Raw genomic sequence first — 576,716 nt, forward strand, 5'->3', positions numbered from 1 at the left:
CTCACATTCAGTATGACATTTAATAATTGCTCATTATAACATTCCCTGTTGCTCACTTACCTAAATTAACATTCACTTCAGTTTGCAAATCAAACATGTGAACATACAGTATATCTCGCCCCATATCAAAAATAACAAATAACCCTTGTTAAACTTAATTTGAACCTATACATTTCCCTTTGTCTGTTAAATACTTTCCAAAGTACATACATTCTCTTTCTCAGCATGACTTGTTAACTCTAAATAACACATTACACTTTAACGCTCTCTTATGTCACATTTCACGACTCTTTTATACCATTATCGAGCAAATCACTTCGTTTGAGTTTCCCTTAAAGGGTCATTCCACCTCTGGAAAGATTCATGTGTATTTAAAATGGGTAATTTATGTAGAAGAAATGTGGAATTATTTTTGAATTTAGAGCTTTCTAGACTGAGAAAAGACAGAAAATGTATTTTTGCCTTATGTGGATGAAAAACAACAACTCCCAGAATGCACTTGCTTCGCTGGAGGCCACGCCTATCGGTAAATGCACAGTAGGTAAACAACAAGTCTAGGCTAGTGAGTCTCCGTGATGCGTCTGCCTGAAAATGCGTTTCGAGATCGCCCAATATTCCCGGGATTCGGCTTTTGCGTTGTACAGTCGTCATTCACCATGTTTACTGTGGCGAGCGGGACAAGTGAGAGCTGTGTGGAGAACGACGCGAGGCCGGTGGCGTGATTACCGATGAGCGGCAACTGAGACGTAAGTTACTGGTCTTGTATCTCTCACGGAGGAGCGGGAATTTTCTTAGCAATGTTAAAACCCACATCAACCGATCACTTGTTTAGCGTTCATGTAAACACTACATTCAGATTCAGCAATCAGAATGAATTCAGTTAGATTAAAACAAAAGCTGTAGCAAAAGCTGAATCCCGGACATCGATGGCCGGACATATCCGGGAAAAAGAGGATGGTAACACCTAAAGCTATAACTCAGCTTTCTCCACAGGACAACAGCCTGCTAGCTTAGCTTCCAAAAAAGATGTGTAATGCCAATCCTACATAATGCATCCGTCTGCGTATTCAGTACCTTCGTCCATATTTTCAAAACATTTCTGCAGTGAAATCAGACGCACTGGCACTGATCTGTGATAGGTCTGTTAGCACATTAGGTCCAACCCCCTATGGGTGGGTTTGAAAGGGTGAGATCTTGTGCTTGTAATTTTTCCAGAAATCCCCCTCTCTTATACTTCCTCCTACTATGACATAAAATGACGAATTTTGCGCCTTTGTAGGAGGAAGTGAAAAAGGTCAATAGCAGATTTCTCTCGTCTCAGGGGAAAATGAGAAAGTGTTGCACGACCATTCAATAGTATAGAGGGGTTTCACCGACGTCACGTTCTGGGCGGTAACCCGGATGCGCGGCCATTTTGGAGGTACTCGGTGTAAACAACTGAATGGAGCACAATGGAGTATTGTGCGCTTTGGATACTTTAAGTGAATTATAGCCATGTCTAAACAACTGAAAAGCTCACCAAAACGCGTCCAAGATGCAAAGGCATATAGGGAAGGACTTGGGCCACAAGAAAAGGCGCGATATTTTGAGAAATTACGATTTATTGGCGGTGCAGATCCCTACGAGTTAGCTCCCTCTTCTTAGATCCATGACAACCCGGTGATTCTTCCTTCAGTTGCATATCCTGATATATTGAATTGTGCACCTTTTCTGTAATTGTGAAATGTTCTTTAAATATTTTTGGCATTTGTTTTTTAGTTGGTGATATTTTTGTAAAGCTATTTTGACAAATAAAAGTTATACTCAAGTTACATACAAAATTGTGTTTACAGTTAGTGTATTGCACTATATTACACTGTATAATTTATAGTAGTGTAAAGTGTATAAGTGTCCTGATAAAAGTCTTTTTTCTTTAATAAATCTGTGTTCTGTTGTGCTTTGCCAACCACAAGCGCATCCTTTCCTCTGATAACTTCTGGCATTCCTCTCCTTGGTTTTTAATAAATTTTGGAAGTCGAATATTCCAAATGTTTTTCTCGGTTTTTCCTATTGGTACAACCTGAAACACGGCAATAATTAAACATTTTCCTTGACGACGTTCGAGATATAGCTCAGTGCCTATGCTTATTGTGATGCGGAGTGCCTCCAAAATGGCCGACTTCCAGTTTGATGACGCGTCGTGAACCCACTGGGTTTCTACAATGGAAAGATTAATGCAAATGGGTGGAGTTGCCCTTTAACTCTAATGTCCCCACTGCATGCAACTTGCGCAAAATGGCGGACACCCGCGAACTCCACGTGTGTTACTGAACTCGCGTCACTTAAACTATTATTTTACCCATCAATATCACACAACCTCTAAATAACAGTGCTGTGCATACTGTCTTTCTATCTCCATTGCATAATACCAATTATCGTTTCACATACGAAGTTTCATTGCCGCATTGTTTCTGATCACGCTCTATCCACGGGTGATAACAATTTCGTGCTCAAAACTTACGTTACTTAACATAAATCCTAAATACTCAAATACTAAACATCACTGTTCGTGGACCCATTTGACTTATAATTGACACAAGTAATCTTACCTGCAAAAAAGATATAAAAGTAGCAAACCAGTCAATCATCAGTGGCACCAATCTCCGCTAGTTGCACGTGGCCGCCATTTTGGATTTCTGATCCGTGAGTGTGTGTGCGGCCGGTCGGACACTTCCGGTTTCGCTTACCACAGGACTCATCTCTTCACCACGCCGGAGAAAGACGAAAATGATCTCTTATGTAGTTGTTTATAGAATCAACTATATCATTTAAAATCCTACTGGGATATATATTACAATGGGCAATATGACATTCTTCTCTTAGATGAAAACAATTAGAGTTAAATATTAAACAATATCCTGGACCTTCCAAGCTTTATATTGGCTGTAAATGGTTGCTTCTGTTTTGAAAGTCCATAAAAGTGCATATCCATGATAGAGTGCATCTATCCATGACATTTTACTCATTTAGGCTGCTTCATTAAAAACGTGACATTTAGACGTTTTCTTCGGTGTGGATCAAATGAATCCTTTTCACCTTGAAAAAAATAAATGTTTTGTTTTTGTTTTTTGCATTTTAAATAATAGACCAATTCTCAGTCATCATCAATAAAACAAAATACCATTTTTCTCGGTTTAATGAAAACCAATAGGTCGTTATAAGTTTCAGTTGTGTTTTCACGTTTGAGGGGGTTAAACCGTGACGTTTTCCAAAGTGGACCAACGTGATTATTTCACGTCTTGTTGTGATACCGGGTTGTAATACGCATGGGATAGGTTAGTAGTGGTGCGGGTGCGTGTGTATTACACACAATAAAGTGCGCATCAAATCACGCGTAAAACAATCATATGCACGTAGAAACTAAGTTTCGCGTTTAAATTGCACGATAAACACAACGCGTGGTATCGAGACGCATTTAATATAAAAACAGACATTTCATGACGGTTATTTTACAGGTGTGTCTAGCGAGCCACATACTTTTTTGAATTTAAATGTCTTTGAGAGCTTTTTCAGGCGGCGGCGCGGGCCATATATTTTTGCTGGCGGGCCAGTTTGAGTTGATATTACATGCCAAGCTCTGATTTCTGAGAGATGCACGCATAGACGGATTTGTGCTCGTTTTTATTTGGACTCTCACTCATTCACAAACTAATTTTTGCATAGAGATTAGATAAGGTATTTGGAACTACAGTAAAAAAAAAAAAAATCAAAAAAAAAAAAATCTGAAGGATGACCCACCATAGACTGTAAGTGACCCACCCACATTTTTTTTTAGCTTCCGACGCCCATGCATACAATATAATTATTATTCACATAATTCAGGTGCATTGTAATTGCAATTAAAGTACCTACATTAAATTAACATTACACTAAACCCTTTTCATTAGCAATAAATGTGTGGAAAAAAAACCAAACAATTAATACCCTTTTATAAATCCATGGTTTTGTATTTAATGATGGCACATAGCAGGCCACGTAATATAAAGTGTGACTATTTTTACAAATGCATTCACATTAGTAAGGCACTGACTGTTACAACCTACTAAGAGCACATCCGGTGGTACAGAAAATGAAGTACTGTATATTACATGTTTTTAAGTTAAAGTTATATGACAGGAATTCATAAAAATGTCTTATAAAAATGTCATCCAATAATTTTGGACAACACACACTGTTTAGATTAGTTGGCTAGTCTTTATGTTGTATGTCAGATTAACAGCAGAATCTCCTGGATAGGCTGTGTGTGTTCATCTCCTCAAAGTTTTGACTTGGCCTGGAAGAAGGCCATGATGGCCTGCATGCATTCATCTGAGAGCCAGCGCTCCACCAGCCTCTCCACTTCTGCGTCGTTCACGGCGTAAAGTTTGTCTTTCTCCACTCCGCGGATCAGCTGCTTCGACAGAGCCAGAGACTGAAGGGGTGCGAGAACAGGACCATGATGAGCGCAGACATGTGACTGCAGTGTTTTACAATTCAAGTGAAATGTATTGCCTTTTTGATCAAATTTAATTTAGATCCAGCATGATCATTTTACCTGAGAATTAGGGGTGGCACGGTACATGAAAAAACACCCGAACCGTTCGGTTCGCTTGTCTTGGTTCGGTGCGTGTGTGCGTCTCACGGTTCGACGCATGCGCAATGTAACCTCGTGCCCGTATGTGACGTGTGTTTTCTTTTCGCGCGACATAAACTTGTTCGACTTGGACCGGCGCTGCACAGAGCGATCGGTGAATAACATCAAACTAGCGCGAGTCGGCTCTGTATGCATTCATCACTTTCGCGGTATTTGATGTCATTACCGATCGCTCTGTGCAGCGCCGGTTCAAGTTAGTAAACAAGCCAGTAAAAGTGGAGTATGGAGCGCGGTCACGGACGGCACGCGGAGAAATGGCAAGTGGGAGAGATGAGGGAGTTAGAGGATGCGCCAGCGTCGTATGAGTCTATGGTATAAGTCCGGTGTGTGGGAACATTTTGGATTTCATGTTATGATATTTTAATATAACGCTACAGTGGCACTTTATGTTTAGATAAGAGCTTCAGTCATATGTTTCCAAATCCTGCACTTTATTTTTAAGTGGAAAAAAGTACCCTCACATTTTGGGAATAGAAGCATTGTTGATACTGTTTTTGTGTTAAGGTTGAACTTAAATTTCACTTTATGTTTATGGCATTGCTATTGCTATAGGTTAATTATCTATAGGCAATGCCATTTAAAAGACAGTGTTTTAAGAGTTCCTCTCTTTTTCTTTTAAAAGATTGAATTTTGGTAAGAGCTACAAAAGTTAGCAGTTGATACATGAAAGTTAATTTATTTGTGTAAATAAGATTTATGTGATAAAAATGCACAAGTTCTTGTAGAGATAGTGATACACATTCTACTTTTTTTGCCAAATAAACAAAAAGCATGTCAATTTCTTCTCTCTTGCTGTATCTAAATCTCACCTAGCTTTCCTCTGAGATAGTTCCAAAATGTGCTTAAAGTCAAAGAGTCAAATCCAGTTTGTGCATGATTGCATGAATATAATTTGTAATACTGTATCCTAAAGTGTGGATAATTAAGCTATATATCACTTGCTGAAGTACATTTCTGGAGTGTTAAGATTAAAAGAAAAAATAACAAGAACCGTACAGAACCGAAAACCGTGACCCTAAAACCGTGATACAAACCGAACCGTGGGTTTCGTGAACCGTGCCACCCCTACTGAGAATGATAGTCTTTTTTTAACAACAGATCTAAAGGCACACCAATCTACTCCCATAGTGTATGATTGGAGAAAATATATATGTTTGTATTGGACATTGATGGAGCAACAGATTTTGTGTGAAATGTTTCATTGGTCTCTTGTCTAGTTTTGTCCCCGTTCCTTCCCACTGTTTGTCAAGTCAAGTCCAGGTTTATGTTGATTTACACTGATTGCAGTTTTGTTGCTCCAAAAACAGATTTTGTGTGAAATGTTTCATTGGTCTCTTGTCTAGTATTGTCCCTGTTAGCACTGTTTGGTGGGTTTAAGTCCAGGTTTATGTTCATGTTCATGTTGATTTCATGTTAAAAGTTTAGTTCAAGTCAAGTTTGTATTTAATAAAACTGCAACTCACCTCACTGTACTTTTGTGACAAGTATGTTCATTTTAAAAAATACAAAAACAATTTTTTTTTTTTTAAAGGTGAAGATTCTGAAAGCGTTGAAGGAGATCCTATAATTTAATATACATTTACAGTGGTAACAAATAAGTATATTTTATTATATGATTATATAATATTTTATCATTTTATAATAATTTGACATATGCCATCTGAATCTAACCATGTCAACACATGGAAAGTCAGCCAGCACACTTTACATATTCGTCCGTTATTGAAAAACTGCATCTTTAATAATTACCTTGAACAAAACTAAAACATAATTAATAAGACCTTTGCTTCTAAACATATTCAATGATTTTATTGATTCTTCAAAAACATCAAATATTAGATTACATGAGCACAGAATCACCTTTGCACTGTGGTCCGTGATCACATCAAGGATCAGACAAATGTCCACTTAATTGTGACAGATGTACAATTAATGATCTCAGGCAATAACTGGCAATGAATGCGACTACACTGATTCTGAATATATAGCATGTGGTAGATATTACACGAATGATTATTTTGAATGGAATAGAAAAATCAAAAGATAAGGCTGTTAATATGTTGGTCGAATATGTTTGGTCGAGTATGTTTGGTCGACTCATGTCTTTTGGATGAGTCGTAGTTTGAACATACACTTTGTAAATGGGAGTGTGATCGATTACTTCATCATATCCAGTGAACTATGTTAGCGATTTTGAGATTCTACAGGTGGATATTTCTGATCACGTCCCATTATTGTATACTATGAGAGCAAAAAGGGTTGATTCAAGGATTAAAATGAAGGATGACAATCTGGCTAGACCCTGGATAAGATTTAAATGGGGAATTGATATCTTATTTATTGGAAAGCAGATGTTTTGGGAAGTGCTGGGGCAGGTTTTTGTGCCTTCTAGTGGTTTAAAGGAGAATAAAATCAAAGACTGGTGCTCCTTTATCCCCGTTGTACCTTATATCACATATCCAGCAGTCTGAGCACTTACGTTCTTGGGCAGTTTGGCGTAGGCCTTCAGTCTGGTCCACACTTCGCTCTGGAAGGAGCTTTCAGGAAAGACCTCAGTCACCAGACCCACTTCACAGGCCTGTGTGGCCGTCAGCTTCTTATTAAACAACAGCATCTCACTAGCCTGGAGAGAAAGGACACAGAGGAGTCATACAGAAAACTGTGTCCCAAATCACTCACTTGTTACTAATCCCTATATAGTGCATGGAAGTTGAGTGCATTATCCTAACTGTAGCTTACTTTAGAAACGGATAAGAGCCATAGTGATTTTAGTTTGTAATTATGCACGTCTCCATTCCAGATGTATGTATTGAATTCATTTTTAGTATCTTTAACTTTCCTGTCCAAGCACCTTTTAAGACATATAATAAGACATTATAATAAGAATTTTGTGACTTTTCCCTCAGTATAATTGGGTATGGGCAACAGGTAGGCAGCAACGTTGACAGCTATTCATCAAGTCATCGCTAAATTAGACAGTCATGCTAAAAGTGTGTTGTTTTATTAAGGCTTTGTGTCAGGTGAAAAAAAAAATTAATTAACGAGTGAAATCTTGTATTATTCCTGAGATCGTTTTGACGGGATACGATTCCAAAAAACTTTGAATCGAATAAATAAACCTGGAAACACCCATAAGTATTAGTATTTTAATTTTACAGTTGAGGAATAAAATAAAATTATTATTAAAAAAAATATATTATATTTATACACACACACACACACACACACACACACACAGGTGAAACTCGAAAAATTAGAATATTGTGCAAAAGTTGATTTATTTCAGTAATTCAACTTAAAAGGTGAAACTAATATATTTTATAGACTCATTACATGCAAAGTGAGATATTTCAAGCCTTTATTTGTTATAATGTTGATTATGGCTAGCTTAATGTCAAAATTAGAATTCTGTGAAAAGGTTTTCATATCTGTAAGCCATAATCATCAAATTATAACAAATAAAGGCTTGAAATATCTAAATTTGCATGTAATGAGTATATATAATATATAATATATTAGTTTCACCTTTTAAGTTGAATTACTGAAATAAATCAACTTTTGCACAATATTCTAATTTTTCCTAGTTCTAGTTTTACCTGTGTGTATATATATATATATATATATATATATTACAATTAAAAGATAAAATACACAAATATTTCTTATTTTGTTTATTTTATTTAGTAATATTATAGTCATATGAATCATAACATATTTGCCAACTTTTGTAGCCCTACAAAAAAGCACAACAAATCTAGAGCTTTTTTTCTCTCTGCAATTTAAAAAAAAAAAAAAAGTTTTAGTTCTCCACTTTTTACCAGAACAATTGCAATCACATTTTCCCCCAAATCATGCAGCCCTGTGTGTGTACATCAGTGCTGTGCTGTCAGTTGATTCAAACAACATTTTTAGTAGCCAACCGATTAATCTCAAGTTTTCTTCGTGTGGATATCCATACCTTTGCTGTGCCCATTATTTTGGGGAACAGATATGAAGAGCAGCCCTCCGGACTCTGACCCAACTGACTGAAGGGTGTGTGAAACGTCGCCTAAACACACAACAAATGAGGAGGTGGGAGCCAAAATACAGTTAGATATATAGATACAGTTAAACAGACGGATATTATTGATATACTGACGAAAATCATCTCACCCTGTCTGTGGCATAAACAACATCAAACAGTCCCAGCAGGGTGACGGATACACCCACCGCCGGCCCGTTTATCACTCCAATCAGAGGTTTGGGGAAGTCAATGTACGCCTTCACGTACCGCCTAAAACAACACAAGCACACGTGTCCATAAATCTAGAGCTAAAACGGATTATAAACTAGTTTCAGTTTCCAATAAAGCGAAATAGACTTCACTTCAGCAACTCCCCAGATTGTTTAGCCAGGTCCTGCACTCCACCCTCAGGGATCTTCGTAAAGTTGTTCAGGTCGTTTCCGCTGCAGTAATAATCCCCATTACCTTTAGAGTCAGAGAGAGGAGGGTGAGAAAGGATCTGCAAACGCTGAATCCCATGAGGATGAGTGAAAGTGAAGCAGAGTACTTCACCTGTCATCACGGTAATGACAGAATCGTCTTTTCCAGCAAGATCCAAAGCTTCAATCAGCTCGTTGTACATCTACAGGAGGCAAAAACAAACATTGTCAACTTATTTATACAAACGTCTAAGCACCAGTGTTGTTTTTGTTGAGTAAAACCGGAAAAAAATAAGCTGGAATACAACAAATATAAGTAAAAAATTCAATTAAAATGAGACTAACTGAAATAAAAGTTAAAATAAAAATTAAATTTGAATAGAAATACTAAAATAAATAAAAATGACAAAACTTAAAACAATGAATCAATACTACAATAGTATACGGAAAATATCAAAACAACACTGCTAACATTTTGTGTGATAAAACAAATTGAAATCAATTTTCATTTAGTTTAACTTGATGTACTAAAATAAATAAATTAATAAAAGCTACATAGACAAAATTACTAACATTTTAATTCAAATCAAAACACAAAATATAAAAATATGAATAAAAACCAAAATAGTATATCAATAATCTCAAAACAACAAATCTCAAAGCTAATGACAATAGTAGATAGTAATGTTAAAATCTCATTATTACACGACTCTCTGGAATACTTTTGATTGGTCAATCGTTGCAGTCTTCAGTCAATTATTCATGTGTAATATGACCATTGTCCTCAGACAACTGATGTATTAGAAAAAGTGAGTTTTCTCCTGACCTCTGCAGTGATGGCATTTTTCTTCCCAGGTCTGTTGAGGCGTATGGTGGTGATGTTGTCCTCTGTGGTGACCAGCAGGGTCTGGAAGGCCTTCGAGCTCCCGGTCGTCTGCGCCGCCACTGCAGGAGCTTCTGATCCCACCAGAGACTCGATGAGATCCACGTACTGCTGCCTGGCCTCCTCCTGACACATGAAGCACACGAGGATCACATGATCGAGCTGTTCACATATATGTATATATATATATATATATACATTGTATATATAAAGTAATACAAATTATCAAAACACAATTATCATGAATATTTTATATTAATTTTAATATAACTCGCATGCAAACTCCTAAATAGCAATAAAGGCGTAAGCCAATAAAAGGAGCAGCAGTGATATTATAATAGTCTTAGTTAAAATTGGGATGGATTTTTATGGATGGATAAAGCTTTTAAACATAATTCTATTTATCTCAAATTTTGGTCACTTTTTATAAAAACCTTTCTATTTAATTTCGGACACTTTTTGTATATATATATATATATATATACACACACACACTTTCAATCTGATAAAAATTACAAAAATTAAAGATTAATAGTAATATTTTTGAAAAGCTAAATAAAGTTACCAAAATTAAATAGAAAGGTTTTTATAAAAAAATTACCAAAATAGATTTAAAAAAAAAAGATACATAAATATTTTTAAAAGCTTTTTAAAATATTACAAATTTTTAATAATCCAGAACAATTTTAATGTGACGTATTTACACATTACCTATGTACCTACTATAGTAATAACAGTAAATGATGCATAATAACAAGCAACTAACCCCAATCATAACTCTTGTAACGGTTAGCAGCTGGAGTGCCCTCTTGAGCCACCAGAGGGCACTCCAGATAAGACTATGTTTCACACAAACTACATTTCCCAGAACTCACTGCCCGGACTCATCATCACTGATCACATTCAACAACTCACAAACTAAGACAGAAACACAGGGCTTAAATAATCAGACAAGCAAACTTAACAAGGTAACAAGGGAGCGTGGACAATAGGAAACACCTGGAAAAACTCAATAGACAGGGAACCACTAATAATACAAAGACAAAGACAAAACCACATCATGACAACTCTACAATAAGTAGTTGATTTTAATATTAATCAGTACATATTTGAGTAAGTACAACGTAACTACATCACCTTACAATAAAGTGTAACCCAGTTTTTTACATTATCAATAAAATAATTGGTTGTGTAAATAATCACACATTTAAATCTGTAGTAATACATGAAAAGCTGAACCAGAATTGGGCCAAGCAACTTTAATTTGGTCTTACTCTTTAGTTGAAAATAAAAGACAGAACTCATGGATGTTGCCGTCACCTGTGACACGGAGCCCAGACTCTTCCATGCGTCCCATTTGGCTTTGTTCACAAAGTTCAGCATGCCGGGTTTGGGGGTGTTGCAGGGTCCTTGTGTGGCCTGAGCGTTTGCAAAACAGAAATAACGGAGGAGGAAAAAACTTTTACTTATCCACAAGTTTCCGAGGGGCGCTCCTGTAAAAAATAAAGTGGGTGAAACTTCCGGTGAGGCGGCGGAAGTAGCATTCCAATGGTATTTTGTTTGTTAGTTAGCGAAGAGGCTAGCTAGCTGTTTTTCGGAGAATTATTTTACTATTTAAAGACGCAAATCTTTATGAGAGATGTCGTTACTGAGCTCATGGACAACATGTGCTGTTCGCGGTTGTATGTATAACCTGACTAAACTAGTTCAGTGGCTTAAACGTGATTGTTTTGAACATAAGCTGAAAACGAAATCAGAGTGTTCCTGCCAACGACTGTAGTTTCCATCACCTCCCAAAAGACGACGAATCTTCCTGTGTACATTTGTTTAAATTCTTAATATTCTATAAACTTTTATCAGCATGTGTTTGGCTGTTCTCTACTGATGTTGCGCCTAAACTCAGGATCAAAGCCTGTGTTGACAGAATACCAAATGTGCCAGTTAATGTATTCAAGTAGCACATTCATTTATAATTTTGAATAAACTCCAAAGCACAATGATTAAGTGTGTATTTTTTATTTTAATTGTTTGTCAGCTCGCACAACTGTCTGTCACCATGCCTTGATGAGTATTGATTATTAATAATGTTATTATAATACTCCCAATCAACTACTGTGGAGGGTAAAGGTACTGTTATTTCACCTTTTTTAATTTCGTTGAGGTTGTGTTCCCACATCGTTAGCTAGTTTGGATCGCTATAACTTGAATGACTGTCAACTGTTGAATGAACGAGTGTCAAGCATGTCAAATCGTGCTTTGTTTACTTCCAACCGGAAGTCGCGTCCACTTTTGACGCAAGGCCTCATGGGGCGTAGGAAACTTGTGGATAGTTCAGCTCAGTAAATGTATGCCTACAGCAATTAATTCAAATGCTAATAGCCAGATAAAGTACACTGATGGATTGGTCTGACACCTTCTGTCACATCCATGATGCGTCAACAGCAAATCCAAACCATTCACTAGTCTGGGTAACATTTGAAAACATCTCTTATGCTCACCGAGGCTGCATTTAGTTGATTGAAAATTCAGCACTTTTGTGAAATATTATTACAATTTAAAATCATCTATGTGAATATATACAGTGATGTGAATACGTTTGGACACCCATGCTAAAGTTGCCTAAAAAGAGGAATGAAAAAAATAATCTTTTGGATATTGATCTTAATGCCTTAATTAGAAAAATGATGAAAACTCCAACCTTTAAGGACACAAATTTTCTTTGTGAATAAATAATGTATAAATAAATAAATAAATGTTTTTCCTTAAAATACAGGGTGCATAAGTCAGGACACCCCTATGTTAAATTCCCATAGAGTCAGGCAGATTTTTATTTTTAAAAGTCAGTTATTTCATGGATCCAGGATAATATGCATCCTGATAAAGTTCCCTTGGCCTTTGGGATTAAAATATCCCCACATCATCACACACCTTCCACCACACCTAGAGATTGGCATGGTTTTACTTCAGTTAGCCTAATAGCTGGTTTCATGTCAATGTCAATCTCTAGGTATGGTGAATGGTGTGTGATGATGTGGGGATATTTTAATCTAGCTAGCCTCATGCCCTATTCACTTTTTCACCATTCGTGGACAAACGTGGGCACAGAGGTCTCAGGTGAGATCCAGTTTTTTATTTTTTATCACTGTCAAATGAGAGTTTCAGTGCAGCTTCAAAGGGCTTTAAACGGCACCAGGCGATGAAAAAGGGTCTTATCTAGCGAAACGAGCGGTCAGTTAAAAAATAAATAAAAAGGTTTAAGTTTTATAAGCTCAAATGCTCGCCTTGCTTTGCTCTGTTCGTGACTCTCCTGTTCAAACCAGTTCATCAAAATCTTTTTTTCGAGTCACGCTTGTGTGTGAAGTGTGTGAGAGGTGAAGATGTGACACAAAGGTCAGAGGGAACACAAGGTACAGGACAATTTCTATGGCAAAAAAACACAAGATGATTTACACAGTTATGTCCACAACAATGATATAAGTAACGTTACATCAGCAGATTATAAAAATAAAAGCGTCTACTGCGGTCAAGTGGGCCACATTTTTTTTATATGCGCGTCAAATCCTGCACTTACGGTATGGGTGCTGAAAGACGCCAAAATTGATTTTAAAACTCCTTTGCCTGTTATTCCATCGTATTAGGACACAAATAATGCAATTTCATGATTTTTTCCTAAAACATGACTTTTAATATTGTTTGTTTGTTGTTATTGTAATGTTTCTAGGCTTAAATATTAATTATACCAAGTATAATGTATTCATGTTCATATTATTAAACATTATCATACATTTTTATTGTTAGTATTTACGTTTTTTAGAGACTACTTTCTGCTATTTTCCATCTTATTTGGAGACAAAAAATATATATATTTTTTTTAAAAATATGACTTTTTTCATTTTTTATTATTATTTTAATGTTTTTAGGCCTATATATGATTAACATTAATTTAATGTTTAATTAATTTATTCATGCTCGTGTTAATGTTAATTATCATACATCATTAGTTTTTTTTTTTTACATTTAATTGTTAATTAGAATGTTTATATATATATATATATATGTGTGTGTGTGTGTGTGTGTGTGTGTGTGTGTTACACGTATATATATATATATATATATATATATATAATTTGATTTTTTATTATACATTATTATTGCCTACTTTATTAATGTGAATGAAATTGAATAATAATATTAATTATCGATATATTTATTAAACATTTTTTTGTTGATTTTAATGTTTGTATACACTCATTATTATTATATGTAATGATGATTATTTACTTATTTTACTTTTTTATGTTAATGTAAATGACAAATATGATGCAACAGGCTTTTAGTGGCTTTTAATCATTCAATTATCATTGAATTTCTATATATATATATATATATATATATATGCACTTCCATATTCAAACGATATAAACGTCCCATGTTCAAACATCATTCATAGGTTTGCTTTCTGTTGATTTCTGAAATTGAAACAGAAATTGATTTCTGTTAAGAGGGACGCTGGCTATTACTGTATGTATTGTCAAGTCATTTTACTGTATATTTTTGGAGAAAAATGCAGGCAAACCCAGCCCAATCATCAAAGTGTGTTATTAAACCACGTCCCATGTTCAAACACTCATAAAAAGTGTTCCTTCATAGGTTTGCTCATTCTCTCAACTGATTCCTGTTCAAAGGGACCCTGGCTATTACTGTGTTCATTGTCAAGTCATTTTACTGTATAGTTTTGGAGAAAAGTGCAGGCAAACCCAGCCCAATCATCAAAGTGCGTTATAGCACTTAAAACACGTCCCATGTTCAAACACTCATAAAAAGTGTTCATTCATAAGTTTGTTCATTTTCTCAACTGATTCCTGTTCATAGGGACCCTGGCTATTACTGTATGTATTATCAAGTCATTTTACTGTATAGTTTTGGAGAAAAATGCAGGCAAACCCAGCCCAATCATCAAAGTGTGTTATTAAACCACATCCCATGTTCAAACACTCATAAAAAGTGTTCCTTCATAGGGTTGCTCATTTTCTCAACTGATTCCTGTTCAGAGGGACCCTGGCTAACTGTGTTTATTGTCAAGTCATTTTACTGTATAGTTTTGGAGAAAAGTGCAGGCAAACCCAGCCCAATCGTCAAAGTGCGTTATAGCACTTAAACCACGTCCCATGTTCAAACACTCATAAAAAGTGTTCCTTCATAGGTTTGCTCATTTTCTCAATTGATTCCTGTTCAGAACGATGCTGGCTATTACTGTATGTATTATCAAGTCATTTTACTGTATTGTTTTGGAGAAAAGTACAGGCAAACCAAGCCCAATCATCAAAGTGTATTCTAGCACTTTAACCCACGTACCATGTTCAAACACTCATAAAAAGTGTTCCTTCATAGGTTTGCTCATTTTCTCAAATGATTTCTGTTCAGAGGGACCCTGGCTATTACTGTATGTATTATCAAGTCATTTTACTGTATAGTTTTGGAGAAAAATGCAGGCAAACCCAGCCCAATCATCAAAGTGTGTTATTAACCACATCCCATGTTGTAACACTCATAAAAAGTGTTCCTTCATAGGTTTGCTCATTTTCTCAACTGATTCCTGTTCAGAGGGACCCTGGCTATTACTGTATTTATTATCAAGTCATTTTACTGTATTGTTTTGGAGAAAAGTACAGGCAAACCAAGCCCAATCATCAAAGTGTATTCTAGCACTTTACCCACGTACCATGTTCAAACACTCATAAAAAGTGTTCCTTCATAGGTTTGCTCATTTTCCCCAACTGATTCCTGTTCAGTGGGACCCTGGCTATTACTGTATTTATTATCAAGTCATTTTAATGTATAGTTTTGGAGAAAAGTAAAGTCAAACCCAGCCCAATCATTAACCCACGTCCCATGTTCAAACACTCATAACACTTCCGGTAAAATGACTTGATAATAAATACAGTAATAGCCAGGGTCCCTCTGAACAGGAATCAGTTGAGAGAATGAGCAAACCTATGAAGGAACACTTTTTATGAGTGTTTGAACATGGTACGTGGTTTAAGTGCTATAACGCACTTTGACGATTGGGCTGGGTTTGCCTGCACTTTTCTCCAAAACTATACAGTAAAATGACTTGATAATACATACAGTAATAGCCAGGGTCCCTCTGAACAGGAATCAGTTGAGAAAATGAGCAAACCTACGAAGGAACACTTTTTATGAGTGTTTGAACATGGGACGTGGTTTAAGTGGTAGAACACACTTTGATGATTGGGCTGGGTTTGCCTGCACTTTTCTCCAAAACTATACAGTAAAATGACTTGATAATACATACAGTAATAGCCAGGGTCCCTCTGAACAGGAATCAGTTGAGAAAATGAGCAAACCTACGAAGGAACACTTTTTATGAGTGTTTGAACATGGGGCGTTGTTAAGTGGTAGAACAAACTTTGATGATTGGGCTGGGTTTGCCTGCACTTTTCTCCAAAACTGTACAGTAAAATGACTTGACAATAAACACAGTAATAGCCAGGGTCCCTTTGAACAGGAATCAGTTGAGAGAATGAGCAAACCTATGAAGGAACACTTTTTATGAGTGTTTGAACATGGGACTTGGTTTAAGTGGTAGAATGCACTTTGATGATTGGGCTTGGTTTGCCTGCACTTTTCTCCAAAACTATACAGTAAAATGACTTGATAATACATACAGTAATAGCCAGGGTCCCTCTGAACAGGAATCAGTTGAGAAAATGAGCAAACCTACGAAGGAACACTTTTTATGAGTGTTTGAACATGGGACGTGGTTTAAGTGGTAGAACGCACTTTGATGATTGGGCTGGGTTTGCCTGCACTTTTCTCCAAAACTATACAGTAAAATGACTTGATAATACATACAGTAATAGCCAGGGTCCCTCTGAACAGGAATCAGTTGAGAAAATGAGCAAACCTATGAAGGAATACTTTTTTGAGTGTTTAAAAATTGGAAATGATGTAAGTTCTAGAAGTAAAATTGCAAAACTGTGTGTCTGTTTTGAGCATACTTCAGGTATGAATGTATATTTTATAGATCAAGTTTTATAGCGCATATATATATATATATATATATACACACACACTGTATGTATGTATATATATATATATATATATATATATATATATATATGTGTATGTATGTATACTTTATATATAAAAACATTAAAACCAACAATAAAAATGCTAAATAAATGTATTGATCATTAACATTAATATTCAATTTCATTCACATTAATAAATTAGGCAATAATACTGTATAATAAAAAAAATCAAATTAAATATATATAAATTATATACTGTATATATATATATATATATATATATATATATATATATATAAACATTCAACTTAACAATCAATTAAATGTAAAAAATTATGTATGATATAATTAACATTAACACAAGCATAAATTTAAAAAAAAATCACATTTAAATTAATGTATATCATATATAGGCTAGGCCTACAAACATTAAATTAATAAAAAATGAAAAAGTCATGTTTAAAAAAGATATTGTAGTATTTGTCTCCTAATAAGATGGAAAATAGCCGAAAATAGTGTCTAAAAATCATAAATATTAACAATAAAAATGTATGATAATTTATAATAATATGAACATAAATACATTATAATTGATATAATTAATATTCGAGCCTAGAAACATTACAATAACAAAAAACAAAATTAAAAGTCATGTTTTAGGAAACAATCATAAAAGTGTATTATTTGTGTCCTAATACCATAACAAATAGCAGGAAAAGGAGTCTTAAAATCAATTTTGGCGTCTTTCAGCACCCATACCGTAAGTGCAGGATTTGACGCGCATGTAAAAAAAAATGTGCGGCTGGCTTGACCGTGTATTTTCCACGTGCGGCCCACTTGACCGCAGTCTTTCACTGCTAACAGATCAACAATCAACGTAATGGACGGTTTATCATTACAAGACCAACCTAAAACTACGCCAAAATGTATAACTTGACAATACAATAATAAAACAATAACAATAATAAAAGCAATGCATAATATACTGCAACAAAAAGTTATCAATCTAGCAATCTAGCAGATAAAATCTCCATTCCTAGCACCTCATTAGCTCCAGAGTCTCCACACCCGTTGTTGTTGTTGGTCAAAGTTGTCTTTGTCCACGACGAATCTTTAAACCACGTCTTGTATCCATAGCTAAACTTAGCTGTAGGCCGACCAAATCGCCAGAATTATATTCTGAGATCGCATGCAAATTTGCGCAGCTGCGCAAAGGAATTACGTATGAACAAAACTGTATACCTAATCAAATTAATTGCTTGGTTTATATGACATATATATACTTACACACAAACTGCATATTGTAATTTGAATAAATAAAAGTACTAACACAAAAAATAACATATTGAAATGTCTGCTGCTGAAAACTTGCTATTGGCTGTTGTATTTGAATAATTATTGAAGTAGGTCTTTGCAAGGTTTGGATGCTGTTTTGGGATGTATTAACAGTCATTTTTTAATACAATTATATTTCAAGTTACGTTCTGTATAATAATGCGTTGAATGAAGGATTTCCGAATCATTTCTAATGATAATGTGTTATGCATTCCTACCGTTGTAGAGATTCCTGTGAGATAACTTCTGCGGAAAAAAACAATTATTGAAAATCAGAGATTTCTGTGTTGTCGATGCCTTGAGAGAAGAGAAAGTGCAGAATGCAAAAGCATAGATATAATAAATACATAGACGCCCAATTGGCCGCTTTGGAGCGTTGCTGCGATAGTTTTCTTATTGTGGAAAAAGCATATTTTACCTGATTAACAATAACAAAGATAACTGATGGATCCTTTATCTATGGTAATACGATATGGTACAACTACAGTGCAGTGCAAATAGTAAATATAAGATATAGTGAGAAGTAATAGTAAATAGTTTAGTCAATAACATAAACAAACAGTATACCCTAGTGAAAAAAAAGTATACTTTATTGTATTTGAAATATATTCCCTTTTTCAATAGTACATTGCAAATATACTAACAAAAAATGTACTATATTTAAATACATTAAAAGTATATTAGCATCATACTTTTTACCTATTTTCACAATACAACTTTAAACACACTTTAAAATAATTGTACTTAATCTCATGAAAGTATATATTTTGAAAAGTGTACTTGCAGATAATATAATATAATTACAATTAAAGACCACTTAAGTTTAACTTAAAGTACACTTTCATCACATTATTTATGAACACACTTAAGTGCACTTTTAAAAATGCACTTTGTAATAATATGTAATTAAGTTTTACTTAAAGTAAGTACACTTTCATGTCAATATTTATAAACACACTTAAGTGTACTTTTTAAAAATGCACTTTGTAATAATGTCTAATTAAGTTTTACTTATAGAAAGTACACTTTCGTGATCATATTTATAAACACACTTAAGTGTACTTTTTACAAATGCACTTTGTAATAATATCTAATTAAATTTAACTTAAATTAAGTACACTTTCATCACAATATTTCTAAATACACCTAAGTGCATGTTTTTAAAAAATCATTTTTTAATAATGTCTACTTAAGTTTTAGTTAAAGAAAGTACACTTTCATGTTAATATTTCTAATCACACTTAAGTGCATGTTTTAAAAAATTCCCTTTTTAATTGTGTCTACTTAAGTTTTACATTTTAAATAATTATGATTTTATAGTGTTTTAAAGTTATTAAAGTTATTAAATGAAATGTATTTTGATGAAGTGACTAATATACTAAATAAAATAATAATTTTAATGGAAAATATGGAAAGTAATTCATTTTAATTTCAACTCAAGTGTGTTGTCCAAAAACAATTAGTTCATTTATTTTAAATGTGTTTAATCTAGAATATATCGACTGTATGCATTAATGCACTTGGAATGTGTTTTTCCAATAAATTTGCAATACAGTATAATCCAGGTCAACTTATTGTTGATATTTTGTCAGTTTTCTACATAATATATGACAATAAAATGTAATTGATGAGAGGAGTCTTAGCATAACAGTAATGTGTGGTACTTTACATATGTGAGAAAGTCAATTAAACACATTTAATTGCAATCTACACAGAACAAAAATATTGACTTTTAGTTGGTTGAAAGAGTAGCGTTTTGTGAACTTACAGAGTATAACAACACAAAGAGTTAGAACAACTTCAACTTAAACAGAAAAGTTGAAATAAAAATATACTGTATATGAACACGGTGTTTAATGCGCATGCGCCAGACGTCATGATGACGCACTACTTCCCTAGAGTTTAAAAAATGCGCTGTTGTGTTTCTGCAATCGCGATCAGGAAATGAAAACAAGAGAACAAAAGGAGCGCCACGTTTGGCTGTTTGCAGATGAGATGTTATACTGCAAATAATTAGTCAAGTACGTTGCTATACGCAATATAGATTCGGGAGCTAAATTGATCATGTTTCCAATAATTTATGTGTGACGCTGATGAGGTAATTCATCACATCACACATTCATCAACAGTTAGCTAGCAGTCAAAAGTTTATGTAGGCCTACACCTTGCAGAATAAACTGCTTCATCAGGGTAGTACTAAACAAAAAACAACATACATTTTTGTGTTTCCTCTTATTGCTAAAATTACTAACATTTTGCAGATACTGCAAGGTGTATGTAAAACTTTAAAGGGAAAATATCTATCACTTTCATTCATTTGAGCCAAATTTAATAATGGACTGGATCTGTTTTATAAACAATTTATTTTACTTTTTTTTTTTTCTCAAGGTATTTTTTCCTGACTTTCCTGCCTCTTTGGAACAAATCCATTCACATTTACTTCGGAGAGCACCGGGACATTGACATAAACAGGACTTTCCAACTACTTCAAAGCATTTGGTGACAAATGATTTTGGTTTTCTTGTTTTTTTGCCTTTGGATTTCTTCATTTTTATTTTATTTTTATTTTTTAGACAAAATTATATTCACTGTAATGCTGAAGTAAGCATTTTGTCCTCTTTAATGTTGGTGCTACGAAAAGGTTTAAGAGCTAAAATTAACCAGGTTTGTTAACACTTTAATTAGGTTTCATTTGTTAATATTAGTTTATGTATAAGCAAAACATGATCTAAAAAAATGAGCATTTTTGACAGTATTTATTAATCTTTTTTAAGATTAGTTCATTCAAATATAGTTTGTTAAAGTTAGAACAATTTATAGTTATTGTACATACAAGTTCACAGTGCATTATAATTTTAGTACACAACTTTTGAATATAATAATGCATTATTAAATGTTGAAATTAACATTAACTAAGGCTAACAAATGCTTCAAGTTTTATTCATTCTTCATGTTAACTGAAGGAGTTAACTAATAATACCTTTTTCATTACCCGTTTGAATCTTAGTGTTCACATTTTGCAACATCACATTTTGTTTGTATTAATTCATGGGTTGTGTATTTGATGTAATGTGTGTTTGCTTCTAAAATGATGTTTGTACTGGTAATCCCTAGGTTATGGAGACCAAATTACCCCAACAGTATAGTAATACCAGTAATTTACATGGAAACAATCTTATAAATCATACAGAATTATGTTTTCTGAAAATGTCTAAAATTCTGTCATCATATATACTCACCCTCAACTTACATTTAAGTGATCTTATGAATCACTGACAACTCTTAAATAACTGGTTTGTAAATAATGCTATACTTCATTAAGAAATTATTAATTGATCATTAACAAAGTATGAAACTACAATTATTAAACACATTATAGATATGCTTATAAATCAAGAAAAAAACATTTATTGCTGTATTTAGCAACTTATTATTAATGTCTATTAATGCTTTAAATGATTAACTGTTAACTCATGCTTATAACGAATAATAGTGTGCAGTTAAGTGTTACCTTTCTTTCTTCTGCTGAACACAACAGAGATATTTTGAAAAATTTCAGTAACCAAACAGTTAACTGGTCCCATTGACTTCCATAGTAGGAAACAAAATACCATGGAAGTCATTGGGACCAGTTAACTATTTGGTTACTGACATTTTTCAAAATATCTTCATTGTGTTCAGCAGAAGAAAAATTCATACAGGTTTGAAACAACTTGAAGGTGCGTATAGTGACAGAATTTTCATTCTAAGTGTTGTAACCGTTTGTTTCTTGGGTTTTTTCTTGTGCATCAACAGAAAGGTTTTTATGTATTTATTTTAGAGATTGTTTTGTCAGTAAATATAGAGGGTTTTAAATTGAATTTGTGTTGATTGTAACTATATAGGTTATTAAGACTTTTTTGTCCAAATTTGAAATAAATTGCAACTATATTTTTTTTAATTAAAAAAAATGTATTTAATGTAACGAACAAGTACACTATTATATAATTAAAGTATATTTTTGTTGACATTATTTGCTTGTCAGTATATTTGGAAGTACACTTTTACCATATTTCAAAAATCACTCTTAATATCAACTAATAGCATTTAATTTGAGCTTAATCTGTGATGCATTTGAAATCAATTACATATAATATGCATTAAGTTTGTCGAAAACATTACACTTAATTTACACTTAAGTGTATTGTTGACTGACATTAAAGTATATTTTAGTTCACATTAATTGCATCATTATGTTGTGTAGTGCACTTTAACTTTATTTTAAATACACTGGAAGCAATTGTGAGAGTGTATGTAAAGTTGTATTAAAGTATCAATTAAGTTGTTCCAAAAAATCACTCTTAATGGCAACTTATTGCACTTTATTTCAACTTAATATGTGATATATTTGAAATAAATTACACTTAATGTGCATTCAGTGCCCCGAAAAAAAATGTATTTAATTCACACTTAAGTGTATTGTTGACTGACTTCAAAGTATATTTTTAATCACATTAATTGCGTGTCATCATATTGTTTAGTGCTCTTTAACTATAATTTAAATACTCTAGAAGCAATTATGAAAGTATATATAAAGTTGTATTAAAGTACCAATTAAGTTGTTCCAAAAAAATCACACTTGATTGCAACTTATTACACTTTATTTCAACTTAATATGTGAAATATTTGAAATAAATTACACTTAATGTGCATTCAGTACCCCGAAAAAATTTTTTTTAAATCGCACTTAAGTGTATTCATTTAAAGTGTATTATTTTTGTAATAAGTACACTAAAGTGCACTTTTTTTTCACAAAGGATATTACTATAGGTTTTTAAATAGTCAACATAATTTGTACCATATTCAGAAAAGAGTGCCACAGCCATTGAGTTTTAGAATCTTCAATAGAGCAAAATTTTGAAAAGTCATCTATGTGACGATATATCACAAAATCTGCAGGTTCTGTGTTGTTCTGGTTCTGAAACATGATTGGATGAGCCATGTTTAGAGCTTGTGACTAAATATCAGATGAAATTTATAATTATTCTTCACATCAGCAAAAAACAAAACAAAAACAGAGCTTGTGTGGTGTATTTAACTTAATTTTATTAAAATACAATGCATAAACAATCTGTCAAGTTTACAAGTTAACTCTCCATGACAAGCAGTAACAAGCTGGGGGGTCTCTAATAAGTTTCAAAATAAAGTTAATACCCGCTCTTCTTAGATTTTGTGTATGGTGCAAAAATCAAAGAGACACGTGATCATGAAGCGGATAAAAACACGGCACTGGCACTTCGGGAATATTTACAACCTGCTGCACTGCGTTCACACACACGATTGTGGGATTGATGAGAGAGTGAGGGATGGCCTGACGGAGAGATATTCTCCCACGTTCCCTCTCCGCATCATCATGACCCGAACTCGTGCTGGGATACAGAGACGGTGACATGAGCGCTTCACGAGTCACTTGAACGCGGCTGAGAGCGCGAGTGTGCAGACGTTGATGTCCTCGGTGTGCGAGACTCGGTGCAGCGACGGCTCCGACGCGCTGCGGTTGATCTTCGGGAGCGAGTGTTGGAGAAGCTCGATGGAGGACAGGATCTGAGGAAAACGGGACATCACTTCAACATCCGTGTAGAATGAGCTAATAGTTCCTTTACAACACCAACATGATGATCATTAATACACACTTCCACATATTATAAGTGGCCAAACATTTCAAGCAGATCTTGTTCTCATTTTGTTTGTTAGTTTCACCAGTAAATTAGACTCACAATTTAATATTTCCACATCACAATTATCCCACAATACAACAGTAATAACAACAAAAAGTAAACCTACTTTGGGCATTCATTAAGTCAAAAAGACATCTTTTTTATGAAACTGATACAGACTTGAGCATTGCACTACAACAATAAAAAAGGCATTGCATTGTATTTATAAAAAGTTGTTTTGTCATCTAAATGTTTGAAAGTATATTTTTCCTGTTTTACTACATGTACTACACATTTCACCCTGGCTGAAATGAATGGCTGTTTTTTAATTCGAGTTGAATATTTGATATTTCATAACACCTGTAAGACTTTTTTCTTTTTTTAAACATCAGCACTGATTGTATATGATTATAGATTATATTATCTTTATAAATAAAGTACAATTATTGTACTAGAGTAAAACTTTAGGTCAGAAAATTTGCCTAATTGTCATGAAATTAATGTCGCAAAGAAATATGAGCTGCACGTTTCTTCAAGATTCTCCTGACAGTAATAAAAGAGGCATTCATTCAGCTAACTTGATTCGTTAGAGCGGCACGATTCTGGATAAATTAAGAATCACTTTTTTTGTTGTTTAAAATAATAATGATTCTCCCATGATTCTGGATAGACAACTAAACTAAATAACATTTACTTTACTACAGGTTTTGACTAAATGTTAATAGTTATCAAAAAAAATAGTTCAAATGATTTGTGTTTTTAAAGTTTGAGTGGATGATTCAATGACTCGCTTCTAAAGATTTTTCCACTTGTTTCATTACTGGATGAATCAGCGTTTATTTAACGAATCTCTTGAATGAATGGTTCAATGACTCACTTATAAAGACTTTTTCACTTATTTCATTACTGGATGAATCAGTGTTTATTTAACGAATCTCTTGAATGAATGGTTCAATGACTCGCTTATTAAGACTTTTTCACTTATTTCATTACTGGATGAATCAGTGTTTTTTTTTTAACAAATCTCTTGAATTAATGATTCAATGACTCACTCAAAAAGACTTCACTTGTTTAATTAATGGATGAATCAGTGTTTTTTCAACGAATCTCTTGAATTAATGATTCAATGACTCACTCATAAAGACTTCACTTGTTTAATTAATGGATGAATCAGTGTTTTTTTAACAAATCTCTTGAATAAATGATTCAATGACTCACTTATAAAGACTTTTTCACTGTTTCATTACTGGATGAATCTGCATTTTAGAATTAATCTTTTGAATGAATGATTCAGTGACTCATTCATAAAGACTTCACTTGTCTAATTACTGGATGAATCAGTGTTTTTTAACGAATCTCTTGAATGAATGATTCAGTGACTCACTTATAAAGACTTTTTCACTTGTTTCATTACTGGATGAATCTGCGTTTTAGAATTAATCACTTGAATTAATGATTCAATGACTCACTCATAAAGACTTCACTTGTTTATACTGGATGATTCAGTATTTTTTAATGAATCTCTGGAATTAATGATTCAATAAGTCACTTATAAAGACTTTTTCACTTGTTTCATTACTGGATGAGTCAGAGTTTTTTTTAACAAATCTCTTGAATGAATGATTCATTGACTCACTTATAAAGACTTTTTCACTTGTTTCATTACTGGATGAATCAGCGTTTTAGAATTAATCACTTGAATTAATGATTCAATGACTCACTCATAAAGACTTCACTTGTTTAATTAATGGATGAATCAGTGTTTTTTCAACGAATCTCTTGACTTAATGATTCAATGACTCACTCATAAAGACTTCACTTGTTTAATTAATGGATGAATCAGTGTTTCTTTAACAAATCTCTTGAATAAATGATTCAATGACTCACTTATAAAGACTTTTTCACTGTTTCATTACTGGATGAATCTGCATTTTAGAATTAATCTTTTGAATGAATGATTCAGTGACTCATTCATAAAGACTTCACTTGTCTAATTACTGGATGAATCAGTGTTTTTTAACGAATCTCTTGAATGAATGATTCAATGACTCACTTATAAAGACTTTTTCACTTGTTTCATTACTGGATGAATCAGCGTTTTAGAATTAATCACTTGAATTAATGATTCAATGACTCACTCATAAAGACTTCACTTGTTTAATTACTGGATGAATCAGTATTTTTTAACGAATCTCTGGAATGAATGATTCAATAACTCACTTATAAAGACTTTTTCACTTGTTTCATTACTGGATGAGTCAGAGTTTTTTTTTAACAAATCTCTTGAATGAATGATTCAATGACAAATACATTTTTATAGTCTCTTGTCTCTACCAACGGGTGAAACAATGTAATTGATACAATCATTATGTAAAGCATTAATTTAATTTCAAAAGGTGATTTACACTATAGTTCAGATATAAACACTGATGTCTACGTCAGCGATCTAAATACACTTATCTCATTACTTCTATTCTGAATGATTGTAAGACAATATGTATGGCGTAAGATGATTGACATGACAACGGTGCTCTCTGGATCAGAACTCAAATCTTAATGTTCTCTGTGACTCGACTCATCAAAGCTTTAAATGGACAGAGCCGGATCACTGTTAGGAATGAGGTCGAGTGTGTGTGATTAATCGTGCGGATCTGCTTTGCAGGGATGTTACCTGTGGAAACAGCGGCCGCTCGTCTTTAGTCTTCTGGATGCAGTCCGCGACGAGTCTCTTCATGGCTTTAGGACAGCTCTTGTACAGTTTACTGAGGTCAGGGGTCAGGTAACCTCGACCCACCATAAAGATGATCTACACAAAGAAAAGGGGAAGAACCTGATTATATGCTTACATTTAAAAGGGAACTCGATTTTACAACTCTTCTGCACAATGTGAATCTGCTTAACCATGCAAATGACACTAGAGATGAACACTACCATTCAAAATCATAAAATATGACTGTTTTCAACACTGATAATATTTTTCTTGAGCATCAGACCATCATATTAGAGTGATTTCTGAAGGATCATGTGACACTGAAGACTGGAGTAATGATGCTGAAAATTCAGCTTTGATCACAGGAATAAATTACACTTTAATATGTATTCACATAGAAAACAGATGACTTACAATGGAGTAATATTTCACTGTTTTTTTTTTTATCAAATAAATGCAGGTTTGATGAGCAGAAGAGACTCTTTCAGAAACATTCAAACGAAATCCGAACGCTGGTGTAATAGCACACCTGTCCTAGAGAAACCACCTGACACAAATGTTTCAGGACAGAGTTTAATACTTTGAGTCAGAGTTTCGCTCAGCTCTCAGAATCTGAACAGTAATAGTTCAGTTGATACTTAGCAGAGGATTAGAGGAAAAACTAAACAAATCGGCTTCATTTCCCCTCTCATTTCCAGACAACAAAGCAGCGTAACATAACCAGACACTGCTTTTAGAAACCGACCTTTGGGCACCTAAATTTAGACAAAGCTAAACACTTCAGCAGCTCACAGAACACACACACTGAGGCTGTGCTTCATCATGCTGAACGTGAATCTGGCTGTTTAAAACGGACATATTACGCTCCTTTTGGCGTCCTCGGAATGCGTGTGTGAATTTCAGCTTAATTCTCCCCAGATCATTTATTACAGCTTGTCAAAGTTTCCTCATTTAGGGTTTGAGCAAAAACACGCCGTTTTTGTGTTTGTCCCTTTAAATGCAAGTGAGCTTTAGCTCCGCCTCTGTTTAGAAGAGGGCGGAGCCTTCATGCGAGCTTTAGAGACTCTGGCAATAACAACAAAGGCCAATCTCAATGATCCAGAATCAGGAATAACCAGCAGCGAGAGCAGCCTTACTAGTGGGGCAGTTAAGCGCAAAAATCGATCACTTTGCGATAAAAGCATCAAATTTGGTAGGAAGGCTCACAAAGGGGGTCTGATCAGATTTAGGACCGTAGGCGCTTGAAATTTGACCCCTGGGGGTCATGGTGGGCATTTTTCAAAATGGCCGCCAAATATGGATTTCGTAATGGGAAAATGGATTAAAAGCTGCCAGAAACATAAAATAAAATAACACATTTCACCATAAATACATGTAAATATGAGCACACTTTCACATAGAAGATCTTTAAACTTTAAAATATAAGATATGTTTGAAAATTTGCTCCTGTAATACTAAATATTACTATACATGGGTTCATGAATCATCTGTAAATTCATGTTATGTGATCAAAATTAGACATCATAGTGACAAGTGATTAAGAGCTGATCTTTTATCTTTTTGCCTCTTGCACCATTCATCAAAGCTCAGCACATCACTGGAGGAATGCATATTCATGTAATTGTCATATGCAGCACGTTGCAAAATGTACTATGCAGCCTCTGTTACTTCTCTTCGTATGAGCAACATGGGCCACTTTTAAGAAAGAGTCAGCTGTGCCTGTAATGTCTGCTTGAACAAGAGCCTCTACCCAACCACTTCCTTGGTCCTCAAGAATGCCATCTCAATGTGGAGACCCCCAAAAAGAATCACAATTTCACCATATCTATTTGGCCACTTCCACTGTATTTGCTTGGCCAAGGCAAATAGTGGCTGGTCAAAGGGGTTCACAGGGGTTTGCTCTGGATGCAAATGACTAATTGCATTTCTGATGACATCCATTGAGTGCCTGATCATTGCAACTGTGTGCATGATGTAATGCAGGTGGCATCAATGTCCAGTGACTGCTGAGTTGCATGGTATGCAGCCCGTGACAAATCACTGAGATCTCCAGCTTTGTCTCTTGTTGATCTGACATATTCTGTCCATTCAAACTCCTGCTTAATATACCCAGCATTGTGCCTGCTCAAGGACTGAACATGGGATGATGGTACAGATGAGGTCTTAATGTTGTAGTTGACAGGGAAGACATCTGTATAGTTTTGAGGCAAAAGGTAGATTGTTTTTGAAGCATCGTGGCTTATGAGATGAAACAATTTTTCGACGCTCTCCTTTCCTCTCTGAAGACGGATGTTGAAAGAGGGAGATGGAGGTTCCGTGAAAAGAATACTTAGCTGTTGTTGAAGATGGATCATGATCAACATTATCAATAGCTGCAGTTGTGAATAGATTACCACATGACAGGACAGACCACATGTGGACAGTTTTCATCTCTGTAAAGACTACAACATGATATAGCCAGCAGCCACATCACCCTGTAGCCCAAGACTGGTTGCCCACTGAAGCTAAGCAGGGCTGAGCTTGGTTAGTACCCAGATGGGAGACCTTCTGAGAAAGCCAGGTTGCTGCTGGAAGAGGTGTTCGTGAGGCCAGCAAGGGGCACTCACCCTGTGGTCTGTGTGGGTCCTAACACCCCAGTAAAGTGATGAGGACACTATACTGTCGTGATGAGATGTTAAACCGAGGCCCTGACTCTCTGTGGTCATTAAAAATCCCAGGATGTCTTTCGAAAGAGTAGGGGTGTAACCCCGGCATCCTGGCCAAATCAAATTTGCCCAGTGGCCTTTGTCCATCATGGCCTCCTAATCATCTCCATATATATATATATATGGAGATGATTAGGAGGCCATGATAGAGATTCCCCTCTCTATTTAAAGCGCTTTGAGTGCTGAAAAAAGCGCTATATAAATGTAATGAATTAGTATTATTAATTAAGTTATGCAAAGGACTAGTCACATCTGGTCCTAACTGCTCTTCACCTGGTGAGGTGTCATTTGGGATCTAGCTCTATTTTACAAAGAGGCCAAACATTTGGAATGATACTTGGCCTCTAAAGCCAACATGTCACCTCCACTGAGCTGTGCCAGAAGATTGATGTCATTGAGGACAACGGCACACTTTCAAACTTTTTCATCAATTTGAAATGTAGCAGCCTTATGAAGTCTCTCACTACCTGCAGGTTCTCTCCACATTAAGTCTTATCGATGTCATCACTGAATGAGGTTTTTAAAACTAATTTTATTCATTTTCTAGTGTCATGCTCATCAGTTGTAGAAGCTCTCTTCTCAGCTCTTTGTAGCATTTGATTGTTGAATCTAAGGCGACATGTATAATTTGTGATATTTTGCATTGTTCCTAATAAATGTGGCCTCTATACCTTGCCCTTTATCTAACTGTGCAATCTGTAAAGATATCGTTGTTTAAGTTAATCAAATTTTAATAGATTCTCTGCCAGATTTTTGTAACATTCAGTATTGACCTGCCATTGGCAATTTGATGGGCATCTGAGTGGCTCTTGAGTATTATTCTGACAAATGAAACACAGTTCCCAGTCAGTTATTTGTGTTGGGGGATGAGTATATCCAGGATTAAATAATTTGAAGGTTTTAGTCATTGCATTGGATCAAAGTAGTTCTTGTGTAGTGGTCTAATTGTCGTAATCATGCTAATCGTGCTAATTTATGTTTTTCTTGTGAGGAAAACTCGGTCTACAATGTGATTTGTAGGCCTACCTACTAAACCACTTGCAAATAATCCAGCAGGACTCAACAGTTCTTACAATTAATATTTATAGTCAAGTTTAGAGCATTTGGAGAGCAAAGAAGTCGTACAAGAGCACAGAGTTACAATGAAATAAATGGGATGAATTGCAGTTTAGACAACCAGCCTAAATGAAATTCTGTGGAAATGTACACCTACTTTATTTCACAGAATCCCAACTCTAAATTCATGCAGACTAAAATCTATTCCATGTTATATTTGCCTGTCTGAGTTATGTTTGCTTACTTGCAGTATTAGCCTACACTATTTTTACTGAGTAACAGTGAGAAACACAAACTGACTTTGCCTTTATCTCACTTGTAGTCAAGAGTAAAACATCTCACCAGTTCCCTAGATTTTAAAGAGAATAATATTTAACTGTGGCCACCACAAGATGAAACCTACTGACTTAATAAAAAGAAGTCCCTGACAAACTACCCAGTAAAAATGATAGTATATGCTCACAATTTAATATTAAATATTTAAATGTACATTTAAAAAGTACATAATTTCTGATAGATATCATAACCTCTTTTCCTTTTGTTTAAAAATTACTAGAACTATTACTAAAACTAGATTGTTTAATAATCAAATGTGCAACTTTTTTAATTGTTAATTTCTGTCGTCTATCCATTATGACATTATGAAATCCATATTTGGCGGCCATTTTCAATTTTTTTTAAACATATCTTATATTTGAAAGTATAAAGACCTTCTATGTGAAAGTGTGGTCATATTTACATGTATTTATGGTGAATTGTGTAATTGCATTTTAGGTTTCTGGCAGCTTTAAATTCATTTTCGCATTAAGAAATCCATATTTGGCGGCCATTTTGAAAAATGCCCGACATGGCCCCCAGGGGCCAAATTTTGAGCGCCTACGGTCCTAAATCTGATCAGACCCCCTTTGTGAGCCTTCGTACCAAATTTCATGCTTTTATCGCAAAGTGATCGATTCTGATGAAAATCTGCGCTTAGCCGCCCCACTATACGGAGAGAATGAATTACTGACGACTCGTTTCAGTTCAGAATCACTTCTTTCTTTTAGGAGACAAAAACTAAGTTTATCTTTGATCTGTGAAACTTTAACATTCTTAAACAGCTCTTATTACACACTAAATGAAAGACCTTAAAGGAGTGATGAACTGAGAAATCAAATTTTCCTTCAGCTTTTGACATCTAAGAGGTCATCATATTATAAGAATATCCTGTAAGTTTTAGAACTGAAAACATCCTTGTTAGTCCAATAAAAGCTTTTTTTGACACCAGCCTCAGAAAACGACTCGTTTTTCAAAGTGGGGAACTATGACGTCAAAGAGGATAAAACACCACCCCCGCAGAAGAAGATCAACGCCTACTTCAACGGCCGCTTTAGCCCCGCCCACCGATTCGCGCATTACACGCATAGCTAAATAACATAGATGCCTACCTCGTGATGACAATCCGGATCGAGCTACCGAGCAATAATAAACTTTATTTTTAATGACGTTCCACTCCAGCTGATGAGGGTAAAACATCGTCCGTCTGTTCGCTTCATTTCACTGAGGATTATTTTGTAAACAAGACTGGATTTGCAGACCGATTAAGAGTAAAGAACGGTGCTGTGCCGTCTATATTGAATCTGACAGGAATTGTGCAACACACGGACTCTGGGTCGAAATTGTATGGACGAATCATTCCGGTTAACATTTTACAACATTGGACGTTTTCAAAACAATTCCCCTCACGTGCACCGACGGGTGAGTTGAAACTCATTATAATATGCAAAACTGTTATCCACTCACAGCAGTGGGCGTTTACTTCTGAGTCTTCAGTGCGAGACGCCGATACAAATCGAGCGTTTTTGAGCTAGGTTCAAAACTAGGGTAGAAAATAGCCTATTACTTGTTCATTTTGATGTTTTTGAATGTAAAAACCAAGCGTACATCATAAGTTGACCTCAGAAAACAATATAATAAAATTTAAAAAGCCACTTCCCCTTTAATCTCACCTGGTCTCGGTTCCCGATCATAGAATAGGGCAGTTCTCCTGTCATCAGCTCGTACAGGACGATCCCGTAGGAATACACATCCGACTGAAAACTGTACGGGTTGTTGTCCTGCATCCGGATGACCTCGGGAGCCTGAAGAAGAAGAAGCACGCTCACTCTTTCACTCAGATCATCTTCAGGTCAAGAGTCCCAGAACAAACCGGTGTCTAATAATCTAATCTAATCTAGACATAAGCTTTGTCAAAGAACAAAACAAAAAAATGCTAAAACATAATAGCAACATGTTAATTAATGCTAAACATGTGTTAAAACATGCGAACAGCATGCTAATAATTGTTTGTCATGTTAAAACATGCTAGCAACATGTTAATACATGCTAGAAAATGTTAATTCATGCTAGCAATGTGGTAAAACATGTAAGAAACATGTTCATTCAAGCTAACAAAATGGTAAATCATGGTAACATGCTAGCAATGTGCGAATTCATACTAGAAACATACTAGTCCGATTGAAACTAAAGTTGTGCATGTAAACACAGCCACTGATTCTGTCACACACAGATTATCATGTGGCGTGTGTATTATGATATCTGATTTGAGCTCCACACCATCCAGAGGACGGATCCCGACGGCTGCTCGACGCGATGAGAACCGGTCCATCGCGCCTTCACTGTGGCCAGACCGAAGTCCCCGATCTTCACCGTCAAGCCTTCGTGCAGGAACACATCTGAGCATCCGGTTCAGGGAACTCATCACTATACTCATAACTACATAGAAACCCACTGCAAAATACTTAAAGGAGTAGTTCACGTTAAACTGAAAATTAGCCCATGATTTTATGATAGATAGATGTGCTTTTATGATGGACAGATGCACTTTTATGATGGATAGATGCGCCTTTATGATGGACAGATGCGCTTTTATGATGGACAGATGCACTTTTATGATGGACAGATGCGCTTTTATGATGGACAGATACACTTTTATGATGGACAGATGTGCTTTTATGATGGACAGATACACTTTTATCATGAATAGATGCGCTTTTATGATAGATGCGCCTTTATGATGGACAGATGCACTTTTATGATGGATAGATGCGCTTTTATGATGGATAGATGCGCTTTTATGATGGACAGATGCGCTTTTATGATGGACAGATACACTTTTATCATGAACAGATGCGCTTTTATGATGGATAGATGCACCTTTATGATGGACAGATGCACTTTTATGATGGATAGATGCGCTTTTATGATGGATAGATGCGCTTTTATGATGGATAGATGCGCTTTTATGATGGATAGATGAGCTTTTATGATGGACAGATGCACTTTTATGATGGATAGATGCGCTTTTATGATGGATAGATGCGCTTTTATGATGGATAGATGAGCTTTTATGATGGATAGATGCGCCTTTATGATGGATAGATGTACTTTTATGATGGAAAGATGCACTTTTATGATGGACAGATGCGCTTTTATGATGGACAGATGCACTTTTATGATGGACAGATGCACTTTTATCATGAACAGATGCGCTTTTATGATGGATAGATGCACTTTTATGATGGACAGATGCACTTTTATCATGAACAGATGCGCTTTTATGATGGATAGATGCACTTTTATGATGGACAGATGCACTTTTATGAGCTTCAATCTGTTGGTTGCAATCCACTGCAATTATAAAGCTTGGAAGAGCCAGGACATTTCTGAATATAACTGTATTGTATTCGTCTGAAAGAAGAAAGTCATACACCTAGGATGACTTGAGGGAGAGTAAATCATGGGCTAATTTTCATTTTAAAGTGAACGACTCATTTAAAAAACAGGCTGCTTTTCGCATCGTGACCAGTGTTACAGAAAAAAAAAGGATGTAAAATGGACTAGTTGGTAAAAGATACTGTTTGACTTCATGTCTCGATGGATGATATTCTTTGCATGTAGGTAACTAGAAGAGAAGAGATATGAAGAGTTATTAGAGATCATTGTAATCTATATATATTCTGTTTAGGTTATGCATTATCAGCATTATCAGTACAGGAGTTAACTGACAAAACCACCTCTGAGTTTACATGTAAACATCAGCCTATTTTCTTCTATTTTTAAACCTGGTTGCATTTCTATAAATAGCTGATGGCATCATGCACTCAAAATGTGAATCTGTTTCTAAAAATATACTACGTTGTCCAAAACTGTGACAGAACGCTATGTTGCGCGTCTTGATTGTGTTGCAATAAAACATCTAAAAACACTCGAGAGAAGTTTCTTTAAACCAATAACAACCTGAAATCATTTACACTACCATTCAAACATTTGGATGTTCTGAAATAAGTCTCGTCTGCTAATCAGGGCTGCCATTATTTGATCAAAAATAAATTATAAACAATGAAAAATTATTAGAATGTAAAACAGATGTTTTCTACGTGAATATATAGTGTTATGCCATGTGAGCGCACCTGTGTGGGAGGTGGGAATTTCACTTGCACACTTTTACTTGATCTTTCTGTCTGTACTATTTTAATGTCTGACCAACAACTTAGTTAATCATATCTCATCTCTCTGGTCGTACTCAATTTGTTCAATTAGGCCAGTTTGAATCTCAACCATCATGCATTACCACAGGCATCCCACAGGGATCAGTTCTGGGCCCTTTATTATTTATTATTTATTTACTGCCACGTGGAACCATTTTTAGGAAATATGGACTCCCTTTTCACTGTTACGCTGACAACACCCCGCTCTATTTATCCTTAAACCTTCTTCTGAACTTCCTTCATCCTCTCTACCTGTTTGTCTGAAGTTAAAGCTTGGTTTTTTTCAGGTACATTTCTCAAGCTTAACAGTATAAAACAAAACTACTTCTTGTAGGAACATAAACTAATCTATCAAAGACCAGTGGTGTCTCCATGGGCATTGGTGATTCAACAATTGGTCCATCGATGCAGGTGACAAGCTTTGGGTGTCACACACACACGACAATACTCTATGTTTCGAGTATTGTCGATTGCTCGAATGGCTTACGCCCAGAGCCGAGTCACTGTTTTTTAGGAATGAGATCGAGTGTGAGTTTGAATGCAGACCAGTTTGAATGTTTGAGTGCGTGTTAAAAATGAGATCTTTTAACTATTACTAATGCAGCTCTAATTACCATGAATGCTAACAAAATTATTAACAATCACATGGCTTGAATTGAAATATGGACATATTCTGCTTCCAATTATTTCTTGAATTTCAGTTGTTTCATGTTCTCAGCCAATAATTTGTGTTTCATTTGCTTTTACTCAAAACTGTGTAGTTTTGTTCTTGGTTTTGGAGGATAAGACTATCAGTCTAAGTTCACTAGCTTCTAGTAAGCAGCTGAAGAACTTGCACCAAAATACTGTTGAATTTGTTCAGATGCAGAGCCTTTGACATCAACAACAAGAACACTGATATGAGGCAGTATTTTGAAGTTTGATAAGCCAGTTAATTTTCCTATCCGAACCATACAGGATTATTTGGTTAGTTGCATGTTATAATTTGCATTCAGCAAATAACATAATTTAGGGTTGCAACCCTGCGGGTGAGAAGTGTTGGTTTAGCCAACACAAACATCTCTAAAACCTGCAGTTTAGACACTGCTTAAGTCAGGGAAAACACTGGCTGCGTTGACATGCAACCAAATAATCCGTTAGTAATAGGATTGACGGCTCAGTCGGACTGAAAATCCTTCATGTAAACGCCTTAAACGATGCGATTGAGCTTGATCAGAATGACATTTCGATCGGAATGAAAGGGTCGGTTTATTCCTTTTCTAATCCGATCGAGAGAACATGTAAACACTTGATTTGATTGAAAACCGAAACTGAAAGATGTAGAATTAGCGTGCGTAATGACGTAGAATTAGCCTGCGTTATGACGTAGAATTAGCGTGCGTTATGACTTAGAATTAGCCTGCGTTATGACGTAGAATTAGCGTGCGTTATGACTTAGAATTAGCGTGCGTAATGACGTAGAATTAGCGTGCGTAATGACGTAGAATTAGCGTGCGTAATGACGTAGAATTAGCGTGCGTAATGACGTAGAATTAGCGTGCGAAATGACGTAGAATTAGCGTGCGTAATAACTTAGAATTAGCGTGCGTAATGACGTAGAATTAGCGTGCGTAATAACGTAGAATTAGCGTGCGTAATGACGTAGAATTGGCGTGCGAAATGACGTAGAATTAGCGTGCGTAATGACGTAGAATTAGCGTGCGTTATGACGTAGAATTAGCGTGCGTTATGACTTAGAATTAGCGTGCGTAATGACGTAGAATTAGCGTGCGTAATGACGTAGAATTAGCGTGCGTAATGACGTAGAATTAGCGTGCGTAATGACGTAGAATTAGCGTGCGTAATGACGTAGAATTAGCGTGCGAAATGACGTAGAATTAGCGTGCGTAATGACGTAGAATTAGCGTGCGTTATGACAGAATTAGCGTGCATAATGACTTAGAATTAACGTGCATAACGTAGAATTAGCGTGCGTAATGACGTAGAATTAGCGTGCGTAATGACATAGAATTAGCGTGCGTTATGACGTAGAATTAGCGTGCGTAATGGCGTAGAATTAGCGTGCGTAATGACGTAGAATTAGCGTGCATAATGACAGAATTAACGTGCGTAATGACGTAGAATTAGTGTGCGTAATCACGTAGAATTAGCGTGCGTTATGACGTAGAATTAGTGTGCGTTATGACATAGAATTAAGGTGCTTTATGACGTAGAATTAGCGTGTATTATGACTTAGAATTTGCGTGCGTAATGACGTAGAATTAGCATGCATAATGACGTAGAATTAGCGTGCGGAACGACGTAGAATTAGCGTGCGTTATGACGTAGAATTAGCGTGCGGTATGACGTAGAATTAACGTGCGTAATGACGTAGAATTAGCGTGCGTGATGACTTAGAATTAGCGTGCGGAATGACGTAGAATTAGCGTGCGTTATGACTTAGAATTAGCAGTGTTTAATGACGTAGAATTAGTGTGCGTAATGACGTAGAATTAACGTGCGTAATGACGTAGAATTAACGTGCGTAATGACGTAGAATTAGCGTGCGTAATGACGTAGAATTAGCGTGCGTTATGACGTAGAATTAGCGTGCGTTATGACGTAGAATTAGCGTGTGGAATGACAGAATTAGCGTGCAGAATGACGTAGAATTAGCGTGCGTTATGACTTTGAATTAGTGTAATGTCTTAGCAGCACTATGGCTCATACCTTCGGCTCATTATCTTCAAATTATAACCATTGATGGATAAATATTAAGTCTGATATTTAAAACAAATAAAGAACTAAATGTAAGAGAATAGTTATTATGCAGAATCAGCAAAATCTCTGTACATTCGTGCAATGAGTGCATGTCTAACAATCACTCACTCCATGCCCTGTGCCGTCTGTCTGGCGATGTCCATCAGCTGGAACATCTGGAAGTTGGTCTCTTGCACGTGCAGATGTTTGTAGAGACTGCTTCCCTCACACCACTGCGTCACAATGGCCAGCTTTGCCTTGGTCATGTATCCCATAAACAACACAATATTGACATGCCTGGTCTTCCTGAAACAACAACACAGAACAACGTCAACAGGCTCTGAACGAAGACTAGAGATCGAGCTGGAGCTCATCACAGTGTTTACACTCATCTGAGGGAATAATGGGATCGTGCGACGGGTTGGTTTACCTGAGAACAGCCACTTCATTGCGAAAGGCCTGTAACTGCTCCGGTGTAGGATTCGTCACCTTTAAAATCTTTACAGCGACATCACCTGAAAAGACATTTCAAATCAAAATAAGATAACCTAAAAAAACAGGATTTTTGTTCATCGAAAATCAACAAACATTAACTCACCTCACACTGATTAAATAACTTTGAACTTTTCACACTTTTAAATAAGCCTCACACTTATTTATATATATATATATATATATCATTCATTACTGGACGAATCAGAGTTTTTGAATGAATTACCTGGATGAATGATTCAATGGCTCACTCATAACGACTTCACTTGTTTCATTACTGGATGAGTCAGCGCTTTTGAACGAATCTCTTGAATGAATGATTCAATGACTCACTCATAATGACTTCACTTGTTTCATTACTGGATTAATCAGCGCTTTTGAACGAATCTCTTGAATTAATGATTCAATGGCTCACTCATAACGACTTCACTTGTTTCATTACTGGATGAGTCAGCGCTTTTGAACGAATCTTTTGAATGAATGATTCAATGCCTCACTCATAACGACTTCACTTGTTTCATTACTGGACAAATCAGCGCTTTTGAACGAATCTCTTGAATGAATCATTCAATGACAAATATTTTTTTTTTACAGACACTTGTCGCCACCTACTGGTGTAATGATGTAATATTTAAGGGGTTTATATTTAATATGTATAAACCCCCTAAAATGACGATGAGAGAGATCCCTTACCGTGCCACTTCCCTTTGTAAACGGTGCCGAAGGAGCCCGACCCGATCCTGGAGAGCAGAGGCACCTCGCTGGCCTCGATCTCCCAGTAATAGCTGGAGTCTCTCTTCTCTCGCGGACGCTGGCGACCAACGAACAAACCAGCTCATGTTTCAACACAGTGACATCACCTTAACTCTATACGGAGCCTTATTCTCCTTATAGAAAAGCTTTGGGGGTTCATTAAGAAACAAATCTGATGATAAAGTGTTGATTTGGCTTCAGATTACTCACAATTCTTTTTTCCTGAGCGTTGTTTGAAGGCGCTTTCTCCCTGTGACCCGGAACCGGGGTTTTGGGCCAGTCGGTTGGGCTTTCATTATGAGGGCTTCCTATGAACGAACGTGACAAAAAACGACGTCACGTCAGCCACAATTAACCTTATCCACCTTATTCCTAACTCTTGAATTATGGGTGTAACTTCCGTTAAGCTGTAAACAATCAATGAAAAACACGCTCTATGAACTCAATAATAGTTTTTTTTTAACTGTGTACAATGAGATGACATTATTCTACTCACCCTTCAACCAGTGAACATTAAAAGGACATTTTACAGTGTAAAAGCATCAACAAGGTACTTTAAACAGACCATGAATAACCACAAAAGCGCGACTCTTTCCACAGCAATAACGAATGGGTTAAATATCACTGTAGTAATACAGGTGAAACTCCAAAAATGAGAATATGGTGCAAACGTTCATTTATTTCAGAAATTCAGCTTAAAAGGTGAAACTAATATATTATATGGACTCATTACATGCAAAGTGAGATATTTCAAGCCTTTATTTGTTATAATTTGGATGATTAGACAGATATGAAAAGCTTTTCACAATATTTTAATTTTGGATTTGGGGTTTTCATGTCTGTAAACCATAATCATCATAAAACGAGAGATTCTTTGTGCGTACCAGTGAATTATTAATGGGATATATCATAAATTAAACCCGGGAGAACAGATCACAAATGTCCTGTATGCTGTTCTCGCTCATTCGTTTACAGTGGAGTGCAAAAGGGAAAAAAGAAAATAATCATGAGCAGAAGAGCTAAATGTTCTCGTCATGTTAAAACACCAAGTGGTATTCTCATGTTATTCTGAAATAAAACATGAAGGGACATTGACGGCTCACCCAGACGGATCAGCTTTATTATAGAGCAACCTTATGATCTGAAGTGATTCATTTCAGTGTTTTTGAATAGAACCGGAAGTGCCAGCCATAACTCAGAACGCAGATAGTTCATCAGGAATAAAGTGGATAGCTGTGAAATCTTTGAGGACAGAGTGAGGAAAAGCTCTTACCTGATTCATCACAGCCTAAGGCTTCCTGTGAGTAAAGAAGCAAAGCAGTTTAACACATGTTTGAGAGGAGACACTATAAGAAGCAGATGTACTGAAAGCTTGATCACTCACACATTAAACACTACCGTCAGGATTCACAAAAGACGATGGAAACACCATTACTTCCCATTACGTCCTTTTTTAGGAGTTTCACTTTCAGACATGATATTTACAGGAGGAGAGTATTTAAATTAATCATGTAACATGATTTATTTAGTCAGTAGAAATAGCTACTTTTACCCAAAGAAAACTTGTCTTAAAGGAGTAGATCACTTTTAAAAAAACATTGCTGATAATTTACTCACCCCCATGTCATCCAAGATGTCCATGTCATTCTTTCTTCCGTCGAAAAGAAATTAAGGTTTTCGATGAAAACATTCCAGGATTTTTCTCCATATAATGGACTTCAATGGGAACCAAACGGTTGAAGGTCCAAAAGACATTTTCAGTGCAAACTGTTCAAAGGGCTTTAAACGATTCCAGACGATGAATAAGGGTCAAAAATGAACATGTTATTTGGTTCATTCAGCAAACGAAATGAACGAATTGACTCGGAAAAAGATTTGTTCATTTTGATGAACGAGTTCGAACAGGAGAGTCACGAACGTGCATAGGCAAAGCAAGGCGAGCATTTGAGCTTATAAAACTCAAACTTTTTTTTTTTTTAAATGAGCGATCGTTTCGCTTGATAAGACCCGTATTCATCGTCTGATGTCATTTAAAGCCCTTTGAACAGTTTGCAGTTTGCACTGAAACTGCCTTTTGGACCTTGAACTGTTTGGATCACAATGAAGTCCATTATATGGAGAAAAATGCTGGAATGTTTTCATCTAAAACCTTAATTTCTTTTCGACTGAAGAAAGAATGATGTGGACATCTTGGATGACATGGGGGTGAGTAAATTATCAGCAAAAGTTTTTTTTTTAAAAGTGAACTACCCCTTTAACTAGGGGTTTAACAATATATCATGTCACAATATGTATCGAGGATAGTGACAATATCAGTATAGTTCACCTAAACTAAAAATTACTGTGTAAGGCAAAGTGAAAGTTTTCAGAGTTTGTGTCAGTACTACATTAAACTGCTATATATAATGTCGAATATTATGTATAATACTGCAATGTGGGAATATTTGTGGGATGCTAGATGTCTGATATTACCAGTAAAAGTGGCCGACATTATTTTAAATAGATCTAGTCAGTGAAAGAGTGCAAGAATATTCGTTTAAAATAATTCTGTATTGTCAGCTTCAGAATCATGAATATTGATATTCTGATGTCATTTTTTTGTTAACCTTTTATCGCAATGATATCATATCGTGAGTTCAGTATCATGATATGTAGCAAATCATGACATCGCTACACCCAGCTACCCTACGAAGTATGAATTATAAATGTATTTAAATAAATCATGAAATGTGATTTACTAAGGTTTGAGCTCATTATTTACCGCTCAAATAAAGCATGTATTAACTCATTTATCCACACATATCGATTGACAAGCTGTGTTGGATGGAGAAGCGTCTCACCTGATAAGCGGCCTCGTCCACGGGTTGTGTGGTGCTCGTCATGTGGACGTTAGGCGTAGATGTGGACAGCACTTTATGACTGAGAGACACGCCAGGGGACGGCATGGGGGCGATGTAGTTTAAAGCGTTCGGCGTGGAGTATCTGTGATAGGGACTGGAGAAGAGTTTCCACATCACCTCGTTGTAACATTAAACGTGATATATACAGGACATTACAGGAGTTACTAAATATAACAGTGAAAGTACTATTCAAATTGTTGAATCAAATGTAAGACAGACTAAAGAAGACACTAGCAAAAGTCAAAACACGGCTCTTACCTGTGTGTTACATTCAATCTTGATTGGAAAAAAAAACGTATTTGAAAAAAAAAATCCTTTGAAACAGTGTTTCACAGACACTTGACATCATGTAAACAACGTTGAAAAAATGGATGCAAGTTCACAAGACAAGATCAAGCAACTCTATCAGCTTAGTCTTGTGTTTCGTAATGTGGATATACTTCTAAAACAGTGTGTATTTAAATAATTATGGTAATGTAATTAATGGCTACTTGTGTGTTAGTCAAAATAAGACAAAATTATTATCTGTGATTATCAAATCTCCAGAAATGCTGAACTTTCTAAAGCTAATAATTTTAGCACTAAATGGGTAAATATATACATATAATGTTATAATGTTCAGATATTTAAAAAAGTTGGTCTGGTTTTAAAGCAGAAATGTTTTAATACATGTCAGGTTTAGTATTATCGTTAATTATAACTATAAAAACATTTCTGTTAATTGACAAAGCTGAAAAAAAACTATAAATATTAGTTGAAAAACATAAACTAAATGGAAATGAGAAATGTTGCCTTATAAGCTGAAGCACTAAAATTGTTACCTGAAAAAAATAAAAAATAAAACTGAAATAAAAATACAAATAAATTAAAAAGCAAAATAAATTAGAAAAACAGAAAAAAATGAACAAAACGAATAAAACATAACTAAATGAACCTAAAGTTACATACGAGTATAAAAATAAAAGCTAATTCAAAATATGAATAAATCTATGACAAAAGTAAAATAACACTTATACAAGGAACTACAAGTATGAGCAAATAGAGAGTAAAGTAGGGGGCGTCGTGACACGCTCTGATTCCCAGAGGAACGCTGGACTCGGGTCAGTTCACTACATCTGAGCTAAATATAGACACAGACTCCATTTACCTGAAGGAGAATTTAGAGTTTTGCATCCGACGGGACGAGAGGGGCGGGAGTGACGGAGTGCCGTTCTCTCCGGGAGTCGGGAACAGCCTGGAAAAATAACTAATAACTAATTTCTAAAAGATGGACCACTGAAAGTTTTCCTTAAAAAGCATTATAAGTTTGTTTTTTCATCTTTGTGATGGATTCTGCTGCAGAAGAATGGACCTTTGTACCATGCTTTACATGATGACCATTGATAGACATCTACAACGCTCATGGTGCGAGGGCCTCTATGCAAAACTCTTTCTGTGAGCCTTCCCTTCATGTCTATCTTCATTTAAATGGAGGAAAGAAGCCTGTTCAGCCTGTCCACATGCTACTGAACCCCTCTTCACCTAATTTAAAAAACATTTTACTCCTAAATAAAAGTGAAATTTAGTATTTTCTGTCTTTTGACAGTATTTGAATGCGCTACTTTACATTTTAATGCGTTACTTCACATGTTACATCAAAATGGTAATCTGATTGCGTAATGCATGTTACTTGTAATGTGTTACATCACAAAGTAATCTGATTACGTAATGCATTTTAATTTTAATGTGTTACTTCACATGTTACATCAAAATGATAATCTGATTCCGTAATCCACGTTACTTTGAATGCGTTATTTAACTTGTTGCGTCCAAAAAAGTAATCTGATTATGTAATCCACGTTACTTTTAATGCGTTATTTTACATGTTACATCAAAATGGATATCTGAATTCGTAATCCACGTTACTTTTAATGCGTTACTCCATGTTACATCAAAATGGTAATCTGATTTCGTAATCCACGTTACTTTTAATGCGTTACTTTACATGTTACATCAAAATGGTAATCTGATTTCGTAATCCACGTTACTTTTTAATGCGTTACTTTACATGTTACATCAAATTGGTAATCTGATTACTTAATCCAAGTTACTTTTATTGCGTTTACATGTTACATCAAAATGGTAATCTGATTACGTTGCGTTACTTTACATGTTACATCAAAATGGTAATCTGATTACGCAATGCATGTTACTTTTAATGCATTACATTACATGTTACATCAAAATGGTAATCTGATTACGTTGCATTACTTTCCATGTAACATCAAAATGGTAATCTGATTAAGTAATGCACGCTACTTTTAATGCATTACTTTACATGTTACATCAAAAAGGTAATCTGATTAAGTAATGCACACTACTTTTAATGCATTACTTTACATGTTACATCAAAAAGGTAATCTGATTACGTAATGCATGTTACTTTTAAAGCGTTACTTTACAAGTTACATCAAAATGGTAATCTGATTTCGTAATCCACGTTACTTTTAATGCGTTACTTTACATGTTACATCAAATTGGTAATCTGATTACTTAATCCAAGTTACTTTTATTGCGTTACTTTACATGTTACATCAAAGTGGTAATCTGATTACGTTGCGTTACTTTACATGTTACATCAAAATGGTAATCTGATTACGTAATGCATGTTACTTTTAATGCATTACTTTACATGTTACATCAAAATGGTAATCTGATTACATAATCCACGTTACTTTTAATGCGTTATTTAACTTGTTTCATCAAAAAAGTAATCTGATTATGTAATCCACGTTACTTTTAATGCGTTACTTTACATGTAACATAAAAATGGTAATCTGATTAAGTAATGCACGTTACTTTTAATGCATTACTTTACATGTTACATCAAAAAGGTAATCTGATTATGTAATGCATGTTACTTTTAAAGCGTTACTTTACAAGTTGCATCAAAATGGTAATCTGATTTCGTAATCCACGTTACTTTTAATGCGTTACTTTACATGTTATATCAAACTGGTAATCTGATTACGTAATCCATGTTACTTTTAACGCGTTACTTGTTACATCAGAAAATTAATCTGATTACGTAATGCACATTACTTGTAATACGTCATTTTACTTGTTGCATCAAAAAAGTAATCTGATTACCTAATGCAAGTTCCTTGTAATGTGTTGTTACATCAAAAAAAGTAATCTAGTTACACAAAACCAGCATGGTGCAATATAACAGAACATGTAAGAACTATGTTTTTAAGCATTTCTGTGGCTTTTCCTAGACATGAAGCAACTTTCCTAGCCTAAGCAACTAATGCAACCGCTGACGTACAGGAGTGTAAAGTGTGTCTGCTGGTGTCTGTGGTTTTGCACACTCACAGCAGCTGTCGGATGTTGCTCCAGTCCACACACATGGTGGGCACTTTGGTGCTGCAATGCTCATGAAACTTGTATCCGCACGTCTGACATCTGAAACCATGTAGAAGAAACTTCTGACATATGTCACAAAAGGCCAACTTCAAAAACGTCTTTCGTACCTGTGAAGATGGACGGTCAGATGTTAGAGTCACTGTAAAGATGACATCAGCTCAATTCACACTCACTGACTACAGGAACTTACAAAATTGTGCGTGGTCAATGGGACGTGATCTAAGACTTCGACCAGAAGCTCCTCTCCCACCAGCGAGGTCGAGTCTGTGCTCCAGTCCATACGCAGCTTCTTACTGCACAAACAACATCAGGTCACTCACGGAGCAGTGCATTAACTTTCAGGAGCAAAACTCAGCTTTACAGTTGTGTCTAAAATATTACAATTATTAAACAGAAGATATACAGAACTTCTATACCAGTAAGAATAAGGGTTTCATTACTTAACATTTATTGTTCTTGGTTGATGCTAAAATCATAATGAAATCGAAATGGACAGTTCTTGTTTTTTTATGTGATTTTGTAGGGTTTATTCTAAAAATGTCCACATTATTATAGTTTTAAGTTCCTTGTTTTATTTTTTTAAACATCTCTTCTCTGATGACGAGGGCGGGGCAACCTGTCACTCACAGGACATCTCCCAATAGCAAACCACAACCATCCAATCAACTCCCCACAGACACAATCAAGCCCCGCCCACATCAGTTCTGGTTCCTAAAGTGCTTCACTTGATATATGACACTATAGAGAAGTACTAGTGCAACTTCTCTTCCATGCAGACTTTTTTGACTAATTTGAAAAAAAATGGACCTGAGCTGACATGAACTAACAATGAAGATTAAATACTGTAAAAAAAAAAGAAATATTGTTTATTGTTAGTTAATATTAGCCAATGCATCATTGTGTTTCCATCAATGCATCATAAAGTGTTTCATGCATTGGTCACTGCAATCAACAATATCCCTGTGTTCAACATTAAATTCCCAAACGAATTAGAATCGAATAATGTGTTTGTGAAACAGAATCAGACCAAATTAGGAAGTCTGCATCAATACCCAACCCAATCAGCTACAGTGGATCTGATGATTGTGATAACTTTACATCACTCTGTAGAGATTCATTTCCACATGAAAGTCTTTTTCTGATGGTCGATGGCAAAAATAACAAATGAATTTGCATTAAATATAAAAACAACTTTTTATTGGCACTGCATGTTGATAGTGCTCAGTCTTTCTCATTGTATTCCATTTTTATAAGACCTTTTTATGCCACAACTTACAATGTGTGTTCTCGATGGAGCTTGAAAACGGCGCAGCACTCGGGCTGGAGTCCACGCACCTTCAGGGCTTTGATGAGGCAGTTGCGCAGCGTCATTCCCGCTCGCACGTTCACCTAATTCAACACAAGTCTCAGATTTCATCACTTCAATGGAGAACAAGGGAATGAACATGCATGAACGTTACATAGATGTTTAGCATTATAGCTACTAGCATTTGTGAGTTTGTAAAAACTAGAAATGCATGATATATCGGACACCACATCGGTCTCGGCAGATATATGTTCATGTTTAATGTTATCGGTATCGGCCCGATAAGAAAATAAGGCCGATATAGTAAAGCTGATTAATAATGTATTATGTCCTCTTCAGATGCACACTGTTCAACATGATGGTTCTGAATTGCTTGAAATAGGATTGAAATCACTTCCAAAAATTACATCAAGGCACTTCCAACATAAAGGCCCGTTCACACCGAGGACAATATAGGTTGTCCTTTGGGTCACATGACTATAAACAATAAAATGACTTCCTTGAAGTGACATCACATGTGCCCATCGCTAACGGACTCGTCAAGTCAGCTTTATAAATATAGCGCTTTACATAGATAACAGGAAAATAATGCAACAAAGTTTGTTTCCAGAAGAAAACAGTCTAGCTTCAGTCAGTTCAGTGATGGCTCATTTTTTTTGCAAAAAAGTTATTAATTAAGTCAAAGCTGGAGTCTGCAGTTTTTCCTCTTTGTCGCCATCTCTGTTCGAAATCTGCAATTGCACATGTTCGCGGAATTATCAACTTTACATGAGTTTGACACGGCACAGTGCGGATAAACACAATGAAGCGTGGAAGTTTGAGGAGAGTGTGAGGCTGTCAGTCACCACGCCGGTGTGGATACTGGCATTCAGTATCACAGATTATTCTTTTTGGAAGTATGACCAACATAATCGTTTTCACCGGAAAATTGCATCTGAACTAGAAAAAAAACATCCACTTTTGTTCTGGTTCTGAAATTGCAGTACATCGTGCTGACTAAATCTAAAAATCGCTTATCATATCACGCAAAACCGTGGCATCACCAAATCACCACTGCGTGACTACATGTAATGTCCTTCCGATATGTATCCTTGTTTTCGCATGGGCAGGTTGCAGTCTCTTTTTTTCTGTAGCCAGTCTTTTGTGTTTTACAGCGGGTGAATCTGTTGTTACTGGTGATTGTCATTTGAACCTTTATGGATCCGCAATCAAATTGATAAGTTTAATTATATCAAGTGCTGTGAGAAAAGGCTAGCCTGGATGCCAGCCCGAACTCCGCCCACAAAATTTTTTGGTCGGGAAGTTCGGTCTGGACTCGATCCATTGAGGAGTAATTATGATCAGGAAAAAACATTCGGGCCAATCAAATTGCCAGGGCGGGCTTTATACAATGATGGACAGATGATCTGCGTAAGTACGTAATCATCACGTTATCAAAGAGCGCTTAACTGGTTTCCCTCAGAGATGACTGCAGCTGGAGAATTGAGATGTATAGATTCCGCTGTCGCGAATGTTGTAAAATAAATCGACAGCGCATTAATTTTAATAGACAAACAGAGAACTGCAATCAAGGCATTTCTCGATCGGAAAAGATATTTTTGCCGTCCATCCTACATGATTCGGCAAAAGTGTAACTTATCAGCTGGCTTTGACGGTCGCTAAGAAAATGGGACGTAATGAAAAGGCTGTGGTCGTTGTGGTTTCTCCTTTGGTCGCACTCATGGAGGACCAAGTAAAAGAAGCAACACTCGTTATTTACCTTCTAAAATAAGTAAGTTCTGTAGTTGACAACTGTATGCAAAGTAGTTCACTTATTGCGTTGCTCTGATTGGTTGTAGGTTTACCGACTATCCAATTGAGAGCAGAGGTTTTTTTTCCTGGTTCGGTTCAGACACGCCTCATAATCAAAGCCCTATGGAGCAGTTTCAGACTCATATTCCGACAAGAATATGAGTATGCCGAAGTCAGGCTAAGGGCCGTTACATAGTCAACGCGAGCTACGCGAGAAAGCAACGCGAGTGACGCGAGCGACGCGCTTCCTTTCATAGTGTTAAAGCAGACGCAAGCGTCACGGGCGATGCGTAAAATGCAATACACCGGTCACGCAACAGGGGGTAGTAGATTTTTCACTGCAAACCTGAAAAAGCGGTGAAGCTCGTGAAGGCGTGCGTGGCTCTCCACAACTTTCTGGCATCCACTGAACGTGCCAGATACATGCCCGCCACCTTTGTGGATGCGACGCCTGACACCGGAGAGGTCCAGCCTGGAGAGTGGAGTGGAGGCAGCACGTTGTTGGGCGGACCACGGTTTTCGGTCGGCAGCAGCAGACCCTCCCGGAGAGCGGCACTTGTAAGGGAGCAGCTGGCTGATTACTTTTTATCAGATGCTGGCGTGTTTCCCCACCAATACAGTGTGCTACGATTGGGTAGCACTGACAAATAAATTGATAAAAGTTCGATTTGAAGCATGAGTTTTTTATTATTATTTAACACTTTACACATTTTAACTTATTTGGTATTATGTAAAAACCATTACACATTTTAACTAATTTGGTATTTTAATTCATTAATTCATATCCATAAATCATTAATTCATATAACCAGGCTGGTAAATTTGTCACGGGCACTTTTCCAGTCCGTTTTCACCTGATTCTGTCTTTCCCATCGCGATTGCAACCTCTCTCAGGCATTTTCCAACGCAATTTTATTTGAGTGTACTAATTGTGGTGAACTGTCATATAAATGCGGATGATATTAAATGCTGGTATAAGCTCGTATAATTATTCCTCCTCGCACGCCATTGTATTCAAACCTTCTTCTTCTGTTAACATGATATATTTGAATTAATGTACAATTCTTGCAATGTCGCCCCCACCGATAACGCATAGTATTGCGTGCATCAGTGCGTCGCGTATCAAAAACTAGGACGACACATTTGGCTACGCATCGACGCATAATGGCGGCCAAAGCGTAGCGATGCATAGCCATGCGGACGCGTATGCGTACCGATGCGTTGACTATGTAACGGCCCTAAGAAAAGTCAGGCTAAGAAAAGAAAAGGCTATCTCGGGTCGTGTTTGCGTTCACACAGAAGGCGTTCGGGCAATTTCCTGGGATCAACGCGCTGTGTGAAAGGGGCTATATAATGGTGTCACTGCAGGAGATCAATAATATTGTTGGATATTAAATTAAATGAAAGTTGGAAGGGATTCAGTCATTCACTTTTATTGCCCTTCAAGCTCGCAAAAACGCCGTTTGGAAATCGCCAATTGTTATAGCAATCGTTCTAGGAGAAAACAGCCCTTAATGTGCAAAAGCACTGAACTAGGGTAAATATTCAAACACACACTCCATACTCATCATGAAAACATGGAAATAAATAACACAGGTCTGGTGTTGTTACCACAGTCCGCTGCTTGTTGGGCAGGTAGACACGGATCGTGCCGCTAGCTTTAGAGTCTGGGATTCTCCCATCGTCTGACAATCTCCGGTACGGGAAGTTCTTGAGAATGTTGGGAGACATGCAGGGATCTTCGAACACCGAGTCTTTGCATCCGAACCCGTGACTGGCGCTCTTCCAGGCCCCTTGAACATGCTCCATCACGACAGGCAGCGGCGCACAGGGATCTAGCAGGAGAACACAACCGATATAACGGATCACACAAGGCATGAAACATGATCTATGGTTAATAGAAAACTCCATTTCCTACATCCATTGCTCTCGTTTAGTGGCGGCAGCTCTGAAGTGGGTATTGTGTGTGTGATGGGATTACGTGACTAGCAGAGAAAACCCTCCAAAACAACAGGATAATGCTTTATAACTCAAATTTATTTCTAGAGCACTTTCAAAAACACAACTACAAATAACAAAATCATACAACCAAAAATATACATAATTACAACACATTTTTAAAAGCTAGTTTTTATAAAGTACGTTTTTATAAACAAGGTCAAGACTTCATTTAATGTCTGCAGTATTACAGCGCGTTACACTTGAGCCGTCAAGGACAAATAACTCTGACGAGAAATCATTCAAAAGAACGGCCAAATGTTTTTCAGATTATGATGATAATAATAATAAACTGATAACATTTGGATGATGAATGTGTATCACGTATCACATAAGAAGCAAACTTTATCAAAGAAAGAAGGTAAGACTTTTCATAAAATAATTATTCACTGTCTAAATATGAGTCAACATGACATCATGACTTTTGCGTTTATATACGCCACTTTCGAGTCAGGTGGCGTGTTATCTCTACGCATTTTGAGCTATCCGCGTGTATGTCTACGCCATTAACGTCCGTGTCATTCCGCGTGTCTGTACACGCAGTCAAATCTCCAGTCATAAATGCCATTAACCCCAGTGACGGTTAAGTTTAGGGATGGGGTTGAGGTAAGTCATATCTTTTTTTTCCTAGGATGGTAAGGGAACAGTCATAAATGCCATTAACCCCAGTGACACTTAGGTTTAGGGACGGGGTTGAGGTAAGTCATAAATTTATATAACGTTAAGTCAACGGCATTCATAAACACGCTGAAAGGCGATTATGCGTCAAATGGAAATACGAATTGGCGTGTCATACACACGCTACTTCATGAGATCAGTCTGAAATATGAGTATAAAGTCATTTTAATAACACCAAGCATCAGAAACAGCTTAATGAGAATGAAATTACTAGGCTATAATGCAGAGTTGTGATGTTACTAGAACAGGTTTTTTGCTTGAATGTTGATTATTTTCCTCATATTCTCCATTGTTGCGGCTCCTCTCTTCCCAGTCTGTCAGTAACGCTCTGTTTACTTCCTGTCTCTATGAAGCCCCTCCTTCTGAAAAGCACACTGTCCTCTGATTGGTCGGCTGGAACAGTGTGTTGTGATTGGTCGAGCGCTTTAAGTGTGTTTGGAAAATGTCCCGGCCCTTTCCATAACTGACAATAGAGCTGGTAAGTCCCGCCCCTCCCGCTAACCCCGCTGGACCTCTAGGTTGAAAAATCGTCAATGCAAGTGAATGAGACACAATAATTATTTTCTAATCCCGTTTGAATTTTGCAATGAATGTGAACATATTTTTCATTTAAAGAATGCTACAATTTAGCGGGTAGAATTTTCATACGGTTAGACTTAGTGTGAGAGCACTTTGTTGACTACAACTCTTCGCTGCTTTCGACGCGTTTGATATACGTCACCACCACTAGCACACAGATCCCGCTAAACCAACCATTGTTTGAATGGTGACATTTGGGTACAAAACACATAGGCATCTCGATCTAATTCCTTGGATTATCGCACCGTGATTTGTGGAGGGAAAATGTGTTATGCGGTGATGTCACATATGCGACGTGTAGTCTTTCTCGTTATGTCTATTCCACAACTGCTAGCCAAAGAATCATACAATATACTGTCAAACTCATTACATGAGAAATTATATTTAAAAAAAATTCACAGACAACATATGTTCACATGCATGGCACAATTCAGGATCAGAAAATAATTATTTTCTCTCATTCACTTGCATTGACGTTTTTTCAACCTAGAGGTCCACTTGGAGTTTTACGGATGGGCGGGACTTACCAGCTCTATAGATCATCACAGTCCCGCCCACAGCCCGAGAGAGCGTTGGTGCCGGAAGTAAATTTCCCATTCATTTCTCCACTTTGACATTTTGTAAAATCCATATCTAAAGAGTATTAGAGCATGTCTGAGGATAATCAGCTACGGCTGAACTCATAAGCATACAACATATCATTTCGAAGTGAAAAAACGAAGAGAAAATCCAAAAAAAGTCAAGGGTACAAGCCTGTGCACATATTTTCATTTCCGAGCAAAAGAACTACTTCTCCCATAAACCACCGCGCCTCACTAAAGTCGCCTGAAAGCCACCGTAAAAGAGACTTTTGAGTGACTTCCAAATCTGACAACAGCCATATGAACTTTTTCCTCCAGTGAATTCTATATAGTGAATGTGCAGGGAAACTCCTTTTCCTCCATTTACTGAAGCCTATATGTAAAACGCATTGCACCTGCACATGCTAAAAGACTGAGCATCTGGCTCGCTCATAGGCTGTGCTGCGGTAACTGCACATCCAATGGAGCGGGGGCATCTCAGAGGTGCGACCAATGAACTTAGCCCTACGTCATTACGTGATCTTCAGTCTGTCACGTACATTCGCAGGGTTTCAGACAACGTGACACGACTTCCACCAATCAGATGCATCACTGTGGGATTGTGGGATTGTTCATGGTTGTGGGTAATGAAGTACTTATCCAATACATCATGAATAAAGGGCATTTATCTTAAAACAAGGTTAGTGCCCCATGAACTTTTGGCGTTTATATGAGCATATACAATCGCTTAGTACAGCCGTAGCTCGTTTTAAGTCTACCACGTATGGTTACGTTTTTACGGCTTATATCTCAAATGTCAATGGAGAAATTGTATTGAATTTTTACTTCCGGCACCGGCTGTTGGTGGGACTTTCTGTGATGCTCTGTATAACCCACTACTAAGTAACTCAACCAGGCCCCGCCCTTTTATTCTGCATATGAATTATTATAAGGAGGAATATTGTGACGTGTTTGTTCCCGGAAAAAACTCAAGACTACAAATTGAGGCGTTTCAGCAGTTCAGAAACACTAAGAATCAGAAGCAAACAAAAAAGTCAAATTTTGAGCTTGAGAAGATTGAAAACCAATGTTTACATGTTCTATTTATTAACTTTTCTTTTTAAAAGGTTCATCTTTAAACTGGGATGGCATGGCATGGTACTTGCATATTGTTGTCCTACTGTTAGTTTAACTGCTTCTTTTGCTCTCATTTAAGTCATTTTGGATAAAAGCGACTGCTAAATGAATGAGGTCACATGCTGAAACTTTAAAATGAAACGCAGAGAACCTCCAGTCGTGTGATATTAACCTGCTTTTCAGGCCCAAACACCCAACAGAAACATTAATCATCAAAGTCTCTGCCGCTAAGAAGTGCAGATGGTGACATATCTGTCAGGAACTGTTGCTAGCCTGGGACTTACAGTGTCCTGACAGTTATGCTGTGTGTTCTTGCTGTTCTTCCTATGAAGGACGCGATGCTTCTGCCCTGGCAGTGTGTGTCGGTCAGATGGTTCGCCCACACCGCACCAGTCATTACACAGTATCGGCAGCCAAGACCAATGCATTTCTCACCCGTTCAGCATGAGCCGCTCGACATCCACCTGTTCGCTCTCGGAAAGTAACTGTGCAACTATGTTGGGTTAAACTCGTTCATTGTTCTGCCATCTGGAACCAGTCGAGCAGGTCCGAGCAGCTCACACACACGCTCATGCTAATCCGACGGTCAACGTGTCAGAAACACTAATTACTCTGTAAAGCATTTCTGTGTCATGCTGAATAATTCCTCCTCATTTCTCTCTGCATCACACATATAATGCAATATCAATGTCAGGCTTCCAAACTAAAACATTGCCCTTCATTTAACATTTCAATGTCACGTTATCTTGTTTGTGTGCATACAACATAATATAAATGTGCTTGCATTAGATATGAAGTGTGGATTATGCTTAAAATGCCATGCCAATGATTAATCAAGTTATAAAGCTTTAACAATATGAATGCTGCTCATTAAATGCAAACACGTCTGTAATTTTCAGTAGTTATATATACAATAAATGCTACACTGCATGAATGCAATGTGTAAGACGATTTTAATAACTCAGCAGCCTGAGAAAATAAATCAAGATCACTGTTTAAAACAGACCTATTTGAAACATCTAATTCTAAAAACACACATTAATATATTGCCTTTGTTCAAAAGCAGAACTGACCAATAACTTGATCAAACAGAGAAGGCTATTTGCATTTTTTTTAGCTATGAAGAGGGCAATAATTCAGAGGACATTGTGTCACCCAGTTACATTTTATTAGTTCAACTGTTTTAAAAGACTATATCAGAACTACTTTCATTAAACTATGACCCAATTTACCATAACAATATCTATTTACCGATAAAAGACAGAATATTTATTTTCACTACCAATAGGACTCTGATGTTTTGACCTCAGTTCATGTTTTTAGTTACTTTGATACAGCAGCTATAAGTTACACACACACACACTCACACAGAGAGAGAGAGAGACAGACACCCAGCTGACTGTATAGCTAGAAAGATTAACAGTGCCTGCTTTAATATAGGCTATTTAACCGTGTTTACAAGCTCAATCAAAATCTTCAGTATATTATAATCACACAAACACACAAAACAACTGCGATGGAGGTTTCACTAATAATCTCGCTCGGATAAGCAGCGAGACGCGATATAACCTGCATGAAATACTGTGCACGCGAAATATAGAGACTCGCTTTACTCACCAAAGAAAGTTGTTGAATTGTTGATCCGCCATGATTTTTGCTACAGGGAGTGTGTGACGTGAGAGTGATGTCATCCGCTTCGTCACAGCTCGCGACGCGACAAAAACGCTATTTTTCGCCATTTCGCAGACGGTCGCGTGATATGGCAAGCCCGACATACATTTAAACCATGAAATCAAATGACCAATTCTTATTCAGTTTTTTTAATCTATTTAATATTGCCGTGTTTATCATACATCAATTACCAGTGCACATCTTTATTGTTTTAAATACATGTGCCTGGTAATCTTAAATAACTAACTTCCTAACAAATAACAAAACTTCCCCTCCCTGTTGGAGCCACATCTCTTCTGATGACATGTTAAGTGGTGCGAGGGCGGGGCGATCTGTCACTCACATTAGACCCACCAATAGCAAACCACAACCATCCAATCAATTCCCCACAGACTAAATTATACCACAGTTCACATTTGTTCTTACTTCAGAAGCATTTCACTCACCACCACACATTATAGAAGAAAAGACAAGTGCTACTTCCCTTCATGCTGTTTTTAAAGGGATACTCCACTTTTTTTTGGAAATAGGCTAATTTTACAACTCCCCCAGAGTTAAACTGTTGAGTTTTACCTTTTTTGAATCCATTCAGCCGATCTCCAGTTCTGGCAGTACCACTTTTAGCATAGCTTAGCATACATCACTGAAGTGCACAAGACCATTAGCATTTCTCCCAAAAAATGACCAGTGTTTCAGAATTTTTCCTATTTAAAATGTTACACTAAGACCGACTAAGACAGACGGAAAATGTAAAGTTGCGATTTTCTAGGCTGATATGACTAGGAACTATACTCTCATTCCTGCGTAATAATCAGGAAACTTCACTGTCGTACACTCTAAAAAATGCTGGGTTGTTTTAACCCAACTTTGGGTCAAATATGGACTAACCCAGCCGTTGGGTTAAATTTTTACATTACATTTTTAACCCAACATTTCGGGTTTGTCCATATTTGACCCAAAATTGGGTTAAAACAACCCAGCATTTTTTAGAGTGTACCATGAGTGCAGCAGGCATATATGACTACACAAACTTAGTCCCGGACACATTGGAAGCTGGGCACTATTTTCAGGCGCTGCCTCATAACATTATGCCCATAGATATCATATAAAACGTTGCACAACTTTTTTTAAATAGAAATGGTGACGCTGTTCTGATGACACAAGAGTTGCAACTATGGCAGCAGAGAACGCCATCCTTTTGTGTTCTTTGTTAAGAATTTTCAGACCCTGATGAAGTCAGTATATATATGTGTGTTTAATACTACAAAATATACCCAGATGTTACAGTTACTGCACTTGCTGCCCAGAACACAAGAGAACATCCCAATCGAGTGAAGGGATTTCTGGAAACTGAAATGGAAGCACACATTTTACATTTACATTTATTTACATTTATTTATTTAGCTGACGCTTTTATCCAAAGCGACTTACAATTGCTATATGTCAGAGGTCGCACGCTTCTGGAGCAACTAGAGGTTAAGTGTCTTGCGATTCGAACCTGGGTCTCTCACACCAAAGGCATGTGTCTTATCCACTGGGCCATCACCACCCCTAATTTACATTTGACATAATTCAGATTAAAACATCTATTTAGCCTCACATACTGACTTTATTTGTTTTAATACCCTTTATTTTTCTTTCTCATTTTTAGTAAAAGCACTTAATAACCATTGTTTTCTATACCAAATGTCATACACTTGCAATGAAGCTAAAAATATAAACAACTACATCATTATGTTGGTGTCCTATATTTTTACAATAAACGTCAAACATGTCTTCTAATATTCTCAGTTGTTGCGTATACCGAGCAGCATTGAACACATTCGTAAATTACTTTCCTTGAACCTATTATGCGAGTTCACTTGCTTTATAGACATGTTGCTGCTGATTGGACTGCAGTTCTGACACACCCACCAAACAAGAGAAAACGGATCTCAAACCCTGTTGCACACCGGTTTCCAGGAAACATGACGTTCAACTTGGAAACCGTAGCAAAACGTTGCGCACCGTTTTGAACTTGAACATACCCTTGGTGTTCGGTGAAGCCCCATTCTGAAATATGAAATGAGTTGTGATTGGTCAGCTGGTCCAGTGTGCTGTGATTGGTCAGCTGGCCTAGTGTGCTGTGATTGGTCAGCTGACCCGGTGTGCTGTGATTGGTCAGCTGGTCCAGTGTTCTGTGATTGGCCAGCTGATGCGGTGTGCTGTGATTGGTCAACTGGGTCGGGGTGTTCTGTGATTGGTCAGCTGGGTCGGGGTGTTCTGTGATTGGTCAGCTGGGTCGGTGTGCTGTGATTGGTCAGCTGGCCCAGTGTGCTGTGATTGGTCAGCTGGTCCAGTGTTCTGTGGTTGGCCAGTTGATGCGGTGTGCTGTGATTGGTCAACTGGGTCGGGGTGTTCTGTGATTGGTCAGCTGGTCCAGTGTTCTGTGATTGGTCAGCTGACGCGGTGTGCTGTGATTGGTCAACTGGGTCGGGGTGTTCTGTGATTGGTCAGCTGGGTCGGGGTGTGCTGTGATTGGTCAGCTGGGTCGGTGTGCTGTGATTGGTCAGCTGGGTCGGGGTGTGCTGTGATTGGTCAGCTGGGTCGGTGTGCTGTGATTGTTCAGCTGGCCCAGTGTGCTGAGACTGGCAGCGCTCAGCACATATTTGGGAAATGTCTCGCCCCTTCATAACCGTGAGATCTACAGATGTTATGTTAATATTAACAATGGTGTCATTTTTAAACCATTTTGACCCCGATCCAGACTCTGATAATATTAATGAACAAGAGGATCATGCAAAACGGATTTTACAGGACGTTTAGTTTAGTTTAGTACATTTAAAAACAACATGCGTTGGCCAAACTGATTTCCATTAAACAATTAAAACAATAGCATGTCATCCATCATTTAATCATATTTGTCGGAAAACTATGGTAATACAAACAGTAATCGATCAAAAAATCATGGATCATTTTCCTAATAGTCCAGTCATTTTCTGAAAAAGGTTGAACAAATTGCAACAGAAGCAAATTCAACTGATTTTTAATCTCAGTATGTCCCGAGTAAGGGAAAAAAGCCCAGAAGAATCCCATCAGGGGAAAGTTTAGAAAAAGACCCAGCATATTCATTCACCTATTCATACTGCTTCTAACGTGAACAGGGAAAAAATTAACCTTTAGATATCATCACGAGAATTACTGTAAGATTTGACTACTTACATCAAGAGGAACAAAAAACGTATTGCATTTTTTTTAATTGTTCGTTAACATGGGCAAGTGGTGCATAATCAAATTACGTATGTGCTAATTTGCATAAATACCACAACAGATTTAAACATTGGGTATAGCCAGGAGAAGTCTTGTAGAACCTTGTTGACATATAACAGTAAAATACTTAATGTTAAGGTTTGAAGGCATCCATTTAGGCTACATTAATGCATAGAGGAAGTCAGAAGTACTTTAGAAACCAGCCGTTATCAATATTGCAGAGATGGGGTTTGGGGCTGGGGCCGTGGGACTGTTTCTAGAGGACGAGTCTGAGTGAAGAGACACACGGGTAAGGAGAATGCATAAGTTAAATAAAAAGTGGCGGGATCAAACGATCACATTAATTCATGTAGGAGAAAGAAAAGGAAATCTTTCTTACCTGAGTGACAGCTTGTAGACCTTGAATGATCGACTAAATCTCTGCCACTTATGGGAAGTGGGGACATTCACGAGAATTCTTACGAATTTTACGAGGTGGCTAATTCGTAACAATTCGTACGACCTCGCTCCGATGAATTAGTACGTTTTTGCTAAATCGTACATATTTTACGAATTGGCCAATTGGCTTTATGCCCAGCTGCACTACTTCCTGAACTTAAGCCAGCTCCTTTGTTTCCTGTCTGCCATTATTGGACAAATTGATTAGTTCAGGTGTGCCTGACCTCAGTAGTCACGGCAACAATAATCAGACACACCTGAATTAATCAAGCTTGGCCAATAATGGCAGACAGGAAACAAAGGAGCTGGCTTAAGTTCAGGAAGTAGTGCAGCTGAATTGCTGCATAAAGCCAATTCGTATGAATTCGTACGAATGACCTACCCCTGACCCCGCCCCTAAACCTACCCATCACGTGGGTTTGGAAAAATAGTGAGGTCGTATGAATTACGAATTGGCCACTTTTTAATCACTCATACGAATTCGTATGAATTGGTCGTGAGATAGCGTAGTCTTTTACTGTAAGATGACAACAAGATTCTACAAGACATTTTCACCTGGGCCGTACCCAATGTTTAGATATGTTGTGTTATAAAATGACTTTTTTATTTACTCAGATATGCCCTGTTGTATTATAACTATTATTTATATTTTTGTATATCCAAAGATTGTGAGATAATATTTGGCTATACAAGATATTTAAAAATTATTAAGAATAATAATAATAATAACAACATAAAAAAGTTGTTATTTATGCAAATTAGCACATGAACCAGTTGCCCATGTTAACAAACAATTTAAGAAAAAAAAAACTTGTAATACATTTTTTGTTTGTCTTGATGTAAGTGATCAACTCATTTCAAACAATCAAACACGTTTTACCCTGTTCACGTGAGAAACAGTGTGAATAGGCGAATGAATAGGCTATATTTGGGTCTTTTTCTAAACTTTCCCCTGATGGGATTTTTTTCTGGGCTTTTTTTTTTTTTTTTTTACTTACTCATGACATATCGAGGATACAAAATCAGTTGAGTTTGCTTCATTTGGAATTTGTTCAAGGTTGACCCCCATTGCTTGACGGACTATAAGGGCAGTGTCTTACAAAAGCTCCAGTAAACACTTCATCAATACTGTAAGTTAGGGGTCAGAGAGTCTCTGTGTTTGGGTTGGGGTGCTAATGCCATAAAGAACCCTTCACACTTTGTGAAACAACAAACTCAAATGTTTGATACCTTTGCCTATGTTAAATGGAACTAGATTTTTGGGTATTTTTGGATCCAAACACTATATGTATGGATTTGCCGATATCCCTTTCAAGGAAACCCAAACCCTAACGCTATACGACACAGTAGAGCTTTACATCCAAAAATTCAGCACTGATTTCGATTTGAGCTGCATGAGTGATAGATTCTCATTATGTTTTAGCAGGTTACACTTTTACTTTTGAAAATGTTTTAAATATGATGATTTGTTTGTTCAAACAATTAATCACAATTAATCACACAAAAAAAAAAGAAGAAAAAAAATTATAATATATGTGCTTGTTCTGTGTGTAATTATTTTGTATATATAAATACACACATATGCATTTAAGAATTGTTTCAAGTATATATATATATATATATATATATATATATATATATATATTATGTATAAATATATACACAGTATATACGTGCAAATATTTTTATATTTATGTAAATGCATATTTATACATACAAAATAATTATAAACAGCAAACACACACCCTATATTGTGTAAACACAAAAACACAAAGTTAAATTTTGGATGTTGCCCAGCACTAGTTTTATTATTTACTATAGCTTTTTATGTATTTTTTCAGATCGTCCATACACTGGAAATTACAACAGTTTTTTTTCTGTCATAACAGTGCCACCACATGGCCACAGCAACACATTACTTGCATGACTTATCTCTTCCAGATATTGTGTTACAAATCATTAAATGAAACATATTACACATGATCTCACGAGTCCAGCATTACACAATGACTGTCATATCTGTTCAGTTTTGCCCTATATAGACAGTGTATAGTATAGTAATATGCATAGTAATGGGATGCATGATGATCTATGCAAGAGTTTTATTTTGTTTTGATCAAAGATGTAAAACAAAAGATAACATTTATAGCAAGATCATAGTGACGTCCACTGCATTCTATCATCATATTCGGCTATTGTCGTGTAGAGAACAGATTATTCCTCACCTGAGTCAGGAAGAGCTGCTGAAATGCATCCGTGAGATCATCTTCTTGATCATCACACACTGTGGATCCACTCTCCTCGCCCGCATCCTCATTGAAGTACAGCTGGACAAACACAAATCATCCTGGAGCTTTTTCCTATTGTGTAGATCCAAGGAAAGGCACTTCTTCTGCTGAGGTGCTTGAGCTGCGGCTCAGAGTCAGATAAAAGCCCCTGTCTCTCTCTCTGTCTCTCTCTCTCTCCCTCTCTCTGTGTGTGTGTGTGAATCCCAGGACATCTCAGATGCTCTCAGAGGCGGAGAGAACAGAGAGCAGATTTAAGGTATTCTCTCATGCTTCCATCATCTGAAGACAACAGAAAATGCAGAAGTTTATGTGCTCAGGTGAAGATATCACTTCTATGTATATGTGATCATTTATATTTCTCTCATTTAATTTAATTAATATTCAACAACATTATTGATCTCTTGCATTGACATCATTACATGAGAACTGAACTGAGCTGGACGATGACATCACTGTTTACTCCAGAGCGGCCATACACTCACCTAAAGGATTATTAGGAACGCCATACCAATATTGTGTTTGACCCCCTTTCACCTTCAGAACTGCCTTAATTCTACGTGGCATTGATTCAACAAGGTGCTGAAAGCATTCTTTAGAAATGTTGGCCCATATTGATAGGATAGCATCTTGCAGTTGATGGAGATTTGTGGGATGCACATCCAGGGCATGAAGCTCCCGTTCCACCACATCCCAAAGATGCTCTATTGGGTTGAGATCTGGTGACTGTGGGGGCCATTTTAGTACATTGAACTCATTGTCATGTTCAAGAAACCAGTTTGAAATGATTCGAGCTTTGTGACATGGTTATCCTGCTGGAAGTAGCCATCAGAGAATGGGTACATGCAGGGGCCTATTTTTTTACAGTCTATGGCAGGGACGTGTGGTCAGGGTGGCAGGGTAGGCAGTGCCTCAACAAAGGAAATGTTGACATTACTTATAATATACTCCTTTTGCCATTGTTTGGTCCTAAAAACCATTGTTTCATGTAGGAAATTCAAGGCCATGGCCATTGAGGCAGAGGTTAGCAGTGCCTCTCACTCAATCCGCGATTCCGACTTTGCTCTGTATGCAGGCAGCGATGTGATGTGATGATGCCTGATAGAAAGAATATACAGTGGCTTAAATTTGTTTTAAAAGTGGTTGTGCATGCGTGAGTCTTTTAATGGTCCAGTGGTAGAACTTTTGCCGAGCATTTTAAAGGTTTTGGGTTCTAATCCACACTCGTATGGCTAGTTGTTGTTTTTTTTTCTTTTTAAAACCAAATATGTTAGTGAGTGGTTGTATTATATTAAGCAGGGACACATTTGTGTGCAGTATTGTTGCACAGCCTACCCATGATCAGATTTCACCACATGTTACTGGGTACATGGTGGCCATAAAGGGATGGACATGGTCAGAAACAATGTTCAGGTAGGCCGTAGCATTTAAACCATGCCCAATTGCCACTAAGGGGCCTAAAGTGTGCCATGAAAACATCCCCCATACACCATTACACCACCACCACCAGCCTGCACAGTGGTAACAAGGCATGATGGATCCATGTTCTCATTCTGTTTACGCCAAATTCTGACTCTACCATCTGAATGTCTCAACAGAAATCGAGACTCATCAGACCAGTCCCCAGACAACATTCTTCCAGTCGTCAACTGTGCAATTTGGATGAGCTCTTGCAAATAGTAGCCTCTTTTTCCTATTTGTAGTGGAGATGAGTGGTACCCAGTGGGGTCTTCTGCTGTTGTAGCCCATCTGCCTCAAGGTTGTGCGTATTGTGGCTTCACAAATTGTCAGCTGTTGCCATGCTCAAAATTGCTCAAATCACCTTTCTTTCCCATTCTGACATTCATGCCGCGTTCCAGGCAACCTGTAACTCGTGTTTTTCCAACCTTATACCCGTGAAAGTGCACTGGAACGGCAGTCAAACTCGTGACTTCCCACCCGTGAACTCGTACTAGATCGGTACTCCCAGTTACGAGTTCTGACGTCACATAGCCCGCGAACCAATGACAGACCCTACGGATGCAGTGTTTCTGCAGGCGGTACACGGTGAGAATACACTTTAGGACAATATAACGTCAACTAGTTTTCAGTCCATTGAGTGCAAATACATTTCCAAATATACAAATAAAGTAAAATAAAGAGTATAACAGCTTATCTTGCCTCATTCGCTATTTTTCCTCCTCAGTTTCCCACAAATAAACAAGGAGTAAGCACCTTTGGCGTTAGAAAATATTACAAATGCGCGTGAGCCCCATAAGGTCCGCCATGCTGGTTTGTTTACATCTAGGAAACGCAGAATAAAAAGTGATGATGCAACACCACTTTTGCGTTTTCTCTTCAAAATCGTTTCCGTGTAAACATAGCCTAAGACTCCTACGTAAAAGTTTTTAAGCTAAATTAAAAGTTTTCTGAGAGGATTCTTAGAATCTTTATGAATACGGGCCCTGGAGCCGACAGTTTTACGCCCCTGACAGTTTGCACCCCTGTTGTTCCTGATAGGGGGAGAAGGATATACAGCGAAATAACATAAAAATATGCTGGAAACAAACACATTAATAACCTTCACGACTTTTACTAATTTTTTGGTATTTCTTTATTTAAATAAACGTTATAGATAGTCTCCCCCTACTGGACGCATCAGGAACAACAAGGGCGTCAAACTTTCCAAGTACTTTTTTTTTTTAAATAATAAAAAATGTCAAAAAATAATCAACAGTACAGTTAAAGTAATAAAAGAAAAAAAAGTAAAATAAATAATAAAAAATAAAAAAATAAAAAAAACATTTAATCACATAAACACATTAAAAGTATTACAAATAACCACAGTTTTACTTTCCCAAGTACTCCTCGCTGCAGACTGTAGCGCGGTGACGTCAGGTATCTACAATACGTCACGTACGGACGTCACGTATGTGTTACCGCGGTTACGTCACGTGTTTTGACGTCCCTGTCATATCATATATACGTTAAATGTATTAAAAACTCTAAAGTAATAATGAAAGCAGAAAAAAGAAGTACAGCACACATCCATAGTTTTAACTATGCCTGATTTAAGGTAAACTTATTTGACATTTCAGAGTGAATATTGTGTAATATCTGTGTAGTATTTTATTTAAAGTTTATTTTCACATTCTGTTGCACTTCACTTTGAAAATGACAAAATTATTGTAAACACTGGTACCTTATTTCTTATTTTAATCATTATTTATTTTTGATAGTTATAATGGTTTATTTTTGTGCATTATATAGGCTATCATAAAACATTAAACCAACTACTACATACAGTACATTGTCAATCTCTGTATCCAATTTTATGCATGCCAACTCAAAAAACTAAACTCATACCAGTGATAACTTTTATTTCAAAACAAATATAATTGTGTAAAAGAACAATGTACAAATACAGATAATCTCATACATCTGTACAGACAGACACACACAAGAGACAGACACTCTCACACACACGCACGCACGCACGCACACACACACACACACACACACACACACTATTCAGCTTGAATTTCCCCTCCATCAATGAAAAAAAAAAACAATCAACTAAGCAATAGCCCTCAATCTCCTTCTCGGAATAAAATGCACGCAGGACTCCTCTTCTGCCATCACACAGACCGAGCTGGGCAGTCCTCGTATATCACAGTGCAAGCACAGAACCAACGAGTAGCGCACCCTTCGGAACTTTTGCTTGTATTGTCTGGAAAATGCACTAAAACACCTAATTTAGATAAAATACAGAACAAACAATATTGAATCATTTCGAAGAAAGACATGACATACAGAGTCATACAAGGATTATATATATATATATATATATATGTATGTGTGTGTGTGTGTGTGTGTGTATTGTAGCGCGTCTCGTGGCTCAAGCCTTGTTCACACTACATGATTTTAAAACGTCGGGCTGGACAGTGCGGTTCACACTAGCCTACATGACTTGCTCTCAGTGAAATCAGTGTTCAAGTTGTTAGCTGTTCACACCATACAACACAACGTGATTGATCAACAACAGGAGGTAACGCACTACATAGAGATACAACTACGATCGATAAGAGCAAATCATTTGTGACCCAGAGCTGTTTCCCCAGATAGCAAACTGACATTGAATCAACGTGGAAATATGACATCGAAACAACGTTGATCTGACATTGTTTTGCTCATCGAATTAACGTTGAACCAACGTCAGACGCGTCATTCTTTCAAAACTAACGGAAAATCAACTTGAAATCAACGCGTTGTTTCAACGTAATGAAAGCAAACCAATTTTCGATTTTCATTTAGCTTTGAAGAATGCCGCGTCTGACGTTGGTTCAATGTTAATTCGATGAGCAAAATCAACGTTGTTTCAATGTCATGAGAGACGTCGTTTCCACGTTGATTCAATGTCAGTTTGCTGTCTGGGTCAGTTGGTCTAAATCCTGAAAATTCAAAATAATCAAGTAAATAACGAGTTGACAACAACTCTGTCACCCAACGATTCTATCTTAGGCTTGTTTGAGATGCGCCTCGCCTGCAATGTAGTCGAGAGTAGGCGGCTGCAGTGAGGGGAGGAGTGAAAAAAGCGCAATCAAGCCGGACAGTTCTCGGTTCTCGCAGTGAATCAGACACCTGTGAGATCAAAGGCGGATATCGCGGGATTAACGGGATTCACGCTCGTGCACGTGTTGCTAATAAACTGGATGTGATTTAAGTTCTGTTGCTTTTACATAAAAATAAATATAATGAACAAGACACCCAAAGTACTTGTTATTTAATTACATTCCAAATATGGTTTATCAATATTTTTTTTTCTTTAATACAGACGTGTTTTTATAGCCTATTGTTTTAACAAAAATGAAATATAACCCATATGGCACTGTCAGAGAGTTTATTCACCCATATGTATACACATAAAACATGATATCAGTTTTAAAATCAAACATTTTAAAAGAGAACAATTCATCTGTTGTTCTTTTATTTTTATTTATTTTACTTTTTTATTAGAATGCAAGTTACAAACATAGCCTACCTACAAGCACCACAATTCGTGAAACAAATAGGCCTATTATACAGCGACAAATAAATAAACATCAGAATAAAATAAATAATAAAATAAATAAATAAATCAAAATAAGCTTAGCTTAAATAGACAGACTTACAAACTTCATCATCCATAAAATGAGAGCTATTTTTCACTTGAACATTTTAGAGTAGGCCTACTATATTTGAGTTACTGACTATAGCTTTCTTATTTTTAACCCGTTTAAGAGATTCACAATAGCCTATATATCAGTTTCAACTTAAAAAATAAATAAATAAATAAAACCTGGCCTTGATTTGGAGAATTTAGCTTAATGAATATGGAATTTACCTTCATCACTGTTGTTTAAACCAATGAGCATTAAGCTGTGTCGTCAGCAAGTCGTTTCCCATCATGCTTTTGATCAGCGCAGTCGGTGGAGAGCAACTGCGCTCGACTGCAGAATCCGACCCTTCCGTCTTGCGCTCGCGAGAGTTTTTTGACATACGTCGGCATGACATCAGAGCCAGGCGGACCGTTCTTCTCGGACACATTTCTAACCGGCATGCATCTCGCGCTGATCACCGGTGATCGATTCTGCGCAGAATTTGCTCATCTCAAACAAGCCTCTTGTCTACAAACCACGTCTTGTCACAAAAAATCACGCAATAAACTAACCAGAAATGACGCGAAACAGCACGTGCGCCAATACCCAGCGAAGAAGAGAAGAACACAACACGCGAATATGGACGTCAGACAGAAACTAGTGCTGCACACTGTTTGCGCGATGATTTGCTCTGAGAAAAAAAATTCAAAAAAAGAAAACATAAGATTTAACCCGTTACCTTAACCCATGCCTCGCTATGATTGGCTCATGACATCACGGAGGTTGAGTCGCGCGACGGCGACGTGTCTGCGAGGCGTCTGCGAGCGTCTTCGCTTCGTTGTTGGCTCTTTCAAACTAACAGATTGACGAGCGTTCATCGCCCGCTAATCCAAGTGGTCCTCGATGCAGAGCCAAATGGGAGGAGCTGGAGCTCTAGCTCCTCCCCTCGCTGGAGCTCCAGTTCCTCCCCTCGCTGGAGCTCCAGCTTCACCGCGCACGCGCAGGTTAACTTCCGAGCACTCGGCATGATTTCAAAAGCAACATATTTCAGCGCCAGCTTGATTTTTATTGAACACAAATAAAAAAAAAAATACTCTGTTAGTTAGCAAGAGTTGGCTCTGCATCGAGCACCATCTCATTTTATGTGGCGTGAGAGTCACACACCACCCGAAATCCGATCGTTCAGACTGAGACATATGTCCCGGTATTTGAATAGGATTTTAAACCACATATGGATGTAGCTTTTCATGTGCTTTTCTGGGCTGACAATCTGAACGTATGTCGGGATAAGAAATAGAAGGAAGAATTGCAGTATGGGCTAGCTCTCTTAATTTTTTTTATTTTTGTAGTTCTTTAAAGCACTTAGTCAGTGGCAGTTATAAAATGTGCTGTATAAATAAAATCAACTTGAACTTGAATCTTATCTACCAGTGGGAGTACTATGTACAAAAAAAATTGGTTGAGTTCTGTGAAGAGAAATGTTATGTGTTATATGAAGTGTGTACTTCAATGTACTTCTTATTATAGGCTACCATTAAAATGTGAAGTGGATGCATAATCTCAGCACATTTGTTATCTTGTTTTTCCTCTAGACTAGTGTGGGAAGTCACACAGCTGGTTTTAGAGTACTGGACTGCTTGTTTCCATTTCATTAAAATAGCTTAATGCATAGCCTATAACATGAAGGTTGAGTCTATCCAATACAGTGAATTGTACACTTTAATTTACAATATATATATAAAAAATACAACTGGCCTATTGGAGTAGCTTATGCTTTTACATTAACGTACAAAAAGGGCAGATTAGGTAACCTGGTCTTATTTTTTATTTAATGAATTAATCAGATGATTTATTTACACAATCTTTTTTTAGATTAATTTACAACAAATAACTCGCGTTACTGCGGTGGACAAAATAAACGTGCACACACAGCCTTTGTCTAGTAATTTACATAATCATATAGCAGACGCTTTTGTCCAAAGCAGCTTTAAAAGTGAGGAAAACAACGAAACTGTTCATCGTAATTAAGAGAAAAGAATACATAGATACAAAGTTTTCAACAGTTTTTAGAAACACGCACAGATAGTGTGAGCAATGTTCTAAGTGTTTACGCGTTTGTCACAGAAACGATAAATCATTGTATAATTTATCATAATCATGACAAATCTTAGAGTAAAATATAATATTATGTTTGCCAGCACCTTGCGCATCAAAACAAACTTGTCCTTTCATCACGGGTGAAACTCGCACTAACATTAACAGGCTTGATAGCGCGTTATGTTCTGTCCACTAGTTCCAGCGAGGGTGAGCTAGAGCTCTAGCTCTTCCCATTGGAAGCTGCAGCGAAGCCCCGCCCACTAAATTTAGCGAGGTGGAGCTGGAGCTCCAAAAAAGGGGGAGCTTGAGCTCTAGCTCCTCCCATTTGGCTCTGCATCGAGCACCATCTCCGCTAATCCCCCGCGATTTGCACGTGACACTCTGACCTGTCGGCGAGCTCAGCGATTTGCAAATTGGGCTTAAATCGGGCTTAAAATCATGTGTGAACTTGGCAAGGTGCCATCTGTAAAATTTGAGGTTAAAATATCCCAAAAATGAGCTACACGCATCAAAAGAATGACAAGAAATAAGGTTGATGATGTCATTAAAAAAATGAGAAGTTATAGTGCTGCCGAGATATTAACCTGAATTAGCATGCTAAATTACTAGCCCGGCAGGTATCGTAATACCAGTTTCTGCCATGGGAGGCGGTATGCGGGCAGGCAACATTACCACCAGCCAAACTGCAATAGACGAGAGTAAGTCGGCGGCTTGTGTGTACTTGAACCTGATGTCAGTCGTGTGGAAAATACAGCCCACTACTACATTTCAGTTCAGGGAAGAGTTCAAAAAAATGATTGGTCGATATTATGCATGAGGAATACATTTTGGTAAGTTGTAACATACTGTATCTTTCAACAGTGTTCGTGTTCTTTTACAATTAGCTAGTAGAGATGATCGGTTCTTGGCGTTAGGGATCTGTCGTGTAAAGCGCCAATACTGTATTTATTGTTTGAACTGCGTAATAAAATTAACAGAATCTGAGCTGACGTCGGTCTCCGTGTCCTTTTCTGTGCATGACAAAATTGATGTGTGTGGCGTGAGAGTGTGTGAAAAGTGTTGTGAGAGTTGGCAGCTCTGAAAGACGCTAGCTTGGTCCACATCAGGGAATGCTGTCTGTCAAATTAATTAAAACTAATGATAAAAATGTAATATGAACAAAACGAATATCATAAAACTAGAAATAATAGCCTGGGCTTTAATTTTCCCATATCGTCGAAATGCTCCGACTTGTCTATGAGACGGCCTTTATGTGACATTGCAAAAAAACAAAACAAAAAACAAAACAAAACAAAAAACGTTGGACATATACAGGGCGCTCTTTTTCCATGGCCGTGCAGTAAAGGAAAATTAATTGTGATTGAGTAAGATAATTTAAAGAGCACTGGTTTAATATTTGTTACTATATTGTTAAGTTCTGGATGAGTAGTAAGCACGACATGTATATCTTCAATGATGCTCTTTTATTTCCATCTTAACTTTACATGTGTTGACCGTAACTTCCCATGACCGTAACTTCACATGACTAACACTCTACCTCTCTTCTTCTTCTACCCACTTGTCTAACCCCTTACAACACAGCGCCTCTAAAGGTAGCATTATGAATTACAGCAAAGGACACAACATATATCATCTAATTGTGGAAATATTTTTGTTTTCGGTTCACACGTAGGCTATTTGCATCATGTTCTTTAAATGCAGAAGTTTCATATTATCATATAAAAACTACAAAAGAAAAAACGTTTAACTTGGAATATAACTAGGAATATTAATAACTAACTTTTGCCAAAAGTCATTTGATTCTTTTTTTTTTTACATTAAATATATGAACATCAATTAAATAAACAATGAACATCACAAAATGTACAGTTTTATGTAAAATTGTCAATGAGGTAGAACAAGAGGAAGACTCGAGTCTATAATTATAGTTAAATTACCCATTTATTGTAGTGTTTAAATGGAACAAAGAATATTTCAGGGTTTCAATCACTAGACAACCATGTTTACATCATTGTGCCTGAGAGCGACTTTTAAAGTTATTCTGGATCTGTTCATGTCAGTGATTATGAGGCCTGAGGTGAGCAAGCATACAGTAAATAAAGCCCAATGATAAGTTGAAATCAAGCCCTTAATGAAATATTTCCTCCGGTGTGTATTCAACAGAAATTAATGTTAACCGTGCAATCAGTTAGAGTTAAAATTATTTCACCCTGATACTCCAGAAGTGTAGAGGGAGATGTGAGATTTGAAGAGAACCACCACACACCCTTTGAGACGGGTACACCTCTATACTCTACTGATATTTCTGTACTTGAATTGAACCAACGGGAGAAAATCTCTATTTTTTTAATTAACTCCGAAAAACGAATACTTATTTCTGTATGTCTAACATCAAAATCACTATCACTTGGCTGAGTCAAGAACATGTCTACAGCAGTCAAGAGGGTGCTTAGGGGAACAAGTTCAACTTTACCAAGAGCAGTGTGGTTTATTGCAATGTCCATAGAGTTGTGATGGAAATATGTATAGTTTGAATCAAATTCTAGCAAAGAATACATACGGTCAAGATCTCCTTCCAAGGTTAGCTGGTCACTAATATCAAACCCAAGCTTGGAATATTTAAAATCAATGTACCCATTTCCAGTAGTCTTCAGATTGGATTTCAGACCATCACCGCTCACATAGATGTTAGCTTTATTGTCCATTTCTCCCTTAAGTTCAATAGAATTTGTGAATGTAGAATTTGTAGTTACTTGGGTTTCGGACTCAATGGAGATGAAGGAAAGAGTTGCATCCAGCTTTAATGTATTCTCAGCATCTCCATGTCCTGCAGCCTCCGAATCTGGACGATCAAAGGTGTACTTGATCTTTAAGTTTGATTTTGCCTTTGGATGGACCTTGGGGTCTGCAGAAAGTTGATGAGTGGCATCAATAGTGAAGCTTGTCAGATTAATCTTAGCAAATGTGTCCACAGACAACACAGCCTCATAGATGTCTTCCAGAGTCAAGGTACTCTCATGATAACCGCCAATGTGGGCATTCTCCAAAGACAAACAAGAGGCCAGTCTCAATCCACTTTCTGTGGACAGGCCAGTGGTTCCATTAAGCTTGGCCTTCAATCCCTGAAACACGGAGGCAGTTGTGGCACTCACACGCATCCAGTAATCCTTCGGGTAAATGCCTGCATTAGCATTGAGGTTAAGAATAGAGGATTTGAAAGACACCTCAGAGACTAGGTTACCCAATGAAGGGACAATGAGACCCAAATCAACAACAGGAGCAAACCAGCTCTTCTGGTAGACAAGTTTGGCACTTAGATTAACAGGCTGGTCATTTGTGGTAAAGTCATACCATCGGCCAGTATTATCATTCAAGTTCAGCTCTCTAGTTGCTGGAATCTTGAAAATGGCTGGCACAAACATTTCTGCAGCATTCAAGTACCCAAAGCTGGCCAAACTATCCACAACAGCGTAAATACCCATCTCAGCTTTGTTATTGCTGGCTGTGACGTTATGTCTGTAGTTGTAATTGTTTAAATAGGCGACTAACACACTGTGGATTTCTTGTATGTCAGAGTTGAAGGTAACAGTGAAGTCTTTCTGGACATCAACATTGGCTAAAAAAGACTTGAAGAGGTTGATCTTAGCAATACCCCTGTTCTGAAAGTCAATAGCAACCTCACTAGGACAAGTCATGATGTTGGCGGCATTAGAGAGGACACCGCTGACAGCTCCGACTACCGATGTGACATGGGATGCCTTGATTTCCACCATCATATCGCCCAAACGAGCCTTCCCAGAAACAACCACCAAACTGTTCTTGATTAATGGAGACTCAGTATCAACACTAGCATTGAATTCAAGGTGGCTTAGAGCAACAGCATCAGCATTCACTTTTATCTTCATCTTGATCTGCAAAGCATCGCTATCAGTGTGGCCATTAAAAGACAGCTTGGCGGCGCCAATGCCCATGTTCAAATACAAGTCACTCTTATGGGTGCCTTCCTCAGAGAAGTCTTGAAGGGCAAATCTGCCAGTTCCTTCATTTTTAACTGTCAGTGTGAATGCAGCATCACCCTGGCAAGCTACAGCCTTCTGAATCAGGGTAACTTCACCAAACAGCGAGTGCGAGGGGATGCTCACCTGGTTTTTGTATGAAGTTTCAAGAAAGACAGTATTGTTAGAGGCAGATCCATTCAGAGTCAACAATGCCTGTTGGTCTAAAGTCAATTCAGTGTGTGTTAACTTAAAGGTTTCAGACACTATTACAGGACTCGTCTCGGGAATCGATATCTGTGCTGTGGATTTTAGATCATAACTCAGAACGTTGAGGTTTGCAGAGGTTCCTTTAGAGTTAATGCAAGCTGTGAAAAAAGGGAATCTCTCTGAGGCGTTCATGAACTCTGCAGAGGTTCTGGCGTTGTAGAGAGGTGTTTTGATTATGAATTCACCATACAGTTTTCCAAAAGATGGCACTAGAAGAGATGTCGAAATTGCAGGAATCTGACTGTCAAGCTTGTTCTCTGCATTGGCAGGATGGATGATTTCATTCAGATTTGAGTAACCTTGGGTGTTGATCAAGCTAAGAATATTTTTTACGTCCTCAATGATGGAAAATATCAATACCTTGATGTGCTTTGGTAGGATTTCAACAACTTTGTCAATCTGCACACCCATCACAATCAATTCCTCCAAACTATCCAATGCCTTACTGAAACCATTGAACATATCACTCATTAATTTCTCAAAAGCACCGATCAGACCTTTCAGCTTTAATGCGTTCTCGTGGTACAGAGTTTTCAAGGCATGTTTCAGCTGCAGAGCTCTTCTCTCAAAGTTCAATTTAGACACACAGTCACTTACACGATGAGGTATGTTCTGAATTTTAGAAGCAATCCCCTCTCGGTTGATGTATTTCATCAGGGTCTCGCCCATGCTCACAAGTGTTATTCTGATGTTTTCAGGGACTCGTGAAAAACTTTCAATGAAAGGCAAGCTAATTGATTGTGTATCGGTGCTTTTGTCATACTTTAGGAAGCCAGAGACTGCAAAGTCCTGATAAGCACTGTTGGCAGTGTTGAACAGATTGGTGCGCACGTTTCCAGACCCTTCCAGTCCAAGCCGTGCTGGACTGTTGTAAGCGCTCATTTCCTTTTTAATGGCATAGTCGTTCACTTCAGCCTTAATTGTCACTTTAATCTGTTGTTCAGAGGGGATAAGCAAAGTGTCAGACATGCTTTCAAATTGTGATTTAATGTTGACACCATTGTCTAGGTCAAGACTGGTTGAGATTTTGCATTCATGAGAGTGAGCTATGGATTGTGGTTCTGCTTTTAGAAAGACTTTTGCAGTAAAATCATGCCTTGTACGTATATAAGGGAAGTTTGCTTTATCCTTACCATTAACACTGGCATCAAAATTGAAACTGAATGGAATAGATGTACCATCACTGTTGGTGTCAAAATTAAATGATGTGGAGTTGAAACGTATATGATTTTTGATTTTGCCAGAAAGTCCAGCAATCTCTAGCTCAGTCTTGTGGTCAATGAGACTTCCCATAATTTCTCCAATGGTTTTGCACTGAGCAGTGGCAGTTTCATTTTTGTAGGTGATCTCAAAGGTGTGCTTAAGCTCCTGCAGACTCAGGAGGCTTTTCAGTGAGGTTGTGCCATTAGTTCTCAGGCCATCTTTATTGAGGTTCAGAACGGCTTTGTGGACACCTTGGTGTCCAATGAGTTTAACAGAGGCGTCACTGTGAATAGCTAGACCACTGATGTCCAGTGCTCCTGTGATCAGGGAATGGATACGTTCTTCAATGCTGTAAGTTGAGGTCTCAATCTTAATGATAACTGCTTCAACACCAGCTCTGGCCTCAACCACGTTTTGAATCTTCAGGCCAAGAACCTGTGCTTTCGTATGAGAATTTAGATCAAGCTGGGATTCCTTGAAGGTTATTTCAGCAATGTTTAGCCATGTTACAAGGTTGTCATATGCTGTGTTGTGTCCATTGGCAAAGGATACAGCAAATGACTTGGGAGCCTGAAGAGGTTTTGAATCTACTTTCAGTGAAGAATTCATCTTTGCCTCTTGTCTGAATGGGAGGACTGAGACTGATTGCAAAAGGTTTCCTGAACCAAGGACTGAACCAGCCTTGAAGAATCCTTCCAGGTTTCCATATCCAGAGATCTCCTCGGCATCAACGCCAAACTGTCCAGTGTGCTCCAATGAAATTTGCACTCCAACATGGCTAGTTACTTCAAGCTTGCTTTTGGATTTCACACTGAGTTTTTCAGCAAATTCCAATTCCCCCTCAACACCAATCGTAGCACCGATTATCTTGTGGCGAAGCACAGCCTTTACGTTCGCCTTGAGAGGATCGCCAGGTGTGGTCTCAACTAGAGCAGATCCTGTGAAGTAAATCAATCAATAAGCAACCAACCAAAACAAGTGCATGTGGTACTTCAAATATAGGTTTACCTTCGACCTTTAGGGAGAGGAGGTCAACAGGACTTGTGCCAGTGACTTCAAACTTAGCAGAATAACTTTCAGCAGGATCTCTGGCTGCAGACACAGCTGCATCTAAGATGTAATAGTTGCTGTTTAGTTTTCCGGACAACTCTACCAATCCGAGAGTTGGCACAGACAGCGACACACTCTTAGGAATGAAGACCTCTGGAAGGTTAATGCTAGCAGATTCAAACTCCAGACCAAGATGAGGCACAATCAGGTTTGGTGTGGAGAGGGTTGTGGGAAAGTTCAGATCCCTAGTGGATTTTCCACCCAAGGGCAAGGGAAGAGTGATGGTATAGTAATGCTGGCCAAAGTGGTGTTTAACAGCAGCCTCTCTGTTTAAAAAACATGTGTTAATTTTAACTGGTAACTGTGAAATTAATTGAAATACTGTTGAACATGGTGAACATTTACTCACACATTTAGAAACAATCTTTCAGGAAGAGTGATCACCGGCTCGGTGTGGACTCCCAAAATCTGCATACATGTAAAAAATAAATAAATAAAAGTAAGTCATTATTTACTCACTGTAACAAAGTTCAGGGAAGAAGGAGGCAGGAACCGGATCATAATAATAAAATAAAACTTTATTTAAATAAAATAAACAAACAAATTACCTGCCAGCAGCCCCTCGCGGACGACTGCTGGCTACCCAAAATAAAACATAAATACCGGCCAGCAGCCCCTCACGGACGACTGCTGGCTTACCAAATAAAAGCAGGCCTGTTCCTCTCTCGATCATCCACTCCGTCGCTCCCCCTTTATGGCTCCGCTCCTTCGTGAGAGATGCGAGACCGGTGTGCTTCACAGGTGCTGCTCATTAGCAATCGCACCAACGGCCTCGCGACTTTCTCTCACGTCCCTCGGCCGTCCTGCTCACCACACGCACCTTGGTGTTGTTCTAATGCAGTATGCTTTAGACCACAAAAAAATATGATTTCCTCGTGCACCTATCCTCCTGCACCAACCTCGAACTTTCATAGAAAGATACAAAAGTATCACAGAATGGTCCAATGGTTTACGATAGAGCTTGGTGGAAAAGAAACCACACATTGTGAGCAATCAAGCACCATGAAATACAATCCTTGTACTTTTTTTTGTGTTTACATCTATATTTGATTCAGTGAAGAAAGTACTTGGATACCTTTTGGACTGAATAAGTGATGTATTTCATGATGTGTTTTAATTTATTTTGATTTCTTACAACTTGTGGCCAAGGTCAGGATTTTTGATAAATAATACATAGATTTTGTTTAAAACCCTACATTAAACCCTAAAAATGCATTAAACCCAAGGGGGTAATCCATCGACCGCAAGTTGAAGCCTCGCGGGAGCTGCCATCTTGTAGCAGAACTTCACTTGCGTTAGCATTCCCATTGACTCCCATTCATTTTGGCGTCACTTTGACAGCGAATAACTTTACATCTGAGGTGTTTGAAGACCCCATTTGTCCTTTATTTATTTCTAAAGAAACACGACAATGTATAAAATGCTCCATTACCTTGTAACTTATGTTATGGCCCCGTAGAAGCAGTTTTAGTGAAAGTAGGCTAACGATTGCGTCATACCCACACGACTCTCTGTCGCACAGTAGAGAGATTACCATATGGACAGGAGAAGAAGCTTGCGCGCAATCGGGGAAACGTGGAGGCAAAATGTCAAAATAATTAATTAGAATACCTAGCAAAAGTGTCTCCTGCTCCTCGCTCATGGACAGCTCCTATTCACATTCTCCGCTTCTGCAAATTTCTGAAGGGAATGATTCAGATTTCTCATGATCACAGCCACTAGAAGACAGACGGGTTGCTCACGTCACATCTATGTCATCAAGCTCTGTTTGAGTCTGCGCATCAGGGACGGAAGTGCTAAAAAAATCGCCAAAAACGGGCTTCAATTGTCTCAATGGAGTTCCAATGAGATCGCTCTGTCCACTTCTGTCTATGATCAAACCCTTTCGTTAACCCCCTGAACACTTGGAATACATTCTGTGATGCTCTAACAGTCCTGGCCTGTACATTAGTTGTCCTCTGGTATGTAAGGCTTAGACCTTACACTAGGGGGAGGTAGTGTGCTTATTGATCTAGGATATCAGTAAGGCAATGATAGAAGAAGTTAGATTAGTTAAGGATACTCAAGTGTATCGATTTTTTCTTACACCCCTACGGCTAAGCTCTGTGTTAGTCTAAATACTCAGTAAGACACGAAATAGATGCTAGAGTGAGTATTTTTCACAAAAGAAAGAGGTAAAGAATACCTTCCACCATCAATACATGAGAGGAAATCACACATATCATGACCAGAGTCAAAACATTTCAACACTAGCAGAACAAAAGTTCTTATCTGAATGATGATGTCTATTTCGTGTCTTACTGAGTATTTAGACTAACACAGAGCTTAGCCGTTGGGGTGTAAGAAAAAAATCGATACACTTGAGTATCGCGATATTTTATTTTGCAATACTGTATCGATTTTCAGATACGCAATATCATTTTTTTTTTTGTGTGGCTATGCATAGACGCACCACTAGCCTAACATTTTGCTAGAAACAACATAGCTATGGCTGAACCACACCATTCACACCGCAAGCAGTAGCCGCGCGTAAGCGTCGAGGCTCGAGCAGGACCGTCGCGTGAGCAACAGTGAAACGGGGGTTTCGGCGGAGAGTCTATAAGTGCGTCGTACAACAGACGAGAAGCTCAGCACCACATCTTTAAAATTCGAACACATTATTCTCTATGAGTGTACAGCGGCGGCGCCATTCGCCCTCTACCTGCGGCGCCCAGCAACGGCTCAGGGCCGTGTTCAAAATCCTGCTGAATTTACATAGTTTTATATAAAATTTTAATTATTTTTTGTCTCAAATCGTTGCTAATGTATCCTGACTTCGCCCTATCCAGCAATATGCATTTAGTTTTGCATCCATTATCAGAAATCAGCTGCTTGAATGACAATTGCTGATGTTATTGGATTTTCAGCTAAGATTCTCAATTCATTCAGTGAACGGATGCTCTGAGGTAAAGTTTTCAGACTGCAGACTAAACAACGATTGTATTTTATTGTACGGTACAATCATAACATAGAACAGACATTACCTTCATTTCATGTCATTAAATATAACAATATTGCTGGCCATACACTGATGAGAAAGTGCACGTCCAGTGTGGGATACCTGGAGTTGTCCTACGTGGCGCAGCGCTGCGCTTCTCGTCCGGTGTGCGACCCCCTAAGTCTATCAAGTTTATAACCAACTTCTAAAAACACATTTAACCAAAGTTTTTGTAATGAACCTGTGAACCACAATCCCAAACTGGTAGTTTGATTTTCTGAGTATTGAATTGTTTACCTAAAGTAAACTTGTCCGACATTAATTCACATCATGTCTTTTTTTTAATATTGTTTTTTCTAAAATTATAGTCCTACTTAAAAAAATAATCCCAATATATCGCCTTATGGACAGTTTCGAAATATATCGCAATATATCGCAATATATTGAATCGTGACCCATGTATCGTGATACACATCGTATCGCCAAATTCTTGCCAATACACAGCCCTGCTTAGCCGGCAGTTCCCTCCCTAATATAAATTTTGTGGCAATTAGTCTGAGTGTGAATATTAGACAAACTGTTACAATGCTTTTGCATCTTTTTTAATAAAAAGCTTGATGCTGATTACTATTCACTGCCTTTATAGACAATAGCAAGCTCTTCATTTAAAAAAAATAAATAAAATGCTCTCCTTTTGTGGTCCGAAAAAGAAAGAAGGGTATATGGCAGTATTAGAACAATGTCAGGGTGAGTAAATTACTTAATGTTAGTCCATTTTAGGGTTTACAATCCCTGTAAGTTTAATACGTATTTATTTGCTGCTGCTGCAAAATAAATAAATAAATAAATAAATAAAATCTTTAAGATGCATTTACTAAAGTAGTAAAATGCCATAAGATAAGTCTTGTTTTCTGGGGAAAAACAAAACTTAATTTTGATCACTTTGCCCAGAAAACAGGACATAATATCTTGTCATTTTACTCATCTAGTGAATGGTTCTTGATTTAAGGATTTTTAGATATTTGGACTGGAAACAAGACAAAAATACTAAGTAAGAACAGATTTTTTTTTGCAGTGTTTCTTTGGGTATTCTCAAAAGCTGATGAAAAAAAAATTGAGGGAAGTTCTTACCGCAACTGCCTTTGCCAGAACATCGCGGACCTTCAACTCATTCAGACCAATCTGACGATCAAGAAGGATGTTGGGAATGATTCTTTGAATCTCAGATCTGACATCAGACTTAAATTCAGCCTCAATCTTTTCACTCTCTGAGAATATATTTTGAGAGAGATAATTTACTAGAATGATACTGTCATGGTCATATATTTCCTTATTTGAATGGCAAACTGAGACTGAAACTTAAACTGAACAGTTATCTAAATTTGATCTGATAACCATAATCAGACAATTAATCAATAATTGCGACAGGCCATTTGTACTGGACATGTACCATATTTCAGGATGAGTATTTGAACAGAAGTCGTCTCTGGGAGTTTTAGGTCACTTTCAATTTCCAAAGTCAAATTCTCACCACGCTTCAGTTTTGCAGAAACTTTAGAATCAAGCTGAAGAGAATCGATTTGAAACTCTGCAGAGATACTGTACTGCTGTCTGTTCAATATCACTACATTTCTGGCCTCATGGGATGTTCCTGTTTGTGAGCAAAAGAAAAATGATGGTAAATTTAAATTTTCTCTTTTTTTTAGTTGTGTATTTTGTTAAGTGGTCTCTAACCTTCAGCATTCAGGCTAAACGTGACTTTGTCTGCCTCATCTTCGTAGGCGTAGCTGATGGTGGCAATATACTCTGTGACCTCTTCAGATGGATGGAGCTCAACAGCAAATCTAAACACAGACGAATGTGGATGAAATGTTTGAGAAAAAGGAATATTTCGATATTAGCATATAGATGATTTTCCCTTACTTGCTGTCTCCAGTGAGAGGAAAGTAAGGGGCAGCATCGTTTGATGTTGCATCAGGATACTTCAGGACTGTACAGTACTTCAGTCCAGGGAAAAAAGCAGTGCATTTATTCATATTAATAAACTCGCCCTTGGCAGGAATGGGCGTAGCCTTGGCACCAGCAAAAGACACCAGAGAATTGCTACAGATGGGGGAAAATAACAGCATTTAATGTATGTAACGTGTGACTTTTTTTTTTTAGGGCTGTACGATTAATCATATTTTCATATTTGATCACAATTTTTACTTGTCTCTATTAATTAAAGGAGCCGTATGTAAGATTGTGGCCAAAACTGGTACTGCAATCACTTTCAAATTACTGTAGAGCGGTGTATCGTGGTTAAATCCTTAAACTCGAGTGGTCCCAGTAGTGTTTATTGAACAGTAGACTGGTGCTTTCTTAAAGAGCATATTGCAGGTAAAAAAAAAAATCGAAATTTATAGATAACCTTGTATGAAAATACCATATGAAAAGTTAATGCAGGATTTAATGCTGCTATAAAATGTTTTAAAACAACATAAGGACACTAATTTAGAAGATAAAGTGAGCATTTCTTGGACTGCTAGTAAAAACGGCTTTTTTTTCAACATCGCGTCATTTGACGTCATATCAGGGAGCCGCAGCCTCGGCTCAGAGAAGAGTAGGCTGGTGTTCAGTGATAGCACTCGTCAGTCAGTGTGCTATCGTTAGTTTTTGCATTTTAATTTATCATCGTCATGGTAAATTATTGTGTTTGTGGAGATTGCAAAAACTCCAGCCTGTCAGGACTTCAAGATCGAGTCCACAAGTTTCCATTACAATAAAAGTGACGGTGCTATATAGCCTATCTTTCGTTCCTGGTGCGGTTTGAGCAGGTGAAGGGACGGGATTTCTCCTCTTGGCTCGGAAAACACGGTCGTGTGTAGCGTTCACTTCAGATCAAATGATTAGCATCCCGGCGATATGATGGAGTTCAACATGGTATGCCGAAGCATCAAATAGTGTTATATAGGCAACTTAGTCATGTCATGCCCTAAATAAAACTTGTAATTAAAAAACAAAATTGGTTGTTTAAATACTCAAACCTTTAATGTTCTGTTTATGTTATAACCTAGGTGAAAAATATGTATTAAAAATTTACCCGAGTATAGCCTATGCTTTTAGTATAGAAATATACTCAAGTAAAGTTTTTATACATTTAATAGTATATAAATCTACCCTAAACATACTAATGTCTGCTGGCCTGTTATAGGATCATAATAATCTGTAGAATATTGTGAGCACAGTGTATATCGTTAGCGAACCTGTATACTATAAGCACGTCTCTCACCAGAAGGCACCTGTCCTGTTCTCCACTGGTTCTCCTCACATCACAGCTCAATTTTTCTCTGACCATTCTGTCTGACATTATCCTGGCCTGTCCCTGATCTCTTTAGCATAGCAGGCTCATAACTTTATGGCTTGATCCGTCATACGAGTATTTCCTCAGCGTCCGAAATGTCATGCGATCCATTGTTTTCCTGTTGTGTGAATCGACGGCTCTCCCGCTCATTGCGTCACGCCCGCCACGCCCATTTTCAGACGCGGAAGTAAAATTTTCTCACAAAAACGACTGCAGAAGCTTCTGTGGCGTGTTTATACGTATATTTTAAAGAAAATCTAGTTCCTACATTGTTTTTCTATGCATTGACTCGTTGGGTCCTCTAACCTGCAATATGCCCTTTAATCTGGTTCCACATTGGTTGTTAACTGAGAGCATTGCTTATGTGCAAGAACAGCCCTAATAAGTTCTTGAAGAGTATGCTTTTTCACATGAGTAGTTATTTGGTCTCAAATAATAGTTGTCCTCTAATAATTGAATTCAAGCATAGTTTAGAGAATTAATTATTTGTTTTTTGTGAAGAGAGACTTTAATGGATCCTGCTATTTTCTGTCAAGACTCATATTACAATAAATGTGCATGTTTAAATTAATTTAAGGTATATTATTGCCTTACTTCAGGTCTTGTCTGAACCCTGTTACCTAAAATATTGAGCTATACAGAATGATCTTGCAGTGTGTAAAGGATATTAAAACACTTTTTTTTATAAAAATTAGTCTTTTTAATGGTACAACATTTAGGAATAAATAAGCTATTGTTGATAAAAGCTTCCATAACATTGCAACATAATCCTGCAAATCAAACTCTTGAGTCAGTCTGAATACTAAGGCCTATTGCCATGAGAAATCCAAGACACGTTTTAAAGAAAAAAACAATCCATAATAGCCAAAACATCCACCATTATATTCGCAGGATGAAACATAAAACAAAGGCCGAATTCTGAAAAGCAGAAATAGTACTAGTAAACTATTCCGCATCAAGCTCAATATGTGCATTCTTTGTATGTTCAAAAACGGTGGAAAAACAAGGACAATTAAAATGGAAACACCCAGTTGGATAAACTCCACACTCATGTAAGTCTGGAGAATCATGACTGTTAATGAAAGGGGAGGGATTATCGTTAATTAGCCAAAATCGGTAGAGTACAAAAAACCAAAGGGCAGCATCTTAACAGTGTGACTAGCTGTTGGACAATGGCAGGGAGTTGGTGTGTTGCTCAGACTCTGGCATTTTGTGTTTGGTTCTGTGCTTTCTGTCATGCTGTTCCAAAGTGGAGTAATCTGCACCAAAGTCCTCAAGCTCTGATGTTCCAGCAAACTGACCCGAGGTTTCAACAGCAAGCTAGTCAGCAGTTTCCTCAGTCAGTTCAAGCTAGCCAACAGTTCCCTCTGTCAGTTCAATGGCAAGCTAGTCAACAGTTTTCTAAGCCGGTTCAACAGCAAACTAGTCAGCGGTTTCTTCAGTCTGTTCAACCACAAGCTAGTCAACAGTTTCCTCAGTCTGTTCAACAGCAAGCTAGTCAACAGTTTCCTCAGTCAGTTCAAGCTAGTCAGCCGTTTCCTCAGCAGTTTCAGCCACAACAGCCAGTGGGAAAGGCAGAGCCCATTGACAAATGTGCTGTAGCTGATTATGAGCAGATCCAGTGTGGACCACCTGGTATCAGTGGTGCTGAGTGTGCAGCTATTAATTGCTGCTTTAACGGACATCAGTGTTACTATGGGAAGGCCGGTAAGAGTGTTGAGTCAATGTAAAGGTGTTTCTTGTTAAACCGATCCTCATCAATAACCAGCTCTTGTACCTTGTTCCAGTGACTGTCCAGTGTACAAGAGATGGTCAGTTTGTGGTCGTGGTGGCTAGAGATGTCACGCTGCCTCGTTTGAGCCTGGATTCAGTCCGTCTCCTGGGTGGAGATGATCCAGCTTGCAGTCCTGTGGGATCCACACCTTTCTTTGCTATATACCAGTTCCCTGTCACTGCGTGCGGCACGAGCATGATAGTGAGTAGCTGCTTGTGGTTTTGTTCTGCATGGCTTAAAGTGGACTGGATGCCAACAGTGTTACTATTTGCAGGAGGACAGTGGATATGTGGTGTATGAAAACAGAATGACCTCCTCGTATGAAGTGGGTATCGGACCACTTGGTTCAATCACAAGGGACAGCCATTTTGAGTGGGTGATGTACAGTATGCTTCAGCAGGTTTGTTAATCGTTGACAAATGCTACAAGCTCACTGTTTGTTTTCCAGGCTTCTCTTCCAGTGTAGGTACTCTGGTACTTCTGTGGAAGCTCTGGTTGTGGAGGTCAACACTGTTCCTCCACCTCCACCAGTAGCTGCTCCTGGACCCCTCAGGGTGGAGCTTAGGCTAGCAAATGGTCAGTGTGTCACCAAAGGCTGTGCAGAAGGTAAGTATTTGACCCAAGTGTGTGCCTAAAGCTTTTCCAAAGCTCCAGGTTGCAGTGGTTTCTGGTTAAACGCTGTTCTTCCTCAGGGGACGAGGCGTACACTTCCTACTACAGTGATTCTGATTATCCTGTTACAAAAGTCCTGCGGGAGCCTGTGTATGTTGAGGTGCACGTTATGGAGAGGACCGACCCCAACATTGTCCTGATGCTGGGACATTGCTGGGCGACGTCAACCCCCAGTCCACTCAGTCTACCCCAATGGGACCTTCTGGTTGATGGGTGAGTAAGGCCAGTCTTTGTCCATCTAGTGTGCTGTAAGGTGTTTCTGATTCCCTCTTTTCCTTTCAGATGCCCTTACCAGGATGATCGTTACCTGACCTCATTGGTTCCAGTGACTGGATCGTCTGGTCTTCAGTTCCCAACCCACTACAAGCGCTTTATTGTGAAGATGTTCACATTTGTTGATCCATCGTCACTGGCTCCTCTGCAGGAAACCGTATGCTCCGCAGCCTTACCTCAACCCTTAATATTAGTGCTTTTTATAGTGAATTCTATGGCTAAACCTTTTCTCCCTCTGTTAGATCTTCATCCACTGTAGTACAGCAGTGTGCCATCCCTCTTCTGGCTCCTGTGAGCAAAGCTGCACTAGGAAAAGTGAGTGCTCGCTGTAAACCGACTTGGGAACCGTGGGAATTTGGTTTTTAAGTGCTCCTCATGCTTCTACCACTTCTTCTCTTACAGGAAGGGACACTCCCATCAAGACCATCTCTAGTGGGCAAACTGTGGTGTCTAGTGGAGAAGTTAACCTGGTCATGTCAATTTAGATTTAATAAATTGGTGTTGATGTTCAATGAGTCGGCTCTTACGTGACTGTTCTTGGTTTTATTTACTGGGCCACACAACTAAAGTTCCATTTAAGCTTTAGCAAGGTTGTTCATTCTGATTGGTGCTTGATTTGAACTAAACAAGCCAAACTTCTGCCCAAGCCATTTCACTGAACTTCTAGGCAAGCTCCAGTTGCAAACCTGGGTTCCTATGCTTCTGTAAAGCTCAATATTTTATATACAGGGTGCAGACTTTTTCTCGCAGATTATTTTGCCAAGGAATAACATAATGGTAATTGTGACTTATTTCACAATTGTGAGTTTCTTGGAATTATGACTTGCAGTATATCTGGCGACTAGACCCTGCATATGTGTAGATGTTCTTTTGATTTTTGTGTTCACATGAAAGTCCCATAATGTGGATAAAAGAAATGTCTCAAATGAAAATAATAATGATTATCAGTTTAACCATCATTGTGCTGCCCTTCTTGTTGTGTGAAGGGCTTTTAAATCCCTTCATTGCATTGAAATAATCAATTTCCAGATGTCTTGTGACGCTTGTTCGTGTGCATCTACAGACCACAATGAACATAGTCAGGGAAGTGAGTTGCAATCTCAGTCACAAACTCAATGCTGGCAGACTGTGGCAAAGCATTGATGGTAATCAATGTTTCTTGAGCAGCAAATTAGTATATTAGAATGATTCCTAAAGGACCATGTGAAACTGAAGACTGGAGTAATGATGCTGAAAACTCAGCTTTTATCACAGGAATAAATTAGCCTGGGTTTCCCCATGCTGCCTTGCTGCAGGATGATTTTATTCACGCTGCCAGGCAGCCTGGACACCAAGAACCAAATTTTTCTCTGAAATAGGGAAACAATCACAGAATGGGGAGGGAGCACAGGCGCATTTGATAGACATTCGTAGCACCCAATAATACGGCTTTGGGCATTCGTGAACCACGCCTCAATTACGAGAAAATGAACATATGGTTTCCAGACCACGTCTCATTCTAAATGATACGTGGTCTGGCGTTAGCCAATATAAGAATAAATGACACTTTACACTATTATTACGAAAACAACAGCTATTCTAATTTGGAATAATATTTCACGTTTTGTACTGTATTTTCGATCAAATGAATGCAGCTTTCAAAAACATGAACACAATATAAGGGCATAATAGTAGAAATGCAAGATCATTTTAAGAATACGGCAGCTATTGCTTGCTGATAAAGGCTTCCATATAATTGAAACATAATCCTGCATGTCAAACTCTTTAGTCAATCTGAATACACAGGCCAGAATAGCCAAAACATCCACCATTATATTCGCAGGATGAAGCATTTAAAACAAAGGCCGAATTCTGAATGGCAAAAATAGTAAACTTTTCTGCATCAAGCTCAATATGTGCATTCTTTGTATGTTCAAAAAGGGTGGAAAAACAAGGACAATTGAATCTTAGGAACAAATGGAAACACCCAGTTGGATAAACTCCACACTCATGCAAGTCTGGAGAATCATGACTGTTAATGAAAGGGGAGGGATTATCATTAATTAGCCAAAATCGGTAGAGTACAAAAAACCAAAGGGCAGCATCTTAACAGTGTGACTAGCTGTTGGACAATGGCAGGGAGTTGGTGTGTTGCTCAGACTCTGGCACTTTGTGTTTGGTTCTGTGCTTTCTGTCATGCTGTTCCAAAGTGGAGTAATCTGCACCAAAGTCCTCAAGCTCTGATGTTCCAGCAAACTGACCCGAGGTTTCAACAGCAAGCTAGTCAGCAGTTTCCTCAGTCAGTTCAAGCTAGTCAACAGTTCCCTCTGTCAGTTCAACGGCAAGCTAGTCAACAGTTTTCTAAGCCGGTTCAACAGCAAATTAGTCAGCGGTTTCTTCAGTCTGTTCAACAGCAAGCTAGTCAACAGTTTCCTCAGCAGTTTCCTCAGTCAGTTCAATGGCAAGCTAATCAACAGTATCCTAAGCCAGTTCAACAGCAAGCTAGTCAACAGTTTTCTAAGCCAGTTCAACAGCAAGCTAATCAACAGTTTTCTAAGCCAGTTCAACAGAAAGCTAGTCAACAGTTTTCTAAGCCAGTTCAACAGCAAGCTAGTCAACAGTTCCCTCAGTCTGTTCAACAGCAAGCTAGTCAACAGTTTTCTCAATCTTTTCAACAGACTAGTCAACAGTTCCCGGTGTCTGTTCAACAGCAAGCTAGTCAACAGTTCCCTCAGTCTGTTCAACAGCAAGCTAGTCAACAGTTCCCTCAGTCTGTTCAACAGCAAGCTAGTCAACAGTTTCCTCAGTCAATTCAAGCTAGTCAACCATTTCCTCAGCAGTTTCAGCCGAAACAGCCAGTGGGAAAGGCAGAGCCCATTGACAAATGTGCTGTAGCTGATTATGAGCAGATCCAGTGTGGACCACCTGGTATCAGTGGTGCTGAGTGTGCAGCTATTAATTGCTGCTTTAACGGACAGCAGTGTTACTATGGGAAGGCCGGTAAGAGTGTTGAGTCAATGTAAAGGTGTTTCTTGTTAAACCGATCCTCATCAATAACCAGCTCTTGTACCTTGTTCCAGTGACTGTCCAGTGTATAAGAGATGGTCAGTTTGTGGTTGTGGTGGCTAGAGATGTCACGCTGCCTCGTTTGAGCCTGGATTCAGTCCGTCTCCTGGGTGGAGATGATCCAGCTTGCAGTCCTGTGGGATCCACACCTTTCTTTGCTATATACCAGTTCCCTGTCACTGCGTGCGGCACAAGCATGATGGTGAGTAGCTGCTTGTGGTTTTGTTCTGCATGGCTTAAAGTGGACTGGATGCCAACAGTGTTGCTATTTGCAGGAGGACAGTGGATATGTGGTGTATGAAAACAGAATGACCTCCTCGTATGAAGTGGGTATCGGACCACTTGGTTCCATCACAAGGGACAGCCATTTTGAGTGGGTGATGTACAGTATGCTTCAGCAGGTTTGTTAATCCTTGACAAATGCTACAAGCTCACTGTTTGTTTTCCAGGCTTCTCTTCCAGTGTAGGTACTCTGGTACTTCTGTGGAAGCTCTGGTTGTGGAAGTCAACACTGTTCCTCCACCTCCACCAGTAGCTGCTCCTGGACCCCTCAGGGTGGAGCTTAGGCTAGCAAATGGTCAGTGTCACCAAAGGCTGTGCAGAAGGTAAGTATTTGACCCAAGTGTGTGCCTAAAGCTTTTCCAAAGCTCCAGGTTGCAGTGGTTTCTGGTTAAACACTGTTCTTCCTCAGGGGACGAGGCGTACACTTCCTACTTCAGTGATGCTGATTATCCTGTTACAAAAGTCCTGCGGGAGCCTGTGTATGTTGAGGTGCACGTTATGGAGAGGACCGACCCCAACATTGTCCTAATGCTGGGACATTGCTGGGCGACGTCAACCCCCAGTCCACTCAGTCTACCCCAATGGGACCTTCTGGTTGATGGGTGAGTAAGGCCAGTCTTTGTCCATCTAGTGTGCTGTAAGGCGTTTCTGATTCCCTCTTTTCCTTTCAGATGCCCTTACCAGGATGATCGTTACCTGACCACATTGGTTCCAGTGACTGGATCGTCTGGTCTTCAGTTCCCAACCCACTTTAAGCGCTTTATTGTGAAGATGTTCACATTTGTTGATCCATCGTCACTGGCTCCTCTGCAGGAAACCGTATGCTCCGCAGCCTTACCTCAACCCTTAATATTAGTGCTTTTTATAGTGAATTCTATGGCTAAACCTTTTCTCCCTCCGTTAGATCTTCATCCACTGTAGTACAGCAGTGTGCCATCCCTCTTCTGGCTCCTGTGAGCAAAGCTGCACTAGGAAAAGTGAGTGCTCGCTGTAAACCGACTTGGGAACCGTGGGAATTTGGTTTTTAAGTGCTCCTCATGCTTCTACCACTTCTTCTCTTTCAGGAAGGGACACTCCCATCAAGACCATCTCTAGTGGGCAAACTGTGGTGTCTAGTGGAGAAGTTAACCTGGTCATGTCAATTTAGATTTAATAAATTGGTGTTGATGTTCAATGAGTCGGCTCTTACGTGACTGTTCTTGGTTTTATTTACTGGGCCACACAACTAAAGTTCCATTTGTGTTTTAGCAAGGTTGTTCATTCTGATTGGTGCTTGATTTGAACTAAACAAGCCAAACTTCTGCCCAAGCCATTTCACTGAAATTCTAGGAAGGCTCCAGTTGCAAACCTGGGTTCCTATGCTTCTGTAAAGCTCAATATTTTATGTACAGTAGCAGGGTGCAGACTTTTTCTTGCAGATTATTTTGCCAAGGAATAACATAATGGTAGTTGTGACTTTTCACAATTGTGAGTTTCTTGGAATTATGACTTGCAGTATTTCTGGTGACTAGACCCTGCATATGTGTAGATGTTCTTTTGATTTTTGTGTTCACATGAAAGTCCCATAATTTGGATAAAAGAAATGTCTCAAATGAGAATAATAATGATTATCAGTTTAATCATCATTGTGCTGCCCTACTTGTTGTGTGAAGGGCTTTTAAATCCCTTCATTGCATTGAAATAATCCATTTCCAGATGCCTTGTGACGCTTGTTCTTGTGCATCTACAGACCACAATGAACATAGTCAGGGAAGTGAGTTGCAATATCAGTCACAAACTCAATGCTGGCAGACTGTGGCAAAACTTTGATGGTAATCAATGTTTCTTGAGCAGCAAATTAGCATATTAGAATGATTCCTAAAGGACCATGTGAAACTGAAGACTGGAGTAATGATGCTGAAAACTCAGCTTTTATCACAGGAATAAATTAGCCTGGGTTTCCCCTTGCTGCAGGACGATTTTATTCACGCTGCTAGGCAGCCTGGACACCATGAACCAAATTTTTCCCTGAAATAGGGAAACAATCACAGAATGGGGAGAGAGCACAGGCGCATTTGATAGACATTCGTAGCACCCAATAATACGGCTTTGGGCATTCGTGAACCACGCCTCAAATACAAGAAAATGAACATATGGTTTCCAGACCACGTCTCATTTTAAATGATACGTGGTCTGGCGTTAGCCAGTATAAGAATAAATGACACTTTACACTATTATTACGAAAACAACAGCTATTCTAATTTGGAATAATATATCACGTTTTGTACTGTATTTCCGATCAAATGAAAGCAGCTTTCAAAAACATGAACACAAAATAAGGGCATAATAGTAGAAATGCAAGATCATTTTAAGAATACGGCAGCTATTGCTTGCTGATAAAGGCTTCCATATCATTGAAACATAATCCTGCATGTCAAACTCTTTAGTCAATCTGAATACACAGGCCAGAATAGCCAAAACATCCACCATTATATTCACAGGACGAAGCATTTAAAATAAAGGCCGAATTCTGAATGGCAAAAATAGTACACTTTTCCGCATCAAGCTCAATATGTGCATTCTTTGTATGTTCAAAAAGGGTGGAAAAACAAGGACAATTGAATCTTAGGAACAAATGGAAACACCCAGTTGGATAAACTCCACACTCATGCAAGTCTGGAGAATCATGACTGTTAATGAAAGGGGAGGGATTATCGTTAATTAGCCAAAATCGGTAGAGTACAAAAAAACAAAGGGCAGCATCTCAACAGTGTGACTAGCTGTTGGACAATGGCAGGGAGTTGGTGTGTTGCTCAGACGCTGGCACTTTGTGTTTGGTTCTGTGTGTTCTGTCATGCTGTTCCAAAGTGGAGTAATCTGCACCAAAGTCCTCAAGCTCTGATGTTCCAGCAAACTGACCCGAGGATTCAACAGCAAGCTAGTCAGCAGTTTCCTCAGTCAGTTCAATCTAGTCAACAGTTCCCTCTTTCAGTTCAACGGCAAGCTAGTCAACAGTTTTCTAAGCCGGTTCAACAGCAAACTAGTCAGCGGTTTCTTCAGTCTGTTCAACAGCAAGCTAGTCAACAGTTTCCTCAGTCAGTTCAATGGCAAGCTAATCAACAGTATCCTAAGCCAGTTCAACAGCAAGCTAGACAACAGTTTTCTAAGCCAGTTCAACAGCAAGCTAATCAACAGTTTTCTAAGCCAGTTCAACAGCAAGCTAGTCAACATTTTTCTAAGCCAGTTCAACAGCAAGCTAGTCAACAGTTCCCTCAGTCTGTTCAACAGCAAGCTAGTCAACAGTTTTCTCAATCTTTTCAACAGACTAGTCAACAGTTCCCGGTGTCTGTTCAACAGCAAGCTAGTCAACAGTTCCCTCAGTCTGTTCAACAGCAAGCTAGTCAACAGTTTCCTCAGTCAATTCAAGCTAGTCAACCGTTTCCTCAGCAGTTTCAGCCGAAACAGCCAGTTGGAAAGGCAGAGCCCATTGACAAATGTGCTGTAGCTGATTATGAGCAGATCCAGTGTGGACCACCTGGTATCAGTGGTGCTGAGTGTGCAGCTATTAATTGCTGCTTTAACGGACAGCAGTGTTACTATGGGAAGGCCGGTAAGAGTGTTGAGTCAATGTAAAGGTGTTTCTTGTTAAACCGATCCTCATCAATAACCAGCTCTTGTACCTTGTTCCAGTGACTGTCCAGTGTATAAGAGATGGTCAGTTTGTGGTTGTGGTGGCTAGAGATGTCACGCTGCCTCGTTTGAGCCTGGATTCAGTCCGTCTCCTGGGTGGAGATGATCCAGCTTGCAGTCCTGTGGGATCCACACCTTTCTTTGCTATATACCAGTTCCCTGTCACTGCGTGCGGCACGAGCATGATGGTGAGTAGCTGCTTGTGGTTTTGTTTTGCATGGCTTAAAGTGGACTGGATGCCAACAGTGTTGCTATTTGCAGGAGGACAGTGGATATGTGGTGTATGAAAACAGAATGACCTCCTCGTATGAAGTGGGTATCGGACCACTTGGTTCCATCACAAGGGACAGCCATTTTGAGTGAGTGATGTACAGTATGCTTCAGCAGGTTTGTTAATCGTTGACAAATGCTACAAGCTCACTGTTTGTTTTCCAGGCTTCTCTTCCAGTGTAGGTACTCTGGTACTTCTGTGGAAGCTCTGGTTGTGGAGGTCAACACTGTTCCTCCACCTCCACCAGTAGCTGCTCCTGGACCCCTCAGGGTGGAGCTTAGGCTAGCAAATGGTCAGTGTGTCACCAAAGGCTGTGCAGAAGGTAAGTATTTGACCCAAGTGTGTGCCTAAAGCTTTTCCAAAGCTCCAGGTTGCAGTGGTTTCTGGTTAAACGCTGTTCTTCCTCAGGGGATGAGGCGTACACTTCCTACTACAGTGATGCTGATTATCCTGTTACAAAAGTCCTGCGGGAGCCTGTGTATGTTGAGGTGCACGTTATGGAGAGGACCGACCCCAACATTGTCCTGATGCTGGGACATTGCTGGGCGACGTCAACCCCCAGTCCACTCAGTCTACCCCAATGGGACCTTCTGGTTGATGGGTGAGTAAGGCCAGTCTTTGTCCATCTAGTGTGCTGTAAGGCGTTTCTGATTCCCTCTTTTCCTTTCAGATGCCCTTACCAGGATGATCGTTACCTGACCTCATTGGTTCCAGTGACTGGATCGTCTGGTCTTCAGTTCCCAACCCACTACAAGCGCTTTATTGTGAAGATGTTCACATTTGTTGATCCATCGTCACTGGCTCCTCTGCAGGAAACCGTATGCTCCGCAGCCTTACCTCAACCCTTAATATTAGTGCTTTTTATAGTGAATTCTATGGCTAAACCTTTTCTCCCTCTGTTAGATCTTCATCCACTGTAGTACAGCAGTGTGCCATCCCTCTTCTGGCTCCTGTGAGCAAAGCTGCACTAGGAAAAGTGAGTGCTCGCTGTAAACTGACTTGGGAACCGTGGGAATTTGGTTTTTAAGTGCTCCTCATGCTTCTACCACTTCTTCTCTTTCAGGAAGGGACACTCCCATCAAGACCATCTCTAGTGGGGAAACTGTGGTGTCTAGTGGAGAAGTTAACCTGGTCATGTCAATTTAGATTTAATAAATTGGTCTTGATGTTCAATGAGTTGGCTCTTGCGTGACTGTTCTTGGTTTTATTTACTGGGCCACACAACTAAAGTTCCATTTGTGCTTTAGCAAGGTTGTTCATTCTGATTGGTGCTTGATTTGACCTAAACAAGCCAAACTTCTGCCCAAGCCATTTCTCTGAACTTCTAGGCAAGCTCCAGTTGCAAACCTGGGTTCCTATGCTTCTGTAAAGCTCAATATTGTATATACAGTAGCAGGGTGCAGACTTTTTCTCGCAGATTATTTTGCCAAGGAATAACATAATGGTAACTGTGACTTATTTCACAATTGTGAGTTTCTTGGAATTATGACTTGCAGTATATCTGGCGACTAGACCCTGCATATGTGTAGATGTTCTTTTGATTTTTTGTGTTCACATGAAAGTCCCATAATGTGGATAAAAGAAATGTCTCAAATGAAAATAATAATGATTATCAGTTTAACCATCATTGTGCTGCCCTACTTGTTGTGTGAAGGGCTTTTAAATCCCTTCATTGCATTGAAATAATCAATTTCCAGATGTCTTGTGACGCTTGTTTGTGTGCATCTACAGACCACAATGAACATAGTCAGGGAAGTGAGTTGCAATCTCAGTCACAAACTCAATGCTGGCAGACTGTGGCAAAGCATTGATGGTAATCAATGTTTCTTGAGCAGCAAATTAGTATATTAGAATGATTCCTAAAGGACCATGTGAAACTGAAGACTGGAGTAATGATGCTGAAAACTCAGCTTTTATCACAGGAATAAATTAGCCTGGGTTTCCCCTTGCTGCAGGACGATTTTATTCACGCTGCTAGGCAGCCTGGACACCATGAACCAAATTTTTCCCTGAAATAGGGAAACAATCACAGAGTGGGGAGAGAGCACAGGCGCATTTGATAGACATTCGTAGCATCCAATAATACGGCTTTGGGCATTCGTGAACCACGCCTCAAATACAAGAAAATGAACATATGGTTTCCAGACCACGTCTCATTTTAAATGACACGTGGTCTGGCGTTAGCCAGTATAAGAATAAATGACACTTTACACTATTATTACGAAAACAACAGCTATTCTAATTTGGAATAATATATCACGTTTTGTACTGTATTTCCGATCAAATGAATGCAGCTTTCAAAAACATGAACACAAAATAAGGGCATAATAGTAGAAATGCAAGATCATTTTAAGAATACGGCAGCTATTGCTTGCTGATAAAGGCTTCCATATCATTGAAACATAATCCTGCATGTCAAACTCTTTAGTCAATCTGAATACACAGGCCAGAATAGCCAAAACATCCACCATTATATTCACAGGATGAAGCATTTAAAACAAAGGCCAAATTCTGAATGGCAAAAATAGTACACTTTTCCGCATCAAGCTCAATATGTGCATTCTTTGTATGTTCAAAAAGGGTGGAAAAACAAGGACAATTGAATCTTAGGAACAAATGGAAACACCCAGTTGGATAAACTCCACACTCATGCAAGTCTGGAGAATCATGACTGTTAATGAAAGGGGAGGGATTATCGTTAATTAGCCAAAATCGGTAGAGTACAAAAAAACAAAGGGCAGCATCTCAACAGTGTGACTAGCTGTTGGACAATGGCAGGGAGTTGGTGTGTTGCTCAGACTCTGGCACTTTGTGTTTGGTTCTGTGCGTTCTGTCATGCTGTTCCAAAGTGGAGTAATCTGCACCAAAGTCCTCAAGCTCTGATGTTCCAGCAAACTGACCCGAGGATTCAACAGCAAGCTAGTCAGCAGTTTCCTCAGTCAGTTCAAGCTAGTCAACAGTTCCCTCTGTCAGTTCAACGGCAAGCTAGTCAACAGTTTTCTAAGCCGGTTCAACAGCAAACTAGTCAGCGGTTTCTTCAGTCTGTTCAACAGCAAGCTAGTCAACAGTTTCCTCAGTCAGTTCAATGGCAAGCTAATCAACAGTATCCTAAGCCAGTTCAACAGCAAGCTAGACAACAGTTTTCTAAGCCAGTTCAACAGCAAGCTAATCAACAGTTTTCTAAGCCAGTTCAACAGCAAGCTAGTCAACATTTTTCTAAGCCAGTTCAACAGCAAGCTAGTCAACAGTTCCCTCAGTCTGTTCAACAGCAAGCTAGTCAACAGTTTTCTCAATCTTTTCAACAGACTAGTCAACAGTTCCCGGTGTCTGTTCAACAGCAAGCTAGTCAACAGTTCCCTCAGTCTGTTCAACAGCAAGCTAGTCAACAGTTTCCTCAGTCAATTCAAGCTAGTCAACCGTTTCCTCAGCAGTTTCAGCCGAAACAGCCAGTTGGAAAGGCAGAGCCCATTGACAAATGTGCTGTAGCTGATTATGAGCAGATCCAGTGTGGACCACCTGGTATCAGTGGTGCTGAGTGTGCAGCTATTAATTGCTGCTTTAACGGACAGCAGTGTTACTATGGGAAGGCCGGTAAGAGTGTTGAGTCAATGTAAAGGTGTTTCTTGTTAAACCGATCCTCATCAATAACCAGCTCTTGTACCTTGTTCCAGTGACTGTCCAGTGTATAAGAGATGGTCAGTTTGTGGTTGTGGTGGCTAGAGATGTCACGCTGCCTCGTTTGAGCCTGGATTCAGTCCGTCTCCTGGGTGGAGATGATCCAGCTTGCAGTCCTGTGGGATCCACACCTTTCTTTGCTATATACCAGTTCCCTGTCACTGCGTGCGGCACGAGCATGATGGTGAGTAGCTGCTTGTGGTTTTGTTCTGCATGGCTTAAAGTGGACTGGATGCCAACAGTGTTGCTATTTGCAGGAGGACAGTGGATATGTGGTGTATGAAAACAGAATGACCTCCTCGTATGAAGTGGGTATCGGACCACTTGGTTCCATCACAAGGGACAGCCATTTTGAGTGAGTGATGTACAGTATGCTTCAGCAGGTTTGTTAATCGTTGACAAATGCTACAAGCTCACTGTTTGTTTTCCAGGCTTCTCTTCCAGTGTAGGTACTCTGGTACTTCTGTGGAAGCTCTGGTTGTGGAGGTCAACACTGTTCCTCCACCTCCACCAGTAGCTGCTCCTGGACCCCTCAGGGTGGAGCTTAGGCTAGCAAATGGTCAGTGTGTCACCAAAGGCTGTGCAGAAGGTAAGTATTTGACCCAAGTGTGTGCCTAAAGCTTTTCCAAAGCTCCAGGTTGCAGTGGTTTCTGGTTAAATGCTGTTCTTTCTCAGGGGATGAGGCGTACACTTCCTACTACAGTGATGCTGATTATCCTGTTACAAAAGTCCTGCGGGAGCCTGTGTATGTTGAGGTGCACGTTATGGAGAGGACCGACCCCAACATTGTCCTGATGCTGGGACATTGCTGGGCGACGTCAACCCCCAGTCCACTCAGTCTACCCCAATGGGACCTTCTGGTTGATGGGTGCGTAAGGCCAGTCTTTGTCCATCTAGTGTGCTGTAAGGCGTTTCTGATTCCCTCTTTTCCTTTCAGTTGCCCTTACCAGGATGATCGTTACCTGACCTCATTGGTTCCAGTGACTGGATCGTCTGGTCTTCAGTTCCCAACCCACTACAAGCGCTTTATTGTGAAGATGTTCACATTTGTTGATCCATCGTCACTGGCTCCTCTGCAGGAAACCGTATGCTCCGCAGCCTTACCTCAACCCTTAATATTAGTGCTTTTTATAGTGAATTCTATGGCTAAACCTTTTCTCCCTCTGTTAGATCTTCATCCACTGTAGTACAGCAGTGTGCCATCCCTCTTCTGGCTCCTGTGAGCAAAGCTGCACTAGGAAAAGTGAGTGCTCGCTGTAAACCGACTTGGGAACCGTGGGAATTTGGTTTTTAAGTGCTCCTCATGCTTCTACCACTTCTTCTCTTTCAGGAAGGGACACTCCCATCAAGACCATCTCTAGTGGGCAAACTGTGGTGTCTAGTGGAGAAGTTAACCTGGTCATGTCAATTTAGATTTAATAAATTGGTGTTGATGTTCAATGAGTTGGCTCTTGCGTGACTGTTCTTGGTTTTATTTACTGGGCCACACAACTAAAGTTCCATTTGTGCTTTAGCAAGGTTGTTCATTCTGATTGGTGCTTGATTTGAACTAAACAAGCCAATCTTCTGCCCAAGCCATTTCACTGAACTTCTAGGCAAGCTCCAGTTGCAAACCTGGGTTCCTATGCTTCTGTAAAGCTCAATATTGTATATACAGTAGCAGGGTGCAGACTTTTTCTCGCAGATTATTTTGCCAAGGAATAACATAATGGTAATTGTGACTTATTTCACAATTGTGAGTTTCTTGGAATTATGACTTGCAGTATATCTGGTGACTAGACCCTGCATATGTGTAGATGTTCTTTTGATTTTTTGTGTTCACATGAAAGTCCCATAGTGTGGATAAAAGAAATGTCTCAAATGAAAATAATAATGATTATCAGTTTAACCATCATTGTGCTGCCCTACTTGTTGTGTGAAGGGCTTTTAAATCCCTTCATTGCATTGAAATAATCAATTTCCAGATGTCTTGTGACGCTTGTTCGTGTGCATCTACAGACCACAATGAACATAGTCAGGGAAGTGAGTTGCAATCTCAGTCACAAACTCAATGCTGGCAGACTGTGGCAAAGCATTGATGGTAATCAATGTTTCTTGAGCAGCAAATTAGTATATTAGAATGATTCCTAAAGGACCATGTGAAACTGAAGACTGGAGTAATGATGCTGAAAACTCAGCTTTTATCACAGGAATAAATTAGCCTGGGTTTCCCCATGCTGCCTTGCTGCAGGACGATTTTATTCACGCTGCCAGGCAGCCTGGACACCAAGAACCAAATTTTTCTCTGAAATAGGGAAACAATCACAGAATTGGGAGGGAGCACAGGCGCATTTGATAGACATTCGTAGCACCCAATAATACGGCTTTGGGCATTCGTGAACCACGCCTCAATTACGAGAAAATGAACATATGGTTTCCAGACCACGTCTCATTCTAAATGATACGTGGTCTGGCGTTAGCCAGTATAAGAATAAATGACACTTTACACTATTATTACGAAAACAACAGCTATTCTAATTTGGAATAATATTTCACGTTTTGTACTGTATTTTCGATCAAATGAATGCAGCTTTCAAAAACATGAACACAATATAAGGGCATAAGAGTAGAAATGCAAGATCATTTTAAGAATACGGCAGCTATTGCTTGCTGATAAAGGCTTCCATATCATTGAAACATAATCCTGCATGTCAAACTCTTTAGTCAATCTGAATACACAGGCCAGAATAGCCAAAACATCCACCATTATATTCGCAGGATGAAGCATTTAAAACAAAGGCCGAATTCTGAATGGCAAAAATAGTACACTTTTCCGCATCAAGCTCAATATGTGCATTCTTTGTATGTTCAAAAAGGGTGGAAAAACAAGGACAATTGAATCTTAGGAACAAATGGAAACACCCAGTTGGATAAACTCCACACTTATGCAAGTCTGGAGAATCATGACTGTTAATGAAAGGGGAGGGATTATCGTTAATTAGCCAAAATCGGTAGAGTACAAAAAAACAAAGGGCAGCATCTCAACAGTGTGACTAGCTGTTGGACAATGGCAGGGAGTTGGTGTGTTGCTCAGACTCTGGCACTTTGTGTTTGGTTCTGTGTGGTCTGTCATGCTGTTCCAAAGTGGAGTAATCTGCACCAAAGTCCTCAAGCTCTGATGTTCCAGCAAACTGACCCGAGGATTCCACAGCAAGCTAGTCAGCAGTTTCCTCAGTCAGTTCAAGCTAGTCAACAGTTCCCTCTGTCAGTTCAACGGCAAGCTAGTCAACAGTTTTCTAAGCCGGTTCAACAGCAAACTAGTCAGCGGTTTCTTCAGTCTGTTCAACAGCAAGCTAGTCAACAGTTTCCCCAGTCAGTTCAATGGCAAGCTAATCAACAGTATCCTGAGCCAGTTCAACAGCAAGCTAGACAACAGTTTTCTAAGCCAGTTCAACAGCAAGCTAATCAACAGTTTTCTAAGCCAGTTCAACAGCAAGCTAGTCAACATTTTTCTAAGCCAGTTCAACAGCAAGCTAGTCAACAGTTCCCTCAGTCTGTTCAACAGCAAGCTAGTCAACAGTTTTCTCAATCTTTTCAACAGACTAGTCAACAGTTCCCGGTGTCTGTTCAACAGCAAGCTAGTCAACAGTTCCCTCAGTCTGTTCAACAGCAAGCTAGTCAACAGTTTCCTCAGTCAATTCAAGCTAGTCAACCGTTTCCTCAGGAGTTTCAGCCGAAACAGCCAGTTGGAAAGGCAGAGCCCATTGACAAATGTGCTGTAGCTGATTATGAGCAGATCCAGTGTGGACCACCTGGTATCAGTGGTGCTGAGTGTGCAGCTATTAATTGCTGCTTTAACGGACAGCAGTGTTACTATGGGAAGGCCGGTAAGAGTGTTGAGTCAATGTAAAGGTGTTTCTTGTTAAACCGATCCTCATCAATAACCAGCTCTTGTTCCAGTGACTGTCCAGTGTATAAGAGATGGTCAGTTTGTGGTTGTGGTGGCTAGAGATGTCACGCTGCCTCGTTTGAGCCTGGATTCAGTCCGTCTCCTGGGTGGAGATCCAGCTTGCAGTCCTGTGGGATCCACACCTTTCTTTGCTATATACCAGTTCCCTGTCACTGCGTGCGGCACGAGCATGATGGTGAGTAGCTGCTTGTGGTTTTGTTCTGCATGGCTTAAAGTGGACTGGATGCCAACAGTGTTGCTATTTGCAGGAGGACAGTGGATATGTGGTGTATGAAAACAGAATGACCTCCTCGTATGAAGTGGGTATCGGACCACTTGGTTCCATCACAAGGGACAGCCATTTTGAGTGGGTGATGTACAGTATGCTTCAGCAGGTTTGTTAATCCTTGACAAATGCTACAAGCTCACTGTTTGTTTTCCAGGCTTCTCTTCCAGTGTAGGTACTCTGGTACTTCTGTGGAAGCTCTGGTTGTGGAGGTCAACACTGTTCCTCCACCTCCACCAGTAGCTGCTCCTGGACCCCTCAGGGTGGAGCTTAGGCTAGCAAATGGTCAGTGTGTCACCAAAGGCTGTGCAGAAGGTAAGTATTTGACCCAAGTGTGTGCCTAAAGCTTTTCCAAAGCTCCAGGTTGCAGTGGTTTCTGGTTAAACGCTGTTCTTCCTCAGGGGATGAGGCGTACACTTCCTACTACAGTGATGCTGATTATCCTGTTACAAAAGTCCTGCGGGAGCCTTTGTATGTTGAGGTGCACGTTATGGAGAGGACCGACCACAACATTGTCCTGATGCTGGGACATTGCTGGGCGACGTCAACCCCCAGTCCACTCAGTCTACCCCAATGGGACCTTCTGGTTGATGGGTGAGTAAGGCCAGTCTTTGTCCATCTAGTGTGCTGTAAGGTGTTTCTGATTCCCTCTTTTCCTTTCAGATGCCCTTACCAGGATGATCGTTACCTGACCTCATTGGTTCCAGTGACTGGATCGTCTGGTCTTCAGTTCCCAACCCACTACAAGCGCTTTATTGTGAAGATGTTCACATTTGTTGATCCATCGTCACTGGCTCCTCTGCAGGAAACCGTATGCTCCGCAGCCTTACCTCAACCCTTAATATTAGTGCTTTTTATAGTGAATTCTATGGCTAAACCTTTTCTCCCTCTGTTAGATCTTCATCCACTGTAGTACAGCAGTGTGCCATCCCTCTTCTGGCTCCTGTGAGCAAAGCTGCACTAGGAAAAGTGAGTGCTCGCTGTAAACTGACTTGGGAACCGTGGGAATTTGGTTTTTAAGTGCTCCTCATGCTTCTACCACTTCTTCTCTTTCAGGAAGGGACACTCCCATCAAGACCATCTCTAGTGGGGAAACTGTGGTGTCTAGTGGAGAAGTTAACCTGGTCATGTCAATTTAGATTTAATAAATTGGTCTTGATGTTCAATGAGTTGGCTCTTGCGTGACTGTTCTTGGTTTTATTTACTGGGCCACACAACTAAAGTTCCATTTGTGCTTTAGCAAGGTTGTTCATTCTGATTGGTGCTTGATTTGACCTAAACAAGCCAAACTTCTGCCCAAGCCATTTCTCTGAACTTCTAGGCAAGCTCCAGTTGCAAACCTGGGTTCCTATGCTTCTGTAAAGCTCAATATTGTATATACAGTAGCAGGGTGCAGACTTTTTCTCGCAGATTATTTTGCCAAGGAATAACATAATGGTAATTGTGACTTATTTCACAATTGTGAGTTTCTTGGAATTATGACTTGCAGTATATCTGGCGACTAGACCCTGCATATGTGTAGATGTTCTTTTGATTTTTTGTGTTCACATGAAAGTCCCATAATGTGGATAAAAGAAATGTCTCAAATGAAAATAATAATGATTATCAGTTTAACCATCATTGTGCTGCCCTACTTGTTGTGTGAAGGGCTTTTAAATCCCTTCATTGCATTGAAATAATCAATTTCCAGATGTCTTGTGACGCTTGTTCGTGTGCATCTACAGACCACAATGAACATAGTCAGGGAAGTGAGTTGCAATCTCAGTCACAAACTCAATGCTGGCAGACTGTGGCAAAGCATTGATGGTAATCAATGTTTCTTGAGCAGCAAATTAGTATATTAGAATGATTCCTAAAGGACCATGTGAAACTGAAGACTGGAGTAATGATGCTGAAAACTCAGCTTTTATCACAGGAATAAATTAGCCTGGGTTTCCCCATGCTGCCTTGCTGCAGGACGATTTAATTCACGCTGCCAGGCAGCCTGGACACCAAGAACCAAATTTTTCTCTGAAATAGGGAAACAATCACAGAATTGGGAGGGAGCACAGGCGCATTTGATAGACATTCGTAGCACCCAATAATACGGCTTTGGGCATTCGTGAACCACGCCTCAATTACGAGAAAATGAACATATGGTTTCCAGACCACGTCTCATTCTAAATGATACGTGGTCTGGCGTTAGCCAGTATAAGAATAAATGACACTTTACACTATTATTACGAAAACAACAGCTATTCTAATTTGGAATAATATTTCACGTTTTGTACTGTATTTTCGATCAAATGAATGCAGCTTTCAAAAACATGAACACAATATAAGGGCATAATAGTAGAAATGCAAGATCATTTTAAGAATACGGCAGCTATTGCTTGCTGATAAAGGCTTCCATATCATTGAAACATAATCCTGCATGTCAAACTCTTTAGTCAATCTGAATACACAGGCCAGAATAGCCAAAACATCCACCATTATATTCGCAGGATGAAGCATTTAAAACAAAGGCCGAATTCTGAATGGCAAAAATAGTACACTTTTCCGCATCAAGCTCAATATGTGCATTCTTTGTATGTTCAAAAAGGGTGGAAAAACAAGGACAATTGAATCTTAGGAACAAATGGAAACACCCAGTTGGATAAACTCCACACTTATGCAAGTCTGGAGAATCATGACTGTTAATGAAAGGGGAGGGATTATCGTTAATTAGCCAAAATCGGTAGAGTACAAAAAAACAAAGGGCAGCATCTCAACAGTGTGACTAGCTGTTGGACAATGGCAGGGAGTTGGTGTGTTGCTCAGACTCTGGCACTTTGTGTTTGGTTCTGTGTGGTCTGTCATGCTGTTCCAAAGTGGAGTAATCTGCACCAAAGTCCTCAAGCTCTGATGTTCCAGCAAACTGACCCGAGGATTCCACAGCAAGCTAGTCAGCAGTTTCCTCAGTCAGTTCAAGCTAGTCAACAGTTCCCTCTGTCAGTTCAACGGCAAGCTAGTCAACAGTTTTCTAAGCCGGTTCAACAGCAAACTAGTCAGCGGTTTCTTCAGTCTGTTCAACAGCAAGCTAGTCAACAGTTTCCCCAGTCAGTTCAATGGCAAGCTAATCAACAGTATCCTGAGCCAGTTCAACAGCAAGCTAGACAACAGTTTTCTAAGCCAGTTCAACAGCAAGCTAATCAACAGTTTTCTAAGCCAGTTCAACAGCAAGCTAGTCAACATTTTTCTAAGCCAGTTCAACAGCAAGCTAGTCAACAGTTCCCTCAGTCTGTTCAACAGCAAGCTAGTCAACAGTTTTCTCAATCTTTTCAACAGACTAGTCAACAGTTCCCGGTGTCTGTTCAACAGCAAGCTAGTCAACAGTTCCCTCAGTCTGTTCAACAGCAAGCTAGTCAACAGTTTCCTCAGTCAATTCAAGCTAGTCAACCGTTTCCTCAGGAGTTTCAGCCGAAACAGCCAGTTGGAAAGGCAGAGCCCATTGACAAATGTGCTGTAGCTGATTATGAGCAGATCCAGTGTGGACCACCTGGTATCAGTGGTGCTGAGTGTGCAGCTATTAATTGCTGCTTTAACGGACAGCAGTGTTACTATGGGAAGGCCGGTAAGAGTGTTGAGTCAATGTAAAGGTGTTTCTTGTTAAACCGATCCTCATCAATAACCAGCTCTTGTTCCAGTGACTGTCCAGTGTATAAGAGATGGTCAGTTTGTGGTTGTGGTGGCTAGAGATGTCACGCTGCCTCGTTTGAGCCTGGATTCAGTCCATCTCCTGGGTGGAGATCCAGCTTGCAGTCCTGTGGGATCCACACCTTTCTTTGCTATATACCAGTTCCCTGTCACTGCGTGCGGCACGAGCATGATGGTGAGTAGCTGCTTGTGGTTTTGTTCTGCATGGCTTAAAGTGGACTGGATGCCAACAGTGTTGCTATTTGCAGGAGGACAGTGGATATGTGGTGTATGAAAACAGAATGACCTCCTCGTATGAAGTGGGTATCGGACCACTTGGTTCCATCACAAGGGACAGCCATTTTGAGTGGGTGATGTACAGTATGCTTCAGCAGGTTTGTTAATCCTTGACAAATGCTACAAGCTCACTGTTTGTTTTCCAGGCTTCTCTTCCAGTGTAGGTACTCTGGTACTTCTGTGGAAGCTCTGGTTGTGGAGGTCAACACTGTTCCTCCACCTCCACCAGTAGCTGCTCCTGGACCCCTCAGGGTGGAGCTTAGACTAGCAAATGGTCAGTGTGTCACCAAAGGCTGTGCAGAAGGTAAGTATTTGACCCAAGTGTGTGCCTAAAGCTTTTCCAAAGCTCCAGGTTGCAGTGGTTTCTGGTTAAACGCTGTTCTTCCTCAGGGGATGAGGCGTACACTTCCTACTACAGTGATGCTGATTATCCTGTTACAAAAGTCCTGCGGGAGCCTGTGTATGTTGAGGTGCACGTTATGGAGAGGACCGACCCCAACATTGTCCTGATGCTGGGACATTGCTGGGCGACGTCAACCCCCAGTCCACTCAGTCTACCCCAATGGGACCTTCTGGTTGATGGGTGAGTAAGGCCAGTCTTTGTCCATCTAGTGTGCTGTAAGGCGTTTCTGATTCCCTCTTTTCCTTTCAGATGCCCTTACCAGGATGATCGTTACCTGACCTCATTGGTTCCAGTGACTGGATCGTCTGGTCTTCAGTTCCCAACCCACTACAAGCGCTTTATTGTGAAGATGTTCACATTTGTTGATCCATCGTCACTGGCTCCTCTGCAGGAAACCGTATGCTCCGCAGCCTTACCTCAACCCTTAATATTAGTGCTTTTTATAGTGAATTCTATGGCTAAACCTTTTCTCCCTCTGTTAGATCTTCATCCACTGTAGTACAGCAGTGTGCCATCCCTCTTCTGGCTCCTGTGAGCAAAGCTGCACTAGGAAAAGTGAGTGCTCGCTGTAAACTGACTTGGGAACCGTGGGAATTTGGTTTTTAAGTGCTCCTCATGCTTCTACCACTTCTTCTCTTTCAGGAAGGGACACTCCCATCAAGACCATCTCTAGTGGGGAAACTGTGGTGTCTAGTGGAGAAGTTAACCTGGTCATGTCAATTTAGATTTAATAAATTGGTGTTGATGTTCAATGAGTTGGCTCTTGCGTGACTGTTCTTGGTTTTATTTACTGGGCCACACAACTAAAGTTCCATTTGTGCTTTAGCAAGGTTGTTCATTCTGATTGGTGCTTGATTTGACCTAAACAAGCCAAACTTCTGCCCAAGCCATTTCTCTGAACTTCTAGGCAAGCTCCAGTTGCAAACCTGGGTTCCTATGCTTCTGTAAAGCTCAATATTGTATATACAGTAGCAGGGTGCAGACTTTTTCTCGCAGATTATTTTGCCAAGGAATAACATAATGGTAATTGTGACTTATTTCACAATTGTGAGTTTCTTGGAATTATGACTTGCAGTATATCTGGCGACTAGACCCTGCATATGTGTAGATGTTCTTTTGATTTTTTGTGTTCACATGAAAGTCCCATAATGTGGATAAAAGAAATGTCTCAAATGAAAATAATAATGATTATCAGTTTAACCGTCATTGTGCTGCCCTACTTGTTGTGTGAAGGGCTTTTAAATCCCTTCATTGCATTGAAATAATCAATTTCCAGATGTCTTGTGACGCTTGTTTGTGTGCATCTACAGACCACAATGAACATAGTCAGGGAAGTGAGTTGCAATCTCAGTCACAAACTCAATGCTGGCAGACTGTGGCAAAGCATTGATGGTAATCAATGTTTCTTGAGCAGCAAATTAGTATATTAGAATGATTCCTAAAGGACCATGTGAAACTGAAGACTGGAGTAATGATGCTGAAAACTCAGCTTTTATCACAGGAATAAATTAGCCTGGGTTTCCCCTTGCTGCAGGACGATTTTATTCACGCTGCTAGGCAGCCTGGACACCATGAACCAAATTTTTCCCTGAAATAGGGAAACAATCACAGAGTGGGGAGAGAGCACAGGCGCATTTGATAGACATTCGTAGCACCCAATAATACGGCTTTGGGCATTCGTGAACCACGCCTCAAATACAAGAAAATGAACATATGGTTTCCAGACCACGTCTCATTTTAAATGACACGTGGTCTGGCGTTAGCCAGTATAAGAATAAATGACACTTTACACTATTATTACGAAAACAACAGCTATTCTAATTTGGAATAATATATCACGTTTTGTACTGTATTTCCGATCAAATGAATGCAGCTTTCAAAAACATGAACACAAAATAAGGGCATAATAGTAGAAATGCAAGATCATTTTAAGAATACGGCAGCTATTGCTTGCTGATAAAGGCTTCCATATCATTGAAACATAATCCTGCATGTCAAACTCTTTAGTCAATCTGAATACACAGGCCAGAATAGCCAAAACATCCACCATTATATTCACAGGATGAAGCATTTAAAACAAAGGCCGAATTCTGAATGGCAAAAATAGTACACTTTTCCGCATCAAGCTCAATATGTGCATTCTTTGTATGTTCAAAAAGGGTGGAAAAACAAGGACAATTGAATCTTAGGAACAAATGGAAACACCCAGTTGGATAAACTCCACACTCATGCAAGTCTGGAGAATCATGACTGTTAATGAAAGGGGAGGGATTATCGTTAATTAGCCAAAATCGGTAGAGTACAAAAAAACAAAGGGCAGCATCTCAACAGTGTGACTAGCTGTTGGACAATGGCAGGGAGTTGGTGTGTTGCTCAGACTCTGGCACTTTGTGTTTGGTTCTGTGCGTTCTGTCATGCTGTTCCAAAGTGGAGTAATCTGCACCAAAGTCCTCAAGCTCTGATGTTCCAGCAAACTGACCCGAGGATTCAACAGCAAGCTAGTCAGCAGTTTCCTCAGTCAGTTCAAGCTAGTCAACAGTTCCCTCTGTCAGTTCAACGGCAAGCTAGTCAACAGTTTTCTAAGCCAGTTCAACAGCAAACTAGTCAGCGGTTTCTTCAGTCTGTTCAACAGCAAGCTAGTCAACAGTTTCCTCAGTCAGTTCAATGGCAAGCTAATCAACAGTATCCTAAGCCAGTTCAACAGCAAGCTAGACAACAGTTTTCTAAGCCAGTTCAACAGCAAGCTAATCAACAGTTTTCTAAGCCAGTTCAACAGCAAGCTAGTCAACATTTTTCTAAGCCAGTTCAACAGCAAGCTAGTCAACAGTTCCCTCAGTCTGTTCAACAGCAAGCTAGTCAACAGTTTTCTCAATCTTTTCAACAGACTAGTCAACAGTTCCCGGTGTCTGTTCAACAGCAAGCTAGTCAACAGTTCCCTCAGTCTGTTCAACAGCAAGCTAGTCAACAGTTTCCTCAGTCAATTCAAGCTAGTCAACCGTTTCCTCAGCAGTTTCAGCCGAAACAGCCAGTTGGAAAGGCAGAGCCCATTGACAAATGTGCTGTAGCTGATTATGAGCAGATCCAGTGTGGACCACCTGGTATCAGTGGTGCTGAGTGTGCAGCTATTAATTGCTGCTTTAACGGACAGCAGTGTTACTATGGGAAGGCCGGTAAGAGTGTTGAGTCAATGTAAAGGTGTTTCTTGTTAAACCGATCCTCATCAATAACCAGCTCTTGTACCTTGTTCCAGTGACTGTCCAGTGTATAAGAGATGGTCAGTTTGTGGTTGTGGTGGCTAGAGATGTCACGCTGCCTCGTTTGAGCCTGGATTCAGTCCGTCTCCTGGGTGGAGATGATCCAGCTTGCAGTCCTGTGGGATCCACACCTTTCTTTGCTATATACCAGTTCCCTGTCACTGCGTGCGGCACGAGCATGATGGTGAGTAGCTGCTTGTGGTTTTGTTCTGCATGGCTTAAAGTGGACTGGATGCCAACAGTGTTGCTATTTGCAGGAGGACAGTGGATATGTGGTGTATGAAAACAGAATGACCTCCTCGTATGAAGTGGGTATCGGACCACTTGGTTCCATCACAAGGGACAGCCATTTTGAGTGAGTGATGTACAGTATGCTTCAGCAGGTTTGTTAATCGTTGACAAATGCTACAAGCTCACTGTTTGTTTTCCAGGCTTCTCTTCCAGTGTAGGTACTCTGGTACTTCTGTGGAAGCTCTGGTTGTGGAGGTCAACACTGTTCCTCCACCTCCACCAGTAGCTGCTCCTGGACCCCTCAGGGTGGAGCTTAGGCTAGCAAATGGTCAGTGTGTCACCAAAGGCTGTGCAGAAGGTAAGTATTTGACCCAAGTGTGTGCCTAAAGCTTTTCCAAAGCTCCAGGTTGCAGTGGTTTCTGGTTAAACGCTGTTCTTCCTCAGGGGATGAGGCGTACACTTCCTACTACAGTGATGCTGATTATCCTGTTACAAAAGTCCTGCGGGAGCCTGTGTATGTTGAGGTGCACGTTATGGAGAGGACCGACCCCAACATTGTCCTGATGCTGGGACATTGCTGGGCGACGTCAACCCCCAGTCCACTCAGTCTACCCCAATGGGACCTTCTGGTTGATGGGTGAGTAAGGCCAGTCTTTGTCCATCTAGTGTGCTGTAAGGCGTTTCTGATTCCCTCTTTTCCTTTCAGATGCCCTTACCAGGATGATCGTTACCTGACCTCATTGGTTCCAGTGACTGGATCGTCTGGTCTTCAGTTCCCAACCCACTACAAGCGCTTTATTGTGAAGATGTTCACATTTGTTGATCCATCGTCACTGGCTCCTCTGCAGGAAACCGTATGCTCCGCAGCCTTACCTCAACCCTTAATATTAGTGCTTTTTATAGTGAATTCTATGGCTAAACCTTTTCTCCCTCTGTTAGATCTTCATCCACTGTAGTACAGCAGTGTGCCATCCCTCTTCTGGCTCCTGTGAGCAAAGCTGCACTAGGAAAAGTGAGTGCTCGCTGTAAACTGACTTGGGAACCGTGGGAATTTGGTTTTTAAGTGCTCCTCATGCTTCTACCACTTCTTCTCTTTCAGGAAGGGACACTCCCATCAAGACAATCTCTAGTGGGGAAACTGTGGTGTCTAGTGGAGAAGTTAACCTGGTCATGTCAATTTAGATTTAATAAATTGGTGTTGATGTTCAATGAGTTGGCTCTTGCGTGACTGTTCTTGGTTTTATTTACTGGGCCACACAACTAAAGTTCCATTTGTGCTTTAGCAAGGTTGTTCATTCTGATTGGTGCTTGATTTGACCTAAACAAGCCAAACTTCTGCCCAAGCCATTTCTCTGAACTTCTAGGCAAGCTCCAGTTGCAAACCTGGGTTCCTATGCTTCTGTAAAGCTCAATATTGTATATACAGTAGCAGGGTGCAGACTTTTTCTCGCAGATTATTTTGCCAAGGAATAACATAATGGTAATTGTGACTTATTTCACAATTGTGAGTTTCTTGGAATTATGACTTGCAGTATATCTGGCGACTAGACCCTGCATATGTGTAGATGTTCTTTTGATTTTTTGTGTTCACATGAAAGTCCCATAATGTGGATAAAAGAAATGTCTCAAATGAAAATAATAATGATTATCAGTTTAACCATCATTGTGCTGCCCTACTTGTTGTGTGAAGGGCTTTTAAATCCCTTCATTGCATTGAAATAATCAATTTCCAGATGTCTTGTGACGCTTGTTTGTGTGCATCTACAGACCACAATGAACATAGTCAGGGAAGTGAGTTGCAATCTCAGTCACAAACTCAATGCTGGCAGACTGTGGCAAAGCATTGATGGTAATCAATGTTTCTTGAGCAGCAAATTAGTATATTAGAATGATTCCTAAAGGACCATGTGAAACTGAAGACTGGAGTAATGATGCTGAAAACTCAGCTTTTATCACAGGAATAAATTAGCCTGGGTTTCCCCTTGCTGCAGGACGATTTTATTCACGCTGCTAGGCAGCCTGGACACCATGAACCAAATTTTTCCCTGAAATAGGGAAACAATCACAGAGTGGGGAGAGAGCACAGGCGCATTTGATAGACATTCGTAGCATCCAATAATACGGCTTTGGGCATTCGTGAACCACGCCTCAAATACAAGAAAATGAACATATGGTTTCCAGACCACGTCTCATTTTAAATGACACGTGGTCTGGCGTTAGCCAGTATAAGAATAAATGACACTTTACACTATTATTACGAAAACAACAGCTATTCTAATTTGGAATAATATATCACGTTTTGTACTGTATTTCCGATCAAATGAATGCAGCTTTCAAAAACATGAACACAAAATAAGGGCATAATAGTAGAAATGCAAGATCATTTTAAGAATACGGCAGCTATTGCTTGCTGATAAAGGCTTCCATATCATTGAAACATAATCCTGCATGTCAAACTCTTTAGTCAATCTGAATACACAGGCCAGAATAGCCAAAACATCCACCATTATATTCACAGGATGAAGCATTTAAAACAAAGGCCGAATTCTGAATGGCAAAAATAGTACACTTTTCCGCATCAAGCTCAATATGTGCATTCTTTGTATGTTCAAAAAGGGTGGAAAAACAAGGACAATTGAATCTTAGGAACAAATGGAAACACCCAGTTGGATAAACTCCACACTCATGCAAGTCTGGAGAATCATGACTGTTAATGAAAGGGGAGGGATTATCGTTAATTAGCCAAAATCGGTAGAGTACAAAAAAACAAAGGGCAGCATCTCAACAGTGTGACTAGCTGTTGGACAATGGCAGGGAGTTGGTGTGTTGCTCAGACTCTGGCACTTTGTGTTTGGTTCTGTGCGTTCTGTCATGCTGTTCCAAAGTGGAGTAATCTGCACCAAAGTCCTCAAGCTCTGATGTTCCAGCAAACTGACCCGAGGATTCAACAGCAAGCTAGTCAGCAGTTTCCTCAGTCAGTTCAAGCTAGTCAACAGTTCCCTCTGTCAGTTCAACGGCAAGCTAGTCAACAGTTTTCTAAGCCGGTTCAACAGCAAACTAGTCAGCGGTTTCTTCAGTCTGTTCAACAGCAAGCTAGTCAACAGTTTCCTCAGTCAGTTCAATGGCAAGCTAATCAACAGTATCCTAAGCCAGTTCAACAGCAAGCTAGACAACAGTTTTCTAAGCCAGTTCAACAGCAAGCTAATCAACAGTTTTCTAAGCCAGTTCAACAGCAAGCTAGTCAACATTTTTCTAAGCTAGTTCAACAGCAAGCTAGTCAACAGTTCCCTCAGTCTGTTCAACAGCAAGCTAGTCAACAGTTTTCTCAATCTTTTCAACAGACTAGTCAACAGTTCCCGGTGTCTGTTCAACAGCAAGCTAGTCAACAGTTCCCTCAGTCTGTTCAACAGCAAGCTAGTCAACAGTTTCCTCAGTCAATTCAAGCTAGTCAACCGTTTCCTCAGCAGTTTCAGCCGAAACAGCCAGTTGGAAAGGCAGAGCCCATTGACAAATGTGCTGTAGCTGATTATGAGCAGATCCAGTGTGGACCACCTGGTATCAGTGGTGCTGAGTGTGCAGCTATTAATTGCTGCTTTAACGGACAGCAGTGTTACTATGGGAAGGCCGGTAAGAGTGTTGAGTCAATGTAAAGGTGTTTCTTGTTAAACTGATCCTCATCAATAACCAGCTCTTGTACCTTGTTCCAGTGACTGTCCAGTGTATAAGAGATGGTCAGTTTGTGGTTGTGGTGGCTAGAGATGTCACGCTGCCTCGTTTGAGCCTGGATTCAGTCCGTCTCCTGGGTGGAGATGATCCAGCTTGCAGTCCTGTGGGATCCACACCTTTCTTTGCTATATACCAGTTCCCTGTCACTGCGTGCGGCACGAGCATGATGGTGAGTAGCTGCTTGTGGTTTTGTTCTGCATGGCTTAAAGTGGACTGGATGCCAACAGTGTTGCTATTTGCAGGAGGACAGTGGATATGTGGTGTATGAAAACAGAATGACCTCCTCGTATGAAGTGGGTATCGGACCACTTGGTTCCATCACAAGGGACAGCCATTTTGAGTGAGTGATGTACAGTATGCTTCAGCAGGTTTGTTAATCGTTGACAAATGCTACAAGCTCACTGTTTGTTTTCCAGGCTTCTCTTCCAGTGTAGGTACTCTGGTACTTCTGTGGAAGCTCTGGTTGTGGAGGTCAACACTGTTCCTCCACCTCCACCAGTAGCTGCTCCTGGACCCCTCAGGGTGGAGCTTAGGCTAGCAAATGGTCAGTGTGTCACCAAAGGCTGTGCAGAAGGTAAGTATTTGACCCAAGTGTGTGCCTAAAGCTTTTCCAAAGCTCCAGGTTGCAGTGGTTTCTGGTTAAATGCTGTTCTTTCTCAGGGGATGAGGTGTACACTTCCTACTACAGTGATGCTGATTATCCTGTTACAAAAGTCCTGCGGGAGCCTGTGTATGTTGAGGTGCACGTTATGGAGAGGACCGACCCCAACATTGTCCTGATGCTGGGACATTGCTGGGCGACGTCAACCCCCAGTCCACTCAGTCTACCCCAATGGGACCTTCTGGTTGATGGGTGCGTAAGGCCAGTCTTTGTCCATCTAGTGTGCTGTAAGGCGTTTCTGATTCCCTCTTTTCCTTTCAGTTGCCCTTACCAGGATGATCGTTACCTGACCTCATTGGTTCCAGTGACTGGATCGTCTGGTCTTCAGTTCCCAACCCACTACAAGCGCTTTATTGTGAAGATGTTCACATTTGTTGATCCATCGTCACTGGCTCCTCTGCAGGAAACCGTATGCTCCGCAGCCTTACCTCAACCCTTAATATTAGTGCTTTTTATAGTGAATTCTACGGCTAAACCTTTTCTCCCTCTGTTAGATCTTCATCCACTGTAGTACAGCAGTGTGCCATCCCTCTTCTGGCTCCTGTGAGCAAAGCTGCACTAGGAAAAGTGAGTGCTCGCTGTAAACCGACTTGGGAACCGTGGGAATTTGGTTTTTAAGTGCTCCTCATGCTTCTACCACTTCTTCTCTTTCAGGAAGGGACACTCCCATCAAGACCATCTCTAGTGGGCAAACTGTGGTGTCTAGTGGAGAAGTTAACCTGGTCATGTCAATTTAGATTTAATAAATTGGTGTTGATGTTCAATGAGTTGGCTCTTGCGTGACTGTTCTTGGTTTTATTTACTGGGCCACACAACTAAAGTTCCATTTGTGCTTTAGCAAGGTTGTTCATTCTGATTGGTGCTTGATTTGAACTAAACAAGCCAAACTTCTGCCCAAGCCATTTCACTGAACTTCTAGGCAAGCTCCAGTTGCAAACCTGGGTTCCTATGCTTCTGTAAAGCTCAATATTGTATATACAGTAGCAGGGTGCAGACTTTTTCTCGCAGATTATTTTGCCAAGGAATAACATAATGGTAATTGTGACTTATTTCACAATTGTGAGTTTCTTGGAATTATGACTTGCAGTATATCTGGTGACTAGACCCTGCATATGTGTAGATGTTCTTTTGATTTTTTGTGTTCACATGAAAGTCCCATAGTGTGGATAAAAGAAATGTCTCAAATGAAAATAATAATGATTATCAGTTTAACCATCATTGTGCTGCCCTACTTGTTGTGTGAAGGGCTTTTAAATCCCTTCATTGCATTGAAATAATCAATTTCCAGATGTCTTGTGACGCTTGTTCGTGTGCATCTACAGACCACAATGAACATAGTCAGGGAAGTGAGTTGCAATCTCAGTCACAAACTCAATGCTGGCAGACTGTGGCAAAGCATTGATGGTAATCAATGTTTCTTGAGCAGCAAATTAGTATATTAGAATGATTCCTAAAGGACCATGTGAAACTGAAGACTGGAGTAATGATGCTGAAAACTCAGCTTTTATCACAGGAATAAATTAGCCTGGGTTTCCCCATGCTGCCTTGCTGCAGGACGATTTTATTCACGCTGCCAGGCAGCCTGGACACCAAGAACCAAATTTTTCTCTGAAATAGGGAAACAATCACAGAATTGGGAGGGAGCACAGGCGCATTTGATAGACATTCGTAGCACCCAATAATACGGCTTTGGGCATTCGTGAACCACGCCTCAATTACGAGAAAATGAACATATGGTTTCCAGACCACGTCTCATTCTAAATGATACGTGGTCTGGCGTTAGCCAGTATAAGAATAAATGACACTTTACACTATTATTACGAAAACAACAGCTATTCTAATTTGGAATAATATTTCACGTTTTGTACTGTATTTTCGATCAAATGAATGCAGCTTTCAAAAACATGAACACAATATAAGGGCATAATAGTAGAAATGCAAGATCATTTTAAGAATACGGCAGCTATTGCTTGCTGATAAAGGCTTCCATATCATTGAAACATAATCCTGCATGTCAAACTCTTTAGTCAATCTGAATACACAGGCCAGAATAGCCAAAACATCCACCATTATATTCGCAGGATGAAGCATTTAAAACAAAGGCCGAATTCTGAATGGCAAAAATAGTACACTTTTCCGCATCAAGCTCAATATGTGCATTCTTTGTATGTTCAAAAAGGGTGGAAAAACAAGGACAATTGAATCTTAGGAACAAATGGAAACACCCAGTTGGATAAACTCCACACTTATGCAAGTCTGGAGAATCATGACTGTTAATGAAAGGGGAGGGATTATCGTTAATTAGCCAAAATCGGTAGAGTACAAAAAAACAAAGGGCAGCATCTCAACAGTGTGACTAGCTGTTGGACAATGGCAGGGAGTTGGTGTGTTGCTCAGACTCTGGCACTTTGTGTTTGGTTCTGTGTGGTCTGTCATGCTGTTCCAAAGTGGAGTAATCTGCACCAAAGTCCTCAAGCTCTGATGTTCCAGCAAACTGACCCGAGGATTCCACAGCAAGCTAGTCAGCAGTTTCCTCAGTCAGTTCAAGCTAGTCAACAGTTCCCTCTGTCAGTTCAACGGCAAGCTAGTCAACAGTTTTCTAAGCCGGTTCAACAGCAAACTAGTCAGCGGTTTCTTCAGTCTGTTCAACAGCAAGCTAGTCAACAGTTTCCCCAGTCAGTTCAATGGCAAGCTAATCAACAGTATCCTGAGCCAGTTCAACAGCAAGCTAGACAACAGTTTTCTAAGCCAGTTCAACAGCAAGCTAATCAACAGTTTTCTAAGCCAGTTCAACAGCAAGCTAGTCAACATTTTTCTAAGCCAGTTCAACAGCAAGCTAGTCAACAGTTCCCTCAGTCTGTTCAACAGCAAGCTAGTCAACAGTTTTCTCAATCTTTTCAACAGACTAGTCAACAGTTCCCGGTGTCTGTTCAACAGCAAGCTAGTCAACAGTTCCCTCAGTCTGTTCAACAGCAAGCTAGTCAACAGTTTCCTCAGTCAATTCAAGCTAGTCAACCGTTTCCTCAGGAGTTTCAGCCGAAACAGCCAGTTGGAAAGGCAGAGCCCATTGACAAATGTGCTGTAGCTGATTATGAGCAGATCCAGTGTGGACCACCTGGTATCAGTGGTGCTGAGTGTGCAGCTATTAATTGCTGCTTTAACGGACAGCAGTGTTACTATGGGAAGGCCGGTAAGAGTGTTGAGTCAATGTAAAGGTGTTTCTTGTTAAACCGATCCTCATCAATAACCAGCTCTTGTTCCAGTGACTGTCCAGTGTATAAGAGATGGTCAGTTTGTGGTTGTGGTGGCTAGAGATGTCACGCTGCCTCGTTTGAGCCTGGATTCAGTCCGTCTCCTGGGTGGAGATCCAGCTTGCAGTCCTGTGGGATCCACACCTTTCTTTGCTATATACCAGTTCCCTGTCACTGCGTGCGGCACGAGCATGATGGTGAGTAGCTGCTTGTGGTTTTGTTCTGCATGGCTTAAAGTGGACTGGATGCCAACAGTGTTGCTATTTGCAGGAGGACAGTGGATATGTGGTGTATGAAAACAGAATGACCTCCTCGTATGAAGTGGGTATCGGACCACTTGGTTCCATCACAAGGGACAGCCATTTTGAGTGGGTGATGTACAGTATGCTTCAGCAGGTTTGTTAATCCTTGACAAATGCTACAAGCTCACTGTTTGTTTTCCAGGCTTCTCTTCCAGTGTAGGTACTCTGGTACTTCTGTGGAAGCTCTGGTTGTGGAGGTCAACACTGTTCCTCCACCTCCACCAGTAGCTGCTCCTGGACCCCTCAGGGTGGAGCTTAGGCTAGCAAATGGTCAGTGTGTCACCAAAGGCTGTGCAGAAGGTAAGTATTTGACCCAAGTGTGTGCCTAAAGCTTTTCCAAAGCTCCAGGTTGCAGTGGTTTCTGGTTAAACGCTGTTCTTCCTCAGGGGATGAGGCGTACACTTCCTACTACAGTGATGCTGATTATCCTGTTACAAAAGTCCTGCGGGAGCCTGTGTATGTTGAGGTGCACGTTATGGAGAGGACCGACCCCAACATTGTCCTGATGCTGGGACATTGCTGGGCGACGTCAACCCCCAGTCCACTCAGTCTACCCCAATGGGACCTTCTGGTTGATGGGTGAGTAAGGCCAGTCTTTGTCCATCTAGTGTGCTGTAAGGCGTTTCTGATTCCCTCTTTTCCTTTCAGATGCCCTTACCAGGATGATCGTTACCTGACCTCATTGGTTCCAGTGACTGGATCGTCTGGTCTTCAGTTCCCAACCCACTACAAGCGCTTTATTGTGAAGATGTTCACATTTGTTGATCCATCGTCACTGGCTCCTCTGCAGGAAACCGTATGCTCCGCAGCCTTACCTCAACCCTTAATATTAGTGCTTTTTATAGTGAATTCTATGGCTAAACCTTTTCTCCCTCTGTTAGATCTTCATCCACTGTAGTACAGCAGTGTGCCATCCCTCTTCTGGCTCCTGTGAGCAAAGCTGCACTAGGAAAAGTGAGTGCTCGCTGTAAACTGACTTGGGAACCGTGGGAATTTGGTTTTTAAGTGCTCCTCATGCTTCTACCACTTCTTCTCTTTCAGGAAGGGACACTCCCATCAAGACCATCTCTAGTGGGGAAACTGTGGTGTCTAGTGGAGAAGTTAACCTGGTCATGTCAATTTAGATTTAATAAATTGGTGTTGATGTTCAATGAGTTGGCTCTTGCGTGACTGTTCTTGGTTTTATTTACTGGGCCACACAACTAAAGTTCCATTTGTGCTTTAGCAAGGTTGTTCATTCTGATTGGTGCTTGATTTGACCTAAACAAGCCAAACTTCTGCCCAAGCCATTTCTCTGAACTTCTAGGCAAGCTCCAGTTGCAAACCTGGGTTCCTATGCTTCTGTAAAGCTCAATATTGTATATACAGTAGCAGGGTGCAGACTTTTTCTCGCAGATTATTTTGCCAAGGAATAACATAATGGTAATTGTGACTTATTTCACAATTGTGCGTTTCTTGGAATTATGACTTGCAGTATATCTGGCGACTAGACCCTGCATATGTGTAGATGTTCTTTTGATTTTTTGTGTTCACATGAAAGTCCCATAATGTGGATAAAAGAAATGTCTCAAATGAAAATAATAATGATTATCAGTTTAACCGTCATTGTGCTGCCCTACTTGTTGTGTGAAGGGCTTTTAAATCCCTTCATTGCATTGAAATAATCAATTTCCAGATGTCTTGTGACGCTTGTTTGTGTGCATCTACAGACCACAATGAACATAGTCAGGGAAGTGAGTTGCAATCTCAGTCACAAACTCAATGCTGGCAGACTGTGGCAAAGCATTGATGGTAATCAATGTTTCTTGAGCAGCAAATTAGTATATTAGAATGATTCCTAAAGGACCATGTGAAACTGAAGACTGGAGTAATGATGCTGAAAACTCAGCTTTTATCACAGGAATAAATTAGCCTGGGTTTCCCCTTGCTGCAGGACGATTTTATTCACGCTGCTAGGCAGCCTGGACACCATGAACCAAATTTTTCCCTGAAATAGGGAAACAATCACAGAGTGGGGAGAGAGCACAGGCGCATTTGATAGACATTCGTAGCACCCAATAATACGGCTTTGGGCATTCGTGAACCACGCCTCAAATACAAGAAAATGAACATATGGTTTCCAGACCACGTCTCATTTTAAATGACACGTGGTCTGGCGTTAGCCAGTATAAGAATAAATGACACTTTACACTATTATTACGAAAACAACAGCTATTCTAATTTGGAATAATATATCACGTTTTGTACTGTATTTCCGATCAAATGAATGCAGCTTTCAAAAACATGAACACAAAATAAGGGCATAATAGTAGAAATGCAAGATCATTTTAAGAATACGGCAGCTATTGCTTGCTGATAAAGGCTTCCATATCATTGAAACATAATCCTGCATGTCAAACTCTTTAGTCAATCTGAATACACAGGCCAGAATAGCCAAAACATCCACCATTATATTCACAGGATGAAGCATTTAAAACAAAGGCCGAATTCTGAATGGCAAAAATAGTACACTTTTCCGCATCAAGCTCAATATGTGCATTCTTTGTATGTTCAAAAAGGGTGGAAAAACAAGGACAATTGAATCTTAGGAACAAATGGAAACACCCAGTTGGATAAACTCCACACTCATGCAAGTCTGGAGAATCATGACTGTTAATGAAAGGGGAGGGATTATCGTTAATTAGCCAAAATCGGTAGAGTACAAAAAAACAAAGGGCAGCATCTCAACAGTGTGACTAGCTGTTGGACAATGGCAGGGAGTTGGTGTGTTGCTCAGACTCTGGCACTTTGTGTTTGGTTCTGTGCGTTCTGTCATGCTGTTCCAAAGTGGAGTAATCTGCACCAAAGTCCTCAAGCTCTGATGTTCCAGCAAACTGACCCGAGGATTCAACAGCAAGCTAGTCAGCAGTTTCCTCAGTCAGTTCAAGCTAGTCAACAGTTCCCTCTGTCAGTTCAACGGCAAGCTAGTCAACAGTTTTCTAAGCCAGTTCAACAGCAAACTAGTCAGCGGTTTCTTCAGTCTGTTCAACAGCAAGCTAGTCAACAGTTTCCTCAGTCAGTTCAATGGCAAGCTAATCAACAGTATCCTAAGCCAGTTCAACAGCAAGCTAGACAACAGTTTTCTAAGCCAGTTCAACAGCAAGCTAATCAACAGTTTTCTAAGCCAGTTCAACAGCAAGCTAGTCAACATTTTTCTAAGCCAGTTCAACAGCAAGCTAGTCAACAGTTCCCTCAGTCTGTTCAACAGCAAGCTAGTCAACAGTTTTCTCAATCTTTTCAACAGACTAGTCAACAGTTCCCGGTGTCTGTTCAACAGCAAGCTAGTCAACAGTTCCCTCAGTCTGTTCAACAGCAAGCTAGTCAACAGTTTCCTCAGTCAATTCAAGCTAGTCAACCGTTTCCTCAGCAGTTTCAGCCGAAACAGCCAGTTGGAAAGGCAGAGCCCATTGACAAATGTGCTGTAGCTGATTATGAGCAGATCCAGTGTGGACCACCTGGTATCAGTGGTGCTGAGTGTGCAGCTATTAATTGCTGCTTTAACGGACAGCAGTGTTACTATGGGAAGGCCGGTAAGAGTGTTGAGTCAATGTAAAGGTGTTTCTTGTTAAACCGATCCTCATCAATAACCAGCTCTTGTACCTTGTTCCAGTGACTGTCCAGTGTATAAGAGATGGTCAGTTTGTGGTTGTGGTGGCTAGAGATGTCACGCTGCCTCGTTTGAACCTGGATTCAGTCCGTCTCCTGGGTGGAGATGATCCAGCTTGCAGTCCTGTGGGATCCACACCTTTCTTTGCTATATACCAGTTCCCTGTCACTGCGTGCGGCACGAGCATGATGGTGAGTAGCTGCTTGTGGTTTTGTTCTGCATGGCTTAAAGTGGACTGGATGCCAACAGTGTTGCTATTTGCAGGAGGACAGTGGATATGTGGTGTATGAAAACAGAATGACCTCCTCGTATGAAGTGGGTATCGGACCACTTGGTTCCATCACAAGGGACAGCCATTTTGAGTGAGTGATGTACAGTATGCTTCAGCAGGTTTGTTAATCGTTGACAAATGCTACAAGCTCACTGTTTGTTTTCCAGGCTTCTCTTCCAGTGTAGGTACTCTGGTACTTCTGTGGAAGCTCTGGTTGTGGAGGTCAACACTGTTCCTCCACCTCCACCAGTAGCTGCTCCTGGACCCCTCAGGGTGGAGCTTAGGCTAGCAAATGGTCAGTGTGTCACCAAAGGCTGTGCAGAAGGTAAGTATTTGACCCAAGTGTGTGCCTAAAGCTTTTCCAAAGCTCCAGGTTGCAGTGGTTTCTGGTTAAACGGTGTTCTTCCTCAGGGGATGAGGCGTACACTTCCTACTACAGTGATGCTGATTATCCTGTTACAAAAGTCCTGCGGGAGCCTATGTATGTTGAGGTGCACGTTATGGAGAGGACCGACCCCAACATTGTCCTGATGCTGGGACATTGCTGGGCGACGTCAACCCCCAGTCCACTCAGTCTACCCCAATGGGACCTTCTGGTTGATGGGTGAGTAAGGCCAGTCTTTGTCCATCTAGTGTGCTGTAAGGCGTTTCTGATTCCCTCTTTTCCTTTCAGATGCCCTTACCAGGATGATCGTTACCTGACCTCATTGGTTCCAGTGACTGGATCGTCTGGTCTTCAGTTCCCAACCCACTACAAGCGCTTTATTGTGAAGATGTTCACATTTGTTGATCCATCGTCACTGGCTCCTCTGCAGGAAACCGTATGCTCCGCAGCCTTACCTCAACCCTTAATATTAGTGCTTTTTATAGTGAATTCTATGGCTAAACCTTTTCTCCCTCTGTTAGATCTTCATCCACTGTAGTACAGCAGTGTGCCATCCCTCTTCTGGCTCCTGTGAGCAAAGCTGCACTAGGAAAAGTGAGTGCTCGCTGTAAACTGACTTGGGAACCGTGGGAATTTGGTTTTTAAGTGCTCCTCATGCTTCTACCACTTCTTCTCTTTCAGGAAGGGACACTCCCATCAAGACAATCTCTAGTGGGGAAACTGTGGTGTCTAGTGGAGAAGTTAACCTGGTCATGTCAATTTAGATTTAATAAATTGGTGTTGATGTTCAATGAGTTGGCTCTTGCGTGACTGTTCTTGGTTTTATTTACTGGGCCACACAACTAAAGTTCCATTTGTGCTTTAGCAAGGTTGTTCATTCTGATTGGTGCTTGATTTGACCTAAACAAGCCAAACTTCTGCCCAAGCCATTTCTCTGAACTTCTAGGCAAGCTCCAGTTGCAAACCTGGGTTCCTATGCTTCTGTAAAGCTCAATATTGTATATACAGTAGCAGGGTGCAGACTTTTTCTCGCAGATTATTTTGCCAAGGAATAACATAATGGTAATTGTGACTTATTTCACAATTGTGAGTTTCTTGGAATTATGACTTGCAGTATATCTGGCGACTAGACCCTGCATATGTGTAGATGTTCTTTTGATTTTTTGTGTTCACATGAAAGTCCCATAATGTGGATAAAAGAAATGTCTCAAATGAAAATAATAATGATTATCAGTTTAACCATCATTGTGCTGCCCTACTTGTTGTGTGAAGGGCTTTTAAATCCCTTCATTGCATTGAAATAATCAATTTCCAGATGTCTTGTGACGCTTGTTTGTGTGCATCTACAGACCACAATGAACATAGTCAGGGAAGTGAGTTGCAATCTCAGTCACAAACTCAATGCTGGCAGACTGTGGCAAAGCATTGATGGTAATCAATGTTTCTTGAGCAGCAAATTAGTATATTAGAATGATTCCTAAAGGACCATGTGAAACTGAAGACTGGAGTAATGATGCTGAAAACTCAGCTTTTATCACAGGAATAAATTAGCCTGGGTTTCCCCTTGCTGCAGGACGATTTTATTCACGCTGCTAGGCAGCCTGGACACCATGAACCAAATTTTTCCCTGAAATAGGGAAACAATCACAGAGTGGGGAGAGAGCACAGGCGCATTTGATAGACATTCGTAGCATCCAATAATACGGCTTTGGGCATTCGTGAACCACGCCTCAAATACAAGAAAATGAACATATGGTTTCCAGACCACGTCTCATTTTAAATGACACGTGGTCTGGCGTTAGCCAGTATAAGAATAAATGACACTTTACACTATTATTACGAAAACAACAGCTATTCTAATTTGGAATAATATATCACGTTTTGTACTGTATTTCCGATCAAATGAATGCAGCTTTCAAAAACATGAACACAAAATAAGGGCATAATAGTAGAAATGCAAGATCATTTTAAGAATACGGCAGCTATTGCTTGCTGATAAAGGCTTCCATATCATTGAAACATAATCCTGCATGTCAAACTCTTTAGTCAATCTGAATACACAGGCCAGAATAGCCAAAACATCCACCATTATATTCACAGGATGAAGCATTTAAAACAAAGGCCGAATTCTGAATGGCAAAAATAGTACACTTTTCCGCATCAAGCTCAATATGTGCATTCTTTGTATGTTCAAAAAGGGTGGAAAAACAAGGACAATTGAATCTTAGGAACAAATGGAAACACCCAGTTGGATAAACTCCACACTCATGCAAGTCTGGAGAATCATGACTGTTAATGAAAGGGGAGGGATTATCGTTAATTAGCCAAAATCGGTAGAGTACAAAAAAACAAAGGGCAGCATCTCAACAGTGTGACTAGCTGTTGGACAATGGCAGGGAGTTGGTGTGTTGCTCAGACTCTGGCACTTTGTGTTTGGTTCTGTGCGTTCTGTCATGCTGTTCCAAAGTGGAGTAATCTGCACCAAAGTCCTCAAGCTCTGATGTTCCAGCAAACTGACCCGAGGATTCAACAGCAAGCTAGTCAGCAGTTTCCTCAGTCAGTTCAAGCTAGTCAACAGTTCCCTCTGTCAGTTCAACGGCAAGCTAGTCAACAGTTTTCTAAGCCGGTTCAACAGCAAACTAGTCAGCGGTTTCTTCAGTCTGTTCAACAGCAAGCTAGTCAACAGTTTCCTCAGTCAGTTCAATGGCAAGCTAATCAACAGTATCCTAAGCCAGTTCAACAGCAAGCTAGACAACAGTTTTCTAAGCCAGTTCAACAGCAAGCTAATCAACAGTTTTCTAAGCCAGTTCAACAGCAAGCTAGTCAACATTTTTCTAAGCCAGTTCAACAGCAAGCTAGTCAACAGTTCCCTCAGTCTGTTCAACAGCAAGCTAGTCAACAGTTTTCTCAATCTTTTCAACAGACTAGTCAACAGTTCCCGGTGTCTGTTCAACAGCAAGCTAGTCAACAGTTCCCTCAGTCTGTTCAACAGCAAGCTAGTCAACAGTTTCCTCAGTCAATTCAAGCTAGTCAACCGTTTCCTCAGCAGTTTCAGCCGAAACAGCCAGTTGGAAAGGCAGAGCCCATTGACAAATGTGCTGTAGCTGATTATGAGCAGATCCAGTGTGGACCACCTGGTATCAGTGGTGCTGAGTGTGCAGCTATTAATTGCTGCTTTAACGGACAGCAGTGTTACTATGGGAAGGCCGGTAAGAGTGTTGAGTCAATGTAAAGGTGTTTCTTGTTAAACCGATCCTCATCAATAACCAGCTCTTGTACCTTGTTCCAGTGACTGTCCAGTGTATAAGAGATGGTCAGTTTGTGGTTGTGGTGGCTAGAGATGTCACGCTGCCTCGTTTGAGCCTGGATTCAGTCCGTCTCCTGGGTGGAGATGATCCAGCTTGCAGTCCTGTGGGATCCACACCTTTCTTTGCTATATACCAGTTCCCTGTCACTGCGTGCGGCACGAGCATGATGGTGAGTAGCTGCTTGTGGTTTTGTTCTGCATGGCTTAAAGTGGACTGGATGCCAACAGTGTTGCTATTTGCAGGAGGACAGTGGATATGTGGTGTATGAAAACAGAATGACCTCCTCGTATGAAGTGGGTATCGGACCACTTGGTTCCATCACAAGGGACAGCCATTTTGAGTGAGTGATGTACAGTATGCTTCAGCAGGTTTGTTAATCGTTGACAAATGCTACAAGCTCACTGTTTGTTTTCCAGGCTTCTCTTCCAGTGTAGGTACTCTGGTACTTCTGTGGAAGCTCTGGTTGTGGAGGTCAACACTGTTCCTCCACCTCCACCAGTATCTGCTCCTGGACCCCTCAGGGTGGAGCTTAGGCTAGCAAATGGTCAGTGTGTCACCAAAGGCTGTGCAGAAGGTAAGTATTTGACCCAAGTGTGTGCCTAAAGCTTTTCCAAAGCTCCAGGTTGCAGTGGTTTCTGGTTAAATGCTGTTCTTTCTCAGGGGATGAGGCGTACACTTCCTACTACAGTGATGCTGATTATCCTGTTACAAAAGTCCTGCGGGAGCCTGTGTATGTTGAGGTGCACGTTATGGAGAGGACCGACCCCAACATTGTCCTGATGCTGGGACATTGCTGGGCGACGTCAACCCCCAGTCCACTCAGTCTACCCCAATGGGACCTTCTGGTTGATGGGTGCGTAAGGCCAGTCTTTGTCCATCTAGTGTGCTGTAAGGCGTTTCTGATTCCCTCTTTTCCTTTCAGTTGCCCTTACCAGGATGATCGTTACCTGACCTCATTGGTTCCAGTGACTGGATCGTCTGGTCTTCAGTTCCCAACCCACTACAAGCGCTTTATTGTGAAGATGTTCACATTTGTTGATCCATCGTCACTGGCTCCTCTGCAGGAAACCGTATGCTCCGCAGCCTTACCTCAACCCTTAATATTAGTGCTTTTTATAGTGAATTCTACGGCTAAACCTTTTCTCCCTCTGTTAGATCTTCATCCACTGTAGTACAGCAGTGTGCCATCCCTCTTCTGGCTCCTGTGAGCAAAGCTGCACTAGGAAAAGTGAGTGCTCGCTGTAAACCGACTTGGGAACCGTGGGAATTTGGTTTTTAAGTGCTCCTCATGCTTCTACCACTTCTTCTCTTTCAGGAAGGGACACTCCCATCAAGACCATCTCTAGTGGGCAAACTGTGGTGTCTAGTGGAGAAGTTAACCTGGTCATGTCAATTTAGATTTAATAAATTGGTGTTGATGTTCAATGAGTTGGCTCTTGCGTGACTGTTCTTGGTTTTATTTACTGGGCCACACAACTAAAGTTCCATTTGTGCTTTAGCAAGGTTGTTCATTCTGATTGGTGCTTGATTTGAACTAAACAAGCCAAACTTCTGCCCAAGCCATTTCACTGAACTTCTAGGCAAGCTCCAGTTGCAAACCTGGGTTCCTATGCTTCTGTAAAGCTCAATATTGTATATACAGTAGCAGGGTGCAGACTTTTTCTCGCAGATTATTTTGCCAAGGAATAACATAATGGTAATTGTGACTTATTTCACAATTGTGAGTTTCTTGGAATTATGACTTGCAGTATATCTGGTGACTAGACCCTGCATATGTGTAGATGTTCTTTTGATTTTTTGTGTTCACATGAAAGTCCCATAGTGTGGATAAAAGAAATGTCTCAAATGAAAATAATAATGATTATCAGTTTAACCATCATTGTGCTGCCCTACTTGTTGTGTGAAGGGCTTTTAAATCCCTTCATTGCATTGAAATAATCAATTTCCAGATGTCTTGTGACGCTTGTTCGTGTGCATCTACAGACCACAATGAACATAGTCAGGGAAGTGAGTTGCAATCTCAGTCACAAACTCAATGCTGGCAGACTGTGGCAAAGCATTGATGGTAATCAATGTTTCTTGAGCAGCAAATTAGTATATTAGAATGATTCCTAAAGGACCATGTGAAACTGAAGACTGGAGTAATGATGCTGAAAACTCAGCTTTTATCACAGGAATAAATTAGCCTGGGTTTCCCCATGCTGCCTTGCTGCAGGACGATTTTATTCACGCTGCCAGGCAGCCTGGACACCAAGAACCAAATTTTTCTCTGAAATAGGGAAACAATCACAGAATTGGGAGGGAGCACAGGCGCATTTGATAGACATTCGTAGCACCCAATAATACGGCTTTGGGCATTCGTGAACCACGCCTCAATTACGAGAAAATGAACATATGGTTTCCAGACCACGTATCATTCTAAATGATACGTGGTCTGGCGTTAGCCAGTATAAGAATAAATGACACTTTACACTATTATTACGAAAACAACAGCTATTCTAATTTGGAATAATATTTCACGTTTTGTACTGTATTTTCGATCAAATGAATGCAGCTTTCAAAAACATGAACACAATATAAGGGCATAATAGTAGAAATGCAAGATCATTTTAAGAATACGGCAGCTATTGCTTGCTGATAAAGGCTTCCATATCATTGAAACATAATCCTGCATGTCAAACTCTTTAGTCAATCTGAATACACAGGCCAGAATAGCCAAAACATCCACCATTATATTCGCAGGATGAAGCATTTAAAACAAAGGCCGAATTCTGAATGGCAAAAATAGTACACTTTTCCGCATCAAGCTCAATATGTGCATTCTTTGTATGTTCAAAAAGGGTGGAAAAACAAGGACAATTGAATCTTAGGAACAAATGGAAACACCCAGTTGGATAAACTCCACACTTATGCAAGTCTGGAGAATCATGACTGTTAATGAAAGGGGAGGGATTATCGTTAATTAGCCAAAATCGGTAGAGTACAAAAAAACAAAGGGCAGCATCTCAACAGTGTGACTAGCTGTTGGACAATGGCAGGGAGTTGGTGTGTTGCTCAGACTCTGGCACTTTGTGTTTGGTTCTGTGTGGTCTGTCATGCTGTTCCAAAGTGGAGTAATCTGCACCAAAGTCCTCAAGCTCTGATGTTCCAGCAAACTGACCCGAGGATTCCACAGCAAGCTAGTCAGCAGTTTCCTCAGTCAGTTCAAGCTAGTCAACAGTTCCCTCTGTCAGTTCAACGGCAAGCTAGTCAACAGTTTTCTAAGCCGGTTCAACAGCAAACTAGTCAGCGGTTTCTTCAGTCTGTTCAACAGCAAGCTAGTCAACAGTTTCCCCAGTCAGTTCAATGGCAAGCTAATCAACAGTATCCTGAGCCAGTTCAACAGCAAGCTAGACAACAGTTTTCTAAGCCAGTTCAACAGCAAGCTAATCAACAGTTTTCTAAGCCAGTTCAACAGCAAGCTAGTCAACATTTTTCTAAGCCAGTTCAACAGCAAGCTAGTCAACAGTTCCCTCAGTCTGTTCAACAGCAAGCTAGTCAACAGTTTTCTCAATCTTTTCAACAGACTAGTCAACAGTTCCCGGTGTCTGTTCAACAGCAAGCTAGTCAACAGTTCCCTCAGTCTGTTCAACAGCAAGCTAGTCAACAGTTTCCTCAGTCAATTCAAGCTAGTCAACCGTTTCCTCAGGAGTTTCAGCCGAAACAGCCAGTTGGAAAGGCAGAGCCCATTGACAAATGTGCTGTAGCTGATTATGAGCAGATCCAGTGTGGACCACCTGGTATCAGTGGTGCTGAGTGTGCAGCTATTAATTGCTGCTTTAACGGACAGCAGTGTTACTATGGGAAGGCCGGTAAGAGTGTTGAGTCAATGTAAAGGTGTTTCTTGTTAAACCGATCCTCATCAATAACCAGCTCTTGTACCTTGTTCCAGTGACTGTCCAGTGTATAAGAGATGGTCAGTTTGTGGTTGTGGTGGCTAGAGATGTCACGCTGCCTCGTTTGAACCTGGATTCAGTCCGTCTCCTGGGTGGAGATGATCCAGCTTGCAGTCCTGTGGGATCCACACCTTTCTTTGCTATATACCAGTTCCCTGTCACTGCGTGCGGCACGAGCATGATGGTGAGTAGCTGCTTGTGGTTTTGTTCTGCATGGCTTAAAGTGGACTGGATGCCAACAGTGTTGCTATTTGCAGGAGGACAGTGGATATGTGGTGTATGAAAACAGAATGACCTCCTCGTATGAAGTGGGTATCGGACCACTTGGTTCCATCACAAGGGACAGCCATTTTGAGTGAGTGATGTACAGTATGCTTCAGCAGGTTTGTTAATCGTTGACAAATGCTACAAGCTCACTGTTTGTTTTCCAGGCTTCTCTTCCAGTGTAGGTACTCTGGTACTTCTGTGGAAGCTCTGGTTGTGGAGGTCAACACTGTTCCTCCACCTCCACCAGTAGCTGCTCCTGGACCCCTCAGGGTGGAGCTTAGGCTAGCAAATGGTCAGTGTGTCACCAAAGGCTGTGCAGAAGGTAAGTATTTGACCCAAGTGTGTGCCTAAAGCTTTTCCAAAGCTCCAGGTTGCAGTGGTTTCTGGTTAAACGGTGTTCTTCCTCAGGGGATGAGGCGTACACTTCCTACTACAGTGATGCTGATTATCCTGTTACAAAAGTCCTGCGGGAGCCTATGTATGTTGAGGTGCACGTTATGGAGAGGACCGACCCCAACATTGTCCTGATGCTGGGACATTGCTGGGCGACGTCAACCCCCAGTCCACTCAGTCTACCCCAATGGGACCTTCTGGTTGATGGGTGAGTAAGGCCAGTCTTTGTCCATCTAGTGTGCTGTAAGGCGTTTCTGATTCCCTCTTTTCCTTTCAGATGCCCTTACCAGGATGATCGTTACCTGACCTCATTGGTTCCAGTGACTGGATCGTCTGGTCTTCAGTTCCCAACCCACTACAAGCGCTTTATTGTGAAGATGTTCACATTTGTTGATCCATCGTCACTGGCTCCTCTGCAGGAAACCGTATGCTCCGCAGCCTTACCTCAACCCTTAATATTAGTGCTTTTTATAGTGAATTCTATGGCTAAACCTTTTCTCCCTCTGTTAGATCTTCATCCACTGTAGTACAGCAGTGTGCCATCCCTCTTCTGGCTCCTGTGAGCAAAGCTGCACTAGGAAAAGTGAGTGCTCGCTGTAAACTGACTTGGGAACCGTGGGAATTTGGTTTTTAAGTGCTCCTCATGCTTCTACCACTTCTTCTCTTTCAGGAAGGGACACTCCCATCAAGACAATCTCTAGTGGGGAAACTGTGGTGTCTAGTGGAGAAGTTAACCTGGTCATGTCAATTTAGATTTAATAAATTGGTGTTGATGTTCAATGAGTTGGCTCTTGCGTGACTGTTCTTGGTTTTATTTACTGGGCCACACAACTAAAGTTCCATTTGTGCTTTAGCAAGGTTGTTCATTCTGATTGGTGCTTGATTTGACCTAAACAAGCCAAACTTCTGCCCAAGCCATTTCTCTGAACTTCTAGGCAAGCTCCAGTTGCAAACCTGGGTTCCTATGCTTCTGTAAAGCTCAATATTGTATATACAGTAGCAGGGTGCAGACTTTTTCTCGCAGATTATTTTGCCAAGGAATAACATAATGGTAATTGTGACTTATTTCACAATTGTGAGTTTCTTGGAATTATGACTTGCAGTATATCTGGCGACTAGACCCTGCATATGTGTAGATGTTCTTTTGATTTTTTGTGTTCACATGAAAGTCCCATAATGTGGATAAAAGAAATGTCTCAAATGAAAATAATAATGATTATCAGTTTAACCATCATTGTGCTGCCCTACTTGTTGTGTGAAGGGCTTTTAAATCCCTTCATTGCATTGAAATAATCAATTTCCAGATGTCTTGTGACGCTTGTTTGTGTGCATCTACAGACCACAATGAACATAGTCAGGGAAGTGAGTTGCAATCTCAGTCACAAACTCAATGCTGGCAGACTGTGGCAAAGCATTGATGGTAATCAATGTTTCTTGAGCAGCAAATTAGTATATTAGAATGATTCCTAAAGGACCATGTGAAACTGAAGACTGGAGTAATGATGCTGAAAACTCAGCTTTTATCACAGGAATAAATTAGCCTGGGTTTCCCCTTGCTGCAGGACGATTTTATTCACGCTGCTAGGCAGCCTGGACACCATGAACCAAATTTTTCCCTGAAATAGGGAAACAATCACAGAGTGGGGAGAGAGCACAGGCGCATTTGATAGACATTCGTAGCATCCAATAATACGGCTTTGGGCATTCGTGAACCACGCCTCAAATACAAGAAAATGAACATATGGTTTCCAGACCACGTCTCATTTTAAATGACACGTGGTCTGGCGTTAGCCAGTATAAGAATAAATGACACTTTACACTATTATTACGAAAACAACAGCTATTCTAATTTGGAATAATATATCACGTTTTGTACTGTATTTCCGATCAAATGAATGCAGCTTTCAAAAACATGAACACAAAATAAGGGCATAATAGTAGAAATGCAAGATCATTTTAAGAATACGGCAGCTATTGCTTGCTGATAAAGGCTTCCATATCATTGAAACATAATCCTGCATGTCAAACTCTTTAGTCAATCTGAATACACAGGCCAGAATAGCCAAAACATCCACCATTATATTCACAGGATGAAGCATTTAAAACAAAGGCCGAATTCTGAATGGCAAAAATAGTACACTTTTCCGCATCAAGCTCAATATGTGCATTCTTTGTATGTTCAAAAAGGGTGGAAAAACAAGGACAATTGAATCTTAGGAACAAATGGAAACACCCAGTTGGATAAACTCCACACTCATGCAAGTCTGGAGAATCATGACTGTTAATGAAAGGGGAGGGATTATCGTTAATTAGCCAAAATCGGTAGAGTACAAAAAAACAAAGGGCAGCATCTCAACAGTGTGACTAGCTGTTGGACAATGGCAGGGAGTTGGTGTGTTGCTCAGACTCTGGCACTTTGTGTTTGGTTCTGTGCGTTCTGTCATGCTGTTCCAAAGTGGAGTAATCTGCACCAAAGTCCTCAAGCTCTGATGTTCCAGCAAACTGACCCGAGGATTCAACAGCAAGCTAGTCAGCAGTTTCCTCAGTCAGTTCAAGCTAGTCAACAGTTCCCTCTGTCAGTTCAACGGCAAGCTAGTCAACAGTTTTCTAAGCCGGTTCAACAGCAAACTAGTCAGCGGTTTCTTCAGTCTGTTCAACAGCAAGCTAGTCAACAGTTTCCTCAGTCAGTTCAATGGCAAGCTAATCAACAGTATCCTAAGCCAGTTCAACAGCAAGCTAGACAACAGTTTTCTAAGCCAGTTCAACAGCAAGCTAATCAACAGTTTTCTAAGCCAGTTCAACAGCAAGCTAGTCAACATTTTTCTAAGCCAGTTCAACAGCAAGCTAGTCAACAGTTCCCTCAGTCTGTTCAACAGCAAGCTAGTCAACAGTTTTCTCAATCTTTTCAACAGACTAGTCAACAGTTCCCGGTGTCTGTTCAACAGCAAGCTAGTCAACAGTTCCCTCAGTCTGTTCAACAGCAAGCTAGTCAACAGTTTCCTCAGTCAATTCAAGCTAGTCAACCGTTTCCTCAGCAGTTTCAGCCGAAACAGCCAGTTGGAAAGGCAGAGCCCATTGACAAATGTGCTGTAGCTGATTATGAGCAGATCCAGTGTGGACCACCTGGTATCAGTGGTGCTGAGTGTGCAGCTATTAATTGCTGCTTTAACGGACAGCAGTGTTACTATGGGAAGGCCGGTAAGAGTGTTGAGTCAATGTAAAGGTGTTTCTTGTTAAACCGATCCTCATCAATAACCAGCTCTTGTACCTTGTTCCAGTGACTGTCCAGTGTATAAGAGATGGTCAGTTTGTGGTTGTGGTGGCTAGAGATGTCACGCTGCCTCGTTTGAGCCTGGATTCAGTCCGTCTCCTGGGTGGAGATGATCCAGCTTGCAGTCCTGTGGGATCCACACCTTTCTTTGCTATATACCAGTTCCCTGTCACTGCGTGCGGCACGAGCATGATGGTGAGTAGCTGCTTGTGGTTTTGTTCTGCATGGCTTAAAGTGGACTGGATGCCAACAGTGTTGCTATTTGCAGGAGGACAGTGGATATGTGGTGTATGAAAACAGAATGACCTCCTCGTATGAAGTGGGTATCGGACCACTTGGTTCCATCACAAGGGACAGCCATTTTGAGTGAGTGATGTACAGTATGCTTCAGCAGGTTTGTTAATCGTTGACAAATGCTACAAGCTCACTGTTTGTTTTCCAGGCTTCTCTTCCAGTGTAGGTACTCTGGTACTTCTGTGGAAGCTCTGGTTGTGGAGGTCAACACTGTTCCTCCACCTCCACCAGTAGCTGCTCCTGGACCCCTCAGGGTGGAGCTTAGGCTAGCAAATGGTCAGTGTGTCACCAAAGGCTGTGCAGAAGGTAAGTATTTGACCCAAGTGTGTGCCTAAAGCTTTTCCAAAGCTCCAGGTTGCAGTGGTTTCTGGTTAAATGCTGTTCTTTCTCAGGGGATGAGGCGTACACTTCCTACTACAGTGATGCTGATTATCCTGTTACAAAAGTCCTGCGGGAGCCTGTGTATGTTGAGGTGCACGTTATGGAGAGGACCGACCCCAACATTGTCCTGATGCTGGGACATTGCTGGGCGACGTCAACCCCCAGTCCACTCAGTCTACCCCAATGGGACCTTCTGGTTGATGGGTGCGTAAGGCCAGTCTTTGTCCATCTAGTGTGCTGTAAGGCGTTTCTGATTCCCTCTTTTCCTTTCAGTTGCCCTTACCAGGATGATCGTTACCTGACCTCATTGGTTCCAGTGACTGGATCGTCTGGTCTTCAGTTCCCAACCCACTACAAGCGCTTTATTGTGAAGATGTTCACATTTGTTGATCCATCGTCACTGGCTCCTCTGCAGGAAACCGTATGCTCCGCAGCCTTACCTCAACCCTTAATATTAGTGCTTTTTATAGTGAATTCTACGGCTAAACCTTTTCTCCCTCTGTTAGATCTTCATCCACTGTAGTACAGCAGTGTGCCATCCCTCTTCTGGCTCCTGTGAGCAAAGCTGCACTAGGAAAAGTGAGTGCTCGCTGTAAACCGACTTGGGAACCGTGGGAATTTGGTTTTTAAGTGCTCCTCATGCTTCTACCACTTCTTCTCTTTCAGGAAGGGACACTCCCATCAAGACCATCTCTAGTGGGCAAACTGTGGTGTCTAGTGGAGAAGTTAACCTGGTCATGTCAATTTAGATTTAATAAATTGGTGTTGATGTTCAATGAGTTGGCTCTTGCGTGACTGTTCTTGGTTTTATTTACTGGGCCACACAACTAAAGTTCCATTTGTGCTTTAGCAAGGTTGTTCATTCTGATTGGTGCTTGATTTGAACTAAACAAGCCAAACTTCTGCCCAAGCCATTTCACTGAACTTCTAGGCAAGCTCCAGTTGCAAACCTGGGTTCCTATGCTTCTGTAAAGCTCAATATTGTATATACAGTAGCAGGGTGCAGACTTTTTCTCGCAGATTATTTTGCCAAGGAATAACATAATGGTAATTGTGACTTATTTCACAATTGTGAGTTTCTTGGAATTATGACTTGCAGTATATCTGGTGACTAGACCCTGCATATGTGTAGATGTTCTTTTGATTTTTTGTGTTCACATGAAAGTCCCATAGTGTGGATAAAAGAAATGTCTCAAATGAAAATAATAATGATTATCAGTTTAACCATCATTGTGCTGCCCTACTTGTTGTGTGAAGGGCTTTTAAATCCCTTCATTGCATTGAAATAATCAATTTCCAGATGTCTTGTGACGCTTGTTCGTGTGCATCTACAGACCACAATGAACATAGTCAGGGAAGTGAGTTGCAATCTCAGTCACAAACTCAATGCTGGCAGACTGTGGCAAAGCATTGATGGTAATCAATGTTTCTTGAGCAGCAAATTAGTATATTAGAATGATTCCTAAAGGACCATGTGAAACTGAAGACTGGAGTAATGATGCTGAAAACTCAGCTTTTATCACAGGAATAAATTAGCCTGGGTTTCCCCATGCTGCCTTGCTGCAGGACGATTTTATTCACGCTGCCAGGCAGCCTGGACACCAAGAACCAAATTTTTCTCTGAAATAGGGAAACAATCACAGAATTGGGAGGGAGCACAGGCGCATTTGATAGACATTCGTAGCACCCAATAATACGGCTTTGGGCATTCGTGAACCACGCCTCAATTACGAGAAAATGAACATATGGTTTCCAGACCACGTATCATTCTAAATGATACGTGGTCTGGCGTTAGCCAGTATAAGAATAAATGACACTTTACACTATTATTACGAAAACAACAGCTATTCTAATTTGGAATAATATTTCACGTTTTGTACTGTATTTTCGATCAAATGAATGCAGCTTTCAAAAACATGAACACAATATAAGGGCATAATAGTAGAAATGCAAGATCATTTTAAGAATACGGCAGCTATTGCTTGCTGATAAAGGCTTCCATATCATTGAAACATAATCCTGCATGTCAAACTCTTTAGTCAATCTGAATACACAGGCCAGAATAGCCAAAACATCCACCATTATATTCGCAGGATGAAGCATTTAAAACAAAGGCCGAATTCTGAATGGCAAAAATAGTACACTTTTCCGCATCAAGCTCAATATGTGCATTCTTTGTATGTTCAAAAAGGGTGGAAAAACAAGGACAATTGAATCTTAGGAACAAATGGAAACACCCAGTTGGATAAACTCCACACTTATGCAAGTCTGGAGAATCATGACTGTTAATGAAAGGGGAGGGATTATCGTTAATTAGCCAAAATCGGTAGAGTACAAAAAAACAAAGGGCAGCATCTCAACAGTGTGACTAGCTGTTGGACAATGGCAGGGAGTTGGTGTGTTGCTCAGACTCTGGCACTTTGTGTTTGGTTCTGTGTGGTCTGTCATGCTGTTCCAAAGTGGAGTAATCTGCACCAAAGTCCTCAAGCTCTGATGTTCCAGCAAACTGACCCGAGGATTCCACAGCAAGCTAGTCAGCAGTTTCCTCAGTCAGTTCAAGCTAGTCAACAGTTCCCTCTGTCAGTTCAACGGCAAGCTAGTCAACAGTTTTCTAAGCCGGTTCAACAGCAAACTAGTCAGCGGTTTCTTCAGTCTGTTCAACAGCAAGCTAGTCAACAGTTTCCCCAGTCAGTTCAATGGCAAGCTAATCAACAGTATCCTGAGCCAGTTCAACAGCAAGCTAGACAACAGTTTTCTAAGCCAGTTCAACAGCAAGCTAATCAACAGTTTTCTAAGCCAGTTCAACAGCAAGCTAGTCAACATTTTTCTAAGCCAGTTCAACAGCAAGCTAGTCAACAGTTCCCTCAGTCTGTTCAACAGCAAGCTAGTCAACAGTTTTCTCAATCTTTTCAACAGACTAGTCAACAGTTCCCGGTGTCTGTTCAACAGCAAGCTAGTCAACAGTTCCCTCAGTCTGTTCAACAGCAAGCTAGTCAACAGTTTCCTCAGTCAATTCAAGCTAGTCAACCGTTTCCTCAGGAGTTTCAGCCGAAACAGCCAGTTGGAAAGGCAGAGCCCATTGACAAATGTGCTGTAGCTGATTATGAGCAGATCCAGTGTGGACCACCTGGTATCAGTGGTGCTGAGTGTGCAGCTATTAATTGCTGCTTTAACGGACAGCAGTGTTACTATGGGAAGGCCGGTAAGAGTGTTGAGTCAATGTAAAGGTGTTTCTTGTTAAACCGATCCTCATCAATAACCAGCTCTTGTTCCAGTGACTGTCCAGTGTATAAGAGATGGTCAGTTTGTGGTTGTGGTGGCTAGAGATGTCACGCTGCCTCGTTTGAGCCTGGATTCAGTCCGTCTCCTGGGTGGAGATCCAGCTTGCAGTCCTGTGGGATCCACACCTTTCTTTGCTATATACCAGTTCCCTGTCACTGCGTGCGGCACGAGCATGATGGTGAGTAGCTGCTTGTGGTTTTGTTCTGCATGGCTTAAAGTGGACTGGATGCCAACAGTGTTGCTATTTGCAGGAGGACAGTGGATATGTGGTGTATGAAAACAGAATGACCTCCTCGTATGAAGTGGGTATCGGACCACTTGGTTCCATCACAAGGGACAGCCATTTTGAGTGGGTGATGTACAGTATGCTTCAGCAGGTTTGTTAATCCTTGACAAATGCTACAAGCTCACTGTTTGTTTTCCAGGCTTCTCTTCCAGTGTAGGTACTCTGGTACTTCTGTGGAAGCTCTGGTTGTGGAGGTCAACACTGTTCCTCCACCTCCACCAGTAGCTGCTCCTGGACCCCTCAGGGTGGAGCTTAGGCTAGCAAATGGTCAGTGTGTCACCAAAGGCTGTGCAGAAGGTAAGTATTTGACCCAAGTGTGTGCCTAAAGCTTTTCCAAAGCTCCAGGTTGCAGTGGTTTCTGGTTAAACGCTGTTCTTCCTCAGGGGATGAGGCGTACACTTCCTACTACAGTGATGCTGATTATCCTGTTACAAAAGTCCTGCGGGAGCCTGTGTATGTTGAGGTGCACGTTATGGAGAGGACCGACCCCAACGTTGTCCTGATGCTGGGACATTGCTGGGCGACGTCAACCCCCAGTCCACTCAGTCTACCCCAATGGGACCTTCTGGTTGATGGGTGAGTAAGGCCAGTCTTTGTCCATCTAGTGTGCTGTAAGGCGTTTCTGATTCCCTCTTTTCCTTTCAGATGCCCTTACCAGGATGATCGTTACCTGACCTCATTGGTTCCAGTGACTGGATCGTCTGGTCTTCAGTTCCCAACCCACTACAAGCGCTTTATTGTGAAGATGTTCACATTTGTTGATCCATCGTCACTGGCTCCTCTGCAGGAAACCGTATGCTCCGCAGCCTTACCTCAACCCTTAATATTAGTGCTTTTTATAGTGAATTCTATGGCTAAACCTTTTCTCCCTCTGTTAGATCTTCATCCACTGTAGTACAGCAGTGTGCCATCCCTCTTCTGGCTCCTGTGAGCAAAGCTGCACTAGGAAAAGTGAGTGCTCGCTGTAAACTGACTTGGGAACCGTGGGAATTTGGTTTTTAAGTGCTCCTCATGCTTCTACCACTTCTTCTCTTTCAGGAAGGGACACTCCCATCAAGACCATCTCTAGTGGGGAAACTGTGGTGTCTAGTGGAGAAGTTAACCTGGTCATGTCAATTTAGATTTAATAAATTGGTGTTGATGTTCAATGAGTTGGCTCTTGCGTGACTGTTCTTGGTTTTATTTACTGGGCCACACAACTAAAGTTCCATTTGTGCTTTAGCAAGGTTGTTCATTCTGATTGGTGCTTGATTTGACCTAAACAAGCCAAACTTCTGCCCAAGCCATTTCTCTGAACTTCTAGGCAAGCTCCAGTTGCAAACCTGGGTTCCTATGCTTCTGTAAAGCTCAATATTGTATATACAGTAGCAGGGTGCAGACTTTTTCTCGCAGATTATTTTGCCAAGGAATAACATAATGGTAATTGTGACTTATTTCACAATTGTGAGTTTCTTGGAATTATGACTTGCAGTATATCTGGCGACTAGACCCTGCATATGTGTAGATGTTCTTTTGATTTTTTGTGTTCACATGAAAGTCCCATAATGTGGATAAAAGAAATGTCTCAAATGAAAATAATAATGATTATCAGTTTAACCGTCATTGTGCTGCCCTACTTGTTGTGTGAAGGGCTTTTAAATCCCTTCATTGCATTGAAATAATCAATTTCCAGATGTCTTGTGACGCTTGTTTGTGTGCATCTACAGACCACAATGAACATAGTCAGGGAAGTGAGTTGCAATCTCAGTCACAAACTCAATGCTGGCAGACTGTGGCAAAGCATTGATGGTAATCAATGTTTCTTGAGCAGCAAATTAGTATATTAGAATGATTCCTAAAGGACCATGTGAAACTGAAGACTGGAGTAATGATGCTGAAAACTCAGCTTTTATCACAGGAATAAATTAGCCTGGGTTTCCCCTTGCTGCAGGACGATTTTATTCACGCTGCTAGGCAGCCTGGACACCATGAACCAAATTTTTCCCTGAAATAGGGAAACAATCACAGAGTGGGGAGAGAGCACAGGCGCATTTGATAGACATTCGTAGCACCCAATAATACGGCTTTGGGCATTCGTGAACCACGCCTCAAATACAAGAAAATGAACATATGGTTTCCAGACCACGTCTCATTTTAAATGACACGTGGTCTGGCGTTAGCCAGTATAAGAATAAATGACACTTTACACTATTATTACGAAAACAACAGCTATTCTAATTTGGAATAATATATCACGTTTTGTACTGTATTTCCGATCAAATGAATGCAGCTTTCAAAAACATGAACACAAAATAAGGGCATAATAGTAGAAATGCAAGATCATTTTAAGAATACGGCAGCTATTGCTTGCTGATAAAGGCTTCCATTACATTGAAACATAATCCTGCATGTCAAACTCTTTAGTCAATCTGAATACACAGGCCAGAATAGCCAAAACATCCACCATTATATTCACAGGATGAAGCATTTAAAACAAAGGCCGAATTCTGAATGGCAAAAATAGTACACTTTTCCGCATCAAGCTCAATATGTGCATTCTTTGTATGTTCAAAAAGGGTGGAAAAACAAGGACAATTGAATCTTAGGAACAAATGGAAACACCCAGTTGGATAAACTCCACACTCATGCAAGTCTGGAGAATCATGACTGTTAATGAAAGGGAAGGGATTATCGTTAATTAGCCAAAATCGGTAGAGTACAAAAAAACAAAGGGCAGCATCTCAACAGTGTGACTAGCTGTTGGACAATGGCAGGGAGTTGGTGTGTTGCTCAGACTCTGGCACTTTGTGTTTGGTTCTGTGCGTTCTGTCATGCTGTTCCAAAGTGGAGTAATCTGCACCAAAGTCCTCAAGCTCTGATGTTCCAGCAAACTGACCCGAGGATTCAACAGCAAGCTAGTCAGCAGTTTCCTCAGTCAGTTCAAGCTAGTCAACAGTTCCCTCTGTCAGTTCAACGGCAAGCTAGTCAACAGTTTTCTAAGCCGGTTCAACAGCAAACTAGTCAGCGGTTTCTTCAGTCTGTTCAACAGCAAGCTAGTCAACAGTTTCCTCAGTCAGTTCAATGGCAAGCTAATCAACAGTATCCTAAGCCAGTTCAACAGCAAGCTAGACAACAGTTTTCTAAGCCAGTTCAACAGCAAGCTAGTCAACATTTTTCTAAGCCAGTTCAACAGCAAGCTAGTCAACAGTTCCCTCAGTCTGTTCAACAGCAAGCTAGTCAACAGTTTTCTCAATCTTTTCAACAGACTAGTCAACAGTTCCCGGTGTCTGTTCAACAGCAAGCTAGTCAACAGTTCCCTCAGTCTGTTCAACAGCAAGCTAGTCAACAGTTTCCTCAGTCAATTCAAGCTAGTCAACCGTTTCCTCAGCAGTTTCAGCCGAAACAGCCAGTTGGAAAGGCAGAGCCCCTTGACAAATGTGCTGTAGCTGATTATGAGCAGATCCAGTGTGGACCACCTGGTATCAGTGGTGCTGAGTGTGCAGCTATTAATTGCTGCTTTAACGGACAGCAGTGTTACTATGGGAAGGCCGGTAAGAGTGTTGAGTCAATGTAAAGGTGTTTCTTGTTAAACCGATCCTCATCAATAACCAGCTCTTGTACCGTGTTCCAGTGACTGTCCAGTGTATAAGAGATGGTCAGTTTGTGGTTGTGGTGGCTAGAGATGTCACGCTGCCTCGTTTGAGCCTGGATTCAGTCCGTCTCCTGGGTGGAGATCCAGCTTGCAGTCCTGTGGGATCCACACCTTTCTTTGCTATATACCAGTTCCCTGTCACTGCGTGCGGCACGAGCATGATGGTGAGTAGCTGCTTGTGGTTTTGTTCTGCATGGCTTAAAGTGGACTGGATGCCAACAGTGTTGCTATTTGCAGGAGGACAGTGGATATGTGGTGTATGAAAACAGAATGACCTCCTCGTATGAAGTGGGTATCGGACCACTTGGTTCCATCACAAGGGACAGCCATTTTGAGTGGGTGATGTACAGTATGCTTCAGCAGGTTTGTTAATCCTTGACAAATGCTACAAGCTCACTGTTTGTTTTCCAGGCTTCTCTTCCAGTGTAGGTACTCTGGTACTTCTGTGGAAGCTCTGGTTGTGGAGGTCAACACTGTTCCTCCACCTCCACCAGTAGCTGCTCCTGGACCCCTCAGGGTGGAGCTTAGGCTAGCAAATGGTCAGTGTGTCACCAAAGGCTGTGCAGAAGGTAAGTATTTGACCCAAGTGTGTGCCTAAAGCTTTTCCAAAGCTCCAGGTTGCAGTGGTTTCTGGTTAAACGCTGTTCTTCCTCAGGGGATGAGGCGTACACTTCCTACTACAGTGATGCTGATTATCCTGTTACAAAAGTCCTGCGGGAGCCTGTGTATGTTGAGGTGCACGTTATGGAGAGGACCGACCCCAACGTTGTCCTGATGCTGGGACATTGCTGGGCGACGTCAACCCCCAGTCCACTCAGTCTACCCCAATGGGACCTTCTGGTTGATGGGTGAGTAAGGCCAGTCTTTGTCCATCTAGTGTGCTGTAAGGCGTTTCTGATTCCCTCTTTTCCTTTCAGATGCCCTTACCAGGATGATCGTTACCTGACCTCATTGGTTCCAGTGACTGGATCGTCTGGTCTTCAGTTCCCAACCCACTACAAGCGCTTTATTGTGAAGATGTTCACATTTGTTGATCCATCGTCACTGGCTCCTCTGCAGGAAACCGTATGCTCCGCAGCCTTACCTCAACCCTTAATATTAGTGCTTTTTATAGTGAATTCTATGGCTAAACCTTTTCTCCCTCTGTTAGATCTTCATCCACTGTAGTACAGCAGTGTGCCATCCCTCTTCTGGCTCCTGTGAGCAAAGCTGCACTAGGAAAAGTGAGTGCTCGCTGTAAACTGACTTGGGAACCGTGGGAATTTGGTTTTTAAGTGCTCCTCATGCTTCTACCACTTCTTCTCTTTCAGGAAGGGACACTCCCATCAAGACCATCTCTAGTGGGGAAACTGTGGTGTCTAGTGGAGAAGTTAACCTGGTCATGTCAATTTAGATTTAATAAATTGGTGTTGATGTTCAATGAGTTGGCTCTTGCGTGACTGTTCTTGGTTTTATTTACTGGGCCACACAACTAAAGTTCCATTTGTGCTTTAGCAAGGTTGTTCATTCTGATTGGTGCTTGATTTGACCTAAACAAGCCAAACTTCTGCCCAAGCCATTTCTCTGAACTTCTAGGCAAGCTCCAGTTGCAAACCTGGGTTCCTATGCTTCTGTAAAGCTCAATATTGTATATACAGTAGCAGGGTGCAGACTTTTTCTCGCAGATTATTTTGCCAAGGAATAACATAATGGTAATTGTGACTTATTTCACAATTGTGAGTTTCTTGGAATTATGACTTGCAGTATATCTGGCGACTAGACCCTGCATATGTGTAGATGTTCTTTTGATTTTTTGTGTTCACATGAAAGTCCCATAATGTGGATAAAAGAAATGTCTCAAATGAAAATAATAATGATTATCAGTTTAACCGTCATTGTGCTGCCCTACTTGTTGTGTGAAGGGCTTTTAAATCCCTTCATTGCATTGAAATAATCAATTTCCAGATGTCTTGTGACGCTTGTTTGTGTGCATCTACAGACCACAATGAACATAGTCAGGGAAGTGAGTTGCAATCTCAGTCACAAACTCAATGCTGGCAGACTGTGGCAAAGCATTGATGGTAATCAATGTTTCTTGAGCAGCAAATTAGTATATTAGAATGATTCCTAAAGGACCATGTGAAACTGAAGACTGGAGTAATTATGCTGAAAACTCAGCTTTTATCACAGGAATAAATTAGCCTGGGTTTCCCCTTGCTGCAGGACGATTTTATTCACGCTGCTAGGCAGCCTGGACACCATGAACCAAATTTTTCCCTGAAATAGGGAAACAATCACAGAGTGGGGAGAGAGCACAGGCGCATTTGATAGACATTCGTAGCACCCAATAATACGGCTTTGGGCATTCGTGAACCACGCCTCAAATACAAGAAAATGAACATATGGTTTCCAGACCACGTCTCATTTTAAATGACACGTGGTCTGGCGTTAGCCAGTATAAGAATAAATGACACTTTACACTATTATTACGAAAACAACAGCTATTCTAATTTGGAATAATATATCACGTTTTGTACTGTATTTCCGATCAAATGAATGCAGCTTTCAAAAACATGAACACAAAATAAGGGCATAATAGTAGAAATGCAAGATCATTTTAAGAATACGGCAGCTATTGCTTGCTGATAAAGGCTTCCATTACATTGAAACATAATCCTGCATGTCAAACTCTTTAGTCAATCTGAATACACAGGCCAGAATAGCCAAAACATCCACCATTATATTCACAGGATGAAGCATTTAAAACAAAGGCCGAATTCTGAATGGCAAAAATAGTACACTTTTCCGCATCAAGCTCAATATGTGCATTCTTTGTATGTTCAAAAAGGGTGGAAAAACAAGGACAATTGAATCTTAGGAACAAATGGAAACACCCAGTTGGATAAACTCCACACTCATGCAAGTCTGGAGAATCATGACTGTTAATGAAAGGGAAGGGATTATCGTTAATTAGCCAAAATCGGTAGAGTACAAAAAAACAAAGGGCAGCATCTCAACAGTGTGACTAGCTGTTGGACAATGGCAGGGAGTTGGTGTGTTGCTCAGACTCTGGCACTTTGTGTTTGGTTCTGTGCGTTCTGTCATGCTGTTCCAAAGTGGAGTAATCTGCACCAAAGTCCTCAAGCTCTGATGTTCCAGCAAACTGACCCGAGGATTCAACAGCAAGCTAGTCAGCAGTTTCCTCAGTCAGTTCAAGCTAGTCAACAGTTCCCTCTGTCAGTTCAACGGCAAGCTAGTCAACAGTTTTCTAAGCCGGTTCAACAGCAAACTAGTCAGCGGTTTCTTCAGTCTGTTCAACAGCAAGCTAGTCAACAGTTTCCTCAGTCAGTTCAATGGCAAGCTAATCAACAGTATCCTAAGCCAGTTCAACAGCAAGCTAGACAACAGTTTTCTAAGCCAGTTCAACAGCAAGCTAGTCAACATTTTTCTAAGCCAGTTCAACAGCAAGCTAGTCAACAGTTCCCTCAGTCTGTTCAACAGCAAGCTAGTCAACAGTTTTCTCAATCTTTTCAACAGACTAGTCAACAGTTCCCGGTGTCTGTTCAACAGCAAGCTAGTCAACAGTTCCCTCAGTCTGTTCAACAGCAAGCTAGTCAACAGTTTCCTCAGTCAATTCAAGCTAGTCAACCGTTTCCTCAGCAGTTTCAGCCGAAACAGCCAGTTGGAAAGGCAGAGCCCATTGACAAATGTGCTGTAGCTGATTATGAGCAGATCCAGTGTGGACCACCTGGTATCAGTGGTGCTGAGTGTGCAGCTATTAATTGCTGCTTTAACGGACAGCAGTGTTACTATGGGAAGGCCGGTAAGAGTGTTGAGTCAATGTAAAGGTGTTTCTTGTTAAACCGATCCTCATCAATAACCAGCTCTTGTACCGTGTTCCAGTGACTGTCCAGTGTATAAGAGATGGTCAGTTTGTGGTTGTGGTGGCTAGAGATGTCACGCTGCCTCGTTTGAGCCTGGATTCAGTCCGTCTCCTGGGTGGAGATGATCCAGCTTGCAGTCCTGTGGGATCCACACCTTTCTTTGCTATATACCAGTTCCCTGTCACTGCGTGCGGCACGAGCATGATGGTGAGTAGCTGCTTGTGGTTTTGTTCTGCATGGCTTAAAGTGGACTGGATGCCAACAGTGTTGCTATTTGCAGGAGGACAGTGGATATGTGGTGTATGAAAACAGAATGACCTCCTCGTATGAAGTGGGTATCGGACCACTTGGTTCCATCACAAGGGACAGCCATTTTGAGTGGGTGATGTACAGTATGCTTCAGCAGGTTTGTTAATCCTTGACAAATACTACAAGCTCACTGTTTGTTTTCCAGGCTTCTCTTCCAGTGTAGGTACTCTGGTACTTCTGTGGAAGCTCTGGTTGTGGAGGTCAACACTGTTCCTCCACCTCCACCAGTAGCTGCTCCTGGACCCCTCAGGGTGGAGCTTAGGCTAGCAAATGGTCAGTGTGTCACCAAAGGCTGTGCAGAAGGTAAGTATTTGACCCAAGTGTGTGCCTAAAGCTTTTCCAAAGCTCCAGGTTGCAGTGGTTTCTGGTTAAACGCTGTTCTTCCACAGGGGATGAGGCGTACACTTCCTACTACAGTGATGCTGATTATCCTGTTACAAAAGTCCTGCGGGAGCCTGTGTATGTTGAGGTGCACGTTATGGAGAGGACCGACCCCAACATTGTCCTAATGCTGAGACATTGCTGGGCGACGTCAACCCCCAGTCCACTCAGTCTACCCCAATGGGACCTTCTGGTTGATGGGTGAGTAAGGCCAGTCTTTGTCCATCTAGTGTGCTGTAAGGCGTTTCTGATTCCCTCTTTTCCTTTCAGATGCCCTTACCAGGATGATCGTTACCTGACCTCATTGGTTCCAGTGACTGGATCGTCTGGTCTTCAGTTCCCAACCCACTACAAGCGCTTTATTGTGAAGATGTTCACATTTGTTGATCCATCGTCACTGGCTCCTCTGCAGGAAACCGTATGCTCCGCAGCCTTACCTCAACCCTTAATATTAGTGCTTTTTATAGTGAATTCTATGGCTAAACCTTTTCTCCCTCTGTTAGATCTTCATCCACTGTAGTACAGCAGTGTGCCATCCCTCTTCTGGCTCCTGTGAGCAAAGCTGCACTAGGAAAAGTGAGTGCTCGCTGTAAACCGACTTGGGAACCGTGGGAATTTGGTTTTTAAGTGCTCCTCATGCTTCTACCACTTCTCTTTCAGGAAGGGACACTCCCATCAAGACCATCTCTAGTGGGCAAACTGTGGTGTCTAGTGGAGAAGTTAACCTGGTCATGTCAATTTAGATTTAATAAATTGGTGTTGATGTTCAATGAGTTGGCTCTTGTGTGACTGTTCTTGGTTTTATTTACTGGGCCACACAACTAAAGTTCCATTTGTGCTTTAGCAAGGTTGTTCATTCTGATTGGTGCTTGATTTGAACTAAACAAGCTAAAATCCTGCTAAAAGCCATTTCACTGAACTTCTAGGCAAGCTCCAGTTGCAAACCTGGGTTCCTATGCTTCTGTAAAGCTCAATATTGTATATACAGTAGCAGGGTGCAGACTTTTTCTCGCAGATTATTTTGCCAAGGAATAACATAATGGTAATTGTGACTTATTTCACAATTGTGAGTTTCTTGGAATTATGACTTGCAGTATATCTGGCGACTAGACCCTGCATATGTGTAGATGTTCTTTTGATTTTTTTTGTGTTCACATGAAAGTCCCATAGTGTGGATAAAAGAAATGTCTCAAATGAAAATAATAATGATTATCAGTTTAACCATCATTGTGCTGCCCTACTTGTTGTGTGAAGGGCTTTTAAATCCCTTCATTGCATTGAAATAATCAATTTCCAGATGTCTTGTGACGCTTGTTCGTGTGCATCTACAGACCACAATGAACATAGTCAGGGAAGTGAGTTGCAATCTCAGTCACAAACTCAATGCTGGCAGACTGTGGCAAAGCATTGATGGTAATCAATGTTTCTTGAGCAGCAAATTAGTATATTAGAATGATTCCTAAAGGACCATGTGAAACTGAAGACTGGAGTAATGATGCTGAAAACTCAGCTTTTATCACAGGAATAAATTAGCCTGGGTTTCCCCATGCTGCCTTGCTGCAGGACGATTTTATTCACGCTGCCAGGCAGCCTGGACACCAAGAACCAAATTTTTCTCTGAAATAGGGAAACAATCACAGAATTGGGAGGGAGCACAGGCGCATTTAATAGACATTCGTAGCACCCAATAATACGGCTTTGGGCATTCGTGAACCACGCCTCAATTACGAGAAAATGAACATATGGTTTCCAGACCACGTCTCATTCTAAATGATACGTGGTCTGGCGTTAGCCAGTATAAGAATAAATGACACTTTACACTATTATTACAAAAACAACAGCTATTCTAATTTGGAATAATATTTCACGTTTTGTACTGTATTTTCGATCAAATGAATGCAGCTTTCAAAAACATGAACACAATATAAGGGCATAATAGTAGAAATGCAAGATCATTTTAAGAATACGGCAGCTATTGCTTGCTGATAAAGGCTTCCATATCATTGAAACATAATCCTGCATGTCAAACTCTTTAGTCAATCTGAATACACAGGCCAGAATAGCCAAAACATCCACCATTATATTCGCAGGATGAAGCATTTAAAACAAAGGCCGAATTCTGAATGGCAAAAATAGTACACTTTTCCGCATCAAGCTCAATATGTGCATTCTTTGTATGTTCAAAAAGGGTGGAAAAACAAGGACAATTGAATCTTAGGAACAAATGGAAACACCCAGTTGGATAAACTCCACACTTATGCAAGTCTGGAGAATCATGACTGTTAATGAAAGGGGAGGGATTATCGTTAATTAGCCAAAATCGGTAGAGTACAAAAAAACAAAGGGCAGCATCTCAACAGTGTGACTAGCTGTTGGACAATGGCAGGGAGTTGGTGTGTTGCTCAGACTCTGGCACTTTGTGTTTGGTTCTGTGTGGTCTGTCATGCTGTTCCAAAGTGGAGTAATCTGCACCAAAGTCCTCAAGCTCTGATGTTCCGGCAAACTGACCCGAGGATTCCACAGCAAGCTAGTCAGCAGTTTCCTCAGTCAGTTCAAGCTAGTCAACAGTTCCCTCTGTCAGTTCAACGGCAAGCTAGTCAACAGTTTTCTAAGCCGGTTCAACAGCAAACTAGTCAGCGGTTTCTTCAGTCTGTTCAACAGCAAGCTAGTCAACAGTTTCCCCAGTCAGTTCAATGGCAAGCTAATCAACAGTATCCTGAGCCAGTTCAACAGCAAGCTAGACAACAGTTTTCTAAGCCAGTTCAACAGCAAGCTAATCAACAGTTTTCTAAGCCAGTTCAACAGCAAGCTAGTCAACATTTTTCTAAGCCAGTTCAACAGCAAGCTAGTCAACAGTTCCCTCAGTCTGTTCAACAGCAAGCTAGTCAACAGTTTTCTCAATCTTTTCAACAGACTAGTCAACAGTTCCCGGTGTCTGTTCAACAGCAAGCTAGTCAACAGTTCCCTCAGTCTGTTCAACAGCAAGCTAGTCAACAGTTTCCTCAGTCAATTCAAGCTAGTCAACCGTTTCCTCAGGAGTTTCAGCCGAAACAGCCAGTTGGAAAGGCAGAGCCCATTGACAAATGTGCTGTAGCTGATTATGAGCAGATCCAGTGTGGACCACCTGGTATCAGTGGTGCTGAGTGTGCAGCTATTAATTGCTGCTTTAACGGACAGCAGTGTTACTATGGGAAGGCCGGTAAGAGTGTTGAGTCAATGTAAAGGTGTTTCTTGTTAAACCGATCCTCATCAATAACCAGCTCTTGTTCCAGTGACTGTCCAGTGTATAAGAGATGGTCAGTTTGTGGTTGTGGTGGCTAGAGATGTCACGCTGCCTCGTTTGAGCCTGGATTCAGTCCGTCTCCTGGGTGGAGATCCAGCTTGCAGTCCTGTGGGATCCACACCTTTCTTTGCTATATACCAGTTCCCTGTCACTGCGTGCGGCACGAGCATGATGGTGAGTAGCTGCTTGTGGTTTTGTTCTGCATGGCTTAAAGTGGACTGGATGCCAACAGTGTTGCTATTTGCAGGAGGACAGTGGATATGTGGTGTATGAAAACAGAATGACCTCCTCGTATGAAGTGGGTATCGGACCACTTGGTTCCATCACAAGGGACAGCCATTTTGAGTGGGTGATGTACAGTATGCTTCAGCAGGTTTGTTAATCCTTGACAAATGATACAAGCTCACTGTTTGTTTTCCAGGCTTCTCTTCCAGTGTAGGTACTCTGGTACTTCTGTGGAAGCTCTGGTTGTGGAGGTCAACACTGTTCCTCCACCTCCACCAGTAGCTGCTCCTGGACCCCTCAGGGTGGAGCTTAGGCTAGCAAATGGTCAGTGTGTCACCAAAGGCTGTGCAGAAGGTAAGTATTTGACCCAAGTGTGTGCCTAAAGCTTTTCCAAAGCTCCAGGTTGCAGTGGTTTCTGGTTAAACGCTGTTCTTCCTCAGGGGATGAGGCGTACACTTCCTACTACAGTGATGCTGATTATCCTGTTACAAAAGTCCTGCGGGAGCCTGTGTATGTTGAGGTGCACGTTATGGAGAGGACCGACCCCAACATTGTCCTGATGCTGGGACATTGCTGGGCGACGTCAACCCCCAGTCCACTCAGTCTACCCCAATGGGACCTTCTGGTTGATGGGTGAGTAAGGCCAGTCTTTGTCCATCTAGTGTGCTGTAAGGCGTTTCTGATTCCCTCTTTTCCTTTCAGATGCCCTTACCAGGATGATCGTTACCTGACCTCATTGGTTCCAGTGACTGGATCGTCTGGTCTTCAGTTCCCAATCCACTACAAGCGCTTTATTGTGAAGATGTTCACATTTGTTGATCCATCGTCACTGGCTCCTCTGCAGGAAACCGTATGCTCCGCAGCCTTACCTCAACCCTTAATATTAGTGCTTTTTATAGTGAATTCTATGGCTAAACCTTTTCTCCCTCTGTTAGATCTTCATCCACTGTAGTACAGCAGTGTGCCATCCCTCTTCTGGCTCCTGTGAGCAAAGCTGCACTAGGAAAAGTGAGTGCTCGCTGTAAACTGACTTGGGAACCGTGGGAATTTGGTTTTTAAGTGCTCCTCATGCTTCTACCACTTCTTCTCTTTCAGGAAGGGACACTCCCATCAAGACCATCTCTAGTGGGGAAACTGTGGTGTCTAGTGGAGAAGTTAACCTGGTCATGTCAATTTAGATTTAATAAATTGGTGTTGATGTTCAATGAGTTGGCTCTTGCGTGACTGTTCTTGGTTTTATTTACTGGGCCACACAACTAAAGTTCCATTTGTGCTTTAGCAAGGTTGTTCATTCTGATTGGTGCTTGATTTGACCTAAACAAGCCAAACTTCTGCCCAAGCCATTTCTCTGAACTTCTAGGCAAGCTCCAGTTGCAAACCTGGGTTCCTATGCTTCTGTAAAGCTCAATATTGTATATACAGTAGCAGGGTGCAGACTTTTTCTCGCAGATTATTTTGCCAAGGAATAACATAATGGTAATTGTGACTTATTTCACAATTGTGAGTTTCTTGGAATTATGTCTTGCAGTATATCTGGCGACTAGACCCTGCATATGTGTAGATGTTCTTTTGATTTTTTGTGTTCACATGAAAGTCCCATAATGTGGATAAAAGAAATGTCTCAAATGAAAATAATAATGATTATCAGTTTAACCATCATTGTGCTGCCCTACTTGTTGTGTGAAGGGCTTTTAAATCCCTTCATTGCATTGAAATAATCAATTTCCAGATGTCTTGTGACGCTTGTTTGTGTGCATCTACAGACCACAATGAACATAGTCAGGGAAGTGAGTTGCAATCTCAGTCACAAACTCAATGCTGGCAGACTGTGGCAAAGCATTGATGGTAATCAATGTTTCTTGAGCAGCAAATTAGTATATTAGAATGATTCCTAAAGGACCATGTGAAACTGAAGACTGGAGTAATGATGCTGAAAACTCAGCTTTTATCACAGGAATAAATTAGCCTGGGTTTCCCCTTGCTGCAGGACGATTTTATTCACGCTGCTAGGCAGCCTGGACACCATGAACCAAATTTTTCCCTGAAATAGGGAAACAATCACAGAATGGGGAGAGAGCACAGGCGCATTTGATAGACATTCGTAGCACCCAATAATACGGCTTTGGGCATTCGTGAACCACGCCTTAAATACAAGAAAATGAACATATGGTTTCCAGACCACGTCTCATTTTAAATGACACGTGGTCTGGCGTTAGCCAGTATAAGAATAAATGACACTTTACACTATTATTACGAAAACAACAGCTATTCTAATTTGGAATAATATATCACGTTTTGTACTGTATTTCCGATCAAATGAATGCAGCTTTCAAAAACATGAACACAAAATAAGGGCATAATAGTAGAAATGCAAGATCATTTTAAGAATACGGCAGCTATTGCTTGCTGATAAAGGCTTCCATATCATTGAAACATAATCCTGCATGTCAAACTCTTTAGTCAATCTGAATACACAGGCCAGAATAGCCAAAACATCCACCATTATATTCACAGGATGAAGCATTTAAAACAAAGGCCGAATTCTGAATGGCAAAAATAGTACACTTTTCCGCATCAAGCTCAATATGTGCATTCTTTGTATGTTCAAAAAGGGTGGAAAAACAAGGACAATTGAATCTTAGGAACAAATGGAAACACCCAGTTGGATAAACTCCACACTCATGCAAGTCTGGAGAATCATGACTGTTAATGAAAGGGGAGGGATTATCGTTAATTAGCCAAAATCGGTAGAGTACAAAAAAACAAAGGGCAGCATCTCAACAGTGTGACTAGCTGTTGGACAATGGCAGGGAGTTGGTGTGTTGCTCGGACTCTGGCACTTTGTGTTTGGTTCTGTGCGTTCTGTCATGCTGTTCCAAAGTGGAGTAATCTGCACCAAAGTCCTCAAGCTCTGATGTTCCAGCAAACTGACCCGAGGATTCAACAGCAAGCTAGTCAGCAGTTTCCTCAGTCAGTTCAAGCTAGTCAACAGTTCCCTCTGTCAGTTCAACGGCAAGCTAGTCAACAGTTTTCTAAGCCGGTTCAACAGCAAACTAGTCAGCGGTTTCTTCAGTCTGTTCAACAGCAAGCTAGTCAACAGTTTCCTCAGTCAGTTCAATGGCAAGCTAATCAACAGTATCCTAAGCCAGTTCAACAGCAAGCTAGACAACAGTTTTCTAAGCCAGTTCAACAGCAAGCTAGTCAACATTTTTCTAAGCCAGTTCAACAGCAAGCTAGTCAACAGTTCCCTCAGTCTGTTCAACAGCAAGCTAGTCAACAGTTTTCTCAATCTTTTCAACAGACTAGTCAACAGTTCCTGGTGTCTGTTCAACAGCAAGCTAGTCAACAGTTCCCTCAGTCTGTTCAACAGCAAGCTAGTCAACAGTTTCCTCAGTCAATTCAAGCTAGTCAACCGTTTCCTCAGCAGTTTCAGCCGAAACAGCCAGTTGGAAAGGCAGAGCCCATTGACAAATGTGCTGTAGCTGATTATGAGCAGATCCAGTGTGGACCACCTGGTATCAGTGGTGCTGAGTGTGCAGCTATTAATTGCTGCTTTAACGGACAGCAGTGTTACTATGGGAAGGCCGGTAAGAGTGTTGAGTCAATGTAAAGGTGTTTCTTGTTAAACCGATCCTCATCAATAACCAGCTCTTGTACCGTGTTCCAGTGACTGTCCAGTGTATAAGAGATGGTCAGTTTGTGGTTGTGGTGGCTAGAGATGTCACGCTGCCTCGTTTGAGCCTGGATTCAGTCCGTCTCCTGGGTGGAGATGATCCAGCTTGCAGTCCTGTGGGATCCACACCTTTCTTTGCTATATACCAGTTCCCTGTCACTGCGTGCGGCACGAGCATGATGGTGAGTAGCTGCTTGTGGTTTTGTTCTGCATGGCTTAAAGTGGACTGGATGCCAACAGTGTTGCTATTTGCAGGAGGACAGTGGATATGTGGTGTATGAAAACAGAATGACCTCCTCGTATGAAGTGGGTATCGGACCACTTGGTTCCATCACAAGGGACAGCCATTTTGAGTGGGTGATGTACAGTATGCTTCAGCAGGTTTGTTAATCCTTGACAAATACTACAAGCTCACTGTTTGTTTTCCAGGCTTCTCTTCCAGTGTAGGTACTCTGGTACTTCTGTGGAAGCTCTGGTTGTGGAGGTCAACACTGTTCCTCCACCTCCACCAGTAGCTGCTCCTGGACCCCTCAGGGTGGAGCTTAGGCTAGCAAATGGTCAGTGTGTCACCAAAGGCTGTGCAGAAGGTAAGTATTTGACCCAAGTGTGTGCCTAAAGCTTTTCCAAAGCTCCAGGTTGCAGTGGTTTCTGGTTAAACGCTGTTCTTCCACAGGGGATGAGGCGTACACTTCCTACTACAGTGATGCTGATTATCCTGTTACAAAAGTCCTGCGGGAGCCTGTGTATGTTGAGGTGCACGTTATGGAGAGGACCGACCCCAACATTGTCCTAATGCTGAGACATTGCTGGGCGACGTCAACCCCCAGTCCACTCAGTCTACCCCAATGGGACCTTCTGGTTGATGGGTGAGTAAGGCCAGTCTTTGTCCATCTAGTGTGCTGTAAGGCGTTTCTGATTCCCTCTTTTCCTTTCAGATGCCCTTACCAGGATGATCGTTACCTGACCTCATTGGTTCCAGTGACTGGATCGTCTGGTCTTCAGTTCCCAACCCACTACAAGCGCTTTATTGTGAAGATGTTCACATTTGTTGATCCATCGTCACTGGCTCCTCTGCAGGAAACCGTATGCTCCGCAGCCTTACCTCAACCCTTAATATTAGTGCTTTTTATAGTGAATTCTATGGCTAAACCTTTTCTCCCTCTGTTAGATCTTCATCCACTGTAGTACAGCAGTGTGCCATCCCTCTTCTGGCTCCTGTGAGCAAAGCTGCACTAGGAAAAGTGAGTGCTCGCTGTAAACCGACTTGGGAACCGTGGGAATTTGGTTTTTAAGTGCTCCTCATGCTTCTACCACTTCTTCTCTTTCAGGAAGGGACACTCCCATCAAGACCATCTCTAGTGGGCAAACTGTGGTGTCTAGTGGAGAAGTTAACCTGGTCATGTCAATTTAGATTTAATAAATTGGTGTTGATGTTCAATGAGTTGGCTCTTGTGTGACTGTTCTTGGTTTTATTTACTGGGCCACACAACTAAAGTTCCATTTGTGCTTTAGCAAGGTTGTTCATTCTGATTGGTGCTTGATTTGAACTAAACAAGCCAAACTTCTGCCCAAGCCATTTCACTGAACTTCTAGGCAAGCTCCAGTTGCAAACCTGGGTTCCTATGCTTCTGTAAAGCTCAATATTGTATATACAGTAGCAGGGTGCAGACTTTTTCTCGCAGATTATTTTGCCAAGGAATAACAATGGTAATTGTGACTTATTTCACAATTGTGAGTTTCTTGGAATTATGACTTGCAGTATATCTGGTGACTAGACCCTGCATATGTGTAGATATTCTTTTGATTTTTTTGTGTTCACATGAAAGTCCCATAGTGTGGATAAAAGAAATGTCTCAAATGAAAATAATGATGATTATCAGTTTAACCATCATTGTGCTGCCCTACTTGTTGTGTGAACGGCTTTTAAATCCCTTCATTGCATTGAAATAATCAATTTCCAGATGTCTTGTGACGCTTGTTCGTGTGCATCTACAGACCACAATGAACATAGTCAGGGAAGTGAGTTGCAATCTCAGTCACAAACTCAATGCTGGCAGACTGTGGAAAAGCATTGATGGTAATCAATGTTTCTTGAGCAGCAAATTAGTATATTAGAATGATTCCTAAAGGACCATGTGAAACTGAAGACTGGAGTAATGATGCTGAAAACTCAGCTTTTATCACAGGAATAAATTAGCCTGGGTTTCCCCATGCTGCCTTGCTGCAGGACGATTTTATTCACGCTGCCAGGCAGCCTGGACACCAAGAACCAAATTTTTCCCTGAAATAGGGAAACAATCACAGAATGGGGAGGGAGCACAGGCGCATTTGATAGACATTCGTAGCACCCAATAATACGGCTTTGGGCATTCGTGAACCACGCCTCAATTACGAGAAAATGAACATATGGTTTCCAGACCACGTCTCATTCTAAATGATACGTGGTCTGGCGTTAGCCAGTATAAGAATAAATGACACTTTACACTATTATTACGAAAACAACAGCTATTCTAATTTGGAATAACATTTCACGTTTTGTACTGTATTTTCGATCAAATGAATGCAGCTTTCAAAAACATGAACACAATACAAGGGCATAATAGTAGAAATGCAAGATCATTTTAAGAATACGGCAGCTATTGCTTGCTGATAAAGGCTTCCATATCATTGAAACATAATCCTGCATGTCAAACTCTTTAGTCAATCTGAATACACAGGCCAGAATAGCCAAAACATCCACCGTTATATTCGCAGGATGAAGCATTTAAAACAAAGGCCGAATTCTGAATGGCAAAAATAGTACACTTTTCCGCATCAAGCTCAATATGTGCATTCTTTGTATGTTCAAAAAGGGTGGAAAAACAAGGACAATTGAATCTTAGGAACAAATGGAAACACCCAGTTGGATAAACTCCACACTCATGCAAGTCTGGAGAATCATGACTGTTAATGAAAGGGGAGGGATTATCATTAATTAGCCAAAATCGGTAGAGTACAAAAAAACAAAGGGCAGCATCTCAACAGTGTGACTAGCTGTTGAACAATGGCAGGGAGTTGGTGTGTTGCTCAGACTCTGGCACTTTGTGTTTGGTTCTGTGCGTTCTGTCATGCTGTTCCAAAGTGGAGTAATCTGCACCAAAGTCCTCAAGCTCTGATGTTCCAGCAAACTGACCCGAGGATTCAACAGCAAGCTAGTCAGCAGTTTCCTCAGTCAGTTCAAGCTAGTCAACAGTTCCCTCTGTCAGTTCAACGGCAAGCTAGTCAACAGTTTTCTAAGCCGGTTCAACAGCAAACTAGTCAGCGGTTTCTTCAGTCTGTTCAACAGCAAGCTAGTCAACAGTTTCCTCAGCAGTTTCCTCAGTCAGTTCAATGGCAAGCTAATCAACAGTATCCTAAGCCAGTTCAACAGCAAGCTAGTCAACAGTTTTCTAAGCCAGTTCAACAGCAAGCTAATCAACAGTTTTCTAAGCCAGTTCAACAGCAAGCTAGTCAACAGTTTTCTAAGCCAGTTCAACAGCAAGCTAGTCAACAGTTCCCTCAGTCTGTTCAACAGCAAGCTAGTCAACAGTTTTCTCAATCTTTTCAACAGACTAGTCAACAGTTCCCGGTGTCTGTTCAACAGCAAGCTAGTCAACAGTTCCCTCAGTCTGTTCAACAGCAAGCTAGTCAACAGTTTCCTCAGTCAATTCAAGCTAGTCAACCGTTTCCTCAGCAGTTTCAGCCGAAACAGCCAGTGGGAAAGGCAGAGCCCATTGACAAATGTGCTGTAGCTGATTATGAGCAGATCCAGTGTGGACCACCTGGTATCAGTGGTGCTGAGTGTGCAGCTATTAATTGCTGCTTTAACGGACAGCAGTGTTACTATGGGAAGGCCGGTAAGAGTGTTGAGTCAATGTAAAAGGTGTTTCTTGTTAAACCGATCCTCCTCAATAACCAGCTCTTGTACTTTGTTCCAGTGACTGTCCAGTGCATAAGAGATGGTCAGTTTGTGGTCGTGGTGGCTAGAGATGTCACGCTGCCTCGTTTGAGCCTGGATTCAGTCCGTCTCCTGGGTGGAGATGATCCAGCTTGCAGTCCTGTGGCATCCACACCTTTCTTTGCTATATACCAGTTCCCTGTCACTGCGTGCGGCACGAGCATGATGGTGAGTAGCTGCTTGTGGTTTTGTTCTGCATGGCTTAAAGTGGACTGGATGCCAACAGTGTTACTATTTGCAGGAGGACAGTGGATATGTGGTGTATGAAAACAGAATGACCTCCTCGTATGAAGTGGGTATCGGACCACTTGGTTCCATCACAAGGGACAGCCATTTTGAGTGGGTGATGTATGCTTCAGCAGGTTTGTTAATCCTTGGCAAATGCTACAAGCTCACTGTTTGTTTTCCAGGCTTCTCTTCCAGTGTAGGTACTCTGGTACTTCTGTCGAAGCTCTGGTTGTGGAGGTTAAAACTGTTCCTCCACCTCCACCAGTAGCTGCTCCTGGACCCCTCAGGGTGGAGCTTAGGCTAGCAAATGGTCAGTGTGTCACCAAAGGCTGTGCAGAAGGTAAGTATTTGACCCAAGTGTGTGCCTAAAGCTTTTCCAAAGCTCCAGGTTGCAGTGGTTTCTGGTTAAACACTGTTTTTCCTCAGGGGACGAGGCGTACACTTCCTACTTCAGTGATGCTGATTATCCTGTTACAAAAGTCCTGCGGGAGCCTGTGTATGTTGAGGTGCACGTTATGGAGAGGACCGACCCCAACATTGTCCTAATGCTGGGACATTGCTGGGCGACGTCAACCCCCAGTCCACTCAGTCTACCCCAATGGGACCTTCTGGTTGATGGGTGAGTAAGGCCAGTCTTTGTCCATCTAGTGTGCTGTAAGGCGTTTCTGATTCCCTCTTTTCCTTTCAGATGCCCTTACCAGGATGATCGTTACCTGACCACATTGGTTCCAGTGACTGGATCGTCTGGTCTTCAGTTCCCAACCCACTTTAAGCGCTTTATTGTGAAGATGTTCACATTTGTTGATCCATCGTCACTGGCTCCTCTGCAGGAAACCGTATGCTCCGCAGCCTTACCTCAACCCTTAATATTAGTGCTTTTTATAGTGAATTCTATGGCTAAACCTTTTCTCCCTCCGTTAGATCTTCATCCACTGTAGTACAGCAGTGTGCCATCCCTCTTCTGGCTCCTGTGAGCAAAGCTGCACTAGGAAAAGTGAGTGCTCTCTGTAAACCGACTTGGGAACCGTGGGAATTTGGTTTTTAAGTGCTCCTCATGCTTCTACCACTTCTCTTACAGGAAGGGACACTCCCATCAAGACCATCTCTAGTGGGCAAACTGTGGTGTCTAGTGGAGAAGTTAACCTGGTCATGTCAATTTAGATTTAATAAATTGGTGTTGATGTTCAATGAGTCGGCTCTTACGTGACTGTTCTTGGTTTTATTTACTGGGCCACACAACTAAAGTTCCATTTGTGTTTTAGCAAGGTTGTTCATTCTGATTGGTGCTTGATTTGAACTAAACAAGCCAAACTTCTGCCCAAGCCATTTCACTGAAATTCTAGGAAGGCTCCAGTTGCAAACCTGGGTTCCTATGCTTCTGTAAAGCTCAATATTTTATGTACAGTAGCAGGGTGCAGACTTTTTCTTGCAGATTATTTTGCCGAGGAATAACATAATGGTAGTTGTGACTTTTCACAATTGTGAGTTTCTTGGAATTATGACTTGCAGTATTTCTGGTGACTAGACCCTGCATATGTGTAGATGTTCTTTTGATTTTTGTGTTCACATGAAAGTCCCATAATTTGGATAAAAGAAATGTCTCAAATGAGAATAATAATGATTATCAGTTTAATCATCATTGTGCTGCCCTGCTTGTTGTGTGAAGGGCTTTTAAATCCCTTCATTGCATTGAAATAATCCATTTCCAGATGCCTTGTGACGCTTGTTCTTGTGCATCTACAGACCACAATGAACATAGTCAGGGAAGTGAGTTGCAAAATCAGTCACAAACTCAATGCTGGCAGACTGTGGCAAAGCTTTGATGGTAATCAATGTTTCTTGAGCAGCAAATTAGCATATTAGAATGATTCCTAAAGGACCATGTGAAACTGAAGACTGGAGTAATGATGCTGAAAACTCAGCTTTTATCACAGGAATAAATTAGCCTGGGTTTCCCCTTGCTGCAGGACGATTTTATTCACGCTGCTAGGCAGCCTGGACACCATGAACCAAATTTTTCCCTGAAATAGGGAAACAATCACAGAATGGGGAGAGAGCACAGGCGCATTTGATAGACATTCGTAGCACCCAATAATACGGCTTTGGGCATTCGTGAACCACGCCTCAAATACAAGAAAATGAACATATGGTTTCCAGACCACGTCTCATTTTAAATGATACGTGGTCTGGCGTTAGCCAGTATAAGAATAAATGACACTTTACACTATTATTACGAAAACAACAGCTATTCTAATTTGGAATAACATTTCACGTTTTGTACTGTATTTTCGATCAAATGAATGCAGCTTTCAAAAACATGAACACAAAATAAGGGCATAATAGTAGAAATGCAAGATCATTTTAAGAATACAGCAGCTATTGCTTGCTGATAAAGGCTTCCATATCATTGAAACATAATCCTGCATGTCAAACTCTTTAGTCAATCTGAATACACAGGCCAGAATAGCCAAAACATCCACCATTATATTCACAGGATGAAGCATTTAAAACAAAGGCCGAATTCTGAATGGCAAAAATAGTACACTTTTCCGCATCAAGCTCAATATGTGCATTCTTGGTATGTTCAAAAAGGGTGGAAAAACAAGGACAATTGAATCTTAGGAACAAATGGAAACACCCAGTTGGATAAACTCCACACTCATGCAAGTCTGGAGAATCATGACTGTTAATGAAAGGGGAGGGATTATCGTTAATTAGCCAAAATCGGTAGAGTACAAAAAAACAAAGGGCAGCATCTCAACAGTGTGACTAGCTGTTGGACAATGGCAGGGAGTTGGTGTGTTGCTCAGACTCTGGCACTTTGTGTTTGGTTCTGTGCGTTCTGTCATGCTGTTCCAAAGTGGAGTAATCTGCACCAAAGTCCTCAAGCTCTGATGTTCCAGCAAACTGACCTGAGGATTCAACAGCAAGCTAGTCAGCAGTTTCCTCAGTCAGTTCAAGCTAGTCAACAGTTCCCTCTGTCAGTTCAACGGCAAGCTAGTCAACAGTTTTCTAAGCCGGTTCAACAGCAAACTAGTCAGCGGTTTCTTCAGTCTGTTCAACAGCAAGCTAGTCAACAGTTTCCTCAGTCAGTTCAATGGCAAGCTAATCAACAGTATCCTAAGCCAGTTCAACAGCAAGCTAGACAACAGTTTTCTAAGCCAGTTCAACAGCAAGCTAATCAACAGTTTTCTAAGCCAGTTCAACAGCAAGCTAGTCAACATTTTTCTAAGCCAGTTCAACAGCAAGCTAGTCAACAGTTTTCTCAATCTTTTCAACAGACTAGTCAACAGTTCCCGGTGTCTGTTCAACAGCAAGCTAGTCAACAGTTCCCTCAGTCTGTTCAACAGCAAGCTAGTCAACAGTTTCCTCAGTCAATTCAAGCTAGTCAACCGTTTCCTCAGCAGTTTCAGCCGAAACAGCCAGTTGGAAAGGCAGAGCCCATTGACAAATGTGCTGTAGCTGATTATGAGCAGATCCAGTGTGGACCACCTGGTATCAGTGGTGCTGAGTGTGCAGCTATTAATTGCTGCTTTAACGGACAGCAGTGTTACTATGGGAAGGCCGGTAAGAGTGTTGAGTCAATGTAAAGGTGTTTCTTGTTAAACCGATCCTCATCAATAACCAGCTCTTGTACCTTGTTCCAGTGACTGTCCAGTGTATAAGAGATGGTCAGTTTTTGGTTGTGGTGACTAGAGATGTCACGCTGCCTCGTTTGAGCCTGGATTCAGTCCGTCTCCTGGGTGAAGATGATCCAGCTTGCAGTCCTGTGGGATCCACACCTTTCTTTGCTATATACCAGTTCCCTGTCACTGCGTGCGGCACGAGCATGATGGTGAGTAGCTGCTTGTGGTTTTGTTCTGCATGGCTTAAAGTGGACTGGATGCCAACAGTGTTGCTATTTGCAGGAGGACAGTGGATATGTGGTGTATGAAAACAGAATGACCTCCTTGTATGAAGTGGGTATCGGACCACTTGGTTCCATCACAAGGGACAGCCATTTTGAGTGGGTGATGTACAGTATGCTTCAGCAGGTTTGTTAATCGTTGACAAATGCTACAAGCTCACTGTTTGTTTTCCAGGCTTCTCTTCCAGTGTAGGTACTCTGGTACTTCTGTGGAAGCTCTGGTTGTGGAGGTCAACACTGTTCCTCCACCTCCACCAGTAGCTGCTCCTGGACCCCTCAGGGTGGAGCTTAGGCTAGCAAATGGTCAGTGTGTCACCAAAGGCTGTGCAGAAGGTAAGTATTTGACCCAAGTGTGTGCCTAAAGCTTTTCCAAAGCTCCAGGTTGCAGTGGTTTCTGGTTAAATGCTGTTCTTCCTCAGGGGATGAGGCGTACACTTCCTACTACAGTGATGCTGATTATCCTGTTACAAAAGTCCTGCGGGAGCCTGTGTATGTTGAGGTGCACGTTATGGAGAGGACCGACCCCAACATTGTCCTGATGCTGGGACATTGCTGGGCGACGTCAACCCCCAGTCCACTCAGTCTACCCCAATGGGACCTTCTGGTTGATGGGTGAGTAAGGCCAGTCTTTGTCCATCTAGTGTGCTGTAAGGCGTTTCTGATTCCCTCTTTTCCTTTCAGATGCCCTTACCAGGATGATCGTTACCTGACCTCATTGGTTCCAGTGACTGGATCGTCTGGTCTTCAGTTCCCAACCCACTACAAGCGCTTTATTGTGAAGATGTTCACATTTGTTGATCCATCGTCACTGGCTCCTCTGCAGGAAACCGTATGCTCCGCAGCCTTACCTCAACCCTTAATATTAGTGCTTTTTATAGTGAATTCTATGGCTAAACCTTTTCTCCCTCTGTTAGATCTTCATCCACTGTAGTGCAGCAGTGTGCCATCCCTCTTCTGGCTCCTGTGAGCAAAGCTGCACTAGGAAAAGTGAGTGCTCGCTGTAAACCGACTTGGGAACCGTGGGAATTTGGTTTTTAAGTGCTCCTCATGCTTCTACCACTTCTTCTCTTTCAGGAAGGGACACTCCCATCAAGACCATCTCTAGTGGGGAAACTGTGGTGTCTAGTGGAGAAGTTAACCTGGTCATGTCAATTTAGATTTAATAAATTGGTGTTGATGTTCAATGAGTTGGCTCTTGCGTGACTGTTCTTGGTTTTATTTACTGGGCCACACAACTAAAGTTCCATTTGTGCTTTAGCAAGGTTGTTCATTCTGATTGGTGCTTGATTTGAACTAAACAAGCCAATCTTCTGCCCAAGCCATTTCACTGAACTTCTAGGCAAGCTCCAGTTGCAAACCTGGGTTCCTATGCTTCTGTAAAGCTCAATATTGTATATACAGTAGCAGGGTGCAGACTTTTTCTCGCAGATTATTTTGCCAAGGAATAACATAATGGTAATTGTGACTTATTTCACAATTGTGAGTTTCTTGGACTTATGACTTGCAGTATATCTGGCGACTAGACCCTGCATATGTGTAGATGTTCTTTTGATTTTTTTGTGTTCACATGAAAGTCCCATAATGTGGATAAAAGAAATGTCTCAAATGAAAATAATAATGATTATCAGTTTAACCATCATTGTGCTGCCCTACTTGTTGTGTGAAGGGCTTTTAAATCCCTTCATTGCATTGAAATAATCAATTTCCAGATGTCTTGTGACGCTTGTTCGTGTGCATCTACAGACCACAATGAACATAGTCAGGGAAGTGAGTTGCAATCTCAGTCACAAACTCAATGCTGGCAGACTGTGGCAAAGCATTGATGGTAATCAATGTTTCTTGAGCAGCAAATTAGTATATTAGAATGATTCCTAAAGGACCATGTGAAACTGAAGACTGGAGTAATGATGCTGAAAACTCAGCTTTTATCACAGGAATAAATTAGCCTGGGTTTCCCCATGCTGCCTTGCTGCAGGACGATTTTATTCACGCTGCCAGGCAGCCTGGACACCAAGAACCAAATTTTTTTCCTGAAATAGGGAAACAATCACAGAATGGGGAGGGAGCACAGGCGCATTTGATAGACATTCGTAGCACCCAATAATACGGCTTTGGGCATTCGTGAACCACGCCTCAATTACGAGAAAATGAACATATGGTTTCCAGACCACGTCTCATTCTAAATGATACGTGGTCTGGCGTTAGCCAGTATAAGAATAAATGACACTTTACACTATTATTACGAAAACAACAGCTATTCTAATTTGGAATAATATTTCACGTTTTGTACTGTATTTTCGATCAAATAAATGCAGCTTTCAAAAACATGAACACAATATAAGGGCATAATAGTAGAAATGCAAGATCATTTTAAGAATACGGCAGCTATTGCTTGCTGATAAAGGCTTCCATATCATTGAAACATAATCCTGCATGTCAAACTCTTTAGTCAATCTGAATACACAGGCCAGAATAGCCAAAACATCCACCATTATATTCGCAGGATGAAGCATTTAAAACAAAGGCCGAATTCTGAATGGCAAAAATAGTACTAGTAAACTTTTCCGCATCAAGCTCAATATGTGCATTCTTTGTATGTTCAAAAAGGGTGGAAAAACAAGGACAATTGAATCTTAGGAACAAATGGAAACACCCAGTTTGATAAACTCCACACTCATGCAAGTCTGGAGAATCATGACTGTTAATGAAAGGGGAGGGATTATCATTAATTAGCCAAAATCGGTAGAGTACAAAAAACCAAAGGGCAGCATCTTAACAGTGTGACTAGCTGTTGGACAATGGCAGGGAGTTGGTGTGTTGCTCAGACTCTGGCACTTTGTGTTTGGTTCTGTGCGTTCTGTCATGCTGTTCCAAAGTGGAGTAATCTGCACCAAAGTCCTCAAGCTCTGATGTTCCAGCAAAGGTTTCAACAGCAAGCTAGTCAGCAGTTTCCTCAGTCAGTTCAAGCTAGTCAACAGTTCCCTCTGTCAGTTCAACGGCAAGCTAGTCAACAGTTTTCTAAGCCGGTTCAACAGCAAACTAGTCAGCGGTTTCTTCAGTCCGTTCAACAGCAAGCTAGTCAACAGTTTCCTCAGCAGTTTCCTCAGTCAGTTCAATGGCAAGCTAATCAACAGTATCCTAAGCCAGTTCAACAGCAAGCTAGTCAACAGTTTTCTAAGCCAGTTCAACAGCAAGCTAATCAACAGTTTTCTAAGCCAGTTCAACAGCAAGCTAGTCAACAGTTTTCTAAGCCAGTTCAACAGCAAGCTAGTCAACAGTTCCCTCAGTCTGTTCAACAGCAAGCTAGTCAACAGTTTTCTCAATCTTTTCAACAGACTAGTCAACAGTTCCCGGTGTCTGTTCAACAGCAAGCTAGTCAACAGTTCCCTCAGTCTGTTCAACAGCAAGCTAGTCAACAGTTTCCTCAGTCAATTCAAGCTAGTCAACCGGTTCCTCAGCAGTTTCAGCCGAAACAGCCAGTGGGAAAGGCAGAGCCCATTGACAAATGTGCTGTAGCTGATTATGAGCAGATCCAGTGTGGACCACCTGGTATCAGTGGTACTGAGTGTGCAGCTATTAATTGCTGCTTTAACGGACAGCAGTGTTACTATGGGAAGGCCGGTAAGAGTGTTGAGTCAATGTAAAGGTGTTTCTTGTTAAACCGATCCTCCTCAATAACCAGCTCTTGTACTTTGTTCCAGTGACTGTCCAGTGTATAAGAGATGGTCAGTTTGTGGTCGTGGTGGCTAGAGATGTCACGCTGCCTCGTTTGAGCCTGGATTCAGTCTGTCTCCTGGGTGGAGATGATCCAGCTTGCAGTCCTGTGGCATCCACACCTTTCTTTGCTATATACCAGTTCCCTGTCACTGCGTGTGGCACGAGCATGATGGTGAGTAGCTGCTTGTGGTTTTGTTCTGCATGGCTTAAAGTGGACTGGATGCCAACAGTGTTACTATTTGCAGGAGGACAGTGGATATGTGGTGTATGAAAACAGAATGACCTCCTCGTATGAAGTGGGTATCGGACCACTTGGTTCCATCACAAGGGACAGCCATTTTGAGTGGGTGATGTATGCTTCAGCAGGTTTGTTAATCCTTGGCAAATGCTACAAGCTCACTGTTTGTTTTCCAGGCTTCTCTTCCAGTGTAGGTACTCTGGTACTTCTGTCGACGCTCTGGTTGTGGAGGTCAACACTGTTCCTCCACCTCCACCAGTAGCTGCTCCTGGACCCCTCAGGGTGGAGCTTAGGCTAGCAAATAGTCAGTGTGTCACCAAAGGCTGTGCAGAAGGTAAGTATTTGACCCAAGTGTGTGCCTAAAGCTTTTCCAAAGCTCCAGGTTGCAGTGGTTTCTGGTTAAACGCTGTTCTTCCTCAGGGGACGAGGCGTACACTTCCTACTACAGTGATGCTGATTATCCTGTTACAAAAGTCCTGCGGGAGCCTGTGTATGTTGAGGTGCACGTTATGGAGAGGACCGACCCCAACATTGTCCTGATGCTGGGACATTGCTGGGCGACGTCAACCCCCAGTCCACTCAGTCTACCCCAATGGGACCTTCTGGTTGATGGATGAGTAAGGCCAGTCTTTGTCCATCTAGTGTGCTGTAAGGCGTTTCTGATTCCCTCTTTTCCTTTCAGATGCCCTTACCAGGATGATCGTTACCTGACCACATTGGTTCCAGGTACTGGATCGTCTGGTCTTCAGTTCCCAACCCACTACAAGCGCTTTATTGTGAAGATGTTCAAGTGCATGTGCATGATTCAAGAATTTACAGAGATTTATTCACATTATTTGAATGTAGTAAGGAAAAATATATCAAGCTCACTGTATTACATACACTTACACATGCTTATCCTAACAGAACTGAATTTTTCCATTATACAGGTGATTACAGCAGGATCCTGCCTGGAAACAGGTGTTTTATGACCCCATTTCCTGACCAGTTACAATGCCGCTCTAGCCAGGACAAGGGCACACAATGAAGTGAATTTTAGCCAACTAAAGTGTCTGAAAAGTCTGAGGGTTGCACCTGGCAGGGCCAATAATATTGCAAATAATATTGCTCTGTGTGAAAATATATTAGCACTTAAGTTCCTATGAAGCAACTCTATCTCTAGTGCCAGTTTTTTTTTTCTTTAAGTTGTCAAGTATTTTCAAAATAGTAGGGGTAGGGTGAAGCTGTCAACACATGGCTTATGCATCAAAGATAATAGGAAAAGTACAACACTGCCCACCTCTGCATCACTGCTAGACTCTTCTGTAAATGTGGACTCCTGCAACTCATATTGCATTCAGAAATAATTCAAGTGCAAATTAAGTAAAGCTATTTATGCACTTAAAGATACCTGAGAGGGTTTCTTCACTGCCCTGTGCATTGGGGAAAAATGGGCATTGCAAAGTGTTGTACTTTCTTCCCTTTTGATGCAACATTAGAAAAAGTCCACTTACTGCACATGCTTCAGCCACTTGCTTGGGAACACATAAAAGTGTTAGTGTATTGAAGTGATACAATGAAGTACACTGGGGGAAATGTGATCAATAACTCATGGCAACATATATTTAAAAAAAAAAAATGTTACATTAACTTATGTAGTTAATTAATTAAATTATGTAGTTCCCTTTCGTAGTCACTTCAAGTTATGTCAGAAGTGATGGAGATTGGGGGTTTTGCATAGAAAGTCAATCCTCTTCGAGTATTTAAAAACGAGCCAATGGCTCAGAATGGGGCTGCGGAATTTGCATAGCGTAACTCCGCCCCACCTTGTGGGTATAAAAGGAGGAAGTGAACGCAACCGCAGTATGTTTTCGCTTCGGAGCCAAGAGACTTCTTCACTCCTAAAGCCATTCGCACTGATTCAAGACTCTTTGAGACGAGCGTCCTCTTCAGTGTTGGTGTGACGGCGGTACCCAGCGAGATTCTGCATCGCCTGCGATCTGAGCAGTGGTCTGCCAGACTTTGCGCTTCTCCCTGGTCGCCTCAGCGCTGAAAGAGTGAATTTCCTCCTCTCATTGAAAGAGCTGCACGGCACGTCTTTTTAAAGATGGTTCGCCCGTGTTCTTCTGGGTGCGGTCGATTCATGTCATTTTCTGATGGTCACGATCGCTGCGCTGTGTGTCTGGGCATTCAACATGCAGCAGCAGCGTTCGTGGATGACTCATGTTCCTTCTGTGGGAACATGACCATCTCTACACTGAGGTCTAGACTCAATGATCTGACAAAAGTGAGAGTCCCCGTCTCCGCTACTCGATCTGCTTCTTCCACGAGAAGCTCTTCGACTCGAGGACAGGGTGATCTGACGGTGACGGTGTGGAACAAAGCCCCGACGTCAGTTCCTCGGGTCACACCTCCCGCCCCAGTGGCAGAGCCAGCGAGCGCCGGTTCGATTCAGCCATCTGCCTCTTCGCAGGTACCGTCTGTTTCGTTCGGCGCTCCAGATGATGATGCGATGTCGATCGCGGCATCACAAGGCGGGCTTGAGTCCTCGGGAAGTGAGGATGCGGCTGCGTTACCTCCCTCGGAAGCGCCAGCGTTGCCCATGTCTGATCCCGAGATGACGGCCATGCTATCTCGGGCCGCTGTGAGTATCGGGCTAGAGTGGAACCCTCCGCCCTGCCCCGATCTCTCACGGATGGATAGTTGGTTTTTGGGTAAGGCTGCCGCCGCAAGGCCACAGCCGACCCCAATTCCCTTCTTTCCCGAGCTGCATGTGGAGCTGACGCGCACTTGGAAGGCTCCTTTGTCCTCCCGAGAGCGCGCTCCAGCCTCCCCCGCCTTTCCTCCCCTCGACGGTGCGGCCACCCGTGGGTACACTGGGATGCCTCCGGTGGAGCGCCTCCTCCTGCGGTCCTCCTTAGCACCCATCCAAAGCCTGTAGGTTCTCGTCTGCCATGGCGGCGCGTTCCTATAGAGCGGCGGGACAGGCGGCCTCCGCCCTGCATGCGATGAGCACTTTGCAGGTTTTCCAAGCCAAACTGCTCAGAGATATGCACGAGGGGGGGACTGACCAAACGGCCTTTGATGAGCTGCGAGCCGCCACCGACCTTGCTCTCCGGGCAACGAAGGTGGCCGCTTGCTCCGTTGGTCAGGTGATGGCCACTAGCGTGGTCCAGGAGCGCCATCTCTGGCTTAACCTGGCAGACACACGGGAAGCCGAGCGGACTCGTCTGCTCGACGCCCCGCTCTCCCAGGTTGGCCTTTTCGGCGGTGCAGTCGAGGACTTTGCCCAGCAGTTCTCGACTGCCCAGAAGCAGACGGAGGCGATCAAACATGTTCTGCCCCGACGGCCAGCTGCTGCCTGCACCCAGCCGTCGGTGCAGACGCCTCCTCCTGCTCGCCGCCGAGGACGCCCCCCTGCGGCTCCCCTCCCTCCCACGCGGCCCCAGCAGCAGCCTTCATCCGGGTCGCGGAGGAGGCCGCAGGCAGGCGTCACAGCCCCCTCAGGCCCCGCTAAACGCCAGGCGAAGCAACGTTCCTGAGAGGGGCTGCTCAGTGATGAAGTCGAGTGTTTCCCAGGAGGTGGTAGCAGGCCCCCTCCTTCCCCCGGTGGAGGGCCGGGGGAGAATCTTTTGTTCTCAGCTCCCCGCTGCTCACCCACAGGTGGGCAGCACCCTGAGTTGGTTAAAGAAAGACTTGACATCATCACTGAGCACACAGACAGGAATGGGTGCGCTCGACGTCCCAGCGCGTCGACCCACTCATTCCTCTTTGTCTCTGAGGGTGCGGAAGGGAGCGTGCGTTGTCCCTCGACTATGCCACTCCCCTCCCCCTCTATCGCCAGACCCCCGGCAGAACAGGCCCCAGTGGAACGTGCGTCCTTCCCTGGTCTCTTCTCTCGGGAGCGGGGCTCGACTGGGCATCCGGACGGGGTAACTCCTGGACGCATGCCGGTCTCCCCGCCTCGCTGCCCCTCCGGGGGGATGTCTGTGGTTCGTATGACCCCGCTGGTACAGTTCCTGGGAGCTTGGCTAGAGCTCCCCGGCCTGTCCCGCTGGATCATCAGAACGATCAGATTTGGCTACGCGATACAGTTCGCACGGTCTCCTCCCCGTTTCAGGGGAGTTCGCTCCACGATGGTCGGTGGCAATGCCCCGGTCATGAGAGCCGAGATTGCGACCCTGCTGGCGAAGGGTGCAATCGAGACGGTCCCTCCAGCCGAGATGAGGTCCGGGTTTTACAGCCCCTACTTCATTGTCCCCAAGAAAACCGGTGGGTTACGACCGATCCTGGATCTGCGCATTTTAAACCGTGCTCTTCATCGACTACCGTTCAAAATGCTCACAGCCAAACGCATTTTCGAATGCGTTCGGCCTCAGGATTGGTTTGCAGCGATCGACCTGAAGGACGCGTACTTTTTCATGTCTCCATTTTACCTCGACACAGACCGTTTCTTCGGTTTGCTTTCGAGGGCCAGGCATATCAGTACGCGGTTCTCCCATTCGGGTTAGCTCTGTCACCTCGCATCTTTACGAAGATCGCCGAGGCAGCCCTTGTTCCCCTTCGCAAACACGGGGTTCGCATACTGAACTATCTCGACGACTGGCTGATACTGGCACACTCTCGAGAGCAGGTTTGCGAACACAGAGACCTGGTGCTCCAGCACCTAGCCCGTCTGGGCCTTCGGGTCAACCGGGAGAAGAGCAAACTTTGCCCCGTGCAGAGGATCTCTTTTCTTGGTATGGAGATAGACTCGGTCGCCATGTCCGCGCAGCTCACGAACGAGCGCACGCACTCACTGCTGACTTGTCTTCGACAGTTTGAGGGCAAGAGTGCGGTTCCACTGAAACTTTTTCAGAGGCTCCTAGGGCATATGGCATCCGCAGCCGCGGCAATGCCGCTCGGATTGCTTCATATGAGACCGCTTCAGCTGTGGCTTCGCGATCGAGTCCCGAGGTGGGCATGGCATCGCGGCTTGCTCCGAGTTCCAGTGACTACAGCGTGCCACCGAACCTTCTTCCCGTGGTCGAACCTCAGCTTTTTACGGGTTTCCAGGCATCTCGTTGTCTCCACGGATGCATCTACCACGGGTTGGGGTGCCATGTGCAATGGGCATGCAGCCGCGGGGTCCTGGACAGGACCCCAGCGCCTCATGCACATAAATTGCCTCGAGCTGCTGGCAGTACGCCTGGCCCTGCACCGCTTTCGAGCACTGCTCAGGGGTCAACACGTACTTGTCCATTCAGACAATACCGCTGCAGTAGCGTACATCAACCACCAGGGTGGTCTTCACTCACGCCGGTTGTCGCAGCTCGCCCGCCACCTCTTGTTATGGAGTCAGAAGTACCTGAGGTCCCTTCGTGCAGTGTACATTCCAGGAGACCGGAACCTGGCAGCCGACGAGCTGTCACGGGTCCGCCCTATCTCCGGCGAATGGCGACTCCATCCCCAGACGGTCCAGCTGATTTGGGACCAGTTCGGGGAGGCACAGATAGACCTGTTCGCCTCCCGGGACTCATCCCACTGCGCCCAGTTTTATTCCCTGTCCGAGGGCACGCTCGGCACAGACGCACTGGCGCACAGCTGGCCGCGGGGCCCACGCAAGTATGCGTTTCCCCCAGTGAGCCTTTTTGCACGGGTGTTGTGCAAGATCAAGGAGGACGAGGAGCAGGTCTTGCTGGTAGCCCCTTATTGGCCCACCAAGACGTGGTTCTTCGAACTCATGCTCCTCGCGACAGCACCTCCTTGGCCTATTCCTCTCTCTGAGACAAGATCTACTCACTCAGAGACGGGGCACTCTGTGGCACCCTCGTCCCGATCTCTGGAGACTACACGTGTGGCTCCTGGACGGGACGAGGCAGGTTTGAGTTCGCTGCCACCTGTGGTGGCGGCAACCATCACTTCCGCTAGAGCGTCGTCCACGAGACACCTTTACGCGTTGAAGTGGAACCTCTTCGTCAGCTGGTGCTCTTCTCGCGGAGAAGACCCCCGGAGATGTTCGATCGGTGTCGTGCTTTCCTTCCTGCAAGAAGGGTTGGAGCGTAGGCTGTCGCCCTCCACCCTTAAGGTTTACGTCGCGGCCATTGCCGCGTCTCATGACGCAGTAGAAGGTAAGTCCATCGGTAAGCACGACCTGGTCATCAGGTTCCTGAGGGGAGCGAGGAGGCTACATCCGCCTCGTCCTCCCCTCGTGCCCTCTTGGGACCTCTCAGTAGTTCTAAGTGCTCTGCAGAGGCATCCCTTTGAGCCTTTGCAATCGGTAGAGTTAAAGTTTCTGTCCATGAAGACAGCACTCCTGGTTGCACTGGCCTCCATCAAAAGGGTAGGGGACCTGCACGCATTCTCCGTTGACGAAGCGTGCCTGGAGTTTGGGCCGGCTTACTCTCACGTGATCTTGAGACCCCGGCCTGGATACGTGCCCAAGGTTCCCACCACTCCCTTCTGGGACCAGGTGGTAAACCTGCAAGCGCTGCCCCTGGAGGAGGCAGACCCAGCCTTGGCACTGCTCTGTCCGGTACGTGCACTCCGCACCTACGTCGACAGAACGCGGTGTTTCAGGACCTCAGACCAGCTCTTTGTCTGTCATGGGGGGAGCCAGAAGGGAAGAGCTCTCTCAAAGCAACGGCTGTCTCACTGGATAGTGGACGCCATTGCTTTGTCTTACCAGCAGCAAGGCCGTCCGTGCCCCCTTGGTGTGACGGCCCATTCCACTCGGAGTGTGGCCTCCTCTTGGGCTCTAGCGCATGGCGCCTCGCTAACAGACATTTGCAGAGCTGCAGGCTGGGCGACACCAAACACCTTCGCGAGATTCTATAATCTGCGAATTGAGCTGGTGTCCTCTCACTTACTCGCTTCCGCCAGTACTGGACCCGCTAAGGTGTCTTCGCTTGCATTCCACTCCTCGGACTGGATAAGTGCGATATTCCTCAGTGTCTTCCGTTGAAGCCTTGAGTCCTCCAGCACCGACGATGCGGGCACCACTGCTGTTGCTCTGGATGCCGGCTAGGTGCCTCCATGTGCACGGTTCCCTATGGTAACTGTCTCATGTGTATTATCCACTGTAAGCCTCTCTAAGCATGTGTCTTCCCTTGGCAAGCCATCTGCCACCCCTGGAGTCAAAATTGTATTAGCCACTTGCGGTTGGTGCTCCAGTGACCTCCATATGCGTCCCTATGCGGCCATATGTGTATTTGTAAGTCCTCCTTCGGTAGGCATCTGGTAGCATGTCCCTCCCGGGATTTGTTTCCCAGTGTACCTTGGTATTCCTGTGTCAAAGTAGGTTCCCTGGTTATGCTTTTCAGGGGCCCAGACTTTCGCAGGGCACTGGAAGACAGCTTGAAGTTGGCGTGATGGCACAGACCCCCAATCTCCGTCACTTCTGACGTAACTCGAAGTGACTACGAAAGGGAACGGAGACGTTAGGTCTTCCTGCCACTTCGGCTGTAATGCTGGGTAGACGCCTGAGTTCAGTCTTGGCTCCTCAGCGAAGACATACTGCGGTTGCGTTCACTTCCTCCTTTTATACCCACAAAGTGGGGCGGAGTTACGCTATGCAAATTCCGCTGCCCCAAGGCATTTTCATGCCATTGGCTCGTTTTTAAATACTCGAAGAGGATTGGCTTTCTATGCGAAACCCCCAATCTCTGTCACTTCTGACGTAACGTCTCCGTTCCCTACTCAGGAAACGAGGGTTACATCCGTAACCGAGACGTTTCACATTCACATATGTAGACTTTCACAAGTCAAAGCAATTCATTACTACTCAAGGTTTAACAGCTGATATGACTGGACAGCCATTTGGATTATAGACCTACTTAATTTAATGCAGCAACAATTTATTTTATTGTGTACTAGGATCATTTAAAGTTCATTTACCAGCAGTGAAGGTGTTGCTGCTCCTGACTGTGGGACTGAGGAAGAGCTGAACACAAGGATGCCCTCCACAAGGTTCACATTTAACCCAAGGGCCTGCTCTTCTGCCTGGGTAATGTGGGGTTGCAGGACCACCACCTGTTTGTTTTTCTTTTCTTTCTTTTTTTCTCAGCCTTTTTCTTGCTTTTATAAACAGGCAAACGTTTATTTACAGTGCCTTTTTAAAATGGATTAGTTAGTACAAATTACTATTATGTAGAATATTCTAGTACTTCACTTTTACTTGTTCCTATGTTCTAGCAGTGGGTGTGACTCTGACATTACAATGAAAAAAGTTATAAATTATTTAGAAATTATTAAAATATAAATAAAATATAAAAATATATACTGTAATAAGTGCTAAAAACATCTAACTACAAACTTAATTTGTCTGCTTCTTTTAGCCGGCTCTCTCTCCTGGCTTTTGCACACTTTAAGGTGTTTCTTGTGTTTTAATTAAGTTTTCAAATTCAGCTTATCCTTCAAGCAATAACTCTTGCTCTTCTGTGGAGAAAAAAGCAGAGCGCGCTCTTTGGCCACGGCAAACAGCCAATAGCAGCGTTGCTGATCAATGTTTCTACTATCGATACATATCCCCTTTTAACACAGCGCATGAACGCGCAATGATCTCACATAACTCAATCCAGCTATACTAATCATAACCGGCAGTAAAGTTCAAAGAACCAAATTAGTTGGATCATGATGAGCATGATGATATTATCTTGGATGTCTCATTTGATCTCGGATGTTTTAAGCAACGGGCCCCAGGAGGAGCGGCTATGTCAAGCCAGGTGTAATTAATTCAGATAAGTGGGTGTCAACAGCTTTCTTCAAGAGACTACACAGTCCATCACAAATTCATTGATGCTACAATGGATAAGTTGCCTGCGCCATACTTCCAGTGTTGGGTGTAACTAATTACTGAGTAATTTGTTACTATAATTTAATTACTTTTCCCTTGAAAATGTAAAGTAAGGGATTACTCTTCATCTATCTGTAATTTAATTACAGTTACTTCTGATGTAATTGAGGTAAATACTGTTTATAGATCAATCCGATCTCACAGTGATTCGTATGCATTTTATGAGGTGTCTAAGACCGCACTCGTACAAATTCGTATGAATTATTGTAAAATATTTATGAAAAAAGTGTGAAATGTCATGAGATCAGACATAAAACAATAGTGGGTTTAACATCAAAGTGGATTGTCTGATGCTAAAAATTATGCTTTTATAATGTAACCTTCTCCACCTTGGTCTGTTTAAGGATAATTCATGCAATTTTATAGTATTTATTTGAAAGAATTAAAACTGATTCACACCAAATGAGCAACATATTTTAAAGGAACACTCCGACTTTTTGGGACTTTAGCCTATTCACCTTACCCCCCAGAGTTAGATAAATCCATACATACCTTTTTCATCTCCGTGCGTGCTATAAGTCTGTTTGACGCACCCACCGCTAGCCTAGCTTAGCACAAAGACTCGATGTGACTGGTTGCAGCTTTCATACTGATCCAAATGAGTGGCAAAATAACGCAAACGTTTTCCTATTTACATGTTGTGATTTGTATAGTCACATAATGTACAAATACAGGGTTCTCAAGTCTCACGCATTGGCCGTGAGACACACTCATTTCGACCGGTTCACACGCTCACACGCCACACTGTGTATTTCTCACGCTGAAAAGGCAATGCCAACCAAGTTGTCCTGGCTGAAAGCTTTCTAACGTACATACGAGGCGCAGGCAAACAAAGTGAAGTTTCCTGACGCCAGCGCAAATCTCCGCCAGATTGCGTTCGTTACTAGGCAACATATATGCGTGCTGCGTGCACCACTGATCTATACATGACATGTCATTCAGTAGCGCGAACACACGGAAATGGACGGAACATCCTCGGTATCCTAGGTAACCAACAACATCGCGCGAACACATGTGTCGTGATGGAGAAGAAGATAAGTTGGAAGAAGCTCGTCTAACATTTTTGGGCTAGAACATTTAATATGTAGCCCATCATACATTATTATTGATGCAGTCAAAAACTCTACAACTACTTTGCAACCAGGGTCAGTTTGGCTTTCTTACGTTATCTGAAACTAAGAGAAATGTTAGTGGGTATGGAAAGGAATGAAGATTTACTGATTTTATTTTAAATTATATTATACTGTAATATTAATAGTCTTTCTAGTTACATTAAGGATGTATTACAGCAGATTGCTCTGGGTAATATTTAATCATTGTCATAATGTTGCAATTGTATTTTTCAAAGATGTCAGGAAAAAAGCAGAAAGATATTTTGTCATTTTGGGCACCAAAGGGTAAGCCCCCTAAAAAGGTTGCCAGATTAGAGGAGGAGACAGTGGAAGAGGTGGTGCACTCTAATCTGTCCATTTGTTCTCAATGTCCCACCACACAATAAATCATTCGTCTAGATAGAAGACGCATTCAAAAATCAAAATGCAATTTTTAAAGATTTGTTTCAAATTGGAGCAATTTGTTATATTTTTGGTTAGCTATATTTGTAATACTGCATTAAAGAGTATTTGATGTGATGAATTGCTCTGTCATTTATCAGATTTACTAATTGTTATAATTTTAATTTGTTCTGGTTAATTATGAACAATGGGTAAAATTGGGGGCGGGGATGGGTGGGGCGGGGCTTCATTATGGCTCCTGCCCTAACCGCGTGTGATCTCACTCCAAGCTTTTGCTCAAACTTGAGAACCCTGCAAATAACAAAGTCAAATGAGACACAGACATCTTTTAACCGTATAAAACCTGGGAACTATTCTCTGAAGGCGAAGCACTGCTACTTTGACGGCGTAATAACCGCATCACCGGAGACACGCCGTGGTGAGGAGCGGAGAGTTCGCTCGGTGTTTGGGTAATAGAGTCAGCAATTTATAAATAGTAAAAGCGTAGTTTAGAGTCATGGGTTTTCGCTCTATTGTAAATAGCTGCGACAAACAGGGGAGGCAATACCATGTTTCACAGAATTCCAACTAAAAACGCTGACTGGATGAAGAAATGGATAACTTACTCTGGATATTTATCCAAACACACCTAAGATTATCAAGGGACATTATGTTTGCTCGGTACATTTCAATGAGGACGACTATTTTGAAAAAATGGAATTTGCCACACGGACCATAATGTGCTGAAGGATACGGCCATCCCATCGATAGCACAGACAGGACAAGTGGATCACCTGCGGCTGAGGTAAGTGTTCCGTTATGTTTTTAGATGACCTACTGTAACAGTGCCTTTAGCCAGATCTAATGTAACGTTAGTGACACTATATGATTAGGGTATGAATATGTTTTTATCTTGATGCGGTGCGGACGCGCTTGGGAAAAAAAACGAGCGCGTTTACCGCGTTGAACTTGCACCCTGCGCGCGGCGCGCCTAGTAGCCTAAATTTGAAATAACCATGGAAATAACGAACTTGAGCGTGCAAAAGGGTGCGATAGGCTGTGAGTTCATTGTGCAAAAACAATTTGTGCTATTACTTTCCCCTTATTCTATCCTATAGTAATGCAATACTGTATATTATATAGGCAAATGTATTTACTGTTGAATACATTTGGTTCAGCTAATAAATTGCATTTAAAATATATTGATTCCTGTAATAATAATTATTTATTCATGTGATATTTATAAATCTGGGTGCGTTTTTGGTTGGAAATCAATGAAACATGGTACTGTATTACCTGGTCTCCCCTGTTTATTGTCACAGCTCATACAATAAAGCAAACACCCATGATAAACTTTGCTTTTCTATCTAATGTTAGTAATTGCTGACTCTTTATTCCAACGCTGAGCGAAGCGAACTCTCTGCTCCTCGTCACGGTGCGTCTCAGGTGATGGTTATCACTCTGCCCAAGTAGCAGTGCTTCCCCTTCAGAAAATATAGTATTTATACGGTCAAAAGATGTCTGTGTCTCATATTGTCACAACGCGTCAGGAACGAGACAGAAAGCAAATATGCAAATCCAATCGCAAGCATTTATTAATCCCACTAACAGATAATCCAGGGACCTCAGAACAGGGCAGAGAAACCGGCAGGAACCGAGTGACATTTAGACAACAACCGACAACCAACAACTGAAACACAGGGGTATAAATACACAGACAAACAAGCTAATCAAGCTAACAAGGGGGTGTGGTAAATAAGAAACACCTGTGGACACTGAGCAACATCATAACAAAAGACAAGACACATGGTAGGATCACATGACAAACAAGGAAACACGTGATACACAAAGCAAAACAAAACCCACAACGTGACATAGCCTCCCCCCTATGGGCGGCTCCCGACGCCCCTAGTGTAACACCCAAAACAAAACCCAAAACACAAGTTCAGGAGGGTGGTGACGCGGAGGTGGTCCTGGGGGAGGTAAGGAGGGCCAAGTCTGTGCAGGGGAACAGGACCAGACTTGGAGCAGACGACCAGGCGAAGGCCAGGGCGGAGCAGGACCAGGCGAAGGCCAGGGCGGAGCAGGACCAGGCGAAGGCCAGGGCGGAGCAGGACCAGGCGAAGGCCAGGGCAGAGCAGGATCAGGCGACGGCCAGGGCGGAGCAGGACCAGACGAAGGCCAGGGCGGAGCAGGACCAGGCGAAGGCCAGGGCGGAGCAGGACCAGGCGAAGGCCACGGCGGTGAAGACCCCTCGGGCGGCCACGGCGGTGAAGACCCCTCGGGCGGCCACGGCGGTGAAGACCCCTCGGGCGGCCACGGCGGTGAAGACCCCTCGGGCGGCCACGGCGGTGAAGTCCCCTCGGGCGGCCACGGCGGTGAAGTCCCCTCGGGCGGCCACGGCGGTGAGAGCCCTTCGGGCGGCCACGGCGGTGAGAGCCCTTCAGGCGGCCGTGGCTGGGACACTGGGCCCCCCCCCAAAAAATATTTGGGTTGAGTCCCCGGGTGAAGGGCAGATGGGGAGTGGATGGTCTCTGGCCGGACGGTCTGGACGGTCTCTGGCCGGACGGGCTGGACGGTCTCTGGCTGGACGGGCTGGACGGTCTCTGGCTGGACGGGCTGGACGGTCTCTGGCTGGACGGGCTGGACGGTCTCTGGCTGGACGGGCTGGACGGTCTCTGGAGGGCTGGACGGAACCAGCAGTAAAGAGCATCCAGTCTCTGGAGAGCTGAACGGAGCCAGCAGTGAAGAGCCTACTGTCTCTGGAGGGCTGGACGGAACCAGAAGTGAAGAGCCTACAGTCTCTGGAGAGCTGGACGGAACCAGCAGTGAAGAGCATACAGTCTCTGGAGGGCTGGACGGAACCAGCAGCGAAGAGCATACAGTCTCTGGAGAGCTGGACGGAACCAGCAATGAAGAGCATACAGTCTCTGGAGGGCTGGACGGAACCAGCAGTGAAGAGCCTACAGTCTCTGGCGAGCTGGACGGAACCAGCAGTGAAGAGCATACAGTCTCTGGAGGGCTGGACGGAACCAGCAGTGAAGAGCATACAGTCTCTGGAGAGCTGGACGGAACCAGCGGTGAAGTGCATTCAGACTCTGGCGAGCTGGACGGAACCAGCAGCGAAGAGCATACAGTCTCTGGAGGGCTGGACGGAACCACCAGTGAAGAGCATACAGTCTCTGGAGAGCTGGACGGAACCAGCGGTGAAGTGCATTCAGACTCTGGCGAGCTGGACGGAACCAGCGGTGAAGAGCATTCAGTCTCTGGAGAGCTGGACGGAACCAGCGGTGAAGAGCATTCAATCTCTGGAGAGCTGGACGGAACCAGCGGTGAAGAGCATTCAGTCTCTGGAGAGCTGGACGGAACCAGCGGTGAAGAGCATTCAGTCTCTGGAGAGCTGGACGGAACCAGCGGTGAAGAGCATTCAATCTCTGGAGAGCTGGACGGAACCAGCGGTGAAGAGCATTCAATCTCTCGAGAGCTGGACGGGACCAGTGGCGAAGAGCATTCAGACTCTGGAGAGCTGGACGGAACCAGCAGCGAAGAGCATACAGTCTCTGGAGGGCTGGACGGAACCAGCAGTGAAGAGCATACAGTCTCTGGAGAGCTGGACGGAACCAGCGGTGAAGTGCATTCAGACTCTGGCGAGCTGGACGGAACCAGCGGTGAAGAGCATTCAGTCTCTGGAGAGCTGGACGGAACCAGCGGTGAAGAGCATTCAATCTCTGGAGAGCTGGACGGAACCAGCAATGAAGAGCATACAGTCTCTGGAGGGCTGGACGGAACCAGCAGTGAAGAGCCTACAGTCTCTGGCGAGCTGGACGGAACCAGCAGCGAAGAGCATACAGTCTCTGGAGGGCTGGACGGAACCTGCAGTGAAGAGCATACAGTCTCTGGAGAGCTGGACGGAACCAGCGGTGAAGTGCATTCAGACTCTGGCGAGCTGGACGGAACCAGCGGTGAAGAGCATTCAGTCTCTGGAGAGCTGGACGGAACCAGCGGTGAAGAGCATTCAATCTCTGGAGAGCTGGACGGAACCAGCGGTGAAGAGCATTCAGTCTCTGGAGAGCTGGACGGAACCAGCGGTGAAGAGCATTCAATCTCTGGAGAGCTGGACGGAACCAGCGGTGAAGAGCATTCAATCTCTGGAGAGCTGGACGGAACCAGCGGTGAAGAGCATTCAATCTCTCGAGAGCTGGACGGGACCAGTGGCGAAGAGCATTCAGACTCTGGAGAGCTGGACGGAACCAGCGGTGAAGAGCATTCAATCTCTGGAGAGCTGGACGGAACCAGCGGTGAAGAGCATTCAATCTCTGGAGAGCTGGACGGAACCAGCGTTGAAAGCTCGGGCTCGGCAGGGCTGACGGTGAGCGCAGGCTCGGCAGGGCTGACGGTGAGCGCAGGCTCGGCAGGGCTGACGGTGAGCGCAGGCTCGGCAGGGCTGACGGTGAGCGCAGGCTCGGCAGGGCTGACGGTGAGCGCAGGCTCGGCAGGGCTGACGGTGAGCTTTGGAATGAAACTCTCTTCACAAACGAAGATCGCCTCTCTCCAGTTCAGACCCGAGAGATTGGGGAGCTCCCTCGGGTTGACCTCCTTAGCCCCTAGCTGGTAACACAGCTTAATAGCCTCATCACCGAGAGAGCAGGAGGCAGCGAGAGGAACAAACCCCCAGGTATACTGGAACAAATCACAACTATTCAGGGCCAAGGCCGCGATCTGACCAGCAAACTCACGGATTTGTGCTGCTGGATTCATTTGCGGTCGGTTGTTCTGTCACAACGCGTCAGGAACGAGACAGAAAGCAAATATGCAAATCCAATCGCAAGCATTTATTAATCCCACTAACAGATAATCCAGGGACCTCAGAACAGGGCAGAGAAACCGGCAGGAACCGAGTGACATTTAGACAACAACCGACAACCAACAACTGAAACACAGGGGTATAAATACACAGACAAACAAGCTAATCAAGCTAACAAGGGGGTGTGGTAAATAAGAAACACCTGTGGACACTGAGCAACATCATAACAAAAGACAAGACACATGGTAGGATCACATGACAAACAAGGAAACACGTGATACACAAAGCAAAACAAAACCCACAACGTGACACATATGGCCTTGATATTTGCACACTCTGTGACTATACAAACCACAACATGTAAATAGGAAAACGTTTGCGTTATTTTGTCACTCATTTGGATTAGTATGAAAGCTGCAACCATTCACATCCAGTCTTTGTGCTAAGCTAGGCTAGCGGTGGGTGCGTCAAACAGACTTATAGCACGCACGGAGATGAAAAAGGTATGTATGGACTTATCTAACTCTGGGGGGTAAGGTGAATAGGCTAAAGTCCCAAAAAGTCGGAGTGTTCCTTTAATGGAGAAGCACATCATACTCAGAAAAGGAAACACTGCCGCTATTATAAAGGAGCGAGAAAGGGCATGGCAAACAATAGCGGATCGACTGAATGCGCTACTTAAAACGTCATAATCATACATTCAAGGAGTTACTTGTCATTTGCTCAAATGAACAACTGTAAACTTAAAAATGAACAGTGGAAGTCAATGTTGTGACGTGTGAATCTGACAGCTGATTAATGTTACTCTTTTTTGTTACACATCCTATCAATATTTATACAGAACAAACATGACTGCACCAAAGAGGACCTGGCAACAGGTCAAGATCAAATATAAGAACATTTTGCAGACTGGTAAGTGTCTGATCAAATTTTGGGACCCAACAGTCTGCACAGGTAGCGGATGGATGCCATCCCCAGAAAAGCAGTAGGCTAACGCTCTTGCAGGTAATTGTCGGGAAAAGCCAATGGGTCGGACCTGTCCCGAAACACTCTTTCACGCCTGAAAGGCCTTCTCAATATAAGTGCTTCATCATCTACAATGTCATCCAAAAATGGGCATGCCATTGTAAAGGATGAAACATGTGTTTAGAGCTACTTATATTGCCTGACTTGATTGACAAAACTTTTAGCTTCTTTATCAGCCATTTCTCTAATTCCACATTTGTTGATCCATCATCACTGCCTCCTCTGCCATGGGCGTAGCCAGTATTGGGCAAGGGTGGCACTGGCCCACCCACACTACTCACTGGCCCGCCCAGGCAAGTTTGATAAAAATACATTTTTAGTAGGGCTGTGCAAAAATTAATTGCGATTAATCGCATCCAAAATAAAAGTCTGTGTTTAATAATATAATTGTGTGTGCTGTATATAATTATTTTCTATATATAAATACCTATGCATGCATGTATATATTTAAGAATTATTTGTGCTTAAATTCTGTATATGTATATAAATACATATTCTATTTTATATAAATATAAATATTTTATATACGAATAACACATTTTCTTAAATATATACATACATGTGTGTGTATTTATATGTACAAAATAATTATATACAGCACACGCAAATATATTATGTAAACACAGACTTTTATTTTGGATGCGATTAATCGCGATTAATTTTTGCACAGCCCTAATTTTTAGTTTATTTTTATAATTCAAATGTATTTAAGAAAGTATATTAATATATACCTGATTTATTGTTGACTGCTGTGTGTGTTTAATTCGTTTTGCCGAATAAAATGCAACTGTTGAAGCAAGTTGTAGCCTCCATCCGGAACGTTATTGGTTGCTATGGTTGCTGGGGGTTCCTATAGGGAAACTCTCGGCGGCGCCATAATAATGGCTAAACTTTCTTTAATGTGCTATTTGGAAAAAGCGAGAGTTGAGGAAGAAGACATGCCATCTATCGAGTCCACCCAACCAGTTCTTCAGACTCATTAACCCAAAAGAAGACTAGTCGGGTGCTGGCGGCGGCCGCTTCTCTCTCCCTCTCTCCTGGTCAGCCTGACGTGGGTTTACCTGCCGATCTAACTGCGATATTATTATTATTTTAGCTTCCTTTATTTTCGGGTGAACTGTCTTTGCACTGCTGGCTAGCCTGAATAAAATAGACAAGTTATTGTCTACACACTGGTTTGTCCAGCCTTTATTGAGCTCTGACGGTTGAACATGATGATTTGCCGAATATAAAGGTGTTACTGTTTTTGCAGTTTGTCTATTAATTTTTCTACTCTCTAAAGTTAATTATTATCGTCACTGGCTCCTCTGCAGGAAACCGTATGCTCCGCAGCCTTACCTCAACCCTTAATATTAGTGCTTTTTGAATTCTATGGCTAAACCTTTTCTCCCTCTGTTAGATCTTCATCCACTGTAGTACAGCAGTGTGCCATCCCTCTTCTGGCTCCTGTGAGCAAAGCTGCACTAGGAAAAGTGAGTGCTGAACTTTTTTTTTTTTTTTTTGCAGGTTGCAGACTTTCTCACAATTCTGGTTTTTGGCAAACCATTTAATTCTGCCAAGGAATAAAATTTATACAGGTAATCGTGACTATTTCACAATTCTTTTCTTGCAATTGCCAGTTGCTTGCAATTCTGATTCTTGCATCTCCCTCTTCTGTGAAGGGCTTTTATGCATTGATAATCAAGTTTCACTTACGTGATGCTAATGAGTTCTGTTGGTCCATGAGGAGCTGGAATGTAGAGCTTGAGCTGGCTGTCGGTCACAGAGGGCCTTGCTGTAACACCGCTCTCGTGATAGATGTTTGTGTGCATCTCCAGACCACAATGAACATAGTCGGGAAAGTGAGTCCCAATCTCAGTCACAAACTCAATGCCAGCAGACAGGGTCAAAGCAAATTCCCTCTGTGGTGTAGTCATTAATTCATGTTAGTATATTACCAGTCAAAAGTTTGGATTAAGATTGTTTTAGCATTTATATGATTAAAAAAAAGTAAAACATTACAATGTAAAAAAGCTGTTTTCTATCTGAATATATAGTAAACTTTAATAAGGGGTCAAGCCCTCATTGTAATTTCTATTTTTTTATTCCTCCTGAATGGGAGTATAGGAGCCCTATTAACGGAACAGGAAAAGTATGAGATTTAGCACACTTGTAGGGATGGTAAAGAATGGTAATTGGACATATTTTGGAGCCGGTAGGATCAACTACATAGTGCCACCACCAGTTCAAAATTAAATTTTGAAATGGTTATAACTTTTGAACCTTTAGTTCTAGAAAAAACTTAGTACACCTGATTTCTCTCATTATCCAGATCACATTCAATATCTTACATTAAGACTGCTCATTTCAGTAGTACCCATTTTTAAAAGTACAATATTCATTTTTTTTTTTTTCACTACTCCTTTAAATTTTGCTCTCTTCTTACAAAAATTGGTTCAGATGATCTTGGGACTGACCCACACATAAATGACTGAACAGATTTGTTTTTAAATTAATCTTTGTTCAGAGTTGAAACTTAATGAGGTTGACCCAAAATTGGTTCTGAGGCTTTATCTTGGCTAAACTTTGATAAATCGAAACGAAAATTGGTACTCTTTATTGGAACCATGATCTGAGGGAACATTCCAAATTTGGGACCAGCACCACCTACATGTCATGAAATCTTCAAAATTTAAGATCTATTTTCAAGCAATTTTTCTCAAAACTTTTGAACAGTTTGTCAGAAAATCATAAACTTTGATGTTTATGGACTCCTTGTGTCATGACAGGATTGGAATAGCAATGGTATGTCCTGAAGATATCAGAGAAGTTTGAACACAGTGCCCCCTTGTGTTCCAGAGATTTACCTTTTTTGCAAAAACACTTCGACAACTTTTGAAAACATTGTTTAAAATTTGATTTATGCCATTATGTGCCTTGGTTTTTGCCGATTTTCCAACAATTTGACTGTCCATCATAATGAAGCAAATAAAAAACTTTTGACAAATCTTGCTCAATTTTGTAAATAATTGTCTCAGATGATCTTTGGACCAAGCAGCACAATGGATTTTTGATATTCACCACCGTTCCCGAGAAATTCTTCTTCAAAGTTGACCTTGCTAATTGGTTAGCATATACTAACCAGATGCCATTCTTTCTAATGTGGCTCGTTATCAGGTTAACCTGTTAAAGTTACATTAGCATTAAACTAGCTTAGCATGCTAATCTGGTTAACATGCTAAGTAATGCTGTTGTGTCCTCAGTCTCACACCGAAGGCTCTCCTTTGCAGTTCACTGAGTCAGCGTCAACTGAGTAACGTAAGCTGCTAAACCCTGTGCTACAAGCCCTAAACCTTTCAGGTCGTGGGTTCGAATCCTGTGTGGCACATGCCGAGGCCGCGCGTAGCACTGTGGTCAGAAGTGATGCAAAATTTGCTTCTGTTCCAGACATAGTGTCTTTCTGACACAAGTGTTGCATATTAAACAAAATCATTTGATGATTATGTGATCCAAGATGGCTGCCGAATGTGTATGGCAATGAGAGACTGCAACTGAATCCGTTAAAAATCATGAAAATGACTTGACATCCAAGTAGATAAGTGAAGTCTCTGGCTTTATATGGACATTGGGATTTAACTTTTATGAGTATTTCCCAATATATTGATGTTTTGGGGAACTTCTGACAATACTTGTCAAGACTGTGAAAACCAGTCAAATTCAAGATGGAGGAAGTCAAGAAAGCTTTTGAGAGAACTGGCAAGGAAGATTGATGGAATGGCTAAAAATGTGGGCAAGATAAGTGATTTGGTAGAGGATGTGAAGAAACTAAACAACCTACTTGCGCAAAAGGATGAGAAAATTGCAGAGTTGGAAAAAAGAGTTGATGACTTGGAGCAATATACAAGAAAAGAAGATGTGGTCATTAGTGGCCTAAAAACAACACACCGCACTTACTCTAATGTCACCCGAGGGGAGAGCAGCGAAGTTGATATAACAGAGAAAGAAAAACAGACGCTGGAGGACCAGGTGGTCAAGTTCTTCAATAGAAGGGATATCTCTATTCACAAGGAGAGTATCGCTGCTTGCTACACCCTCCCCAAAAGGAATGGACAAATGGAAAGAACCATCATTTTGAGATTTGTAAACAGAAAATAGAAACAGGGAAAAAAGCTGAAGGACACGCACGTGTATGTAAATGAGCATCTCACGAAAAGGAATGCTGAAATAGCCAAACATGCAAGGGCACTGAAGAAACAAAGGAAAATCCATTCAACTTGGACAAGGGACTGTAAAATTTGGATACGTACAAATGCTTTATCTGGTGAAGAGATGAAGGTCCTGTTAATTCGGGACCTCAAAGACCTGGAGAAATATGGTACTGTCTAGCCAACAAGAACATTTTCTACCAATCTTTGGATTAAAAATAAGTTTATAAAAATTCTGTTCATTTTGAGTTATTTTTTACCTGTTCTTCTGAACAAGCGTTTTTTTTTTTTTTTTTCTTCTTCTTTTTTTCTTTTCCTGCTCCGCATTGTGCTACAGCCCCTTCTGGGGCTTGGTCTGGAAATTGCTGCTTGCCGATATATTTTATTCCTGTGATCAAAGCTAAATTTTCAGCATCATTACTCCAGTCTTCAATGTCACATAATCCTTCAGAAATCATTCTAATATGAGGATCAAGCAACATTTTTGATTTCATCAATGTTAAAAGTAGTCATATTTTGTGAAAAATATGAATGAACACTGATGATAATCAGAAATATTACCTGAGCAACATATTAGAATGATTTCTGAAGGATTATGTGACATTGAAGACTGGAGTAATGATGCAGAAAATTCAGCTGCAATCACAGGAATAAATTACATTGCACAATATATTTACATAGACAACAGCTTTTTTGTATAAATTGAAATAAGATTTCACAATTTTTCCTATATTTTTGATCAAATAAATGCAGTTCAAAAACATGAACACATCTTAGAGCATTATAGTAGAAATGCAAGGTAATCTGTTGTTGACCATAACACAGATTGGACTCACCTTGCCTGGATTAAAGCTCAATCCTCCTTTGACTCCAGGAGTAAAGGTCCCAGACAGAGCCACTCTCAGTGGAAAACCAGCTCCGGTGGGCAGATAAAACTCATTATCCATGAACATGTAGTGAAGGAAAAGCTCGTTGTCAACACTTGACAGCAGTCTTTTGAGGAACTATATCAAAAATATAATGCTGATTAGTAATGCAAAGACATTTCGGTGACTGAAATTTGTTGTTTCGGGCAAACGGTTTTGGAGGATAGAAATTATTGACCCAAACAGTGACGTTTAAGTAGCGTTTCTTTCTCTAATGGCGTGTTCAGGGTCTATTTTGTTCCACAACGTGGATAAACTACAACAGGTAAACATGTCAGCTGTGTGGACACTAGAGCTGGATTGACAATGCCGATATCTAATTTTTAATCGATACTGTTCAGGGTTGTAAAATTTTTAAAGTGAGTATAGAGGTGGGGACTAATTTGCATATTCATGATTCCATACTAAATGACAAGGGTGTTAAGTTACATTGAAGCTATTTTTAAGGCATGAGGAAATTATTTTCACAGGAAGGATCAAAGATGAGTTTTTAAAGGATAAAATAATTGACTTCACTACAGTAATCTGAGTAGTTGTAATTCGTTACTTCCACCTCTGCAAAATTCAAACAATAAATGTGGATTTGTGAGGGGACAGATCGCTGAACTGAGCATCACTTCCTCTTTACTACTAGATAATACCAAATAAAGCTCAATGAATATCAGAAAGAAGGTTGAAAGTGTAATGGAAATTTTAATATTGGCTGATGAATAATAGACATTGCATCGAAATATCATGTGTTCATTATCTGTGTTCTGTGAATGAGAACAGAGAACCTGTTTTCTTTTGATATGTTGATACAGCTGTAGGGTGGGTGTGAGACACTCAGGAGGTGATTGGATAGTGGCCTCTGACTTCAGAGGTGAGAAGACCCTTCCTTTGTTCCTCTTGTCCAACCAACAATTGACAAGAGATTTGCTTTGAAAAGGACACTATAAAGCCCCTTTCACACAGAGATTCCGGAAAATACGCGGATAATGTGACCCGGCATTTGTCCCGGGAATGTTTGATTTTGGTTCATTCACACTGCCAGTGATTTGCCGGGATCTGTGAGTGCGTTCACCCGGAAAGATCCAGGAAAGACACATGACGTCAGGACGAGACGTGTAACGCACGCGTTGAAAACATGTAGGCCAGGCCTACACGCGCATACCGTTCCACAAAGCTGGTGAACGATCTTAGCTTCAGCGCGGATAGTGAGGAGCTCCTGGTCTCTGCTTCATTCCAGTTTGCAGACATTTGGATGCGAACCAACGCATTCTCATCCTTTAGCGTCATACAGAATGCTATATGACAAAATGGCACTATACTATGCACATGGCACCCGTTATCGCTGTGATGGTTAGGTTTAGGTGTGGGGTAGAGTAGGGTAGGGTAGTCTCATGTTACGCTAAAGGATTTATGATGCCTTGGGTTCGCGTGAATATTAACGATAAAGGGTGCCATGTGCGTAGTATAGCGCAGTTTTGTGATATAGCGTTCTATGTGACGCTCAAGGATGAGAACGGGCTGGACGAACACAAACTTTCTTCTAAGAGCAACAGAGTTGCGCGATGGCATGAACGTCATCACTATGACACACCCCTTACGGCATTGGTCCTGGCTTTTGTTCACACAGCGCGCGTTCCGGGACTGATTCCGGCAATGTTACTAGGTCCCCAACCCGGCATCGATGCCGGTGTCAATCCCGGGTCGTATTTGCTTCGGGATCAACGCGCTGTGTGAAAGGGGCTCAAGACTGCCGGCAAAACCTTCCTCCTTGTCTTCACTCACCCCTGCAGTCCTATTCTTGCAAGAATAAATATTTTAAACTTTCATTTGAATCCTGATGTCTCTTACGCTGTGATGCTGTTTGTTTAATTATTGTTTTTCCACAACAAAAGATTCAGAAAATCTCACTGAAATCAATCATGTCTCATGTAATCAGTGTTTCAACCAAGGAAAGACATCAATAAAACAGTTTGAGAACAATGTTACGTACCGGTAGTTACATTTGCCTCAGAAAAGCCATTCAATGATCATAAACTTGATAGTCAACTAGAAAAAAATTATTTTGATAAATATATGCACTATATTACATTTTCATTATATTTTTACTTATCCTGTTGTCTTCGGATGTTTAAAAAAAATTTGTCACGAAAGCAAGTTTTAGTACAGCCACCGTTTACTTGTTTACTTGACATGTCAACTGCCTTGTTTGCATTACTAATTCTGATGACAGAATCCATGTGATGGACAGAGGTGGTTGGTAAAACTGTACTCACGTCAGTGGGGATCATCTTAAAGAGATTGTGAATCATCTTGCCATCTTTTGTATCAAGATACCCAAGTTCAGCACCCAGAAGCTTGAGGTACACCATTGCTTCAGGAGCATCCTGGGCCTTTAAGTCCTCGATAAGCTTGTTGACATTATGACTGATTTCATTGACTATGTTTTGAGAAGCCTACAGCACACAGAAGAGATTGAGATTGGGATCCAGCTGTGAAGAAATACATCCATTTGCAACTTTCAGTAGATGTAATACCTGTCTCTTCTTCCTATCGTTTCCCATGAACGGAAGAATGTTTTCCAAGACCTCATTGAGTTCGATGGGCATTTTGTCAGTGGCATATGAGATGGTCTTCATGATAGTATCTGGGAAGAATCCATCGTCACCGAAGAGAGCCTCCACAATCGGCTCAAAGCCCTTTCCCTCCATGCCAATCTGAAAGCAAGAATCAAAGACATCAAGAGCTGCTTGATTACGGCAAACAGAATTTGGCAAATATCAAACAGATTTCATAGGGCCATAATCAATTAAATGTTGGACTTTTATTGAACTCTGTACCTCAATCAAGTCCATATCAAATCCAAAAGCATTCAAGGTCATCTCCAACATGACCTCCCTTGGAAGTTCATTAGAAGATTCAAAGATCATGTTTCCCTCTAAAGACCCAAGTCTGTAGTACCGAGAGAGTTCATTTGGTTCCATAAGCATTTCAATTTCATTGCCTTGAAAGGCCTCTTGAATCTTCTGTCTCAAGCTAGGGAGTAAACAAAACAACATTACCTTTTCTTCTGATAAATAGATTAGGTTCTTCTTCTTAACTTACTCCAGTGTCTCTGGTGCTGTAGAGCTCAAGATGTTGCTGATATGAGAGATGATGAAGCTTTTGACCTGAGGATTTTCCTCAACAAGGAGAGCCGCTGCCAGTTGAGCGAGTTCAGCAGGCGTGGGGTTCTTCATCAAGATGAGATATGCAGCTACACGCTTCTGTACGGATGCGGCTCTGTCCAGAACAGCATGCATGAGCACCTTTCGGCCCTGTAAAAGCCATGAAATTACCATTAGATGATGGCTGTCATATATATTGCAAAAGAATGGATAAAGCGCATGCTGTGATTGTATTAGGTGAATACATGCACAATCGGTTTTAGAGTGAAGTTTGTCATTCACACACATTTATTACATGATACAGCGTTTCAGAGTCTCATTAGCTATTTCTATCCATCTATTTTTGGGATATTACTGGATGGAAATAATAAGATGCAGATAAATTCTAAAAATTTGCATAAAAAACTTAATATTTATCCAATAAGAATACATGCGCATAAACATTTACAGAATAAATTCCTCTATGCGCAATAAAAAACTTGACTCAACAGAGGATGTGATTGGATAATTGGACTAACCAGCAGACCAATCGCATCACAGCATCTCAAATGTTGGTTTGAACTGCCAAAGTCTTCCATCAGAATAATTTGATTTATTTCCTTCCTAGAAGCATCTCACATAATTGCGATCATAAAACAACGGGAATCCGAACGCAAGACAACTTGATATCACCAATTCATTTATGCTTTACGGAAATAAAGAGTCATAGTCAAAGGAGTAGTTCACTTTTAAAAAAAAATTTTGCTGATAATTTACTCACCCCCATGTCATTCAAGATGTCCACGTCTTTCTTTCTTCAGTCGAAAAGAAATTAAGGTTTTTGATGAAAACATTCCAGGATTTTCTCCATTTAATGGACTTCATTGGGAACCAAATGGTTCAAGGTCTAAATGAGAGTTTCAGTGCAGCTTCAAAGGGCTTTAAATGACACCAGACGATGAATAAGGGTCTTATATAGGACCCTTGGAGTCATGACTCGAAAAAAGATTTTGGTTTGGTATCCACTGAAGTGCATTATATGGAGAAAATGCTGGAATGTTTTCATCAAAAACCTTTATTTCTTTTCGACTGAAGAAAGAAAGACATGGACATCTTGGATGACATGGACATGGGGGTGAGTAAATTATCAGCAAAAGTTTTTTTAAAAGTGAATTACTCCTTTAAGCCCAATTGCAGCGTTTTTATTTCAGATATTTTATATTACCGTTAATCAAGCTGTTCTGAGACGCTTTGAGCTGCACCCGTGTAAATGAACATAGTGCTTCACCTGTATTTTTTTCAATATATATCTCAATATATATACGTATATATCAATGTCAATATTTTCCAATATTGTGTGGCCCTATTTTATACTGACTTCAAACTCACCAAGAGTTGTGGATTTATTAAACAGCTCACCTCTTCAGGTACAGGAGTCTGTCTGTAGACCTGGACCGCGGCCTGTTGGACTGAAGCGGAGGCAGCTGGCTGCTTGATGCATTGAATAACAGAAGACTGCAAAGCAGGACGCGCAGCTCCCAGTGCAGCCACCATGTTGCCAATGACCTGTAATAAGACTTTTAGGGTAATCTAATGGCGCTTTTCCACTGCATATTACGGTACGGTTCGGCTCAGTACGCTTCGACTCGGCGCGGAACAGTTCGGCTCGCTTTGCGTTTCCACTGCAGTAGTACCCCTTCAAAGTGTGTGGGACTGATCGTTATTTGCGCGCGCCTCTACTGCCATGACATCATCTTAAAAGCGCCACATTTTCAAACCCACAACACAGGAACAATGGAGACTATCGAGGGGATGATGTTCCTGATTCTCGGTATGTGGTTGTTTTTAACTGCTAGACGGAAAAATGTGTTTAAAATGAGGCTGATGGCAGCAAAATAAAAATACTGCTAAAAAAGTGTCTCGTGTCGCAAATCCAATGACGCTAGTAGTGACGCTGGTAGTGACGATTCTGTCTGACCAATCAGTGATCTGCAGTGTTTCACGTCACATTTTAGTACCGGTACGGTACGCTTGGAACCTCAACAGACCAGGTACCATTTAAAGCGACCTGAAGCGAACCGTACTGTACCGTACCATGCAGTGGAAAAGCACCACAAGTGAGCCGTACCGAACCGAACCGTACCGTACTATGCAGTGGAAAAGCGCCATAACGAGACCAAATGCATGATGTTTGGCCAGACCATCCAGTTATAAGCAAAAACTCAAATCTTCCTTTCAATTGAAGAGTAGGCGGTGCAGTGCCACAAATGTGCAAGTACCAGGGGCGATTTTAGGATTTTCCTTTTAGGGGGGCTAAGCCCCCAATGAGGGTATGATTAAAAAAAAGGTAAAAGTTTCATTTAAGGTCTAATGCTCACTTTCATTACCATGCAATTGCAGGGTTTTATAATCACTGTAGTCCTGAAGTTGAGTTGTGTTGAAAATTTTGAATTCTCTGAACTACTATGTTTTGAAGGCCATTTTTTGGGGGATAAAACCATGTCAGTGGGCAGCTGATTATTTTTTCGCTCATCATCAGCATCAAACTCTTTTTCTCTTTGATTTTCTCTTGCCCTGTCTCTTCCCCTCCTAAAGGTGAGCTTTGACTGATAATAGGCTTTTCATTTTTGTCTGACAGTGAAGAAAGTAAACATAGGGTCAACTGGTTGATTTTGCCTATGAATCATTTTCTCAGACGTGTTCATTTACTGAAAACTACTAGGAAAGATAACTAAGTTTATAAAATTAATTTACATTTAAGACTACACATTCATTATTGATCTTATGCCTTATGACATATTTGCATATGTGCACTAGAAACATCAGCATCAAAACAAATTCCTTGTGTGTGCAAGCACACTTGGGATAAAACTCTTTCTGATACGGATGCCTAATACAGGGCTGTAGACAGGGCTTTATAATCAAAGAGGTCCTACATTTGAGGTGGAGGTTTGGGGGTTATTTTTTTATCTCTGATATGTGCATTTCAAGACGTTTGAAGACCAAAAAAGGATAAAAAAAAATAGCTTTAAAACTGTGTCAGTAGACTATTTGTCACCTGCTCGCTCCTCATTTCCATCATCCTTTTTTTTTTTGTCAGTCCTGCCCTTTCTCTTCCCCTCCTAAAGCTGAGCTTTTTTTTTTTTTTACTAAAGGCTACAATTTGTATTATATTTTCAATATGTACACATTCATTATTAATCCTGTACCTAACATGATGAAAACGGCTTTGGTAATGTTTCTTGTCCCCTCAAAATGACAGTAAAGGAATGATTACATTAGGCTGACGTTACATGCCCAATTTCAGTTCAAAAGGGTGAAATTAGACACAACTATATTAGTTTTCCTGATTATTTTTTGTCATTCGTTTAAAATTTATGACCTCAAAAAACTGTCAAATATACGTTACAAGTTTAGCAACTTACATCTTGTCTCGCACTTGCCTGTGAACTAGAGCGTCGTCGAGTCGTGCTCGAGCTGCTAAAATTCGCGCTCAGCGTCTGTGAATGTAAAGCCCGCCTACTTTGATTTGATTGGTTATCTCAAATATTCTCACATTGACGAGCGATGACAGACCAATGGGCTCAGATGAACAACACACACACACACACACAGAAGAACGCGCTGAATCTGATTAAAACAAGACTGAAGCGAACACGAATTTGTGTTGCATATTAATCACAAATTTTTAGGGGGGCTAGGCTTAAATTTAGGTGGGCTGAAGCCCCCGTAAAAAGGGCCTAGTGACGCCCCTGGCAAGTACCATGGAGTCATGATTATTAAGTTTCGTCCCAATTTCCTGAGGCATTCAAGAGTTAGAGCCCAACATCCATTTTGGTGTGTCAAATTCATTGTACGGTACGAGTAGCTAAGATTTGGTCAAGTTTCATTTACAAACTTTTTGCTTCAAATGCTATGCTGCGAAGCAAACCAGTTGGCCATTGCTTGGCAGTGGTCAAAAATAATTTAATAAAATAACTTTTTGATTGATCCCTTCTTATGGATTTGATGGCAATTACCTTTCCAACATCAAAAAATAGACAGTAATTTAGCTGTGAATTTTTTTGCAGATAGTAGGAGAAAAACACAGACATTCTGGAATCAGATGGCAATAAAATCCCAGCCTGTTAATATTGAAAATACCTTAGGTTCACATGACAAACAATTACCATCCGAATAGGGCTTTAGTTGTAGAGTCTGAAGTTGAATTTATTAGCATGTAAGAATTTGTGTGAACATGCCTTCAAAGAAAGAAAGACGTGTTCCTGGTCCCCTGTGCAATCACCGATCTGTTCAAGGGCGTAATCGGCCACTGCCTGGATCTCACTGGTGACTCCATCCGTCTCAAAGAGCCTTGGGTACAACATTGACGACAGTCAGTTGGACAAAACTGTGATTTGTCTGAAAATGTCTTCTCACATGTTTGCAAATTTAAGAGTCCTATGTTTATGCATTAGTCAGACACAATAATCATCAAGGTAAACATTACCAATCAAAATTTTAGAATAATAACATTGTGCATGCGTTCACTTGGAATGGAACCCAAGATCTTGGCCAATCCTTAACTGTTTCTCAGAAATCCTACCAATTTGTAAAATTCAACTTATATGTTAATCTAAAGTTTTAAATGGAATACATTTCTACAGCTGGTTCTCACCTTCTCACAGCATTGCTGAGAGCGTAGTAGATGGGTTTGCTTGGCTTGAACTTTGCCATCGCCAGCATTTCCTTCACAAGGACGCGGGAGGACCGGGGTATCATTCCCATGGCATATACAGCAGCGTCAATCTCACCTGAGATCTTGTCAAAGGTCCTGAATATCTGCATGACAGCACTGCAGCATTTTGGTGTACCGCACTGCAGCAAAGCCTGGTACGTGAAAGACTGAGAGATTTCCAATGCCTCGGGAACAACGGCCGTCAAGGTTTCAGCTTCCATCTTGCGGATCACGGCTACGAGCTTGTGGGCCAAGTGGGCTCTCTTACGTCCATCGTTGGTCTTAGAAAGCCCAGCAATTTCCCTCAGAACAACAAGAGCGGCTTCTTTATCCTGGATGGGGCTCATGTCAACACTGCTCTCTTGATGGAGGGGTTTCATGTTGGCCATATCTGGAGGAATAACAGTGTATTTTGCATTCAGTTTGACATGCAAATTATGAACATTCATACCAAAGAGATGTTCTCTTACTGTGGTCAAAGACTCTGTCACTGTACTTAGCGACTCCCAGAAGGGTCAAGGCCTGTTTGCCAGTATTGACCACTCCATATTCTCCCCTGGTTGAGTCAAAGTCATAGAGACAAACATCAGTGCATGAGCATCCAAAATACTTACGTGTACAAGTACATTTATGTATTTTGCAGATGAAAAACTTCCTAATCATGGTTTTATTTAAAAATATGCACACAATCACTCCAATTCACATGGTTAATATGTTATGACATTGGCATTTCTAGAGACATGCTCTAAAGTTACACGAGCTACAGGAATTTATTATTTCACTTACTTATGTGAAAAGAGCACAAGCACATGTTTTTCGGTGCAAGTTCCAGAGGTCATGTGGTGCTGCTCATTATTAAACTTGTATTTGCAGGTCTGGTTGCTTCTGATCAGCTGAGCAAGAAGATAATTCTTGGGAAGAGAGAAGGATAAACATTGGACATCTCAACCTATTCATCTCCACTAGGTTTAAAAGGGGTCATGGCACTTATTTTTAAATTATTTTAATGTTTATTATTTTAATATGCTCCTTGAGGTTCCCTCTGTAATTAATTGTCATGAAAGTTTAAGCCTTGCCAAATTAAATATTCAATTATATAATAATGTGTCCTGAACTGCCTGAAATGAGTCGTCAATAATTGAGTCTCACTTCCTACTGAATCTGTGTTGTAACTAATTTGCATTATTGGCTCTCTGGTCGCTGGTCTTGACTGGCTCAATCACTGTAGTGTTTCTGAGACTGAATGAGTTTGGTTCGTGTTGTTCATGTTGAGAAAGCCGCTGTTTTCTGCTGACAAAGCAAATCCACTTTGATGAGAGATAAATGGCAAAACCGAGGTCATCGTTACTGTTTGTATTATACTGTGTATCAAGTGCTGAGAAAGAGCTGATATGCTAATGAGCGTTTGGTTTCAGACCAATCACCACAGATTGGGCTGTCTGACCAATCAGAGCATTGGATGAAAGTAAAACGCAAAAAAAAAATAGCAACCTATAAAATAGCATGATTGGAGAATGTTAGGTCTAGGTCTCTGAACTCACCATGCCAGAGATGAGGGCGAGGGGACTGGTGTGGTCTTCGACTGGCCTGAACTTGTCACAATCGGACAAATCTCTTCTAAGGGTGACTTCGGTGGCGACGTCCTCTTTGGTGTTCACAACATAGTCAGTCTTACACAGACCGTAGATGGTGGGCTGGAATAGAAAGGGTCTGAATGTTAGAAGTGGATTTGGACAAATATCTTAAATCTTAATTTCTTCATTTTTGAAACGGTAACCCACCAAGCTTTTAAAAATATAAAACATAGGCAAATAAAAATATGCGCAGCTGGTTTCAGATTAAAGCTCAGCATTTCATTCACATGCTTGTAACCCATGATATCAGGTGTAGATGATATCTTCACTCTGAAACCAGTAACACATATATGTATTTATCGTAATTAAATTGCAGCCTGTGTAGTTTGACCAACGCATTAGGCCATATCCCAAAACCGATTTCATTTTGATAAATCATGCAGCCCTGCAACGGACCATGTCTTCGTTCCTGTCCTCCTCAAGTACTGGGACAGCAAGAGCAGAGATGATTCCCCTCTTGATGTTGAGGATGTTTATCTGCTCATCTTCCTCAGGGAAAAGCTTGATGTCATCGTCTCCCTCAACGGTGAACTTCAGAGGGCGTCTGAACAAAGAGAGACGAATCTGCTGAATATGACCATCTAGTTCCCGAAATATAGGGAGCTGATTGACATGCACCCTAGTTATTGTTAGTATTGTCAGATCCAAGGTTATAACAAATCTGTGAGGACCGAATGAAGGTGAAAAGTAGAGGACCCAGTTGCACAAACGAGAGCTCAGTCAGGGTGTACACTTCATGTCTCCTTAATGTAATTCCAAAACAAAAGATCCAGTTCTAAAAGCTCAATACAAAAAATGATTAAGTAAATCCAAAACAGAATCTCCTAATTCAGTCAATCCAAAAGAATCCAAAAGAGGGTCTAGAAACATCAAAGTGTAAATTATGTTTCCCAAAAACTCACAAGAGGGAAAATCACAAGAGGAATTCGCCAAAAGACTGGAGAGGTTGGTCTCAACATAATAAACACTGAGCAAAAAACAGAGCAACTTAGAAGAGAAATGAGGCACAGGTGAGAACAATAACACATGATCAAATGAAACTGAAATGAAACACAATGAGGGCCTATAGTTGTGAAAACTAGAACAGGCATTTACCTCTCCATGGCGGTTTTGAAGTCCTCCGCACCGGCAGCTGCTCCAAACACAGGCTTTCCATCCGCATCCACGTCAATCACTTCACTCAGTGTGCAATCGGTGGTGCGCACAATGTAGCTGCATGTACCAGGAGCCGCAATCTCAACCTAATATGATAGTCACACTTCATTGCTGAAAAAAACAGTAGTATCTTTAGAGTTTGATGAGGTGACATGAACTCATAATGTACCTTGCAGCTGGCCTTGGGGCCGTTGACAGCCCCGTTCAAAGCATTCAACGACTCTGTCTCATAGAAGTACTCATACTTGTTGAAGGGCTTGTATCTTCCGGCCACTATAAAGAAGCAGAGCTTCTCATTTGATACACATTATCAACAAATGAGAAACTGCAGAAATACATGCTGACATTTAGGCCTAATATTGAATTTAGATCATTACAAATGTAGGTTTTGCATGTACAGTAGATTCTGCAGAATAATTGAGACATACTCAAGCATGGCACTCCTTTGTCCTGAGCTTCTGCAATAGAAAACAAACGTACATTATTAGAGTAAATTGAAACTCTAGCGTAGTCAGGGATAAAAAATGTTCAAAAATACCAACTTGAATGTACAGTATGTGTGATCCTTTAGTAATCTAAATGTATACCATACTGGTATACATTCTTCCATTCATTGCTAAGACATTTGAATGAGCTGGACAACAACCAGTCTGGTTTCAAAAGTGCCACTCGACTGAGTCCGCCCTGCTCTCGGTTATTGAAGCTCTGAGACAGGCAAGAGCAGCTTTCAAATCCTCAGTTCTCATCTTACTGGATCTGTCTGCTGCTTTTGACACACCAGTTCCTCCTGTCAATGCTCATGATGAAGGGCATCAGGAACCGCAAAACTCAGGAGTCCGTCAGGGTATCATGGAGGGGTGAAGTGCCTCAGGGCTCAGTGCTGGGACCGCTTCTCTTCTGCATCTATACGTCATCACTAGGATCTGTCATTCAGAAACATGGCTTTTCCCATCACTGCTATGCTGACGACACACAACTTTACCTCTCATTCCAGACAGAGGATCTGATGGACATTTCTAGCTGGATGAAGGACTACCACCTTCAACTCAACCTTGTAAAGCCAGAACTACTCGTGGTCTCGGCTTACCCAAAACTTCCATTCAACCATTGGCTCATCAACCTTAACTCCACTGAGGACAGCCAGGAACCTTGGAGTTGTAATGGATGATCAGTTAAACTTCACAGAGCACATTTGCCTTATACAACATTAGAAGGATCAGACCCTTCCTATCAGAGCTACACAACTCCTCTTCCAAGCTCTTGTTCTCTCCAGACTAGACCATTGTAATGCTCTCTCCTTCCAGCATCTGTCAAACCTCTCGCACTGATCCAGATGCTGCAGCGAGAGTGTGTTTATCGAGCCGAAGAGACAAACAAAACAGAGACAAAAGACAAACTTGCTCTGGTGGTCAGTCGCTGCCTGCTTGATTGATTCTTTGGTTAAAAGCGTCTGCTAAATGATTAATGTAAATGTTAAATGGAAAGTTCTTTATTGCAATGGCATTCTGAAACGAGAAACACCTGCCAATGAAGTTAAAAGAGTCAAATGAATTCAAACGTTCTGATTGTAGTGCTTAGCACATCATCATTTTTTGTTTATCTCATAATAATGACTTATAATTTATGACAAAAAATCTAAATAATGACGTATAATTTCGACTTGATGTAATCATTTTGAATTTTCAATCTCATCATAAGGACTTTTTATGTCCTAACTTCGACTTTGATCATAATTGACATAATTATGAGATAAAATGACTTTTTTCTTGTAATTATTAGTTGCATAATTATCTGTATAATTTTTATTATGATTATAATTATTACTTTTTATGTCATGATTTTGACATTTCAATCTCAAAATTATGATTTAGTATGTTGTAATTTCACATTTTTATCTCATGATTATAACTTTTTTACCTAACTTTGCCCTGTCAAAATTGATATAAAAAGCCACAATTATTAGTTTGTTAGAATTATGACTTTAAGTTACTCTTGTCTTGTTACTTGTTTTTTGCATTTTTTACTTTTATATCATAATAACTATTATTATTAGCCTTAGTATGTCAATTTCGACTTTTTATGTCATAATTAAGACTTTTCATCTCAATATTTTTGTCATAATTAAGATTTACTAAAGCATGATTCATCTCATGTGGCAGAAATGGGCTTACACATGGATTTAATGTGCATTTCAACAATGTATCCTATTAAAACTGGAAAAAATATTTTCATATTATTTAAAAAAGCAAAAATGTTTGTATCCGAATATTTCATGTATTTTAAGGACAAATCTCACTTTTTTATATACATCTACAATATACATGTCATTTTGCATTTTTAGTAAATGTATTTTACTACTTGTATTGGAAAAAATACAAAGAAAGAAAACTTTTTGCAGTGGAAATATTTGAGGGTAAAAATTTTGATTTGTGCAAATCAGAATGACCGCTCATTAGAGACACTTACTGGACATGGCGACGGTCAAAAGTAGCAGAAGAAAGAGCTTATTATCAACCATGATGATTTCAGAACATTTCTTCTTTTCCCAGCCTCAGTTTTCAGGACATTTACAGCCAAACAAACTCATCTGTGCAATGAGTGCTTGCTCGTTTCAGCCCTTACTCCAAAGTTCATCCCTAGGCTGTGGCAGAATAAAGCAGAGCCAAGTTTGAGATTGATTTCGCAAAGGGACCGACAGAACAAACAAACATAATTTGTGGACTTTGCAAGGACTTTATGACAAACAGAAACTTATTATGTGCATGTGCTGATCCGAACTAATGCAAGGACAATTCTACAGCAGGAAAAAAAGGTCTATTTAGAATTCAGAAACCCTTGTTATGAGTGACACCGGTGGCCGTTAAGTGAACTGCAGTGGCAGTGTATTGCTCGTGCTCGCATGCACGCGTAAATGAACATAACATAATGAACATGATTCAAAACCCCAATATACCCATACGTGTTTGTTCTTAGAAGTAGAAAGAATTGGAAAAGTAGAGCTGTAGAGAGCGACGGATATGTTTGCAGCAGCTCTGCGATTCGCCGCCATCATGTCGACAGATCATTAATGGGGTGGTTGATTATGATTTCACTTTTTTAACTTTAGTTAGTGTGTAATGTTCATGTTTGAGCATAAACAACATCTGCAAAGTCACAACGCTGTTCAGAGCAATGGGAGAATTTTTTTTAAGCACTACAACAAACGACTAATAAACATCTTCACTTGGTTTTCCAAAGAAGAACTAAAGCCTGTATAAAGCAAACCAGAAAGCATGAGACAGCGATAAACGGATATAAAGTGAAGGAATTAGAGGAAGATATAAAGTAGATGACATTATGTAATAATACTGTAATTTTGGGCAAAATATGATTGGAAAAAAATGCACTTTACCTGAAATCTAATTCCTGAAGTCACCAGCATGGAAGTAAAATAATGTCAAATGTTTTTGAAACAAAAAGCATGATGAATTATACCAACTGTAAAAAAAAAAAAAAAATGCATTACGTTAACCATACTTGCATTTTAATCCATTGTATTTTTAAGGCTTGCATTTTTATGGGCTGAAATTCAACATGGTTGAATATTTAAGCTGTGAATATTTCAATTAAAAATATTTCAAATACATTTTCATTATTAAAAATTCAATAATCCATATTCACCTTTCATCTTTCACTTCCAAAATGTTCAACCTGTTTAAAAATACAACCTATAATATTTAACAGGCCATTTTCGGGTCCATTTTATTTCGCCTTGAAAATTCACTTCCACAAATTCAGTGGTTCAAATTCAACAGAAAATACTACGCTGACATCCAGGAACTGCAGGAAAAGGAGTAGATTGCCGAGCATATTCTCCATCTGCTGTTAGTCTTCTTCACCAGCAGGGGGTGCATGCGCATGCAGACCGTGTAGACAAGAACCAAAGCAACTGCTGGAGACGAGAGGCCGTAGAACAGTTTTTTGACTAAGGTCCGCCCACAGGAATGCTCCCTCAACTTGCGCACTTCTTATAACTTACTGTGTTTACTCACCTCTTATGGTGATTTTCTGAAGTAAAACTGATGCTTCATCTTTTGTGTGATGTACAATAAACTATATTAAACTCATCAGTATATGTTTGATCATTATTCGGACCTGGTCGGAAACAGCACACTTGTAGGCTATTAATAATTAATGAATAGATACAAGCAGATTACAAATACGTTATAATAACCGTAATTAAACTACTAAACTATACCATACAGCACTCTGACTCTGTAGGCATTATTGTCCGACTCGAAATGAACACGTTACTGAGAGTTTCTGATATTATCATAATTTCGTGAGATGAAATTGTCCTGAGAGACTGAGTGCGAGCTCATGAAGCTCCACCCCCTGTGCCGGCAGCAGCAGCTTATTTGCATTTAAAGGGCACTCACTAAAACAGCGCGTTTTTCTGAGCCCCAAAAAATGACAATTTAAACATGCTGTAAAAATGATCTGTTGGGTATTTTGAGCTGAAACTTCACATACACATTCTGGGGACATCAGAGACTTATTTTACATCTTGTGAAAAGGGGCATAATAGACCTTTAAGCACTTACTAGATTGTCTCATTCTAACATTTAAAGGCCCTATCTGGCGTTGCCCCCCAGTACATCAGCTTCCTTATTATTCCCTACTCTCCTTTTAGAGTTCTCAGGTCCTCCGATCAATGGCTTTTAAAGGTCCCTCAATGTCATTTAAAATCAAAAGGAGATTTTGCTTTTTCCGTGGTAGGTAACGATTTAAGATGTATTTTGAAAATCTCACCTGTTCTAAGAGTAATGAATTTAGCACCCTTATTTCAGTTTTTTTTTTTGTTCCAGGTGTAAAACCGGTCAGAAGCATCATCTGTCCAGAAGATGTCTTTCCGTTTGGTGAAAAAATCCACCAAAAACAAGAGCTCAGGATGAGATGAGGGACCTGAGACGGAAACATCCAGGAGAAGTACCGATGGTAAATGACAACCATGTTATAAGAATATTGCTATAACTCTATGTAGTTTCCTGGAGCTCTTTACATGAAAACGCCACTTCATCATTTACACTTAAAAATGAGAAACTGGAACTGTTCTCACCTGTTCTAAGCGTAAGGTGTCATCTAACTGACGCCGCATTGTCAAAAGCAACATCCGACGCACATGGCACCCTTTAGCATCAATATGAGACGCAGATATATGGGCCAGAAGACTCCCCCTAGTGGTAACCCTAACCCTACCCCACACCTAAACCTACCCATAACGGAAGCGTCATCTAACTGACACTAAAGGGTGCAATGTGCGTCAGATTTAGACGCATGGTCAAAAATGTAAGTTAGATGGTGCCTTAGGACGAGAATGCGTTGATAAAACTCATTTGTGTTTTATTTGTTCCAGGTGTAAGACTCCAGAAGTGTCTGATCAGCTGTGTGTCCGGCAGACTGAATCGACTGGTCTCTCCATCATCCGCTTTAGCCTCTTGCATCTTGTCTTAAACCAGCAACATTAGCATCTGATGCTATTGCTTTCAGAAGGATGTGAAAATAAATCATTGTAGGCTTCTTTTGTAAAAAATTTGAGAGTTGATTAGTTCCTCAGAACAGCCGCAGAGGTTACTGTCAGAGTTTCAAAGAGATCTACTGTCAAGTCAAAAAAATGTAGTTATCCAGCATGATGTTAACATTCTCCGCCTTCTACTTGTGTAAAATTGTATATTTTACATTTCATATTCACAGAATGAGGACTGATTTTGCAGGCAACATGTAATCATTGATGCATATAAAAATGTTTTTTTATTATTATTATTAGAAGTTCAAAATTGGCATATTGCTCTTTGGTCAGAGCCTGACTCCACCCACTGGCAATATTTGAAAACGCTGAAATGCTAAAACACTCTATCCTGATCGTTTTCAATGCTCACAATTCAAATTCCTGACTCCCTACAGTGATTTTGACGACACAAGATGGTTTTTATACTGCTAGGGGCGTAGCTCGCGTGGTGAGCTGAAACATGCGTACGTCACGAAGTGCGGAACATCCAATAGAAGAATTCAACTGCAGTAGCCACCGTTCAACCTGAAGAGGGCAGCACTAAGACGTTTTTACACCATATATTGTAGAAATAGAACAGTTTATAAACAAATGTCAAAAAAGTTACATCAATGACTGGTATTAATAAAGATCCATTCTTACAGATCATTAACTAAAAAAGTTGGTTAAGTGTTTAGTTACTCTTAGATATATATTTTTTACATTGACTTATTTCTTATTTAATTCTATAAAGAAAATCTTTGACCATCTTTTTTTTCTTCAAAAGAGCTCAAAAGCATAAAAATGAAAAATAAAAGTCTTCATTTTACTATCTTGCGTCATGGTTATTTAAAAAATGAATACTGATTATAGCAGTGTCTTAAAAAGCACATAGTGAGTACATTTGTAATACATAATAATATATAAAAAAGATTTTGACTGAGCAGCTTTATAATATGTATTAAAGGGATCCATGGCACGGAGCACATCAAATAGAAACAAGCTCAAATGTGCTAGCTTGACGTGCGGAGCCAATGCAGTCATGCAAGCATCTTCTGTTTACCATATTTGATGTGCTCTATGTTTCCCTTTAAGACTAATAATACACAAATCAGTAAGGTTTATTTTTGCACTTCAAGCAAGTAGGGTTGAGCTGCCATTGACCATATTTGATGAGCTCTTTGTATGTGCATTGATCAAAGTTTAATATGAATAAAAACATAAATTAAACCTGTTTATAATATAAACTAATCATGTCTCTTCAGAAGAGTTGACTACTCGATTCATATGGATTACTTTTACAATAGAAGTTCTGATGGAATGAACTTTCAGAGCTTTTTTCAATAATCTCTCAGGTTTCATTAAAAATATGTTTATATATATATATATATATATATACACTCACCGGCCACTTTATTAGGTACCCCATGCTAGTAACGGGTTGGACCCCCTTTTGCCTTCAGAACTGCCTCAATTCTTCGTGGCATAGATTCAACAAGGTGCTGGAAGCATTCCTCAGGGAGTTTGGTCCATATTGACATGATGGCATCACACAGTTGCCGCAGATTTGTCGGCTGCACATCCATGATGCGAATCTCCCGTTCCACCACATCCCAAAGATGCTCTATTGGATTGAGATCTGGTGACTGTGGAGGCCATTTGAGTACAGCGAACTCATTGTCATGTTCAAGAAACCAGTCTGAGATGATTCCAGCTTTATGACATGGCGCATTATCCTGCTGAAAGTAGCCATCAGAAGTTGGGTACATTGTGGTCATAAAGGGATGGACATGGTCAGCAACAATACTCAGGTAGGCTGTGGCGTTGCAACGATGCTCAATTGGTACCAAGGGGCCCAAAGAGTGCCAAGAAAATATTCCCCACACCATGACACCACCACCACCAGCCTGAACCGTTGATACAAGGCAGGATGGATCCATGCTTTCATGTTGTAGACGCCAAATTCTGACCCTACCATCCGAATGTCGCAGCAGAAATCGAGACTCATCAGACCAGGCAACGTTTTTCCAATCTTCTATTGTCCAATTTCGATGAGCTTGTGCAAATTGTAGCCTCAGTTTCCTGTTCTTAGCTGAAAGGAGTGGCACCCGGTGTGGTCTTCTGCTGCTGTAGCCCATCTGCCTCAAAGTTCGACGAACTGTGCGTTCAGAGATGCTCTTCTGCCCACCTTGGTTGTAACGGGTGGTTATTTGAGTCACTGTTGCCCTTCTATCAGCTCGAACCAGTCTGGCCATTCTCCTCTGACCTCTGGCATCAACAAGGCATTTCCACCCACAGAACTGCCGCTCACTGGATGTTTTTTCTTTTTCGGACCATTCTCTGTAAACCCTAGAGATGGTTGTGCGTGAAAATCCCAGTAGATTAGCAGTTTCTGAAATACTCAGACCAGCCCTTCTGGCACCAACAATCATGCCACGTTCAAAGTCACTCAAATCACCTTTCTTCCCCATACTGATGCTCGGTTTGAACTGCAGGAGATTGTCTTGACCATGTCTACATGCCTAAATGCACTGAGTTGCCGCCATGTGATTGGCTGCTTAGAAATTAAGTGTTAACGAGCAATTGGACAGGTGTACCTAATAAAGTGGCCGGTGAGTGTATATATATATATATATATATATATATGAAAGTGTAAAAGGGTTGGGTCACCTAAAAATGAAAACCCATAAGAGATATTTTTATGATTCTAGATTCTCCTTGTGTAAAGTCTTGCGTGTGTGATGTCAAGCTTGCGAGTCATGGCAATATCTGATTGGTCAGCCATATTGTATCCGAGTCAGATTTTTACATTCACTCAGTCAAAAATTAAGTGATTCACATATCGGTCTGAACAGTTTAATATCAAATGTGAAAATCATCTTTAAAAATCCTTATCTTTTTAAGTGAATGGAAATGTCATAGGAAAAAAAGTGTGGTAAGTAACCCTAAAAAAAAAAATCCTTTCTGCCATCTCAGTTTAATATTAAAAAGACAACTCTTGGCAAGATGATTTCATGTTGGCTTCCCAAAAATAATGTAGTGTTTTTACAAATCTAGAGATCTCCAAAACTAAGGCAAAGAAATATTAAAGACTATTTTTGGAAAGCAAACATGGCAAAAAAAAATTAGCAGTTACCTAAGATTTAACTGTGTTTAATGCATGCAACTTGTTTCCATTTGTTTAGATGTAATGGAGTGCTGACACACATAGCAATATTTAACAAAAAAAAATTTATTCACACAAGTGCACAAGTCAAGTTACACAAGGGCTATATTTAAAAAAACAAAAACAAACAAACTTCAGCGCAAATGTGAAAACATGCACCAAAATGTGAGTGACCAGCAAATAAAAACAATTTGAAGGAAATGGAAAAGCATCTTTACATCAGCTTGCCAAAATTAAAGTCTTCGGAGATCCAGGACATCCATTTCAAAATAAACTTGCTTCTTTTTTCGGTTGATGATTAAACTGAGAAAGTAGATGACAAAAAAAGTATCAGATATTGGGTAAAAATTCACATGACATTAAAGGCTTTTACATTAAACTTGTTACACAAAGAGTTGCTAAACAAGTTTGATGATCGAACTAGGGCTTGTAGATGAACCTCTGAAGAAAATGAGGATGTTAAAGGGATAGTTCACTTTGAAATTAATTTTTGGTTCGTTTTAGCTTACCTCAAGGGCATCCAGGATGTAGGTGTCTTTGTTTCCGCAGTAGTTTCAACTTTGATATGTTAAGGTCAAACCATTCTTGTCTGTCAGTCATATAATGGAGGTCTATGGTCACCACCTCAAAGAGCATGCACAGAGAAGTCCAAATTAAACATGATTTAATGACTCGTAAATGTAAGTACACATTGATGGCCTGAGACACGAAACAAGCGGTTTGTGTGAGAAAACGAACAGTATTTATATCGTTTTCACCTCTTGTAACCACAGCTACGTCCAAGTGATCCGAGGTGATCTCTCGCACTCAACTTTGTCTGTTGATATCGATATCTAAATATGTTTAGATCTTCACAGTGAAAAGTAAACCTTCCGAAATCTGTGTAAACAGTGAGTGACATAAACGCGCGAGAGATCACTGCAGACCGAAGCGCCCGCGCCCTCAGAGTACTTGAGCATGGCTGTGGTTACAAGAGGTAAAAACGATATAAATACTGTTCATTTTCTCACACAAACCGCTTGTTTCGTGTCTTAGGCCATCAATGTGTACTTACATTTACGAGTCATTAAATCATGTTTAATTTGGACTTCTCTGTGCATTCTCTATGAGGTGGTGACCATAGACCTCCATTATATGACTGACAGACAAGAAAATATCAAAATTGAAACTACTGCTGAAAACAAAGACACCTACATCTTGGATGCCCTTGAGGTAAGCTAAAATTAATTTCAAAGTGAACTATACCTTTAATTTATGAACATCAAGAGACCTGAAGAGGTGCTTGTGACTAAAAGGAGTAAAACTCCTACCAGCACACAAGGGAACGATCTGTTATAAAATTAGTTTGGGTTTTTGACACCTTGTGGTTTGCCAGGCTTTTTGTCTTGTTGCTGTCCACGACCAGTTCCCGGCATGCCTCTCCCACGACCACCGAAAACACCTAAAAAGACAACAAAAAAAGTCTGTCAATTGCATATTAGAGATGCACAGTCGACGTCACCTGAATCCACGGTTAAAAACAAATCATCCACCCGTCACCCAACTTAAGCACCATACACACCGGGACGAATATCAGCGCGCGTTATTCGTCAGCGTCTTTTGTGTTCACACCCAAGCGATTTTCGCTGACGATGAGCCGAGTGAACATGCAAATTCATTCCCCGACATTAGATGGCGCCAATTTTCTCAGCAATACCACTCCATAACAGTTCTCTTTTATCAAGATGTTTGTAGTCGCTGTCGCGTTTGTCATATAGTTCTTTATGCTCTAACAACCAACGAGAACAGCAGCTCTGCATTCATCTTGCCTTGCATCTTCCTCGTCTTATTTCTTCCTGGCTGTGTATATCTTCTTCGCCCTTGCATATGTGAGCTCAGCAAGACTGTTTTGTGTTTGAGCGCCCCCAAGTTGTGTTTTACTGTAACAACAGAAGTTGCAAACACGTGAGCAAAAGCGCCAATCTCATTGGTCGGATAGTTTTTGACGCAGCACGTCAAACTAAAAAAACGAACCTGAGGCGTTTTTTCTAAAATGACGCTTTTACGCGTCAGTGTGCACACTCACATTGGCGCCCATTGTTTAGTCACGAGGCATTAAACATCTGCAAATAACGTGTGCGAAATTAGTCCTGGTGTGAAGAGGTCTTTAAACACGAATTTCTCTGATTTAGATATCTGCACCCGATCGTCACATTACAAATATTCAAATTCTCAGTGTGTTAAAGGACAACTCCGGCGCAAAATGAACCTTTAGTCTAATTACACATTGTTACCTAGTCAACCGTTATCTGAGATTTGTTTTCATGATTGCCGAATGTAAATAGTTTTATCTCTAAAAACAGTTTAGCCTATAACGCTAGTATAATGCTAGTATATAGGGCTTAGAGTAATGACAAATAAAAATCGCTTGTTATTACCACTAAAAAGGCTCAAAATAGCCCCACAGTCTCACACGACAGCATAATAAGAGTCCCTACATTCAAACCGAAGCATTGAGAACTTTGTCAGTGTCCACACAGTTTAAGCAGATGTTTTATACACACAGTAAATTTCGCGAATTCAGGAAGAAGCCATCTTGGAAAAATAGTCTCTACCAGTCGATCTACGAACGCCGATCCAAGTGCGCTGGTGAGATGTGAATAAGGTGATAAGGTGAGCGCGAACAGTAGGCTACGTGTACATATTGAAGACAAGTAAACGGTTTGTGTTTGTGTTTCTTCTGGAAACAACGGATCATATGAGATTCTGCACAGTTCAGCGCACTTGGATCGGCGTTCGTAGATCGACTGGTAGAGACTATTTTTCAAAGATGGCTTCTTCCTGTATTCGCGAAATTTACTGCGTGTATAAAATATCTTCTTATTAAACTGTGTGGACACTGACAAAGTTCTCAACGCTTCGGTTTGAATGTAGGGACCCTTGTTATGCTGTCGTTTTGGTGTGGGGCTATTTTGAGCCTTGTTAGTGGTAATAACAAGCGATTTTTATTTGTCATTACTCTATGCCCCATATACTAGCATTGAACTAGCGTTATAGGCTAAACTGTTTTTAGAGATAAAACTATTTACATTCGGCAATCATGAAAACAAATCTCAGATAACGGTTGACTAGGTAGCAATGTGTAATTAGACCAAAGGTTCATTTTGCGCCGGAGTTGTCCTTTAAGCATGATATGGTATCTTATTACACTTAAGTAGGCTGCATTTAAATGAACATTTATTAAAAGTAAAAGTTCTTTGGCAAAATTGCTTTCCTTAATAACCTGAAAACACAGGCTTTACTCCCTTCAAACTAGAGATTTTAAAGGTCCTGTTCTTTGTGATCTCACGTTTCAAACTTTAATGTGTAATGTTGTTGTTAGAATATAAATAATATCTGTAAAATTATAAATCTCAAAGTTCAATGCCAAGTGAGATATTTTATTTAACAGAAGTAGCCTACATCGAACGGCCCGTTTGGACTACATCCCTCTACTTCCTTCTTTTAATGACGTCAGCAGAACAGTTTTTTGACTAACGTCATATCGACAGAAAAAATATACCAGGCTTCTCTTGAGACTCCTCTACCTCGTAACATAGTTAAAGACATGCTAAAAATAAGCCTGCTCGGACTTTAACTGGATCGGTTACGATTGTATTTGTGACTTCAGAACCGATTATCCAGTGTATGCAGTAGGGGTGTAACGGTACACAAAAATCACGGTTCGGTACGTACCTCGGTTTTAAAGTCACGGTTCGGTACGTTTTCGATACAGCAAAAAGAAAGAAATGCCAGAGAAATTTCCCATTTGTTTAAAGAAACATTTTTTTTAAATAAGTGTGAGTTTTCCTAGATCTTGAAACTTTCAGGTTTATAAATGGGGGTCATCTTTGAAGGATGAACAAATAATGTTTTGGTCATCACATTAAAAATAACTTTTAAATATATATTTATTTATATAATATTTGAATTTTGAAGTGCTGGAAAAAGATGTGTGAAGTACTTGAAAGCATTTCACCATTCCAGCCAAACTGGTTCCAGTTAGTGTTACTATATTAAATCCATGGTGAATGTTGCTGGTCTGTGGACGTAAAGTATTACTAGTTCATTCACGGCACAATGTTTCTCCTGGTTTCCACGTCAGCGCTGTTTGATCTAATAGAGATCTACGGTTAATAACGGAAAAATGTGAATGCTTCTCACTAGATCTCGCAGCGATCTCAGTGGCGAATTCAAATGTTTTCTTTACCGGATCTCTCAGCACTGTGTAGTAACAGTGTCGCTTGATCGAGATCGGCTCGCGCTGCACAGATGTTGCTGGTCCGAACTGATAAACAATCCGTGAAGCACATAACTAGGAGCGCAGTTTCGTTCTGCTTTCATTACGCTTGCCATTTGGATGTTGCGCAACGTTGTGTTGGCCGCATCAGCACAAATTTTGCCGGCAGGAAAAATGGTCCAAGCAATCGTTCGGTTTGTATGCGTAACGAACCGGAAGCCTCGAACCGAAACGGTTCAATACGAATACATGTACCGTTACACCCCTAGTATGCAGATATTACCGTGATCCGTGCATCACTAGTGTATGCATTTCAAAAATTATGACCGCAAAAATTATGACAATTCTGGCCCACTATTCTTTTAACAAGAGCTTTGAAATGCGTCTTACCTCGTCCAGTTCCACCACCTCTTCCAGGTCCACCTCCCCTGCCTTTTCCCTGTGGCTTGTTCTGCTGCATACCTCCCCGGCCACGTCCCTTCGACTGTACTTCCTCTTTCACCATATCTATGATCTCATCAGGGATTCGTAAGTATTTGATGGTGCTTCCTCTGATGTAGCATTCCGGCATCCTCCAAAATTTATCTCCATCCTGCAAATCAAAATCAGCAGGCAGAGAAAAAACCTTTACATTTCAGCACACACACAAACACCATAATTGCTCAATCATGTTTATGCAATCAACGATATCCAAAGAAGCCCTCATCTCGAGGAATGAGGATTTATTTACCCTTGAAGTGCAAATAACTTCTCTCAAGTTGATGTTCATCCAGTTGTCACAGCTGACCAGATGCCCATTGTATGTCTCACCATTCTTCAACTCCACCAGCTGAAAACAAAAGCAGACTAATTTAAGAAACAGGTCAATTTTTTAAATTGTCTTTTCTCTTTTCTTTGTATTGGTCATGTTTAGGGTTGGGTATCGTTTGAATTTGAACAATTCTGATTCCGATTCCGATTCCTTGTTTTGATTCCGGTTCCCAACGATTCTCGATTCCGATTCTTTTAAAAAAAGTTTAGCTAACCTTGCTAACCAACGGTCTTTCTGAAGGAAATACTCCGTCTGTCACAAATACTCCTTTTGTCACAAATTTTGCCGAGATTTCGTTAATTTTAGAAAAGTGAAGCCACACTTTGGATCGCCGACGTAAGCTACTCATGTTCGACTCGCGCGGTTATGCCAACACTTCCGGTAGACGCTTCTTCGTTGGTGTTGTTCAGCGGTTTCTTCTTCCGCTCGGCGGACTGTGAATATCGAAACTAGGAATCGAAATTTTAACTTTTGAACGATTCCGGGAAAAACTAAAAGTTAGTCCCGGTTCCAGTCGATACTCGATTCTCGATACCCAACCCTAGTCATGTTAGGGTTTAATTCCTCTTATAAAACATCATAAAACTGAATGCCCCCTTTTCAGGGGTTCTTTTTCTCATTTTCACCATTCGCATAAAAAAAAAGATTCAATTAATTGTTTTAAGACTTTAAAGGGATACTCCACTTTTTTTGGAAAAAGGCTAATTTTACAACTCCCCCAGTTGAGTTTTACCATTTTCGAATCCATTCAGCTGATTTTGATATTATGATATTTAGAAGAATAGAGTGAGAATGCCGCGAAAAACAAACACAACACGTACAAAGTGGGAAACAGCTTTGCGATTGACTGTACAACTAGATTTGACAAAAAAATCTGAGGTACATTTTTACAGACTGCTATAGAAAGAGGAGCAAATGGATCGCTGCAATTCACAGAAACAACTGGACTCCAGTCAGCGAAAGGTGGATTTGCAGTTATCATTTTTGGTCAATATGCTGAATTTAGGTGTAAAACCATACCCATATATTTTGTATTGTTATGTATATTAACAACTCATCAATTATCACCATTGCAAATTGGATGTTTTTTTTAAAACACTGACAAAAAAAAAAAAAAAAAAAAACTATAAAGTTTTAGGACTGGATGATATGATGATATATATATAGGCTATATACAACACTGATATAAGTGATCACCCGGATTTAGACCTACCTATATTGTACTTATATAAAGCATCCACAGGCAAATTTGCTTTATGTTTAGATTAGATCTATATTGCTTTTATTTCCCCAGTGTCGAAATTAGGCAAACATAAATGTTAGGCAACACGATTCCTGGCTGCATGTCAATATCCATGGATCACTGGATCTTTAGTGAGTTGTAAGGAACACTATATTGAGTCCAACATTTAGTTTAAATTGATAAAATTGTTAATTTTAATCGCATTTCCGCAGTTTCCCCTATTAAATCCAGTCAAGCAGCAGATCTTTTGCCACTCAGTGAGGCTGAGGGAGGTTGTTCCGGCAGGAAAGTGATGTCAATGCATTCCCTCTATTCTTCTAAATGTCAAAAAAATCGGCTGAATGGATTCGAAAACGGTAAAACCCAACTGTTTAACTCTGGGGGTGTTATAAAATTAGCCTATTTCCCCCCAAAAAAAGTGGAGTATCCCTTTAACTATACCAATCAGAATCACCAGAAAACTTTAATCTTAAGAGAAAAAAATTTTTTTTTTTGATTAAAAAAATTGGTTAAGAGTGATGGGAGGCCTTACATCATTTTCAATGCTTTATGGATGTGGATGGCCAATGCAGAGCTAGAATTTCCATTCCTATGGTAACAACAGTGACTTTTCTGATGGATTGGTGGCTAGCTTTTCAAGATTTTGGGTAGTACAGTTTTTCACAGTGAATTTAGCAAGTACTCTTTTTTTTATCTTGTTGAAATCACATTTATAGTTTATAAAAAGTACATAATCTTGAACGTTGTCTGGAATGTAATATATAATATTGATAATAATATAAAGACATTTTTCTATGAAGAACATTAATGAGATATTTACTTGTGGACTACCTCGATACCATTATACATGTACTATGGTATTGCTACTGTACTATAGTCCAAAAACAGCAAAGACCATGGCATGTTACTCAGGAGGACATGGCTATGATAAAGTTGCACAAAACTGTGCGTACATGATGCGAGTTGCCCCATACTCACCATCGGGTGGTTCTGTGCGGTCTTCAGTAAAGATAACGGGAGCTAGGAGAGAAGACATCAACCAGTAAAGGTGGTGAATCTGAATCTCTAGATGTTACACTTTTTATGGTGTCAATTCCACAATCTAATGACAAACCTCATGAAAATTAACCATAGTTTTACCACACACACACACACACACACACACACACACACACACACACACACACACACACACAGTTTATTAAACCATGGCAACTGGGTCAATGATATTACATGCATATTTTAGTGTCCAAAATGCATTATTTTCTTTTAAAATAATGACACATCACTTTATTCTATAAACCCCATTTAGTTTGAAATTATTTTTTAGTACATTTTAATACATATTTAATGTTTTTGTTAGTTGCACCAGCTGACATTTTGGGGGGTTAAAATGTCTGAACAAATGAACTAAGATAATTTAAAATAGTGTCTTAATAACAACAATCATGTAATGTTTGAAACCTTTCACATACATCATTCAATTTTATTAATATCAGTAGTTTTAAAGCTGTTGTGATAGCCTAATTGAAAAAGAGAAAATTTGTCCAGAAATTAGTATATTCTCAAATGTCAGGGTGGCATATCTGCTGAAAACATGGCTCTTTTGTTATGAATTAATAAGGCAATAATAACAGTAAACAAGATGATGCATCATCCAGAGGAGCCCGACTGATCCTTGAGGCAGAGAAAGGGTTTGTGGATCTCTCTGTATGGACATTCTCTGGTATGGGTAGCTACACTTTCCATGTCAGGTGGCACAACATACAGTATAGGCCTATTTACAACCAAATATTTAGTTGAACCGCCAAACATAAAAACTGCCAAAAATTTAATTTAAAAACATTGAAATGCAATTTAACAACTGAAACTTGTAAAACACATGACTCAAAAATATGCATTGCATCAGTTTTGAAAAAGATAAAAGTTTTGTCAATGGCTCAACCTCAAATTAACCATGGTTTTGCTACACTAATCATAATTTAACCATTGTATTTGCAGTAAAACTGTGGTTAAACAAATAGTAATCAATAAAAATCATGATACTATACACTTTACCAGAACAAAACCATGGTTAATTTTCGTAAGGGAGTCAGTGAACATCATTCATAACACCATTCGTATTTTAACTATTTCTTAGTAAGGGGAGTAAGTTACATACTAAAGTGTAAAATAATGTTATATTGCTTCTCTTTAGCAGACACTGAATTGTATTTTGTCGGCCTTTGAAAACGTCTGTCGACTACTAAAGAGCATCGCGTGTCAAGCACTGATCTATAATATAGACTATATAGAGAATAATAGATTAGTATCTATAATATACAGATCAGTGGGGTCTGTGGTGGTTTGTATGGGATATTATTATTAAAGGCAAGCATTAGGCAAATTATTAATTAAAATCGCAAAGCTAGGTGTTCGTCTATATACGACACCGCACTAGAGCGCGCTCGCGAATGTAGATCAGCAAGCTAACGTTACAACTTCTCTACTGAACACAGGAACTGAGCTTCAGTTTGAGTAGTCTGTACGTTTATAGACGTTCACTTACCATGTCAGCTGAACGACTGATCAGCCCTTATAATCTTTAAAAAAGTAAAGTTTAATCAGCTGAGGTCTTTAATCACAAATGTTTGTTGTGAATCTTCTTTGCAGCACAAGGTGATTTGCGAAGTGCGAACTGTTGTACTTCCAGGTAAAAGCGGAAGTAGTCAAAATAAAAGTCGACTAATTTATTATCACTGCAGTTTCAGCATCGTGATATTTACTGCAATAATATATATAGTAGGGCTGTGCAAAAGTTAATTGCGATTAATCGCATCCAAAATAAAAGTCTGTTTTACATAATATATTTGAGTGTGCTGTATATAATTATTTTGTATATTTAAATACCTATGCATGCATGTATATATTTAAGAATTATTTGCGCTTAAATTCTGTATATATATATATATATATAAATACATAATCTATATTATATAAATATAAATATTTTATATAGGAATAACACATTTTCTTAAACATATACATGCATGTGTGTGTATTTATATATACAAAATAATTATATACAGCACACACAAATATACTATGTAAACACAGACTTTTATTTTGGATGCGATTAATCGCAATTAACTTTTGCACAGCCCTAATATTAGTAAACATTTACGGCACACGAGGCCGTTTTCACAGACAAGGTTTAAACCTAGTCCTAGACTAAAATGAAAACACCTGAATACATTTTAAAACATGCCAATACCATAGTTTTGTCTCAAGATGCTTACTAGAAATGTTATGAGGTGTTGGTTGTAATCAGTAGTAGCATTTTTTTAACTATAGGTTTGTGATTGATTGAAACTATTTGTTATTGATGTTTGTCAAAATACAACTTTTTGTAAAGCATATGTTGTTGCTTGTTTTGTTTTCCATTTTACTACCCTAGTTACAAAAAAGTAAATCTGGTTCAATGGAGGGGTTTTAATTATTATGATGGCTATTATCTGGGACCCCCAAGTTCCCAGAAAATGGGGTGAAATAATGAATACGGTAAAATGTCCTAATTTAACTAAGACTTAATCTAAACCCCGACTGAAACTCGGCTACAATGTGTTTAATTTATTTAAGAACACTCATCATAGTTCATAAAATGCAGTTTATTTTGAAATATTGATCAGAGATATTTTATACATTTGTTTGTTATATACACACCTATGTAAATGTACAATGTCAAGAACACTTTAAGAGTCTACTTCTGTCGTTTTTGCTTTGTTTTTTTTCTTTTCCTTTTTCTTCGGGAGGCTTTCTTGATTTTTTCCTTTCAGTTTCTTCTTGTTTCTGCTAATCTTATCTAGTTCATTTCTCCTTTTTTCTTCCAAATCTGGATCCTGTGATTGATACAAAAGCAGTTTAGGACAAATTTAAAAAAATGATTTAATTTGTATGCGTTTACTTATGCATTATATTTATTTAATATCTGAAGAATGTGAGAGAAAAAAAAAGCCCACAAGCAAAGTCACTCTGCAAGTATTTTAAAATCCTGACATCAAATCTAAACGAAATGGCAACTTCTATATACATATTTTGATAATCTATAATCTTTTCTGATAGTGTAATATGTTTAAAGCATGCATTTAGGATAAAACAGCTCACTTTTCCCTCCAGAATCATCTGTTTCCTTTTGTTTATCTTCTTTTTCTCATCAAAATCAGTGGACTCCAGTTTCTATAACAGAATTAACAATTGTAAGATTATGGTTGCATGTGTTTGTGTTATACAAACTATATTGAAAAAAAAAATCTCACAATTTCACACTGTCGTCTTGTTACGTTGACTTGGGTGAGGATCTTCAACACCTCTTTCTCTTCAACAGGATACTCCTTCAGTTTCACCTCTAAACAATAATCATAAACGTACTCTTACAGCAAGTCATTTCATAGAAAGTCCATTTACTTGCTTTTATCACAAGATAATATTTAGATTCTAGAGTAAAGTTCTCTCTAAATGAGAAAATCTGTTTTAGTTGTGAACTTACGGGTCTGTTCCTCAATAGCAGTGATGAGGTGGATGTCATACTGTGTGACTAGAGTGATTGACACACCATTTCGGCCTGGACAACAGGAAGAGGACGTTATAAAACAGATGGTCCAATTCATTGTATTTGTTACAGCAACATACACTTTTATTAATAACCATGCAGCCCTAAAGTGAAACAAGTGTACTGCGACCATAGCAGATGTTATGTCACGTCAGAGATTATATATAACAGCACAGTGGTTTTTCAACTGGTGGGTCGTGCAGGTCTTTTGAACAAATTCATCTGTCACTTGGTATGGCTAACACTAATACAACATCTGACCCAGTGTTTGTAAAATCCCAGTTTTCCATGCATATATAAAATAGTCGCTTTGTCATGTTCATAATTTAGTTTAGTGGAAGTTCACAGTAAATGTTATAACACAGGGGTTGGATAATGAAACAATAATATTATAGTATACTGTGCTATTGATGCTATACAGCATCAATTTATCTAGGGAAAGACAGATACAAGTCCTTCACAGTGGCCAGTGATTTTGAGCCATTCTTCCAAAACAGTGGCCAAGTCTCTATTTCATACTGACTTGCTCCTCTCCAAAATTGCCCAAAGTAGCTTAAAAATATTTAGATCTAGCGACAAGAACTTCACTTTCGTGTTCAAACCATTCTATCCCAAAAAAATAAAAATAAAAATACAGGTACTGCGTTAGATTAAACTGGGAAAGGTCATAGCACTTGCATATCGTATATGCAATATCCAATTTATCTTTGCATAAAAGCGTCTGCTAAATCAATAAATGTAATGTAAGCCTGGCTGTGAATTGGTGCATTATCATGCTGATACACAGAACTACAGCCCGACCGATAAAGGATTTTGAAGGCCGATACCGATACAAATATTTTTGGGTTTTAAAATCCAATATTCCGATATATCGGCCGATATTTTATTTATTTGAAACTGGACATGATAGTCACAAATTTTGTCATGCTTATTTGAGTTAAGAGAACTGATGGGGATGTTCTTTTAATTGTTATTCAAGCAATTTATGTATTGTGAGCAACAGGAACGGTGTAGAGTGCCCTCTGGTGGACAAACTATACAACTCCAACACTCATGACATGGTTGAAGCGGGTTTCCTCCGTTTTTATTTTATTTTTGAAATATTCATTTATCGGCCATTATATCTGCCGATACCAATAGGAAAATGCCTAATATCGGCCTGCCGATATATCGGTCTGGCTCTACACAGAACCCCCTTCAGGGTACAATGTTTGAACAATTAGTTTGCACATTGTCCTCCAGAATGGTTCGGTTGTCCTGGGCAGTGACGGACATCAAGCACAGTACTAGAATGCCATGATATTGCAGCCCAAACCATCAGTGGTCCAACCCCGTGCTTCAATCTGGACTCAATACATGTTTCCCAAGGTCCACAACCCAAGATTTGCACTGCTGGCAGTGGCACCAGTGACACTGACATTTGGCAAACAAAAGGTGAGTCTGTGGAGGTCCCGACCAAAATCCTGCGTGGTGGTATGCCGACATTATCCTGAATACCATAGCTATCGATACACCACAAAGACTTGCTGTCCTGGTCACAGATGAGCCAACAATTCGTCCTCTTTTGTTCCTCGATATGTCTCCCATTATGTTGTGTGTATTGCAATATTTTATGTACAGCTCTGCTAACACTCTGCTCTTACAGCATATATAGGCACGAAACCTCCAATAATATATTGGCCAGTGTGTCAGTTCCATTGCCCCACCCCTGTATTTCATGTGTAATTTTTACTACTTCATGATTTATTTTAAAGAAAATGTTTAATCATACTGTATATTATAAGGCTGCTAGAATATTTAAAATGACTGATTTTAGTCATTAATGATAATGATAATGATTTTAGTGATTAATTATAGGTTTAATAAATATTAAAGAAACATAGTATAGAATTTGAATATTAGACCTAAAATTAAAATAGTCTGCTTATTGGTATAAGCCAGAGAAGAATAACAATATGCAAGATAACAAAACTTTTAACTGTGGGTTGACATTTAGTTATATTAATAGAGCTCTAAACTTACCAGCTCGAGCGGTTCGTCCCACTCTGTGGATGTAGATTTTTGGCAAACCTGGTGTGTTGTGATTAATTACAACTTGCACTGTAGGAATATCTAAACCCCTTCAGATGAGAACAGAACAAACGCATAAAAACACGAGAAAGTGGAATAAATTCGAAAATATGCAAAGAGCAATAATGGTGAGGTGTGTTGAGAAACGTGTACCTGGCAGCAACATCTGTGGCTATAAGAATTTTAAAGACGTTGGACTTGAACTTTGCAAGGTTGGCAAAACGCTGTCTCTGAATGGTGGGAGGGAAATAAAAGCCATTAGTAGACATTAGGCACTGAGTGAGAATCAATTTTAACTACATAACGTGTCACTTACCTGCTTCATCATTGAGTGCAGAGAGATGGTTGGGAAATTGAATTCACGCAGCATCATTGTGAGTATTTGGCAGTTCCTGGAATATTTACACCACAATATTAACATGATCAAATTATCATTATTATATTTTCTTTTGAAAATGTGAGTGGTGCTTGCCTGTGTAAACTTGCAAACATAATGCTATGGCAATCTGGGGAATCCCTAGAAGGTTATTTGGGTGTTCAATTGGTTTACCAGTTCAAAAGAGTCCCTTAGATATGACTCAGATTCTTCCTTTAATGCTAGTCTATGGGATTTGCCCACCAAGTAAAATATCGAGTCCGACTGATGTCCATTTTGAGGTAGCAGTATGCAGTCTGGTTATGATGTAAAGTTGAATACTTCTAGTAGGGATTTGCCATACCAAGCACCACTGATAAACCCTGTAGATGACTTTTTTTCTGCAACTGAAAACTTACTTGCATGTGTTAGTGAATATTATGATAGACCAATCATCATGTTCATCCTGGAACTTTTGGATGAGATTGATCAAGTATGCATCTTTGACTTTCTCAGGAGTGAGGATAAATCTCTGATCCAGTTCTTCTACAGTCCGTACACTGCGAGAGAGAGCCATACATCATAAAAAATAATATTAGGCCTTTTTCAGAACAGCTTTAATGCCTATGATAACAAATAACAACATAACTGCCTACATTACATAACCTGGCCACAAACAAAGTCTCTCTCCTAGTTGAGAAAATACTTTAACATCCAAAGTAATTTAATCCAGTGTCTTTCCATGAGAAATTCATTATATATATATATATATATATATATATATATGAAGAGCTCTTTTCCAAAACGCGTTAAACGCCATTTTTAAAAAAAATGAGTTTGTCGTGTCATTCTGCTGTGGACAGAACCCTTTCACTGCTCCATCAACGTTTCATGCCGAATCGCTATATTTCCTTGTTTAAAATGTACTGCAAGATACAGTTTCTTTCCAAGCCGCGATAAGCGCCAGCCCTGTTTTTACACGATAAATCCTCAAATTCAATGAGCGCTCTACACAATCCAGCACTGCGGAACTCTGAACAGAGGTTTATTATGTTCATTCATTCCTCAAAATGAGTCCTAGTTTTCTAGTCGACTAGTAGTAGATCATTTAAACCATTTGTATTATCAGTAATCACATATATTGATTTAATTAAATGGGAGAGAAACCATATGAGCGTTTTTAATTGCATATTCCGCATCTCAACGTATGCATAAAGCTTGCCACAAAGAACCGGCAAAAGTAATGATTATGCATGAAACATTTGAATTGTTTATTAATAAACTAGTGTTTTCTGTCAGTGTCAGCAAGAAAGATAAAGTTGATGATGCTTACTCGCCATCTTCGCAGTGAACGCGCATAGAGAAACGCATACTTCGAATTAGCCTACATACGCAGATAGTTGCCAATTTATTTTAGTTTTTAATTGTTTTGTTTATAAGTAGATATTTAAAGCTTTCTGTAGCTTAGTTCTCAGGCCTGTGTGAGGCAAGCGTCGCGGTGTTTCGGTTCATATTATGAGACGCGCTCCGGTTCACCTGCGCGCCTCTGTGTCCTGATTATATTGTCTGATATTTACTTCTAATGTATTAATCCAGTCAATTTGTCGATGAAACATTTATTAAAATGAAGATACAATTTATATGAAACGAAATTTACAAGCTTTCTACAAAACAAAACTTAATAAGTGGTCAAAATCATGTCTGACGCACTCCAAATATTTTCCGATATTGGGCAGCTTTTGAATTTTGATCCTATCTTACTCATCTCATGCGGTTCCCTTTTCATAGCCTACTCAACATAGATGAAATAATAAAAATAAGTAATGTAATATTATTAAAAACAAATGTGAAATGTTTATTTTGTTTTTTTTAACTTATATTTAAGCGTGCTGCTCCGCTTTGCTCACATGTTATGTAGCCTGTGTGTGTGTGTGCATGTGCTGGAGGGGTGCCCATCCCTTTTTTGAATATCGTTATCATATATTGATCATTTTTAATAATTCGTTTTTTTCATGCATATGTTGAAATTGGTATTAATAATATGTTTTTTCCATGCATATGTTGAAATTGGTACTATTTGTTTGAGGTTTGAATCTTTACTAAAAATGCCTTTACTAATAATGATACAAAAAATGGATGGACTTATAGCGTTTTGGAAAAAAATAAAATTAACTTTTAAATTATCATTAACAATATTGTTGTTTGATTTAATAATGTTCAAAATGTTCAGACTGAACCAATAAAACATTTAAACAGGATAATTTGAATATTCACAAAATGTGTGGGTCTAGGTAAAAAATGTAGTTTTCCTGAAAACTATTGAAATGGATTTATAGCGTTTTGGAAAAGAGCTCTTCATATATTATTAGTGTCATATATGGGTTTATATGTCACTAATATGTGGTGCCACATAAACCCATGATGTTTAAGTTGGAGAGAGAGAGATGATTGCTTTATGTGATTGGCATATGGGTAACCAATGATTTTATACTTCAGACTAAGCACAAGTAGATTTAAAAAAAATAAAAATAAAGATGGCAGACAGGTAGTTTGGCTGAATATGGCAGATTTGGTGTCTATTTTTTTGGCATAACCCAATGAATCTATTAAGACCAGTGTCATTACAAAAAGGTTAACATTTTTGGAAATTTTGCTACAACTTTTACCACAAGGTGGTGCTACCGCAAAACTTTTGGATCACCTTCAATGTATTGTGCTAATGACTACGACTGATGACTCTGAAGTCAATGGAAATGTCATATTTTTATCTATTATAGCGACAACAGAGGCAACATGGACAGAGGCACAATCCCACTTTTTTGTGTGTGTCCTCAGAGTGAGCCAGTACATGTGCATGTCAAATTTGGCGAAGATCTCTCACTTTTTTTTGGAGTTATAGACATTTATATGTATAAACTAGTGCTGTCTAACGATTAAAATATTTAATCGCGATTAATCGCATTAATGTCATAGCTGACTCGCGATTAATCGCACATTTTTATCTATTCTAAATGTCTTTTGATTTCTTTCTGTTACATTCTCTTTTCTCATTTTAATGCTCAACATGGGAAAGTGGATTGGCTTGTTTAGTGCAAATGTTTTCTTTTATTATTATTATTGAAAATAGCATTGGAATAGTGTTCAATTTCACATATATAACATATATAAATAATCTCTCACACAATGTAACACTGTCTATCAATAAAAGGGTGAAAGAAATACTGACGAGGTTCTGATATTGGTGAGGGGGTGGAGAATTCGCATCAGCTGTGTGTGTGTGTGTGTGTGTTTGCTTGGCCATCATCAAGTGGTGTTTCGGACGTGGTGCGATGATAGCTCAGTTCACAACGACAAAACACGCAGATCACTTAGTTTTGTTAATGGGACAATTTGGCAACTTTTTAAAAGTAAACTTTCCATTCAGTATCTTAGGGCATCCATTTCGGCGTCTCGCGCTCGTCATCCACTCAAAACGTTACCTCGCAAGCCGAAACGAGTGTGCGCGAGCGAGCACGTCCGGTGTGAACGCACCATAATCTCTCTCAAGGTACTTTGATGATCGGTCTGCGCAGCTTCAAGCGAAACACACCTATTTTCTCCTTTACATCTCATGACTTACTCTGATTTGTGCTCCCAGAAGAAGGGCCTGTTCATGGCAATGCTCTGCAGCTGCTGTAACGTGTCTGTGAGTGTGGCACTGAACAGCAGCGTCTGGCGTTTTGCGGGCACAGCACTGAGAATGACCTCTAGATCTTTAGTGAAATCAGTGCAGCCCTGCTCTAAAAGACGGTCAGCTTCATCCAGGATCTGCAGAGAAACACACAACGATTCAATGAAAACTGCTTTAAAACATATTAGCTTAAGAATTTAGGTAAAACAACCATTTGAAAATACATCAAAATCTTACTAGAAACTGGATTCGGCTCAGGTTAACTGTGTCAGAGCTTCGGATGTGATCAGCAAGTCGTCCCGGAGTGGCAATAACAACATGCGGCTTTTTCGACAACTCCAAACCCTGAGTGACCATGTCTAATTGAAGAAAAAAATGAATTTGGGGAAAATTAAAAAGGGTTTCATAGGGCCCTAGAAGTGATGCTGCAATGTAGAGTTAGTATTAGAGTTAATTAAAGGTTGTTGTTTTTTACCCTGGATGCATGCAAACCTATTGTAGGAAACCTAAACAAAATTCGGAACCTTTAAAACAGCATAATAGGAGCACAAATAAATATGTATTCTATAAATGACAGTTTTCTATAAACATTAAGCACTGTTTTTGCTTTGTGAATAAATGAGCCCTAAGGATGACAAAGTAGAGCTCTGAATATTATCTTACCCATTCCTCCCACAATGATACAGTCCTTTAAGCCTAGGGGCTTCCCTAATGCTCTGAACTGTTCTGCGATCTGGTAAGCGAGCTCTCTGGACAGAAAAGAGACAAATAAATACATGTTAACTAATGCATTTGTAAACATTTTAAAGTGATTTTTCTTTAGTTAATGAACTATGAACTAACATGAATGATCAAGGTATAATGAATCTATTAATGTGTTTTATATTTGAAAACATTTTCATGGTTCAGTGATGGTTTTCAATTTTTGAAATAAAGTTCGGCACTATTTTATGTGTTATGTTTGTTTTAATTCAGCATCCATCGGTTATCGGGCAAACTAGTTATCATTATTGGAAAAATTCACTATCTATTTGAAATATCTTTATGTAAATAAAGAAAAAATCACAACAAATTATAAAAGTAAACCTGGTGGGTGTTAACACCAAGCAGAAAACACCATAAGGGTCCTCGGATAACTTCTGCACCACTGGAAGAACAAATGCTGCCGTTTTTCCACTTCCAGTTTTTGCACAGCCCATGCAATCCCGACCTATGTGAAAGACAGAATTCAGATTAAGCGAATTAAAAAATAAAGAACTGTTTCTGTCACTATGACCTCCGATGACAGGCAAAATCACAATCACACTTTATTATTAAAAAACTTATTTCCACCAGTGACATCCGTTTTGAGTTTAAAGAGTGTAAAGTATAAAGGAAAGGCCAGATTGTCTCAATTACTTCATTTTTTTTTTTAATGTGTAGTTTTCCATAAAAGCAAGAATGTAAATCCTGTCATGATAAAGATGCAACAGATATAATGGGCACATATTATCCATAAGATTATGAATATTATATATTATTCATTCATGAGATTACTCAAAAACATGATCACATGTCATTCTGTTCACAAAAGTTAACAACAAAAAAAGGTTTGTATAAATGCAAGTAATAGAAATATGAAGGAATAGCTTACTAACAAAAAAATAATTAATATTATAGTCTAATAATCAGAGTTATTGTGCCAAAAGCAAACATATACATTTTCCCCTCCAAATTACTTTCTAATAAAAATATTAAACCAAGAATGAATACTTTTAAGTTTTTTTGTTGTTATTGTCTGGAAAAGACACCTTGATTGTGCCATCCATGAATACATGGGCTCGCAAATTAATACTTCGAATGATCTATGTAAAGCAAGCCTATGAACGTGATGTGTCCATTTTCATTGGTTTTACAGTTTTTATAAAGCAGATATATCTTTACCCTCCAATATGGCAGGAATGCATTTCTCCTGTACAGGAGTCGGTCGGCTGATGCCCATCTGCTTACACTGCTGAATCAACCACTCACACAGCCCGAGAGACTCAAACGTGGCCATTTTAAACAAGGTTATTTAAAAACGAAATGTCCAAAACATGAACTAATTTGTATAAATGTTGATTTGAGCGCATTTAAAAATCCTTTACAAATCGATAACAACCTTCCTCGTGCGAATCTGTGACGGCCGCATGAATTAGACGTCATTTGATGTCGCGTTGAAAAAGGAAGTGACCACGCCCCTTACGTCAAGACCTGCGCTTTAGGGCTGGGAAAATAGTGAGAGAGGTTATGTATGATAAAAACTCGCCAGGCTAGGTATAAATGCATTATCCCCCCATGACAACGTATTTACATGAATACACGTGCTTTATTCTGATTAGTTGTGTCATTTGGGGGCAGATGTAATGCGAAGGAACTCGTGAGCGCGCAGCTAAAACCGCGGGGTCGAGCAGAGATGGTGAGAGGCGCGTGCAGGTGAGCTGAACAACTCTGTACTAGTGTTCAGGCCCTACAATATTAATGCAGTAGAACTAATTACTTTTCTTTCTAATGTTCTCATTGTCTTACTCATTGTCAGACTATGCACTTTACACTGTAAAAATGATATGGGTTGTTGTTTTTGTTTTTGTCATTGACGTGTTGCATTCACTATTTTATTTAGATTGAGAATGGTTAGCGGTTATTTGGGCTTCTGCACATGATGACCTTCCTCATCCTCGCTGAGCATGGCGGAGTCAGATGGTGTGGAGTTCTCTGTGAATCGAGCTCAAAGCAGGTAGGCATGGATGTAGCATGAACCGTGGCATACGAGGCGTTTGATGCATGCATAGAGAGAGGTTGCACAAATTCAACAGGGTAAAGTGCTAATATTAGTAAAGAAAACTAAATTCATTGGTTTTATTATTCAGCCTTTATTTAGACGGTTTTTTAAATAAATATTAGGTGCACCCAGTAATGTTTTGTTAAAGTTTTACACGTAAATAAGTGAAAATTACTTTTGAAAACTATAATTACAATGATATTGACCCCAACATATAAAATGAAGAAGGATTTAGACAAAATTTTTCTAGAAAAAAAAATGTTTTTGTTCTGCATGGAGTGGGTTGCCCTCTTTTGGGCGCAGCCATGTTGACATCACATGACCAGCTTTGTAAGAATTTATTTTATCTGTCCTGTATTGGTAATTAAGTGATATCAAGTTATTTTTTTTTTTACATTTATTCATATCAGTTAGATATAAATTGGAAGTTGTCATTGTGCATACTCTTTCCCCTAGTGTTATGTTTAGATTGCCTTTCAAAACTCATTAAAGATTTATATTTGAAAACACGAATAATTTATTAAGAGTGGTAATATTTAGCACATTTTGAAATTAGTACCCCTTATTTATACTGTGCATTAGGGCTGCAACTAATGATTATTTTGGTTAATCGATGAATATGTTGATTATTTCATTGATTAGTCAGATTAAAAAAATCCACAAATTATATTTTGAATAATTTTTTTAACCATTATTTCATATCCTTCCCAATGTTATTCTCAAAATAATGTGAAATATGAAGGCTATGAAAACAAATATAGGAAATGTATCTAATGTAGGCTATACATTGTTTGTTCAAAAAAGGGTTAATTAACATTATATTCTAAACCCCCCAAAAATCAACTGGTTTATTTACCATTTTAAAGTAGAAATTAAAATGACTAAATCAAAAATTGTAATAAACAGAAACAAAAGCACAAATGATTAACTTGTACAATGTATGAAAATCACACACATTTACTTGACTGAACATAGTAGCCTCAGGGCCGGATCAAGAATTTAGAGGCCTCTCGGCAGTTTGTCCAAGGACATTTTAATTTGGCATTAACATTTTTACTGATTTAAAAGGAACTTGATTGTATTATGGCATATGCCGGCCGGTGTAAAGTTCATAAATGATCGTTCTTTCCCATAGGATTTTGCAAAACTATGTGGACCTCTGTCCCTCTAGAGGGGGTCCGGGGGCATGCTCCCCCGCAAGAAAATTTTGTACATTTTAAGATTAAATGCATCAATCTGGTGCACTTTGAGAGTTCAAAATTAAGAGCTTCAACCCATGAACGTTTCACATTGAACAAAGAAAAAAAACACTGACTTGTACCTGGACATTAAAGAGAGCTCAAACGTCTTTTTAGTTATGATATAGAGTCTCAGTCTACATTACATTATCACTGGTGTTTTAGGATGCCAAACAATTATTATAATAATAATATAATGATTTATATAATTATTCCTATGACATAAAATCCATATAGCCTATAAATGTACTGTATACTGTACTTGAATATTTCAAAAGTAAATTTTACATTACACTATATAGTATAGGAAAATTACAATACTTTTGTCCTGATTTCACTTGCAAGAAATAAAGCCATGACCTTTTATTTTGGAGAAAACACCAGATCACCATGCTGAGCACAGTGCACACTTTTCTTTCAATCACGCTGCACAAACAGACTGCCTATAGGCTACTTAAAGGTACAATATGCAGGATTTTTGCAGTAAATTATCCAAAAACCACTTGGCCAATATTACATATTTTGTTTAGTTGATTACTTGCAGTTTCCAACTATTTGTAAATTGTGAGAAAATTGCGTTTTTAACCAAGGAAACGGGGCGTGTGGGCAGGGGTGAGGAGTAGCCAGTCAATTGCGTTATATCCGCGTTACCCCCGGTTTCCGCCAGGTTTGACCTCGTACTCGAATAGTAACCATGGCGACAGACGTGGACAACTGGGTTATGCCCGTTATGCCTAGAAGGACGCTCACGCTGTTGTTGTTTTGTTCAAACATTATGGACCATGGCAAGCAGACTTTGTGACAAAAAGAGCACTAAAACGAAGATCGACATTTTTCGAGATGTCGAGAGCTCAACGTCCGCGACTAACCTCTTCGACTTGACAGAGACGCGAGTGTTGCATATTACTTTATTAGACAGGTGAGCAAATGTACATAAAACTAATCAATGTTATTTAGTTCAACATGATAAAAAGTTAGAACATGATCTGTTTGTTATTCTCTAATGTTAATCTAGCTTAGTCTCATACAGCAAACACACAACCTAACTTACAACATTCAATACACACAAATGCTTTTTAGTGTGATAGTGAAACTGTTAGAGCAAGTGAAGCAGCGCTGCGTTACCTCAAGTTTAATTCCTCTAATAAACTGGCCTGTGTGAGTAATTCAGCGTGTAGTTCGTTAGAATGAAATGTCCTTTATAGCTGCGGGACTCGCGTTGCGTGTGGTGCTGGTATACATCCAGCAATCGCGCGCTGCTTCACCACAGTCATATTAAAAACATCAATGTATTCATTCACTCATCCATAAAAGATCCATTAGCTTGATGACAAGATCCATAATTCCGCTTAATCCGGAATATACGTCATTAATAAATACCTTTGTTATTGTAAGAGGTTAGCGACCCCTGGTGGCGAAAAATCCTGCATATTGTACCTTTTAAAGTATTTAGCTGTTTTATCAAGGCACAAAACCATCTCACGGTTTCGATTTTAGTTTGTTGGCAAAATGGAATGCTAGAGACCTTAATTTTAGGGTATACATTTTACATATCATATGTGTTGGGAAAAGGGAGAAGAGGGATTTCGGCAAAAGGCTCAGGTCTCAGGTCAACTCAGGTTGAACGTGTCAGAAGCTACTGTCAAGCACCTACTGTCACCCCAAATGGCTGGTCTATGGATAGGATACGCCCAATCCCGTTTATGGATAATCCGGCCCCGAGTAGCTTAATGATTTTACAATTATAGGCTACTCCAACAATAGTCCCTTTACTGTTACTGCTCATTAAAGGAGTAGTTCACTTTTTTAAAAAATGTTGCTGCTAATTTACTTACCCCCATGTCATCCAAGATGTCCATGTCTTTTTTTCTTTAGTCGAAAAGAAATTAAGGTTTTTGATGAAAACATTCCAGGATTTTTCTCCATATAATGGACTTCAATGGGAACCAAACGGTCCAAGGTCCAAAAGACAGTTTCAGTGCAAACTGCAAACTGTTGAAAGGGCTTTAAATCACACCGGACGATGAATAAGGGTCTTATCAAGTGAAACGATGTCTCATTTAAAAAAAAAATGTAAAAAAAGTTTTATAAAGCTCACATGTTTGTCTTGCTCTGTTCTGTGATGCGCGTTCGTGACTCTCCTGTTCGAACTCATTTATCAAAATGAACGAATCTTTTCCTGAGTCAATTCGTTCATTACGTTCGTTGAATGAACCAAATGACACGAAAAAAGATTGGTTCATTTTGATAAACGAGTTCGAACAGGAGAGTCACAAACGTGCGTCACAGATTAGAGTAAGGTGACCATTTGAGCCATTTACACAGGCAGGATTATGTACAAACACCTTTTTGTAGGTAGCTTTTTAAACTTAAAAACTAAAGGCACCGGGGTTGCGGTGCCACCGGCTTGGGCCCATCATCGCTGCTTGCAGCTATATATATATAGCTTTATTAATCCCCGTGGGGCAATTAGTTTGAGCTCACATGCTGCCTCACATAAAACATTTAGCACAATTCAATACATAAAGAAAATAAAGAAAGAAAGAAAAACATCGCCTAAGTTTATTACATTGACGTATTGCTTCAGGCACAAAAGTAAACTTGTAGCGATTTGTTGAGCATTTAATTGCCCTTAGAACGTCGTCCCAGGGGAATCCACTCAAAGTCCAAATGCAACGGGTGTGTACCATCTCCTATTATTTTATGAGCCATCCACAGCACCTGCTGTTCATAATAAGATGTAAGGCTTCGTAAGGGAACAACTATAATTTTAGAGCACATTAACAATACCCTGCAACCGATTTTTGTTCTATGGATATGTATCTGATTATAAAAAAACACAATTGGAAGTGGCTCAGATCGGATGCGAAAAAATCTGATCTCGTGTTGAGCAAATTCCAATCTGTGTCAGATGTGAGTAAAAGATGGGATTTTTTGTGCCAGTGTAAATGCTTGTCTCTATTGCAGCTGAATACCATGAACAAAAACAACTAGACTAAGTAATAGACATTTCAAACATTATTAAAGGCAAGTAAACAGTCAGTATTAAAATAAGAACAAATAAACTCATTAGAATTGGCTTAAATAAATTCAACTGAACAAACTTTAGGAACGGAAATTGTAATCAAATGTAAAATAACTCTGCATGGTTTTCTTTTGTTAAAAATACTATAGATGAATCCTTATTAAAGTTACAAAAGTGATTCCATCAAGATCAGTCAGTAAAACTCCCTTGACTGCTTGTTGTGGAGCTAATGGGTTCTGTATCCAAATAGGTTCTTTATCCATTCTTTTGAATAATTTAATGTTGATGCGTCAGTTTGGAAACTGAGACCAATTGGTGGAGCGTCAGGAAACCGCAAACTCATCAAGGTACTTCTGAAGTTCTATGGGCTGTGTTGCCAGAGACAATGATCAGGGAGTGGTGAGAGATACAATTCCTCGTAAACTGATTCTATTTTTTTTTTCAGCATGGCTAACAACAAGAATAGCACGCTCCGTTGTACCTTCTCGGCCCCCAGCCACAGCAACACTCTCCTGAGGGGGTTGTCTGCGTTACGTGATCAAGGTCAGTTGCTGGATGTGGTTCTGGCCATTGACAACGAGCGCTTCGAGGTTCACAAAGCGGTTTTGGCCTCCTGCAGTGACTACTTCAGGTGAGATATACACAGTTTGTTAACACCAGGCAACTGAGCTGTAAATCGAGAAATAAGTTACAAGGTTAATCCTTGTCTTATCGATGAACCAATTAAACGATTGTCTGTGTTAAAGGGGTCATAACATGGATTTTTTAAAATTAATTTAATGTTTTTTTTAGGCTTTTTTCACCATTTTTGTCTTTCTTTTTTTTCTTTTTTTGCACAAAAAAACAACAAAAAGTTGTATATTCACAAAAATGATTATTTTCAAATCTCATTCTGGCCCTTCTGTTGTGATTGGTTAATGCAATTGCATGGGAAAAAATATATTCCATGTAAGTGCAAGTAAAGCATTATCCATTTCAAACCACCATTTACAGGCAAAGCATCATTAGTTTAATTACAGTTGCAAATTGCAATTTAGTTTCTGTTTGATCCAAAACAGTTGGACTGATTCATCTTTCAACCAAAATATTGTTGCAGTATCTTGTACTTAGGAGGTTGTTTTAAGCTATAAAACTTGGATATTTTAATGGTATACACTCTTATATGCCAAAAAATCAAGGACATTTTAATGTTCTTTTAAGGAGTACATTAACATAGATTGTTTCAAAACTTAGACATAAATTAAATACACAAACCTAATATATCTCATGAGGTGTTTGATTAAAAGTTATACGTCTTGCTCTTTGTTCAGTTATGAAAATGTGCTGCTGACTAATAAGTTTTAAGCTGCGGCTCACATGAAACACTACAGAGACACAAACCAGATTATTTGGTGGCATTAAAGGGTTAGTTCACCCAAAAATGAAAATTCTGTCAGTATTTACTCACCCTCATGTTGTTCCAACCCCGTAAGACCTTCATTCATCTTCGGAACACAAATTAAGATATTTAAGATATTAAGATCGCTCCTGCATACAGTCCGTAGGCTTCTTGAGGGACTGGCTCTTGCTGTCCTCGAAAAGTCATTAAAGACATCGTTAAAATAGTCCAAGTGACTACAGGGGCTCAATCTTAAGTTTATCAAACGACGAGAACACTTTTGTGCGCAAAAAAACAACAAAAATAACGACTTTATTTCAACAATTCGTTTATTTCTCCCTCTGCGCGAGTCAGGTTACTAGTTTAATAGCGTAAGCTTCTGTTATTGTACGTCACACGCATCACACACACATGACCAGCGTCGGCCAATAGTGAGCCTACGTGTGACGTAGCTCTACGCAATCACACTACGTTAACTGACTTACAGGCTCATGGAGAAGGACGTGAATAGTTGAAATAAAGTCGTTATTTTTGTTGTTTTTTTGCGCACAAAAGTGTTCTCGTCGTTTGATAAACTTAAGATTGAGCCCCTGTAGTCACTTGGACTATTTTAACGATGTCTTTAATGGGGACAGCAAGAGCCAGTCCCTCAAGAAGCCTATGGACTGTATGCAGGAGCGATCTTAATATCTTAAATATCTTAATTTGTGTTGCGAAGATGAACGAAGGTCTTACGGGTTTGGAACAACATGAGGGTGAGTAAATACTGACAGAATTTTCATTTTTGGGTGAACTAACCCTTTAAAGCACTGAAAGCAGAATGAAATACCAAGGATCCAGAATAGATGAGGTGATGCTGTGTACACACTCCACAAATTTGAGCACAAGCCCAAAAAAATGATTGATTCCTGGGCTCCAGACTAACTTTTCCAATGGTTGAACTGGTGCTACCAACTTTCTCAGTTGGTCGCACCAGCATTTGATATGGTCGCACCTTCTTTTTTCTTTTTTTTCTACATGCCATGGGATTAATCAATGCATGCTGATGAATAGTGGTTTTAATGGACAAAAGCTAGCAAAGGCTTTCTGGGTTGCAGCATAAATACCTGTAATATATTAATTATCATTGGCAAATTTCAGGATTTTCATGGATTTTGGACAGTAATTTTAATGTGTAATTTTCTAATCTGTAAATCTATCTATCTATCATCATCTTTCTATCAGCATCAACTTTCTATCTTTTAAAAATCATTAAACATTCAAATGTATACATTACATTTTAAAAGATTAGAGTGCTATAATAAGCTAATACAGATTTTTCGTTATCAAAGTTTATAGTTGTAACAAAAATCAGAGAACTCACACTCCTTACCTTCTGCATTGTATAATAGGAGCTATAACACGTGCAAGTCTTAAGCTTTCACTCTGTGATCGTTAAACTTTCCAATTAATCCTCAACACTCGGTGACCCCACTCTGTGATTTAATGTGGACTTCCGCTCCGTGGCTGAGTTGCTGCTGCTCCAACGCTTCCACTTTCCAATATTACCACTTACAGTTGACCGTGGAGTAACTCACAGGGGTGAAATTTCCCAAACTGACTTATTGCAAAGGTGGCATTTTATCACATTAAAGACTGATCTCATGAAGTAGCGTGTGTATGACACGCCAATTCGTATTTCCATTTTTGGCGTGCTATCAACACGCATAATCGCTTTTCAGCGTGTTTATGAACGCCGTTGACTTAACGTTATTACTGTATATATAAATATATGAGTTACCTCAACCCCGTCCCTAAACCTACCCGTCACTGGGTTAATGGCATTTATGAATGTTCCCTTACCATCCTAGGAAAAAAAAAGATCGCTCCCCAGATGTAGATCTATATTTTGCTTCATTTCGCGCGGACATTTGTCGCCGTGTACAGACACGCGGTCGCGGAATCACTCGGACGTTAATAGCGTAGACATACATACACGCAATACACGTGGATACACGCGGATAGCTCAAAATGCGTAGAGATAATACGCCACTTGACTCGAAAGTGGCGTGTATGTTTACGCAAAAGTCATGTTGCACATTACCACACTTCACTGATCTCTTAAGAATATCTCATGTACTCCTGTGGTAATGGGTCTGATTGAAACATCTGAATTCAAGAATTACGAGGTGTGTCCCAATTCTTTTGTCCATATAGTAAATGTATGATATATGAAATGCATCAGTGAATGTTTGCACCTTATGTGTAATAGTTATGGATGAGTCCCACAGTTGTTCTCCTGTGTAAAAAATATGGCATCGCAGATCTCTTCTTTTTAAAGAATGGCTAAATATGCGCATGAACCTTTCCCCTGGCCATTTTGTCAAGTTCAAGCAGAGTGAAAAACATGAAAGCGTGTTCGACTCTGCGCAGCTCGTTACAGTATTGAGTTCTGATTGGTGGTTGATCACTGGTTGATCACTGTTTATAGTTTAATTACCACCCCCAACCCTTTTGTAAATTCTTTGAAACAACGGTATCTCTTAACATCTCAGATTATGTATCGCCCTTTAAAGCACTGAAAGAGCCATCTTTGACAAACAAATGATCTTGTGTGAATATATCCATCAAGTTTTTTTAATGTTTTGGTTCAAGCCTTAAAAATTTAGTTAATATTCTTCTTCTTTTTTTTTAATGCCTACTTAGAAAATGATTGGGGAATATATTTCCGGAACCAAGGCTGCTAAAAATGTGAGCAGTGACTTTTTGTACTTTAGGGTTAGCTTAAAAATTTGCAGATTCTTTCTGCACAGTTTGAACAGAAGTGTAAAATGTTTTCTTCTTGATCCATACAGAGCCATGTTTACTGGAGGAATGAAGGAGTCAAACCAAAACACCATAGAGCTGAAAGGTCTTTCAGCCAGAGGACTGAAGCACATTATTGATTTTGCCTACAGTTCTGAGGTCACTTTGGACTTGGACTGCATTCAGGATGTTCTTGGTGCTGCTGTCTTCCTGCAGATGGTGCCTGTGGTGGAGCTTTGTGAGGAGTTCCTGAAATCAGCCATGAGTGTTGAGACTTGTCTAAATATCGGCCAGATGGCCACCACTTTTAGCCTCTCGTCCCTTAAACAGTCGGTCGACGCTTACACGTTCCGTCACTTCCTGCAGATAGCACAGGAGGAGGATTTCCTTCACATTCCCATAGAACGACTGGTTTTCTTCCTTCAGAGCAACAAGTTGAAGAACTGCAGCGAGATCGACTTGTTCCGCGCAGCGATCCGCTGGCTGCAGCATGACGCGTCCAGACGATCTGCTGCCAGCGAAGTGCTCCGTCACGTCCGCTTCCCCCTAATGCGATCGTCTGAGCTTGTGGATAGCGTCCAAACGGTCGACATCATGGTGGAGGATGTGCAATGTCGATACTTTCTCCTAGAAGCCTTCAATTACCAGATCCTTCCATTCCGACAGCACGAAATGCAATCACCTCGGACTTCCATCCGCTCGGACGTTATGTCGCTCATTACTTTTGGTGGAACCCCGTACACCGACAACGATCGCACCGTAAGCGGCAAAGTTTACTATCTGGCCGACATCACTGTGCGACAGTTCAAAGAGTTGACCGAAATGGAGATGGGATGCAGCCACGCATGCGTGTCGGTTCTCGACAATTTTGTGTACGTCGTAGGCGGGCAGCATTTGCAATATCGCAGTGGAGAGGGCGCAGTTGACATTTGCTTCCGCTATGACCCCCATCTGAACCAGTGGCTTCGAATCCAACCCATGCAGGAGAGCCGCATTCAGTTTCAGCTTAATGTACTGCATGGGCAACTTTATGCTACAGGCGGACGCAACAGATCCGGCAGCTTGTCCTCTGTAGAGTGCTATTGTCCGAGGAAAAATGAGTGGATTTATGTGGATTCCCTGAAGAGGAGAATCTGGGGTCACGCCGGAGCTACATGTGGAGAGAAACTCTACGTGTCCGGAGGTTATGGGGTGTCTGTGGAGGATAAGAAGACTCTTCATTGCTATGATCCAGCCTTGGATCAGTGGGATTTCAAGTGTCCCATGAACGAGCCGAGAGTCCTGCATGCTATGATCAGCGTCAACAACCGCATTTATGCTCTCGGTGGCAGAATGGACCATGTTGACCGCTGCTTTGATGTCCTAGCCGTCGAGTTTTACATTCCAGAGACCGATCAATGGACGACAGTCAGTCCGATGCGTGCTGGTCAGTCGGAGGCCGGCTGCTGCTTGTTGGATAAAAAGATCTATATAGTTGGAGGATACAATTGGCACCTAAATAACGTCACGAGTATCGTGCAAGTTTATAATACAGAGACGGATGAGTGGGAAAGAGATCTTCATTTTCCAGAATCTTTTGCAGGAATAGCTTGTACACCTATTATACTTCCCCAAACAACCACTCAGCGCTAAGTACATATTCTTACGTTTGCTTACATGATTTAAGGCCTGTTCATGTTAATGACATGAAAGTACAAACATTTTTGAGAATGTGAAGCATCTTTCTACACACCACTCAAGCATTAATGTTGCTTTTGGACCTTCTTGTAGATTGCCCCATTTTTTTTTTACTAATGAGGGTTTCTGACAAGTGCCTGTGGGATTTGCGTTGACGACAGACTTGAATGGACCAACATCATAATATATATAATATATAATGTTTTTAACCTACATAAAGTTTTGTTTTCTTGCACAAACTAAGCAAGCACATTTCATTAGGCACTTTAATGTTCAATCAGTGATTTAATGACTAAAACCATGTTTTTACAAGGTTACAATACAGTATGTCAGGTGACTGGATCTTGAAACTACAGCACAATTTTTTTGTCATGAAATTGTGTCAGCATGTAATTTGAATGTGTAAAAAACTACAACTGTTTTTTTTTTGTGCATTTATTTATAGTATGCTGATGTGTTTTATTACATTTGTGTTGATGCTTTTCCCCCTAAATTCTTTTAAAGGGATGGTTCACAGCCAAAAGTGAAAATTCGGTCAATAATTACTCACCATACCTGCAAGACTTCGGAACACATTTCTGATGAAATCTGAAAAAAGATTTCAAAGCTAATCCATACGAACTGAGTGGTTTTGATTTTCACTGAAGAGACACAATCACAGATTTAATTTAGGCTTCTCTTCACGTATAAACATTCATCGACACATCAGTTGTGGTAAACGGAAGCTCAAGTGTGTTCGCTTGACTACCAAGAACCAATGAGGTTTGTTCTCGTGTGTGATGCAGGATCAGTTGGGCTTGTGTTTTATGTTCACTTATCAATGTTTATATGTGGATAAAAGCCTAAATTAATTCATTCAATTGATATGGATTAGTTTTACGATCACTACAAGCTTTTTGAAGCGTCAAAGTGGTTGTTGGCTAGCTACCAATGCCCTGCATACAGAATGCCCTCAAAAATCATCATTATTGTGTTCCGAAGATAATCAAAAGTCTTATGGGTTTGGAATGACAAGAGGGTGAGTAATTAATGACAGAATATATATTTTTGAGTGACCCAACCCTTTAAGATGTCAGAAACAGTGGGTCCCATTCACTAATTGCGTGGATTATTTCGTATTTGTTCGCACTTTTCAAGATCAATTTCCACCTAGTTAAGAAGACGTTCTTAGTGCACACATTAATTTGTTTTAATCCCATTCTAATGTTAGTGAATTTGGATTATTCTAAATGATCCGCCATGTGCACAAGGTTAGTCATTTGCATAAAATACGCCTAAACCATCTCCGTATAAGGGCTTTCAGCACAGCCTTTCCTTTAGAGCTTTTCCTCACTCGCCAGATCCTCAAGCAATGCCAAGTGTCATTCTCAAAACCAGTTCAAACACAAGAAACGCCTTTTATACAGACCCAGATTTGACCTTTCATTATATTTAATGAATATATTTAAGATTAGTTCTGTTTGCATCAATTATTTTCCTGTTTATCGCTTTAAAGCTGTTTATTAGTTGTATTATGTTGTTTTATATAAAATATAATGTAATGCAATATAATTATAGTCATTTCAAGTCACCTTTGTACTTTATACAATACAAATTGTTTCAAAGCAGCATTACAGTGAAAAACAGGAAATTAACGATTTAATGATGCGAACAGAATTCGACAAGACAATGATAAAATGAGTTCAATTCAGCTAAAGCTAAAGCAGCTCTGTAGAAAACAGTGTGCAGAGGACATGTTCTTGTGGTCTTTGTGCCTTGTGGCCTGTGAATCTGAGCGATACATGGTATCCGCTGACATACGGGTCCGCAATGAGGTTGTGACTAGGTGCAGGTCCACCATCTGATCTGGATACGACCCGGATCTGGCGGATCTACGGTAAACTCGGGATAAGGATGAGATAGACTGATACTAGCATAAATACCCTTCTTACGATGTAACAAGTACATCTGGTGTTATGGGAAGTCAGCAGGCTTTGTGAATGAGACCCATTCTTTCCAACAACACAAATTACATTCTGTGTATGTAATGTATACAGATGGTTAATTTACCAAGGTTACAGCTGTAAATGACTTGTCACCCTTAGCTCAGGATTCATTTACCCCCAAGATGTAAAGCTGGACAGCATCTGGCAATACTTTGGAGTAACTTAGCTGGGTCTTTACACATGAACAAATGGCCTTTATCTTGTACTGTACCTCAGATCAGCCTTAATTTACATGTTAGAAGTTCTGACTATGTGAACAACAATTTTCAACCCAAGCAGCTTTCGGTCTGAAAAAAAAAAAAAACGAATTCTGTTATTATTCTTATGTAAATGTACTTGTATAGTTTCTTTAAAAAAAAGAAAGAAAACAATGTATTATATTGATAGCACTTTTGCAGTTATTCTTTTACAGTTTGTCTTCCATGTGTGAAATTGTGTTTTTCTTTTTATCCATCTACTGTGTTGTGACCTAAAGTGTGATCTAAATAAAACACACACATTTGTGTTCTCAATTTCAGTGTTACTATTACAAAATAACGTTTTTGCAAGTATATCAAGTTTTTTTTACTTATTATGTAGGCCTACTGTTGTTATTGCTGTGTGCAAAACAGAACTTTATAGGCTCCTATTTTCTGTTGCAAAAATGTAAAACAATTTAGGGTAAACCCTTTATTTTGCCATATTTATCAAATAACATTAACAACAACAACAACAAAAAACACTGATAATGAAACTTGAGGTGAGCAAAATTAAATTACTACATTTTTTATTTTATTTTTTTTTATAGCCAAAATCTCAATATAAATTTTACATTTATTTGTATTGGTTATAGCTGCCTGAAACAACCATTGTATGCCTAGATATGTTCTAAAACATTCATCATCACAAACGCCTTCTATCAACACTTGAAACTAGTTCATTTAAAAACATATCGGACTCGTCTAACGTTAGTGAAGATTCTGGTGGGCTTGCTTGTTTGTTTTGTCAATCAGGCGCTCCTTCAGTGGACTGTCTCGGACTCCAATGCCCACAACTCTTCCCGTGATGACGCCGCCGCAGCAGCGCACAACGCGTCTCACGCAACGCTCTGTGTTTTGGAGAAGAACGAAAGATGGCGACCTCAAACAATCCGCGAAAATTTAGCGAGAAAATCGCCCTCCATAACCAGAAACAAGCGGAGGAGACCGCGGCGTTTGAGGAGGTCATGAAAGACCTGAGCATCACACGAGCTGCACGGGTACGTGTGTCAGAAACGGATACGTGTGTCACGGTTAAACGCGCGCTTAGCACAGCTGCTATGGATAGATTATAGCCTGTACATGATTTGAGAACACTTTTGTCGACCGAGAGCCGTGACAAAAATCAGTGAAGGACGATAATGATGTCTCAGGGTTTGAGCGTAACGGGAGGCCGTTCGGATGCATGAGCTCAGAGATGCTGAGAATGCGGCCGGACAGATGTCGTGCACATCTGTCCGGCCGCTAATGGAGTGTGATTGCTTTTCGGTCTAAATAATGAAATGTCAAATAGAGTAGACCGTGGATAGTTGTCATATGGGCAAGTTGTCACAAAACATGTTGGCTATATCAGTTTTTGGTTTTTGAGTTAAAAGTCTACACGTGTTTATTGTAGCAGTTTTGTATATTTAACTGTCCAACTAATTTAAATATTATGCAGGGTTACTTTAGCTTGTTGCCAAGGCAACATTTATTTATTTATTTTTACTTAAAATGATAATAAAAACTATAGACAAATAAAAAAAAACTAAGACAAATGACAAAAATACAAAACACTATTACTAAAACTTTAAAATGAAAACATCTCATTCAAAATATTAAAATCCTTAATATTATATCAATGATGCTAAAATATAACTGGATATTGGTATTTTTCATAAATGTCAAGTCAGGGAATGTTGTCACGTGTTTTATTTTATTTATTTATTTTTTTCTTTTCTTTTCATTAGGCATATAATTTGACCAAAACAATGGTTTTGGTATTTTTTTGTATGGCACTTTTCCATTTGTATTATTGTTCCATTATGATTCATGTTATTTTATATAAATGACTGATTACCTAACTTATACATAAGTTGTTGAATCTACCTTTTTACTTTTATTTGATAGGGTTTTATACATTTCTTCTTCTCAAATTGTCAATAAACGGTATGTTGTGACAACTTGCCCCACTTTTGGTCAACATAAGTTAAACGAACTGTTAGTCATGACTTCAAGTTTAACTTTTGAAAATAAAGAAAAAGTCACAGGAGGAAAATGTCTGGCATTTAGCCCTGGCCTCTATTGAAATACAGCCTTATTAGTATGTCCCTTGGCATTGAACTTATGACATTAGTGTGAGTCACATAAGTTGAAACCCATATTCTGCTACTTTTTGTTAACTCTCACTGGTCTGCTTTTCTCATTCTTCTCCTGATAAAGTGTTTTGACTCCCCAGTATCTGGTTTACGTTTCATTCATGCTTTCATTTCGTCATTCACTGCTGCTTTTCACGCACTGTTATTTTGCACAGCTGCAGTTACAGAAGACCCAGTATTTGCAACTAGGCCAGAATCGAGCTCAGTGCTATGGAGGGTCACTGCCCAATGTCAATCAGATTGGAAATAGCAACACTGACCTCCCTTTTCAGGTGAGACCTTAGAAACTTCATAAGTTTGAAAATTCTGTCTTACACACATGTCACTATGATTGAATATCCCTTCAGCTGATCTAATCACAATTATATGAACATCATAACTGATGAAACTCATAGTGCGAGATGAGTCATTCCTCTTATGCAGTACCTTTTCAGCTAACTAAATAAAAAAAAAATATGCTTGTGATGTACTTAAATGAGACACTTTTACTCTAGTAATTATAGCTTGATTATTGACAACTGGTAAGAAAATTAACCATATGAAATAACACGATGGATATAAGCACTAAAGTTAGTCATTACTCAGTGAGATATTGAGCGTTAGCCAACATGAGTGTATTAAAAAATAAAAACAATCCCATGTTTCTGTAATCTCGATTAATCAAACCTTACATTAAAGTTTTAAATATATTTAAATATCGTAATATAACACGCCAAAATCAACACATCACACACGAACCGATTTGATTCCCGAGCATTCCCAGGTCAAATCTCGCAAAATCCCTCGAGATCAAACGTGACTTCAGAGTAAACAATCATGGCGATGGTGATGGGGACAGGTGTAAATGCACCGTGTCCTAATTGGCTTAGGATCCAATCTGCTTGATAGGATCACGGTGATCAAATGTTAATGGCAAGTATTAACGCAGCCTGAAACAAAGACAACACAGACAAAGCTGCCAGGCCAGAACCCTGACATTTATTCTAGCTTACATTCTTTCCAATTTAGCACAATCAAATGTACTTAAGTATATCTTAAGTTGGACCTCAACACTATTTCCGGATAACTAAAACAAAATTAGTTGTTCCAATTTAACACTTTAACCATACCAAAAGTACAATTCCAGGGTATTTATAATACATATAATACAAGTTCATATATGTAAATGTATTTCTTATACATTTTGGTATATTTATTTTTTCACCAGGGTATAGCCATTCAACATTAGAAGATAATTGAATAGGCTGTAAAAAAACAACACTTTTTCTTTAAGTGAACTTACAATCTTCACATAAACCCATTGTAATAAATGTCACATTTAGATGTGCTTTTAATATATTTGGGCTCAATACTAGGATTTTCTTTCTACCGGACCAGTCTGGCCAGTTCAGACTTTTACGTACCCTGCTAAAATGCACAAAAAGTTATTGTTTTCATTGGTTTTGACCCATGTAACCTTAACCTGTAAACAGTGATTTAAGATTTCCATCTGCGGTAGGTCTTACAGAAAATGAACACATTAATGACAGACCGCAGCAGGTTTATTAGGCTGCTGTCACTTTAATAACTGATACACATGAAGCGGATCTGACACCCTGTTTTCTCACAACTCTTTACGTTCATTTAACTTTTTAACTCATTTAAGACTCTGCTTACGGGGACACTCATCAAAAAGAGACGTTCCCTTTCGAGAACAGTAACTCTACATTGTGTGGCTACGCTCTGGGAACTGTATTAAATCCCGTCGTAAGAGTAGTGAAGATAAGCCTGGGGAAAAACGGGGGCCAAGCTACACCAGCAACAGAAGAGACAGACAGTCAGCTAATAGCCGCGCAACCAATGAGACGTTATCCCTGACCGTATCAAAATGTGCATATACAAGTGCAATGAACACGAAGGCTGTACTGATCCAGGGCAGACAACACAAGCACTCAAGTATGGCCCAACTGAAGGAAGGCAGCCGCACGATTCACATACATCCGCAAGGCCATGTTAAAGGGCAAACAGCGCTCTGAGCGTCAGCGTCACGTGAGGATGATAGCTCAGCAGATAAACGGGCAGGGAAACACTTGTGTAACGTTAGAAAGGTACGTAGCCCCATGTCAGCCGAAGAGTAACACTGCAGTCGCCAGGTCCGAAACAGATAATATCACTGTCCATGAGAACACGTGTAAGTATCCAACGCACTTAGCTGAAGCAAAGGCATGGAGCAGAGCCGTTAAAAATAACATTTGGGTAGAGCTCCTTAATTGCAATCGAAACCAAGAGCTTGAAAGGTGGTAGGGATTGAGCCCTCAAAACTAGAGCTAGATCCCACGGCAGCACTGAAGGCGGTACACGAGTTCCCAGTCCAGCTCTCTCTCCCTCTCGCTCGTTCCTGCTGGCTTTTATCTGGTCTCTCCGCTCCAATCACCTCAATCAGACACAGGTGTTAGTCAACTGCACTTGGCCTAATTAGCACTCGGCTCCTGCCTCTCTCCCGCTACAGACTTTGCTGAACCACGCCCCCCTCGCCACAGTACATAAGCACAGCGTCAACAGCCGTAACAGCGACAACTGTGAATACACGCAGTTAGATCAGAATAGCTACAGGATACAGGCCAACATAACAACATTAACACAAATCAGTATCTGCAATGACTGAACTTGTGCAACGACTGCACAAATCCGTAGTCAGGACTCAAGACTAGAAAATTAATTGAGGATAATCATTTACCGAAAGCATTGTTCTGTGTAGATCAGCCGGTAGCAAAACATACAACACTAAAGACGCGTTTGCATGGCCCATGAAGAGGCGAATGACCTCAACAAGTGAGCTCACATTAAGGGGGTCTTTCCTCCTGAACGTGCACTAGTGAAGTGCTTGGTTGATGGGTATCGGGTCCAGTATCAGACGGAGTCCTCCATCCCTCTTGGGGACCACGAAATAGCGGCTGTGCATCTCTATTCTCAGAACGGGGCATTTTGAGGCAAAGTCAGTGACAGCCACACGACTGACTCGGGGTGGTCTGCGTCTGGACTGAGGAGAATACCTGTGTTGAATTATCCCCAGTAGCCAAGGTGAAACGCCTGGAATAACTGTACACGCGTCTAGAAAATGACACCGCGGTCGTATTAGTTCTATGGCCAGTTTGTAGACTGGTGCCCTGCCCCAGCCAGGCTGGCTGGCGTCGTACATGGTGGGGGAACATTGGCACTCTCGTGTTTTTCCATCGGGAGGCCATTACAGGCACAGACTGCAACTCCGTGTTTCTCTGGGGCAGGGTGAGTGACACAGTGTTGAGTGTATAAGGAGGAAAAGGCCCTTTGTTGAAGGGATATGTGCTCTTATTGCGGAGCTCATACAAACAGCACACAAATATTGCAAATGTCACCAACAAGAACAGAGGAGACATGATGCAGAACACAGTGCTTGGGTGTGGGGCCTCCAACAAACTCTGTCCTCCTTTCCTCCTTTTGGATGATCTGTAGGATCAAGGCTTGGCAGCCAAGGACGCCGCTCTCTGTGGTCTCTGATGCTACATTTCCTGTTCCGCAACAGCCTATGGCGAACATCCGGCTCAGCCGATTTTAAGCGGGATGAGGTGTCGACGAAGAGAGGGACCTCGGCGAGGGCTGGAACACGTGAGAGAGCAATATTCGTGATGGAGAAATGCTCAGCAACTGACTCCACGGCGTCACCAAGGAGGGCGGAGGATTTGATTGGAGCCTTTCTTTTTTTCAACCAGATGAGCCGTGAACTTACACGGCTTGGACTGCAAGCTGAGATCCGCAGCCAGAGACGAACGGACGGGCACAGATGCACGTCGACAGTCTCCTCGACGGGGGGGGGGGGGGGGGGGGCATGCGCAGAGAAACGCGAGCTTCCGCCTTGTCCCTTTGGAGATGTATCCCTTTACCAAGTGGTCATGGAAGAGCGAAGTCCTCCAACGGAGACTATAGTTACCAGACTTACTTCCTTTTTACCGGAGCATTTCGTGTCAAGTCCAGCGGGTCCATGAAAAGAACCGGTGTGTGGCGACGGCAGAGGACTATGGCCCCAGGCCTCATCGTCACCATCATTTCTGGGCCTCGACCCTGTAATGGGAAAAACCCTCTCGAGTTTGCACCGGCAGGTCAGCACAGTGCACGCACGTGGAGTCCAAGAAGGCCATCTTTTCGTGGGCCAGGCCCAGGCAGCCGGCACAGTACTCGTAGGTGTGGGGCGGGTCGATGGGGCCCGCAAAAATCCTGCTAAAGTTAGCCATCGTATGCGAGAAAGAAAAGATAACTAGTCCTTAGATGCAACTTTCTTTGCAATTCTGATGCAATATAGTTGGGGGCCATAAGCACATAAATAGGTAATTTCGCGCAAATTCATCTAAAAGTGGCAAATTTGGCACAGATGTAGCTCAGGTCATACTGAAATGATTTAGCTAGGGCGCCGGAGCCAGCGACCCTCGGGGCCAAGATGGCGGCCAAATCCAATATGGCCGCTGCCCAAAAAGGGTTCCGGCTATAACTTTTGAACCACATGAGTTACAAATACAAACTTGAAATGTTTTTCAGCTTAATTGATCATGGGAAACACATAGAAATAGTCTTTATGCACAACTTACTTCCGCATTCTGTAAAACAGGTTGCATCGCTTCCGGTCCAGGTCTTTTGTATGTGCTTCATGAAATTTTTTGCGGTTTTACTCAAGATAACTTAAAAGGAGCGAGCAAAGATTAGCATAACCAATATCCCTCACATGTGCAGATTGATCTTTAAACGTTTTATATTTTTCTTCTTCACAGTAACGTTTAGATATTTAATTGAAATAAAACGTCAATAACAAAGTGAACTAGTTAGGTTAGCTGATTACCTTAAAAATCCATAGATTTCGTAGTCAGTTCATACGGCCGTTAACACTTTCTCTGACAAGCGGATGCAATGAGACCCGTTTTCCGGTTTGGTCACGTGACGCACGGCATAAAGCCTATTGTCGCACCAATGCATTTTGTACTGCCCATGAGTCAGTCAGTATTGCATACTTCGCGACAATTGGCCAGCTGTTTCAAGTTGGCGTTTGCACAAATATTTCTAAAAAACTGAAGAAGGGAGGAGTTCACGCTCTCGAACGGGAACTATGAAGAAATATCTGAAATGTTTCTTAATAAGTTTACCATGTTTTATGTTCATAATCACTTGGGGACATTAATTGTTATATTATGATAAAAGAAAAACATATTTTTGTGAAATGTTTTGTTTGAAAAGTATGTTTATTCTATACTTCCTGTCACTGACATATAGTCCAAAGACGTTCGGACAACTTACTTATCAAATACTTTTTGGGAACACTACTTTATATATGATGGAGACATGAAAATGCACTGTATTGTAGGAATAGCCCAGAACACCCACACCGAAAGCAAATTACTAACCAAAGATTCAGATTATATTATTGGTTGTCCTAAGGAATGTCTATTTAATAAATTAGTTAAATGTAACAAAGCTGATGGAAACATGCATTTGCACAAGTGTCATTTCAAGTATCATTTTATCATTGCTATTCATTTATGATACGTTAGCATAAGAATGTACAAGATGGTTCTCATCGCTCTAAGCTTTCATACTGCTAGTCCATCTTCTGTGTGGAGCCTGTTTAATGCTTTTATTTGCCCCACACTCCAGCAAAAGTTCCCATACCTTTTGTAAAGAAAATGCATCTTAGAAGATGACTTAAACAAATCAGATTATTTTACAGTCGACAGTTCTAGACACCAGTCGGACGTCCCGACATCATGGCCTGGTGGACCGCGTGTATCGTGACAGGAATCGCATCGCTTCTCCTCATCGTAGACCTCTCTCTGTGGACAAGCATGGACGTCAGATATCCTTTACCATACACGGGCTAGTTTTACCCAACTGTGGTGTGTTTTACGTGCGTGTACATGTGTGAGAAATTGTCCTTAGCCCAGTTACATTGACAGCTGCCCCTACAGCTCGGTATATCTGTCACCACCTCCCGACACAAGTTGGAGGAGGTAAAGCATTTTTCCTCACAAACTATGAAACAAAACATGTTTAAATGTCATAAATCATTGTTTCTTCTGTTCCCAACTCTACTACAGGACCAACTCTGACTCAGCTCTACACCAGAGCGCTGTGAATCCAGCTCAACAGGACACTTTTGTTGGTGGATCTCAAGAATTGCAGTCAAAAGGAGTGAAAACATGTAAGAATTTGGGAGGTTTTTTTTATTTGTGAAGATACATGTGAAGTGGAATTAGAATGAATTTTGATATGTTTGTAGTGTGTAAATTCAAAAATATTGTACAGGGCCTGAAATGAAAATAAAAAACGTTCCCTCATTAGAATTAAAATTAAAAAATCTTCAGAAGAAGTTGGTAAGTTTGGCATATCTTTTTATTTGAATCTAAAATTTTAAAATAAAAGTTATTCCCTGCTTTTTAATATTTAAAGTGTCACTATTTTGCTATTATAAAGGTAATATATGACACAGTCTGTGTTTGTACAAAATGATTAAGATTATTCACACTCACATGGACAGGAAATATTGTATTACTTTTTATTTTTACTAATTCAATTTAAACATTTCTTGAAAATTGTATAAAGGTTAAACACACAACATTTCTTATCGTGCGTTTTGTAAATATTTTTCTCTTTCTTTATCATGGACACTCTATTTGTCATGTAATTGTAAGATATTGTTTTTCCTCATTTACAATGACTAGTTGGAGTTCATCCTCCTCTCCATCTCCCTCTTTCTTCAGTGCTGTTGCTCACCCCTCCAGATACAGAGGACACTGAGTCAGAGATGGAGAAAGACGAGCCCAAAGCATCTCTGCATACAGAGTCATGTGATGTTCCTGGGATTAAGTGAGTTTGTTTTTTTTAAGTATTTATTTATTTATTATTATTATTTTACTTGTGTTCTAACATGTAACACTTGAAAAAATCCTTAATTTAGCACCAGTCGAGAAAAGGAGGTGTGGCAGCAACTTTAGATTAATACCTAAATTAATATATGTGATATGAGAGATTTAGACATACTGTAAAAATCTGTTATGATTTGTTCTAAAATATTTAACCCTTGGAGCAAACTGAAATTTTTACATGATGCCTAAAGTTTATTTTTCTCCAGAGTTTCATGTAGATTATTCCTCAAATAAGCAACCATAACGAAACAATAAGAAACAAATCCACAAAACTGTAGGTCTTTACATTTTTATGATAGATGTAAAATGTTATTTTATAGCCATGAGGAAATGTTTAATACCTGGTAAATATTCTCAAATCATCCTTCATTGGCAGGTAAAACAGAATGTTCATTTTAAACCCTATTTGGGTGAATAATTAATATAGAAATTATATTTTACTTCAAGAAAATTATGCCTCATTTTAAGCTTTGTTATTATGTTCATGTTACTGTGAAAATAAAAAATAAATATAGATTTGAACGTATTTCAAACTCTCTTTATATAATTGTTTAATTGAAATTACATTTTGATCAGTGTTGTTTTTGAGATATTGAGATTTGGCATCTTGCTGAAAAAAAAATATTATATTTAAATATTAAATTTTATTTCAGTATTTTAACTAACAAAAGTTTAGTTTTAGGGTTAGGGTTAGAACAACCATGGTTTCAATAATAGAATTTGTTTTTGTTGTAATAAAAAAAAATATTGTATTTCAGTAATGACAATTTTATGAGATTTGGGGTGGGACGAATTGTGCTTTATTGTAATGAATCTTAGTTTCAAGACAATTAAGTAATATTAAGCTAACTTTAACCCTTAACCTCTTAATGGTAAGGCATTTTCGTCCAGCAAAATATACAGTATATTAATATAAATATATATAGTTTCATGAGATTTAGCATATGGAGGGTATTCACAGCATATTCTGTTTCATTTTTCCAGCATATTTCCATCTCCTGATCAAGAAATGAATAGCTCTTTGATGCCAGCTGCTCACAGCACAGGCGGCTCCTTACCTGATCTGACAAACATTCAGTTTCCTCCTCCTCTCCCCACCCCGCTGGATCTTGATGACCCAATAACCTTTCCTACGTCCAGCTCCAGTTGTACCAGCAACCTGACCACCAATCTGACACACTTGGGCATCAGTGCTGCCAGTCACGTCCCTCCCTCCCCACCTGCCCAGCACACTGGCCCCGTCCCCTCACCTAATATCAGCCTACAGCAGCCAGCTCCCACGCTACCACCTGCGGTCTCACCTCAGATACCCATCACACAGGTAAGCCGGCCTCCCTAAACAGCGCAGTCTGTTAAAGGGTTTTATTTTTATTTCTAGCAATTTTTCTAGGTCTCATGAAAATCGGATTCTGATCTTTCAGTATACTGTATATATCATTTTGTAACAGTTGAGATTTGCAATACAGTATTTACTATATAGCAAATCTTAACTGTTTGATTGTTTCATTGTTGAAAAATGTAAACTACCTGGTGATATATTAAAAGGTACAAAAGGATATACACTCACCTAAAGGATTTTTAGGAACACCATACTAATATTGTGTTTGACCCCCTTTCGCCTTCAGAACTGCCTTAATTCCACGTGGCATTGATTCAACAAGGTGCTGAAAGCATTCTTTAGAAATGTTGTCTCATATTGATAGGATAGCATCTTGCAGTTGATGGAGATTTGTGGGATGCACATCCAGGACACGAAGCTCCACATAGACGCTCTATTGGGTTGAGATCTGGTGACTGTATGGGCCATTTTAGTACAGTGAACTCATTGTCATGTGCAAGAAACCAATTTGAAATAATGATTTGAGCTTTGTGACATGATGCATTATCCTGCTGGAAGTAGCTATCAGAGGATGGGTACATGGTGGCCATGAAGGGATGGAAATATTCAGAAACAATGCTCAGGTAGGCCGTTGTATTTAAACGATGCCCAATTGGCACTAAGGGGCCTAAAGAGTGCCAAGAAAACATCCCCCACACCATTACACCACCAACACCAGCCTGCACAGTGGGAACAAGGCATGATGGATCCATGTTCTCGTTCTGTTTATGCCAATCTACCATCTGAATGTCTCAACAGAAAGGCTCATCAGACCAGGCAACATTTTTCCAGTCTTCAACTGTCCAATTTTGGTGAGCTCTTGCAAATTGTAGCCTCTTTTTCCTATTTGTAGTGGAGATGAGTGGTACCCGGTGGGCTCTTCTGCTGTTGTAGCCCATCCGCCTCAAGGTTGTGCGTGTTGTGGCTTCACAGATGCTTTGCTGCATACCTCGGTTGTAACGAGTGGTTATTTCAGTCAAAGTTGCTCTTCTATCAGCTTGAATCAGTCGGCCCATTCTCCTCTGACCTCTAGCATCAACAAGGTGTTTCCACCGACAGGACTGCCACAAACTGGATGTTTTTCCCTTTTCACACCATTCTTTGTAAACCCAATAAATGGTTGTGTGTGAAAATCCCAGTAACTGAGCAGATTGTGAAATACTCAGACCGGCCCATCTGGCACCAACAACCATGCCACGCTCAAAATTGCTTAAATCGCCTTTCTTTCCCATTCTGACATTCAGTTTGGAGTTCAGGAGATTGTCTTGACCAGGACCACACCCCTAAATGCATTGAAGCAACTGCCATGTGATTGGTTGATTAGATAATTGCATTAATGAGAAATTGAACAGGTGTTCCTAATAATCCGTTAGGTGAGTGTATAGTACATCTTACTTTACCTGCATACCGATACTACATAACAAATCTTAACTCTGTGATTGTTTATATCGTAAATAAATGTAAACTTTATCACACAGCTCTATATATAAAATTGAATATATATTATACCCAACTTTATCCGCATACATGTCATGCACTCACGTGAAGTCGACTATAGCAAATATCAACTGCTTATTTTTTTATTTCATTGCAAAATGTAACTATATTATTCAGATCTGTTATTGAGATCTGAATCAACTGAGAAATCAATAACTTATTTGAGCAATTATGAGTCTACAATTTGTCAATCAAAAAAACAAAAACAAATGAATTCAAAATATCAACAGATGATATAAAAGTTGAAAAAAATTTCTTTATCTATTGATCTTGTATTTTTTTAAACGTATATGTCACACTGTGGGATCATTGACAATGATCTAGTAAATGTATGAATTTATGACATTTTTTTTCCTTGTTCACAACACTAGCATCTGATTTGTTGACTGTATGTTGTTATCACAGCCAATCACGATGGACAGTCTGTCACTGGAGCAGCAGCTGTCTCAGTACTCACTGCTGAGTTTACTGAATGACCTGCAGAAACAGCCGCACACCCTTCCTCAAAACATCCGTCTCATACGGCTCCCTCCTCTCACCGTAAGCTCCACTGTCCAGACCTCTCTTGCCAGCCAATCAGAGACAGCCACAAGTGGAACTGCAAACTCAGTACGTTTTTCTTCTAGTGTACGCACTTTGCTTTAGGTTGGTAATTCAGTTATCTCAAATTCAACACATTTTTACTCCCCAAAGTATCGCAGTCAGACTGGCTCTTCAACCAATCAGTCGCCAACATCTCCAGTGTCCAATCAGGGCTTCTCACCTGGCGGTTCACCACAAGTAAGCATGACACCTCTATGGTTCATTCTTCATTTGTTGATTTTTTTTGTCATTTTGTGTTTATTGGCATCTCATAGTGTACTTCTCTCTATTGCCACCTTGTTCAGTACACATACCTTTACACTGTTACAGTACATCTGGCAGTTGAGCCTGTGTTTCTCCTCAGTATTTTGGAATATAATAAACAATGTCTACTTCACCTTCGTGCATGCTTACCTCAGCGTTACATTGTTCTCAGTGGATCTTTTTTCATAGCATATTCAGGTGGTTGGGAGCATCTTTGGAGATTCATTCTATGATCAGCAACTTCCATCCAGACAGACCAATGCCCTGTCCAACCAGGTATGTACATTTAGATTAAGATATACCATTTTAAAACAAACAACAACAAAAAAACCTCTAAAAACCCTGTTACCTATTGAAAATCAAGGCTGACTTCAGCTTGAGAGTGAGTCATAGCTGATTCAGAGAAGAAGTGAATTGCCTAATTAATTCAGTTCATAATTTAGACCGATAATTCAGTTCAGTTCCAGACAAGCAAAACAACTAGATTAGGGCTGTTCTTTGTGATGAACCAATCAATGATTTTTTCACAAGCTGGTCATTACATTATGGTGCGGTGCATGATAAATTATAAAAATAAACATAAATTCGATAGATAGATAGATAGATAGATAGATAGATAGATAGATAGATAGATAGATAGATAGATAGATAGATAGATAGATAGATAGATAGATAGATAGATAGATAGATAGATAGATAGATAGATAGATAGATAGATAATTTCACATTATTATGTTATGTTGTGTTATTATGTATATTTAGTTTTTTCACCGGAGTTTTCACCTCCCATCTCTACCATTGATGCTTGATTCAACTTACCGCGTCTAGTACCGGCGCAGAGTTGTAGGTTGCCAGGTTGAGGTCACAAATGGGTTGATATTTGTATAATGTGTCGATTGTGTGAGTAGGATGCATTTTATACAAGATTTTATACTATATTTTATATATATTACAAGGTTTGGGCCAAACAAATTACGGTAGAAATAACAAAATAGGTGGGGGGCGAGAGAGGGGTGTGAAATACAGGAGACTGGTGAAAAAATGGTGTTTTGGCTGGTGTGTGTGCAGCGTCTTCTGCTTTATTACATATGACAGCGTTAAGGTGCAATACATCCACCTATTGTACTTTGGATGTCAACTAGGTACTGACGCTGGATTATTGTTAACTCATAAGAACCCGGACCAATTTCCCCTTTGGGGCATATAAAACAGACTAAATGGACCACTTAAAACATGTTTCAGCTGTTGTTTTTTAAATACAACCACTCCTTGTTAAAGATCTGTAATGTTACATATTTCACATTGGGCTTTTATTTCTTTTTGGAAAATAAATCAATTTTGTCAGTTTTCTTGCTAAATAACATTTTTTTCTGTTTATTTTCTTTGCCACATATTTCAAAACCACATAACTGTGACCAGAACTGTGACCTTTTCAGGTATACATTTTAATCAGAAATATTTTTTTAGATTGTTTTTTCACAACTCGAAAAATGTGCAAACTGAATAAAAATAAATATGATGTTTCATACCATACGTTGCATACCTGCTTTAGTTACAGGTATGCAAAATATTTTCAAAATACATTTCATTAAAGGGTAAACTTTAAACCAACTTTTTTTAGTTAATGATCTGTAAGACTGGGGCTTTATTATTGCTGTTCATTGAATTTGGACATTTGGGTATAAAGTTTTTTAATTCTACAATTTATTGTGTAAAAACCTCTTAGTGCTGCCCTCTTCAGGTTGAATTTTCCTATTGGAAGTTGTGGTGCCTTGTGATGTAAGCAGGCACCAGCTAACCACAGCACCACGAAAAGGTTTTTAGAAAACCTTTTCAGATGATCATCCACGTCACAGAGGGTTCTTATATGATGGTCATCGCCAATACCAGTATTATATAATATTGTGTCACCCTTAATTAACGCAATATCGATATTTCATGTTTTGAATATCACGGTTACATTGTGTATATTGCGACATGCAATATATATATATATATATATATACTACTGTATAGAGAGAGGGAGGGAGATATAGAGAGAGAGATTCAGTGCCTAAGTAACTGCAGGGAACTTATTTCAGGGTGGGCAAAATCCATTTGAATTCTTTAGCACTTTCACAGTATATAATGCTAAATCGTCTATGACACACTCACTGGACTGGACAACTGTTTGATTGAATTTGATGGTGCAGGAATAAAATTCGCTGCTGTATTACAAATATTATTATTTTATTTATTGTTCAAATGATAACAAAAAAACTTTCTAATGTTGATTGTGTAGCTGGAACAGTTCAACATGAACATGATGGAGAATCTGGGTGACCCCAGTCACTGTTCAACCCTGAACTACACACAGGCAGCCATGATGGGTTTAACTGGGAGCCACAGCAGTCAGCAGGAGACACAGCAGCTGAGCTACAGTAGCCATGGCAACATTCCCAACATCATTCTCACAGGTATTGTGTCTTTCAATTCAACAAGAATGTCGTCATGCAAATGTCTTTCGAAGAGATGTCACAGAGGTACAATAAATGCATTGAGGCTCTTTACCTATACAGTACAAGCGTAAGTTTTGGGGAGGACAGAATGCTTGCATAAAGTTATCGTTAAAAGTTTGTTTACAACCCATTTTACTTTATTTTGTTAATTTCTGAGTAAAACAGGGGTCATGAACTGGCTTTTTATTTTATTTTTTATATTGTTGTCTGAGGTCAACTTATGACGTTCGCTTGGTTTTTGCATTCAAAAACATCTAAATGAATTAGTAATAGGCTATTTTCTACCCTAGTTTTGAGCCTAGCTGAAAAACGCTCGGTTTTTATGGGCGTCTCGCACTGAAGACTAGAAGTAAACGCCCTCTGCTGTGAGTGGATAACAGATTTGCATATTATAATAAGTCACTTTCAACTCACCCGTCGGTGCACTTGGGGGAAATTGTTTTGAAAACTTCCAATGTTGTAAAATGGTAACCGGAATGATTCGAATGATTCGCCCATACTCGACCCAGAGTCCGTGTGTTGCACCATTCCCATCTGATCCAATATAGTAGCTACAGCACCATTTTTTAATCTTAATCGGTCTTCAAATACAATCTCCAACTGTGTTTCGAGAACAAACGGACAATGTTTTACCCACATCAGATGGAACGTCATTAAATAGTATAACTATGATTTCCTATTGGAATCCAGAGGAAGCTTATGCAGCGAGTGTTTTCTTCCACAACCAGGCACTGCACAATATTTTTTTTAACGGCATGTTTATTTCTCGGTAACTCAATCCGGTTTGTCGTCACGAGGTAGGCCTATGTAATTTATCTATGCATGTAATGCGCGAATTGGTGGGCGGGGCTAAACTGGCCATGTTGAAGTAGGCGTTGATCTTCTTCTGCGGGGGTGGTGTTTTATCCTTTTTGATGTCATAGCAACTTTTAGCATAGTGGTTTACGAATGCCCGGCGCCGTTTATTGGGTGCTAAGAATGTCTATCAAAGGCACCTGTACGTAGCTCAAACCCAACCGTTTCCATTAGAAAAACACAAGTATTAAGTACAGTTTAACATAGATGTTGAAGTTGTTATTTGCATTGGAAATTGTTTGCGCTTGTACTTCTCAAGTTTAAAAATTAAAAAATGTATGACTAAAGTGTCAACAACTTTAATGGGGTACGTGTGCACAGCTGAAAGTTATGGCAGTGTTTCCCAAACTTTTTTTCTGGCGACCCACATTTTAAAGTCGATAAATCCTTGTGACCCAAAAAACATTAGGCCCATATAGTTCATATATCACGAAGAGAATTTATGCATTAACAAAATATGTATGACCATTTTTTAAGGTCATTTTTTAAGCTTCCAGTTAACTATTTAAAAGAGATACAGATATTTGACAAAGCACTTTTTTTGTTTAACCTGTTGTTGACAATATGCAGAGGTGAAATGAGAAAGGAAAAGTTGACAGGGCATCTCATTGTTTTCATATTCTCATAGTTACAGTGTACATAATTTACTATAATAATTATTATAGGCTTAAATTAAAATATTCTGACACTGAGACTTTGTAACCATGCATGGCTCACTACCACTGCATAAAAATGCCTAAACAGGCACAAAAAAAAAAACTACACACACGATTAAATACTATTCCTCTACCCCCCTAATAAATCTAAGGCAATATAAATGACTATAACATAGCATTCAATATAAATATTCCACATTTATGCCCAAACCATGGCAAATTATTACATTCAGGCTATTACATGGTAAATGTTTGTAAGGGGGGTGATTAGGGCATTTAGTCTTCTAACTTTATTCATGTTTCTTCTCTTTTTCTCATCAGTAGTGTTGGGAATGTTAAGACTGTTTCATCCGATTTAAAACTAGTTAAAATCATTGAGTGATGTGTGGTTTGTAAGAGAGAGGAGTACGTGTCCGACGCTTCTTAAAGGATGTCGCGCAACGTTATTTAATAATAGTGTCCGGGACCGGGAGTAAACGCAACTCCTTTAAGCTTTGCGTTCCGTTATCCACTGGGCCGTGCTGCCTAGTTCAAAGTAAACTAGTGAAACGACTGAAACCAGCGCTATTTTGTTCTCTATTTGTTGTTACTTACCGAGAAACCGCTTCAGGTGAAAAAAATCCGAATCGTTTCAGACCGTTATGCACGCGCGTTTGGCCAATGGCCAATTCATGGAAAGGAAATAATCAAACCAACGAATGATTATTATCGCTGGTTCAGTCGACAGAAATACGGGACACACATAAAAACTGCTGAAATATTCGGACTGTAAACTTTTCTCTCAGGTCAGTCGGAGTGCTCATGGTACACACACAGTGCGTGCGTATAGTCATCCAGCTTCACGCGCCACTGCGTCCACGCGCATATCTAACCAAATTTAGCCGCGCGGCACCACCAGAAAATAGGAGGAGAGGGAGGTTGGGGTGCCCTCGGCCGTATGGAGATGATTGGCGGGCCGCACTTGGCCCGCGGGCCGCCAATTGAATAGCCCATATCTAGAGAGTAGCCTACAACACACTGAAAAATAGTGCTCGACTTGGCGACCCAGACAAAATCTCCCGCGACCCACGTGTGGGTCGGGACCCCGACTTTGGGAATGACTGAGTTATGCTACTAGCGCGGTAGCTGTATATTGACATTGAAAAGCAACACAACTTAGTGGCACTGTGACAACCACAGTAGGTAGTCTACAGGCATAATGACATTATGATATTAATAAATACCACTTACCATTTATAAGTTAAATGGACTTCGTCGACGACGATGCCTAGCAGGTTACTTTACAACTCCGTGGCTAATGTGTCTTGCCACTTTGCGCTCATCCAAGCCTCAGGACTGCCGAACAGAAGTTGGTATGGACAATTCTTTATCGCATTTTCTTTCTCGGGACACAGCTGAGCGGCAGATATTCCAAGGTTGAGCGCCTCCTGTACTGGTCCTCCATTAGGGTGATTAATGGCAAGACAACAATAACGACTGGGGTCTCGCGAAGTTTAACGCCAAAAACTGCTCTTTTTTCAAAATAAACTTGCATTCTAAACTACTTAGAACAATATCTAAGGCTGCATCGAAAGGTAGCATCGCGTCTGCTGCCATGTTGAATCCATAGATATAAACAAACTGCTTCGGTGTGTGTCGCATAGATGTCGTCATCGTCTTGCTGCTCCCTCCCGTTCTGTGATTGGTTCCCTAAATGAGTCGAAAATCTGGGCCATGGTATCCAGACTTAGCCTGGTTCTACCAGACTCTCGTACATTCATTTCATTTGTACAGAGAGTCTGGCCTCCCTCAGTTGAGAAACGTTTCCTTCCTTGTAGGCGGGTTCACTATTAAAGTTCAAATCTATTGGATCTGCCCAGAGTCACTCACGATCTGCCATAGCCAATCGCTAATGTGTGGTCGTGAGTGACGTATGTCATGCGCCGAAACGGCTGGAAACAACCATAAACAGTAAAAGAAACAAGTCCGAACTCCGAATGATCAGAGGATTAAATTTACAATAGGATTTCAGTCAACGAGAGCTGCAGGTTTTGTTAATCTAGGAACAATTATTAATTCGAAATGTATATTTGACATGAAGGACAGTGATTATTCAGTCAATACTGTAAGTTACAGTGAATGATCAGTCTGTCTGCAGATGTGTAATAAACAACAATTTTTCATATTACGTATTTTTGTTTCTTAATTACCTTAATTATGGTCTTCAAAATATGTGTTTGTACATTTTTATATGGCATTTAGTTTTTTTTTTTTTATTAAAACAAATTAACCATTGACATCTAAAACTGAAAATCAAATATAGTCTCCAAAGTATGGGTTTTCAAATTTTTATTTATGACAATTTTTTTTTTTAAATCACAACCAATTTGTATGATTTACAACATGTAAAACTGACACACCAACCTCCTGTACGAGTGCACAAAGGGGCTCAAAATGTTCTATTCATCACAAGAATCAGTAAATTTACTGTTGGGAATCTGAGCGACTGACATGACTCCTGAGCGGATCTTCAACAATAGTTTAGCAGCCAGGACTCGGGGCTTCCGAACACCGCGAACACCAGGCTAAAGTCCAAAATGTCACGGCCATTGTGCACGAGCTGCCCAGCACAAACTTCCAACCTTTCTGCCTCCTTCACTTGGTCCTCCGTTGTGCAACAAGAGGTGAGACGACAACAATCCGGCTTTAAATTCTGTATATTCGGCAGTTTATTTTCCAACAGCGGACCGAATAGCTTTTCTCACGTCTTTCTCCGCTGCCATTACTGCACTCAAACTGACGCACTACATCAACGTCATCGTTCTCAGCCACTCCCTCTATTCGCTGATTGGTCCTACAAAAAATTGATTTCTGGAAACCTAAGGATATGGAGCGGTCCCAGACGCAGTACTGAAGGAAAATGAAATTGAGCGGAAGTGCGTAGGCGGGCGCAGCCAGGCTAATCCAGACTGCCTTTCAGCGTGAATAAAATCGTACTGCGGGAAGACAGCATGGGGAAACCCAGACTAGTGCATCACTAAATAATGTGATAATTTCGGTGCATCACTATTATAACAGCTTATTATTATTATTATTCAGCTAAAGTTTGTCCTGAACGTAGGCTAGTGTTATTGCTAATAGTACAATGTTATGGCTACACATCAAAGTAGACACAACAAACGCAACTCACACACTAAATCCCTACAACCTGATATTCGCTAGAGCTATCCAAGTTTAGTCGAGCTTCGCTCATGTTTTGTAAAGAATTATATTTTCATACACAGTTCGCATACAAAAAAAGTCAGCACTAGAAGCTACTCACCTGTCCAGAAGAAACAGTGCGTCCAATTTAAAATCTTTCAATTCTTTGAGTTCTCTCCACCGTTCAAAAGCCTTCCCGATTTCTTTGACGAAAAACGACGGTACTCCCTCCTCCTCCTCTTCTTGGGGATTGCCTCTTCCATGTTAAATGTATCTGGTCCATTGATAGCATAGGGTTGATAGACGCTGGCTTATTCTTCAGCTCCGACTTCGCGTGCAGGCGGCGTGAACGAGCGCAAAAACAAACTGGAAATGGTTGTTCCCATTCGTTTTTGTGACAGTTTGTTTATGGGGCGGGCAGCTAACGGATCGTTTGAAAAGATTAGATGATAGTTAGAAGATTAGATAATTAGGCTCAATCCCAATTCACCCCTTGGCCCTACCCCTCCGTTTTGCGCATTCACGTCTAGGGGTAGGGTGTCCCGATTCTTGTTGAGATCGAGGGGTAGGGCTACATAGCCCTCGAAACGGAGATTTTTCAGAGGCACACTCCAAACGGAGAGCTAAGAGAAAAGTTCACGGCAAACGGTTAAACATTTAAATTTAGCGCCAGATGATTCCACCACGCACTTTATTTACTCTTATAATAACACTATAGTCGTTTAAATTAAGAAATGGTATAATAAATTACCTTTTCCGATCAGAAAAGACATACATTTCAAAGGAAGGGATGTTATAATCATCATGTTTATTCAAAGTTAAGAGCAGCTGCGCTGATCCGGCAGAGCCATCGCCGACGACTGATGACGTATCGGGTACATGAAGGGTTGTTCCATTTTGTAGGGGAATATTTTAACCCATTGGCCCTTGTAACTCCGTTTTAAGGGCTAAGAAGTACACTCGAAAACAAGGGGTAGGGCCAAGGGGTGAATTGGGATTGAGCCTTAGTGATAAATTTTTGTTTTGGCCTTAAATCGCTTATACGACCTTTAATGAAATGTAAACTTACGCCAAACACACGTCACTGATATCATGGAAAATCTCCAACTTACTCCAATTGAAAATGAATGACATCTTGCATGTGTGAACACCCGTTTATTAGTTGCTAACTGGCATTTTTGATTTGTCCCACACTACGTAGTAACCGGGGAATCTCCACCCAGTCTCTCCAAAGACCTCACCAGCTCATTGGCCAGCGTTGGTGACGTCAGCTTTGATGCAGACTCTCAGTTCCCATTGGACGAGTTGAAGATTGACCCCTTGACACTAGACGGACTGCACATGCTCAACGACCCGGACATGGTTCTCGCCGACCCGGCAACCGAGGACACATTCCGCATGGATCGACTGTGAACCTGTGAATGCAATTTTAAGCGAGACATTCCCGCTGCATGGCCTCTCTGTTCACCATCTGGTGAGTGGCTGACCTCGTCCTCCCAACCACCCACACAACAGCATGCTGCCGAACCGCTCATGGCCAGGAGCTGGGGATGGCAGCGAGGGTTTGGGGGGTGTGGAGGTGGAAGTCCTGTATCCACACTGGATAGTTTCCAATGCGCAATACCGTCCACCGTCCACTCTCTTCATGTTTTGTTTTTGTTTGTTTGCATTTCGTTTTCTCGGTTGGTCGCCAACACGCATTTTCTGTTTTGTCGCTTGTCCATCCTTTTGATTCCATCGGCATATGGATCTTTTATGGTTCACACCATTTGTGTGTTTTGTTTTGAATTCATATTCACTTCAGTATGTTGATGAATTATTTTGGCACATTAAGTGAATTGCCAACTTTCATCTATTTTAAAATGTTTACACAAGTATGTCCATGAAGAATTATCCGTCTGTATAATTATGTGTGTGAAATCGACATATTTATTTATAATATGTATTTATGTATTTATTATTTTTTTAATTATAGATATATATATATTATTTTATTATATTTCTGTAAGGAGCACTACTCCCCCAGATTGTGTATTTAGGGTTTAAGGGAGCATTGCTCATTGTACACTGGAAGGCATAACATTTGCTTTTACAAAATGGCTTCCATGGCATTTCAATTTGCTAGCATTTTGTAACATGCAAACATCTCAAGATGTCACGATTGGTGTTATCATTTTTTTTTTTTTTGAAAACATTTGCCAGTAATTGATGAAATTTTCTAGCGAAATACAGCAGTCTCTTGATAGAAATATAACCCATGTTTTGGTGTTTTTGTGGACTGTCATGTGACTTTCTGTATGTTCTGCATATGTTATTCAAACTGAAGGTTTGATTACTGTTATCGCTGTAATGTACGCTTCAACAGTGGTCACCAAGAGCTGCTGCAGAAACCTGCTGAACACTACACTGTGAGAGGACCTGATTTTGCCTTATATGAACAAAATGCTGTTTTTAACTGTCGATGTGATTTTCTAATCTCCAAAGTGTTTTCCTCTCGATATGCCGTTTTGTTTAGTATTGAGTGCTGTATAGTTTGTACTTGTACTGCCAAACGAAACTCAAGTTTCTGTGTAAAGATGATGTCATTCATCTGGCATGGGGAGAGTAATGCTCCTTATTCTGTGCTGTTTACCGGAGTTTGTGTTTTTCATTCCCACATGTATGTTCAAACCCTGTGGCACTTTGATCACGTGACGTTTTTTTTTTGCCCTGTGTGCTTTAGCAAAGGTCTTTAATCCTGCTTTTGGGGACCCACTGTCCTGCAGAGTTGAGTTCAGCTAGTCAGTTCTTCAGGATCACTTGATTGGAAATACAATTTGCGGGACAGTTGGTCCCCAGAAGCAAGGTTGAAGACCTCTGTGCTATATTAGAAGGAATGAAGGAATCACTCATTTACAGTTCAGTGACACAGTTATGATCTCTATATGCAGTGGGGTCTACAAAACACCACTTTTTTTGCATTCAAACCTGGAAAGTTGTTGGATTTTTAAAAAGGAAAATCTAAAACAAAGACAATTAAAAAAAGAAATTGTTGTATCTGAGCTAACATAAACTAATAATGACCAGTAATGTATTAGTAAAGGGTCTCACTTTATTTTGATGGTTCCTTAAACACATTCAGTTGACCAGAAGTAACGTTGCACCTACATGTCTACTAACTCTCATTAGAGCGTTAGTTGAGTATTAATTGACTGGTAGGGTTTGGGCTAGATTAAGTTGATATGTAGTTACAAAATTACTTATAGTCAGTAGAGTGTCTGTTGGTGGAGCATCAGAGTTGGCAGATATTAAAGGAGTAGTTCACTTTAAAAAAAAATTTTGCTGATAATTTACTCACCCGCATGTCATCCAAGATATCCATGGCTTTCTTTCTTCAGTTGAAAAGAAATTTAGGTTTTTGATGAAAACATTCCAGCATTTTTCTCCATATAATGCACTTCAATGGGAACCAAACGGTTCAAGGTCCAAAAGACAGTTTCAGTGCAAACTGCAAACTGTTCAAAAGGCTTTAAATGATTCCAGACGATGAATGAGGGTCTTATCAAGCGATCCAATCGCTCATTAAAAAAAAATAAATAAATAATAAAGTTTAAGTTTTATAAGCTCAAATGTTCGCCTTGCTCTGTTTTGTGACTCTCCTTTTCAAACTCGTTTATCAAAAAGAACAAATCTTTTTTCGTGTCAATTTCAACGAACAAATTGACTCGGGAAAAGATTCGTTCATTTTGATGAACGAGTTCGAACAGGAGAGTCACAAACGCGCATCACAAAACAGAGCAAGGCAGGCATTTGAGCTTATAAAACTTAAACATTGTTGTTGTTTTTTTAATGAGCGATCGTTTCGCTTGATAAGACCCTTATTCATCGTCTGGAATCGTTTAAAGCCCTTTGTTTGCACAGTTTGCACTGAAAGTGTCTTTTGGACCTTGAACCGTTTGGTTCCCACTGAAGTCCATTATATGGAGAAAATTATGTTCTTAATTTCTTTTCGACTGAAGAAAGAATGACGTGGACTTCTTGGATGACATGGGGGAAAAGGGACCATCAAAATAAAGTGTTACGAAATGAATAAATGCTGTAGAAGTATTTTTAATTGTTAGTTTATGTTAAATGTTAACAAATGTTTTGTATCAAACTGTTATGCGAATGATGTAGTTTATGTCGATGTTTTAAATTTATTTAAAGAAATGTTACATTTGGGCCCCACTGTACCTAAAAAATATACCAAAAAAAAAATAACCTGGTGAAGTTTAGCCCTTTTTGGCCAGATACAGATTTGGATCCTAAAACGGTGCAAATCCCATATGTGATTCCTATGCAAACTAAAAGCAAAACTAATCAACTAACAATTGGGAATATTTTTGTTTGAATATGAATTGTGTACTAAGGGCTGAGAAGTAGGGATTGGCTCAGATGGTGGATATTTATTAGACAACAAACACTGCAATACTCCCATTTTATTCTTCAAACTGTGCCATTCAGAATATTTCTTCTATTGTTTTCACGTTATCCATGAAAGTGTTTGTCTCGGACACTTTTTTTCCTGAAACCAGTGTACATATAAACCTTATCACAGGAACATGACGAGAAAATACCTTTAGAGAACGAGGTCTTCATTAGCTTGGCTGATTCCAGCAAAAAAGATTCACTGAACATACAACAAAATAGATTCCAGAGAGACAGTGCATGTTTTAATTAATGCTAGTCTGGTTTGACACTGATAACTATGTCTATGATCATGTTTAGAAACGGAATGTATTTATGGGGCTCCGTGTTATTATAGTGCATTACACCAAATGACCTGCTTGGCAATGCTTGACCAAAGCACTTTTGTTTCTTATGATCTGTTATGTTGGCTTTTTTGGGTCACGGTAGCATTTTTCTGTTCATCACAGTTACAGCATGTTTCAGTTGGGTCACCCCCCCTCCTCCCTATGGATTTGTTCAGCCCTTGCATCTTGAGTTTCCATTTGAAATCTGGAAGATATGGCAGCTTTCATACTGACATATGTGCATTACTTTGCAATCTTCATGGCTGTTGCTCCTATAGGGGCTTCAGCTGTGGCTTTGCTCATGAAACTTGGACTGTTTTACTTTCTGAGAATGCTGACTGTTCAACCCTGTACATGCATTTCCCCCCCAGTTTATTGTGAAGGTGTTCTTTGTGAATTGTTCTCTGTATTGCAAAGATAATTCAGAGGGAAAGGCGTATATGTGACTTCCCAATGCAAACCGAAAAAAAGGGCTCAGTCTGTTTGTTGCTTTACCATGTTAAACATGATGAGATGTGGGCAGACTGCATGTTTTTATTGGTCAAATAATCTGTTGTTGATGAACATGCGGCATGCAGCCAAACTGCCTGTTTGGGGCGTTTTATCGGAGCGGTTTTACATGTACGTTGGACTTGTCCATTTGTGTCCTGGTTATTTGTGTGAGAGCAAACCCCCTTTAGCGTAAATTCCCCTTTAAGCCTTAATAGAACTGCTAAGCAGTTAGTTACCATGATTACCATGTCCGTACCATTAAGACTAATAAGGACGTAGTTGACTAGATGGGACGTACTTCTTGATATGCATAATGATAGTGACCCATAGGTTAGCGCTGATCGGTATAACAAGCCTTCCCCTTAACTCATAGCATTAGCAACTAAGTGCCATCAACATTGATTTCTTTCTGTAAGGATGATTTTAATTCGTCAGCCGTCACATTACTTAAAAAGACGTCGTAAACAGACTAGATTACAGAATGCGCATCAAATCTTTGTGGTCTTTCATTTTGCGAGCATAAACAGTGCTCGCTCTTTATTGGAATTAACGGTATATTAGGACATATAATTTGTGGTTGTCTAGAGCTTTCATTGGGTTGGATCTATCCAGAGGCCCAGTTCTATAGTCGCTGTGCTGGTGTGGTCATCTTTGTCTCCTATTCGTGATTGTAGAAGGAATTGATTTCGTCTTTGTCGTATTGCTGGTAATTTTTCCTTTCTCAGAAAAAAAAAAAAAAGCTAAATATGGATGTGCATGATGTCTCAGCTGCATATATCAGAGCCTTCTTGTTATATCATTTATATTTTGTAACCTGTATTTCTGTACGTGTTTTTAAAATACATATATATATTTAAATTCTGGTGTTTGTGACCTCAGTGCTAATGCAGTGTGTCATCAGTGTATCTGTCAGTCATTTGGGGTTTTGAGGAAGGCTTATCTACTGTTGTTCTTAAAGTATAAAAAATTGAGTATGAAATATGGCACATATATATACAACTCAAAACACGTTAACCTTGTAAAAATGTTGAGTTTGTGTTTAAAAAAGCTGGATTTGCTGGGTTCTGAACGTCTCAAAGTCCTCTGGGATTGTATCTGCAAAAACAAAGAGGAAATACGATAGAATTGAAAAATTGTCTCCTCAGAGACTGTGAATTTTGTATTGCCATATTATATATTGTTCATTGCCTTAATAATACTAAAAATGTATGATTTTGCACTTTTTTCAAGGGAAAATCTGCTGCAGAATGTCTTCCGAGTGAAAGGATATTCATTGAAAGTCCAGTGGGAACTGGATCATGAAAAACGGTCACCCACAGAGGAATTATAGTAAAATTATATATTATTGCTTTTTGTCATATATTTGAAATAACATGACTCAATGAATCATGCTAAAAAAAGACTTTTATTTTGTATAAATAAATATCAATAGATTTTGTATTTCATGATAACTTAAAAAAAAGTTAAATATGTTAAACATTTGGGAGTACTATACTCCAATTGGTAGCTTTGAGTATTTTCAAATGAGCCATACTAATAAACAACGCATTCTCATCCTAAGGTGTCATATACTGACGCTTTTGCCAATGCATATACATCCAAACCACATGGCACCATTTAGCGTCAACACAACACGTTTCGGTTATCGGTAGGTTTAGGTCTGGGGTAGGGTTAGGGTTTGACCACTAGGAGGCGCCTTCTGGCCCATATATACAGTATCTGCGACTCATATTGACACTGAAGGGTGCCATGTGCGTTGGATGTATACGCATTGGCAAAAGCGTCAGTATATGACGCCTTGGGATGAGAACGGTCTGTAATAAATGAGCAAGCAAGTGGCAGAGGATGTGTAGAACTGTTATGCTACGTTCACACCGGACGCGAGTAGCGCGTCAAATTCACGTCTACCACGTCTAGTTTGACGCTTGACCACTTTGAATCCATAGAGAGCGAAATTGATGCGTGAAAAAAACCCTAAAGTTTGAAGCGAAATTTAAGCGCGTAATGCGTGTCAGAATCGAAATCCGTTTTTATGTCGACCGAGCATTCATCAAGAGAGTCACCGCTCTGTATTTACTCTGGAGAGCAGAACAGCAGCATGGGGATCATCGTCGCCGTTTTTGTGTCCACCGGACCCTTCGAAGGCGAACTGTTTCACCATTTGTCTCTGTCAGCGGTACTTCCGCCTGTCCCGCAGTTTGATTACCTGTTGTCCCGCATCGGAGCGAGGATCACCCTCGCCCTCATCCATCTAATCTGTAATTTATTTTTGTTTTGATGATAAAAAGAGCCAGCCTCCAAAAGTTATTAACCTGTCCTGTGATATTTTTCTCACTCACGTCTAGACACGAATTAAATGCACATGTTGGTTGTCTTTAGGCTACATCATAATAATTTCATATAATCTAGATATGGAATAAATAACATTCAATGCAAAATGAACATGTCTCGTATATTGAAATAAAGTTTTGAGTGATAAAATATTTGCTTTGTTGTGCATTAGAACCACACGCATTTAGTCATATTACAAAATAATTGATTGAATCCAGATACTTGACCACATGAGCGAGCAGCAGGCTCCTGATTGGTTAACGCGGCGCGAATTTGACAGCAAAGTTCAGATTTTTCAACTCGGGCGGAAGACGCGATTTCGCGTGAATGCACAAATAGCACTAACTAAATAATTTGCGCGTAACTCGCTTAACGCGCCAGATGCGCCGCTACTATGGAAAGCCAAATGGTTCACATTTCGCCACTTTCCAAACGCGTTTTGTTAAATAAGCGCCGGTGTTCACGGCGTTTAAGACGGAAAGACGCCGCAAATTACGGCTTATTGTGGTACAAACGCCGTAAATTACGGCGTTTACAAAGCAAATTCGCCGTCATTTTCGGCGTTTTTTAATCCAGCCAATGACGCCGTTTCTGACGCCGCAGGCCATCCACATTGCGGCGTCAACTGCGGCGCTTCTGTCTGACAAAGACGGCGTAAAAAGCGGCGTTTTGTATAATATTATAATCAGCCCCACCCTTTTCTTCAAAGTTCATCCCATCTAATGAAGTGACGTTTGGTGGAAAGACATATGTAGTAGATTGTCGATCTGAATAGCGATCCGTCTTTAAGGTTCTGTTTTTGGAATGTTATCCTGTCATATTTTTATTTCTTCATTGGGCACGTGTAGGCTATCGCTTTTTAAAAAGCACGATAAAAGAAATTTCCTTTTTCATATTATAATATTATACAAAACGCCGCTTTTTACGCCGTCTTTGTCAGACAGAAGTGCCGCAATTGACAGCGCAATGTGGATGGCCTGCGGCGTCAGAAACGGCGTCATTGGCTGGATTAAAAAACGCTGAAAATGACGGCGAATTTGCTTTGTAAACGGCGTAATTTACGGCGTTTGTACCACGTCTTTTCGTCTTAAACGCCGTGACCACCGGCGCTTATTTAACAAAACGCGTTTGGAAAGTGGCGAAATGTGAACCATCTGGCTTTCCATACGCTACCGCGCCGTGCTCTACGCCTCATTCACACCGCAGGAATTTTTTACGCGCGTAACGCGTCTTTGCATTGAAATCATTCGTGCCTGACGTGCTATTCGCGTCCAGTGTGAATGTTCCATTACTGAGAGTAAGCTCTTTGAGTGAGTGTAGTAGACCTGTTTACTTATTTTCTAATGTATGCCTAATATATTTTTTATCAAAATAACTGACCGTTGCATCTGTAGCGCAGGTTGGCCCAGATGATGTTCTCCTGAGAGAAGCAGAAAACCCCCAGCCTGCCTCCTCTCATGGTTGTGTCAATAATAATTCCTGTGTCAGCTACCATCTGCTGACCTTCATAGAACCGAACCCTGCATGCGAGATATGCAGAGTATTTACCTAAACATGCATAAAACAATATTGCGAATAAAAAACAGCAGGATTTGCAGATGAAATATACCTAATATAGCCTTCTTGGGGTCTGTGCTGCAGGAACCAGCGGTAAGAAGTCTTGTCTTTCCAGCCAACATTTCTGGAGTCTTTCCACAAGAGTTTCACCTGGTTAGTTGAGTCGCCTGTGTGCCAGAGTGAATTCCGCAAGTTTTCTCCAGGTCCCGTGTCTGATTTCACTGCCTACCAAAAAAACAAACAAAAAAACTGGTACTATATTTGATCCGAGCCATAAAAGTTGTTACTCTGCACTTAAAGAAACCAGATCACACCTTTAGTTGGATACCAGGCTCAGCTACAGCTCGGAAAGGATTGGCTTGCCAGTAAATCTGCTCCACTTGCTTCCACATTACCACATAGAAGCTTGAGCTGTCCTGATAGCCAAAGATAAAGCCTGCATAGTCGTCATCCGTCTCAGTATTTACATGAAACGTCCCTTCGAAGTCCACACCATTGAATGCTGTGTAGCCTGTTGGAGTAACCAGAGAGGTTAAAGGAGTAGTTCACTTTAAAAAAAAAAAAACTTTTGCTGATAATTTAATCACCCCCCATACCATCCAAGATGTTCATGTCATTATTTTCGTTTTTGATGAAAACATTCCAGCATTTTTCTCCATATAATGCACTTCAGTGGGAACCAAACGGTTCAAGGTCCAAAATACAGTTTCAGTGCAAACTACTATTCCAGACAATGAATAAGGGTCTTATCTAGTGAAATGATCGCTCATTTAAAAAAAAAAAAAAAAAACTTTTAAGTTTTATAAGTACAAATGCTCACCTTGCTTTGTTCTGTAATGCACTCTCCTGTTCGAACTCATTCATCAAAATGAACAAGAAATTTCGTTCGTTCAACGCACAAAATAAACGAAATGACTCAAAAAAAGATTTGTTCATTTTTTAGTCATTTTTTCAGAATCTTTTTTCGAGTCATTTCATTCGTTCACCAAACAAAATAAATGAAATGACTGGAAAAAATGAACAAGTCTTTTTTCGAGTCATTTTTTCGAATCTTTTTTCAAGTCATTTAATTCGTTCAACCAACAAAATGAACAAAATGACGCTGAAAAAGATTTGTTCATTGTGAACTGGAGAGTCACGAACGTGCATCACAGAACAGAGCAAGGCGACCATTTGAGCTTATAAAACTTAAACTTTTTTTATTTTTGAAATGACCGCTCATTTCGTTTGATAAGACCCTTATTCATCGTCTGGAATCGTTTAAAGCCGTTTGGTTACCAGTAAAGTGCATTATATGGAGAAAATCCTGGAATGTTTTCATTAAAAACCTTAATTTGTAAGTAAGACAAGGACATCTTGGATGACATGGGGGTGAGTAAATTATCAGTAAAAGTTTTTTTTAAAAGTGAAATAATCCTTTAAGCTTGGAATCAACTTGTCAGCACATCCACAATGCTGTTTTCAAAATCATTTCTTACCTACAGCCAGGCCAGGGTCACTGTTCATGGTCTGAACAATCTCTCTTCCCTGTTAAAAAGGATGAGCATACCTTAGTAATTTCACACTGTGAGAACTTTGACTGCCACCATCTATGAGGCCGAAAGAGGCAGACAGACCTGATTAAGCACCACCCAGTTTGGATCGATCTGCGCATCACCCTCCGGATCTAGAACTACAGTCTGATAGGTTCTGAAGTCGGTGAGAGTGACCTCAGCATTCTCAGGACAAACGTCAATGTTGTCGCTATATGTGTCATTGTCAAAGTCATTCTCACAAACGTTGCCAATGCCATTACCTGCAAATCAACAGTCAAGAAAATGATGCAGATGATTAAGATCTGACATACACATGACAAAGCAACAAGATCAGAAAATGGCAGAAAACGTCCCATGCTAATCTAGGTTTGTTGGTTTGGTGTTTGTCAATATGGTTCATAAAGTCTTTTCAGTTAAACTAAGAACCTTTGGTAACACATTGGTACCTAGTCGACCGCTCTCTGAGATTTGTTTTCATGATAATCGAATGAAAAGAGTTTTATTTCTAAAAACTGTTTAGTGTATAACGCTAGTATATGGGGGCATATTATGATAAGTAAAAAGAAATCGCTAGTTAATACCACTAACAAGGCTCAAAATAGCCCCACGGTAACACAGTAACATCATGAGGGTCCCTACTGTCTTTATAAAATATCTTCTTATTAAACGGTCTGTACACTTACAGAGTTCTCAATGCTTCGTTTTGCGTGTAGGGACCCTCATTATGTTACTGTGTTAGTGTGGGGCTATTTTGAGCCTTGTTAGTGGTATAAACTAGCAATTTCTTTTTACTTATTAAATGCCCCCATTACTAGTGTTATACACTAAACAGTTTTTAGAGATAAAACTCTTTACATTCGATTATCATGAAAACAAATCTCAGAGAACGGTCAACTAGGTACCAATGTGTAATTAGACCAAAGGTTGATTTTGCGCCGGAGTTCTCCTTTAATTCAGAATAATGGTATTAGTATAACAGTTTGACGTAAAGTAAGGTTTCCAAGCTTTGAAACCAGACCATCAAAGTCCTCCTGCAGTGGGTTTGGAATCAGACGACAGTTGTCTGGACCAGGAGGAAGGAGATCAGGAATGCCATCGTTGTCATCATCATCATCACATTCATCTCCAATGCCATCCTTGTCTGTGTCTAGCTGGGAGCTGTTGATGACTGCAGGACAGTTGTCTCGGGAGTCCTGATGCCCATCTCCATCACTGAAGACAGAGACCAAAGCATTGGACTGAACATTCCGATTATGGGCGTTACCAATGGGAACCAACATTTGGAGTTTTGTAATACCTGTCTTTGTTGGTGTCACAAGGATCACCAATTAAATCATTATCCACATCCATCTGTAGCCGAAAGAAGGAGAATCATGAGTTATGTAGGCTTTTCTAATACCACAATTTCTTGGGTTCCGAGTTTTATTCCACCTCCATCACTCTGCAGTCTCTTTTATACATTGTACTTTTGAGTCTGACCACACTCAGACCACTTTTTTTAAGTTTGCTTGGGTGTGCACTCTAAAAACAAATTCTGACATCAAACCATTCTGGGTAAAGAGAGAATTTACAAGTGAGAAATGAATCAAGAGTTAATCAGACCTGATCAGGGTTGCGGACGTAGGGACAGCTGTCACAAGCATCACCAACATTATCACCATCTCGATCTTTCTGGTCACGGTTTGGTACCTTTTTACAGTTATCCTTATCATTTTTTATTCCTAGAAAGAAAACCTTCTCAGTTGAACCAATGCAGCTGTTCATAGTAACCCAATGAAGGAAATATCGAAAGTTTTACCATCCCCGTCAATGTCATCATCACACTCATCACCCTGACCATCACCATCTGTATCCTTCTGATCATTGTTTTTAATCAGGCGGCAATTATCACAAGCATCTCCATAATCATCCTGATCAATATTCTTCTGATTGATATTGGGGACGAGCACACAGTTGTCCTATCAGAGAAATGAGCAGGTTGTGAGAACTGGTAGTTCAGGATTACAGCTCCCCAAATGCCAATATAGACAACATTGGGCATAATCAACATAAAGTATGTTTTAAAAGATAAGCAGCAACCTTCTAAGGCAGCATCTCAAATATCTTTATGAAGAAGGAGCTTAACGAGCTTTGTCTGTGATATACATTTTAATGAAATATTTTAGTGTAATATTAGCTGATCAACATGCTATCACACTCTATTAGAATCAATAGTCTCCTCTCCATGTACATGCAGCTTTATGTTTGATGTGTGAAACTGTTGACTATTGCCCCTTTTCCACCAAAGCATTTCTAGAACCGGGTCGGTTCCGGTGCCCACTCGCGAACCAGTTCTTTGTGTTTCGACATCCAAAAAAAAACGGTTCTCGGCCAGGAAATTTGTTTCCAAAGCGGCACCAACTCTTGAACTAGAACTGTTCTTTTTAACAAAGTCATATAATAAGAATATTTATATTTATAAGAAGTCATATAACTGACGTATTGGGACGTCTTTTGACCATACGTCAACATCCGCCTTTTTAGGCTACCCTTAAACGTCGGTTACATGACTATCCCGGGCCGTCATACAACTGACACTTTACCTTTAACGTCGGTTAGGTGACGGGGTAGGTTTAGGTCTGGGGTAGGGTTAGGATCCGATAACGTCATCTAACCGACGTTTAAGGGTACCATAAAAAGGCGGATGTTGACGTATGGTCCCAAGACGTCAGTTATATGACATCTTAGGATGAGACTGTGCTGTTCTTTTACCACATCATGCTTACGTCGGGGGCTGGGGAAGGGTTATTGAGACCAGCAACACAACTGGAATGGGAAAGCTTAGACGTATGGCGACGTGCACAGTGACGTAACGACGTCATTCGCTGGGCTCTCGAGTCAGTGGAAAAACAAACAGGTTCTGAGAAGGTTCACAAGTTGAACCAACTTTGAACCAGCACCAGTTCTGAACCAGTTCCTTTTTGGTGGAAATGAGGTAATTGTAGAATGTTCAGTCTAGTTCAGTCACTTGAATGAAGTTCCATTTGGATTAGGATGCTTCCTTAGAAGGCAGCACACCAGGTTTTAGAACAAAGCATACATACAGTTTAAATCAGAATTATTCAACCCCCATTGCAAATCAGGTTTATTGGCAAAATTGACATACTTTCAACTGATTGAACACATTTCTGAACTTGCGTTCTCAAAAATCTGGTTGCAGCCGTTGATAGCTTCCTTTTTCTGCCCGTCCAGGAAGTGTAACCACTGTTCCTTTAACTTTGAACTTCCGAACCATAATTCCAATGCTGTCTCTTAAAACATTTAGTGCATTCGCAATCTTTTTGTATCCTGTTCCTTATTTGTGAAGGGTAATGATATCTTCTCTTAGCTTGTTGGACCATTCTTTTGACTTAAAGGGTTAGTTCACCCAAAAATGAAAATTAAGTCATTAATTACTCACCCCCATGCTGTACCAACCCCGTAATACCTTAGTTCGTCTTCGGAACACAAATGAAGATATTTTTGATTAAATTTGAGAGGTGGATCACTGCTGCATAGGCTCCTAAGGGTTTAAAACTTGACGGCCCAGAAAGTCATCGAAGAAAATGTTTAAATATTCCATGTGACTACAGTAGCTCAAGTATAAGTTTATCAAGCGACGAGAGGATTCCTTGTAGGCCTGAGACGAAAGTTCAAGAGATTTCCACGACCCATGCGCGAGAATTGCGATCTCCTTCAACTACTTCAGTTCAGTTCTCGCGCATGCGTCGTGGAAATCTCTTGAAGTCTCAGGCCCAGAAGGAAGAAATGGAGTAGTGGAATAAAATCGTTATTTTTGTTCGTTTTTTCGCACAAAAAGTATTCTCGTCGCTTGATAAACTTATAATTGAGCCACTGTAGTCACATGGAATATTTAAACATTTTCTTCGATGACTTTCTGGGCCGTCAAGTTTCGATCCCTTAGGAGCCAATGCAGCAGTGATCCACCTCTCAAATTTAATCAAAAATATCTTCATTTGTGTTCCGAAGATGAACAAAGATCTTACGGGGTTGGTACAGCATGGGGGTGAGTAATTAATGACTTAATTTTCATTTTTGGGTGAACTAACCCTTTAACCAAATTTATAACATTTCTTAAAAAACCTAGCCAGTTCAGATATTTCTTTTGTTCTAGCTCAAGCAAACATAGTGAAACTAATGAAGCCCTTGATTATTGCATCAGATGTGCTTGAGACAACACTTGTTTTGCAGGATTATGCTGTTGTGAGGGATTCTATTCGGAGGGGTTGAATCATTTTGAGACTGCAAAAGTCATTAAAAGTTGCATTTTCTGTTGAATTTGGGGAAACCACTTGAAACATTTGTTGTGTTGAGCTATTTCAATTACTTTTGTTTGATTTGTTCATAGTAAAAAGTCTGTCAATTTTGCCAATAAACCAAATTTGCAATGGGGGTTAAATAATTTTACTGTATAGTTGGTGATATTATAACACTGCATATAACAAAGATGGTGTGGTGACCTCTGACCTCTGTGTTTAGGATCCCATCTCCATCCGCATCATCATCACATGCATCACCGATGCTATCTTTGTCTGCATCTTCTTGGCCGGAGTTTGGAACAGTGAGGCAGTTGTCCTAGAAAAGCATTCAACACAAAGTTTTTAACAAGTTCTTCACTTTTTACTTTGTTTTTACATCTTTATTCTTGGTTTATTTTACCTTTGCACAGTTTCTTTCCACACATTCCAACTTTTCATCAGGAAATCCATCGATATCGGTGTCTGTTCCGCACAAGTATCCATTCCCAGCCCAACCAATTCCACACTAAAACAGATTTCATCAGTTAGGCCAGTCACATCTATATAGCAGTTTGTCAAATGATCATTGACTTACGGCACATTCGATCTGTCCATCACGATGAACAATGCATTCTGCGCTGGCGTGGCAAGGATTGGGCTGACCATTACCACAAGCCCGCTCAGGTTTGCAGCCTTTCGCCTGGTCCCCAACAAAACCAGTTTTACAGCGGCCACAACGAAAAGAGCCCTGCAATAACCATACAATGATTCAAATAAACATGATGATCCCACTGACTGATGTGAATCAATTCCTCCAAATTTGTAGACCAGTGGTTATCATCTGATTTGATTAGTTTTTATGCTGCTTTGTGGTGACCCCACACAATAGCTGTGATCCAATTCTGGGTTCACAACTTATGTAAATATTTTCACCTTGATCCATTTATGTTAATTATATTTAAGGATAGGGCATGTCACACAACCTGCATATGTTAGCATCTGCCTATAGGCACTCTAAAAATTGCTGGGTTGTTTTAACCCAATTTTAGGGTTAAAACCATTGGGTTGAATTTTTTAATTACATTTTTAACCCAACGTTTGGGTTTGTCCATATTTGACCCAAAGCATTTTTAGAGTGTAATAGCTTTAGCTAGCTTAAGTGAAATATGAATTTGTTCCAAAATAACTTTTTGTTTGGATTCATATATTTTGCATGAATTAGGAATTTGTTCCCACATTTATTCATTTGTTTCCTCAATTTATTCATTTGTTTTCTTGTTCTGTGGTTGTGGTCACGTTTTAGTAACGTCCCCATGATTTAACTAAAACGAGGGAACATTATTACAACATGACCTCGGTTTACCTAAAATGAGGGACAGAGTCAATAGAATTTGGGCATGATTTGCAGAAAATGAGGGAACCAAGTTTTACCTAAAAAGAGGGAACATATTAATAAAACGTGGCCATAAATGAATTGGGCTCAAGTCATGGGAATGAATTCTTAATTTGTGTCCATGACATCAAATTTTTGTGCATGTCATATCTGTGACCCTTCAACTGAAAAGATTTTTAACCTAAAATGAAAGGGATAGTTCACTTTGAAATGAATTTCTGATATGTTTTAGCTCACCTCTAAGGGCATCCAAGATGTAGGTGTCTTTGTTTCCGCAGTATTTTCAATTTTGATATTTTTAGGTCAAACCGTTCTTGTCTGTCAGTCATATAATGGAGGTCTATGGTCACCACCTCATAGAGCATGCACAGAGAAGTCCAAATTAAACATGATTTAATGACTCATAAAGGTAAGTACACATTGATGGCCTAAGACACGAAACAAGCGGTTTGTGTGAGAAAACGAACAGCATTTATATCGCGGCGCGGGCGCTTCGGTCTGCGCAAGTGATCTCTCGCGCATGTACGTCACTCATTGTTTACACAGAGATTTCAGAAGTGTTAGTTTTCACTGTGAAGATCTAAACATATTTAGATATACAGGAAATTGCAATGGAAGACGATTTCGATGTATCAACAGACAACGTTGATTTTTCTTTATTTTTTTGCGACCGCGCAAGAGATAATTTCCAGTGCTTTCCGGCACTTACGCTCACCGAAGCGCCCGTGCCTTCAAATCACTTGGACGTGACTGTAGTTACAAGAGGTGAAAACGATATAAATACTGTTCCTGTTTCTCACATAAACCGCTCATTTCGTGTCTTAGGCCATCAATGTGTACTTGCATTTACGAGTCATTAAATCAAGTTTAATTTGGACTTCTCTGTGCATGCTCTTTAAGGTGGACCCCATAGGTCTCCATTAAATGACTTACAGGCAAGAACGGTTTGACCTAAAATTATCAAAATTGAAACTACTGCGGAAACAAAGACACCTACATCTTGGATGCCCTTGAGGTAAGCTAAAACATATCAAAAATTTATTTCAAAGCCAACTTTCCCTTTAAATGGGCACCTACAGTAATTACATGGGCATATGTAAATTAACTCAAGTCAAACCGTTCCATAATGGTTTCATGCCTCACCACATTAGTTGATGAAAGTAATTTTTAGAGTCAAATCAGGTAGAAGTAACTATCAACAGAAGTCTCTTTTTACAGTGAATCAACAGCAGAACCGATCATTGGGCTGCACACACCACCAGATAAGAACCACTGCTTTAAATGTAGCTCTGCTGATGTGACCAATAGACCATAAAGCATCACTCACTGGTGTGTTGATACAGTTGGAGTTCTCCACGCAGCCTCCATTTGAGTTCTCACACTCATTAATGTCTGCGCAAACCTGCAAATAACAGTTTCCAATTAATTTCCAACATTTCATCCATTGATTGCCTCATGATTATTCTCATATAAAAATGATACCTGTTTATTGGCAGATGCATATGCGAGTCCAACCCCCTGCACCAGGGGGCCCATGTACCCAGCTGGACAGGGCCCACAGCGAAAACCAGGAGATGTGTTAATGCATCTCACCCCCATGTGACATGGCATTACAGCACACTGTACAACAAAGAAAGTGGAGAACAAATTCAATATTTTAGCACCCTGGAAAGGCCCCTCATGAGGCGGATGCCATGTCTAGTGACATTCCAAATGTCCGTTAGTAAAGGGTACATGCAATTGAGGATAATAATTATTACCGTTTATGGTAATGTGAGCCATTTTAAAGCTAGAGATTGAGTCAACATATAAATAAAATAATTCAGCGAATTCCAAATGACGTTTTTCGGCCTTGAAAGGCACTTGGACTTTGGGAAGGGGACATCATTTGTAAAAGGGAAGGGCCCTTCCACACAGCCGTTAGCAAAGAGTGCATGCGATGGTCACTTTGAGGAAGTGATTTTATCAATTTTATCGTCCTTTCTATTCATTTTAAAACTACTGTAGATGGCAAGAGCATTATGAATAAATATAATAAAATAAGTTGCATCAGTTTTTTTTTTTTTTTTGCTGTGACATGAATTTATTTCATTTTAGTTTTAGGTCAAGTATGAATTATTGATGGTTTTGTCATTTTTATTAGTTACTTTATGGAAATAAAGTGTTACCGACATTTTTTTAGTCCGCTTTAGACATTCTACAAACTATAAGTAACTTTGCAACTACCTCTCCTAACTGTCATTAGAGTATTAGTAGACTGTCTGCTTAATACGCCATCACTTTATTTTTTTGATCCCCCAACAGACATGCCACTGACAATTTGAAACTACAAGTAAACTTATTCCCCTAACACCTAACCATAACCTAACTGTAAAAAAAATATTGTTGGTTAAACTTAAAAAAATAAGTAACTTGGTTGCCTAAAAATTTTAAGTTCACTGAAATGGAAAAATTGAGTTAATACAATGAAGGAGATTAATTTAATCATCAGAAACTCAAAGTATTATGTTATCTGAACTACATAAATTATCTAAGTTGATTTGACAAAATGAAAAAAATGTTGTGATTACAAATCATGAAAATATGTATTAGTGTATATTTATAGTGTACTAATACTCTAATGAGAGTTAGTTGACAAGTAATTGCAAAGTAACTTATAGTAGATATAAAGTACACTCTAAAAATGCTGGGTTGTTTTAACCCAACTTTGGGTCAAATATGGACAAACTCAAATTTTAGGTTAAAAATGGAATTAAAAATTTTAACCCAACTTCAACTTTCACTTTCAACTGTAATTTTTTTGTATTACATTTTTAACCCAACATTAGGGTTTGTCCATATTTGACCCATTTTTGAGTGTGTAACCAAAATATTTTTTAGTTATGAATTTTTTTTTTCAGTTTTAGTTATTTTAGTACATTAAGATGAACTACATGAAAATGACAAATGCTTTGACATCTAGCTGAAATGAAATTAATAAACATTTTGTATATTTATTTTATTTCAGTTAGCATTTATTTTATTTTGAGAAACAGTTTTTATGGTTTAGTTTTAGATAATAACATTGTTACCACACATTTGTCATGCATTTCACATGCAATTTAAATTAGTTTTTTTTTATTATTTTATTTTTTTAGATACATTCGGTAAAAATGACTCCCTGCACGATCCTAATAAGAGACGGCAAGTTTTATAAAGAGAGCAGAGAGGGAGGAACACACACACACATACATACACACAAAGCATATTTTAAAACTTAATTATGAATGTATATTTATTTGCAACAACTGCAAATAAGGAAAAGCAGTGTTCAGCAGTGTTCCAGACAGCTACCGTATAAGACACAATTTCCTTGCTCCCTCCAGAGTCCACACTTCTGAGTTTCATGAGTTTGGATGCTCACTTCATTTCAGCTCAGGCCGCCCACTCACCTCATCAACGTCAGTACAGTGAGTTCCATTTCCTGTCATGCCCTCCGGGCACAGGCCACACTTGATGCCACTGGGTGTCATAATGCATTCCACACCAGGGTGGCAGGGGTTGGGAACACATGAAGGCTGTGGATCTACTGCTCTCATGCCTACAAGAGAGAATCAATATCCGATAATTAGCGGTTACAATCTTGATTATTAATCTGATGCGCTGATAAGCTTAGAACTCCTCACCGCAGGCTTCACACTCCATGACCGTGTTCTTCAGGAAAACTATTTCCTGTATCTATAAAACAAATTGTTCATTTGTCAGTGTTATGTAATAATGTATAAGAACTAAAATGTGATTTAACTTAGGTTAGGCTAAGGTTAACCTAACCTAATATAAGGTTAATTATAAGGTTAACCAATAATTAACCTTAATAGGCAGGAATGTTGTTAAAAATATATCATAAAATTATCAACAAGTAAAATCATAACATGATGATACCTTTGGAAATTATTATCTAATGATTAATTAAAGCAGACATCTGGACACTGCACATTCAGATAACTAACACATTCATGTACACTATTAGTTAAAACTACCGTATTTATTGATGAATACATCATGACACATTTAATTAATAGTATACAGTATATTGCTTAATCTATTAATCTTAGTTCTTCATGAGTCCTGTGCATTATAGTTAGTGCCCCTGTATTACCAAATATATTTATGTATTGGTTCTAACACATTTTCATATCTTTGTTCAAATATTGCTTTAATTTTCTTGTTGTACCATTTGTATCTCCAGGAATAGATTGCTCATTTATACAATAACTAAGTCATTGAAATATATATACAGGCTGTTGAAATATATATATTTAAAAAAATGCACAGCTGGAGGTGGTAATGCACATGTCTGTGTGTGTGTGTGTGTGTGTGTGTGTGTGTGTGTGTGTGTGTTCTACAGCTCTGTGGTATACAAGGGATACAAGTGGTATACATTCCAACAAGGGAATTCTCTCCAGATATAGATAAGATATAAACATTTACATTACGATATTTGACTTTCTCACAGCATGCTGTCATTATATCCTCTGGGGCTTTTGTAACCAAACATTTTGAAAATTAAAAAAAATCGTAGCTTCAGCGGAATGGTGTGAAACATGGAAACTTTTATGGCACTTGGTATATGAACACAAAAAAATAATATTTTTTTGAGGGCATGATTTGAAAAGGCTAAATGGTCACACTTCAAAAAGCCTCTCTATGGAGAACTGTTTGTGAATTACATGGTATTAAGCCTATATGTTTTTCCTTCTTTACCCTCACCAGATGGCACTAATCTGCCTTCAAAAATTTGGATTTTAAATGTCTATATTTTAACTTGAAATACTAAATGAATTGTATTATCTCCCAAATGAGGAGTACCAGAGGATTAAATAAAGATTGTTATTGGATGACAAAGATTTCATACAAAGTCATTTACCCTGAAAATTTGCAATGACATACTGAAGAGCCCATTTGGTTTGGTTTCTGAATTACCTGTTGCTTCAGTAGTTCTTTGATTTCAGCAAGCTCCTGGTTTGTGCCTTTAATCTGTTTGATAATCTCACCATCTGCAGTAAACAATGTAGAATTAGAAAGATGATTTAGAATTCTTGGTTTGGAACCTTCATGTTTAAAGTGATACCTCTAGAAAGATGAATGTGTATTTAAAATGGGTCTTTTATGTAGAAGAAATGTGAAATTACTTTTGAATTTGGAGCTTTTTAGACTGAGAAAAGCCAGAAAATGTATTTTTGGCTTATGTGGATGAAAGACAACAACTCCCAGAATGCACTTGCTTCGCTGCCCTAGGAGGCCACGCCTACCAGTAACAGAGCGCAGTAGTTAAACAACAAGTCTAGGCTACTAGTGATGAGTCTGCGCCAAAATGTGGGTTTTCGAGATCGCCCAAAATGTCCGGGATTCGGCTTTTGCGTTCTACAGTCGTCATTCATTCAGTTTACTGTGGCGAGCAGGACGAGTGAGGGCCGCGGGAGAACGGCGCAAGGCCGGTGGCGTGATTTACCGATGAGCGACACACGTAAGACGCACCGGTCTCGCATCTCTCACGGAGGAGCGGGAATTTTCTTAGTAATGTTAAAACGCACATCAACCGATCACTTGTTTGGCGTTCATGTAAACACTACATTCAGATTCAGCAATCAGAATGAATTCAGTTAGACTGAAACAAAAGCTGTGCATGTAAACAACGAATGGCGACCGCAGAAAGCAAAAGCTGAATCCCGAACTTTGACGGTAACCCCTACTACTCAACTTTCTCCACAGAACAAGAGCCTGCTAGCTTAGCTTCCAAAAAAAGATGGCTGACACTATGTGTTCATTCTGTGAGTGAGATCGCCCTCTATGGGCGAGTTGAGAACATGCAGGACAGACCCGACTACTGACTGCAGTTTTTAGCCTCAGGCCAAAAAATCCTCTGATGACGCAAAATGACGATAGTTGCGACATCGGAGGATATTTTCCAGACAAAAACTACATAAATCTCTCGTCTCAGGGGGATATGAGGGTGGAAAGCACGATCATTTGAAAATACTACAGGTTTTCTACTAATACAAAGCTTAATGCTAAATCCTGAAGTATCCCTTTAATTATAATTATTATATTTTTTTGAGCTCATTAAATATTATGCTAAATGTCTTTCTTCTAAAGACAGAGAGGTTTAGAACAAGGGTGTGTAAATGTAATCATGTCCCTTTGAAACCTAAGTAAACTAACAGGACAGTTTCATGATCAGTGTTGTGCAAGTTACTTCCAAACTGTAATACATTAGGTATTACTTGTTACTGTTATTTAAAAGTAATTCATTACCTTACAATATTACTGTCTCAGAATTGTAATGCGTTACAGTACTCATGTATTACTTTTGAGTTACTTTCACCAAAATAACTAAGTAGAACTTAACTTTTGGGCTGTAACGATATGCATTATATCAAACCGAAATCGCGATTCGCCACACGACTCAGATCCACGAACCTACAGAATCGCGACACACCTCTTCCAACTCCAGCGTTATTCTCCTTACCGTCCATATCCAATGCTGCCTTATCTTTAAATTAGGCTATTAGTATTATTTGAAGTTAACATTATAAAATACGTAGACCTACACCACAAAACTAGTTGAGGATAAATTATTTCAAATTGGGGAAGTCCAGCATTATGGACATGACATTTGCGGTCAAAACTTGAAATAAATATTCTCAGAAAATTCATGTATTGAAACGTATATAGGCTACTTCTTTAAAGGACTCCAGACATTAGACAAATATCAGTCTATGTTTTATTTTTAATATCAGGCAAAAGACACACATTCATGCGTGACAAAAAAAATAAGAGGGCAAATTATGTTTTTTGTAATTCTGTTAATTACACTGCGCAAATCGGATAAGGAAGGGTTGGCTCTCCAGTCTCCATAGAACTTAAAATATTCATTTTATTTTAGTTTTCATGTTCGCCTTTCTGAGGAAAAAACAATGTTACAGACGCGACCGCTCTGAACTGGCACCAAAAGACTGCTTTAAAACTTTCACATAGTCTGTTGCCTTTAAGAAGTAAAAGCAGACAATACACTGTAATACAACTGTAATACAAGCCTCACTGAACATGTAACGAGTAAAATATTACTGAAAATTGATTAGTAATGCCTTACACTACTGCGTTACAGCAAAAAGTAATATGTTACTGTAATGTATTACTTTTGTAATGCGTTACTCCCAACACTGTATCATGATTAATGCTTGTAAGGCCCCGCTCAAAATATAATGGCTTTTCCTGCAGGCCCTGTGGATAATTTTTCAGCAGTCAGGAACTGTATTACAGTAATTTGCCATGGACTACATCTGTGTCTCACACACATTCTGGGAGTTTATGCTGTGTGTTTGTGAGTAGCAAAGATCAATCTAAGTTTGTTGCCTAATGGTGGATCCTGCTTTCCGTGTTTCAGCATGACCATAACATATAACCCAAATATCATGCGTCATTTTGATTAATCTCATGGGTGAACATGTTGTTATGACAGGAGATAAACTGTTGCAGTTTTGATTTATGAGGCTGGATTTTATGAGCCACAGGAGCATCAAACACTAGAAGGGTCAAATCAACCTGAGACCATTGCTTTCTCAGCTCTAGATGTGGGGTCAGGGTCCTGTAAGCTTTTCTCCATTGATGATTCCGGTAAATTTAAAAACATGGTAAATAAAAAGAAATAAGTCAATAAAATTCAAAGATACAAACTAGGAGGAGGGGCTTGTGTCAGAGGTTCCCCTCCCCAGAGAGCAGTCCAGACAAACAGAAGGGAAGTGTGCTCTTTCCATTAGCGGCATCAGTGTTTTCCATATGCATTCCAGGATTCCATAAGCTCAACTTATCAGTTTTTCATCCTGACTGGTGGGCCACTTAAAATGTTGATCTTTATCTTGCAACTTGGAATGGAAATGTTCTATTCAGCTTTATATATGTTATTAAAGCACCAAAACCACATAATAGGTTCTGTTACTTGGCAAACAGTATAAAGATTCTTAGCATAAACCCTTGTAGGAGCTTTATAAAAAATATAATAAAACTTAACTAAAAAGTTTACATTATTATACATAACTCTCTGAAATAATCTTGCAGTGTACTCTATAGATATTCGTCTAAGACTTTAAGATACAACAAAAATATACATTTTTTGAAGAAAGTCAACTCACCTCTGGATATTCCTTGAGCCGAAACCAGATGGCTGTGCAGATAAAAGCTGCAGCTGAACAAGAGAGTCCACAGCATGTTCAGTGCCTGTGTGTGAGGAGGGCAGCAGATCTGTGTGTGTGTGTGTGTCTGTGTCTCCTCTGCTTTTATACCAGTCTCTGACGTCATCTGCAGTCTGGTTCTTCACAGATCACACCTTTCATTCCATTCCAAGGTTCACGTGTAAAGCAGGTGAAAAAATACTTGGATTTGAGTCTCAAACACTCTGTCTCTCACACACTCTCCTCTCTCTCGATCAAAAGTTAGCCTACTTGTTTTCTGACCCTTACGAAAAAGAAGTTTATTCAAGTGTGCCACTAGTAGGCCTATACTTCTTTTAAACTAAAAATAAGAAAGTATACTTTCAGTTTATTTTTCCTGTACTTCTCAGAAATATACTTCAAATTACACTTAAGTGTACTTGACTTATACTGAGAGAAACGCAAGTATATTTGTCCTGTTCTTGTACTCAATCTTTTGATCCAGAAATACTTAAAAGTATAATTAACAACGCATTCTCACCCCAAGGCGTCACCTTTGACCATGCTTCAATATTTGACGTTTTAGGCGCCCTTTAGCGTCACTTACATGACGCAATCCTACGGCGTCATCTAGCTGACGCTAAAAGAAAGCGTCAGTTAGAGGACGCGGTTAGGTTTAGGTGTGGGGTGGGGGTAGGGTACACGCGATCCTAGGGCGTCATATAACTGACTCTAAAGGGCGCCTAAAGCGTCAGATATTGAAGCATGTCCAAATGCTTCCCATGGCGTCAGTTAAGTGACGCCTTGGGGGTGAGAATGGGCTGTAATTAAGTATTCAAAGTATACTTGTATAAGTATTACAGTAAAAAAGTAAACTACTAGTAAACCCATAAATTCACTTGCAGTACACATGAGATACATAAAAAATTAACTAGTTGTGCACTTACTGTTACACTTATAGTACACTTAAACATATACTTTTATGTACTAAAAGTGGGCCAATTTAGTCCCAAGCGGTATTAAAACAGTACACTTACAAGTTTACTACTAGTACATAGTGACATTAGTATACTTACTACATAATGTATACTTAAAATATGCTTGAACATTACTTAAGTATACTACATAAAATGAACTTGAAATATACTTCTTTTTCGTAAGGGTGAGTCTAATGAGAAAATGCTTCTCTTGTACTATTTGGCATATTAACAAAAAAAAAACTGTTTTGCGATGAAATTAAAAAGAAAGCATAATGTACATTCATCTGCAAAACAGATTTCAAACATTTAAATAAATCAAATGATTTTTAAGGCCATGAGAAACATAAATTCAGTGGATGAAGACATATTTGCTTTAGTTTAAAGGGTTAGTTCACCCAAAAATGAAAATTAAGTCATTAATTACTCACCCCCATGCTGTACCAACCCCGTAAGACCTTCGTTCGTCTTCGGAACACAAATGAAGATATTTTTTGATTAAATTTGAGAGCTGTATAACTACCACATTGGCTCCTAAGGGACTGCCTCTTGACGGCCCAGAAAGTCAATGAAGAAAATGTTTAAATATCCCAAGTGACTACCGTGGCTCAACTATATGTTTATCAAGCGACGCGAATACTTTTTGTGCGAAAAAACAAACAAAAATAACGAGTTTATTCGACTATTTATTTTCTTCCTTGTAGGCCAGAACGAGACTTCCTTATAGATTTCCACGACGCATGCACGAGATTTGCGATCTGCTTACACCAGCACTACTTCAGATCGCAATTCTCGCGCATGCGTCGTGGAAATCTATAAGGAAGTCTCGTTCTGGCCTACAAGGAAGAAAAGAAATAGTCGAATAAACTCGTTATTTTTGTTTGTTTTTTCGCACAAAAAGTATTCGCGTCGTTCGATAAACATATAGTTGAGCCACGGTAGTCACTTGGGATATTTAAACATTTTCTTCATTGACTTTTTGGGCCGTCAAGAGGCAGTCCCTTAGGAGCCAATGTGGTAGTTATACAGCTCTCAAATTTAATCAAAAATATCTTCATTTGTGTTCATTTGTGTTGAAATTTTCTTCTTTAATGACGATTTTTTATCAAACTTGTATATTTGAGTTCAGTAATTTCACTTAAATAACAATTAATAGGTAATTATCATTGCCATTTAAGTGAAATCACTGAACTTAAATATACAAGCTTGATAAAAAAATGATCATTCTAGAAGAAAATTTCAAATGGCACTTAGAGGCTTTTGCATCTGAACTCTTCAAATGTTTTCTCTTGCATGACCATATACAGTATATAGATATATTTAAATATATATATATATATATATATATATATATATATATATATGTCTCACCTTTTTTTCTATTGTTATTCACTTACACCACAGATGTTCTCTGCACATTGAGGTCTATGTGTTTCATTAAAAAGCCTTCATCAGAATGCCTTGTTTGCTGATAATTGCATTCACAGACGTGGGTTGAATTCCAGCTTGTAGACCCTGTGGTGACACTCCAGGACACTCTTCTTAACTCACCTCTCTCACCATGAGCTCTTCTGGGACAGACAAACAGAAGTTTTATAGCTTACTGGTTTTCAGCATTCTTTTATGACACAAGGGAAAAAAGCAGCGAAACATTTTCATCTGAATGTTTTTGAGTCATTCTCTTTACAAGAGAAATGCACTTCATGTACTGATAATTCTAAAGATTCTCTGGGTTTTACTGAGATTTATTTTAGGCAAGACTGTCCATTGACCCCATTTGAATATTTTATCTAAAAACCTCATGTACAGGAATACATTTGCCATTGTTCTTGGTTAATGAGCTCCTCTACTGTTGTGGGGCAGAGGTGAAAGGTCAGCAAAGGCTCAAAGGATGTAGGTTTTCAAGGCAAGTAAACAAATGTGTGCTCACAAATTGTCAATCTTTATTTGCAGTGTGTATTACTAATTACTTTAAAAGATGTTTCTCACGTGAAATCTATTATAATTGGCTTAAAAAATGACATCTACAATCTATCACACAGTAAATGTCCTCCAAATTAAAATTCTAGCATCATCGTATTGCAATAGCTGTTGGGTAAACAATTGAACGGCATAAAATGACACCGTAATGATATTTGGAAAGGGAACAGGAATTTTGGATCTCTTTACCAGACCCCAGCAGAAGATATCCATCTAAACGTGTCTGGTGCCAAATCAGGATTTTATTCTGGTACCCCAAAACTGTATGAACAGCTCTTTTTGTGACAACAGAAATGTGATAAAGGTCAGATGAACGGTTGCTTTCTTGTAGCAACACACACGGGTTGCTATTGAGAATCCATACTTCACATTTAATGTTGTAGTGGCTTTCCTATAAGTCAGGGCAAGGTGGTAAGATGTTCTTCACACACAGTTTGTAATAAACAAATAATCAATGTCCACACAGTGATATTCGTTTCAATGCTTTGCTAATGAAAAATATAACTTAAAGGTTTTAAAGCACATGGATCTGGTGAGAACCATATGTTCCCACCACCTGTCCCTCCTGATTCAACCCATGGGAAGTGTGGAGCAGGAGACCACACTCACACACCCCCATCTAATGGTTGAACAATCATTACGTTTGTCTCCTACATATAAAATTCTCAGGTCAAGGGTATTTTTCATAAATGTCAGAATTGTAATTCTGTGCAATTGCTTGGTTTCATTTCCTGTTGGTCATCAATAATGGTTTAATATGCTAGTGTCCAGACAATTATTTAAAATATGTAATGTTCATTTTTTTTTTTTGTATTTGGTGATGGTTAGATTTTAAAAAGCAAGAATCATAGTTGTTCAAACTAATAATTTCAGTGAAATTATTCAATTCAAATATTTGATGTAAACTGATAAACATGCTCTTATATTACCAAGAATATATCGATGAAAATCAGGTAGGGGGCATAAAATCTAAATGCTGGAAGAACTGTGATAAACTGTGATAATAAGCTCCATCAATCTTGTATACTGCACATTTTTCACGTCTTACTGCTAATGATGTATTTTAGACTTTTGTTTGTAAGGTGTGATTTTACTAGCCTGGTAATACTTGCTTCATAGACAGAGTCTGGAGTGGCCTCATTGAAAAGTGTTTTCTTTATCACGAGGGGACGCTTGTCTGTAGTATAAAATCATTGGTTACCCGTAAGCCAATCACATAACGTTTGGTTATGCGCCAGCTCAGCCGCATAAAACCAAGTTGTATGATGCGAAAACGAAACCATCGAGCAAAATACCGGAGCGCACATGTGAACGACTTTTGTAAATTATGTGAAGTGAATCTACCCATCCACGACACTATTGAGATATGCCGATACGGGTTTACAAGACCAAAAATTCGGATTAGAAAAGGGGTATACAGGTATAATATCCTGGTTTTTAAAATCCGGGATATGAGCATATTGGCTGTGTTTACATGGCCGATCATGACTTTTGCGTAAACATACACGCCACTTTCGAGTCATCTGGGGAGCGATCTTTTTTTTTTCCTAGGATGGTAAGGGAACATTCATAAATGCCATTAACCCATGTGACTGTTAGGTTTAGGGACGGGGTTGAGGTAAGTCATATATTTATATATACAGTAATAACGTTAAGTCAACGGCGTTCATAAACACTCTGAAAAGCGATTATGCGTCTTGATAGCACGCCAAAAATGGAAATTCGAATTGGCGTGTCATACACACGCTACTTCATGAGATCAGTCTGGGTCTGCAGATTCCAAGGACAGGATCAGGAAGCAGCAATCTTAAATTTCCAAAGTTGATAGGTAGGGTTGGGTATCGTTTGAATTTGAACGATTCTGATTCCGATTCCTTGTTTCGATTCCGGTTCCTAACGATTCTCGATTACGATTCTTTTAAGAGGCAGGGTCAAAAAAGTTTAGCTAACCTTGCTAACCAACGGCCTTTCTGAAGGAAATACTCCTTCTGTAAAAATACTCCTTTTGTCACAAATTTTGCATTTCGTTATTTTTAGAAAAGAGAAGCCACACTTTGGATCGCTGGTGTAAGGTACTCATGTTCGACTCGCGTGGTTATGCCAACACTTCCGGTAGACGCTTCTTCGTTGGTGTTGTTCAGCGGTTTCTTCTTCCGCTCGCCGGACTGTGAATATCGACACTAGGAATCGAAATTTTTACTTTTGAACGATTCCGGGAAAAACGAAAAGTTAGTCCCGGTTCCAATCGATACCCGATTCTCGATACCCGAGCTGTTCACACTGTTTATAAGTGTCAGGAGCCAGGCGGAAAAATCCTTTTAATGTTCTGAGATGAGCAGCGGAATATTGCAAAGCCATATTGTGAAAAATACTATGATTCGCCTCATCAACGAACAGCAAGATCCAAAGAAGACCACCAAAAAACAAAAAGAAAAACTGCCAGTGGATATGCGACGACACGACGAGTGATGACCCGTTCGGCCAACACAACAGTTTATCGGTGAACCGTGTCGGAATCAACAATCCACAAAAGGGAAGGCTACCCAACCATACTAAGGATTGACGTCCCAAAAGACAAAAAGACTCACAGTATCACAGATGTCAAGAGGGATGACAGGATATTAACGGAAAGGACTTGCAGCCGATCTGTGTGAAGGATCACAGGGACACCCAGGTCAGTTATCCAAAAAGTTTTGAGAGTATGAGAATAGTCCAGTGAATAATCCAAGAGGGTTGAATCAGAGAAAAATGTATCCAGAAACACAAACGTAACAGCAGCAGACAGACAGGTACCAGCATGAAGCGGCAGCACAAGCGCGCCAGGCGTTCTCACACCGGAAGTGTCACCAACATTGGAAGTGATGCAACATTCACAAACTCACTTTACAGCATGTGATTATCTAACCAACAGTTATATTTTTCTAGGCTCTTGACGACTACTGAATGCTTGGAATGGACCGGGTGGATGAGTTGGTGGACACAAGCAAGCCTCACACTTACCAACCAACAAGTTGCGACCATTGTGGGTTTGTGGCAGAACCTGGGCCAATTGGGGTTATGTAGGCAGCTCATCATCAAAACAGGCTACTTACAGGATGTCAATGTCCCATCTACTGGAGTGTAAAAACGCCCCTCAGTGCAGCGCCCAGGAGCTGGCTGAACCAACCACATCAGCTGTGATCTGTGCCAGATATTGGCAGAACGACATCTGAGATTGCAACGGATTCGAAGAAGGAGACTTACAGGACATCTTAGGTCCCCTAAAAAGAAAGCGGTCTTCACGTTCTTGTTTTGGGATGTAGTGGCTCTCCAGCACAGTGGCCTAATTGTTGTCACCTTGTTGAAATGATTTTCATAAGGTTTTGTAGCTTCCACCAAAGCCCCCCCAAAAAACAGAGGAAACAATCTCTGTCTAGATGGGATCTCATTCTTCGCGATTACAGAAGAATTCGGCAGCTAATACTGAGCAATGGAGCGGTTATAAGCGAAACAACCCTTCAGCTAGTTGAGGTAAACCAAGGATACTTACAATGTGGCACAATGAATGTTTAAAGGATCAGGAGGTCTCAGTCCTGTTGCATTAGATGCTCTGCCTCCAGCCTGCTGTGTCTCAAAAATATAGCCACCAGTTGCACAACTACCAGACACAGCTGGACAGGTAAAGACAAAGTTTATCAGTATCTGACTGCCACACCATCTTCATTTGAGCCATCAGCCTTACACCCTGAGCATTCAGCCACGTTCACCAGCTAAGGACAATTTATCCCAGGCTGACAGCACCGCACCCATTGGCTCCTGGTCGCCCCGCCCAGCCCCATTTTCCACCATTAACCCAGAGCAATTTCCTCTGATCCACCTGCAAATAACAATGCCACCGCAACAAACCAGTCGTACAATCGCACTGTTAAGGCAAATATGTGCAGAAAGTGTGGCCAATTTCGTACACAAGAAACTGGCCATAGCCAGAACAAAGGTAAATTATTTCACCCTCACTAAGGAGCAGTGGTTACAGAATATGAGAAAATAACACTTGTGTGGTATAACACATGTTCACTAGAACACGTATGGAAATATATAATAAATATTAAACAACATTAAACTATTATATATAAGTTTTTAAATGTAACTTATTTTTAATGTTTGTGTTCTTATGTTGTTCCATATGGTACTTTTCCACATTTTTCTAATATGTACATCGCTAATAAATCAATTTCTCTAAGAAGAGTGGTGTGTTGTATTTATTTATTTTATTGCATGTAATGAAATCTACTGTCAAGTAGCTGTTCCTTTTCACTTTGAATGAAATAGTATATTAATATAGTGTGAATGCAGTAATAAGGGGGTTATTTTGCCCCTATTGTCATAGAAAATGATTAACTTAAATGCGTTTGGACAAAAATGACTATCTTAGTATAACAGATGAAATTCTATAATGAATTCAAATGGTTTACGCCAAAAAATTAAATTTAGAAATTAAATTTATGTCATTCAACGTTTCGTTTGAAAAAGCAAGACCCAATAAACGCTTTATTCAAGATGGACACCGATCTCCTGAAGTCACTTATTGCCACCTCACATTTAGATTCAATTCTATTATAGCTGTACTTCACTAAAATGAGGGGGAAAATTAAACAAAAATATATACATTTACAATGAAACAAGACAGACTTTCAACAAATGCAGGAACTTGAAGTTACTGTAAGAGGATTCTAGAAATGCGCTTTCATTTTTAGGGTGTCAGCATTGGTGTCCACCACGATGCCCTCAATGCGCTTGTTGTACTGCTCCAGCGTGGTGAGGAGACGCTCGTAGATCTCCTGCGGAGGAGAAGCAGGCGTTACCACACGCTGAACACGGCCTTAGAGAATACCTCACCCCAAACTGAAAATTAGCCCATGCTTTACTCACTCTCATGTCATCCGAGGTGTATGTGACATCTACATTTAATCATTTAGTAGACGCTTTCACATTTCACACGACATTCTTCTTTCAGACGAACATAATCTGAGTTACTAAAAATGTCCTGGCTCTTCCAAGCTTTATAATGACAGTGAAAGGCTGTTTCTGTTTTAAGTCCACAAAAGTGCATCTATGCATCATGAAAGTGCATATGTCCATCATAAAATTGCATCCATCATAAGTGTATGGACTTAAAAACAGAAACAGCCATTCACTGCTATTATAAAAGCTCAGAAGAGCCAGAATTTTTTATTTTTTTCTCAAGGCCAGGACAACTTACTGTTCATCTGAAAGAAGAAAGTCATATACACCCAGGATGACTTCAGGGTGAGTAAACCATCAAGAACAAACACAGGATGTTCCCCCAAACAGTCAGATATGCAGTTGTGAACCACATTAGACGGAGTCCAGAAGTACTGATGAACGCACCTGGGCTTTCTGGGTATGCTGGCTGCACTTTTCTCTAAGTTCCTGCATCTTTTCCTTGAACCGTTTAGTTTCACGGTTGCTTTCTTCCATTTTCTTGACAAACTCCTCTCGTTTCTGGTGGATTTTGTCATATTGCCTGAAAGAAATAAATGAGAAAATTAGAGGAGTGTTTCTCCATCAGAAGAATCTGTAGGAGGAGCGTGACGATGCACTCATGTCACGAGAACATGCCATCAGGACACTTTAAAGGGGTCATAAACTGAGAAACCGAACTTACCTTGAGATTGACAAATAACAAATTTGTCCATTTTGATTTATAAACTTACAAAAATAATGGCTACTGATACTACTGGAATTCTGCCAAAGTGTGCACTTGTCAATACATAGGGTTGGGCATGCCTAAATATTATATAATCATCAAAATTCTCTATATAACCATATACAATTGATGTATTTTTATGTAATTATATGATTATATTTTAGTTCAAGCATTTGTCCACTTCAATTGAATTTAAAAACAAAAATAAAATATGTAAAAATATGTAAAATAAATTGTAAAACTAGATTTGATTTTTTTTAAACATGCGTTTGCGTTGGTGACGAGTCGCAGGTCGAGAACTGATGCTGTAGATCAGAGGGATCCATGATGATGACAATGAGGGTCAGTTCACAAACATTACACGGAGAAGCACCCATTGTCTTTTATATTTCGCCTGTAACAGTGTCAGTGCGCATCTGTGCGTTTGTTCATTAACCCACCCAGACAGCCGATTCATATTTAAACAGTCTTTTTGATTTTAAAGATACTATTCTATATCGTGGTTAGAACATTTCTCAGTAGGCTTTAGCAATACTGGAATTGGACAAAATGTGTCCGAATTGGAATTGTTTGAACTATGGTCTGAGGAACTAAAAAAAAGGGTTATAGGAACGTTAGGTTCTAGGAACTGCAAAAGTCCCTCCGGTCGGAAAGCGGCTTTACACGCACGCACACACTCACGTGCGACGAGCTACGTCTCTGAGCAGCTGCGTAAACTAATGTTTTCCGCCACAGCCAATTACGCAGCATGCTTATTGTTTCACTGACGTTGACGAGATTAACCACTTAGGTACCAAAAAACAAGACATGTTTCGATACTCGGTAGTACCGAGGCAATTCGGTCGGTACCTAAAAAGTACCATACTCGGTACCCAGCCCTATTTATTTGTGTTCCAAAGATGACAGAAAGTCTTACAGGGTTGGAACAACATGAGAGTAATAATTACTGACAGAGTTGACATTTTTGGGTGAACCATCCCTTTAAACACAGGAAGTGTATTATCAAATGCAGTCATACAAAGGGATCCTTTAAAAAAGTAAAATCTTGTGTTATAGATGTTGTTTTACTTACCCATAAATATTTTTGACCTGCTGATCTTTGACCTCTTTTTTCTTCTGGCGCCGGATCTGATGTTTCGACTGCTTGTCGAGCTTCATGGCAAACGCTCTCTTCAGCTGGGCCTCTTCACTACTCAGGCTCTTCAGCTCTTTCTGTAAGGCTTCATTCATGGCTGCTAATCTCTGAAGCTGTACAGGAACGAGCATTTAAAAGGTGAAAAAACAACTCAAGAAATGCCATCATTAAACAACAACTGTATTCATAAGTTTTGCTCACCAGTCACTGTGGCCAGTGGTTTACTAAACTTACCAACCACTCAGCATTTTCACTGGGCACCATTTTGCCACTGATACCATGTGCAGGGTATATACAGTAATCCTTAAGTTAAATTTACTACCTTCAGAATTTTTTTTAAAACCATCATGACACTTAAATTGCAAGTGTTAACCAGCGACCTTTCTATTACACAGATTTTGTAACATGTTTGTGTTTAGTGGATTGCATTTGTGACCAAAGTGCATTAGCTCCCATCCAGTTGACATTGATGTTTTTTTACACACCAAACAATAGAGGGAAAGCATTGACATCACTTTCCCGCCGGTACAACCCCCCTCAACCTGACTGAGTGGCAAAAGATCTGCTGCGTGACTGGATTTAATAGGGGAAACTATTAAACGAAAATGTGACAAACTAACAATTTGATCAATTTAAACTAAATGTTGGACTCAATATAGTTGGACTCCTAACAACTTACTAAAGATCCAGTGATCCATGGATATTGACATGCAGCCAGCAATCATGTCGCCTGACATTTATGTTTGCCTGATTTCAATAAAAGGGAAATAAAAGCAATATATAGATCTACATAGGCTAAAGCAAATTTGCCTGTGAATGCTTTATATAAATACAATATAGGTAGGTCTAAATCCGGGTGATCACTTATATCAGGGTTATATAGCCTCTATATATCGTCATATCGTCCAGCCACTGAATATGACGTCAGCATCAAACATAGACAGAGATGAAAGATCTTTGATTGTGCCCAGATCAGCTAAAGCCCATATTTATACGGACTAACGCAAACACAAAATAGGACACCTGATAGTCTGAAAAAAATAATACCTCTCACACTTTTAATGGCCTTAAATTTGACAATTTTGATTTATCACTTTTTAAAACCCCGCGGACACCCTGATGTGGGAAAACTGCCATATAGATATTTCTAATATCTCATAATTTGTCAGCAGGTTTATTAGGCTGCTGCCACTTTGAGACCTGATGCACAGGCCCATTACACCGTCACATGCATTTCCTCAACTGTCTACGTTCACTTAAACAGAATGCAGCTATTAACATTGCCAGAACCTTTAGTAAATGACATTTTGTTTAGCTAGCTATTCAGAATTGTGCAGCTCTACTTGATGCCAATGACATCTTCAATTTGATGTTTAGTGTGTACTTTTAAAGAAATGTACTTTTGGACTATTTTAAGTGTGATCAAACTGAACAATTTTTGCTTTCTGAAAAGTCAGAACTTGCAAACGTATGACGCGTGTGTGATCTTTACCTCCTCTTTTTGCTGGTTGGTCTTGCACATGCTAATCTGTAAGTCCTGCAGTTGTTTGAGCAGGACCTGTAGTTCTGCCTCCACCTGACCAGCACACTGGACCCGCATCTGTAGCTCCACCAGCCTCTCATCGGCCAGCTCCTGTCACACACACACAAAAAAAACGTAATCAGTGACAGAACATAGCCCTGTTGATCTTCTAGGCAGTTAAATAAGACCTGTTGTTACTTGAAACTTGTCAAGGACAAGTCACATACTTTAGACATCTTAATGCTCTTCACGTTCTCCTTCATCCTCTCCATCTCGCTTTTCAGCTCTTCGGGCGACTCCACGATCTGAGACTTGAACTTGGAGATCTCATCCTTTAATGTCGCCACATCCACTTTCCTTTGAGTCTGGATTGTGAGACAAGTGTAGATTCACATCTCTAATTAACACAGTCACTCTACAGGAACACACGTACAAAACAATCAACCAAGTTGCATAAAGATCTGCCTCCATCTGACCACACCTGATGGATTAAAATCAATTACCAGCACTTTTTTTCCTTTCTCAATCTATTCTACTCTGATATACATCATATTACAGAAGAAAAGATCAGTCTCTACTTCCATTACATGCTGGCTTTAACCCACATCCAAATTAAAAGTGTGGTAAATTAAATGAGAAACGCATCCGATACATACCAGTTTCTGTGAGATCTCTGCAATTTCAGTCTTGCACTGCGCAACCATTTCATTCATTGCAGTCTAAAAAGAGAACATTTAAAATCAACTTGACAAGAAAAAAAAGGCATAACAAACACTAGGTCCCGTGACAACCATCATGTTCACCATCAACAGTGCATCATGTTGGTGGATAGGTTTGGGAATCGGTTCCGGTTCCGCCAAACGATTGCGGTTCAAATAAGATTATTAAAAACAGTAATAAAACAAAAATAAAACAAAATAAAAACATAGTAGTAAGCGAAAAAAAGCACAATCCTTTTGGTGTTCATTTCTTATACATGTCAAATTAGTTTAACAGACTAATGTCAACAAATACAACAATTAACAATTTTTGCAAAAATCATTATTTTTTCTGAAGGAAAATAAACATTTAGCGACCCGACCGCTGTAAGATAGTCCGAGTATAAACACAAATTACAGGCTGTGACTCAAAAGACAAGAACGCGGTTTGAAAAAAGGCAGTCATTTACTCTTTCATTATATTTTGTAAATTCTGAACACAAAAAAAAATGACGGGCTGTCGTCTCTATGAATGTGTTGACGCATCAGATGCAATCGATATATACACTCGTTATTTACAGCAACTTTCTTAAGGCGATTTACTCTGTTTTGGTTGCTACCGCAGGCATCAGTGAACTATAACTTTTATCTCAGTACTTCTGTTATCATTGGAATAATTTGTAACACAGAAATATCAAACTGTGTGGTTGAAATGACTGAAAGTAAAGCCATTTCTCATATACACACACATTGATGTATACATACACCAGTGTTGGGAGTAACGCATTACAAAAGTAATACATTACAGTAACATATTACTTTTTGCTGTAATGCAGTAGTGTAAGGCATTACTAATCAATTTTCAGTAATATTTTACTCGTTACATGTTTAGTGAGGCTTGAATTACAGTTGTATTACAGTGTATTGTCTGCTTTTACTTCTTAAAAAGGGCAACAGACTATGTGAAAGTTTTAAAGCAGTCTTTTAGTGCCAGTTCAGAGCGGTCGCGTCTGTAACATTGTTTTTTCCTCATAAATGCGAACACGAAAACTAAAATAAAATGAATATTTTAAGTTCTATGGAGACTGGAGAGCCAACCCTTCCTCATCCGATTTGCGCAGTGTAATTAACAGAATTACAAAAAATATATTTTGCCTCCTATTTTTTTTGTCACACATGAATGTGTGTCTTTTCCCTAATATTAAAAATAAAACATAGACTGATATTTGTCTAATGTCTGGAGTCCTTTAAGGAAGTAGCCTATATACGTTTCAATGCATGTATTTTCTGAGAATTTTTATTTCAAGTTTTGACTGCAAATGTCATGTCCATAATGCTGGACTTCAATTTTAAATAATTTATCCTCAACTAGTTTTGTGGTGTAGGTCTACGTATTTTATAATGTTAACTTCAAATAATACTAATAGCCTAATTTAAAGATAAGGCAGCATTGGATCTGGACGGTAAGGAGAATAACGCTGGAGTTGGAAGAGGTGTGTCGCGATTCTGTAGGTTCGTGGATCTGAGTCGTGAGGCGAATCGCGATTTCGGTTTTATATTGCATATCGTTACAGCCCAAAAGTTAAAAGTAACTCAAGCCCAAAGTAACTCAAAAGTAATACATGAGTAATGTAACGCATTACAATTCTGGGACAGTAATATTGTAAGGTAATGAATTACTTTTAAATAACAGTAACAAGTAATACATAATGTATTACAGTTTCGAAGTAACTTGCACAACACTGACATACACTATACAGTATATATTTATGCACATATGAAGAGATGACTGCTCCCTCTAAGTCAGAGAAAGATTTAAGATCGTGTGGGTGTTTGACTCGGAGATCGATTAATCGTGCAGCTCGACTGTTTTTATACTCCCTTTGTGTGTGTATACTGACGCAAGCGTATACAAGTCTCGAGAGGGCATTGGTATTGAAGGGTATATACTGAGTATTACTGCAGAATTTACTCTATCAATCAGTAGAAAATGTGGTTAACACCCAGTCATGCTTGAATACGGTCATATACCGTGAATCCCGTAATATGGATGTTTGGTGCTCCCGCCCAGCATTAACCCTCCAAACGAGCCTTGTGTGTAAACGCCCTTAGGTAATATTTCATTAACTGCAATCATTGAGGGCTCACCACATCCTGGTATTCCCTCTGCGTATTAGCGGTGAGCTCCGCCAGGGCAGACGCTAGCTCTTTAGCCTCCGCTTGCTGCTCCGGGGGAATGGTTCTGTGAAGGGAGGATTGATGCGCTCAGAAAGAAGCAGCTTTAGTAATAGACGTTTAAAGAAAACACTGCACTTACGTCAGCTTCTCGATCTTCTTCTCAGCTTCCATGATTTCTCGTGTGTACGCCTGGAGTCTGTCCATTTCACAACGCTGTTCGACACACACACACGACAACACAGTCAGTCACACGGGCTGCGCTTACTTCCACAACTTCTGTTATTGATGAATCAGAGCGTAGCGTTTACATGAACGCTGAACATGTGATGTGTTGAAAAGCTTCAAATCGGGATATATATGAGCACACTGCATGAATATATAGAGTTTATAATATAATAACCATTCACCTACATTGCTTATTTATTTGTTTCAAAAATCAAACTTAAGTTGGTAGCATGTAAACATAGCCAGTGTGAGATGACGTGCTTCAAAGAGGGATTAGCAGTCAACTATTAATGTTCATCACTGTAGATCCTCAACTTGATATAAAGCAAGAGGTTTAGCACAACTACGACTACAGTTTTTTAAGATGATTGAATCACGTTAAGCATTTCCAGCTGAATTAATTAGGAATTTGTGGACAACAAAAATACGACATTCCTTATAAACGTTGCAGAGAAACGTCGACTTACGAAGCTCTGCTGGTGTGCGGCCGTCAGCTCCAGCCTCTGCTTCCGGAACTGCAGGAAGTTCTGGATCGCGCTCAGAATAGTGATCGTTCGCTTCAACTCTGCCAGAAATGGGGAGAAACACAATCAGCTCAGCAGGACCTTTCATATCAGCTCTACACTAATTACTTTAAACTGCAATGAAAACATGAAACTGTATTGGACAGAACCATTTTCACTCCAGTGCTGAATAACATGGTCTTCTGTAGAGATGCTTTGCAGCAGAATATAAATTTGTCATATAATTAAGGAAATAATCGACAATTATGATTGTCATAATCGTACAGCCACTTACTACTTATTTCTGTTTTTTTCCGAGGAAACATTTCTAATTTTCACTTAAATGTTTTTCAAATATAATATTAAAAAATATTTTTTTTAAAATAAAGAATAGAAAAAATAGATTTTTTTTAAAAAAAAATATACAAATTAAAAAAAAGAAAATATTTTCTTCCACGCTTATTTCAATTTACATAGTTTTGAATTGTTTTAGTTGACTACAATAACACTGATATCATGTGTGTTTATAAAAGAAAAAAGTTGTATAACTGTTATTTACACAGAAAGCAACTCTTCCTCAATCCAGAACATTGTTAAAAATAACCATGCACTCTGTCCCTACATCCTCTTTCTTTTGCGGGACGGACAATGAAAACGTTGTTAGGGCAAAAAAAAAAATTAAAACCAGCAGAAGTAATTCTCACAGTTGAGCCTTGAGAGAGAAGAGAAGACACTTACTGGGGTTGAGCAAGTCATTCAGGGAAAAATCATATACTTGACACAGCGGCAAGAACTGGCACCTGAAAGAAACGTTGATTAGTGAAGTAAACATGACATCGTTCAGAGGAGACACCGAGTAACACACTGTCCTCTCACTCACATGCGCATGTAGACACTCATGACCGGAGACACCCACTCGTACAGCATCGGGAACTGCACGTTCTCAGACAGCGGCACCTGCGGGAGACAGGAGCATCATTCATGAAACATCGAGACTCTAAGATCTGATAGCGCATGCAAACCCCACACGTACCGTGTAGTGGCACTCGGGTCTAAACCGAAACAGCAGATGCAAAACCCTCATGTAGAGTCTCTGAATGGATTCGGCCTGGAAAACAAAAAGATTAATGTTGATTATGTGTCTATGTGGTGTTTTTAATAAGCTTTAAGACAAACCATGTGCAAGTTCATTAGTCGACAGCATAGCTGATTATTTTCTCTTTAAAACTACAGTGAACCAAAGAGTGTATCAAAAACACATTTTGAAATCGCTGGCGTTTCTGACGTCACAAACTACCTTGTAACCAATCAGATCAACCAGTGGATCTCTGAGCTGGGTGAGTGAAGGCGGGGCTCATTTGCATATTCATAGAGCCGTGCATACTAAATGAGGCAAGGGTGTCGAGTTATATTCAAGATATTTTAAGGCATGAAAAAAAAAAAACCGTTTAAATGTGTAATTTTAGACGAGTTTTAGGGGATACAATGATGGACTACAGGGGGACTTTAATTTTTGCCAGTAACGCATTACCAGGTAATAATAACTTTTCCTCATCAAGTGCACTGATGGTCAAGTCATTTTCTCTTGAAAGAAATTAATACATTCATTAATCAAGGTCGGATGCAATAAATTGATCAAAAGTGACAATAAAGACATTTATAAATGTTACGAATTATCTACATCAAATAAATATTGTTATTTAGAACTTTCTATTCAAAGAATCCTGAAAAACTAAATGTTTGACAGTTTTCACAAAAAAAAAGTCACTGTTTTCAACATTGATATCATAAATGTTTCTTGAGCATCAGATCATCATATTAAGAGTGATTTCTGAAGGATCATGTTACACTGAAGACTGAAAACTTAGCTTTGATCAAACTTTGAATAAATTACACTACAAAACATTAAAATAGACAACAGTTATTTTAAATTGTCATAATATTGAACAATTACTGTTTTTTTTGTTTTGTTTTTTAATCAAATTAAATGCAGTCGTGGTGAGATTAGACTTAATTAAATAAAAATAAAACAAGATTTTTACTTAGAGAATTTATATATAATTAAAAACAATTAAAAAGTCTGATGATAAGAATTTTATAGGAACACTCATCTCTAATTATCATGAAAATAATCCAACAATCTCAATGGCTCTAAGAAAGATTTGATTATCTTTTATGTAAAACATAAATTCTCATTTCTGTCTTTTGATGTCATGATCATGACCAGTTTGGAGAGATCCCTCAGTATGGTCTTGTTTATTTAATAGTAATCAGGTGATAAAAAAAAAAAAACATCCTAGTGTTTAATGATGTTTTCTAACTACACAAATTACTTCTATTCATTAAGGATGGATTAAATTGTTCAAAAGTGACATTTATAATGTTACAAAAGATTATATTCAAACTAAATGCTGTTCTTTTGAACTTTCTATTCATCAAAGAATCCTGAAAAATAAAAACATTTCTCAATTTCCATCTGTTTTCAACACCGATAATAATCATATGTTTCTTGATCATCATATTAGATTAGAGTGAAGGATCACACATGACACTGAAGACTGAAGTAATGATGCTGAAAACTCGGCTTTAAAATCGCAGGAATAAATTACACTTTACTATATATTCACATAGAAAACAGCTGATTTACATCGGATTTAAGGTGACGTTGTTACAATGTTATCTATTATTCCTATGTAATTTACGCATGCAAGTTAACGTTATGTTCACCTTTGGGTTGGGAGTGATGTCATTCTTGGTGAAGTGTTTGGCCTCTTGTCCAGTAAGAACTTCGGTTCGGTAGAATTGCACAATTACATCCACCTTATACACCGGGAAAGTGTTTTCATTCATTCCTGCTGCTGCAAAAGAAGAAAATACATCAATAAATCACATTTATCCGGTCAGTCGGGCGATGTTTACAGCAGAAGCGTCGACAGATCCTGTCACGAACAATCACGATCAGACACATTATAAACAACTTAAAGACACAGCATTATATTACCCTCTTTTTCGCCCTGTCGGTCCGACATTATTCAGAATCTATAACTAATACCAAAATATTGTACTAACCAAGTTGAGGCTCACGTCCCTCGTCGTCAACTGGAGCAAATTTAAACTTTACGCGCCTCTAGCGTCACTTCCGCCATTCGTCCCTCACGTCATCACGTGTCATCACAAAACCACGGCTGTGGCGCCCTCTACTGGACATGCGCAGGATCTGTCCTTTCAAATCCTCAACGTCCTTGTATAAATGTAAATATATATATAATTATGTGTAAAATAATTTGTTTCAATTACATTTCATCATTGCGTTTTTCTAGTAATTATTCTATTAATTAATTTATTGTTTGTTAATTATTTAATAAAAAATGTAATCATTTATTATTTTAATCGAAAAATGTATAATGTAAATGTATATGTAAAATGTAAATGTATTTTTATTTATTTACTTTTTACACTGCATTTCTATTTCTATTTATTTAAATCAAGTTTAGTCGTTTATTTCAATTACGTTTTAAGAAAAGTGTATTTACTTATTTACCATGTCAATAAAATTGTATTTTATTTCTTTTTTAACTATTTATTGTATTTATTTATTTGAATAAAGTTATTCTTATTTTATTATTTATTTATTTATTTTTACACTTCTTTTCCCTAAACGTTTCCACGGGCCCCTGATCTAAAAAGATTTCTTCCAATTAATTTCTTGAACAAATGAAATCTATTCATAATATGTAGCCTAATGCAACAGAGAAAACTAGAAATACAACAAAAGCAATGCCTTTACACTACAATTTAATTTAAGAGAGCTGAATAAAAAACATTAGAGTAGAATTGTGAGGGGGAAAGTTGATATAATAATAATAACAAACGATCAAACGCATTTTATGTTGAAATGCAGGCCGATGATTGGTTGGCTGGATGTTGACGCCAGAACTCCTTCCACAATGGATCGTTTGTTATGTGAACGTTCTGGTGAAAATATTTGAAATATACTGTACCAGTGTGTCTGTTATTCAGTCTAATCGACGTGGGAAAGCAAAGACCCAGATAAGCAATCAATAAGCAATGAATTAATCATTTCTGTTTCTTGTTCTATAAAGTGTGATAACTATTTGATGTGTTTGGGAATTTGACTATTACATCACGTTACAATTATATTCTGCTGAAATGAACGAAATTACTCGGAAAAAAGATTCGTTCATTTTGATGAACTAGATTCAAAGATCCGAGTCATTAGAAAGATCCGAACTTCCCATTGCTCTCAGGCGCTGCGCTGAGACACCTAAAGGCGCGCCGCCGATGTAGTCTTCACTCCACGCCAGTCCGCACGAGCACAGAGATGTCATCGCAGGATTCTGATGAAAACTACGATTTAGTGTTTAAAATCGTTCTCGTGGGAGATGTCGGAGTCGGGAAGACGTGCGTGGTGCAGCGCTTCAAGAGCGGGCTGTTCATGGAGAAACAGGGCAACACGATCGGCGTGGACTTCACCATGAAGACCCTGGACATCCAGGGCAAGCGGGTGAAGGTTCGTGACTCACTGCTAGGACTGTTATTATTATGCCTTATGGTTATAAGACTCGCGCAGTGTCATCTTTATGAAGTCTGTAAGTTACACATCGACATCGTCACAAAGTTCCCTTCGCTAAAATAGCGTCGCTGTTGTTGTCAAACATTCCCGAGTCGTGTACGAAGCTTTCAGGAAATGTTGGTTAATGTTCTTTTTATTTGAGCGATAATACATGAGCTTTGTAATAATATCTGTGGCTGTTATCGGTTTATAGTCTCTCCTGTCCACGTTGACACTCATGACGTGGAGCACTTAAAAGCGAAACACTGAGAAGTTTCTTTTGTTTTGTTGGTTTGTTTGGGGCTTTAAAGTTATGCAATAACCGAGATTATTGTTAAAGGGATAAGGTTAGTTCACCCACAAATGAACATTATCCCATAATTTACTCGCCTCAAGCCTTCCTAATAAAATAAGATATACATATTTACCAGAATCCAGTGATTATAGTTAATAAAGTGATAAATATGTATATTTTAATTTTCTTGGCTTCAGAAGCCCTTTATTTACCCCTGGATCCGTATGAATTGCATACATATGTAAAATGGATTACATTAATCATCTTCTTCATAGCTTCCTTCGGTGTATGGTTCATCACTGGTGATATGCAGAACTGATGATCTAACAGTGATGTCAGGGGGTTTCTCTCTTTAACCTAAATATAAAGTGCAAACCAGATGCTAAAACACAGATATCCTGTTCCTCAAAGGAGTTAAACAAGGAAATAACACTTTACTTCATAATTAAAAAGTACAACTACTACATCACTGAATGGACATTCTTGATGTTTTCGATGATTGAATTCCACCATACAAAATATCTATTTATTGAACATTATATCTGGGTTTGCTGACATTTCATTTGAGCCAGTGATGTGTTTAGTTGATCTGAAGAGAGTTTTCTTCAGCTTCATTATGCGTTCGCTGTGAGAGTTCCTTAATTTACTCAAACACTCGTTTACTCGCCTCATGTCAGAACCTGTGTGCATTTTGGAAATATCTTAACCATATAATCAGTGTTGTGCAAGTTACTTCCAAACTGTAATACATTAGGTATTACTTGTTACTGTTATTTAAAAGTAATTCATTACCTTACAATATTACTGTCCCAGAATTGTAATGCGTTACATTACTCATGTATTACTTTTGAGTTACTTTCACCAAAATAACTAAGTAGAACTTAACTTTTGGGCTGTAACGATATGCAATATGAAACCGAAATCGCGATTTGCCACACGACTCAGATCCACGAACCTACAGAATCGCGACACACCTCTTCCAACTCCAGCGTTATTCTCCTTACCGTCCAGATCCAATGCTGCCTTATCTTTAAATTAGGCTATTAGTATTTGAAGTTAACATTATAAAATACGTAGACCTACACCACAAAACTAGTTGAGGATAAATTATTTAAAATTGGGGAAGTCCAGCATTATGGACATGACATTTGCAGTCAAAACTTGAAATAAAAATTCTCAGAAAATACATGTATTGAAACGTATATAGGCTACTTCCTTAAAGGACTCCAGACATTAGACAAATATCAGTCTATGTTTTATTTTTAATATTAGGGAAAAGACACACATTCACGCGTGACAAAAAAATAGGAGGCAAAATCGATTTTTTGTAATTCTGTTAATTACACTGCGCAAATCGGATGAGGAAGGGTTGGCTCTCCAATCTCCATAGAACTTAAAATATTCATTTTATTTTAGTTTTCGTGTTCGCATTTATGAGGAAAAAACAATGTTACAGACGCGACCGCTCTGAACTGGCACTAAAAGACTGCTTTAAAACTTTTATCAGACAATCAGACAATACACTGTAATACAACTGTAATACAAGCCTCACTGAACATGTAACGAGTAAAATATTACTGAAAATTGATTAGTAATGCCTTACACTACTGCGTTACATCAAAAAGTAATATGTTACTGTAATGTATTACTTTTGTAATGCGTTACTCCCAACACTGCATATAATAACCACAAACATACAATGAACTCTTAAACAACTTATCCTTTACAGATAATTTAGTATATATTAGAGATATGGATACCGATAATTCTTTATATTTGAAAGCTGGTATGTTGGCTGATAAATCTAAATCCAAATTGTTATATAATTTTTGAGAGCCTGATTACAGACACAAAAGTCTCATCATTAAAATCCACATCCCAAACACACAATTATAATATGTAGCCGATATGACAGACTTGTGCTGCACTGAACTGTATTTTCCTTTTTTAAAAGTAATTTCAATCATATTTCAATGCAATCAGAACCATCATGTTGAAGAGTCTCAGCTGAAGAAAATAACACATTATTTATTATTACATATCGGGCAAATGTTCTGATCGGGCCGATAATGGTAACATTAAACTGAACATATATCGGCCGATATACAGGTGAAACTCGAAAGATTAGAATATCGTGCAAATTAAGTTCATTTATATCATTAATTCAACTTAAAAGGTGAAACTAATATATTTTATAGACTCATAACATGCAAAGTGAGATATTTCAAGCCTTTATTTGTTATAATTTTGATGATTATGGCTTAGTTACAGCTTATGAAAACCCCAAAGTCAAAATTAGAATATTGTGACAAGGTTTTCATCCTCTTTCCTAATATAGAGTGTGTCTAATATATATATATTATACAGCAGTGCCTATGATCGCAGTGGTAACACTGTTGGTGTGTGTAGTTGCAGATCTGGGACACCGCCGGACAGGAGCGCTTCCGCACGATCACTCAGAGTTATTATCGCAGCGCTAACGGCGCCATCATCACGTATGACATCACAAACAGGGGCTCTTTCATGTCGGTGCCGCAGTGGATGGAGGACGTGAAGAAGTACGGCGGCTCCAACATCGTGCCTCTCCTAATCGGTGAGTGAAGGACTAAACGAGCATGTCTGTGTGTGTGTGTGTGTGTGTGTGTGTGTGTATGAAAAGTGAAATGTGCATCTTGCTTCAGATCATAATGTTCCATAACATCGATAAACTCCGCCTTTTACCTTTAGCATGCCTCTAGCCCGAGCTGGCCCTCTTTGGCCCAAGGTATTCGACGGGCCAAAAATCCTGGCTGTTGCCCCCGAGTAAGCCCCGATCAAGCCCCGGCAGTGACAAGCACTAGTACGGCTCGGCCCTGGCCCGGCAGTGGAAACGCGGCCGAAAATCCAAAAATTCCAAAATGTCAAAAATTTTGGAAAAATTTTCCAAAATTTTCATGATTCGGTCTAAAAAGGAGTCCAAAAATTTCATGATTCGGTGGCTCTGACCTGTTAAATCGTCTCTCAAACGCTGGAAACACAGAAAAGCGAACCCGATACGATTTTTTTTTTTATGACGGACACAAGTTTCACAGGCAGTGTGTAAACATGATCAACACAAAGTGAGGCTGTAATTTTTCCAAAATATTTTTTACGTGTGATGATAACTTGATAACTGACTGCGTGTGCAAGCACCTCCACCTCCAATATTTAATATTAATAAATATTAAATGTTTACAAATTATTATTATTATATTATATTATTAAATATATAAATTAAATACATTAATTATTATTACAAATTAAGTACAAATGATTGTTTTAATTATGGAATTCTCCATAATTAAATCCTAATCTTCAGTAGAAAACCAATCTTTATAAGAAAGGAGGGGTTTCTTTATTGTACATTTATTTGCATGTAGGCTATGTATGGTTTGCGCTGCGCTGTTTAAATTGGTCAGTGCAGTGCTGGTGACCATTGAGTGTCGCTAGTAAACATGTCTGTACTGCGCTGACGAATCGGCCACGCGGCTCGGACCATTGAACCGCGCAGATGAGATGTCAGCGCGGCACAAGCTCTGTAAAGCCCCGCTGTCTCGTCCCAGTTTTGGTTGGTTTGGCTTCCCATATCTCTGCCGTGCACGCGCCGTGCGCTATGTATGTTATGCGCGCAGTATCTCGCTCTAGATTCCGGGAGATTTTAACTCATTTGCGGGCATCAGGGAGACGCTATCAATATGCGGGAGACTCCCGGAACTTCCGGGAGAATTGGGATGTCTGTCATTTTTTAACTGGCTGCTTTCTGCTGTCTCAGACGACGACATCACTTCTTGTCGAGCGCCATAACTTATGTTGGTTGCAATTCACAACCTCACCACTAGATGTCGCTAAACATCGCACACTGCACCTTTGAAGCATGTTAAGCTATCAAGTAGTTGCGAATAACAATGTGGCTTCTTTAAGTAACCTGTGTTGGTAACTCTTGAATCCTCCCTCTTCTAGGGAATAAGTCGGACCTGCCGGATCTCCGCCAGGTTCAATTTTCTGACGCCCAGCTCATGGCGGATCAGCTGGACTTCATCAGTGTCATCGAGACTTCCGCCAAACACTCGGATAATGTGGAGCAGGCGTTCGTCACGATGGCCAGCGAGCTCATCCTGAGGCACGGAGGCCCGGTGTTCACCGAGAGTGTCAACGATGGCTTCAAGCTCAGCAGCAGAGACCTGGGCGGGGCCGGGTGGGGCTGCGGGTGCTGAGGACCAATGACAGCGGCCGGCTGGGGCTGCGTGTGCTGAGGACCAATCACACGTTGCCGTACAGCGGCCGACTGGGGCTGCGGGTGCTGAAGACCAATCACAGCGGCCGGCTGGGGCTTTGTGTGCTGAGGACCAATCACACGCTGCTGTACAACGGACGACTGGGGCTGCGGGTGCTGAGGACCAATCACACGCTGCCGTACAGCGGCTCGCAGAACGCCACTGTGAAGACTCGGGTGGGAACGTTTTGAGTGAAACCTCACATTTCAAAATTATAACCACCCAAAATTTATGTAATCCTAAAGGCCCTAGCACACTGAATCCGAAATTTTCGTACACGTTTTTATAATTTTTTGTATTCGTGACTCGTGGCTCTGATTTGTCAAAACACCATTCCAACTGCTTGCTACGGATGCGAAAAATGCAGAAAATTGTACCCGATCAAATTTTTTTCACCGCCGAAAGCTTTGGAAGCAATAGGCAAGCTTGATTGACATAACGTGAGGTCGTATTTATTTTTTAACGTGCGAAAATTTCGACGCGAATTTCTGACTCGGTGTGCAAGAACCTTAACAATTTGCCAGTCCACACTGAACGCAGAGCTACTGTGCAACGCGATCACACCCAATCAGAGTGTGAGGCTTAATGCGGAGCAAGAGTTCGGACCAATGAGATTTCAGGTGGGCGGGGCTAATGGAAATGGAAATAGAAACTGTGCTGCTGATGGCAGATTATCTCTCCGCTGTTGGTTTGGGGTTGTTATCATCTCCAGTGAATCCCATGACACACTTCAGCCTCATTTCCTTTCAGAATCAACTACATCTAAATTAATATTCCTAATTGGTGTGCAAGTTTCCTTTTCATCAGTATTGACCAGAAATTCTCTTCTTCTACTGACCGTTGAATTCTATGTATGATATCAGTATCACACACACTCACTCTCTCTCTCTCTCTCACACACACATTTAGCCAGTCTTTAAATGTAATGTTTGCATTTAAGCCCAGAGTATTCTTGGGTTTTTCCGCATATGCTTCATTTAATTACACATCCGCATTGCGTTTTTGCACTAATCGGTCATTTCACAGTAGAAAACTAAACCCCAGATGAGCATGTGTGTGAGACCTTTAGTTTATAAACACAGACATTATGATCAGTCATAACCTCTGGAGGGAATAGCTCAGACTCTGGACAGAATTGAGACTTTCTCGAGCAAACGTCTTCAGCGCCAAGTAATAATTTTTTGGTAAAGAAAAATTAAAATGTGCAAAAAAAGTCAAATTTGAATGCACTGTGAAGCAAGAGCCTGTCATGATGTAATGTTATCTGGCAAACGCTCCATCGTGTTCTTGAGTTTGCGCTCGTGAGACGCTCCTGTTTACAGCCGTGAGAAATGCAGCCAATCACATCTCGTCTGATGAGCTTATGAACGCATCAGCCAATCAGAGGAGTCCCAGTCACCGCTCAGCGCTCCTGAATAGCACATGCTAAAAATGCCAAAATAGACAAGCGATGTGAATGCAGACTAATAGATTATAAGAAACATATTCGTATCAATATATTTTTTAAATTTCAATAAATTATTGGTTATGAGTCTGACTTGAACAGCAATGTACACTGACAGGTTTAAGATTATTTCAAGTAAATGTTTAATTGTTCATCTTAGTAAAATTAAAATGTGAATTTTTTATAAGCTTATATATAAAGTTCAGGTAAATGTTTAACTGCCCATCTAATCAATCAAATATATAATATAATTATATAATTTTCAACAACTGCAAACAGCTAATGAATTGAAATGAAAAAAACATGTTTATTATGATGCATAAATCTCAATTTTAACACTGAAATATAACGTACAGACAGTGATGCACGCGCAGCAATAATAATGAGCACAGATCTGATCTGTCTGGACATCAAACAACGTATTCTTGATCATAATATGGTTAGTGTACTGTACTTGGCCAGGCCACACACTCGAACGGTACAGATGAGCTTGGGCTGTAATATCTCCATTACTGTGGTGAACGGCCCTCTGGGTAATGACAGGTGCGTGATTGCTGGACTGTGACGTGTTCTGTCTAATGCACGTGTTTTATATCCGATTAAAAAACAGACACTTTTGAACTGATGTTTATCAAAACATGGCCATTGCTATTTTATACATTTTGCATTCATTTATACCACAAAGCCTTGTAGAAAATTATAATAAACTAGCTTTTTAAACATTTTTCTGATAACATTGTACTGTTAAATTTGTGGCATAATTGCACTGAATAATGAGGGAATGACATCATCAGTTGTGGGTTCATGAATAACCAGAGCCGAATATATTGAGTTTATATTCGTCTGCAATTACTAAAATACATGGATAACTGACTGACATGAAGTGTGTTAAACTCAGATCTGTTGTCAGTGTGTGTGTGTGTGACTACACTCTTCAGGTTCACAGATGTGTAGTGTCCAGAAGTGCAGGAGTTAATGTGTTAAACACAGTAATGTCAGATCTACTTGAAGGAAATCATGAGAAATTATAGTGCCTTTCAAAGCAGTTTTTAATCTTGTAGTTTGTTTTTAAAGTCATGTTATATTTCTATTAATTTTTTTTCTTTTGTCAATCAGTTAAAAGTTTTGAGAGACGTGATCAATTTGTATTTGGTGATAAATTGTGATATTATTTTGTCAATAAAGCTATCAGCAAATCTTGTATTTAAGACTTTAAGAATGTACCACATAATTATGTATTTTGTTAAACTGTTTAATGACATTAAATTCATTTGGGGGAAAAATTAGAAGGGTCACATATGTAAAAAAAAAATGCTAAAGTACACATTTATTTACAAAAATGCAACTATTTGTCAAGCTTTAGTAAACTACCAGGATGTATAATACGTCTGAACGGTCGTTTAACTGTATATTGGAGGCGCACATCTAAAATTCAAAAACAAACGTTCAAGTAAATGGCTTTTATTTTCTACAAGGTTGTTTCGTCTCAGTGCAAATCTCACCAGAATGTTACAATGTAACAGTAACCAGTAAATTATATATATACTGTCTATATATAAGAATGGAGAATGCAACAATTACTAAAACTGGCACAATGACGATAATACAGAACATATTGAATTAATACAGAGTATTACGCAGACAATTCTACGGAAACGGTAGATGTGTAACGATAAAACCTTAAAGCGAGTTTCTTAAACGCTGAACTGAGAAACAGCAGTACGAATGTCTTTTTAAAACTTCTTCGCTGTGGAAGTTTGTTCACACCAACAAACAAAAATAAAGCTATTTGCGACGTTTAAAGAGTGGTGAGATAAGAAGTCGCAATTACCTTTTTATTTCATTTATTTGTTTGTTTTTTGCATGCTTCAATACCTTGCGATTGATCAGATGTGTGTGTGTGCAGCGAGAACGGTGTGTTTCATGACTCTGATTACACACTCGCGGACTCGAACACTCTGTTAACAGCGCGTGAGGACTCGGGCACGGCCCGGCTAGAGCAGATCTGCTGATCGGAGCTGTTTCCTCACTTGTGCTTGACTCTTGATATAAATAACCATATTTTTGGGGCGTGTGACGATGATAAAACGTTACAGTGAGTTTCTGTAATCTGATTTGGACACTGAACTGGTTGAAATAACAAGTATGAATGTTCTCTTTAAAACATCTTTGCTGTGGAAGGTTGTTCACACCACATTTTTCCTTTGAGTTGTGAGATAAGAAGTCGCGATTATTGTTTTATTTCTGTTTTGCGTGGCAGAAACGAGCTTCAATACCTTGCGATAGGGGGGTGTTGAGTTGCTTTGAACACAGTTTTACTCTGTCGTTGGCCTACTGTGCGCTTCATGACTGACCGGGACTCAAAGTGCTTGTTTTAAATGTAAAGGATGGCGACTCTTAATATCAATAACCATATTTTTGGGACGTGTTCCAGCTGAAGTGTGATCACTGATGCTCGGATCGCCCCCGCGTGCGTAAGCCGTTAGCCCGCGGTCCCGAACTCCTCCATCTGGAAGATGAGCTGCACGGCAGCGTCTACGTCCTGCACGATGCTCTCGGGCTCCACCAGCGCCGGGTCGAAGCAGAAGTCCCTGTGCCCGTGAAACACTGTCTCTGTGATGCTCTGGCCGGCGTCCCGGGGCAGCTCCAGGTGAGGGTTATACACACCTGTGCACACCAGAATGGACTTGCAGGAGGTTGCGGATGGTGACGCGAGCTCGCTTTCCCAGCCGTTGTTCTCCGGGTCCGAGTCCCGAGGGATCGTTCCCGATCCCGATCCCATGTTGGCCACGGCCCGGCTCTTCCGCGCCACGCGCTCCTCCAGGTACCGGTTGTAGAGGTTGGCACCGTATATGTCAGTCATCAGGTTGTCTCTAATGGCATTTGAAGGGTTAACAACAACAACAACAGAGCTAAAAAATGTGAGTCCTGATAATGGCAGGTTGTGCCTGAAGGCATTTAGAGGGTTAATAACAACACAGTTTATTAAAGGATAATTCCAGTATTTAACACCTTGAGTCTATTTTGTAGTTTGTTATGAATGAAATAGAGTGGTGGACTTAGAAATTTCGACAATGGGTCCTGTCTCGACTTTTTAACTATTTTAGAGTCGCCTGTGACAGCTTTAGACTGGCTGTCTATGGGCATGCACAAACATGTCCTTAAAACAACCCTTAACGTTCATTTTCAAAACTGTGCAACTCACCGAGTGGTTGGTGGTGTTCGTTGATGATTAAAAACAAATATGTCTGCGCAATGTATGCTTTCAATCCGTGTTGTTTGCTATTGTGGAACTATTTTTTCAGATACCTCACAACCGCGTATAAACTTCCACTCGATATTTGAGTCTAAAGCGTTAGCACACTCCCGACCACTTGATGGCGACAACCAGGACGCGGTCCGGAACACGGTGTCTAGCGCACCGTAAAAAAAGTCACAGACACAGTCGAATATGGCAAGACCTATGGGCAAGACGGAGAACCGAGCGAAAAGACTATAACCAAATGTAAACAGACCCCTTTCCTTTTCCGGTAGCTAGCGCAGTAATATCAACGAGCATCAATGCGATTTAAAAAAATGACAAATAAAACACGACAGAAACGGTATTTCGCTACGCTATTGTTTCAGAACATCAACGAACACCACCAACCACTCGGTGAGTTGCACAGTTTTGAAAATGAACGTTAAGGGCTGTTTTAAGGACATGTTTGTGCATGCCCATAGACAGCCAGTCTAACGCTGTCACAGACGATTCTAAAATAGTCAAAAAGTCGAGACACTCTATTTCATTCAAAACAAACTACAAAATAGACTCCGGAATTATCCTTTAACTCTTCGAGAGCGTGGCGGACAAAATGACTCATTTTTTTCTCATTTCAATTAAATTATTGTACGATATTTTAGTTTTTTAATTTAATATTTTGTATTTTTAGGGGATTTTATGATACTAAATATTTACGCTGTATTAATCCATTTATTTATTTTTTGAGCATAGACCTAAAAAATTTAATTTCCAAATTAAACTCATAAATCTTGAATGCTTTTAGAGCGACAGACTGAAGAAAGACACTCGGCAGATTATTGCTGAAGTGAGAAAAGTTTTGAAAAGCGAATTTAAAAATAGTTACAGAATTTTACGTTTATTATGAACATTTTTTATATGAAACATAGATTTTTACTCTAAAACTGAGAGAAAATCATGAATATCAGAATAATGTGAAGATGTAAAAGTGTCGGGGGGGCACAAACGCCTTCAGCCAATAAATTGGCGTTATTCTATAAGGGCTTCAGACAATCGGCACACCCAGAGGGCGTTCCCACTACGTCTTAAGCTACGCAGCGTTGAGTGAACCTATGAAAGAGAACGTAGTAAATGTCTTTGGCACTTGCTGTGCCAAAACTGTCATAAAAGTTACTTGGCCCTGAAAACACAATCACACTTTTGCTTGTTGCACGCATTGGAAGTTAATGAGAATTTTAAATTAATTTTATCAGAGAACATTTTATGCGAGAACAAGCTCAAATTTGGAGCACAACTTGTTTCACTTCAGCAATAATCTCCCAAGACTATTCTTTAAATCGAGAACAAACTAAAGTCTGCAAAGCATTCAAGATTTATGAGAGTTTAAGTTAGAATTTAAAGTCCCCCTGTACCCCATTTCATCCCTTAAACTCATCTTTGATCACCAAAATTACATATTTAAGTTTTTTTCCTTCCTTTGAAAATTCAGAAATAACATTTTTTTTTTAGAAAGTTTTCATTCCTTTTAAACCGCTTGAATGTAACTGGAGTGCGTGTCACTCCCCTGACAGCATACAGCGATGTGATTGACGTGTGTCACTCACCCGACAGCATACAGCGATGTGATTGGCTGCCTCCAGCCCCGCTGGGACGCCTGCTCTCTGATGAGGAACTCTGCGTAGTGATAGGTCAGTTCGCTGGGCTTCCCCATCAGGGCCTCGTACTTCAGGTCCTGCCCTGTGATTTTCTTATAGATGCTCTCCAGACACACCATGAACGTGCCGTGGCCGAACCTGAGGACACCACACTCATTTATTAATGGCCAGACTCAAATATTCACCCCTTTTCCACCAAAAAAGAACTGGTTCGAAACTGGTGCTGGTTCAAAGTTGGTTCGGAGTTGGTTCAACTTATGAACCTTTTCAGAACCTGTTTGTTTTTCCACTGACTAGAGCGCCCAGGGAATGACGTTGTTACGTCACTGTGTACGTCGCCATGCATCTTAGCTAGTAATGCTTGCAAGTACAACATTACTTTGGCCAACTTCAAGCATAACAATTACAAAGGCGGACTCCATCATGTTTCGGCAAATGTTTCTCCTGGCTTTGCGATGGTCAGATAAAATGTTTAGTACAAATCTAAACCCGCCCCAGCCCCCGACGTAAGCATGACGTGGTAAAAGAACGGTTCTAGTCCAGCAAAGAGTTGGTGCCGCTTTGGAACCAGTTTTCCTGGCCGAGAACCGGTTCTTTGGCTGTCGAAACATAAAGAACTGGTCCGCGCGCAGGCACCGGCTCCGAACCGGCTCTCAAAATGGTGGAAAAGGGGTATTAGATCACTTTAAAGAGCACATATCAGCAGTGTTCACCCCGGAGGATCCTCTTCATCACCTCTTCATCTTTCCTAAAACTACTGGGGCAGTTCCCGGATGTCGGCCCATTCGCACCACAGGAACTGGGAACTATTTTAGTTCTAGGAACACCTTTTAGATGAACTATTTTACTCCTACTTCAGAGTCGCTCTAAACCAGCACTATAAAAACTACAGTGACGTTCGTGTTCTCTGAATGTGTGTGTACCTCGGCGAGTGTGCCTCTGCCATCCACACCAGGTCCATGTTGCAGGCCAGCAGTGGCAGGTGTGTGTGTGCGTGACGGCTCTCGTAGGAACCGCTCAGATTGCCACTCGTCAGAAGCACGTCGATGATCAGCTGTAAGTTTGTTTCCCACCGGATTGGCTCGCCGAACAGAACCACAGCTAGTCACAGCACAACACAAGCAAAGCAAAGCAAATACTACTGTTACTCATTACATTACATTACATTATTGCTTTGCTTTTCATGTGGAACGTGTGTGTGTGTTTGAGCAGACGCTCTTACCTTCGACTCTGGGCAGGTTCACTACAGGAGAAGACTGAAACAACAAGCACATCATCTGCGTTAAACACCATCAGAGATCTCCGAACCTCTCGCTCGCTTCGGGATCTCAGAAACACCAGACCATGACAGTACAAACATCTTCAATCCTTTAAAGTGGTGGTTGATTATGATTTCACTTTTCTAACTGTAGTTAGTATGTAATGTTGTAGTTTGATCATAAACACCATCTGAAAAGTTACAACTCAAAGTTCAAAGCAAATTATCATATCATATCATCATATTAGACTAATATTAGGGTTAGTGATGTCACTTATTGCGATTAACTCCACATCAGCTGCATACACTCATCAACTAACCTTTTCTTTTTTACTTGGTGTAAATTGGTGTAATATTAAAAAAAATATTTTGTTATCGTTAAATAAAATTACTCGTATTGTAGTGTGAGACTTTTGGCATGTCGGCCAGTCATAATCTTGAGTATACAAAAATCATTGATTATGGAATTTAAAAATGTAACTACTCAATTGCTAATAGAATCCAGATCCATTTTTAATAATTAAGATTTTTAACAGTTGGTGAAAGTCTCTTCTACTCACCAAGGCTGCATTTGTTTGATCAAAAACACAGTAAAAACAGTGAAATATTATTGAAATCTAAGACAGCTGTTTTCTGTCAATACATAGTAAAACGTAATTTATTACATTTTTTTTTTTTGCATCCTGGTGGTATTTGAAGTAAATAAAAGTATTCATTTCTTTTAAAAAAGAAAGTCTAGAGCATTTTTTAAATTATGAATTGCATAAAACTGAATCAAATTGTTCCAGATTCATATTTTCTGATGCAGTGTTTCAGTAAGTAAAGCATTAAGATTAAAACCATTAGTGTCGTGAGTAGTGTGTGTGTAGTGTGCGTTACTGTCGTGAGTAGTGTGCGTGTAATGTGCGTTAGTGTCGTGAGTAGTGTGTGTAGTGTGCGTTAGTGTCGTGAGTAGTGTGTGTGTAATGTGCGTTAGTGTGGTGAGTAGTGCGTGTGTAATGTGCGTTAGTGTCATGAGTAGTGCGTGTGTAATGTGCGTTAGTGTCGTGAGTAGTGCGTGTGTAATGTGCGTTAGTGTTGTGAGTAGTGTGTGTGTAATGTGCGTTAATGTCGTGAGTAGTGTGTGTGTAATGTGCGTTAATGTCGTGAGTAGTGTGTGTGTAATGTGCGTTAGTGTCGTGAGTAGTGCGTGTGTAATGTGCGTTAGTGTCGTGAGTAGTGCGTGTGTAATGTGCGTTAGTGTTGTGAGTAGTGTGTGTGTAATGTGCGTTAGTGTCATGAGTAGTGCGTGTGTAATGTGCGTTAGTGTCGTGAGTAGTGCGTGTGTAATGTGCGTTAGTGTCGTGTCGTGAGTAGTGTGTGTGTAATGTGCGTTAGTGTCGTGAGTAGTGCGTGTGTAATGTGCATTAGTGTCGTGAGTAGTGCGTGTGTAATGTGCGTTAGTGTCGTGAGTAGTGTGTGTGTAATGTGCGTTAATGTCGTGAGTAGTGTGTGTGTAATGTGCGTTAGTGTCGTGAGTAGTGCGTGTGTAATGTGCGTTAGTGTCGTGTCGCGAGTAGTGTGTGTGTAATGTGCGTTAGTGTCGTGAGTAGTGCGTGTGTAATGTGCGTTAGTGTCGTGAGTAGTGCGTGTGTAATGTGCGTTAGTGTCGTGAGTAGTGCGTGTGTAATGTGAGTTAGTGTCGTGAGTAGTGCGTGTGTAATGTGAGTTAGTGTCGTGAGTAGTGCGCGTGTAATGTGAGTTAGTGTCGTGAGTAGTGCGCATGTAATGTGCGTTAATGACGTGAGTAGTGTGCGTGTAGTGTGCTTTAGTGTGGTGAGTAGTGTGTGTGTGTAGTGTGCTTTAGTGTGGCGAGTAGTGTGTGAGTAGTATGTGTGTGTGTGTGTGTAGTGTGCTTTAGTGTGGTGAGTAGTGTGTGTAATGTGTGTTAGTGTGGTGAGTAGTGTGTGTGTGTAGTGTGTGTTAGTGTGGTGAGTAGTGTGTGTGTGTGTAGTGTGTGTTAGTGTGGTGAGTAGTGTGTGTGTGTAGTGTGCGCTCACAGGTAGCTTGGGTCTTCGGTTGTGGTCCACCATGTCCAGCAGAGGGAAAGACTCGCGCAACATGTCAATGCTGACCACGTTTGTGAAGCCCACGCTGATCCACAGGGTTAAGAACTCATCAGTGATTTATGACCAAAATCCTTTTTTACTCGCAAACAACAAGAGATTTGAGGGATTATGATAATCCCATTCCTCAGATTAAGTTGGTAAGTATTATCACATCTATTGACATCATTGGGGTGGAATAAAGGCCACATATGCATTCAGTGACACACGAGGCCATGTGGTGACAGGGAACACACTAGGAGGATAAACACACACACTGGAGGATACTTCTTGGCGATGTCGAGCACTGGACCCTGGCCCGAAACCAGCACATGCTTGTCATGAAACTTCCTGAACATTCGCAGAGGACTGTGGGACATCATGACCTGGTCTTGAGATATCTATAAATGAAGACAACAGATCATCCTCCATATCAGTCGTTATTATCCATACATAAACGCTTCATATCAATGCAACAAAAAATATACAGTAGTCAACATCTGAAGTGCATCAAAACCTTTCATCAAAGTTATACATGAATTTTGAACAAGAAAGAAAGATTAGTTAGAACGAAAGAAAAGTTAGTAATAAAGAAAGAATAGTGAGAAAGAAAGTAAAAAAGAAAGATTAGAATGAAAGAAAGAAAGATTAATTAGAAAGAAAAAAGTAGAAAGAAAAAAGAAAGATTAGTTAGAAAGAATGAAAGAAAGATTAGTTAGAACGAAAGAAAAGTTAGTAATAAAATGTCCCACTTTATATTAAGTGGCTTTAAGTACTATGTACTTACATTGAACAATAAGTACAATGTATTATTGTGTTCCTGTTGTATTGTAAAACACTTTTGCTGCTATTGAGATGTGATACGGGTAAGGTTAGGGACAGGTGTGGTGGTATGGGTCGGTTTAAGGGTAGGTTAAGGTGTGAGGGGAGGGTCAACTGTGTAATTACAAATGTAATTACATAAAGTAATTATGGCTGGAATTACATGCTGGAATTTTAAAATATAAGTACAATGTAAAAACATGTAAGTACACAATAAGTCCATTGTAACAAACTATTAATTTCAATGTAAGTACATAGTACTAAAAGCCACTTAATATAAAGTGGGACCAAAAGGAATAGTGAGAAAGAAAGTAAAAAAAAGAAAGTATAAAAAAAGAAAGATTAGGATGAAAGAGAGAAAGATTAGTTAGAAAGAAAAAAGTAGAAAGAAAAAAGAAAGATTAGTTAGAAAACTAATCTTTCTTTTTAGAGAAAAGAAAAAATTTTCTAGAACGAAAGAAAAGTTAGTAATAAAAAAGGAATAGTGAGAAAGAAAGTAAAAAAAGAAGAAAGTATAAAAAAAGAAAGATTAGGATGAAAGAGAGAAAGATTAGTTAGAAAGAAAAAAGTAGAAAGAAAAAAGAAAGATTAGTTAGAAAACGAATCTTTCTTTTTAGAGAAAAGAAAAAAATTTCTAGAACGAAAGAAAAGTTAGTAATAAAAAAGGAATAGTGAGAAAGAAAGTAAAAAAAGAAGAAAGTATAAAAAAAGAAAGATTAGGATGATTAGTTAGAAAGAAAAAAGTAGAAAGAAAAAAGAAAGATTAGTTAGAAAAAAAGAAAGAAAGAGAAAATTTCTCTCATGTTTCGACCCCTTCAATGTGTGTGTCAAGCTGAATGAATCTGATACAGAATCTCGACTGCAGGGAACAGAACTCACAGGAACACCCAGTATGTGCGACAGCTGATCTGCCTTCTTCTGGCGTAAGCAGTTTCCAGCATTCGTGACGAACACGACGGGAACCAGGAACTGCCCCTTCGCATCCACAAGCTTCTGGAAGGCTCTCTTGGCCGCTGGAATGGGCGTCTTCCCTCGCACTAAGACTCCATCGATGTCAAAGAGCAACCCGAAGCCTGGCTCCGACTGTTAGAGAGAGACAGAGACCCACAATAAAGCTGAAAACATCAAGAACAGGCCTAAAGAAAAGCACACATTACTGGATGAATCAGCGTTTTTGAACAAATCTCTTGAATGAATGATTCAATGACTCACTCATAAAAACATTAATTGTTTCATTACTGGATGAATCAGAGTTTTTGAACGAATCTCATTCAATGACTCACTCATAAAGACTTCACTTGTTTCATTATTTCATGAATCAGTGTTTTTGAATGAATCTCTTGAATGAATGATTTAATGACTTGATCATAAAGACTTCCCTTGTTTCATTACTGGATTAATCAGCGTTTTTGAACAAATCTCTTGAATGTTTCAAAATTCCACCACTGTACCTGAAAATCGAGTACAAAGTAACGAATTGTGAGTTTTGTGCACCGTTTCAGCCATATTTAAATAATATTTTTACTTAATTAATATCTAATACTGCTTTCAAATGCAACTTGGAAAAGTGACTAAAATGCATTTGTCATTGAATCATTTATTCAAGAAATATGTTCAAAAAAGCTGATTCATCCAGTAATGAAACAAGTCTTAATGAGTAAATCATTGAATCATTCATTCAAGAGATTCGTTCAAAAACACTGATTCATCCAGTAATGAAACAAAATGATAATGTCTTTATAAGTGAGTCATTGATTCATTCATTTGAGAGATTTTTTAAAAAGTTTATTCATCTAGGTCTTTGAGTGAGTCATTGAATCATTAATTCAAGAGATTCGTTCAAAAAGCTTATTCATCCAGTAATGAAACAAGTGAAGACTTTGAGTGAGTCATTGAATCATTCATTCAAGAGATTCATTCAAAAACGCTGATTCATCCAGTTATAAAACAAGTGAAGTCTTTGAGTGAGTAATAGAATCATTAATTGAAGAGATTCATTCAAAAACGCTGATTCATCCAGTAATGAAACAAGTGAAGTCTTTATGAGTAAGTCATTGAATCATTCATCAAAGAGATTTGTTCCAAAACTCTGATTCATCCAGTAACGAAACTAGTGAAGTCTTCGAGTGAGTCACTGAATCATTCATTCAAGAGATTCATTCAAAACTGCTGATTCATCCAGTCATAAAACAAGTGAAGTCTTTGAGTGAGTCATTAAATCATTCATTCAAGAGATTCATTTAAAAACGCAGATTCATCCAGTAATAAAACAAGTGAAGTCTTTGAGTGAGTCATTGAATCATTTATGCAAGAGGTTCGTTCAAAAATGCTGATTCATCCAGTAATGAATCAAGTGAAGTCTTTATGAGTGAGTTATTGAATCATAATGAATTAAATATTTTTAAATAGACTGCAACAATTAACCATTAGTAAATTGCATGTTATTTGTTTAGTTGTCTTTTCAGAATCGTGATCTCCTTTGTTGTGAATTAATTAGAATAGAATTGTTTATCTTTAATAATAACAGAAACAGTTTTGTCATTTACTTACTGCTTATTCAGGAAGAAAAGACACGACATCTTTATCTCAAAGTATCTAGAATCGTGTGGTATGAAAGTTTACATGAGGACAAAGGATTAGTCCCGCAAACTTGCATCTTGACAAATAGAAAGCTTGTTTTATCAGTGATTCGTGTAAAATCTGCGTCACTATTGACTGCAAAATCTAGGCTATATTACACTAACATGACCACGTCATTGAAAGAATGTTAGCAAACACTATATTTTAAGCTGGCTTTGGTCCAGTGGAACTACACACATGTATGAATTAACATGCGCTTTCACTATAGGGTTAGGGATTGATTTAGTGTTACCGAGCAACATGAAATAAAGATATAGATAGAATAAAGTTGACATAATCCAGTTTTAGTGGCACACACAATGCCAAGATGAATCTGTCCTCGGAGATTAGTTGCGCACAGAAGAGGCTGACGCTGTGCACTCTCGACCCCTGACGGACGCTTGTCTCTGGGATTGTCGTAACAAGTTCGCTGGAGGATTATGGCCCTTCTGCTTTAATGAAACATCATGTTCCCCACAGGGAGTCTCTCTCTCGAGGAGTGATCCCGATCACTTCTCAGAGCCGGGTCATGAGATGACCTGCACAATCATGTTTGTTCCTACAGATCTCAAGTGTGTCTCTCCAGGAAGAGGAGTGGCTTCACTGTGATTGACAGCTGAGTGATGCTGATGTGTGTCCCGGATCATATCACGAATAGCCAGCTATACACTGTAAGGGTCACAATCAGATTTTTCTTTTATGCCAGAAATCAATCAGGATATTAAGTAAAGATCATGTTCCATAAAGATATTTAGTACATTTTCCTACCGTAAATGTATAAATGGTGTATTTCTGTGAGTGAATGCAGCACAATCGGATTTGGCAATATAAATGCTCAACTTTAAAGGAGATTTTCTCAATGTTTCGATTTTTTTTGCACCCTCAGATTCCAGCAGCCAAATACTGTCCTATCCTAACAAACCATACATCAATAAAAACAAAAGCTTATTTATCCAGCAGTTTTCAGATGATGTGTAAATCTCAATTTCATAAACCTGACCCATGTGACTGGTTTTGGGGTCGAGGGTCACAGAAAGTTGCGGGTCAGTGAGGGACTGGACTCAAATAAACTCAAGCTATTATGGTGACTTAACACGAGTCTTCCATTTATTAATTATTGAAATACAAATGTGTTTAATTTCAACGTCTGCTGCATTAAAATGTATTATACATGATATCGACTATACGCAAATCCACATCAGTCAGAGTAGAGATCAAAACATAATCATTTAAACGATGCCCAATTGGCACTAAGGGGCCTAAAGTGTGCCATGAAAACATCCCCCACACCATTACACCACCACCACCAGCCTGCACAGTGGTAACAAGGCATGATGGATCCATGTTCTCATTCTGTTTACGCCAAATTCTGCCTCTACCATCTGAATGTCTCAACAGAAATCGAGACTCATCAGACCAGGGAACATTTTTCCAGTCTTCAACTGCCTAATTTGGTGAGCTTTTTCAAGTTGTAGCCGCTTTTTCTCTTTGTATCGGAGATGAGTGGTACCCGGTGGGGTCGTCTGCTGTTGTAGCCCATCCGCCTCAAGGTTGTGCGTGTTGTGGCTTCACAAATGCTTTGCTGCATACCTCGGTTGTAACGAGTGGTTATTTCAGTCAAAGTTGCTCTTCTATCAGCTTGAATCAGTCGGCCCATTCCCCTCTGACCTCTAGCTTCAACAAGACATTTTCGCCCGCAGGACTGCCACATACTGGATATTTTTCCCTTTTCACACCATTCTTTGTAAACCCTAGAAATGGTTGTGTGTGAAAATCCTATTAACTGAGCAGATTGTGAAATACTCAGACCGGCCCGTCTGGCACCAACAACCATGCCACACTTAAAATTGCTTAAATCGCCTTTCTTTTTCCATTCTGACATTTAGTTTGGAGTTCAGGAGATTGTGTTGACCAGGACCACACCCCTAAATGCATTGAAACAACTGCCATGTGATTAGTTGATTAGATAATTGCATTAATCAGAAATTGAACAGGTGTTCCTAATAATCCTTTAGGCGAGTGTATATTATTAAATGTATATTATTAAACTAAAACAAGGACACCTTAAAATAAAGTGTAACCAATAATTTCTTTTTAACTGAAATACAGCGCTAATATAAAAAAATATAGATATTATTTGAAAAACAAACTATAAAGATTTTGCTGAATTGAAATAAGTTGAAGTTGAAGCATTTAAATTCATTATTAATTAAAATTAATAACTGGAAATAAATACAAGTTAAAGTTAAAATAGATTTAACCTAAATAGAAATATTTTTAATATTTTTATTTCTTTAAAATGAATAAAATGACAAAAGCACATAACAAAATTACAAAAAAATAACTAAAAATATAAGAATAAAAGCTAATGAAACTATAATAAAACTGAAATAACTAAACAATGATGCGAACATTTAGATCACAAAACAAATTTGCATAAATATAATGGCATGAACAATAACAAACCATTAAGAATTATTATTATTAATAACATGATAATTAATATTAGTCTTGCTTGAAGTCTCTTTAACAAGAATGTAGGCTACTACTACTTAGTTTAAATTAATCGCACTTATATGTTTTTACATAATACATATTGTTATATTTTAAAAATGCATGTTAACGACATCTGTAACGTTAATGTACTGTAATGACATCTGTATCCCCCGTGACCGTGTCCTCCTCAATAAGCGCAGTTTCACATCAGCTGCACCAGTTATGTCTGACTAAAATATCACATATAAATGCAGACCATAATATTAGCCTATATGTTTTTTATAATCAGAAATAGGTTTACTGTAATGTTTTTAACTGCCGTTGTCCGTTGCTCAAAACAAAAAAAATGCTGTCTATACAGCTGTCTATAAAACGAAACTATACAGCCTTGTAGCTAGTTACAGAATAACAAACAAGGGATAAAAAATACATCACAATTTCTCTTTAAAAGATGAAAACTGAGCTGTGAAGATCTGCAGATCAATATAACTCAAACCCCAGAAGAGAGGATATGACAGTCAACGAGAATATAGTGGGGAATAGACGAACACACACACACACACACACACAATGGATCCAGCGGTTGAGCAAACATCGGATGATGAAGGCATGTAAACACACTACCTGACTGCTCAGTCCTCGCGCGGGCGTTACGACGCGCCGCACGCAGCGCGAACACACGCCGGTCGACGGCCTCATCAGCGCGGAGAAGGCCTTCATCTCGATCCGCGGTTCTGGAAGTTCTCGGTTCCTCCGCGGTTCTGCGAGTGAGTTCTGCCCGGTTCCAGTTCCTCCATCGGGCTTTATGAGCGCTGCGGAGTGACGACAGAGGAGGAGGCGCGAGCCATCGAAATACTGAGTCAGGATTCAGGAAATAAACATCCTTCCGCGCCGGCGAATGGGGGGACGCGACGCGACGCGACGGTGCGTGTCCACGACCGCGGCAACACTCCCCAAGAGTGTGTTTTAATCCATGTTTTTTCCACACACAGTCCCACACACACACAGTATGAGCTTCAGAGATGCACGCGATTACATTCAAATGCCCCAAGCAAAGATCCTCCTGTCAATTTTACAAACTTTAATAAACCCAGCCAGTATGATCATCACACAAAATAAAGCGTCTAATTTGTTAACGAAATAGTATCTTATAATCCGTTTTAAGTTTCTTTTTTCCTCTTTTATTATTTAAATCTTTGTGTTTTTATTTCTTGTTGAGCTTTCCACGCCTGTTTTTTCCTTTGTATAATAATAACATTTTGTGCCATTGTGTTGTATTCAGATTTTATATTCAATAAAAAATAAAAATTGATTTAAAATGCAGCGTGACGGCATTTGCAGATAAGAAGAGAATTCACACAAAAAAATTGAATTCACACAAAAAATAAAGGACTACAAAAATGTTTATATGAAAGTAAAATACCTTGATTGGAATAATATGGTGATTTTTTTTTTTTTTTATGAATCGAAACAAAGGCTACCAGTGACGTCATCAGCACATATAGGGCCAATTTTTACACTAAATTGGATTATTGTCATGTTTATTATTTGTATGTGTCATTCAATAAATAAAAAAGAAATTGCCCATTCTTATAATTTAAACTATACTGACACTTCCAACAAGTATATTGAATATACACTTTTAATTTTGTTTGGTAAATGTACTTATCCATAAACCCAATTCAGGCATACTTCCTGCTCCCTCACATTTTTAGTTTGAGATTTTGACTCATTATTTCTCAAATCTTTTTATTTAACAAGTAATAAGTACATGACAGATTCTTAAAACAATATGAGAATTTTGTGATGATTCTATTAATGAGGTTTACTTTGCTTTATTAATGTGTCAATTGGTCACATGTGAACGATGCTCTTTAAAGGCACAGTGAGCGATTTCTGAGCACTGAAACACCTAAGCCAATCAGCAATAAGGGGCGTGTGCACACATTAGGGGGAGGAGCTTGTGATATATACAAGGGGGTAATCCATCAACCAGAAGTTGAAGCCTCGCGGGAGCTGCCATCTTGTAGCAGAACTTCACTTGCGTTAGCATTCCCATTGACTCCCATTCATTTTGGCGTCACTTTGACAGCGAATAACTTTACATCTGAGGCGTTTGAAGACCCCATTTGTCCTTTATTTATTTCTAAAGAAACACGACAATGTATAAAATGCTCCATTACCTTGTAGCTTATGTTATGGCCCCGTAGAAGCAGTTTTAGTGAAAGTAGGCTAACGATTGCGTCATACACCCACGCGACTCTCTGTCGCACAGTAGAGAGATTACCGTATGGACAGGAGGAGAAGCTCACGCGCAATCGGGGAAACGTGGAGGCAAAATGTCAAAATAATTTATCAGAATACCTAGCAAAAGCTCACGGACAGCTCCTACTCACACTCTCCGCCTCTGCATGTTTCGGAAGGGAATGATTCAGATTTCTCATGACACAGCCACTAGAAGACAGACAGGTTGCTCACGTCACATCTATGTAGTCAAGCTCTGTTTGAGTCTGCACGTCAGGGACGGAAGTGATGAAAAAAATCGGCAAAAACGGACTTCAATCGTCTCAATGGAGTTCCAATGAGATCGCTCTGTCCATTTCTTTTACCGTCTATGGTTATATAGCACAAACGTGAATGGACCCAAGAAGACGCCTTTTAACGGTCATCAACATCGTAAATCCTGCAAAGCTTTCTGTATATTCATAAAAAAGTATACATTCATAACACTACACTTGTGTTATATTACTTTTGCGTCAAATTACGATAAACTAGTTAGCGCTGCTGTGAGGATGTTTGTAATGCAGCGACTGCTGTTATCAATCTCTCTGTTTTACCTTTTATGAAAGCACTATTGTGAAGTTTTTCTTTTGCTATTAGAGCAAATTGGAACACAAAAAATATATATTTCGTGGCATGCATTGTCTCTTTCATGCTATGAATAAAAGTTTGCCCAACTGTGACGACTTCCAATTCTGAGAAACACAGAAATGTGAAAATGGATGGTTTAGGGGCGGGGCCATCAAGATGGGGCGTGGTCTTTTGGGTAAAGGGCGTGTTTGGGTGATATTAAATGTCAACCTCAATTCTCAGAAATAGCTTACTGCACCTTTAATGTTCTCCTGAAGCATAATTATCGTACATCATAATTCCAGTTTAATTAATAAAAACAACATATATTTCAGATAAATTAAGATTCCAAGTTACTTTAAATGTGCCCTCAGTATTTAACCAGTCGTTTTACACAGAAGTGATCAGGGAATTCTTGTTAAAATGTGGTAGTCTTCCGGAAAAAGCCGCTCTTAACGAACATCACATGACCGACCGACCGTGTCACGCAGTCGAGTTAGTGAGCTAATACTACCATTACTAATGTGTTGTTTATTTCATATAGCTTAAAGATGTGCAAACCACAACCCTGGTCATAACAGCCAGTTTAACATACATCTTTAAAAATCTCTAGATAAGATAACAAAAGAGACACAAGACCTGCATTAGGTCCACTGCAGAAGCAGGGCATCGTGGGTGACGAGGATATTAGATGAGTCCTGACCATGTGATCGCTTTATCTCTGGCTGGTCACATGAGCCGAACCGTTTCTCATCACACACTCTTAATGGAACGCATGAATGTTTTCATTGAGTTACTACTACTCCACAAATTTACACACAAAGCATATTCATAGTAAAAAAAAAAAAGTTTACTTCTCCAAGTAGGCAAAGTGAACAGTATACAAAATATTTACAGAGATCTTTTTACTTTTGTTCTTTAACATGTTGAACAGATGAAGGATGAATGAAGAAGTTGGAAGAAAAGCCCTGGAGTAAAACACCCTTTGACATGATTACTGTGTAACGACGACAGTGTCTAAAGTATGGTCCAGATGAAACTAACAGGTTAATAATTAAATTCCTAAATGATTTAATGTTAACTGTACAGATCATAAGCATCATACTGACCATGTCAAGTCAAGCACATTTCACATTGATAAGGTTCTTCGAACACATCGGTTTAATGTGAAGCAGGTGTGATTAAACAATTCCTGATAATGTGCTCTCTCCACGTCATCCGAGATGTTCATGTCTTTCTTTCTTCAGTGGAAAAGAAATGAAGGTTTTTGAGGAAAATGCTCCAGGATGTTTCTCCATTTAGTGACTTCAACGCGGTCCAACGGGTTGAAGATCCAGATGCGAGCTTCAGTGCAGCTTCAAAGTCTCGACACGATCCCAGCCGAGGAATAAGAGTCTTATTTAGATCGTCTTGCACTAGCTGTGATGCGACACACATTACGGTATGCACTGAAACTCACATCTGGACTTTCGACCGGTTGGACCCCATTGAAGTCACTATACATAGAAAAATCCTGGAGTGTTTTCCTCAAAAACCTTCATTTCTTTTCCACTGAAGAAAGAAAGACATGATCATCTTGGATGACGTGGAGAGAGCACATTATCCGGAGATGTTAGTTCTGAAGTGAATTCATCATCATCATCATCAGGTCCACTATAACCCCAGCAGGGTCTTGGCTTCTTCACTCTGGGCCATCAGACTCTCGCTGGCGTATTTCTGCAGAAGCTCCATCTTCTTCCGCCTCACCAGGGCTTCCTCGATCTGACATAGACAACAACAGCTTCATCAGGATCTTTACACGCTATTAAATGTTCGCACAAAAAATTCACAAATTTTCACAGAACAAGATCAGTGTTATTTGTGCAACATTAGTAGGGCTCAAGGTTATTATAGTTTTGCATTTTTCATTAGTTTTTATTTTTATTTCGTTTTGAATTTTTGTTTTCAAATTCAGTTTAGTTTTAATTAGTTTTAAAAGTGGGTTTACTAGTTTAGTTTAGTTTCTATTTTTTTTGAAAATGCTTAGTTTTAGTTTAGATATTAGTTTTAGGTTTTAGTTTTAGTCTTTTTTTTTTGTAGTTTGCTGTGATTATCAGACAGATAATCACGACACGGAGGCGCCGGCGAGTGAACTGGAGCTCGTCTCATATGAATCGAAACCCAGTGTATAAGCCTATAGACCTAAGAAATGTATCTATATTGAAATGTCTACTTTTCAACAGAACAATTCAAAACAAAAGAAAACAGACTCTCTGCTTATGTAATCCGTATGAAAAGTGCATTTTTCTCTGGCGCGTTCACTACTGTGAAGATCAGCATCGCAACTTTATCTTTTCAGATGAAACTGACAGAAAACACGTTATTAATAAACAATTCAAATGTCTCCGAAAACATGAAGATTTTTTTTCTTTTGAAAAAAAATCTCTATTTGATATTCTACAATTAAATACTCCGTGACTCATCCCAACCAACTATTTAAAAAAAAAAAACAACAACTTGTAAGCGTCTTTTACATGTTGAGCTCAAGGGGCAACCTCCCCGTCTCTCTCTTGAAGCCAACACGGAAGTGAATTAAACTGCAATTTATCGAGTGGCCGCTTGAGGCAGGCTGCAGAAGCGAGTCAAATCTGTATCTCCCCCATGTTAAAATGCCCAACTTTACAGCAGAAAAAAACATGTTTACAGCCTGGAGCAAAAAGTGGCTTTGGTCTATAGACCTCATTTTTCCCTTCATGACAACTGTGAGGGGGGTGAATTTTTTTACAACTCATCTGTTTAAATTATATTTAAGCCTTAAAGTTCTGCATAATTAAGGGCGTGGCCACTTGAGTGACAGGTGGATTCTTGGTGCCGCGTTCACTCACTGTCGTTTGTCTGCTGTCTGTTAGCGTCACCCTCAGCTGTGTTTGTGCTTTACCGGGATTATTTCATACAGTTTAATACATGTATTATACCTTCATCCGTCGTTGTCAAGTATGGAGAGAACGACCAGCGCCGTGTTTCCAGCTGTTTCCCTCGCATGCACTAATGGATGTCTGATGATTTCAGCGCGTTCTCTCCGTCCATGCAATAGATGCGCACCCTTGAATGAGCGCGGATTTCTAGTTCATTTACTTGAACTTCTGAGGTAATATTTGGTTTGACCCATCTGAGAAACTGAGAGGCGGCCAAAATCAGATTGTAAAATGGACTGAATTAAAGCTCTTTACGAACTTGACGTGAGATGCCGACTGACATGTGTGCTTGCCTTGAATCACTGTCGCATGCACAAGCTTAGAGCAATATTGTAAGTAACTTATACATTTTAACTAGCAGAATAATAATGCATCACAATGCACATAGTTGACTGCTTGTATGTTGTGAGAAATGTGTGTGATACTGTTGTATACATGCTCTTAACTAATTGCCCCTTGTGAGATTAATAAAGTTGATAAAAAAAAGTTAAGTAGTCTCACTTTTAGTTACGTCTTAACTATTATAATATTTCGAAGGGCAAAACATGAACTTTAACCATTGGCTTTACTTTTTCAATCAGCTGTCAATTCAGCGGCAGTAGCATAGCATTAGCACCTCAGCTCCACCCGCGTCCCGCCTCTTTGCCCATTTTAATTTATCCGGTAGTGACGAGAGGTGACGCACTGCCAAGATGGCGACGGTCGGCCCCGCCCACTTTAGGCCTCAAAATCGCTCTTCAGAAACCTATGGGTGACGTCACGGACACTACGTCCATATTTTTTTACAGTCTATGGTTGAGCTGGTTGAAGAACGTGAAGAAGTCAGGGCCACCCCTATGTTAAATTCCCATAGAGTCAGGCAGATTTTGATTTTTAAAAGCCAGTTATTTCATGGATCCAGGATAATATGCATCCTGATAAAGTTCCCTTGGCCTTTGGAATTAAAACAGACCCACATCATCACACACCTTCCACCACACCTAGAGATTGGCATGGGGTACTTTCCATAAGATCATCTTTCAATGCAAATCAAACCAGCTATTAGGCTAACTGAAGTAAAACCATGCCATATGATGTGGGGATGTTTTAATTCCAAAGGCCAAGGGAACTTTATCAGGATGCATATTATCCTGGATCCATGAAATAACTGGCTTTTAAAAATCAAAATCTGCCTGACTCTATGGGAATTTAACATAGGGGTGTCCTGACTTATGCACCCTGTATTTTAAGGAAAAACATTTATTTATTTATGATACATTATTCATTCACAAAGAAAATTGGTGTCATTAAAGGTTGGAGTTTTCCTCATTTTTCTAATTAAGGCATTAAGATCAATATCCAAAAGATGATTTTTTTATTCCTCTTTTTAGGCAACTTTAGCATGGGTGTCCAAACTTATTCACACCACTGTAAGTGGTCTAAATGTATTTATATGTAGCCTATATATCGTCTGTGGAAGGCATAGGACCATAAAATGCTCATCCAATCATCACATTCGGTCCTAATGTATTTTCATATGCATTTTCATTTCTTTGTGCACCCTGCTTATGCAGACATAATGTAAAGTTATGTGCTTTGAGACATGAGGTAACGTCTCGTGACGCTTTTCAAACTCTGCCGTGTGCATTCATGTGTTTTGAAGAAGCCCCTCCGAAAAATTGCCTACCCTACCTTTAAAAATGTATATTTAAGGAAGCAGTAATGGTAAAATATTGTGTAAAAAAATTAGTGTTATGCACTATTGCAGTATGTACATATGGACATAATCAAACAAATGTTCTCCTCCATCATAAACGAGTGTGTCTCGGGCGTGTGACAAAACACAGTAAATGCTGTCGTGTTCTCTGGCTTTCGGATCACACTCGTGTGTGTGTGTGTGTGTGTGTGTGACGCTTCTGGAGGGAATTAAACCCAATCAATCTGATCACAAACTTTTGACTCCGCCGTTTCAGAAACACCAAACCAACATTAGAGACGCTGCGATGCCATTGGTCCATTACTCCAGTTATCCAATCACAGCTGACCCTGAGCCAAAGTAAGGGTACCTGAGGGTTTCGTTTGATAAATATGTTTCCATTATGCCCAATATCCCAAAAATCAGTTGAAAGCTACAGTGAAAAGTTAAATGATCAGAATGAAGGATTTATAAATGAATGATTTGGAGTACAGCGCATGAATCATATGGGCTACTTGTACACGCTCTTTCCCCTTTTCGAAGCTTTACAGAAGTGTGGACTATAAACTGCCGTTGTGTTGAAAACATCGGTGTAAAGATTCTCCGCTGGCGTGTCATGTGACGAGAGGGAGTGAGTGATGAACTGAATCAATCAACAAAGTGAAACAAACCTCCTTCTGCGAGGGAACCGGGACATGAGCGAAGAACGACTGCGCATCCTCTCCCTCCATCGGCTCTCCCGCCTCGTCGTCGGATTGCTGTAAAACACAGGAGCGTTACGGGTCTGCACTGACGGGTCTGCACTGAAGTGGAGAGAGATGAGGGTCACCTCTTCATCTCTGACGGCGTAGATGTGTTCCTCCTCCTCCTCCTCTGCGTCCTTCACTCCTCCTGCTGACAGTCGAGACTCTCTCTCTGCCTTCCACTTCTCCACCGCCTCGGCGATCACTGCGACACACACACCGGTTACACTCAAACATCATGTCTAAGTGAACTCTGCTTGCAGCATTAATGTCCTGTGAAGCTTAGGGTTGGGGATTGAAAAATTAAATGCTTGATTTCAGGAATCTTGCACACGTGTGTGTGTGTGCTATATTGGGCAGATCTTAAAGTGAAAGCACTAATATTCCTGCCATCTCGATTATAACACTAATCAAACTACAGAAGAGAGAGAAAATGCACTCGTTCTTCACTGAATAACTTTTGTTACTATATTTCTAAAGTGCGTTATTGTACATTTGACTGCGATTTCTGTACCTGGACACCTGATAATCTTAAAACACTGTTTATTTCAGTCACATCTTTGTTCAGTTGTTTCTAGTCTTCGCGGTTGCTATTTAATTAGTTGTGTTTACTTGTCTTTAATAATGCTGGAAGAGTATATTAGATCGCTCATCGTTCTTCTATGGTGTGGTAGATTTAGTATTTTCAGTCATCAGATTCATTTACATTGTGACTGTCTTAGATTTAATCAAATATGCTTTAGATGTCATCAACTCTATCTCTGTCTGTAAAGGTATATGGCCCACAGAAACTGATTGATGTGAATGACAAAGAATCAGCGTTGCTCAAAACAAGTTTCTATTGTTTGTAGCCCATCATGTATAAAATCTTTGGGCTAATGCTGCGTTCAAGTCCTCCTGGGAAGTTCGTACGTACGAGGTGGGAAGTCGTGTTTACGACGTGAGGTGCGTTCAAGTCCGTTTCGTCGGAGCGAAGTGGCGGTGTACCTTCTTTTAATGAATTACACGAAAATACAGCAAGGTTTGTTAACTCTGCTAATAAAAAAAAAATGAAGAACAAAGAATGTGCATCATACGGAGGCGTATTGCATTCACTTGAAGAAAAACTCTGTTTTTCTGAATTAACGAGTTAATTTTTCATGAGAAAAAAAGTTTTTGCTCTGTTTTTCTGAATTAATGAGTTCATGAGAAAAAAGTTTTTGCTCTGTTTTTCTGAATTAACGAGTTAATTTTTCATGGATTAATTCAGAAAAACAGAGCAAAAACTTTTTTCTCACAAAAAAATTAACTTATTAATTCAGAAAAACAGCAAAAAAAAAAAAAACTCATGAAAAATGAACTCATTAATTCAGAAAAACAGAGCAAAATCTTTTTTCTCATGAAAAATTAACTCATTAATTCAGAAAAAAAGAGCAAAAAAAATTTCTCATGAAAAATTAACTCATTAATTCAGAAAAACAGAGCAAAAAGTTTTTTTTCTCATGAAAAATTAACTCATTAATTCAGAAAAACAAAGCAAAAAAAAATTTCTCATGAAAAATTAACTCGTTAATTCAGAAAAACAGAGCAAAATGTTTTTTTCTCATGAAAAATTAACTCATTAATTCAGAAAAAGAGCAAAAAAAAATCTCATGAAAAATAAACTCGTTAATTCAGAAAAACAGAGCAAAAACTTTTTTTCTCATGAAAAATTAACTCATTAATTCAGTAAAACAGAGCAAAAACTTTTTTTCTCATGAAAAATTAACTCATTAATTCAGAAAAACAGAGCAAAAAAAATTTCTCATGAAAACTTAACTCGTTAATTCAGAAAAACAGCACAAAAAAAATTCTCATGAAAAATTAACTCATTAATTCAGAAAAACAGAGAATTTTTTTTCTCATGAAAAATTAACTCATTAATTCAGAAAAACAAAGCAAAAAAAAATTTCTCATGAAAAATTAACTCGTTAATTCTGAAAAACAGCAAAACGTTTTTTTCTCATGAAAAATTAACTCATTAATTCAGAAAAAGAGCAAAAAAAATTCTCATGAAAAAAAACTCGTTAATTCAGAAAAACAGAGCAAAAACTTTTTTTCTCATGAAAAATTAACTCATTAATTCAGAAAAACAGAGCAAAAACTTTTTTTCTCATGAAAAATTAACTCAATTTTTCATGAGAAATTTTTTTTGCTCTGTTTTTCTGAATTAATGAGTTAATTTTTCATGAGAAAAAAAGTTTTTGCTCTGTTTTTCTGAATTAATGAGTTAATTTTTCATGAGAAAAAAAGTTTTTGCTCTGTTTTTCTGAATTAACGAGTTTTTTTTTCATGAGAATTTTTTTTTGCTCTTTTTCTGAATTAATGAGTTAATTTTTCATGAGAAAAAAACGTTTTGCTGTTTTTCAGAATTAACGAGTTAATTTTTCATGAGAAATTTTTTTTGCTCTGTTTTTCTGAATTAATAACTCGTTAATTCAGAAAAACAGCACAAAAAAAATTCTCATGAAAAATTAACTCATTAATTCAGAAAAACAGAGAATTTTTTTGCTCATGAAAAATTAACTCATTAATTCAGAAAAACAGAGAATTTTTTTGCTCATGAAAAATTAACTCATTAATTCAGAAAAACAAAGCAAAAAAAAATTTCTCATGAAAAATTAACTCGTTAATTCTGAAAAACAGAGCAAAACGTTTTTTTCTCATGAAAAATTAACTCATTAATTCAGAAAAAGAGCAAAAAAAAATTCTCATGAAAAAAAAATCGTTAATTCAGAAAAACAGAGCAAAAACTTTTTTTCTCATGAAAAATTAACTCATTAATTCAGAAAAACAGAGCAAAAACTTTTTTTCTCATGAAAAATTAACTCATTAATTCAGAAAAAGAGCAAAAAAAAATTCTCATGAAAAAAAAACTCGTTAATTCAGAAAAACAGAGCAAAAACTTTTTTTCTCATGAAAAATTAACTCATTAATTCAGAAAAACAGAGCAAAAACTTTTTTTCTCATGAAAAATTAACTCATTAATTCAGAAAAACAGAGCAAAAAAAATTTCTCATGAAAAATTAACTCGTTAATTCAGAAAAACAGCACAAAAAAAATTCTCATGAAAAATTAACTCATTAATTCAGAAAAACAGAGAATTTTTTTGCTCATGAAAAATTAACTCATTAATTCAGAAAAACAGAGAATTTTTTTGCTCATGAAAAATTAACTCATTAATTCAGAAAAACAAAGCAAAAAAAAATTTCTCATGAAAAATTAACTCGTTAATTCTGAAAAACAGAGCAAAACGTTTTTTTCTCATGAAAAATTAACTCATTAATTCAGAAAAAGAGCAAAAAAAAATTCTCATGAAAAAAAAAATCGTTAATTCAGAAAAACAGAGCAAAAACTTTTTTTCTCATGAAAAATTAACTCATTAATTCAGAAAAACAGAGCAAAAACTTTTTTTCTCATGAAAAATTAACTCATTAATTCAGAAAAACAGAGCAAAAAAAATTTCTCATGAAAAATTAACTCGTTAATTCAGAAAAACAGCACAAAAAAAATTCTCATGAAAAATTAACTCATTAATTCAGAAAAACAGAGAATTTTTTTGCTCATGAAAAATTAACTCATTAATTCAGAAAAACAGAGTACATTATTTTTCTTCAAGTGAATGCAATACGCCTCCGTAGCATCAGGTGTGTTTTTCTTTTTATGTTTTTAAGAACACAATATCAATACAAAAAAAAAACAATATCTCCCGTTTAGCTCTCCTTCTCTTAACACTACAAAGACAGTTCACCTATCAAAATAAACCACATAACAGAATAAAGTCCAGTGCTGGGTGAACTACAACAGCCCGCATGTTTTTATTTATTTATTTGTATCCAGTGTTATCGTGTGGTGTGATGCGGAGCACAAGTGAACAACAGAGTCTGAAGCTGCTCGTTTAAAAGACCTTGCTCGCCTCTCAATCATACAATTTCAAAACGGTTTTCAAGTTGAATTTTGAGTTCATAAGCTTTCGAATCATACCTAATCTATGATGATTACTAAAATATGTGATATGAAAAAAAGGAGCGCCAGTCGTCCCGATAACAGGACGTGACAGTTAATTAAACCGTTTTTTCTCAATTCCGTTTCTGAAAATCTTCAGATAACCACAACTTTTGTTACAGACAAACAATAAAAGAAATAAAACAGATTTGGAAAGGGTTTGACTTTGAACCCAGCTTTAATATGGTCTCAAACCCTGTAATATGTCAAATTTCACCATGTGGTGGGTTAGTGACATCACAAACCATAAAACTTACATAAACCCTGCCTCCGGAACACGATTTACAGATGATCATGACAGAATATGCTAATCAATGACTAGAAGATCGTTAACTCCACATCAGCTGCATTCACTTATCAACTTATGCCGAGTTCAGCCTGCAAGATTTTAGCCACGATTTCGGCTCGCCGACAGGTTGAGAAATCGCAGATAAATGCCCAAAATCACAGGCAAATCGATGCTCGTTTACGAAAGTGACAATCCCGCAGTGTGAATCTGAGAGAATAGCCTAAATAGCTAAATATCTGGACCTGTCGACGATTCACAATCCTGCTGTGTGAAAAGCGTTCTGACTGAAAACTATCGGCGATTATTACCGACAGCCAATGAGAGAGCAAGACACAGAGCAGCGGGGAGGAGTTCTAGATCACATATCAACATATGGTATTGTTTTAAAAAAAGGCTAAAAAAAATAAAGGTTTGACATTTCATCTGAGCTGTACCACAGAAAAAGTCTCATGTGAGAACTCCGGTTTTGCACGTGTGGTGTCGCTTTGTTTCCTTGACACATCTCGCGTGTGTTTGTTGTGAAAAACTTTGCGCACAGCGTGCTAGACAGAGTTGTCAGCGATTCTTCCTATTGTAAAGTCACGCAGCGTGAAACCTTCTGTCGCCGATCCATCGTGCGGTGTGAACACGGCAGCGACTAAATGCTGACCAAGATAGTCATGCAGTGTGAAAAGAACAGCGACCCGACTACTTTGAAACTACTCTGCATAACACTCAGAAATGTCCTGTAGCTTCTACATCTCTGTCTGACTCCGGTTTGAACATAAAAGGCAAAACGTTTTTGAAATGTTCAGTAAATGTGTGTGTGTGAGTGAGGTAAAAGAACACAAGCGGTTGAAGCTCCGCCCACTGTGCCGGGAGCAGCAGCTCACAGACGAAGCGTTTTTGCTCATCCTCAAAAAGTGACAATTTGAACATTCTATAAAAATATCTGAGGGGTATTTTGAGCTAAACTTCACACACACACACACACACACACACACACTCAGGGGACATCAGAGACTTATTTTACATTGTGTGAAAAGGGCATTCTACCACCCCTTTACACATCGTGCTTAACTGAATACTGTTTGCATTATTGATGTCCTGTGAAGCTGCTTCGAACGCATCAGAAACAACGCTGATGTGAACAATGCATTAATCTTAATCAGCCTCGAGGTCGAGCTGGAATGCGGTGGTCATGTGACTTCAGGTCACTGGACGGTCCGATGCGCGTTACGCTTCTCATGAGTCGCATCAAACCTGCAGCTGCACGTCAGGCATTCAGTTAAACACACAAACGAGAAACACATGTCAGAAAATGATATCAGCACACAATGCCACGACTGTCGTAGAGCACGCACGCACGCACACACGTGCTCGGCTCATCTACAACACAATCTGAAGCGCTGACGCTAATAAATAATACTAATTCAATACTAAAAAAGCTGTTCTCACAATCTGTGTATAAAGATGCAGTAATTCACTGCAGATCATTAATTATGAATCGACTTTCATTACATGCATCATCATTAAGCTTTGCTTTGCAAAAAAGCAACTCATAAAGAGGCCTTTTCTGTCATATACTGATGTCAGGGTTATTATCGTTAACTACAACTGTTAATATTTTACAGATATTTCAATATTTGCTGAAAAGCTTTAAATGAGTAGCCTACTATAAATGTTGCCTTGACCGAAATAAGTTAAGTTGTACAAACTAAAAATTATTAACTGGAAATAAATAAAACTCGAGTAGCAATATTAAATAGCAGTATTTTAAGAGAAAAAAGTAATATAATGACAACAGCATATTATAAAATGACTAAAAATTAAACTAAAATGAACATGAAATCTAGAAATATAAAAATTAAAAACTTATTTGAAATAATAAAACTACAAGAAAAATCCAAGTTACACCGTTGCATTTGAGAGACACATGAGCTTGTTAAAATCAACATCACACAAAACAGAACAAGTGGGTTATGATGATTAAAACTATTAGTTCCATGATTTTAGACTGTTAAATCAGATAAACACATAATGAATCTCAGATTTACATGTTGACTTTCACACTAACGCTGAAGTCGGGGAACTTGGACTCGGACTTCACATGAACACAACAAGTAACAACTTAAAATAGGATGACAAGACATAAATAAACGTCGTTGTCTGCTAAACTGCTTCTTTAAAAGACGACCGGTTCTGCTTTTCTTCATCTGTGTTTAGAGTGTAATGTTGCTGTTTGATCATGAACAAGCTCCAGTTCTTCTCTATATCAGTGTCAGTGTTCCTGAAACGCCTCCATCGAGTTTCTTCCGGGAACAAACACGTCACAATATTCCTCATTATAATAATCCATATGCATAATAAAGGGGCGTGGACTGGTTGAGTTAGTTAGTAGTAGGGGTGGGCGATATGGAAAAAATATCATATCACGATTTTTTTAGGAAAATCACGATCACGATTTTTTATCACGATTCTTTTTCAAGTTGGTTTTAATATTTTGCAAGTGGCTGTTCATTACAGCCAAACTAATTTCCTTATGTTAAAAACAAAGCCTTAGGTAACAAAATAAAAAAGAAAGGCATACATTTAGGCCAGTGGCGAAGATACAAATCTTTGTCATTATTTTCTTTGTTATTAAAAAAATAAGACAAGATAAACATTACACAAATTAATATTCAAATTAAATAAATAGTGCTTTATTTTTCAGATGCAGTAGGTGTATTTAGCAGTAGCATTAAAGAAAGTCATTAAATTAAACAAATATGAAATGAAAACACTACAGAGACTTCACTGAATAAATTGATTCTTATTAAAGCTACTATTAAAGTTCTCAGTCAGTGAGTGATTTTCTCCTTGTGTTTTTTTTTCTCCTTTTACTAAAGAGATTCCCTCAAAAATGAAAATGGTCTTAATTTACTCTCTCAAGATGTTTTAAACCCGAATAAGTTTCTTTCTTCTGTTGAAAATAAAAGTTATTTCGAATAATGTGGGTAACCGAACAGTTGCTGGTCCCCCTATAGTTTTTTATTGGTTCTCTCCTGGAAGTTAATGGGGACCAGCAACTGTTTGGTTACCCACATAAAAAAAATCGTTCTTTTGTGTTCAGCACAAGAAAGAAATTAATACAGGTTTGTAACAACATTAGAGTGAGTAAATAATGACAGATTATTATTTATTATTTTTTTTTGGTGAACTATCCCTTTAAGGACAAGCGGCAGTACTATTTATTCCTGTCGCTTTTAGACCAGCACGCGACGCGTTTAACATAGACGCATATTACACCAGATATTCTCTCAAATGTTTGCTTTCACTTTAGACATAGCCTGTTTATGTAAACATTGTGTGTATTTAACAGTATTAGAGAGATAACTAACTAACGCTGTTTGACAGGCTTCTAGTGCCTGTGATTGTCGTGGGTAATTTATGCGGTCAGGAAAGCGCACGTTAGAACAGCGCATTAGCGCGTGAATTAAATGTTTAACCGGCAAGGCTTATGCAAATAATGAACTTTTGTGAATTGCAGTGTTCCGTACCTGTTCATTAACGTGTGATCATGTATAGGCTGCGTCGCGTTGTACAGTTGAGACGGGGCGCCAGAACTGAACTGATAGAATGCACTGTAACACGATACTACGATATTTCTTCAAAAGCAGATCGTGGAGACATTTTAATCGTCCACGATTAAAAATCGTCATATGGCACACCCCTAGTTAGTAGTGTGTTAAACTGGCGGTTATGGAAAGGGACGGGACATTTCCCGCTCGACCAATCACAACACACTGCTCCAGCCGACCAATCAGAGCACAGTGTGCTTTTCAGAAGGAGGGACAGGAAGTAAACAGAGCGTTACTGACAGACTGGGAAGAGAGGAACTACAACAATGTAGAATATGAGGAAAATAATCAACATTCAAGCAGGAAAACCTGTTCTAGTAAAGCCGGATACTACATCAAGACTTTGAGGAAGAGCAGAAGTCCTCGAAGTAACTTTTTGATAAAATGGTCTGCTAAATGCATATGAGTTTATCTTTTTTGACTGAAGGATTTCTTTAAATGAGAAAATATTATCAGCTTCTAATCAGATTCCCATAATTCAACGCAAACATGAAGTGTAGAAACAGTGACGGATAATCTGTGTCTCTGGAGTGTTCAGAGGGACTTCGCCTCACCTTGCTTCTCATACTCCTGTTCCAGCGGGACTAACACACCATCGTCTTCATCTCTATACCCATAATACTCGGCGTCGATGTCCTTCATCAGCTCCGCACGGGTTTTCCTGGGCGGCGGAACGGCTGGAACAGACCAAAGATATTCATATTCACAGAACACATGCTGACGTCATCAGACACATCAGTCATCTCTCCGCCACAACACACTCCATCTGAACCACACACACTCGGGTCTCATATCCTCATCTATATATCATCTGCATATCCATATGTATATTGTATTCGAATAAATCAAATAGTATAAAATATATTTATATTTATTTTCCATTGGCCTAATAGTATTTTTAATTGCTTTATATTTTTAATGGAAATAGAAAAGACCTTATTGATTATTATTTGTGTGTAAATATTTCCTCCGATTAGTTCTGCCGTTATCATGCGCTAAGCAATCATTAAAACGCAGCATGCCTCGGGAAAAGTGTTTAAACGCAGCGCATACACTACTAATATTTCTATTTATTAGAATATAAAAAATGCTGGAACTTCTCTGTAGAGATTTGATGTAATAGAAACTCCATTAATGAGAATGGCATATTTAATCTAAATGTGTGTATCAGCAGTTAAACAGAGTTTAAATCATTCTGTTATTTATGTAAATAGTTATTACGAACATGCACTGTATTTCGGATGATGACTCATAATGAATATTAAAGTGGTTTTCCTTCATCGTCATCGGTGTCGTTAGACGTCTCTGATGTTCGAACGCAGGATCAGAGTTACTCACACACTCCAGACAGGTGAGTGTTTATGCTTACAGCTTGTGTGTGTGTGCAGTGTGTAGATCTGCATCAGTACTGAACTTACGCTCGCTCTCGAACAGCTCTCGGACTCCAGGCAAGTCTTTAGCGGCGCCGAAATACTTGTACCCTCTGTTTCCCGGAACCTCTTTACCCTCGTGATCCAGCATCCTCGGCCCCACTCTCTGTTACACGCACACACACACACGTCAACACCATATCAGTGATAACACTGCAATCGGGCTCTTTTTCCTTTTGGAAATTGGCTCAAAATATTAGTAATAAACTAAGTTTCTGCAATTGGCTGTTCTCCTCCATCATCAACAAGTGTGTATATAAGTGTATATATACTGTATATATATATTAGGGCTGTCAAACGGTTAATTGCATCCAAAATAAAAGTTTGTGCTCACATAATGTATATGGGTGCACTGTGTATAATTATTTTGTATATATATAAATACAGAACATGCATGTATATTTAAGAAAAAATTTTTATATTATACAATACATAAATCTATATACAGTGTATACATGAAAATATTTCTTAAATATGTATAAGCATGTGTGTGTATTTATATATATATATATATATATATATAATAATTATACACAGTGCACCCACATATATTATGTAAACACAAACTTTTATTTTGGATGCGATTAATCATGATGAATCATTTGACAGGCCTAATATATATATATAGATATACACATTAACTAAAATATTGTCTTTTCTCACAGCACTTGATAAAATTGAACTTATGAATTTGATGGCGAATCCAGAAAGGTTTAAACGACAGATTCACCCGCTGTAAAATGCAAAAGACTTCGTTCGGACTTCGGAGTGGATAAAGAAAAAAAAGAGACTGCAACCGGACCCATGCGAAAACAAGGATACATATCGGAAGGGCATTACATGTAGTCACGCAATGCTGACGTTGGTAACATTAACAATTTGAGAACAAAGTATAATTTCTACGATTTTGCTTGATGATAACTTATAAGTGATTGTTAGATTTAATCAGCGCGATTTACTGCAATGTCAGAACCAGAACAAAAGTGGATGTTTATTACTTGTTCAGATGACATTTTCCGGTGAAAATTCTTATGTTGGTTACACTTCCAAAACGAATAATCCGTGATTCTGAATGACAGTGTCCACATCGGCTCGGTGATTGACAGCTGCACACTCTCCTCAAACATTGTGTTCATCCACGCTGTGCCGTGTCGAGGGTGTAGAACTACTCACGTAAAGTTGATATTCCGCGAATGACTGCAATTGCAGATTTCGAACAGAGATGGCGACAAAGAGGAAAAAATGCGGACTACTGTAACAGCTTTAAAAATAATAAACAGCTTGTCTCATTACATCTCTTTAAATGAATCAGCATTTTTGAACACATTTGTTGAATGACCTTTTAATGACTCATAGGCCGTGTGTCCACCAAAGCGTTTTTAGCCAGCTGAAAACGCTAGCCGCTCTGCTGAAGACGCCGTGCTTTGGGGGCTTGAGAGCGTTTTGGCAGCGCAGCGTTTTTTCCGTTGAGACATTTCGTTGCTATGATACAGAATATCCGCAGCAGTTGAATGTTGTGACAGTTGGTCGGTGTGGTATTAGTCCCGCCCATCCTCCACTGTGATTGGACGGCTGGGTAAAAAGTGACAGTGATGAGCGCTGCGTTTTATCATTTTAATATTTTTCAACTCCCAGTAAAAAACGCTGGGCGCTTCAGTGTGAAAAAAAACGCTCAGCGCCTCGGTACGCTCATGGCGTTTAAAAAAACGCAACGCTCCCATTGAAAACAATTGAAAACATACGCCAGGCGCATGGAAAAACGCTTTGGTGGACACACAGCCATAGACAGGCCGTTGCCGACCCTAGTGGCGTGACAGTAGCTACGTTTACATGGACACAATCGGAATGAAATCAACACGATTGATGAATCCGATCAAGCTTTTTACATGAATGATAAAGTGAGCGGGTGCGCGTTGAAGTGTGCGTTTAAATGTCACAAGATTCAAATCGGAATTGATTTTTTGACATGCGCACGCACACTGCACGAATATGCCACTGGTCGCGCATTACCATTCTCCTCTTTTGGTTCTGTATTTGTTTTAAACAACAGACTTAACATTTAATCCGTCTCTGGTCATGATTTGGAGACGATGAGCATGAACCATTTTGCCGTGCTGATTGTATTTATCATGCAGTAAAACCCCGCGCCCAAAAGTCGTGTGGATGAGAATCTAAAAAAAAGCACTGGTGGGACGTTGTCCTGCTCCACTTCACAGACACTGAGTGAAATGAGAATTTTTTAATAACGGAACAGTCATTTATATGAAACTTTATTCAACAGGAAGAACAGGTTGTTCCGTGCGTCATATGTCATCACGCTATTGCAACATCATTGCACATGCGCAGTCCTTTTAGTTTCGGTTTTCAATCCGATGGAAGCGTTTCCATGTTCTCTCGGTCGGACTACAAAAGGAGTAAACCACCCCTTTCAATCCGATCGAAATTCAAGTCGGATCGAGCTCAATCGGATCGATTAAAGGGTTAGTTCACCCAAAAATGAAAATTAAGTCATTAATTACTCACCCCCATGCTGTACCAACCCCGTAAGACCTTCGTTCGTCTTGGGAACACAAATGAAGATATTTTTGATTAAATTTGAGAGCTGTATAACTACCACATTGGCTCCTAAGGGACTGCCTCTTGACGGCCCAAAAAGTCAATGAAGAAAATGTTTAAATATCCCAAGTGACTACCGTGGCTCAACTATATGTTTATCAAGCGACGCGAATACTTGCGATCTTGCGATCGAGAATTGCGATCTGAAGTAGCAGATCGCAATTCTTGCGCATGCGTCGTGGAAATCTATAAGGAAGTCTCGTTCTGGCCTACAAGGAAGAAAAGAAATAGTCGAATAAACTCGTTATTTTTGTTTGTTTTTTCGCACAAAAAGTATTCGCGTCGCTTGATAAACATATAGTTGAGCCACGGTAGTCACTTGGGATATTTAAACATTTTCTTCATTGACTTTTTGGGCCGTCAAGAGGCAGTCCCTTAGGAGCCAATGTGGTAGTTATACAGCTCTCAAATTTAATCAAAAATATCTTCATTTGTGTTCCCAAGACGAACGAAGGTCTTACGGGGTTGGTACAGCATGGGGGTGAGTAATTAATGACTTAATTTTCATTTTTGGGTGAACTAACCCTTTAAGGTGTTTACAAGGTTTTTTAGTCCGATTGAGCCATCAATCCGATTATGGGGGTCCATGTAAACGCAGCTAGTGTAACTGCGCTGAATGACCTCGGTCTCGTTTCACACACCTTGCTCTCGTCTTTAATGACTCACTCATAGACAGGCCGTTGCCGCCCCTAGTGTCGTGACAGTGTAACTGCGCTGAGTGACAGCGGTCTCTGTGCAGATGACGATGACGACACTGGGGATATATCAGCAGAAAGCCTCTCGTCCAATCAGATTCGAGGATCGGAAATTACTGTTCTACATATAAAAATATCCCAACGAACTATTCGGTTTATGCTCTGTTACATGGACACTTATATCGACATTCTCTTGTGTTTACTTTACGTCCTGTTTAGTTTCGCCGTTTAGTTTCGGTTGTATCGGTTACTGAACATGTCCTTGTTTTTGTGCATGCTGACCACATCGTCACACTTATTTATATAGAAACAAATAATATAATATTTTAAAAAATAAATAAATAAATAAAATAAATTCCTTCACTGCGACAGCCTATGTGACCATGTGGCATGTGGTCTCGATGCGGTTGCTGAGGCCACGTCCACACTACTGCGTTTTCATTTAAAAACGGAGACCTTTTGCTACGTTTGCACCTCCTGTCCACACTAAAACGGGAAAAACGAAGACCTAAAACGGAGAAGTTTAGAAACGCTGCATGTGCGTTTTGCGTTTTGAATATCCGGAGGGCGTTTTAGTGTGGACGAGACAAAAACGGAGAACTTCAGAAACGCTGACGCAGAGGCTGACGCTCGGCTCTATGATTGGGTGTTATCAGTCATGACGTATCCTTCCCTGATTCGTCATTCACTGTTTACACCGGCGCGCGCATGCCCAGTGTTGGTGAATGGTCACGTGATCTGCGTTTTCAGTCGTTTTAATGTGGACGGAGATCGTTTCTAATACGCAGATAAAACGCTTGTGTGGCCGGAGATCGTATTCGTTTTAATTCTCCGTTTTTAAACGAAAACGCAGTAGTGTGGGCGGGGCCTGAGACTCAAGCGCATCTTCGCATTTGTCTCCATCAGCAGGAAACACATCATCACTGACTCTCACCCTGTAGTCCGGTCCGCCGAGCTCCTTGATCCGCACTTCCCAGTGGCCTTTCTCTCGCAGCAGTTTGTTGATCTCATCGTTGAGGTCGCGGATCTTAAACTCGCCCAGACCGGCTGAGGAAGACCATCTCAGTTAGTAGAACCAAGGAGAACCTGGCTCTCGACTAACACACACACACCGACCTCGCTCTCATCTCTCACACACACCTCGCTCGCTCTTGTCTCACACATACACACACATCTCACTTGCTCTCGCTCTCACCGTTCTGAATCTGTGCAACCTTCTTGGAAATCTCACTGATGATCTGCAATGGATGAGAACACACACATTTAGCTCAGCTGTTACAGGGAGAGTTTGGGTGAACGCTCTCTCTGTAGGCACAGCACACGTGTCTGAGACGGATGTGTGGCTCCTGACCTGTCTCCTCCACTTCTCGGCTTTGGGCAACTCATTACACTCTGACGCCAGGAAAGGTCTTCTCTCCTGTGAACACGTCACATGACCAGGAGAACACGTCACATGATCAGGAGAACACAATCAAGCATTAACGTTTGTCACATCAGGATTGAGATTGAACCCACCTTCACTTTTCCCTCTTCCAGCTGCGCCTGACGAAACCTGGCCAGAGCCGTCCTGCACAACACACACACGCATTTATATTTATGTATGTGTAAGTCTCTTCTGCTCACCAAAGCTGAATTGTTTTGATCAAAAATACAGTAAAACTGTGAATATTATTCCAGTGTAAATCATCTGTTTTCTATGTTAATACATATTAAAGGCTAAAGAAACATTTATGATTATTATCAGTGTTAAAAAAAACAGTTTGTATTTTAGTGGAAATTGATACACTTTATTTTCTAGAATTATTTGATGAATATAAAGTTCAAAAGAACAGCATTTAATTGAAATAGAATCTTTAATCACATTATAAATGTCTTTACAGTCACTTTTGATCTATTTAATGCGTCATTTATTAATGAAAGTATTAATTTATTTATGTTTAATTCTTACTGACCCCAAACTTTTGAATACAGTATATATGCTTCTTTAAATATTAAAAAGTATGTTGCCCCTCTTACCGAGTTTTATATTAAGTTTTAGAGTAGTGCAACTTAATTTATAATATGAACATTGATTTTTGTGAAAACATTCAGCTTTCTTCTATTCATTTTTCTTCTGTTTATACAGTTATTTCACTAAATAATAAAAAGAAATGTTATATTTCTCATGAAAAATTAAGCTATGAGGGTGTGAGGGGTTACATATATATATATATCTTAATGCGCCAAAAACAATTTACACGAAATTGTATCAACAAGTATAAAACAATACAAAGAACAAAGAAATAACATAAGAATTATAATCTACAACAAAAAAAGACAGTAACTTAGATGACTAAGAATTTGCACTTATACATTTCTTTCCAAAAATAATTCTCACTGAATATGAGAGTTAGTGTTGTGAAAGAGGAATAATATTAGCCTAAAAGTATTTCTACACATTAGGTAAATATAATAACATATAGATGAGTATTCAGTTGGTGAACTATGTTTCTCTGTGTTTCTATGTTACTATGTTCATCAGTGATGAAGAAAAAAAGACACACACTCACATGGCCTTTTCTGCGTTTCGAGCCTGGAAATAAAAAACAGCAATCTTAATTTCTCACAAGTTCATTATATAACATATAATATAACCATACACAAATGCAATTCTTTGTCAGATATAATAAGTTGAAGATTTATTTGAAAAACTAGCTGCAATATATAACAACATGTGTGTGTATATGTGTGAATTATATATATATATAAATAATTCACACACATATATATATATATATATATATATATATATATATATATATATATTATTAATATATATAATTAATTAATAAGCCTAAAATAATCCGATGAATGTGTTTTTAAGTCTTTGGTTAGCTGCAATATATCACAACATGTGTGTGTAACGTTATATGTATGAAGTATGAATTAATTATATATACTTTTATATATAAGCCTAAAATAATCCAATGAATGTGTTTTTAAGTCTTTGGTCAGCGGTGAAGGATAAAGTCCCGCTACTTTAACACAGATGTCTTCGTGTTCATGTTGATAAAGAAAGCTACTTTCTGTTCTAATACGCGAGTGATCATGAGAAAGACTTTAGCTGAAGAGAGATATTTATTTTACCATGTTTGTGGTTCAGATGTTCAATCCTCCGTGAACTCAACGGTGAGCGCGCTCGTCGCACGGATATGACTTATGGCTACACTGGACAACTTCCGGCGCGCCAGCGATGACAGATCATACCATGTGGGTTTATTTTTCTGATTATACCAGAGTGCTAAAGTTACTAGTCTATTACTATTAGAGATAATCGTTAAATCACTCATAAGTAAAGGTGAAACATGTTTCGACAGAAGTGTTTTTTGCGATCTTGTGGTAAGAGATAAAACTGCACTCGTTTCAAGAGATTTAACTTTTGACAGTTTTCCTTCAGATCAGGACTTATGTGGAAGAAGCCCGTAATGTAATGATTAAAAAAGTTGCAATCACAACATTAAGTATATTATTATGACAGTCATTTATGAGCTGAAAAGTCAACAAGTAATAGTTAACATATTGAAATTTAAGTAGAAATTGACTTTCTTTGTCATAATTATGACTTTTTCCTCATAATTTCGACTTTTCATCTCATAAATAAGACTTCATTTTATCTTTTCTGCTTGTTTCCGGCTTATTTTTCCCATGTGCGAGAGTTAAAACGAGAATAACAACAAAAATTTATATTTGGATCCGTATTATAAAGTGAAGATCATTGGAACTAACTAGTAATTACTCAAGTGTTACTACATGATCTAGTCATGATTTGTGCAAACGTTTGAGATTTTTGGTAAACTTTAGTATACTTTTAGAAAATGTCTTTAGTAATAAATGAGTAATTACTAGTTAGTTCCAATTAGTTCCAATGATCTTCACTTTATAATACGAATCCAAATAATTAGTAATTCCCACTGAAGTATCTAGTGAAATCGTTTAAAGCCCTTTGAACAGTTTGCAGTTTGCACTGAAACGGTCTTTTGGACCTTGAACCGTTTGGTTCCCACTGAAGTCCATGGAGAAAAATGCTGGAATGTTTTCATCAAAAACCTTAATTTCTTTTCGACAAATTAAGAAAGTCTTCCTTTGTTTTGACAAACAAAGAAAGACATGGACTGTGATGCTCTATTCTTCACCCACTCTATTATTAAAAAACTCTTGTCTGATCTATAAGATGACTTCACTTGGAAGGGGTGTGGTCTTGAACACGCCCCCATCTATTGACTCCACCCCCACACCAAAAGAGTGCCGTAAAGAGAAGCGCACAGGGAAACGGCATCACGATCGCACTCGACGAAACGCAGAAAAAAGGAGCCTTGCAAATTAAACCACTTTTGCGATTCTTTATTTTGCGACACTTTTTTAATTACACATAATTATTATTACTTGTTTGTATTACTTTTATTAGTATTATACTTTATTATTTTGCAAACAAACACGTCATAATTTTGACTCCATAAAAAAAAAGAATTGTCCCTTTTGATTTGATGGTGTCTTTAAGTTCTGGCTCTCCTGATGTGTTTCTGGTGAAGAAGTCTGACATTCCTTCATCATTTGTAAGAGGTTCGATACACAGCTGATGAACGCCTGTGCGGACTTCAGTGTGTGTTCAGCTCTCCCGATCTCCAGTTACACACACTCCATGTTTAGCTCTGGTCTTGTTGATCTTGGTAACTCACACCTCACATTACTCAGAGGCTCGTTCGGCTTCAGGAGACCTAAGAATAAACCTTCTATATACAGCGTTAATCACTTCACGTGACATCAGAAGCGAAGTTTTTATCAAGCGCCGACTTGTGTTTCAATGCTGCCTGCTGTATGATCTGATAGCGTTTGTGTTTACAAGGAAATATGCTTTAGTATAAATATGCTGTTTGGTGTCTTGAATTACTGAACGTGTCAATATGTAGTTGCATTTGCACCAATGTCACTACAACCATCCATGAAGTGTTATTATAGTCTTATACACACCAATACAACTATCCATGAAGTGTTTGTATAGTCTTCTTTATACACACCAATACAACTATCCATGAAGTGTTATTATAGTCTTATACACCAATACATGTAGATTAATGAAAAAGATGCATTGGGATTGGCATTTAAAGACATTAAAAACTCAATTGGAGTTAGACAACACATGTTAGGACCCACTCATTGCCGTAAGCATACTCTAGATCTAATATTATCACATGGAATAGATGTTGATGCCGTTGAAATTCTGCAGCAGAGCGATGACATCTCAGATCACTATCTAGTCTCATGTAAACTTCACTTAGCCAAAGCAGCAAAGCCGACTCCGTGTTATAAATGTGTTAGACCTATAACCTCTGCCACTAAAGATTGCTTTATCAATAATCTTCCTAATCAGTTTCAGCATCCCGGATAGCTTAGAAGAACTCGATATCGTGACAGAAACTTTTAACTCTCTCTTTTCGAGCACTTTAGACGCAGTTGCTCAAGTTCAGTATGGCGTACCACAAGGCTCAGTACTAGGACTGTTGCTATTCACTCTGCTACCATTAGGAGATATCATTAGGAAACATGGAATTAGCTTTCACTGTTATGCTGATGATACTCAGCTGTATGTTTTTTCAAAACCCAACGAAACTTACCAATTCACAAAATTAATGGAATGCATAGCTGATATAAAAAAATGTATGACTAGTAATTTCCTACTACTAAATTCTGAGAAAAAAAAAAACAAAAAAACAGAGATTCTAATTATTGGACAACAAACGTCCACACGTAACAGCCTAGAATACTGTCTAACACTTGATGGCTGCTCTGTTATGTCTTCATCGTCGGTTAGGAACCTGGGTGTGCTCTTTGATACCAAGCTCTCATTTGAAAGTCACGTGAATTGTATCTGTAGAACCGCATTTTTCCATCTTAAAAATATATCTAAATTACGCCATATGCGTTCATGACATCAAAGCTAGATTATTGTAATGCTCTACTGGGTGGTTGTCCTGCACGCTTAATAAACAAACTTCAGCTAGTACAAAACGCAGCAGCTCGAGTTCTTACCAGAACCAGGAAGAATGACCATATTAGCCCGGTTCTGTCAACACTGCATTGGCTGCCTATTAAACATTGTATACATTTTAAAATATTGCTTTTGTACACACATATGAACCAAGGAACAGATTTGCTGATTTTCAACATAAAAAGTAACTTTTTTAGTTTTTATTTCAATTATTTTACTCTTTATACATACATACACGCATAGCTGTAATTAAAATTATTCAACCCCAATGCAAATCGGGTTTATTGGCAGAATGAAGACGTTCAGCTCTTGGCAATGAACAAATCAAACTAAAGTAAATGAAATAGTTTATCACAATAAATGTGTGGTTTCTCCAAATTCAACTGAAAATACAACTTCTGATTATCTATGATTTCTTCTATGATCAATGCTTATCATACTTTATTTTTAGAAAAATATACACACACACACAAACTTTTATGTTAGATGCAATTAATTGATCTGACAAAGATATATTCATAAATATGTATGCGATGTGTATATATACATAAATATATTTACATATTATTTTAACTAAGTCATTTGCCAATTATACTCTTATTTTTTGTAAATGCATACAAATACACAATTGTAACGCGTATACATTCATACATAAATACATTTATACAAGTGTGTGTAATTTATATAACATCAAATCGTCAAACTGTGAAACTGCATCGAAAAAACGAGTATATATATATGCGCCATCAAATCATATAAATACAATTAATCAATTTGGTGACCCTAACATATATATATATGTGTGTGTGTGTGTAATATTATTATAAATATAAAAAAAATGCATTTATACGTTTATATCTTTAGAGTAGTTTGATACTGTACAAAAACATGATCTGTGAAAATTTATGTTGTGACATTATCTCTTCATCTTTAATTATTTATTTTTTAAACGTTAACAAGAATATTACATAAATAAAAAAAAGTGAGTTTGGGAAATATTTTTAGTGAAAAACAATATGATGCTACGAGAGCTGATCATATACACTGATTATGTTAAAAATATATGGTGAAATGCACAGACGCTTTTCTTGATGCAGGAACATCTAGCATGAAGTGTGTGTGTGAGAGAGAGAGAGGGTGCTTCCCAATATCTCTCGTCTCCTCCGTCCTCCATCCTATGACCCGTAAAACCGATCGAACTCAGCCACCTTGAAGGACATCTCAATTCTCTAATTGCACCGTGAGGAGTCAAGGATAGAGGAGACTTCCAGAGGAGTCATGAGCGACGATGCACAGGTGCATCCTATGCTGAAATGTTTTATTGACTAAACATGACGCAACGTAAGCATCAATTCTCCTCCCCCTCCACATCAGTCGCAATCATTTTAATTTATCCTTTACCTTTGCAGTTTATATAAACCACACATCTCACATATTTCAACAGTGTAGCCTATCTTTATTAATAATCATTATGAATTTATTAAATAACCAAACTTCAACAATATAAGAGGGGCAGATCCTTTAAGCGCTGCTGATGACACTGTGGAGTGACGCTCGAGTGATCAAGTATTCCAATTATGTTGTTGTTGTTATTATGTTGTTTTACTCTATATTGAACTTCCTGCTCTTCTGTCCCAAATACACTAATCTTTTCTGCCCAGATCCCATCATTCTCTGAACTGACACTGAAAAAATGTCCTTCTTACTCGGAGAAAATGATAGTACAGCTGCACTAGCGGCTAAATGTGTTAGCTATTCAATTCTCTCTAGTGACCCAATGTATTTATTTTATTAAGATTGGTTGTGTGCATCTATTTCTATGATTTGACATGATCATTTCACAAGATGTAAACACTGGTCCAGAAACACTTCCCGTTTCCGTTTGTAACTGTTTTCTTTATTTCACATGTAAAGAAAACATCTTAAAGATGTTTGTTTAACTTCTTGATTCAGTTTTAAATGTTCTGTTGGTTGTATTTTATCCCAGCTTTTATGTAGTGTTAAAAAACTGAAACAGGAAGTGCTTCTGGACCAGTGTTGTTTACATCTTGTGAAATGGTCGTCTGTTTGTTTTATTATTTATATATGCTATTTTGATGCTTTAGCAACATTGTGTTACACAGTCATGTTAATAAAGCTAATTTGAAATTGTAAGTGAGTGTGTGAGGAGTAAACGGACACGACTCAGGAATGACGCTCAGTCTCTACACCCCTTCCTCCTCCAGATTTATTGATAGTTTAAAATTACATTTCTATGTCCTAGAACTTCAGTTGCGTTCACCTTCCGACTTAAAAACTGAGTACAAGCAAATTATAGTTTTTTATTATTATTATTATTTTTTTTTTTAAGAGTAGTCTAAGTGATATTGTACAAAAATAACATTTTGATTTCTGTGAAAGCATTCACCTTTCTTCAAACTCCGAATCTGTCTTGTGACCCCTTGGTTTGTTTCTTCTTTTATCGCTGTATTAATGAAGTTTCCCTCGGGTGGAACGGCCTAAACTCCACGAACGAGGCCTTCGACTGGATATCACGATCTGAATATGCTATAAAGTAGTTTGCTTTACATTGTTTTCTCCGCGTGTCTCGCGTCCTGCTGGCCCGACGGGACCGGGTGTGTCGTGTGCTGGTCATTCACTCTCTCACTGATTAAAATAACACAAATAAAAGCAAATCATCAAGAAGCCAGCGCTCCCGGCCGGATCTGATCTGTGTGGTCATTGGCTACCGTACTCTCGATCTCTCGACACGCTCGTTCCTCACTCAACAACATCCCTGTTCACCAGTGGCATGGAAAGGGGGTTCTTTAACAAAGCATTATACGTTTACACCTCTAACCAAACTAAACATAAACATTTTTTTTTTGTATTAAATGCAGAAAGTGGAAGTTTTTTCCACCCCTTTCCTCCTTTTAACATGTCAAGAGCTCACTGGCCTGGGAATCAGCCTCTAACTGCCAACCGTTGGCCAGTGAAGAGGGTTCAGAGAAAATAATACAACCATCAATCAGAAAAGGAGGAGTTGATGGAGGGCTGGGCTAGGCGGTGGCCTCGATGGTGCACTCTTTGGCCACGTGACCTGACTTCCCGCAGTTGTAGCAGTTGACCTCGCTAGCCTTGCTGCACTGGACGGCTACGTGACCGATCTCGCCACACCTGCGAGGAGCAGAACACACACACACACACACACACAGATCAGGCCCGTTCCAGGCTCACACACACTCTTCCTACAACCGTCATGGCTCACCTGTAGCACTTGACCTTCTCGCAGCCCTTCTGGATGTGTCCGAAGCCGCCGCACGAGTAGCACTTCTGCTCGTTAGCGTGATCGCAGTCGCGCGCCATGTGACCTGCCTTTCCGCAGTTGTAGCAAACCTGCTCGCGCTCCTTCTTCGGCTCCTTGCAGTCCCTGGAGATGTGGCCACCCCTGCCGCAGTTGTAGCACGCTGGAACACACACACACACACACACAATTTAATCTACTAGAACATTTGTTTCCTCGTACTCTCCACTGTTGCAGCTCCTCTCTTCTTAGTGGTGTGGGGGGATTCTTAGATGCATTGTAATGCGGACATGGACGATTCTGAATTGCTTCACAAATGTCGATTTTCAAAAAAAACATTATTTTTATAATAACGTAATATTGACGGAAATAAAGTATCTTCTTATTAAACGGTCTGTACTCTTACAAAGTTCTCAATGCTTCGTTTTGCATGTATGGACCCTCATTATGTTACTGTGTTAGTGTGGGGCTATTTTGAGCCTTGTTAGTGGTATAAACTAGTGATTTCTCTTTACTTATTATATGCCCCCATTACTAGCATTATACGCTAAACAGTTTTTAGAGATAAAACTCTTTTCATTCAATTATCATGAAAACAAATCTCAGAGAACGGTCGACTAGGTACCGATGTTTTATTAGACCAAAGGTTCATTTTGTTTTAAAAGTTCTCCTTTAAAAGCTGACGTGTGGAAATATTTTGGCTTCTGTTAAGTTTAAGGGGGAAAGGAGCTGGACAAGAGCCACACTACTTGTAAGCTTTGTAGAATAAAACTAAATATTTCAGAAACACCACATATGGCAACACTTGTGTATAATGTGCCACATATCCGGTTGCAGGTAGCTTATAAGGCAATGTAGAGACTAATTATTATTTTATTTATCAGAACTTTATTATATTTTGATGTTCCTCTGTTCTGTTGTGACGATAAAAGAAACACGCTTCTTTTTCAAATGCATTATCATATTATTTTAGTTAAAACTCATAAATAACTACAAATAACTAATGTTAGGGAAATCTGTCAATGTTTTGTTGCACGTTTCTGTAAAAAAGATAATTAAAAAAAAATATTGGCCGATATATCGGAATTTCGGATTTTAAAACCAACAAATATTTGTATCGGTATCGGCCTTCAAAATTCTTTATCGGTCGGGCTCTAGTAATAACACATTTAATGAATGTGTTTGAGATGGAATTAATGCGAGATGTTTTACTTTAAATTACATTCCTGGTATCTGAGGAATATTTCACAGTTATTTTGCTTTATCTCCAGATTCAATCATAAGCTCGTTCTAACACACTCGTTCGCGCACTCTTCAAACACGACGCTTTAAATCTCGACAAACTAAAAAACGTAAATGACATTAGTATGTGTTCTAAATAAAAGACAAAGACATGTTTGTCGGAATGATGGTTTCGGGAAACACAGTCTCGCTGAATTATCCTGATAACGACCATAGTTGGCTAACAATGCTTTCAGGAAATACACTTCTGTTTAGTTCCTGTCTCTATGAAGCCCCTCCTTCTGAAAGCACACTGTGCTCTAATTGGTCAGCTGGAGCAGTGTGTTCTGATTGGTCAAGCGCTTCGAGTGTGTTTGGGAAATTCCATAACCGCCAGTTTAACACTAACTCAACCAGGCCCCGCCCCTTTATTTTGTTCATGACCAAACAGCAACATTACACTAAACACAGATGGAAATCAACAATGTAATGCACTTTTATGGACTTAAAAACAGAAACAGCCACTCACTACCATTCTAAAGCTTGGAAGAGTGATTGTGTTCGTCTGAAAGAAGAATGTCGTGTGAAATGTGAAAAAGCGCCTGCTAAATGAATAAATGTCATTTACACCTAGGATGACTTGTGAGTGAGTAAATCATGGACTACTTTGAATTTTTGGGTGAACTATCCCTTTAAGACTGTAAAAGCAAACTGAGTGTGTAATGAGTGAGATGTACTCACCATCCTCGGTGCGCTCACAGTCCCGCGCGACGTGGCCCGGCTCTCCACAGCGATAGCAGAACAGATCTAGCGGCGCAGGAGAAACACATTACACACACACAAACTTGGGATCAAGTCGTTAGATCGATTGGTCTCACCTTTGCCTCTGCCTCGACCTTTTCCACGTCCACGTCCCGCATTGGGACAGTTCTTGATCCAGTGGCCAGTGCGACCGCAACCAAAACACTCGTTGCTGCTCATAGCCTCAGACTGCACCCTACGACTGAGAGAAACATACTCGAGTTTATGAACACACACACACTCGTTGCTGCTCATAGCTTCACACTCGAATTCATGAACACACACTCATAGCCTCAGACTGCACCCTACAACTGAGAGAAACACACAATCGAGTTCATGAACACACTCGATGCTGCTCATTGCCTCAAACTGCACCTACAGCTAAGAAAAACAGATACTTTAGTTCATGAACACACACTCCTAGCCTCAGACTGCACCCTACGACTGAGAAAAAAAAAACACACACTCCAGTTCCTGAACACACACACACACACACACACACACACGTTGCTGCTCATACCCTTAGACTGCCCCTACAACTGAGAAACACAAACTCCAGTTCATGAACAACACACACTAATATAAGGTGTGTGAAGAGGTCTGAACAAAGCCGTTCCCATCTCGACGTCAGAGTTATGATGGATATTTAATAGGTCTATAAGGTGGTCCTCATAAAAATTATCAGTGAATCATTATTTTTTTTAAACAAACAACTAGCTGTTCAAACATTCCTAACACAAGTCGAATGAGTAATATTCAACTGCAGGGAAATACACTCACCTAATTGATTATTAGGAACACCTGTTCAATTCCTCAATGCAACTATCTAATCAACCAATCATATGGCAGTTGCTTCAATGCATTTAGGGGTGTGGTCCTGGTCAAGACAATCTCCTGATCTCCAAACTAAATGTCAGAATGGGAAAGAAAGGTGATTTAAGCAATTTTGAGCATGGTACAGTTGTTGGTGCCAGGCGGGCCGGTCTGAGTATTTCACAATCTGCTCAGTTACTGGGATTTTCACACACAACCATTTATAGGGTTTACAAAGAATGGTGTGAAAAGGGAAAAACATCCAGTTTGTGGCAGTACTGCGGGCGAGAATGCCTTGTTGATGCTAGAGGTCAGAGGAGAATGGGCCGACTGATTCAAGCTGATAGAAGAGCAACTTTGACTGAAATAACCACTCGTTACAACCGAGGTATGCAGCAAAGCATCTGTGAAGCCACAACACGCACAACCTTGAGGAGAATGGGCTACAACAGCAGAAGACCCCACCGGGTACCACTCATTCCCACTACAAATAGGAAAAAGAGGCTACAATTTGCAAGAGCTCACCAAAATTGGTCTGATGAGTCTCGATTTCTGTTGAGACATTCAGATGGTAGAGGCAGAATTTGGTGTAAACAGAATGAGAACATGGATCCATCATGCCTTGTTCCCACTGTGCAGGCTGGTGGTGGTGGTGTAATGGTGTAGGGGATGTTTTCTTGGCACACTTTAAGCTCCTTAGTGCCAATTGGGCATCGTTTAAATGCCACAGCCTACCTGAGGGTAGTTGTTTCTGACCATGTCCATCTCTTTATGGCCACCATGTACCCATCCTCTGATGGCTACTTCCAGCACGATAATGGACCATGTCACAAAGCTTGAATCATTTCAAATTGGTTTCGTGAACATGACAATGAGTTCAGTGTACTAAAATGGCCCCACAGTCGCCAGATCTCAACCCAAAAGAGCATCTTTGGGATGAGGTGGAACAGGAGCTTAGTGTCCTGGATGTGCATCCCACAAATCTCCATCAACTGCAAGATGCTATCCTGTCAATATGGGCCAACATTTGAATGCTTTCAGCACCTTGTTGAATCAATGCCACGTAGAATTAAGGCAGTTCTGAAGGCAAAAGGGGATCAAACACAGTATTAGTGTGGTGTTCCTAAATCCTTTAGGTGAGTGTATAATTTGCATTTACTTAACAACAACGATAAAAAATAATTTCCATCACAAGACTCAAAACAATATGTTTTTTGCAATTATTAAAACACTGCCAGATCTGTCAAAGTAAACAGTAATAGTCTCTTTTCAGTATCTTTTTATTATTATTCCCCATTTCATTAATAATATGCTAATATTATTATTTTTACTATATCTAGCCATGAATATATATATAATATTGTCTTTTACATTTAGTTTTAATATTATTATTTTCTATGTTTAGTACAGCCTTTGTAAAGAAAATAATAATAATAAAGCTAAATAAAAAGGACAATATTATTATTATTCCCTATGTATTTTATTGATATGTTAATAATATTATTATTTTTATTTATCTAGCCATGAAGATATATAAGAGTCTTTTTTGTTTAGTTTTATTATTATTTTCTGCACACAGGCTTGACTAAATGTTCTAAATCATTTTCTGATGTTTTAAAAGGGTTGGTATTATGACCTTTTTACAATATTACAAGACATAAAATAAGTCTCTGATGTTCCCAGAGTGTGTGTGTGAAGTTTAGCTCAAAATACCCCACAGATTTTTTATAAAGTATGTTAAAACAGTAAAAACACAAATCTCTCCCTTTGCTTTGAACTGTGAGCATTACAACTTTGCAGATTTTGTTTATGCTCAAAAAGCAACATTACACACTAACTACAGTTAGAAAAATCATAATCAACCACCCCTGTAATGCTTCAAAATGTATTTTTTGTCGTGCCAATAAAGCTTTCTGAATTAAATTAAATCGGTTTCAGCGAGTCAGTGGATGATTTGAGATCAGTTCAGACAAATTCAATCAATTCCTTGAAAAGAGAATCAACTCATTCGTTCACGAATCACATAAGCTTTACCAATGTTCTAACTAATCTTCTGTTGTTTTCATGCTTTGGCAATAACATCTATTTTTATGGTTATGCCAAAAGCCTTCTGAATTGAATTAGTTTCAGCCAGTTTAGCCGATTCCTCGAAAAGAGAATCGACTCATTCGTTCACGAATCGGACTTCAAAACAACTGTCACCATAGCTACATATCACATTATGCTCTCCATAAACCATTAATGTGCTGTAACCTACAATTTGGAGAGGGTTTTCGATTAAAATCGGTGCGACTGGAATGTTTAAAAAACAAACAAACAAAAACCCAACGAATTCAAGCATTCAAACGCGCCAATTGTGAACAGAAATGCTATGCAAATAAACACACCGAGTCACTGCAGACAGCAAGTGTCTTTGAATCTCCCCGCACTGGAAAGAATCAAAACAAGCTGGTCGTGTGAGATGAAGCCCTGAGGAAGATCAGCAATAGTCTTCCTCAGGGCTGATTTCTGGCCTCACTCACCCGGTCCATCAGGCTGGTTCCCACAGACCTATTCTCTCACACACATCCAGTCCCACGACGACATTATATCTATCCTTCAGCCACGCGTTTGGCTAGTTTCGCACACATTAGCGTCGCGATAATGGCCGCCTCGATGAACGAGTTTCCCGCGCCCAGCCTGTCGCAGTTTAGGCCAAAGCGCGCCATCAGAAAACACACTTCTGTGTCTTTCTGGACACGTTTAACCTGAACGCTTCGCCTTAAAAACACGCCCGTGGCGTTTCGAGACGGCGGAGACTCTCTCCAAGACCTTGACGGTGTCACCACACTATATGCGTCGAGTTAAAAGTCGTGTTTTCGCCCGTTAAGGGAACTCACCTCGGCGACGTGACCCGTTGCTGTTTATTTTCGGTTCCTCCTCTCAATGTCTGCGCCACACGCGGTTTGCTCACGGTACCGAATTCTAGAGCCCCGCCCACATCTGAGCTCTGCACACGGCCCGCTCATTCTAAGCGCGCTCGCGCGCACACACACATATACACACACACTTTTTCTCCCTTTCTCTCTCACACGCACACACTCAGACAAACAATCTCACACACTCTTAACACACACACTTTCTTTCTCACACACGCACACATACACACTTAGATAGCCATTCAAATAAATTATTCATACTTCTGCACTAGTAGTTTGTGAATAGTGTTTGGAAATAAATAATATATTTTCATCCACGACTGACTCCAGCTGACCATGACCAACATCTGTTTATTTATTTCTGTGTTCTTGTCTCTACAATATGTATTTTATAGGAATGCACCCGTTATAAAGAGAAAGAGAGAGAAATGTATGACACACACACATATGCAAAAACACACAATTTTTCTTTTCTTTTTCAGACATACATCATTTTTTCTAATATTTTTTATTTTTATTAAAAAAAAAACATGTTTAAAGGGCACCTATTATGGAATTTTGAAAATCACCTTTCATGTAGTGTCTAACATAGACATAATAAGTGAACGAAAACATCCTGCAAAGTTTTACTGTAAATATGAAGTTCACCATATACAAAGTTGTCTCTCAAAAGTACGAGTCGACTCTGAGTCGCTGATATGAATCAATAGATAAGGATCACGTCCTACATACGTTTGATTTTTTGTTCATTTCTTTCTGTCATCATAATCACGTGACAGAAACCCAGCTACAAGATACGCCCACTTATTGCGGGGAGGCTGCAGGAGCCGGCAGTTTTACGCCCCTGAGACGCGTGCTCCAAACGGACAAAAAGTAAATAAAATTTAAAATAAGATGACAAAATACCCCTGGACGCTGCCCATACTAGCGGAGACAATTCACATTACACCGAGATTAATAGATATCATGGTAATGTTAGAGATGTAATTTTTTTAATTTTGCTGAATTTAATTTATAATTGTAATTGGGTTGTATTTAATGATGCTATATTTAAATAAAATTGGCTTTGCCATCATGTAAAACCCAGCCATCAATTTAGTATTCCGTCATCACTAAAACAAACTATTCACTCTGTCTCAGTGTATTAGGCCTACAGTTGTTTTACTAAAACTTAATATCAATGCCAATGGCGAGATAATTTAGTTTTGCAGTGGACAAATCACCTTACTTTGCACGGGGTAAAAATAAGTCTCATAAGACACGTGAGTAAACGCTCGTGTGTTTTGTACACACATTCAGCAAATGACGTTTTGTGAAGGCTGACGTCATTAAAGAAGGAAGTAGAGGGATGTAGTCCAAACGGGCCATTCGATGTAGGCTACTTCTGTTAAATAAAATATCTCTCTTGGCATTGAACTTTGAGCTTTATAATTTTACAGATCTATTTACTCTAACAACCACATTACACACTAACTAAAGTTTGAAACATGGGATCACGAAGAGCGGGACCTTTAATGCTATGTCACACATGTTCCCGCCCCCACAGTCACAGCACAAAAATAAAACTAAAACTTAATTTTAGAAAAATACTTAAATATCTCCATACTATGCAAATTGGCGTTCTAATAATTCAATACAGTGAATGACAATAGTCTGTGGTCTCAGTGGCTTACTTAACAAGCAGTTTAGTGTTAACCGATTCATTTACACTAACACAAAAGGATAACATGTATGCCAACTCCGAAAACATAATTTTTGTCTAACATTTCATAATGAATTCAGACAAGCTCACTGCCCACTCGTTTTCCGTCTGTTTGTTATCGTTAATTGAAATGTGTGCAATGGATTGTGCAGGGTGCCTAGTTCACACTACGTGATTTTAAGCCCGATTTAAGCCCGATTTGCAAATCGTTGAGTCGCCGACAAGTCAGGGTGTTATCGCGTGCAAATCGCGGGCGATTAGCGGACGATTAACGCTCGCCAATCCGTTAGTGTGAAAGAGCCAACAACGCATCAAAGACAGCTCGCAGACAGCTCGCAGACAGGTCACCGAGCTCAGAAAAATATCTAGCATGCTAGATATCTCGCGCAGTCGCGCGACTCAATCTCAGTGATGTCATGAGTACAGCCAATCATAGCAACGCATGGGTTGAGGACACCAGGTAAATCTTACTTTTACTTTTCTTTTTTGCATTTTTTTTCTCAGAGCAGATCGTCGAGCAAACAGTGTGCAGCACTAGTTTCTGTCTGACGTCCATATTCGCGTGTTGTGTTCTTCTCTGCAGTTTCGCGTCATTTCTGGTTCGTTTTATTGCGTGGTTTTTCGTGACAAAACATGGTTTCTAGACCAGATAGAATCGTGTGGTTGTCAACTCGTTATTTGTTTGATTATTTTCAGGATTTAGACCATACTATAGTACTGAAACAGCTCTCATTGAGTCACAATATGCTCTTATCATCCGATCGTGGTTGTATCTCTATGTAGTGCGTTGTTAACTCGTGTAGTGAGTTACCTCCTGTTGTGGATCAATCACGTTGTGTTGTGTGGTGTGAACAGCTAAACAACTTGAACACTCATGATTTCACTGAGAGCAAGTCATGTAGTGTAAACTGCACAGTTCAGCCCGACATTTTAAAATCATGTAGTGTGAACTAGGCTTAAGGGATGCAAAAGAAAGGCTGCTTTCAAGGATCCTTCAAATTGAGACAGCCTTCAGAGCCGCTTGATGACGAGGATCACATCCGTTTCGTTTGATAAACAGCTGATTCAGCCTTCATCCCGGAGTGCTGCTATTTTTAGGTTAACATCTAGTTGAATCTTTACTTCCATCTATCGATTGTAACCACATTGGAAATCGTTTAATATAGAGCGCATGTCAAATCAAACTCCACTCCTGGAGGTTTCTGGTTCAGGTGTGTTTAATTTTAGACAGTTGTCCTCCAGGAACCAAGTGACACCCCTGATTTAGGCGACAGGCCTGACACAATATAAATAAAAACATGCAAAGATAGTCTCAAGTAAACAGCACAAACCTTTATTTTTATAAGTTCAGTCATTTTCACAACATAGACAGTTGATTTGGTAAATTTCACCACTGGACACTTTAACACAAAACCCCTTATTGTAAGTACAGTACATTTACTACTGCATATTAGTGTTTTTTTTCCTTGTACATTACACTCCAATTATCAGAAGAAAAAAAAAAAAATCACAATGGAAAGCATGACTAAAAACAATTCTAGATAAAATGTAGGAAATGGAGAACAAACTCATATAACGATGATAAACTGATCTGAACGCGGAGCGACTACTTTATATGGTGAGCTGTGATGTTAATAAAGATTTAGTCATATCTTCTCACTTCTAATTTCCAGTGCCATGAAAGAGGCCCACTAAAGGTCCTCTATCTATTGTACCATCTGCTCATTAGTCATTGGGACCCACCTACAATCAATTTGTACTGGGCCCCATGGATTTTAGCAGTGCCTCTGCAGATATCTACATTAAACTTTTTTTTTCTTAACATGATTTGAGGTTTTAAATAATCAACAGCATTTGCCACAAATACAGTCAAGCTTTTGAATTTCAGCAAACCAGCTCCACGGTAGATCCGCCTGCTTTGGTTTACAACAGTACGTTCCAACTAGGATTTTACCCACTTAATCACGTTTCCATCACATCCTACAAAAAACGGTCTGTTTATGTTAACGGTATGATAAATAATCTGCAACACATGAAAGGTATTTTCTTCAATATTGCTCTGTAATAAAGTGACATTCATTCACAAGCAGGCATACACAACAGCAGGTAAAGAACACCCTTTATATCCTCTTTTTGTATTTGTTTTCTTCTTAATATCACCTAGATTTTTTTAAATCCTAGAATTGATACAACACAGTTCACACATAAAACCAAAGACCCAAATGTATGTACAATAAGTTTTCACTAAAAGGAAGGCAGAATAGCAAAGGAAAGATGCAGGAATAATCAGGGAGGGTCTTACACATGTAAACGTTAATACTCGTCATGGACTTTTCTTTTTTTGCAAACGGATTTTTCATTATAGTTGCAGGTGTGGTATTATACAGAGCCACGTACGATATTTCATAGGACACGCCAGTCTAGAAAGTCTTTTCCAGTCAAATCTCAGACATTTGCTAAATTTCATGAGCGTATACGAGTGTTATTGATAGGAAGGTTGAGCTTATGGCTCTGCTGCTATACTGAAATTACAACATGGCTGCAAATCAGACTCTGTTTTTGACAAGAAACATACTTGACTAGACCTAATGAAGCATTTAGAATGGAATCCTACCACTATTTGCCTAAATGGCTTTATTTCCTTCCATGCGGATTTACATCAAGGAATGTTTGTGTATGATATCTGGCTTTCAGTCCCGGGACTGAAATTACATGAGGCAAGGCAGTAAACAAGATACAATGTCACAGATACAAATAAGCAAGGTTGGTGACTCGCACTGCAAAGAATTACCATGAAAACAGCATTTATTGACTTCTACAACTTTCTTTATATTTGACTGAATTGGTCATTTTCAAAAAAAAAAAAAAAAGAATAATAATAATAATAAAAAAAATAATAAAACATTTTAGATATGTTTCTCTAACTTTATAATTTAAATACTGAACTGTATTCATTATGTACACTTTTGGAATAAATATACAGAAATCTCTCCCCATTCCTCTTTTTTTTTATAATATTTGTTCATAAATAAGGTTATGGAAGAGTACAAGAAAAGAATATGAAGGCATCGAAAACGTAAAAGATTTTGTGTCTTAATAACACACCCCTAAAATTTGAACTTCGTTAAGTCTTTAAAACATAACACAGGCTTAATCAAGCCAAATCGAATTCGTAAAGGGTGCTATGGCTTTCCTTTTAAAATGTAATGGATTACAGGTTGAATAAAACCATGTCAAAGCTTGAGGTGTTAAAGTGAGACATCAGAGAGGAGAGGGTGTGGCCAGAGGAGGCAGGAAGGGGAACTGAAGATTTTATGTTTCTTGATCTTTTTAAATACCTAAGCTCTGTGTGTGTGTGTGTGTGTGTGTGTGTGTTGGTGCAAGGCAGTGCAGAAAGAGCCGTGGGGTTTTCAGCAGGCGCAGTCCTGGTGCGGGGCAGCGGGTTGCTCTGTGAGCTGCGGCCCCTGTTTGGCTCCCGTCACTGCAGGATCGGCAGCATCCAGGCTCTCTGACATCTTCTCGCAGATTATGTCTACCAGCCGCTCGAAGGTTTGTTTAACATTAATGTTGTCCTTGGCACTGGCCTCAAAATACTCAAAACCTGAGGATGATAGAAGAAACCAAGTCAAGACTGAGGCTCAATCAAAATTCGGCCCTTGCCCCTACCCCTCCGTTTTGCGCGTTCACGTCTAGGGGTAGGGTGTCCCGATTCTTGTTGAAATCGAGGGGTAGGGCGAAGGGGTAGGGCTACATAGCCCTCGAAACGGAGATTTTTCAGAGGCACACTCCAAACGGAGGGCTACGAGAAAGTTCACAGAATGCGTCGCAAATCACCGCTGAGATGGCTTCGCAAAGCCTTAAACATTGTAATTTAGCGCCAGATGATTCCACCACGCACTTTATTTACTCTTATAATAATACTATACCCAGATAGCACAAGTCTATTTGATGTGATGTTTACATCTGGAAGACGTATTTTTAAGAGTGTATCCTCATCTGCAATACGTCTATAGGACGTTTCCTGTCAGATGTCAAATAGACGTTTAGAAGATGTCGGTTTAACATGCATTCTAAATCATTACATCTTAAAGACATCTTCTAAATGTCTATTTGACATCTGGCAGGAAACGTCCTATAGACGTATTGCAGATGAGCAAACACTCCTAAAAATACGTCTTCCAGATGTAAACATCAAATCAAATAGACTTGTGCTATCGGGATTAGTGCTGCACGATTAATCGTATCACAATCGTAATCGCGATGTCAAACCTATGCGTTATAAAACGCAAAATCGCACGATTTTATATGAAATAAACAAATTAGGGCTATTAACGCAGCATCTCTTCTTTTTTGTCACCCTTTGATTAGTGTTACATGATCCCACTCTTATTCGTGTAAATGCCTTAACCATTTTGCACGACAAGAAGTCAAAAGAGAGCGCGCTGCCTGTGAAATGTCCTGAATGTGACTTGCAGAAAGACGCGCGCCAGTTACTGGCCCGCTCTGTGTTTAGTGTCCCCGCCAGCAGCAGTAGCAGCGAACGTGTCTTCAGTGCCGCGGGAAGAGTGATAGAAGAGAGGAGGACTGGGTTAAAACCTTCCACTGTGGATGCTATTCTTTTTCTCCATGATGCTCTGTAAAAGACTGTTCTAACTTTTCATTTGATTGGACCTTATTTTCGTTTAACTGTTGGAAACTACTGATGTTTTTCGTTTGATTGGACTTTATTTTCGTTTAACTGCTGAAAACTGTTTTTTGTTTGATTGGACTTTATTTTCGTTTAACTGTTGGAAACTACTGATGTTTTTCGTTTGATTGGACTTTATTTTCGTTTAACTGTTGGAAACTATGTTTTTCGTTTGATTGGACTTTATTTTCGTTTAACTGCTGAAAACTGTTTTTTGTTTGATTGGACTTTATTTTCGTTTAACTGTTGGAAACTACTGATGTTTTTCGTTTGATTGGACTTTATTTTTGTTTAACTGAAACTACTGATGTTTTTTGTTTGATTGGACTTTATTTTCGTTAAACTATTGGGAAAAAGAATGGCCATGTTCTGTGGCGAATTTTTGAGGTAAGATGACCTGCGAGTTTGTTTTTAATTTATTTAATTTAACTTGTTTAGATTGGCGATGCTCACTTGTTCGTTTGCGATGTTGCGAGCCGAGCCTGCCTCAGTAGTAGGCTATTTAAAAAAGGTGTTCTACTCACTGTGATTTAATAAATACACATTTATTTGTATTAAACTAAATGTCTGTGTGATATGCTTGAAGTTTTTTATATTTATTGTTTTATTGTAGCCAAGATTTTAGAGGCTAAATTAATCATGTTTTACTCGCTGTCGGCGTGGCTGCTTGGTCGTCATTAAAAAAAAAAAAAAAAGATCCAAACATTTGTCTTAACTTAATAAAGAAATTAAAAGAAACAAAACTAACAAAACTGAACTATTTTAATGGCTGCAAATCGGGCAGGCTGCCAGCTGTCGGACACGGGTCGGACTAGGGCCTGAATGTTTCGGGCCAGGGCCGGGCTCGGGGCTAGACTTGAGGCCCGTGCAGGGCTCTACGCCAGTATGCGCATACACAGGCCGCGTGCCAGAATGCACTTCTCTTTCGAGCTTAAACGAACAAGAACACACACAATTATGCCAAAATGTCGTTTTGTCGAGTATCTTCATAACATAAGAGCAGTCTTATGATGGACGAAAAGAGTTGTGCTTGTGAGAGAATGAGGCGGGTGTGAGATCCGCGGCTCGGCAACGGCTTCTCTTAAAGGGCCAGCGGCGAATAAAGCGTTCTGTCAGTAGAGTTAATCTGAGAACAAAGGGAACAGAGAAAATTAGCCTACTCGCTGCTCGACTAAAGAATTTTTGTAGCTTTAAAGGTTAGTCTATATATAATTTATAGTTCATGCAGCGCAGACTGTTTGATAACTTCATTCAATTTCTGTATCGTACCAGTTAAGACGTCTTAACTGGTACGATACAGAAATTGAATAAAGTTATCAAACAGTAATAAATGGCATATTTACCTGTGCCCTATGGGCCTATGCGAGGATTGCTTGAAGTTCACTTAATTTAAAAGCTGTTATATTTTTTTAAGCCTAATAAATATTTTAAAAGTTGATTGCTTTCAATTGTAATGATGGAATCACTGCAATGTTGTATGGCTATAATTAACGTTTAAAATGTGGGGGGTGTCGTTATTTTTATACAGACATCAATGGTTTATTGATCATTATAGGTGTTATCAATCATTTTGTTGTTGTTGCTAGTTGGAGTTGAGAAATACAAATTAATACACAGAATGATCACTAATCTGTGTGTGCATTTTCATTTAGAACCAAGCAACGTGACTCATGAAACCATTTGTTTATTATATCGCAATCGCAATATTGACCTCAATAATCGCAATGTGACATTTTCCCCAAATCGTGCAGCCCTAATCTGGATAGTCATTTAAATTAAGAAATGACATAATAAATTAGCTTTCCGATCAGAAAAGACATACATTTCGAGGAAGGAATGTTACAATCATCAAGTTAAGAGCAGCTGCGCTGATTGTCAGTCGTTGTCTGTAAAAAACTCCGTAACGGCAGAGCCATCACCGACGAATGATGACGTATGACGTAGGCAGGGGAACGTTTCAATCCCTTGGCCCTTGTAACTCTGTTTTAAGGGCCAAGGGGTACATTTGAAAACAAGGAGTAAGCCCAAGGGGTAAATTGGGATTGAGCCTAAGGCCCTGTTCTAAAACCCAGTGAGCTGCCACTGACACAATTTTAATTTAAAGGGTTAGTTCACCCAAAAATGAAAATTAAGTCATTAATTACTCACCCCCATGCTGTACCAACCCCATAAGACCTTCGTTCGTCTTCGGAACACAAATGAAGATATTTTTGATTAAATTTGAGAGCTGTATAACTACCACATTGGCTCCTAAAGGACTGCCTCTTGACGGCCCAGAAAGTCAATGAAGAAAATGTTTAAATATCCCAAGTGACTACCGTGGCTCAACTATATGTTTATCAAGCGACGCGAATACTTTTTGTGCGAAAAAACAAACAAAAATAACGAGTTTATTCAACTATTTCTTTTCTTCCTTGTAGGCCAGAACGAGACTTCCTTAGATTTCCAAGACGCATGCGCGAGATTTGCGATCTGCTCACACCAGCTTACACTACTTCAGATCGCAAATCTCGCGCATGCGTCGTGGAAATCTAAGGAAGTCTCGTTCTGGCCTACAAGGAAGAAAAGAAATAGTCGAATAAACTCGTTATTTTTGTTTGTTTTTTCGCACAAAAAGTATTCGCGTCGCTTGATAAACATATAGTTGAGCCACGGTAGTCACTTGGGATATTTAAACATTTTCTTCATTGACTTTCTGGGCCGTCAAGAGGCAGTCCTTTAGGAGCCAATGTGGTAGTTATACAGCTCTCAAATGTAATCAAAAATATCTTCATTTGTGTTCCGAAGACGAACGAAGGTCTTACGGGGTTGGTACAGCATGGGGGTGAGTAATTAATGACTTAATTTTCCTTTTTGGGTGAACTAACCCTTTAAGCGCCATATTCAGCAGTTGTCAGTTGAAAGTCAATGTTTACAAGTTTTACAACATTGAGATGAGGAATCACGATGGTATCTTTGTAGAGCTGGTTTTGGAACAAAAGCCATGTCTATTGTAATTCGTTCTGTTGAAGCTCCAGAAACTTCCAGAAATAATAAAAAAGTGGACTATGTGTGCTTGTTAGAGTATTGCATCTTTAGCTTAGCGACATGCTAACGCTAAACTCTACTGAAATCAATTGTGATTTGTATGACGCACAAAGGTTTTTTTTAGTTAGCATGCTGCTTTAGATAGTAGCTCCCTAAGTAGACAGCTTACTAGGTTTTGGAACCCAATCCAATATAGCTAATACAAATATCAAGCCATGAAAAAATAGATATTATGTAGCACCTGACTTGTCGCATCGGGTCAAAATTGCATTGATTAGAGAAAATAAAAAAAGTCACATTTTATTTTTACATTAGAACATAATGTAAGATACAATGAATAAAATGAAATGAGGAAACAGAAAAAAAAGTAAAAATTATAGTGCCAGTTAATTATCATAAACAACATTTATAATGCGAAAGAAAAACTAATGGCACGTGGAAAATTTGTTATAAAAACAAACTTGACGAAAAGATGATTTAAAAGAAAAACATGTGTTCTGGAAAATACACTCAAAAAAATGAACTAGGGAGGTTGTGCACTTTACATAATACATTTATATATAGTTTACTTATAATAATGATATTTTTTAACTTTAAATGTTTTTTTTTATTAAGGTCTATGTAATTGTGTCTCAACTTAACAGTACAAAATCCTAATGTGTTGTCTAAACACAAACCATTTATGTTAAGTACAAAAATGTGTACATCCAGAGGGTGGCAGTATAGTGCGAGCTGACTGCCATTTTGCCCGAACGTAATTTTATTGTGTTCAATCTGCTTAAATCTACGAACAACTTAAGTTTACTTAATCCGTTTGTGTTGGATTACATGATTGATTTGTGTTGCCTCAACTGAAACTGGGCAGTGCTTTTAGTTCCCAGCATGCTTTGCATATGGTTGAATTAAGAGAGAATAAATGTTAAAATGATGTGTTATTTTATGGGGTTTTCTGAGAAATTTAGAAAAGGGGAAGACTTGATAGTGTGTAATAGTGTTTAATGTTAAATTGCATTGGAATTATTAAACCATTTAAATTACAGTGGGTTGCCATTGTGGAGAAAAGTGGAACATTTTGTTTGTCTGTCGACTGATTTTCATCATTTTCAATTGCTTTGAATTAAGGAGCATGCAAATCTTAGCATTCAAGATGCTAATATGTGCTTCTGCTAGCAAATAGTTAGCTAAAGTCTATCAATTTAATTAAATGTCACTGAATCAAATGAAATATAAATGGATGAATGAATATAATAAAATGCCTTTGAATCATGTCAGGAAGCCTTTAAAAATTCACGTTGAGACTACTTAAATTGGGTAATTTAAAATTACAATTCCATTATGTTGAAGTTACATAAACAAATTATGTTTGTTTAACGTATTCCAGTTATGTGGAACCTATTGACAAATTAAAATTAATTAAAGCCAACATATTATTTTTTTGAGTGTATGATATATTTCAGCAACATTTCTCCCTGAAAGAAGATTTGAAATGACACAGCTGCGCCAAACACCAAACATGACTTACCGAGATGCTCGGATAGCTGTCGGCCCCTCTCAGAGGCCACCACCCTCTCATCCTCCATGTCACACTTGTTGCCCACTAGAAGCACCTGAGCGTTATCCCACGAGTATGTCTTAATCTGTGTGGACCTGCGGGAGACCAGGTACACATGGTTAAATCTTAGCTAGTTAAACACAGTTTCCTCTGTTATATTTGAGGCAGATTTGTTTTGCATGTTCAGTTAATTCACCAGTCTTGCACTGCGGCGAAAGACTCCTCGTTGGTTATGTCGTACATGAGGATGAAGCCCATGGCTCCGCGGTAGTAGGCAGTGGTGATGGTTCTGTAGCGTTCCTGTCCTGCTGTGTCCTGTAAAGGAATAGTCAGTAATTGAAGATTACTAAAGATGAAATGGGAACAAATGCATTTTTTACATTTAAAATAGACAGAATATGCGTTTGTTGGCATCAGCCAAGAATAGGCACGGCAGGAATGGGCAACGTCGGTCCTGGAGGGCCACTGTCATACAGAGTTTAGCTCCAACCCTGTAATTTTCGAGTAATCCTGAAGACCTTGATTCGCTTGTTCAGGTGTGTTTGATTAGGGTTGAAGCTAAACTCTGTCAGGACCACTATTGTCAAATACAATTGACCATTAGCATATAGTTAGGATTGGCAGACTGGGAATTTGTATCTGGCTCTTATGTACAAATGGTTAAACATTAGGTAGAATTAATTTGGGGTATATCAAATGGGCAATCTTTGGTCTTATTAATCTATTACTTGTTCCAAAGCAAATCAACTGTACTCTACATAATACAACAAGGTATACTGAAGTTTTACTAACTCTAAAGTGATGCTTTAGAATTAGTAACGTTGGCTAGGGCTCAACTGTTAAACTGCCAACTTTTTATAGACAGTGCATCATCAATTATCAGGGCCAAACGCAAAGAAGATAAGTCATGCCAACATGGCTTGGAGTGTCAGATCAACTCCAACAATGAGAAATAAATATATTTAAAGAAGATTTCAGGCAAAATGGCTGAAAATTCATAAACACAGTAACTAATAATATTATTTAACGGGTTATCACTTTGACCAATAAGTGGCGCAGTTACAAAATTGATATGGTGTGGTCAGAGTGAAGTGACAATGACGCATACAAAGTGGTGTCAACATGTTAAGGCACTGCCGAGGAACGAGTGTCGTTTAAAGTGTCGTTTTGGCATCATGCCTCAAATTTAATGCTCCGGTATACATCAACGCTTTTGTCTATCGATGCGAAATCTTTTTGTAAGCAATGTCTGGAGATGATACGGTTCGATTTTGGTGAAAATCAGACAAACGGTCTAGGAGTTAGAAAAAGTTGGTTAATAAAGGAAATCAAAATGGTGGACAGGAAGTTGTCTAAGTTGTCCAAATATGTCTACTGTTTTTGGGATATATAACTGGCACAAAATCGTCTGACACTCCTCGCCGAGCAACCTCGCCCGAGACCAACTATGCAATGTCCATGTGTGTTTCTCTGTATGGTTTCAGAGAAATGGCTCTTCTCATCAGGCACTGCGTTTTAATATTTTAATTTTGCCTTAGAAAACCAGTTAAATTGACACTTTTTTCCATATTAATTTGTGAATATTTTAAATGTTTAATAAAGGGGCAAACAGACTAACAAAAATGAAAATGTCAATATTTATTTTTTGTGCAACATTTAGTGTGTACATTTCATATAAATTTTAATGTTCAACATTGCGTTTTAAAAATACAACATCCGTTTTTTTTTTTTTTTTTTAAATTACGAATTAAAAAAAGAAAAACCATTGGACGCAAGGCACAAACCGGAGTGATATTAGTGAAATGCTTATTTTAAAGGGTTAGTTCACCCAAAAATTTAAATTCTGTCAGTATTTACTCACCCTCATGTTGTTCCAACCCCGTAAGACCTTCGTTCATCTTCGGAACACAAATTAAGATATTTAAGATATTAAGATCGCTCCTGCATACAGTCCGTAGGCTTCTTGAGGGACTGACTCTTGCTGTCCTCGAAAAGTCATTAAAGACATCGTTAAAATAGTCCAAGTGACTACAGGGGCTCAATCTTAAGTTTATCAAACGACGAGAACACTTTTGTGCGCAAAAAAACAACAAAAATAACGACTTTATTTCAACTATTCGTTTATTTCTCCCTCTGCGCGAGTCAGGTTACTAGTTTAATAGCGTAAGCTTCTGTTATTGTACGTCACACGCATCACACACACATGACCAGCGTCGGCCAATAGTGAGCCTACGTGTGACGTAGCTCTACGCAATCACACTACGTTAACTGACTACAGGCCCATGGAGAAGGAAGTGAATAGTTGAAATAAAGTCGTTATTTTTGTTGTTTTTTTGCGCACAAAAGTGTTCTCGTCGTTTGATAAACTTAAGATTGAGCCCCTGTAGTCACTTGGACTATTTTAACGATGTCTTTAATGACTTTTCGAGGACAGCAAGAGCCAGTCCCTCAAGAAGCCTATGGACTGTATGCAGGAGCGATCTTAATATCTTAAATATCTTAATTTGTGTTCCGAAGATGAACGAAGGTCTTACGGGGTTGAAACAACATGAGGGTGAGTAAATACTGACAGAATTTTTATTTTTGGGTGAACTAACCCTTTTAATTTGGATAAAATAAAATGATTGAAAAATCAAATGGATTTGCATTGAAAAAAGGGTCTGAAATATCTAGGGACTAGAATGTCATTGAAACTTGAGTAATTAAATAACCAAGCAACCAGAATTCTGGTTCTTTATATTCTCTTGCCAGATTTGTGAAATACAATTATTGAAAAGGTTATTGAATTTTCTTCCACATTTTTGAAAAGCTGTAGTTGTTGTTATTCCCGAGACAAGCTTTTGTTTGGCCTCTATTGACTGAACTGAGTGAGTTTATAATTAACAGGCTCATTTCTCTGGTGCACTGATGCAGGGATCGGCTCCTTGGGCTACATGGTGAATGCTTTTTGTTATACCTCATCTCACATTTCTCGATAGGAGGAGCTGCATGTAAAAAACAAAACAAAACCATGGCTAAATCCTGTATTCCTGGTTTATGTGGGAAAAAGTACAGAGGCTCATTGAAGGAATATTCAGAGATTAAGTACAACTGTACAATCGACAGCATGCTGTTTATTACCACAAATAATTTCAATTTGTCCATAAAAAAAATAATTATATATATATATCACTGATTCCTAAGATTAGGAACAAAACTAGTTTTAGAAGTTATTATTTAATAAAACATTCTTAGAAACTGATATACTTGTAGACAAAGGTCTCAGCTAAAGAACCATGTAAGGGAACAGGGTTTTTTAGGTATTTGTTTTTCTAAAAATTTACATTTATTCAACTGCGTCAGACAAATGAAAAAGCCCGCTATTTTAATTTGATACATCTAATAACAGTGTAAAGTCTTTAATTATGTGATAATGGTGTGCAGTAAAGGAACTGCAAGTGAAAAAATACATTCTCTAAAAACAAATTTAGGGTTATTATTAGCAATCCAGTTTTACTCTCTTTCCTCCTCATAATATTAAAAATACATAACCAATGTTAGGTAAATCAGACAGAGAATCATGTAGTTCAGTTGATGTTTTAGTAATATAATTAATATAATTTAATAAAATTTCTTTCAAAATGAACACACCCCTTCATCTGGCAGTTAAATACTGAGGGAGTTAAAGGTTCAGCTGAGATTACAACTTACAACCAATTGACAAGACAACAAAGACAACTAATTTTTAAGCATTTTTCATTTAATACAACAATGCCATTGTTTTTTTGTTTTTTTTTCTCCTTTTAGGGGTACGTCTTATTCTGGGTCTCCAATAGCTCACAATAAACTTATGTTAGGTTGAGTGTAATGGTATTATGTGCTGCCCTATACATTTTTACATTTAACATTTATTCATTTAGCAGACGCTTTCATAGCGACTTACAAATGAGAACAATAGAAGCAGTTCAACTTACAATAGGACAACAATATGCAAGTGCAATGACCCTTCCAAGTTTAAACTAACGCAGTACATGTATTTTATGAATAGATATAGAATAGAAGATAAAGTGTCAGTATTAATGGATCAAGTGTTGCCGAAAATGGCTACGGACTCTGCATCATTCCTCCAGCAGGGAACAGACCAGGGAAAGGTCAGAGAAAGAGATTTTGGAACCACAAGACGGCGTTCACTTGCAGAGCGCATGTTTCTAGATGGCACAGAAGTCTGAACTAATGAGTTTAGGTAAAAGGGAGCAGAGCCAGTGGTTGTTCTGTAGATTCTAGTCACAGAAATGTTCCCAATATGAATCCAAAGGAGCTGTAAACCGCATGAATTCCATTTTATTTGTGCTGACCTGCATGACTTAAGCAGTGCAAACTTGCATGTTTGCTCTATATGAAGTCCATTACATCCAGGTTTGCTATTGCTGAGATCTCATGTGAGTAACAGGTTGTAAAAAAAAAAATTGTGCACAAACAAATTATTTAATAAGAACTGCAGTGTTCCATAAAAATAAGAATCATCAATTTCAAATTCATGGTGATGGAATCGATGTTATGTATCTATTACAATATAAGGCATGATAATCAGGTCAAATATATACTATGTAAATGAAAATGAAACAACATTAGAACAATTCTTTTCATGCAAAAAATAAATACACCTATACACACACACACACACACACACACACACACACACATATAGATACACACTATTTTAAGGTGACGTATCTACATTGTACTTAAACATGTTCTGATCAATATTATAATAACTACATGAACTTACTATAGAGTTATGGTTAGGGTTTGGTTTAGGGTTAGTTACCTGTAATTATACCCAATTTAATGTTATACTTATTACTATAGTAAGTAACCTACATGTAGTAAAGTGTAACTTTTTCCACCTTTCTCACCTATAATATAGGCCTATATACACTCACCGGCCGGTACACCTGTCCAACTGCTCGTTAACACTTAATTTCTAAGCAGCCAATCACATGGTGGCAACTCAGTGCATTTAGGCATGTAGACATGGTCAAGACAATCTCCTGCAGTTCAAACCGAGCATCAGTATGGGGAAGAAAGGTGATTTGAGTGACTTTGAACATGGCATGATTGTTGGTGCCAGAAGGGCTGGTCTGAGTATTTCAGAAACTGCTAATCTACTGGGATTTTCACGCACAACCATCTCTAGGGTTTACAGAGAATGGTCTGAAAAAGAAAAAACATCCAGTGAGCGGCAGTTCTGTGGGTGGAAATGCCTTGTTGATGCCAGAGGTCAGAGGAGAATGGCCAGACTGGTTCGAGCTGATAGAAGGGCAACAGTGACTCAAATAACCACCCGTTACAACCAAGGTGGGCAGAAGAGCATCTCTGAACGCACAGTACATCGAACTTTGAGGCAGATGGGCTACAGCAGCAGAAGACCACACCGGGTGCCACTCCTTTCAGCTAAGAACAGGAAACTGAGGCTACAATTTGCACAAGCTCATCGAAATTGGACAATAGAAGATTGGAAAAACGTTGCCTGGTCTGATAAGTCTCGATTTCTGCTGTGACATTCGGATGGTAGGGTCAGAATTTGGCGTCTACAACATGAAAGCATGGATCCATCCTGCCTTGTATCAACGGTTCAGGCTGGTGGTGGTGGTGTCATGGTGTGGGGAATATTTTCTTGGCACTCTTTGGGCCCCTTGGTACCAATTGAGCATCGTTGCAACGCCACAGCCTACCTGAGTATTGTTGCTGACCATGTCCATCCCTTTATGACCACAATGTACCCAACTTCTGGTGGCTACTTTCAGCAGGATAATGCGCCATGTCATAAAGCTGGAATCATCTCAGACTGGTTTCTTGAACATGACAATGAGTTCGCTGTACTCAAATGGCCTCCACAGTCACCAGATCTCAATCCAATAGAGCATCTTTGGGATGTGGTGGAACGGGAGATTCACATCATGGATGTGCAGCCGACAAATCTGCGGCAACTGTGTGATGCCATCATGTCAATATGGACCAAACTCCCTGAGGAATGCTTCCAGCACCTTGTTGAATCTATGCCACGAAGAATTGAGGCAGTTCTGAAGGCAAAAGGGGGTCCAACCCGTTACTAGCATGGGGTACCTAATAAAGTGGCCGGTGAGTGTATATGTGTGTGTACACACTCACACACTACTTACAAGTATTTTTGAAATGTGATCTAATTACAGATACTTAATTTCTGGAATCTGATTTCCCGTTGTTTTTAAGATGAACTAAAGTCTTATGGGTTTGGCACAACAGGTTGGAAAATGATCAACTCCAGTTGATTCAACAATCAAAGACCTTCTAAGAAAAACATTAAACTGTGTTTTGAGAAAACGTTGACTTAGCCTGAAAATTTGAACAAGCACAACTTATAGGTTACACCCCCTTGCTCTCTGCTGTGCACCCCCCACAGCTCCTTTTTGATTTTTGACACAGAGTCAATGGGCCCTGTCTAAATCTTTCCTTTTTTTTTTTTTTTTTTCCCTTTATTTATTTATCAGGGACAATGCACAAGATACATTAGTCTTGCGAAGAGATGCTATGTGCCAGAGTTAGCCTAAGCTAGTTTTCATCCGCAGTCCCCGGGCAGGTGCACACAATTTAAGACATTAGAACATTGCAAAACAACTATCAATAGTAATATAACTACACATATTAGTCTATGACAATCATATAAAAACAATCAGATACAAAATGAGAGAACATATTCAAAGGACCATCTCTACTCACAATGTATACATTAAACGCACTGATGCTGACACAGCTGGTTCTCAAGTATGTATTTCTTTAAGTTTTTAGAAAAATGGTTCACATCTGCAGACAGCTTTAAACGATTGGGGAGTTGATTCCATTGTTTTATAGTTTTAAATGAATAAGCTGTCTGTGCAAAGGCGGATGATCTTTTCGGGATAGCCAAATTTTTATGAACCGTTGATCGAGAAGTTCGATTTGTTAGTTCCGAATAAAATTGTATGTAATTTTTCATTAAGGGTGGAGCGAGGTTATTAACAATTTTACAAACAGTTCTTAAATTTGTAATTAAAATTTTTTCGCTTGTTTATCGCCATCTGTGTTTTTCCTTTTACCCGTCTTTGTTTTATGAGCCGGTGCCATTCGAGAAATCTGCAGTTTATGTTTTCTAGAGGAGAAGAGGAGGAGGAGGAGGATAGAACTAGTGGACATCAGCCTAGTTATCAAATCAATAGACTAATGGGCTTTATGCACAGCTACTTAAGCCAGCTCCTTGTTTCCTGTCTGCCATTATTGGCCAAATTGATTATTTCAGGTGTGTCTGATTATTGTTGCCGTGACTACTGTGGTCAGGCACACCTGAATTAATCAATTTGGCCAATAATGGCAGACAGGAAACAAGGAGCTGGCTTAAGTTCAGGAAGTAGTGCAGCTGTGCATAAAGCCCATTGTCACCGACAATGTAATCTATCATTCCTATAGAGAATTCACAAGGTCAAAATGGAGTTTACTGAACATCACTGATGGACCTATTAATATACCAAAATATCTGTGAGACCAAAAGCCTATTTTTGGTGCTTGACTCTGATGCCACAGTAATACATCAGCATCTTTTCAACTATATGCTGCAATCTAGCAAGTGTTTTCTTTTACACTGACCCTGAACCATTTTCAAAGAATACAGTCCAGAACATCAGGGCAAACACGCACTGTTAAGCAAAAACCAAATAGTATGCGGACTACAAAAGAGCACACAGCATGGTGTATAATGCACTTGACTTTGTGACGAATAAACTGGAAGCATTAAAAACTGCAATACCAACATGTCTTGGGACATAACTTGATCAGACGTTCTTACACAAAACAGGATTTAAATGAAAAATAACCCCCTATATTTCCAAGGTGACAACTGGGCGCCACTCTATGAGTCATGCTTGAGGTCATGTGACAATGTGGCATAGTGCTATCTGAAATGTTTATCGGTGCATAATACTTTGAATAAATGAAGAAGGTTGAGCATATACAGTACTTTTTGTGCAGTATTCAATAAATAGCAAGCGACTATTCAATTCTGAATCAGCCAAACATGTCTTTTTAGACCATATACTGTATGCCACACAACACTATATATGATCCATGGTAAGATGGCGAGAGCAAGCTTTTCTCTAGTGTGTGTGAATCTGGTCAGGTCTTTGCTGCGGTCTGTGAGGTGGGGGAGGGTCGTCTTCACCAGAGGGAAATTTGAGGCGTTGGGGGAGGGGTCCTGATACATCACAAGCGATTCTGATTGGTTACCCATCAGCAAACCTCCCCAACCATACTAGCTACTGACTATTTCTCTCTCTCTCTCTCTGTGTTGTTCTGTAGAACACAACATTTCTTTAAACCACAGAGGGCTTAATTGACACCATTGTTTGATTTTACATATTTAGGTTTATGGCATTACTATCACAATTGTATTTATTTTTTTGAATTTTGCATCCTGTTAAATGCCTGTTTTTTTTTCTTTTCTTTTTTGCATATTAAACCACAGCTCTGTTCCAGAGATTTAAATAAGATTTATGGGTGTGAAATAAAACAATCAATCAATAAACAGTGACTTTAATAATGTATCACCTACTATGGACTTTCCGGTAAGAAAATAGCTAAAATGCAAAAATTGATTCATTAATCGGTTTTGAAAAATAATAATAAACATCAATCTCTTTTTCTACCACAACTGGCACAGATATGTTCCATTTATCTACATCAGGACCTAATCAAAGCTCTCAGTGCTGATGGGAAACAATATCTCACCCAGATCTGCAGCTTTATCCTCTTGTCATTCCTGTAGATGGTCTTCACCTTGAAGTCGATGCCCACCGTGCTTACAAATGCTGGGGTGAAGGAGTCATCAGCATAACGAAACAGAAAGCTGGTCTTCCCAACGCTGCTGTTCCCGATGATCAGGATTTTGAACATGTAATCAAAGTTCTGGTCGGAAGACTCCTTTTGTCCATAACGATTATCTGTAGCTGAAGCCATCTATAGGATGTAGATAAGAAAATATTTATACATTTGCGTAACCATTATTTTAAGTTCCAAAAGCATGTAACATTGTAAATCACAAACATGCCTTCTACGATTCCTCCTTCTGGATTCTGTTTAATCATAAACCAGCAAAGCTTGTATCCAGGGGCCAAAACTATTTTTGCCACATCAACAATGGCCAGTGACTTGAGAAAATGAAACTTGATTTGCTTTATTTCATTACTGGCTGAATGATGGGAAACCAATCTAGATGTGATTTTTCTAGTTAAAATAGTGATTGCAAATTATAATGCATTTTTTAAAAGCACTCCAGGAATCGTTGTGCTTGTGAGTGGGTCAGCATAGTTTAACCAGTTACCATAGTAGTAATACTATTGTTCTGTAAAAAAAGTGTCTACAAATGTAGTAATACATTTTCAAATGCACGTATAAGCGACCCAAACTCTCAGCACTTGTGTGAGCAGAATTTAATGCGTACCGAGCCATTCTGAGATGCTGAAAAAACCCCAAAGATCATGAGTTGCTCAATTGTAAAAAAAAAAAAACACACCCTTTCACTCTGAAACACACAGATCATCACACTAAATATTATATAACCTAATCGCTGCCTTTGCGATTTGATAATTCAATTAGAATTCATAAAAGTTACAAACCAACTAGTGACACAATTTCATACACTCACCAACTGCAGTTTCTACAAACATTTGGTGATTGGTAAGTGTTCAATTTAGGCCCTATTTGAATGCTTTGCAGAAATGGCAATCCCAGAATGCAATGCTACTTCCGCCGCCTTACCGGAAGTTTCACCCACTTTATTTTTTACAGGAGCGCCCCCCGGAAACTTGTGGATAATTGATAGATTGACCAATGCTTCACGGTAAAAAGCAACAACTGATTTGTGCATAGCATACTCTGTCATTTTCTTACGAGGCGTTCACTTACCCACTGCGGCACTGCCCCCCACCTTCGCTTTGATATTTTGTAGTAAAAAAATCCATTTAGTTCAATTAGAGAACAGACACTACAATTAAAAACTGAACACGTCAGCTCAATTCAGGGTAAGCCAACGAGAGTTGCAGCACAGTTCAGAAGCAAGAGTCCGATTTCATTTGTCACCATGGTGTACGCAGTCTATCGTTTTGTTAATAAAGCCATATTATTCATTTTGTTAACAAATGTTCCATGTTTAATTTAAGTGAGTTAAATTACTGTGTACTGTGTTGTATTTTTTATTCAAAATAATAATAATTCATTACATTTAAATAGCGCTTTTCTCTGCACTCAAATCGCTTTACATAGAGAGGGGAATCTTCTCAACCACCACCAGTGTGCAGCATCCACCTGGATGATGCGACGGCAGCCATAGTGCGACAGAACGCTCACCACACACCAGCTTACTGGTGGAGAGGAGACAGTGATGAAGCCAATTGGTATATATGGGGATGATTAGGAGGCCATGATGGACAGAGGCCACTGGGCAAATTTGGCCAGGATGCCGGGGTTACACCCCTACTCTTTCGAAAGACATCCTGGGATTTTTAATGACCACAGAGAATCAGGACCTCGGTTTAACGTCTCATCCGAAGGACGGTGCTCTTTGATAGTATAGTATCCCCATTACTATCCAGGTACTAACCAGGCTCAGCCCTGCTTAGCTTCAGTGGGCAACCAGTCTTGGGCTACAGGGTGATATGGCTGCTGGCGATAATGAACCCACCTTTCAAGTAAATGCAGCCCCCGAATTGCAGCTAAAACGGGCATTCATAAGCAATTTAAAAGCAAGGTTGAAAAGAGGAAATAACATCACTGGAAACTGTCTGTTTTTATTTATGCACACTCTAGGGCTCTATTAACATGAAATCACGATTAAAACGATTTGTCTTGCGGTTATGAAATCGCAAAGGTTGCGATTATTTTTTATGCGCAGCTAGTCAGTGACGCATAAAATAATTGCAGCCTTTACCAAATCGCGTGTGGTTTACTTTTGGTTAATCGTGCAGCCCTAGTACACTCAAAGTAAAAACAAAACATTGTGCTTTTGTAAAAAAAAAGAAAACAAACGGGATGCCATCTCAGTTTCCTTTCTATGAAGTTGTGAAGCATGTCACAAAAATTAATCGAAACTCAACATGTAGGCTACTACATAGGCTGGGCGATATGGAAAAAAAATTGATTTTTTTCAGAACAATTCAGAACAATCTCATGAAGTAGCATGTGTATGACACGCCAATTCGTATTTCCATTTTTGGCGTGCTATCAACACGCATAATCGCTTTTCAGCGTGTTTATGCACGTCGTTGACTTAACGTTATTACTGTATATATTTCTTACCTAAAACTACAATTTGATTCAAGCAAAGTTCTCTTTATTAACCAACTGGTTAAAAGTGAACCACACCTGAAGTGATCAACAAGGTGTAAAGGTTAATGTTAAATGTCTTTGCAGGTTATATGAAGGCAAATATTGAACAAACTTATCTAAAAGGGATACTCAACTTTTTTTGGAAATAGGCTCTAATCCATTCAGCCGGGTTTTATTTAGAATAATATCCGAAACCAGACAGTTTCTGGTCTCATTGACTTCCATGGGAAAAAATATATACTATGGAAGTCAATGAGACCAGAAACTGTCTGGTTACTGATATTCTTCTAAATATCAGAAAACCGACTGAATGGATTCGAAAACAGTAAAACTCAACTGTTTAACTCTGAGGGAGTTGTAAAATGAGCCTATTTCCAAAAAAAGTGGAGTATCCCTTTAAACTTTCTATATACTCAGAAATAATATTAAAAAAATTAAAATATAACTAAATATATTTTGGCCAAAAAGTAATAGCAATAAATAACACCAGTTATAGAACCGGCTATTATTAACAGGAAATGCTTTGTAAAAACAGAAAATAACAGCACATTTCAACCTGTCACCATCATGCAAACATGATATATCAAACCAGACTGATCTCATGAAGTAGCGTGTGTATGATGCTATCAACATATGTGCTATCGCTTTTCAGCATGTTTATGAACGCCACTTAACGTTATTACTGTATATATAAATATATGTCTTACCTCAACCCCGTCCCTAAACCTAACCGTCACTGGGGTTAATGGCATTTATGAATGTTCCCTTACCATCCTAGGAAAAAAAAAGATCACTCCCCAGATGTAGATCTACATTTTGCTTTGTTTCACTCGGACATTTGACGGCGTGTACAGACACGCGGAATCACTCGGACATTATGGCGTAGACATACACGCGGATAGCTCAATATGCGTAGAGATAACACGCCACTTGACTCGAAAGTGGCGTGTATGTTTACGCAAAAGTCATGATGTCATGTTGATCAAACATAGTTCTTTACAGGTTTTTGCCTTTCCTTGCGCTGCTTTTCTTGTTTAGCTGTTGCACTCGTGTCTCACGTCTTTTGCAGCATCCAATCCATGAAACAGCATTTTAAAACGTAGCGCTCAAGTTAAAAAAGTTCAACTCAGGTCTAATAACAATGCTTTCCCCCCCCATTCCACTTCCCGCATCTCTTTTTTTTTCAACGCAATAGAGTGGTGCAGGTATGACGTTACTTTTGTAGGCCAACCAGCAGTTAGCATCACACTGGCTCCCTCTAAGTTATTATCTAAAAACATGTATCCAGAATTTTTGAGTTAGAATAGTTTGTATGAGCACAATTATAATCATAAAGATGCAATAAAAGCGGACTGAGTTTACAGGTTTGGCGTGATGACGTTAAATCTCCTCAACAGCCTCTGCAGTCCCATTTAGCAACCCCCAAGCTTGTTAGCAACCCCCTTTTCCAAGACACGCAAGTTACGGAACCACTTCAAAAAAAAAAAAAAAAAAAAAAATCACGAGAGGGGTAATACTGGTATATTTATGTCAGAATAAAACGTAAAAGTGTCTTGAGCTTGTGTTCACTACAGACCTTATCTCAGATATTTAACCAAAACACCATTTAAAAAACAAAACAAAACAAAACATTGACTTCGGGACGATGGAATCGGAAGTGATAAAATGTTAACTCGCTTTGTGTTTTGGCCTACAAAGTGATGTCATACCTGCACCACACTAACACGCATTTCCGAGTGAACAGCCACTAAGACTTCTACGTTCAAAAAGCATGTCACAAGAGACCAGTTAATCAGGCATGCCATTTTCTTTTCATCACTGCTGTTAACATGTCTATTTGTAACATTTGCTTAAAACCTTGATTTCTTAAATTAAAAAAAAATAAAATTGTGGCAAAATATTAAATTCGAATTAATCGGGTGGGAAAAAATCTGAAAAATCGTCCAGCCCTGCTAATATTTGTCGCACAGTTTTTTGTTTGTTTTGTAAATTTGTTTTAAGTGAAATATAGTTTTTCTCCATTCACAGAAGCACTGTAGATATGTAATGTGACGATTTATGAATCCTCATGTTCTGTTGTTTATGCTGCTATTTGTGCTTGAGCATGGTTCATTTAGGAGCTTGTTGAAGATAGTAGAACACGCAAAAGTTCAAGTTCGAAATGACTTTATTTGGATTCACTATGGCTGAGTGAATCATTATCCTATCCACTGTCTGACACTTATCCCTTGAGACCTGTGACCAAACAGCAGCGGTAGAGTCACCAGCTACTGAAAATCAGTCAGGCAAGAATCCCAGGACAAAAGGAAATGTCTGAGCGGCTGCCATGTCAGATCAATGGCACAGGACCTTCTGAATATAAAACAGTCTTTTCAACACCTCCATCAGAATGTGACAAAGGCGACTCAATCTACTGTCCATCTGAAGTTTACATGAGCTGCTGTAATGATGATGATCATTATAATCTGTGATTGTATAACCTTATGGCTGTAAATTGCTTAAATATATATAAGGGTAAATCATTATAATGTCTTAATGAGAAACATTAGAATAAGAAAATAAGATAATGATAGTAAGTTTAATAAAAAGGTTATATATATATATATATATATATATATATATATATATATATATATATATTTATATATACACTGTATACAAACACACACACACGTTAAATGCACTTACTATAGTAATTTAGTCAGAATTACAAGCAACTAACCCTAAACCAACCTCTAACTTTAACCCTATAGTAAGTACTATGTAGTTTATTAATATTATATAATACTTTTTTGTTTCATTTCACTGTAACGTCACCTTAAAATAAACTGTAATGGCATTAAGAAAGTTAAAAAGTGCAAATGTAACATGAACTTACTTTACATATCGCAATGAATCAACGGTTGGAAGATCAGATTGGGATCAAGTGAAAAGCAATAATCAGATCTTATGGGTGTCTGACAGCCACATAAAATGAAGAAAAAGCTGAAAATCTGAAACTGTTTTTGCATTCTGCAAACGGATGCGAGCACCATTGGGCAGGGTGCAGTGCTTTATCAAGAGCAAGACTCCAAGCTTCCGCAAGCCGAGGACTTTCATCAAGTGAAAGTCGTTATCCGGCTCATAAACTTAAGTTTTTAGCATTAAAGTGGAGTGTGACAGAAAAATTTCTAGGTTATCTGTATAGTGCCGACAGTAATCCTCTTGCTTACATCTTGACATAAGCCAAGCTGGATGCAACGAGCCATCGGTGGTTGGCTGCGCTCTCCACGTTTTCTTTTAAGTTTCAGTAGTTGACCACAGGAATACTCGCCCTGCGGCGAATCCGATCAAGAACTCCTCAATCAGTGCACCAGACAACATCTTCCCGATCCTGGCGACCCCTCAATTCCATCTAAGGGTTGTCAATGCCATTTGCCAGAGTTGCCTCATCAGAGTGGAAGCAGCAAGTCCCTGTCCATGGCAGACATTCTTCCTGAGGTTCCACATTCCACATTCCATCCTGTGGTTCTGACTCTGTCCCATTTTGAGCTCTGGGACAAACAGAGAGTTGACCCAAATCTCCGGGAAATCATACAACAGATGGAGACAGGTGAGAAAGTTCCTCCTAATGCCAGGGAGAGGCTGCCTGAGATCTCCTTGCTGCTGAGGGAGTTCAACAAGCTTACACTGGTCGAAGGCATTCTTTATAGAACACGACAGGACAATGAACAGACTTCATATCAACTCATTATGCCTGAACAACTTTGTTCCCCTGTTGCAGAGTCTCCATGATGATATGGGTCATATGGGGGTAGAGCGCACGTTAGATCTTGCTCGCACTCGCTTCTATTGGCCCCAGGTTTTGTCTGCTGACGTAGAGCACAAGATAAAGACTTGTGGACGGTGTGTATGTCGCAAAGCTCTTCCTGAGAGAGCCGCTCCTCTCATCAGTATTCACACTTCCAGACCACTTGAACTCATCTGCATGGATTTTCTTGTGTTAACAGACTACTTCACCAAATTTGCCTTAGCCTTTCCAACTCCAAATCAGGAGGCCAGGACAGTGGCCAAATGTTTGTGGGACAACTTTATAGTCTATTATGGAATACCAGAACCACTACATAAAGACCAAGGGCGGGACTTTGAGTCCAAACTGATCAAGGAATTATGTGAAGTGGCTGGAATTAAGAAGTGTCAGACTACACCATACCATCCGTGAGGAAATCCGGTAGAAAAATTCAACCGCACTCTGCTCATCATGTTGGGGATGCAAACCAGAAAACGAAATGGGAAGACTTCGTCAAACCCTTGGTACATGCTTACAATTGTACAAGGAATAAGACTAGAGGATATTCACCATACGAATTGATGATTGGACGTTCTCCTCTTCTTCCGGTCAACCTGGCTTTTGGTTTACCACTGAGTGGGAAAAAACACCAACCTCATTCACAGTTTGTCCAAAATCTGATAAGTGGGAGCAGGGCATCTACGTTGTAGTGGATCAAGCTGGAGACCTCCCAGTCTATACAGTGAAGCCAGAGCGTTGTGATGGTCCTAAACGTACTCTTCATAGAGATCTTTTATTACCGTGTGGTTTTCTCCCTGCTGTTGAAGAGACGTACATTGAGGCCAGTCCAGTCTCAAGGCCAACAACACGGCAGCAGTGTGAGATTCCTCCTGACTCTGAGGTCTCTGAAGAGGAAGACTTCACCTGAACCAACAGTTCTTGGTCTGGACCCAAATCCAATGAAGTTCACTATGGAGAAGTTTTACAAAAGAGCTTCACCCCCAAGTCTTGCCAATGACTATTGTTCTCCATCCATGACATCTGTGAGTGAACAAGCTGTTGTTGATACAGGGTCAGAGAGTGAGCACTTACTTGAAGAGACGTTACCTGTAACCTCTGACCACTTACCTGAAGCTGAAGAATCTGTAGCACCTATCGAAACTGACTTACCTGAACATCTACCTGAGTGTAAACTCGAGGAAGAAGAGTCTATCGAGCTACCTGTGGAAATAAACTTATCTTACTACTCACCTAATAGACCCCTTTTGCGCTGACGTCACAGTTACGTCACGGCGCTAGCTGGAGGCAAAACAAAGTGAAAACTGGACGCAGCCAATACAAAACAGCACAGATTCGGCTACATAATAAGGAGCTTAAATTACTGTTACTATTATTAAATGTCATCTTGTTGTGTTTGGTGCAAGAATTGATAAAAAATGAAAATGCTGGATCTGGAACTTTATTTTCTAGAAAATATTCACATCATTAAAATCGCACTGTAATGTCACTCTTTACATTGTGGTGGTCTCGGCGCTGGCTCGGCAGAACTGCAGATCATACACACAAGTCTTGTACAGGACCATATAGGCATCTAAAGATTTATATGCCCTCAGTTTCTCTTTATGATCGGTTTCTCTATCAGGTAGGTGTAGAAGTCAGGCCACTCAACCGAGGTAATGTAACTTACGATAATCCAGTCAGATTGTCCCATGCATTGAGTGAGTGTGTAGGCGGCTACAGGTCGGTTCCGTCTGTTAAAGATAACTTTTGGAAATAACAACCGCGGCCCTGGACACTGAGTGACCTCACACGTTAAGATAATATCGGATTTTCTCCAGTCATTGTTAAAAAACAAGCTAACAATCCTTGCTAACTAGCGTTAGTTAAGCGGCCAGAGGGATCGTTCTGCCTCCACCTAAGCTCCGCCCACAAAAAAATATCACCATGTTTACCAACTGAAAAGGGGTCTATTTTGTCAGTCCCGAATGTCACAATTCCACTCACTGAAGATGCTGAAGAGTCTGTCGATCCTGAGACGTCAGTCTCTAATGCAGGTGTTCCCAACCCTGCTCCTGCCAAATCGACTGTTCTGCACAGTTTATCTCCAACCATAATCAAACACACCTAAAGCAACCAATTAAGGTTTTCAGGATCAATTGAAAATTAAAGGCAGGTGTGTTTGATTAGAGTTGGAGATGAACTGTGCACGACAGTCGATTGGCAGGAGCAGGGTTGGACACCCCTGTTCTAGTGTCTCTGAGCCCTTAAACCTTGATTTAACCCTTAATTCGGTAGAACCAGAACCCGGTCCAAGACGTTCTGTGTGTCAACGATTACCACCTAAAAGGTTGCAGTACAGTTCACTTGGCAATTCCCTGATATCTGTGGTTCAAACTCTTTTACACAGTATATCGGATGCTTTAAATCATGCGTCTACCATCAGTCCAGTTATACACGTGGTTTGGGTTTAAGGGGGGAGGGTGCAACCCAGTTTAAAATCTGTCAAAACATATTAAATGTTTGTGTATTGGTTCTGCCATCCCCTTTGATGTATCTGCATGGAGTACATGCCCTGCAACCTCATGTAACCTCAGTCATGTGAATGTGCTTAGCCAATAGCGCCTTGGAGCACGAGTGTTTAACCAGGCCGCGGCGTCTTCCTCATTCAGAGGTGTAGGAAAGCCGATCGACAAAAAAAGAAAAAAAAAACTGTCACAGCGATGTTTTGGTTTCTTAAAGACCAACGCGACAACCCACAAGTTCAAGATAAATCATTACTGCTGGAGCTGCCAGTTTGCAAAGTTTCAAATGATTTTTAGCAAGCAAAAACTATGTAAAAACGGCAGCCCTTCCAGAATTCACTCACTTGTTTTCATTTACTCCTTTAAGTGAACTATTTTAGTGGACTAATGTAGGGTATAGTGAACGATGGTAAAGGGGATGATTTCGAACACAGCCTATGTCCATTACTGTATCCCACAATGCAAAGCCCTTGACCTTATATCTTTTCCCATAGTGAAACAGAATTCAACAAGTCCTCAGATATTATTTCAACAAGCCACTTTTGGGTAAAAGTTGTTTACCCAAAAATAGAGGGTTTTTTTTACTCACTTTCATGTCATCATCTCTGAAACACAAAAGGAAAAGTTTTAAAGACTTCAGGTTGCTCATTTCTATGCAATTACAATGAAACAGGAGAGGCTCCATGGAAAAATGTACCAGGTTTGGAACAACATGAGGATGAGTAAATTGTTATTTACTTTTTCACAACATTTTTTTAAAAGGCATTACTGGATGCTACTAAATGCCACATAAGTGTATATTTTATTTATATATTTATTTTATTTTATTTATATACATATTCTGTGCAGTACTCAGTACCCAGTAATTCACTCTGAACAGAGACATTTGAAATACTGTGGCAAAAAGCTCATTGGGATTGGAGATTGGCATCGTATTCCACTTCAGGGCAACATGATCTTTATAGATAGAGAACTCAAGGGTGGTTAAAGAGAAAACAATGTTCCTATTCTATTTCTGACCTGTCAAAAACACCATTAAAAAACTCTAATACAAGTTTAATTACTTTAATATACACGTTTAACCAAGATATACTGTATGCATGTTCATCTCAATCAAAATAATTTTCCACCAGACACAGCACTAACTCAACAACAAGGCTTCTCCTCCAGAAAACCAGGAAGCTGATCTATGATTCAGCACTCCACGTCTGGTGTGTCGGGAAGATTCGCAGAAAACCAAAGCATCCTATCAGCATCTCTCCTGATAACAGAGGGCTTGAGCAAGCTAAAAATAGAGGCTAACTTTTAGATCTCAGTTGCTCTTTCAGCCCAACAAAAGCAAATGCCAGACGGCCAGCTCAACAACCATATATTGTTGGGAAGAAAATTGTTTTCAAAGCCAAATTACACTACAGGAAAGGAAATGTTCGGGCTCAACTCTAGACTGCTTTTCTCTTCCTTTAGACTCAAATCCTCAATAATGCAAAAGAAATTGAGACTGACAGCACTAGTGGACAATGTGTGGTTAGAGCAGTTCTGTCCAAGAACCATCAAACTGATCTGCTTCAAAATCATCCTTTAAAATAGTAGTCAACACTGCTGAAGAACAGGAAGATCTTAAACCAGCCTAAAATGGATTGGTGTTGACCAGCGGGAAAGCGCTGAAAAACACCTCTGAACCAGCCAAAAGACCAGATTGGGAGACCATCAGCTAGTTCCAGCTGGTTTAAAACCTTATTATTATTATTTTAGCAAATAAAAGGGCTAAACAAAGCAACCTATTGACTGCCAAATGTGAGATATGTCCAAAACAAGGACAGAACCACTAATAACTTGGTTATGCTGAATTATGGAGGTAAATATTCTACACTAGAGCCACAAAACACATGTGCATTTTCTTGAATGGTTCTATGAGACAAGCCAGAATTTTATCAATAGTCCAATGTTATACTAGAATATTACATAAAACAGTAGTATAGCCTTTTATAAAAGGAAATTAATTACTAACAAAAAAAAAAATCTGAGCATCCTTACATAATAGGAAACAGCACATGAACATGCAACACTGCTGCTGCGGAGGATATGTTCACCTGATTCACCATCTTCTGGGAGGATGCTAAAGAACACAACGATCATGGATTCATTATTGTCGTTTAGATATATCTACAAAACGAAAAGGCAAGCAATCATTCGAATCCGTGGCATGTAATGCCAATGCTTCAAAGGCTATGTGGCAGATCGGTCTTTCATGGGGAGTATAAATAGAAACATAGAATGCGCGATGTTCATGTCAAATGAAGGTTATTCTCCTTGCAACCAGCACATTTTCCGCATTTTCCCAGTGACAAACACACACATAAACAAATATTACGGTATATATAGCGTAAAATATTTAAAACACACATCACTGCGTCCTCTTACCGTAAAAGCCGTTTTAAGCGTCACTTACGCCAATACTGCGCCTTTTCCAACACCTGCAGACAATTTGACGTCACTTGAAAGACGTGTGACGCCAGGAGGGGGCGGGGTCAGAGCTTTTGATTGACGGCCCCGAGAGCTAATAATAACAATGCAATCCCACCCACAGGACGTAAAATATTCAAGACTCTTTAAAACCTGCATCATTCATTATTTAGGAAACTGGCTTTGGCCTTTCCATAATTAATCAATTAAAATGGTCGTAGAAAACGAGCAGCAGACACAGGGATTGTTTACATTAGCGGTGCAGGTCAGTGTCCTTTTCTGCACACTAATATGTAACCAATGTTTGACTCTCATGTTGTAGTAACAATAACTGTGGTAACTATTCTATTTTGACCATAACAATGGTTAGCATGGTGATTTTCAACGCAATCATTTCTTGACAAAAAGCATTATAATAATATTATTTCCTCATGATAATATATGTTGGGCCTATTATATTATAGCCTAATAATAACATAACATAACTATGATAATAATATGCTTAGTAGTGTTGTATTTATTAAATCATTTAGCGTTATTTTAGCGCCACCCAGTGTTCAAATTCATGTGTACTACAATTATGAGAAGTCATTATGGAGCATTAATGAGATTTGTGTCATGCCAGTTCGAGTATAATGTTGAAGTATATACGTTTTATTAATATTTTAAAATGTAAAATGTTTTCTGCATTCTTAATTTTCCACAAAACAGAGCAAACATACTAGTGAGTCATATCAAGGACACATGCATTATATTATATTATATTATATTATGTAGTCGATATAGTCGAAGCTAGTCGAATTGTACCTGCTCTGGGCTTTACATGTTCTTGGCATTTTATTTATAATGTATTGCACACAGAACCACACAACAGAATGTTGTATTTGTTTTTTTATTGGCAATTCAGAACAATCTTAATTAAAAATGAAGTATTTTTTGGCTCTGACAGTGCACACACTGTGATCACCTTTATCTGAAGCATATGTGACCTCAGCCTGTAAACAAACTGAACAAATATGTTTGTTTTTTTTACAATGTCAGTAATACTAACAAACAGAGGACACATATAAACATACCACATTTTTTACAGAGAAGAGGACACAGTTTAGTTAATATCATACAACAAAATTCATTTTCGACACTAGAAATGTTTCACAGTCACTGTTGTAATGGCACTGAAGCTAAAGGGATGTGCTTTAAGGCTGCATGTTTGCATTTATATACTGGCTTTTCTGATCTCTGAGAATGAGTGTGTCCAAGGCTTCTTGGTGGCACTTTTAGCATTTAGTATCAGTCTGGCAACAGCTTCTCTACCAGCATTGCTGACTACTTTTTTTAATTGCACTAAATCATCATGTATCATGGTTTCATATTCTTAACAAACTAAAGGTGAAATGTGTAATTCCTGGGCTACTATAAATAATAATAAAAAAAATCATTTTACAACAGGTTTCCTAAGCAGACCCCCATCTCTGATTGTTTAGAAGAAGAGAGAGTTATACCCCAATAAATAAAATATTATCTGGAAAATGTTCGATTATAATAAAATTGTTTTGCTTCTCAAACGATAGTCTTGTAATTTCTGTTAGATTTGTTACATGTTAAAGGAGTAGTTCACTTAAAAAAAAAAAAATGTCTGATAATTACTCACCCCCATGTCATCCAAGATGTCCATGTCATTCTTTCTTCAGTCGAAAAGAAATGAAGGTTTTTTGATGAAAACATTCCAGGATTTTTCTCCATAGAATGGACTTCAATGGGAACCAAACAGTTCAAGGTCCAAAAGACACGTTCAGTGCAAACTGTTCAAAGGGCTTTAAACGATTCCAGATGATGAATAAGGGTCTTATCAAGTGAAACGATCACTCATTTAAAAAACGTTTTAGTTTTATAAGCTCAAATGGTCGTCTTGCTCTGTTCTGTGATGACTCTCCTGTTCGAACTCGTTTATCAAAATGAACAAATCTTTTTTCGTGTCATTTGGTTCATTCAATGAACTAAATGAACAAGTTAAAAAGATTTGTTCATTTTTATGAACGAGTTCGAACAGGAGAGACACAAACACGCATCACAGAACAGAGCAAGGCGACCATTACATTTTTAAAATTATTATAATTTTTTTAATGACCGATCTTTTTGGTCTGGAATTGTTTAAAGCCCTTTGAACAGTTTGCAGTTTGCACTGAAACTCTCATTTGGACCTTGAACCGTTCGGTTCCCATTGAAGTCCATTATATGGAGAAAAACGCTAGAATGTTTTCATCAAAAACCTTAAATTCTTTTTGACTGAAGAAAGAATGAAATGGACATCTTGGATGATATGGGGGTGAACTACTCCTTTAATGTATTCAATGTTTTTATTTATTGATTTCACTCAATTTGACTCAATTTTCTCTGATCCTAGTTTGGTTATCCCTTTTCAGGGATATCAACTTTCAAATGACTTACTTTTAGTTGCCTGTACTGGAAAACGAGGAAACTATATTTGAATTGCACACTTCACCTTCAAAATTCCTCTGTAATTTCATAGCATGTTTCTGATTGTATATAACCTGATATTTTGAGGCAAAAAGCTCTGGAAAAGAGTGAGAGCAGGATCTTAAGGATCGTTTTGTCAAAGCCTGCCTTTTTATGTGAGGTGGATATGCATTTGGCTAAGAGTAAGGGTTCTGTGCGCTGGTCTGGGATCAGAACTTACTGTTTAAATCTACCTGTAACCATGCAACCACAAAAAAAATATCAGATCCACTTTAGCTTTCACTGCAGCCAGAGGTCATTTTCAATTTGACAATGTCTAACATGGGCACAGGCCGTAAAACACTGATTCACTCGTGAGGGTCAAGTTTAGGTGAGTTTAGATTTGCAAACATGAGAAGATCTGTCATCATTCGAATTCATTCATAAATCAGATAAAACATCAACCCTGTTTCTATTTATATAATCATTATGTCTACGTAGTGCTAATGTTTAAGAGGTATAAAGGTATTTCAGTACAAAGACACATGTAAAGGGATTCTCCATATGGTGGCCTTGAGCCCATACATTTGGCTTTTAGTTTAAATGCTTCTTTTTTTCTTATTTGTTCAAAACAAGATTATAAACAGATTGTTTGACTGCACTTTGGGGTCTTGCTACATTTAAATGAAATCAATATTATCCTGAGGTTGTTAGCAATCACAATCTTATCGCTGACCTGTTAAGGCAAGACACCACAAGCAAAACTTCCTTCCATTCGCCTGATTAATACAGCTTTTTTTTTTTTTTTCCTGGCTACTGACAACATTCTTTGGATTGTTAAAAACAAGATATCCAAAACTCCCTCTGTAAAAAACTTTATCTCTAATATTTTAACAAAATAAAATATTTTGAACCAATGTACAGATTTCTGTTCTGAAAATGAAAGCAAATTAGTGTATATTAAATTTGATAATGCCTAATTTGAATATTCAGAAAATTTGTAATAGAAAAAAATGAGCTTATCTTTATTTAGTAACACTTTATATTCGTGTCCTTGTTACACGTCACATGTAGTTACTATAGTAATTACTATAAATTGTGCATCATTACTTACCTAATTCCAACTAACCCAAATTCTAACAACCCTGACCCTATGGTAAATTCTTGTTAGGGCCCCTTTGCAATTGCTCGCTTTATTATTCTTCTCCAAAATGAATCGCATTTTTGACGGCAGAAACGTACGGAGGCGTATTGCATTCACTTGAAGAAAAAAAATCTACTCTGTTTTTCTGAATTAATGAGTTAATTTTTCATGAGAAAAAAAATTTTTTGCTCTGTTTTTCTGAATTAACGAGTTAATTTTTCATGAGAATTTTTTTTTGCTCTGTTTTTCTGAGTTAATGAGTTAATTTTTCATGAGAAAAAAAGTTTTTCTCTGTTTTTCTGAATTAATGAGTTAATTTTTCATGAGAAACATTTTTTTTGCTCTGTTTTTCTGAATTAATGAGTTAATTTTTCATGAGAAAAAAAGTTTTTCTCTGTTTTTCTGAATTAATGAGTTAATTTTTCATGAGAAACATTTTTTTTTGCTCTGTTTTTCTGAATTAATGAGTAAATTTTTCGTGAGAAAAATTTTTTTGCTCTGTTTTTTCTGAATTAACAGAATTCGTTTTTTTGAATTCGTTAATTCAGAAAAACAGAGCAAAAAAAAATCCATGAAAAATTAACTCGTTAATTCAGAAAAACAGAGCAAAAAAAAAAAAAATCCATGAAAAATTAACTCATTAATTCAGAAAAACAGAGTAAAATATTTTTTTTCTCATGAAAAATTAACTCATTAATTCAGAAAAACAGAGCAAAAAAAAATAAATTCCATGAACAATTAACTCGTTAATTCAGAAAAACAGAGCAAAAAAAAAAAATCCATGACAATTTAACTCATTAATTCAGAAAAACAGAGCAAAATATTTTTTTCTCATGAAAAATTAACTCATTAATTCAGAAAAACAGAGCAAAAAAAAAAAAAAATTCCATGAAAAATTAACTCGTTAATTCAGAAAAACAGAGCAAAAACTTTTTTTCTCATGAAAAATTAGAAAAACAGAGCAATTTTTTTTCTCATGAAAAATTAACTCGTTAATTCAGAAAAACAGAGTAGATTTTTTTTTTCAAGTGAATGCAATACGCCTCCGTAGAAACGCACTAAAACTCGAAAAAGTTGCAATCTCGTCAGAACTGGTGAAAATGTACATCTGATATGCGTTTCAGAATTGGGCGGGGTAAAATGGCTAGATAGCGCCACCTATTAAGGTTCAACAGAGTGCGCTACATTCGGTACATGTGTAATGGCCCAATACCTAGAAAAAAGTCTCTTAGAGCGTATCCCTAAACACCACAGGAAGTCAGCCATTTTGATCTTCCTCTCTGATTTTTGTGCAGTTTTTGCCATTTTCAGGCCTCATATTTTAACCAACTCACTCCTCCTATAGTTTTAATCTGATTATCTTCAAATTTGGTGAGTGTAATCTTAAGGCCTTTGCGACGTTAAATTGCGAAGATCTTGAGTTTTCGTCGAAGGGCGTGTCCTCGGCGGCCTGACAAATTTCGAAGTTTCGCTGTGAAAGAGGAATTTACTGTAACTCAAGCAAACAGTGTCCAATCTGCCCCAAACTCCACCCGTTTGATAAGAGTTCTGTTCTGAACACATGTCCATGCTTATATTCAGTTACAGTCATAGCGCCACCTACTGACAACTAGAAGTGACATGTTTAACACTGTTGTGAACTCCTGATAACGTATAAAAAAGTGGCAGCAAGTGCTAAACAACATACTAGAAACATGCTAAAATATGTTAGCAAACACTTGCTAAAGCATGCTATTACTAAAATTAAATAGGAATTTTCTGTAATTCAGGCATGGAATGTCAAATCTGCCCCAAACTTCACGTTTCATAAGATTCCTGTCCTGCAACATATTAAATATGCCACTGAGTAATAAACATGCTAGGTTAAAACATGCTAGCAATTCTTAGCTAAGTGCTAAAGCATCCTAATGCACTGAAAAAGGAAGTTGTTGTTAGGCAAAGTCCAACATGCCCCAAACTTCACACGTTTGATAAGAGTCCTGGCCTGAACAACTCTACATAACAATTTTCAGTTAAAGTAATAACGCCACCTATTGGCAACAGGGAGTGACATATTTAACAGTATGATGCAATACAACCAACATATTAAATATGCCATTGAGTTCTAAACATGCTGACATGGTAAAACATGCTAGCAACACTTATCTGACTGAAAACGCATGCTATTATCCCCATACAGGGGACATTTCTGTAACTGACTTTGACATACTCCACCTATATTTATCTACTTAAATGCACACTTCCCACCATGCTCTGTCTTCCTAAAGCCACCGGGTGGCAATGGCACGGGTGCGAGGGCCCTTTCATCACTGCTTGCAGCTTTAATAGTTCATTATTATTGCTCAGCACTTAAACTGCACTGTAACACGGACACTTTAAAATAAAGGGTTACATTGTCCGTGTTACGGTGTAAATATACATTTAAATGCTGAGCAATAATGAGGATTTGGTTTAAGGTTTGTTGCTTGTAATTCTGCATAATTTGCTGCTGTTATTATAGAAAGTACATCTAACGTGTAACAGACAGTTTAAAATAAAGTGTTTCAAAAGTGGTCTTAATGTACTGTGTTTAATCAACTGGAGAATTATAGTGATATATTAGTTCGATTCACCTGTGATGTCTTGCCTTAAATATTTCTTGCAACTGTCCCGTTTCATTTCAGTGGCAAAAACAAAACAAAACATTAATTTATCCATTATTAAAAATGTTCAGGATATTAAATATACTACAGTCCAGTGAAAAAGTTCACATAATGAGTAAATCAGCTTTCCTCTGCAATTGGCATGGACAGTCACTCAAGGGAAGACTCATGTTTCTCCATACGACATGAGACCACAAAAACATTCATCTACAACTTCGGCCTCAGTCCTTTTGGAAAAGTTTGTGTCTGGGACACATATAGCTTTAAAATACAGGTTTTTTGGTCAGATAAACCTTGGGTCTAATGTCTTTTTTTAGTTTTTAGTGAATGGTTGAAACCCCAAACTAATAAGTGCAACTTAGAAACACAAATGAACAGTGCTACGGTTGGTATACTGGGTCATGTTAAGTTTCCAACTGCAGGATGGATGCGCTGGTCATTTCTTGGTCCAGTTCTCTTTCACTGCTGTCTAAAATGGGAGTGACTCGAAGGGGGGGCATTTGTGGATGCCTGGTGTCCGTCATAGTCCCTGATCTTTCTGAATCCATGTGCTCCTCTTCAGCCTCTAACTCTCCATCCTCTTCCTCCAGAGTCAGCTCGAACTGGAACTTCTCCCCGGCTGAGCCCACCGTGGGCCGTGATTCCTGCTCTTGGGGGGTGGGCGACGGGCTGCGTGGGATCATGCTCTGGTACCATTCTCGATTGTCCTCTAATGTATCTAGAATGTCCTGAGCATCTGGATGGACCAGATCAGCCCATGTCTCCCATAGAGGGTGGACAATGTAATCAATGAATCCCACCTTAAGAAACAATATTCAAACACAGTAATCATTAGTACAGTATAGGACCGGGTTGTTCTAACTTGTTAATCCCCACATTTTGATCATTTTTACAAGGTACCCTGTTCCTAAAATATATACATTTTTAAAATGAAAAAAAAAAAATAGCTTTATATACTATTTACAATCGGTTAAAAATGTTGATATTAAAGGTTCATGAAAACCCCCTCTTTCAGCTCAAGTCTAGCTCACAATCTTTTTTGAAAAATGCAACTTTAATGGGCGTGGACGGCTGTGAGAAGAAGGGAGGGGAGTGGGTGTGGCACGGCAGGGGAGAGGGGAGGGGAGAGGGCGGGATAACTGCAGTTGGCCAGTGGCCCATGCCAAAGTCCTTTTAGGCAAGTCATGCCTTCTTGGCAACGCCTCCGGGCAGCTATTTCGGACTAACAAGACCAGGCTCCTATCTAGATGAATGGGCAAAGACTCAGATCTGCAGTTTCACTGTTCACCGGGACATAAAAACTGCTTAGAAACAGGATTAAAATCGCTGAAAAAGTTTGATGACTTAGCCCCAAAATAAGGTTTAAAACGCCCTTTTCCCCATAGATTATACTTTTACTGCGCATGCGCAAGGGGTCTCTCACTCTCTGTCGTGCGCGCACTACTGCTCGCTCGCTCTAGATTCCAGGAGATTTTGGCTACGTCCACATTAATCCGGATACATTTGAAAACGGGGTTTTCGTTTAAAAACGCTCTCGTTTTCAGGCATTTTCCGACGTTTCAGTGTGGGTGAGAAACTTCTAAATTCACTTTACTGCGCATGCGTGAAACTTCACAAAAGCTCACTGAGATGATACAGATGGGAAAATAAATAATAATGTTATCGCACAATAACAGGATAATTTTATTTAGCAAAATATCTCACCATCACTGATGCGTCCAGGTCACATTCAGTCAACATACGTTTGGTCTAAAACGCAAGGACAGCAGGTCTGTTTTGCCGCAGGACAGCAAAAGCAAATGTAAGTACTTTATCTGTCATCTTTGCAGTACTGTGCTATGAAGAATAGCACATATTAAGTAACATAGAAAGTAACATATTTTAGCAATAGCGTAAAAATTAATAACACATAACAGGCACAATACCGATAAACATGAATATCTATTGGTACTACATGGATCACATGACTAAACTTACGTCATCGTTTTGAAATACCTCCGGTTTCACTGTTCACACTACGACGCGAAAACGGCGTTTTCAAATTTATCCACTTTGGAGAGCGTTTTCCAAACATTACGTTTTGGTTGAATTAAAACGCCGTCTCAGTGTGGACGGAAGGCCAAAACGGAGAGAAAAATATACGTTTTCGAACGAAAACGTATGTGTGTGGACATGGCCTTTAACTAATTTGCGGGATCAGGGAGCCGCTATCAATCTGCGGGAGACTCCCGGAACTTCTGGGAGACTTGGGATGTCCGATATTTACAGCCTACTAAACACAATTTATTAATATCTCAAGAGCACAAATGAACTTTGACAGCCCTGAAAAAATAAATATTGTAATAATAAAAAAAAAACCTCTCTCTTTCACTCTCTTTTTTATGAACCCACTACTGTTTTGAACCCCCCTAAAATAGGAGACATAATCATATTTTTACAGGATACCTGAGTTTTTTCCACCGAAGCTGTGAGTTTGTCACACATGGGGCTGATTTCTATGCCCTTGTCACGCTCGCGGTCACCCTGACTGAAGAGCTCCACCATGATGCGATCTGTCCACAGTCGATAGAGCTCCAAGGGTTTTGTGGGGTTGCTGAGGTCAGCACAATGCACCATGTTCTGGAGCACCTTTAGAAGGCAACAATTAAGAAGTTTTACATCTGACTAGCCATTTAGCTGTGCAAATAGCACTAAAAGCCAGTAATAGCTAGGGGTGGATGAGGATGGTTGACTAGTAGTCAACCGAAAAAAGACGTACTCTCTATGAATATTTGTGTGTGGTGCTTTAAATGGGCTGAATTTAGTGATGCTATCAGGGGCCCCAAATTATATTGGACCTCACATCCCTAATACTGTAATTGTGCTTTGTATTTGGTAGAGTAAGACCAGCAATACCTGTATACGATCTGAGTAGTTGTCCAGCAGTAAGACCCCTAGACTGGTCACTTTTTTAGTTTCCACCATTGTCTTCAGGTCAGCCAGGAAATTCATGTGTTTGGACATATCAGTGGCTAATACCTGAAAAGACGTCAGGAATTCGGTATTAGACCCATGAGTATTAAAAACCTTGTTTGAAATGTGACATCTTAAAAAGGTTTGTCTTCATCATGTTTCATTAGGGTTGGAAATTGTGTAGTTTTTTATGTTATTTAGTTTAATCATATGTCTGGATGAAATACATGCTGTAAAATAACAAACAATCAGTAGTAGTAGTCTGATTCACAAATTAATGAATCATTTGAACTGGTTCCTTTTTTAAATTTGAGTCATTTGAGTCACTGGCAAACTCGTTGGTCTAAATCACTCATTACCTCTCTGAATCATTTGGAACAATTACTAAATCCGACTCAATCACTGAAACATCATTAGTATCAGACAGATCTGGTTACGATATTTCACTCTTATGTTTTCCATAAGGGCCATAAAAGGTAAATGAGTGCCATTTCGAATCGGTGTAGTTTTTTTGTAATAATAGTACTTCAAACAATGTGACCGAAATAGCATCATGGTATCATTCATGATAAGTATTTTTGTTTATAAAATAATTAAATAAAATATCAATAATAGTATATGATAATGAAGGACCAGATATTTGGAGTTTGGTCAAAAGTAGTAAAAGTCATTAAATTGAATCAAAATCATTACTGAATCATTACTATAACCATTAGTAGTCTGTATATATCTGTATTTATACACAATTATATAGTATTAAGGCCCCAATATACTTCAAGCGAAATCGAAGAACAAACTGCTGTAATGTAATTTCGAACAAAATTAGGCCAAAGCGAAGTTCGTTTGGAATCCGTTCTGGGAGTTCGAAACATCTTGCCTCAGCAAACTCTCTGGAAAAGTTTCCTATGGCTGGTAAACATCTTTGTACTACAATTGGTTCATGGCGAAGAATAAAAAAGAACTTCGCTGTGAGTATATCGGGGCATTTTCGCTAACATTTAATCACGATATTCACAAATAAATCACAAAGAATCACCATATCTATAGTCAACTGTCGCAGGGACTGTTTTTGTTTCTTGCTGAGATTACAAAAGATATCACAGTTTTCCTCCTGTAGAAGCTTGAAGCCGACAGCCAAGTGATGATTCTCCAACACTGAGGCGTCATTATACATGAGGGCCAGCTCAGAGTCTGAAAGAGTGAAGAGAGAAACAACATACCAAGGTTCAGTTAGGTTTTTAGATAGTCTTCCATGTATTTGTGTTGGGGAGAGAGCCTAAGTGAATGAATCTTGGAGTCATTTTAATGGTTTGTCAGAGTCATACTTGTGTTAATGAGGAACTGGTTGGACACTCCTGGATGATCCACATCATGAATAGCACTGGCAAATAAAGCAGCCATGATCTCAAGATCGGTGAACACATCCTGAAAGTAAAAAAATAAATAAAATAAAAGTTATATATATAGACGAATCCGACGAGCGTTCTTGTGTAGGCTGCCATCTTGTGGCGACGCCATTACTGAGCTGTTACACCGGCATAGACATATGCACCGGTATGTAAACAAACCTCGGAGATAAGGTGATAACGCACTCTTGATGACAGCTACAGTCAGGCAGACTTGTTGGGTTGATGATGTTAGACATTGGCCTCCAGTCACAGATGAAGGTACAAACGATCTTACAGATTATTTATGAAAATAGCTTGGCAAGCAAGCTAGGCTAACGTTTGCTACCGAGGAAACTAAAAAAAGATCTGTCCATTTGGCAACAATAAATAAATAAATAAATGAAATCAAATAAACAATTTCATGTTTTTCATTTGTGTCCATTATTTATCTCATTTTGACATTGCAACAGGCATGGGTAAGGTAACGCTACAGCTAGAAAGTATACACAATATCGACCAACTACTGTTTTTAAACCATGGAAAGAGGTCAATATAACAGCAGGAGAACAATTATGTCACATAACGTTACATTCAGCTCAGGAAAGCCATTTAATGACCATAGCATGTAAATTGAATAGAAAAAATAACAAGAGAGGGAGATTTTGCTGATCACTATATCACACATTTATTATATTTTTTTACTTATGTCATTAAATAATTGTTATTATACGCGAATGTCCGCGTCTTGTACTCGCCCAGGAAATCTGTGTAAACCGTACGGCACCAGACAGGGGCAGTCGACCCGGGGTATTCACAATGTTTTCTCTTCAAAATTGAAATTTTACTGCCACCATTGAAACAATTTATAACAGAAACTGTTTACCCACTCGACATTATACAAAGGCTAACGTTGTAACGTTAGTGACAGTCCTAAATCGCGGGCTGTTTATTCCAGTGGACGCAAGTTGCAACTAAAACAATAGGAGGCAATGGCGCAACGCTACCCAGCAACAGCTCAGTAATGGCGCCCGCTTACTTCCGGTAGTTTCGCCGGATTCGTCTATATATATATATACACTCACCTAAAGGATTATTAGGAACACGTGTTTAATTTCTCATTAATGCAATTATCTAATCAACCAATCACATGGCAGTTGCTTCAATGCATTTAAGGGTGTGGTCCTGGTCAAGACAATCTCCTGAACTCCGAACTAAATGTCAGAATGGGAAAGAAAGGTGATTTAAGCAATTTTGAGTGTGGAATGGTTGTTGGTGTCAGACGGGCCGGTCTGAGTATTTCACAATCTGCTCAGTTACTGGGATTTTCACGCACAACCATTTCTAGGGTTTACAAAGAATTGGTGTGAAAAGGGAAAAACATCCAGTATGCGGCAGTCCTGCGGGCAAGAATGCCTTGTTGATGCTAGAGGTCAGAGGAGAATGGGCCGACTGATTCAAGCTGATAGAAGAGCAACTTTGACTGAAATAACCACTCGTTACAACCGAGGTATGCAGCAAAGCATTTGTGAAGCCACAACACGCACAACCTTGAGGCGGATGGGCTACAACAGCAGAAGAACCCACCGGGTACCACTCATCTCCACTACAAATAGAAAAAGTGGCTACAACTTGTAAAAGCTCACCAAAATTGGACACTGTTGAATACTGGAAAAATGTTGCCTAATCTGATGAGTGTCGATTTCTGTTGAGACATTCAGATGGTAGAGTCAGAATTTGGCATAAACAGAATCCATCATGCCTTGTTACCACTGTATAGGCTGCTGGTGGTGGTGTAATGGTGTGGGCTATGTTTTCTTGGCACACTTTAGGCCCCTTAGTTGTAATTGGGCAATCGTTTAAATGCCACGGCCTACCTGAGCTTTGTTTCTGACTATGTCCATTCCCTTTATGGCCACCATGTCCCCATCCTCTGATGGCTACTTCCATCAGGATAAGGCACCATGTCACAAAGCTCGAATCCTTTCAAATTGGTTTTTTGAACATGACAATAAGTTCACTGCACTAAAATGGCCCCCACAGTCACCAGATCTCAACCCAATAGAGCATATTTGGGATGTGGTAGAACGGGAGCTCCGTGTCCTGGATGTGCATCCCACAAATCTCCATCAACTGCAAGATGCTATCCTATCAATATGGGCCAACATTTCTAAAGAATGCTTTCAGCAGCTTGTTGAATCAATGCCACGTAGAATTAAGGCAGTTCTCAAGGTGAAACGGGGTCAAACACAGTATTAGTATGGTATTCCTAATAATCCTTTAGGTGAGTGTATGTTGTCAATACCAGTATATGTATGTTTTTTAGAATAATTCCCATGAGCAATGTGTATGTGTGTACAAATTCATGCAGACCTCTAGGGCAGGTGTGGAGAGTAGAACATGTGTAGACTGTACAACGTCTGCTGCATGGATGTTGTTATGGTAGGCCACGTCTGCATGGTAGTGGTCTTCCAAAGTCATCAAAAAAGTTAAGAAGGTGTCCGATGGGATTTTAAAGGTTTTGAGTAAATCTCGCTCCTGAGAATTACAGAGTACATAAAGGGTCAAATCTGCAGGTAAAACATACATAGAAAAAACAAAAACAAAGGAAAGCTAATGCTTCACACCAATTATCAAACTATGAGCTTTTTCTTTTGAGAATTTTTCCAACAATGGCTTTATCTACTGTATTTTTAGTTTTTTAAATCAAGGCTATGAAATACAACAGCAAAGCAGGAAAACATTCAAAAACCTTACCTGGAAAATGGTATACATTATGACTGTCAGTGGCCGATTCCCAGAATACTCTGCTATCTTAAACATATCTATACCCCATTGGTCAATGTCCTCAAGCCCCTGGAGTAAAAAATATGGAATTTATTTGATCTCCAATGAATAGCACTAATAATAATATTAACAATAATACAGATAAAATTAAATGAATGGATACCTTGGCCAGGAGGCTCTCATGTTGTGTGTTGACACCAAATCGTGGGATGCATGTTGGTGGGAGACTCGGGCTGGGGCTCAGTTTTCTCACTCCACTTATCTGAGACATTGGACGCCGTTTTTTCTCCTCCTTACAAGCAGCTGACAAAATCTCCACATCATGCTGTTTTTCTGCAACACAAACACAAAAAGTATGTGAAAAGCCCTGAGCTACAGTCAAGGAAGACAGTTTAAAAATCCGAATTAAATCTTTCCCCGCCAGGGGGGCAATTGAAACGTTTTAGGTTTCACGTTTAAGGACTTGTGCGGCACACTTGGGCTGCGTCCGAAATCACATACTCTCTTGAGTTGGTACTTATTTTGAATTTTAGTAATTACTTCAGGGCTGTTTTATATAGTGTCATAAAGATTCTGTGTTTGGCGGGGAAAGAGTTAATAGTAAACACATCACGTTATTATAAATCCTGTCTCAAAATTGCATTTAAATTAAATTAATTAGTCACTCACGTAAAATTGCGCTTGCTATGAATTCCGACACCTGGTTTCCTGACCGGCTGGTCTCAGATAGTTGAGTTAGCTCCCTATTGAGCATTCTTTTAAACTAAAAATAATACAACAAATAAAAGTGAAACATTATATTCTAATCACAAAACTTAATTTATTGCATTTCAGTGCAATACCGACAGCAAATGATACAATAAATGTAACTGTGAACAGTAGATAATATTTCACAGTCTTTCAAAGGGAACTCGAGCTGCGTCAAACGCTGTGGGAATGCCCCTGCGTATGTGCGTCATGAAGCACACATGGAATCAGTTCAATGGAGAGGCGGATCCATTGGCGGATGACGTCATCGACCAGGAAACTATAAAAGCACCCCAAAACACAAGTGCAACAGCTTCTGTGCCTTCAGTAAGCACTATATATGAATCTGTCTGAGTGTGAACACTGTGTCTTTCATTAGTATTTGCTAGGCAGGAGTTTTCACAATTTACACCACACAAACAATTTCTATATGTATAATGGTGAGCGAACAATAGTTTAAGATGTGTGTTCATCCCTGTATGCGCTATTTAACGGGTGGGGATACACACATTCTTTGCGATGTTTGTTTGGCAGTGCGGCATGCTCAGTCAGCTCTGGAAGGGACTGACTGCGAGTGTTTGCCATTGAGAACGCTCCACTCCCGCCGGGCACTCTTCGAGGAGAGTCGACACGGTTCATGGTATGGTACAGCCGTGGCCGAGGTCACAAAAGCCTTTCCCCCGATTGCTCTGCTCCCAGGAGTTCTCGAGAGGGTTCGCCGGGACAAGGTCAGCCTACTATTAGTAGCCCCGTACTGGCCGGAAAATGTTCACTTCTTGGTGTGGTGAGCACCAGCAAGAACCAGTTAACTGCCCAGTGGGTGCAGTGCTGGAATTCCTGCAGGAACGTTTCTCCACAGGGTTATCCCCCTCCACACTAAAGGTGTATGTGGCAGCGCTTGCTGCTGCAGCTTGCTCCCTTTCAGTGGAGTTCCTCTTGGGAGACACCCGATTATAACACGTTTCCTTCGTGGCACTTTGAGGCTGAGGCTTGAGGAGGCAGTTCGTATGAGGGTGCCAACCTGCGATCTGGCCATTGTGTTAGAAGGTCTTTCCCTAGCTCCTTTCGAACCTATCTAAGAAGTTCCTGAGAAGTTTCTCACTTTTAAAACTATCTTTCTTCTTTCTATCTCCTCGATTAACAGAAACAGAGATTTGCAAGGTCTGTCGGTTGCACCCACGTGTCTGGAATTTTCACCTAGTAAGGCCTTTCTACACCCTAGACCAGGTTTTGTTCCTAAGGTTCCCAGTAATGTTGTTAGACCTAAAGTTCTGCAGGATTTCTGTCCTCTTCCATTTCAGTCGTCAGACCAGAAGAAACTTAATCTGCTCTGCCCGTTTAGATCCTTATGTCCACAGAGCAGCCCTGTGCAGGAAATCAGAACAGCTATTTGTGTGTCTTGGGCCACCCAGGAAAGGGTGTCCGGTGTCTAAACAGAGAATGAGCAAGTGAGTGGTCGAGGCTATCTCACTTGCTTACGTGTAGGCTGGTGTGCCTTCACCTTTGGCCATACGAGCCCACTCCACTAGGAGTATGGCTGGTTCTAAAGCTTTGTTGTCAGGAGTATCTCTAAATGATGTTTGTGATGCGGCTGGATGGTCTTCACAGCATACTTTTATTAAGTTTTATGACTTGGAATTTAGCTCCACTCCTGGGGCGCAGGTGCTCTTGTCCTCTGTGTGCTCAGATTCCACATGACGGTCACTTGCTCCTATGGCGACGTGGGTATTAGCGTTCCCACAGCCTTTGACGCAGCTCGAGTTCCCTTGAAAGAGAACGTCTTGGTTACGTATGTAACACTAGTTCCCTGATAGGAAACGAGACGCTGTGTCGTTCTGCCATACTCCCAGCATACCCGTTAGCACTTCCTTCGGCCTATCAGAAGCTGTTGCACTTGTGTTTTGGGGTGCTTTTATAGTTTCCTGGTCGATAACGTCACCCGCCTATGATGTTCCATCTCTCGATTGGACTGATTCCATATGTAACACGCTCCACAGGGCGTTCCCACAGCGTTTGACACAGCGTCTTGTTCTGGGGTTACATGCGTATCCGAGACGTTATAAAAATTGCCAATGATCAGCCATCAAAGCCGTAGAGCACAATATTCAACATGTTAGTTACTATGGTAACTAGTCCATACTAAAAGGCCAGTCACACTCATTTAGACTCTACAGTCTGTGGGGTTATGTAACACATAATAAACTGAATATGATGCATTGCAATAAAAGACCGAAATAGTTTTTAATAAAATTATTTCTAATAGGATAAAAATTAGTTAGAAAAACTAATTTCAAGCACTGAAGCATGAGCCTTTTGACGATATAGTACATGACAGTACAGTCAAATATACAGTGCGTCTCATTTACTGTAATGACACTCTGACAAAATTCCTTGCCTTGCATCTAAGTTTCATTTATTTTAAATTTATTTTATTCTTAAATTTTATGTATTTTTGTTTTAGCAATTTGAGTGCTTCAATTAAAATGTATTTTGTTTCAGTTAGTTGCCAAGGCAACATTATTTTAATTTAGCTTTATTTCAAAACTATTAAAAATATTTATTTTGTAAAAATACTTCCTTTTCGCAATTCTTTAAAATGGATATTTTGTATGGCTGCAGAAGTACAGTATTCTAATATAGTGTAAATCTGTGCTGTATGGACAGCTTTATGATGTATGTTTTTTCATGTTTTAGAGGTTTAAAAAAGATTAAAAAAATAATAGATTTTTATTTTATTTTTATTTTTTTGGATGAAATATTGGTTTAAATACCTTATTGGAGGCCATTTCACTGACAGAGTGACGTGTTTGCAGGGTCTCCAGCTGGTCCAAACACCAGTCCAGCTCTTCAAGAGTTTCGACCGCGAGTTTTTGATATGATTCATCTAGAAAAACAAACCCTTAGATGTCAAAACAGTCCGTCTATTATTATTATTATTATTATTATTATTTATAGTTAGAATAAGCCTCAAATACATCATTTTCATTTCCGGTGACTACTTTACGTCTAAATCTGCCTGAGGTTTACAGCAAGAAAAAAAATCCTAATCTTTGGCTAGACCAGCTCATGTTCTTCCACTCACCAGTCTGGTTTGTTATAGAGGCAGATTGAGGGTTAGTGCCTGACGGTCTTCTGATATTTATATGTAAAAAAGCAAGATTAAAGAGACCTCATGTGACAACTGTTATAAATATTTTTCTCATTAATCATTCCAATCATTCCTGACTATCTGAAGATGTTTTGACTACAGACTCACTTGTTGCTTCTATCTTGCATGTGGGTTAAAGCTGCAACGTTACCCCTCACTGTACGCAGACTGGCAAGAACCTATAGTACACACACACACACACACACACACAAATATATATACTTTATCGATTCATTGACATGTTGTAGATTTGACACACACCCACAGTGAAGAGCTACAGCTGTTACACTACTTGTAAGACACGTGTGTGTTACACATTCATCTGCACAATAGAATGCACATAGTGCCTTGTACAATTATTTGGAACCTTTGTGAAATTAAAAAATTACATTTACCAAATGTGCACCCAACTGACCTGCGCAAAAGGCGTTACAATCATGTCCTCCCCATGACTGCAAAAGAGAAGTCAACAGTCATGATCAGATTAATTTGTTTAATTAATATTTAACAAAAAATCAATATTGACCAAATTTACTTTCTTAAAGCACTTGTCTGGTCTTATTGTAAATGATTGACCAGTGCACATGTAATAATTCGCTCCAACTCAACAACATTGCAATGCCATTGATGTCAAAAATCCCCTTTAACCAATTTCCCTCCAATCAACAATAGCATAATTTCCCGATGGATAGATTTATGTAGGATTGTGAGAGCCATATTAATAAACACCCTTTTCATTAAAAGCATCAATAAATAAATAAATCACAACATGTGTCAGTAAATATACAGTATGTCATTTCTTAATAAACAAATTTCATGATTTAGTATGGTTTTAATTTATGTGTAGTGTCAATAATAAAATAAAAAATAAATATGTATGTAATACACTCACACACTTTGTCAGGTCTCGTTGCTGTTTACAAAAGACTGCTGCCACTCTTGTGTTGATCTTACCTGTTGGATATACTTATCTAGATTTCTCCATCGCCTCTGTTCTCCATCGTTCTCTATTATCTGTCTACTCCTTCCTTGATCCGCTGTGATTACTACCTCTATCTTGTCTCCTTGTGTGCTCATCTCATCTGACTAGAAAGTAGTGTTACTCTCAAGTTAAGTTCTGGTGTTGTTTTATCTATCATCAATATACTTACCACCATTGTCATCCCAAAACACATTAAAAAAATATTCCATGAAAGAAGACCAAACCAAACACACTGAACTTTCATCACTCATGGATTCCGCCTCATTAGCCTCACTCAGGACCCTCGAGGAATTATGAGGATGATACTCTTCAGTAAGTTTCTTCAGATCCAGCATTAACAAACCCCACAGATCACTGCTGCCTGCCAATAATCCTTGAGGGATGCACTGCCAACTTTTGGATCTGGCCCTTTAACCAGATGGATCCCCCTTTAACCGTGGAATAAGTGGATGAGGACCCTTAGTTGCTCCAATCAAGTTTCTCCAGGGCCTATTCAGTCCACTGTAGTCATCTTAGAACTTCCAGATTTTTACTTAAGATTTCCCTCCCACTGACCCCTCTAACCCTCCATTCTCCAGTCCGGGGCACCCCATTGGAGGAAGAAATCTGTCTTTGAACACTCTGGAGAGCTCCCAAGTCTAAAGACCCAAAGCTCTCTGGTCAAGTGGCCCTGAGTCCAGTAGTCAAAGTGGTTCCAAGTCCAGTGTTTCCAAGTCAGGTCATCTAGGTGGTCCCAAGTTGGGTGGTAAGGTTGTCCCAAGTCAGATATTCTGGTTGGTCTTAAGTCCAGTGATCGCAGTCACTGCCACTCTCCGCTCGCTTGTCTCAGCCACGGAGGACATTGTCTTCCCCCTCATCTCGGCCACTCCCTCATCTTCATCATCCAAAAAACTGTGTCCCTCTCCTTCGTCATGGACATGGTAATCATCCTCTGGTTTCATCTGCTCTACCCTAGTCATCACATAAAGATAATCCATCTCTGCTAACTCCACCATGGTCCCTTTCTCGGCCAGCTTGCCTAAGGCTCTGTCTGCACTTCTAAGTCTTCCTCATCCCAGAGTTCCCAGCATCCCTGAGGTCTCCCACTTAGCCAACCTCCCTCAGGTCTTTTCCTCCGTCTTGGTAGATCCCGGAGCTTCCTGCTCCGCCTCGGTCCCCTACTCCACCTTGGGCCATGGCTACACCAAGCTTTCCCTCACTATCCTCAGTAAGAAGTGCACTCTGCTCAATCTCACCTGCATTCTAATTGCGCAAGCACCTGGTCACCATTTACCTGCTCATCAACGACTGCATTTATAGTCTGCTAACATGTACACATCCTTTTTTTGGTTTTGTCAAATGTTTACCAAAGACTGTTCAGACACTTGTGCCACAGGTGTTGATCTTACCTGTTGGATATACTTACCTGGATTTCTCCATCATCTGTTCTCCATAGTCTGTCGGCTACTCCGTTGTTCCACTGTTTACTCAACCCGGTCTCATCCCAAGACGTCATATAACTGACGTTTTGGGACGTCTTTTGACCATACATCAATATTCGCCTTTTTAGGGCCCCCTTAAACGTCGGTAGATGAGGTTATGGGATCCTAACTCTACCCCAGACCTAAACTTAACCCTAAACCTAACCCGTCACCTAACTGACGTTAAAGGTAAAGCGTCAGTTGTATGACGGCCCGGGATCGCCATCTATACGTTTAAGGGGGCCCTAAAAAGGCGGATATTGACGTATGGTCAAAAAAACGTCCCAAGACGTCAGTTATATGACTTTTTGGGATGAGACTGTGTTGGTTTACTCCATCTGTCTGGTCTCCACATGTGCTCATCTCACCTGCCTAGAAAGTGCTGATAATCCCAAGTCAAGTGTTGTCCTTGTTTCATATATATTATCACTACACACATACACACACACTTTATTGATTGACATTTTTAATGAAAGGCTTATTTCTTAATTTTGCACTCCCAATCCCATCTTACATATTCCTTTTTTTAAGCATTTCTTGTTTCACTTATAAATACATTGGTTGTGAATGGTTTTTCACACTGACGTTATATTTACACTATTACAAGATCTATCCCACACTTGCTTCTAGAGCTACTCTTAGGAGCTACATGCCAAAAGATGAAGTAATAATTAAGCAAGAAATCACTCTGAACAGAAAAAGAGTTGAGCCAGTTCAATGACAGAATACTATGACATATTTTGCTTTAGTATGTGGTAAAAGCTCACAGTTCGCTGGTAGTCGAGGAGTTTCTGGACATCGTCTTGGGCGAGATGTCGAAATCCGAGTCCGAGCGGTAAAGGAAAGACTCTCGCCTCTGGCTGTTTGCTTGGAGGACCAGACCAGAGCTTGGACTGGGGTCCAGTGGACTGCGCCCGATCGACAACCCATTTTCCACATCGAAACTGTAACATACATATACAGATGATAGGAAATTAGTTATCTGACTAAAACATTTTGGCAACTAAAAAGAAGAAAATGCCAAACATTTGATCAAAGGAATACTGAGAATTGCAACATACTGTAGATGCAATTATATTTTGTTTCTGAATAGACACTGGTATTCTAGAAACTCAGTTAAAACTAGTTTAATTTGTTATGTTATGTCTGTGATGAAGACAGAAGACACAATTTTATGTTCTGAATGAAACCATTTCATTCAAAAATTCTAGTGAATGAAGACCTCTGGCCCACAAGCTCAAAAAGAGAAGTAACAGGCCTCGCTAGACTGTCTGTAGGTCTGAATTCAAGGACTCTCTGCTCTGATTCAGACTGACTTGAAGAGAAAGTGAGCCAGGGCTTCTGGTTTATTTATATCTGTGGTAAAGGTTCAGTGGCTGAGGGTCTATTTTTAGTTTCTAAGGTAAAATATTGCCTCTCTCCATTCAGAAATATGAACACATTCTCATGAAAACAAAAAATCCTCTGTAGCTCAGCACCCTGTATGACAAGTGTTGGTGTTTCCTGGTGTTTCAAGTTATTAGCAGTATTACTAATAATTGTTCGTTAGTTTGAGGGTTTGTTCAAATTTCCAATCTTAAGTAAAAAACTTAGCACACACTGTACAATAACATCACTTGTAAAATATGAACGGCACCTCAATTCATGCTATTATTTTTCTAGGTAATCAAACTCGAATATAAATAAATCCCATAAACTTACAGTGAAAGAGGTACCTGAGCCATATCTAGAATCCAAAATAGAGACTTGGCGGTGGGCTTTTGTGACTTGGGCCAGAATGTCAACCCCCCCTCCCCCAGAAACCAACCAAATCACCTTATCAGCACCTAGTAATACTCTAGAAGACAAGTCACGTCACCTTTAATTTCTAAAATAATTTAAAATGCTTGAATTTTTTTTTTTTACGCACAAGCTCAACCAAGACCAAAACATTGTATTTTTGACTGCCAAATTTACAAATGCTTTAACACTGTATGTCAGAACAGATAACATCATGATCTAAACCTAACTTATAGGTTAAAGTCAAACTGAACAGCTGTTCATATTGTGAACTGAAACATATCTCCTGTATTTTATTCCATTGCTACTGAGAAACAGCTGATTGAAGTTGCAAATATTGGACAATGTGGCATTCCACCATTCCCAGTCACAGCCTGGTTTGAAACCCATCAGAGGATGATGTCCCTTTACCCTCCCCCTTACTCCCCTTTCCTCAACCCCATTGAGGAGTTTTCTCAGCTTGGAGATGGAAGGTTTTTGACCATTGTCCACAGGACCAAATTTCCCTCCTGGATGCAATAGATGCTACATGCCAAGACATCACAGCTGAACACAGGGGTGGATAAGGCAATGACAAAAGATTCTTCCCACAATGTCTTGCAAGAGAAGATATCAGTTGTGATGTAGATGATAACATGTGGCCATGGCCAAATGCAGAAGACGAGGCAGATTAGAAGATGGCTTTTTCAGTTTGTATATTTTGTATTTTCAAATACAGTAATACTGTAAATGGCAGCCATTTTGCATATTTTTTATCTTGCAGAAATGTCCTGTTACAAATAAAGCATTTACTGCAGCAATTCTGTCTCTGTCTTCTTTTTTTTTTCTTTCATAAACCGTACATTCCGTAAAGCCACTCTAAGAAGGGTCTTTCATTTTTTGTAGTGAATTTCTGCTGCTGCAAAAAAAAACAAAACACAAACAAACAACAACACGTCTCAGGTTACGTATGTAACCCTGGTTCCCTGAGAGGGAACAAGACGCTGCGTTTGAGACACGGTGGTAAGAACGCAGCGTCGAGTTCCCTTGAAAGGGAACTCCCATTTACAAAACCCAAACAAAACAAAAATGTAGAGAGTTTAAAAGAAACTGCAGTGCAAAACATTATCTATGATCAATACAATATACTGTCTATTGTATAAGGGCAGACCTGACACAGGTTTTTCAAGCCTTTTACAGAATTGCACATTATCTTTTACATTTGAGTCAGAAAGATTTCAAGATTATTCTAAGGAAAACATGAGTTTTATCTTTTCAAGCCGGCCTACACAAAGGCATTTATGAGAACCCCAGAATGGTGGTTTGGCACTGAGACACAGATGTTATCATTAAAGATCACTGTCCCTGGAACAACAGAGAGCTTCACTGAAAATAAAGGCCAAACATGACCCCATTCTTTCTTTTATGTAGAGTGAAAAACAGGTTGCATACATTTGTCCTGGTGAGTCTCGTAGCCTGACCTTGGCACTTTAGAGACGGGGGCCCAGATGAAAAACATGTGCCACAGGAAAAAATAATATTAATAATAAAGTGTTATAAAGTGTTGGTTTGGGTGGCCCTTTAGAAATGAAAAAAAAAAAAAAAATTACAGTCTCTATAAACAGATTTTTTTTACGTGTTCTATTTGTGCTAAATTGGACTGTTTTTCAGTTACAGGAAAGTATACATTCAAAATATATAACGGGAATGATAAAGGAAATAAACAGAGTAAATCTACTTTTAAAAAGCTGATTTCTGCTGTTTGTCTGCTAAATTAATCATTCTCATGTATAATAATAATAATAATAATTTTAAGTGGTGATGCAAATTCTGCATCGGAATTGATTCTGGATTTATTTATTTACTTATTTAACACCATTGATGCTAAAGTGAGGTTTAAACCCCACTATTTAAATAATCTCACATGAAATCATTTTCACATATTCAGGTCTTAATTTTTATCGGCAGCAAAATCATTGCAAATGTTTAATAAGATAATTAATTCAATCAGCTTTTTTATGCTTTTACATTAAAATCATTACAGTATTACTTGCAGATTTTAGACTTGATTAACAAATAAAGTTAAGATGTCTGGAAATAATCTAGTATTAATTATTATGTACAAACATCTACTAAAGATCTTATCAAAATGTTTGTTTATATTTGATTTGATTCACATACATTCTAAATGATCAATGTGCCAACAAAATCTGCTGTTTAACCCCTTAACTGTCACCCCCCCCCCTTTGAGAATGGGGGTTAAATGCTCTATTCACACTTAAATGGTTGTAATTTAAGAATGCCTTGGAATATATACCCAAGTTTGGTCTTGTTTTAAAGAAAACACTCAGCAGATTATTGCTGAAGTGAAAACATTTATTGAAAAGTGAAGTGTCCTATATATTTTTTATTTTATATAAAATATATATTTTACAAAATATTTTTACTCTAAAATTACTATAAAATCAAAGCCATAAATCTAACCAAGTTATGTTCCAAATTTGAAGTTGATATCACAAAAATTGAAGTTCCCATGAGATTTTGTTTAGGCGTAGTACCAAAAATAGCCACCGGGTGCCATTGAATTCCATTGAATTTAGTTGTGTACATTCTGCCTTAACAAATTAATACATTTCTGTCCAAATATCAATTTTGTCACAAAATTTGGAACCTTCAGACTCAGACCTTTCTGACAATATGTGTTTTGTCAAGATTAATAAAGGTTTTGATCATAAATTATGAAAAATAAGGATGCCCAAAAGGGGAGGAGCCTCATAAAATAAGTACCGTTTCTATGGTAACGCAACATTCAATTATAAAATGGTTTTCACAGGATGAATTCTGAGTTTATAAGCTTTCAAATGATACCTAATTTATGATAACTACTAAAATGCGTGATATAATAAAAAAAGGCGATAAAAAATATGATTATATTTTAGAGGATAATATATACATATATATTATCATTTTTAAATGATAATTTTATACTATACTTTTTATTTTTTATTGAAAAATACTAGATTATATGTTTTATTATGAACTTTTAGCATAAAAACAGAAGTTTCAATGATTAAAAGTGGGTGCATCAACTTTTTGTGACAAAGGTCAGACCTCCTGTTATGATGCAGATTTTTTTAGGTGCACTCTTGTCATAAATTCATTAATTACTCTTCCTACATAATTTTTAACACAAAACAGGGGTCGAATATTTAATTAGAAGTCTTAGACCTTTCCAAAAATATATAATTTGTCATAATTAGATTAGGATTTAATAGAAATATAGTGAAGTAAAGTTAGGCGTCCTGGTACCGGGACGGTGACAGTTAAGGGGTTAAAACACATACTATAGGTGACACAATGCTCTAAAATGACATTTGCCAGACTAAAACACACAGATTTTTAAATATTTGTCTTGTCAACAGGCAGAGAAACCAGAGAACCAGTGTCATGACAACAGGTGCAATAATGTGGATTTGGGTGCAAAAAATACTGACCACAATGTATATGACATGTCATAATATAGTACAATTACAGCCATACCGAATATGTTTTTTCTTTCTTTTTCAGAATTCATGCGGTGTAACAAACTCCAAATATTTCAACAGAGAAGAAAAAGAGCAAAGTACAAATTACGACTTCTGACGAGCAGTCTGACAAAACACCTCAGTTTATATAATGTGGCAAATGTCAACAGTAACTTACCACAGTACGTGCTTTTCAGCAGATCTTGGTCTTGTCTGCAAGCAGATTGCCATTCTAACTCAAGTCTTTTAGTAAACGAACCTTGGAGACAAATCCGAATGCCAATCTTACCATACAACATATTTCTTACTAAATAAAGAGATGCATTTCTTACATTTGATTTACTAATTTGATTTGATATTCATTTTAGATATCTTACTTAAATCCAGAGACCAAAATCTGTAAACCTTTTATCTAAATACAGTGTTTTACCATAAATACATCCAGTCCTTTCCCTTTCTCTTGTATTCTGACCACACGCACACACACACACAAGTAACTTCTCTTTGCCAACACACAAGTCGCAACACGCCAGCAGAGCTGACAGATTTGTAGAATACCACAATAACCCACATCAGACAGCTTCAGGATCAGACACGCTTTAGAGAGAGAAAAAAAGAAATTGTACTTTGTACACAGAAAATAAAGCTGATTTTTATGATTTTTTTTTAAATTATTATACTTTTGTTACAATTAAAGACACCTTTTCCACAAAATTACCCCAAATAGCTCCTGCTCACTATAAAATACACACACACACACACACACACACACACACACACACACACACATATATATATATATATATATCCATGAAAATCATTCTCAAAATTATTTAGTTTTAGTCTTATTTGTTTTGGTTTGAAAGTGAAGGCAGATTCACAGGTCATAAATTATGAGTATCTATCAGTAAAGAGCAAAATTAGTGAGAACGATTACTGTCACAAGTAGAATGTTTGCACACGTTGTTTACTCAAGGCATAAAATAAACTGCTTGTACAAATATTGTACGTGGAAGTCAAATTAAGCAATATGTAGTGTCGATTCTCAGTTATCCAGATGGTCATGTTTCACAATTCAATACTATAGCGCAGTGTTTCCCAACCCTGTTCCTGGCGGCACACCAACACTGCGTGTATTCTTTGTCTCCCTTATCAAACACACCTGATTCAACCCATCAGCTCATAATCAGGTGGGTTAATGAGCTGATGGGTTGAATCGGGTGTGTTTGATTAGGGAGACAAAGAAAACACGAAGTGTTGGTGTGCCGCCAGGAACAGGGTTGGGAAACACTGCTATAGCGGATGTAATTAGTTGGTAATATTAATGCAAGCAACAAACTGATTTTTATTAGATTACATTCTTGTGCACAAATTTAATTACAGTTCAATTACTGAATTAGTAACTCGTGGCCACAAGATAGTAACTCGTGGCCTCAAGATAGTAACTCGTGGCCACAAGATAGTATCTTGAGGCCACGAGTTACTATCTTGAGGCCACGAGTTAGTATCTTGAGGCCACGAGTTACTATCTTGTGGCCACAAGTTAGTATCTTGTGGCCACGAGTTAGTATCTTGAGGCCACGAGTTAATATCTTGTGGCCACGAGTTAGTATCTTGAGGCCACGAGTTACTATCTTGTGGCCACGAGTTACTATCTTGAGGCCACGAGTTACTATCTTGTGGCCACGAGTTACTATCTTGAGCCCACGAGTTACTATCTTGAGGCCACGAGTTAGTATCTTGTGGCCACGAGTTAGTATCTTGAGGCCACGAGTTACTATCTTGTGGCCACGAGTTACTATCTTGAGGCCACGAGTTACTATCTTGAGGCCACGAGTTACTATCTTGAGGCCACGAGTTAGTATCTTGAGGCCACGAGTTACTATCTTGAGGCCACGAGTTACTATCTTGAGGCCACGAGTTAGTATCTTGTGGCCACGAGTTACTATCTTGAGGCCACGAGTTAGTATCTTGAGGCCACGAGTTAGTATCTTGTGGCCACGAGTTACTATCTTGTGGCCACGAGTTAGTATCTTGAGGCCACGAGTTAGTATCTTGTGGCCACGAGTTAATATCTTGAGGCCACGAGTTACTATCTTGAGGCCACGAGTTACTATCTTGAGGCCACGAGTTACTATCTTGTGGCCACGAGTTACTATCTTGAGGCCACGAGTTACTATCTTGTGGCCACGAGTTAGTATCTTGTGGCCACGAGTTACTATCTTGAGGCCACGAGTTAGTATCTTGTGGCCACGAGTTACTATCTTGTGGCCACGAGTTACTATCTTGAGGCCACGAGTTAGTATCTTGTGGCCACGAGTTACTATCTTGAGGCCACGAGTTACTATCTTGTGGCCACGAGTTACTATCTTGAGGCCACGAGTTACTATCTTGTGGCCACGAGTTAGTATCTTGAGGCCACGAGTTACTATCTTGTGGCCACGAGTTAGTATCTTGAGGCCACGAGTTACTATCTTGAGGCCACGAGTTACTATCTTGTGGCCACGAGTTACTATCTTGAGGCCACGAGTTACTATCTTGTGGCCACGAGTTAGTATCTTGTGGCCACGAGTTAGTATCTTGAGGCCACGAGTTACTATCTTGAGGCCACGAGTTACTATCTTGAGGCCACAAGATAGTTATAATTAATTTTTTTTACCAAAGTGGGACTAGAGGGGCTCCGTAGAAGTGAGATAGCAGAGAAGATATTTATATATTTGATCAAATTATTTTTAAATTATGACTTTCTATTTTAATATACTTTCATATATACTTTATTTTTGTGATGCACAGCTGAATTTTCATCAGCCGTTACTCCAGTCTTCAGTGTCACATGATCCGTCAGAAATCATTCTAATATGCTGATTTATTATTAATGTTGGAAACAGTTAATTTTTTTTTTATTCTGGAGAAATGGCTGTTGGCGATGATCCCCCCACCCCAGGAACACGATTTAACCCCCCCCCCCCCCCACACACACACACACAAAGACGTGTCAAGCGTCAGGACTGCATCGGTGTGACATTATTAGTATATTTTAATTAGAGAAATATTCAATTCACTTTTAATTAGAGATCTGTTTACAGTAATTCATAATTTTGCCCAACCCTTACAAAACTACATTGTAAACTCCACTAAAAACGTAGTAACTTAGAATGAACTAAACTGCACCAGTTGTGACACTCATCATTGTTCTGTTGTTCTGTTCATGGATGACCCTGGTGGCTCTGAACAGGCAATCATGGAGACAGATTTGACCAATCCGTCCAGGTGCTCATATTATGAGCGGGGATCTGGAATGGTGCGATCAATAAGCTCTTGGTGTGAAGAGCACGATGAGAGGAGTGCAGTAATAGAGGACAGATCTTCTCCCACAATGCACTAGTGCCCTTGTTCACATGCACACCAGCTGTACTCCAGAGCTCCGACTCTAGTCTCTCTGCTGGGTCCGATTAGGAATCGGTCTTAATTTGGAACATTGCTTCGATCGTGATACGACAGGACACGTCAGTTAGTGAGCAGAGGCAATTAAAGTGCACAGTGGCCAGTCATATAAAGACTCAATGCATGATGGGCAAGAACAACTTTGCAGAGAGGGATGGACCTTGATTAGAGGTGCAGATGTGGCTTAAATCAAAATGTTTCAATAAATAAGTAATTCAAGCATGGCTGATGCCACTTCCTGCTCAAATTGGGTAATAATATCCCACCCCCCTCCAAAAAAAAAAAAAAAAAAAAAAATCCAGTCAGTTGTCCTGCCTGTTTATCTTACTTGACTGTGTTTATCTTATCATGTTTTTGGTTATTGTTGGGTTTATAGATAGATAGTTACATCCGGTCAGGAACGAAACGGAGAGTGAATCCAATCGCAAGCTTTTATTAATAACGCTAACAGATAATCCAGGGAACTCCGAACAGGACAGATAAATATGCAGGAACCAAGTAACATTTAAACAACAACCGACAGGCAACAACTGAAACACAGGGGTTTAAATACACAGACAAACAAGCTAATCAAGATAACAAGGGGGCGTGGTTGATAAGAAACACCTGTGGACACTTTTTTGAGCATTTTGAGCAAGTGACACTTTTACAGGTTATCAACTAAGTTTTGCAGTTTGTACTAATTGTTTTGAGAACTGCAGTAACTGTTGTGAAAATGTAAATAGTGATGTGATAAATGCACCAAAGCGACGGAGAAAAACTGTAATAACCCAAACCCTCCAAAAAACAAACAAACAAACAAAAAAACAACAACAAAAAACAAAAACAAAACATCCAGTCAGTTGTCCTGCCTGTTTATCAACTTGACTGTTTATCTTATCATGTTTTTGGTTTTTGTTGGCTAGATAGATAGATAGATAGATAGATAGATAGATAGATAGATAGATAGATAGATAGATAGATAGATAGATAGATAGATAGATAGATAGATAGATAGATAGATAGATAGATAGATAGATAGATAGATAGATAGATAGATAGATAGATAGATAGAAAAACAGACAGACAGACAGACAGACTTTAAAGGTCCCCTGACATGGTTTTTTTTTTATTATTTTATAATGTTTCCTGGGTTTCCCTTATAATGTTAGTATGTTTTTTAGACCAAAAATAGTCATAATTTAGAAATAAAAGGCATTTTTCCTTGCCTGATTTTAGCCTCTGATTTGAACACTCTGTTTGAAGGGGCGTGTCTGCTGTGGGATTCAATGTAACCGCCATTGCTGTGATTGGCTGACATGCTTGCATATGATTCAGCAATGCAGACACGATGATGTACAGTAAGAGCTTCGTTGTGCAGTGTAACGTGCGTCATTGATTTCATAACGAGTTGTCCAAATAAACTCGCGCTGTGTGGAAAGATTGTTCTTTGATTGCTTTCTGTTTAATTTGTTCAGAATTTAAATAAGATTATTTTCATCCTACAAAAGAAACGATGTGAAGTTGATATTTTAGTCACTGGCTTGACTTACTGATGCATAAACAGTATCGAACGATTTTGAGAGCAAGATTAAAGGGTAACTAAACCCCTGGTCAGAGCCTGACTCCACCCACTGGCAATATTTGAAAAATGCTGGAAAAGTGGGCAGAGCCCAGCGCAGGGGGGCGTGCACCTGAGACGCATCTCTTTGTATGGAATTGGCCTACGTCACCAACAACCGCTGTGTCACGTACCACCGCAAACATCCAATAGGAAAATTCAACTGCAGTAGCCACCGTTCAACCTGAAGGGAGCAGCACTAAGGCATTTTTACACCATTTATTGTAGAATTAAAACACTTTAAACTCAAATGTCAAAAAATTTACTGGAATCAATGAACAGCATTTATGAAGCTCCATTCTTACAGATCATTAACTAAAAAAAGTTGTTTTAGTGTTTAGTTACCCTTTAAAGGGATACTCCACCGGGTTTTCATATTAAACTATATGTTATTCCCTTAATTAAGACGAGCCGATGCATACCTCTCTCGTCTCAGTGCGTGCATTCTATCGCTCTGTATTGCCGCAAATCTATGTTAGCACTTAGCTTAGCCCAGTGCATTAAATATGGGCCAAAAAGAGAAGCGACAAAACACTTCCTCGTTTTCCCTATTTAAACACAGTTACTCGATTAGTGTAACTCGACCTAGGCTGGTGACACAAAATAAAACGTTGTGTTTTTCTAAGCGTTTAAAATTGATGACTACATTGTATGGCGGAATACCATAAAAAAGTGCTTTAGAGCACTTCAACTTGGCGCAATAATACCTTCACTCGTGAAAAGTCCTCTTACCGGTTCCCGCTTTGTCGCATGTCACGTTGGCTGCATTGACGGAAATAAGAGGGATGGGGAGAGCGAGGAAGCGGGAGCCGGTAAGAGGACTTTTCACGAGTGAAGGTATTATTGCGCCAAGTTGAAGTGCTCTAAAGCACTTTTTTATGGTATTCCGCCATACAATGTAGTCATCAATTTTAAACGCTTACAAAAACACAACGTTTTATGCTGCACATCAGAAATTGTTGCTGGACGTTAGCTCGATTGATTTATTTTCAGACGTTCATCGAGTTGAGGAAACAGTCATCGGTGAAATGTTTGAACCATACAAAACTTTGGGAGTTGAGTCGGCGCATTTCCAGAGAAAATAAATTAACGCATTGTTTCTTCAGAGGCTCGGATGAAGGAACTAAAAAATACTTTTGTGTTCATTTGTACATCCGAACACTGAGCAACTGCCATGATATCTCTCGAGGAAACACTCAAATCTCAAAGCTATTTATCGGAAAAACTAAAATCGCGACTGCGTGTTCGTACGTCCTTTTCCTAGCTCGTTTTCTCAGGGGCCAGCTAAATTTTCCGGGGCGGGCAAAGCAGAGAAAGGGGAGGTAACCTTTCCCCCATATGACATCATATAAGGGAGATTCAAGATCAGCTCGTCTGAGCTGCAGAGAAGAGAAAAAATAGCCAAAGCTCAGTTTACACCGATTGAAAATTTTAGACGCGAGGGGACCAAATACTGGCTAGGGGAACACATATTAATGTTTAAAAAACTCAGAAAATTAAAATTTCATGTCAGGGGACCTTTAATTAATTAAGACAATCTTTAAATTACCATTTGAAATAAGACTTTTCTATTGTAGATTCAGAAATATTCCATGTGCACACACTAAATACACAGTCACTTCTTTCCAGGTCAATAACAGAGGCCGATCACAGCAGACTGTGTTGCTGTGCACAGCCCTGAAATGATCTGAAATTTGCTCTGAGATAAAAGACAGGGTGCTTGATGTGTTTCAGATAGACCTGTTTCAGATATATATATATATATATATATATATATATGCATTACAGCTTCAAAACAGGCTATGGCTACTGTTATTGAAACCCTAAGCTAATCATTAAAGGATTAGTTCACTTTTGAAAAAACTTTTGCTGATAATTTACTCACCCCCATGTCATCCAAGATGTCCATGTCTTTCTTTCCTCAGTCGAAAAGAAATTTAGGTTTTTGATGAAAACATTCCAGGATTTTTCTCCATATGATGGACTTCAATGGGAACCGGATGGTTCAAGTTCCAAAAGATAGTGTTAATAACAGTTTCAGATGCAGCTTCAAATGTCTTTAAACGATATCAGACGATGAATAAGGGTCTTATCATGCGAAACGATCGGTTATTTCAAAGCTTATTCCAAAAATGTAACTTTTCTAAGGACAAATGCTAGCCTTGCTCTATTCTGTGAGGCGCGTTTGCAACGTCACGTAATACGTAATTACGTTCAAAAGGTCACGGGCGACGTAGCCGAAAGTACAGAGTCAGTGTTTACAAGTGGAACGCATAGGTTGAACGTGCAAACTAGCTCAAACACCGTTTACAAAAAAAGGAATTAAAAGGAAAAACAACGATGTCGGACGATTTTGATTCTGTACTTCCGGCTACGTCGCCCGTGACCTTTTGAACGTAATTACGTATTACGTGACGTTGCAAACGCGCCTCAGAGAATATAGCAAGGCTAGCATTTGTCCTTAGAAAAGTTACATTTTTGGAATAAGCTTTGAAATAACCGATCGTTTCGCATGATGAGACCCTTATTCGTCGTCTGGTGTCGTTTAAAGACATTTGAAGCTGCATCTGAAACTGTTATTAACACTATCTTTTGGACCTTGAACCATCCGGTTCCCATTGAAGTCCATTATATGGAGAAAAATCCTGGAATTTCTTTTCGACTGAGGAAAGAAAGACATGGACATCTTGGATGACATGGGGGTGAGTAAATTATCAGCAAAAGTTTTTTTAAAAGTGAACTAATCCTTTAAGCTTCTCTCTTGTTATTTCCAGTTTTCAGGGTAAAGCAGTAAACAGTGACATTGTGGCCCTTCAAACCTGGCCCTGGAACATCATAAATCATATATATCAACGTACTAAATGATTATAAAATTAACACTTTCCTCGCCAGTGTTTTTTAAAAGAAGTTCTCAACCAAACAGTATATAACATTTGAGATAAAGTGCCCCTGTTATGCTTTTTCAGGTATTAAGTTTCATGAGTGTTTGTGAATCTAAAAAGTCTGCAAAGTTTCAAAGATAATAGGAGTTATAGTCTCCCTAAAGAAAGAACCAATTCTGGTTTGGAACAAATTTGCCTAACGGCAGCCGTTTTCATGAACGTCTACTTTCCCTCAAACACTGTAGCTGTAGCTGAGGTCTGGAAGAGTTTGGCTCATGTTGAGAAAACAAATTAATTTTGCATGCATTTCCAAAAGACGAGGACTCGGGCTTGAATTGAAGTGGTAAACCTGACCCCATCATTACTGTTCAATTACTGATAAGCACTGTGCTGAGGAAGCCTGCGGATCAGAAATTCAGATATGGTAATGGACGTGTTTTTTTCTGACACACTCTGTTAGCGGTAGACCAGTCACAACAATGTGCCATCTGACCAATCAGAGAAGAGTAGGCTCTCAGAAAGGACAGGTTTAGAGAGAATGCATCCTTTTTCATACCGTTTTAGACACTGTGAGAAAAGAGGTGATGCTGCAATGTATATGATGAGTGTTTTTTTGACCTTGGATGCATTTTCTTTATACGTGTTATGATCTGATTTTGGAGTGAAATATGACCTGGACTTGTTTTTGTGAAATTCACTCCATCACTGTCATGAGAGAACTCTCACTGGGACTACTAATGACAAAAACAAACTTCCTGAATGAACATCAGTGAAAGTTCATTTCTGTAATGTTTTCAGCATGTGTGGTTCAAAAATATACCGTTTATACCCATTTGAGTCACAAAAATCGCTACACGGAAACTGACACCTACAACCAAGTGTCCAAAAACAATCTCAAAGCAATTCTGACCTAAATTTGCAGCTAATTCATATAAAATGCGTATGATCTCATTTGTATTTTAAAGTACAATCTGTTTATGCCCCACTGATGTTTAGGGTTAATGATGGACCTTACTTTTTCTTGTAAAATAGTAGTTATGTTTTCGAATTATTCAGTGTTGGATGTTTCTTACGGTTATTTTCAGCAGACTTTTTTATTGTTCTGTATCCATTTCTGAATTAAATGCATAAAGTTGTTTTTATTTAATTACAATTTACAGGTTTCCATGAAGCACAACTAAAAAATTTCACTGGACTCGTTGTCTAAAGAAAGTTATCACAGTAGCCTCCATATCTTTGAAATATGTTTTTTTTTATTATTATTATTTATAAAACTTAACTTCGAGCTAGAAACAGCACTGTAAACATAACTTTTACTATACGTCATGATGGTATTGGCAGCAAGTATAAGAAAAAAGAGATTGGTCACATAACAAATTGCCACTTTTCAGCATATTGGAAATGAACAACATTAAGCGTAGTGTTAGTTCTGGCTGGTTATGTTAGTCAAGCTCGCATCAGCTGACTCTCAACTGAACCACCACATCTACCCACATCAACATATTTTGTTGATCCTGGATCAACATTCCTGTCCCAAAATGTAGTACTAACCTAATGTAGTCAACAAATATGTTGATCCAGGAACATGTGGTACTTGGTGAAATCGCATTCACTATAGGTATATGACGTCTATCACTATGCAAGCTCCTTCAGTATCAGCAGCTATCGTGTTTCTCAGGAGCGAATTACCCTCCTCCATCCCCAGCTCCTCCTCTCGTCCAGTCAGTATTTGGCCTTCTGAGAGCCCAATGAATCAGAATAAATTCTCGAATTATGTTGTACTAAAAATCTTGAATGAATGATATCTGCAATACATTCCTGTTGGTTCTGATCTGTGAGCCCGGTCTCGTCCCAAGGCGTCATCTAACTGGCGCTTTTGACAATGCGTCGACATCTGACGTACATGACACCCTTTAGCGTCAATATGAGACGCAGAAATACCGTGGGGCCAAAAAGTATTTAGTCAGCCAAAGGGTACATTTCAACTATGAGAGACAAAATGAGAAAAAAAAACAGGAAATCCCATTATAGGATTTTTAAATAATTTATTTGTAAATTATGGTGGAAAATAAGTATTTGGTCACCCACAAACCAGCAAGATTTCTGTCTCTCACAGACCTGTAACTACTTCTTTAAGAAGCTCTTCTGTCCTCCATTCGTTACCTGTATTATTGTCACCTGTTTGAACCCGTTATCTGTATCCACAAGTTTCCTACGCCCATGAGGCCTTGCGTCAAAAGTGGGCGCGACTTCCGGTTTGAAGTAAACAAAGCGCGACTTGACATGCTTGACACTCGTTCATTCAACAGTTGACAGTCATTCAAGTTATAGCGATCCAAACTAGCTAACGATGTGGGAACACAACCTCAACGAAATTCAAAAGGGTGAAATAACAGTACCTTTACCCTCCGCAGTAGTTGATTGGGAGTATTATAATAACATTATTAATAATCAATACTCATCAAGGCATGGTGACAGACAGTTGTGCGAGCTGACAAACAATTAAAATAAAAAATACACACTTAGTCATTGATGTGCTTTGGAGTTTATTCAAAATTATAAATGAATGTGCTACTGGAATACATTAACTGGCACATTTGGTATTCTGTCAACACAGGCTTTGATCCTGAGTTCGATCCCAAACAGCCAATCACATGCTGATAAAGTTTATAGAATATTAAGAATTTAAACAAATGTACACAGGAAGATTCGTCGTCTTTTGGGAGACGGAAACTACAGTCGTTGGCAGGATCAGAGACGGGCTCTGGCAGGATCACTCTGATTTCGTTTTCAACTTATGTTCAAAACAATCACGTTTAAGCCACTGAATTAGTTTAGTCCGGTTATACATACAACCGCTAACAGCACATGTTGTCCCTGAGCTCCGTAACAACATCTCTCATAAAGATTTGCGTCTTTAAATAGTAAAATAATTCTCAGAAAAACAGCTAGCCTCTTCGCTAACTAACACACAAAATACCATTGGAATGCTACTTCCGCCCCGTCACCGGAAGTTTCACCCACTTTATTTTTACAGGAGCGCCCCTCGGAAACTTGTGGATAAAAGACATCTGTCCACAGCTTCAAACAGTCACACTCCAAATCATGACCAAGACCAAAGAGCTGTCGAAGTACACCAGGAAGAAAATTGTAGACCTGCACCAGGCTGGGAAGAGTGAATCTACAACAGGCAAGCAGCTTGGTGTGAAAAAATCAACTGTGGGAGCAATTGTAAGAAAATGGAAGACATACAAGACCACTGATAATCTCCCTTGATCTGGGACTCCACGCAAGATCTCATCCCGTGGGGTCAAAATGATCATGAGAACGGTGAGCAAAAATCCCAGAACTACACGGAGGGACCTGATGAATGACCTGCAGAGAGCTGGGACCAAAGTACTAACATAAGTAACACACTACACCGAGAGGGACTCAAATCCTGCAGTGCCAGGAGTGTCCCCCTGCTTAAGCCAGTACATGTCCAGGCCCATCTGAAGTTTGCCACAGATCATATCGATGATCCAGAAGAGGATTAGAAGAATATCATGTGGTCAGATGAAACTAGGGTTGTGCCGATAGACGATAGTATCGTGTATCGACGATAGTCTGAGATATAGCTGATGGTAGATGCCTTTGACGATATCAATACGACAATTGCCTCGTTTTACCATAATGTATTAAATTATTATTATTAGGCCTATTATTATTATTATAAAGCTAGTATTGTTATTAAATTAATATTAGGAACTACAGTTAATTTGCCTTGCCTAAATTTACAACGACATCACCACGTAACAATTGCAACAACACCGTCACGCACTAATGAGGACTCCTCTTAGAATGTTTTTAAAACAGACTAAAAAACTACATCCCACATCAAAATTTAATTGCAAGGTTATCCATTCACAAATTATCAAGAGTGCTCGTTTTAACAGACGCATAATTCTTATACAGATTCAAGATGAAGACGGCATCGTTGTTCGTCAGTATTTTGTTTCCGTAACACATTAACAAAACGTTTAATGACACTAACACTAAAAACAATACAATTACTAAAGATTATAATTATTATTAATAATAATATCACTAAAATAGTATTATAGCTACCGTTATCATCGTCGTCTCTGAGAGAACGCGGCGTTAATGCAGATGGCGAAAGCAGTCCATTTTTACTTTCACTTTCAGGGAATGAGCGCGTTTACATGCGGCGACGTTCTTATAAACGGGTTAACTTACGGGAAATAACCTGATCCTATTAATAAACTCCACCTTTGCAAGCAAAATAGAAAAAAAAGATTCTCGTATATAAAACGAAGTAGGCTAATAAAACAAGCAAATTAATGAGTAAATAATCAAGTTAATAATCAAATAAGTAAGCCCCGCCTCCTCACGATAGTATTGTGTATCGCCGATCTCACAGGATGATGATAGGACGATATGAAAATGGAGCATATCGCCCAACACTAGATGAAACCAAAATAGAACTTTTTGGTAAAAACTCAACTCGTCGTGTACAGACCACTCTCATCATTCTAAGTAGGAGAACTTGCACAATCAGTGGTTGACTAAATACTTTTTGGCCCTACTGTATATGGGCCAGAAGGCGCCTCCTAGTGGTCTAACACTAACCCTACCCCAGACCTAAACCTACCCATAACGGAAGCATGTTAAATTGACACTAAAGGGTCAACACATTCTCATCCCAAAAAGTCATATAACTGACGTCTTGGGACGTATTTTGACCATACGTCAATATCCGCCTTTTTAGGGCCCCCTTAAACATACAACTGACGCTTTACCTTTAACGTCAGTTAGGTGACGGGTTAGGTTTAGGTCTGGGGTAGAGTTAGGATCCCATAACCTCATCTACCGACGTTTAAGGGGGCCCTAAAAAGGCGAATATTGACGTATGGTCAAAAGACGTCCCAAAACGTCAGTTATATGACTTTTTGGGATGAGACTGCGTTGAAAGGGTGCCATGTGCGTCGCATTGTCAAACTGACGCCCAAGGATGAGAATGTGTTGGTTCTGTTTATCCTAAGGGGGTTATCGTGCTCTTCCTGCTCTCATCCATGCTAGTCTGCATGGATACACATTACACAGGGAGTTCTTGCCCAGAACAAAACCATACCGCCAAACTGTATGCTAATGGTCAATCGTATTTGACGATAGAGGTGCCAATTGAAATGCCAATATAAATAAACTGTTCTAAATCAGACATTTCCACTTAACCTGTCTCACCTTCAAAAACAATAAATGGTTTCAAACTGGTTTCCCAAACACATGCCACTCCTTCAACCCCTGCCCCTATCTTCTATTGGTCAAGCAAACAAGTAGCCCCACCTCAAACATATGCTATTGGTTGAACCATAAGTTGACAAGATGGACTGCTCAAACAAATATTTGATAGCACCACAGAGCCTCAGTGTCTCCCTTTTTGTGGAAATCAAACTGGCTTACAGTTAAAGTCCTGTTAAACTGGAGGGAAAGTATTGTAACATCGGGAAAACAACTTTTTAGAGGAGCCAAAGCTATTTTGCATGCATAACTGATTCTAGACACAACAGAAGCAAAAGAATATGAAATTCAATTACCGCCTGCGTTTCTGCACAATGTCAATTGGACAGTTGACAGCGCACGGAGAGCCACAAACACTGATGTTTCGGACTTTGAAAGTGCGGTCAGTGGGTGGAAGAAAGACACAGCCATTTGGCAAACTCATATTTCCCTCCGTGTCTCGCGCTGGTTCTTTTCGCTGTTTCCCTCCAGAAATCAGCTCTTCCTTTTATGTAGTCTGAAACACATGCTTCCCACCGCTGAGTTACTGTCGTAGAAGAGTGATGAACACATGGAGCCACGCTGACATGACAGAGTTCACCCAGACATCTTGTATTAGCCTAGTTGTCATCCTTCAGTTTAAAGTCACTTTAACTCCTTGTAATCCTCATAAAGAATATTTTTATAGTCTTGATAATACACAAACAAGCAAACTTCCAGAGTCACCAAGCACCAAAGTAAACTCTCTCTCTCTCCCTGCAGGTCAGACAGCTGAACTCTGATATACATGAGTTTACACCAGCATGCTGGCCTCATATGGCGGTGTGTGTGTGTGCATTTGTGTTTATGTGTGTTTGTGGGACTGGCAGCTGAACAGTGAGTCACAGCCTATGGAGAGGGCGGAACCACCAGATGACTGTCTCAACATTAACCCTTTACTGGAGACTCCCCATAAAGCGAGCAATAACGAAAGTGCATTTATAGTATGACCCTCTCATTCTTTAAAAATGTCACTACATTCAAACATCAAACCAAGTGCCATGTTTTAAACAAAACATTACTTGTGATAAAGAAGTACACTTTAGCATACTTTTAAAAATGAAAATATGCGATATAGTTATAGATAAAATTTATATTAAATGCAATTAGCTGTACTTTAGAGTCCTTTTTGAGCCACTTAAGTAGGACTTAAAGGATTAGTTCACTTCACAATGAAAATTTCCTGATAATTTATTTTTATTTTTACTCTATGCTCTACACTGTGTAGCGTTATAAACTAATCTGTGGTTGGAGCTAAAACTGGGTACATTCGATTATCATGAAAACACATCCAGAGAAAGGTCGACTCGGTATCCATGTGTTACTCCTAGGTTCATTCTACGATGGAATTGTCCTTTAATTAGGGGTTTATTAGGCAAAAGTTATAGTTAATAGTTAGTTAACTGGACCCCAAACTAAAGTGTGATCATTTTGTTCCGAACTCGAATCGAACCGTGACCCCAAAACCGAGATACATACTGAACCGTGACTTTTGAGTACCGTTACACCCCTACTTTTACACTTTACACATTTAACACTATTTGCACTCAGTGCACATGCTAATATATATATATATATATATATATATATTTGCCATTAATAAAGTATAATAAGCGAAATGAAGTGAAATTAAGCGTTTGTGTGAGAAAAAATATCCATATTTAAAACTTTATCAACTAAAATAACTAACTTCCGGCAGATGGACGTACGCATTGATTTACGGCGAAAGAGTAACCCTTGACGTAGCGCATGACGCATTGATGAACGCGGAGGCGCAGAGGATAGAGCAAAACAAAACACCAGTCACACCATGAAGTCTAAGACAATAATTTTTAAATATGGATATTTTTCACAAAATATCTTACACAAACGCATCGCTTCGCTTCAGAAGGCCTTTATTAAACCCCAGAACCGTGTGGATTAATGGCAATTCACAGCCATTATAAAGCTTGGAAGAGCCGGGACATTTTTTAATATAACTAATGTATTCGTCTGAAAGAGGAATTATCATGGGGTATTGCTTTTATTTTTGGGTGAACTATCCCTTTAAGGCCAGTTCATACCAAGGACAATAATTATGATGATAATGATAAGTACAAAGTTTTAATAATCATGCTAATTTTATGAGAATAGGGTTCATACTAAAACTATGACAACAACACAGATCCTGTTTCCATCCTGTTTTAAAGAGCTCGAGCATTTAAAGCAGCAGATGACAGTACGTGTTCATAATAAACAGAACGTTATCATGCATATTTGTGGATGATAATATATAGTTGTCAGGATGGTTATCTTTATTGCTCTTGTTGTGAATATACACAATGATTACTTATACACACAATTTATTGCTTTTTTAAATTAAAACTATTTGACAATTTATTGCCATGATAAAATACCAAGTAAGTGGTGTCTGTCAGGAGTTAGTAAGCAGCAATAAAGCATAAAGCACACAAGACAGGACTCAGGAGGAGCAAACTTCATCCATCCTGTTTAGCCACTGATTCAACTCAAATCTCACACATAATAAGGAGGTTCATTACACTTCTGGTCACAACAAATTCCATTTATTTATATATATATATAAAAAGCTCACCTCTCCTCCCCTGATTTCAGATATTCAAGTCCAGAGCACAATCGGTTATTCTTCTGAGGTTATTTTTCTCAAATTAAACAAAACTCTCTTTTGAGGAAGCTAAAATAAACCTCTGGCGATACTACTGATCCTATTCAGTAGGCTATCTCTCTCTCTCTCTCTCTCTCTCTCTCTCTCTCTCTCTCTCTCTCTCCCTCTCTCTCTCACACACAGACCTGCAAAAGGTTATCTTTCAACATGCAATACATTCTCAAAACAAATCATCAAGTCCTGGCAGTTCACACAAAACAAAAATTCACCTTTCAGCCAGATGGGGGCAGCCACAAACTGAAAACTGCTAGTGAAGTAACTTCCACCAGTTCACCAAAGAAACCTAACCTACACACAGAGCATAATCAGGAAAGATATATTCACTGTTTTGTTAGCAACAGCACAAAAAGGTTTGTGACAATGAAAAGAACAACAAGAGGAGTCTTTTGAATATCATTCATAAAATATACCTACTTCAACACCAATACCACAGTAATAAGTGTCCTGAGAAGTTACACCTCTTTCTGTGACAATAGCCTAGTTTGAGCTAACCGTTAGCATTCCCATTCATCTCGATGGCAACTGCTCAGCTGACACACTTGATTTAAAGTTTGCCATCTTTGCTGATGGTCGATCATTTCTAGATACTATTTTGTTACTTTTCTTTTCTTGACCCCAAGGATAGAGTAGTCCCAGATAGCAAACTGACATTGAATCAACGTGGAAATATGACATCGAAACAACGTTGATCTGACATTGTTTTGCTCATCGAATTAACGTTGAACCAACGTCAGACGCGTCATTCTTTCAAAACTAACGGAAAATCAACTTAAAATCAACGCGTTGTTTCAACGTTATGAAAGCAAACCAATTTTCGATTTCATTTAGCTTTGAAGAATGCCGCGTCTGACGTTGGTTCAACGTTAATTCGATGAGCAAAATCAACGTTGTTTCAATGTCACGAGAGACGTCGTTTCCACGTTGATTCAATGTCAGTTTGCTGTCTGGGGAAGCCCTCTTTTTTTTTCCAACTTAGGCAAATGACTAAATTTCTACCAAGAAATAAGCATTACAGTCTCTAAATATTTGTTTGGTTATCTCTAAAGCAAGCTTACCTGAATTTGTTAGTTCCTTATATATACACCAATATGACCTAAAATCGTCAAAGCTGCAGTCTGGCGTTTTTCCTCTTTGTCGCCATCACTGTTCGAAATCTGCAATTGCAGCCAATCGCAGAATTATCATCTTTACGTGAGTTGTAGTTCAACACCCTCAACACGGCTTATTCATACTTCATACTTATTGGTCCAAAAAACTACCCACAAAACCTCTTACAATAAAACTTTAATTTAGAAGGATGCCCTGTTACTTTATCCACTACAGTAAAAGACCTGTCTGTCGAACATTATATTTCATGTTACAAGAACCCCAGACAGCAAACTGACATTGAATTAACGTGGAAACGACGTCTCTCATGACATTGAAACAACGTTGATTTTGCTCATCGAATTAACGTTGAACCAACGTCAGACGCGCCATTCTTCAAAGCGAAATGAAAATCGAAAATTGGTTTGCTTTCATAACGTTGAAACAACGCATTGATTTCAAGTTGATTTTCCGTTAGTTTTGAAAGAATGACGCGTCTGACGTTGGTTCAACGTTAATTCGATGAGCAAAACAATGTACGATCAACGTTGTTTCGATGTCATATTTCCACGTTGATTCAATGTCAGTTTGCTATCTGGGACAGCCTTTTTCCACCTTAGAAACATTGCTAAGCTACGTAGCATGCTATCTGTTTATGATGCAGAAATGTTAGTTCATGCATTCATGACCTCGATACTAGATTACTGTAATGCTTTATTAGCTGGTTGTCCCGTATCCTCAAGCTACAGTTAGTGCAAAATGCAGCTGCTAGAGTTCTACGTCAAGAAAATATGATCATATAACACCAATTTTATCATCTCTACACTGGTTACCTATTAAGTACCGTATTCAAGTACTACTATTGACCTATAAATCCCTAAATGGTTTAGCTCCAGTGTATTTAATGGACCTATTGCCCTACAGACAGTCCATCAAGTTCTTTAAGATCACTAAATTTGAGGCTTCTAGGATATCTGTCAACTAAAGAGGGAGGGCGTTCTCGCATTTAGCTCCTAAACTCTGGAATAGCCTTCCTGATATTGTTCGAGGCTCAGACTCGCTGTTTAAAGATTAAAGACACATCTCTTTATCCAAGCATACACATAATGCTTACTTTTTATTCCTCTGTTAAATCAGATCGGATGCATTAACATTATGAACAGCAGCTATGCTAATTATTTCTCATTTGCTTTTCTGCTGTTATCTCAGGACGCGGCGTTCGTCAGCTCCAGTTTGTATCCAGCCTCTCATGGAGACTTCCCATGCCCCAACACTTGTAATGAGACGCCTAAACGCCTGTGAAGAGACGACTCGACGCCTGTGAAGAGACGACTCAATGCCGGGGATATGTTATGCCCTAAATTAATACATGATTAACTAAATGTATTTTTCCATGTACATTTCTGAAAAGGACTTTTGCTTTGAAACAATATTGTGAAAAGCGCTATACAAATAAATTTGTATTGAATTGAATGTGTACAGATGTGACGTAATGACTCAATATGCAACATGGCATCATGACATACACGCCACGTTAAAGTCAAGTGTTATCTTTACACATTTTGAGCTATCCACGCGTATGTCTACACCGTTAAATGTCCGAGTGATTCCGCGTGTCTGTACACGCCGTCAAATGTCCGAGCGAAACGAAGCAAAATGTAGATCCACATCTGGGGAGCGAACTTTTTTTCCTAGGATGGTAGGGGAACACTCATAGTGCCATTAACCCCAGTGACGGTTAGGTTTAGGGACGGGGTTAACGTTAAGTCAACGGCGTTCATAAACACGCTGAAAAGCGATTATGCGTGTTGATAGCACGCCAAAAATGGAAATACGAATTGGCGTGTCATACACACGCTACTTCATGAGATCAGTCTGGCCTGAACACACATCGTTTTCAGACCACCAGCATGAGCGCACAAATGGGCGCAAATGCACTTGCTATTTAAAAAATATGACGTAGGACGTGAAAATGATAACTGCGTCAGGCTGAAACTAGCAAAAACTGCTTGCATCGTGCCTGGCGCTGCATTGCAGCAGGCGTATGATAAGGCCATATATGTTGCACAGTGTGGTGCCGTTCTAAAGTTGAGGATTAATTGTGCATGGTTGTCGTGCTTTCACCAACACAATTGAAAAAACCAAACAGAAAACATGTAATGGAGTTGTATGCGAACACAATCCACATAAATCCTGGAGTGACAAAAGTGTGGTCGGATAGAGACAGCACGTGATCAGAAAATGATGACAGCACTTTCAACCACACAAAATATGTTTGTGCTGCTTTGTTTGTATGGTTACAAACTTTGGTTTGGACACAGTTTCACTTATGTCTTTAGGATGTTTGAGAATATGATACGAAAACGTTATTAACGACATGACGTCCTCAAACACAGGCACGTGCATTCTGACGTTTGCACATCTGGAAGAAATTTAAGTTCACATAGTTTAGAATCACTCCACCTAAAAATAGATTAGCGATTTGCTGTACTTTTTTTTTTGCAATAACAGGCCAAAGTCACACAATATCTTAAAGTGTTCAGTGCATTACAAATGTGAGTAGTCAGATGTAAAGGGTGTTAATGTGATGAGTATAGACTGACAAATATTAATGCTGTAAATGTTAATTCCTTTGTTTACATGTTTCCAGCACACGTGGACCACAAAGCACAAATTTGCATTTGTTTTGCATTGCATGCGAGCCATTCCACCGAAAGGGTGATATTTCTGTCCCCGCGCAGGACATTTTATGTATAAAATTGTTTGAAAAATAACTCTAAAATACATTTTATTTTTAAGCAAAGTGTCATGCACATTAAGCTAACTACAAATTTAAAACGTATAATTAAAAACATTAATACAAACGACAGAAGACTAAAAAATAGCATTTTCTGCATGTCTCTAAACTTTACCATGAAATATTATGATTAAAATCTTTCAGAAATCTGATTTTTCTTGCATTTTTGTGTGACTTTATATACAAACTGCTTCAAAATGAAAAAAGAAAAACATTTGCTCTAATATTTTAGATAAAATACACATTTTAGTCATGTCCCCGGGTTTTCACTCTGTTAGATTATTACATTCCCCCACTGAAAAACGTAGAACATTCCACAAGACACAATTTCAACAGTACATTGCATCATCTGAATCTTCTGAAGGCAATGGGGCAACTACAGTATAAGTCACTCCTCTCATTTTCATTTCTGTATATTTGATGAAATTGTAACTATGAATGAAAAGGTCAATCTCAACATACAGTCCTGTTCACCTAAACGTTTTCTTGGATTTAATTTTAAAATATTAACTTTTGGTAAGGCACTAGAAATGGCTCTGTGTCCTCACGCTATTAGCATCAATGCTATGTGGCCATATGCCATATATTTGATAACTTTTTGCCTAAAAACTCAATTCTGTTACTTTCAGTCCTGTTACTATTTGTTCTTTTTCTAAAAAAAATAAAATTAAACCACTATTTTTATCAGTTTTGTTTGGCCCATCATTTATACAATTATTTAATGAATTAATTCTAAAAAAAAAAAAAAAAAGCTTCAGGCTTCAGTCGCCTTTAAAATGAAAAAAATGCCTTTTTTATCAAAATAAACCTTGCTTTAATAGTGATTTTATTGCACAAATATAATTTTTTTTGAATATATATAACCAACAATGTCTTTAAAATAATCACTTTCTTGTGGGGAAAACAAAGGAATTAATTGACATGCTTCTAAACTTGCTTTAGAAAACGTGTCCATATTCTGCTTAAAACTTGAAAAAAAATAAATAAAATAAAGTGCCTAAGATTGACCAATACACATTTCGAATAGTTAAATATGTGTAGTATTAGATTCAATGTTGAAAAAGATCAAAAATAAAGTTTATTTTTGAAGAGTTACAACAAGCAAATGTCACCCATTCGGTGGAATGGCCCATGCACAAACCGTAAAATAAAGACAAATATTTATAGAGATATATGATACTCACATATATGCAAATAATATCAAGTAGGCTAACCAATTTTGGGGAGTAACTAGTGTAGCTAAAAGCAGCTACTAACTAAACTGAAAGTGGCTCAGTAGCTTCAAAATAGCAGAGCCTTTCCAGAAATATTTCAATATAATTCATATTTTTCTCATATTATATTGCATATACAGGATTAAAACCAAGTAGGTAATAATCGAATGCCTCTGTGGTAGTCCCATACATTTTAGTTAATCAGTTCATTCGGATATTATATTATTAAATATATATCCTCATTGATAATGTGCCTAATAATCAATTTATATTATGTATACATGTTAGCTGATTTTTATTTGTAGCTTAACAGTAATTGATCTACTTTAAACTTTGAAACGCTAACATTTTAAACATGTTTCTCCGAAATGACATGAGACATCCAAGGCGGAAAGTCCATACAGCTGTTGAGACTTTCCATCTCCTGTGAAGTGTGCCAAAGTAATAAATCTGAACTGCACTTAATGGAAAAACTCTGAAAACTTTTTTTCAGCCCAGCAGGGGCAAACGACTCTTAGTTATTCCATTCATACTGCAGTTGACCTGCCTGATCTGACATCAGCTATCAAAATAAACTTTGACAAAGCAAATCCTAGGTAACTGACGTACAGTTAACGTCCAAACATACCCAATGCAAGAGTGTCGCCTCCGAGTTGAGCCACAGTTAAAGAGTGAAGTCCTCCTGGGGATTCGAGGATCCCTGTGTGTCATTTCAAAAAGCTTTGGAAACAACTTTAAGTCTTGGTCTTTTACCAGCACTTCGTAAAAAGAAACATCCTTAGAGTTTCAGTCTCTTCAAGCTCAGCCAAATGAGCAGACAGATAAAACCATGTTCAGAAAAATAAAGATCGAAAGAGCCAAAGCAAAAATCGAACACCTTAGTCCAGGACGTCTTGTCTTCATTAAAAGAACCTCATCCTCAAGGTCTGCTGAACAAGAATGTAGATCATCATCCAAAGCTGATAAATATCTTCTGAAACATGCCAAATAAGGCTAATCTACTTTCAAAAACGTGCTTTCATAATTCAATCATTAAACTCTTTATTTAACTTAAAGGACTCCTTAGGGACACACTTTAGAGGTTCAAGGTCCCTCTAAGTTTCCATATGAGTGTTTCTTTGGCTAAAAGTTAGATGGGCGGGAAGAAGCAAGAGAAGAGAAAAGAGAGATAGAGGGGGAGGTGCAGTACACTGAGCCTGGAGGCTGGTGTGCGGTCACACGCTGCAGCATTTCATATACATGTGTATTGTGAATTGTCTGCGATGGGTGACTCTTGTTTGGCCACCAACATCATCAGAGTATAAGACGCGAACACACACACAGCATGAAGTGATAACAACACACTCTTGCAGCGGGTGCTGTTCTGACATGCCTTTGCTAATTGTCTGCATACTTCATTTTCATTGCACACTCATTTCTTCCATTTAGCGAGAGAATGACCTGATCTAAACTTTGGGAACTTCAGACTTGCAAAGCGTCCAATCGGAACTTAAAGGATTAGTTCACTTTTGAAAAAACTTTTGCTGATAATTTACTCACCCCCATGTCATCCAAGATGTCCATGTCTTTCTTTCCTCAGTCGAAAAGAAATTTAGGTTTTTGATGAAAACATTCCAGGATTTTTCTCCATATAATGGATTTCAATGGGAACCGGATGGTTCAAGGTCCGAAAGATAGTGTTAATAACAGTTTCAGATGCAGCTTCAAATGTCTTTAAACGACACCAGACGATGAATAAGGGTCTTATCATGCGAAACGATCGGTTATTTCAAAGCTTATTCCAAAAATGTAACTTTTCTAAGGACAAATGCTAGCCTTGCTCTATTCTGTGAGGCGCGTTTGCAACGTCACGTAATACGTAATTACGTTCAAAAGGTCACGGGCGACGTAGCCAGAACTACAGAGTCAGAGTGTTTACAAGTTGAACGCATAGGTTGAACTTGAAAACTAACTCAAACGCCGTTTACAAAAAAAAGAATTAAAAGGTAAAACAACGATGTCGGACGATTTTGATTCTGTACTTCCGGCTACGTCGCCCGTGACCTTTTGAACGTAATTACGTATTACGTGACGGTGCAAACGCGCCTCACAATATATTACAAGGCTAGCATTTGTCCTTAGAAAAGTTACATTTTTGGAATAAGTTTTCAAATAACCGATCGTTTCGCATGATAAGACCCTTATTCATCGTCTGATATCGTTTAAAGACATTTGAAGCTGCATCTGCATCATGTCTTTTGGACCCTGAACCATCCGGTTCCCATTGAAGTCCATTATATGGAGAAAAATCCTGGAATGTTTTCATCAAAAACCTAAATTTCTTTTCGACTGAGGAAAGAAAGACATGGACATCTTGGATGACATGGGGGTGAGTAAATTATCAGCAAAAGTTTTTTCAAAAGTGAACTAATCCTTTAAGTGTGGTAGCTCCGAACAGGACTTCGTTCATTTTATACAATGTTTGTCCGGTGCCATATCCGATCAGAAGTCAATTCAAAACTTTGTCCGATCACAAATGTGTTCGATCAAAACTACAGTCCAGAACCGCATTCCCATAGTAGTCAGATCTGTCAGTACTGTCTCTATTTGGAACTTTTTTGGCATTGAGTCCAACTGTAGTATGCTGTAGTCCAATCAGAATCTATTTTGACACTGTGTTCGACTTTAGTTTAGTGTTCAAGTGACCATCAGAACTTCAATCACTACTTGAGTTTGGTTCAATATCCTGTCCAATCATTTCCATATATGTCTGATCTGGCAATCAGTTTTATTGTCGCCACAGTTATGTGTCATCAAGTATGCAGTGATTCCTGTAGGAACATGACTCCGCTGCCTGGATTAGTGCCATGTAAGAGGCAGGCCTAAATCTGCCCACTTTTCTGATCTGTAATTTTTAGATTTCCTCTTTCTCATAGAGTCTGGAATGGAGTACAGACTATTTTGAAGGGTTTGCAATAAAGTATTAAAAAGCTAAATGATAACAGCATTTATTTTATCATATGATGAACCATCTATTCATCCATCCATGCATCCATCCATTCATTTTTCAAGCGGTTTTGTTTGTCACAGGAACGCTGGAGCCAATAGCGTCTCGGGCTGTAGGCGGGGGAAACAGCTTCGAAACAGTCATTCAAATTAGTTCAGTTTTAAGAAATGAACACATTCCTACTAACGACAGTTAAGCATAAACAAAAAAACAAAAAAAATGCAAAGTAGAATAATGGACAATCGGAATTCGGCACTCTGTTTCGGCAGATTGGGGCAATGGGACTGTTTACATGAAAGTCAGAGTCACCAATGTTTGCTCAAAGCTCACTCCTTCCAACAGTTGTTGTACTGTGTCTGATGGCTGACTGTTTCCATACATGTAATGCTTGATGCAATTAATCTTTTTTTTTTTAGATGATGTCTCAAATATGGATCCCAGTAAAAGAGGATAAAAACAAAGAATGAAACAGAACAAACAAACCCTAGAAGAAAGAGATAGTTATGTTGTCTTTCAAAAAAAGTCTCAGAGAAACGCCCTGGCCAGGAGTAATAGGGTGCAAGACACAGCACCGGAGGCAGAAAAGATCTAAACCTGAAACCAACAAAAGCCTCCTTTCAGAGCCTACATGTGGCTGCTCTCTTCAAAACTGTTATGCCAGTTCTGGCATATTTTATCATCTAAACCCTGGTTAACCTGAAGTAAATGTCCAACTCTTTAGTCTGGAGCACTCCGCGTGATCTCCTGAGGTGGATGATGCATATCAAGATAAACAATAATGTGACCATCAGCATAAAAAAAACATTGTACCTGTAACAGAGACTATCAGAGTCTATGCAGAGGAAAGGCCAGGTGCGCTGATAAAACCAAACACTGCCAGTGCACAGAGGAAAGTGTCCTCTCCGGTTTGATTTAGAAGGTGTTATTATTAAAGGACAACTCCGGCGCAAAATGAACCTTTGGTCTAATTACACATTGTTACCTTGTCAACCGTTCTCTGAGATTTGTTTTCATGATTATCGAATGTAAAGAGATTTATCTCTAAAAACTATTTAGCTTATAACGCTAGTATATGGGGCATAGAGTAATGAAAATAAAAATGGCTAGTTAATACCACTAACATTGTTAGTAACAAGGCTCAAAATAGCCCCACACTAACACGGTTGCATAATCAGGGTCCCTACATGCAAATCGAAACATTGAGAACGTTGTAAGTGTACCAGACCGTTTAATAAGAAGATATTTTTGAAAGACAGTCCACTTCGCGAAAACAGGCAGGAGCCATCTTCGTGGTTCGACTGCTCGAGACTGTTTTCCAAAGATGGCTCCTGCCTGTATTCACGAAGTGGACTGTCTTTATAAAATATCTTCTTATTAAACGGTCTGTACACTTACAACGTTCTCAATGCTTCGTTTTGCATGTAGGGACCCTGATTATGCTACAAGTGTTAGTGTTGGGCTATTTTGAGCCTTGTGAGTGGTATTAACTACCGATTTTTATTTTCATTACTCTATGCTCCTTATATTAGCGTAATAAGCTAAACAGTTTTTAGAGATAAAACTCTTTACATTCGATTATCATGAAAACAAAGAACGGTTGACTATGTACCAATGTGTAATTAGACCAAAGGTTCATTTCGCACCGGAGTTGTTGAGTCCACTGAATAAGACATTTTTGGGATACAGAAACTCTGGAATATTATCAATTATGAGAGTTTTTTCTTTTTTTATCAGCTGATTTTGAACATTTAATTGTACATGCTCACATCAAACACTCACTTAAAGAATAATTCCGGTATTTAACACCTTGAGTCTATTTTGTAGTTTGTTATGAATGAAATAGAGTGGTGGACTTAGAAATTTTGACAATGGATCCTGTCTCGACTTTCTAACTATTTTAGAATTGCCTGTGACAGCTTTAGACTGGCTGTCTATGGGCATGCACAAAAACCTTAAAACAACCCTTAACGTTCATTTTCAAAACTGTGCAACTCACCGAGTGGTTGGTGGTGTTCGTTGATGATTAAAAACAAATATATCGGCGCAATGTATGCTTTCAATCCGTGTTGTTTGCTATTATGGAACTATTTTTTCAGATACCTCACAACCGCGTATAAACTTCGGCTCGATATTTGAGTCTGAAGCGTTAGCACACTCCCGACCACTTGATGGCGACAACCAGGACGCGGTCCGGAACACGGTGTCTAGCGCACCGTAAAAAAAGTCCGGGAGCAAAGTTGCTCTGCTCACGCTAGCCTTCTGAGAGATGGAGAACCGAGTGAAAAGACTATAACCAAATGTAAACAGACCCCTTTCCTTTTCCGGTAGCTAGCACAGTAACTTAAACGAGCACCAAGTCCTCCAGCAGACATCAATACGATTTTAAAAAATGACAAATAAAACACGACAGAAACAGTATTTCGCTACGCTACTTGTTTCAGAACATCAACGAACACCACCAACCACTCGGTGAGTTGCACAGTTTTGAAAATGAACGTTAAGGATTGTTTTAAGGACATGTTTGTGCATGCCCATAGACAGCCAGTCTAAAGCTCTCACAGGCGATTCTAAAAAAGTCAAATAGTCGAGACAGGACCCATTGTCAAAATTTGTCAAAGTCCAAGTCCACTTCAAAGTCCACCACTCTATTTCATTCAAAACAAACTACAAAATAGACTCAAGATGTTAAATATCGGAATTATCCTTTTAAGTTAATTTTGAACATCAATAATTTATTAACACTGTTAAACAATCTTTAGCAAATCACGCATTAAAAACAATTCCAATACTTAGACAAATTAGTAAAAACCACTCTATATGGTAAGATCCTTGTCCAATCTCTTGGCCTCTGATGTTAGTGGGGCCTGGTTTGAGACAAGCGAAGGAACTAGGGGAGCACATTTTTTCTAGAACAGAACAGTCTTTTCTTTGGTAAAAAACACAAAAAAAACTGCAGATAGGGGACCGATTGGGAAAGTGTAAGGTGAATGATAGTGTCGATCTTGAGTGCAAAACTTCCACATACTTTAACTCAAGCATAAAGTAGATGAATTATAACAATTTACCCTCTTCCATACACTCAGGAAAGAACATAAACATTGCAATTTTCCATCTCCCCTGCTCAGTCTTTACATTTTCACACATTCACAATGCTCTGACAGATTCCCCACACCAGATCATTCAGTGCATAGCTATGTAGTTCTGTAAACCTATATTCTTATTTTTAGTTTTAACCTTAACTTCATTTAATCATTTGACATGTAGCCTTTACATCATGTGACACTGGTGGGAGTCTTTGTCAATAGTGCCTCAGTTATGACTGTAACCTCGGTTCCTTAAAGAGTAAATGAGGCACTGCTCGTAAGTTTTAAGACACTATGGGAGAGCATTATAGGCGGGTGACGTAAGGACGAGGAAGGTATAAAACATCCCTGAGCCAAACAATGTCAGCTTCTGACAGAAGCAAGTCAGTTACATGTGCGCCGGAAATATGGCGAGGTGACGCAGCGGCTCGTTCCGTTTCAGGGAACCGAGGGTAACCTTTCAAGGGACTTTGCAGCATTGCATCGTAAGTTTTATGACACTATGGGAACATTAATACCCACTATGCCATGCTGACCTGTGCCTATCTAGAGTGAATCCTTTGTAAGGGCACATCTAAGGGAAACACATTCTTATCACAAGGAGTCATCTAACTGACACTTTTGACCATGTAAGACTGGAACTCAGTCCCACCCTCTGAAGACAAATGGCATTGCTTGCAGATTAACATTTGACACCCTACCCCCTTTCTCTGAGCATCTAATCTACATCCTCTCTCTCTCTCTCTCTCTCTCTCTCTCTCTCTCTCTCTCTCTCTCTCTCTCTCTCAGTCAGTAACACTGAAAACTCTCTCAAGAATATGGTTTTAATTAGCCTGGATGCCAGCCCGAACTAGCCTGGCTGCGCCCTCCTACGCACTTCCGCTCAATTTCATTTTACTTCTGTACTACGTCTGGGATCGCTCCATATCCTTAGGTTTACAGAAATCAATTTTTTGTAGGACCAATCAGCGAATAGAGGGAGTAGCTGAGAAAGATGACGTTGATGTAAGCGCGTCAGTTTGAGTTCAGTAATGGCAGCGGAGAAAGACGTGAGAAAAGCTATTCGGTCCGTTGTTGGAAAAGAAACTGCCGAATATACAGAATTTAAAGCCGGATTGTTATCGTCTCACCTCTTGTTGCACAACTGTGGACCAAGTGAAGGAGGCAGAAAGTTTGGAAGTTTGTGCTGGGCAGCCGATGACCGTGATATTTTAGCCTGGACGGTTTAGCCTGGTGTTCGCGGTGTTCGGAAGCCCCGAGTCCTGGCTTCTAAACTATTGTTGAAGATCCGCTCAGGAGTCATGACAGTCGCTCATATTCCCAACTGTAAATTTACTGATTCTTGTGCTGAATAGAACATTTTGAGCCCCTTTGTGCACTCGTGCAGGAGGTTGGTGTGTCAGTTTTACATTTTGTAAACATACAAATTGGTTGTGATTTAAAAAAAAATAATTGTCATAAATAAAAATGAGAAAAACCATACTTTGAAGATATTTGATTTTCAGTTTTAGATGGCAATGGTTGATTTGTTTTACTAAAAAAAACTAAATGCCACATAAAAATGTACAAACACATACTTTGAAGACCATAATTAAGGTAATTAAGAAACAATAAGGCGTAATATGAAAAAATGTTGTTTATTACACATCTGCAGATAGAGACAGACTGATCATTCACTGTAGCTGACACAGCATTTGCGGCAGATCAGAAAACGACCACAGCGGCGTATTTGTAATGATTAGACACAGCTTCCGCCAATGAATGAATATATCACTGTCCTTCGTGTCAAATATACATTTCGAATTAATAATTGTTCCTAGATTAACAAAACCCGCGGCGCTCGTTGACCGAAATCCTATTGTAAACATAATCCATAATCCTCTGATCATTCTGACTTTTTTTTTCCAGCCATTTCGGCGCGTGACATACGTCACTCACAACACCCCTTTAGCGATTGGCTATGGCAGATCGTGAGTGACTTTGGGCAGATCCAATAGATTTGAACATTAATAGTGAACCCGCCTACAAGGAAGTAAACGTTTCTCAATGGAGCGGTTCCAGACTCTATGTGGAAATGAAATGAACTAGAGTCTGGTTGAACCAGGCTAAGCCCAAACTCCGTCCACAACATTTTTTGGTCGGGAAGTTCGGTCTGGACTCGATCCATCGAGGAGTAATTATGATCAGGCAAAAAATGAACGGGCCAATCAAATTGCCAGGGTGGGCTTTATACGATGATGGACGGATGATCTGCAGGGAAGTCATCATCACGTTATCAAAGAGTGCTTGTTAAAGATGACTGCAGCTGGACAATTGAGATGTATAGATTCCGCTGTCGCGTCTTTTGTAAAATAAAACGACAGCGCATTCATTTTAATAGACAAGCAGAGAACTGCAATCAAGGCATTTGTCGATCAGAAAGATATTTTTGGCGTCCTTCCTACATTATTCGGGAAAAGTGTAATTTATCAGCTGGCTCTGACGGTCGTTAAGAAGATGGGACGTAATGACAAGCCTGTGGTCGTTGTGGTTTCTCCTTTGGTGGACACTCATGGAGAAGTAAGTAAAAGAAGCAACACTCGTTATTTAACTTCTAAAATAAATAAAGTTAGGCTACGTTCTGTATTTGAAAACTGCACTATGCAAAGGAGTTGACTTACTGCGTTGCTCTGATTGCTCTAATCAAATTAGTGCAGAGGTTTTTTTTCCTGGTTCGGTTAAGACATGCCTCATAATCAAAGCCTAATAGAGCGGTTTCAGACTCATGTTCTCTCTTGAATATGAGTATGACGAAGTCAGGCTAGGTTTTAATGTGAATGTGATAATCTTTAAGGAGTGTTTGATATCATTTTGAAAGTCTCAGGGCGACTGGTAATAATGTCTAATTTCCAAAGAAGTAAAAGAAAAGGTAATAAGGTTTTTTTAAGAATATAGAAATATCTTGCACACAGAAGGATGTGCCTTTGAGTTCACACGTCTGGCCTTTTGTTTGAATGCAATTTGCAACTAAGCAAATGGTTACCTACTGGTAAATTTAAAATGGTCTGCCCCCAGGGAGTCTGAGGGGCTGAAAAGTAACTTTCCATTGTAACCTGGTGATTTACATATCAGGTGAGGTCTGGTTATAAAGGGAAATGTAACAAGGGTTCAGGGCTACATTCTGTATCAGATCAGACCATGATGTTTTGTCTTCAAGGCTCAGCTCATGTAATATGTTGGGTAAAGTTCTTTGAAACATTTAATGGTTTGCATAGATTATCTTGTGGAATTGTAATAATACATTTACCTGACATAATAAATTGTTATACTTGACTATTCTATCAGACTTTGACTTTATTTTCATTAGAGTTAAAAGGAATAGTCGAACATTAACGTGTATTTAATGATGCATAGATATCATTGTTAAACCTTTTTTTTTTCATTTTATGGAGTCAGATGAAACGAGATAATACATATGATTAAATGTGTTGCATTTAATTAAAAATCACTTTGCCATGGGAAAGACGGAACACGCGTGAAACCTTCACCAAGAATCGAACTCCGCCATTGGATCGATTTCGTGCCGACTTTACAACCATTCGTCAACATCCGACGTTTTAGGGCACCCTTTAGCGTTATTTAGATGATGCTATCCTAGGGCGTCATCTAACTGACACTTTAACTTTAGTGTCAGTTAGATGACGCGGGTAGGTTAGGTCTGGGGTAGGGGTAGGGTTAGACCACTAGGAAAACGCCTAACTGATGCTAAAGGGTGCCCTAAAACGTTGGATGTTGACGAATGGTCAAAAATGTCAGTTAGATGACGCCTTGGGATGAGAACAGGCTGCTAAGACTGAAGAACCTGGGAACCTAGTGTGGTTATAAAACCTGACAAATGTGTGTGGAAAAGTCAAGCCCGCACAGCTCAGAGAAGCCCAGAAAGCAAGGACATACTCCTAATAGAATGGGCCCGGACAGCCAAAAGAGAAGGCTGACTGGCCGAATTCATAAGCAAGAGAGATAGCATCAACTACCTATTTGCTCGTTCACTGCTTAGATGCTTGTCTGACCCAAAGCAAACAAAGAGTCGGTCAGACTTCGGGCAGCTATGTTAACGTAAGCATCAAGTGCCCTAGACAAAGCATTTTTAATTTTTCCTGCACTGACATATGAAGGGACGGAGGACAGAAGGCCTGCAATACTAGATCTGGCCACATTGGTGGGGACCTTAACATTGATGAAAAGCAATCACCATGCCAGATGCGAATTCCAAACACGAAGGGAAAAACGTAAATGTTTTTAAATCTCCAATGCTTTTGAGAGATGTAATGGCCAACAGAAATAAAGCCTCCAAGTTAAAAAAGCTTTTCTAAAAATAAAACCTCCTCGATAGGATCAAAGGGAGCAGCCGAATAGCCCTCCATTACTAAGGCCAAATCCCAAGCCGGAACCCCACGTGTGAGCTGCATGCCTGAGCCTCAAACAACATACCTACTATAGACCCACCAGAGAACCAAGGGTTCTGCCATCTTTAGAATATTGTCTTTGAACTTACAAAGGTCGCTCTATATATCTCTAAGGCATTGCTGTCCAGGAGTACCCAGACAGCAAACTGACATTGAATCAACGTGGAAACGACGTCTCTCATGACATTGAAACAACGTTGATTTTGCTCATCGAATTAACGTTGAACCAACGTCAGACGCGGCATTCTTCAAAGCTAAATGAAAATCGAAAATTGGTTTGCTTTCATAACGTTGAAACAACGCGTTGATTTCAAGTTGATTTTCCGTTAGTTTTGAAAGAATGACGCGTCTGACGTTGGTTCAACGTTAATTCGATGAGCAAAACAATGTCAGATCAACGTTGTTTCGATGTCATATTTCCACGTTGATTCAATGTCAGTTTGCTATCTGGGTAATTAGCTTTTCTTAATGTAAAGTTAACGAAAGATATCATGAGGATTGTAATGTTTAAAGCAGATGTCTTAACAAATGTCAGTCGACCGGGAAGATTTTAAAACGAGCCCTTCATTCATAAATAAGCTAGATCGCTGTAAAAATACCGACTGAAAGGCAAAAGACAATGTGCGCAGCACTGAAAAGGGGCGGAGCTACATAAGGTCTATAGAGTGGTGCAGGTAACATCATTTCTCAGTTCGCTTTTGCAGCTTATTTAAGCTTAAAATCGTGCTCTTATAAACTATTCTAACTCAAACGTCTAGGAAAATGTTGTTAGATAAAAACGGAAAGAGTTGTCGGAAGCTTAGTGATGTGACGTTAAATTCGTGGGACCGTGGCAGTGTGGGAATTATACCGCGCCCATTGCCGCCGTTGCCCTAAACTTTGGCCGTCATGCCCCATGAAAAAAAACCATCGTACGGCCACAGTGGCCTGTGTGCCCTGGCCCTGTCCAAGTTCCATGTATAAAGCGCGAGTGCGGCATAGAGGGCTTGCTTTGAATTACAGCGAGCCACCCAAGAAGTCTCTGAACTTAAATTAGTTCGTGGATTCACGCAGGTGCAGTGTCATAATCATATCGATGATCTCACGCCTAAAAACAGCAGTGCAAGAAGCACGTAACGTCAGCACCAACAGAAGAACGACACTCAGGTAAATATTAGCATAGCAAACGAGCTAAGCCGGTTTGATATGATACGTAACTGATTAATTTGGTAAGGTTAGGATTTGACTGAACGTAACACTTACCGGTATCTTAAACCTGTTAACCATCGGTGCAAAAGCGTTTTTTTTTTTATAGTTCAAAATTACTATAAGATTTAATGTTTTTACCTTGACAAACTATACATAATTAAAAAGATAAGACTCACGTTTCAGTATTTGACCACTATTGTATTCTGAGAAATTTATATTGACAGACAGTTATGTCTAATTTGCGTCAGATGTCCCCATTCATAAAAAAGACAGCGATTCACAAAACAACGTCCCTCACGTCTTTTAGCTCAAAAGTGTGCAGATTTGGCAAAATATTGATTCTCAGTTTACATCAGATTTCTATTGACAGGAATAATATTTTATTGAATTTATAGCCAAATGTGTCGATGTAATTCACATTATAGTCCATATTTGAAACACATGAAGAAGAGTGTTTGACAATGCATAAAAAACCAAACAGAGCTAACAAGACATGTAACATGGAGATTGTTGTTTTGAAGACAATAAACATTTTTGCCATAATATTTGTCTTACCTGTGCGTCAATATTTACCGATATTTGCTGCAAATATAGCTGCTGATGTCTGTCCCGCTTAAAATCATTCAAACTGGTTGACAGCGCAGCTCTGCTTTGAGAGCTACCCAAATCACGTGACCGCGTGGCGGCGAGATCAGAGAGTGTCGCAACCGTGGTCGCAACTCTCATATTTAAAGGAGCATTTCACCCATTGCGACATTAATCTTTATTTAAAGTGGATCATGTATGTAGTCAAAATGTAAAAGAATTTTGGAATTTGGTGCCCTCTTGACCGATAACCAAGTGGCGCATTTGTATGAAAAACTATAAGTCCCACAATGCACCGCATTGAACAGCTCCGCAAGCCACACCCACTAATCCGGAACAACGCAAACGGAGAAATCACTCTTCCCTCTACAAGGCTAATATTAGCTGTCACCAGAGATTGAAATTCATTTCACACAAAATGTCTAGTTAGTTGGCTGTGGCGAGCAGGACGATCAAGGGCGAGGGACGTAAGAGGACGGCACGCCGTGCGCGTCTCGCGTCTCTCACGGAGGAGCGAAAGCATAAAATGAGGAGTGACGACGGAAGATCGAGAGAGAAACAGGCCTGATTTTATTTTGTTTTGTTTCTGTTGTGTGTGTAACGTTACAACTGTCGTCAATGAGGGGCTGCTGGCTTATATTTTCGTTTTGTATTTGTTAATTATACTATTAAAATGTTTAAATGTTCGCCGCTTCCCGCCTCCTCCTTCCCACAACAAACCCAGTTAATGTTACATTGGCAAACTCATTAGTGAATTACTCCTCGTTTGTATTTATTTCTGTTTGGTGAATTACTGCATGATACCTGGATGTTCTGTCAGGCGAAACTATCACAACACAAACGTCCGTGTGCTCGTCTGTTTCAGAGATTTCCTCCAGGAGAAATTGTCATCGTTTAAATTCTCTGCAGCAGACGGACTCTATCTGTGTCCGTGTCCGTAGGCCGTAGCACAGGCAACAGCAGTCCGCCCAGCTCGACCCAGTCTGGGCTCCTCGACCAGCAGGCAGCCGCCTCCTGTTCCTCCATCAGCCTCAGCTGCTCTTCACTAACTTATATTGCGGCTCGTAAATAGCCACGAATATCGAATTCGAGGAGCAGACTTTCAAAATCCCCTTCTTCAATATCATGTTTAGTTTCTTCCATCATTATCATACTTCCTATCTCCACAGCGCTTGTTAGCTTAGCTTCCAAACAAGATGGCGGATATTGATTTCAGTTTCTGCAAGTGAAGTCCCACCCACTGATCTGCAGTGTTGTGCAAGTTACTTACAAACTGTAATACATTAGGTATTACTTGTTACTGTTATTTAAAAGTAATTCATTACCTTACAATATTACTGTCCCAGAATTGTAATGCGTTACATTACTTATGTATTACTTTTCAGTTACTTTCACCAAAATAACTAAGTAGAGCTTAACTTTTGGGCTGTAACGATATGCAATATGAAACCGAAATCGCGATTCGCCACATCCACGAACCTACAGAATCGCGACACACCTCTTCCAACTCCCAGCGTTATTCTCCTTACCGTCCATATCCAATGCTGCCTTATCTTTAAATTAGGCTATTAGTATTATTTGAAGTTAACATTATAAAATACGTAGACCTACACCACAAAACTAGTTGAGGATAAATTATTTCAAATTGGGGAAGTCCAGCATTATGGACATGACATTTGCAGTCAAAACTTGAAATAAAAATTCTCAGAAAATACATGTATTGAAACGTATATAGGCTACTTCCTTAAAGGACTCCAGACATTAGACAAATATCAGTCTGTTTTATTTTTAATATTAGGGAAAAGACACACATTCATGCGTGACAAAAAAATAGGTGGCAAAATAAATTTTTTTGTAATTCTGTTAATTACACTGCGCAAATCGGATGAGAAAGGGTTGGCTCTCCAGTCTCCATAGAACTTAAAATATTCATTTTATTTTAGTTTTCGTGTTCGCATTTATGAGGAAAAAACAATGTTACAGACGCGACCGCTCTGAACTGGCACTAAAAGACTGCTTTAAAACTTTCACATAGTCTGTTGCCTTTAAGAAGTAAAAGCAGACAATACACTGTAATACAACTGTAATACAAGCCTCACTGAACATGTAACGAGTAAAATATTACTGAAAATTGATTAGTAATGCCTTACACTACTGCGTTACAGCAAAAAGTAATATGTTACTGTAATGTGTTACTTTTGTAATGCGTTACTCCCAACACTGCTGATCTGTAATAGGCTTGTAGGGTGAGTGGGTGCCACACCCTGGAATAATAATGAGCTAATGTTTGTAGTCTCTGTCATTTCAATGAAATGTGACTTCCTGCTTATTATGACGCAAAATGACGATTTCTACGTTATAATAAGCAGGAAGTACAACACTTAAATCCTTATTTCTCCCATCTCAGAGGAAAATAAGGGAATAAACCATGACCATTCAAAAATATGACTGGGTTTCTAAAGATACAAAGCTTAATGCAAATGGGTGAAGTGTCCCTTTAACGGCTATGAGTTTAAGCTGCTGTTTTTTTTTTGTTGTTTTTTTTTGAATAGCGAAATGGTGAACTGCAGAGATTATCTTGACCTCCATCCTCATTATAATCATCTTCACCATCAGCTTTACAACAGCTGGTGTTCAACACCCCGCCATCTGTACACCATTAACTGCAGTTACTTTGATTTTGCAGCAAATACAACTCTCATATGCATAAACACAGCTGTTCTCGCTAAATATGACCAGCAGATGGGGCTAACGGAGACCTTCACTGACTCCAGCCTGTAGTGAGCCGCCTCCTACAGAACCCATTTTAATGCAATGTTTCCCAACCTTGTTCCTGGAGGCACACCAACCGTTTACATTAAGGATATCTCTCTTATCTGAACCTTCCATTTCTGGTTTTGAGTTGAATCAGGTGTGTCTGATTAGGAAGAGTTTAGGAACTATATGTGTGCATTTCATTAAAAAAAAAAAAAAAGTTTTACAGTTTTGAAATTCTTAGTAAAATGTAAACTGCCCAATACTTACAGTACTATGTGTGCTTCTTATTTGTTTATTGGATTATATTGTTAGCTTAGCAGCAAGTTAACATCAAAATCTATTGGAATAATTTGTGTGTGGAGCAATATTAAGCTACTGCCTATGCAGAGCATTCTGTATCACTTCCTTGACTATAAGAAATCAGATGATGTTTGCCAGAACGATAACTTATATAAGCTGATAAATCCTTTAGACATAAGACCTGTTCACACCAAGATGAATAATTTGGTGCTTTAAACATTTCAATTTGAGTTTGTTTATTCATCTGTTCAGGCCGACACAAAAATTTGCATCCGATTAATGCAAATGAGAGGTGTTCAGAGCGCTGCAGCTATATAAAACTACAACTTGTTGGTCTTATGATTAGACTATTTTGGTGCTCGCCAGTGAATAGCAGAGGAAGAATCCCAAAACCGGTTCTCTTGTCTCTGTACTCAGTATTTGGTGTTGTTTGATAATCACCACAGTGAATACAAAAACCTTCAGCTAAATTACAACATATACTCTTTGACTTCCTTCCATTTCTGTGAAAGCTGGATGTGAAAAGCAGAAAGTTGTGGGTTAAATTTTGTAAATTTTTAACCCCGGGTATTTCTGCTTTTAAAAATGCGCCACCTACAGTCAGAGAGCAAAATTTCCATTTTCAAAAAAAAAAATAAAAATCAAAGCAAATATTTATGCCGATATTTGTTTATATATTATGCCGAATATTCATAGTGTGAGCAAGAAAACTATGGGAGTGGGCTCTTTTAAGCAACAACCACATATAGAATCCACCCTCAAAATCTTAGCATTGTGTTGGTCACACATCATTCAGAAAATGTAACGCTTAGATTGTAACCCTGCTTTAGGTCACAGACAAGCCTCCTTATGGCAGGACGTAACAAAGGACTTTTCCAGTCATACCCCACCTGAAAATGTTCCGTCCAAGGCCATTACCGTAGAAACACGTTCTTTTATCCTGCCCAGCATTCGATTCAGACAGTCTAACAATAAATATGTGGTGAAAGCTAGTCACAGACACTCTCCTAAAGAGACCTGTGAACATTTATATTTAGATATTTATCCTTTTTCTCACTTTGCTGTTATCATTGTCTATATTTTCTGTTGGGAAAGAGATGATTTGTGCTTCGGAGAACAGGTGGACATTGCTTCTGTCACGGAGAAGTCCGGCTGGACCATTTGTTTTGTACCGTCAAGCCATCTGCTACCGTCGTGAGACACTGTGATGGCCCCATCCCCCTTCACATAAAGCTGGATTTTGTCCCAGTCTATTTCTGATGACATCGTGACCCTAACCAAGCAAATGCTATAAAAGCTTTTAACATCATTTCAATTAGCAGACAGATATAAGAAGAAAAGCTACACTTTCAGCACTGTGTAGGCCCTGTAGACATGTATCATGTGACAACTTACATTACCAGTCCTATTATACTTCTTCACCACATATCCTTTCTGAGCAACAACTAATTTGACAAATTGTAATGAAGAAAATAACAAGAAGGTACCGACCCAGACCAAAAGAGCCTCGATGACTATCAACAATTCATACGGAAGCCTATTACCTATGTGTATTGTAAAAAAAAAAAAAAAAATGCTGCCCTCTGGTGATATGGGAAAATAATGCACACAAAGAAAGCACATAGTGATTTTTGTAAACTGTGGTTCTTTAAAGTGTTTGGCAAATTAAGAATGGAATACGAACAAAGAAGGTTTTTGTTGTTGATGATGATTATCTTTTTTATGGTTGAACATATTTACTTTCTGCAGTTTAATTGCTGCAGTAAAAACATTTTTAGAGCCATTCCCATCTATTAAAACAACACCAAGTAAGATTTTTTGCCTTCAAATAATGTTTCGAAAATCGTTTCAGTGGTTCATTAAGTCATAAAAGGGTGAAAGGCACTTCTGGATTCGCTTTACGGTCCTATATCTGTTATAACCACACTATGTAATACTGCCAGATCGGGTCGCGGCTAGTATGCAGCTACTGTGTTCCAACATCCAGCTTGAGCAATTCAAGCTTACATCATTGTTTTATTCTACCAGAACCAACACAATTCATAATTTGGCCCTTTTTAAAGCAACACCAAGTAACTTTTTTCTCTGCGGTTGCCCTACAGGTTGGAAGCGGAATTGTCCATTATCGCTGTCGTAAATAATTTAGCCTAATCTAACGCGACCAACTGTCGCACGCACGCTATCACCACCGGCTTTGCAATGAACAATGTCCTCAGACAAGGTAGCGTATGTTGCATGATTTCATGAAAGTAGGATGTATTGTGACATCAGAAATGAAGAAAAACAAAATAATGACTATTGTAACGCTTGATGTAAAGCAAGTCAAATTTGTAGGTTTGTTAATAGTCCAAAGCCGTCTATCAGCTATAAATAAGATTTTTTTCCACGTCAATGTCAGCCCAGTAGTCCAACGAATCAATATTATAGACCAAGACTATAGATCAATATTAATGACTAAATTACTATCCTGATCCAGCTAGACATTTAAAACCAGCTCAACATAAGTAACAAGTTTTATGTAACACATATGTTTCAGTGTATGTACACATCTCGGGTTTTTTATTTATTTTTTATTTTAAAAATCACAAACACTTCTCAAGAAACTATTTTTTCTAATGTTCTTTTGAGAGAACTTATTCAATAAACTCCTATCTTGAAAGACGACACAACAACAATAACAGTATTCTGTTCTGTAGCTTGAGTAAAGTCTTCATAACTTTAGTGACTTTACTGGTGATTCACTTCTCAATAATATTTCTGTAAAACTACAAACAATAAGGAAAATATGTATGAACATCTATGTTCACATTTAGGCTACATACACATATCCAGCTTTATTCTATCAGCTTTATTATTCTTTTTGGAACCAACATAAGAATTTTCACAGGAAAATGTCTTCTGAACAAGTAACATCCACTTTTGTTCTGGTTCAGACATTGCAGTAAATCGTGCGGAGCAAATACTCTAGGCTATGTGATTCAATTTTCAAAAGTCTTGTGAAGAAATAATAAGTATGGATTTTATAACCTTATTTCAGTGACAATTTCTTTTTCACAAACCACACATAAACGTCATTATCTCAAAACTACAAAATTTTACATACATGTTGCTGACATATTATTGTAGCAGAGTTTGTGCTGAATACAGTGTAATAATACTTTAGCCATGAAAATGTCAAGAGTAACAGAAAAAAGCACAAATGTCAGAGCATGTCAGAACACCTCCAGAACCCAGAAACCAGCTCAGACCCCTAAGGGTTAAATCTAGCATTCGCTTATAAGTTATCATCACGCAAAACCATTCAAATTATACTTTGTTCTCAAATTGTTAATGTTACCAACGTCAGCATTGCGTGACTACATGAAATGTCCTTCCTATATGTATCCTTGTTTTCGCATGGGTCCGTTTGCAGTCTCTTTTTTTCTTTAGTCACTCCGAAGTCCGAACGAAGTCTTTTGCATTTTACAACGGGTGAATCTGTTGTTACTGGTGATTGTCGTTTGAACCTTTCTGGATCCGCCAAGTTTAATTATATCAAGTGCTGTGATAAAAGGCTATAAATCTCCACCTCCAACATCCTCAAACGCAATGTAGCCTATTAGCCGAGACTCTTCTTTATGTATACAGATGTGACGTAATGACTCAATATAGCCTACTAGCCGAGACTCCTTCTTAATGTGTACAGATGTGACGTAATGACTCAATATAGCCTACTAGCCGAGACTCCTTCTTAATGTGTACAGATGTGACGTTATGACTCAATATAGTCTACTAGCCGAGACTCTTCTTTATGTATACAGATGTGACGTAATGACTCAATATAGCCTATTAGCCGAGACTCTTCTTTATTTATACAGATGTGACGTAATGACTCAATATAGCTTACTAGCCGAGACTCCTTCTTTATTTGTCTAGATGTGACGTAATGACTCAATATAGCTTACTAGCCGAGACTCCTTCTTTATGTTTACAGATGTGACGTAATGAAGCAATATAGTCTACTAGCCGAGACTCTTTTTTATGTGTCTAGATGTGACGTAATGACTCAATATAGCCTACTAGCCGAGACTCCTTCTTTATGTTTACAGATGTGACGTAATGAAGCAATATAGTCTACTAGCCGAGACTCTTTTTTATGTGTCTAGATGTGACGTAATGACTCAATATAGCTTACTAGCCAAGACTCTTCTTTATGTGTACAGATGTGACGTAATGACTCAATATAGTCTACTAGCCGAGACTCTTCTTTATGTGTCTAGATGTGACGTAATGACTCAATATAGCTTACTAGCCGAGACTCCTTCTTTATGTGTACAGATGTGACGTAATGACTCAATATAGCCTACTAGCCAAGACTCTTCTTTATGTGTACAGATGTGACGTAATGACTCAATATAGTCTACTAGCCGAGACTCTTCTTTATGTGTCTAGATGTGACGTAATGACTCAATATAGCTTACTAGCCGAGACTCCTTCTTTATGTGTACAGATGTGACGTAATGACTCAATATAGCCTACTAGCCAAGACTCCTTCTTTATGTGTACAGATGTGACGTAATGCTCAATATAGCTTACTTGCCGAGACTCTTCTTAATGTGCACAGATGTGACGTAATGACTCAATATATCCTACTAGCCGAGACTCCTTCTTTATGTGTACAGATGTGACATAATGCTCAAAATAGCTTACTAGCCGAGACTCTTCTTTATGTGTACAGATGTGACGTAATGACGTAAAGACATGCTCGAATCTCCCGCGGAAATCCACCTGTACCACTGGAATTAAAAACATTATTACAAGCTTACCGCTTTAAATCGAGCAAGGCAAGCAAATAGCGTTGAACACTGGCTGGTTATGTATTTTTTCAAATATGTATTTTGGTACCCATAGTACAAAAAAAAATTGTGCATGACTCCCAGCATGCACTGCGTTATGAATACATCATGCAGCTGAATTGTCTGGTTATTTTCTTTAATTTTTACTTGTTGCTTTTATTTTTTCTGCTGGTTTTGTGTTGACTTATAGCAGAGTGTTTTGTGATGTTCAGATTTGATGTTATGTTTTTTGTTGATTGTCACCATTGTTGAGATTCATTGGCTGATTCTTGATTTCTGTGTATGTCGAATTCATTATGTCAAACCTATCTATTGTTCTCTTATTTACCAACAATATTGAAGCAATAATAAATAATAAAATATTTAATTACTACCTTAATTAAAATGTTTTTTTACATTAAAGTTTTAGTATTATAGCCCAAATAATTTGCTGTTTAGCACAAACAATGTCATTTCCACCACAACCTGTCTTTACCACCACAATGAACATGGTGAAATGACATTTCCCCCTTTCCCTCTAAAATATCATGATATGTTAGCCTGTTAATATTAGTTTTAGGGTTAGCATTAAATTTACACAAATGACACATAATTAAATTAAATTTATCCGGTTATTTTTACTTCCATGTGACACATGAGCCGTTTGGAAATGACAGCCAATGAACATACTCTCAGTTTTAGTCATATTTACCTTGACTTTTCTTCAATTCATTACCTCCTAAAGAGGTCACCACCCAGCCATGTGTTCACTGTGGAGTATCTGTTCTGTTGCTATGGTTACTAAGTATACAAACCTAAAACAATGATCCCAGGATTCTATTTTGTACAGTGTGGTGGAAATGACAGTGAACTCAAGGGTTCTACTTAATAAATATAGGAAAATGTGAATAAATATTGTAATATATATAATATGTATAATTGAAATAGACATTTTATAATTTGTACTTAAAAATCTGCATTATTTAAAAACTTTATTTAGAATCAAGCGATGTTGAATGTACAACGTCTGGCTTATGGACAAGGGGAAAACATTAAAAATCATGCATAAAAGGCCTCATATTATATTATAAAAATAATGATTGAGCCATGATACATTAGCGTGAAGTGTGACAAAAACAAAAAAAAGAAGAAATGTCTTTTTTTTTTAGATTTCATTATTTCATCCAGGGACAAGAAAAGTACTATAGTTAAAGAATCCCTTTGTGTACATTTTCAGTTGTGACACAGGAACCGATGCCATTTTGTGTCGATAATGTAAGGGTATTGTGATAAAAAACATTTTTTACCTTGTCTTTGTATGGAAAAGAGCTGCATAAATATTCTTCAGAATTTGCGAGTGAATAATGACAGGTCCCAACCCCCCCCCCAACGGTTCTTTGATATAGACCTTATTCGATCTGCGTTATCAATGTTTGCGGCGGCCATATTGTTGACATAGAAAGCACCAAAACTGTCAGTCTGTCAATTGACAAGCGAGGTTGCGTCGGACTTATCCATTGTATTTTCACTGTCATTTCACCACACGGTGAAATGACATTCTCTTATTTACCAACAATATTGAGGATGTAATAAATAATAAAATATTTCATTACTACCTTAATTAATTATATGTTTTTTTTTACATTAACGTTTTAGTATTATAGCCCAAATAATTTGCTGTTTAGCACAAACAATATCATTTCCACCACAACCTGTCTTTACCACCACAATGAACACGTTTTCACCACAATGAACACGGCCATATTGTTGACATAGAAAGCACCAAAACTGTCAGTCTGTCAATTGACAAGCGAGGTTGCGTCGGACTTATCCATTGTATTTTCACTGTTTTTACTGTTGTTGTTTTTTTTAAACAGTGTGATGGTTTTGTGTAATACATGGCTGTTCTAACAACAGCAATAAGAACCTCAGAGTTAGTTTTTATGCGATAAGATACCGACTGTCGGAAAACATGAAGGGAAGGAGGCAGGGTTGAGACAACGCAGGAGAGGCTAGCTAGCTAAACTTTCAGCCAACTCCCCACAGAAAAGTCCGTTCCCATCATTTTACCACAGATTTCACACATAATCCGTGTGCAATGCGTGTGCGGTGAAGCAGGAAGCGCTATAGTGCTTTATACAGTGTGCTGCGTTTACATTACAGTATAACTGATCAACGGCTGTACCACAAACACCCCGCTACTCACTATTTTTATTTTAACACATGCTCACTATTTCAACAACGTAAGCCAATTGTTCCATGCATTACTTATTATGTTAAGTTGCTCAAGCAAGTGGTCAAATATGTAACCACTTATATTAAAATCACAAACATTTTAAATGAAAAATTGACAAAAACAACCGACTCTCATGCCTTTTTTTTGCACTTACATTTTAATACAAGAAATCTTGCATGTCACAAAGAACTTGTTTTTCCACCTCCACAAATGAGACGAGTGTCGTTCATGTTGCCTTGTTGAGGTAAGTTGGATACTGATCAAGATAAATATAAATATCCGGATAGGTTACGGCTGGCAATAAGGACGGGTCTTTACTTAATGTTATTATTTGATTTTGACGTGGGTCCACACACCAATCAAGTTTATCTTCTCTTGATACCGATGAGATGAAGCTCCCCCTCAACCCAAATCTGCGCGCTGCAAGGGGCAGCGGGACAGATGTCATGTCAACAATATGGCCGCGGTAAGCTACTTCCGGTGTTTGCGAATAAGGTCTATAGACGGTTTCATCAGACGCGTTGCCATGGTGATGAGCTGGCCCAAAGTTAACTTCCGTTCTGTTCGTTTATTAGTGTTTACTGGATAATATGGCATTGACTACAAATGCAGTGAAATTTAAGGTGATGAGCAGGTTGTTGAGCTGTGGGGTGCAACCTGACCTAGGGAGCAAATGCAATTTTTTAAAATAAAAATGTCAAGGTTTCCTATGAGGGAGACGGCGGTATTAAAATAGCCTATGTTTATCTGAGTGATAACCGGTACAGTGTTTCCCATACATTTATTAGTGGCAGCCCACCACATTCTCAGCGCTGACCGCCACATATTGATTTCCGTGTTTTTAACAATTTAAGATGGGAAAAGTTGTAATTGACTGCAGAGTTGCGTGCAGCGCATATTCGCACGCTCTCTCTCTCTCTCGCAAACACTTGACAGCGGACCAGTCTGTGTATTGAATGGTTAGTATCATAAACAGCGCGGCACAGATCCATCCAACATGCTGTCAATGTGGAGACCCAAAAAGGTTAGCAAGCATGTAAGTAGCCTAGCTATGTTAACCTTATCAAACTCCGCCGTCGCGCTCGCCACAGTTTTTTTAACACTGCGGTAAATCAGACACGTCGGTAGAAAAACATCTTGTCTCCAATTTTTGTTCAACGGGTCTGGTAGTGTCACATTTCAGTTTGGCCAGGTAACATTTATTTTCTTTGACTGGCAAGATACCAGCTACTAAAGTTATTTACTTGTTATGGATTGTCTCTGCAAGTCTGCCGGAAGTTAAGTTTGGGCCAGATTAATGCACATGCGCAGTACCGTTTGTTTATGTTGTCGCTGCTGAAAGCGTCTATAGGATGAGTAACAAGTTTTGATGGCATTGATTTGAAAAATAATCACCATCACAGCAGGTTTGTTTCTGAGGCTTCAGCATTGCGTGCACACCTCTGCTGAAAACATTGTGAGGCATATGTGTGTGTGCAAATGAGAAGAACGCTGTCGAAAATAACCATGTCTGAGATCCACACAACATATGGCAGATTGCTCTGAAAAATAGATAGAGTGCTCATTAAACAAGATCGTATTATATAATTGGGGCTGAGGGAAAAAAAAGACTAAAACTTGTCTCTCTGTGGATATTGAGAAAAAGTAGTTTTTTCTTTGAAATGAACAAATTGAAATTTAATACAGCATTTTCAGCAATTCTTTGTGCACCTGAAAATGTTTTAGGACATGTATGTGATAGTGGCCTGAAGGTTCAGGATCTGAGTTGCTAATGCAATGGCAATACAGATTCATCTCCTTATTGAGACCCTACTCAAATCACTGATCCACCACCACTGAGAAAATGTAGAAAACAATGATCTTTGGGTGTAATTAGTGATTTTTGATTTAAAGGTGCTAAATTGAACTTTTCTTCTAAAATGAATCCCTTTTTTTATTGCGTGTGTGTGAAGGGATTGTAATCACACGTTACAATGATTCACCTCTGAAGGCCATATTCCTATTTCTATGTGAAGTCTCCGGGTCGGATTTTCTGCGACGTGTCTATGCGACAGCACTGCAGCGAACAATATGATAACACCAAAAAACTCACACAAAGGCCAAACCTGACATTTTAAAAAAAAAATAATGTTTCAGATCACTAGTAGTTTTTGCAGAGTGATTAGGTAACACTTGAGTGATTATCAATGCATTTTATGACCATGAGTAAACAAAACTGCTTACATCTCAGACACGATAATATTGTGATTAGTAATTACTTGGTTTTTCTTTATCATTTTGTCATATTTAACACTTTCTCAATAAGCCTAATCTCATTCGGTGAGAATTGATTACCCAATAATTACTAATTAATGTCAGACCATTATTCTAAATTGTTACACAAATATCTTTATCACAATGCTGGTGAGTTGTGGCTGGTTGCTAGGGTGTTACTATGTAATTGCTCATGTGTTTTGAGTGCCTTTATGGTATTTGCATGTGGTTGCTAAGTGGCTGCATACTCAAATCACTAGATACAGTGTGTGGAATTGTAATTTGCAAGTAATTTGCATAATTATTGTGTTACATTTCGACAGGTCTGTCACGTCTGCATGCATTCTGCATTTACATTTGGACACATACAGTGGTGTGAATAAGTTTGGACACCCATGCTAAAGTTGCCTAAAAAGAGGAATAAAAAAAAATCATCTTTTGGATATTGATCTTAATGCCTTAATTAGAAAAATTAGGAAAACTCCAACCTTTAATGACACCAATTTTCTTTGTGAATGAATAATGTATCATAAATAAATAAATGTTTTTCCTTAAAATACAGGGTGCATAAGTCAGGACACCCCTATGTTAAATTCCCATAGAGTCAGGCAGATTTTGATTTTTAAAAGCCAGTTATTTCATGGATCCAGGATAATATGCATCCTGATAAAGTTCCCTTGGCCTTTGGAATTAAAACATCCCCACATCATATGGCATGGTTTTACTTCAGTTAGCCTAATAGCTGGTTTGATTTGCATTGAAAGATGATCTTATGGAAAGTACCCCATGCCAATCTCTAGGTGTGGTGGAAGGTGTGTGATGATGTGGGTCTATTGTTGAGCATCAAATCAGCATGTTAGAATAGTATCGGAAGGATCATGTGACAGTGAAGACTGGATTAATAATGCTGAAAATTCATCTTTGACATCACAGGAATATATTTCATTTTAAAATATATTAAAACAAACGACAGTTCTTTTAGACTATAATAATATTTCACAATATGTATGTTTGGTTATTAATGCAGAACTGGTGAGCACAAAGCCTAGTTCACTCGGCACGTAAAATAATCTGATCAGATATTCCTGCCGTGTTTTAAGACTGCTCTTGTCATAAATGTGTAAATGTTTTTGCAGTTTGTCTGTTCATTTTTCAACTCTCTAAGGTTTTTCTATGAAAGACTATAGGCCCACTCACATTTACACTGGCCCACCCAAAATACAATTTCTGCCTACGCCACTGCGGTGGACTGTGGCGTGAAGCCAATCAGAATGTGAGGTGATGAGGCGCCGAGAAAGCACCGGGAAACTAAATCAAAACAGCCAGCAACTGTCCATGCTTGCGTTGTCTCCACTTCTTTGACCATCGCCTTTTCTTTTGATAACTTTTTTTTTTTCGGTTAAAAACAAACTACAAACTATTGTCACTGCATCCTCCTCGTCCGCCATGATTGTTTACTCTGAAGTCACGTTTGATCTCGAGGGATTTTGCAAGATTTTCCGTCTGACCTGGGAATACTTGGTTGGGAGTCAAATTGGTTTGTGTGTGATGTGTTGATTTTGCTGTGAGGGTAAACACCACACACTGTATGACCAAAACTGTTAAACCAGTTATTGTTTTATCGGCATGTGTGGGGTCTCTCAGGTTTGTAAAATCGTCCGACAATTTTAAAATCATCCTGTGTGAACCAGGCTTAAAGGGATAGTACACTTTGTAATTCATTTTTTGATATGTTTTAGTTTACCTCGAGGGCATCCAAGATGTAGATGTCTTTGTTTCTACAGTATTTTAAATTTTGATATTTTTAGGTCAAACCGTTCTTGTCTGTCAGTCATATAATGGAGGTTTATGGGGTCCACCTGAAAAAGCATGCACATAGAATTCCAAATTAAACATGATTCATAAATGTAAGTACACATTGATGGCCTAAGACACGAAACTGGCGGTTTGTGTGAGAATTTAATATAATTATAAGTTTGTTTTCTCACACAAACCACTCGTTTCATGTCTTAGGCCATTAATGTGTACTTACATTTACGAATCATTAAATCATGTTTAATTTGGACTTCTCTGCATGCCTTTTCAGGTGGACCCAGGGGGAACCCCATAAACCTCCATTATATGACTGACAGACAAGAACGGTTTGACCTAAAAATATCAAAATTGAAAATACTGTGGAAACAAACACACCTGCATCTATGATGCCCTTGAGGTAAGCACAACTTATCAAAAATTCATTTCAAAGTGAACTATCCCTTTAAGAGTACATCAAACAATCGTAATCTAATCCAAACTTTTGATGGGCATATGTCTAAGGCGGTAGGTAAGCAGACATGCTGATAAAAGACAGAGCAGAGAGGAACATCAAAGCTTTGAAGAAATCCACAGGGGGAAGAAATGGCATGTTCAGTTGGAAAGCAATGGGAGAGAGAGATTGCCATTGAGTGAGTGAGTGAGTGAGTGCAGTGAGTGTCTGCAATAAGAGGAAGGAAATACGAAGAGAATTAATGATCTAATAACGATGAGTCGTAGCGGTGCTGTCAGGTCAGGTGAACCTCAGTGAGCAGATGTTGCTCGGAAATCTGGTCGTGACATGAGTTGGCCATTAGTTTCCTTGTGGCCTGTGGAGAGAGGCCCATCCTAGCCCATCCACCTCCTCCAAATGAGAAATGAGTTTAATTTCACAGATGAGAAACCATGTGGTGGGTAGAGGGGAGGATCAGAGACCAAAGCTGTGTTTGGGTTCCGGAGACGGCAGATGAACACTCTACGGAAGCATCCGTTGTCAATTAGAACCCACTTTCAAACAATTGAAATGGCCACAATTTGTATTTGAGTAATATGGATTTTACCCAATGGCCTCATCTGCCACCTTGATAAAATTGGGCAATCATATTCCACTCATGTAAAACACTTTTCATTTCATTCAATTTAAGACAAATCCATTCTTTAAATAAGCATGATACATATGGCATGCTCTGTGAGATTTTGCATGGCTTGTTATGACTCTAAATAAATCTAATGTTCCCTCCCATCTCGATTCTTAGAAATAAAAGGGCAAAGATGAGCATGAAGAAGTGGAAAGTGCTGCCTGAAGACAAAGAATGAATCTAGAATATTTATGAGACACAAGAAAATGATCCTGATCCAATTCTGCTACTCATACACTAATGATTTCATGGTTGCACATGTTGTGTCAGAGTTTGTACGGAGGACCCAAAAGCAGAGGTAATGGAATAATAGAGTTTTATTCTCCATAACTTGAAACAAGGAGACTGCCGGGGAGGCCAGGAAGGAGGCGAGCAGCAACAGTTCACTCTCTCCGAGCCCAGTGGAAGAAACTCACAGAAGGTGGGTAGCTGATGATCCACTGACAGCAGGTGAACAGGGTAGAGAACAATGACTACGTTTACATGCAGCCAATAACCCGTTCAAAACCGGGATATTAGCAATAACCCGCTCGCGAACGGCCATGTAAACACCGGCAAAAACCCGAATATGCTCATATCCTGGATTTTAAAAACCGGGATATTATACCTGGGGTACCCCTTTTCTAACCCGAATTTTTGGTCATGTAAACGCATATCGGCATATCCCCATAGTGATGTGTGTTCTGCGCAGGTTCTATTCGCAAGGAATCTTGGTCTTTTGAGTAGAGCAACTTCTCGGCGCATACAAAAATTTGCGTGCAGTACACCGGAAGTAAACATGGCGAGACCAGGCAAAACACAGCACAACATACTTTTGGAGCGAGGTCAGTAACGTTACCAGCATCAAAGCGCAAACAAAGGCGATCGCTATCTGCCCCGAACTATTCATTATCCGCGTGCTGCTGTTGTTGTTGTCTTTGGATGCAGGAAGAAGAATTGGAAATGACGCATATTGCTTCTTAAGGTTGTCCGTACGTCTAGACGCCAACCACGTGTTGCCGTTTACATATTAAAGGGATAGTTCGCCCAAAAATGATATTTAACACATGCATTACTCACCCTCAAGCCGTTTCGAGATGCATATGTCAATCTTGTTTCAGACGAACACATTTTCAGTTATTTTAGAAAATGTCTTAGACCCTTCAGTGGATATAATGTGAAGAAATGGGGTCCAGCTCCTTCAAGTCCCAAAAATGTGCATACAACATTCACAAAAGTAATCCATCCGGCTCCATTGGGATAAACGGAGGCCTTCTGAGGGTAATCCGTGCGGTATTGTCGTAAAAATATACATATTTAAAACTTTATAAATGAAAATATCTGACTTCCGGCAACGATCGACGTACGTTCGGTACGTTCACGGGTGATGGAAGTCGGCGTACGATCGTTCGTTTATCCCACTGGAGCCAGATGGATTACTTTTGTGAATGTTGTATGCACATTTTTGGGACTTGAAGGAGCTGGACCCCATTTCTTCACATTATATCCACTGAAGGGTCTAAGACATTTTCTAAAATAACTGAAAATGTGTTCGTCTGAAACAAGATGACATATGCATCTCGAACGACTTGAGGGTGAGTAATGTATGTGTTAAATATCATTTTTGGCCGAACTATCCTTTTAACGCCCGGTTAATATGTAATTTACTTAAGTTAAAATGTAGTCATTTATCCCACCGGTAAAATAACAACAGCGCCCAAGACCCGTCCACAAAGTTAATATGTAAGTTAATATGTAGTCATTTATCCTGCTGGTAAAATAGCAACAGCGCCCAAGACCCACCCACAAAGTTACTTGCGCTTTGTGCTTGCTACTTGCGTTTCAAATCGTTAAAATAGGGCCCATTCATTTATATGCTAAAAGTGGGCCAATTTAGTCCCAAGCGGCATTAAAATAGTACACTTACAAGTTTACTACTAGTACATATTGACATTAGTATACTTACTACATAATGTTTACTTAAAGGAATTGCAATATCGAAGAAACAGGGCAGACAATACTGATTTTATATTGAAAGTAGTTTAGCCTGTAAAGCAGTAACCTCTAGGTTATAAAACCTTATAAATGTAGCCATTTTACAGATTCCCTGCAAGGTAATCCCGCTAGACCACGCCCATGACGAAGCCATGCCTCTCATGGCACGTTCACACCGGACGCGAATAGCGCATCAGGCGTAAATGATTTCAATGTTAAAAGACAACTCCGGTGCAAAATGAACCTTTGGTCTAGTTACACATTGCTACCTAGTCAACCGTTATCTGAGATTTGTTTTCATGATTGCCGAATGTAAATAGTTTTATCTCTAAAAACAGTTTAGCCTATAACGCTAGTATAATGCTAGTATGTAGGGCATAGAGTAATGACAAATAAAAATCGCTTGTTATTACCACTAACAAGGCTCAAAATAGCCCCACACCAACACGACAGCATAACAAGGGTCCCTACATTCAAACCGAAGCATTGAGAACGTTGTTAGTGTCCATACAGTTTAATAAGAAGATATTTTATACACACAGTCAACTTTGCGAATACAGGAAGAAGCCATCTTTGAAAAAAAGTCTCTACAGTCGATCTACGAACGCAACATTCTCAGCTGTGAAAACAGCTGTTTTGCTCTTTGTGAGATCGCAGTCAGCGCTGTATGTGCTGTAACAGCAACACCAGCTTGAAGAGGTGTTATCCTGAAGAAGCAGACTCATCTTTTTAAGTTGAACTTAGATAAGATTGCAGAGCAGGAACAGCATTCACTGTCTGACTCCGAAGCGAAATATAAGGATGCGAACGCACCGGCTGCTTATCATATGCTCGCGCCGCGATGTAATTGTCGCATGTCGCTGGTGTAATTATCGAATGCCAATGTGCATTGGCTCATTTAGTTTCACTCGAAGTAGACAGGCTCTCGCAAGCGATCCTCAATTGTCAGAATGACTTCTGACTCACGTTGTAGTGATCTAATAAAGGGGAACGCCATTTGTGTCTCACGGTAAACAAACTACAAAATGGTTAAACGATTAAAGAAATGTTACACATTTTAATGTATTAAAGTGCAGTCTTGTTTAACATCATGCAATCCTCTGAAACGAGTTTGCAGCAGAAGTCACAAACAGAGTGAAATGTTATAATTTCAGTTAAATAAATTAGTATACTGCATTTAATAAACACAACTGAACACGTAATTGATTCGAAAATTGAATACAATCGAGTCAAAACATTAATGCCACTATTTGAATAGCATAAATAGGAATAGGTCAAATTTGTATAACGGTAAATTTGTTAGAACGATAATTATTTACATTTTAGTGCTGTCAATACGTCAATATTTTACGTTTTAGTTCTGTCAATACGTCAGTATTGTGTTCCCTTTCGTCCTGGGAACTCCAACGTGTCGTCGGGGAGTTCCCTGACGAATTGGGATCCCAATTCATCAGGGAACTCCCCGACGACACGTTGGAGTTCCCTGTGTTCAGGGAACGAGGGTTACATACGTAACCGAGACGTTTCTGTGTGTATAAATAAGTACACTTTACGTAAAAATACACACATAATAATGTTATTCCAGGAAAGAGTTGGTGTTGGTGGGATTTTGGGATTTTGTTGAATTTCATTTGTTGCGAAAAAACAATAAAAACTTTGAGAAGAGGAATGAATGACGAACAAGGATGAACAATAGTATTAGCTTGTATTAGCAAAAACCATCATTAAATGAAAACCTCAGAGTTATGTATGAGATACACCACAAAGCAAAGTATGATATCGAAAGCTTCAAGTCAGAGATAAAGCACATGGAAACCAGTCAGATCAGTTCGTATGGGTCCTCACGAATATACCCCAGCCAGACAGATAATGACCCACTTTCAGATGGTCAGTCGCTGACAGATAAATGCATTTCTTCAGTTACACTGCAATATGAACAGTGCTGAGCATATTAAGCATTCAGAAAAAGTACAGCTAGAATTTAAATGACACAATCTCCAGTGATTCCAGCACTTTGTGTAAAGATTACACTCTGAAATGATTGCTCTTCTATACACCATGTTCTATGATACAAATGGACAAATAGTATCCTGCTGAAAATCTATGGTTAGGAGAACAAAATGTCATTTTTTCAATAGGGCAGAAAACATTCAGTTCCTCTCTGCTTTCATAAAGGCACAGAAAATGCTCTGTCTATAATCACAGTGTCTTATTATAGCTGGCTAAGTTCCAAGTGGACAGATCCCTGATGACACTGTTTTATAAATTTTTTATCGAATCTATTTTTACTTTTTCATGTATTTGCTGGTACGCTTCTCTTAGTTTAAAGCGGAAAAACACTTTAGAAATTGTGCATAAAGTTAGCAGTAAAATCATCGGGATTCAGCAGACAAAACTATCTGAACTATACAATAGACATGTACTTAAAAAGGCTGAATCTATCATGTCTGATAGTTCTCATCCCTTGTACGTAGAATTTAAGTTGCTGCCTTCTGGTTCTCGCTTTAGCCAGCCACCAGCCAAAACTAATAGATTTAAATTCTCCTTTGTTCCCTCTGCGATCTCTCTGCTTAACTCTGTAAAGAATAGGTAATGTCTGTCTGCACATTGACAATACTTGTATTTAAATGTTAAATGTTTTTAACTTTTTAATTTTTAACTGTTGTTGATGTTGTCATGTAATGCATGTTAATTTATTTGGCTACTGTTGCAAAACTAATCGCCCCTCGGGGACAAATAAAGATCTTGAACTTGAACTTGAACTTGAACTATTCATTTAATCTATTTGTGTTTAATGAAGTCAAAAGGTGAAGAACAAGCTTTAAAGAGTTCTTCAGTACTTCAGGGGTGGTGTGTTGAAGCATGTCCTGGTCTGATCCAGAACAGGAGGTATAATGCTTTCCTCTTCTCTGACCTATATACTGTATTTTTCCCCTGAGGGTGAAACCTCAACATGGCATTAACCACAAAATTTGAAGAACTTAAAAAAAGCAAGATAGGCGTCTTATTTGACAAGACCTAAGGACAAAAATCAGACTTGAAATGTGTCTGTGCTTGGGGACAAATGAATTTCGAAAGCAGCGCTTCATTAAGAAGTGATGCAGTGTGAAGAATATTAATGGGAATATTGGTTTGGAAAGAAATTAAGAATGGCTTAATATAATTGCATTCAGTGCAATTACAGTATCATTAAATCAGTATTAGCCCTTTAGCCATTTAAATTCACAATCACTTCAACTTCGAAAGAGAAATGAAGCCACCAAGAAAAATGAATGCAATAAGTCAATTATAACAATAGAATTATGATAACTGGAAGCAGTAGTCAGGATCCAGAGTCATTTTATGGTCATTAGATATAAAGAGACGGAGCTTTGATAGGCTCTTTTGCCATTTTTCAGGTTTAGATTCCAGATAGAGAAAGATGCACAGTTAAATCAAGATTTCTCTTCTAAAACTTAAAAAGACTCTTGGTTATTCTTTCAACTCAAATGCTGATTTGAGACAGTTAGGTAAGGAGGCTGGGTTGATTCGACCCAATAATCATTCATAATCAGCTTCAACTATTCTTGTTCATGGCACTTATGGCAGAAATAGAATAAATTTAATCTAAGTGGAGAGAGAACTTTGAAACTGCCTGCAGTAAGGACCATTCTTGTAAAACTTTTTTTTTTTTAATGTTTAGTTTCTGTGGAGTGTTTCCTCTCACTCGAGCTGTGAGCAGTACAGTGTGTAAGCATTGAGAGGAGTGAAATGGTTTCATCCAGTCAATTCACTATAATAAACAGATTATTCTGTATTGAGTTTTGTGTTAATTACATGTAGGGTTTTAGTCTGTGTTTCTTGGTGGCATTAAAAGCCTGAGGATTTGGCTGTAGTGAGACTATTTTTATTGGTGCAGTGTTTTGGTGGTTTTTAATGTTTATAATGTGAGCCATGATGTGAATAAAGGGTTTTTGGGCCTTATCTTGCACCTGGCGCAAATGACTTTATACACAAACGCATGTATTATTCATTCCTATTTTGCACCAGCGCAAATTCGCAAAGCGGGATTTTTTCCTCCACAGACGCACGTCGGTAAACTAGGGAATGAATTTGCGCTCCCTGGGCGGGTCGGCGCAAAAAAGGAGGCGTGTTTCGGCGCAAACATTCCCCAATGCTATTTTGCAGTTCTAGAAAAAAACTCCGCCACTGACCAGAAAAAAAAGTTGTCTAAAGTCAGTGGCGCGTTGCGCTTTCAGATGCTATTTTAAGTGTGCATGCTTGGCCATACAGAGTGTGAACAACGTCCATACACTGTGGTGATTCTCTCATCTACACAGATGTATTTTACTTTTTGCAAATGATACAATATTATAAGGAAAACTATTAAAACACGAGGGAAATTATTGTTGTGTTCATGACAATGGGTAAAAAAAGAAGCTTACACATTTACATTATTATATGCATGTTTAACCGAAGCTAATTTGGGTGTATTTGTCCCATCCCCAATATCACTTCTCTTACTTTTATGGCCCTGACGAGAACATCGATCTCCTCGACTGTGAACCGATTGTAAAGCGCGTCTGGTAAATGCGCCGTTATGATAGTATTGCGCCATGGAAGAAACGCACGTCGTTCATCATAAAGGGAATGTGAGATGACGCTCTGATTGGTTTATTTCACGTTACGCCCAAACCACACCTATGAATAATGAAGCGCCTTCAGACCAACCCCTTTTAGATTTGCGCCAGGCGCAAGAGGCATTTATGCCGCCGGGAAAATAGCAACAGCGCCGGGACCCGCCCACAAAGTTACTTGCGCTCACTTGCGTTTCAGATCGTTAAAATAGGGCCCATTGAGTCTGGTAATAAAGCAAAACAACTGAGAACAATTAGAAATTGTCCTCAGATGACATGTCTGTAATTTATATTAATAAAAAATCTAGCGTTAATTGGATCTCAAACAGTTTAATTAAAAGTAGTTATTACTGCACCACGTGCGAAACCAACGTGGTTGAACTATACTTTGGGACAGTGGGTTTCGGGAAACAGTCGTGACTCGTGACTAGCTAGTTGATTTCTCAAACGATGAAGCTTGAACTACGTCATTGTACGGGAAACGCATCCCAGATCGTTAAAACAGGGCCCAAATTGTCTTTGCACGCGCGAGGTGTTTAGCGCATGATTTATACGCTGGCAGACACAGCAGCAGTTGTAGTGAGGTATATTGATCATGAGATCAGAATTTTATTGTCTAAAATTATAGCTTCATTCATAGTAATTCATTCATTTATGACACTTGTTTAATTCATTTTAAAAAATATTTTTCAATTTTTCGACTCGATTGGGCTTAGTTCGCTTAGGCTATGCCTCAGGCCGGCCCTGATGGCAGTTGTTGACTAGAAAGAGAAAACTGACCATAACAAAACATTTACTTCCCTAACAATACAGTACATAGCTTCCCTTTTAAAAACATAATGCGCATTTGGGTTGGGTTATGATGAATGTGCTCTGTGAAGCATGATGTGTTTGTGTTCACATATTTGCATACAGTATTACATGTACATGTTTCTCCCAAAAGGCAATATCCTAAATGGGATGTGATCTCATAACCTTATTTTTGACTATTGATTCCCAATACTGCTACCAACAAGATATAAGAAAATACAACAAGCATACAAGTAAGCTGAAATAAGCATACAATTCGTAGTGCATGCAAATAATGGGTAAAATAGTTCAAGCTTAACTGGAAGGGAGCTTGGGACTATTTATATTGGCTGTTAAAATTAAACATAAGCATATTCAAGTAGTTTTCTAAACAACTTTTGAGTTCTTTCCACTCGACGTCTGTGATTTCATGTACCGAATCGGATTTGACTAACATCTCTGTGTTTAATACAGAGGGAGCGTTTGTTTTCTAGACGTGGCCATTACAGACGGTCATGTGCTGTGCTTGCAAGCATCACGTATGACATGTATGTCTTAAAATGCATTTTTTGTTAATATTATTTGAATTGATTATAAAACTATTAGGTAAACTTCAGCGGCTGTTTATAATAAACTTGCCTAAGTGAGCAGAGAAATGTAGACAAGTAGGCCTATCTGACTCTGACACTGATATTTTCGCGATTTGGCTCTATTTGTTGATTGCATATATTGTTTTTTAGTAGGTTATTTGCCCTGTGAATTTTCTCACAAAAACAAAAACAAAAACACTGACTTGGCAGATAAAATCACAAAGTGTGTCTGTGAAACATCCCCCCAGAAAAACTAGTCCTGTCTGAAAGTGTTTTGTCCACCATCTTGGATTTATATTTTTCCACTGAGGCTGTCACAATGCTTTCTGTTTTTATCACAAACATTACATGGAAAGCTGGCTTTTTCGTCCAAAAGAATACTGATCAGGGTATCTAGCTTTTGGATTTAAAATGCTCTCTATATAGCAGTTTTGGAGTCTCACTTATCATATGTGATATAAATCTGTCTTCAAACATCCTCGCCATTAGCCCTCTGACAGCAGAATAATGTTTTTTAAATGTGCAAATGACGGCTTCATCCAGGACATATGCACAACAGTGATACAACACAAGATTATAAGCAAACATAATCTGCTTTGCTGTAAATAGAGTTAAAATCAAATAAATATAATAACTGCTGAAGCTAAAGATGATTTTTCAAATCTTTTACGTCTCAAACCCATTAGCACCACAGACAGATAGGAATTGCATCTACATTTTAACCTATGATTTTTTTTTTTAATCACGTGTCACATAGAGGCCAAAGTGCAAACACATAGACACATTATTTTTAAAAATAACTTGCCTAGGGAACAAACAACATTTTTTGAATGTCTTTTTCACGTATTGAACTTTTTGTGTTCGACACTTCTTTAGAAAAAACATAATTAACTTGGCAGCGAAGATGCCAACACGAAGTGAGTCATTATTTTATCAATGCTTTTGCATGCAGACTCAAAGATTATATCTATCATTGCCAAATTTCCCTAAGAATGCCACATACATTTAAATAAAGGTCCACTGGTTATAAAGCTATAAACCATCTACTCATCCTTACATTTTTTTTTTAAATAATTGCTTCAATTCTTAATTATGGCAAGAAGACTTGCCAAAAAAGCGTGGACAACTGTTTATAGAACCTTTAATGAACAGATGGAGAAAGACAAAATCACATAAATCTTGCACAACCTATCAAAAGATTCCACTGCTAAATAAAATGACTATTAAACTTAATAAAATGGTTGCTGTTTTTCAACTAACTACACAGGCTTTCAAGCTTCAAAACAGGTTGCAGAACCGACATAAGAGTATTATAAAAGTAGTTATTAAGACTTGTGCACTATATTCCAAGACTTCTGAATATGATGGCTTTGTGCACGGCTGAGCACCAAAAATCACCAGAATTGCACCATGATACATTATCTTCACTCATAAGAGAATCATCACAAACACAAGCAGATGATACCCTGAGGAATCCGAGTCTCTAGATAACACACAAGGGCGTTAAGCAGATCCATACTTAGGAAAGGACAGGAATGTCTTGATAGTATTAATATCTGGAAAAGTAAATGCTTCAATAAACAAGTAAAAACAGAGCAATGAGTCACTTTACACCTACTTCTGACTCTCTGTGATTCAGTGCTATTCAAAACTCAATGCCAAACAATCAGAGTTGACTCTCCATACGCTGCATTACCATCAGATATTTTTAATGCAACGTCTCATGGCCACGTTGTGCATAACTTGTGCTTTTATTCTAAGAAAATCACTGTGTGTGGGTGACTGGTGGAATTGTTGCTCAATCTAAAGAGGTTTAAATGAAATGTACTGTTGTTAGGTGTGTGTACATGTGTGCGCAACATGCTGATTTCACTTTTTCCATGAAAAAAATACATTAAACACCACTGACAGTTCTGATGGGGCATGTAATCACACTTTGTGGGGTGTGTTGACACATTGAGAACCTGCTGTTTATTGATTGGAGAATAAAGAGTTGAAAATGTGTTCCTTGAAAAAATGTAAATAAGATCTGTCTGTATTTGTACTATGCTTTTGTAGTGCATTTTCAGCTAAATCTAAAACAGATCTGAAACATTTTAGTAAAAAAAAAACATAAAAAAACATATTTGTCTAACAAAAAATAGATATTAATGATTTATACAATTACAATATTCTAAAGATTTGCCCACACTGGACATCTGTGAGCAAACTCTAACCCTGAGACCACTTGGGGTCTGATTTGAGCTGGGAGCCTAAATTAATAGGTCTAATGAAATTAATAAATTGTATATTTTAAAAAAATATATATATATATGATGATATTGGAATTCCAACTTCATTCTGTTAAATAGAATAGAATTCACAAAAAAGAATTAAAGCGGTTGTTAAAACGAAAATATAAAAAAGCATGTTTTAGCATTTTTTGTAATTAAATGTTTCACTGAAAACCTCACAGTCACTGTCACATGGGGAAGTTGACATTTCACATGGGGGAAGTTGACATTCAAGCTCACCTATTGCACACGTAAAAAGTGACATTTGACATGTTTAAAGTACGAATTACCGTTTGTTAAAAGAAGACGGCCAGGACATTCTCGGTTTTTTCAGGCCCGGGCGATGCTGCTCAGTGGCTTTGGTAGAGCACAGGTACCGCTCGTTGTCGGAGTGGTACCGCTGTTTGATTCGGATGTGGGTTCGGGGCTGCCTCCAAAGATGCTTAGGCGGTTTGGCCAACCCAGCACCTTCCCTGCTCAGCGCAGAGCACTCCATCAGGGCAGAAGATCAGCTCCGTGTCTACTGTCCAAAGTCGGGAATTTTTAATTGTCGAAGTTTGCAGTCTCATATAGTTCCTCAACGTCAGAAAAGCTGTCCAGCGGTCAGTGGTGCTGAAACCTTGAACCGCTCGTCCGTTCCCTTCAAGTTTATCAATTTTACGGCAAATTAAACTCTCGTTACATTACAACAGCGTGTTTGCAGAAGCAAAGCTCTTTCAAGTTGACACTCAATCAGTCTTTCTCTGCTTCGTACTGAAGCAATAAAGGTGGTAGGGATGGAGACGGAGTGAAACTGAGACATATGGCCGTCTCACAGCAAACAAAAAGAGCGAAACGTCCAGCGTCGCGGCACATGCAGCGTGTATCCGGCTGAAGTGAACGAGAGAGCGCGCGCTGAGGCGGATATAAAGCTCATGCTGAGCGACGCCATACAGATAACGCCCAGTGTGCATTACATCACCAGGTGCTTTACACACTCCCAAACTGAGTACGTGTCTGTGTGTGTGTGTGTTCTACTTGTAAGTTTTACATGTTTACATAGACTTTTAGTAGCTTAAAATGATATGGTCAGAATTTTATTAAAAAGAGATTGCATAATGCAAGAGAAAATGTTTCTTTGTGAAATCTTACACAGACATGAAATTCTTGTGGGCTTATAGAAAATAAGGCTTGAATACAAGTTGTGGAGACACTATCTAACTATCACACTTTCTAACGTGACTGCATTTAATAATTGGGTTCTCATTTAATGGATGGTAGTGTGTTGTCCCTTAGGAGTTTTTAGCTGGACATTATGGGTCATTCACTGCTTCAAGTTGATTAAGAGTATTGAACAGCCGGTGTGTCCACAATCAACCTGATAGACCTTGATCAATCTGGTTAGAGCTGGTAGACCACGTTTCAGTAACAAACCAGCTGCTATGTTCCAAAAACAAGCTTGACCACTTTATAAACTGATATGCCATGTTGTTTTCCCCCCAGCAGGAACAAAACTAATCTGACAAGCTGTGGCAGCACACAAGCTTTATTAGGTGTTCCAATAAAGAAAACCAAAAAAAAAATAGAAAAAAAGTGTTACTCTTTTGTTATTATGCTCACCAAAATGTTAAATATATCATGTTAATATTTGTGTTCTTAAAGGGATACTTCACCGTTTTTTCAAACCCGTTCCCATATCCTTTGACGCCATATGACATTTCGTCAAAAAACTACGCACATGGCATCCTTTAGCGTCAATATGAGACGCAGACCCTACCCCAGATCTAAACCATAACAGTGCATGTTATATTGACGCTAAAGGGTGCCATGTGCATAGTTTTTAGACAAAATGTCACATGGCGTCACCTATATGACGCCAAAGGATGAGAATGTGTTGGTTTTTTCATATTAAACTATGTTAACATACATAGTTATTCATTAAAAAGTGGAAAAGTTTTATTTTGTGTCACCGTCCTAGGTCGAGTTACACTATTCGAGTGACTGTATTTAAATAGGGAAAACGTGGAGTTGTTTGGTCGCTTCTCTGCTTGGCCCATATTGAATGAACTGGGCTAGTTGAGCGCGATCAAAGTGTCTCACACGCCAGAGCGATTGAGACGAGAGAGGTGTGTATCGACTCGTCTAAGGGAAGAACGTATGAAAAATTGGTGGAGTATCCCTTTGATAAAATGTCTTGAACTTCTGTCTCTGTATTCATATGATCTCATTCCATGTCATTGTGCCCTTTCACGAGATCAGTAAACAGAGAAGCACCCGGGAGTTGTTTCCACCCTCTGCACAGATCTCCATGACCTTTCTTTCATTTGCTTTCCCACGTCATTTTAACTAACAAGTGACTAAATTAGATGGAGAAGAGGAAAGATATTAGAAGTAACAGTGCCACAAAAAAATCTGCCTGTATTGTATCTAGATTCCTTCATTTCGTATAATACCTTCAGATTAAATCTTTGTACGTTTTAGGTTGACATTTAACAAACACACTCACTGTGTGTATACGTAGAGATTCAATAAGCATGATTGAACTAAGTCACATTTTGCTCACAGTAACTGTGTCCATTATGGAAACCTCTCTGCAATCCGTGTTTGATATCTGAGGATGTGATTCAATCAACAGAGTTCTAGCTATGATCACATTAGATAGCACATTGCACACTTTTATCAGACACCTAAATCTACTAGGCTGACTCACTCTTTTTGGGAATCCGCGCAGGCCAGGGCTGATTTATAAATTGCTTCAAGGTCCTTTAATTTCTTTGCATCCAGGGTTGAGTGTCTGCGGGCCATAGGGGGAAGCAGCATTGGCCCAGAGAACCTGCGGCGAACGGCATTGTTGGTTTTGGACTGAAGCTCCAGCGGGTTGGAGACCAGGGAGTCTCTTCGTCTCTGAGTAAAAAATAATCAATATTCAAGTCAGCCAAGCAAACTGTTTTATGGTGCGAAAATAACAGCTGTTTTATTTTTATTTATTTTTTTGTCATTTACCTTGGTAAAAAACACATACCATATTTTCCATGTCTACAGCTCACAGTAGGACAACTTCAGAACCACATCTTGATGATACTTTTAATTATCCATGCGTGAACTGCCAACACAAATGTAAAAATTAATGAACAAGAATAAACAAGCACTTATTAAGTATATCAAATCTAAAAATCTATAATTCTGCAGGGCTGTGCTAAACTCACTGCCTCTATGCTAGGGTGCGGTGAGTGGTTGTCAGGATTGCTAGGTTGGTAAGGTTTTCTGAAAGATGTTTGTTTTTTTTCACATCCATACTGCTTATATGGTTACTACACTCTAAAAAATGCTGGGTTGTTTTAACCCAACTTTGGGTCAAATATGGACTAACCCATCCGTTGGGTTAAATTTTTACATTACATTTTTAACCCAACATTTCGGGTTTGTCCATATTTGACCCAAAATTGGGTTAAAACAACCCAGCATTTTTTAGAGTGTAGAGTGGTTGTTAAATGGGTTGAGTTTTTTTTTTTTTTTTTTTTTTACCAGATTGAGTTAAGTTTGTTTGTTTGTCTTAATTACAAAAATCATGAACAGAAAATAATACATACCATACAGAAAAAAAATCACCTACAAATTGTAAGAGTAAAAAACAAATAAAACACATTAAAGGAGCTATATGTAGAATTCAGAAATCCTTTTTATTAGCGCCACCGGTGGCAGTTAGGTGAACTGCAGCCAGCCACTCGTGCACACCTACAAAAGACTCAATGATTCAAGGACCTGATTTCATACACTAAATTATGTTTTACCAGCAAAGTTTGGAAGGAGCATGTTCAAATGAAGAGTTCAGATGCAAAAGCTTCTAAGTGCCATTTGAAATTTTCTTCTAGAATGATCATTTTTATCAAGCTTGTATATTTAAGTTCAGTGATTTCACTTAAATGGCAATGATAATTACCTATTAATTGTTATTTAAGTGAAATTACTGAACTTAAATATACAAGTTTGATAAAAAATCATCATTAAAGAAGAAAATTTCAAATGGCATTATTAGAGGCTTTTGCATCTGAACTCTTCAAATAGTCTGTCCAATCAACTCCAATCAATTACCACATCTATTAAGGCGAGACACGGCAGGCTAAAACATTGATTTTTCGTCGAGATTTTAGGCTAGTTTACTCCTTGAATATGTGTTCTTTCAAGTTCCTATAAAGAAAACATTGAAAATATACATTAAGATGTTTAATTTATTACATTTTGTTTACTTGCGGCAGTTATAGCATTCCAACGTGTCATGGCGCGGTCCGTCTGTTTACTGAAGTCTGTCGTGACCGGTATCGTTGTAAAGCCAAATATGGGCATTTCCTTTCTATCAGTAACCAATCGTGAATGTCCAAAGGGTGATTTAAAGCTAATGACGAAATCTCATTGGCTACTGCTGGTTTCTGCTAACGTGATTCGCTCAGACGCATCACGTGGTGTACTCTGCCAATGTTAATTCATTGAGTTACTGCAGCTGTAGGCCTCATATGCCTGCCATTTTATTAAATAATCAGTTTTCATGAGCTTGAAATATTATTATCATTACTAAGGGCCTGAGCATTTATTCTGTTTTTCAGCATTTTTTTCCCTAATAGAAATGTATTTAATTCCCTACTTAAATCTTTAAATGCCTTTTGTCATTCCCCAGTACAAATATCTCAGCCTATGTAGCACCTATGTACACCAAACTTTCCAGTTATACACTTAGCTTAGCAGTATTCTGAAGATATTTTCAGAGGGCTTTGATTCATTCCTGGCCTGATTTATGTGACATTTTAATAAAGAAAATATAGCCAAAAAACGATTTTTTTAAGGCTATGGACAGTATATTTTGATTTCCTACTGTAGGTAATGAAACCATATCTCCTGAAATCCCTCTGAACTTTTTTTTTTCATCTTGTGTGTTACCAAAATGACAAAAATAATTTTGCACCTGGCTTGTACCTCCGAAAATATTACAAAATTGCGCATAATAATGCCTAATTTGCATAATTAAACATACAAATTTTAAAAACTTATAATGCTTTTTTATGTACTTGTGTAAGTAATCAACTGAGGAAGTTTCATGGTGATATCTATTGTTTAAAAATGTTACCCTGTTCACCTATAGTGTCTCGCCTTAAACCGAGTAAAGGTGGTGGCAGACCACGGTGCACGTTGTGCTTGAAGATTTTGTCAGTTGAAGCTCTGAAACCATATCAACAAATGCAAACTCAATATCAACAAAAACAAACATCTCTGAGCATTCAAATAATAGTGAGGACTTTTTCCAGAAAAAGAAAGAAGAACACGTAAAGCAAAAGGTACGACTAACTAACATCACTACAATACCCAGGAAAGTACAGCAAGCTCGTATTTTGCAGCCCTGTGAATAGCTAAATGCATAAAGCCTCACATGAAAGGGGAGGAATTAAGACTTCCAGCTGCATTGGAAAAGTGCAGAGATCCGCCAACTGCCATTAGCGACTGCCAACTTCGTTAAGACAGTCCTCTGTCCTAGCATAAGCACGGAGGCTGCTCATGATCGGCTACCGTTCCATTCAGAGGTACTGTGGCTTTGACATGTTTTCAAATCTATCTGAATTTTTGGATACAAACTGCACGTGAGAGGACTCCATTACCAATCACTCAATGAACATTTTAATCACTACTTCACGGACATTGACATGAAATATGAGTGGGTTTCTTTTGGAATTTAATCAGCAGGCCGGAGCAGAGTTTAGCCCACGGTTGAAAGGGAGTACAGGGAATTTTGAAAATTGTTGCCTTTCCCCACAACATATCTTTGTGAAACTTCTTTCTCAGCCATGATGGTAATAAAGACAAAATACAGGGCATGGCTTAATGTGGAAAATGACTTTGCAAGTTCCCCTATAGTCTCACGTAGCCGGACCTTCAGACTGATGACAGATGATTAACTGTACCGCAGCTTTTCTTGGCCAAGTACCGCCCAAGAGGACGTTTGACTGACATTTAATGCAACCAATCACATTTGCAACACACGGGTGTGCATATAACAAATTATTAATTCAAGAAAGCTGTGCAAGTTTCAGTGGCGGCTGGTGAAAAATATTTGAGGGGGGGTTGAATAAGAGGGGGGTCTGGGGGTCCCCCCCCAGAAAATTTTGAATTTAGTAGATGTGATTTCCTGCATTCTGGTGCATTTTAGGCCTTAGGCCATCCCCTTACCTATACCAATAAAATAACTTAAACCAGTCAATACCAATGGTCAAATAATACAATAATAATAATAATAACAGTTTGACAGTTACTGATAATGAACAAGTTGCATGTTTATTATGCTCTGTGTGCTGACAGAAAAAGTGCAAACGCATAATATTGATAAATTATAATATAGGTAATACAAAAAATAATAGGTAATACAACAATCTAGTTTAATCAATCCCCAGCTGTAGATTACATATTTTTTGACAAATTGACAATTGGATAATGGATAACAATGTGTTGATACTAGAGAAAGAGAGAGAGAAAAGGCTGTGAAAGAGAGGGTGGGACAACATTCTTAAGGGTAACACCCAAGTATGAGAAGAAAGTTGATTTTAACTAGCTCAGAACTTAAAAACATTAAAAACAAAGCAAACACACAGGTATTAATATTCCTATAACTATTTTAATATCAAATGTGTGTGAAACAGTGTTTATGTGTGTGTGAGTGAGTGAGTGACAGAGACAGACAGGTCAATTCCCACGACTTACTTTACATTATTTCCACTCGACGTCACTGGCGCTGCCATTCTGCTCTCATCTGAGGTAAAAAAATGTCCCGTGGTGCGCGTGCACGGTGCACTCCCCTAATCTGATACTGTGGGCGATATTTTCAGCGCCCCCAAACCATAAAATTTGACGACGCTGATTGGCGAAATATTAACTTTTTTGCATAGCAACCGGGGAACTATTGGCTTAAATTCCAGCACTGTGGGGCTGAGCGAACTGGCGCCCTGAGAAGACAGCCTATTGGCTATATACTACTACACCAACATGATAAAAGAAACGAAAGTGAATACAAATATCATTCTGGTGAGTTCAAAACACTTTTCAAAGTAAAAGCATTATTAGCATATAATTAACATTGATTATTTTTCAAAATGATAAATTATAATATATATTAAAAAAACAGACAGACAGGTCGGAGGGAGGGCGGCGCCCCAGCGCCCTCTATGGGCGAGCCGCCCCTGGCAAGTTTACTGCAACAACGGAGCCACAAACTTTACATACTTTTGAAATTCCAGTGTTTAGTTGATCCTAGTAAGCGCTCATTGTCACAGTTGTAAACACAACGGACATCTTGGTATACGTGTGCACTAATAAGCATAACTAATGCACAGATAATACTGAATTAATGTGTAACTAATCATTATTTAAGCTATTCATTAATGATTACCACATTAGGAACTAATTAAGAGTCTGTAAGGTTAATGTATTAGTTCATACATGCATTGTTATTAATTAAATATTTAATTGTGGATTAATTCCATAAAAACTCATTTTTTCAACTAATCGTGTTAATTACCAGAATGAGCCAAAGCCTTGTTTTTCAACTTCCAAGTAATATGACAGGTAAACTCATATACATTAATTCATGATTAATTACTTCATTATTAGTGCAAATTCATGTGCAAATTACTACAATTACTAAATGACTAGTTAATAATGATGTGCCCCATCAAGTAAAGTCATAACATAATGATACCTTTGCAAATCATTAGCTAATGATTAATTAAAGCAGACAACTGGAAGTTGAAGTGCATAGCTTTGACTAATTGTGATAATTAACACATTAATTTACACTATTAGTTAAGAAAATATGTTATTAAGGAATTAATACACAATGACACATTGAATTAATAGCAATTCATGTATTACTTAATCTATTATTCATATTGACTCTTTATTAGTTGCTGATGCAGTTATCATCAATTAATGGTTTAGTTCTTCATTAGTTATACATTAACTCATCATTATCTGTGCATTAGTTAAGGATGAATTAATGCACATTAGTGGACCCGTATTGTAAAGTGCTACCGATTTCTTCTTTCACGAGGGAGTTTGCCGTCATGGCACTTGTATCCAGGCGGACCAATAAAGAACTTGATGCACATGTCTCCCGGACATCCTGTAGAATTCAACCAATCAGATCGCGACTTTGAAACATCTGAAGTGTTTCCATGCATCAGACGTTCAGGCTGAGGCTAATTTCACCCAGAATTGAAAAGCTCTGCAAAGAAAGATATCTAAGGCAGGCTGAGTGTATTTGTACAGTGCCTCAATGCGATACTCCACTCTTGCTTTAGTGGTTGCCAGGACTATTCTGTGCAGTTGTTTATTAGCCTAAATCGAAAGAGCCCAAGACTTTATGATATTCTGGGATCTTGATATGACTCAGCTCCAGACTTTTATGAAGTTTTACACCTTTATATATCAGCCACAAGGTGAAAATCACAAGTCTGATTGTTAAGAAATGTAATAGCACACCCTTCCTCAGCAAGTATCACTCATATCTGTAGCAGAAGTGGCGTAGGACTAGATACATTCTTAAAGTCTAATATATAATATTAAAGGGATACTTCACCCAAACATTTTTCATGTATTCACACCCGCCATTCCAGACCTGCAAGACTTTCGTTCATCTTCAGAACACAAGATATTTTTGATGAAATCTGAGAGATTTCTGTCCCATTGACGGCTTCGTAACTGGCACTTTGACTCTTCAAAAAGATCATAAATAGATCCTATAACTAATCCATCTGAATTTAATATAACTTTTTACCATACCCGATCACTTTCTATTATGTACAGGTTTTTATTCACATATAAACATTGAACTCAAAGTTCAATCAGTTATGGTAAACGAAAACTCAAGCATGTTCTCTTGACCTGTGAGAACCAATGAGGCTTATTCTCATGTTACGCAGCACATTTGAGCTTAAGTGAGAACCAATGAGGCTCATTTTCATGTTACGCCAACCCAGTCTCATCCCAAGACGTCATAAAACTGACGTTTTGGGACGTCTTTTGACCATACGTCAATATTCGCCTTTTTAGGGCCCCCTTAAACGTCGGTAGATGAGGTTATGGGATCCTAACTCCACCCCATACCTAAACCTAACCCTAAACCTAACCCGTCACCTAACTGACGTTAAAGGTAAAGCGTCAGTTGTATGACGGCCCGGGATCGCCATCTACCGACGTTTAAGGGGGCCCTAAAAAGGCGAATGTTGACGTATGGTCAAAATATGTCCCAAAACGTCAGTTATATGACTTTTTAGGATGAGACTGTGTTAGTTACGCATCACATTTGAACTTCAGCAAGAACCAATGAGGCTCATTCTCGTGTTACGCAGCACGTTTGAGCATTAGTGAGATCCAATGAGGCTCATTCTCATGTTACGCAGCACATTTGAACTTCAGCAAGAACCAATGAGGCTCATTCTCGTGTTACGCAGCACATTTGAGCTTTAGTGAGAACCAATGAGGCTCATTCTCATGTTACGCAGCACATTTGAGCTTTAGCGAGAACCAATGAGGCTCATTCTCGTGTTACGCAGCACATTTGAGCTTTAGTGAGAACCAATGAGGCTCATTCTCATGTTACGCAGCACGTTTGAGCTTTAGCGAGAACCAATGAGATCCATTCTCATGTTACGCAGCACATTTGAGCTTTAGTGAGAACCAATGAGGCTCATTCTCATGTTACGCAGCACATTTGAGCTTTAGCGAGAACCAATGAGGCTCATTCTCGTGTTACGCAGCACATTTGAGCTTTAGTGAGAACCAATGAGGCTCATTCTCATGTTACGCAGCACGTTTGAGCTTTAGCGAGAACCAATGAGATCCATTCTCATGTTACGCAGCACATTTGAGCTTTAGCGAGAACCAATGAGGCTCATTCTCGTGTTACGCAGCACATTTGAGCTTTAGTGAGAACCAATGAGGCTCATTCTCATGTTACGCAGCACGTTTGAGCTTTAGCGAGAATCAATGAGATCCATTCTCATGTTACGCAGCACGTTTGAACATCAGCAAGAACCAATGAGGCTCATTCTCATGTTAGGCAGCATGTTTGAACTTCAGCAAGAACCAATCTGATCCATTCTCATGTTACGCAGCATGTTTGAACTTTAGCGAGAACCAATGAGGCATTCTCATGTTACGCATCACATTTGAACTTCAGCAAGAACCAATGAGGCTCATTCTCGTGTTACGCAGCACGTTTGAGCTTTAGTGAGATCCAATGAGGCTCATTCTCATGTTACGCAGCACATTTGAACTTCAGCAAGAACCAATGAGGCTCATTCTCGTGTTACGCAGCACATTTGAGCTTTAGTGAGAACCAATGAGGCTCATTCTCATGTTACGCAGCACGTTTGAGCTTTAGCGAGAACCAATGAGATCCATTCTCATGTTACGCAGCACATTTGAGCTTTAGCGAGAACCAATGAGGCTCATTCTCGTGTTACGCAGCACATTTGAGCTTTAGTGAGAACCAATGAGGCTCATTCTCGTGTTACGCAGCACATTTGAGCTTTAGTGAGAACCAATGAGGCTCATTCTCATGTTACGCAGCACGTTTGAACTTTAGCGAGAACCAATGAGGCTCATTCTCATGTTACGCAGCACATTTGAGCGCTAGCGAGAACCAATGAGGCTCATTCTCATGTTACGCAGCACGTTTGAGCTTTAGCGAGAATCAATGAGATCCATTCTCATGTTACGCAGCACGTTTGAACATCAGCAAGAACCAATGAGGCTCATTCTCATGTTAGGCAGCATGTTTGAACTTCAGCAAGAACCAATCTGATCCATTCTCATGTTACGCAGCATGTTTGAACTTTAGCGAGAACCAATGAGGCATTCTCATGTTACGCAGCACATTTGAACTTTAGTGAGAACCAATGAGGCTCATTCTCATGTTATGCAGCACGCTTGAGCTTCAGCAAGAGTAGGTACGTTTGAACTTCAGCAAGAACCAATGAGGTTCATTCTCGTGTTATACAGGCTTGAGATTCAGCAAGAGGTTTGTTCTCGTACGTCAAGCAGGATTGGTTGAGCTTCTGTTTAAGTAACGAACAAAAGCCTAAATTTAATCTGTTCATCATTTAAAGCTATCAAATCTTTTCAGAAAATTTGGACTATAAACTGCTCAATTCACGTGGATAAGTTATGATCTCTTTATAAGCTTTTCGAAGCGTCAAAATGGTAGTTCAGAAATTGCTCAAATTTAATCAGATAGATCTTTAATTCTGTTCTGAAGATGAAGAGTAATTAATGACAGAATTTTCATTTTTGGGTGAACTATCCCTTTAGGGGTTTGTTAAAATCCCTAATAAGCAAAACTAACTAAATAATATGCCTGTATATAACATGTACAAAGTCACAAGACACTAAAGCCCAAAGAATAAAGCCAAAACACACTGTGAGGTGTAAGACCGTTTCATAAGTGTGAAAAATAACTTGATCTCACACCTCAGTTTTCACAGTTAAACAACACAACTTCCCAGAGCTTCTTAACGATGTCATGAGGATTGTCCTATTATCAAGAATCAAAGTGTCATTGACCAGTCGTCTGTGAAGAGTTCAAACATTGATCACTCATCTGTGAAAAGTTCAAACAGGCTCTCATATCGACCAAGCAGTCTCTTCTCTAATGCTCCAGTTGAGCTTGAATCAGGTTTTATTCTCGAATCTGTTGCATTTGTGACAAAAATCAAGAGCTGCAGTGACTAGTGTGAAGAGCAGGACGCCGTAGGCTGACAAACTGTGGGCTTTGTGTGTTAATTGCTTCATGTAAGCTGTGAATCTGTGGTAGCTACAATGACTCAGTCTCTGAACTACAGGGAACCTCTCGAACAGACAATATCGGAAGGCTGCCACTGTGATGAATGGTTCTGGGTCAGTTGATTAACAATGATTTATCACAGCCAAAGATGAATAGAATAGTCTCATTATTTCAGTCAGATCTCTCTCTGCTGTGGTTGGTAATATGTACAGTAGATTGATGTAGATCGATGGCTGTTTGTATTGAGTGTGTGTGTCAGCTGGTTGGTCTCCCTAGAGCATTCTACCCCTCTCAGCCTAACAATACGCCACATACAGATGATTTAAAGATGGAACATAATAAAGTGCTTCAGTGCTAAATCTGCTAAGCTAAAAGCAGCAAAATGTCCCACAAGTTTAAGTCATTATTGACAATAGCATCATTTCAACCTGATAACAGAAATATGACTTTTTTTTTTTGCTCAAATTTATGATATTGCATTATCATTCCTATTTTTTTTTTTTTTGGACCAATTTCTCAATACTTGTGTCAATTTCAAATCTGTGGATCTTTTATCATTGCATGTTTCAAATTACATTAATTTATTTCTCACTTGAACACAACCACCACCAAAACTCCATGAACCCACAAGCCAGTTTGCCTTTTCAAAATACATACTCTATATTTATCAAAACTATTAACTTATGTTCAAAACCTAACATAATACAAAACTGAAGAGGACAGCAATATGCTTCATTTCTACAGTAATACTATGAAATACATTCTCCATCTAAAATAAAATGATATACTTTCAAAAGAATTAGTTGTTGAACACCTACACAGATGTTAGACTTTCAATTTAATTACCATCCACGCAAAAGGTGAAACTTGTGTTCTCTAGGAGAATAATTTTGTACTGTAATGTAAACATGGATAATAACATAAACTGCAGTGACTTATAAACAGTTGATAGTGTCATTCTTGTTTTGTAAAGAAATGTTACAAAATAAATTGTTGTGTAATGCTGCCTGTTGGTGCTTTTTAGGTCATTGTTTTATGAGTGACAGTTTATGTTTGCTAGTTTTATGTACAGGTATGAAATATTTTGGTAGTTTTTTTTATGAATTTTGCATCTGAAATGAACTGCTCTGCCGAACTGAAAGTTGGTAAGGAGAACTGTGTAAAGAGTTTTGAAAAAAAGTGTGTTTAAATACTGTTTTATAAAGTTACATCATTTGAAAAATATTGATTTATAAAGAAAAGAGATATGTTGCTAATTCCGAGTATGTGAATTTTTGTGTAGGCTGGTCCTGGTAGTTGAAATTGACTATAGGAATTATCCATTGGAAATTATCCAATCCATAGGAATTGATTTGAAATCTACCTTACTCTTTTACCGCCATTGACTGAATTTTCCGACTATCCATGTTTTCACTGTTATGGTAGGATGCGCTATTATGCCTTTTTTTGAAAAGAGTACAGAATCTCCAGATCAAAACACTGGAGAACAAGAAGCAGAAACAAGTGATACCCTCCATCCCAATGTCCATACTATCCATCCGAAATAGGATGTGACATTAGTATAAGTATGTCACAAAGCATGTATGTACTGTATGTTGAAAAGAGTGCGTCAAAAGTCCCCAGATGATTTACTATTTCCGGTAGATTTTCAAAGTGTGGATCCATGCACACTATAAAGACTATTATTGCCCACAATCCATTGCGCTTTGGAGGAGGAACTACAAACAAAAAGAGTAAAAAGTGTCAAACAACTACAAAGCATGGCAGATATGAGTGACCAATGGTGAAAGGTATAGATAAAGGTTGTGGTTGAACAAAGTTGAACCTGATATATATACATATAGTATATTATATATTATACTTTTATAGACTTTTATAAAGATCCATTTGGCTTTTAAATTTTAAATGTACCATTACGCATTAATATGAGGAGAGTTCTCCATATGAAAGACCAGCAACTGCAGATCAATGTGCATTTCTCTATGATTCGGTAGGAAATAAAATGAAATTAGATCTTGTTAGGTGGTCAGAGATATATCAGATAGAGGAATTAAATGTCTACCCAGGAAAGGTTAAAGACTGTGAAGTTATGGGGGTGGTTCTCATCTACTCCATCTATGATTTGATCATCGTTCTGAATCCCACCTGGACACATTCTTTGACAAAAATGCAATTTTCTCAAGTTTTTCTTTAAAATGTTCCTTTTTAAATGAAACAAGCTCATTTTTAGCACAGCAGGGTGTCTAGGAGCATGGAATTGTCCAGCCATGATTTCCTGCTTCACAGGAGTATAAATTTGGGGAAACTCAAAGGCCAAAATCCCTTAATCATTCACCACAATGAGTTAAACCAGAGGTGCAGCAAAGGATCTGGAGAGATTCTGTATGGAGGAATGATCTCCGATCTCTTGTCAGGTGTTCTCCAAACTCAGGCATTATAGGAGAAGACTCAGAGCTGTTATCTTGGCAAAATGGCGTTGCAGTAATTGGGTGCATAATTGTGGCCAATGTGAACTAGATAAAAACATACAAGTATACTTGCAGTATAAAACTGAGAGTATACTGCAAAGTGTACTTTAACTAAAAAACTAAAAACTTAATTATAAACTAGTAGTAGTACTCAAAGTTTACTACTGTTACACTTAATGTATACTTAAAATTGTATCAATTCAGTCCCAAGTAGTATTGACACAGTATACTTTAAGTACATTGATATTAGTATACTTCCTATATAAAGTAAGTATACTTCAAGTATATTATTAGTATATTTATTTGCGAGGGAAGCACAACGGTAACAAGTTAACCACATTCAGGCAGACTTCGTTGGTGTTACAAGATAAAGAAGATGAAGATGAAGGGTGAAATAGTGATAATGAATTGATAACGAACAGGTGTGATTATTCAGCACTCACAAGTTCGAGTTGCATACATTTTCCCCTTTAAATTTATGGAAATCTATTCACACTGATAACAGATCAAAAAACCTTTAAGCTCACCTACTGTAGAACAATCCATGCTCCAAACCACCCGCCCGAATTGAGCATTGGGAACTTCAACCTTATAACTTCAGAGTAATAGGAACTCAGACAACCCTGCATATTACATGTCTCGTCACCCTGTTTCTACACCCCGGCCCAGTTCTTCAACGAGTACGCTCACTCATTCGTACTAATTCCTGGGGTTCTAAACACTTCTAACATATACAAATATAAAAGCATCAGCCGTTAACTCACTGCTCTAATGACGACATAATGACGACATTAAACACCAACTTCTTCAGTTGGCTCATGAATCCCATCAGGGCTCATAAGGTCTGATTCCCTTAAAGGATTAGTTCACTTTTGAAAAAACTTTTGCTGATAATTTACTCACCCCCATGTCATCCAAGATGTCCATGTCTTTCTTTCCTCAGTCGAAAAGAAATTTAGGTTTTTGTTGAAAACATTCCAGGATTTTTCTCCATATAACGGACTTCAATGGGAACCGGATGGTTCAAGGTCCGAATGATAGTGTTAATAACAGTTTCAGATGCAGCTTCAAATGTCTTTAAACGACACCGGACGATGAATAAGGGTCTTATCATGCGAAACGATCGGTTATTTCAAAGCTTATTCCAAAAATGTAACTTTTCTAAGGACAAATGCTAGCCTTTCTCCATTCCGTGAGGCGCGTTTGCAACGTCACGTAATACGTAATTACGTTCAAAAGGTCACGGGCGACGTAGCCAGAACTACAGAGTCAGAGTGTTTACAAGTTGAACGCATAGGTTGAACGTGAAAACTAACTCAAACGCCGTTTACAAAAAAGGAATTAAAAGGTAAAACAACGATGTCGGACGATTTTGATTCTGTACTTCCGGCTACGTCGCCCGTGACCTTTTGAACGTAATTATTATTACGTGACGTTGCAAACGCGCCTCACAATATATTACAAGGCTAGCATTTGTCCTTAGAAAAGTTACATTTTTGGAATAAGTTTTGAAATAACCGATCGTTTCGCATGATAAGACCCTTATTCATCGTCTGATATCGTTTAAAGACATTTGAAGCTGCATCTGAAACAGTTATTAACTGTCTTTTGGACCTTGAACCATCCGGTTCCCATTGAAGTCCATTATATGGAGAAAAATCCTGGAATGTTTTCATCAAAAACCTAAATTTCTTTTCGACTGAGGAAAGAAAGACATGGACATCTTGGATGACATGGGGGTGAGTAAATTATCAGCAAAAGTTTTTTTCAAAAGTGAACTAATCCTTTAACATGGATAAAAAAAGCTGAAGTTATGGTAGCAAACTGTCTTGCCTGTCAATCCAACACACTTGTGACACATTCTGACAAGTCTAGGCTTCCTGAAAATGCCTGGCAAGAAGTCAGCACACTCTAAAAATTGCTGGGTTGTTTTAACGCAACTTTGGGTCAAATATGGACAAACCCAGCCATTGAGTTAATTTTTTTAATTACATTTTTAACCCAACGTTTGGGTTTGTCCATATTTGACCCAAACAACCCAGCCTTTTTAGAGTGTGCTTATTTCTTTGGTCCGCTACAAATGAACACATGCTCGTCATTGTGAAAATTCACGCTACCCAGTGGTAAAGTTCTTCAGTCCATCACAGGCAATGATGCAATCCCTCTAATGGATAAAGTTTATCCAATAGTTGTGAAGATAGATATTGCCTTTAAAAGCAATTAGTTTAGCAAATTACCTTGTACCTTGGATTTCATCACCATACAATCCCACCATTCTTGCTACAGGCAAATGGTTCTGCTGAAAGATTTATGCAGCCCTTAAGCAAGGGGTTGTGAGCATCAATGTGGTTCCTATTGCACATGCGCGGTAAGCATGCACAGTACGAACAATGCACGGTTTTTTATGCAGAAAACGTAATGCAATTCAGTAAACAAAGACATTAGTTCAAATCTACACCATGTGTGCCCGTGTCTTCTTTAACAGTTAGCACATTAAAATCTACACCAAACAGCTGATGTTTCTCACCTCAGTGATTATTCAGTGGTAGATCCTCTTTTTTTACACCTCCAAAAAAATATGTGTGATTTTTTAAGTGTTAATTAACTGTGTAGGGATGTGTTTCCTGCACTTACAGTACATGCACTAAACACAGAATGACAGTTGTAATGTAATCAAAAGAAAAGAGTCATTGAGAGGATTGAGAGTGTTGTGGTCAGCTGATACATGTGGAACATTTCCCCTGCACAGGTTCTTTATGGTTCACACCATTTTTGCTTTGCTTTGCACTCATGAGTGTCACAACTCAAGAGTTTCTTATTGTAAGTGCAATATTGTACCAACGGCGAGATATACAGAGCGAGTTTGCACAAAACTGCTGCACGTTATGTGATGCAAAAGTTAAAATGCATTATTTTAGAAATCATGCATTATGGTAAAAGTCTTTTAAGATCATATCATGCATCATTGTGACTATGCAAAAAAAAAAATACATTTTTATTAATTGATAACCTGTTATTGTAATAATAATTTCTGTAAAAATTAATAAAAGTTGATTGTGTTTTACTGCCACTGGTGTTTAGCTGGAAACATACAGTCTTTTATGGTGCTCCTTCAGGTCTTTTTGCCCTTTTTGGATAACACCCCAGATAGCAAACTGACATTGAATCAACGTGGAAATATGACATCGAAACAACGTTGATCTGACATTGTTTTGCTCACCGAATTAACGTTGAACCAACGTCAGATGCGTCATTCTTTCAAAACTAACGGAAAATCAACTTGAAATCAATGCGTTGTTTCAACGTTATGAAAGCAAACCAATTTTCGATTTCATTTAGCTTTGAAGAATGCCGCGTCTGACGTTGGTTCAACGTTAATTCGATGAGCAAATCAACGTTGTTTCAATGTCATGAGAGACGTCGTTTCCACGTTGATTCAATGTCAGTTTGCTGTCTGGGACAGTCTCATCAAGTCATATAACTGACGTCTTGGGACGTCTTTTGACCATACGTCAACATCCGCCTTTTTAGGGTACCCTTAAACGTCGGGTATATGACGATCCCGGGCCGTCATACAACTGACGCTTTACCTTTAACGTCGGTTAGGTGACGCGTAGATATGTATATAAAGGCTAGATGTGTTACGGCGGAGTTTCCATCGTCATCACCGGCGGCCATCTTGTCATAGACAAGCTGATGTAAGATGAGTGGTCAGCACGAACACAAATACTCTTATCTCGTTGAAATCTTGACGGATTTACAAACGGTTTGGTTTCTTACAAACCTTATTAACGTGGCTATAATTATCTGGATGATTATGTATTTATAAGCTTTTTATTCATAAGTATGCAGTGTCATAACTACATCTCTGACGTTTATAACAAAACAAACCGTTTGAAAATCGGTCGAAAATTGAGCAAGTTATGGTCATTTACATAGTACATGTACCATTAACACAATGTTACGAGTGAGCGAGCTGCCTGTGACAAGATGGCCGCCAGGTGCAGACGTCGACCTCCATTGGCCAGCAGCGTGGATGACATATCTAGCCTTTATATAGATATCTACGGGGTAGGTTTAGGTCTGGGGTAGGATTAGGATCCGATAACGTCATCAAACCGACGTTTAAGGGGACCCTAAAAAGGCGGATGTTGACGTATGGTCAAAAGACGTCCCAAGACGTCAGTTATCTTGGGATGAGACTGCGCGAAAAGCTTGATATTCTCAGTCCCCATCCATTTTAGTCTGGAAAGATCAGCTTGAACAATAAGCAAAACATCTAACTTTGTTTCACAGAATTTTTTAAACGACTTGAGGATGGGTAAATAACGCAGTCCACAATTCATTTATGATTTGTAATGATGAGCTCAGTCATCATATTACGCAAGTCTACAATATACAATCTTTTCTTTATTACTCCTTGAAATAAAAAAGCTTTTCCTTTGAAAAAGTGTGACGCAGACTAACATATGTAGTGCGTAAAAGTTGTTGGGATTGCAACGGTGCTCACCTTCCAATGAGTAATCAAATGAGTTTACCTGTTTCAACAATAGGCCAAAAGTCCAAATCAAATCTATTGTTTGCTCAAGGACTGAAGATAAACTGTATTAGTATAAATCAATGGTGTGATATTGCAATAAGAGATGCGTACAAACACAACAGGTGGCTTTTGAGGGACGCTCAAATGGCAAAATGCCTCTGAGAGACAGATGCTGAAATATGGTAGATGACAAACATATCTGCTGTTTCATCAGAGCTCAGATCTGAGCAATGGGTTTCTTCATGACTGGATGCACAGAGAAAAAAAAACCATTGAATAAGTTCTGTGAGAGATTACTGTAGTATAAAGCACTTTAATTAAAGAAACACTTTCATTATATCATAAATCTCTTTCTTCTCCTGAACTAATGTTTCAAGCCGCCACTGAAAGAGATAAACAAGCGAGACAGGGAGCATCAAGAATTCGTTATATTCATTTACACTAAGCAACTAAAATGTCACATATTATTCGATCACATCATTTTAGTCTTGTCTTAATTAATCACAACTTAATATGAGACTGGAGAGGTAAACTTAGCTGATTAAAATGCTGCCTTGTTTCAACCCAAATATGGGTCAAATATGGACATACCCAAATGTTGGGTTAAAAATGTAATAAAAAAAATTACAGTTGAAAGTGAAAGTTGAAGTTGGGTTTAAAAAAAAATACTAATAATAATAAAAAATGGGTTTGTCCATATTTGACCCAAATTTGAGTTAAAACAACCCAGTGCTGTTTAGAGTGTGTGGTTCAAAATAGTCCATCATTTTCCCATACTTGAATTTCTTTTTTCCTCGCAACAAAAGGCAATAAAATAGTTTTAGAGCCTGTTTTTTGATAAAAGTAGTCTTACACGACAGTGTTTGTTGCGCCAACACCTTTTAATCAGCAAATGTACGTGGACCACAGTCAGATTTACGTGTCACTGACGTCTATTTAGACCATTCTGCACTCATACAGATATCTGGACTGTGTTGAAATTCACAAAAAGAAACATCACACTATTTGATAACAGGTAAAACATTGGAGAAATACTGGTTTTCTTGGGTTAACTTGATCACAAGTGTAGTCACAATTTTATAGGCTTATGAATTTAGTAATAGTGAATTATATAATGCAGGGCCATAAACATGATGCAGCACACTGCCAAAAAAAGACAAACAATCAAATCCTATACACTCTAAAAATGCTGGGTTGTTTTAACCCAACTTCGGGTCAAATATGGACAAACCCAAACGTTGTTTTAAACATTTTATTTAAAAAGAATTAACCCAATTGTCCATGTTTGACCCAAAGTTGGGTTAAAACAACCCAGCAATTTTTTTAGAGTGTGAATCGACAACTATAAAGAAACCTCACGCATATCTAGTCTAATTTTTAAACCACTATCATACGTCATGCTGACTCTGTAAGTGACTGCAGAGAAAAACTGGGCGTCAGTTCAAGTCTGAAGATAAAAAACAAATTGGAGTATATGACCATCATACTGTAAAAATCTGTCGGTTCAAGTTTGAAGTTTTTGATTTAGCTTTCCTGTTCTGTTTTTTGCTTAATCATAGCAGTAAGTTTTGAATGGACAAACAACATTTATATAATCTTTAAATAACCTTTAAAAATTAGTATGACATTTCAGCATAATCTATTTCGAGGACAGTATAAACTTTAGAAAAACCAAATGGCATATCCATAAATCCCTTAGGAACAGTTTCCCACACAGGCTTTTAAATCTACCCAAAGTACTCTTGATGCAAATCTCATCCAAATATCAGTGGCTTATCAGAGACAACATACAGATAAACAACTTGTAAGAAGGAAAAAAAAAACAAACATTTATTTTCATTTTATCCCTATGTATTCATTTAAAATAGCATATCAGCAATACTTCAAAGCGGTTATGCCATGATGATTGACACATTTTCCCCTGATTGATGATTAACATACACTCTTTCTCACTGGCTAATGCTTATGGCTCATATTTCCATGCACTTTGTGCCTGTTTATTACATGCACCTAAGAGAACATGCGTCTGAACCACACTATGAAACCCAACACTTCAGTGTTGTTTTCGTATCGGCCCTGCCTAAGCTAAGCACAGTCATTCTGAGTGACTATGCTGTTTTTAAAGCAGTCTAAACCCAATGCCCAGATTCTCATCAGAAAAAAAAAAAAAAAAAAGATCTTCTGGACAAACTGTTGGCAGAGCATTATGACTTGATCTACACACTGCAGGTGCAGCTTTACTGAAAATTGTTTAATTTGAGCAATAATCTAGCTTTAGTCATCTCCTCATGACAAAATATGTTTTCATGCCATGTTGTAATTATTAAAGGATAACCTGGATGTTTCTTTCTGTTCACGTCGTTTGACTCAGAATTATGCATATCTATGGCAACACCCAATCGTGTAATTTAAGTAATAAATGGAAAAAAACAACAGTCGTTATGCAAATTACTTGTTTATAAACTTTCAGACATTATGTAAGTGTAACAGGGGCCAACTAGTAAAGAGCTGGACAGTTAAACCTCACTCCCCTGGTCTCAAGAGACGCATTTGCGACTGACGTTAGAGGTTGTCGGCAATATTTTAACGATAAGCGCATGGTCTAAAGCGCACACACACTTAATGCGTGTCCGAATCCACCTTTGCTAGTTTAATGACGGCAAATATGTTTGCGGCGTCCGGCACTTTTTTTCAACACGACATTTTTTCGAAACCTGTTCAGGGGTGCGTTTCCCGTACAACGACATAGTTCACTAATTTACTACCATAGTACGTTCAAAGTCTCGTTCAATCACGTTGGTTTCGCACGTGGTGGAGTAATAACTACTTTTAATGAAACGGTTTGAGATCTAATTAACGCTAGATTTGTTTTATATAAATTACATACATGTCATCTGAGGACTATTTCTAATTGTTCTCAGTTATTTTGCTTTATTACCAGACTCAATATTTGGCTCGTTCTTACATAGTAGAGCACGTTAGCACATGCGCACTCTTCAAACACGATACTTAAAATCTTTTGACAAACTAAAAGACGTAAATTCTCGGTACATGTATTCGTATTGAACCGTTTCGGTTCGAGGCTTCCGGTTCGGTACGCATACAAACCAAACGATTGCTTGGACCATTTTTCTTGCCGGCAAAATTCGTGCTGACGCCGCGGCCAACACAACGTTGCGCTACATCCAAATGGCAAGGGTAATGAAAGCAGAACGAAACTGCGCTCCTCGTTATGTGCTTCACGGATCGTTTATCAGTTCGGACCAGCAACAGTGCAGCGCGAGCCGATCTCGATCAAGCAACACTGTTACCACACCGCGCTAAGAGATCCGGTAAAGAAAACATTTGGATTCGCCACTGAGGTAATAACATCGCTGCGAGATCTAGTGAGATGCATTCACATTTCTCCGTTATTAACCGTAGATCTCTATTAGATCAAACAGCGCTGTCATGGAAACCAGGAGAAACATTGTGCCGTGAATGAACTAGTACTTTACGTCCACAGACCAGCAACATTCACCATGGATTTAATATCACAGATAGCAAACTGACATTGAATCAACGTGGAAATATGACATCGAAACAACGTTGATCTGACATTGTTTTGCTCATCGAATTAACGTTGAACCAACGTCAGACGCGTCATTCTTTCAAAAACGGAAAATTAAAAAAAAACTAACGCGTTGTTTCAACGTTATGAAAGCAAACCAATTTTCGATTTTCATTTAGCTTTGAAGAATGCCGCGTCTGACATTGGTTCAACGTTAACTCGATGAGCAAAATCAACGTTGTTTCAATGTCATGAGAGACGTCGTTTCCACGTTGATTCAATGTCAGTTTGCTGTCTGGGATAGTAACACTAACTGGAACCAGTTTGGCTGGAATGGTGAAATGCTTTCAAGTACTTCACACATCTTTTTCCAGCACTTCAAAATTCAAATATTATATAAATAAATATATATTTAAATGTTATTTTTAATGTGATGACCAAAACATTATTTGTTCATCCTTCAAAGATGACCCCTATTTATAAACCTGAAAGTTTCAAGATCTAGGAAAACTCACACTTATTTAAAAATATTTTTTCTTTAAACAAATAGGAAATTTCTCTGGCATTTCTTTCTTTTTGTGTACCGTTACACCCCTAGTAAATTCCATTTGTATTTATTCTAAAATAAAAGACACCGGTTGTACTGAATGTCAGCTTGCTTATTTTGCTCAAGATAATGATTTATTACCTCAAAATGTGATGCAATATAGAAATGATGCCTCTATCTACAGGTCGAGAGCTGTCGTTCAAACCACACAACTTTGAGATGCTGTTTGCGAATGTTCGTTGGAACGATGGTTTCGGGAAACACCGACTCGTTGAACTATGCTGATACGACGGAACTTGCGACCATAGTTGGCTAACGATGCTTTCGGCAAACACACCCCAGAGCAGTTTGAGTATGACCAGTTACATAGGCCTAGTTATTGAATATTACATCATTAAACTGCATTGTATGCCTTTTATTTTCAGATTATTCTTGCATCATTAAGATATTAACAATAAAAAAAACTAAGTATTGAAGTTGAAAATTCAGAGATTAACTATGGGTTATGAAGGAATTATCCTTAGGGCACCAAAATGGCTAGCGGCACTGACGGCTTCTATAAAGACGAAAGTCGAATCTCGTGATTACAGTAATTCTGACATGGCATGTTGGGAATATCATACTACCATAAAATCCTTGATGCAGTGTGTATAGTATATCATTAGACTGTTTGTGAATGTTTGTTCATAAGCGCTTAGTTCTGGACACCAAAATAGTTTTTGTGCTACTGATCGGGAGCCAAAGGAAAATTACTGATAAACATCTCCTATAATATTAATGTTTCTATTTTACCAAAATTTATTTAATCATAATACATGCAAAATGCCAAGCTAAAAATGTTCTGCGGTCTTATGAATATTTTGAATATTTCCCTAAAGATTGATTATAATTAAGATAAGTCGACAGCATCTTTTATTATGATTTTTTATTCATATGCAACACCTTTAATTAAACATGTAACATGATGAGGTCATGCCAAAATAATCTAACATGCACGTATGAAACGTTTATCAAAGAATTATATGTAGGCTACTGCTTTTCTTTAAAAAAAAATAAAAATAAAAATAAATAGCATATAATATACAGTTCACACTGCACAGTATTTGAAGTAGAATAGCCAAACATTACATTGCTATGCTGACCAACATTGGTCAATAAACGTTCATTGTTTGACTGGGTTTATTAGATTTAGATCGGTGTTACTCTTTAATGAGAACTGAACTGAAACTAAAAGTTTTCAAAGAGTTTTTCTTTAAGGACTCCACTGAAACAAGTTTTAACTTCATATGTGTAACTTTCTTGTGTATAATTTATACTGTGGATAGTGATTGGTTTTCTAAACCAATTGAAAGCACTAAAAACTAAGAACACATGTAAGAACTTTTTGTTGAATAATAAGCCAGAAAAAAAGAAAACGAAAAAGGTCATATATACCCTTGCAATCATAAAACGTTTTACAAGTGGCCCCTTGAGACCTGATTAAGACAAACAGTTTCAAATCGTATAATAAACTGAAACTTTCATTGAGCCAGTGAAGTGAAATATTTCACTAAGACCCTGAACTTGGTAATAATATGTTAAATATACAGTGAAAACGTCTGGGAATACAACATCTGTAAATGCAGCAGAAGAAGACGTGAAGAAAGAAGAAAAGGCCTTACGTGGATTCCTGTGCAGAAGGAGGGGAGTGTCGTACAGGTGTGTCTGTTCTGCAGTTCTGTTCACAATGCTTCAGTTTATATTCGAGGTGAAAGGTTTTAGACTTCAAACTCTGAACCACTCATTTCAGTGACGCGGATCCAGTCACATGGTAAGAAAGTCTTGATGTAAACAATGAGAGCATGCTGTCCTAAACAGTTCACATGAGATGCTATAAGATGTAACGTACTTTAACATTTGTCTAATCTCAGTTGTACATGCACATGTCTTCATCACTTCATTCATCACTTTTTATTATTCTGATTTTTTTATTTTTTTATTTTTTAGAAAAGTAACTTAAGTGAGGAATCTGAAAACATCATTGTTTTACATTACATGATTTCATATTACATTTTGGCCATATAAATACAGTAAAAACATCTGCAACAAATTGGATAGTTTTATTTAGTTTGGTCTCTGAAACATATTTGAGATGTTTCTTTTCCCCTCCTTGAGTGTGAGCATGTATCATCATAGCATATTGGCCATAAAAGCCTGATGTATCAAATATGATACAAAAAAAAAAATAGATGATACTGTATATTCCTATTTCAGGCTTTACAGGGTTAAATTCCTGGTAGTTGGTCCCTTGCCAATACTTCCATGAAAAGACATTTGTTATTTGACTTGGACTTTAATATATCAACTCAAACCGTTTGAGGAAACCGATTGCCTTAAATCCTTTAAGTTTATTAACTCAAACAATTTAAGCATAAAAAATATTTGATTTGTTTCCAAGTAACTCAATAACTTATTGTTACAGTAATATAACTTGGCTAAATAAAGTTAATAGTACTAATTAGTTGCTATAACTTAAATCTATGTAGTACACTGTAAACCCGAATAAGTTGGCAGAACTTAAATCACTTTTAATAGTATAAACTTAGTTAGCTCTAAAAGCTAATTTCAAGGGCTTGGAGCCAGAGGGGCGTAAGTGGCATTTTTGGCGAATTTGAGTTCTTTATATCAAAATAAAGGTCTCGATGAGGTCTATCCAATGGTGCCAAAATACCTATCTGAGATCAAACTGTATTGAATAAAGCAACAAAAAGGCGTATCTGACGTATTTGACTTTTTGAAAATGTTTTAGAACATGTTCATTGTGTTAATATAACACAGTCTCATCCCAAAAAGTCATATAACTGACGTCTTGGGGCGTATTTTGACCATACGTCAATATCCGCCTTTTTTGGGCCCCCTTAAACGTCGGTAGATGGCGATCCCGGGCCGTCATACAACTGACGCTTTACCTTTAACGTCAGTTAGGTGACAGGTTAGGTTTAGGGTTAGGTTTAGGTATGGGGTAGAGTTAGGATCCCATAACCTCATCTACCGACGTTTAAGGGTACCCTAAAAAGGCGAATATTGACGTATGGTCAAAAGACGTCCCAAAACGTCAGTTATATGACGTCTTGGGATGAGACCGGGTTGGTTAAGATGTCAATACATTTTTTACTTAAATACTCACTTCCTGTGGTTGCAATGTCTGTGGTTTAAGGTTAATAATACAGGTGATTGAAGCGTGGTAAAAATTTAGTTTTGTCTCTCCTGTAAAGTTCTTCTGGCTCCAAGCCCTCGATTTGCTGCACAGAAGCACTTGCTGTATGAGCGTAATAATATAAAGGGATAATTTACTCTCAAATCAAGCTGCAATGCACCACTTTTCACCATGATGGTAAACTATCCTAAAGCCAACATAACAGAAATTCTTCTAAATTAGCATAACAAAACATTAATCATACTAAATCTTACACTTAACATTAATCTTACACCAAAAAAAAACATTATATCGCACTTAATTTTAGCATTTACACCCTCTTTCGAGTGCCATCGGCAAAGCATGCTGCAGTTAAACTTAAGTTTGTCTAAATTAAAATAAATAATTTCATAAAACTCAAAACAATGAAACCGTTCAGTTTACTTAAAATATATCAGTTCTGTGAACTTGAAAGAAAAAGAAAGTGCTAAATACTCATAAAAATTAATTTAACTGAACTAATTCGTTGAATTTAAGATTGTCCTACTCAAACCAATTAATTATTTTGACCGTTAAGGTTTACAGTGTGTGTATATATATATATATATATATATATATATATATATATATATATATATATATCAGTTCTCAAATAATATTAAAAGATCAAGTCTTTATAAGCACATTATACACAACAGCTTGCGAGCAATTTGGTCGCCATCTGGAGGACAAGCTGAAAATATCACACTCCCATCATAGTGTCTGACAATAATATTGACAGTACAAATGTTCTTGACACAACATGGTCTTCAGAGTGCGTTTATCCTTATGGACATTTTACATTAAAATTACATGTAATCATTTAGCATAAAGTATAGCTTTTATCAAAAGAAATGGGCAATTAAACTAAATTAACGTTAAACTAATAAAAGGTTTGTTGTGGGTTGTGGCATTTTAAGAAAAAAATAATAATCACATTATTATCAGATTTCCTACACTGTGTATTGCACATCAAGTCTATAAATTAAAATGTTGCATTTCATTTCGAAACAAACAAGAAAAATATTAGAGGCATAACTATGCAGTTTGTTGAGACAGAAGCTGCCCTTCATTTTGGAGGGTAGTGGGCAAATGGTGCGTCCTCACTCATCTTGCCCTGTTAAAAGAAAAAGAAAAAACAAGTTACCGTATTATATCTTCCCAAGCATAATAAGTTTTTATATATACACTGAAAAAATGATTTTTGCTGCTTGTTCAAATTGCTCAGTTAAAATTAGCTTAAGCATCACAATTGCTGTACATTTTGACCAAACTTAATTTAATTGTGTTCAATCTGCTTGAATATATGTAAAATTTAAGTTTACCTAATCCATTTGTGTTGGATTAACTGAAACTGGGCGGTGCTTGTTAGTTGCATATGTTGAAATATAAATATAAATGTTGAAATTAAGTGTTATTTATGTGTTTTGGATAAAATGAGAAAAGGGGAAGACTTTACATAGTTGCAACCCGTTATTGAAATTATTAGGACCATTTAAATTACTGATTCAGCACCACTCATAGCAAATGCCTTGACTAATGATGCACGTAAATCTTGTCATTTAAGATACTAAAAAGTGCTACTGGCAGTAAATAGTTGGATATAGTCTAAAATTAGATTAGTGTGACACTAAAATAAACTACATTGCATTGAATGAATGGACATATGAATTACTATACCTGAATCATACAGTATCAGTTGGTCTAAAACAGTACAAACTAGTTGGGCTGACACTATTAAAATAAGCTGTGCCCAACCATAGTAAATACGTTGAATCAACCTTAATAAATTAAGTTGACCCAACGTAAGTACATTAAATTGGAATAACAGTATTGCATAATGTTGAAATAAAGCAAAATCCTTTCCATGATTTGTTTTATGTTCATTCAACGAGTTATTTTTTTGAGTGTGTGTGTGTGTGTATATATATATATATATATATATATATATATATATATATATATATATATATTCTAGATTTGGTTCAAAAGTTATTGGCTAAAACATATATGAAATTGAGAATGTTGGGTTTGACAGACTGACTCCAAATCATAGTATATTGAGAACTTTACCATTAGTGAGATTAAACTTTTACCATGGGCTGCCTAAAATTCATAGCCAGAAGAAAATGCTGAATAATAAGGAAACGTTGGTGTTTATACAGAACCATTTGAGACTCACCATTGATACATCATCAAGCCTCTCAAAATGTGGCCTTCTGGAGCGAACCGCCTTTACTATCACAACCACAACAACTACAGCCATCACAATGCAGAAAATACACAGAACTGCAATGAGCCCTGGATTTACTGCCACGTCTTGTCTTTCTCTGTCTCCCTGAGCTATAAAAGACAGAGATAAATCAACCACATTAATATAAATCAACAAACACAGAGGTATACTTGAGCCGATATGAGCCTGAAATGTTCCCAGATAGCAAACTGACATTGAATCAACGTGGAAATATGACATCGAAACAACGTTGATCTGACATTGTTTTGCTCATCGAATTAACGTTGAACCAACGTCAGACGCGTCATTCTTTCAAAACTAACGGAAAATCAACTTGAAATCAACGCGTTGTTTCAACGTTATGAAAGCAAACCAATTTTCGATTTTCATTTAGCTTTGAAGAATGCCGCGTCTGACGTTGGATCAACGTTAATTCGATGAGCAAAATCAACGTTGTTTCAATGTCATGAGAGACGTCGTTTCCACGTTGATTCAATGTCAGTTTGCTATCTGGGTTGTGCTAATACAGCACAGCTCTGGAAACTGTGCAAATGAATTTGAGCTTGTGTTATCTCAGTCTATTCGTGTTGAATCTTCTACCTGCTGTTCCGTTTGGTTTTTCTGAAAATGTTTCAGTTGAGTTGGCGATGGTAATCGCAGATTCGGTTGTCAGAATCGTCAGGAGAGATTGTGAAGAGGTCGTCTGAGTGTTGTTGGCTACATCCGTTGTTGTTTGTTGAATTATGGTTTGTTGTGTTGTGGTCAGTGTCTCAGAAGTATCTCCAGAAGTCATGTGAGTGGATGTCTGGGTTCTTGGACTTTTAGGTTGTACTGTCTCTGTTATTATAAAAGTGATAATAATATATGAAGTTAATAATACATTGTGCTGTGATGTGTAAATCTGGTTATAAAGCCATGAATCTGTAGTAGTTCTACAGTTTAATACAGTTAACCCAGCTAAAAAATAATTGTTTTACACAACAATACACGATGTGCGTTATAGAGACGCATTTACGTGAGAACAGGCTGGTTAAGTAGTTCCTCACATCGGTTTCTGTTCACATTACTCTCCGCATAAATTTAAGCCCTGTGTTTTCTTAACTTTATCTGGTATCGTCTATGTTAAAAGTGATTGTGTTTACTCCTATGATCTCTTGAGTTTTCCAATGTAGATTAAAAAAAAGACTGTCTTTTGTTGCTTAGTTTTTTTTTTTTTTTTTTTTTTTGTATTTGTTGCTTAACCATGACCTTGATCTTGAGTTATCTCAACCCGAACTCACGGGAATTCGTACGAATGTTGAAGGGTTAGTTCACCCAAAAATGAAAATTCTGTCAGTATTTACTCACCCTCATGTTGTTCCAACCCCGTAAGACCTTCGTTCATCTTCGCAACACAAATTAAGATATTTAAGATATTAAGATCGCTCCTGCATACAGTCCATAGGCTTCTTGAGGGACTGGCTCTTGCTGTCCCCGAAAAGTCATTAAAGACATCGTTAAAATAGTCCAAGTGACTACAAGGGCTAAATCTTAAGTTTATCAAACGACGAGAACACTTTTGTGCGCAAAAAAACAACAAAAATAACGACTTTATTTCAACTATTCACTTCCTTCTCCATGATCCTGTAAGTCAGTTAACGTAGTGTGATTGCGTAGAGCTACGTCACACGTAGGCTCGCTATTGGCCGACGCTGGTCATGTGTGTGTGATGCGTGTGACGTACAATAACAGAAGCTTACGCTATTAAACTAGTAACCTGACTCGCGCAGAGGGAGAAATAAACGAATAGTTGAAATAAAGTCGTTATTTTTGTTGTTTTTTTGCGCACAAAAGTGTTCTCGTCGTTTGATAAACTTAAGATTGAGCCCCTGTAGTCACTTGGACTATTTTAACGATGTCTTTAATGACTTTTCGAGGACAGCAAGAGCCAGTCCCTCAAGAAGCCTACGGACTGTATGCAGGAGCGATCTTAATATCTTAAATATCTTAATTTGTGTTCCGAAGATGAACGAAGGTCTTACGGGGTTGGAACAACATGAGGGTGAGTAAATACTGACAGAATTTTCATTTTTGGGTGAACTAACCCTTTAAGAGGTGGCTAATTCGTAACAATTCGTACGACCTCACTCGTACAAATTAGTACGATTTTGCTAAATCGTACATATTTTACGAATTGGCCAATTCGTATGAATTCATACGAATGACCTACCCCTGACCGTACGAATGAGGTCGTACGAATGACCGTACGCGAGGTCGTACGAATTAGCCACTTTTTAATCATTCGTACGAATTCGTACGAATTGGTCGTGAGATAGGGTAGGTTATCTGAGTCAATCCAGTGTTTCTGTTGAATCTTGTACCTGTGACTTTGCTGTTTGTTTTTTCTAAAAATGTTGTTTCAGTTGAGTCGACGGTGGTGATGATTTGTTGTGTTGTAGTCAGTGACACAGAAGTATATTCAGAGCGTCCCATGGCAGTGGATGCCTCTGTATAAAGTATAAAGGTGCTCAGAGAGGTTAACTAATCAAATATCCAGATTCAGATTCAAGTTAATGGAATAGTTCACCCTAAAAATGATAATTCAGTAGTTATACTTGTCCTAATGTTGTTCCAAAGACATTTCCCCCAGTGGAATACAACAAGAGGCTTTGTTGAAGAATATTTGCACAGTTATTGACACAGTTCAAAGTGACCACATTTGACAGGTATAAAAATTTCAATTTGGAAACTGGATGTTAAATTTTGGTTTCTTTCTAACACAAAAGCTATCACAGCTTCAGAAGACTTGGTGTTCCAGCAACATGGACTTGTTTTATGAGATTTTGTGATATGTGTAACAATTAATTTTTGTGTGTGTTCCACTGGGGGAAAAAAACTACTTACTAGTGAAAATAATAAATTAGTAATTTATTACATTTACATAGTGCTTTACACCCAAAGTGCTTTTTATAGAAAGGGAAACCCTGAAATAGGCTTAATTTTATTCTTTATTCTCACAAAAACAAGTATTGCAAAGAGCAGTGTACATGCTTCTGTAAATAATATCTGAAAGTGCAGTAAAAAAAAAAGTGATGTTTTAAATGTAAAAATCAACAATTTTCAAAAACAACACTTAAAGGGTTAGTTCACCCAAAAATGAATGCTTCACAACATTCTAACTAACCCAATGATGTCACAAGGACTACTCTGATGTCTTTATTTCCTTTCTGGACAAGGACAGCATACAATGGAGGGACAGAAAACTCTCGGACTAAATCTAAAATATCTGAAACTGTGTTCCACAGATGAACGAAGGTCTTACGGGCTTGGAATGACGTGAGGGTGAGTAATTAATGACATTTTGGGGTGAACTAACCCTTTTAAAATAGGCCTATTTTCAAGATTTATATATTTGAATGGCATTGTTTCCATCCAATCAAATAAATCAGTTTTAAAATTAACTAATAAATGTACAGTATGTGATGCATATTTAAACTAAACAAGAATAAAATCTATGTAGGCCTACTAGTACTAATAAACTGAATCTGTTCTGAATACACAATATCCAGGTTTATATATTAACCGTCAATAAATCCAATTGTTATATGTAAACAATTAGGCCTATCATACATTTTACCAACTTAAATATTGCTTTTTCCACCATTAGCCAAATTAAATTAAATTTAATTCATGTTTTCACAAGTTAAAGTTGATTCTACAGAATTTTAATATTTCTTTCTTTCTTTCATTTGATTGTGTTCAGTTGACTTGAATCATATATATATATATATATATATTAAATAACAATAAATAAACAAATGTAGGATTATCTGACATTTGAATACGTAACAAAAACATTCTATTTTGTATTATTAATTAATGAATACATAATCAAACACTTCTCTTATGTAGGCCTCTTATTTTTAAATGAATATCAAATTATAATATTAAGGTAAATCAACAGCAAAATCTTCAAAATTACATGCACTTTGTCTTACCTTGTGATGCAGGGTCAGAAATAAGCAAAAGAATAACTATTGAGAAGATCATTTTAGTGATGCTGTGAGGCATAAAAATAAAACAGCACAGGTCTAAAGTACAGCTGAGCTCCCAGCACAGACACACAACATATCCTGAGTAGCAGGATGTGGACGTGTGGCAGAGGGGGTGGTTTCTGTCGTCTGATGGGATGAAAAATTGCTCAATTGTTTCAGAATTGTTTGCACTTGTATAGTATACCCTGCCATGACGTCCTAAATATCCTGCCACAGCTTCATATTGCAAATGTCAAATATAATATAACATCTGCAAACAGTAGTGTTTGCTATTTGCACAAGGTGCACTGTAAACAAAAATTGTGTGCAGTATTTTCCTGGTTAGGCGCACTTTTTACTGTAGTTCACAATAGGCTAATACATTGTTTCAATTGCCAGCTCTACAGAAATTCATGATATTAATGTTTATAATACTTTAATGCCCTATTTTCTACATTAAGCAGTTAAAAATATGTTCAATAGTTTAGGCCTATGGTTATCTAAACGCAATAGTTGAGATTTACTATAACATTTTATAGCTTTGTGTGATTATACTGTTAGTATACGGCCAACTGTAGGCTATGCAAGCTGGATGGAAATCTGGTTTAAAAGTATGAGTCTGTCGGTACTTTTACAGTTTATTACGTTGACTGATGTGTGCACTGTGACCAAACCGATTAATGTTATTGAAACATTGTAGACCTGCAATAATCTCTTATATGGTCACAAATTATGATTGTAGGCTATACTACTGATGTCCATTTTGCTATGCAACAATGCTAGCATGTTAACACATGCCAGCCAGTATTAAAACATGCTAGCAGCACGATTAAACATGTTAGCAACATACTTGCAGTCACTGTAAACATCCCAACAATGTGCTAAAAACACATTCTAGTAATGAAACAACATGCTAAAACCATGCTATCGTGCTAAAACACATTGGGAACATGTTAGAAACATGAAAAGTTGCTAGAAAAATGAAACTGTAACATGTTAAAAGCAAACATGCTAATTTAAATGCTGACAACACTAAGTAACAACACCAACGATTATACATTTTATTTTCTCCCTGTATAAATAAAACCCTAAAACATTTAAAAAATGTAGGCGATAATATTTCCCTAAATGGGAACAGGTAAATGAAGGTAAAAGCTCACAGACAAATAAAAATACTTAACTCTAATGGTGACTCAAAAACAAAACTTTAATCCCACAGAGCAACGCATTTTTTTTTTTTTTTACGTAATTTGTTATGTTTGATGTTTGTTCTCACAGTCACCACAAGGTGGAGTTCTTTCACAGATATCAAACAGGCTTGTGTTCTAGACTGAACTTCTGGAACTTACCCCGATCAACCTGTGTTGTTCAAGTGCCAGTGTTGAGGCAACAAAATGTGAAATACATTATTATTGCTAAGAGGGCTATGAGATGATTTTATTTTAGATAATGTTTACCTGAATACAACTTCCTGTACCTGTATAATATATATATATATATATATATATATATATATATATATATATATATAATGTTTAATATTTAGAACATTTTAATGTAATAAACTTTTTTTATTTAGGTTTTTTACTTTCAGAAACAGAAATAAGGCCACTTTACAAAAAGATCTAAGACATTATAATTCCACATTCCCTATTAATGCTGCAGGAAATTTTATTTATTATAGTTATTGATTATTATTATTATTATTATTATTATTATTTGCGTCTTGGGAATCTATCTTTCTTTAAAATATGTATTAGTCTTTCTTTGCCAGCTCTGACTTTTGGCCTTCACAAGTTTGTTAATGTCACTATAAAGATCACTATCACATCTAACACACTTTACCCCACATCAACGATTTTGAGAAAATAATATGATCCTTCATAATTCCCTCTGGTCGTTTTGAACTATAAATAATCTTTATGCTATTAAACATGATATTATAGGCCTATTATACTTATATAACACCTATTGTGAAAGTTCAGTTAAAAGTCAAAAGTCATGCTGGCATCTGCCCTCTGTTGATGTTGAGTAAATAAAATACAGATGCAAGTAAGTGGAAGAAATAGTCAAGCTGCTGTTCAATAAAACTTTTATTTTGACATATCCATTTTCCATAGGTGCGTTCCATTCGACCGTAAGTGGACTGCGAAGTGGACTTCATAGGGTATTTCGCCATCTTAAGTGAGATTCCAATTCGAAGGGAACGAACATGTTCAGTTCGAAAAGGGCACTGCAAACGGCATAGGGAATAAGGAAACATCGATACATCACTTCACAGGAAGTCAGTGAAGTCCACTTCAACTGATATACCGCGTTCAGGGAGTAGGGAGCAGTGAACACTGCGTAGGGACCCTGTCGAATGGAACGCACCTCTTGTTTCCTGTCTGCCATTATTGGCCTTGATTAAGTCAGGTGTGTCTGATTATTGTTGCCGTGAGGTCAGGCACACCTGGATTAATCAGTTTGTACAATATGGCAGACAGGAAACAAGGAGCTGGCTTAAGTTCAGGAAGTAGTGCAGCTGTGCATAAAGCCAATTGACAGCACCCATTGACTTCCATAGTAGGAAAAAAAAATACTTATGATGAAGTCAATGGGTGACGTCAAATATCTTTTTATATTTGGATGACTTATCTCTTTAAAGCCTGCAACTCTATACACAACCTTCATATTTATCCATCATCTCTCTTGTGTGTCCGGAAAAAGTCTCCTAAAAAACTTTGCATTGTAAAAAGTGTTTGAAATTGTCTGTCTGTTTGTAATTCATAAAGAAGCAAAACAAATTATGCAGGAGACAGAAAGGATTTGAAATAGTCAGTACATGTATTTGTTGGTCATTATTCTTTTACTGTAACATCTCGAAAGATAAGAAAAAATGAAGTGTTGTTTTGTTTCGTGCCCCCTCTAAAGACGTCAGTGTCGAGCCTTAGATGAAGACGTGACACTGCAACATGCATCCTGACAGGAACACTAGAAGCAACCCCTTGTTTGTGTACATGTTTGATGATCCCTTGTGCACTGGTTATGTGTCAGCGTGACGCAGCAGATCTCTGAGCCTCTAAATGGATTAGCCTACATCTCTGGTTCACTCAGGCTCTGAACGAACCGCCTCAGATTCAGCGGCTGCCCTTAACACCGGTGCTGCATTATGCTGGTTTGTGCTGGTCTAGCTGGTGAACGTGCTCAGTCCCAAACCCTTCAACAGCAATTATTCAGCAAGTTCATCTCAAGAACCTCTACTAATCTGCTATAATTACTACTCTGATTTATATATATTGTTGCGAAACAACTTATTCCACTAGAATGCATGATTTTTTTTTGCAAGGGAGATCAGAAATGGACTTTTTGTCTTCAGACTGGTGTATTTACAAGCTATACCAGCTAATCTTTTTTTAGAGTAGCTACACTATGCACTTATTCTATGCTCTATGTATTCATTCGTCTGTAGTGTATGAATTCGGAGGCCGTTCTCATCCCAAAGCGCCATATAGGACGCTTTTGCAAAAGCGTAAATATCCAACGCACATGGCACCCTTTAACGTCAAATGAGACGCAGATATATTTGGGCAGAAGGCGCCCCCTAGTGGTCTAACCCTTACCCTACACCATACCTAAACTTAACCATAACCGAAGCGTCTCATTAGACGTTAAAGGGTGCCATGTGCGTTGGATATTTTCGTTGTATATGGCGCTTTGGGATGAGAATGCGTTGGAATTCGATAGGTAATTTTGTCATCCAACATCGTAGTTTTCCAACATCGTTTTAAAGATGCAACAGTTGAGTGGATCAAGTGTCCAACATTCCACTTTTTTTTCAGTTAATTATGTGCATCATCCGGGTATTTTAATGCACTCACACTCTTTATACTACAAAATCCTAACCCTAACCCATGTTACGAGAGAGTAGAGCCAGTTTCAGTAACCCAGGTGAGCAGCCTGATATAGTTGACAGGCGATGATGAAGATTTAGTAATATCTTTCCACTGAATGCTGCGTTGAAAAAATCAAAAGTGAGCTGCTTGATAACTTACATATTTGTTTATTAACCAGCCCAGGCTCCTTGGAATTATGTGCCTCTGGTGAAATTTTTTGATATTCTTGCATGTTTTGTGATATTTAAAGAGAAATGCCAACTCGATCTCACGACCAAATCGTACGAATTCGACGCATGATTAAAAAGTGTGAGTGAGGTCGTACGAATTAGTGCGATTTTGCTAAATCGTACATATTTTACGAATTGGCCAATTCGTATGAATTCGTACGAATGACCTACCCCTTACCCCGCCCCTAAACCTAACCATCACGTGGGTTTAAGCCGCCTTTCCACTGCACACGACAAACGACCGCCGTCGGACCGGAAGTCATTCATTTCCAATGGAGAGTCGTACGGGAGCTGCGGGGAGTTCCGATCATATGCGTATGCGGAAAATTCGGATCCGTTTTGAGCTTTGGATCCGTTGAAATATCTGAACTTCTGCGGCTAGACCGTATGCGACCGGCCAACCGGAAGTGGTGTATTCTAATAAAAACTATGAGCGCGAGGCTAGAATTACCAATATTTTAACTCTTTAATGTTTTTCTGTAAACGCTCGCTCTGTAAAATGTTGGTTATAATTAACTATAGCAGAAAAAATATTTTATAATTTTTAAACCAATATTTATACTACTATATTTTTATTTGAGATGAATTGAGGGTCATTTGTTTTGTGTAGATATATTCATGCATGCATTACATTTATTAAAATCATTAATTTTACCATTGTGAATATCCTAGGGTAACGGTTGCTTAACGACCAATTTCAAAGTTCCGTGCGACTGACACTAGGGGGCGAAATGCGACAATCGTCTGCGAATGTCGTGTGCAGTGGAAAGGCGGCTTTAGACAAATCGTGCAAATTCGTACGAGTGAGGTCGTATGAATTAGTATGAATTAGAGACTTTTTAATCATGCGTCGAATTCGTACGAATTGGTCGTGAGCCCAGTGACGCTATTGAAGCATTTTCAGTTTTATTCAGCAGTTGGAAAATTAAATATTTGGTGAGTGGCGCTATAAATGCTGATGTCGTAACGCAATTAAAAGTAAACAACCACACTAAGCCCTAACTGATATTATTAACTAAAGCAAACTTGAGATAAAAATGCATTTGTTGAAGCAACCATGTCAATGTCATGACAATGTCATTTCTTCATGACTTCAATAGGAATTTTAGTGCCCCTACTGTTTATTTCAGGAATCTGCTGTGAATTGTATATGTATAGGTACAAAAATGTAGACAGATGCACGTGTGTCCACTGAGCCGGGTCCCTAACACTGATGTTTGTCGGACATCACTGCCCCTAAACACCACATAGTAAAAAATAGCAACCGTGGTTAATTTCTTTACAATATCAGTCAGATTGCTCATCTTGTCTAAGTGGGAAGTTCTGGACCGAAAAAGCTGCAGCGGACCAGACATCTCAAGCTCAAGCCATTGGTAGTGAACCACCTCCAAGTTTTCCTGGCTAAGAAGTGTGTTTCAAGTTTGTTTTGCTATTTACAGAGCTTATATACGTAGTCTGGGCACCAATTTTAGTACATATTCAATGTATTTCCTGAATCTAATCAGATGTAATTATGTAGGATCCATCTGTTATTCTAACCCTCATCCCATTTCTTCTCCATGCAGCCTTGGATGATCACAAAAAGCCTCCCACTCCAGTAGTCTCTATAGAGCTTTATTGACTGAACCCATTTGTCAGCCAGATTTGTTGTTAGTCAGGACATGCCCCCGCTCTGTACTGAACTTTATGTTATAGGTCTCTATGACTCAACTAGAAGCACAGGAACAGATGTTTTGAGTTTATGCAGGGAACAAGTTGTTTTTCAGCACTTTTCTGCTTAAATGTGAAGTGGGCATTTGTTTTTCATTGTCAAAATACTTTCTTCTTTCCCAGTTTATTGTGTCTACAATAAGTTTGCCATTTGTAGGTTTATTTCAATATCAGGGAAAACACTTTTGGCACTTTGCTCAAAACATTAGGCCAATTCAGCATAGTTTATTTCAAATGGATGTGCTGTGTTCACCCTAAAATTATGAGGGTAAGGAAGTTTGGTCACACTTTAGTTTAGGGTCCAATTTTCTGTTAACTATGATATCTGCCTCAATTAACTCCTAATTACTGGTTAATATATGTTTGTGAGGTAGTTGTTAAGTTTAGGTGATGTAGAATATGGTCATGCAGAATAAGGAAGTTGCACCGAAAGTTGCAAAAGAACGATATTTACACACACCTAAAGGATTAGGAACATCTGTTCAATTTCTCATTATTGCAATTATCTAATCAACCAATCACATGGCAGTTGCTTCAATGCATTTAGGGGTGTGGTCCTGGTCAAGACAATCTCCTGAACTCCAAACTGAATGTCAGAATGGGAAAGAAAGGTGATTTAAGCAATTTTGAGCTTTTTTTCATGCACAACCATTTCTAGGGTTTACAAAGAATGGTGTGAAAAGGGAAAAACATCCAGTATGCGGCAGTCCTGTGAGCGAAAATGCCTTGTTGATGCTAGAGGTCAGAGGAGAATGGGCCGACTGATTCAAGCTGATAGAAGACAACTTTGACCGAAATAACCACTCGTTACAACCGAGGTATGCAGCAAAGCATTTGTGAAGCCACAACACACACAACCTTGAGGCGGATGGGCTACAACAGCAGAAGACCCCACCGGGTACCACTCATCTCCACTACAAATAGGAAAAAGAGGCTACAATTTGCAAGAGCTCACCAAAATTGAACAGTTGAAGAAGGGAAAAATGTTGCCTGGTCTGATGAGTCTGGATTTCTGTTGAGACGTTCAGATGGTAGAGTCAGAATTTGGCGTAAACAGAATGAGAACATGGATCCATCATGCCTTGTTCCCACTGTGCAGGCTGGTGGTGGTGGTGTAATGGTGTGGGGGCTGTTTTCTTGGCACACTTTAGGCCCCTTAGCGCCAATAGGCCATTGTTTAAATGTCACGGCCTACCTGAGCATTGTTTCTGACCATGTCCATCCCTTTATGGCCACCATGTACCATCAACTGCAAGATACTATCCTATCAAAATGGGCCAACATTTCTAAAGAATGCTTTCAGCACTGTATATATATATATATATATATATATACAATTATTTATCATTTTTATTTTGTGTTTATGTTAGATTTTTTTTCAGTGTTTTTTAACATTCTTCTTTTTTAATGTTAACTGTAAAATTCATTGTTATACTGCAGTTTTCTCTTTGTGCTGTAGGCTACATCACTGCCAGTTCTTTGTTCCTTCCAAAGTTTACTTACAGAAAGCACTTAACAGACTGTGTTTCATGACTCTTTTGTATAGCAGTACTGATTATAAGTCAACATCTGGAAGAGAAGTTGTTCTCATTGGCTGGAATACACACTGTCCAGATGCATGATGTTGGTAAAACAACGTCTGTGAGCAGCAGCTTGTTCATTTAGTCCACGCTGATCCAGGCCTTCACGACACAAAGACCACGTCATCTGAGCAAGATTTACGTGAAAAGAGTGAAACATGATAAAAACAATGCTACTCTACATGCAACATTACATGAAACGAGACTTGGAGTGGTTGTGTGGACTGAATCTTAGTTGAAAATATATATATATATATATTATATGATATAATTATATAATATGTTGCCTACTCACATAGTTTTGATTCAGATATTTAAAACATGTCCATAGAAGAGATGTAAGTCATTGTTACAATATCTGAACTAAAATAATTAGTATATTTCTTATAAACAAATTATTTATGTAATGTCTTTTTTTAGCAAGACATCCCAGGTGAATAGGATGATACAATTAACTAATACTAATAATTCTCATATGGATTCAAAGTGTACAAAAAAAATACTAGTTGCTACACATGGATACACCACTTGACATTTTAGAGCCATTATTAAATAAAAAATGGAAATAAACAGAAATGACGAAGATCTTTATTAATCGAAACATTGCTGTTATCGTTTACAAAGAACTGCTTAAGTTTTTTTTTAATGTTCCCTGGAAATGGTGTTGCCCATTGCTCTTCTTGTGGGTCAATTTCAAAACTTCTCTTTATTCTCGGATTCATACAATCTATTGTTTATTTTTTTGGTAGTAAACGTAGTTTAAAGTAAAAGACACATGGTAGTAAAAGTATAAGACACATCTCTTTGCCCTAGCAAGCATACTCATAATACATTATAGACTTCTACTGTATAATTCAATGTTTGGCTGCATAGATTAGGTGAGCCGGAACTGGGAATACTTCCCTTAAATCCTGATGTACTCGTTACATCATAAGAAGAATGGTACCTAGCCTAACTTGAATGTCTTTGTTTATCCCGAGGTTTTCCTGCAGCCTGCTGGATCCAGGCCGTATCCAGATCTGACGAGGAGCTTAGCCTGGACCCGATGAAAATTAAGTGCTGAAGTGCCAACTAGCCTCTCCCTATGGAGGATCCCTTTCCCACTCTACAGATAAAGCGTTGTGAATTTCGTTTCGTGTACCTACCCAAAAGTGATAAAATAAAACAAAATTCTGTATCAAATTGATAGACAAGACAAGTAGTTTGTTCAGACATGGTTTTGTAGGAAATTACTGTACGTTCACACCGCCGCCGACTTGAGCTTCCAAAGTCATTCATTTTCAATGGAAGCTGGCTGGCAGCTGCAAGGAGCGTCAAATTCCTCTGCGTCGCGTCTTGGGCGTTTTGAGCGTTTTGAGCGTCAATCTGAAAGTTGAAAGAAGCTCAACTTTATGGTAATGAGCTAAGACACGGTTTAGCGGTACGTAGCGGCAAACGCCAGCAACCAACCAGAATAAAGACGTCCTTCACTCTGGCTGATTCCGGAGAAACATACAATGAGAACTTTCGTTCCTACCAAAACATTAGTTCCTATAAAATGGAGGAGAAGCTGATAATCGCTGTTGCTGCGTTTCCTATCATATATGATATGACGTTGTTTGAGTCCGCCGTCTTCTCCGCAAATACAGTAAAGTAGCACCAAACACAACAACTTCGCGATTTTCCATAATGATCCAGTGATACACATTTGAGAATGAGCGCAACTGTTATTTGAAATATTTACGAACGCGCGTTTTAAGTGGGAATGCAATTCATTTGCTCACGGTGACAACGATTTGACCAATTGCACTAATGCAAATAATAATATTAATAATAGCTAATTAGTATTTTTTTCCCCGACCAAATATGACCAAAACGCTTATAAAAATGCTGTCATTATAAAAGGTTTCTTCAATGTATTGCTTGTTTTTTTCTGTTTATTACATTTCATGTTGTGACACTTCTCCCTGCTACGTCAGAGCGTTCAAAGCGTCCAAACCGTCCAAACCGTCAACGAACTTCCCTGTGCTTTTTGACAAGCGTCTTTGACAGAGCGGCCAGAGCTTCTTTGACACTCAAGTCGGCGGCGGTGTGAACGTACGGTTACAAACCTGCGCACATACTGTATATTCAAACGCACATAACTATAAAATCAATTCTTAATGCGCATGAACGCCATCAGCGTTTATCACAGGTTCACGTTTAATGATGTTTTATTAACAAAGTTCGGGAGGAGCACGTTCAGATAATTAAACACATGTGGAGCACATTCAGGTTATCAAGCCTAATTAGACATGAGTGGAGCACACTCTGTTAATCAACCCAATCAACAAGTTAGAGGTGTATATATACACAACAAACTTACCTCAATTCATTGACAGTTTAACAGCATCCCTCCACCACCCCATCTCCTCACTTCTTGTCCTAAATACTCTTACAACAACGGGGGGAGCACTCTGGGTTCGGGCAGAAATCCGAGCTCGGAGCCCTCCCCCCGGACAGCACGCCAAATACGCATAATCTTTTCTCTGTTTAATTGATGTAAGTGTGAACTCGTGAAAAGTCTGTTAAGAGACATTCGTAGACATTTTTACCTTACAGTTACTGTAAATCCGGCTTCTAGTTCATCAACGCCACAGGAGAACTGGCCCACGACTGAGCCTGGGTTCTCCCAAGGTTGTTTTGTTTTGTTTTTTCTCCATTGGGTCACCTGATGGAGTTTTAGGACACCATTAGGTCACTTGATGGAGTTCTTCAGCGCAGTCTCATCCCAAGATGTCATATAACTGACGTCTTGGGACGTCTTTTGACCATACGTCAACATCCGCCTTTTTAGGGTCCCCTTAAACGTCGGTTATAGACGTTAGCGAATCCTAACCCCTACCCCTCTATTAAAAAGTGATAGAGGACACCTAGTAAAGTAGTTCTGGTGAAACTGCCTGTTTACCATTCGAAATGAATAAATAAATGCGCTGCCTACAACAGCTGTGAGTAACCATAGCAACAGGCAGTCAAACGTCAAAGTATCCGTTAACAATTTGCTCTATCAAAACAAACATCTAACGTTAGTTAGATATTACACAGCCTAATACAACAATGAGCGACTTTGTTATTTCTTTTAACATTTATGGAGAATATGACAACTTTGACGACTGGGATGCTGCTGAAGAAAGAAAAAGTGTAAATAAAACGGAGTAACGTCGCAAAGAAAATTACACCGCTGCTGCTCTGAATGAGACCCTGCGGGAGTTTTACGCAGCAGTCCAGACAACCAAGGCAGGAGGAGAGTAAAGCGTTTCAAGCCTAAGAAGCCTATTTGATTAATTGTTTTATTTGTAATTAAAAAAAAATAAATAACCATGCCTACCTTTGTGTTTCATGAAAAAAAAAATGCATTTTTGAACCTGAAGGGTTCTACAACCTGAGCGGACTATAAATATCTCCAGTTGCTAAATAAACCAGACGAGTTATTATTTGTAAAAACTTGATTTAGCCTAATTAAAATATAAACTAGCCGCTAATGTTTTAAAAAAAAATATTTGGCAAGTGACCATTGTATAAACAGGTTAATGCCCTTCGAGGTGTCCATTGTCAGGTTTTAATGGACTTCGGCGGAGGCAACCGTCCTCCGTTGCGCGTCGGCCGGTTCACACCTCGCCGTCGTCCATTAAAACCTGACAATGGACACCTCGTCGGGCATTAACCCTTACGTAATACCCTTGATCAGCTCTACCAAACAAGGGTGGTTTTCCACTAAGAAACGGACATTGTTATGTTTTTATTGATACTGTGAAGTTGCTTTGATGCAATCTTTTTTTAATGAAAATTGCTATATACTTGACTTGACTAGTAAACATTCCTGTTGCATTGGCTGCGTATATGTCCTGTTTGTTCTAGAACGATGCCCCTGGCTGAGATGCGAATGTGCCTGTAATCCCCTGACCTACTTCTCATGGGGTTGGACGTCTATGATCATGTAACTATCAAGACATGCACGACGTGCCTCATCTGCCTGTGCATTTTGTCCCCGAGCCAAGTGTTAAATGCACTCTTGAAAACAAACAGCCATTTTCACACCATTTAATCTGTTTTGTGGAGGGCAAGGTATCCCTGGAACATGTCACCAGTACTGACCTAGAGTGCTTTTTCCCCTAGAGATGTCTGTTGACGTCACAGGAGTGGTAGATAAAACTTGACCTCACTTCCTGTCTTGAGTGAATGAGAGCTTTGGCCTAAGGCCCATGTGCTCACTGAGAGCACCTTTAAACCTCACAAGTGTGTTTAGACGGTTCCTCGCAAATATTGCACATTTAAAGTTGCTTATAACCTCTGTAAACGTGCACAAGCAATGCTTTTCATCTGGAGTAAATGTGCATGTGCAGTTTTATTATCCTAAATGTGAGCAAAGCCTGTTTATTTTTTTTTTTTTTGGTTGATTATCCTGTTAACATTTATTGCAAAATTGAAAAAAATAAAAATAAGAAAAAATGCACGGCTATCTGAGAGCTTCAGATGCTAATAAATCTGAAACATGGAATTTTACTGTACTGTACAGAATATTTTACAGTATTTTAAACTGACTTACTAAAGTACTACACATGTGTTTCTGATGTACGATAACTCCTTATTTGTCAGTTTAAAGATACTGATTATCAAAGGCTACATAAAGGCTATATATATATATATGTGCATTTATACAATTCATATACATATATAAAATTCTGACAGGAATTATCCCAGCACCGACTTCACACCATTGTTATTATTATTACCGCAAAAAAATACATTTATATATATATATATATATATATATATATATATATATATATTTTTTTTTTTTTTGCGGTAATACAACAATGGTGTGAAGTGGGAATGTGAATGTGATAATTCCTGTCAGACATCCGAATTTTGATCTTTAAAGGTGATGTTCTCTATATTGAGTTTCACTCACACTTGAGGACACATTTATTATTATTGTGCCACTCAAACATATATTTATTGGCATTTGTTTAAACACTAGAATAATAAAATTAATTAATTAATAATAAAGAAAATAAAAACACATTACAGGACATCATTACATCTAGGACAAAACAAAAACATCAAATAAAATAAGTAAAATATACATTGATCACAGTTCACAGCCTTTCATTGTGTAACTTTACAAGAGTTATTAGTTACTTATTTTGCTGGAATACAAGAACTGCATTGTATATATTATATGTTTGAGAGATATATTTTCTCTGCAGATTTTTGTCTCTATTATATCATTTGTAATGAGTAATGGCTGCGTATTATTCTAAAATGTTTTCACTGAGGGGAACAGACAACAAGAACCACATGACTGACGTTGGACTCAAAAATCAATTTGGAATGTCCAGCACAGCAGGAAAATCTTTTGAACTTTCAATCATTTTCCACACAACAATAACCCATGGCTGGATCCCGGAAACTCCTCTCTGACTGCTGTATGCTCCCCTCCTCTAGACATGAACTGATTTGGGCAAACAACCGTCAGACGCTGCGACCACAGGGGAACCCCACCTGGAAACAAGCGCTTCTGCAACCAGTCCGATTCCACCAGAGGAATGCCTTTACGTGTAGATTTCTGATGAAAATAGTGCAAATGTTTCCAACGACTTTGAAAACAACTGGTACACATGGAAAATATAATTAGAACATTTCTATTTTAACACTTAACAGATTTAGAAGCTAATTTGGATTTTGTTGCACTTGGTTTCAACCTCCAACAGTTTTTTTTTATTATTATTATTCAACCAGTAACATAAATAATTCAAATCATTTGGCTTGTTGAGAAGAGATTTGTTATGAATTTTCTAAGCAGTCTAACTTTTTTTAACTATTCAAAAGACGAAGTCAACCTGATTTTACTTGATTTTAATTAAAGGAGCAAACGAAATCATAGTGTCCTGCGTACTGTTTTGAGGACTGTAAGAAATCACCTAGAAAAGCCGTTGTTGTTATGGTTTTCTTGGCACATAATTGCAATAAAAGCACTCCAAAAATTATCAACCAAAAAGAAACGCTACCCCCCATGTTGAAACTGATTTTTATTGAAACAATTTTAAGGAAGCGTTCTGACAAAAATGAAAAGATTCCTTATTCTCGGTCATTTTAATATCTCCAAAACATATCACAACCAAACGTAAACAAAACCTCTTCTCTGAGATGTAAATAGCAGCACACAAGTTTGGCTTTGATCCAGGGACATCTGTTACTGCACAAGTAAATCCACACTCACTCACACACACACACACACACACACACACACACACAAAATTGATCTGATGTCGCATTCACTTACTAAAAACATTCAAACTGTGTACAGGTCAACAGTGTTCACATAGCTTGAATATTTTTCTAGAACTCGTGCATTCTAATCAGGTGACAAACCAGCTGATTGGCTGTGAGTGATAAATCCTCTGATTGGCCATGTAAAGTTGCTCTGGCACTGTGATTGGCTAAGAGAAAAAGATCTGCTTATGGCCTGCACTGTTTGCCCGGTGATGCTGGGAAGCTCGGGAGAATTCCGGAATGGCGGTGCACCGTCAGTATGTGCTCATTAAACATGTTCCTGGACTCTGTTCTTAGAACAGACAGAAGAAAAACAAAAACAGGAATGGCTTTATATGCTATAGTAAATAATGTACCAGTCTGCACCTGCTCAGCTTTCTTTGCAGTGTGTGACTCTCTTAAACATGTGTCTTGTCCATTTCTCTAACTACAGGAGAGATTTAAAGGGATAGTTCACTTTGAAATATTTTTTGGTAGTTTTAGCTTACCTCAAGGGCATCCAAGATGTAGGTGTCTTTGTTTCCATAGTAGTTTCAATTTTTATGTTTTTATGTCAAACCGTTCTTCTCTGTCAGTCATATAATGCAGGTCTATGGTCACCACCTCAGAGATCACTATGCCAAAGTGCCCGCGCCCCCTAGATCACTTGGACGTGGCTGTGGTTACAAGAGGAAAAAGTTATAAATACTGTTCGTTTTCTCTCACAAACCGTTCGTTTCGTGTCTTAGGCCATCAATGTGTACTTACATTTACGAGTTATTAAATCATGTTTAATTTGGACTTCTCTGTGCATGCTCTTTGAGGTGGTGACCATAGACCTGCATTATATGACTGATAGACAAGAACGGTTTGACCTAAAAATATCAAAATTGAAAGTACTGTGGAAACAAATGCACCTACATCTTGGATGCCCTTGATGTAGCTAAAACATACCAAAAATGTATTTCAAAGTGAACTATCCCTTTAAAAGACTATTCCAGATTGTGTCTATTCTCAGTTTAATGGACATAATCTTTGAATTAGATAATCAGATCAGAGAATTAGTTCTACTCATATTGTAAAAAAAAAAAAAAAAAAAAAAACAAACTACAGTTTCTCACCTTTGTCAAGGCCGTTTGAAGTCTACAAATTTTGTATGAGAAAAGTAGAAAAAGTTGTACATGGTGACAGAATCTTTATTTGTGTGTGTGAAACTTTCTTTAGCTGGTGTGTGGTGGGCGTTCTGGTTCATTAATCTGGATGCTGCACATTGGTGGTGGTTGAGGAGATTTCTCCATTCTATGTAAAGCGCTTTGAGTACCCAGAAAGGCACTATATAAATGTAACAATTTATTATAATAATTATTATTATTTAGGTTAATATGTTTTTTCTGCATTCTATTGTGCTGCTTTTTAATGGTTTTCTTACAAAAAGCATGTGCTAGATGTATATGTGGCCAGTCTTTTCTTTCCTGTTCCTCACGATTGTGTGATTCGGGAATTTATTGGATTTTACTGTTGTCTTTTACCATTGCTGTGATCTTGTGTGATTGATAGGTTGTCCTACCATCAGTAAACAGCAGTAAACACATCATCAGAGAAGAGAAGAAATGCAATCGCTGCAATGGGGAATGGAAATTATTTTGATTAAAGATTATGAGGGTACATCATTTTTATATACACACACACACGCAAATATATATATATATATATATATATATATATATATATATATAAATATAATGATGTATATAATGATGTGCACGGAAATAAATTACAATGAAAACTGCAATATTGCATAAAAAATTCTATTTTGATTTCATGGGGACTTTAAAAGCAGAAAACTTTCACTTTTATACCTTGCAAAAAAAATGTATCCATTCACTGCTTTGTTTGTTTGCTTTGCTAAGCACAAAAATGCGTTCGGTCTATTATGCATATTAAATATGGAATTTTGGACAGTCTTTTAATACAAACTAGTTTATTAGATCAAACTAGTTTTATCAGAAAATCTTAAAGGGATAGTTCACTCCAAAATGTAAAAATGAAAATGTTGTCTTCATTTATTATGTTACTATGGAAGTCAATGGTGCCGTCAACAGTCTGATTTTTGTGTCTGAAAAATCTCTTCTTTTGTGTTTAACAGAAGAAATAAACTCAGACAGGTTTGAAACAACTTGAGGGTCAGTAACTGACAATATTTTAATTTTGGGGTGAACTATCCCTTTAAAAGCTCTGAAAGGTTCCAGAATGAATCCTACACAATGTATTAGCTTTAAGAACCAGCAGGAGGCGATAAAAGACCAGTCCTCAAGCTGTTCCTGTGTCGGTGTTGTTTAGTCTGCTGTGCAGGGCAGATGGCCAGGAGTAGCTGAGGTAAATTCCTCTGCTGTTACATCAGATCGCCAGCAGACTTTGACTCATCAAAGCGGTCTGAGATTTTCAGGATCTAGGAGCTTCTGCAGGAAACCAAGGGCTTGGACGTCCAGACGGCTGACTACTGTCTAGATTCCCACATATGATGTGTCTGGCTATCCCCAAATCTGAGAAATCATTACTGTTAGTAGAGGAGTTTTAGCAGGAGTCTATTTTTATTACAGGCTCGCAATAACTGGGGAGAAACTTTGTGTGTGCTTTCAGACTGTCTGGTCGGTGGTCTGTGAAGGTTTTGGTCACCATTGATGCTGAATGCAAAGAAAGTTCACATAGCCTGTGTCAGAGTGACAGTGATATGTAGTTTTATCAATTAAATTATTCAACAACAAGAAATTGCCAGATGAAACCAGATGTCATACTCTCTTGATTTTTGACTTTTTTCCCTTTGTGTGCAATTTATTTCCTCCATGCTGGAAGAGAGAGTGTTTTTGCTTGGTCATTGTTTCTCCTGAAACTCTTATCTCTGTGACTCAGCATTTCTTGTTTCCATGAACTTACGCAGGGACTACGTTGCATTTTCTAGCTTGTGTTGAGAAACAACCCTCCTGTAGAAAACAGACCGAGGGCAAAAACAGACTCTAAAACCACGTTACCCCACTGCCTCCCCTCTCCCCTTATTTGAAAGTTAAAGCAAAGTGAGAACATGTTTTGATGCTGAACTTGTTTTGATAGTGTTACAGCTGAGCTAGGAAGTTGTTCCTGTTTTCAGCATGCGTGCGGAGAGACCCCCTCACACCCCATCACGTGTGCGCTTTTTCAAAACAAATGATCCAGCCGCGAGAAGGAAGGGGGGTTGGAAAAAGGGGGAAGAAATTTGGAGAAACGCCAGAGATGTTTTGTTGGGGAGATGTTTTTCTGTGCACATGGAGGATTGCAGAATAGTTGCCTCATGCGGTGCTTTCCCCTCAAAAACTCTGTCACCTGTCACTGCATATTGCTCTATTTGAGCCAGACCACAGGCCACGGTAAACACAGCAGCTCAGATGTTTGATTCTGTTTGCATTGTCCCCACAATATTGAGCTGGACATAAACAACCTTGCCAAAAAAAAAGAAAAAAAAAAAAAAGAAAACAGATTGAAGTTGACATTTTACTTCCCCAGAGTTTTATCCTTTGTGAATTTATTCAGTAGATTGTGAGTATTTGCAGAGTGTTTCTGTATGTGGTTGTGTTGTGTGTATTTGCAGTGTGTTTCTGTGGTTGTGTTGTGAGTATTTGCAGAGTGTTTCTGTATTTGGTTGTGTTGTGAGTATTTGCAGTGTGTTTCTGTATTTGGTTGTGTTGTGTGTATTTGCAGTGTGTTTCTGTATGTGGTTGTGTTGTGAGTATTTGCAGTGTGTTTCTGTATGTGGTTGTGTTGTGAGTATTTGCAGTGTGTTTCTGTATGTGGTTGTGTTGTGAGTATTTGCAGTGTGTTTCTGTATTTGGTTGTGTTGTGAGTATTTGCAGTGTGTTTCTGTATGTGGTTGTGTTGTGAGTATTTGCAGTGTGTTTCTGTATTTGGTTGTGTTGTGAGTATTTGCAGTGTGTTTCTGTATGTGGTTGTGTTGTGAGTATTTGCAGTGTGTTTCTGTATTTGGTTGTGTTGTGAGTATTTGCAGTGTGTTTCTGTATTTGGTTGTGTTGTGAGTATTTGCCGTGTGTTTTGTATTTGGTTATAATAATTATTATTCATAAAAACCTGCACTGATGCACATTGAATGTGCATTTAGAAAGTTAACATGTTCATTCAGTTATCTTGTTAACTTTAAATGCTACATTGCATTTCTCAGGTTTTCTTGTCATCTTTCTCATCTGAGGGAGGAGTGATCTGTCTTCGCACTTTCATTTTCACGTCTGCATCACAGTGTCTCGTACCCTCATACTCCCCTCCCACACTGCGACCCACGTGCGTGTGTGTCTGTGATGGATGTTTGTGGTCTAACCTTTAGTGAGGTCTCTGCTTCTACAAAGAAAAAAGGGAGATTACTCGTTTAACCTTTCACTTCTGACAGCACGTGAATCATCTTCTTGATGGGTTACTCTGAAGTTTCTCTGATCTCCTGGATTGGACTGCTTCATCTGGACTCTTATTAAAAAAAAAAAATGTAGAAATTTTTTAAAAATCTTTCTTACAGAGGTGTCTTTCTTACAATGACTCACCATTACAGTAAAGCTAATAGAAATGTCATAGCATCTATGGATTAAGAACTAGAATCATAACCCAGCTTTTCAATTGTTGACTCAAGAAAAACTAAAGTGCACAGAAATTGTGAATGTTCTCAATTTACTGCATTTATATACACTCACCTAAAGGATTATTAGGAACACACTAATATTGTGTTTGACCCCCTTTCGCCTCCAGAACTGCCTTAATTCTACATGGCATTGATTCAACAAGCTGCTGAAAGCATTCTTTAGAAATGTTGGCGCATATTGATAGGATAGCATCTTCCAGTTGATGGAGATTTGTGGGATGCACATCCAGGACACGAAGCTCCCATTCCACCACATCCCAAAGATGCTCTATTGGGTTGAGATCTGGTGACTGTGGGGGCCATTTTATTACAGTGAACTCATTGTCATGTTCACGAAACCAATTTGAAATGATTCGAGCTTTGTGACATGGTGCATTATCTTCCTGGAGGTAGCCATCAGAGTATGGTTACATGGTGGCCATAAAGGGATGGACATGGTCAGAAACAATTCTTTGGTAGGCTGTGGCATTTAAACAATACCCAATTGGCACTAAGTGTGCCAAGAGGACATCCCCCACCCCATTACACCACCACCAGCAACCTGCACAGTGAGCCTGCACACTCTACCATCTGAATATCTCAACAGAAATCGAGACTCATCAGACCAGGCAACATTTTTCCAGTCTTCAACTGTCCAATTTTGATGAGCTCTTGCAAATTGTAGCCTCTTTTTTCTATTTGTAGTGGAGATGAGTGGTACCCAGTGGGGTCTTCTGCTGTTGTAGCCCATCCGCCTCAAGGTTGTGTGTGTTGTGGCTTCACAAATGCTTTGCTGCACACAGGTACCTCAGTTGTAACGAGTGGTTATTTCAGTGAAAGTTGCTCTTCTATCAGCTTGAAAAAGTCGGCCCATTCTCCTCTGACCTCTACAGTAGTTCAAGTTCATTTTATTCATATAGCACATTTTATAGCAGCCACTGACTGGCCAAAGTGCTTTACAGAACTACAGAATTAAAAGACAATAATATCATGCATAGATGCACATCACAGAATATACACAATGTCTTTACTGTCACTTTAGATCAATTTGATCTGTCCTACTTGTATCTTTTAACTTTGGAATGGTTATTGAAGTTAGCAAGCAAGCACCACTAATAATGTCCAGCTACTGTTAGGAGATTCTCTTTTATAACTTCTCATTCTTTTTCATATTTTTCATATTAAAATTTGTTTCGGCCAGCTGTTTTGCAGCGTCTTCATAACAAATTCCAGTTACAGAACACCCCGCTCTTCCCGACAAGTTACTGAACAGTCTGCTCTCCCTCCTCCGGCGTACACACCAGGTCATTGTTAGCTGTGGAAATGTAGACTAATAGTTTGGGAATGCGGCATCCTCCCTCAAAAAAAATGTGTGGAATGTGGAAAAAATGCAGGGGAATATATTTATGGAATGAATGAACATCATGCTGGGATTTTCTAGGGCTGATAAGAGTCCTGTGCTGGAAATTAAACTAGAAATTTAGAAGAATTGGAATTTTTATGATGATTTCAGTCTGGACTGTTTTAAGGAGAGACCACTGGGAATGTAACAATCAGATGAAGCAGCAGAAAGGGAAACAACACAGACACATTGTCTGTACAATCATGCACACTGGGTGGGATCCGTTCACATCTGCCCTCGTGTTAGTGTGTGTCTATCGATGCTTGCAGTTACTCTAACCAGAAAAGGCTGGACATGGATTTGGCTGTCTGCATTACGGTCTGCCCTGTTTCTCATGAAAATGTTGCTTCCCCTGAATTGCTTTATCAGATACACGTCAGCGACGTCTTAGGTAAACATCATCAGCGTCACTGGACAGAACCGGAAGACAATACAATGCTGAATAAAGTCATAGTTTTTGTTATTTTTGTACCAAAATGTATTTTCGATGCTTCAAAACATTCTAACTAACCCAATGATGTCACATGGACTACTTTGATGATGTCTGTATCTGTGATCTGTGTCAAATACTCACAACCCAACCAAATACAGAAACACACTGCAAATACTCACAACCACATACAACTACAATACAGAAACACACTTTCAATACTTATATCACAACCACATAGAGAAACACACTGCAAATACTCACAACACAACCAAATACAGAAACACACTGCAAATACTCACAACACAACCACATAGAGAAACACACTGCAACAAAACCACATACAGAAACACACTTTAAGTACTCACAACACAACCAAATACAGAAATACACTGCAAATACTCACAACACAACCAAATACAGAAACACACTGCAAATACTCACAACACAACCAAATACAGAAACACACTTTAAATACTCACAACCACATAGAGAAACACACTGCAAATACTCACAACACAACCAAATACAGAAACACACTGCAAATACTCACAACACAACCAAATAGAGAAATACACTGCAAATACTCACAACACAACCAAATACAGAAACGCACTGCAAATACTCACAACACAACCACATACAGAAACACACTGCAAATATTCACAACACAACCAAATACAGAAACACACTGCAAATACACACAACACAACCAAATACAGAAATACACTGCAAATACTCACAACACAACCAAATACAGAAACACACTGCAAATACTCACAACACAACCAAATACAGAAACACACTTTAAATACTCACAACAACCACATAGAGAAAACACACTGCAAATACTCACAACACAACCAAATACAGAAACACACTGCAAATACTCACAACACAACCAAATAGAGAAATACACTTCAAATACTTACAACACAACCAAATACAGAAACACACTGCAAATATTCACAACACAACCAAATACAGAAACACACTGCAAATACACACAACACAAAAAAATACAAAAACACACTGTAAATACTCACAACACAACCAAATACAGAAACACACTGCAAATACTCACAACACAACCAAATATAGAAACACACCGCAAATACTCACAGCACAACCAATTACAGAAACACACTGCAAATAGCACAAATCACAACTGAAATGTTTCAAGGGGACCCCAACAGATGACAAATCTGGCTGGGAAATGCATAGTGTTCAATGTCCACTCATGGTGTTGTCAATGACCTGAAAGGAGAGTTTGTTCTTTTCTATTTTAACGTCCTGATTTCATGTGCATTCACTGTGTTGTGAGTATTTGCAGTGTTTTTATGTATTTGGTTGTGTTGATCTGGTGTTTTTTTTTTTTTTTTTTTTAATTTTGCATGTCTTTTCTTCAGTAGCAGCACGTTGGGCTCTCGGACACCATTATTTTGAAAATAAATTAATAGATACGGACAAAAAAAAGCATCATCCTTCTTGTAGGTCACAGAAGATCCTTCAATACATTTTATCGACATTTTATTTGTGTTTATGCAATTCAGTGATTACCCAGTAAGAAGTTTTCACAGGAATTTCTCACATTACTAAGAATCAGCCCCATCACAGCAGGACATGAAACTGTTAGGCTTCTCCGCTAGATTAGGTTCTTCTGAACACTAATGCATTCCAGATTACTCTGACTTGCAGGTGGATTGTCACAAGGAAAGTTTCAAGTACAATACACATTAAGATAAAGTTAATCAACAGCATTTATGACGTTTAGGAAGATTATTTTGACTCATTCTTCAGTTGTATAGGCAAAAAATGCAGGAACTTTCTTCCTGAAAGGGGTGTGTTGTAACTGTCTGCACATAATAAAAAGCTATTTTGCCAAAATAAAAAAAATAAATAAAATGCAAATGATTTATAAAAGAGCTTTAACAAGAAAATATGATTTCTGACTTCCATTGCAAGTGTATAATGTAATTTTTTTTTCTTTTTCATAAACTGAGACACAAGTTAACTGGACCAAAGTCCAAGTTTAGTTTAGTTTGTATTGAATCAATAACATTTCTTCGCCTTGAATAAAAAGGTCAGGTGGACACTTTCAGTCAGCTGAAGCGTTGGTCAGATTTACTCATGTTTTGGATAACTGCAAATTATACAGTGATTAAGAATGAGATGTGTCATAATAGCAGAATGTTCCTCTCATCACCAGCAGGCATGTAAATCATATGTAAATCTAAACAGAACAGATTCCCAGGCCTCTGTCCAGTTTCTCTCTTTCTCTCTCTATCTTTTTTTTTTAGGGAGAAAGATCATAGTTAGGGTTGGGTATCGAGAATCGAGTATCGATTGGAACCGAGACTAACTTTTCGTTTTTCCCGGAATCGTTCAAAAGTTAGAGTTTCGATTCCTAGTTTCGATATTCACAGTCCGCCGAGCGGAAGAAGAAACCGCTGAACAACACCAACGAAGAAGCGTCTACCGGAAGTGTTGGCATAACCACGCGAGTCGAACATGAGTAGCTTATGTCGGCGGTCCAAAGTGTGGCTTCACTTTTCTAAAAATAAAGAAATCTCGGCAAAATGCAAAATTTGTGACAAAAGGAGTATTTTTACTGAAGGAGTATTTCCTTCAGAAAGGCCGTTGGTTAGCAAGGTTAGCTAAACTTTTTTGACCCTGCCTCTTAAAAGAATCGGAATCGAGAATCGTTAGGAACCGGAATCGAAACAAGGAATCGGAATCGGAATCAGAATCGTTCAAATTCAAACGATACCCAACCCTAATCATAGTGTGTTTGGGTCATTTGCTCTGGTTTGATCATCACAGACAGAAGAAATGCAGCCTCATAAACTCTGTATCTCTCAGTGGTGTTTGTTCTCAGGCTGCCTCTTTATTCCTGACCGCAGTCAGGGCAAACATTCCCACACTTCTTACTGAGCCTCTGTCACCTCTCCAAACGCTCAACCTCTAACCCCTGCTGTCTCTCAATTTCAGTTATTCATTGTCAGAGTACTTTATTGTTGATTGCATTCTAACACAGCATAAAAAGTAGTAATACTATAATTATAATAATAATGGGTGATAGACCTTTTTACACAGAGAATTTGATTAATGTGATTTCACCTTTAATACATTTAATTAGGCTACCTTTAATGGGACGAACAAAGAATTAAACTAAAAGAGCTGTTCTGCAGAAACCACACAATAAATCTACAAAATGGATTTTTGTCTTTGAAAGAAATTTCAAATCTGCTGATTTTCTCAGTACACATCTCCTGCACCTTCATTGATCCAACTGTCCTGCACCCCACAGACTCTCCCCACTGACCTGCAGTGGAGGTGTCAACACCTCAAAATCTGGACCCCCATGAGGAGGCTTCTTCCCCCTCAGACAGACTGATAGATCTAACACCCTTCCACACACGCCCACTGCCACCTTTAGTTCAGACCAATACACTTCATCTGATCCCTGGCTAGCAGTAAGAGTGACAAAACGCGCTAGCTGAGGTGTGAACACTGTAATGACTTGAAGCCTCCCTCTGCCATCTCTGAATGATGAGAATCCCTGTGGAGAGAGATAAAGAAACAACACATAGCCTATTACTTCCCATAGCATTAGGATTGTTCATACAACATTCTGAATTGTTCTTTTATGTTGATCTGTAGCCAATGCTAACTGCTGTAGCTATTAGCACAACACAATAAGCATTTTGAAAATGCAAGTTAAAAAAACATCTATAGTTGCTTTTTATCAAGGACATTCAAGTTATCTAGAATATGAAAGATTAGTACTAATTTCTCTATTAAAACATGAGGCGTTCTTTGTTAACATTTAGCCTACTTACCTGTTAGCGGTTCCTCACACAAAGCTATTCATGATTTTAGAAGATTTCAAATAATACAGAGACATTTTGGACCACTTTACTCATTATTTTGTGTCATTTTTTTTAAACTTGACATCCTGAGGTTGACTACCCAGATAGCAAACTGACATTGATTTAACGTGGAAATATGACATCGAAACAACGTTGATCTGACATTGTTTTGCTCATCGAATTAACGTTGAACCAACGTCAGACGCGTCATTCTTTCAAAACTAACGGAAAATCAACTTGAAATCAACGCGTTGTTTCAACGTTATGAAAGCAAACCAATTTTCGATTTTCATTTAGCTTTGAAGAATGCCGCGTCTGACGTTGGTTCAACGTTAATTCGATGAGCAAAAGCAACGTTGTTTCAATGTCATGAGAGACGTTGTTTCCACATTGATTCAATGTCAGTTTTCTATCTGGGTAGCCTACTATTAGTGCATGAAAAAACGTGATGTAAGGTGAGTAAATCACGAAAGATTTTTTTTACAAAGGTGAACTATTATGCATAAACATAGCATCCCTTTGTAATCCAACATCTCAGTTTGATTAGTTAATCCCTGTCTATGATTTGATTTGAAAACTAATATTTGCTTTTCTATACTTTTTTTATGGCTTTTGACTGTTTGAATGGTGTGTGCAGTAGCCTATCTTATTGTTCTATCCAACAATGAAATTAAAAAGTTTATTTCTGTCGTGCTTTTCACATATGTATCTCCCAGTAACTTACACACATTTCTGCAGGGAAGTGTCCTGGTGCTACGCCATAGAGCAATAACTGACATAGAAAAAAAATAAATAAATCAAAAAACAGATGAAAGCTTAGCCTTATAGCTTAGGTGCTAAGAATCCTTGAGTGTTTGACCGCGGCCACTAAAAATAGACTATTTTCATTGAAATACGGTGTGGAATTTCAAAGATGGACATGTTACAAAACAGATAACATGTAACAAACAGCTCAAATGCTAATTTCACTGCATAACTTTTAGATAGGAATCTTACATAAACTCATTTGCATGACTTGTGAAGAATCCCAGTGAATGTGAAGCTGTTCACCAAGAGTAAACCAGAATTTAAAAGTTTCTGAAGCAGGCTGTTTTCCCATTCAAAAACGTAGACGCTAAAGGGTTTTGCTACGTGGTTGCTAAGATGTTATGTGTGGATTTGATTGTGTTGCTAGGGTGTTCTGGGATGTTTTTAGGTGATTAGGTAAAGTCACCACTAAGTCTACATTGGGTGGTAAAAAATATTTTTCATCTGGTTTGTAATCCAGCAGATCAATCACTAAAAAAAAATCAATAGTACATCAATCCAAGCCGCATGATTTACGGTTTCCATCATATCTGTAGCAAATCAATGCAGGACTATACTGTATATAGTTACACTGCTACTGCTAACCAACAACCCATGATAAATACACATCCATTTAAAAGCACATTTAACCTATAACGTTATAAAAGAGTTCTATTTCAAATGAATGATGAACTTTCATCGAAGAATCCTGAACGAAAACTGTATCACAATTTCCACAAACAAATATTAAGCACCACAACTGTTTTCAACATTGATAATATATGTTTCTTGAGCCGCAAATCAGATTTCTGAAGGATCGTGTGACACTGAAGAGTAATAGTAAATTCAGCTTTGATCACAGAAACAAATTACGATGTATTGAAAAAAGAACACATCTATTTTAAATTTTAATAATATTTCATAATATTGCTATTTTACTATATTTGAATAAATTAATGCAGCTTTGGTGCGCATAAGAGACTTAATATAGCAGACCCCCAAACCTTTAAATGATACAGTAGTTTAATATTATTATTCTGCCACCCAAGGTTATGTTATGGAAGTTTGCATTTTACCGACACAGTAATAAAAGGCTTTACAGTACTTGCAGAACAAATAGAAACTCTTCCTCAGTGCTGTTCAATGGAAAATAACATGCAAAACACTCTTGATAAATCTTTCCAGCCTCCTTGCATGCGATCATCAGTCCACACATTTAACCATACAAACACCCTATGGAGTGAAATCTAATATCATGTACTTTATTCAGACTGAATTAACAGTCTGACAGGTTGAATCCAGGTGTCTCAGAGAAATATTTCATCCTAAAGGCTCATTTTAATGGGCAGAAGTGTCATGTGCCACAGTCTATGTGTAGCTGTGTGGAAATACACACCATCTCAGTTAATCTCTTAACGTGAGAGGTGAGAGAAACGGCTCTTCTCTACAGGAGTCAGAGGTGAGATCATTCACAGCAAAGCCTCTGATGTTTTACTGACATCTCAGCTGGAATCATGATGACTGACTCAGATTCTTTATGGGGTTGCTGTTAAATCTAAGTGTTTCATGTTTTGATCACCTTAATTACATGCAAATGTCATATATCCTTCTTCCTTTCTTCCTGTTGGGAGAAACACATTTAGAGCAATAGATTTCCAACGTTTTGGGCAAGAGGTCGAGAAGTGCTCTAATGACAGTCAAATAAACGTCTGATGGTGGGAGCGAGTTCCTTTACTGTAATAAAGAGACAATGATCAACTTACTGACAATTTGGAGAGAAGCTGTGGCACTGTTATTATTTCCTATGGGTCAATGTATAACTGTCTGTATTTTTGTATGTATCATTATGTAATAATTTATGCGACACCCAAAAGAAAATTTATTCTGTCATCATTTACTCACCTTAACCTGACTTAATTTCTTCTGAAAAAACGCAAATAAGACATTTTTAAGAATGTTGATAATCAAACACTTTTGGTTGCCATTGAGTTTATGGACAGGTTATATTATACAGGTTTGGAGGGTCAATGACTGAATTTACATTTTTGGGAGAACCCTTTATCTTTAAAAAAAAGAAAGGAAAACAGCAAATTTTTGGCTTCAATCCCAGTACCGATTTGGACCCGGACCCAAGTAACGGGTACATAACCGGAATTAATTTCGGTGCCACTTAAATGTCTCAGCTCGACAGCTGTCGGTTGACATATTTGCCATCTTGTTCTCCAAAACGGACGTAAGAAGCATCATCACTACATTTGACGCGTATGATTGAACACACTGGTGTGATAAGACAGCCCATTCTCACCCCCAAGGCGTCACCTAACTGACGCCTTGGGAAGCATTTGGACATGCTTCAATATCTGACGCTTTAGGCGCCCTTTAGCGTCAGTTAGATGACGCCCTAGGATCGCGTGTACCCTACCCCCACACCTAAACCTAACCGCGTCCTCTAACAGACGCTTTCCTTTAGCGTCAATTAGGTGACGCCGTAGGATCGCGTCATGTAAGTGACGCTAAAGGGCGCCTAAAACGTCAAATATTGAAGCATGGTCAAAGGTGACGCCTTGGGGTGAGAATGCGTTGGATAAGAACGTTCAGGTCGCGTGATCTCAACTTCTAAATTCAAATCTGCGTTCGCGTGTTGGCTGGCTACTAGCAAAGTTGGCTAATAGCAAGTACTAGCAAAACAATATGTAGTTTGTAAAATACACTTGCGGGCAATCATTCAAAGTTTGCACGTTTAGTGTGAAAAGTCGATGTTCCTACAACAGACTGGCGTAGGCCTACATCTTATCTACGCAAAATAATTGCCACAGTTGTAAACATGATGACGTTCTTCTTCCATGAGGGGTTTCGCGTCATGGCATTTCACTAGTTCACACTTAAAAATAAGTTCGATAGAATAAATGCGCGTATTGAGAGTACTGTCTGGGGAGAGGGCTCTGAGCTCGGATATTGGGCCCGGACCCTAGAGTACTCCCTCTGTATTGCTGGTGTGGAAGAAACCAGGCGAGTTTGAGGAGACGAGGTTGTGGAGGTATGCTGAAAAACTGTCGAAGAACATTGGTGAGTACAATGAGTAGCCCTATATATAAGCCTACCGGTAGGTCTCCACTCGTGCTGATTGTGTAGATCTGTTGATTACTGATTATCAACAGCTAGTTGGAAGGATGTGATAATTGGATCAGTTATTTGAACGTGCTACTTCCAAACTTTGTTGACAAAACATCATTTAAGGTGATACGCTCTAAAATAGGCTAACACACACCTTGTGAAGAACATGCAATAAGTCAGGAGAGGTGTGGTATTTTGCCATGCGAATCCAAAAATGTGATCATTCTTTCTGCAAAATAATTGCTGAAATTTAAAGCTGGTTTGTAGCAAACCAAGAACACAAACTAATTTGCTATTATTTATACTGTAACTGTTTTTTAGTGTTAAATTGTTGTAGTTGGGTTAGGTGGCTTAGGTTTTATTGTGAATTTGTTTTGTAAATGTGATGTTTTCCATTTAGGCTACTTATATACTTATAAGCTACTAAATATACAGGGAATGCATTGACGTCACTTTCCCGCCGGAACAACCCCCCTCAGCCTGACTGAGTGGCAAAAGATCTGCCGCGTGACTGGATTTAATAACTGCGAAAATGCGACTAAAATGAAACAATTTTGTCAATTTAAACTAAATGTTGGACTCAATATAGTGTTCCTTACAACTTACTAAAGATTCAGTGATCCATGGATATTGACATGCAGCCAGGAATCGAGTTGCCTGACATTTATGTTTGCCTAATTTCGACACAGGGGAAATAAAAGCAATAGACCTAAACATAAAGCAAATTTGCCTGTGAACGCTTTATATAAATACAATACAGGTCTAAATCTGGGTGATCACTTATATCAGTGTTATAAATAGCCTATATATATATATATATTATATATATATATATATATATATATCATCATATCGTCACATATTTGTAACATTAAGGTACCAATATGCACCCTTTAGGTACAAAAGTGTACCTTTTGAAAAGGTACCGCCCCAGTGACAGCTTTTGTACCTTTTTTTCTGAGAGTGTTCATTTCTATGGGTGCCCATTTTTGACCCCAATACAAGATTAAGGAAAAAAAAAATTGTGTGTGTTAAGGAGGCAAACTTAGGAAAAGTAGCCAAGTCTTGTATCGCTCAGTTCAAGGGAAGTATTTTTAAAAAAATAAATCAAAACTATTTTGCCCACATTTGTCCAGAATACGGTTTTAGGGTTAAAACATAATTTATTATTAGAATGAGTTTATTTGTATGTATTCAAGCTATGAGTAAAATATGAAATTAATTTTAACTTAATGGTCTACACATCACAAGACATTTTATCATGGATATTCTTGTTTGTCACTGGCTCAATTTACAATTTACTTTAGCAAACACAGCCTCACAGAGCTGAACTGCACCGAACCTGCAGGAGTGCATTTCCAATGCAACTATGTAACTCACTTAACTACCATTATATGATGCATTGATGGATAAATTAACTAGCTAATTGTGACTTGTGTCCCAAAACCGTGGTAATGGTTGGACACTGGTTCAACAATATTGTCGTACACTCTAAAAATGCTGGGTTGTTTTAACCCAATTTTGGGTAAAATGTGGACAAACCCAGCCATTGGGTAAAAAATGTAATTTAAAAATGTAACCCAATGGCTGGGTTTGTCCATATTTTACCCAAAATTGGGTTAAAACAACCCAGCATTTTTTAGAGTGTATATGACATTGCATTAATAAATTCAAGATTCCAATAATTATAATTTTTCATTTCTGCAAAACAACAGAAAGCCATTAATTTTGTTTTTAAATCATGTTTACATGCTATGTAATCGGCTTGCAAATATGGTATCTGAGGACTACTTCATTGTTTTTGATCCCTGTCGTTTTGCTTTATTTGATGATCAGGGTTTCCTTATGCATTTACATGCATGCACACTCTCTCTCTCTCTCTATATATATATATATATATATGTAATGAAAGATATATAATGTACTGCATGTTACAGTAGCTTGCTTATATACTCAAGAGCCTGAGTCCACATGTCCAACTAGCAAGAAACTTTGAACAGGTCGAGAGCTGTAATTCCAACCACACAAGTTTCTGATGCTGTTTGGAAACTTTTGTTGGAACTATGGTTTCAGAATTGCTGAACAATAGTAATGATGGAACCATATAGTCTGCTAACAATGCTTTTAGGAAACGTACCCCAGGTCCAACCCTGAGAAAGGCAGAGAGACGTTTAATGGGCAGAGCAGAGGGCATGTGGGCAGACTTTTGTGAGTGTAAGCGGAGGCGTCAGTGGGCAGGATGTATGTGTACAGTAACCAAGTGAAAACAATTCACTGATCGGCTCGTATACACTCATCTCTATAGCTGTGGTCTCCAGGGTGACTCAACCGCATTTCACTCCGCCAGCCGGAGTGACACACTCACACAACACCGCTAGCATGCGCAAAGCCTGCACTATAAGCCCTCTTTTCTGCACCCACATGTAAAAAAAAAAAAAAAAAAAAACACCACCTTTTTTCACTTTCACTAATTTCTTGCCCTCCATTTCTGATAAACAAGACCACTGTGATGGTTCAGCAGCCAATCTGCACAAACAATATTCTAGGTTAAACAGCTAGCTCAGAATCTGACTATAGCTATTTGCATTTACAGTGAAAGTCAGAGCAACTGAACATCACTGCAAATTATGAACAACAACAGAGCTGAGGATCTGAATCAGGTGTGTTAAATAAGGGAGACATACACAATATGTAGAGCAGTGGGTCACGAGGACTGGAGTTGAGAGCCCCTGTACTTTGAACCGGGCTAGCACCAAACGGTGATGGCAACGATATGCGGGTTAACATATCATTACACTGTGACCTGCACATCCAACCCGATCTCACGACCAAGTCGTACGAATTCGACGAATGATTAAAAAGTGGCTAATTCGTAACAATTCATACGACCTCACTCGTACGAATTAATACGATTTTGCTAAATCGTACATATTTTACGAATTGGCCAATTCGTATGAATTCGTACGAATGACCTACCCCTTACCCCGCCCCTAAACCTAACCATCACGTGGGTTTAGACAAATCGTACGAATTAGTACGAGTGAGGTCGTACGAATTAGTACCAATTAGCCACTTTTTAATCATGCGTCGAATTCGTACGAATTGGTCGTGAGATAGTGTTGGCACATCTCTGCCTAGAGCTGAAGCTTTTCATCGACCTTCTCAACAATAAAATTATTAATATAACCCTCCAATGCATAGTTAATGCCCTTTAGGTGACTTCAAGATGATATATAATTTTTCTGTCTCCAAAAATCACCAATTGCCTCGTGTAAAATGTTTCCTACTGTGACAGCTGCCATATAGCGTCCATGCCGTGTTTGTCCGAGTGAGTGGAGGGGGCGTGGCTTAGCCATAGGCCAATTCTAAACCCTGTTTAACTGTTATTGTCACTATCATTAATTGGACAAATGCAGGACGTGACCTGCTTGTAGCATCGCACGTCCTCATATTATACATTGCCAACTTTACATGTAGCCTATCAAATGCAAACGCATGTCCCTGTTACACTTAAAGAAGAACTCCAGTCAATTTTAATATTGAGCTCATTTTTTTTGTACATTTGGAGTGCTGTCAGTACAGAAAAAAATGACAAAAACCGGTGATGCCTACACCGTGTTATCCTCTTTTTAAAATTCACACCCTGTTGACTTCAATAGGGCAAGACTTCCTGCATAGTGTCCCTTTATAATATTTGAATCATGCTGAATTGCTTTCATTTTGCTTAATCTGTAGTCTCTAAATACTACAGAAGTCAGGTTTGGTTAAGCACCTTGTTTTTCCCTGACATTCACTGACTTAACATCAGAGATGACATTTTAATTATTACAGGAAACTTGGGTGCCCCGGTCATTTGAAACAGCTCATATCGAGAGAAAATCTGAATGTATCACTGAATTCGGGGTCATTGAATTTTCAGTCTTACACATCAAAAAAACCTGATGACAGAAAAATGTCCAATCTGTGCTGTGCTCAGGGGCTTTTCTTTATCTCAGAAGACTCTTATTTGAAGCCTAAACATCAGTCGTTAGATTTGTAAAGGGAACTTCCACTCAGGGGGGAAGATTCAACTTTACTGATCTGCACTTGTATTTTACCAGTGCTGCATATTCAAAGCATAAAGACAAGTCATTTATATTAAAGCATTCATAAAGAAAGCGGATGCTAAATGCACAGGTCTCGTGATTGACACCTCTCGTTTCGGCAGTTCCACAGTTAAGGAATGACTTCAGGGTCAATACTTCAATGTCATCATCATTGGAAATTCACTACAGGCACCTGTTAGCACAGTACAAACCCACTGACCCAGTGGCACATATCTACAGCTGTGTATCGAAACAGTTGGCATGTTTGCAGCACTTTCAAGTGTACAGTGTTTTATCTCCGGTTGCTATGTGTACACATTTACACGGACAGATAATCTCTTGGTTTGCCTTGCAGGCAAACTGGTCATTTTCACTTTCTTCCTCATTGTTATTTCCCCCCACTCTTTCCCACCACCTGCCAACTCAGAATGGTTTAAGGCTAATCGAGTGAGTGCACTCCTCCTTCTGTCCATCTGTTTCCCTATAGTTTGCTCTTTTTCCCTCCAAGACTCAGTTCAGGTTACAGGACTTAAATATGTTTTTTTTTTTTTTTCAAGCCTAGCTGTTTCCTTCAGAGCGATTTATAGGATGGATGTCATTCGGGAGTCTGTAAACTCAGTTTATCACAGCAGGGCGCACTCAGTAGAACAGTATCAGTGATGATTCAAGGTTATATTACTGCTAACTACTTTTAACTGTGAACTTTTCTTCCCCCTCAGTGACGTCTGATGATGCAGCTGATGATGAACAAGAGCAGTTCAGACCGACATTGACTGTAGGAATTAATAATGTTTATTGGTGATTTAATGTGCACTTATTTTCCCCATGTTTGTAATTGCAGAGCTATTCATCTGATCATTTCAATTTGACTTTCATTTGCATATTTATGTCATAATGAGGCTGAAATGGGTTTCTGTGCACTAGTAGCTCTCTTCACTGTTAGATTTTGAGAATGATTGGAACCAAACAGTTGTTCGTCACCATTGACTTCCATAGTAGAAAAATTAAATACTATGGAAGTCAATGGTGCTAATGTTCCAATCGTTCTTCAAAATATCTTCAGCAGAAGAAAGAAACTCATTCATGTTTGCAACAACTTGAGGGTGCATAAATGATGACCGAATTTTCATTTTTGGGTGGAGTATCCCTTTAACAACATAGTAGATAACACCAACTTCTCTGGATCCAATCAGTTCCTGATGGATAAAGTGTGTCCCCATCCTACTTGTTAACTCTATAAAATCGAACGTTTTAAACCATCAATATTCTTATGTTAATGACTTGCATTTACGTTTGTTGTTGGGAGTACAAGTGGTCTCACAGATGTGAGTCATACACCACAGGCGAACAATAAAACAACACTCAAACTCAATCACACATGCAGTGATGACATCAGAGCTAGCCTGCTGACCTCATCAGTGCAGGTCTCATGAGTGTGTCAGGCTTTAAGATGGAGTGGTGGAGGGAGTATGACACTCTCTCCCACTCCCCCACCTTTCCCTACCCTGAGGGTGTTATATAGAGCTGCTTTGGAGAACGATGGGCTTTAACGATTTTAAGCGATAATGTCCAGAGTTTACATGCAAAGGACCTTAAAGACAAATTGTTGATGTGCTGTAGGCCTATATAAATGCTATTTAAATCTCGGGGTGTAAATGTAGGCTAGGTAGCACAGAACCCTGGTGCCTGACTAATTGCAGTGTTAACTCACAAAGTCATACTACTGACAGTTATGCAAATTGCACCAGAGAGCTCTGTAATGACTGGGACATTTAGCTTTTCATTGGCATATGGGCCTCAGCCCACCAATTCAAACTCCTTTGATTTGCCACATTGGTAGTAAATGAGCTTTAATCAGTGTGCGCGGCTTTCGTATCGTGAATCAGTAGCCTATTCGGGCACTGGGACAGTAAGGACCCTTGCTCACTACACATTGGGACACTAATGGGACATTAAAACTGGGACATAAAAATATTAAAAAATGGGACATTTTTTTAATAAAAAATGACATTGCATAACCTATTGCACTGTAAGAGAGTTTGGAAACTCACATTTCACATACCGTAGGTAATACGCATAAATCAAACATTTTAAAAGAAAACAATAGGCTACATCACTGTTGTTTAAACCAATCAGCATTAAGCTGTGTCGTCAGCAAGTTACATTTACATTATCTGAGGCTTTTATCAATGCGACTTACAATTGCTATATGGTCACATGCCTCTGGAGCAACTAGGGGTTAAGTGTCTTGCTCAGGGACACATTGGTGTTTCACTGTAGATTCGAACCTGGGTCTCTCACACCAAAGGCATATGTCTTATCCAATGTGCCATCACCACCCCTTTTCCCATCGTGCTTTTGATCAGAACGAAGCATGATGGGATACATTTTGCTGACAACACAGCTTAATGCTCATTGGTTTAAATAACCGTGATGTATTGTTATTGATTGATTTTTAAACTCTGATATCGTGGTTTATGAGTATAAAATATTTGTGAATATTCCCAAACTCTCTGACAGTGTGATCTAGGTTATGTGATGTAATTTTTATTTATATATATATACAGTATATAGACACACACATGATTGATTGATACATATTTTGAATGGGATTAAACAAGTACTTTGGCTGTCTTGTTCATTATAATTTTTTTTTTCATATAAAAGCAACAGAACTTAAATTACATCCAGTTTATTAGCAACATTGTGCACAAGCATGAATCCCGTGAATCTCGTGATATCCATCTTTGATCTCACAGGTGTCATATCCACAACAGAAAACTGTCCAGCTTGCCTGTGCTTTTTTCACTCTTCCCCTAATGCATACATTTCAGGCGAGGCAAGGCACATCTCAAACAAACATATTTCTAGCCGCCATCAAAGGTGATCGGCTCTGCAAAGATTTTAATCTCAAACAAGCCTAATAGTGCCAATCGATGCACCCTGGATTTCACAGTGCATTGTGGGACATTTTAGGGAGCGAATGTTTCAGTGCACTGGTATTATTGCGATTGAAACAGACCTTAAATGGCCGACTCCCTGCAGTGCCCTGACTAAAGGCCTTCTGAACTAGGGATCTGATTGACCAACACTATCTCACGACCAATTCGTACGAATTCGACGCATGATTAAAAAGTGGCTAATTCGTACTAATTCGTACGACCTCACTCGTACTAATTCGTACGATTTGTCTTAACCCACGTGATGGTTAAGTTTAGGGGCGGGGTAAGGGGTAGGTCATTCGTACGAATTCATACGAATTGGCCAATTCGTAAAATATGTACGATTTAGCAAAATCGTATTAATTCGTACGAGTGAGGTCGTATGAATTGTTACGAATTAGCCACTTTTTAATCATTCGTCGAATTCGTACGACTTGGTCGTGAGATCGGGTTGACACAACCAGTATGTTAATGACTGAACTGTATAACAGATTAAATTAACAGGTTAAATTATCACTTTTAAGGAATAAAAACTGGTTTAAAGACGTAGGTACATTATTAAGCAATTGTTGCAGACTGCAGTTAACCCTTCTGACAAGTATTTTCTAATATAGGATAATTCTGTGTCTTTGCATAGTTTTAAACACACAACTGATCCTAAAAGTAGCCTACATATACGACATACCAGAAGTAGCCAGATATCACAGCCGATTATATCACACAGCCTATTTGTGCAATGTTTTTTTTTTTTGTGCTTGAGACTGTTTCAAATGAACAAATGGGAGGTCATTTCTAGATAACATATAGCAATACATATTTCGTATGGGCCCAGTGAAAAGGACGGAGATGAGTGTGTAGTGTCAAGTTCACAGTTCAGACCAGTGTGCGTCGTGGAGAATCTCGCTGCGTTGAGCCGAGTTGAAGTGTGTGCGTAGCTGTGACAGTGACGTGAGATCATTTCTGAGGGGGATTGCCTCGTGAGTGGGCGGGAAACTGAGACCGCGAAAAAGCAAGCAGAGAAGCGCGCTCTGTAGCGGAACGTTCTCGTGCGGGTTACCATGACGCTGGGAGTGGGTGATTCCCGCCCTATCGCGCCATTCTGACCTCTGGCTTGGTATTTGTTTGAGGCAACTGTAGGGATTCCAGAGGTTTGTGTATGTCTCTGTTGTGGGTGCGGGGGTAGATGTGGTTTAAGAGTTGGTGTATCTCTTTATGTTGACGGCTGTGCTGTTCTCGTGACATAGCCAACCTGATAATGTGACGACACTGGGCATCAATTAAGTGTGTGATGCTATCAGTCCGTCATGATGGTCCTGTGTCTGTGCCATTAAAACAACATTAGCTTGATTTGAACATGCGAGCAAGATTCTCTTCAAAATCTGTAAGGCTACAACACCAAAAGTATGAAGTCTACTTGTTCTAACAGAGGCATTTCTAACCTGTGAGGAACAGACCCCCTTCAAAAATGTCACTAAAATTTTTCGATATAATATGTTTATGTTTGTCTTTATTCACAAGCTGCACCCAGTGTGTGACTGAAGTGCCAGAATAAACAAGGTGTAGCCTACTATCAATTTCAGACCTTTCTGACCTTCGCCCAACGATTAGATCAAAAAAAGTTATTAATTCACCATCTGGCATCGCTATTATGATTTTGAACAGCTGCTGGAAAAAAATATGGTGAAAATGATTCACGGTGTACAGAAACAGATTCATCAGTAAAATGTTACTGCTGCACTGCATGTATTTTACTGGGGTTCCAAGGCTATAAATCGTTAAATAATTAAACAGTAAAATAATTTTTATAATAAAATTAAATGAAACTGAGCTAGCGCACAGAAGCTACAAGCTTATGTGAACAGTATTTTTTTAGCCTAAATTCACAAAAGTGTAGTTTACAGGTCAGTTTATCCAAATTCTTGGTGTGTGTTTAATTTTGTGCCAGTTATTCTCAATATACCTTAAATGTTATAAAAACAATTCTGCTGCAATTTGTTTTAAATATTGTAATGTAGTTGCAAGCCATTCCTCAGTGCTCTACTTTTAGTGTGGTATATTTGATGACAGACTTCATACAACTTTTTAAAGACAAAATTTCACATATATTAGGATACCACAATACCTATCCAGTGAACTTGGCAAGCTGCGGTTGATTCTTCCTTAATGCTGTTAAATAAACAGACCTGTTTAAGAAAATATTAACAACTTAACAGTATACGTTTAAACTCAGAAACAGCCTTTCTATTATTATTTTGCACCTTTTTTTGCACCAGTCTCATTTACCAGAAAGTGTATTAACCTGCATGTGATTGCACTTGCTTGCACAATGTTTTTGCTGTAAATGCCAGTAATCGGATTACAGCATTTGTTAGCATAGAGATTGGAAGTGGATTACTGTTACTCTTGCTTGCCTCACATTTGAACTGATCAATAAGTGCCCTAATGAAACAGTAAAGAGTGCATTTTGTTGGAGAGAAAAACAGCAGAAGGGAGGGGAGAGTGAATATTTCGAGATTGTACTGGAAGTCATGTGGTATTTCCACTAGAGGACCCCCTACTTCCTTGTTTCCGTTGAAGCCCCGCCCATGCCCTTATATGGTCACTGTTGAGAGCAGCACTGATGTTGCGTCACTGCTGAAATTATGCAGCTCCTTCTTTCTCACCCCCGCCCCATATCCGCACTGTTTTTGTTCTCTGAGAGTTTGGCTGTCCTCTTATGGTACTGCCTTTACAAGCAACTGCTTGTTCTATCGTACAGGCCATTCTTCTCCTGCAGAACACTTGATCGTTTCAACAGAGCTATTTTTTATAAGAATACAGATATTGAACTTTCATCTGTTGCAATACAAAACAAAGCAAAATGTGCATATTGAATAATATACTCCAGTAGTATGATAATGAAAGGGAAGTTTTCTTTCTCAGCAGAAGTCACTAAAGTTCACCCCAAAGGACTGGTTTTAGTATTTGCATAATAGATAAAGAATTTTGTTGCAAATGGGGAAATGTATTCTCTGAGTAACGCAAATTAAATAAATGAGTGTAATGCATGCATTGACCTGACAGTGAAAAATTCAGTGTATCATTTATGGAATTATATTAAATGGATTTTAACAACTATACTATACAATCTTGATATTTTCCAGTTGTAATAGACCACCATAGGTTTAATTGTTCCTGCCGTTACATTTAGAATATTGTTAAGCATTGAAAATAATTATCAATTGAACTATAACATAATCTAAGAGCAAATATTTACTTCATAAATTATTTTTGTATTTATAGATTTTATTAGAATTGTAAAATAATAGATTTCAGAGTTGCATATGGAGTAATTGGTCACACTTTATTAGGTGTCTTTAACTACTATGCATTAAATTTAAAAAATAATTTGATACAATGCACTACATGTTTTTAAATTGTACTTATATATATTTTTTTAAATACCTGCATGCAATTACAGCTGTAATTACACTGTTTACACCTCTAACCTACCTATACCAAACCTGTCGCTGTCACATCCTCAGTCACCAGTCTATCACTTCTGCACACTATCTCCCACAATCCTCCTTGGTTATCACCTGCACTCTCTTTTCAATCATCACACCTATCTGTGATTACCCACATCAGCACCTCTCATCTCTCCCTTTTTGCCTTACACACCACCATTATCTGGTCTCATCGGTCATTCGTGAACACCTGTCGATACCTGTGCAATCCTCTCTTGAAATGTCCAACCTCTGCCTGCAACACAACAGATAAGAACTGTCATAGTATCACGTCAACTTGACGTCTTCTCTCCAGTTACTCACCTGTTTACATCCATTCCAGTACTGTAATAAACTCTTTTATCACCTTTTCTACGACAGGCACTAACCTTACTTGTATCCACCACCAGTTTTTTGCAATACACCATGAACACACGATACGTACACTGTACTTATTTTTTTTTTTACATAGTTAGATAAATACGCCTCATATAAAGTGTGACCGAGTCATTAGTTTTTTAGTCATTAGAGAAATTAATTATAAAAAGTATTTGTTCGTATTATATGCCAAAAAGTGCGTAGCCTATCATATGCACACGAAAAACGCGTACCATATACACGCAAAAACTGTTTTTGCCGTATAAATGCCACAAGAAATTACATTCGTGCTATAGATACGAACTTTAATGAGATCGGGCTCCATCCAGCTCAGTTTAGTTCTCGTATAATGGTGTCAATGCAGGAGATCAATATTATTGTTGAATATATTAAATTAAATGTTACATTTAATGTCCCCAACTAAGCAAGCCAAAAGCCAATTGCATCAAAGGTGACAAAAAAAGTAATTGTCGACGTAGTTTTCAGTCAGAACACATTTACACAGCCGCATTTTGAATCGCGATTCTCTCAGATCGCGTCTTAGATAATTCACTCTGCGTGATTGTCACTCACGTGAATGAGCACCATATTTCTATGATTTCGGCATTTGTCAGAGATCTCATAAAACCTGTCAGTGAGCGAAAATCAGGCCTGAATTGTTCAGTGTGAATTCGGCATTCCAGAGCTTTCTTTCTTTTTTTTTCATGTAACTTGCTTGTAAAGCCCTCCTCACATACATAGCCTTCCACTTCGCCCACTTACTGAGTGGGCCTATGGCTCTTGCTGTTCCAGTATGAGAAACCTTTGCAAACCCATATGCATGCAAATACGCATGCACAAACACTCCAATTTCAGACTGCTTATTTGCACAGTCTGTTTTCTTATTCAAATTATATACAAGGGATTGCCTGGGCAAATATGAAAATGAGATACAAGAGGAAGAGGATTAGTTCACTTATGAAAAAACTTTTGCTGATAATTTACTCACCCCCATGTCATCCAAGATGTCCATGTCTTTGTTTCCTCAGTCGAAAAGAAATTTAGGTTTTTGATGAAAACATTCCAGGATTTTTCTCCATATAATGGACTTCAATGGGAACCGGATGGTTCAAGGTCCAAAAGACAGTTAATAACAGTTTCAGATGCAGCTTCAAATGTCTTTAAACGACACCAGACGATGAATAAGGGTCTTATCATGCGAAACGATCGGTTATTTCAAAACTTATTCCAAAAATGTAACTTTTCTAAGGACAAATGCTAGCCTTGCTATATTCTCTGAGGCGCGTTTGTAACGTCACGTAATACGTAATTACGTTCAAAAGGTCACGGGCGACGTAGCCGGAAGTACAGAATCAAAATCGTCTGGCGTCGTTGTTTTTCCTTTTAATTCCTTTTTTTGTAAACGGTGTTTGAGCTAGTTTGCACGTTCAACCTATGCGTTCAACTTGTAAACACTGACTCTGTACTTTCGGCTACGTCGCCCGTGACCTTTTGAACGTAATTACGTAATACGTGACGTTGCAAACGCGCCTCACAGAATAGAGCAAGGCTAGCATTTGTCCTTAGAAATGTTACATTTTTGGAATAAGTTTTGAAATAACCGATCGTTTCGCATGATAAGACCCTTATTCATCGTCTGATATCGTTTAAAGACATTTGAAGCTGCATCTGAAACTGTTATTAACTGTCTTTTGGACCTTGAACCATCCGGTTCCCATTGAAGTCCATTATATGGAGAAAAATCCTGGAATGTTTTCATCAAAAACCAAAATTTCTTTTCGACTGAGGAAAGAAAAACATGGACATCTTGGATGACATGGGGGTGAGTAAATTATCAGCAAAAGTTTTTTCAAAAGTGAACTAACCCTCTAATGTTGAATGAGGTGGTTTTGGTCTGTGTGAACTTACCACTGACTTACAATTGCAGTCTGCAACCTTAGATATGTAGAGAAGTGTGTGTGCATGGATTATGGCCCTTAAATGTAACTTGCATCAACAGTGCATTGAACTCTATAGTGGCAAGTTACTGTGTTACCCTGCCCTAGTGCTGCAGTGCACACACGGTCCAGCAGTCTAACAGTTCAAGTGTCATCTTTTACGCCATTTACTGACCTTTCAAAGTGCAGCAAGTGATTACCCAACAGCTCATGTTATATAATAAGAGAGACTGATCCCATGTGTACAACACTATAAAAGCCGGCATTTCGATCATGACACTGAGAAAATATTTGGTGCAAATAGTAAAATGCTCTTCTGTGAAGATCTGTAAGGTTTTTTATATGGAGGTTAAAGCACTGTGATGCTTATGCTGAGAGGTTCAAAGTTCAACCTTTTAAAATGATAATTTTGCTATATATATATATATATATATATATATATGAAGAGTTCAGATGCAAAAGCCTCTAAATGCCATTTGAAATTTTTTTCTAAAATGACCATTTTTATCAAGCTTGTATATTTAAGTTCAGTAATTTCACTTAAATGACAATTAATAGGTAATCTTCATTGCCATTTAAGTGAAATTACTGAACTTAAATATACAAGCTTGATAAAAATGATCATTTTAGAAGAAAATTTCAAATGGCACTTAGAGGCTTTTGCATCTGAACTCTTCATATATATATATATATATATATATAGAGAGAGAGAGAGAGAGAGTTCAGATGCAAAAGCCTCTAAATGCCATTTGAAATTTTCTTCTTTAATGATGATTTTTTTTATCAAACTTGTATATTTAAGTTCAGTAATTTCACTTAAATAACAATTAATAGGTAATTATCATTGCCATTTAAGTGAAATCAGTGAACTTAAATATACAAGCTTGATAAAAATGATCATTCTAGAAGAAAATTTCAAATGGCACTTAGAGGCTTTTGCATCTGAACTCTTCATATATATATATATATATATATATATATTCGTTGCCTCTCACCTCTTTCCATTCCACCTGTGCTGAGAATCTGGAGTCTGCCAGTGCCAGGAACCTTGGGCACATGGCCGGGTCAACACTTTGCAATATAACAGACTCCATGTGTTCCCAGAGTGCAGCTCATATAACTGCTGTATATGTCTGCATGAGCCTGTTTAAAGGATTAGATGTCCTCATGCACCAGAACTGAGGTCAGTTTTGATGCTTTGCAAAGATTTGCCTAAATCAGTCAGAATGTGATTTAACTTAAAAAAAACTACCACTGAACCTATTTGCTTTCCTTTACAGAGAACTTTTCAAAGGAGAGAGAGTGTTTGGGCGTCTCTGTCCACAGTTCTGCACATGAAGCATATGCAAATTCACTGCTCAAGGGAAATTTTCTTCCTTAAGAAGTCACCAAAGTTCATTCCAAAAGATAAGTATTTGCATTAAAATGTGGGATTGGAATTTGCATAGAGAATATTTGGGAGTTTAGAAGTACACACAGGGAAATTTTGTTGTCTTAACGGCTAATATATTTACTGAGTAATTTCTTAAAATTTTACTACAATGTAAAGTCATATTTACAGCAACACCTTTATATCCTGATTTATGTTTTCACCTATTTGATTCATCCGCATATTTGGTGAATGCAGCCTAACACATGATATCTCTGTTCATGATATCTCTCCATTTAAAATCCTACTGGGAATTGCATGCACCAGCATGTTCTCTAGCCTCTGTTCTCACACTTTTGTGGAAGTACATTTTCACACAGTAAATTTTTTTTTCTCCTCTCCATTGGGAACAAATCTTTCCCTGAATCCCAGCAATCTCTTTATAGGTGGGGACTTGTAGTTTCTGCCTGCAGGCTAGAGTTCTTCATCAACCTGAGCTGTTTCTTTCTCTGCCAGGCCTGCTTGACCCGTTTCTCCTGCTGCAGTCCCGGAGGAACTGGTTCTAGTTCCTGAGCACCAGTCTTACAGTGAGTAGTTTGGGATGTGTATGTGTGTGAGAGAGAAAAAAATTATGAATCTCATTCCTTTTGTAACTGACGAAAATGCCATGTCTATTTAACTGAGCAGGCCTGTTCTGTGACCCTACTTTAAACAATACTATTGTCATTAGTCATAATGGATATTAATGCTCAGATATGCTTGGCATTTGGATCTCTTCCCATCACACAACGCCACAATGTACAATTCAGGTGGATAGTATCTGTAATGTTGTCTTTTATGGAATGTTGTTTATGGAAAAAGTGAGTGGTGCTTACCAGTGCAAAAGTTGCAACCACAATGGGGTTTTGTGGTTGCCAAGCTACTGATCCAAGTCAAAAGAGCCCATCAAGTCTCTAAGATACTCTGATCCCTTAATATGGCTCCCTCCTTCAATGTCAAGTCTATGGGTTTTTTATAGTTGGGTAGGTGATGAAGGTGGGGTCATGTGCAAAGTTTTGCAGGCAAAAAAAGTTCCACTGTCTATTGTCATCAACAATGCACGAAGGACTGCTAAGTCAAAGGACACTTTTAAACCGAACAGCTTTTTGTTGGTCAAATTATGTGACCATCTTAAACCCAATGTGAATTCTGTGTGGAAAATGTTTTCACCTTCAATCAAAATGCTTAGTTGCACAAATTCCTATTGAATTTTTGCAGAACACAGTTTAATGACTACACCTTACAAAATAATAATGCATCTTTCTCCGACAACCTTATGCATAAACAAAGAAGTTGAATAGTTAGGCATAGAGGCTTGTTCAAATAGTAATAGCGATGTTTGTTGCAAGAAAAACTAATTTTTGAGCCTTAGGTTTATTCATGAGACATGTTTCAAACTTAATTATTTCAACACATTGTCTAAGGGTACGTTTACACCACAACTATATGCTTAAAATGGAGCAGTTTGTGCTTTGAGTTTTCCACGTACAGACCCTATATTCTGCTGCCAGACGATGAAACACTATAGATTGAAGACATAATACGCATGTGCACAATGTCATCGTCTTCAGAGAATCGTGTTTTTGTTGTTTACTTGGAGACCGTTTTCAAAAACGTTCACTTTGAAACCCGTTTTCAAAAGTTTGCATTTTCAGGTACCAAAAACGCCATTGTCGTGTAATCAAAAAGCATAAAACGTTTTACGTTTTTAGTTGAAACGGTGTCGTGTAAAAAGCAGACGACACCATTGTGAAAACGATCCCTATTCACACGGATCCGCGAAAACGACTAAAAACTCTGTATTCTGCTGGCAGGCCATTAGATGGCGATAAAACACTATAGACTGAAGATGTAGTACACATGTGCATGATGTCAGTGCTTCAGAGAATCGTGTTTTTGTTGTTTACTTGGAGACCGTTTTCAAAAACTTGCACTTTGAAATCCATTTTCAAAAGTTTGCATTTTCAGGTACCAAAAACGCCATTGTCGTGTAATCTAACAAACAAAACGCATAAAATGTTTTACGTTTTTAGTTGAAACAGTGTCGTTTAAAAAGAAGACGACACCATTGTCAAAACAATCCCTTCTCACACGGATAGGGATAGAAAACGACTAAAAACTCTGTATTCTCCTGCCAGGCCATTAGATGGCGTTGAAACACTACTGACTGAACATGTAATATGCATGTGCGTCGTCTTCAGAGATTCGTGTTTTTGTTGTTTACATGGAAATTTTCAAAAACTTGCAATTTGAAACCCGCTTTCAAAAGTTTGCGTTTTCAGGTAACAAAAACGCCATTGTCGTGTAAATAAACAAACAAAACGCATGAAAAGTTTTACGTTTTTAGTTGAAACGGTGTCGTGTAAAAAGCAGACGACACCATTGCCAAACGATACCTATTCACATGGATCCACGAAAACGACTAAAAACTCTGTATTCTGCTGGCAGGCCATTAGATGGCCATAAAACACTATAGACGGAAGATGTAGTACGCATGTGCATGATGTCATCGTCTTCAGGGAATCGTGTTTTTGTTGTTTACTTGGAGACCGAAAACTTGCACTTTGAAATCCGTTTTCAAAAGTTTGCATTTTCAAGTACCAAAAACGCCTTTGTCGTGTAATCTAACAAACGAAACGCATAAAATGTTTTACGTTTTTAGTTGAAACAGTGTCGTGTAAAAAGCAGACGACACCATTGTCAAAACGAGCCCTATTCACACGGATCCGCGAAAAACGACTAAAAACTCTGTATTCTGCTGCCAGGCCATTAGATGGTGATGAAACGTAATACACATGTGTGTCGTCTTCAGAGATTCGTGTTTTTGTTGGTTACATGCAGGCTGTTTTCAAAAACTTGCACTTTGAAACCCTTTTTCAAAAGTTTGCATTTTCAAGCACTAAAAACGCCATTGACATGTAAACGAATGGCCAAAAGGCATTAAAAAGTTTTCAGTTGAAAACCGTGTCGTGTAGATAGCCCCTAAGATATGTGGTACGAAATAAGTATCTTACCCTATCAATGGAATAGAGAAAAGACACTATAGACATATTATTGCTCTTTTAATATCAACAGCAAGGTCACTTCTTTGAGAAAGTTCTGTGCTCAGTCAAAAATAGCCAAAAGAAATGTAAATACTGATTTCTGGTTTAAGTCCAAGCTTCTTTTTTTTCTGAATCATTCTCTTTCATCTGTGTTTCCTGTTTTGAGTAAGTCTATGTTGCATTTGCAGGTGGTGGGAAATCTCACCACACTCCTCGCCCACTTTTTTGCCCCTCAGAAAACACTGCAGAAGCAAAAACATCTGCTGTCGTCTGTGGGAGAACAATGACTTTAAACTTAAGTCCAGAGCCAAACGCAAATATACACTCTCAGGGTTTTTTTTAGGGTCTTTCCTGGGTCTGTTGGTGCATGAGGCTGCTGTCAGCCACTCTGTGTGTGAAGGCCGTGAGAGCTGAAATTATACAAGGGGTCACATGACTCAAGCTGTGAGAGCGCTGTTGGGAAACAAGCACAGGCCTGATATGATTGTGGTTCGATGTGATCTGTTCACGACCTTTTGGACCTTAGTTGGGCCCATGCAAATTACAAACACCTCATTAAAGGATTAGTTCACTTTTGAAAAAACTTTTGCTGATAATTTACTCACCCCCATGTCATCCAAGATGTCCATGTCTTTCTTTCCTCAGTCGAAAAGAAATTTAGGTTTTTGATGAAAACATTCCAGGATTTTTCTCCATATAATGGACTTCAATGGGAACCGGATGGTTCAGGGTCCAAAAGACAGTTAATAACTGTTTCAGATGCAGCTTCAAATGTCTTTAAACGATATCAGACGATGAATAAGGGTCTTATCATGCGAAACGATCGGTTATTTTAAAACTTATTCCAAAAATGTAACTTTTCTAAGGACAAATGCTAGCCTTGCTCTATTCCGTGAGGCGCGTTTGCAATGTCACGTAATACGTAATTACGTTCAAAAGGTCACGGGCGACGTAGCCGGAAGTACAGAATCAAAATCGTCCGACATCGTTGTTTTACCTTTTAATTCCTTTTTTGTAAACGGCGTTTGAGTTAGTTTTCACGTTCAACCTATGCGTTCAACTTGTAAACACTCTGACTCTGTAGTTCTGGCTACGTCGCCCGTGACCTCTTGAACGTAATTACGTATTACGTGACGTTGCAAACGCGCTTCACAGAATGGAGCAAGGCTAGCATTTGTCCTTAGAAAAGTTACATTTTTGGAATAAGCTTTGAAATAACCGATCGTTTCGCATGATAAGACCCTTATTCATCGTCTGGTGTCGTTTAAAGACATTTGAAGCTGCATCTGAAACTGTTATTAACACTATCTTTCGGACCTTGAACCATCCGGTTCCCATTGAAGTCCATTTTATGGAGAAAAATCCTGGAATGTTTTCATCAAAAACCTAAATTTCTTTTCGACTGAGGAAAGAAAGACATGGACATCTTGGATGACATGGGGGTGAGTAAATTATCAGCAAAAGTTTTTTTCAAAAGTGAACTAATCCTTTAACAATAAACCAGGGGTAGTCAACCCTGCTCTTGGAGGGCTACCTTTCTGCAGAGTTCAGTTCCAAGCTAGCTTCAACAAACCTGCTTGTAATTTTCAAGTAATTCTGAACAGTTTGATTAGGCGTGTTTGATTAGGGTTGGAGCTAAACTCTGCAGGATGGTACAGTAGCCCTCCAGGAGAAGGGTTGGCTACTCCCGGTGTCACATCTATGAACTTGTTTCTGAAATCTTGGCATTGAAATGACATTTCTCACACACACCTCCTGTAGATTTTTGCTAAATGTGGCATGGCGTTTGCTGAGGAAAAGAAAATGATGATGATGGGGCATCAAAAACCTTAGTCTAGAGTACATTTATTGGGATGTGGATTCTCTGTTAAACCTCCACCTGGAGCTTACTGCTAAGACCGTGAGTGCCTGCCCAAGAGTCAACAAGAAAAAACTAATTAGTCATTGTTCCCAGAGGCTGTGAAGAGTCTGTAGGGCTATTAACTCAGCAGGGAGTTGAGATATTGGGCAGTTAACATTCCCATGCTGACAAACACATTTGTGTGCACCAACTCCCTTAATTTCTTAACTTATGGTAAAGGGAACTATGGTTAGTGAGCTGCTAGCTTCTGAGGATCTTTAGCAGAAGAGTGCAATTTGAAAGTCTGTATGTGATAAACTCGTCCTACTGCTCTTATTTGACCTAGACTAGCTTCATTGTCACCTACTGTAACCCTGGTTTTCAACATCAGATGTATCATCCACTCCACAGCACCTATTTATGACCTTAGTCATAGTGTGACCCAAAAAAACAGCTCCAGAGGATTGAGCGTAATTCAGAAGTGTATTTTATTTCAGCCCGTTTGCCAACACTTGGGTACTTACCTTTGAGCCAGAACTCAACTGATTCTTTTAACTGTAGCCTAGGTTGCCCAGAGAGTTTATGTAGTGGCCCTGTCCACCTGAATGTGTGTGTGTCCTGGCTCGACCCACCCTTTTTAGCTTGCTAGAAATGTAAATCTCCTTAATACTTCTTTCAGTAACTAATAATCACCACAGGAGCCTTGCTGCACAACACAGTTTGATTTCAGGCAGAAATATATCCTTTCATTTCTTGGTCAGCTTTGATGTGGCAGCAATGTCCTTAGTTGACTCGATCTTTAAGACATAGTGCTTATTTACTTAAAATGGGAATGGAATCTGTTTTATTTCATCAAATCATGCATTCGTTTCAGGACATAGATGTCCCTTCAAGTCTGACCTTCAGTTCCAATCATCATGCTGGCTTAATTTCCAATGACTGCAATGTCTGATACAGTCTTACGGGCATGCGAGTCCTCCATCACACCTTCAAATAAAAGTGCCAAACCCCTTTTTAGTATTTCCTTTGGCTGGCACTTCACAAACTAAGGGTTTGCCACGTGCGTACAGCTGAATCCCTGTTGTTTATTTTGAAGGAGAGTTGGTGTACTCGTACACAGATGAAATATCATCCAGGCTGTGCCTCTAATGACACAGCACTTTAGAGAGCTGTTATACGGTGACCTCACTATCATTGTGTACGTGAGATGGAATATTAATGATGGTGCTGTTCAACCTTTGTTTTCAACTTTTCTCCTACCGTACAGTGCTTGCGCAGGCCGCTGGCTATGTTTGTGTTTGATTTGTGACGTCTATTGAAGAGGTAACATGCCGAGGGTCTGTTTGGTAAACATTGCATTGAACATGACGTGAACAGAGCCCAACATTGATGTCAAGAAGAAACTGGGAATCATATTCAGGGACAAAATGCACGTGCTTGTTGACGGTCGCCTTTAGTCTTTTAGGCAGAGTCGGCTAAAAGCGGAGCCGACAACAGTCGGCTTTCCAGACTGATCTCATGAAGTAGCGTGTGTATGACACGCCAATTCGTGTTTCCATTTTTGGCCTGCTATCAAGACGCATAATCGCTTTTGCAAAACGCATAATGACTTAACGTTATTACTGTATATATAAATATATGACTTACCTCAACCCCGTCCCTAAACCTAACCGTCACTGGGGTTAATGGCATTTATGACTGTTCCCTTACCATCCTAGAAAAAAAATAAAGATCGCTCCCCAAATGTAGATCTACATTTTGCTTCGTTTCGCGCGGACATTTGACGGCGTTGTACAAACACGCGGAATCACTCGGACGTTAATGGCGTAGACATACACGCATACACGAGGATACACGCGGATAGCTCAAAATGCGTAGAGATAACACGCCACTTGACTCGAAAGTGGCGTGTATGTTTACGCAAAAGTCATGATGTCATGTTGCGGCTTTCATCGGCGCTAGATCTTTGACATTGGCTTGGTGTGTCCTCTGCTTTAGATTTCCAAATACCAGCAGTAGCCTACTCCGACTCTCTGCCACAAGGAAAATGAATCTGAATCTGAACGTTGTCATGGATTTTAGCGTAGGCCACACATACTCTAAGATCAAATCTGTGCATATGCACATTTTATAAATGAGGCTACTGAAGCGATTTGGTTTGATACAATTTTGCTTGCTCAGGGATTTTATGTAAAATAAAACCTGCGAGCAGGCAAATTTTTGGTAAAAAGTACATTTTGTTCACAAACATTAAAAATAAAAACAGTCAAAACCTAGCAACCACCTATAGCAATGCCTTAACCACACTGTAAAAAATAAACCGTAATTTTTATGGTAAGCTGTGTTTACCAGAACATTACAGTCAAAAATACGGTAACAGCATTATTGGTTTTACAGACTTAACTTAAAATTTGCTGTAATAAACCGTATTTCATTATCTGATATAATGTTAATTTACCGTCCTATTGAAGTATTAATATCTGTTTTGTACCATTATTATACACTGACAACCACCATTAGCAGCAGAGATGAGTCACATGATCAATCAAAGCTAATATTTAGAAGCTGTCATTCCCACAAACATTACACATCATCATGGTAACACACATGAAATTTGTAAAAATGCAATAAACATTAATTTAACAACATTAATTTAACATAATAAACCCTCTAGCAACCACATAGCAATATCTCAACAATCACCACACCTGTGGCGGAGAATTTTTCTCCGATAAACACCACTCATGCTTTCTTCAGAAAATATAAAAATGACGTTTTTTCCGCAAAATGCCCTATATTTTTTGCTTAAATCATATCGGACCATTATTTTAGTGTGTACATTTGGGCAAATATTTGCTGTTATAACATATCTAATTTTCCCATAAAATGGCATAAAAAGCTTAAAAATTCTTGCTTTTTTTCCAGAGCTTTTTTTTTGTGCAGTTATTTATAATTCCTATAGGCTCACTCCATCCCTGTCCTCCCATATGCAGATCGGATCAGCACATCACTGTCCACCAATCACAGGGGATCTTGTGTTGCACTGAGCTCATGCACTGACTCACCAATCACATGATTTAAAAGGAACTCCTCATCTGTTTTTTTTCCCCTCCCTTTCCTGCTTTTGCTTTGCTCGCTCCATTTCCAATAACATAGAGCCTGCTCTTCCGGGAAAGAGAGAGGGAGTAGAGATGTGAGGCCTGAGTGTGTGTGTGCGTGTGTATGGTCACAAGAGCGTTGATTCCCTCTTTTTCCTCCATGAGATCAGACTACATTTTGTGTTGCTGATCTGGAAAAGTTAGTGGCATAAGCCAACTGAGTCAAAGAGTGAGGGTGTGTATGTGTGTGTAGACCCCTGAAGTGACTCCATTGTCTGCTTCATTGGACTGCTGCTATTACACTTCATTATCATACACTTGTTTTCCATATATGGTCATTTGCTGCACAGTTCTTTGTGAAAAGATTACAAATCAGCCCAAATGAAGGGGTTTTCCAGCACTAAACACAAAAACACTTGAGACATTGCAAAGGCAGTGTGACATCAGAGTTCTGAGGAGCTGGCAGAAGCTGTTATCATGTGATGCTGAGTCAAGATGAGATCATGAAAAACAAAGCACCTGACATGCATACTGTCTTTCTCCAGATGTTTCAACTTTATAGCCACATGATGGGCTGATGTATCACATTTATGGTGATGTAATTTACAGGAAAGAGCTTTCAAATGCAATAACTTTAGTGTTTTCTAAAGCACTGTTCACACTGACTGTAATCAAATCATTCGATGTTGCTCTGCGCTGATAGTGCAAGTAGTCATTCCTACTGAAATATCCCTGTTAATCATATCTGTTTCCTTTGTCATATCGATGCATTGCATCACTGTTAATTTGCATAAATTTAAATATTTGTTCTCCATTGATTTGTTTTATAATTGTGATTCTTTTTGATTAGGATTTAAAAAAGAATAAAATTAACAGACAAATAGACTACAAAAAAAAAGAATATGCTAAATAGATTTGTTAAAAAAATACTGTACCAACAATGAATTGTGATTTATATCACGCAGGGTCACAAAAAAGTCGCTGTTTGGATTTAAAGAGGCAAATGCTTAATGATTAGATCTCTTGATGCACATATTGATAACAACACCATTGCCGGGCAGTGTGTATTAATGGCATTTAACGTTTCTAAACCTTTTCTATACCATACGTCCCTACAGCACTGGCATCGTAGCAGAGGTTTTGCATGGTTCCTTTTGGTGTATAAATCACACACTGCGCCTTTAAGCATGCATGCTTGCTTTTATTATAATGCAGAAATGACAGAAGAACCACTGCAAACTGGTGATGAAATATCCTCTTTCTTTGAAATATGCTTCTGCTATAGGAGAGTGTGATTTCCCTTTGTAACTTATGATGGACACGTGGAACCATAGACACACACACATTCACTGCTTCCTGTATTGGATAGTAAGCCTAAGAGAGATGGTACTGGTCACGGTGACATTGCAAATCAAAGTCACAGTGAACACCATGTGTGCAGTGTCACTCTGCCCAGAGCATCTGTTTGTGTGTGCGTGTGTTTGTGTGTGTGTGATATTCACAAATCACATCCTCAAGCTGCCGTCCTGCACCTGAATAATTGACTCTGTAGGGATGAACTGAGCAACTGTTGATTAAATGCATTTGAATAAATCCTGCCTCATAGGAACATCCTTTCATGAATGAACTTGGAGATCCTAGTGTGATGTACAAAACACAGAGACTCAACTCAAGCAGAGCCAGCTCCTTCTTTGTTCTAGTGCAGACCACTGACTGTAAATCATCTGCTTTGGTGAATCATTTTCTAATCTGAAAGTCACACAGTACAGGAGCACATTCATATCAGTGGTACCCACATAGTCAAAGTGAGTTATGTAGATTTTGATTCAGACTTTGAATACACCTTGTATTAATTTCGTAATTTCAGTCATACCGAGCAACCATACGATCACAGGCTGATTCAAAAACGTATTCATAAAAATCGACTAGAAAAAGATAACCATTTGCCCATTTTTGACATACGTGACTAGACAAAATTTTGGATAATTAAATGAATTTGTGTTTCTTCTGATTTTACAAATCTCCTGATCTATAAAGGCATCTGACTAAATGCTTGAGATTCATTTTGTGCAATAATATTTAACTTGTGTATGAAAATTTGAATTTATTTATTTATTCACCAAACTATTATTAATCCTCGTTATTCATTCATTCATTCATTCATTCATTCATTCATTCATTCATTCATTCATTCAAATTCATCCATTCATTCTTTCACTCATTCATTCAAATTCATCCATTCATTCAAATTCATTCATTCATTCAATTATTCATTCATTCATTCATTCATTCATTCATTCATTCTCCAAATTATTATTTATTAATTTATTAATTAATGTATTTATTTATTTATAACAACAATAGATTGTATAAACGTGCAGCATATGGGAACTCCAATAATTTAATTAGTAAAGTTAGTGTGTCTGCATTTTTGACTGGTAATTTATTTTCAATAAATTATTATCTGGAATGTACTAATTTTAATCTTACATTTATTTCATACAGTATGTATAGTATGCAGATTGTAACACAAACGTTTTTCATATTTTTAGTCTTAAATGTGCTAATGTGCTATAAATGTACTGGAATAATTGCTCAATTTAAAAAAATAATAGTTTTTGTTTAGGACTTTCCAGAACATATATATATATATATATATATATATATATATATATATATATATATATATATATATAGTATAAGTAATTTCACTTAAATAACAATTAATAGGTAATTATCATTGCCATTTAAGTGAAATCACTGAACTTAAATGTACAAGCTTGATAAAAATGATCATTCTAGAAGAAAATTTCAAATGGCACTTAGAGGCTTTTGCATATGAACTCTTCATATATATATATATATATATATATATATATATATATATATATATACAATAACAAACTTTCATAAAATGTACCTACTTTTTTTTCCAGTAGGTATTTTACCTATTTTAACACAAAGTCCACATCAGGAATATGGGATAAGATTCTACATAATGGAAAAATAAACATTTCATTCCAAAGACACTTTTTCCTTTCCCACCTTAAAAAACACCACACACTCACACCCATGATATTTATTCTGTAGCTTTACGCCTGCAAGTGTACAGGTTTACTTGGAAAAGGAGTCTTATCTTATCTGTGGTTCCTGCTGTGGAGTTACACTGTTTTCCATTTCCCAAGTGCTGGTTTTCTCTGCTTCTGGGTACAGAGACTCACTGGAAAGAGGGATTATGGGGTGTACGCAGCTAAACCCCTTTGACAAACAGGTGTGGCCGCAACTGCACTGTGAACTGGGCCTCAGACTGTCTTCACCTAGTTTGCCCCTAAAATTCTTTCTACGGTTTTTCTTAACCCCCACAAGGTGCAAAAAATGAAGCTTCATTGTGTATGTGGCCTGAGTGACCTCTGACCTTTCAGAACCCAGATTGCATGCGTGTCATTTTGTCCCGCCTGGCCGCTCCCTGCATGCCAGTCTTTTGGGTAATCAAGCTGTTATGAGGCGATCCTGTTCTTTAGAACTGATTATTGTAATATAGTATGTGGGAGGGGATTTAATCAAAGCTGAAGCAGTTTATTTAAGGACAACAAGGACATTAGTACAACATTATCTCTGTACAGTTTGCACAACATGTACAGTTTTGATGCCCGTCCTGTTCGAGTACGAACGTTCCCTATAATCTGAATCAGAGGGGTGAATGCGGTGCATGGAAGCATGTGCATGTTCCTTACGCAATGGTGGCTTTTTTCCAAACGTCCATTTGCTGGAGTCCATTAGGGCAGATCAACTTTAGATATACACTTGTCCTGCAGTGTATACATCTGTGTGAGCGAGTGCTTTATGGATGCATGTGTGTTTCTATGTGTCTCCTGATAGGGACAATTTCTAGGAATCAGTCTAGGAATACTGTGAACCGTCACTGCACATGTCTTATACCTGGAAAAGGTTTCTGTTGGAAAGGCATGCCCAAACACGAAACATTAAGAGGGCAGACAATCAACCAAGAATTGTTATACGCCGATCCGAGACCAGTTTTGACACATTTCTCATAGGTATATAGATTAAAGTAAGGTTTGCTTGACTGATCCGAGAACTGGTTATCTAGGCCAGGGGAGTTAATCTCTCCAGTCAGTTACTCTAATAATAGTCACTGCTGTAAAAACTTCCAAAAAGAAAGGTCACCAACTGTCTGAATGATTCACTTTTAGCTGAAATGTTTACATTATCACGACTATTGTTCAGGTTAAGTTCCTCTGGCAAAATATGGTGTTAACAACATCAGGGCCATGAGTAGGGTTGGGTATCGAGAATCGAGTATCGATTGGAATCGGGACTAACTTTTCGTTTTTCCCGGAATCGTTCAAAAGTTAAAATTTCGATTCCTAGTTTCGATATTCACAGTCCGCCGAGCGGAAGAAGAAACCGCTGAACAACACCAACGAAGAAGCGTCTACCGGAAGTGTTGGCATAACCGCGCGAGTCGAACATTAGTAGCTTACGTCAGCGGTCCAAAGTGTGGCTTCACTTTTCTAAAAATAACGAAATCTCGGCAAAATGCAAAATTTGTGACAGAAGGAGTATTTGTGACAGGATTATTTCCTTCAGAAAGGATTATTTCCTTCAGAAAGACCGTTGGTTAGCAAGGTTAGCTAAACTTTTTTTGACCCTGCCTCTTAAAAGAATCGGAATCGAGAATCGTTAGGAACCGGAATCGAAACAAGGAATCGGAATCGGAATCAGAATCGTTCAAATTCAAACGATACCCAACCCTAGCCATGAGTATTTAATTCCTTGTCTCTTTGAATTAAAATAGGAATTAATTAGTAATTCCATCACTTCTACCTACCAAGCAACACTTATTTCTACTGCTTAGCTTTTATTCTCTGGGATTTGAACATACAACCTTGGTGTTGTTTTTATTGCTAGCACCATGCTCTACTGAATGTCAAGTGTGAAACTTCAACATGTAACTCAACCTCAAATTGTGCCGGTTATTGAAGAGAGATGTACAAGACTTACAATGAAGAAGGAACTTGAGCTCTTTCGAGGGAACAGATTATCATAAAGACTTTTTGGCAGCCTCTTTAGACTTTATTCTCAATTCTAAGAACGCAAAGAACAGACTCGCGTTCTCGTTGAGACCGGTCTTGCCAGGTGACCTTGAAAGAACGAACTCGGAAGGACGCGAGGATACAAAATGCATCTTTGTGAGAATTGAGATGTGCTGCGATCTTGCTGCTTATCTGTCCATCTCAGCAAATAGAGATTAGCAATTAAAGTAAAATAAATACAACATAACATCACAAACGAATGTCTCAACCTATTAAACATTTCTTTCATATTATTATAAACATTGTTTTCATATAAGTTTATATCTTGTTTTATTTTACTGTGTTACCTGCTTTGTTAATATGGCAATAAAAATACTGCGGCTTTCTTAAAGTCCCCATGAAATCAAAATTGGCCATACTCACTTTGTTTGCCTAAATTGATCGTTTTGTGGTGAACAATTCATACATGCAAGTCAATCCACACAAAAAATTTTTTGGCTTGGTAATCTTTAATCAAATTTTGAAAATTCCCCTCCCCTCTGCATTGGAGGACCTTGCCCGATGACGTAGGCTTTACGGTTTTGGTGTCTCATTAACATCCATAACCACGCCCCTCCAACTGACAGCTGCTGTGTGTTTGCGAGCGCCGAGCGAGCATTGATTGACAGCGTGTGTAAATTTATCTTTAAAAAAATAGCTCAGCTAGATCAAATGTGTAAGTTCTTGTGTAAGAACAGGAGCTGGTCTACATGAAATAGTGTGGCTCTTGTCCAGCTGCTTTCCCTCCTTCAACTTCATAGAAGCCAAAATATTTCCACATCAGCTTTTAACAAGGTTTTTTTAGCACTGCACTCTCGCGCTCCAGAGTTCCGTCTTTTGTGTTCCGTCAATATTACGTTATTGTATATATATATATATATATATTTATGTATATTTTTTTTTGATATTCATATTTGTGAATTGACTCAGAATCGTCCACGTCCACATCTCGATGCATCTAAGAATTGATTTCCCCCCCCACCTCTATGCTCTATAGTGTGGGCTAGCAAATGGAATCAAGGGAATGATTTTCAAAGTCAAAGGGCCCTATTATAACAATCTAAGTGCATGGTCTAAAGCTCGCGGCATAAGTGCACCTAGGATGTGTCGGAATCCACTTGTTGTGGATTAACAACAGGAAAAATGGTCGGTGCGCATGGTGTAAAAGGGTTGTCACCATTCTCCTAATAAGCAATGGGCGTGGTTTGGGCGCAAAAAACAATCTTAGCAAGTTTAATCTCCCGTTCCCTTTAAAAGCCAGTTGCGCTCACGCCATGGCAGATTGCTATTTACATGGCGGAATTTGCAAGCAGAAAGATTGAACGCATATTACTAATGTGTTCTTTAAATAGCAAAAAAAATTCTGCTGCATTGATTTTAGACCAGGTTTTTGTTGGTCAATAGCACAGTCTATTTCAGTTGTCTCAAAATAACAACGCGCCAACAATGCTCCTGAACACACCTCGTTTTCAGACCAGCATGCTCATGAGTGCACAAAAAGGCGCAAATGCATTCGCTATTTAAACAGCTTGGCGAAATAATGTGAAAATGATAACTGCGTAGGGCTGAAACTTGCAAAAAAAAAAAAGTTTTTGAAAACCCCGCTCCTGGTGCTGCATTGTGTGTATGATAGGGCCCAGAGTGACTTGTGTTTCTCTCACTTTATGATCACTCTGAGTGGGTTTATTTCACTAGTGAGGAACAGAAAAAGCCTGAATGGTTCTATATCACTCCGTTCCACCAACATATCCTGCTCCAGTCCATTTTATGTCTGTGTTTCTTGTGTCAATACCAACAGGTTTGGCTTCTTTTTCTTTTTAATGAAAGAAAGTCATTATTTTTATTCTATTTCATTGTGTGGTTAATTAGGGGCTAGTGATTATTTTAATTTATTGGTTCATTTAGGTCCATGATACAGTGTTTGGTACAGATGTCTGGCTGCACTCTGATTACATGCTTTTGTCTAGTACCTGTAAATGAGGCCAGTCAAGTATTGGCCAAATTAGATGCATTTAGCCTAGACACAGACACACACACACAACCTCTATTACACTATCTTGCACTCAAACTACCCATCTGTCTTGGCTAATTTTACGCATGTAGCCTGCAGACATGCCTTGCAGTTCTGGGCTTCTTGAGATAAGATGAAGGCCTCAGATGCTTTGGTCTTTTCAAAATCTACTTTCTCTGTTCATTCAACACTCGACCGGAAATCACCCGAAACACAGACGTATTCCTGCACTGTAAAAAAATATTGTTGGTTTAACTTAAAAAAGTAAGTAACCTGGTTGCTTTAAAATTTTAAGTTCATTGAACTGTGAGTTAAAACAATGAATGAGAATGATTTAATCATCAGAAACTCAAAATGATATGTTATCTGAAGTAAATAAATTATTTAAGTTGATTTGACAAAAGAAAAAATGTTGTGATTACTACACTGTAAAAAAATATTGTTGGTTTAACTTAAAAAAGTAAGTAACCTGGGTTGCCTTAACATTTTAAGTTGATTGAACTGGAAAAAGTGAGTTAATACAATGAAGGAGATTAATTTAATCATCAGAAACTCAAAATAATAAGTTATCTCAACTAAGTAAATTATTATAAAGTTGATTTGACAAAAGAAAACATGTTGTGATAATATAACAAATCTTGAACATATTTTTTTTACAGTGGGCAGGATATATGACTATGCATGTACTCCAGTTTTTGCACTCATCTAAGAGTGGATTTCAGGATTTTTGTCTGCAGGCAGTGTGATGTTCTTTCTTCAGCTGTCCTCTCATGCTCTCCTTACACTCTTGGGAAGAAAGTGGGAGGGTTTTTCACAGTGTGTCCTTCTAATTGGTAAGTATGCCCAGTACAAAGGAGCAGGATGGGTGAGACTGTTTTCCAGGGACAATATGTCAAAATGAGGACACGCTATACCATCATAACTTGGAAGATAAAACAGAAATACGCCTATTATTCAAATAATGACCTTATAGGTTTTGGGTGTATTTATGTGTTCATAACAAATACCTTTGAGGGTATAATTGTAATAGGGGTTTATTAAAATAGATTTGTACAGTCATATCTTGGGGAAATTAACTTTCACACCCATAATCAGAATTCCCAATGCCCATCTGCAGGTCCTATTTGTTCATCATGAACACATTTGCATTATGTAAACCTCAAATGCAATATTTTATTTTATTATATTATTATTATATTAATAGTTTGCTCATTTAATTTTGTCTTTTAAATGTTCTGAAGTGTATCTGAGGGGACAGTTTCCACACTACCTGTATTTGTTGTTGTTTGTTGGTGACTCTGGGTTACGGGTTAAGGTAATACAGGTGAGAGGTTTCACCTATCTCATGGTTTCTGGCATTAGGTGACACTGCTCTGATGTTGTCTGTGCATTATTTCACAGAGTACTGTGGACGTGCAGCCTAATGTTTGGGCCACAGTGGTTCCTATGGGATCAGTTTACTAAACACTTCAACTTTTTTATTATGTATTAAGAAGACTGTTGGCCAAATTAAGCCTAAAATACAATAAAGAGCATTTAAATAAAATACTTACAAAAAAATACATCTGTTACTATTACATCTGTAATAAGATGTAGTAGTAAGGAGCAGGATGGGAGTCATATACTGTATCTACAACTGTTACTCACCCTCACATAAACATAATGTGAGCTGCATGTAGTTCTGTTGAGAGGAATAAAGTGACCCTGTCTCATGCTCTCAAAATAATGCTCTCATTAGTGTTTACATAAAAGTCACAGTGAGTGTCACACTGGAGCTTTGTGACCTCTGGAGATAAGCACACACACTAGAGAGACACTGTGTGTTCTTTATCTGAAGAGCTGCTTCAGGATGATCTGTGAGAGAGATCTCACAGTCCAGTTGAACTTTTTAAGAACAGTAAATGAGATCTTGTGCTGGGCAACTAAAACAACGTACAGTTCAGTACAGTGTACATCAAATTCAAACTCTTATCATCTCTTTCATGTTCTTTTCAGTCTGTTCTGATAATTGAAAATGATAGATAGATAGATGATAGACCTGGGCAACATACACCCTAGCAGAACGTATTAGATGTGTAACAATGCCCTTGGAACAACTAGAACACCAGTGACGCTCTAACAATCAGCTTGAGCGCCTTAGCAAGCTCATATAAATTCTCTGACAAAGACCACCATAGCAATACCCTATCAAGCATCCAGAACACCCATCCATATAGCACTATGGTAAAACATATTCAGAACCTTAACAATGTGTAGAACAGTCTAGACAACAACTAGAACACCCTAGCAATGTTTTAGCAACCGCTTGAACACCATAGCAATCACTTGGAAACATGATAAAAAACCATGCAGAACACCTTAAAAATGTGTAGCAACACCCTGGCAACAACCTTAGCAATGTTCTAGCAACCAGCTTGAACAATCAACCACATGGAAACATTACAAAAATCACGCTGAACACCTTTAAAATGTATAGCAACACCCTGGTGACAACCAAAGCAACCTAGCAACCAGCTTGAACATCCTAGAAACCACATATAAACACACTAAAAACACACAAACCACCTTAACATGTTTAGCGACACTCTGGCAACAACCAGAACACCCTACCATTGTTATAGCAACAAGTTTGAACACCCTAGCAACCACATGTAAACATGACAAAAATCATGCTGAACAACTTTAAAATGTATAGCAACGCCCTGGTGACAACCAAAGCACCCTAGTAATGACCTAACAACCAGCTTGAACATCCTAGAAACCACAAATAAACATGCTAAAAAACATACAAAACACATTAACATGTTTAGCAACACTCTCGCAACAACCAGAACACCCTAGCATTGTTCTAGCAACAAGATTGAACACCCTAGCAACCACATGGAAACATAATAAAAATCAAACTGAACACATTTAAAATGTATAGCAACACCCTGGTGACAACCGAAGCACCCTAGCAATGACCTAGCAACCAGCTTTAACATCCTAGAAACCACATATAAACACGCTAAAAACCACACAAAACACCTTAACATGTTTAGCGACACTCTGGCAACAACCAGAACACCATAGCATTGTTCTAGCAACAAGCTTGAACACCCTGGCAACCACATGGAAACATGATAAAAATCACGCTGAAAGCCTTTAAAATTTATAGCAACATCCTGGTGACAACCAAAGCACCCTAGCAATGACTTAGCAACCAGCTTGAACATCCTAGAAACCACAAATAAACACGCTAAAAACCACATAACACCTTAACATGTTTAGCAACACTCTGGCAACAACCAGAACACCATAGCATTGTTCTAGCAACAAGCTTGAACACTTTAGCAACCACATGGAAACATGATAAAAATCACACTGAACACCTTTAAAATGTATAGCAACACCCTGGTAACAACCAAAGAACCCTAGCAATGACCTAGCAACCAGCTTGAACATCCTAGAAACAGCATATAAACACGCTAAAAACCACACAAAACACCTTAACATGTTTAGCGACACTCTGGCAACAACCAGAACACCAGCATTGTTCTAGCAACAAGCTTGAACACCTTAGCAACCACACGGAAACATGATAAAAATTACGCTGAACACCTTTAAAATGTATAGCAACACCCTGGTAACAACCAAAGAACCCTAGCAATGACCTAGCAACCAGCTTGAACATCCTAGAAACCACATATAAACACGCTAAAAACCACACAAAACACCTTAACATGTTTAGCGACACTCTGGCAACAACCAGAACACCAGCATTGTTCTAGCAACAAGTTTGAACACCCTAGCAACCACATGTAAACATGACAAAAATCATGCTGAACAACTTTAAAATGTATAGCAACGCCCTGGTGACAACCAAAGCACCCTAGTAATGACCTAGCAACCAGCTTGAACATCCTAGAAACCACATATAAACACGCTAAAAACCACATAACACCTTAACATGTTTAGCGACACTCTGGCAACAACCAGAACACCATAGCATTGTTCTAGCAACAAGTTTGAACACCCTAGCAACCACATGTAAACATGACAAAAATCATGCTGAACAACTTTAAAATGTATAGCAACGCCCTGGTGACAACCAAAGCACCCTAGTAATGACCTAACAACCAGCTTGAACATCCTAGAAACCACAAATAAACATACTAAAAACCATACAAAACACATTAACATGTTTAGCAACACTCTCGCAACAACCAGAACACCCTAGCATTGTTCTAGCAACAAGCTTGAACACCCTAGCAACCACATGGAAACATAATAAAAATCAAACTGAACACATTTAAAATGTATAGCAACACCCTGGTGACAACCAAAGCACCCTAGCAATGACCTAGCAACCAGCTTTAACATCCTAGAAACCACATATAAACACGCTAAAAACCACATAACACCTTAACATGTTTAGCGACACTCTGGCAACAACCAGAACACCCTAGCATTGTTCTAGCAACAAGCTTGAACACCCTAGCAACCACATGGAAACATAATAAAAATCAAACTGAACACATTTAAAATGTATAGCAACACCCTGGTGACAACCAAAGCACCCTAGCAATGACCTAGCAACCAGCTTTAACATCCTAGAAACCACATATAAACACGCTAAAAACCACATAACACCTTAACATGTTTAGCGACACTCTGGCAACAACCAGAACACCATAGCATTGTTCTAGCAACAAGTTTGAACACCCTGGCAACCACATGGAAACATGATAAAAATCACGCTGAAAGCCTTTAAAATTTATAGCAACATCCTGGTGACAATCAAAGCACCCTAGCAATGACCTAGCAACCAGCTTGAACATCCTAGAGACCACATATAAACACGCTAAAAACCACATAACACCTTAACATGTTTAGCGACACTCTGGCAACAACCAGAACACCATAGCATTGTTCTAGCAACAAGCTTGAACACTTTAGCAACCACATGGAAACATAATAAAAATCAAACTGAACACATTTAAAATGTATAGCAACACCCTGGTGACAACCAAAGCACCCTAGCAATGACCTAGCAACCAGCTTTAACATCCTAGAAACCACATATAAACACGCTAAAAACCACATAACACCTTAACATGTTTAGCGACACTCTGGCAACAACCAGAACACCATAGCATTGTTCTAGCAACAAGCTTGAACACCTTAGCAACCACACGGAAACATGATAAAAATTACGCTGAATAACTTTAAAATGTATAGCAACACCCTGCTGATCACCAAAGCACCCTAGTAATGACCTAGCAACCAGCTTGAACATCCTAGAAACCACATATAAACACGCTAAAAACCACACAACACCTTAACATGATTAGCGACACTCTGGCAACAACCAGAACACCATAGCATTGTTCTAGCAACAAGCTTGAACACCCTAGCAACCACATGCAAACTTGATAAAAATCACACTGAATAACTTTAAAATGTATAGCAACACCCTGGCAACAAACATTCTACCCTAGCAAGCTAATCACAATGCCCTAACAACCACCCAAAACACCATATAGTAACATTTGCATGGGCAAATATTTTTGTTTCAAATTTTGAATATTTGAAACTATTTACTTGACCTAAATTATTTACTTTATTTGTAAAATAATACAATTTTAAAATGTATTCATTTAATACATAATTTCATGAACACCGTTGTTCCATCACAAGACACTGGATTGAAATAAAAGTTTTTTATTTTTTATTTTTTTATTTTTGACTGTTTCCAAGGAAACCATGTGCGTTAATCTTGGTTGTCATGTGACTTTCTGTTGAATGTGTGGTTACTGTTATTACTGGGCCAGTCAACAATCGTGCTGGTGAGACTGCAGTGGTCTGTCCCAGGAAAAGTGCTGACTCACAGTTTACAGTCCCGCTCACCTCAGTGCAAATTTGAATCCACTGCTGAAACTATGACCCATAATATCCCGCTGCCAGTGCCAAGAGGGAAGCCCAGCTGTAAAACAAACCCAGTCAGGCTGAGCCAAACACCCCCTCCTTCAGTCAACCATCCCCAAACAATACAGTTGCCAGGGCCCTCTCCCATGGCAACCAGCAAACCGTTGAGTCTGGCTATCTGATAACAAACAGAGCTTAGCGTAGAAGAATAGGATAATTGAGTAACTATTTCCAAAATCCAATTCATGAAATAAAAACAGAACATTCTGATGATCATGTTTCCATGGAGAAAGAAGCAAGAGGTCCTTGTTACCCCTGCGGATCGACGGCCCCACTAAAGGTTGCACTAATTCCTTGGAATGAATTAATCTTATAAACTTCCTTCAGTACAATAATGTTCCAGTGAAGTTGTTTGGTGCATAGTTCTAGAAAGATTACCTAAATAAGTTCAGTTTTAAGAGACACCACAGTAGTTTTTGAAAGAAGTCTCTTGTGCTTTGATCAAAAATGCAGTAAAAATTGTGAAATATTATCAATCAATATACAAAAATGTATTTAAAATACATTTATTTTATGCTAAACAACAAATACATTTAAATATTTATATACTTAGAGGGGTAGTTCATCCAAAAGTGAAAATGATCCCATAATTTACTCCCCCTCAAGCATTAAAAAAATATCCTGGCTCTTCCCATCTTTACAATGGGACTAAATAGGTACCTTTAAATTTTGAAGCCCAAAAAAGCACATCCAACATAAAACTAATCCATACTGCTATTTAAGTAAGGCCTTCTGAGGCCATTTATACTCTAGGTAACCTTTAGATATGTTGTATTTAAAGACTGAGATTATACAGTGATATTACTATCCTTCCTAATAGCGATATTAAAACACATTTTAGGCTTATTGTTTGGAATATCTGAATTGTGCAATAAAGAAGTACTCCAAATAAAATTTTATTATAATATTTCAGTAAATCTCAAGAGATATATCATTAAATATGCTAATGGTTTGGTACTATGATATAAAGTTACAATTGCAAGTCATAAAGTCAGAATTGAACGATTTAAAATAGCAATTGTGTGTTATAAACTCAGAATTGACCAATATAAAGTAGCAATTGCATATTATAAAGTCAGAAATGAACGATTTAAAGTAGCAATTGCGTGTTATAAAGTCAGAATTGAACGATTTAAAGTAGCAATTGTGTGTTGTAAAGTCAGAATTGAACGATTTAAAGTAGCAATTGTGTGTTTTAAACTCAGAATTGACCAATATAAAGTAGCAATTGCATGTTATAAAGTCAGAAATTAACGATATAAAGTAGCAATTGCGTGTTATAGTCAGAATTGAACAATATAAGTAACAATTGCATATTATAAAGTCAGAAATGAACGATTTAATGTAGCAATTGTGTGTTATAAAGTCAGAATTGACCAATATAAAGTAGCAATTGTGTGTTGTAAAGTCAGAATTGAACGATTTAAAGTAGCAATTGTGTGTTGTAAAGTCAGAATTGAACGATTTAAAGTAGCAATTGTGTGTTTTAAACTCAGAATTGACCAATATAAAGTAGCAATTGCATGTTATAAAGTCAGAAATGAACGATATAAAGTAGCAATTGCGTGTTATAGTCAGAATTGAACAATATAAGTAACAATTGCGTATTATAAAGTCAGAATTGAACAATATAATGTAGCAATTGCGTGTTATAGTCAGAATTGTGCAATATAAAAAGTCGCAATATCTCACAAATCTTTGAATTTTTCTCGCAATACCGACTTTAAAAAAAAATTAATTTTGCGATTGAAAAGTTATTCAAGGGACAGAGAGGGTGATGGGATCGGAAAAGGTCTGCGAGACGGGACCCACAGCCATTGTTGCTAAATTATTGTTATTATTAGTATATTTATTATTATTTTGGAGCTTGTTTCCGACAAATTTAAAAAAAAAAATTATTTTCGACTTTTATCTCGCAATTCTAACTTTATAACTCGCAATTGCGAGTTTATATTGCAATTGTGAGAAAAAAAGTTAAAATTGCAGGATAAAAATTATTTTTTACTTTTTTTTTTTACTCTTTGGTGGAAACAAGCTTCCATAATTATTATTAATAATAATAATTGAGTATTAAAAATCTTACTGATCTCAAATGGCAGTGATCACAAGAAAATCTTCACACAGGAGATTCAAAGAATAGAAGGAATGGCAACTGACCCTTCACAGGGAGTTTGATTGACAGGCGATCTGACCAATCGTAATCCAACGTCCGCCGAATACGCCATTTTTGTCCGACAAAGCAGTCAGGAGAGTTAGTAGACTAACGTTGGAGGATTTGAACTTGAGAAACGGTGTGTACTGACGTCTTTCCGAGGTTAAAACAACATTCCTTCTTATGTTTTTTCATGTTTTTTTGATGCTATAAATTTTAAGGAAGAGATGATCGGTTCGCGTCGCGAGCAGCTTTAAAGGATTAGTTCACTTTTGAAAAAACTTTTGCTGATAATTTACTCACCCCCATGTCATCCAAGATGTCCATGTCTTTCTTTCCTCAGTCGAAAAGAAATTTAGGTTTTTGATGAAAACATTCCAGGATTTTTCTCCATATAATGGACTTCAATGGGAACCGGATGGTTCAAGTATCAAAAGACGGTTAATAACAGTTTCAGATGCAGCTTCAAAAGTCTTTAAACGACACCAGACGATGAATAAGGGTCTTATCATGCGAAATCAAAAGGTCACGGGCGACGTAGCCGGAAGTACAGAATCAAAATCGTCCGACATCGTTGTTTTTCCTTTTAATTCCTTTTTTTTGTAAACGGTGTTTGAGCTAGTTTGCACGTTCAACCTATGCGTTCAACTTGTAAACAGTGACTCTGTACTTTCGGCTACGTCGCCCGTGACCTTTTGAACGTAATTACGTAATACGTGACGTTGCAAACGCGCCTCAGAGAATATAGCAAGGCTAGCATTTGTCCTTAGAAAAGTTACATTTTTGGAATAAGCTTTGAAATAACCGATCGTTTCGCATGATAAGACCCTTATTCATCGTCTGATATCGTTTAAAGACATTTGAAGCTGCATCTGAAACAGTTATTAACCGTCTTTTGATACTTGAACCATCCGGTTCCCATTGAAGTCCATTATATGGAGAAAAATCCTGGAATGTTTTCATAAAAAACCTAAATTTCTTTTCGACTGAGGAAAGAAAGACATGGACATCTTGGATGACATGGGGGTGAGTAAATTATCAGCAAAAGTTTTTTCAAAAGTGAACTAATCCTTTAAGAGGCTCTGTCAGGACACATTAAAGAGCCACAAAACGGAATTTATTGTTTAAATTTCTTTAAAAAATTGACCAAACTTGAGACTTTGTTTCATACCAAAAGTAACTGTCCTGTCTGTCAGCGCTTTGTCAGTGTCCTCTTTGCAAACGGTCAATTGACTGATCTTGGAATTGATATACAGTAGCAGAGTTGGGAATGGCATTCGCTTTGAACAGCTGAGAGATTCACACGTTTACACAACTTCCCCTTCTAAAATAGTTCAAAAGATTAGACTATGCCAGAAAACTAACATTCAGCTGCATTCAGGCCTATATTTAGCAATGTGTGTGAGAGGGAGTGTTTGTGCACATGAGAGAACGAGTGGACAAGTTCCATCAACGACAGGCAGTTTGAGTGGCAGGAAATAGCCGTTATATTAAAGTACTGTGCTGTACAGTCTTGCCACTAGGAAGTGGCTATAAATATCAAGCAATAGAATAGCATAATGGGCTGTTCTAGAAAAGGGTGTGTTTGTTTTGATGTTGCTGGATGCATCTGTTCTCTTTGGGTGTCCCTTGATGATTGTAATTGGTTTTATAATGCATGACTAAGCATTTTCTCCAGTCAAGAATACATATATTGCATCCGTTTCTGCTGCTTTATTTTCTAATGCTTGGATGAGGATCCCTAGAAAGTAGCTCTGTTCTAAAAATAATAATAATAATAATAATAATAAAAGTGAGCCAAATACCACTTGCAGGCCAAATTTTAATGCAGCACTTGATCTTTTCTTCATGGAGAATACAATCCCAGGTTTTTTCATGGGAACTATGGCTACCACCAATCAGAGAATCGAAACTAGCACCACAGTTTGCTTTCTTGGAAATCAGCTCAATATTTTTTTGGAACAAAAAGAGTTCGCATCCACTGTCCTCAAAAACATGGATATTGCAATTGAACGCCTGCAAGAAAAGCACTTTTTTTTATGCATCACTTTCCAAGCAACAGACAGTAAAACATCATTATGGGCGTGGGTTGGAGACTGAACAGAATGCACCATTACATTATATACACACATCGGAAAGTGTTTTGCACACTCTGTCCTCTTGTTCCTGCATTTTTCACATGCATTGATAAATGAGGACAGGACATCTAAATTAACTGGTTATCTCAGTGTCATAGTACACACCTGCAGGAAGACACCCACCACACCCTAAAACGTGAAATTATCAAGAATTCATATTGATGCCAAACATAGTGAGACTGCCCGCAGCATGTTACACTTAAGCAATAAAGCATGCTAAGAAAGCCCTGAAACTAGAATGGAATGTCTCAAGTATATCCTCTGCAGAGTTCTATAATTACTTGAACCGAAAGCACAAAGAAGCACAGAGAGTGCTTTGAAGATGTCTATCAGATGCATACTTGATTGCCACAGGCAGAAACACACTGTGTCCTGTTTTTTTTTTTTTTTTTTTTTTTTTCCATTCCTAGGCTTGGAAAAACAAAGACCAATACGCTAAAGAATATCCAGATATTGGGGGGGGGGGGGGGGGATGTGGGGTCTCTCTTTTTTTCTCTCTCTCCCTCCTATTTTTGCTGGTGTTGTTTGCTCTGATATGTTACTGATATTTTCCTCATTGCTGTTGTGGACCCTGCACACACACGCCTGCTGTCAACTTTAGCTATTAATAGCATAAATGCAAGCACAAAAAAAAGTCATGCATTAATCCTATTTTTTGTCGTTTTTTTTTTTTTCACTTTATTTTGCAGTAACTTACACAAGTGAAATCAACAACACATGACACAGTGACACACACATAGCATCATGTGCCAGTGAGGTTTCTCTGCAGGCAATGTTCTCTCGGAAGAGGTCTGATCCTGTTTGTGTGCACATGCTAATTAAGCTCCACCCAGAACACTTTGTTATGCCAAGTCTCAATTTCCAAGCTTTTCTTAAAGGCGAAGTGTGTCATTTATTTGCCGAAGTGCAAAAAAAAAAAAAAAAAAAAACCTCTCCATTGGTTGAAAAAACAAATAGCCAAATGCGTGTGATTGGTTCTTGCGTGTTTTGAAAACACTGAAGACCTGGCCTGTGGGACTAACATAATTTAGGAAGTCAACCTTTAAATGGCTTTTTTGCAGTATAAGTTCCTTCAAGGCAAGTCAGTTCACTAGGCAGCCATCTTGGCCATGCCTAGGGCAGCTATTTTCTGAACGGAGTACAGGCACAACTGAATGGAAAAAGATAGAAATCTCCAAATCAGTGATAAAATCTGGGATCCCACTTTATATCGAATGTTTTTAACTACTATTGTTTTTAACTACTATAAAAAGAAAATGTCAGGATGTGCTTATATTGTTCATGTTGTGTTGCAAAAGACTTTTGCATGCTATTGAGGTCCTTGCTTATAATTGACTGCATTTTAAACTGCAATGTGAAGTATTTCATTTAAAGTGCACACAGTTGTTATTGTTTATGTTGATATTGTCAAGGTTTGCCTTTGAATTTATATTGTAAAAATGATATTGCATCATGTAAAAAGTAAACTGCTAAAAACCAAGTAGTATTCAACTTATGTAAAATAAATTATAACTAGTTTTATGTGAGTGTGTATGATTTTAAAAATTCTCAAAGTTCCATTGATTAATTTCTTTGTGTAAAACTTTTTGATGAGTGAAAAGGTTTTTTTAAGAATTTTAGCATATTTTTAAAAAGAGTACACTGTAATTAAATAATATACTTTAAAGGGAATAATAAGGGTCTTATCAAGCGAAACGATCGTTCATTTAAAATTTTTTTTAAGTTTTATAAGCGCAAATGGTCACCTTGCTCTGTTCTGGTTCATGAAATGAAGGAATTGACTCAGAAAAAGATTCGTTCATTTTGATGAATGAGTTCGAACAGGAGAGTCACAAACGTGCATCACAAGGCGACCATTTGAGCTTAAAAAAATTAAACTTTTTCTTTTTTTTTTTTAAATGAGCGATCGTTCCGCTTGATAAGACCCTTATTCATCTGGAATCGTTTAATGCCCTTTGAACATTTTGCATTTTGTACTGAAAGTGTCTTTTGGACCTTGAACCGTTTGGTTCCCATTGAAGTGCATCATATGGAGAAAAATGCTGGAATGTTTTCATCAAAAATCTTAATTTCTTTTCGACTAAAGAAAGAAAGACATGGACATCTTGGGTGACATGGGGGTGAGTAATTATCAGCAAAAGTTTTTTGAAAAGTAAACTATACCTTTAAGTGTGAACTGAATGTAATATTTTTGGACAGTAAATTGCATGCTTGCAAAAAAGTGAATTATAGTGTACTTTAATTTAAATGCAATAAGTTGAATTTAAGAGTGCTTTTTTGACCAACTTAAGTAGGACTAAGTGCATACAGTATTTATAATTTCGTAATTATTTCTGTCATCTTATATGATATAGTTAAAGTGTACTGAATGTACAAGCACACATCTATGCTAAATAAAATATATTTCAATGTCATGCATTCAGATATATTTGTAATTACACATTTGTAATGCTGAAGTTCCCAGTTTAATATTTAAAACACTACAATTAAGTTTATAATCGAGTACTTTAAATGTGCTTTAGTATGTCATTCAACACATCAAAATAAGTGTTCATCTTTAAAGCATGACAAAATTTTATGAAAAATAATGATTTAAAGTTGAAAGTAAACATTTTCATTTGACAATGTTGCAAATAAAAAAGTAAACGTTTTAAGTCGTTTAAACAAATTCAGATTTGAAATGCACAAGTGCACGATAAGTGCACTTCTTTTCCACAAGTGGCACCTTTAAGTTAATGGAAATTGCAAGTGACTGCAAAAAAACTTCATGTGCATGCAAATGTATGTAGGCTATGCATGTGTTTGTATGTGCAAAAAAACAACTAAGCGGTACAGTACTCTCCCATTAAATACGCACACTTTCTTTCCAGAAGACATTGCACAATAGCTGTGAGCTATGCACAGACTAGGGTGGTCGGAAAGCCCTCCCTCCCCTGTTATTTTGGCTGATGCCTGCAGTGCTACTGGCTGGGACTAGCTAAACATATCCTCAAGCCTTAAAAGCGAACACAGGGAGAAAGGGGAAGAAGACAGAACGTTATGAACTTTGCTGGATCGAGGGGTGGAGAAGAATCCAGGCACTAAGTTAAAGGACAGAGAAAGGAAACTTCTCGCAAGAGCGACTCGTTCTTTTGGCGTCTTTGCAGACACACATCTGATGAAGTCTAAGCAGTCAGTGGTTTATCCAGATGATCTGGATGTTTTTCTGCACAGGCGCCAGACATACAGAGTGTTCTGCTCTTCATACCGACTTTGACATTTCCACATTCAGACTTAGACAAAGCTTTCTTATAATTTCTTCCACACACCCGTATTTAAAAAAAGATTTATTGCCTAGATTTAATGCGGTACATTTTAGGTACGATAAGTACACAGACTGTCACTTGTCACATCAAATGTCAACGTCTAATGAGTGTTCAAAGAAAAAGCAAATATGGAACAAATGTACTCAAATACGGGGAAGGTTAGTAACAGGTTTGGTGGGATGGGTAAGGTCAACGGTGTAATTATAGATGTAATTAATTACAGCTGTAACTACATGGAGGAACTTTCTTTTTTAAACGGAAGTACAATGTAAAAGCATGCATGTAAAGTGCATTGTATCAAATGATTAATTTTTATATTAGTACATAGTAAAAACACCTACACCTATAAAGGATTACTAGGAACACCTGTTCAATTTCGTATTAATGCAATTGTCTAATCAACCAATCACATGGCAGTTGCTTCAATGCATTTAGGTCAAGACAATCTCCTGAACTCCAAACTGAATGTCAGAATGGGAAAGAAAGGTGATTTAAGCAATTTTGTGTGTGGAATGGTTGTTGGTGCTGTTGCCTGGGTATTTCACAATCTGCTCAGTTACTGGGATTTTCACGCACAACCATTTCTAGGGTTTACAAAGAATGGTGTGAAAAAGGAAAAACATCCAGTATGGGGCAGTCCTGTGGGCGAAAATGCCTTTTTGATGCTAGAGGTCAGAGGAGAATGGGCCGACTGATTCAAGCTGATAGAAGAGCAACTTTGACTGAAATAACCACTTGTTACAACCGAGGTATGCAGCAAAGCATTTGTGAAGCCACAACACACACAACCTTGAGGCGGATGGGCTACAACAGCAGAAGACCCCACTGGGTACCACTCATCTCCACTACAAATAGGAAAAAGAGGCTACAATTTGCAAGAGCTCACCAAAATTGGACAGTTGAAGACTAGAAAAATGTTGCCTGGTCTGATGAGTCTCGATTTCTGTTGAGACGTTCAGATGGTAGAGTCAGAATTTGGTGTAAACAGAATGAGAACATGGATCCATCATGCTTGTTCCCACTGTGCAGGCTGGTGTTGGTGGTGTAATGGTGTGGGGGATGTTTTCTTGGCACACTTTAGGCTCCTTAGTGCCAATTGGGCATCGTTTAGATACCACAGCCTACCTGAGCATTGTTTCTGACCATGTCCATCCCTTTATGGCCACCATCCTCTGGCTACTTCCAGCAGGATAATGCACCATGTCACAAAGCTTGAGTCATTTCAAATTGGTTTTTTGAACATGACGATGAGTTCACTGTACTAAAATGGCCCCCACAGTCACCAGATCTCAACCCAATAGAGCATCTTTGGGATGTGGTGGAACGGGAGCTTCGTGTCCTGGACGTCCATCCCAGAAATCTCCATCAACTGCAAGATGCTGTCCTATCAATATGGGCCAACATTTCTAAAGAATGCTTTCAGCACCTTGTTGAATCAATGCCACATAGAATTAAGGAAGTTCTGAAGGTGAAATGGGGTCAAACACAGTATTGGTATGGTGTTCCTAATAATCCTTTAGGTGAGTGTAATTTAACGTAGGACTGTTTTTTTTTTATCACCTGATGTGTTGTCATTTCAAATTATATTTGGATTTCCTGAAGGAAATGCCAGTGTTTGCCAGACCCATGGAAGAATGTTAAAGAATACTGACATGCATCTCGTTGCCTACATACAAAATCAACACAACGCAGTTTATTTATGCTATACCAGATGAAAATCAATACATTGCTGCTTTGCAAGTAATGTAATAATTAAAATAAAAACATTTGAGCAAAGCATGTCATGCAAACTGCAGGCTCTTTTACACTCATCGTTACAGAATGTGCACGCTTTATTTATAACAGTACAGTGTGTTCGAATGTGAAAAGCCCTCGAGTGGAAAGCTTTATACCAGGTCACTGTGACATTAACTTTAATGTGTTGCATGCATGTGCTTGAGAACTCAGTAAAGAGCAGTCACAGTGACCCATCTTCCCCTTACATTGTGTGAGGTTCAGCACAGATTGATCTTCCCAGCACAGAATGCTGAAGTCAGCTGCCTGGCACTGGACTCCGGTCAGAATGAGATCACTTGCTCCAACAATCCTGCATTCCTCTGCCGCTCTGTCAGTGCATTCCACCGCTCTCCTGACCGCTCGGAGTTCAGTCTGTCATACCTGTATCCTGAGCTCACTATAGCAGAGACAGGACTGAGATCAGGGGGTATCATCATCCTCAAAATAGAAACACAGAGAGCTTCTACATTCCCCTGCAAACCCTGAGGGATATATGTAGGCGGCATGCCGTATGAACGTGCTCTTATAAGGAACATGATATGATCTCTGTACATGCGACTGCATCTGCTGCAACTCACACAACTTTATGAATCTCACGAAAACATGTATTGGTCACATTGCAACCCAAAATCTGAAAATAAAAATGTATACAAATTTGCTTATCTATTTCTTTATTGATTTATTAGTATTGAAGTAATTTTCTTAATCAGTAATTTTTCTTAATTGTCAGTATTTTTTTTAATTAATGTATTCTTGTTGTTTTTCATTTAGATTAATTAATAATAAATTAATTAGAGGCGTATATCTTATATATATATATATATATATATATATACTAATATAATGACAACAAACATAACAATATATATGAAGAGTTCAGATGCAAAAGCCTCTAAGTGCCATTTGAAATTTTCTTCTTAAATGATGATTTTTATCAAACTTGTATATTTAAGTTCAGTAATTTCACTTAAATGGCAATGATAATTACCTATTAATTGTTATTTAAATGAAATTACTGATACAAGTTTGATAAAAATCATCATTAAAGATGAAAATTTCAAATGGCATTTAGAGGCTTTTGCATCTGAACTCTTCATATATATATCCTTGTATCTTATACAAGAAGAGGAAAATGCATTGTTTTTTTTTTATCATACTCTACTTTATCATACTTCTTATCATTCTTGTTTGCATTAATGTAGAAAATTACAATTTATTGCATGTCAATTAGAGGGCCGTGTATTGTCAACAATTGTCAATTGGGCCTTACATTAAAAATTAAAGTATTCTTGTTATTTTGATCAATTCATTTTGAGGTTGAAAATTACCATTTAGGGTAAGTATAAATATCTCATCATCATCATCATGAACTTTAATTTCGAGGTGAAATATCAAAAATGGCTTGGACGTGTTTACAGAAGGTAGAGCCTATATCCTCTGCATGCAGAGTTAATGTTTTTATACGGTTATTTCTGCGCTGTTTGTAATGATTCTGCAGGACGCGTTCAGCGTGAGAATGAGTCTCATGAGGTGACAGCAGCTGAAGCGGTGTATCATGGGAAAGCAGCGGGATCATCCATCTGTCTGTCTGTCTGCGGCGTGGAGCAGCGCGTTCACAGCTGTTTAACCGAGAAAACACCAATGCGATCATGGGGGCAAAGAGCGTTGCTTATAATCCACCCCTAATCTCGACACAGTTCCCGAGGACAATCTTAATTAGAGCTCAGAATCATTTGAGCGCTACTGATAGTGTGTGTCATGGGAAGGATGTTCATGGCTGATCATTGCGCGTCCCCGCTGCAGGTTCGGCATCATCAGACAGACACCCCCCACCACACACACACACACACACCATACGAGTCGTGACCGGACATCTTCATTTCCCACATGGCGACAGCACTCCTTATAAAAGACTCTTAACTTAACCTATTAATCGTGCAGGTTTCATTTGTTTGCATTGCAATTTTGTGAATAAAAATGTAAACTTGGGAAACAAAATAAATAAATATTGCATTTATTTGCATTTTTATTTTAGTTA

At 39.0% G+C, this 576,716-nt stretch overlaps 37 protein-coding genes, 10 long non-coding RNA genes and 2 pseudogenes across 64 annotated transcripts in view; 35 read left to right on the forward strand and 14 right to left on the reverse strand.

Annotated features, from left to right (window-relative positions):
- LOC148970072 (uncharacterized) overlaps nt 1–2,722 on the reverse strand; it is a 17,031-nt gene extending 14,309 nt beyond the window's left edge. For both annotated transcript variants that reach the window (XR_016148516.1, XR_016148517.1), the window contains exon 1: nt 2,589–2,722. This is a non-coding gene — a long non-coding RNA (uncharacterized LOC148970072). The remainder of the gene's footprint in view (nt 1–2,588) is intronic.
- Nucleotides 2,723–4,183: 1,461 nt separating this feature from the next.
- On the reverse strand, nt 4,184–11,454 carry LOC120474963 (enoyl-CoA delta isomerase 2). The gene is made up of 8 exons (XM_089125140.1): nt 11,298–11,454; nt 9,921–10,103; nt 9,228–9,297; nt 9,038–9,140; nt 8,825–8,945; nt 8,631–8,720; nt 7,152–7,295; nt 4,184–4,450 (listed from the first exon to the last, which is right to left on the reverse strand). The coding sequence occupies exons 1-8, from the start codon at nt 11,358–11,360 to the stop codon at nt 4,295–4,297; spliced, it is 930 nt and encodes a 309-aa protein (XP_088981266.1). The 5' UTR covers nt 11,361–11,454; the 3' UTR covers nt 4,184–4,294.
- Nucleotides 11,455–23,430: 11,976 nt separating this feature from the next.
- raf1b (Raf-1 proto-oncogene, serine/threonine kinase b) lies at nt 23,431–61,287 on the reverse strand. 4 transcript variants are annotated; one of them, XM_089125399.1, is made up of 17 exons: nt 60,985–61,287; nt 50,061–50,284; nt 46,629–46,741; nt 45,543–45,645; nt 45,302–45,459; nt 43,095–43,193; nt 41,888–42,041; nt 40,321–40,345; nt 39,258–39,355; nt 38,988–39,105; nt 38,233–38,317; nt 37,932–38,108; nt 34,431–34,477; nt 33,130–33,248; nt 32,523–32,654; nt 26,735–26,869; nt 23,431–23,950 (listed from the first exon to the last, which is right to left on the reverse strand). In XM_089125399.1, exons 2-17 carry the CDS (start codon nt 50,256–50,258, stop codon nt 23,813–23,815), a joined length of 1,899 nt encoding a protein of 632 aa, XP_088981525.1. In that variant the 5' UTR covers nt 50,259–50,284; nt 60,985–61,287; the 3' UTR covers nt 23,431–23,812. The 4 variants fall into 4 exon arrangements, with proteins under 4 accessions (XP_088981525.1, XP_039504927.1, XP_088981523.1 ...); XM_039648993.2 differs by lacking the exon at nt 60,985–61,287 and adding an exon at nt 55,019–55,141 and having other exon boundaries at nt 43,095–43,181; XM_089125397.1 differs by lacking the exon at nt 60,985–61,287 and adding an exon at nt 55,019–55,141.
- Nucleotides 61,288–70,180: 8,893 nt separating this feature from the next.
- LOC120476379 (apolipoprotein B-100-like) lies at nt 70,181–196,474 on the reverse strand. Its single transcript, XM_039667358.2, has 24 exons — nt 196,312–196,474; nt 194,274–194,303; nt 194,015–194,118; nt 193,786–193,931; nt 193,087–193,234; nt 192,598–192,750; nt 191,843–191,967; nt 191,527–191,612; nt 190,997–191,447; nt 190,581–190,692; nt 187,759–187,905; nt 186,299–186,510; nt 186,034–186,229; nt 185,731–185,910; nt 185,470–185,649; nt 183,116–183,283; nt 179,791–179,996; nt 79,737–79,916; nt 79,548–79,657; nt 79,264–79,464; nt 78,945–79,081; nt 75,186–75,244; nt 74,735–75,102; nt 70,181–74,664 (listed from the first exon to the last, which is right to left on the reverse strand). Exons 1-24 carry the CDS (start codon nt 196,361–196,363, stop codon nt 70,415–70,417), a joined length of 8,001 nt encoding a protein of 2,666 aa, XP_039523292.2. The 5' UTR covers nt 196,364–196,474; the 3' UTR covers nt 70,181–70,414.
- Nucleotides 82,294–84,390, forward strand: LOC120475108 (zona pellucida sperm-binding protein 4-like). Its single transcript, XM_089125324.1, has 8 exons — nt 82,294–82,863; nt 82,944–83,131; nt 83,205–83,302; nt 83,379–83,536; nt 83,623–83,815; nt 83,885–84,032; nt 84,118–84,190; nt 84,278–84,390. The coding sequence occupies exons 1-8, from the start codon at nt 82,329–82,331 to the stop codon at nt 84,358–84,360; spliced, it is 1,476 nt and encodes a 491-aa protein (XP_088981450.1). The 5' UTR covers nt 82,294–82,328; the 3' UTR covers nt 84,361–84,390.
- On the forward strand, nt 85,948–88,379 carry LOC148970073 (zona pellucida sperm-binding protein 4-like; annotated as a pseudogene). Its single transcript, XR_016148697.1, has 8 exons — nt 85,948–86,854; nt 86,935–87,122; nt 87,196–87,293; nt 87,370–87,525; nt 87,612–87,804; nt 87,874–88,021; nt 88,107–88,179; nt 88,267–88,379. The product of XR_016148697.1 is annotated as a zona pellucida sperm-binding protein 4-like (transcript).
- LOC148970074 (uncharacterized) lies at nt 89,965–90,829 on the forward strand. The gene has a single exon (XM_089125030.1). It carries the CDS (start codon nt 89,972–89,974, stop codon nt 90,812–90,814), a length of 843 nt encoding a protein of 280 aa, XP_088981156.1. The 5' UTR covers nt 89,965–89,971; the 3' UTR covers nt 90,815–90,829.
- LOC120476385 (zona pellucida sperm-binding protein 4-like) lies at nt 93,881–96,260 on the forward strand. The gene is made up of 8 exons (XM_089124914.1): nt 93,881–94,733; nt 94,814–95,001; nt 95,075–95,172; nt 95,249–95,406; nt 95,493–95,685; nt 95,755–95,902; nt 95,988–96,060; nt 96,148–96,260. Exons 1-8 carry the CDS (start codon nt 93,914–93,916, stop codon nt 96,228–96,230), a joined length of 1,761 nt encoding a protein of 586 aa, XP_088981040.1. The 5' UTR covers nt 93,881–93,913; the 3' UTR covers nt 96,231–96,260.
- On the forward strand, nt 97,856–98,721 carry LOC148970075 (uncharacterized). The gene has a single exon (XM_089125194.1). It carries the CDS (start codon nt 97,864–97,866, stop codon nt 98,704–98,706), a length of 843 nt encoding a protein of 280 aa, XP_088981320.1. The 5' UTR covers nt 97,856–97,863; the 3' UTR covers nt 98,707–98,721.
- On the forward strand, nt 98,936–99,944 carry LOC148970076 (zona pellucida sperm-binding protein 4-like). The gene is made up of 5 exons (XM_089125337.1): nt 98,936–98,941; nt 99,015–99,121; nt 99,189–99,346; nt 99,433–99,625; nt 99,695–99,944. The coding sequence occupies exons 1-5, from the start codon at nt 98,936–98,938 to the stop codon at nt 99,942–99,944; spliced, it is 714 nt and encodes a 237-aa protein (XP_088981463.1).
- On the forward strand, nt 101,796–102,661 carry LOC148970077 (uncharacterized). The gene has a single exon (XM_089125157.1). It carries the CDS (start codon nt 101,804–101,806, stop codon nt 102,644–102,646), a length of 843 nt encoding a protein of 280 aa, XP_088981283.1. The 5' UTR covers nt 101,796–101,803; the 3' UTR covers nt 102,647–102,661.
- LOC148970078 (uncharacterized) lies at nt 105,705–106,824 on the forward strand. Its single transcript, XM_089125031.1, has one exon. The coding sequence runs from the start codon at nt 105,736–105,738 to the stop codon at nt 106,576–106,578; it is 843 nt and encodes a 280-aa protein (XP_088981157.1). The 5' UTR covers nt 105,705–105,735; the 3' UTR covers nt 106,579–106,824.
- On the forward strand, nt 109,646–110,535 carry LOC148970079 (uncharacterized). Its single transcript, XM_089125133.1, has one exon. It carries the CDS (start codon nt 109,678–109,680, stop codon nt 110,518–110,520), a length of 843 nt encoding a protein of 280 aa, XP_088981259.1. The 5' UTR covers nt 109,646–109,677; the 3' UTR covers nt 110,521–110,535.
- On the forward strand, nt 111,752–112,024 carry LOC148970080 (uncharacterized). Its single transcript, XR_016148547.1, has 2 exons — nt 111,752–111,824; nt 111,912–112,024. It is a non-coding gene; the product is annotated as an uncharacterized LOC148970080 (long non-coding RNA).
- On the forward strand, nt 113,620–114,485 carry LOC148970081 (uncharacterized). The gene has a single exon (XM_089125027.1). The coding sequence runs from the start codon at nt 113,628–113,630 to the stop codon at nt 114,468–114,470; it is 843 nt and encodes a 280-aa protein (XP_088981153.1). The 5' UTR covers nt 113,620–113,627; the 3' UTR covers nt 114,471–114,485.
- LOC148970082 (zona pellucida sperm-binding protein 4-like) lies at nt 117,528–119,876 on the forward strand. The gene is made up of 8 exons (XM_089125338.1): nt 117,528–118,379; nt 118,460–118,647; nt 118,721–118,818; nt 118,895–119,052; nt 119,139–119,331; nt 119,401–119,548; nt 119,634–119,706; nt 119,794–119,876. The coding sequence occupies exons 1-8, from the start codon at nt 117,560–117,562 to the stop codon at nt 119,874–119,876; spliced, it is 1,761 nt and encodes a 586-aa protein (XP_088981464.1). The 5' UTR covers nt 117,528–117,559.
- Nucleotides 121,470–122,359, forward strand: LOC148970083 (uncharacterized). The gene has a single exon (XM_089125033.1). The coding sequence runs from the start codon at nt 121,502–121,504 to the stop codon at nt 122,342–122,344; it is 843 nt and encodes a 280-aa protein (XP_088981159.1). The 5' UTR covers nt 121,470–121,501; the 3' UTR covers nt 122,345–122,359.
- On the forward strand, nt 123,576–123,848 carry LOC148970084 (uncharacterized). The gene is made up of 2 exons (XR_016148472.1): nt 123,576–123,648; nt 123,736–123,848. It is a non-coding gene; the product is annotated as an uncharacterized LOC148970084 (long non-coding RNA).
- LOC120476384 (zona pellucida sperm-binding protein 4-like) lies at nt 125,444–127,768 on the forward strand. Its single transcript, XM_089125339.1, has 8 exons — nt 125,444–126,271; nt 126,352–126,539; nt 126,613–126,710; nt 126,787–126,944; nt 127,031–127,223; nt 127,293–127,440; nt 127,526–127,598; nt 127,686–127,768. Exons 1-8 carry the CDS (start codon nt 125,452–125,454, stop codon nt 127,766–127,768), a joined length of 1,761 nt encoding a protein of 586 aa, XP_088981465.1. The 5' UTR covers nt 125,444–125,451.
- LOC148970085 (uncharacterized) lies at nt 129,361–130,251 on the forward strand. The gene has a single exon (XM_089124859.1). The coding sequence runs from the start codon at nt 129,394–129,396 to the stop codon at nt 130,234–130,236; it is 843 nt and encodes a 280-aa protein (XP_088980985.1). The 5' UTR covers nt 129,361–129,393; the 3' UTR covers nt 130,237–130,251.
- Nucleotides 131,468–131,740, forward strand: LOC148970086 (uncharacterized). The gene is made up of 2 exons (XR_016148370.1): nt 131,468–131,540; nt 131,628–131,740. It is a non-coding gene; the product is annotated as an uncharacterized LOC148970086 (long non-coding RNA).
- On the forward strand, nt 133,336–134,201 carry LOC148970087 (uncharacterized). Its single transcript, XM_089124860.1, has one exon. It carries the CDS (start codon nt 133,344–133,346, stop codon nt 134,184–134,186), a length of 843 nt encoding a protein of 280 aa, XP_088980986.1. The 5' UTR covers nt 133,336–133,343; the 3' UTR covers nt 134,187–134,201.
- LOC148970088 (uncharacterized) lies at nt 134,886–135,305 on the forward strand. The gene is made up of 2 exons (XR_016148371.1): nt 134,886–135,105; nt 135,175–135,305. It is a non-coding gene; the product is annotated as an uncharacterized LOC148970088 (long non-coding RNA).
- On the forward strand, nt 137,242–138,105 carry LOC148970089 (uncharacterized). The gene has a single exon (XM_089125176.1). The coding sequence runs from the start codon at nt 137,276–137,278 to the stop codon at nt 138,080–138,082; it is 807 nt and encodes a 268-aa protein (XP_088981302.1). The 5' UTR covers nt 137,242–137,275; the 3' UTR covers nt 138,083–138,105.
- On the forward strand, nt 138,789–139,208 carry LOC148970090 (uncharacterized). The gene is made up of 2 exons (XR_016148589.1): nt 138,789–139,008; nt 139,078–139,208. It is a non-coding gene; the product is annotated as an uncharacterized LOC148970090 (long non-coding RNA).
- LOC148970091 (uncharacterized) lies at nt 141,145–142,010 on the forward strand. Its single transcript, XM_089125130.1, has one exon. It carries the CDS (start codon nt 141,179–141,181, stop codon nt 141,983–141,985), a length of 807 nt encoding a protein of 268 aa, XP_088981256.1. The 5' UTR covers nt 141,145–141,178; the 3' UTR covers nt 141,986–142,010.
- LOC148970092 (uncharacterized) lies at nt 142,722–143,114 on the forward strand. Its single transcript, XR_016148542.1, has 2 exons — nt 142,722–142,914; nt 142,984–143,114. It is a non-coding gene; the product is annotated as an uncharacterized LOC148970092 (long non-coding RNA).
- On the forward strand, nt 143,217–143,486 carry LOC148970093 (uncharacterized). The gene is made up of 2 exons (XR_016148543.1): nt 143,217–143,289; nt 143,374–143,486. It is a non-coding gene; the product is annotated as an uncharacterized LOC148970093 (long non-coding RNA).
- LOC148970094 (uncharacterized) lies at nt 145,071–145,950 on the forward strand. Its single transcript, XM_089124877.1, has one exon. It carries the CDS (start codon nt 145,093–145,095, stop codon nt 145,933–145,935), a length of 843 nt encoding a protein of 280 aa, XP_088981003.1. The 5' UTR covers nt 145,071–145,092; the 3' UTR covers nt 145,936–145,950.
- On the forward strand, nt 149,019–149,856 carry LOC148970095 (uncharacterized). The gene has a single exon (XM_089124878.1). It carries the CDS (start codon nt 149,025–149,027, stop codon nt 149,829–149,831), a length of 807 nt encoding a protein of 268 aa, XP_088981004.1. The 5' UTR covers nt 149,019–149,024; the 3' UTR covers nt 149,832–149,856.
- Nucleotides 150,568–150,960, forward strand: LOC148970096 (uncharacterized). Its single transcript, XR_016148382.1, has 2 exons — nt 150,568–150,760; nt 150,830–150,960. It is a non-coding gene; the product is annotated as an uncharacterized LOC148970096 (long non-coding RNA).
- Nucleotides 151,063–151,335, forward strand: LOC148970097 (uncharacterized). The gene is made up of 2 exons (XR_016148383.1): nt 151,063–151,135; nt 151,223–151,335. It is a non-coding gene; the product is annotated as an uncharacterized LOC148970097 (long non-coding RNA).
- LOC148970098 (zona pellucida sperm-binding protein 4-like) lies at nt 152,923–155,289 on the forward strand. The gene is made up of 8 exons (XM_089124876.1): nt 152,923–153,769; nt 153,851–154,038; nt 154,112–154,209; nt 154,281–154,438; nt 154,525–154,717; nt 154,787–154,934; nt 155,020–155,092; nt 155,177–155,289. Exons 1-8 carry the CDS (start codon nt 152,938–152,940, stop codon nt 155,257–155,259), a joined length of 1,773 nt encoding a protein of 590 aa, XP_088981002.1. The 5' UTR covers nt 152,923–152,937; the 3' UTR covers nt 155,260–155,289.
- LOC120476387 (zona pellucida sperm-binding protein 4-like) lies at nt 156,849–158,936 on the forward strand. The gene is made up of 6 exons (XM_089125340.1): nt 156,849–157,665; nt 157,746–157,933; nt 158,007–158,104; nt 158,181–158,338; nt 158,425–158,617; nt 158,687–158,936. The coding sequence occupies exons 1-6, from the start codon at nt 156,882–156,884 to the stop codon at nt 158,934–158,936; spliced, it is 1,671 nt and encodes a 556-aa protein (XP_088981466.1). The 5' UTR covers nt 156,849–156,881.
- On the forward strand, nt 160,780–162,577 carry LOC120476383 (zona pellucida sperm-binding protein 4-like). The gene is made up of 5 exons (XM_089125341.1): nt 160,780–161,626; nt 161,707–161,894; nt 161,968–162,074; nt 162,137–162,294; nt 162,381–162,577. The coding sequence occupies exons 1-5, from the start codon at nt 160,804–160,806 to the stop codon at nt 162,575–162,577; spliced, it is 1,473 nt and encodes a 490-aa protein (XP_088981467.1). The 5' UTR covers nt 160,780–160,803.
- Nucleotides 196,475–202,580: 6,106 nt separating the features above from the next.
- lsm4 (LSM4 homolog, U6 small nuclear RNA and mRNA degradation associated) lies at nt 202,581–211,558 on the reverse strand. 2 transcript variants are annotated; one of them, XM_039667343.2, is made up of 6 exons: nt 211,399–211,558; nt 209,829–209,870; nt 207,527–207,625; nt 207,187–207,388; nt 203,899–203,979; nt 202,581–202,841 (listed from the first exon to the last, which is right to left on the reverse strand). In XM_039667343.2, the coding sequence occupies exons 1-6, from the start codon at nt 211,399–211,401 to the stop codon at nt 202,837–202,839; spliced, it is 432 nt and encodes a 143-aa protein (XP_039523277.1). In that variant the 5' UTR covers nt 211,402–211,558; the 3' UTR covers nt 202,581–202,836. The 2 variants fall into 2 exon arrangements, with proteins under 2 accessions (XP_039523277.1, XP_039523276.1); XM_039667342.2 differs by lacking the exon at nt 202,581–202,841 and having other exon boundaries at nt 203,864–203,979.
- Nucleotides 211,559–212,476: 918 nt separating this feature from the next.
- On the reverse strand, nt 212,477–221,721 carry ddx49 (DEAD-box helicase 49). The gene is made up of 13 exons (XM_089124928.1): nt 221,457–221,721; nt 220,620–220,743; nt 220,197–220,282; nt 219,771–219,892; nt 219,483–219,670; nt 216,283–216,423; nt 215,825–215,900; nt 215,662–215,738; nt 215,461–215,558; nt 213,376–213,450; nt 213,146–213,234; nt 212,994–213,065; nt 212,477–212,728 (listed from the first exon to the last, which is right to left on the reverse strand). The coding sequence occupies exons 1-13, from the start codon at nt 221,569–221,571 to the stop codon at nt 212,582–212,584; spliced, it is 1,410 nt and encodes a 469-aa protein (XP_088981054.1). The 5' UTR covers nt 221,572–221,721; the 3' UTR covers nt 212,477–212,581.
- A 16-nt stretch (nt 221,722–221,737) lies between these two features.
- klhl26 (kelch-like family member 26) lies at nt 221,738–234,932 on the forward strand. Its single transcript, XM_039648963.2, has 5 exons — nt 221,738–221,828; nt 221,913–221,987; nt 222,175–222,288; nt 227,042–227,227; nt 230,809–234,932. Exons 3-5 carry the CDS (start codon nt 222,239–222,241, stop codon nt 232,388–232,390), a joined length of 1,818 nt encoding a protein of 605 aa, XP_039504897.2. The 5' UTR covers nt 221,738–221,828; nt 221,913–221,987; nt 222,175–222,238; the 3' UTR covers nt 232,391–234,932.
- Nucleotides 234,933–235,316: 384 nt separating this feature from the next.
- Nucleotides 235,317–258,091, forward strand: crtc1b (CREB regulated transcription coactivator 1b). Of its 2 annotated transcripts, none has more exons than XM_089125049.1 (12): nt 235,317–235,657; nt 236,950–237,066; nt 242,523–242,648; nt 242,741–242,802; nt 242,890–242,993; nt 243,553–243,658; nt 244,702–245,038; nt 246,998–247,132; nt 247,286–247,372; nt 247,628–247,714; nt 249,720–249,894; nt 255,829–258,091. In XM_089125049.1, exons 1-12 carry the CDS (start codon nt 235,532–235,534, stop codon nt 256,038–256,040), a joined length of 1,674 nt encoding a protein of 557 aa, XP_088981175.1. In that variant the 5' UTR covers nt 235,317–235,531; the 3' UTR covers nt 256,041–258,091. The 2 variants fall into 2 exon arrangements, with proteins under 2 accessions (XP_088981175.1, XP_039504377.2); XM_039648443.2 differs by having other exon boundaries at nt 235,323–235,657; nt 246,998–247,201; nt 255,829–258,090.
- A 701-nt stretch (nt 258,092–258,792) lies between these two features.
- On the reverse strand, nt 258,793–279,378 carry comp (cartilage oligomeric matrix protein). Its single transcript, XM_039649183.2, has 19 exons — nt 279,156–279,378; nt 275,947–276,020; nt 274,650–274,701; nt 274,416–274,564; nt 272,467–272,604; nt 272,312–272,386; nt 270,187–270,339; nt 270,013–270,117; nt 269,821–269,928; nt 267,113–267,272; nt 266,917–267,035; nt 266,612–266,664; nt 266,333–266,526; nt 265,396–265,574; nt 265,258–265,306; nt 264,094–264,290; nt 263,832–264,004; nt 263,603–263,742; nt 258,793–260,986 (listed from the first exon to the last, which is right to left on the reverse strand). The coding sequence occupies exons 1-19, from the start codon at nt 279,319–279,321 to the stop codon at nt 260,931–260,933; spliced, it is 2,340 nt and encodes a 779-aa protein (XP_039505117.2). The 5' UTR covers nt 279,322–279,378; the 3' UTR covers nt 258,793–260,930.
- A 6,983-nt stretch (nt 279,379–286,361) lies between these two features.
- Nucleotides 286,362–297,290, reverse strand: nuf2 (UF2 component of NDC80 kinetochore complex). Of its 4 annotated transcripts, none has more exons than XM_039648837.2 (14): nt 297,168–297,290; nt 296,826–296,956; nt 295,132–295,206; nt 294,979–295,055; nt 294,837–294,898; nt 294,063–294,160; nt 293,510–293,583; nt 293,341–293,434; nt 291,151–291,213; nt 290,722–290,859; nt 290,465–290,605; nt 288,910–289,085; nt 287,519–287,654; nt 286,362–286,947 (listed from the first exon to the last, which is right to left on the reverse strand). In XM_039648837.2, exons 2-14 carry the CDS (start codon nt 296,946–296,948, stop codon nt 286,840–286,842), a joined length of 1,365 nt encoding a protein of 454 aa, XP_039504771.2. In that variant the 5' UTR covers nt 296,949–296,956; nt 297,168–297,290; the 3' UTR covers nt 286,362–286,839. The 4 variants fall into 4 exon arrangements, with proteins under 4 accessions (XP_039504771.2, XP_039504768.2, XP_039504772.2 ...); XM_039648834.2 differs by having other exon boundaries at nt 297,100–297,203; XM_039648838.2 differs by having other exon boundaries at nt 296,826–296,953; nt 297,168–297,191.
- A 1,065-nt stretch (nt 297,291–298,355) lies between these two features.
- On the forward strand, nt 298,356–305,905 carry rab43 (RAB43, member RAS oncogene family). Its single transcript, XM_039648839.2, has 3 exons — nt 298,356–298,629; nt 301,376–301,559; nt 302,945–305,905. Exons 1-3 carry the CDS (start codon nt 298,441–298,443, stop codon nt 303,196–303,198), a joined length of 627 nt encoding a protein of 208 aa, XP_039504773.2. The 5' UTR covers nt 298,356–298,440; the 3' UTR covers nt 303,199–305,905.
- Nucleotides 305,818–319,918, reverse strand: LOC120460650 (haloacid dehalogenase-like hydrolase domain-containing 5). The gene is made up of 8 exons (XM_039648519.2): nt 319,502–319,918; nt 314,642–314,845; nt 313,229–313,341; nt 312,896–312,989; nt 310,821–310,854; nt 310,522–310,699; nt 309,548–309,736; nt 305,818–307,575 (listed from the first exon to the last, which is right to left on the reverse strand). Exons 1-8 carry the CDS (start codon nt 319,595–319,597, stop codon nt 307,185–307,187), a joined length of 1,299 nt encoding a protein of 432 aa, XP_039504453.2. The 5' UTR covers nt 319,598–319,918; the 3' UTR covers nt 305,818–307,184.
- Nucleotides 319,919–322,555: 2,637 nt separating this feature from the next.
- isy1 (ISY1 spliceosome associated protein) lies at nt 322,556–343,009 on the reverse strand. Its single transcript, XM_039648521.2, has 11 exons — nt 342,878–343,009; nt 342,301–342,323; nt 341,267–341,318; nt 341,103–341,168; nt 340,947–340,989; nt 340,686–340,798; nt 336,429–336,546; nt 335,565–335,687; nt 327,186–327,304; nt 327,028–327,114; nt 322,556–323,488 (listed from the first exon to the last, which is right to left on the reverse strand). Exons 1-11 carry the CDS (start codon nt 342,878–342,880, stop codon nt 323,381–323,383), a joined length of 855 nt encoding a protein of 284 aa, XP_039504455.2. The 5' UTR covers nt 342,881–343,009; the 3' UTR covers nt 322,556–323,380.
- A 4,976-nt stretch (nt 343,010–347,985) lies between these two features.
- cnbpb (CCHC-type zinc finger, nucleic acid binding protein b) lies at nt 347,986–354,917 on the reverse strand. Of its 2 annotated transcripts, none has more exons than XM_039648522.2 (5): nt 354,774–354,917; nt 351,159–351,283; nt 351,022–351,087; nt 349,024–349,222; nt 347,986–348,932 (listed from the first exon to the last, which is right to left on the reverse strand). In XM_039648522.2, the coding sequence occupies exons 2-5, from the start codon at nt 351,259–351,261 to the stop codon at nt 348,815–348,817; spliced, it is 486 nt and encodes a 161-aa protein (XP_039504456.1). In that variant the 5' UTR covers nt 351,262–351,283; nt 354,774–354,917; the 3' UTR covers nt 347,986–348,814. The 2 variants fall into 2 exon arrangements, with proteins under 2 accessions (XP_039504456.1, XP_088981145.1); XM_089125019.1 differs by lacking the exon at nt 354,774–354,917 and adding an exon at nt 354,417–354,675.
- A 2,909-nt stretch (nt 354,918–357,826) lies between these two features.
- rab3ab (RAB3A, member RAS oncogene family, b) lies at nt 357,827–385,971 on the reverse strand. The gene is made up of 5 exons (XM_039667367.2): nt 385,863–385,971; nt 374,556–374,783; nt 365,977–366,095; nt 365,751–365,875; nt 357,827–360,115 (listed from the first exon to the last, which is right to left on the reverse strand). Exons 2-5 carry the CDS (start codon nt 374,781–374,783, stop codon nt 359,925–359,927), a joined length of 663 nt encoding a protein of 220 aa, XP_039523301.1. The 5' UTR covers nt 385,863–385,971; the 3' UTR covers nt 357,827–359,924.
- A 6,087-nt stretch (nt 385,972–392,058) lies between these two features.
- On the reverse strand, nt 392,059–494,357 carry pde4cb (phosphodiesterase 4C, cAMP-specific b). 6 transcript variants are annotated; one of them, XM_039667372.2, is made up of 17 exons: nt 494,298–494,357; nt 472,733–472,813; nt 472,421–472,614; nt 406,376–406,552; nt 403,582–403,618; nt 403,275–403,345; nt 403,101–403,150; nt 402,790–402,902; nt 399,941–400,034; nt 399,435–399,604; nt 399,242–399,340; nt 398,858–399,022; nt 396,425–396,524; nt 396,136–396,290; nt 395,043–395,165; nt 394,593–394,775; nt 392,059–392,947 (listed from the first exon to the last, which is right to left on the reverse strand). In XM_039667372.2, exons 2-17 carry the CDS (start codon nt 472,742–472,744, stop codon nt 392,552–392,554), a joined length of 2,139 nt encoding a protein of 712 aa, XP_039523306.2. In that variant the 5' UTR covers nt 472,745–472,813; nt 494,298–494,357; the 3' UTR covers nt 392,059–392,551. The 6 variants fall into 6 exon arrangements, with proteins under 6 accessions (XP_039523306.2, XP_088981143.1, XP_039523307.2 ...); XM_089125017.1 differs by lacking the exons at nt 472,421–472,614; nt 472,733–472,813; nt 494,298–494,357 and adding exons at nt 411,069–411,149; nt 411,321–411,382; XM_039667373.2 differs by lacking the exons at nt 472,421–472,614; nt 472,733–472,813; nt 494,298–494,357 and adding an exon at nt 470,022–470,590.
- Nucleotides 479,122–480,955, forward strand: LOC148970099 (uncharacterized; annotated as a pseudogene).
- Nucleotides 494,358–496,444: 2,087 nt separating the features above from the next.
- Nucleotides 496,445–502,220, reverse strand: cist1 (colon, intestine and stomach enriched 1). 2 transcript variants are annotated; one of them, XM_039667378.2, is made up of 5 exons: nt 502,061–502,220; nt 500,444–500,569; nt 498,684–498,920; nt 498,033–498,193; nt 496,448–496,967 (listed from the first exon to the last, which is right to left on the reverse strand). In XM_039667378.2, exons 1-5 carry the CDS (start codon nt 502,131–502,133, stop codon nt 496,920–496,922), a joined length of 645 nt encoding a protein of 214 aa, XP_039523312.2. In that variant the 5' UTR covers nt 502,134–502,220; the 3' UTR covers nt 496,448–496,919. The 2 variants fall into 2 exon arrangements, with proteins under 2 accessions (XP_088981144.1, XP_039523312.2); XM_089125018.1 differs by lacking the exon at nt 500,444–500,569 and having other exon boundaries at nt 496,445–496,967.
- Between the last annotated feature and the right edge of the window lie 74,496 nt (nt 502,221–576,716).

This window comes from Pimephales promelas, chromosome 21 (genome assembly GCF_988280905.1).
Source record: "Pimephales promelas chromosome 21, fPimPro1.hap1.1, whole genome shotgun sequence".
Lineage (NCBI taxonomy): Eukaryota > Metazoa > Chordata > Actinopteri > Cypriniformes > Leuciscidae > Pimephales > Pimephales promelas.

Coding starts and splice junctions, on each gene's coding strand:
- LOC120474963 (XM_089125140.1), bottom strand. CDS start 11,360: ATGCTGAACTTTGTGAACAAAGCCAAATGGGACGCATGGAAGAGTCTG. Junction 10,104..11,297: donor GTCTGGGCTCCGTGTCACAG/GTGACGGCAACA, acceptor TTCATGTGTCAG/GAGGAGGCCAGGCAGCAGTA. Junction 4,451..7,151: donor ACGCCAAACTGCCCAAGAAC/GTAAGTGCTCAG, acceptor GCACCCCTTCAG/TCTCTGGCTCTGTCGAAGCA.
- raf1b (XM_089125399.1), bottom strand. CDS start 50,258: ATGGAGCATGTTCAAGGGGCCTGGAAGAGCGCCAGTCACGGGTTCGGA. Junction 45,646..46,628: donor CTCCATCGAGAACACACATT/GTAAGTTGTGGC, acceptor TTGTTTGTGCAG/TAAGAAGCTGCGTATGGACT. Junction 40,346..41,887: donor TGGACGAGGCCGCTTATCAG/GTGAGACGCTTC, acceptor CTTTACTCACAG/GAAGCCTTAGGCTGTGATGA.
- LOC120475108 (XM_089125324.1), top strand. CDS start 82,329: ATGGCAGGGAGTTGGTGTGTTGCTCAGACTCTGGCATTTTGTGTTTGG. Junction 83,132..83,204: donor CGTGCGGCACGAGCATGATA/GTGAGTAGCTGC, acceptor TACTATTTGCAG/GAGGACAGTGGATATGTGGT. Junction 83,303..83,378: donor ACAAGGGACAGCCATTTTGA/GTGGGTGATGTA, acceptor TTTGTTTTCCAG/GCTTCTCTTCCAGTGTAGGT.
- LOC148970074 (XM_089125030.1), top strand. CDS start 89,972: ATGGCAGGGAGTTGGTGTGTTGCTCAGACGCTGGCACTTTGTGTTTGG.
- LOC120476385 (XM_089124914.1), top strand. CDS start 93,914: ATGGCAGGGAGTTGGTGTGTTGCTCAGACTCTGGCACTTTGTGTTTGG. Junction 95,173..95,248: donor ACAAGGGACAGCCATTTTGA/GTGAGTGATGTA, acceptor TTTGTTTTCCAG/GCTTCTCTTCCAGTGTAGGT. Junction 95,903..95,987: donor TGGCTCCTCTGCAGGAAACC/GTATGCTCCGCA, acceptor TCCCTCTGTTAG/ATCTTCATCCACTGTAGTAC.
- LOC148970075 (XM_089125194.1), top strand. CDS start 97,864: ATGGCAGGGAGTTGGTGTGTTGCTCAGACTCTGGCACTTTGTGTTTGG.
- LOC148970076 (XM_089125337.1), top strand. Junction 99,347..99,432: donor CACCAAAGGCTGTGCAGAAG/GTAAGTATTTGA, acceptor GTTCTTCCTCAG/GGGATGAGGCGTACACTTCC. Junction 99,626..99,694: donor TGGGACCTTCTGGTTGATGG/GTGAGTAAGGCC, acceptor TTTTCCTTTCAG/ATGCCCTTACCAGGATGATC.
- LOC148970077 (XM_089125157.1), top strand. CDS start 101,804: ATGGCAGGGAGTTGGTGTGTTGCTCAGACTCTGGCACTTTGTGTTTGG.
- LOC148970078 (XM_089125031.1), top strand. CDS start 105,736: ATGGCAGGGAGTTGGTGTGTTGCTCAGACTCTGGCACTTTGTGTTTGG.
- LOC148970079 (XM_089125133.1), top strand. CDS start 109,678: ATGGCAGGGAGTTGGTGTGTTGCTCAGACTCTGGCACTTTGTGTTTGG.
- LOC148970081 (XM_089125027.1), top strand. CDS start 113,628: ATGGCAGGGAGTTGGTGTGTTGCTCAGACTCTGGCACTTTGTGTTTGG.
- LOC148970082 (XM_089125338.1), top strand. CDS start 117,560: ATGGCAGGGAGTTGGTGTGTTGCTCAGACTCTGGCACTTTGTGTTTGG. Junction 118,819..118,894: donor ACAAGGGACAGCCATTTTGA/GTGAGTGATGTA, acceptor TTTGTTTTCCAG/GCTTCTCTTCCAGTGTAGGT. Junction 119,549..119,633: donor TGGCTCCTCTGCAGGAAACC/GTATGCTCCGCA, acceptor TCCCTCTGTTAG/ATCTTCATCCACTGTAGTAC.
- LOC148970083 (XM_089125033.1), top strand. CDS start 121,502: ATGGCAGGGAGTTGGTGTGTTGCTCAGACTCTGGCACTTTGTGTTTGG.
- LOC120476384 (XM_089125339.1), top strand. CDS start 125,452: ATGGCAGGGAGTTGGTGTGTTGCTCAGACTCTGGCACTTTGTGTTTGG. Junction 127,224..127,292: donor TGGGACCTTCTGGTTGATGG/GTGAGTAAGGCC, acceptor TTTTCCTTTCAG/ATGCCCTTACCAGGATGATC. Junction 127,441..127,525: donor TGGCTCCTCTGCAGGAAACC/GTATGCTCCGCA, acceptor TCCCTCTGTTAG/ATCTTCATCCACTGTAGTAC.
- LOC148970085 (XM_089124859.1), top strand. CDS start 129,394: ATGGCAGGGAGTTGGTGTGTTGCTCAGACTCTGGCACTTTGTGTTTGG.
- LOC148970087 (XM_089124860.1), top strand. CDS start 133,344: ATGGCAGGGAGTTGGTGTGTTGCTCAGACTCTGGCACTTTGTGTTTGG.
- LOC148970089 (XM_089125176.1), top strand. CDS start 137,276: ATGGCAGGGAGTTGGTGTGTTGCTCAGACTCTGGCACTTTGTGTTTGG.
- LOC148970091 (XM_089125130.1), top strand. CDS start 141,179: ATGGCAGGGAGTTGGTGTGTTGCTCAGACTCTGGCACTTTGTGTTTGG.
- LOC148970094 (XM_089124877.1), top strand. CDS start 145,093: ATGGCAGGGAGTTGGTGTGTTGCTCAGACTCTGGCACTTTGTGTTTGG.
- LOC148970095 (XM_089124878.1), top strand. CDS start 149,025: ATGGCAGGGAGTTGGTGTGTTGCTCGGACTCTGGCACTTTGTGTTTGG.
- LOC148970098 (XM_089124876.1), top strand. CDS start 152,938: ATGGCAGGGAGTTGGTGTGTTGCTCAGACTCTGGCACTTTGTGTTTGG. Junction 153,770..153,850: donor GTGTTACTATGGGAAGGCCG/GTAAGAGTGTTG, acceptor ACTTTGTTCCAG/TGACTGTCCAGTGCATAAGA. Junction 155,093..155,176: donor GCAAAGCTGCACTAGGAAAA/GTGAGTGCTCTC, acceptor CTTCTCTTACAG/GAAGGGACACTCCCATCAAG.
- LOC120476387 (XM_089125340.1), top strand. CDS start 156,882: ATGGCAGGGAGTTGGTGTGTTGCTCAGACTCTGGCACTTTGTGTTTGG. Junction 158,105..158,180: donor ACAAGGGACAGCCATTTTGA/GTGGGTGATGTA, acceptor TTTGTTTTCCAG/GCTTCTCTTCCAGTGTAGGT. Junction 158,339..158,424: donor CACCAAAGGCTGTGCAGAAG/GTAAGTATTTGA, acceptor GTTCTTCCTCAG/GGGATGAGGCGTACACTTCC.
- LOC120476383 (XM_089125341.1), top strand. CDS start 160,804: ATGGCAGGGAGTTGGTGTGTTGCTCAGACTCTGGCACTTTGTGTTTGG. Junction 161,627..161,706: donor GTGTTACTATGGGAAGGCCG/GTAAGAGTGTTG, acceptor ACTTTGTTCCAG/TGACTGTCCAGTGTATAAGA. Junction 161,895..161,967: donor CGTGTGGCACGAGCATGATG/GTGAGTAGCTGC, acceptor TACTATTTGCAG/GAGGACAGTGGATATGTGGT.
- LOC120476379 (XM_039667358.2), bottom strand. CDS start 196,363: ATGGTTGATAATAAGCTCTTTCTTCTGCTACTTTTGACCGTCGCCATG. Junction 185,911..186,033: donor TTGATATGGACTTGATTGAG/GTACAGAGTTCA, acceptor TCTTGCTTTCAG/ATTGGCATGGAGGGAAAGGG. Junction 75,245..78,944: donor TTCTGGCAAAGGCAGTTGCG/GTAAGAACTTCC, acceptor ACATGTATGCAG/ATTTTGGGAGTCCACACCGA.
- lsm4 (XM_039667342.2), bottom strand. Junction 207,626..209,828: donor CCGCACAGAACCACCCGATG/GTGAGTATGGGG, acceptor TTTTGTTTTCAG/CTGGTGGAGTTGAAGAATGG. Junction 207,389..207,526: donor AAGTTATTTGCACTTCAAGG/GTAAATAAATCC, acceptor TTTGATTTGCAG/GATGGAGATAAATTTTGGAG.
- ddx49 (XM_089124928.1), bottom strand. CDS start 221,571: ATGGCCACGTTTGAGTCTCTCGGGCTGTGTGAGTGGTTGATTCAGCAG. Junction 213,451..215,460: donor GGGACGAACCGCTCGAGCTG/GTAAGTTTAGAG, acceptor CCTGTTGTCCAG/GCCGAAATGGTGTGTCAATC. Junction 213,235..213,375: donor TGCTATTGAGGAACAGACCC/GTAAGTTCACAA, acceptor ATTATTGTTTAG/AGGTGAAACTGAAGGAGTAT.
- klhl26 (XM_039648963.2), top strand. CDS start 222,239: ATGGCGGAGTCAGATGGTGTGGAGTTCTCTGTGAATCGAGCTCAAAGC. Junction 222,289..227,041: donor GTGAATCGAGCTCAAAGCAG/GTAGGCATGGAT, acceptor TTTTTTTTTCAG/CATGGCTAACAACAAGAATA. Junction 227,228..230,808: donor TCCTGCAGTGACTACTTCAG/GTGAGATATACA, acceptor TGATCCATACAG/AGCCATGTTTACTGGAGGAA.
- crtc1b (XM_039648443.2), top strand. CDS start 235,532: ATGGCGACCTCAAACAATCCGCGAAAATTTAGCGAGAAAATCGCCCTC. Junction 243,659..244,701: donor TGTGATGTTCCTGGGATTAA/GTGAGTTTGTTT, acceptor TCATTTTTCCAG/CATATTTCCATCTCCTGATC. Junction 247,715..249,719: donor CCAATGCCCTGTCCAACCAG/GTATGTACATTT, acceptor TTGATTGTGTAG/CTGGAACAGTTCAACATGAA.
- comp (XM_039649183.2), bottom strand. CDS start 279,321: ATGACGTCAGAGACTGGTATAAAAGCAGAGGAGACACAGACACACACA. Junction 270,118..270,186: donor ATGGACAGATCGAATGTGCC/GTAAGTCAATGA, acceptor AATCTGTTTTAG/TGTGGAATTGGTTGGGCTGG. Junction 267,273..269,820: donor ATGGGATCCTAAACACAGAG/GTCAGAGGTCAC, acceptor TTTCTCTGATAG/GACAACTGTGTGCTCGTCCC.
- nuf2 (XM_039648834.2), bottom strand. CDS start 297,127: ATGTCGGACCGACAGGGCGAAAAAGAGG. Junction 296,957..297,099: donor CCGACAGGGCGAAAAAGAGG/GTAATATAATGC, acceptor CTTCTTTTGCAG/CAGCAGGAATGAATGAAAAC. Junction 293,584..294,062: donor CCGCACACCAGCAGAGCTTC/GTAAGTCGACGT, acceptor TGTGTCGAACAG/CGTTGTGAAATGGACAGACT.
- rab43 (XM_039648839.2), top strand. CDS start 298,441: ATGTCATCGCAGGATTCTGATGAAAACTACGATTTAGTGTTTAAAATC. Junction 298,630..301,375: donor TCCAGGGCAAGCGGGTGAAG/GTTCGTGACTCA, acceptor TGGTGTGTGTAG/TTGCAGATCTGGGACACCGC. Junction 301,560..302,944: donor CATCGTGCCTCTCCTAATCG/GTGAGTGAAGGA, acceptor TCCCTCTTCTAG/GGAATAAGTCGGACCTGCCG.
- LOC120460650 (XM_039648519.2), bottom strand. CDS start 319,597: ATGAAGGCCTTCTCCGCGCTGATGAGGCCGTCGACCGGCGTGTGTTCG. Junction 310,700..310,820: donor GAACCTGCCCAGAGTCGAAG/GTAAGAGCGTCT, acceptor TGCTGTGACTAG/CTGTGGTTCTGTTCGGCGAG. Junction 307,576..309,547: donor ACATCGCTGTATGCTGTCGG/GTGAGTGACACA, acceptor AAATGCCATTAG/AGACAACCTGATGACTGACA.
- isy1 (XM_039648521.2), bottom strand. Junction 340,990..341,102: donor CCGAGAAGTGGAGGAGACAG/GTCAGGAGCCAC, acceptor CATCCATTGCAG/ATCATCAGTGAGATTTCCAA. Junction 323,489..327,027: donor CGGTTCCCTCGCAGAAGGAG/GTTTGTTTCACT, acceptor TGTCTATGTCAG/ATCGAGGAAGCCCTGGTGAG.
- cnbpb (XM_039648522.2), bottom strand. CDS start 351,261: ATGAGCAGCAACGAGTGTTTTGGTTGCGGTCGCACTGGCCACTGGATC. Junction 351,088..351,158: donor AGGTCGAGGCAGAGGCAAAG/GTGAGACCAATC, acceptor CTGCGCCGCTAG/ATCTGTTCTGCTATCGCTGT. Junction 349,223..351,021: donor CTGTGAGCGCACCGAGGATG/GTGAGTACATCT, acceptor TGTGTGTTCCAG/CGTGCTACAACTGCGGCAGG.
- rab3ab (XM_039667367.2), bottom strand. CDS start 374,783: ATGGCTTCAGCTACAGATAATCGTTATGGACAAAAGGAGTCTTCCGAC. Junction 366,096..374,555: donor GGATAAAGCTGCAGATCTGG/GTGAGATATTGT, acceptor ATTCCTTTACAG/GACACAGCAGGACAGGAACG. Junction 360,116..365,750: donor ACAGCTATCCGAGCATCTCG/GTAAGTCATGTT, acceptor TATCATCCTCAG/GTTTTGAGTATTTTGAGGCC.
- pde4cb (XM_039667372.2), bottom strand. Junction 403,619..406,375: donor TCCTCGACTACCAGCGAACT/GTGAGCTTTTAC, acceptor TCTCTTTTGCAG/TCATGGGGAGGACATGATTG. Junction 396,525..398,857: donor TCTCCACACCTGCCCTAGAG/GTCTGCATGAAT, acceptor TTTTACTTTCAG/GATGTGTTCACCGATCTTGA.
- cist1 (XM_039667378.2), bottom strand. CDS start 502,133: ATGCCTCACAGCATCACTAAAATGATCTTCTCAATAGTTATTCTTTTG. Junction 500,570..502,060: donor TTCTGACCCTGCATCACAAG/GTAAGACAAAGT, acceptor TACTTTATACAG/AGGCATCCACTGCCATGGGA. Junction 496,968..498,032: donor GGCTTGATGATGTATCAATG/GTGAGTCTCAAA, acceptor TTCTTTTAACAG/GGCAAGATGAGTGAGGACGC.